Source organism: Prionailurus bengalensis, chromosome A1, assembly GCF_016509475.1.
Source record: "Prionailurus bengalensis isolate Pbe53 chromosome A1, Fcat_Pben_1.1_paternal_pri, whole genome shotgun sequence".
Classification (NCBI taxonomy): Eukaryota; Metazoa; Chordata; class Mammalia; order Carnivora; family Felidae; genus Prionailurus; species Prionailurus bengalensis.
The window spans coordinates 122602869-123179584 of record NC_057343.1 but is presented as its reverse complement, the minus strand read 5'-3'; the positions used below and the strand labels follow the sequence as shown (position 1 = coordinate 123179584).

The window sequence follows — 576716 nt, the reverse complement described above, 5'->3', positions numbered from 1 at the left end:
TCCGATGTCAGCTCCTCAGATTATTTGAGCAAACCATCTGTGAATGACAACTCAAAATATACAAATGATTTCATTTCTTAAACAGTCTCTGTGTATTATAAAAAAAGAAATCAGACACTCACATCTTGTCTTTATTCTCTACATCATAAGTTTTTACCTTATCCTTATGAGAGATCAGATACAAGACATCAAATACAGTGGCAGTGAGGGGAAAGAATGATCTTTATTCACCTAGAAAGAACTTAATTTGACCCCAACGTGCATATATTAGCATATTGAGGAACATGTGAGCTGTGATAGGCAATAGACTTGATATGTGTGCAGAGAACAGCACAAAGTAACAAGTGCTTATCTATTATTACTGCTGTCCTTCCTTTTTTTCAGTGCTTTTCTTTCTTTTTTGAAAAAATTATTTTCAATGTTTATTTATTTATTTTGAGAGAGAGAGAGAGAGACAGAGTGTGAGCAGGGGAGGGGCAGAGAGAGAGGGAGACACAGAATCCGAAGTAGACTCCAGGCTTTGAGCTTCAGCACAGAGCCTGACGCAGGGCTCAAACTCACGAACCACGAGATCATGACCTGAGCCAAAATCGGATGCTTAACCGACTGAGCCAGCAAGGGGCCCCTGTCTTAGTACTTTTCTATTAGGAATGTCTTTATAGTGAGCTGCTCTTACATACGACCTGGAAATAAAGGGAAAGACTTGGGGTTATGCTCTGACAATGGAAAATATGTCTGGTGAAATTATATTTCTTTTTTTTTAATGTCTAGTGACATATTTAAAAACTTGGAGATGGATAAATATACTTTTTCATGTTTAAGATGAATGTTAAATTTCATCGGATCAACATCCGTATTTTTCCCTGGAATCTTGTATCTGAATTTGCAGAGTTTTGGGGATAGTGTTTTTTCCCCTAACAAGATGGACCTTTTTATACAGATTGTTTCTTAGTCTAGCCTATTCTTGCTGTAATTAGAATATTTTCTCTGAGGATTGTGTGATTGTTTTCTATTTTTGGTGGCTATTTCACTGAGAAGTATAGAAAAGGCAAATATGAAACAATCCAGGGTAGCAGTCATAGTAGGAAATTATGAGATATCTTCAAGTGTCCATGAAATTGAGGGTAAAATGCTGTCCTTTACTCCTCTCAAAGCACATGTCCATTCAGTACACTTCCAGATAAAGGTGCTGTGGTCCTCCGAGGCACCTGTTTTGGTTTTCTAAAGTTCTGTTTAATTCATCATTTTGTACATTCCTGTATGTGATTTATATTCTAACAGATTACAATATTAAGCTATAGCAGAGTAACAGAAGAAAGAGAAATTGTGTATTTTGCTTTTTTTTTTATAACCCAGAGTAGGCATTCCTACTGAATATTAGTTACATTGGTAAAGCACTACTTCTGAATCAAAATTTGGCTCTGTAAACCCTATTGTTGTATCACCAGTGTATGTAATCATTTAAAAATAGAATTCATCTTTATTTTAGGGTGCCCATCCTTTGGTGAGTGCCCTTAATGATTTAGCTTCTAGAGAGAATGGCTTATGACCTAGGGGGTGGTGGTAAAGATCCCGCATTTTGAAAGACGCCTTTTAGAAGAACCAAATGGAGTATCTTGAAGTTGAATTACTAAAGCAATTTCAGTCTATTTGTGATAGTCAAAGAGGTATCTTTTCAAAAACTGTCTGTAAATTGTTCAGATCAGCATGACACAGTTCACAGTGACTTTAGAAAACTCCAAGTGTGAAGCAGTATGCTCTGATGCACTTAAAGTCCACATAATTTTAATGAAAATCTTTGGTCATGTCTCTCTTTCTCTAAGTAGTATTCCAGGGTAGTGGGGCTTAAGGAGACCAGAAACTTTGCCCAGAGTCACGGGAGAGAAGCCCAAGTAGTCTGGCATCAAGGTCTGGGCCTTTGGCCACCATGCAATCCTTTCACCTATATGACATTCACAAATCTGGAATTAGAATAGTGCAGTTCATCTGTCGTCTGACACACTCCCAGGGTTTAGCTCTGTACCTGTGAAGATGTCGTTAGCCCATGCCTGGGATTGGACTCATCTGTTAAAGAGTTTCCATGATTCTGTCCAGTGCTGCTGTTCTACGAGCATGGAAACTGTCGCTTGATGTATGGTAAGGGTGACCACCTCTGTTTGTCCAGAGTTGAAAGAGTTACTGAGATGGGACTGTCAGTGCTAACATGAGAACAGTTCGGGGCAAACCTGGATTGTTGGTCACCTACCACGATACTTGATACATTTACCTCATTATTCCAGGCACGACAATTTGTTGGAGAGTTCTTTGAATTCGTTTTACTAGAGCTTTCTGTTTCTTAGATAAACCCTTGAAGATCTAGAACACAGGGTAGATTATTTGACAGGACTTGGCCATGCTTTTCCCTCCCCATGCATCTTACGCTCTATGTGTTATGTTGGGATAGTTTCACCTTCCTTTCCCTTCTTTTCAAAATAATGGGCCAGTTTGTTTTGTCAAATTTGCCTTTGCACCAATACTTGAGGAATGCATGCTGACAAGATTACACCAGTTGGAATCCATTCGAAATTACTTCCACTGATTGAAGGGAATGATTACGTAATGATGATAACTTCTTTTCTGTTGAACACCTACTTGTGAAAAGGCAATTTGAATATACTAACTGAATTCTGATAGTGGGAATTTTGGGTGGCTCTTATTATCCACACTTTAAGGATAAGGAACCTGAACTAGAACTATTGAATCTGGGTAGTTTAGGCAACAAGACAGAACGTTTCAATGAAATTCAGCACTTAACAACATTAAACTACCTATTTTAAATATACAAATACATAGTAAACCATAATTTTAAATAATATAAACTACAAAATACATCTGTTTGTATCCAGTATGTATTATTAGAAAATCTTGAACTCTAAGTACAAATAAGAAGTGCAACTCTTATTTTTTTAATGTAATGACTAATTAATATCGATGCTGTTTTTTACACTGAACAAAACTATAAAATCATGGGAATATTACAAACGTTTATTGTATGCTTACTAGGTGAATGTAGTCTTTACAGAAACCTACGGGCAGGGGCGCATGGGTGGCTCAGCTGGTTAAGCGTCTGACTTCAGCTCAGGTCATGATCTCACGGTTCAGGAGTTCCAGCCCTACCTTGGGGTCTATGCTGACGGCTCAGGGCCTGGAGCCCATTTTAGATTCTGTGTCTCCCTCTCTCTCTCTCCCCCTCCCCTGCTCGCACTCTTTCTCTCTCTCTCTCAAAAATAAATAAACATTAAAAAAAAAGAAACCTCTGGGAAAATATTTCTCCCATTGTACTAATACAGAATCTAAAGTTCAGCCAGATTAAACTTTGCGACTAAGAAACATGGGAGATCATTTTATGATTTTTAAAAATTTTTTAATGTTTATTTATTTATTAAAAAAAATTTTTTAACGTTTATTCATTTTTGAGACAGAGAGAGACAGAGCATGAATGGGGGAAGGTCAGAGAGAGAGAGAGGGAGACACAGAATCTGAAACAGCCTCCAGGCTCTGAGCTGTCAGCACAGAGCCTGACGTGGGGCTCGAACTCACGGACCGCGAGATCATGACCTGAGCCGAAGTCGGACGCCCAACCGACTGAGCCACCCAGGCGCCCCTAATGTTTATTTATTTTTGAGGGAGAGAGAGAGACAGAGAGAGAGAGAGAGAGAGAGAGAGAGAGAGAGAGAGTGGGGGAGGGGCAGAGAGGAGACACAGAATCCAATGCAGGCTCTACGTTCTGAGCTGTCAGCAAAGAGCCCAATGAGGGGCTTGCACCCACGAACAGCAAGATCATGACCTGAGCTGAAGTCCGATGCTTAACCAACAGAGTCACCCAGGTGCCCCAGGAGATCGTTTTAGACACATATTGGACCTTGGTCAATCTGATACTACTTGGATATGATTGGCAACTACTGACAAGTTTGAAAACTTTCTGGATTATCAGTTCAGTTTTCCTACCTTTATTTGAGTACTATGGTATACAGGATCTCTATTCTCAACTTCTGTCTACTAAAAAAACATCCTTCTTCCAACCATGGAGAGTTAAACTGTCTTATAGAGCACATCTTTCTTCTTAATTAATTATGTAATTTTAACATTTTACTCTTACTAGACATCTAGTATGTTTCCTCTGCTGCCCAGTTATTCTTTCCTTCTGTGTTGTTCTTTTGCAGTAATAGGAACTGAATGTCACTCAAATACTAATGAGAGTTGAAGAAGTTGCACATTATACATCAGCTAATGAGATCTGTTTTCTTCCACATATGTGGAGCCCTTGATAGTTCCCAAATCCTTTGGAACAAGAAAAACCTAGTTTGTAAAGATTATAGAAAGCCATTAGATTCCAAACTAGCTCAAATTATTTGTAGTTATATTGCTAGTTAATATTAAACAATTTTTATTTTGCATAAATCAAAATTTAATCAGGAACATAATTATACTTAAGTTTGCATAATTTCTTGAGGACTCAAAGACTTGTAAAAACATGTGTAAGCACACCATTAAACATTAAAAAAATTGTTAATTTATTTATTTGAGAGAGAAAGAGAGAGAGCAAGTAGGGGAGGGTCAGAGAGAGAGAGGGAGACACAGAATCTGAAGCAGGCTCCAGGCTCTGAGCTGTCAGCACAGAGCCCAACGGGGGGCTCAAACTCATGAAATGTGAGATCACGACCTGAGCCCAAGTCAGTGCTTAACTGACTGAGCCACCCAGGTGCCTCCCATTAAACATCTTAAAAGGATTGTCATACTATCATAAATATAAATATTTAACAATAATCACACTTTGATTTAGAACTTACAGTATTCTTCCTAATGATTCCTTCCATCATTCTTGGGCGGGGAAGGAGAAACTTATTTCAACTTCTGAGATAGAAGTTAGAGAAATTAAATTGTTTGCTTTTTATAACTGTAAAAAATTAGTAAATAGTAAAAAATTAAAAAAAAATAGACTAGAACACATCTTACAAGGCAGAGCACTCATTGAGCTTACTTTTTAGCTGAATTATGAAATATTGACAAATTTCATGTTAAATGTACATTTCAGAGTTAGCTTCTATCACAGAGCCCCTACATTTAGGTACAATTCTTCTTTATAGTTCCCCATAGATTCTTGGTTTCTTTTTATTTTTATATTTGACACTACTTTCTTATAATAACTTTTTATAAGAGAATAATGAAAGTGATATACATTTTATAATAGAATTCACCTTTTAAAAATATTTATTTATTTATTTATTTATTTATTTATTTATTTATTTATTTATTTATATTATTTTAATTCCAGTGTAGTTAACATACAGTGTTATTTTAGTTTCAAGTGTACAATATAGTGATTCAACAATTCCATTCATCACTTGGTGCTCATCACAACAAGTGCACTCCCTAATCCCCATATCCTATTTCACCCATTTCCCACCCACTTCCCCTCTGGTAACCATCAGTTTGTCCTCACTTTAAGAGTCTGTTTCTTGCTTGTCATTGGCACTGTCTCCTTTGCTCATTTATTTTGTTTCTTAAATTCTACATATGAGTACAATCCTATGTTGCCTTTCTCTGGCTGACATTTTTACTTAGCATTATACTCTCTAGCTCCTTCCATGGCAAATGACAAGATTTCATTCCTTCCTTTGTCATGGCAAATGACAAGATTTCATTCTTTTTCATGGCTGAGTAACATTCCATTTTATACACACACACACACACACACACACGCACAGTTCTTCATTTATTCACCTATGGATGGACACTTAGGTTGATTTCACAATTTGGCTGTTGTGAACAGTGCTGCTATAAACATCAGGTGCATATATCCTTTTACTTAATAACCTCACCCACAGGGCACAATGATTGAAGACTATGTCAAATGATTAAGGAAAGATGTTTCATTGGCACATCTAGGAGAAACTGAATCAATTTATTGCACTCCCTTGAAGTTCCAGAAGGACTTTCTATAATGGTTTTTTTACTTATTCTTTATTCTTCTTGGGCTTTGATATTTGGAGTAAAGGAATAGTCAGAATGGTCAGAGAGTATTCTTCACCTTTCTGATAACTTAACTGGATGATCAAACCATTAGCTTACCTTTGTCATTAAAATGTCTGTACTAAGTGTTCCCCCTTGTAGCCACCCTAGGAAGACATAGGATTAGACAAACAGGAGTTCAAAACATGATCCCGAACTCCAGCAGTATAAGTTCATGCTCTTGTCCTGGGTCAGTCTCAGTCTATGCCTGGTTATGAGCCCATGACCATACTGATCACAGTTTATGTAGTCCCATGCTACATCTGCCATTTTTTCTTGTCAGCGTTGTTTATGTCGTAGGGAAGTTGGTTACCAAACACATATGGAACATATACGAAGGCAGATACATATTAAGAATATCATTCCCCTCCTTGTTCCCAGTTTTAAATATTTCTGTAAAGCTTTCAAGGAAGTATAGAAGTGAAATATACAAACAAAAAGTAGAGTTATTAATAAAGGATTAAAAATACCTGGTTTTATTCAGGTTTTGCCTTATGTGCTGGTTATATTCAGCATTCTTAATCTGTGGCACAAAGACAGTATTGTATCTATTTCTTTCGGCAAAAGAGAACTGCAAAAATAAGTGATATACTGTGCTTCAGTATAATTCCTTAATTAATTGCAATACTATGTAAAAATTGTGCTAATAAAATTATTGCTCAATCATGGTAATTATTTGTAGTTTATGACAGATAGGCTTATTTCCCCCAATTAGTTCTAATTTGCCAGCAGATACCCTTTTCTTCTTACAGCCTGTAACTATCTGCTAAATATAGTCTTCCAAATTATTGGTTGAGTAAGAACAAAAAACCCATTGCCCTTGCTGTATATCAACTTGATAATATGGCACAAATAATCTTTGTGTTATAAATAGTTTCCTTTCACCCCAGATGCAACTAGAAAGTCAAAGAAAATAATGTTATAGATGAAGAGAAGCATTCTTTCCATTTTCTGGAGTGAATACAGTACTGCCAGTGTTCAATTTTTTTTTCCTTTTCATGACTTCCACCAACACTGCCTAATTGTGTAGCTTTGATAATTTTCCACAGTGGCTTGGTAACATGTGAAGGGTTACAATTCTCTGGTGAGAAAGAGACATTACAGCTGTCCTTTAGAAACCAAAAAATTTAGTAATTTCTAATTTTGTTCTGTACAAAGTGACTGCTATAGGTTGAGGTAAATGTCATTTTAAAATCTTAGTTTTAAGTTAGTTTTTTTTTTTATTTTGGTAAAAACACATGAGATCTACCCTCTTAAATCTTTAAGTGTATAGTATTAATTAGTATAGTATTAGTATTAGTATAGTGTAGTATTAATAGCTATAAGCACATTGCTGCACACGAGCTCTCTAGAAATGTTTTTATCTTGCATGACTCGATTTCTATACCTATCCCCATTTGCCCCTCCCTCAGCACATGGCAACACCATTTTACTTCCTGCACGCATGACTTTAACTACTTTAGATACCTTAAATAAGTGGAATCGTTCAATACAGTCCTTCTTTGTCCTTTTTTTTTTTTAATTTTCTTTCAACGTTTTTTATTTATTTTTGGGACAGAGAGAGACAGAGCATGAACGGGGGAGGGGCAGAGAGAGAGGGAGACACAGAATCGGAAACAGGCTCCAGGCTCCGAGCCATCAGCCCAGAGCCTGACGTGGGGCTCGAACTCACGGACTGCGAGATCGTGACCTGGCTGAAGTCGGACGCTTAACCGACTGTGCCACCCAGGCGCCCCCTTTGTCCTTTTTAAACTAATGTCCTCAGAGTTCACCCATGTTGTAGCCAATGACAGAATTTCCTTTTTATGGCTGAATAATATTCCATTGTGTGTATATACCACTTTTTCTTTATTCAACTCCTGATAGACATTTAGGTTGCATTTAGGGCTTACCTACTGTGAATAATGCTACCATGAACATGAGATTGCAAATATCACTTCAAGATCCTGATCTCAATTCCTTTGGATAAATACCCAAAATTGTAATTGTTGGATCATATGGTAGTTCTATTTTTAATTGTTTTGAGGACACGCCATACAGTTTTCCATAGTGGCTACACTATTTCACATTCCACATAACAGTGCACAAGAATTCCAATTTTTTTTAAGTTGTTGTCAACACTGTAATTATTTTCTTGTTTTGTTCTTTTTATATATATATATATAATGGACATCTTAGTAGTCATGAGGTGATAGCTCATTGCAGTTGTTTTTTAAAAAATATGTATAGGTTTAATTATTGTGAGAGAGAGAGATAAAGAGCACGAGCATGAGCAGGGGAGGGGCAGAGACAGAGGGAGAGAGAGAATCCCACCTGGGCTGTGTGCTGACAGTGCAGCTCTGTGCTGACGTGATGCAGGCCTCAAACTCATGAACCATGAGATCATGACCTGAGCTGAAATCAAGAGTCTGACGCTTAACCAACTGGGCCACTGAGGTGCCCCCTTGTTATAGTTTTGATGTGCATTTTCCTCATGATTAGTGATGCTGAAAATCTTTTCATAAACATGTTGACCATTTGTATGTCCTCTTTAGAGAAATGTCTGTTCAAGTCCTTTGCCCATTGCTTAATCAGGTGATTTTCTTTTTGCTATTAAGTTGTAGGAATTCCTTACATGTTGTGGGTATCAATCTTTTAAAAACTTTATTTATTTAGTGTGTGTGTGTGTGTGTGTGAGAGAGAGAGAGAGAGAGAGAGAGAGAGAGAGAGAGAGAGAGAGAATGAATATGAGTGGGGAAGGGGCAGAGAGAGAGGGAGAAAGAGAGAATCCCCTGATGCAGCGCTCAAACTCATTAACCATGACATCATGACCTGAGCTAAAATCAAGTCAGATGCTTAACCAACTGAGCCACGCAGGTGCCCCTGGATATCAATCTTTTATCAGATGTATGTCTTGTAAATATTTTCTCCCATCCCACAGGGTGCCTTTTCACTTTGTTGATGTTTCTGTTTCTGTGCAGAAGCTTTTAAATTTGATGTTCCACTTGTGTATTTTCATTTCTGGTGTCCTAAGCAAGAAATCATTGCCAAGACCAATGTTATAAAGCTTTTCCCTATGTGTTCTTTCTGAGGGTTTTATAGTTTCAAGTCTTCCATTTTAGTTTTTAATCTATTTTGTGTATGCTGTAAGACAGTGGTCCAGTTGTGTTCTTTTGCATACAGATATCCACTTTTTCCAAGCACCTTTTGTTGAAGAGACATTATATAGTGTTGGCACCATTGTTGAAGATTATTTGTATATGCAAAGATTTATTTCTGAGCTGTCTATCCTGTTCCATTAGTTTATATGTCTGTATTTTTATCGGTACCATATTGTTTGGATTAATGTAGCTTTTTAATATTTTAAAGTCAGAAAGTGTAAGGTCTCCAGCTTCTTTCTCTCTCATTGTTTTGGCTATTCAGGGTTTTTGGGTTTCCATGTAACTTTTAGTATGTTTTTTTTCTATTTCTTTAAAAATATATAAATGTAAAAAAATGATGTTGGAATTTTGATAAGGATTTCCCTGAATCTCTAGGTCACTTTGGGTAATATGGCCATTTTAAATATATTAAGTCTTCCAGTCACAAACACAAGATATCTTTCCATTTGTGTCCTCTTCAATGTCTTCCAACAGTGTTTTCTAATTTTCAGCTTGTAAGTCTTTTGCCACATTGGTTAAGTTTATTCCTAAACATTTCATTCTTTGTGATTCTATTGTAAATGGAATTTTTTTTCCTTAATTTCCTTTTAAGATTGTTTCATGTTAGTGTATACAAATGCAACTGATTTTTGTATAATGATTGTGCATCCTACAATTTTGCTGCATTGACTTATTAGTTCCAATAGTTTGTGTATGTTTGTGTGTGTGTGTGTGTGTGTGTGTGTATGTGTAAAATATTTATGGTTTCAGACATACAAAATCATGTCATCTGTGAAGAACAAAAATTTTACATCTTTATTTCTGATTTGGATGACTTTGATTTCTTTTTCTTGCCTAATTGTTCTGGCTAGTAGTCCCAGTACTAGGTTGAATAGAAGTGGTGAGAGTGGGCATCCTTGTCTTTTCTTGATTTTAAATAGAAGGTTTCAGTTTTTCATTATTGAGTTCTGATGTTAGTTGTGGGTTTTTCATATAGGGACTTTATTGTGTTGAGGTAATTTACTTCTAGTTTCTTAAATATTTTTATAATGAAAGGGTATTGAATTTTATGAAATGCTTTTTCTCTATTGAGATGATCATATGATTTTTATCCTTCCTTCCGTTAATGTGGTGTATTTCGTTGACTGACTTGCATAGGTTGAATCATCCTTGTATCCCAGGGATAAATCCCACTTGGGCATGGTGCATGATCCTTTTGATGTGCTGTTGAATTCTGTTTTCTAATATTTTCTTGAGGATTTTTACATCTATACTCATCAGGGATATGGGCCTGTAACTTTTTTTTTGTATTATCTTTTTCTGAGTGGTATTAGGATAATGTTGGCTTTATAAAATAAGTTTTGGAGTGTTTGAGAAAGATTGTTGTTAATTTTTCTTTAAATGTTACCTTATCAGTAAATCAGGTTACTGATTCAATCTTCTTACTAATTATAGGTCTGTTCACATTTTCTGTGTCGTCATGATTAAGTCTTGGCAGCTTGTATATTTCTTGGAATGTATCCATTTCTTCTAGGCTATTCAATTTGTTGTTATATAATTGTTCACAATTGTCTCTTCTAATCCTTTTAATTTCATTAGCAGCAGTTGTAATGTCTCCTCTTTTATTTCTGATTTTGTTTTTTTGTTAGTCTTCTCACTTTTTTTTTCTTAGTCTAGCTAAGGGTTTGTCAATGTTGTTGATCTCCAAAAGATAACTCAATTCTCCAGTTTTTTTAAAATAGTTTTTCTATTCTCTGTTTTTACTGCTGCTCCAATCTGCGTTATTTCCTTCTGTTAATTCTGGGCTTAATGTGTTCTTTTTCTAGTTCCTTGAGGTATAAAGTTAGATTCTTTACTGAGATTTTTCTTCTTTTTAAATGTAGACATTTATTGGTATAAAGTTCCTTTTTCTCATTTACACAAATTTGAATTTTCCAGTTTTTCTTCTGCTATTGATTTCCACTTTCATTCTACTATGGTCAGATAATACACTTGGTAGATTTCAATCTTTTAAAATTAGTTATTACTTGTTTTGTGTCCTAACATGTGATCTATACAAGAGAATGTTCTGTGTGCCCTTGAGAAGAATATGTATTCTATTGTTGTTGGGTCTAGTGTTCTGTTTATGTCTGTTAGGTCCATTTAATTTGCAGTGTTGTTCAAGTCCTCTATTTCCTTATCGATCTTTTTTTTTCTAGATGGTCTTTCCATTATTGCAAGTGGGAGTATTAAAATCCTCTACTATTGCTGTACTGCTCACATTGCTATCTCCCCCTTCAGTTCTCTCAATGTTTAATTCATATATTTGGATGCTCTGATGTTGGGTGCGTATATATTTATAGTTACTATAAATCAGGATCAATAACCCTGCAACTCCATTTCTTGCTTGCTTGGCCTAAGAAGTCCTAAATAACCAGATGGTGATTATAGCTTCAAATTTGGTGTAAACTTCTCTGAACAGTGTGGTTGAAGTGTCCCCAACTCAGGGATTTGAAGTTCAAATTCAAAAAATCCTAAATATTTGGGATAGAAAACAAATTATTCAAGTAGGCGTCTAGCAGTTTGGGTAAGAATAATCCTATTTCCAGTCTTTGGTTTCCAACTCATGCCTTCTAGTTGTCGGGGGACACAATAACATATGATGGACTTTAGTTCAATGTACACATGGCATTTTAGAAGCAGCACCAGTACCCCAGAGGTTGTCATATATATAATTTCCTTTGTAGCTGTGCTACTCTTATTATTAAGTCCTAGGTCTGCTTTTTAGTATTTTCTGTCCTGTGGCTGAAGGAGATAAGAATCTTAGGAAATTCTGTTATGGACCCCAAATAACTTTCACAGTGTTTCTTGAGTTCATAGTTGGTTAGCCTGAGACTGTCAATTTTTTGTTCAAAGCTTTGAAAGGCTTTAGTAAAAAGCAGCTAACTCCATAATACGTATGATTACCATTGTCCCTGTATCATTCACCTGTACTACTACCACAGGAGTCAAAGCTTCACTTCCAGGTCATTGGTGAAAGTCTTAGTAATAGGCGACAGCTGCTGACAGGAGTTCTCTCCATCCACTCACCACCAGCAAAGGAGTCCTGACTGTTTTCTGACAGGTGGGTGACCTAATTCTAGAATCCCATCTTCATGTCAAGGGTCTGATTTCTAGGCCCATTTCTTATACCAACTGCCTCATCTGGGTTCTCCTCGAAAGCAAAATATAAGACAAGGCAGTTTATTTGGGGGAAGTGGTCTTAGCGAACAGGAGTAGGGGAGAGGGAGATTGGGAAGACTGAAACTTGGAAAAGGGGAAAGGTAACGGAAGAGGGGATTATTGATTTGTCTTAACTGTGATGAGCTGAGGTTACACCTTGTAGGAGACCCCTGAGAAGCTTGTAGAATATTTCTCAGAATGGTCCACCAAAGGACAGATGAAGGAAACATTTACTCCTATATGCTGCTTCAGGACATTACAATACCTAGTAATTTAATTCCCCCTCTAGACCATTCTTTAAGAGTATGCTCCAAGTCTTATATCCCCATTGTTGACTGCAATACTTTGGACATAGAAGGTACCTAATAAGGAATACTTACTGAATGAAACAGTCAGTGAATGTGCTCTGCTCAGTAGTTATTCTGAGCAAACAAGGAGTTACTGAAGTCCACAGTATACATTGAACCTTTCCCTTAGGAAAACAAAACAAAACAAAACAAAACAAAACAAAAAACGATGAATATTAACTGTCCTAGTTTATTTGGAATGCTATAATAAAGTACCACAGACTGAGAAGTTTATGACTAACAGAAATGTATTGTCTCAGTTCTGGAGTCTGGGAAGTCCAAGATCAAGGTGCCACCATGATTGTCTTCTGCTAAGAGTCCTCTTTCTGGCTCATAGCCAGTGCCTTCTTTCTATGTGTTCACATGGTGGAAGGAGCTAGGGATCTCACTACTGAGAGATAAGGCACTAATCCCATTCTTGAGGGGTTACACCCTCATGACTTAAGCACCTTCCAAAGGCCCCACCTACTAATACCATCACACTGGGCATTAGAATTTAGAATTAGAACATGTGAATTTGAGGGGAACACAAACATTCAGACCTTAGCATTAACCTATGTCTCCTAAAAAGTATCCCCTTATTCTCTCTTGAGAATAAGAGAGATTTCTTATTTGGATGGGAACTTCATTGTCTTCTATACTTCCTTTTTTTTAAACAAAATTTTTATTTATTTTGAGAGAGAGAGAGCATGAGTGGGGGAGGGACAGAGAGAGGAGAGAGAACATATTTTCTTTTTTGATTTATGAATAAATATTATTATTTTATGGGTTCTTGTTTACCTTAAACACACACACACACACACACACACACACACACACACACACACACACAGATACATTTTGCTCTGGAGTTAGATTACCTGGGTTTGAGCCCTGATATCTCTACTAATACTCTATGTGACTGAAAAACTTGCTTAATCTCTCTGTTCCTCTGTTCCTACACCTTTAAAGTGGAAGTCATTCTAATACCTGCCTTATGGGACTTTTGTGAGAATATTAGGAGATAAGCCATGTGACGTACTTGACAAATAAGTACAAGTTCCAAATGAGGCATTTTATTGATAGTATAAAATAGTATATTGATAATGAAAGAACTGTTTTGGCAAGGAAAATATCTTCTGTGTATTTCATGGCCCTTGGCATCATTTGAATACATGTTATTATGGACAATGCTGAAAATATGTAGCAGTTGCCTGGCATTGGCATTAACCAAACACAGTCACTGGTCATTAACAATCATTATAGCCATACTGGTAGGTACAGGCTGTCTGTAAGCATGCAGCCCCCTCACAACTTTCCCCAAATAGCAGACTCCTCTGATTCTCTCCTGACCCCATTCCCCATCTGCAGATTTCGTATATCCTGGGGTGGCTTAGGATTATGCATTACTCTATGAAGGCAGATTCACATGGGAGGCAGACTGCTGAGGGGTTGGTAACAGGTCAGGGATAGTTGCTTCTGGGAAATTGCATTTATTGTGGTGAGGAGGGGCTATGACATGCCACTCTTAGCATACTTCTTTCAGTTTCACAGAGTCTAGTATGCTTTGCTGTCGAGTGGACCTTAGTGTCTTTGCTTGGGCACAACACTGGAGTCACTTGGAATGTATTCACCAGCTCTGCTGTCTCAGCTATCTGTTGGGCACTAACAGGCACAGGAACTTACCCCTCCTGATTGTATAAGAGCCAAGTGTGGAGGCAGCTGGCAGGCTACTGCCATGACAGTCTGACTTTGCAAGGCTGTCAGCTGAAGAGGAATAACTTATTTTTATGAACCAAAACAATGACCACAATGAATAGCTTATAGACATCTGGATTCTGAATAATGGCAAACTTTTATCCATAGCTTCAGCTTATAAAACCAATAGCTAAAATATAGTTAATCCCCACTCCATCACTGCAGGATAAATGGATGCTTTTGAAAAGGGAAGAGGTAAACTGTTTTGCATAATTTTTTGCATTATGTAACTTTATAGTTTCTCATTCAGTGTGTAAAAGCTGAAAATTTGTGCTTATAAATGGGAATCCCCAAAGACCATTTGGGATCTGTGCTGCTGAGTTTTCTAATTCTCCTCCCACAGAGCTTATTGCATCAGGAGAGGGAATGAGATGTAGTAGAAAGAATGTGCAGTTATAAGAGAGATTTTTTCCCTGACCTGCTACATTCAAACTGCGGGACAGTCAGCAAGGCATGTCACTGTCCTGAGAACATCTGCTTCTTCATCTGCATCAGGATCTTCCTTACATAGTTTATAGCTTCACATCCCAACCAGTGCTCTGTGACACTTTTGAATATAGCCATATAGTTTTTGGTCACATCAAAGTGTATTCCCTTTGCCACTCCCACTCCTCAAGGCAGCTGAATCAGCTCTCAGGTGGAGGAGACCCTACAATTTGTTGCCTCTCATTCGTGGCTGCCTTCTCTTGGCACAACTTCCCATTGTAGACAAAGAGCAAATAGAGTTGCCAGAGAATTTCCTGTTTTAGTTGTCCAAAGAGCATTGCACAGTGCCCACAATATGGCCAGTGGGGATGGGAGGACTGGAAAGCTGGACTTGGGGACCTTTGTGATTCAATCACAATTGGATGTCAAAATCTGTCTTTGTATACATGAGGGATGTCTCTCCTTGTACAGTAGAATGTGCACCTTCAGTGTTATCCAGACTAGCTTCTGAACTTCTGTAACCAAGCATGTGAATTTAAGAAATGGAAATTCCGTCACTCTTTGAAACATTTGACATGAAAAAAAATAATAAGGTAAAAAATCTGTTTTCATTATCACGATGTATGTCAAAAAAGATAGGGGAACTCGTAGCATATTTACAAAAAATCAATTTTTGCAAATATTTGAATGGTGAAAATTATGTTCACTTTTAAATAATGTACTTGAGGAAATAGGTGTTTTATGAATAATGTCTAACTTGAATTTGAAGAGGTCATCATTCAAAAAGCCTTAATCAAGAATTGTTTCAAGCCATTATCTGGAAGTTTTACAAAGTAAATATTTAGAGAAATCTGTAATACTTTAATTTTATTTTTATAATGATACAAATAGGATGTAATAAAAATTCCCTAAGCCCATATACTCTCAAATATCTCTCAGCTTACTCTAATATCCTATGTAAATATCTTGATTTTCTGTGTTCCATAATGAGAAGAGATTGGGAGCAACTGATTTATAGGGTGGATTTGAGACTCTTTTGAGAAAATTTGTAAAAATGTCTTTTGTGAATCATGTTTTTTGGGTACAGCTGTCATGTATTAGCTCCTTTTATGCTGCTTTCAACCCAACACCTTCCCTTCCCAACAGGCCAGTTCAGGCTCCAATTGTTTACTAATATTTGCCCTACTGATTTAAACCACATATGCATACACATGCACACACACTATTAAAAAAACCAAGGAAACTGGAATCTTCCAGAGTACACAGAAGGCGATTTCTATCAATATAATTGCCCCAAAAGACATGGTCCACAAATTCCACACAGCAAAACCTGAACAAATACAGATTTTTTTGTAATGAAAACTTTAATTTTTTTAATGTTTATTTATTTTTGAGAGAGAGAGAGAGAGAGGAGGGGAGAGACAGAGAGAGAGGGAGACACAGAATCTGAAGCAGGCTCCAGGCTCTGAGCTGTCAGCACAGAGCCTGATACAGGGATTGAACCCATGGACCATGAGATCATGACCTGAGCCAAAGTCAGACGCTCAACCGACTGAGCCATCCAGGTTCCCCTTGTAATGAAAACTTTATGTGGCCAACCTGCTCAGTCCATTTTTCCTTTCTATGAATATGCTCTGTTTTAGCATGCAAGCTCCTAGAGAGCAGGAGCAAAGTTTCAGAACTCTGGACAGAAGTATTTGCTTGTTGGATGATGTACATTTTAGCCCTCTGCCCCAAGAGAGTCAGACAATTTATTACAATTCTTTGGGGTCTCAATAAAGTAGGTGAAAACAACAGGGAATTATAATCCTGATTTCCATTTAAAAAACCCCAAAAAACTAAAGACACCAAAGAGCCAATATATTGTAATAGCTCTCTTCATTCTACTTCTAAAACATGTACTCAACACATTGACTTCCCTCTAACTCTGTTCTCTCCATCTCCTTTTGTGTAACCTCAGTCTAAGCCATTGGCATCTGTCACGTGGACTATAATAATAGTCTGTCACTGGTCTCCCTCTCTGCATTCCTTACACTGTGTTCTCCACATAGCAACCAAATCCCATCACTCCCCTGATTAGAATCCTTCAGTGGTTTCCTACCTCACTTGGAATGAAATCCAAACTCTACCATGGTTTACTAGATTTGTTGTGCTCTGGCTCACTGCTGTCTTCTTCTGCCTGCTCCTCTGTGTGATGTGTCTCAGCCACATCAGCCTGTTGACTGATCCTCAAATCTGCCCAAGCTCCTTTACCATCCACAGTTTTTCTCATTGTGGTTCCTTCTGCCTAGGATCTCTTTCCTCAGGTCCTCACACAGCCAACTGCCCCTCATTCTTCAGCTCTTGACTCCCCTGATTAGAAAGAACTTTCATGGCCATCCTGATTAAAGTAGCCCTCCAGCAGAGGCCCCATTCACCATCTATGGGCTTGCTTTATTATCATCATAGTACCATGCTTAACAGTCATTCAAATTTGAAACATTCTTGCTCAAGTATTTGTTTCTGCACTTCTTTTCTAACTTCCTTGAGAGCAGACAACTTGTCTTCTTTTCCTACCACTAAATCCCCCCTAGCTATGAGACTACATGGCAAATAGTAGTCTCTCAGTAATTATTTGCTGAACGAATAAATGAATGAATGAAATGTACCATGACAATAATTATAGTAATTATAACAGGCTTTTAGGTAAGAAGGCCCTGATGGGAAGATAGAAATAAAAGGAGTAGAAATTGCGAAAACTCATGCTATCAAAATAATATTCTTTCTCAGTTGGAAGTAGAGGCTATTAAAAGAGAAAGAAGTAAAGACAATTTTTCAGGTTCACTCTATGAACAGTCAAGCTAGAATTCAAATCTGATACTGATACTGAAACGTATGTTCTCTTTACTGAACAGCACTGGCTGCAAATGGCCAGGTTTCTTTCACTTAAGGCATTGTCTATTGGCATAGTGATTAATGTTATTACATAATTATTTAAGATGTCATCAAGTCTCCATTGGATATTCAGGATATTTAAGAACTACATGCTTTCTTAAAAATACTACCTTTCTTCCGTTGAAATTATTCCAAGTGATTTGCCAAACCATGGCTCAGCAAGATGCTAGCTCCCTAGTGAAATAAAGCACTCTCTGCAGGAAATTTCCTATATATTGGACCACAGGCATATGAGGAGAAGATAGGTTTTAAAAAAAAGGCATTTGGTTGGAAATAAGAAACAAATTCTGGGAAACCAATCTAATTGCCTGATTGGAAGCTGTCCCAGATATTTGAAAGTTACTCTTTAAGATTAAAGGAAGATGCTCTCAGAAATTAAATAGCTGCATATAAACCACTGAGATTTTGCCTCTCATCTCAGGAACCATAGGCTCTGTTGTATCAGGAGTAAATTCTCTCCCTCCAGCTAGTAAGTTCTCGGCTCAGAATCACAGCCAGGGAAGCTATATATCAAAGTCTGCAGATGAATGCATTTGTTCAATGGGCAAGAATTGTCTCCATGTGTACTGTTGTTCATGTCATTAGCTCTAGGCAGTTCTCTTGTGCCAAGGTTGTTGCCAACTCCTCCTTATATTATCTCATTTTGTTCTCACAGACACCCTATTTTTCTTTAATCAGCTATGAAATTGAATCTTAGGGAGAAGTGACTTGCCCAAAGTCACAACGCTAACAGGTCTTAGATTGAGCCTCAGTCCTATGCAGCATGACTTGGGCCCATACTCTAAACCATTCCATTATACTCCTACCCTTAAGCACACTGTAGTATAATACCGTGTTCTCACAGTTGAGGAATGTGCTGACTCTTTAAATGAAGCACAAAACAAAACAAAAAACTTACAGTCAGCTGGTTTATTTAATTTGTTTTTATCATAAAGTTGCTCATTATAAGTCAAAATATAAATCTAAGTATATGTTATACCTATAGTTTGTATAAAACTATCAAATCAAATATATTTGTAGATTAAACAAAGACTAAAACCAAAAAAATTCAAGTTAACACAATTTAATGGGAAAAATGAATCTTGTTTTACTGAAATTAAACTGCCATTCACAGCAGGGATCTGGCAGTGCTTCTGTGGCGGGAATTCTTTTCGATTGGGCATGCCTACTGTGGGCCATGACGCCTCAGTACTACCACTTTTCTCCATTAAAAGTACCATGACACTTTTGTTTGTGATGATCACTTGGCCTTCACATGCCTTGAGCATGGCAGTGACATATTGCCTTCGTCTATTCTTTTCTCATTGGCCTGTAACAAATGAAATATGCCACCAAGGGCCAATGTGAGCATAAGCACAGATATGAATGCAGGTACTGAACTCATGCAGTCGTACTTGCTTAGAAAGTGGTCATCTGGATATTCCAGAAGCGCTCATAGTGTTTTAAGATACCAAGATAAACGCCAAGTTAAAAAAAAAAATTAGAGACGAACTTGAAGACCTCAAAAGTATATCCCTGGGCACCACCAAGGGCCTGCAGATCCCAGTTTGAGTGACCCTGTCCACAGTCTGTCTTAGTTCAAATGATGATTTACTAACTGTATGAACTGGGTGCCAGTTGTCCTACAGTTGTTGAGAACATTCATTGATACAGTACATATAAACTGCTCATCTCACAAGGTGAAGGATCAGATAAAATATCTAGAAATATCTTCTAATATTGCTAATATTATTAGGTGATCATGGTGTATTGAAGACAGCAGATGTGCATACAACGCATTTGTCACGGGGAAAAATTGCCTTGTAGCTCTATACACGAAGTGCTCTTTTAACATGGATGAGGCAGTGAGAATAGCGAATTCACACAGCTGGTAAGTGCAAAGCTGGGATTCAATCCTGGCAGTCTGGCTTTCTGGGATGTGCTTCTGAGTTCTTGAAAGAGATTTGAAATTAACAAGTAAAGGCAGGGAGCACCGCTCATCAGCAGAGCTGGTCCATCTCACCCTAAAATACCCACACTTCAGAACTGCGACCTATTGCCTCCTCTAGCAAACGCCACAGAAGCTTGAACATTAAAAGCTCCATTCATGAGGCACCTGGGTGGCTCAGTCAGTGAAGCATCTGACTTCAGCTCAGGTCAGGATCTCTCAGTTCGTGAGTTGGCGCCCTGTGTTGGGCTCTGTGCAAACTGCTCAGAGCCTGGGACCTGCTTCAGATTCTGTATCTCCCTCTCTCTCTCTCTACCCCTCCCACCCTCTTTCAAAAATAAACATTAAAAAAAAAAAGCTCCATTCATTCTTGGGCACTTTTCCCCCTCTTCCCAGAAAATACAGCTGTTGCTCTGGGTTCCTCCCACTGTACGCGTGATACATTTTAAAAAGAAGATGGTGCTCCCATATCCATATTGACAGAAATCACTCAGTTCCCGGGTGAGTGAGCCAGAGGACTCGAACTGGTCTTCCAATGCACTACCCCGCCCACCCCCCTACAAAGAGTCTGCTTGTTCCTGCACAAAGTTTAAGGAAGTAAATTAGTTGTCAGCATTTAAATATCAGGAGATTTTATATAAGACTTCAGGTTATTTCCATCTCCTGAAAAACCCAGAATATCTAGAAACATGGAGCCTGCATTTCCAATGACAGCAGTTGAATGGAGTTGAGCAGCAAAATGGGCACGTGAGCTACATTTTGCCATAGTCCCCTCCCCAAAACCTTCCCTCACCTCTGGTATTGACCTGGTTTCCGTAGGCATTGAAGCGTGACACCTGAAAAACAATATACATCAGCTACTATTACTGAGGCTGTTTGCTTGTTGTTGATTGGCACGTTTTTGAGAATCAAGTGTGGTAGATGGCAAAACAAATGGCCACTATGCTTGCGGGTACATCCTTTTGCAGTATGACTGCTGCTCGTCTGAACAAGAGGTGTGCCCATGTGACTGGCTTTGGATAACAGGCATTATCTAGTCTATGTGCCAAGAGCAGGGGCTTGAAAAGTGCTGCTGAGATGCTTAGCTACCAGGTAACAAGCCCCCTACCCCCTGTTAGGAGATGAGTGACATGTGGAAGGAGGGGCTCGGCCAGGCGAGCAAGGCCACTGTAGGCCAGTGGATCAGATGAACTTCCTAGCCAACCCCCAAATCAGCAGGACTAGGAAATTATTATTGTTTTAACGTGGGTTGGCTTTTCTACAGCAGCTAAATAACAAGGAGGCAAAGGCTTAGAATGCCCCCCACAGGGCACATCCTGCAGCATAAACTGTGATTCTCCTGAGGGTCTTCAAATTAGGCATTCTGTCTCCAAAAGTAAGGCATAAAGCAAATGACTCCTCTGCTTTAGTTATTATTCAGCTGTCACTGAATGAGAAAGTACAGGAATGAAAAATCAATAGTGAGAAAAGATTTAGGGTGTTTTTTAAAAGTAAGGTGTGAATAGAGGTGCCTGGGTGGTTCAGTTGTACTCGGTTAAGCGTCTGACTTCGGTTCAGGTCAAGATCTCTCAGTAGGTGAGTTCGAGCCCCACATCAGGCTCTGTACTGACAGCTCAGAGCCTGGAGCCTGCTTTGGAATTTGTGTCTCCCTCTACCTGCCCCTACCCAACCTGTCCTCTTTCTCTCTCTCAAAAATAAATAAACATTAAAATAATTTTTAAGTGAGGCATGATCATTAAGGTAAATATACCTTACCTGGGTAATTCACCCAGTGTACAGAAGTCCTAGAACATGTCAATAAAAGTACATAATCATACCATTCTAAGACAATTCCTTTGATAGTTTCTCTATCAAGACTTTATTCATGTGCCTGCGAGTTTCTTTTTCTGCAAATTTATCAAGTTGGTAATAATAGAAGTGACCAAAAAAAGTAAGAATAGCTGTTATATTGAGCTCTTACATACCCAACATTTTTTAAAGGATTCTTACATAGATTTTCTTCTTTAATTACTCACAATACCCTATAAGGGACGTCCTATTATTATGTCCATTTTGTAGATGAGTAAAATGAGTCTTGGAGAGATTGGGTAGTATCTCCAGAGTTCCAGAGCTGGGACCTAACCTGTGGTTTTGCTGTGTGCTCATGTTATCGATGTCTAACAAGTTACCATTTTCCTTGGGGCAATAGTCATAGTGATCAAAGGGTGTATAGCTATAAAGCTCTCCAGAGATGATGTGAATTTGAATAGAAGGCTTTTTCCTCCCCATTCTTTAAATTTAACACTTTCAAGTTCACCTTGATCTTACGGTCAGTGCTGAGCAGAGACGTTCTTACTGCAATCCACCAGAGGGCAGTATGAGGCAGAGTTTGCTTCTGAAGGCCAGTGAGTCTTCTGAGCGCTCCTGCTGCCTTACCTGGGGATCCTGAACTCAAGTCTCTACCTTCATTTCTCTGGTTCTTTTTTGTGTTGTTTTTTCACTGTAAAATGCTTTGGGATGTCCAAGCTTTTCAGAGCACTGTCAAGAGCATTAAGCTGTGTGAGTCTGTGGAAACAATGCTGGATAAAATACCTGGGCTGTAGTTTACTTATGGTCCTGCATGAAAGAGAAAAGAGAAGATGGGCAAGACTAGTTTTTGAAACAAAGTGATGAGTATTTAAACCAGGAGCGAAGCATGGCTGTGATCCTGGCTCCACAGCTTTCTGGCTGTGGGACTTTGGAAAAATACTAACTTCCTTCCCCAACTTGAAGGTGTGAAAGTTCTGGATCTGGTATACAGGAATTTCCTGATGACTTGAGATTGGCTTCACACCCACCCCCACCCCCTCCACCACCACCCCTGGGAGTGGCTGCAGACACGTTCATGTTGTCCTGCATGAACGGTCCTGCATGAGACAACCTTGGGACTTGTCTGATTCTTTGCTGGGAACTTTCTAGTTCTGTCCCTCGGTCCACTTTCCCAGACATGTCGCCCTATAGCTGGTCCTGGGCCCCCTGTAGAACCTTCTGTGTTGATGCTTTTCTGGGACAGCTCTTTATATTGGACCCCTGCTTTACCTCTGGATATAGCTTTTCTATCCCATGCATTGCCCATGGGATCTTACTCTGGATTCAAAAACCCTAAACCAGATTCATAGTCCCAGGGCCCCCAAAATGGTCCATTAAGGCAAAAAATATCTTTACCAAAGTAGCTATTCCCATCTGTGTTCCCACAAGCAGTGGGGATAACGAGGGTTACCATGTCCCTGTCCTCACCAAAGTTGGTATCTACAGACCTTATATTAGCCATTCTGGGGCATTTGATGCTGCTTTTCATTGTTTTGTCATTATTGTTCATTTTAGTAAACAACACACACAACGTGAAGTCTACACTCTTAACAAAGTTTTAAGTGTATAGTACATATTTATTGTGTTTTTATTATACATATTCGATTACTAAGAAAATTTGGTATTTTTAACAGATTTATTAGATTTCCTCTCATGTGAATAGTCTGTTCAAAAGCTTTCCCCATATTTCTGGTTTATTTTGTCTTTTTTAATTGGGTTCTTTAGATAGCCTAGGTATCAGTGCTTTGTCAAATAAATACATGTGTGGTAAATGTGTATTTCCAGTCTACAGCTGATCTTTTCATTTTGTTTATAGATTCTTCCAACGAAGTTTGATAAATCTATCATGTTTTTTTCTTTTTGGCTTGTGCTCTTTGTGTCTTGTTTAAGAAATCCTTTATACACAGAAAAGTTGGGTGGGATCAAATTTTATAAAGCTTTTGCATACCCACAAAAGACACTTCTAAGCTCTTTTGTAGGTATAATATTCCAGAAATTGACAATGACCACCTTAAGGATATTAGTTGGTTAAATGCCATTGGTTCAACTAGTTAATCATATTAAAAGCAATAAAGTTGGATTCCTACCTCCTATTGTCATAGAAACTATGACAGGGACTCTAAAGCACTATATGTGAAAAGAAAAACTTTTAAAAATATAGGGATAAATAACTGCTTTTATTAAAAAATTTTCCGTTCAAAACGTGGCCCCATTCTATTTTGTCAGAAATCCAATATTATAAGTGCCATGAACTAGAAGAGTGACGTAGGGGTATCCGACAGGGGTGGCCAGGCCTGTGGCTGTCCCTGTGTCAAGGCCAGATCACAAAAGGGTCTTGAGTAACTAGGCCATGATGCCGGAATTTTATTCTGAGGATAATGGACGGCCAGGAGAGGCTTTACATAGGAAAGTGATGTGATCATCAGATTTGCCTTTTAAGAGAAAGTTCTGGAGCAGTAAGGTGTAGAAACTGGAAAAGGGAGAAATAAGACAGAGGGGAAATGGTGCGAAGTCTATTGCAGTAATCTGGGTGGGAGCCTTGCATTGGGACAGTAGCTGCTGGGATGGATACAAGAAGGGGCAGATTTGAGAGCATTTAAGGACAGAAATTTGCTGGGAGCTAGTTAATGCAAATTAGTTTTTTCCTGGCTGCAAGAAATCAGCCACCTGGAAACGCAAAATTGGAGGGGACACAAATGGAGAAATGCAACGTTCATATGTAAGGGCCAGTCGTGGGGTGGAGTGAACCATTCCCCATTATCAACAGTTCTCCTTTCAAAGCTCCTCTATCAAGGAGATGCAAGAAATGTCTTTCTTCTGTGGGTGTCGGTGCACAAGTCTTTGACGACAGTATTTTAAAAAGAAAAAATAAGCGATTTATCTGACTTTGATAATATTTGTTATTTTACATGGAAAAAAATAACAGAGGCTTAAATAGTGGCACTTGGCAGTAAAGGAAAAGATGCTTCAAATTCACAAAGATGAAACTTAGAACAAGTCAATTTCAAGGAATTATGCCTAACAAATTTTAATTTGCAAAATGCACCCTTGAACATGCACAAACGTGCATAACGTGAACAAATGGATTTTGTTCACCTACAGTTGGGATTCCTTTTCAAGGGGAAGGAAACGGAACTAGAAACGCAATACCAGTGCCAGGAAATGCTTCCCTATTTCCCCACTGCCTGCAAGAAGCATAAAAGGTTAGTGCCTTAGAAAATGAGACATTAACAGGGAAAAGAGGACGTTGTCTTTTCATACAATTTAGTCGAATAAAACAATGTTGGCAACTGTGGTAGCAGCGATGAGCTGGAGATGGGACATGCAGGTTTGAAGGAGAATGTCCTAAAAATGATCACCCATGAGAAGAGATGGTGTCCTCAAAGTTGGAGCAGAAATTGCCAAAAATGTTAGTGTAATAACAAATAATACTTACGAAGTTCTGACCCATTTCGATGGTGTCGGTATTGTCCCGTGACCAGCCTCCTGTATGGACAGGACAAGCCTCCTCCTGGACAATGACTACATGGTTTCTGGCTTCTCCTGTGCATACCATATCATCAGAACATACCTCCGTGGCCCAAATTCACCGAAACCTCCCTAGGAGGGGAATGAATACACTGCTTGTCTTAAGTCAAAGTTAACTGAAGGAATTACACTGTCTGGGGGAGCTGAGATTCCTTTGATTTAGGCCTGTCAGGGTCCAATCTTGAACATGGAGTCAGCATTGCTTCAAAGCACAGGGCTTTATAGGCAAAGGTGGGATAATGGAAAAATTATCTGAGCGCTGCTATGGATAGAAAGTGTGTCTTTACTCGTAGTTTTATAAACACAAATGGGAGAGATTTGACATTTTCTACTAATTGGTGCCTGATAAGGGAACTTAGCAGAAATGTGGATGCAAATTTGAATTCCTTATGTTTTTTACCTTTCAGAGTTTTTTTACATTGAATCTCATTTGCTTTTCATAAAAACCGTTGAGGTTTTCAATGGATAAAATATCCCCTTTCTCTGGAAGGTGGAGAAACAGAGTGAGGTGGAGGAACTATCTCTTGGTTGTAGATCTATAGTAGAGAATGTGACCCACTGCTAAATGCACCTGTTTTGAAGTTCGTTTGCTCTGAGTGTTTGGCAAGTGATTTGATTTGTCAGAGATTCAGTTACTTCATCAGCAAACAGATTAAAATATCCACTCCTAGTGATTATGCCAGGAGCATTAAGAGGGATGATACAGGTGAAAACACTAACTCACTTAATGGCTCTGAAGACAGATGTATAGAGATTAAGACTTCAGGCATGAGATAGGTTATCTGGTTTCAAATCCAAGCTCCATCATTTACTAGTTCTATGGCTTTGGCCTGAAATGCCTTTTCGGCAAGCCATTTAACTTCTCTGAGCTTCAGTTTCCTCATCTGTAACATGGGGCTCATAAGATAGAATCTATCTAATAGAGTTACTGGGAGGATTATTTCAAATGATGAATGCAAAGCATTTAACACAATCTTAAGCACAGGTGATCGATCACCAAATAAGCTTAAGGTATTGCAGTTGGCCATAAGTTAACAATGATTCTCAATACAGGTGGTATGCATTATATGATGGTCAGTGCTGCTTAATATTTGTAAAATGACCGATCAGACCAACAGCTGTTTCCTACATTTCCAGAACCTTTTCCTTTATATAATCTGAGATACTCTTTCTTTCCTTCTTTTCTTTCTTCCTCCCTTCCTCCCTCCCTCCTTTCCTTCCTTCCTCCCTCCCTTCCTTCCTTTCTCTCTCTCTCTCTCTCTCTCTCTCTCTCTCTCTCTCTCTCTCTCTCTCTCTCTCTCTCTCTCTCTTTCTTTCAGTAGGAGTCAAATCCTGCAGAGAAATATACATCCTTTCACTGCCGTTTTATCACAAGCTGGACAAGATAGTGAATTATGGAAGTCCTGTACAACCATACTGTGCTGGTTGCTCAGAGAGGAGGCATCTACACTAAGGAGGTGAGTTAAAAACAAAACCCCAACACAAATTATGTTTCAATTATATCCATTTTCTATAGTTGAGGGAGGGCTGCAGTGCTATCTTTTCCCCGTTTGATGAAGAAAGTAGAACATTTGGTGCGAAAAAGACAGTGACAAAAAAGACATGTTTGACAACCATTTCACACTCTCATGAAAGACATTAGCTCCTCTCTGGAACTAGAAAGGCGGAGTGGGGACCATCCGCATGTCTACAGTGTCAAGGAGCACAGAAATTCAAGTGCAATTCTTTTATGCCAAACTTGTAGACCTCTTACGCTTTTTAACCATCTGTTTTTAATTGGTAAGTTCATGGAAGGCTGGGCATTGTCCTGTTTTAAACCTCTTTTCTCAAGTAGGTCAAATAAAATATATGTAGACGTGCAGCTCTGAAGCATTTTTCTGATTATGTTTGCTTCTTAAAGACATTTCAGCACAAGTGCATCGATTGTCACTGTTACAACTGTGACATTGAAAAGTGTTTATTAATCGATTCAACAGATTCATGAAGAGCTCATTATACTCATTAGAGAAAATGAAGCAGACAACACAAATAAAACTAAAAACTATCATAATTCTAACACCAAATGTTAACTACTGTGAACTTTATGGTCTGTATCTTTCCACTCTTTCACTGCGCATGTATGTTTCCATTGAATCTTTGTTTTTAAATGGGCAGTGCCTATATGGGGTGTTTATATATTTTCACTCTGTTTACTTCGAATCTAAACGTCTTACCATGATAGTGTGAGATTTTTCTCTCTTTAAAAATTGTTAATTATTTGAGATAATTTGGACATAGAAAAAGGTATAAAGAATAGTACAATACATACTATGTACCCACCACCACTTAAAAAAATGTCATGATGAATCCACTTAAAATTTTTCTTGCACCTGCAAAAGTAATACAGATCCAATTTTGGTATTTATCATTTCCATCAGCTCTCTGTATTTCTATTACACATTTATATTGCTTTAGTATTTTTAGTATTATTTTACTTGTTTTATAATTTTATGTAAACTGCATTAAATGGTAATTTTTTCTGAAACTTGCCTTTTTTTCCTGAGTGTGAATTTTTCCAGACTCATCCATGTTGAGACCTGTAGCTTTGGTCGTTTTCACTCTTGCATAACAATTTCACTTTATAAATATACCACAGTTGCTTATTCACTCATCAGATGATGGACATAGTTATATAGCTTTCCTTCTTCATATGGGGGAAAGGAGGTCTATGTACCCAGAAGTGGGAGTGAATGGTCATAGGATAGGAATATCCTCAACTTAATTAGATGTCATCAAATTGTTCTGGAAGAGGTTGTATCCATTCATACCCATCAGTATGTGAAATATCCTTTTTCTTCAAATAGTCCCCAATTCTTAAAATTTTTTTAAGTCTATCAGTCACCTGTGAAATGGTTTTCCATTATTGTTTTAATGATCACTTTTATGATTACTGGTCAATGTGAACACATTTTATTTTTTTTATATATTTGAATTTCCTCTATCACATTGGCTTCATATACTTTATCAATATTTCAAATTTATTATTATTTATTTTATAGGTATATATAAAATACACATCTGCTGGGGAGATATATACTTATATACATATATATGCTAATATTTTGTCATATTAACAAAATCTTTGGGTTTTGACATATATTGTATTTTTTTGGTATCTTTTGATGAACAGGAGGTTTTAATTTTAATATAGTTGAATTTATTTGTCTTTATGCATTTTTGTATTTTATTTAGTAAACACTCTAAAGTCATAAAATTGGTGTATTTTTCTCAACATTTTGAGGTTTTTGCTTTTCATATTTAGATCCTTATCATACCAAGAATTGATTTTTGGTTCAGTGTGTAGTAAGAATCCAGTTTTTATTTACCCATATATGTCCCAGTATCATTTGTAGATACCTTGTCATTTTCCCACTGATCTTTAACAAACTTCTCTGTCTTAGATCAAGTTTCTGCATATGTATAGGTCTATTTCTGAGCTTTCTGTTTTGTTCCATTGGTCAATTTATCTAAATCTACTAAGGCCATGGTATCTTAATTACTATAGCTTTGTGATTTTGCTACCTGGAGGTAAAAATTTCCAAAATTGATTTTTTTCCCTCAAGTTTCTCACTGCCTTCAAACTTGATTTTTTCTAAAAATTCTCTGAGATAGTCCAGGACCTTTGCATTACCCTTAATTTTAAAACTGACTTAACCTAAAGAAAACAAAAACCTTAATTCAGAAAGATATATGCACCCTTATGTTTATCGCAGCCTTATTTACAATAGCCAAGATTTGAAAGCAAGATAAGTTTCCATCAGTAGATGAATGGATAAGGAATATGTGATGTACACACACACACACACACACACACACACACACACACACAGAGGAATATCATGGAGACACAAAAAGGGATGAGATTGTGCCATTTGAGACAATATGAATGAACCTAGAGGGTATTTTGCTAAGTGAAATATGTCAGACCGAGAAAGACAAATACCACATGATTTCACTCATAAGTGGAATGTAAAAAATAACCTGACTTGTGAAAAACCATGAAAAACAGTGGTATTTTAAGTGGAATTGAATTTATAAATTAAGTTTGGGAGAATTGATATTTTTATTATGTGGATATTTTATTTTGTGGAAATTATTTCTATATTTATTTAAATCTTAATCTTTTTTTAAATTTTTTTTTCCACGTTTTTTTATTTATTTTTGGGACAGAGAGAAACAGAGAATGAACGGGGGAGGGGCAGAGAGAGAGAGGGAGACACAGCATCAGAAACAGGCTCCAGGCTCCGAGCCATCAGCCCAGAGCCTGACGCGGGGCTCGAACTCACGGACCGCGAGATCGTGACCTGGCTGAAGTCGGACGCTTAACCGACTGCGCCACCCAGGCGCCCCTAAATCTTAATCTTTTAACAAGGCTTTATGATTTTCCTTTAGACATATTACATATCTTTAGTTAAATATTTCTAAAATAGTACATTGTACTATTAAAAAATTGTATTTGCTAACTTTTTATTTCTAGTTAAATAATCTAGTTAAATAACTGGGATACAAAAAATTGTATTTGCTAGCTTTTTATTTCTAGTTAAATTGAGATGAATTATTTTGTTCCCTTTTAATTTCTTAATATTATAAATTATATTAATTTTCTAATAGTAAACTATTGTTTCATTACTGGAAAAAACACAACTTGGCCACAATTAGGCAATATGTATTTTTTAAAGTTTTATTTATTTAAATAATATCTGTGCCCAACCTGGGGCTCAAATTCATGACCCTGCGATCAAGAGTCACCTCCTTTTCTGACTGAGCCAACCATGTGCCCCTAGGCAGTATTCTTTTGTGCCATAGTTACGTAGTGCTAATATTTTCTTAGTTTATATTTATGTTCATAAGTTTCTCTAGTTATTACTTTTCCTTATTCTTACTGTTCTCATCTCAGGGTTATCCTAATTTGATGAAATGAGTTGGGAAGCATTTTTTCTTCTCTGGAAGGAATTCTTTGGAAGTCTGGTATTTCCAATTCTTTGGAAGTCTGTAGGAATAAATTTTTAGTTACTGGTTTACTTTCTTTATTTTTATTTTATTTATTTATTTGTTTATTTACTTATTTATTATTTATTTATTTATTTATAATATGAAATTTGTTGTCAAATTGGTTTCCATACAACACCCAGTGCTCATCCTCAATGCCCATCACCCACTTTCACTCCCTCCCACCCCCCATCAACACTCAGTTTATTCTCAGTTTTTAAGAGTCTCTTATGGTTTGCCTCCTTCCCTCTCTAGCTTTTTTTTTTCCCCTTCCCCTCCACCATGGTCTGCTCTTAAGTTTCTCAGGATCCACATAAGAGTGAAAATATATGGTATCTGTCTTTCTCTGTATGACTTATTTCACTTAGCATAACACTCTCCAGTTCTATCCACATTGCTACAAAAGGCCATATTTCATTCTTTCTCATTGCCAAGTAGTATTCCATAGTATATATAAACCACATCTTCTTTATCCATTCATCAGTTGATGGACATTTAGGCTCTTTCCATAATTTGGCTATTGTTGAAAGTGCTGCTATAAACATTGGAGTACAAGTGCCCCTATGCACTAGCACTCCTGTATCCCTTAGGTAAATTCCTAGCAGTGCTATTGCTGGGTCATAGGGTAGATCTATTTTTAATTTTTTGAGGAACCTCCACACTGTTTTTACAGAGCGGCTGCACCACTTTGCATTCCCACCAACAGTGCAAGAGGGTTCCCATTTCTCCACATCCTCACCAGCATTTATAGTCTCCTGATTTGTTCATTTTAGCCACTCTGACTGGCATAAAGTGATATCTCAGTGTGGTTTTGATTTGTATTTCCCTGATGAGGAGTGACGTTGAGCATCTTTTCATGTGCCTGCTGGCCATCTAGATGTCTTCTTTAGAGAAGTGTCTATCCATGTCTTCTGCCCATTTCTTCACTGGATTATTTGTTTTTTGGGTGTGGAGTTTGGTGAGTTCTTTATAGATTTTGGATACTAGCCTTTTGTCCGATATGTCATTTGCAAATATCTTTTCCCATTCCGATCAGTTGCCTTTTAGTTCTGTTGATTGTTTCCTTTGCACTGCAGAAGCTTTTTATCTTCATGAGGTCCCAATAGTTCATTTTTGCTTTTAATTCCCTTGCCTTTGGAGATGTGTCAAGTGAGAAATTGCTGTGACTGAAGTCAGAGAGGTTTTTTCCTGCTTTCTCCTCTAGAGTTTTGATGGTTTCCTGTCTTACATTCAGGTCCTTCATCCATTTTGAGTTTATTTTTGTGAATGGTGTAAGAAAGTGGTCTAGTTTCATTCTTCTGCATGTTCCTGTCCAGTTTTCCCAGTACCATTTGTTAAAGAGACTGTTTTTTTTTTTCCATTGGATATTCTTTCCTGCTTTGTCAAAGATTAGTTGGCCATACTTTTGTGGGTCCAATTCTGGAGTCTCTATTCTATTCCTTTGGTCTATGTGTCTGTTTTTGAGCCAATACCATGCTGTCTTGATGATTACAGCTTTGTAGTAGTGGGTAAAGTCTGGGATTGTGATGCCTCCTGCTTTGGTCTTCTTCTTCAATATTACTTTGGCTATTGGGGATCTTTTGTGGTTCCAAACAAATTTTACAATTGCTTGTTCTAGCTTCGAGAAGAATGCTGGCGAAACTTTGGGATTGCGTTGAATGTGTAGATTGCTTTGGGTTGTATTGACACTTCAACAATATTTATTCTTCCAATCCATGAGCATGGAATGTTTTTCCATTTCTTTGTATCTTCTTCAATTTCCTTCCTAAGCTTTTTATGGTTTACTTTCTTTAATGGGTAAAGGTCTTCTTACAATTTCTGATTCTTCTAGGTTAGTTGTGGTGAGCTATTTTTATTCTAAGAAGTCACACTTTAAAAATATATTTAAAATTGATTTGTTATAATTTTTAAAGTCTATGCTTTAATTATAGTCATAGCTTATGTGGGCTTATAACAACATTAGACTTTGAGTTCTTGTATTTTGATTGCCATCTGCCTTTATGTTTGAAAGTCAGTTTGGCTAGATATAAAATCTTTGGCTCACATTTACTTTCCTTGAGTATATTAGATATGTTACTCCGTTTTCTTTTGAGATATTGAGATTTGAGATGTTGAGACTTCTGATGGCGATTTGATTTTCCTTCATATTGACTGTCTTGTTTACATGCTCAAATAACTTTTTTTTCCTTTGAAGTCACTAATTCTGTCAAGAATATATCTCATTCATTAAACACAGAAAAAGTGTTTGCCAAAATCTAATAATTTTTCATGATTAAAAAAAAATCTCAACAAACAAGAAATAAAATAGAACTTCCTCATTCTGATAAAAGACCTCTACAAAAAAATCCATAGCTAATATCATACTTAATGAGAAAAGACCTAATTATCTCTGCTTAAGATCAGAAACAAGAAAAAATGACTGCTCTCATAATTTCTATTCAACATTATATTGGAGGTTTTTGCCAGGGCAGTTAGGCAAGAAAAAGAAATAAAGACATCTAGGTTGGAAAGGAAGAAATAAAACTATTTCTATCACAGATGAACTGATCTGTACAGAAAATTCTAAGGTATCTACTAAAAAGTAATTATAAATAATAAACAAGCTCAGCAAGGTTGCAGGTCGTAAAATCAATTTGTAAAGATTGATTGTAGGGGACTCTGGCTGGTTCAGTCAGTAGAGCGTGTGACTTTTGATGCTGGGATTATAAATTCGAGCCCCACATTGGATATAGAGATTACTTAAAAGTAAAACTTTTTTTTTAAAGATTGTATTTCTATACACTAATGAATATTCCAAATTAACATTTCACATTTATTATACATTTATAGTTGCATCAAAAAAAATACTAAGGTATAAATTCAACCCACGGAATTCAAGAGTTGTACACTGAAAACTAGAAGACACTATTGAAAGAAATTAAAACTCTAAATAAGTAGAAAGACATCCTATATTCATGGATAAGAAGATATAAATTTTAAGATGTTAGTACTTGCCAAATTGATCTAAAGATTCAATGTAATGCTTATAAGGAAACAGCTGTATTTTTTGCAGAAATTGATAAGCCATTGCTAAAATTGATATGCATATGTAAGGGACCCAGAGTAGCTAGCTAAAATAATCTTGAAAGAGGAGAATAAAGTTGGAGGACTCAGGTTTTCCAACTTCAAAACTTGTTAAAAAACTGTAGTAAAACCGTGCAGTCCTGGATTAAGAACTGATAGAGATCAATGGAATTGAATTGGGAATCCAGAAATAAACCTTACAACTGTAATCAACCGGTTTTTCAGCAAGAGTGCCAAGCCAATTCAATGGGAGACAGATTAGTCTTTTCAACAAATGATGCTGGGACAAATGGATATCCACATGCAGAAGAATGAAATTGGACCCCTACCACACACCGTATACAAAAATGAACTCTAAATGGATTAGGGAAATAAATCTAACTACTAGAAATATAAACTCTTAGAAAAAACACTGGGAAAAGTCTTCATGGCAGTGGACTTGGTAATGATTTCTTGGCCATGACACTAAAAGGACATTGAATTGTACACTTTACATGGATGAATTGATGATATATGAATATAACTCAATAAAGCTGTTAAAAAAGATATTACATATCTTGGTGATAATTATTTCAGTCAATTTTCTGAATTATATGGTACATATAATTAATTTGTTTCCAGGAAAGTTTCCTTGAATTATAGCTTTGGATATTGTTTTGAAAATGAAAGTCAGAATGTAATAGTAAAAGGAAAGGATATATTTAGATAAAATATAGAATCTACAGATATTATATTACCATAAATTATATGCAGGACTTTATACTTTTGGAGTCTTTATGGTTTGAAGATACAGAAACCAAAGTAAAAGTCACTTAAAAATGGAAATTAATTAATGATGGCAGTGTATTTTTTTTTTTTTAGGATAGTTGTAACCAGGCACTCACATCTAATCATGAATTACCTCACTCTTCTCTGCTCTGGTTTCCTCTGTGGTCTTCTTTTTTGGGCATTTCCTTACTAGTTGCAGCCGTTTAGTGGTGTTTGGTTTGAACAAAGGTAACTTAGCAGCTCACTGGAAAGCTTCTTCTTTCCAAATTTTCTCTAAATTATAAGATTTATTTTTGACTGAACAAGGTGGAACTACTTGATCACCTGTGAACCAAACTGAAATGTATGCTTAGTCCTGCATTGTTCAATATGTACACTGGCAAATAGTTCTGACTGGTTCCACTAAGGTCACCTGCTCACACATGGAGTGAGGTAGGGGCGGTTGGTCCCAAAGAAAGAAGGAAAGAGACATTTTCTATCACCAGTAGAAATGGCAGAAAAGCTGATGGGGCAAAAGTAACCCTTGTGTATAAAAGGAACTTCTCCTTATACCACCATCTGTGGTCTTGCCTCCAGCTCTCTGAGATAGGCAGAAATATCATGCATTCTCTCTCATTTGATGGAAGAAGATACATGAATAAAGTGTTCCCAGAGCCTCTCAGATGGTAAAACAGAGCTTGAACTGGATATATATTTTTATAAATATATAAAAATATTTCTATTTATTATATAAATGTAATAGTATATAAATATAAATATATAGGCAGCCAATTCCACTTGGCTTGGATAAATGGCCGCATAATAATTTTTTTTTTAATTTCCTTGATTTTGGTTGTCCACGATTGTGTTTTGAGTTCTTTTGGTAAGTAACTAGCTTCCTAGTTAGAGATTTCAAGAGACTGTACCACTTGAAAACCAAGACAGTTTACCACTTTGTTAGCTAGAGTCTCCAGAAACCTACAATTTTCTGTCTCATACTTTAAACACCAAGAGCATTAACTGTTTGCTTTCTTCCCATTTCTGCCCTTTCCTATCTCCATACCTGTGGCCCAGAGGTTCTCTCTTATTAAATTTCACCTTTTTTATTCATTGAATTACTTTTCATTTTTATAGATGGTCACTCTCCTTCTGGAGGGCTTTTCCTCCCCACTGCAGACAGGACTAGGTACCCAAACCAGTACTCCTCTCTGCAGGTCTCTGGCTTAACATCTACCACATCTTTGTCCTCCAACCTCTAAATTTCTTGCAAAGATGGATTGTAACTTGTGTTTCCCAGGGTTCATTATAATGTCTGGTACGTAGTAGGCCCCCAGGTGCTCGAAACATTTCTATTGAATAAATGAGAGACTAATGAAAGATAAAAAGTAAACCTGCATGAACATTAGATGATAAAAAAATTACCTACAAGCCTATAAAGGGTGTAAAGGATTGGCCTGATAAAACAGGTTCATGGAAAGGTGACTCACTGAGAAAACCTGGGGAACAGTGATCCAAATAACAGATACAGTATAAAGGACAAACAACTAGGTATCACTAGTGTTTGGGCAAGAGAAAGAATGAAAGGAAAACAAACATTTAAATAATTTTTTGACAGGAAAATGGATTACCCATTTAGAATTGGGCAAGCAGAAAGCTGTCACTAGAAGCTATTACACTTTCCTCAGTAAAAGATTCACTTGTTTTGTAAAATAATGATAGCTTTTGTTAGAATAGCACTTTAACATTTGAAAAGCTGTTTGGCCATATAATCTAATTCTGTCATCTAGCAAACATGTATTGAGGGCAGTGAATGAGGGAAGTATATATGAGACAGTTAATATGTGAAGTAAGGAGAGAAATAAGACTGTTCCTGCCTTCAAGGAGCTTAGAGCAGAGTCATAGAGATGAGGTAAACAGTTACATCAGCAAAAGGCATTCTAAAAGAGGTTACGTGGTGGTCCGGAGGAGACGATGAACACTACCAGGTGGAGAGGAGAATGGAAGCTTTGCAGTGGGGATGTGTCATGTAGGGTCAGTAGAGCTTGGCAAATAGACAAGGAAGAGAAAGAGGATCCTGTACACAGAGAGAAATGCCAAAGTTGTAGAAATGGTGGGAATGTATTCATGGAACAGTAGACAATGATGGTAGCTGCATATCATTTGATCTTCCTCTTATTCAGAGGTGCAGTCTGGGAAGACTGGTAAGCAATAACATGCAGAAAAGTGACACTGCATGACTCCTGATGTTGGGTCAGAAAAGGTGATGCAGTTTCCCCCTTTTTGGCTGGAATGTCAGTACATGGAGTCCTGTGCTACCATGTAGGAAGTCCATCTGTTTTGAGATGGTCATGCTGAGGAAACATGTGTAGGCATTCAGTTGACACCTCAGCTCAGCCCCCATCAGACAGCATGAGTAGTCACTTTGTGAGGGAGCCATCTCAGACACCCAGCCCACTCAAGCCCCAGCTGACATCTCACTGCAACCACGTGAGAGATCCCAACCAAGAAATGCTCAGTTGGACCCTTTGTGAATTTCCATTAAAAAAAAATGTATTTATTGATCAATGAAACTAGAAGCTGGTTCTTTGAAAGAATTAACAAAATTGATAAACCACTAGCCAGTTTGATCAAGAAGAAGAAGGAAAGTACCCAAATAAATAAAATCAAGAATGAAAGAGGAGAGATCACAACCAACACAACAGAAATAAAAACAATAAGGGAATATTATGAGCAATTATATGCCAATAAAATGGGTAATCTGGAAGAAATGGACAAATTCCTAGAACCATATACACTACCAAAACTGAAACAGGAAGAAATAAAAAATTTGAACAGACCCATAACCACTAAGAAAATCAAATTAGTAATAAAAAATCTGCCCCAGAACAAGAATCCAGGGCCAGACGGCTTTCCAGGGGAATTCTTCCAAACATTTAAGGAAGAGTTAACCCTATTCTCTTGAAACTGTTCCAAAAAATAGAAATGGAAGGAAAACTTGCAAACTCTTTCTATGAAGCCAGCATTACTTTGATTCCAAAACCAGACAGAGACCCCACTAAAAAGGAGAACTATAGACCAATTTCCCTAATGAACATGGATGCAAAAATCCTCAACAAGATATTAGCCAACTGGATCCAACAATACATTAAAAAAATTATTCACCACGACTAAGTGGGATTTATACCTGGAATGCAGGGCTGGTTCAATATCTGCAAAACAATTAACGTGATTCATCACATCAATAAAAGAAAGGACAAGAACCATATGATCCTCTCAATTGATGCAGGGAAAGAATTTGACAGAATACAGCATCCTTTCTTGATAAAAACCCTCAAGAAAGTAGGGATAGAAGGATCATACCTCGAGATCATAAAAGCCATATATGAATGACGCAATGCTAATATCATCCTCAATGGGGAAAAAATGAGAGCTTTCCCCCTAAGGTCAGGAACAAGCCAGGGATGTCCACTCTCACCACTGTTAATCAACATAGTATTGGAAGTCTTAGCCTCTGCAATCAGACAACACAAAGAAATAAAAGGCATCCAAATCAGCCAAGAGGTCAAACTTTCACTCTTCACAGATGACATGATACTCTATATGGAAAACCCAAAAGTTCCACCAAAAAACTGCTAGAACTGATTCATGAATTCAGCAAAGTTACAAGATATAAAATCAATGCACAGAAATCAGTTGCATTCCTATACACCAACAATGAAGTGACAGAAAGAGAAGTCAAGGAATCGATCCCATTTACAGTTGCACAAAAAACCATAAAATACCTAGGAATAAATCTAACCAAAGAGGTGAAAAATCTATACACTGAAAACTGTAGAAAATTTATGAAAGAAGTTGAAGAAGACACCAAAAAAGGAAAAAGATTCCATGCTCCTGGATATGAAGAACAAATATTGTTAAAATGTCGATAATACCCAAAGCAATCTACATATTCAATGCAATCCCTATCAAAGTAACACCAGCATTCTTCACAGAGCTAGAACAAATAATGCTAAAATTTGTATGGAACCAGAAAAGACCCTGAATAGCCAAAGCAATCTTGAAAAAGAAAACCAAAGCAGGAGGCATCACAACCCCAGACTTCAAGCTATACTACAAAGCTGTATCAACAAGACAGTATGGTACTGGCACTGGAGCAGATACTCAGATCAATGGAACAGAATAGAGAACCCGGAAATGGACCCACAAACGTATGGCCAACTAATCTTTGACAAAGGAGGAAAGAATATCCAATGGAATAAAGACAGTCTCTTTAGCAAGTGGTGCTGGGAAACCTGGACAGCGACATGGGAAGAATGAACCGGGACCACTTTCTTACACCATACACAAAAAGAAACTCAAAATGGATGAAAGACCTCAATGTAAGACAGGAAGCCATCAAAATCCTCGAGGAGAAAGCAGGCGAAAACCTCTTTGATCTTGGCCGCAGCAAATTCTTACTCAACACGTCTCCAGAGGCAAGGGAAACAAAAGCAAAAATGAACCACTGGGACTTCATCAAAATTAAAAGCTTCTGCACAGTGAAGGAAACAATCAGCAAAACTAAAAGGCACCCGACAGCATGGGAGAAGATATTTGCTAATGACATATCAGATAAAGGGTTAGTATCCAAAATCTATAAAGAACTTATCAAACTCAACACCCAAAAAACAAATAATCCAGTGAAGAAATGGGCGAAAGACATGAATAAACACTTCTCCAAAGAAGACATCCAGTTGGCCAACTGACACATGAAAAAATGCTCCATATCACCATCATCGGGGAAATACAAATCAAACCACAAATGAGATACCACCTCACACCTGTTAGGATGGCTAACATTAACAACTCCGGCAACAACAGATGTTGGCAAGGATGTGGAGAAAGAGGATCTCTTTTGCATTGTTGGTGGGAATGCAAGCTGGTGCAGCCACTCTGGAAAACAGTATGGAGCTTCCTCAAAAAGCTAAAAATAGAACTACCCTACAACCCAGCAATTGCACTACTAGGCATTTATCCAAGGGATACAGGGGTCCTGTTTCGAAGGGACACATGCACCCCCATGTTTATAGCAGCACTATCAACAATAGCCAAAGTATGGAAAGAGCCCAAATGTCCATCGATGGATGAATGGATAAAAAAAATGTGGTAAAAAAAAAATATATATATATATATACACACATATATATACATGTATATGCATATATATGTATATATACGCATATATACATAAATATATATACTTATATATGTATATATATGCGTGTATATATTTATATGTATACACACATATATATATTTATATATATATGCGTGTATATATTATATATATGCGTATATATAAACATATATATAAATATATTATATTTATATATATAAACATACATATATAAACATATATATGTATATATATATATGTGTGTGTGTGTGTGTATATATATATACAATGCAGTATTATTCGGCAATTACAAAGAATGAAATCTTGCTATTTGCAACTACATGGATGGAACTGGAGGGTATTATGCTAAGTGAAATTAGTCAGAGAAAGACAAAAATCATATGACTTCCCTCATATGAGGACTTTAAGAGAAAAAACAGATGAACATAAGGGAAGGGAAACAAAAATAATATAAAAACAGGGAGGGGGACAATACAGAAAAGACTCATAAATGTGGAGAACAAACTGAGGGTTGCTGGAGGGGTGGTGGGAGGGGGATGGGCTAAATGGGTAAAGGGCATTAAGGAATCTACTCCTGAAATCATCGTTTCACTATGTGCTAATTTGGACATAAATTTTTAAAAATAAAAAATTAAATTTTTTAAATTAAAAAAATAAAAATAAAATATATTTATTTGAGAGAGAAAGAGAGAAAGAGCGAGCGAGCAGGGGAGGGGAAGAGAGAGAGGGGGAGAGAGAGAGAATCCCAAGCAGGTTCCATGCTGTCAGCACAGAGCCCAATGCGGGGCTTGATCTCACAACTGTGAGATCATGACCTGAACCAAAATCAAGAGTTGGGCACTTAACCGGCTTATCCACCCAGGCACCCCCTGAATCTGACCTCTAAAAAACCATGGACAAAATAAAGTGGTAGTTTTAAGTCACTAAATTTTGGAGCCTTGAGTAGGAGAGAAGTTCTTGTAGGTAAGCGTCTTAAAATAGGTGTTGTTTTTGCCATCCTAACATTCATTTCTTCTAATTTTGGTGGCAATAGTCTGATTTTTGTGGGTAACCGTATTATTAAGCCATATACCTCAGGTACAGCAGGCCCTGTCCCCCTTTTCCTGGATACGCCTGCCTCATCACCATTTTCCTATTGGGAACAGTGTTTGGTTAAGGGATGGGCAAATGACCCAAGGCGGATCATTGTGATTTTGCCTTGTGTTGAAATTAGAAACATATGCCTTCTTCCCAAGGAGTTGCAAAATAATTCATAAGTAAGCCTGAAACTCCTAGGGGGCAAACTTGTTATTGAATAGGAAGAGCCTAGTCAAGAATCACATCACTATGGAAGAAAACAAAGCAAAGGGTGGAGAAATTTCTGCTTTCCATTGACATGTGAGCCTTCTGGTCCCACTGTACTTGGTCTATCCAGGTTTGTTTTGTTTTGTTTTGTTTTGTTTCAGAAGCCAATCTGCCTTTTGATTAAGCCTACTGGAGAGGTGTTTCAGCAACTAGCATCTGAATAGATTCCTGCTATTTTAAGTGGTAAGATCAAGGTCATGGAGGACTTTGTATCCTAGGCTGGTAAATTTGTACTTTGTTCTGTAAATGATGGAGAGTCATATAATAATTTTAATGAGGATCAAGGTGACAAAATGTGCACCTTAGAAAGATAACAGTCTGCCATCAGGCACGTGGGTGGCTCGGTTGGCTAAGTGTCTGACTCTTGATCTCAGCTCAGGTCTTGATCTTAGGGTCCTGAGTTCAAGCCCACACATTGGGCTCCACTCTGGGTGTGCAGACTACTTAAAAAAAATTATATATATATATAATATATAATATATAATATATAATATATAATATATAATATATAATATATTGCATAATAATAATATAATTTATATAATATATAATATTATAGAATAATGTATAATATATAATATAATATATAATGTATAATATAATATATTATAATAATTTATTAATATATAATAATAACACATAATAATATATAATAACATAATAACATAACATAATAACATGTAGTAACATGTAGTAACATGTAATAACATATAATAAAATATAATAACATAACATATAATATATATGTATAATATATATTATTTATCATATATAATATAATGATTATCATATATAATAATTATCATATATAATATATAATAAATATCATATATAATATATAATAATATATACATTATATATATATAACTTTAGTGAGAAGAAAGGATTGATGGTAGTACTTATATAGGGAACAGAGAGATGGGCCGGGAGGACTTAGCATTAGTCTAGTGAGGACCTCATGATGCCTGACCTAATACAGCCGGTGGGACTAGGGACAAGGAGATCTGAGAGCTATTTATGATGTGGAATCAACAGAACTCAGAGACACATTGTGTGTTGGGGAAGAGAAGAGAAATAAGGAAGAATTTTAGATGTCTGGCTTACATACATGATGGATGGTACACCATTAGGAAGGGTATTACCTCCATTTTGTGTCTGAGGACACTGAGACTCAGGGAAGTTAAATGACCTACCCAAGGTTGTGCACCCAATAAGAGATAAAGCCTCCCAGGTCCTCAGGCTTCAAGATTGCTGCCCTCTTGATGATACCAGGCTACTTCTTGTGTTCAGAGTGCTATGGGCATTGCAGTCCTGGGAAATAAAGTACCTGGAGCTACTTATTTGTCAGAGCATCACGAAGAAGGCAGTTTCATTAATGGTTAATCTGGGGCCCCTTGCAGTATCTGTTTTGCTACCAAACCACATGTCTGCAGCAGGGCATTTGTAACACTCAGGGTTCTGTGGCTGACTTATCCATGTTTGTGAAAGATGCAAGTGACTTGGTTTCAGAGTTTTTGCATTCCAGCTTCAGAGGCTGTTTATAGACGCAGAAGCATGAAGGGAGAGGAAATCTCTTCCCTAAGATGGGCCATTGATTGGTACTAAAGACAAAAAGATGTCTCTGCCCTCCTCTCCCCTCCTCTCCCCTCCTCTCCTCTCCTCTCCTCTCCTCTCCTCTCCTCTCCTCTCCTCTCCTCTCCTCTCCTCTCTTCTCCTCTCCTCTTGTCCCTTCCCCTCCCTCCCCTCCCCTCCCCTCCCCTCCCCTCCCCTCTCCCTCTCCCTCTCCCTCTCCCTCTCCTCCTCTCCCCCTCTCCCCCCCTTTTTTTGAGTATAATCGACACACAATGTTTTATTGTTTCCAGTTTACAACATAGTGATTTGACAAGTGTATACATGATTCTATGCTCACCACAAGTATAGATACCATTTGTCACCATGCATCGCTATTACAGTATCATTGACTATATCCCTTTTGCTTTGGTGTGACTTTTCAACAGCTATAGGGGAGAAGGAGAAAGGCAAATATAAGAGGGTGATTGAATGGGAGTAAAGGCTTCATTAAGAAGAGAAAGTTAGAAGACAGTTAACAGGCCAAGTTGGTTTAGAGGACAGTACAAAGGGAAGGTTTTGAACTTGATGAAAACAGCACCAGAGAAGGGGAGGCGGCAAGCTGAGTGGCGGAAGCTGGTTCTCAGGCTTTTCTTCTTTCCTGCTAGGGGTGGAGCTCAGGCCCACCGGCCTTGAGCTGGGCTTCACTCCTGAAAGCGAGGCTGAGTGCATGGAAGTCAGAGTTCAGACTTTAAACTTGAGCTTGACCAGAATTCTTATTCAAGATCTGCAGTTAGCTGTATGTATCGACTGTGGCAAATGCTTTCATGTCTCTAAGCCTCATTTTTCTTATCTATGATGTGTAGACATTAATAGTGTAAACCTCAAATAATCTGCCCGGTAGTGATGCCCTTGGCCAGACATTATTATCCCCTTAGGACCAAAATAGAGAAAAAATGAAAAAAAAAAAAAAAAAACAACTGCATGCTAAAAAATACTCTGCATGACTCTTGGGCTAATAACAAATGTTAGTGTTAAAATGACTACCTTCATTCTTGTTAATTACTGTAACCAATATTTCATGACTTCCAAGAACATAATTTCATTTTTATTGCATCAATACGGATATTAACCATAATGTCAGTAATGTTAATATCATCCTCTCCAGAGATCAATCACATGAATCTTCTACTTCGGAGATGTTCTCTTGTCTGCAATATAGAATGGGTGCAATTTGTAGGTTACAATATGGTGATTCAACCATTCTACACGTTACTCATTGCTCATCATGATAAGTGTACTCCTAATCCCTTTCACCTATTTCACTATACTGGAATTAAAAAACTTAAAAAAAAAGAATGGGTAATATTTTCATGACCACATTATCTTTATCCTTGCCCAAGAAGATTTCATTTGATTCAATTCAGGCACTGTATCAGGTGCTAAGGAGAGAATGAGAAACAAGTTATGTATTTTGTGCTGGAGGGGCTGACAGTGTAAACCAGGTAATAGAGAGGGGATCACATGCCATAATCTGAGGTTGAAAAGTATTTATGCAACTCAGAAGAAGAATGTGCTATCTTTAGGTACATGCCCAGCATAATGATTGGTTCTTACAGGAATTGATGAATCTGAGGGAGACTGATTTTTTTAATGTTTATTTATTTATTTTTGACAGAGAGAGAGAGAGAGAGAGAGAGAGAGAGAGCGAGCGCACAAGTGAGTGGAGAGAGGGGCAGAGAGAGAGAGAGGGAGAGAGAATCCCAAGTAGGCTCTGTGCTGTGTGCACAGAGCCTGACACAGGGCTCAAACCCATGAACCATGAGATCATGACCTGAGCTGAAACCAAAAGTTGGATGCTTAACTGACTGAGCCACCCAGGTAACCCTGAGGGAGACTGATTTTATATAACTTCTGAAACCCATCCATACATTCAAGTTTAGATTTCTTGGTCTCATTCTTCACAATTAAAAAAACACATCAGCGTATTTTATATAGAGAAATATCTGCTCATTTCTGGTTCTATTTTTTAAGTCCTTTACCCTCTTGGAGCCACAGTGATCTCATCAGTAATGCTCGGCACCTGAAGATTGCTGTGGATGTTAAATCATGACATGGTGTGCTTAGCCTAGTGCTTGTTATGTGGAGTCCACACAGTTGATGCTTGTTGACCATAAAACTTATCTAATTTTTTAAAAGTAGCCTCCACGCCCTGTGCAGAGCCCGATGTGAGCTTGGACTCAAGACCCCGACATCAAGACCTGAGCCAAGATCAAGAGTTGGACGCTGAAAGACTGAGCCACCTAGGTGCCTGGACCATAAAACTTATTTAAAAATGCAATTACAGATGGCAAACTTCTGCCAAAATGATCAGTGTCTATTTCATAGGTGTCAGGTAGACAGGAAAGCCAGCATCATTTGGAGAAAAAAGAACTAAAGTTCACAGGGCTTCGATGACTTACAACAGGTTGCCCAGCTCTGAAAGGACAGGAGGTGGGGGATTTTCTCCTGGGGCTCCAGCACAGGTGTTGGGGAGCTGGAGGGGCAGTGGCACCAGCAGGCAGCTCCCCCTGGGGCCTTCTTTACCTCACATGGGGATTTTTATCAGATGAGGAAGCTGACCCCCTGGATTGGTGAGACCGTGCACGAGAAGGAACAATCTCAAGGGGCCAGTAGAGAGACCATGCATGAGGCTGGGAAGAGAGGACGGCTGAGAGGTCATGGGCCGTGAGGAAAAATCACAACTGGGAAGCCCTCAAGCTCTGGGTCAGCTGGATTCGTGCTCAAATGTTGACCTCTGCACTTACTACCTGTGTGACTATGTGCAAGTTGTTCACTCTCTCAGCCTGTTTTTCAACTCCAAAATGGAGATAACAAGCCCTTACCTGATCATCAGTGTTAGGATGAATATCATAGGGTTTGTAGAGCACCGATCTAGTCCAGTTCCTTACAAGCTGCTCAGCAAACCTAATTATGGTGACTGCTGTAGTTTTGTTTTGAAGTAAGCCTTGGGTAAACATTTCACCTGTGGAGTGAGACAGTTTGAGTGAGAATTACCAACCTGGAGGGCTTCCTAACACTGCCAGGAGGCTGTTTGGAAACTAGGGATAGTTTGACAAGGTGTGAGAGTGGATCCATCAAGCTTTCAGCTATTTTGAGAAAGAAGGTGTTGTGGGTGGTAGGCGGTAGGCAGCCCATGGCTGGTCCTTTCTGAGCCCTAAATGGAGGTGGGGCCCAAAGTGAAAGAAACAGGGCAGTGGGTGACTGAGGTTCAGAGGTGAGGTAGGGGTCAGAAATACATTGTAAATTAATTGCTAAAAAAAAGTATCGATTAGTGAGAATGCATCTTTACCTTTGGAAGCAGCCACATCCTGATTTTTCAGAAAGGTTGTAAATTAAGAATCATACATTAGGGGTGCCTGGGTGGCTCAGTTGGTTAAGCGTCGGAATTCGGCTCAGGTCATGATCTCGTGGTCCATGAGTTCGAGCCCCGCTTCGGGCTCTGTGTTGACAGCTCAGAGCCTGGAGCCTGCTTCAGATTCTGTGTCTCCCTCCCTCTCTCTGATCCTCCCCCACTCATGCTCTGTCTCTGTCTCAAAAATAAGTAAACATTAGAAAAAAATTTTAAAAAAAAAGAATCATACATTGGAGGTGAGGGGACAACTGATTGGAGACTTATCATTCTCTTCTCATTGTATTTTGTGTTCAACTTTCTGTGCCAAAGGCAGCGACATTTGCTACATTTCATTCTTCTTGGATTGTGGATGCACAACAGACTGGTTTTGAGTTTTAGTCTATTTTTATAATGGTTCAATCTGTTATTCGTGTGTGACCTTGCACAAGTCACTTAAATAACCTGTGCTCAATTTGCTCATCTGCAAAATGGGGATATTAGTAGGAACTTGTTTGTAGCCTCTTGCAGAGGATTAGATGAAATTGCTTTGCAAATAATTAAACTGTTTCTGGCATTTAATATATGCTCAGTAAATATGAGGTCAATTTTTAAAGTTGTGGTCTTAGGAAGATAATTGAGCTTTAGTATATCCTGTGTAAAATCCCCTCTTGGTTGCATGGATTACCTGCTTGCTGTTCCCTGCCAAACATTTAAAAAGAGAAGATGCGAGGGGCTCCTGGGTAGTTCAGTTGGTTAAGCCTTCCACTGAGGCTCGGTCATGATCTCAGGGTTTGTAAGTTCAAGCCCCACATCAGGCTCTGTGCTGATGGCTCTGAGCATGGAGCCTGCTTCCGATCCTGTGTCTCCCTCTCTCTCTACCCCTCCCCCGCTCATGCTCTGTCTCTCTCTCTCAAAAATAAATTTGAAAAAAACATTAAGAAAGAAATAAAATAGATACATTAAAAAAATGAGCCTGGGGAGCCTGGGTGGTTCAGTCAGTTAAGTGTTCAACTCTTGATTTCAGCTCAGGTCATGATCTCATAGTTCAGGAGTTCGAGCCCTGTGTCAGGCTTCATGCTGACAGTGCAGAGCCTCCTTGGAGGCTCTAAAATTTTGTCTCTAAATAAGTAAGTAAATTTAAAATGTGGATCTGGGGGCTTTTCAAGTGGGAAGGTGGTCCCACACTAGTTTGGTGTTGGATCTCAGAGGCTGTAAAGTCTACTTTGTGCCCCTTCATGAGTAAAAAGCTACTTGAAACACTGCTTGTACCAAGTGGCATTGTAGCCTCTTCATTTGAATAACCTTTAGGGATGCCTGGGTGGCTCAGTTGGTTGAACATCTGACTTCGGCTCAGGTCATGATTTCATGGTTCATGAGTTCGAGCCCCGTGTTGGGCTCTGTGCTGACAGCTCAGAGCCTGGAGCCTGTTTTGGAATCTGTATCTCCCTCTCTCTCTTTCTGCCCTGCTGCCTCTCTCTAAAATAAATAAATATTTAAAAAAAATTTTTTAATAATCTTTAGAAATTTTTTTGAATATAGTCGACCCTCAATGTTCAGTTTCTCAAGATCCACATATGAGTGAAAATATATGATATCTGTCCTCCTCTGACTGAATTTGCAGCAACATGGATGGAACTGGAAGGTATAATGTTTATTTATCTTTGAGACAGAGACAGACAGACAGAGTGTGAGTGGGGGAGGGGCAGAGAGAGAGGGAGAGACAGAATCCAAAGCAGGCTCCAGGCTCTGAGCTGTCACCACAGAGCCCAATGTGGGGTTTGAACTCATGAACCGTGAAATCATGACCTGAGCCGAAGTCAGATGTTCAACTGACTGAGCCACCCAGGCTTAGTATTTATTTTCTCTGTATTTATGCGTCTGATTCTGTTTTTTCATTAAACAACCTTTGTTTTTAAAAAAATATGTTTACAGAAATATTGCAAACATAGTATAATTTGTACTCAATTTCCCCCACTGTTAGCCTTTTACTTTAGCTTGGCAGCTTAATCATAACCAATGAACCAATACTAATGTTAATGTTAACTAGACAGCATACTTGATTTGGATTTCATTAGTTTTTTCCCTAATGCCTTTTTCCTGTCCCAGCGTCCCATTCAGGACACTACATGACACTTAGTTGTTGTGTTTCCTTAGACTCCTCTGGGTTGTGACTCTTTCTCAGACTTTCCTTGTGTTCAATGACCTGGACAGTTTTGAGGAAAACTGGTCTTATGTTTCATAGAATGTCCCTTTTACCGCAATTTTTCTGATGTTTTACTCACGGTGGGGCTGGAATTAATGGAATTTTTGGAGGAACACCACAGAGGTAAAGAGTCACTCCATCACATTATATCGAGGGTACCTATTACCAGAGTGACTTACCACCATTGACACTGACCTTGACCACAGGGGTGAGACTGTGTTTGTCAAGTTTCTTTACTATAAGGCCATTCTTCCCTTCTTCCCATACTGTACTCTTTGGACAAAGTCTGTAAGTGTAGCGCACACTTCAGGGATGGGAAAAACACCTTCTGCGTTGAGATGTGGTAACAATATCAACCCCAACAATAAGAATATTCATGAATGTGTATGAAAGGCATATTACATGCTAACGGTTATGTTAAATCATAACCTCATCCTCATGGGGAGAAGCCAAGGCTCAGGGAAGTGACCTGCCCAGTGTCCCCCAATGTTACCCAGATAGAAATGACAAAGTCTGAGTCTCAGGTGCCCATGTCTTTGATTGGCTCTCTGCTTCTCTCAGTAGGATTTCTGATCTGTCCGGTCTGGTGTTTTCTACCCAGGGAATAAGAGTCTCATATATTGTCAGTGATTAGGTATTAGTCTTAACCAGGTTTGTGTGAGGTTGGTGTGTGTCCTTATCTACTCCCCAGGGCTAGGGGTACCTCTGACGAGGCTTCTCAGATACCTGAGGATGAGCGTTGGTCCCACCACCCCTGGGCCCATTGTCACGGCTTAGAATTCAGCCAGGCCTTGCCCCCCAGCCAGGCTGTCACACAGGCCCATCCTTCCACAAACATACAACTTGTAACAGTGTCGTCTTTTGTCAGCTTTTATCTTATATCGGTGGTGTTCTTTTGCAGTATGGAATATATGACAGCTTTAGTCTTTTTCTTTCTTTTCTTTTACTGTTTTTTTTTTTTTTTAAGACTAGCTGCCTTTCTATTAAGTTCTGTAATCCCTTGAGAGAAGAGAGATAAGGTTTTCCTGGTGAAAATGCTGCAACAAATATCCTTGGAGACAAATCTTTGTACACTACTAATGACTTTCTGATTATCTTGCGTTTTTATTATCTGTTCCCCTGTATTTACAGGGGTAATTGAGAATCAACAGCGGCTTTAACGGAGGCAAAGACAATCTCTCGCGGAAGATCCTCATTCTACCTGTCCCAGGTTATCTATGGCAGGTTCATAATCTTTTAGAGCCTCGGGTGACACACAGGATTAAAAAGCCTTCCGTGTTCTGTTTATTGTAAGACATGAATTGGTGATGATAACGGAGATTGCCAGGCAAGGAGCAAATAAAGAAAACCGCTTGGATTCTGAGACCAGACACCTATTCCCTGCACAGCCCCTGGTTCACTCTGTGACTTTAATGAAGTCACCTCTGTGTACCTGTACCTGTCAGGTGTAGACACTGGTCCCTTCCTGGGAGAGAGAGTTGGCTGCTATGAATGAAACCAGGCTTCTAAGGCCTATGTGGCCCTTTTGGGTGTTGATGCTACAGAGAAGGAAGTATCATTGTTGCTATTCTCCATACTTGTAGTTACAGCTCAGCTAGCTAAAAAACAAAAAGCGTGCTTCTGGAGAGAGTAAGATGCCCTTTTTGGAGTTAGAAATGGGGGGCTTCATCAATAATGGAGTTTCCTCTTGACAATTATAGTTTGTTTATGACTAGAATCATGTTTATAGGTCTGACCCAGGTTCTTACACTGGGGCAGGATTTATCTTGTGTTTCCCAGAAAAATAACACGGCTTGTAAATGAGCGAAGCTCTCTGTTGAGGAAAGGCCACAGAGCTCACAGAGCCGTGCTGGGAAGTCAGAGCTGCCTAGCCAAAACTGCCCGTAATTGCTACAGCTACACCAAGTGAAAACGGCCAGTTTCTAGGGAAATTAATGTTTAATGATAAGCGAGGTGCTTGAAAGAGTAGTTCAAGATGCAATAAATACTCCACAAAGGTAAGTTCTTTTCCCCTCTGGTTTCTCCTTCTGTTTCGAAGATATCCATTGAAGTCAGATGGCCTGGCTCCCTCCCCGCGCCCCCACAGGCCACTTGCACTTCCAAATTTTGCAGTCACTGGCCGAATGGAAGATTCCGACCTTGATCCTCACGGCTGGCTATTCCACTGTGGTTTCACTTTGGACTAGCTTATCAATTTCATGGGTATGGATATGCTACCTTGGACTGGTCATCGATAATAAGAGTGGTGCAATACACTTATGACTTATTGCTTGGACAGCCCGCACGCTTCACGTGCCTTGATCATTGTCACATAAGCATCCCCGAAGCCTTGAGGGCAAGTGGACGGAGTAAGGAGAGCGGAGTTGTGAAGTCCGGAGAGAAGGGAAGAAAGAGGAAACCCGCTTTGTAGTATCGAGATCGGGGCTTGAATCACAGCCCCCTGAGGGTCTGAAAACACATACTTTGATTTTGTTGTTCTGTAAGCCTACTTTTTATCATTTACTAGTTAATCTCAAATGCAGAGGCAAAGTCCAGTTGTCACAGATGGAAAATTCAGAAGAGAAATGACTTGCACAGGTGTGGCGAATCACTGGGTCCCAGAACAGAAAACCACGGTTTCCAGAGTGAGTACTGCTGAGTGGACCACTTCTCTGAACATTCCTCAGTGACAGGAGCCATCTCCTGGCCCACCCTGTGGCAGAGACGCATCGAGAGAGGAACGCCTGATGCCTGCAGCAGAGGCCGACAAGAGGGCACGAGGTGAGTTTGGACATTAGTCGTGCCACTTAGCGGCAGCCCCAATATGCCTCCAACGTTCTCTGCTTTCTGGTGGATAATAAGGCCAACCCTGCAGGGTCACTGTAAGTGTGGGCTGTGAGCAGTTGTGATTTACAGGCAAAAGCACTGCTGGGCTGTTGTTGTTGTTCAAATGGAGCATGAAATCTAAGGGAAAGACCTTGATTTCTGGGTCAAACAAGATAGACATTTTGTTGTATTTTTTAAGAATGTTTGTTTGTTTGTTTGTTTGTTTATTTATTTAGAGAATGTGAGCCGGGGAGGGACAGAGAGAGAGAGAGAGAGAGAGAGAGAGAGAGAGAGAGACAGGGCGAATGCCAAGCAGTCTGATGAGGGACTCAAACCCATGAACCATGAGATGGTGACCTGAGCCTAAACCAAGAGTTGGACGCCTAACTGACTAAGCCACCCAGGCGCCCCCCAGACGGGCATTTTAGAGGCTACGGGGAGAAGAACATAAGAAGAGAGACCCAGCAACAGGGCAGGCAAGCAGAGCAAAGAGAACTGAAATGCTTCATAATGGCCTTAATTTAAATTTTGCTGTATGGAATAAGGTTCTGTAGGAAACCTTCTGTAAAAACCCCATTAATTACTAATGCTTTTGCAGTTGTGTGTGTGTGTGTGTGTGTGTGTGTGTGTGTGTGTGTGTGTTGTGTGTAACGGGAAGGGAAGCAGTGGGACTGAGGCAGGACAGGGCTCCAGGCGGGCCTGAGGAGAGAGGAGTCAGGACACAGGAAGTCTGTTCCCAGCATGCATAATATGTTCAATGGCCTTGACACAGAGCAGGCGCTCAGGAAATGTTAGCCAATGTTGCTGTCGTACTCAGTGTGTGGTCCTGAGTCAAGAACTGTTCAGTTACTGCAGGCATTCTATGGTTATCTTTTCAATAGATTTAGAGAACAAGAAATCTGGCATTTATCAAGCTTACCATGGGTCTGGGGCTGTGCTAGGCATATAGTGGAGATAAATCAACATCTGCTTCTCTGTCTCCATAGCCACACTCTTATACTAAATTGCCTTTGAAGAATTGACAGCCTGGATGTAGGCAGACTGATGCAACCAAGGGGGATACCATGAGAATCAAATGAGGAATGCTGATATCAGACAGGACTCACTAGTGGCTATTATCCTCAGTCATGCTTGGCAGCCTTGCACAGTCTCCTCACCTTGCCTGAGAAAGCCAAAGTTCTTTCTGTGGAACATGAAGTCTATATGACTGGCCCTTGGTGACCTTTTTGACTCCTTCTTCTCCTAGGTTCCCCTCACACCCTCCATTGCAGCCACCGTGGCCTCCTTCCTGTGCTGCTTTCAGAATAGAAACAGAGGTAATCCCAGATTACCTCTGCCTCAGGACCTTTGCACTTGCTGCTCTTTGCCTGCCTCAACTTTCCCTCCAAATCTAAACAGCTTACTCTCTCACTTCTTTCAGAATCGGCTCAGATTTTACCTCCTCAGAGAGTCCTTCCTTCTCGTTATCTAAAACAGGGACCCTGAGCCCCATCACTCTACACCCAAGCCTATCGTGGTTCTTCACAATTTTTATCCCTTTTGGACATATTCTTTGCTTGCTTGTTGTTTTCTCTCTGCCTTCCCCACCAGGATGAAACGTCTATGTGAACAGGCAGCCTTTCTTTTACCATCGAACCCTTAGCTTCCAGAAGAGTGCCATTTCAGTGTTTGGGCTGTATTCCACAGCAACACTATAAACCTACAACTAAGGGGTTATATAAAACTAAAAAAAATTTTCATAAAACAATATTCTTACTACCTGCTATGCACTGTGATATTTTCTATTCTAGTTCTTTTTTTTAATTTTTAAATTTTATTTAAATCCAAGTTAGTTAACATGTAGTGTAGTAATGATTTCAGGAGTAGAATTTAGTGATTCATCGCTTACATAGAACAACAAGTGCTCCTGGTTGGTCACACCTGATTCATTAAGAGGAACAGAAACGTCCATTTATTGAGCAACTACCATGTGCCAGAAATTTTGTGGGACATACTAAGCCCATATTTCTTTAATCTTCACAAACGATATGTTCACCCTCCACATTTTTCAGAGGAGCAAATGAGGTTAATTACATGCAGGTGCCTATGAGGAATTAATCAGCAAGTCATTTCTTGGCAGCTCTGAACATATCATGGTATCCCAGGTCTCTATCTTTCTTCAGGAAAGTCTCCTTTTAACTGTCTGAGTGCTTTTCTTTGGCATTGTATAATCAGTGCATCAGGATAGCGTTTCTTGGAAAAATTGATGACGTTATTTCCTCAAGAAATAGTCATTGACCCAAACTTTAACACGTCTTTGTTCTTTCATCTATTTCTAAAAATCGTCAGTGTCTGTATCTGTGCAGACATATTGCCATTCCAATTTCCATACCGTCTAATTCAATAAAGGCAACAATAACAGCAGCTCTGTGAGGCAGGGGATACGTAGAAATTTTATTATTTAGTCCTGAAGTGAAGATCTATGAAATCGAGTCAGTTGACATTCAAATACAATAAATTAACACAGCATTTTAATAATTCACAAGAAGTTCTCAGGTGCTGTGTCCATGAGAATAACTAACACCCCCCTGCATCTATGCACTTGGCAAGCTTCTCCCACAGCCTCCTGATTTGAATTGTGGAAATACATTTCCACAACCTGCTTGCCAACATAGGGCTGTAAAATGCAGCACTAGGATTCCAAGCTTGGGCTAATATTAGCATGTGCCTCTGTGGATCCTCCTCATTCCTTCTGCAGACCACAATGGCAGGGTTCTGTGTTGTTTCCATGGGTCTTAGGAAAGAACTCATTGCTTTGCCCCAAGACTGTTCTGTCTCCATTACTTTACTTTTTCTGATAGAGCATGAAGAGACTGAAAAAGAATGTAATTGGATTGTAAACTCACAAATGATTTGGCCTTGACAAACGAAATGACTCACTCTTCCCATGTCCCATTACCTCTTCCAGCCTTGATCTTTACTCAAACTTGTTCTCCACCTCTCATGACTCTCCCTTTTCTCTGGAGGGCTTGTTAAAACGCAGATTCCTGGGCTCCAGCCTGAGAAATTCTGACTGAGTAGGCCAGGCATGGGGCCCAAGAAGTTGCATCTCTAGCAAATGTGCCAGGTGATGCTGATGCTCCTGGTTCAAGATCATAAATTCAAGTAGACTTGTTCTTGCGTAGATTATAAGAATGACTCAAATGCTTGGAGCAGTCGATTCTGGATTATGGTTGTAAGATGAGGACGGTTTGAATGAGATGCAACCGTTCTGGAGGTGTCAATGAAAACATATGCACCCATGAAAACGTGCCACATATCTCTTCCTAAGCTGAAGTAATTGTAAGTGAACTACAGACCATATGACACGAGAAAGCTGTAGAGAGGAAAAATGAAGGTAAACAGAGTAATCCCTGAAGGCATCTCCAGAAAAAAGGTGACATCGTGCTTCCATTTTCAAGATTGCCTATGAGATAGGTGATAAAGCCTACAACCCATCTACGATTGGAAATGTGATATGAGATCTCCACTCCTGGGGTCCCCAAAGGGCTATAGCTTCAAACTAAGAATTAAAGAACTAAGCCCACGGCTCAGGATGGAACAGCACTGAATGAGGGGGGATAAATGGAACACACAAACATTTCTCTTCGATTTCATAACTCTAAGTTTGTTCTTATGTGAGTCTGTAGCAAAATTCACATTGTCCATAGGGTAAAAAAATGCCTCAAAAGGAGAATTGGATTAAAGAAGTCCCAAATGTTTAATATCCCCATGTGATTACAGGAAGAAATGTATTGTCTGTCTGGCAGAAAGCAGCCTCAAGTCATGCTTTCCTCAAATTCCCACAGATGAAGTAGCAAGGAACATGAATTCAAAGTCAGACACACACATGTACACGCATGAAATACACAGGGAAATAGGGCAGTGTGAGAAGAACCAGAAGAGCAAGCAGCAAACTAATACTCACAAAGACCTAAATAATTTTGGAATTATCAATGAAGAAAATAAGAGCTCCTTTTTAATATGTTTAACGAAAAAGTGGTTGAATGAATCTTTGTATTTCCCAATTACTTGCACATAGTAATTACTCAAGCAATGCTAGTTGACCGAATGACAAAAAACATAACTGCTTCTGTAGTACAGATGACCAAAATTAAATTTTTAAGGAAGGTTGGGAGATAAAAATCAATTACTTTCTGCTGGCAACAATCAATTAGCATCAAGGAGTACTTTACCCCTGAAAGTTATTAGGTTAGTAATCCTACACCCTCTCTGAGCCTGGTAGAGCACCTCTTCTCACTTATCCCTTCACAAAATTAAATATTTAAGGGAGGTTCTGAAGGATCAAGACTCTTTGTTAGCCCTGGACACACATCTATTCATCCTACAGACTTCCTTTAGACTCTGTCATAAGCTGCTAAGTCACCTGCCAGTGGAAAAGTGAGAATGTGTGCTGCCTATGTATATAAGAAATCTCAAACTTTATAATTGTTAAAAATAAGACTTTCCCCCATGAAATTGACTATAGAGAAAGTTTAGACCAAAGTCTTTAAACTTGGGATCCATAGGCTTTTGGGGACCCATTACTGGGTCTTGGGGGATCCTTGAACTTACGTATCAAAAAATTTACATATTTCTGGGGAGAGGATTCAGAAAGGCTATTAGCCTCAGACCGGGTCATGGCCCCTGAAAAGATTATACAAAGATTGATTCTTAAATGTTTCCCCTTTTTAAAGAATTGGTTGTGGGGAGGGGAGGGGTGTGGTGGGCACCTGAGTGGCTCAGTTGATTGAGTGTCTAACTTCGGCTCAAGTCATGATCTCAGAGTTTGTGGGTTCAAGCCCTGAATCGGGATTTGCACTGGCAATGTGGAGCCTGCTTGGGATTCTCTGTCTCTCCCTCACTCTCTGCCCCTCCCCCACTTGCTTTCTCTCTCTCTTTCTCTCTCTCTCTCTCTCTCTCTCTCTCTCTCTTCTGTATCTCAAAGTTAAATAAACATTAAAAAAAATAAAAATAAAAAAATGGGTAACTGAGAGCCACAACGCTAAAATGATTTGCCCAATATCACAACTTAACATGCATGTCTGCTTTCTGAGTTCCAGCCACATATATCTCAGGGGATAAGTGTATCCATTCAAAAATTATGTCTTTGGTTAAGGCACCTAAAGAGTGGGTTATGAGTATTTCCAATATTGATATCTCTCTCAACAGATGAAAACATCTTTGAAGTTTTGCAAACTTGCTCAGTAACTTGCCATTCTGAAACCTACTCATGGAATGTTTCATTTCATTCTTTGCAAGGGCATTACTGTACAGATCGAGGTTTCTCCATTTTACTTGGGAGTATTCTGCCTCAGGCTTCCAAACCTACACATCAGACAGGTGCTAAATGTCCATCCTTCAGTAGACACTTAGCTTCCTCTGTCGGTATTTGTATGGGTAACCAAAACAAGGGTTTGGCTTTGGCAATTTTTCAGATTTGGCCAGGCATCTCTGAAATACATATTGAGGCTTCTGAGAATCAGTAATTGTCTTCCCCAAAGAGTCATAATCGGCAGACTTGCAGTTAGCATTAGGGATACCTTAAAAGATAAGCAGCTTTCCCATAGATCTCTTTGCGACTGGGGTTTGCTAGAAAGAGCAAGGACTGTGTCTGCCTTTTGCTACCGCTGAGACCTGAGCCGGTCTCTTTGGCTGGCAGTTTAAAGTGAAATGGAATCCCTTTAAGTGGATTGGGTATGCTTTTATGTAACACCTAGGCATTGGAAAAGGTCCTTGCTTCGTTGAATATCTGATGAAAAACTGCCGTACCATAGAGTTCATGCTCTATTAAAAAGTGTGTTTCACATGTGGTTTGCTCACTGAGCCCTTATAAGTGAAATTAAACATATGTGATCCACTATGGACGTAATAATAGCACTGGCATGCCTGGGCGGCTCAGACGATTGAGTGTCAACTCTTGGTTTTGGCTCAGGTCATGATCTCACTGTTTCATGAATTCAAGCCTCATGTAGGGCTCTGCCCGGGCAGCACAGAGCCTGCTTGGAATTCTCTGTCTTCCTCTTTCTCTGACCCTCCCCCACTTGCACTGTCTCTGTCTCTCTCAAAAATAAATAAACTTAAAAATTTTTAAAAAGAAGAAGAAGAATACTTATCCCACACAGGAGTATTACTAAGGAGTAAATAACTTATGATACCTGAGCCTTCCCTCAGGCTGGGGCCAAGTTTTAGTTATCTTTGTATCCAGGGTCTACCCATTGCCATTTGTGAGTTTCTGGCTGATTTCCTGAAACTCTCTGGGCATCACTTTTATGATCTATAACACAGGAACAGTGAGAGTATCGATCTTGTTAGAGTTGTAAGGATTGAGGTACTAAATGTAATGTCCTTAGAACAATTATTTAAGTTCTCAATCAATCTTATTTTTATCACAGTCATTACAATTCATGCTCACAATGCCTAGGATAAGCCCTGACATTCATTCATTCATTCATTCATTCATTCATTCAGCAAGAGAGAGAGCGAGATATGAAGAGGGACAGAGGGAGAGAAGAGAGAATCCTAAGCAGGCTCTACGTTCAGCACAGAGCCCCATGGGGAGCTCAATCCCACAACCCTGAGATCATGACCTGAGCTGAAATCAAGAATCAGATACTCAACCAACTGAGCCACCCAGAGGTACATTTTAAAAAATTTGATTGGCCTTGATATTTATAGGTGATCAATGGTATTTTTTAAATTAATGAATGTTGAACAACCACGTTGGCACCCAGCACATAATAGGGGCTCAGTAAATGCATTTTGATGGAGTGGATGAGCTACTACAGTGTTTGGTGCATAGTAGGACTTGAAATGTAGACCCTGTATCCTCTAAAGACCCTATCTCCTCCTGCCCATCCTTGGGGGGGGTCTAATCTTCCCACAGAGACATTGGTGAGAGTAGGACTCCTGAAAACAACCTGGGCAGCTAGCTTCTCAGCCTTGCCTTCACCAGTAAGAAACCTTTTGACAAAATGAAAGGGTACAGCTGCTGAAAATAGAGAAGTGGAACACGATATGTGGTCCCAATGGGGTCAGGGAAAATAAGCCTGTGGTGTCGGCAGCCCCTAACCCAAGATGATGGGTGCTGGCATATTTCCATATCCAACCACAGGCAAATGGCTTTGGACTCCTCCACCTCATTCTGGTGAGCCAAAGGCAAAGGAGCCCTTTGTAAACCATGACCTTCCCCCCAATTTTCTACCTCTTGGGCCTGGGCTGAGGGAAGGACTTCATGATACCTTGACCACCTACAGCCTCCCTCAGTAGCTGCGTAAACCTGAGTGAATTACTTTCAAATCTGTGTGCCTCACTCACCTCTAAACTGGCGGTAAAAATAGTACCTGCCTTAGAGCATCGTTGTGATAAATTAAATGTGTTAACATATTATGTGCTGAGAACAGTACCTGGCTTATATAGCTGACCCTTGAACAACACAGGTTTGAACTGTGTGAGTCCACTTATAGGTGAATTTTTTTTTATAACAGATGATTTCTTTTTTAATATTTGGGAAAGCACAAGTTGGCGAGGGGCAGAGAAAGGGGGACAGAGGATGTGAAGCAGGCACTGCACTGACAGGCTAACAGCAGCGAGCCTGATCTGGGGCTCGAACTCATGAACCACGAGATCATGACCTGAGCTGAAGTCAATGCTCAACCAACTGAGCCACCCAGGTGCCCCCAGATGATTTTCTTAATAACATTTTCTTTTCTCTAGCCTACTTTATTCTAAGAATACGGTATGTTATACATAAATGATACAAAATACGAGTCAAGTAGGCTATCAGTAGTCAAGTTTTGAGGGTAGTCAAAAGTTTGACTGTACAGAGGGTCACCATCCCTAACCCCCACATTGTTCAAAGGTTAACTGTAGTAAGATGGTAATGAGTAGCAGTTAATACTGGTTATTACTAATTCTACTCTTTGGAGGACATAGGATCTTCAGGCAGAGTTTGGGAACAGATGGGGATTGCATTGTCTCTTACTATGGAATGGTTTTAATAGCTCAGATTTTGTAGTTAAAAGTCCCAGGTTCAGTTCCCGGCTGTTCATTTACCAGTAAATGAATTTTGATGAACTGGATACCCTCTCTGAGATTTGGTTTCACCATCCTACCTTGGCCAAGCCACCTACTTCCCTTCCTGCAGGTCTCCTGTAAGTACCAAACAGGACAATGGATGAAAAGTGCTTTCCAAACTGAAGGGGTAGGACAGTGGTACTGCCTTCCCCCCGATAGGCTCCCTCTAAACACCCTGCCTGATTCAGGGAGGATGCTATGCTGGTTATTCAGAGAAGGAAGGGCTCAGTTGTCCCTCACAACCCTAGAGTTCTGGGAGGGTTCATTGAGCTCTGGGCTAGGTATCTTTGCCTGTGTGGTGAAAGCATGTATTATCAGCCTGGATGTGGGGAGGGAACATCATTTCTTTTAAAGAATAATGTGGCTGGTCTTGGAATCATCGCTTCTTGGATAGGCTCATAGAATGTAGTCTTTTTAGCAAAGCAAAGGATCTTATCAACTCTTCTAGTTTAACAACAACCATGTCTTTTTAAAAAAAAATTGTATTTAAATTCAAGTTAGTTAACATATAGTGTAATAATTATTTCAGGAATATAATTCAGTGATTCATCACTTACCTATAAGTGCTCATCCCAACAAGTGCCCTCCTTAATGCCCGTCACCCATTTAGCCCATCCCCCCACCCAATACCTTTCCAGCAACCCTGTTTGTTCTCTGTATTTAAGAGTCTCTTTTGGTTTGCCTCCCTCTCTCTTTTTATCTTATTTTTCCTTCCCTTCCCCCATGTTCATCTGTTCTGTTTCCTAAATTGAAAATATGAGTGAAATCATATGATATTTGTCTTTCTCTGACTGACTTATTTCACTTAGCATAATACCCTAGTTCCAACCACATTGTTGCAAATGGTAAGATTTCAACCTTTATGATTACCAAGTAATATTCCCTTGTATATATACACCACATCTTTATCCATTCATCAGTCAGTGGACATTTGGGCTCTTTCTATAATTTGGCTATTATAACAACCATATCTGATTTATTGATATCTACTATATATCAGGCACTCCTCTAGGGATTAAGGGTACAGCAGTCCCCATCTTCATGGCACTCAGCTTCTCTTTAGAACCCCTTCATCTCAAATGCAAAGAAACTGAGGCCGGCAGCTCAGAGGTGGAGGGACTTGGACATGTCATATTTTCATTTTGCAGCTGAGCTGGACCCACAGCTGGGTGGCTGCTGAGTAAATTATTCTCCCTTTCTTCCCTTGGAAGTTACCTGTCAGCTCCCAGCCTCCAAAGAACACAGTATGCAATGACTGTAAAGGACCATGCGCCTTTAGGAGAAGAATGGAATCATTATTTTACATTGTGCTTACTTCCCTTACATTTTGCTGACAGCACTATTTTTGCCACACAGCTTATTAACAAGAGAAGATGCTAGGGGCATGGCAGATAAAGCTACTGAAAACGTGCTCAGCACTAGGGGCGACTTGACAGCCTCTTGGGCCTCCTCCTTTGCTATTTTCAGTTGCTATCCCTTTCCATCGCTTGTTGCTATGCTTTGGGAAATTACTTACCATTCAGGGGCTTTGTGAGCCTGCCGGAGCTGGTTCTTCTTACAAGGTGGGGTTCTGGGCATGGACGTGCTTCCGCCACGAAAGGAAATGCGTTTCCCGATACAGATACCAGCTCCTTCCTGTCCCTTCTCCTTAGGAGTCCTCAAAGGCCTTTAGCAAAGCAGAGAACTAACAGAAAAAATAAACTCATTTTGGGCATTTTACCCCTTCAGTTTTAATATTTCACTTGCAAGTGCTTATTTACCAGGTATTTGTTTGTGTTGAGATATCTCAGTGGACGCCGTTCCTACGTGAAAGACCCTTCTCTCAGTAATGGCTGCCACTGTTGAGTGCTTTTCATGGTCCAGGGGCGGTCCACGGGTTTATCTGCCTTGGCTCTTTTCATCCTGGCAAAACCTTTTGGAGTGAACACCACTAGCCCCATTTTACAGATAAGGAAATGGAGACCCAGAGAAATTAAACTCTTCTCTGAGATTATATGCTTGGTAAGCGTCAGGCCTGCGACTGGAACTCAGATCTGCCCAACTTCAGAGCCTATGTTGTTGATTACTAACTGTGGCAACTACTACACAAATTTCTCTTCAGGGGCAAGCAACAAAAGGAAACGGTGTGACATAGCAATGAAGGCAATGCCCCTTCATGCTGTTCAGGCACTGAATCATCTTACTCCCTGAGTTCCTATTTTGCTCTTTCTGGAGTTCAGTTTTCCTAATTGAATGAGTATCTGCTATGTGAAACTTCATTAATGCTGAACCTATGTCATGGGAAGCCTAAGCTATCTTAGTGAAATAGAATCTAAATATGAGACTATTATAAAAGGCATAATGATAATATCCCAAGCTTCTTTATTCTTTCCAGTTTCTAAAGGGCCACTGCATATGGATATATAATTTTCTCTATCTTCCTAAGAATCTGCAGAGGTTGCCAGGGCACAGCTCAGGGCAACTTTGCTCTGAGACTGTAGGTTAGCAGTGTGTGTTTTGTAGGTAAGTGGAAGTGGCTTCAAATTACAATTTGCCCACATATCATGGTGGACCATAAGCGAATTACTTCACTTCTCTGAGCTTCAGTTTCTTTATCCGTAACATAGGCATAGTAATACTCTTCTGAGGGTTATTTAGTGCATCAATGTAATTTAATGCATCAATGCATTAATGCATCAATGCATCAATGTAAAGACATTTTAGAATTGTTAGGATTATGTTTGCAAAGGGTAGATGCTAAATAAACCTTGGCTGCTAGCGTTACTACTCACCCAATACCATCTATATCACATGCACATTTTCAATCCATCTGATACCAAATATTGAATTCTATGTATCTGGTATCATCCCCAATATTGGGCATAATCATATACATTTAATAACAATAATAATAGTAATAATAATATAGTCACTAGTTCTGTCTTAAAATTTTTTTTTTTAATTTTTTTTTTTTCAACATTTATTTATTTTTGGGACAGAGAGAGACAGAGCATGAACGGGGGAGGGGCAGAGAGAGAGGGAGACACAGAATCGGAAACAGGCTCCAGGCTCTGAGCCATCAGCCCAGAGCCCGACGCGGGGCTCGAACTCACGGGCCGCGAGATCGTGACCTGGCTGAAGTCGGACGCTTAACCGACTGCGCCACCCAGGCGCCCCAAAATTTTTTTTTTTAATGTTTATTTATTTTTGAGACAGAGAGAGACAGAGCATGACCAGGGAAGGGGCAGAGAGAGAGAGGGAGACACAGAAAGTGAAGCAGGCTCCAGGATCTGAGCTGTCAGCACAGAGCCCAATGCGGGGCTCGAACTCACACGCTGTGAGATCATGGACCTGAGCCGAAGTCGGACGCTTAACCGACTGAGCCACCCAGGCGCCCCTAGTTCTGTCTTAGAATAACACCAAAAACAATGACAATAAAAACGATCAATATCACATTGAGCATTTGCTAAAATCCAGTTTCTGAACCAAATTTATAATTCTAGGAGACACATTGCTGACTCCAAAGTATAAGGCAATCATCATCATAACTAACATTTATTAAGATTCTACATATTTATTTATTTATTTTTATTTTATTTTATTTTTTGAGAGAGTACATGAGCATGGTAGAGGGGCAGAGGGAGAAAGAGAGACAGGGAGAGAGAGAGAGAGAGAGAGACAGAGAGAGAGAGAGAATCTTAAGCAGGCTCCACACCCAGCATGGAGCCTGACGTGGGGCTTGGTCCCATGACCCTGGGATCATGACCTGAGCCGAAAACAAGAGCCCAACTTTCAACTGACTGAGCCACCCAGGTGCCCTAAGCCTTTACATATTGAGGAATCTGAAAAAATAGTTCTGTTTTTTATTTGCCTCTCTTTTTGATACTCACACAGACATTTTTAAGAAGCTAAGCACATGCACCTTATGCAACAGGATAAAATCCCATCATACCCTGCCTCCATCACTTCCTAGGCATGTGTTTTTGACAGTTTTTTAACCACTAAAGTTGTTGTGGAAATTCAAAAAGAAAATGTACAGACAGTGCTTGGATAATAGGAATACTCATGCTTTAACCGCTATGGGTGTCATTATTATCGTCATAATTATGAAAAAAATTGATTGGGAACAGCAGATCAAATTATTGGGTCATACCTGTCCTAACTCCCTCTGTGCATATGTAGATATAACCTAAGAAAGGAGGAAAGTAAAATCCATCAAAGCCCAGCAAATGCCATTGTTTAGGTAGCTGTAAACTCCTAAAATATATCACGTTTCTCCCCTTTTTCAGCAGTTAAAATTCCTCTTGGCTGAAGCACTTGTGTATTTGTGTTTAGGCTCACTCAGACTGAATTTGTTTCCACTGTGAATAGAAGTAAATGGCATGTGAGAATCCTCTCATCTATTTTCCTTATTAGTTATATAACATGACATTTTTAAAGAGTGAGGGCTGGGATTGTTTTTTTTTTTTTTACACATCATTTTGTGCATTTCAAAATTAAACAAATAGCTTGAGAATTTATGTCTCAACTATAAAAGTTTTGATAGTTCAGAATATATAAAAAAAATATTAGGAACACATCATTCGCTGAGCAAGAGGGTTTTAAGTTCCATAAGGAAAGTCCTGGTAATATCTCTCTTCCCTTTGTCTAGAGGCTGGTACAGTTTTCTGCGTTCAAAAGAGGCTTGATAAATGTATAAATGCAGGGTTTTAATTTTTTTTAGCTGAATAATGGAATAAATAAAAGAACTCACCTCAGTACTCCTAATGAGGCCTTCGCGCTTAGTTTGGCAGAGCTTTAAACATTCCAGGCTTTCTGTGATTCTTTATAGGGTCTGGACTGTATAGGAGCATGCTGTCTTTATTGTTGTTATTGTGAGCAGCAAATAAAAAACAGTAGCTATCACGTTTGAGTTCTACTGTGTGCCAAGCATGTGCTGGAAGTGTTACAGATGTGATCTCACTTAGCCCTCACCTGGGCTCCATGAGGTCATTCACATATCCGTTTCGCAGGTAAAAAAAACTGAGGCTCAGAGAGAAGCGGTTTCCGTGTTTACACAGCTGGTAAGGGGTAGGGCTGGCATTCCAAACCACGTCTGCCTGACTTTGAAACCCACATTCTTCTAGGCATGTCACAGCTCTTCTGCCTGTGTTGGCTGGATCTTTTCTGTACCAGAGTTACATTCAGAGCCCAAGCATCTCTAGGAAGTCAGAAAGGCTAAAAATATCCAACTCCGCTACTCTCTGACCGCTTGCAAGAGTCTCAGTTAGCAATGAGTGCCAGAAAAATCATTACAATCCCATCAGTCCCCTGGAATAACCACGTCCACAAACATATTTGATCTTTGAAAAGCTCCTTATAGATCTGAATAGAAAGGCATTTAATTTGAAGCCCAGCCCACATTACATGCGATGAAAGAAGGAAGGAGTTCCCTCGTGGGTTTGAAGATGCCCTAAATGCCAACAGAACCCAATCTAGCTCTCTTCCCTTTGTCTTCTTTTTTGGGTCGAGGATCAGTTTTGCATAGACACACCGTGGAAACTCAAATAGAAGGCCTAGTCCATGAATAAGGTTGCTGTGTATGTGTGACCCACAGTGCCTTCTGCATTTTAATTAGGAAGTTTGGAACTTATGACCGTTATTTCTTCCGCTGTGCTCCCTTTGCTTAAAGTTAATTAAATTTGCTGTTCTCCAGATGCTCAGCTCCCAGTGCCCTGAGGAAGGGAAACTGTCTCTGTGTGAAGGCCCCAGAGCTGACAGGAAGAGTCACCAGATTGTTACTCAGCCGCAGGATGGCCTGGCCTCCTAAGACCTTGCCACGTCGCCACAGCTTAACACTGAGGAGCCTCTTCCTGTCAAGGACACAGAGACAGCATTTCTCTCCTCTGGGCTTCCACAAAATGTGGCAGAGCACTGAGTGAGGTGTTCCCTCTGTGTCTCACCACCAGGAGTCACACAACTACGGCGTGAGTAATGAAGCTAACGTGTGCTGAGACTTCGTTCCATGCCAGGTAGAGACTGATCTGTGACATGACTCGGGAAGTTAACTCATTGCCTCCTTTCTTATATTCCTACAGGTGGATTTTATTATCATCCTCACTGTATACTGGAGAAAATGAGACACAGACAGGTTAGTTAGTACCTTGTCTACAACAATACAGCTAGTAAGGTATCTACCCATTGATCCAACCAGCTGCTGCCCATCAATATTCCAAACTACAGTAAAAGTACACACAGAAACTCATACCCTAAAATCTCCATCTTCTCCAGAAGGGGCCTTTCCAAAGTTAATAGAGAAAACTGAATAAATAAGTAAGTAAATAAGTAAATGCTATTAAGATAATTTTGTACATACCTTCAAATCATTTCATTATTAGCAAAGGCTTACTCAGAACTCTCTGTCCGATAGAATGCTAGAACACTACTGCCCGAAAGAAATATACATTTAGGGGCGCCTGGGTGACTCAGTAGGTTAAGCTTCTGACTTCGGCTCAGGTCATGACCTTGCCATTCATGAGTTCAATCCCCACTCAGGCTCTGTGCTGACAGCTCAGAGCCTGGAGCCCACTTCAGATTCTGTGTCTCCCTTTCTCTCTACCCATCACCAGCTTGCACTCTGTCTCTCTCTCACAGATAAATAAACATTAAAAAAAAATTAAAAAAATATATATACATTTAGTAGCCACACTAAAAAAGTAAGACGCAGACACAAATAATTTTAACAGTATATCTTATTTGTACTAACAGACCCAAAATAGTACCATTCTGATATGCATCCCATATAAAAACTATCAGCAGCATATTTCATATTTTTATTATTCATCTAAGTTTTTAAAATCCAATATATATTTTACAGCCCATCTCAATTTTAAGTGGCCACATTTTATTTTTTTATATGTAATTTATTGTCAAATTAGTTTCCGTACAGCACCCAGTACTCATCCCAACAGGTGCCCTCCTCAATGCCCATCACCCACTTTCCCCTCTCCCCCAACCCCCATCAATCCTCAGTTTGTTCTCTGTATTTGAGAGTCTCTTATGGTTTGCCTCCTTCCCTCTCTGTAACTTTTTTTTCCCCCTCCCCCTCTCCCCTGGTCTTCTGTTAAGTTTCTCAGGATCCACATAAGAGTGAAAACATATGGTATCTGTCTTTCTCTGCCTGACTTATTTCACTTAGCATAATACTCTCCAGTTCCATCCACATTGCTAAAAATGGCCAGATTTCATTCTTTCTCATTGCCAAGTAGTATTCCATTGTATATATAAACCACATCTTCTTTATCCATTCATCAGTTTATGGGCATAGGCTCTTTCCATAATTTGGCTGTTGTTGAAAGTGCTACTATAAACATTGGGGTCCAAGTGCCCCTATGCATCAGCACTCCTGTATCCCTTGGGTAAATTCCTAGCAGTGCTATTGCTGGGTCATAGGGTAGAGCTATTTTTAAGTTTTTGAGGAACCTCCACACTGTTTTCCAGAGAGGCTGCACCAGTTTTCATTCCCACCAACAGTGCAAGAGGGTTCCTGTTTCTTAAGTGGCCACATTTCAAATGATCCATAGATACATATGGCTAGTGGCTACCACATTAGACAGCACAGCTCTGGAAAGTTGCTGGAGGAGGGGTAAATAAATCGGGTTTCCACTCTCAAGGAAGCAACAGGGGAAGAAGCATTTAAGACAGTGATAATTTCAGCACAGTATGGAAAATGCAATCACAGGGAATACACAGAGTATGTTGGGAGGACACGAGAGGGGCCATGACCCAGCCTATCAAAGGGGAAACACAGGCAAGTCTTCTGGAGGACCTGGTATTTGAACTGACTCTCAGATGAGGAGTAGAAGTAAGTCAGATAAAGTTAGATAAAGTGTTTTGGGGAAAAGGGGATGGTTTTGTGCTAAAGTCTGAGGAAGCATGGACTGCTAGGGCAATGTACATAGCTGAATATGTTTGGAGGGGAGGTGCTGTGGCATGGTGATAATGGACGTGGATTTGAATCATGATTCTGTCACTTAGTTGGACAAGTGACTTTGCTTCCTTAAATTTTAAGCTCTTCTTCTGCAAAATGAGAATAATACCATCTACCTTAAATATCCTTCCAAAGATTACATCACCTAAAGTATTGAACCCTCTTGGTACATAGTAGATGGCTAAGGAAGGGTAAGTTTAATAGTTAAAGGAGAATTTGAGCCAGGTGAAGCTGTAGAAATAAGCAAGAATGAGATCATGGGAGAGATGAGAGTCTAATACAAGTAGCCAAGTTAATAATAAATAAGATCAACATGTTTTAGTCTTTGTATCTCAAGTGGAGACAATATTGGAATGAGGGCTTAATCTGTAGGATTGCAATTGAATTGAGCAGCTTGATTCAAAAGCTCAAATTTACCCCCAAAGTCTTCCTTATTGTCTGGGATGTGCAGTGACTTGAGGAAAACCAAAGCTTGGTGGTAGTGACTGCGGGAGACCAAGCTGATGACAGCAAGCTGAGAGTTATTAATGATGTTAATCCATGTAAAGAGCTCCAGTTTTCCCTCAGTTGTGCTTCAAAGAAGGACTCTGTCTCTAGGGATCTGACTGACTCAGGTTAGAATCCTAGTTGTACCATATAATACTAACCACGGTAGACAGTCTCAAAAAATGGCTGCCATCACTTCCTTCCATCCATGTCTGTGTCTGTTAATCCATCCATCAAGAGGGAGAACCTGTTTCCCTTACCTTTGAATCTAGGCTTTACTGCTTTGTGACTTACCTTGATCAATAGAATTTGGGAGAAATGGTGTCCTCCCACTTCTAGACATGTGAAGCTTTCGAATATGTGAAGAAAAGCCTTTTGACCAGATTAAAAATCCATTCACAACAAAAACTAAAAAATTAACAATAGTAGGAAAATTCCTCATTCTTGAAAAGGGCATTTATAAAAAATCTACAGCTAACCTTATTCTTTGCTGAAATATTGAATCAGTATTAAATCTTGATCAATGTTTGATCAAGAAGGATGGAAAGATGCCCATTTCTTTTTTTTTTTTTAATTTTTTTTCAACGTTTATTTATTTTTTTAGGACAGAGAGCGACAGAGCATGAACGGGGGAGGGGCAGAGAGAGAGGGAGACACAGAATCGGAAACAGGCTCCAGGCTCCGAGCCATCAGCCCAGAGCCTGACGCAGGGCTCGAACTCACGGATCGCGAGATCGTGACCTGGCTGAAGTCGGACGCTTAAACGACTGCGCCACCCAGGCGCCCCAAGATGCCCATTTCTAAATACTATCACATCTATTTAACATTTTGCCACAGGTCCTGGCTGTTAAAATATTTTAAGGAAAAGATATAAAAGATATAATAATTGGGAAGGAAAAATTAATACTCTCTTTAGAATTGAAGTTACTTTTTATGTTGAAATTTCTAAGGAAAATTAAAAACAACTACAAGAAACAATAAGTATATAAGCAATTGTATGTTTATATACTAGTGAAAAATATTAGAAATAATTTTAAAAAGCAATTCTGTTGGGGCATCTGGCTGGCTCTGTCAGTGGAACATGACTCTTGATCTCAGGGTCATGAATTCGAGCCCTATATTGGGCCTAGAGCTTACTTTTTAAAAAAGGCAATTTTTGTTTATAGTAACATCAGATATATAGATATAGATGTAGACATAGACATAGCTATTGATAGTTATAGACATAGGTATAGATATAACACTTAGGAATAAATTTAACAAGTGACCTCTATACTATAAACAATAGAATGCTGTTGAAGAAATTAAGGAAGGCTTAAATATTCATGGATAGAACGACTCCATATTAAAAAAAATTTTTTTTAATCCTTATTTTTGAGAGAGAGAGACACAGAGAGACAGAATGCAAGCAGGGGAGGAACAGAGAGAGTGGGAGACACAGAATCTGAAACAGAGTCCAGGCTCTGAGCTGTCTGCACAAAGTTTGACTCAGGGCTCGAACTCACAAACTGCGAGATCATGATCTGACCTGAAGCCAGACACTTAACTGAATGAGCCCTCCATGTGCCCCAAGACTCCATATTTTTAAGATGTTAATTCTCACCAAATGGATCTACAGATAAATATACCCAAATCATAATTACAGCAGATGTCTTTTAAAAAATTGACAAACTGATTCTGATATTTATATGGAAAAGCAAAGAACCTAAATAATGCAAATCAATCTTGAAATAGAACAATGTTGGAAAACTTACACTATTGGAGTTCATGATTTATCACAAATACACAGTAATCAAGACATTGTGATGCTAATAGGAGGGCTGGCACATAGATTAATAGAACAGAACAAAGACGCAGAAAAAGATCCATATATGTATTTTTCCCCAGTAAAGACATTAAAGAAAACAAGCAGAGAAAGAAAAGTCTTTTCAACAAAGCAAGTGAGAATAACTGCTTACTCATAAGAAAAATAATGAAGCTCATTCCTTGTATAAGTTGCATAAAACTTTTGAGTAAAACATAGTAGAATATCTTCTTGACTTAAGGGTAGTAAACTATTTCTTAGAAAAATAACAGAAAGGAATAACCATGAAAGAAATAGAAGATAAATTGGAGTTCTTCAATATTAAAAAGTTCTGCCTGTCAAAAGACAGCATTTAAAAAATGAATAGGCAAGCCACAAACTGGAAGAAAATACTCACAAAATGTCTATCTGGCAAAAGACTGGTATCTAGGCTCCATAAATAATTCTTGGAGCTCAATAATGAAAAGATAAACACCCTCCCTAAAATTGGTAAAAGACTTGAACAGACACTTCACAAAGAAAGATATGTGAATGGCCAATAAACCCATGAGAAAGTGCTTAATATCATTTGTCATTAGAAAAATACAAATACAGGGGGCGCCTGGGTGGCGCAGTCGGTTAAGCGTCCGACTTCAGCCAGGTCACGATCTCGCGGTCCGGGAGTTCGAGCCCCGCGTCAGGCTCTGGGCTGATGGCTCGGAGCCTGGAGCCTGTTTCCGATTCTGTGTCTCCCTCTCTCTCTGCCCCTCCCCCGTTCATGCTCTGTCTCTCTCTGTCCCAAAAATAAATAAACGTTGAAAAAAAAATTAAAAAAAAAAAAGAAAAATACAAATATAATCACAATGAAGTGACTGCAGGCCTCCTGCAGTGGCTGAAATTAAAATGACTGACACCAAATGTTGATGCAGTTTTGGAGAAAATGCACCTCTCATTTGTTGTTGGTAAGAATGTAAATGGTACAATGACTTTGGAAACATTTGCACTGCCTCTTCTGTAACTAACCATACGCTCTAGGAAAGGAAAACAGAAGTGTACCAAAGACTAGTACTAGAAGTCTTGGAATTTTGTTTTAGAGGGAGAGAGAGAGTGTGAGTGAGCAAGGGAGAGGGCCAGAGGTGGGGAGGGCGAGAGAGAGAGAGAAAAGAGAATATCATAAGCGGGCTCCGCACTCAGCACAAAGTCTGATGCGGGGCTCGATCCCATGACCCTGGGATCATGACCTGAGTCAGAACCAAGAGTCTGACACTTAACCAACTGAGCCACCCAGGTGCCCCTTGGCAGCTTTGTTCTTAATTGTCCAAAACTGGAAGCAGTCCTGAGGGCAATCAGAGAATGAATAAACAAAGGTTGATATGCTCATGAGAAGAACACTACATCGCAGTTAAAGGAAACCACGGGGACACACAACAGCACGGTTGATTCTCAGAAACAATATCATGAGTAAAATAAGGCTTATATAAAAGAGTGCATACTATATGATGACATTTGAATGAAATTCTGGAGGTGTCTGGGTGGCTCAGTTGGTTAAGCATCTGATTCTTTTTTTTTTTAATTTGTATTTATTTTTTTTAATTTATTTTTTTAAATTTACATCCAAGTTAGTTAGCATGTACAGCAATAATGATTTCAGGAGTAGAATCATTGATTCATCCCCTATATATAACACCCAGTGTTCATCCCAATAAGTGTCCTTCTTAATGCCCCTTGCCCATTTAACACATCCAAGCCCCTCTAGCAACCCTCAGTTTGTTCTCTGTATTTAAGGGTCTCTTATGTTTTGTCTTCCTCCCTGTTTTTATATTATTTTTGCTTCCCTTCCCTTATGTCCATCTGTTTTGTATCTTAAATTCCTCATATGAGTGAAGTCATGATATTTGTCTTTCTCTGACTGACTAAATTCACCTAGCATGATACACTCTAGTTCCATCCATGCTGTTGCAAATGGCAAGATTTCATTCTTTTTGATTGCTGAGTAATATTCCATTGTATAGTTTTACCACATCTTCTTAAGCATCCGAGTCTTAATTTTGGCTCAGGTCATGATCTCCAGTTTGTGGGATCAAGCCTTATAATGGGCTCTGTGCTGACAGAGTACAGCCTGCTTGGGTTTCTCTCTCTCTGTACCACCCCCTTCAAAAATAAATACATAAAATCAAAAAATAATAAATGAAATTCTGGGCCAGACAATAGTACTCTGAGGTGGAAAAAAAATCCAAATAGTGGTTACCTCTGGTAATGAGATGTGAGAATAGCTAATGGCTGAAATAAGGAAATATTCTGGGGTGAAGGCAGTGTTTTGTATCTTGACAGAAGTTTAGGTTATAAGGGTGTATGATTTTTGTCAAAACTTAGCAAGTATATAGTTAAGATTTTTGCACTTTATGATGTACAGATTTTACATCAAAAGAAAAAAATGTAAACAAATACTGAAGTGTAGTTAAAGCTATGCATACTGAGTCTTTAGGAAGAAGTGTTCTCATCTTGGCAATTTACTGTAAAATGCACCAAAAATGAAATGGTTTGATGAATAGATAGAAGGATGGAAAAGTTAAAGCACATATAGCATAAGATTGATGTTTTCTGGGTGGATATCGGGTGCTTACTTCAATTTACTTCAATGACTTCAACTTTCCTGTGTGTTTGAAACTGTTACACTTTTGAGAAGCAAAGCTTGTGATTTCTCAGTACGGTAATGGAAGTACCTGAGTCTGCCACTGTTATGCTGACTTAACCATTCTGTGCCGAAGTTTCCCAAGATAAAATCAGAGGGCATTTCCCTGTAGCCAAGCAAGGAGTGTTAAAAAGTACCTATGTGTGACACTCTCAAGGATCTAGTATGAACTCACAATAAATGAGTCTTATGTTTTATTCCTTAGAGTCATTCAGTAAATTTTTACTTAAATAAAGGAATTATAGTTTGTAATAGAATAATTATAGATCTTTTCAGTCATTTCACTTCCTTTGTTTGCTCTTCTCCCATCCAAGGATAATAACATATAAACTTTTTCTACAGTGCAGATTTTATGCTCTTTATGGAATTAAAATGTGTCTGGGTAAAAAATAATAATAAGTAATAAGAAAGAAAGAAAAAGAAAAAAAAAGAAAATGCATCCCATTATCAGAATCATGTAAATTCAGATAAATGAGGGATGAGAGAGACCAAGTTTTCTTAGTTCTCTGTCCTGGAGACATTGAAGTATAAATACACCACAGCAGCACCATCAAGTATGTCTTATGACAGAGGACACCTAGAAAGAGTTGGATACCTGGAGTCAGAATTATGCATAATTATGCTGGTCAGGAAAGCAAGGTTCTACACAAGTCCTCTTTCCTCTGGATAGCTGGTGTCACACTAGGAAGGTAATGAAAAGGAATATGGTTCCTCTCCCACACTTTCAGGGGAGAAACAGTCACTCTGATTAACAGCCATCTCTTCCAGTCATCAGGTTAAGATTCTGACCTTCTCCTCCTCCCGCAGTAACGTCAGTGCAGCCATACCTGGCCCTGGTACAAAAGGGCTAATGCAGGGTCCTCACTTGAAGATGTGAAAATCTGACATATTGCCAAGAAAGCGTTTATTTAACACAAATTAGTGTCCAGTCCTTTAAGTATATCCATTATTTAACCATCATGCTCTTGGAAATTTTTCCTTTGTAGAGATCTTTTGGGAGGAAACACTCATTTGCAAGCTGTCGATCAGTTCATCAAAATGTATATAAAATACCATGGCAGCAGGAACTTCTGTCCTGTGTATTTGCCAAGGGGAGAGGCCCAAAGCTTTCTAGGGCTCTAAGAGTTTCATTCAAGGATGGGCAACTTAACCAGTGAAGGAGAAGAAATGTATCACTCTACAAAGAGCTAAATATTTCCCCTAAATGCTATTGCTCCTCGAAATGATATTGCCTTAAAGCATCAGTTGTACTGATCAAAAAGCTTTACAGGTGCTTGTTGAATCCATCCATCTGTCTCAATTTCACTTTAGGCTTCTTAAAGGAACAATATTACTTTTAATCATAACAGAAAAGAACACAACAGTGATATCTTCTTCTCTTTGCAAAGGCTGCAAATGCCATTTGTGTACATGTCTTTGGGACAAAGCAGTCATTTTTAGTTTAAAAATGGGGCCGTCATCTTTACCTAATACGTACTCTCTGAACGAAAGTTGACTGGTGACTGGATACAGATTGAGTCACCTGAGACACAAAGTCTTTTCACATCTCAGGGATATATGAGAAGATGGCCCATGAAATTCCTGGCATAAATAATACTCTACTCTTTTTCAAATATTTTGTAAAAATGTATTGATTTGCTTCATGATAATTAATCTCATTTTAATTTCTTCTCTTAACCATGGTGATGCCCACAAACTCTCATAGCTGCCTGGCCATTTAATTATTCATTATGCAAATAGTTACTGAGTATGTAAGTACTACACCAAGAAAATGGGGATTTAAAAATGCTGAAGACATCACCCCTATCCCCAAGGAGCTCATATTCTAATTGGGGATATGACACATAAACAGTAAACTATGATGAAATATGAGATTTATAAACTTCATGTGCCATTTTATACTTTTCCAAATGATACTAGGCAGTCAAGGAAACAATTTTTTAGTCCCGTTTCAAAAATTTATAACACTGAGGCCCAGGGGTATGACTTCTCCAGAGTCACACAGCTAGTTAGCAGCCAACACTGGAAGTAGAACTCAGGCCTTTTCTTTGCTAACCAAGGCCTTTTTTCTGTCAAAGCCCAGTGTCTATATTTAGTGATTATGCTTATTGCCTTAGTTAACTCTGAATATCTATTTTGTGCTTAAAAAAGAACCCAAATCATTTTTGCTTCAAGAAAAAAAGCTGACTTTCCTAATTGCAAGCTCAACCAAGTACTAGAGTATGTATGCCTTGCGCATAGATCATTACCAATTAAAGTGTGTAGAAGCAGCTGATGTAGCTAATCTTGTGGGAAGTAATGTGCGAAATTGAAGTTACACTCCTCCGGACGCTCTAGAAAAGTAGCCATTTTGTTTTGAAAGAGTAGAACCCACAAGGGCCTTGAGGGTAGTTCCTCCTGGACGAAGTTCCTCATTTGCTCAACATGCTTATGAGTATATCCCCAGGGTAAAACCCGTCTGTGTCCGACTGGCAAGGTGAATCCTGCAGACCAAACCCAGCCCACCTCAACTTTTGTGAAGAAAGCTTTATCGCAAACAGTCCTGCCCATTTGTTTACAAATTGTCTGTAGCTGCTTTCATGCTTAAATAGCAACGTTGAGTAGTTGTGACAGAAGTCATATGGCCCACAGAAGCCTAAAATATTTACTGTCTGGCCCAGTACAGAAAAATTTGGTAAAGCCCTGCTCCAGAATAAAATGTTTTTCTCAACTTGCATACTTATAGTGATAAAAATGTAAACCTGTACTTACTTTCTGGAAAGCAATCTAACCATCTTTATAAGAGTAAAAACAGATGTGCTTTTTAATATAATAACTCCTCTCCTGTATGACATAGCCCTGGTTGACCATTGGTAGGGTAGATGAAATTACTTCTGAGGACTTACTATATACCAAGAATGATATTAAGCACTGAGGCATAATCTCATTTAGCTTCCCAACTGAGTAACATATATGTACCAATGAGAGAACTGTTTTGAAGAAGTTGATTTTCTGAGGTAACACCGTTAGTAAATTACAGAGTATTTTGGTACTTTAATATTAAGGCCAAATGATCTTAAATAGCATGCAGCACTATGGACAAAAAAAGGAGAGGTGTAATGATTATCTACCGCTGTGTAACAAACAGCCCTGTATTTCATGGCATAAACAACCATTTTATTGTGCCAACGGTTTTATGGTTTGGGAATTTGGGCAGCACACAGTGGGAATAGTTCATCTCGGTTCCATAATGAGTTCAGCCAGGTTTCTCAAATGGCTTGAGATATGTGGGAAAGCTTCATTGGTACCATATATCTGGAGTCCCAGTTCTGGCTGTTGGCTTGATTACTTGGTTTTACTCCAGTCGCTTCTGTTGCACCTAACATTTTCAAGATGGTGTTACCCACATGTCTAATGTCTGAGCTCAGATTGCTAGAACAGCTGGGGGTGGCTGATGATCTCCCTCTCTTCACAGAGCCTCTCTGCATGGCTGGTTTGCGCTATCAGAGCAATTACAGGCTATTCATATGTGGCTTCTCAGTTCCCCCAAAGGGAACCTTTCAAAAGATAGGAAGTGGAATCTCTCGGTTTCTTTGCTTTTGCCCACAAACTGGTGCGGTGTCATTTATGCTTTATTCCACTGATCAAAGCAGTCACAGAGCCCACCAAGACTCAGGGAGCAGACTGGTAGAGCCAAAGAATTAGAGGTCATCTTTAATCTGTCATGGGGTTTTTCAGAGAAAATATGCTTTAGAAACATTGATTACATTATTACCTCTGGTTGACTCACAGCATACATTTGTCCATAAAAGACTGTGAGAATTCCCGGAATGAAAAAGCTCATTCCCAAATATATTTGCATGTAGGACCTTATTTTTGCATTATAATTCTTAATATCCTATGACATTCACTTTATTAAATATTTTTGTGAAGAAATACTCTGACATGGGATAGTGTCTTATGCACAGAGACCTTTGCACTGTTGTCATATGTTAATGTTGCACACAACTCTGTGTTCAATATCTAGTATTAAGGAAACAGGTAAATGATGATCCTATACTAAGATATTATATCGTCCTTAAAATTACCTCTACAGAGAATTTTCCTATCTAAAATTATGTTTACATGGTAAGATGCTTACGCTGTGTTTTGTTTTGGTTTTTGCTTTGTTTTGTCTTAACTCTTTAAGATAATTGTAAGTTCACAGGCAGTTGTAAGAAATAGTATAAGAAAGATGCTCTGTACCTTTCACTCATTTTTCCCAGTGGCAATATTGTGCTCAACTATGGTATAGTATCATGACCAAGAAGTTGATGTTGATACAATTCACTGATCTCATTTGGATTTTACCAGTTTTAGAGGTGTGTGTGTGTGTGTGTGTGTGTTCAGTTCTACGCAATTTTAGAGCATGTGTACATTTGTGTTAGCACTGTAACAGTCAAGGCTTAGAATAGTTCTAACACAGGCATCTCTCCCTGCTACCCTACTGCAGCCACAGGCACCCCCTTGCCCTTCCTCTCCTGGCAACCACTGATATGTCTTCCCTCTCTGATATTTTATCATTTGAAGAATGTTCTATAAGTATATATGACGTATAACCTTTAAGATAGGATTTTCTCTCGCTGTGTAATTAACTTGAGATTCACTCGCGTGTTTGCACAGAATTAGTTCTTCCTTTTTATTGCTGAGTAGTATTCTGTGACATGGATGCATCCCAGTTTGTTTTACCACTCAGCCTTTGAGGAACATTTAGGTTGTGTTCCGCTTTTGGCTGTTACTGGGAAAGCTACTGTGAACATTTGTGCACAGGTTTCTGTATGAATGCAAGTTGTCATTTTTGTAGGACAACTGCCCCAGGATGAAGTTGCTGGGTTGTATGATTGCAATTAAAAAAAAAATTTGATGTTTATTCATTTTTGAGAGACAGAGAGAACAGAGCGTTTGGGGGGGGGGGTGGGGGAGAGAGGAGGAGACGCAGAATCCGAAGCAGGCTCCAGGCTCCGAGCTGTCAGCACAGAGCCCGACGCGGGGCTCAGACTCACGAACAGTGAGATCATGACTTGGGCCAAAGTCGGATGCTTAACTGACTGAGCCACCCAGCTGCCCCTGTATGATTGTAACTTTTAAATGCAAAACCCGGGGCAGCACTGGATGTGAAAATTATGTAAACATTGATGCTAAAATACTAGAAACAAATATATCTAAAATATTAACGGTGGTGACGGCTTGCTGATAGATGTATGTACAAGTAACTTAAAAACCTTTTTATACTTTTCTAATTTCCAAGTTTTTCCAAATAAGTATGAATTACTTTTAGACTTAGAAAGTTTCTTTTTTAAAAAAGCAAAAAAGAAATGCAGGTGAGAATAGAAGGAAAAATACTGAAATACTTAAAGTAACTATTTCAGAATAATGAGACTATAATTTTAATATTCCCTTAAATGTTTAGAGTTTTCCAAAATTTGTTTAATGAACAATTTATTACTCTTACCTAAATTGAGGATAATGTTATCTGTTTTAAATGTTGAAATTATTCCTATAGATTGTATTCAGATTTTAGTCTCGGTTTTTCTATAGATCCATCAGTTGATAGCAGTTTTCAGAATCTGAATCTTTGAAAAATACTTTATTTTTTAATTGTTTATTTATTTATCATGAGAGAGAGAGAGACCAAACATGCATGTGCTTACAAGTAGGAGAGGGGCAGAGAGAGAGGGAGAGAGAGAATCACAAGCAGGTTCTGTACTGTCAGTGCAGAGCCGGACGCAGGGCTCAATCTCACGAACCATGAGATCATGACTTGAACTGAAATCAAGAGCCAGATGCTTAATCCCCCAGGGGCCTTGCTTATTTTATTTTTATACAAAATCTGTTACTATTTCTTTCATTTCAGTAGGCGTCTCATGGTACCCATTACTCTTCTCCTAAATTCTCTGCATCAAGCCAGAAATAAACTCTAGACCTGTTGGAAATTAATTACAGCGGTTTGGGCCAAGCTTCTGCTTTTAACATCAAGAAGTTAGAATCTTTCCAAAAATGGTAGTGGCAGATAATGTTTTCGCACATCCTGAGGTCCTGAGTGTAATGGAGTCATGAAACCTAAAGAAAAAAACAGTCAACAAGGTCCTTTTGAGTCTTTCTGTGTTATTTCCTTCTCTCACTTCCCACCTGCTTCTCTTTTGTTACCACATAAACAGGTCGACCTCTTTACTTAGGGTGCTGTGCCCAAGCTTTTAATGACTGATAATAATTTGATAGTTACCTTAAAATAAAACTTCATAAAAGTTTGATGTTCCCATAGCTGACCTTCTATAGTTTGTTTTTTATGATACAAATAGAATATCTTAACTACTGGTGACGTTAGACTCCAACACACCCCCGTGTTGAATCTTCAACAATATGCCTTCTCCTACCTTCTAGCCTCGTGAGGCAGATAGATTTCGTTCGAGATCATTTAAATATAAAGTATACTGAACACAGGTTATTTTCTCTTCAGAAAAAAGAAAAGACATTGAGCTCTTGAGAACTCAGACTTCGGAGGAATTTGCAGGTATTGATGTATTAATCCTCATCAGAGGACCCTAAGCCCGCCTCTGCTTTGTAGTCAATGGGGGAGATGAGCAGGGTGCTGAAGAGTGAAGGAGGGTTAAGTGGCTTCGACAGGGGCGTAAGAAAATCAACGATTCTGAATGTGTAATTTCCAATTCCTGTGTTTGTGCTCAGATAGTCTGGTCTTTGAGGGAAAGTGAAAAAAGAAGGAGCCTCTATATTGTACCAGTGACATCTGCATGGAAGAAGCAACACTGATACTGGCTTGGTTTGTCTTCTCATCAGGCCACTAACTCCTGTGCGGAGATAACTATTATTGCCACTGAATTTTCACTGGGCCCCCAATATAGCAAAGCTCAGAAGGGAAGGTAAATTACCTCATCAAGGCAGGTACTACTAAATCAGTTTGCCGGTTCTGTCAGTGGCGATTCAAAATTATTTCCAAAGTGGGCAATAGTTCTTCTATCACATGACTCCAGGGCCCACTTTGTAATTCCAGGGGCCAAAAGTTAAGAGTTCGGCCTCATTAAGACATGAATTATTTTTTTCCCTGGTGCTTTCACCAAGAAGTATTTCAAGTAAGGGGAGCAAACAGCTAATGCTTGTGGAAAACTTTTAGTTGGCACAGGCTAATGCTAATCAAACTGATGAGTAACCGGATTCCCCGATTCCAAATCCCATTTCAAATATGCTTTCCCAAGGAAGATCGTCCTGATTGACGCGTTATGAAATGTCAGGAATATCTAATCAAGGGTTCACTCAGCCTTTTCTTCCTCCTTCCCTCTAATAAACAGTTAGTAAGCACCCTGTCGGCCTGTGTCACTCACAACAACACCAGGCATTGCCGTCAAGAGAATGAATCAATGCATTATCCAAAAGGAGAATTGGACTTCACATTTGTTGTTTCTGCGGCCTTTGCATTACAATTTTCTTCCTGTTACCAGATTGGATATTCATCTGAGAATGATCCTTTCCTCATTTTTAGACTGAAATTTTACTCCACACCTAGCCCTGGGATGGAGCCTGTGACTTAGACCTCAGGTGATAGGGAGCCCCATTGCTTTGGGCAGTGACTAACCCAGTAAGAAGCAGAAGCCCCAAATAATGCTGGCACAAAGCAATGAAATTACCATGAGAATGATGAGAAAGAGCTTCTTCCTCTTACCATTAGAGGTAAACAGGAGACAATGGCTGGAGCTCTGGCAGCTGCCTTTGAGTAATGGGACTGAAGATATAGTAAATATTAAGAATGAGGTCAACAAACAGAGAAAAACCCTATCCTGACATCATATGTTGACATCATATGAACTTTGAATCAAGCCATTTCTGAAGGACAACTATCCCCAAACTGGTAATTTTTTTCTGAAGCCTTTTAGAATTGGGAATTTTATCATTTAAGCAATCTTGCCTAATATACATAACAGCAAAGAACCATATGGCAAGTGCCATAGCAAATATGTGAGCTAAATAAAGTAGAAGTCCAGGGGATAGAGGGATTACTCCCCAGAGTGCAGGGGGAAAATGTACAGTATACTAAGGAGAGAAGGTGACACTAGTCATTTGAGGACTCACCACCCCTGAATTAATCTGAATTTTGTAATGATGTTGATTGTGAGCAAACCATTTCTACCTTTTTAGGATCTGGCCACAAAGCAGAAATATAAGGAAAGACAAATTAGGATTTATATCAGAGGACTGATGCACAAAAATCTATCAATCTCAAAATTGACTTTGAGTATCTGCTATGTTTTTTGTTTGTTTGTTTGTTTGTTTGTTTTTACTGTTTTTAGAGCTAATGTAGTTACACAAGATAAGACAGATCTTTATAAAGGCTTTTTTCCCACCTACAGCCCATCTCCCTTATTCCAAAATTTCTTCGGGGAAACATTTCCTCCTCTTACTTGGTTCAGGTGGTTGGATGCGGCTGAGCACCCACTTGGAGGTCCAGCGTGGGCACATGACTGAAGCTTATTCACTGCAAAGCTACCTACCCTGCGACATACAGGGTAGGTGTGGCTGGAGAAGGGCCGTCTATTTTCCTCTGGATTTGTTGCTGTGAGGATGTGAGCACCAGTGACCTGTCCACCTGGAAACATCAGAGAGGGAAGTAGATCCTAGAGATACAGAGACTGGACCCTAAGGGTATCTTTTGAGCTCCTGGATCCAGCTGTCCCTGTCCTAATCCAGAACTCTGTGTTACATGAGCAATTAAATGTCTTTTTAAAAAAATGTTTATTTTTGACAGAGAGAGAGAGAGAGAGAGAGAGAGAATGTGAGTGGGGAAGAGCAGAGAGAGGGGGAGACACAGAATCTGAAGCAGGCTCCAGGCTCTGAGCCATCAGCACAGAGCCCGAAGTGGGGCTCGAACTCACGAACTGTGAGATCATGACCTGAGCCAAAGTCAGATGCTTACCCGACTGAGCCACCCAGGCGCCCCTGAGCTATTAAATATCTTTATAGGATTTGGAATCTTGGTTTTTTTGAGTACCATTTTCAAAGATTAGTATTTTTGGAATGCCTGCTATATTTATGGTACTAAAGTCAGACTGCAGGAAGTCTATTAATTGGGAAGATAACTCTCACAAGCATGAAAGAATTAGCGAATATGATGATAATTGTTTCAGAGAAGGAAAACATCATTGTGAGCCAAAGGCTTTGGGAAGGAGGTGGGAAATGAACTGAAATATGAATTTATTTACCCATGTTTCATTTTTTTTAAGTAAACTCCATGCCCAATGTGGGGCTTGAACATAAGACCCCAAGATTAAGTGTCCTACGCTCTACCAATGGAGCCCGTCAGGTGCCCCATACTTCATTTTTTTTTTTTTTCTGAAATACCTCAGCAGAACATACTGGGACCTTTTATTTAGAGCAACACTGACACATGTCTGCTCAAATAAATTAAAGTTCCAGTTCTCAAGCTACTCACTTGGCAGGAAAAACAACTTTATTCTTCATTTTAAACATAAGGAGCAAAAGAACACAAGAGAAAGAGAGGGTAGAAAAGATATTTTTTTCATTTATTAAAATATAATAGCTGTTGTAATTGGATAGTGGTCATAGGAGCCATGATAGTTGGAGAAGGAGAAGGAATTGTAACAGTGGTGATAATACTAGTAGCAAGGATGTGGTGTTGGTAGTAGAGATCATATTGGTTGGTGGGTTCCCATTACTTGCTTAGCACTTTGTCTTACGTGGCTTACATAAGCCTCACAATAGCCCTAGGAAGTTGCTGTCATCCACACGTTCATTCTGGATCTGAGGCCCAAGACGGACAGATGAGATGTGGTGGTCAAGATCACAGACCCCAAGTTTAAATCTGTGCCTACCTAATCTCAGACCCTTCTACACTGTCCTGCCCCATTTCTGATTGTAAAGAGTAAATATCCAATATGTGTATAAAAAACTATAAAGGTGCATGGAAGTTTCCAGAACTCAACTGGAAATCACCTGAGATGGCTTCTGAATGAACATCTGGGCCCTGGTGACACCAGGAGCAGGCCCTGAAGAGGAGCGCATGCTGGTGGCAAGCAGGCCAGTCTCCTTGGAAAATGGGTTCACAGACGGGAACCCTCTTGCACTGTTGGTGGGAATGCAAAGTGGTGCAGCCGCTCTGGAAAACAGTGTGGAGGTTCCTCAAAAAATTAAAAACAGAGCTACCCTATGACCCAGCAATAACACTGCTAGGAATTTACCCAAGGGATACAGGAGTACTGATGCATAGGGGCACTTGTACCCCAATGTTTCTAGCAGCACTTTCAACAATAGCCAAATTATGGAAAGAGCCTAAATGTCCATCCACTGACGAATGGATAAAGGAGATGTGGTTTATATATACAATGGAATACTACTTGGCAATGAGAAAGAATGAAATCCTGCCATTTGCAGCAATGTGGATAGAACTGGACGGTATTATGCTAAGTGAAATAAGTCAGTCAGAAAAGGACAGATATCACGTGTTTTCACTCGTATATGGATCTTGAGAAACTTACCAGAGGACCATGGGGGAAGGGAAGGGGAAAAAATTAGTTACAAACAGAGAGGGAGGGAGGCAAACCACAAGAGACTCTTAAATACAGAGAACAACTTGAGGGTGGATGTGGGGGTGGGGGAGAGGGGAAAGTGGCTGATGGGCATTGAGGAGGGCACCTGTTGGGATGAGCGCCGGATGTTGTATGTAAGCCATTTTGACAATAAATTATATTAAAAAAAAAGGAAAATGGGTTCTCAGTCTTAATTCCTTCTTAATATATACATTTAATACTTCATGAGAATTGTTTATGCACAGGAAGTTTGGGCACAAGTGCCAGGCAAATGGTTCATCACCATTTTTAAATTTGAATGCTTTCTGGAGTGTAGTTTATGTGTTTTCCTTGAGAAATACACATTGAACAGGGAAATGATGTTTTGCAGACATCTCTTACCCAGTGAGGATGAGAAAATATAATTGAATTTCATCTTTTTTACTTTATTTGAGATCCCTTGCTTAATGAGCATTTCCAACTTCACTGTGATTTTTAGGTTCTGATTCTAGTTCTAGTACATGACAAGTAAGATCAGAGAGAATGTATTAAATTGGATTTGTAATTGCTCAACCATCTCAGTGGCTGTCTCTTGCAATTAGTTTTAATACTGTCAGTAATGAGGTTTGGGTCTGGGAATCTGTTTTACACTCTTGATTCTCTAGACTGGTGGTGGTGGGGTCTTTCCTGTTGGCTGCCATGCCCTCCCTGCTCCCTGTGTATTCATACCATCTCCATGATGTGGAAAAGTTGGCCAGTGAGACGCCCTATTTCTAAGCCAAGGTGTTTAGGCGAACTCAGTAGGAGAGAACATTTCAGGAGATGAAAACAATGTTGTCGAGACCCGAATGTGCTTGGCTCTGTGGATCCCCAATATATTGGCTGCATGTGACCTTGAGCAACATACCTAGACTCGCTCAGCCTCAATTTCCACTTCTGCGGAATGGGGTAGAATAGTACCTATCTCTTAGGGCTGTGAGGAGGATTAAATGAAATCATGCTGGCTACACAGTCAGCAATTGGTAGAGATAAGTTGCTACCATCATCGGCATTATTTTTACTTCAGGAACGTGGAGATGTGAGTTTTTCAGGTCATCATTTAGGACAAAGATGCTGCCTTTTGCTTCTGCTGAGGTACCTGAAGGCCAGAGCCAACTGATGAGTCAGGCACTGAACCCAGCAACAAAAACCCAGAAGGGCAGAGAAGTTCCATTCCCACAGTAACTGAGGGAGTGAAAACATGACTATAGGGGCAGATGCCCACTGTTGTGTGAATCATTCTACGGGGCGGCGGAAACAACAACCAGGAAGATTATCCTCTTTTCCATAGCCTGCAAATTGGTGTGTCCATGCCAGTGTTTCCTGTGACGGTTTTAAACTTCCAGAAGGCACCTTTTCCTTTTTTCTGAAAGCAGGCCAAGTATACATCATATATATAATGAATGCATAAATAAATAGTCCTTTGGGTACAGTGCCCAGCAAACAAGTGCTCAACCAATAAGACTATTGCCGATGAATTGGAACAGAAAAAAACATCTTAAGTTAATTAGGAAGGTGCTATGGACTGAATGATGTCTCCCCAAAATTAAGTATTAAAGCCCTAACCCCCCAGTGTGATATATTTAGAAATGTGGCCTTTGGGAAGTAATTAGATTGGGATGAGGCCATGAGAGTGAAGCCCTCATGACCGGATTAGTACCCCAGTAAGAAGGAATCCCAGAGGGCGTGCTCTGCCCTCCCCCCCCACCTTGTGAAGAAGCAGGGAAAAGGCAGCCATCTACAAGCCTGGAAGACGGCTCTCACCATCACCCATCGGTGCTGACACTTTGATCTTGGGCTTCTAGCCTCCAGAACTATGAAGAATAATTTTCTGTTGCTTAAGCCACTCAGTCTATCATGTTTTGTCATGGCCCCCTAAGCTAAAACAGGTGGGTTCTCTGCAGTCACTGATAATAGGTATAATCCCTAGTTGGTCTGAAGAGAGGAGACCTTGAGAAGGAGGCAGTGTGTGAGCTGGAGAGGTGGTGGTTCCTGACCTTGCCCTGCAACAGCCCAGGCCTAGGATAGGGGTAGAGGCCCTGGATTTTAAACACGTTGTCTAGTTTCTTTTGACGTGTGGCCATGTGTGAGTTACTGGTCAGGTGGAAAGCACCATCTGATTTTAGGGTGGAACGGACTCAGAGGGCAGACTCTGCCAGTTGTGTGGCCTGAGTTGTGTCATCCACGTTTCCAGGAGACTTTTGTTTCCTCATCTTGTAGGAGAGGGATACTAGTAATGTTAATGTTGGTTGGGGCCCACGCCTTCTAGGTACTGTGGAAGCGTTGACTGCATTATCTCATTTAATTCTCACAGCAACTTTTATTTTTATAGTGAGGAAAATTGGGAGAGAGAGAGAGAAACTATATGCCTTGTTGAAAATCTCACAGCTGGTAAATGCCGAGTTAGGCACAAAAGACAGGCTGATCTGATACTGGAGCTGCGGTTTCTGTGAGGGTTTGTTATGTTAATTTTCGAGGGCTGAGACTGGTTGCTGACATAAAGTAGTTGTTCACTAAATTACAGCGGTTATTTTTATCTCGGTTGAATTAGTATCAATTGTCTCCATTATTGTTATTTTAGACAGACCTGGGATTCAAGTTTGGGTTTCCTTATGGGCTGCCATGGATTGGTTTTACGGCTCCCATCAAGATCAGCGTGTTTTCTAGGAAAACAGGTGCTTCTGCTCTTTCCCAGATTGAAACAAACTCTTGCAATAGGTCATAGAGCGGTCAATTAAGGCTTGTGGTTCTGGAATCAGAAGACTACCAGTTACCGGTGAGTTCCTTGGGCCTGTTTCCTCATCTACAAAAGGTTTCTGTGATGGTTACTCTTCGATGTCAACTTGGCTGGGCTAAGGGGATGCCCGGATCACTGGTAAGCATTATTTCTGCTCACGTCTGTGAAGGTGGCTTTGAAAGAGAGTAGCATTTGCATCCCTAGGCCGAGTAAAGAGCAGCCCCCCCCCCCCCCCCCCCCCCCGCAATGCAGGTAGGCGTCATCCAGTCCACTGAGGGCCTGACTAGAGTGAACAGGTGAAGAAAGGGCGAATTCAGTCTCTGCTTGGGGAGCTGAGACATCCCTCTTCTCCTGCCTCGGACCCTGACACTCTTGCTTTTTGGACCTTCTTACTCAGACTGAGACCGATATCGGCCCTTCAGTTGTCAGTCCTTTGGATTGAGTTACACCACCAGCTTTTGGGGCCTCCATCTTGTAAACAGCAGATGATGGGACCTCTCAGCTTCATCACCATGTGAGCCAATTCCTATAACAAATTTCAGTCTCTCTCTTTCTCTTTCTTCTTCTCCCTCTCTCTCTCTTCTCATATTGGTTCTGTTTCTCTGGAAACATAAAACTTAATAATGATTCTGCTCTAGGAAGATGGTTGAAGGAATTAAATAAGAAAATTAAATAAGACAATTCCTGTAAAACATCCAGAATGGTGCCTGATCTATTCAGCACTCAGTATGTAGTAAAGTTGTTTATCATTTTTCAGGAAAGTTCTTGGACCTCTTTGGCTGACCCTTTTACACAGATGAGAAAAATTTAGGCTTAAAGCTATCCAAGCTTGCCTTTGATTTCTATTCTAGAATAGCAGAAAATCTGAAGCACTATGTATATGACCTTATATTATGTAGCACATTTCCCTGAGTTGAGGCAGGATGGTGTCCAGGGAGGGCCAAAGCAGGCACCCTGCTCTCTTGCCAAGAGGGCTCTTTCTACCTCAAAAGTCTAATTAGGGCCTGTAGCTTCCCCAGCCAATCTACACTCCCTGTTGGGCTATAATTGCACCACTTTCCCATTGTATTTGGGAATAATTGACTCCAAACACTACATGAAAGTCTCCTGTATGTAGGTATGTACAGGTATATACAGGTATACAGGTACCTCTCAAGTGAACAGAAATGTGCACCAAAGGTTAAAGCTGGAGGAGTCTATGAATTGAACCAGACAAGTAAGAGCTCAGAACCCATAGAGTATGAAGCCTGAGCTGCCATCATCTGGAGGGCTAGGCTTTGTGTCTTTAGCTTTTGTAACTCAAAACGTAAGTCTCTGTGTTCATCATTCATTAATCACAGCCACTGTTTATTGGGAATTTGCTGTGTGGAGACACGAGGCTAAGAGTGATGTATACACATCACTCTTTCTTCTAATCACTCTATGAGTAAGTACTGTTCTCTCCCATGGGAAGACCAGGAAACAGAGGCCTCGTGACTAAGTAATCTATACTAGGTGGCACCTCAAAGGTATAGCAGAGCCAGAAATTGAGCCCATGAGCCATTGGGCCCATACTTACAAAACGTGAATTGTGGTTATCTCAGAAAGTTTTCAAATTTAAGATTTTTAAAGTTTACTTTATTCTCACGTGGTATTTCTTATTACACACAAAGACCCTTTTCTCCCCTCTCTGGCAACATGCCTTGTGCTTATTGTGAAAGCTAATGAGTTGACTGGAGTCACCTGACAAAAATTTGCTGTATAGACAAGCCTTGACCACACACAGCTCTTGCTTCCGAAGAGGGCTGCGCACGGTGCCAATATCTAAGAAGATATCATTTCTCTATGTGGACACACTAATGGGAGCGCTGAGCAATCACCTGGAAAATGCAATCGATGCCAGCAGGCAATAAGAATAATTTAAACCAATAAACTCTTTCCCCTCAATTGCATGGTTTGGTGTAGGGTTTTCTTTTTCTTTTTGTTTTGTTTTCCAACGGCTGAGCTTTCCAAATAATTGTTCCATCTGTCCACTTCACTTTGCCTGAGTAATCACAGCCGGAGGGGAGTTAGAAGTCAAACGTCAGACATGCAGGGAAAAGTAATGCGTGGGAGGCTGTGGGAAGAGAGATCATTGTCTGTCCTCCTTCCCTGCAGCTGGGCCAGGGATCTGGCAGTAAAGTACAAGCCCTGCTCACCCCAGGGAGGAAGGTACAGTTTAGGAATGGGGGCTGGGGAGTGATTTGGGAGACCCCATTGTAGGGAGTGTCAGTACTAGGATCACGAGTGCTTAGGGATTAAGGAGGCAGGTCGTAGCCCAGCCAACCCACGAGATAAAGAGCATGGGGACAGGAAATAAAAACCAGAGCACTCCTAACAGCTTTTTGCTGTGCCATTTACTCTGTACTGTCCTTGGCTGGACACTGTTATGGGCTTTATTATTTTTATCTTCCCAATAGCTGGGTTTCATAGATAAAGAAACTGAGGCCTAGTGAGGTCAGGTAACTTACCCAAGACCACACAGCTGTAAATAGCAGAGCCAGGATTTGAACTAAACCTGTCTTCCTCCAGAGCTCTTCCTGTTAGTCGCTGCTCCTGGCCACTGTTAAACCAGAGTGCTCACCAGAGGTGAAAGCAGACTCTTGAAGAGGGCGGAGGTGAGCCCAGGTTATAGAAGCCTCATTACTATTCATTCCGTGTCATTTTACATGTTTTAGAAGTAAAAATGAATTAGATCCTCAGTTTACAGAGGCACAGAGAGGTTAAGCAACTCACTGTACCACAAAGCCAGTAAATAGTTTAGTGGAGGATTTGAACTTGGTTCTCTCGAACCTGGTGAAAGACTGTGCTGTGCAATGTTGGGAAGTCTCCTTTCTTTCATACTGTTAACTTCCAGATAAGGCAAATTCATGAATTCACTCCGTCTCTTATAAGCTATGTTCCAAATAAATAAATATAGGTTTGTAAAAATGCTATATGAAACAAGGTTAAACAGATTTCTAAAATGTAAGACCTCTTTCAGCTTCTAAACCACTAATGAGGGGCGCCTGGGTGGCGCAGTCGGTTAAGCGTCCGACTTCAGCCAGGTCACGATCTCGCGGTCCGTGAGTTCGAGCCCCGCGTCAGGCTCTGGGCTGATGGCTCGGAGCCTGGAGCCTGTTTCCGATTCTGTGTCTCCCTCTCTCTCTGCCCCTCCCCCATTCATGCTCTGTCTCTCTCTGTCCCAAAAATAAATTAAAAAAATGTTGAAAAAAAAATTTATAAACCACTAATGATGCCCATTGTAAATATCCAAGGCAGGGACATGGTAAGAAGGATGCCCCCAAGTTATCTGACTATAGAACAGTTTTTCTCAGATAAAGGTCACCCAATATATCTAGCACGGATAAGATTTTAACTCTATTACCCTTGCCCTTGTGTAATGGGATGGAGGGTTTTAAAAATACTGGCACTGAAACTGTTGACCTCTGAATACCTGGACCTTATGTCCCCCTAACTGCCACCCCAGGGAACTGGTGAGTCTGTCTTCATTGCTCTTCTGCTACCCTAGGACACCCCCTGCCCCCACCAAGTTCAGTCTTAGATGCCCTTAGTGAACTATCTCCTTCTAGGTCCATTAATTCACATAGAGATCATTCTAGTTTGATAACATGTGACTAGGAAATAATGGCTTTGTTTATTTTTTTTAAGTTTATTTATTTTGAGAGAGAGAGAGAGAGAATGCATGCATGAGGATTGGGGAGGGGCAGAGAGAGAGGGAGAGAGAGAATCCCAAGCAGGGTCCATGCTGTCAGAATGGAGCCCAATGTGGGGCTCAATCTCTCAAACCATGAGATCGTGACCTCAGCAGAAATCAAGAGTTGGATGCTTAACAGACTGAGCCACCCAGGCACTCCTAATGGCTTCATTTCTTAACCCATCTTATTTAAAGTGTTTTTGAAAAGGGAAAGTCAGTACAAAGAAATGCCTCTTAATGGTGGCATTCTACACATGAAGATCAACTTTTCTTGGAGAATGTGTTGCAGGACCCTTCTGGAACTAAAATACAGGCCACAGCCTGCCCTGACTGAAGGGAAAGCTAGCATGTGGATGAGTGTTCCAGGGTGTAATGTCAGAGGCACAAAAATGTATGGCTGGAATGTTCTGGTGGGTTGGGTGAGACTATGGAGGAACCCCACAATGAATTTTCAAGTTGATGTGTTAGAAAACTTAGGCAGCCATGGTGCCATTTAAAATCAAGGAAAGAATTCTGTGGTATTTTATTTTGGAAATAGATCTTTTTGTATTCTCCTAAATTCTGTAATAGTAAAAAAAAATCAGCATCTGATAACCTTAAAATGAAGTGAAGGTACGATTTGAACCAATGGGAAAGAGAAAGTACCACTACGATCATATCTGCATGGGTCCTTCCACTGGTGCAGTTATTTGGTTCTCTGACTAGAAGTTTCCAGTGGCCCAGAACCTACCCCGTGGAGGTGTTGGGAGGACTCACTGCCTCACACTTTCATCCATTCACCTATTCGTTAGTTACCAAGTGCAGGCTACTAGTCTGGCACGTGCTTGGTGCTAGGAACACAATGGAGATTAAAAAAACAACAACAAAAAAACCTATCACTGCTCTCAACAGACCACAATATAACAGGAAAGATGGCTGTCAATAAAATTCATGCATCCTATTAAATCATAGAGCTTTATCATGGAGCTAGGAGTCACAGCAGTGGCAGGTGATGGTGTCTAATGCCTATTTTAATACCTGGTAGGCATGAAAGCCTAACCTATACAAAACACCTCCCATTCTCCTCCTCCCATTCTCAGTTAGTGATAACTCCATTTTTCCAGTCACTTGGGCCAAAGATATCTTAGTGTCCCTCTTTGTCACTATCTTTCTTACGTACTCAACATGCAACACTCCTCAAACCTTCACTGTTCCCATTCGGGTCTATTTCTCTGTGGATTATTGCTCTAGCCTCCTAACTGGCTGTGTTTCTGTTTTCACTCTTGTTTTGTATACAGCCAAAGTGACTTTTTAGCTTAAAACTCTCCAGTGAGTTTCATTTATTCAGAGTTACATGGCAAAAGTCCTTTCAATGTCCTGAGTATTTCAGCCCCATGTGATCTGCCCGCCAGCATGGCCTCTCTGTCCTTGCTGCCTGCTGCTCCCTCTGTGGTCATACAGTGTTTCCTTAATGTTTCCCCAACATACCAGGCACTTACCAGTCTTAAGGATTTTGCATAGGCTGTTCCCTCTCCCTGGAATGACCTTTCCTAGCTGTCCATCTCACTTCTCTTGGTCTTTGCTCAAATGTCACTTTGTTTGAGGGGACTCACCTGACCTTATATAACTAGTTTGTATATGAACTATACAAACTAGTAGATTTTGTCCTCCTTAAGCAGTGTCTTTCTGTTTTGCAGAACTTATCCCAACCTAACTATCTATCCATCCATTTATTTATTTATTTATTTGCATAACTTTCCATCTCCTAGAATATCAGTTTCATGAGAAAAGCTACAGCCTTGAACATAGGTGACCCTCAATAAATATTTGTTGAACACTTTATTAGGTGAATAGATGATGCAACAAATAGCATCACGTCAGCCCTAGAGCTTGGAGAAATGGCCCAATTCCAATGACATTCTGCTCACTTCATCTTTCCTGCCATTGTAATCGTCCTTCCTCTGATTTATGACTCACACATCTTCTTTGGCACCAGCATGTAGGAGACAGAAAGTAGAGTGTTCCCTGCACATTGACATCTCCGTTAGCAGCTCCTCTCCCTGTCTATGCTCCAGAATCTAGTTCAGTGGGGTTGTTTCAGCAGGTGAGCTATGTTGTTGTGGGACTATCCCTGTGTCCTGTTGTTTCAGGAGACACTTTCCAGCAGCCTGGGCTCCAGTGAGAGAAAAGGTCTTTCCTTGCACAGGAGCAGTGTGACCTGGAAGAACAAGCATGAGAGGGGAAAAATTTAGGTCATCAAAAAGAGAATTGCAGGTGTTTCCTTTCTTATGCCCCTCTGCCACATTTTGTCCTTGGCATGTGTCTAGTTTGAAGAAAAAATCAGAATTTACTATTTTGCCATTACTAATGAATGCTTTATTTACCAAAGGAACACTGAGATGCCTTTTAACCAGCATGCTCTGTCACACATGTTGGACAGAATTTGGGTTGTAGGAATACCATCTGCTTTTCACACAACATAGGCATCTACTGGAGAAGATGTGAGGTGGGAAGCCTGAGTTCAGGCTTATCAGACCTGATTTCTGATTGTAGCTTTGCCACACTTGGCCATTTGACCTTGGCAAGCCTTTCACCTCTCCTTGCTTTAATTTCTTGACGTGTAATCACTTAACCCATGGGGCTATAGTAGGGACTATGTGAGCTGTGCTTCTGTTGGGCCAGTCACAAAGCAGAGCCCCACAGTAGTCACTGCAGACTAGAGAACATGTGTCATGTGTAAAGGGAATTCAGCGGTCATGTTTTTCCATTTCTGTATGCATGTTCCTGCTACATGTATATGCCTCAATGGGTATATACATCAGGCAGAATTGTCACTTTGGTACAAGAAGCCGATATTGGGCATGCTTACCTGCTGTGCTCTGGGCAGCTGCCAGGGGCTGCTCTAGGATCCTGGAACACATTCAACTGTCCTTCCCTTGCAGTATTTTCCATGCATGCAAATTCCCAGTTTTTGCTTTCTGTTCCTGTTTGCTGTCAGAGCATTATTTTAGCTATTAGCTTAGCAGGTTCTAATTGCATCTGCTTTTTTCCATAGCAAGGAAAGAATGTCCTGAAAGCGGGGCGGGGGGGGGGGGGGGGGGGGAGGGGGGGGAGGGGTGAGGGGTGGTGGTGGACAAGGTTAGTAGGTAAGGCTGCCCAGATGTCCTTTCTTCTCATTTTGATGTGACGCTGTTTGATTTCCCTGTTAGCAAATGTGCTTGTTGCCTCCCATCTTCCCAACTTTTTGATCATTTTGTTCCTTCAGCAAGAAAAAAAAAAAACCACCAAAATTTCATTTGCCATAGAGATTAATTGAATTTATGGCAACTGTCACAAAATAAAATAAAAACGTCACAAATAAGGATATAGAGAATCCTAGGATTTGGTTACCTGTGAAGTTTTGAAAAATTCCTCAAGGCATTTATTTGCAAATTGGACTCCATCTGCATGTTTCATAAGCATAATACAAATGTATTATTTATCAGGTGGTCTAGGCATGCCTTTTGAGATGAATGGTTGCAAATTCAACCTTCATTTAAAAATCTTCATTGTAAATCCATCCACCCCCTCCCCCAACTTGTAGGGAAACTGGGCTTTTCAATTCTGCTTTTCCTAATCTATTCAAAATACTCAAGGCTCTACTCGATGAGTGATCTTTCTTAGCATTGCAGCCATGTGGATTTGAAGAGAATGGTGTCCTGTATATAAAATTACAAAATAATTTTCAATGTCAAAACTGCCTACTCCCTTTGGGCAACACTCTATTTGCTCTTTCCATCACAGCAATACTAGCCCAAAGATGGTCTTGCAAGCCTTGAAGCACAAGTATGATCTCATACCCAGGTGGTTTCATTTGTCAATGAGTCAAGGCTCAGGAGTCTCCTGCCTTGAAAATTTGTCTAACCTTTATGTACAGGGCTGAGAAGAAATCCAGTTTGAGCTGCTCCTGGTTGCTGTTGGTCTCAGACCCTCAGAGAAAACTACTCCTGCCAGATCCAAGGCAATTGATTGGTCAATAACTGGCACAGGAGAAAACAAGATTAAATGAGCAAGGATTGTTTGGCTCTTTGCCACTTGTGCTTTGTAATTCACCATCCAGTTTAAGGGAAGCAGTGCAGTAAGTATGACAGCTCTTTTTTAATATGTTGCCCTCTTTTGGGAAATGTAATTATAGACAGAAAATGCTGGGAATGGAGGAGTATTTGCTAAAGCATCTATCAAGTCTTCTTGTTTGCAAGATATTTTTCCTCAGAATGCTAGAAGACACTTTCATCCTTGTAGGGCCACATGAGGTTCCCTGTGTTCTAGGGGGTGTGACACTGGTTCAATGACAAAGTACTAGCCCTATATTCCGGCTCCCTTCTGCTTGCTTATCATATCATGTGTCTGAGCACTGGTTTAGATCCTGTGGGAACAACTTCCTCTATGGGAGTAAAGGGCTGCTTCTGCCTCTATTCTAATCCAATTAAATAATCACTTCCTAATCTTTTAATAGGCGCCAAGAGGTGTTTTAAGTTCTAAAGGTGAAAGCATAAATAAAGCACAGGTATTGCCCTTGAAGAATTCAGAGTCTATAAACAGAGGTGTAAATAAAGAATTGTAACACAGTGCTATCCGTGCTTTCATGCTTGACATTTTGGCTAATGGTTGAAAGTGGTGAGCTAGAAGATGAGTAAAATGGATTGTTCTGAACTGATTTACCTCTTAAAATCTAAAAATGACTGCTTTTTATTGTGGCAGAAATAGAAATTGTGTAATTATGCAGCAGTAACATCCTCTTTCCCATTTGTATATGGAGGATTGGATTCAGCTGTAACTGAAGAAAGAGTATCCCTCACAAATCAAGTTTTGTTTTGTTTGGTTTGGTTTGGTTGTTTCTGCTGTGAAAAGTCAGAGACTGACAACTGCTATGCCGGTTCAGTGGCTTGAAGACCAGGGTCAAGGTCTCTGTGATCTTGTCTTTTGAATGCCAGAAGTCTGCAATAGCTCCAGTCATCACACATGACTTTAGAAAGGAATAGGTGGAGCAGTGGTAAATGGGAGAAAAGCAGCAGGTGTATTATGGATTCATACATGTTTCCACGTACTCCTAGGAGAAGCAGATAAGAGTCATATGGACAAGTCTAGTTGCAAGGGAGTCTGAGGTTATAGGTGTTTTTGTTTGCTTTTGTTGTTGAAACAGGGAATCTGTCAATACCTAGAAGGGATAGATGGATATGACATAAGCAACCAGGTGTCCCTGGCACACCACTTTGCCATAAGTACAAAGTAAAGATAAAAAAAAAATGGAAGAGAGAATGATAAACTATCTGAGGAGATAGAGTCTACTACTGGAAGTGAGTTTTGGTATAGAAACAATAATCCTATTGGAAGCCAGAGCTATATCATAAATGGTTTTGATTGTGCACATAATTTTAAAGTTAGTTTCATATAAGTAAAGATTCTTCTCACCTGCGTAGTGTGATAGGATGAGAATCAAAATACTCCTGTCTCTAGAAATAGTCTTGTATGGTGACTTAAATTTCTATGGAATTCTGTAAGAATTTTTGAAAGAATCTCTTAGAGTGCTGTTCATTATAAATAATAAAATAGTGACTTTTGGCTTAGAAGAGTTGGTTTCATTGGCAGTTGGATTTTCTGCCTTTTTCGGAAAACATGAGAGAGTGATATGCAATATAGACACAACTGAAGTCACAGGAATGATAGGCTGCCACAGTGGAAGGCAGGAACCTTCTAAGGCCAATGAGTATTTTGATTGGATGGACACTCTAGCTGGCAAAATAATTCTGAAAGCATCTGATGAAAGGGCAAAGAGTTATGAAATATAAACATAGCCTGGTGCAGTTCCTTTTGATTTTCCTCACTAATGAGTGACTGTATGGAACAAAATATCCAATGGTTAAAAGAAAAAAAAGTGGAGAGAACAGATAAACCTGGTCCAAATATCAGTTCGGTGCTCAGTGAAGATCTACTGAAGTAGAACCTTGAACCTAGAGAAGCACTTTAAAGAATGTTACTTTAGTTTATTGGACTTCTGCTTCTGACCAAGATGGAATAATAGGGACTGTGACAAATAAACCCTAGAATAAGATAGGTGAAGCAATGACTTTTGAGACATTTTGGATATCAGACAATGAAGGACAGTGGTCTCTCAGGAAAAACAAAACAAAACACACACACACACACGCATATATATATATATATATATATACATATATATATATATATCCATCCCACAATTGCCCCCAGCTTACTGCCTTGAGGGAATTCCCAGGCTATGGCACGGAGGAGAGGAACTCAGGCAGATCCCAGAATATTCTCTGAATTGAAGAGGCGGAACAGAGAGTCAGACCAAGGAAGCTATAGTTTGCAGGACAAGGAACTGAAAAGAAGAGATATGCACAGAAAGAGAACTCCAGGAATGTTGAGAGGCTCCACATCAAGTACTCAGCAGAGTACTGATCAGTGTATACATATGAAGAAACTATAGGAGCCATCCAAGAGGTTTAAATTGAACAGTACCCAGTGCCTATACAGGGCTAGGAATAGCGCCTGTTCCCATCTGCCAAAATGAAACCTCATAATTCAAAATCAAACCTGTCAAAATGACATGCTATGAAGTACTCATAAAGGTGTGGCCTCAGTAGTGAGAATAATTGGCTTTAGACTAAAGTGAGTTCTGGTGCTGCCTAATAAATCTTAAAATCAAGACCTAAAAAGATCACACTGTTTCCAACTTAATTACTTCCCAGGAGAAAGATAAAAAAAATATTTATAGGAAAACAAAAATATATTACACATGACAAGGTAAAATTCACAGTGTCTGTCATCCAATAAAAAATTACCAGGAAGGCAAAAGAGAAGAATATAATCTATAATGAGGAGAAGGATTAGTTGAAATCCAGAACTGACACAGATGTTAGAATTAGCAGGCAAGGACTTTAACAGTCATTATAACTCTGTTACATGCATTCAAAAATTAAGTTGAAACATGGAAGAAATAAAAGACTGCTCACAACCAGAGATAAAGGAAAAATTTAAAGCAGCCAGAAGAAAAGAGATGTATACAGAAGAAAAAAATAAAATTAACAGCAGATATCTTGAAAACAATGAAGCTTCATCTTTAAAGTACTGAAGGACAAAACTTTGTCAACTTACAATTCTATACCCAGTGAAAATAGGCTGTAAAAAAATTTTCAGACATACAAAAGCTCAGAGAATTATATCCAGAAGACATGCATTGTAAGAAGTATTAAAATAATTTTTCAGTCAAAAGGAAAATGATACAGGTGGAAATACAGATTTACCAAAAGATATTTAGGGCACCAGAAGTGGTAACCTTATGGTAAAAGTGAAAGCTTTTTTATTATTTTTGAAATCACTTTAAAAGATAATTGGCTATTTGAACAAAATAATTTAAAAAGTGTGAGGATTGTAACACATAAAAGTAAATGGTGGAAGATTATATCATGGAAATGGGAGAGGAGAAATGGAAATATACTATTTAAGGTTTTGTACTATGTATGAAGTAGTATAAAATCACTAAAAGGCAAGCTGATAATTTAAGTATACTATGAAGTCTGTAGCAAACATTAAAATAAGAAAACTAAGAACTGTAGCTCAATACTAATTAGATTAAATAACATCATGAAAATATCCAGCAAACCAAAAGAAGGCAATAAAAGTGGAGAAAGAAAACATGAGGTGCCCGTGTGGCTCAGTTGGTTAAGTGTCCAACTTCAGCTCAGGTCACCATCTCACAGTTAGTGAGTTTGAGCCCTGCATCATGCTCTGTGCTGACAGAATGGAGCCTAGAGCCTGCTTTGGATACTGTGTCTCCCTCTTTCTCTGCCCCTCCCCTGCTCACACTCTGTTGCTCTTTATCTTTCTCAAAAATAAAATAGAACATTAAAAAAGAAGAAGAAAACAAAACTCAGAAAAAAAACCAGAAAACAAGATAATAGATTTTAACCTATGTCAGTAAGCACAATAACTGTTAATGTTATAAAGACTCCAATAGAAAGGCAGAGATTCTCAAATTGGATTAAAAAAAAACAACGCAGAAGTAGATGCTGGCCACAGGAAACACACTTTAGCTATAAAGACACAAATAGGTTGACAAGATAGGATGCCCCGGGTGAGAATTAACAACAGTATTCTTATTTTCTCAGTATCTAACATACAAATATTTACATTAGTCTTCTTGATGATGTTTGACACCTGTATTTCCTTTGTTTTGTTAGAGTACAGCTTCCAGTGAGGCATATTGCAGCATTATTACTTCTTTGAGAGTGTAAAACTCCTTTTCTTTATTCAGCAAATGAATTCTGACACTGCAGGATCAAGAAAGCAATAAAGAATGAGTAGCTGCACTGTGTCGCTGACAGCCCAAGATTTCCTCACTCAGGTATCAAATCACCTCCATAGGTCTCTACTGTTGCTACTTTCCTATTAATCAAAGTAGCCACTTTCTTCAGGTTAGTTTATCTTTCTTCTATCAGATGGACTGTTGAAACAGTGAGTTTAGCCAGTTAACAGTTTGCTTCACTGTCTTTTGAATTCAGCCAGTGAATTAAATAGAGCAGAATCAAGTCAATGATGATTTTACTATAATATCTCTAATGGTTGATTCACTTTGGTGCAAAGGAAAGCAAAAGTTTGATTTAAAAGTCTGACCTATTTATTTTTGCTGCTTGCTCCTATTTTTCATGAGCTCACTGTCAAGCTGGGGACATAGAAGTAACCGGTATTTATTAAACACAGTAGGAATTGTTAAATTCGAGCAATATACAAGGTGTTAAGGGAGGGAGAAAGTGAAAGTCTCTCTTTTATTACTTCAAGTATGGAATCCACTTGTTTGTAACTGTCTCTGGTGCAGCTGTGCCTCTTTTTGAAATCTGGCATCTTCAATAGAAAGATTTTCACACCAAGTTTGGGCTGGTATTTTATCAACATACCCATTCATCATGAGTGCCTGCCTTAAGTTCTCCTGCTATCATAACAACACACTCAGAGAGGATGGCATAATTATAGGCTCCTTCTAAGTAGTTGAATATACATCTATAGCCCTATAGCATAGCCAATTTGAAAACACATTCTTCCCAGAGGAAATTTCTCTGGGCAAGGATCACCTCTCTCTCTCCCTCTCCCTGCAGAGAGGAGCACATTGCTGATGCCAAGTCCATGAAAACAACTCTTTCCAGTGGCCTCCCAATCAATAAGGAGCTTTATTTGCTGCGTGTCACACCCTCTGTTCATTGTATTCACACAGCCGAGCTGGCACAGATGAGGTGGCACAAAGGCCAGCCTCGACTCTGAAGGGCCCTGCTGGGGCAGTACAAGGAGAAGAGCCTGTGCTGGGCACAGAAGCTCTGGGATCAGGCTCCCGAGGTGCCGTCATCTCACTGCATGGCCATGCCTGCTCTGTGCCTCAGTGTCCTCTGCTTTCAAATGAGGCAATTGGACCAAATGATCTCCAAGGTCTAATCAGATTCAGAGATCAGCTATTACACATGATGCTAGGAAGAAGACAGGTGTATGCCTTCAGTGGGCTGACCTCCTGGCCTTTCAGTAGATGAGACTCAGGACCTTCCCGAGCCATAGTTGTAGGGAGACAGGAATGAGCATCTTCCAAGATGTATAGCCACTGTATCTGCTTCAGCCTCCTGGTAGAGAATGTTGCTTATTGACACTGTTACCATAGCAACTGGAATGTCATTTGGCACTGGGGTTTAGGGAAGCTGTCAAGGTCTGTAATTTAAGAGAAACAAATTTTCCTTCCTTACTGTCTCAGCTTAATTCTCTCTGCCATCCACTTTAGCAATCAGATACCCTTCCCTAAAGAGCATTCATTAAATCTAGACAGACATATCACCAAACCATTACCAAGAGAGGTAGCTTGGAGGTAAAAGGAAATCTGGTATAAGAATTAGAATTGCCACCTTTGAGTCCTAAGTCTGCAGACACTGTGTTGTGAGTTCTTTCTCACCTTGGAACTTTGCTTCCTGATCGGCCACATGGTAAAGATGGACCGTGTATTCTCCAAGGTGTCTTTCAGCCCAAATAGTCAAGCCAGAGGTTTGCAAACCAGTGGCACAAAGACCATATTTAGCCTGCAGATGTGATGTGTTTGCCCTATGGTGTATGAGCCACACAGTGCTCTTATTTGAATTGATTGGCACCATTTAAAAATTGGGAGTTTTCACATAATAATCCTGATTTCTGGCTTATCGTGGAAAACACACAGCCAATTCGATAGCACTAGGCTAGACTCCTCCTTGGCATCTTTCAGCTGGATCTAGTAGCTACCGCCCCCATAGGCCTGTGTCCTCCAGGGTCCACCATCCCCCGCTTCCACAGCCGATCATGGACGCACATCAAGTGTCTGTTCCTCTGGGTGTCCCACTCCTGGCCGGATTGTCACATGAACATTTGAGTTTGGCGTTTGAGTTTCCACCTGCTGTTTGGCACTTTTAGGACAGAGATGGCATAGCCCAAACTCTCTTTACACCATTGATGGCATCATTTAGCACTGATCTTGGTGGAACAGAAACTGGGTCCAATCCAAGACTGCCCTGCACAAGAAAACTGACAAAAGCTTAGGCTGCCTTGATTTCTCATACTAATTAATTGAGCTCTGATCAACGGAGCTCACAGCCCCAGGCAACCTATCCAGGGGTGATGCTCAGAACTGTCACAGGTAGTGAATTGGTTACATGATTCCTCTGTGACTCACAGAAAGTTGGTAATTTTCTGTAACTTGATTTTTCAAATCTGAAAGAAGTTGATTTCACATGTAGGCAAGGTTCCTTCTAAAGCTCAAATTCTCTGAAGCAATATGAGTACCCTTTCATAGGCTCATCTCAATCTGCCTAGGGGTATGTGTGTATGTATGTGTTTGTGCATGTTGTGTGTTTATGTGTGTATGTGTGTCTGCTTGCTTTCAATGTTTTGTGGTCAGTAAATTTTCTACACCCAGAATCATAACTAATGATATAAAAGACTGTGCCATGGGGTACCTGGGTGGCTCAGTCGGTTAAGTGTCCGACTTTGGCTTAGGTCATGATCTCATGGTTCGTAAGTTCAAGCTCCACATCGGGCTCTGTGTTGACAGCTCAGAGCCTGGAGCCTGCTTTGGATTCTGTGTTTGATCTCTCTTTGTGCCCCTCCCCTGCTTGCACACTCTCTCTCTCTCTCTCTCTCTCTCTCTCTCTCTCTCTCTCAGAAATAAATACTAAACATTAAAAAAAAAAAAAAACAACTGTGCCAGGAGGACAAAAATCAGGAAGAACCTTATCTGTAGCTGATAGCTCCCTATGAACAGACATAGACACAGTTTCAATAGCAGGATTGGCAGTTGAAAAGAGGGCCAGTGAGAGCTCACAGGAAGAGTAAGAAATTATCAGAGAAAGTCTCATGCTGAAATCCAAGGCTAGAGCAACAAGTACAAGAAAGGATCAGCGGTAGGGCAGTGGATGTGGTCTTTCTGTGCACTAACAAATGCTGCCAAATGCCTTCCTTTTTCCTCCCCAGATGCTAATTTTATTGGGCAACTTTAGCCTTGTGTACTCTGAGAGGAGATATCGGTTTTTTAATAACTGATGTGGGAAATTGTATTCCCACTCAGCCCTCTGAATGCAACTACAGTTAAACCCTGCTAAATGGGCAGGCTGACCTCAGCACCCTGGGAGATTGGGATTCAGACAGCCTGGGTGGAAATCCCAGTTCTTCCGCATCCTTGGCACGGCCTCAGATGAGTTAGTCACACTTCCTGGGTCTCTCTTTACCTGTAAGATGGGGTTAAAATTGGGCCCTCCTCACTATTTGTAAGAGAACGGAATAAACTATGTACAGTGCTTAGCACGGTGCCTGCCTTATAGCAACTAACTGAAAATGTCTCAGCTAATGTGCCTCTTCGTTTTCACTATCGAACATTTTAGAATCTTTGCCAATGATAATAACATACTTTACTAAGTTGCTTGACTCTGCTAAGCCCTTTTAGTATCTATAAAATCGGAGAGATGGGTACTATTACTGTTACTGCCATTAAAGAGAAACATCTCCTCAGGCTTAGGAACTTGTCCGAGGTCAGAGCCAAACTATAGACCCTGCCTGACTGCAAAGTGTATATGCTCCTAAGGGATGATGCCACATGGCTTCCTGCAAATGTGAGGTGACCAACAGTGAGAAAAGTGTACAGGGATTGGATCTCTTCTCACGTAGCTGAGTGAGTGAAGGTTTCCACAGAGTTCAGTGAAAAGTCTGTCATTGACAGTGAGGATGGCTCCTGTGTTTTGTGTGTGTGTTTTAAAAGGTCAGTTTAGTTTTGATGCTTGATTTTTTTCCCTATGAATATAACCATTCTCAAACTGGTAGCCTCTCCTAAAATTTGACGATGCAATATCCGTTTTTATTTTAAAACCTCACAGAACTGAAGGAACAGCCAGGCTGTTGAGAAGCAAACTGGCAGGATTCAGAAGTGTTCTGAAAAGGACTTTTTCAACTTGATATGTATATTAATGAATATATTAGTAGGTGTATCAGCATATGTATTAGCATTGGATTCATATATTTGTAGAAACCAGAAGCCAGAAAATTTAACCTCACCAATGGCTGGGTTCAGATTTGAGGCAGAAATCCCCATGGAAGGAAAGAGGCCACATTTGTCAGGACTGCCTCCACAGTGCTGTTAGCCACCCCCGCCCCCATCCCCAACCTGTTTTCGCTTTCCTCTCCTCTCCAGTCAGCTCGGACTTTGGCAAGCCGTCAAGAAGTGAACAAGAGAGATGGACGTTCTGAGTATCTGACCCCTTACTGGCCGTTCAGCCAGGCAAGCTGTGAAACCAGTTAAAAAAAAAAAAAAAGTTGCCTTTCTTTTCCTCTCTCCCCTCTAGCGAACTGCCTCTTTCTCCTCCCCACCGCCACCGAAGGAAAACAATCGAAAGCATTAGTATTCCCATGAAAAGGGGCAGTCACACAGGGTGTGACTGCAGGGCGGCTCCAGGACGCTGCCAGGGGCCAGAAGGGACGAACTCCAATTGCTCCAGCTCCGAGCAGTCCCGGCTTGTCAGATGGAGGAGACAGAGCCCTGATTCACCACCGCAGGACGTGCTCCTTACAGACCGGCCATCCTCCCAGCACTCCTTAGGGTCTCCTCTCCGACGCCATGATACCTGGTGTGCAAGTCTACTTTTAGAAATGCATAGCTTACACGACGCGTTTCCTTTCTGGTTGGCCTCTTGAGGACAACAGGGAGCTCTTACCTAACCTGAAGTGTCTCCTTGTATTGTTTTCAGGAATTGGGGCGCTTGCCCAGGACACACTATGGTGCTTCAGCCAAGTGAAAGGCACAATCGAGATCGGAGCCACGGAAGGTAGGAGAAGCTTCCTCTCCTCTTTGCCTTTGCTTCCTTGGGGGTTTGTTCTGGTTCCAGATTTGAAAACATTCACCTTTGTGTCCACGGATGGAAGGCCCCACACGTCCCAGAATAGCATTCTGAGCTCGAAATAGATTTAATGATTCCTTTCTATCCTTTTATTCTTTTGAAGCTTATTTTATTCCCACCAATGAGGCAGCACTGAAATGAACTTTCAGTGAAATAGGTTTGCACAGAGAGAGGATAGACCTGGGCAAGTGGTGTTTCGGGACGGTCGGTCAGGTCTGGAGAAGTGTGACTGCAAACGTGGCTGGATGGTCAGATGCTAATTTCTTCCTTCCCTTCTCTGTTGAAGAGCCCTTGACTCTTTATGCATGAAGCATGCAGGGAGAGTGAGGAATTCGAGTCTAGTCATATAAACTGTGGTTCAGCTGAGTCCCAGTATTAGTACATAACTTCCTTTTCTGACTCAGTAGATTTTCCTATTCCAGACACTTTATTTGGGATAACGCCTTCATTTCCCTCCTCCTGAGGAACTTGTTTTTCATCCTCTTCACCTTCTTCCCTCGTAAGCCTAAGGTTGGAGGCCCCCATGACTCTCGCAAAAGATGTCTACATTTGAAAATAGCTGAACGATGGGGCGCCTGGGTGGCTCAGTCGGTTAAGCGTCTAACCTTTGGTTTTTGCTCAGGTCATGATCTCATGGTTTCGTCGGTTGGATCCTTGCGTTGGGTTCTCTGCTGGCAGTGTGGAGGTGGCTTGGAATTCTCTCTGTCCCTCTCTCGCTGCCCCTCTCCCAGTCATGCTATCTCTGTCTCTCTCAAAATAAATAAATAAACTTAAAAAATTAAAAAAAAAAGAAAATAGCTGAGTGATAGGCAATTAGAAGGAACCAGGATGGGACTGCTCGGTGTTTTAAGTCAAGTTTTAGCTGTTGTAGAGGAATGCAGTAAGGGTGCCTGAAACAGATTGCATTGCATTGGCAATATGTACAGATAACAGGTGTGGTATAAGACAGGTCTAAAGCTAATATCAACGAATGAGGAAGTGAATAGTTGACAGGGTTGAAGTTTAATATGGAACCTAACAGGCATAGATGCATGTGGAATTTTAGGTCATTCTATAGCATTTTAATTCTGAGTAAAAAATAATTTGAGTAAAAATTATTTTGAGGAATGTTGGGGAAGTATTTTATCTGCAATTTTGCTATAATTTATTTTTAGAAACCCAGTATAATGGTGGATACCTGCAAACCAAATGACTTATGTTTAAAGGGTGAGAGAAGACACAGTAAAATAAGTTAATAGCTAAATCTATAAAATTACACTATTGTATGGCATCTTCCATCTTTTAGAAGCACTATAAACTGGGGCTTTACAAACACTTCTCATAAAGCCTGTGGGAAACAGACAAAGCAGGCTTTATTTAGGCCCATTTTATGCTCATCTAACCCCAAATATTTTTGAGCATCTTCTATGTGGCAGCGTTGTCCTAGGCACTGGAGATGAAAAAGGGAAGGGGGGAGGGGGAGAAATGACTTACTCCCTAACCTCATGAATCTTAAGAAAACTGAAGCTCAAGTTAATCATTTGATTTAAATCTTGGCCATAATTCAAAATCATTTGTGCCTTTTAAACAAAAGAGACTTCCAGGTCCACCTAGAGTTACTGAGGTAGAGGTTTGAGGACCAGGAAGATAACAGTGTGTTTTAATGAGCTCACCCAGATGATTCTAATGCAGTGGGCTGGGCTTTGGGGACCACCAGTCTGGCTGACTTCTTCCAGTTATCCATTATGCTCAGACTCTGGGCTTAAATATTGTGTTTGTGACTGGCTCCCCCCCACCCGCTACCTCCCCCCCCCCCCATTTACAATGATCTGGATGGTACTCAAGCTATAGCTCTTACCAATCCATTACTCACTAGGTGGCTAGTGCTCTGCTAAGTGCTTAAGAGAAGTTAATAAAATAATGTCAGCACAGCATCTACCACAGTGCCTGACACTTCGACAGTACTCAATATTTGTAAACTGTTGTAAGTATCATTTTAGTTAGACCTTCAGTTTAATTCAATCCCCATGAAAACCTAATGAGAGGTAGGTATTTTTATTCCCACTTTACCTATAATGAGGATACTGAAGCTAAACAAACACACCAAAGACTAGGTTCTTTGCTAAAGGCACCAGACCGAATGAATGGGTGAATTAGGTTTGGAGCCAGCCTGGAAGACTGCAAAGCTGGAGCTCTTTAAACATTGCTTTGAAGTCATAGATTCTTACTTAGTAGTTTGGAATGAGGCCCAGGAATCTGTATCTTTCATGCATGCACTGAGATGATCATCGGGGATGCAGGTGAACTGCAGATGCACTACCATGGATGCTGCCCATAATAAATAAGCAGCTCCCTTAAATTAACTGTTCCCTGAGTCACAGACTCAGAATGACACTCACTACCATCTTTTGTCTGGAAACACCACTTCACAGTAGTGAATAAAGCAATGTTGTTTAAGAGGAGAGTCAGATTGGACACTAACATACTGCCACTGGCATCTAGGTTCCCTGGCCAGCATATCTTTGATGTCATTTAACTTACACTAATGGTGCCTCAATCATAGTTGAGTATTTGTTGAGTAAACTAATGAATGGCTCTCATTTGATAAAAATCAAAGTTCTTAAAAACCAGGCCCTTTTTTTCACAACTGGCCTGCTCTACGCAGGTTGGTTTTCTATACTGATCAAAGTCGTTAAAAATGATTCACCTTTCAACTTTCCCTTCTACTTTGCTACTTTGCTTATTTCTGCTAATGGTGTTTCCACTCCATTTCTTCCACTTTGTAGCTGGTGACCTTGACAAAGTCGCTTAATGTCTCTGTGCTTAAGTTTCTTTGTATGTCAAATGGAGATAATAATACAGATATCCGTTAGGATGACAGTGAGTGCTAAGTGAATAGAGTTATGTATCTATGTATATATCATATACATGATATATATATTGTTCATATAATTTTATGTATATAATGTAAATATGTATATATATTATATATATATATATATAATACATACAGTGTCTAGATTGTTCTAAGATGCTCGGATTGCATTATCTGCTAATATGGTATTATAAAAGCAGGGCTGAGGCTAGGTGAATTGGCAAAAATAAAGATAAATATTTTAATGCAATATTTTTTGAAAGCTAAAACTAATACAAAGAATTCATGGTGAACAAAATATCAGAATATTGCATAAAGACAGGATCAGTGTTATGGATTTATTTTTCCTTTACTTTATGTTCCATTATGGCTCAGCATGGCATTGTTATTGCTAATGCAATTAAATGTGTATCTTGAGTATCAGCTAATAGGCTAGGATTTTTCACATTCCAAAATTTTCAATAGGACAGTAGATAAGTAATACTGTGTGTCCAATAATTCCAAAAATTTCAATAGGACAGTAGATAAGTAATACTGTGTGTCCAATAAGAAACATAGAGTAAGTGCTTATTGGATCCAAAGCACTGCCCTATAAAGTGAAAGGGTTATAAAGATAAATAAAATAAGTTCTCAAGGACCATACCATTTAAAGGGAGACAGGAACTGGTACATAAGAATAAGGCATTACATCAGTAAAAAGAATCCAAGGAAAAGGGGGCTAGAGGCAAAGTGCTGTGACTCAAGTCTAAAGTGTTTTGAGTACAAAAGAGGTAGCAATCTCCTGTATCTGGGTTATAAAGACTTAATGGGAAGAAGTCATTTAAGACAGAACCTAAACAATTTTTTAAAAATACAACAGTTATTCTGTTACATTTCTGATTACTAAAATGTATGTTCTCAGTCTAGAGAATTTTAAATAGAACTTAAAAAAATCAGAAAATAAACTTCATTCATAATGTCACAGTCCACAGATCGATACTGCTAAAGTTTGTGGTATGTTTTTCTAACCTCTTGACTGTGTATATTCATGAATTAATTCAGTCAACAAACAAGTACTATGTGCCAGAAACCGTAAAATGGACTGGTGAGTTTATAATGAACAAAATCAACATTTTTTTAACCAAAATGCTCATAATGGAAATACTATTTTATTAATAGATATTTTCACTTAACAATATATAATGATCATCTTTCATATTATGAACAGTAGATATGCCCTAATTTATTTACCTCAATTTTCAAGGTTTACAACAACACAACTATGAACAGGCCTAATAGCTACTCTGCATTTATGCAGGAAAAGCTATGTGGTAGACTGATTAAGAGAGTATGTTTTATAATAAAATACCTGTTTCAAAATTTGGCCTCATTTCTTTTTTTTGTTAATTTTTTTAATGTTTATTTCATTTTTGAGAGAGAGACAGAGCATAGCAGAGGAGCGGCAGAGAGAGAGAGGGAGACACAGAATCTGAAGCAGGTTCCAGGCTCTGAGCCATCAGCACAGAGCCTGATGTGGGGCTCAAAGTCACGAACTGTGAGATCCTGACCTGAGCTGAAGTCGGACACTCAACTGATTGGGCCACCCAGGTGCCCCTGGCCTCATTTCTTGTTGCCAAAGAGCAAGTTGCCTCAAATTTTTTATTATTCCATTTCCTAGTATATAAAATCTACCTGAAGAACTGCTGTTAGAATATAATTAGATATATTAAACAGCACAGCACATAGAAAATGTTTGATAATTATGATTAGTTATTGTGATTATATCATTGGGATACATTCTCAAAATAGAATTCTTTGGTTAAGGTCTATGTAGGTATATTCTAAGATTTTTTTTTTAAATGTAAAGTATCACAGCCATCTGGGTGGCTCAGTGGGTTAAGTGTCTGACTCTTGATTTTGGTTTCAGGTCATGATCTCATAGTTCATGAGATCGAGTCCCGCATTGGGCTCTGCACTGTCAGCATAGAGCCTGCTTGGGATTCTCTGTCTCTTCTCTCTCTCTCTCTCTCTCTCTCTCTCTCTCTCTCTCTCAAAATAAATAGATAAATAAACATCTTTAAAAAATGTAAAGTATCACTGTCCCTTTAATGAAACTAATGACTTACTTATCTACTAACAATATACAACAGTGCCCATTTCCCCAACTTTCCAATTTAAAGCATTTGAAAAGTAGATTTATTTATTTATTTATTTAATATGAAATTTATTGCCAAATTGGTTTCCATACAATACCCAGTGCTCATCCCAACAGATGCCCTCCTCAATGCCCATCACCCACTTTCCCCTCCCTCCCACCCCCCCATCAACCCTCAGTTTATTCTCAGTTTTTAAGAGTCTCCTATGGTTTGCCTCCATCCCTCTCTAACTTTTTTTTCCCCTTTCCCTCCCCCATGATCTTCTGTTAAGTTTCTCAGGATCCACAGAAGAGTGAAAACATATGGTATCTTTCTCTGTATGACTTAATTCACTTAGCATAACACTCTCTAGTTCCATCCATGTTGCTACAAAAGGCCATATTTCATTCTTTCTCATTGCCAAGTAGTATTCCATTGTATATATAAACCACATCTTCTTTATCCATTCATCAGTGGATGGACATTTAGGCTCTTTCCGTAATATAGCTATTGTTGAAAGTGCTGCTATAAACATTGGAGTACAAGTGCCCCTATGCATCAGCACTCCTATATCCCTTGGGTAAATTCCTAGCAGTGCTATTGCTGGGTCATAGGGTAGATCTACTTTTAATCTTTTGAGGAACCTCTACACTGTTTTCCAGAGTGGCTGCACCACTTTGCATTCCCACCAACAGTGCAGGAGGGTTCCCATTTCTCCACATCCTCGCCAGCATCTATAGTCTCCTGATTTGTTCATTTTAGCCACTCTGACTGGTGTGAGGTGGTATCTGAGTGTGGTTTTGATTTGTATTTCCCTGATGAGGAGTGACGTTGGGCATCTTTTCATGTGTCTGTTGGCCATCTGGATGTCTTCTTTAGAGAAGTATCTATTCATGTCTTCTGCCCATTTCTTCACTGGATTATTTGTTTTTCGGGTGTGGAGTTTGGTGAGTTCTTTATAGATTTTGGATACTAGCCTTTTGTCCGATATGTCATTTGCAATTATCTTTTCCCATTCCGTCGGTTGCCTTTTAGTTCTGTTGATTGTTTCTATTGCAGTGCAGAAGCTTTTTATCTTGATGAGTTTCCAATAGTTCATTTTTGCTTTTAATTCCCTTGTCTTTGGAGATGTGTCAAGTAAGAATTTGCTGCAGCTGAGGTCAGAGAGGTTTTTGCCTGCTTTCTCTAGAGTTTTGATGGTTTCCCGTCTCGCATTCAGGTCCTTCATCCATTTTGAGTTTATTTTTGTGAACAGTGTAAGACATTGGTCTAGTTGCATTCTTCTGCATGTTGCTGTCCAGTTCTCCCAGCACCATTTGTTAAAGAGACTGTCTTTATTCCATTGGATATTCTTTTCCTGCTTTGTCAAAGATGAGTTGGCCATACTTTTGTGGGTCCAATTCTGGAGTCTCTATTCTATTCCATTGGTCTATGTGTCTGTTTTTGAGCCAATACCACGTTGTCTTGATGATGACAGCTTTGTAGTAGAGGGTGAAGTCTGGGATTGTGATGCCCCCACTTTGGTCTTCTTCTTCAGTATTACTTTGGCTATTGGGGATCTTTTGTGGTTTCATACAAATTTTACAATTGTTTGTTCTTGCTTTGAGAAGAATACTGGTGCAATTTTGATTGAGATTGCATTGAATGTCTAGATTGCTTTGGGTGGTTTTGACATTTTAACAATATTTATTCTTCCAATCCAAGAGCACAGAATGTTTTTCCATTTCTTTATATCTTCTTCAATTTCCTTCATAAGCTTTCTATAGTTTTCAGCATATGGTTCTTTTACATCTTTGGTTAGGTTTATTCCTAGGTATTTTATGCTTCTTTGTGCAATTGTGAATGGGATCAGTTTCTTTATTTGTCTTTCTGTTGCTTCATTATTAGTGTATAAGAATGCAACTGATTTCTGTACATTGATTTTGTATCCTGTGACTTTGCTGAATTCATGTATCAGTTCTAGCAGACTTCTGGTGGAGTCTATCGGATTTTCCATGTATAATATCATGTCATCTGCAAAAAGTGAAAGCTTGACTTCATCTTTGCCAATTTTGATGTCTTTGATTTCCTTTTCTTGTCTTATTGCTGATGCTAGAACTTCCAACACTTTGTTAAACAACAGCAATGAGAGTGGACATCCTTGTCGTGTTCCTGATCTCAGGGGGAAAGTTCTCAGTTTTTCCCCATTGAACATGATATTAGCTGTGGGCTTTTCATAAATGGCTTTTATGATGTTTAAGTATGTTCCTTATATCCTGACTTTCTTGAGGGTTTTTATTAAGAAAGGATGCTGAATTTTGCCAAATGCTTTTTCTGCATCGATTGACAGGATCGTATGGTTCTTATCTTTTCATTTATTAATGTGATGTATCACACTGATTGATTTGCGAATATTGAACCAGCCCTGCATCCCAGGAATGAATCCCACTTGATCATGGTGAATAATTCTTTTTTTATGCTGTTGAATTTGATTTGCTAATATCTTGTTGAGAATTTTTGCATCCATATTCATCAGGGATATTGGCACTCTTTATGGTTCTCTTTTTTTGCTGGGTCTCTGTCTGGTTTGGGAATTAACATAATGTTGGCTTCATAGAATGAGTCTGGAAGTTTTCCTTCACTTTCTATTTTTTGGAGCAGTTTGAGAAGGATAGGTATTATCTCTGCTTTACATGTCTGGTAGAATTCCCCAGGGAAGCCATCTGGTCCTGGACTCTTATTTGTTGGGAGACTTTTGATAACCAATTCAATTTCTTTGCTGGTTATGGACCTGTTCAAATTTTCTATTTCTTCCTGTTTGAGTTTTGGAATTGTGTGGGTGCTTAGGAATTTGTCCATTTCTTCCAGGTTGTGCAGTTTGTTGGCATATAATTTTTCACAGTATTCCCTGATAATTGCTTGTATTTCTGAGGGGTTGGTTGTAATAATTCCATTTTATTCATGATTTTATCTATTTGGGTCATCTCCCTTTTCATTTTGAGAAGCCTGGCTAGAGGTTTATCAATTTTGTTTATTTTTTCAAAAAACCAACTCTTGGTTTCATTGATCTGCTCTACAGATTTTTAGATTCTATATTGTTTATTTCTGCTCTGATCTTTATTATTTCTCTTCTGCTGCTGGTTTGGGGTGTGTTTGCTATGCTGCTTCTATTTCCTGTAGGTGTGCTGTTAGATTTTGTGTTTGGGATTTTTCTTGTTTCTTGAGATAGGCCTGGATTGCAATGTATTTTCCTCTCAGGCCTGCTTTCACTGCATCCCAAAGCATTTGGATTGTTGTATTTTCATTTTCATTTGTTTCCATATATTTTTAAATTTCTTCTCTAATTGCCTGGTTGACCCATTCATTCTTTAGTAGGGTGTTCTCTAACCTCCATGCTTTTGGAGGTTTTCCAGACTTTTTCCTGTGGTTGATTTCAAGCTTCATAGCATTGTGGTCTGAAAGTGTGCATGGTATGATCTCAACTCTTTTATACTTATTAAGGGCTGTTTTGTGACCCAGCATGTGATCTATCTTGGAGAAGGTTCCATGTGCACTCGAGAAGAAATTATGTTCTGTTGCTTTGGGATGCAGAGTTCTAAATATATCCGTCAAGTCCATCTGATCCAATGTATCATTCAGGGCCCTTGTTTATTTATTGATCTGTGTCTAGATGATCTGTCCATTGTTGTAAGTGGGGTATTAAAGTCCCCTGCAATTACCACATTCTTATCAATAAGATTGCTTATGTTTGTGATTGTTTTATATATTTGGGGGCTCCCGTATTTGGCACATAGACATTTGTAATTGTTAGCTCTTCCTGATGGATAGACCCTGTAATTATTATATAATGCCCTTCTTCATCTCTTGTTACAGCCTTTAATTTAAAGTCTAGTTTTTCTGATACAAGTACGGCTACTCCAGCTTTCTTCTGACTTCTAGTAGCATGATAGATAGTTCTCCATCCCCTCACTTTCAATCTGAAGGTGCCCTCAGGTCTAAAATGAGTCTTTTGTAGACAGCAAATAGATGGGTCTTGTTTTTTTTTATCCATTCTGATACCCTATGTCTTTTGGTTGGAGCATTTAGTCCATTTACATTCAGTGTTATTATTGAAAGATACAGGTTTAGAGTCATGGTGATGTCTGTAGGTTTCATGCTTGTAGTGATGTCTCTGCTACTTTGTGGTCCTTGCAACATTTCACTCACTGAGTCCCCCTTAGGACCTCTTGTAGGGCTGGTTTAGTGATGATGAATTCCTTCAGTTTTTGTTTGTTTGGGAAGACCTTTATCTCTCCTTCTATTCTGAATGACAGACTTTCTGGGTAAAGGATTCTTGGTTGTATATTTTTTCTGTTCATCACATTGAAGATTTCCTGTCATTCCTTTCTGGCCTGCCAAGTTTCAATAGATAGGTCTGCCACTACTCTTATAGGTCTACCTTTGTAAGTTAGAGCCTGTTTATCCCTCGCTGCTTTCAGAATTTTCTCTTTATCCTTGTATTTTGCCAGTTTCACTACGATATGTCGTGCAGAAGATCGATTTAAGTTACTTCTGAAGGGAGTTCTCTGTGCCTCTTGGATTTCAATGCCTATTTCCTTCCCCAGATCAGGGAAGTTCTCAGCTATGATTTGTTCAAGTACACCTTCAGCCCCTTTCTCTCTCTCTTCTTTTTCTGAAATTCCTATGATACAGATATTGTTCCATTTGATTAAATCACTTAGTTCTCTAATTCTCCCCTCATACTCCTGGATTTTTTATCTCTCTTTTTCTCACCTTCTTCTTTTTCCATAATTTTATCTTCTAATTCACCTATTTTCTCCTCTGCCTCTTCAACCCATGCTATGGCCACCTCCATTTTATTTTGCACCTTATTTATAGCATTTTTAAATTCCTCATGACTATTGCTTAGTCCCTCTATCTCTGTAGCAATAGATTCTCTGATGTGCTGTATGCTTTTTTCAAGCCCAGCAATTAATTTTATGACTATTATTCTAAATTCTTGTTCTGTTATTTTACTTAAATCATTTTCGATCAATTCATTAGCTGTCGCTACTTCCTGGAGTTTCTTTTGAGGAGAATTCTTCCATTTTGTCATTTTGGGTAGTCCTTACAGTAGCTCCAAACTGCAGGGCTCTTCCCCTGTGCTTCCCCGTAGTAACTTGTGTTGGTGGGCGGGGCTGCAGTCACACCTGATGTCTGCCCCCAGCCCACCACTGGGGCCACAGTCAGACTGGTGTGTACCTTATCTTGCCCTCTCCCAGGGCAGGAATCACTGTGGAGTGGTGTGGCCCCTGTCTGGGCTACTTGCACACTGCCAGGCTTTTGGTGCTGCTTTGATGGGATATGGCACATTAGGCAGGGTGGATCTGGATCCACAAGGTGCACAGGGGTGGGAGGGGAAGGCTTATCTTGCTTTTCAGTGGGTGGTGCCCTGTGGGAGGGGCCCTGCAGCACTGGGAGGGAGGCAGACCATCAGAGGGATGGATCCACAGAAGCACAGCGTTGGGTGTTTGATGGGAACTGATTCCCTTTGGAATTTTGCCTGGGGTGTGGGAGAGGGAGACAGCGCTTCCCAGCGCCTTTGTTCCCCTGGCCGGCCAGTTGAGCTGTCTTCTGGGGCTCAACAGCTCTCCCTCCCTGTGTCCTCTTGCCTTCCCCACTCTCCAAGAGCAGAGCTGTTGACTTTTAACATTCCAGATGTTAAGTCCGCTGGCTGTCAGAACTCAGGCAGTCTGGCCCCTCTGCTTTTCAAGCCAGACTTTGGGGGCTCTGCCTTGCCCAGCAGGCTACCCCTCCACCGCCCTGGCTCCCTCCCGCCAGTTTGTTTAGTGCGCACCACTTCTCTGCCCTTCCTACCCTCTTCTGTGGGCCTCTTGTCTATGCTTGGCTCCAGAGAGTCCGTTCTGCTAGTCTTCTGGCATTTTTCTGGGTTATTTAGGCAGATGTGGGTGGAATCGAAGTGATCAGCAGGAGGAGGTGAGCCCAGTGTCCTCTTACACGGCCATCTTCCTTATTTGTTTTTATCCTTTTTTCGAAAAGTGGATTTACAGTATAAATTTAATCGATACTTCTTTTTCTTCTTTTTAAAATTGAGATATAATTGACCTGTGGTATTTGTAAGTTTAAGGTGTATAAACTTTTGATTTGATACATTTATATAATTGACACTTCCTTTACTACTCAAGTGCTCAGAAGATTTCAGGAAGCAGAAATTATGAGACATGAAGAGAAAGGAAGTTGAAATGGTGAGAACGGCATGTGCAAGGTCCTGAAGTTTGTATCCTCAGAGGAAGGACTCCATTTTGCTGGCACATAGAGTACCTGCAGAATCAAGGTGAAAGACTAAACTGGAAGGGTAATTGGGGCCCCAGTTGTGAGGTGCTTGAAAGACAGTGAATGATATTCTACGTCCTGTGCCATGTGAGGCCTAATTGATATTGCTGGGGCCTAAAAAGTTATTGCTGTGCCACACAGACCTAAGTCATGTCTTGTCAGCTCATTTTGACAATGGCGATGAAACTGACTTACTGGTAAAATGGGAATCTCACTCAAATTCATTCATTTAAATATTCAGTAGGTATTTACCATACTGTTTTTATGTGCCAGGCAAATAAGACATATGATATACAAGTTAAAAAAAAAGATTTTATAATGAGAGACTTGGCCAATAGTAAAAGGGTAAAACTAGAAGATAATCTGAGGGTTTTTTTTTTATGTTTATTTATTTATTTTTGAGAGAGAGAGAGAGAAAGTGAGCAAGGGAGGGGCAGAGAAGGAGAGGGAGATATAGAATCCCAAGCAGGCTCCATGCTGTCAGCACAGACTCTGATGCAGAGCTCGAACCTATGAACCATGAGATCATGACCCAAGCCGAAAGCAAGAGTTGGATGCTCAACCGACTGAGATACCCAGGTGCTCCAAGATCATCTGAGGTTTTGATGAACACTAAGAAAGATGTAAACAGGGTGACATGAGAGAGTTCTTGGAGGAAGTCATTTCACTGTGGGGTACCAGGAGAGGCATCTCTGAGAAGGGGGAACATGAGCCAAGGCCTGAAGGAAGGGAACATGCCAGTGTTCAAAGAACCATGCCTTGCTCATTGTAGGAAGTAATAAAACAAGGACTTACATGCACCCAGTGCCATCTGAAAGGTCATGTTTTTGAAACACAACAGAGAGCTCAGTGTGGCAGTAGCTGGGTGAGAGAAAGTTGTCCTCCTGTGCTACGTAGAAGAGAGGTAGGACACAGCCAGATTAGGCAGGACCTTTTAAGTCACCTCACAGAGTCTGGATTTTATTTTGAGAAGATTGAGGTTCCTTGCCCTTGCAGGAGTTTAAAGATTATTATATTTATACCATTTTAATAAATTCTTATTGGAATTCTGATAAGAGATAATGTGGCTTCATTACAGAAGAGAAGGTACAGATGATGAGAAGAGATTCCAAGCATATTTTGGAGGTCATGGACTGAATTTTAGGGGAGGGATAGCGTAAGGAATCCTCCCTGGGAGTAAGATGCCTCCCAGGTTTGGGCCTTGAGTGATTGGGTGCTTTGTGGGCACCAGATGCTCAGCCTGGGAACCCTGTAAAGGAAACATGTCTGAGGTGTGGAGAAGGACAGATATTCTCTCCACACCCTCTGAAGTTCAATAACTGAGTCTGTACAATAAATTGACAATGGGCGGATTAGCAGGAGAAAGGGTATACAAATTTATTACTTTTTAATATTACATCCACAGAGGCATCACAGGCAAAAAAAGTGAATACTCAAAAAAGCATTGAGATTTGAGAGTTTATGTATCATCTTCATAGGGGAAAGGAAGGAGGGAGGGAGCCCTCTTAGATACAACATGACTTTTAGGAAGGATGAATGGACTCTTAGAACAACCAATGGGAGGTGTGATAGTCTGTGACCAAGTTCATCTGGGGGTGCTGTCTCCTCATCTTTCTTGTGATGAGTCAATCTTCCCTGGTTCACAAAACTCCTGGGGAGAAAAAGCTGTGACAGTTGAGTTCCTTTTAGAGGCTCTGTCTTTAGGCAAATTAGGGGAATTCTGTGAAAGCTGCTCTCTACATTTGCTATTCTCTAAGTGCCTTTAGCTCAAAATAGTCAATATATGAAAGCAGCGTATCTTGCAGTGGCGTGTCCGAACTCCATCAGGGAGAAAAATTATGAGCTTCATTTTGCACATACTTTTTTAAAGTTTATTTTATTTTGAGAGACAGAGGGAAGGAGCATGAGCAGGGGAAGGGCAGAGAGAGAGAGAGAGACAGAGAGAGAGAGAGAGAGAGAGAGAGAGAGAGAGAGAGAGAGGAGAGAGAAGCCCAAGCAGGCTCTGTGCTGTCAACTCAAAGCCCGCAGTGGGGCTCGATCTCACACACCGAGAGATCATGACCTGAGCCGAAAGCAAGAGGCAGATGCTTAACCGACTGAACCACCCAGGTGCCTCTTGTTTTACACATATTATATGTGAAATGTTTATAAGACGCTCAGGTATAGATGCCAAGAAGGAGGTTGTATATATGAGTGTGGCTCTTCAGAGCGAGAATGCGAGATGGAGGCAGAAATTGGAATTAGGCAGGTGTCAGTGCGTAGGAGGTATTTGAAACCACTGAGCTGGGTGACATCCCATGTCATGAACCCGTTTTGACATGCATTCAACAAACAACTTGTTAGTGGCTTAAACCTTCTACCAGTTTGCTGTGGTTAGGATGACTGCTAATCACTGTTCACCTAGTTTAGTCCTTAGAAGACACTTACACATCGAAAGGTTCCCTGTGTGTAATTCTTGAATTTGACTTGTGCAGCATGCACATTTCATATGATTTCATCCCATGATGTTCTACACTGGCTCATCATAGGAGCGATTTACCTGGAAATTGCCCACCCTGGATATGAGACAATTGCTTCGGATTTGGTGTGTGATTCCATACATGGGAAGAGATGAGAATTATCAGATGGGATTTCTGTTTTCTCCCCCCAGCTGTTGCATGTGGCCATCTTCTTTCTGATGCTCCAATTCTAGGGTATTTTATTTGTTCCTCGTTCCACAGTTTTTCAGTATCTGTCAATGTAGGTCTTTATATCTTATTGAGAGGAAATAACTATGATAGTTATTGTGATATGCGCCACAGCCATGACCTTCTTTCCTTCCCCTTCCTCTGAAAAGATGACTCATGTAGAGGAATGGATGAGGCATTTCATTGATTCAGTTTTCTAACGAGAGAAAAATACCAATTTGGCTGCCGATGTGAGTTGCATTCCATACATCCTAGACTAAAAGCTGATGATTGTGAATGGCTTCCTCATAAAGGGGAGTCCTCTACCTAGCACATTTGCAAGAAAAATGCCTGATCTTTGCACTGATGTGTGAGAAATGCAGGGACTTGGGGAATCGTGTTTCAGGTTCCCTCTGGTGATTATGAATTTTTGCTGTCATCAAACAATCAGTCAATCTGATTGGGTTGTCTCAAAGAGGTGTAAAGACTATGACCCTCTCATCTTATTGAAAGAAGTCACTGACAGACATATACCCTTTCTGAGCTGTCTGTGCAACATAAATGGCACAGGGAGATTGTACTGTTAGCCCACAGATCTTAGCCTAAGAGATATAGAATGGAGCCTTGCTTGCTTTGTCTGCTTCCAAATACTGGGTGTAGTGGTAGCTGTGGCAAGAACTCTAGTTTCAGGAGGAAGAACTCTTGGTTTGGACAGAAGTTTTCTTGATCAACAAGGCCAAGACACCAACATAAGATTATTCATCAGGCACAAATCTGAAGTTGGGTTCAGCTACCTAATTGGGACCTTAGGTCACTGAATGATTTTCAAACCTTATTGTGCATGTAAAGCACCTGGGAGAGTGTTAAAATGCATATTCCTAGGTCCTGCACCTACAGATTCTGATGCAGAGCACGTGGGATGGAGTCAAAGAGCTGGCAAATTTCACAGGCATTCCATATCATTCTAACATGGGTTGATCCAAGAGACACCCTGAGAAATTCTGTTCCTTCTTTTTTTACATCAGAAGGGAGACAGAGACATGAGTGTATTTTGAGTGCTTTTAAAGGAAACCAGAATGCCAATAAATACAAGGTTACTGTGCTGCCCAGTTCTGCCCCAGGCACTGAGGGGAGTGAAAACCTCTCCTCTTAGGTGTCAAAAGGAAGCTCAGATCTCCTCTCTGCGTCTGTCCCTCTGTCTGTAGTCAACAAAGGGATTTCCTAAGCAACTTTACTTTGTGCAGGGCTCCAATCTGCTAGAAGCAAAATTGGTCTGATTATGAACAAGTTACCACAAGATGAAAGCATTTTTCTCAGCTGTGATGGAGGATGTCTTGATGCAGAGGGCTGCAGGCTTGGAACTCTGGAGGCAGCCTGGTGAGGAGCGGACTCCCAGGAAGCTTGCAAGGCTCTGTGGGGGAGGGGAAGCAAGTTCTCTGCTTAGGACCCAAGTAAAACATCCTGTTCTCTTTGTAAGCATTAGGTAATTAAACATGTTACAGGCCAAGAAAGAGAGAAGGCTTTGCGGCTGATCATTTTACCCATGCCCAAATGCCAATCACTTGAAATGTGTTTACAAAGCAAATATTTATGGAGCACCTATATGTGCCATGCCCTGGGCTGAGGAAGGCACTGTTGCTCCCACCCCCACCACCTCCCCCAGCCCCACCTTAAGCAGTTTACACTCTCCTGAGGGATATCAACAAGTGGTTGTCAATTACAATGCAATGTGAGTGTGGAAAGTGCTAGAAAAAGAGTTAAGCCACACAACCCAACCCACAGTGATATAGAGGAAAGAGCAGGATGGCTCCTTAGAGTAACTGGAAGCCAATCTGAGAGACCTAAAGAAGGAATAGGAATTAGGCTTTTTAAGGGATACAGACCCAAGTTTACATAGGGCTCATCTCTTCCTTTGGATACATTACTCATCTTTTCTGGGCTATCTTGAGATGATGTTGAGGCTTTGTTCATTAGATCTGTGAAAATACTATATACCAAGCCTGGTCATGGTCGAGTAATAATAAAGAGAATTCTATTTAATCAGACTTCACTAAGCCCGATTTTATAATAATAACTTTCACTGTATAATCTCATTTCAACTTTGCCACAACCATAAGATACCAGGCAACTTGCCCTCAAGTGGAGGTAATTGAGACTCAGAATGTTTAACCATTTTTCCCGTTTACGCCCCTGTCTGACCTCAGTTTGTGTTCGGGAGCTCCTGGGAAGGAGCTTGGCACTAAGAAGAGGCTCAGAGAAAATTTATTGAATGAATATAACCTTTAGTAAGTAATAAATGTCAACAAATGAAAAAAAAATCAGTATTACCATTAACACAACAATAATGAACACTTTCAGGAGAATAAAAGAGCTCATTCAAAACAATCCACTACAAATATACATAGCACTTCTCTGCTTTGAACATGTATGGGTCATTTATTTCTTATAACCCTCAGAGGGCATAACTAGAGTAGGTCTTATAACCCCACATTACAGAGATAAAAGAGATAGTGTAGATATTACAGATAGGTTATTTCTCATAGAGATGAGGAGATTAAGGAAAACAGAGATAAATTTTAAATTGCTCAAGGTCTCACAGAAACCAGAAAGCGAACTTTTGAATCATATACAGGCAATTTTTCTACTTCTCATCTTCTACTACACAGTATGGATTGATGGCTGTGCGTAGGAAGAACTCTGCTCTGGAAGCACTGACTCTGAATTTAAAACATGGTTGACTGTCTTGAAAATGCAGGGCACTGGTTACAAGGCACTACCATGGAAATCCATCACTCAGGATGCTTCCAGCTGCACCAGAAGATTCGTCTCAAAATATCTGGAATAGGAGAAGAATTATTTTCCCTTCCTCAGTTCCTCCGACACCCACAAATAGATGTTTGCCTACTGTGTGCCAGGCATTCCAGGCACTGGAGATTGAGTAGAAGAGGAGGTAAACAGTAGATAAAGACACAGAATATAAAGTACACAGAATGTAAATGCAATAGAGGAAAATAAAACAATAAGGATGTCAGGGTGTGGGTATTCCCTTTTAAATAGGAGGGTCAAGACTTAGTGCACAAAATAACATTTGACCAGTGATATGAAGAAGGCAAGAGACCAAGTCAAGTGGATATCTGGGGTGGAGAGTTTCAGAGGGAACAGGTGCAAATGTCCTGAGGCAAGAGAACTCTCTGGTGAGTTCAAGGACCAGAGTGAGCAAAGGAGATGGAAGCGGAGATAACGGCAGGTGGACACAAGTGGGGGCCTTACCACTGTAAAGCCCTGCCCTTCTACCTAAATGAGGCAGAGCCACCACACTCTTTCTAGCAGCAGGTCAGTATTAAATGGTTAGGGGCGAAGGTCAGAAGCAAAGAGCCCCGTTTAGCAGTTATTGCAGTAATCCACTTCTTCACATGAGTCCTGAGCCAGGGTACCCCCTGAGCTGATTAGTTTCCTGACTGAAGTACAGCAGAGGGGGGACCCACATTTTCTCCATTTTCCTGCCTTGCTATCCTTGGAATGTCAGTTTTGTCCCCAAACAATTGATGTCATTCTGGGGGTCACGCTCAGACATGACAGTATCTAAGGAGAGGTTATTGGGTTTAAAAAAAAAAGCCAGCAAAGAAACTGCCCCCAAACTGTCCCTAGAAAATTTCTCTAGATGTCACCTTGACCTCAGTATGAGTCACATGCCCGCTTCTAAACCAACACGGACACGCAGAATGGGATCAGCCTAAGAGGCTTCACAAATTAGGCTTGCATCGGAGCGTGGTTCAGGATTGCCATCTGAGCGGGACACTGCTGTGGAATCTGGGCTCCACAGCCGGGAATGTGGTCCAGTTCCAGGCAGTTCAAACACAGTGGCTGCTATGGGAACACTGGGCAGCATCAGCTTGACCAATTCTCTTGCTGCCCCTGGGCAAAGAGTGGAGGTTCACTGGCTTGTTCTTGGTGGAACATTGAGCTCAGGCAAACCCAAATGCCAAGCTTCCCTACATTGCCTGGAAGCCGAGGTCTGGGATGTGTGAGGTTACTAGCCTTTTGTTTTCTTTTTATGCTACTAATTAAGCAGGCTCAGCCTCATTCTGCCTAGTGTCTATGTTATTTGTTAATGGAATTTAAAAGCTTTGAATAAATAATTAAGCACATGGACACTGCGGTCTGGTTCCTGGTCTTGTGCTCAAGGTTTCAAATAAGTGTTATGCCTTTTCTTTAGCATGCTTATTTTTAATTAATTAGGTAGAGCTTTTGTTTGTTTTGTTTTGAAGAGTATAGCTACCTTTGTAATACTATGTTTAGGGGTAAGAAAATTGAATTTCACTCACCTATTTATTCAGTAAATACATATTGGGCACTAGGTGTTGGAAACAAAGCATCACTCAAAATAGCCCATGTCTCCAGTGTTAAGAAGCTCTCACTCTAGCGGGTGAGATGGACAACTAAAAAAAGCAAACTTCTTAGGGGTGCCTGGGTGGCTCATTCGATTACTGACTGACTGACTCTGACTTCGGCTCAGGTCATGATCTCACAGCTGGTGAGTTCAAGCCCTGTGTCGGGCTCTGCGCTGACAGGTTGGATGGAGCCTGGAGCCTGCTTCAAATTCTGTGTCTCCTTCTCTCTCTGCCCCTTCCCCGCTTGTGCTCTGTCTCTCTCTGTCTCTCAAAAATGAATAAACGTAAAAAAAAAATTTAAAAAAAGCAAACTTACGAAGATGTAAGATAATTTCAGAGGGTGACATGGGCTATAAAGGATATAGAATGCGGAGGTGGGGATGCTCCATTAAACAGTTGTTCTGTGAAGGCTTTTCTGAAGAGGCAGAATTTGAGTGAAGACCCAAATGACGTGCTGAAGCCAGGTTCAAAAGACTTATTGGAATATTGTTTAGAGACAGTGCAGTAAGTAAAGAACAGTAAGTGCAAAGGCCCTGAGGCACAAGCAATATTGGCATGACCAAAAGGTAGCCCAGGATGACTGGGGCAGTGAGTGGGTGAAGGATGCGGTTGCAGCGGGGAGCAGAGGCAGGTTCAGGTGAGTTCTTGCACTCCTTGGTAAGCAATTTGAATTTTCCTCTGGGTACTGTGGGAGTCCATTAGAAGATCTTATGCACGGGGGACCCTGATGTTTTAAGTAGCAATAGTAAAATGAAGACCTGGTAATTTGACATTCAACACAAGCCTAGAGCCATTTCACCTCAAGGGAGAACTTCAGTAACACCACCTTCCATAGGGTCATATCATGGAAATTATGCCTCACCTTTAAACTCAGACCTTTTTATTGTTGGTTTTGTTATTTCTTCCTACCTAGGGGTCTTTATACCTCACCTCTCAGAGCAGAAAACTGCCTGTGGTTTGGAGCTCACTGTGTGCTAATGTCTTTGCTCAGAACCATAATAGGAACTTGTAAAATTTCAGTTTTAGTGCCTAGAAATCGATTTGCAAAGCACTGTTGAGATCACTTACATTTGGGAGCTCATAGAACTGAAAGTGCCCTTTCACTCTGTAGCTTGGGCAGTGTGGGGTCTTTTTAAAAAAAAAAAATTCTTACTGTTTACTATGCATGGCATTTCCATCATTCTGTCAGCTGTTTTTAAAGAATCATTACTACCTATTGTTCTAGGAATGATTCTTCTGATTACAGTATAAAACAACCTTTCCCCAAATGATGGCACAAGGCCTGTCTCAGTGTGTTCTTCTTCCTCTACACCATTCGCCAAACATCCCAGGCAATTTCAATGCCAATAGGTCTGTACAAATGATATTCAAGCGGTAGTGACTTCCAAATATTGATATTATTAAGTGCCTATTTTCTGAGGAAAACTCGTAGTCATTTTCCACAATTCACCGTTCACACATGCTTCAGAATTTACATTCTTGCCTCTTTTACTCTGTGATTCATGTAAAGTGTAGCTTCTCATCAGTTGTACCTGAGAGCAAGTGTGTTTTGATACATAATTTATAGCTTATAGATAAGCTGTCTCTTAAAACAGGGTTACTTAATAGCAATGTAAACACATTCCCGAAACTAAAACTAAAAAAAATAATTCGTAAACTTTATCCAACCCCCTCCCCAAAACCAACAAAAAAACACCCCAGGTATTATTTTTTAAGTGCTTGCATTTCTTTTCACAGAAAATGACACTCTTCGTGTCCCTGATAGAAACTGAAGGGCATCAGGAAGAAAAGAACTTACCATAGTTAGAAGTATGAACATAGCATATGATGGATAGGTTTGTTGAATCCCTATGTTGTACACTAATAGAACATTTTGAGTCAACTATACTTAAAAAAAAACAAAAATCCAAACAGTATATACTCTGAACAGACCGGGTTGGAGTCCCAGGGTCACCACTTCCTGTGTTGCTTTGAATAGGTTGCATAACTTTAGTTGTTTAACTTTACTTTCCTCCCCTGTAAAAGGGGGAAGACAATAACTTCTCCTTCATAGGTTGTTGTGAGAATTAAATCAAATAATCCATGTAAAGAACAGATCCGGACAGAGAGTAAATGCTAAGTAAATGTTAGCTGTTACGCATACGAAAGCAGAGATCACGAGAAAAATGTAAAATTCTGTCATCCCACCCACCAGAACATGATTTATTTTTAATGTTTAATGTCTGATAAATTTGATAAACTTGTTTCAAGATGTGTTTCAAACGGCTGGCAGACCCACGTGTTTACTGAAAGGATTACTTTCCTGGCTGCAAACAAAAACAAGCCTCCTCTCTGGAAAGAACAATAAACATCTATAGAAGATTCTAGGCTCAGGTTCTGTCAACATAATGCCAAAGCAGTTGAAAAAGAATCATAGGTAGTTAATTGCCCCTACATCATTCACAAACATGAGCAATTAACTAATGCTCATTACTCCTTTTTAAAAATTTTTTAAAAAATTTATTTACCTTTGAGAGAGAGGGAGAGACAGAGTGTGAGCAGGGGAGGGGCAGAGAGAAACAGAGAAAGAGAGAAAGAGAGAGAGAGAGAATCCAAAGCAGGCTCCAGGCTCTGAGCTGTCAGTACAGAGCCTGATGGGGGCTTGAACTTGCAAACTGCGAGACCATGACCTGAACCGAAGTCAGATGCTTAACTGACTGAGCCACCCAGGTGTCCCATGCTTGTCACTCCTAATAAAAGTATTCGTCTACATGCTCCAAATAAGCGAGTAGGTAACTATGTGATTTAAACGTATATATTCATAATGTAGTGGAGTTTGAAGGAAGCTGGGAGATCATTTCCCATTTGTCCACTTTACAGATATTGGAAATGGGCTGTGGAAAGGAAGAGCGACACAACCAAAGCCACAACTGTCCTCTGCCATGTAACTACTTCGTGTCCCCACGGCTAGGTTCCTGTGTGACATTATAGGGTTAGAGTAGCTCTCAGATGGTTCTTGCAGGTAAAAAAAAATACCATGAACCTGTGCTCCCTGACCTCCAGCCCCCAAATGGCTGTTAGACAGATTTTTCGGACTCCACTTTCTCAGCCATTTGTTTCTTTCCCCTGCTGTGCTCCTTGCTCTTTGCCTACAGAGAGGTGCACAGAGATGGCAGAAAGGGAGGCAGCAGCCCCTCCAGGGGCCTCTGTGGGACCTTCTGGTCAGTCCTCAGCAGCTGTTTCCCCAATGCTCAATATTTGACTCCAGACTTCATCTGGCCCCATCTAAAACCTTTCCCATAAATGACTGACATGTCCTGAGTTCTCATGGGCAGGTGGCTTGACAAGTGGGGGGCGGGGGGGAATCATAAGTGGAAATGGCTTTCCAGAATTCCAAAGAAAGGCATTAGAACAAGGGCCATATCTATCTTGTTTGCCTAACACAGTGCCTGGCACTTACCAAAAATTTGCTAAATGTAATCTTGAATAAAAATTTCAGTGAGCACTGATCATGTGAGATATTCCAGGCATTAGGCTCATGGTGTGCCAGGCACTTCCAAAGACTTCACTTCTTAAGAGAGGCAACATGACCCAGTGGTGAAGAATGCAGGCCCTGGAAATGCTTGCCCAGGTTTGCATCCCAGCTATGTAACTCTGAGTATGGCATTTGATCTCCCTGTGCCTTGGTATCCTCATTTGTAACATTATCATTGAAGATACTTCGAGGGCTTTTGTGAGGATTAGATTAGCTAATATATGTATGTGAATCTGTGTGTGTGTGTGTGTGTGTGTGTGTGTGTGTGTGTGTGTAAAGTATTTTGCAACACAGCATGGATATAGTCGGAATTCAGTAAATGCTTACTCTCATTATTAGTATTAGGACTTAATTTAATCATTATATCAACTTTGTAAAGGAGATGTTCTAATACACAAATTTTGGCTACATAACTTGAAATTCAAAGAGCTTAAATGATTCAGTGATTTCTTCAAAGGCGTTGTTAGTAACTGGAAGATGTATGATTTAAACATAGAAGGTAAACGCTCGAATAAATTAATAATGGTTGTATGTGGTGGTTCAGAGTGGGCCCTGGAGACAGGAAGTTGGCTATGAATCTTGGCTCTGTCATTAACAGATATGTGCCCTTGAACAGGTTATTCTGAGCCTTGACGACCTAGGAATGATAGAATCTATATTATAGGGAGGTTGCAAGACTTAAATGAGATATGCTTGTTATAGTTAGCTCAAGGACCTGTATTCAGTAGGAGCCCATAAACATTCTTTCATTTTTTGTTACTCATGGCAATGGCTGTAGTTAACTCCAGTTACTTTCTCTAAAAGCCCACCTAACTACCTTAGAGTTGTCCTCGACCCTGCCTTCCTAACTTTCCTCAACACACGTGCTCATCTACCCAGAGTCCTATGTCATTTTTCCTCCTAAATATCTCAAATGACCTCTCAAATTCCTTGACCTCTCTCTAACCACATTGCCACTGTCCTCCTCTGGATGCCGTCTTCTCTTCTCTCTTAGGTTTTCTCCCGTTTTCCTTCTTGTCTTGATCATCTCCTTCCTTTTCGTCACACTGTACCCACACTAGTATTCGTAGTGCACACATGTGGCTTGCCTCCCTGAGACGTTCAAAGGGCTTCATTGTTCTCGGGACACTCTCAGCCTGTTTCCCTGATTGCTGGCACGTATTCTGTGCTTTGTATTTCCTTTCGAGCCATCGCTCACCTCCAGCGCTGCACACATGCTCTCTCCTTTGCCAGAAACAATGCTCACCCTCTCTCCCTGTAAACCCCTCTTCATCCTTCAGACCACAGCTCTGGTGCCCCTTTCCCCAGTCGGGCTCCCCTAACCCCTGTCTCTAAGCTTGGAGGCCCTTCTAGGAGGTCCACAATGTTATCCTTCACAGCCAAATGCACTTGCCAAATGCATTATAATTTCCTTACTCCTCATTTGTTTTTCTCTACTAGCTTACAATCTCCATGAAAAAGGGCCATGTCTAACATGACTATTACAACTACAAGTTGTATACTCATCACTGGTGCCCGGCACAGGGCCTGACACATAGTGGGACTTAACACATATTTATGGAACAGATGCATGCATGAATGAATGGCCACTAGCTTTCCCATCAGCAGAGGCCATGAAGACAGGAGACTCTAAGAATGGTCATTTTGGTGGCAAGGCCGACGTATCTTACCACTACGTTCAACTCCGCATCAGTAAACTTGGTTGATGGAATGCCTTTAAATCTAAATTATTTATTTCAAAATGGAGCTGTTATTTTCCCCCATGCCAGTATCGGTGGTTGCCCGAAGACCCAGGTAAACCAAATGGCGACAGCATCATATCAGCAAATTTTCAAAAGCATTTTTACAAATATTGTTTCATAGCACTTACACCCCAGACCTGTGGGAGAGTGAGGTCAGGAAACGAAGACATGAGGAATTAGAGACAGCACCTTGTCACCTTATTTTGTGCCCACACTCTGCGGCCTTATGTACGATTAATGTGGCCACTGGCCTAGCCCTGGTCTCTGAGGCTGTATTGCTGTAAAGCAGTGACTCTCTCTGTGTCACTATGTGGGGGACAGTTTTCCCCCTGCAGGGGATGTTCAGCAACACCTGGAGATGGTTTTGATTGTCAAAACTGAGGTCGGGAGGTGCTAGTGGCATGTCGTGGATAGAGCCCAAGGATGCTGCTAAACACCTTCGGTGCACAGGGCAGCTCCCCAACCCTCCCCCACCCCTGCTCTACCCTCAGCAAATTATCCAGACCGCAATGTCAATAACGCTGACGTGGAGAAACCCAGCTGTAAGGCCAAACTCATAGACTGAAACAGAGAGGAACAGAAGTGTGTAATTCTCTCCAGATGCAGGAGCCTGGTGAGTGCATAGCCTCTTACAGGGCATAAAGTTTGAATTAAAAACTAAAATACTCTGCAGGCTAAAGAGACCAATTGCGTAGGCTTTGTGTGCCTTGTGGCGCTCCCGGAGAGTGTCTCTGCTGAAGGAGCAAGTCTTTATCCATACCCCAAGAGCAAAAGGTAGACCATGTTCTCCCCTGTTGCCTCCTGAAAGGTTTACTATTATGGCTTCTCAGAATCAGGGGAAAACTTGTGTTAAAAGTGTTTTCTGCAGAAGGCATTAAACCTGACCACTCAACCCCTTCTCTTCTATTTCTAAAGGGTGTCCTAAGGGTCAGAAAACTAAGATCTTGCCACCTGGATTCGTTGTGCTGGGTTGTCTTAAAACCCTCTGATGTTCTCATCTGCCCAGAAGGAATCATGCTGCCTGATGCTGGGGATGAAGACCAAAACAGACATCATAGCTGCAGAAATCCTTAAAAAGTACATTGTCAATATCCTGGCGTATCGATTCCCTTTCGTATTGTTCAGTTTAATTAAAGCCCAGAGATGTGCAGGAGGGGAGCAGACAAGGCAGTTCCTTCTGAGGAATTGGAAACACATTCTGGTTTGGCGTTGGAATGGTTTCTTCTCTGAGGCATTCTATAGACTGAATAATTGGCAGTTCTTTATCCAGCTCGGATAAGGGAGGTTGAAGTCTGCCATTTCCAGATGAGAGCTAATTAGGGCATAAAGCCAAACGCTAAAGTCGGAATCTGCTTTATATATTTAAAATGTGTTATAATTCCATTAATTCGGAGTAAATAGAGTGAATTTGAGTTGTGAATAGCTATGTAGTTAAATTGAAGGAGATGTAATATTATTATTTTCATGTTCATAAAGTAGTATTCAAAACCATCTTTAAAGGTATTATGTAGACTGACTAATAAACAAGTACTCACTATTCCCCAAATAATTTTCGCCATTCCCTACCATCAAACCATTGTTCTAATTTTTAATTCCTACCAGAATGTTCTTCTCACTCACATCTCCATAGATTCAGATTCTCCCTGTGCTTCAGAGCATATCTCAGATATTACCACCTCCAGGAAGTCTTCATGGAATCCAACCCAATGTCCCAATTAGGTGTGAGATTTTCCTGTTCTGTACTTTATCTGTTACTCTCTTATGGCCCTTCTGTAGTTTGTAATATAGTCATCCCTTTCACTGATTTCTTTCCTGCCCACTCTACCTTTACACTCTGTGCCTTCCCTGCTCCTCCACTCCCATGGTCCTTGGCACTGTGTCTTAGAAAAAGTAACCTTTCAATGCATATTGAATCTCTGGAGGCATTGGTGGGTAGGTGTGTGGATTTGGTTATAGTTTCCCCTCATGATTATGCTAGTCATTAGCAAACCCTTTCTTTCAAATGGGGCACAAGTAACCTTGACCAGCCCTGATCAAATGCCCACAAATTCCACACAAGTAAACACAGAAGTTGAGTGTCATTCTAGGTGATCTGTCCTACATCAGACACCAGGGAAGACAATGTCAAGGTCACGTAGCCCAGGAAACAGCACAGTGTCCACACAGAGCGGGGGTAGGAGTGGGGAGTCCACACTAGAATCTTAGCTCCTCCACTTGCTCACGCTTGGCAAGTTATTTGACATCCCTGTGCAAATTTCCTCATGTATAAACAAATAAAATAATAACATTTACTCTATTATACGTTTTTCAGGAGAGTTAAGTGAGATCTCCTGGGCATAGTGGTTAGCACAGTGACTGGGCCTACTAAGAACTCACATTTGATGGCCACTGTTATTACGATTGTTATCATTATGAAAATCAAGTCCGGCGCGCCTGGGTGGCTCAGTCAGTTAAGTGTCTGACTCTTGGTTTTGGCTCAGGTCATGATCCTAGGGCCGTGGGAGTGAGTCCCGTGTCAGGCTCTCTGCTGTGTGGAGCTTGCTTAAGATTCCCTCTCTCCCTCGCTCTATGCTCCTCCCCCCCAACTCTAAAATGAAAAAGAGAAAAAAAAGAAAATCAAGTCATATTCATATGAGATAGAATGAAAAAATATTGCCTACTCCTCTGACATCTCTTTATAAATGAGGTGAAACTGTCTACTTTGTGTGAGGTACTATCAGTATATAAAATTTGGTGGTAAATGTGCTTGGCTTTATTATGCTTTTCGCTTTATAGTCTTTTCATTGAGAGCCAAAATCTTCTGTTGTAACCAGCGAGGTTCTATTTTTCCCTTTGCATCTGCTTTAAATCGAGCCTGTCCTCCAACTTCAAAATCCTCTTTACTCTCATCCATAACTGCCCACTTCCCACTTGGCTTTAGTCACTTGCTGGCTGAGCAGTCAGCCCAGACTCCCCATCAACCGTGTGAATCAAGTCTCAGCTGGCCTCTCAGGAGGTCCGGGGGATGTAACAGTGAGCAACACAGCACAAGCTGTGTCCCTGCTGAACTCAGAGGAAAGCTGTGGAAGAAACATTAAGTAAACTGTTATTTTAAAAGAATTAAATCATTAACTAATTAAGGTAGAAGACAAAACTGCTCTGAAAGAAAATGTACAGGTTGCAGTCAGGTTGGGTTAGAGAACCAAAACCGTTTCTTGGCCAGCAAGTTGTCTTTCAGGCCTCAGCTGAAATGTTACCTCCCCAGAGAGGCCCTCCCTGACCATCTAAGCCAAGCAGTCTCTCTCTGCCACAACCCTCATTTTATTTTCTGCATTCTACTTTTTTAAAAATTGAGGTATAATTAACATATAGCATTAGATTAGTTTCAGGTGCACAGTATGATGATTCAGTATTTGTATATGTTGTGAAATGATCACCACAACAAATCTAGTTAATACTCATCACCATACATAGTTACAATATTTTTTCTTTTGATGAGAATGTTTAAGATCTCTCTTAGCAACTTTCAAATATGAAATACAGTATTTTTAACTGTAGTCACTCTACTGAACATTGTATCCCCATGACTTATTTTATAGCTGCATCTTGTACATTTTTTTAAAAAAAATTTTAATGCTTATTTATTTTTGAAGGAGAGGGAAAGATAGAGCGTGAGCCCGGGAGGGGCAGAGAGAGAGGAAGACACAGAATGCAAAGCAGGCTCTAGGCTCTGAGCTGTCAGCACAGATCCCGATACAGGGCTTGAACTCACAGTCATGAGATCATGACCTGAGCCAAAGTCAGATGCGTAACTGACTGAGCCACCCAGGTGCCCCAAGTTTGTACATTTTGACCCCCTCTACCCATGTTGCCCACCCCTCACCCACCTCACTCGGGCAACCGCCAGTCTTTGTCTGTATCTGAGCTGGGGAAGGGGTTGTTTGCTCTGTTTTGTTTTGTTTTGTTTTGTTTTGTTTTAGTTTCCACATATAAGTAAGATCACATGGTATTTTTCTTTGTCTTATCTCCCTTAGCATTATATCCTTAAGATCCATCCATATTGTTGCAAATGTCAAGATTTCCTTCTTTTTTATGGCTGAATAATATTACATGGTATATATACACACCACATTTTGTTTATCCATTCATCCATCAACAGACACTTAAATTGTTTCCATATCTTGGCTTCTATAAATAATGCTGCAATGAATACAGAGGTGCAGATGTCTTTTTGAGTTAGTGTTTTGTTTTCTTTGGATAAATTGCCAGATCATTACTCTCCTCACATTCTGAAATAACTTTGTTGATATAATGTTTACCTGTTTATTGTCTATCTCCTCCTTCTAGAATATAAACTCAGTGAGCTTAACCTCAGTGTATTATTTACGGATGTATTTCCAACACCTAGAAGCATGCTTAGTGTTTAATAACTGCTAAAAATAATTATATTTTATGAATAGACGAAGGAACTAACCAAAAAGAGGTTCCTTTTCCTTCCTGATCAGAATGTACCAAGTTGTGAATTTCACTCACCACCAGCTGCAGAGTGTGTGGGGGGGGGGGGTTGGGGGGGGGGTGAAAAGTATGTCAGAATTCTTCCCGTTTAGTTCAACTCAATTCAATTCAGCACAAACCTATTGAATTCCTGTTATGCACCAGGCAGTGAACCTCATACTCAAGATTCAGAGAAAAGTCAGAATTCTACCCTTCTGCTACTTGGAGTCTGGCAAAGCAATTAGATACTTAACAGCAATTATCAAACTAATTGAACAGTACTTCATGCCTCACAGAATTTTGAACATTGTGACAAATTATGCCATTGAATCTTCACCACAACCCTGTACATGAGGAGTGATAATTATCCCTGAATAAACAGGAGGGTATCTTATCTATCTTGCTCACTCTTGCTTCTTTAGTACCTAGTACACTGCCTGACCTAAGTAGATGCTCAATAAATACGTTCAGTAATGAATGAGTGCTTTGAAAGGAGAGGATGGTATTTGAGAGTCAGTAGCAGGAGGATTTGACCCAGTCTGAGGCATTTAGAAACCTCTCCCTGAAGATGTGACATTTTATTTAAGACTTGAAGAATGGATAGGAATTTGATTTGCTCTGACTTGAAAGTGAAAACCTGGGCAGGCTCATCCGGACTGATCTTAAATAAGCTAATTTTTGTTTTCTTGGGATTTACTTTCCTTCTTAGCAAAAAGGAAAAACTGTAATGATGAAACTTTCCCCAAAGGAGGGTGTAAGGACATGTTAAAAGAAATGATCAGGGTGACTTTCCCTGAAGAGCTGGGCTTCAGTAAGGGTAGGCAACAGGCAGGGTACCACAGGCTGTTGGGAGGTCCCAAGGCAAAGGCTCCACCTGGGACTTTGCAGGACAAAAGCAATTGCTACTGGTCTCCCAGGAGGCCCGTCCAAAGGAAAGCTTGGAGCAGCCTGGTCCATAGTGAAGCACTCCAGAATCTCCCAATTAATTGCCTTTTTTCGCCCCTGCCATTTGATGTTAGAACCTGGTGTTTGGAAATCATCTGGGGGAATTTCTCATCTCTAGGCTCTGTTCTGCTAGACGCCAGCACCCTTCTCACATGGCACCTAAAATGGGTCACCTTTATCTTTCTCTCCTCCTGGGCTCCTGGTTTCCTGTTCAGAGATCTCTCTATGCTCTTGGGCCCTCCCTCCAAACACCTCTGCCAAAGCCTTTGAGCCTCCCCTCTCCTTAGAAAGACCCTTCCTCTCTTGGTAGGCCTGCTCTTATCTGTGATGACATTTGTTATATCAGAGTTTAATTCCACTTATGGGGTTAATGACTACTAACCGTTCATTTGCTGTGCCTCCCAGTAAGATAACTGCCTTTTAACTGGAGCTTTTTGTAAATAATGCCTAATGCCAAATCCTGGATGTCTAACATTGACTTTTGGGGCTCTTTAATCCCAAAGAATCTTTTCCAACCCCTTCTTTCCATCATGACCCCTCTTAGCTGCATTATAATAGTTTATTAGTCCTTTTTCTTTTTTTTTTTTTTTTTCTGGAAAATGCACTCCTTTAGAGCAGGAGTCACTAAATCACCACATCACTCACTAATGCCTAATAAAACATCTGGGTGCCAACAAAATGTTGGACCAAAGCAGTGAGGCAGATGATCTGGGAGAAGAGTATCTGGAAAACTTTCTGTAACCCTGACCTGTCAAGCTAGAACATGAAATGAAATACCTCACACCAGAGGTTCTCACACTTGAAAGTAAGAGTCACTTGGCATGTTGAATATGCACATTCCTAATCTGTCCTCAGAGAGTCTGAATCAATAGGCTTGATGGCTCTGAAATCTGCAAGGTCACCAAGTGATGCTGGTACAAAAACACTAGATCTCCTTGGGGCTGTTTGTCTTTGGACACGTTATTATATCCTCTCAGCTTGTATTCCCTTCTGTAAAATGGGATTCTTCAGAGAACCAAAGAGAAAAAAGATACAAAAGTACACCAAAACACTTCATGCAGTGCAGTGCAGATCACCGTGTAAATAATCATCTGATCGAGCATATTTTGTATTCTTTCTTTCTGCGCCTTGCCCATTCAATGTATAGGTGGGTGGGGTGCCCCAGGCTGGCACGAAATCAGTAATTTTTAATTGGGATTGGAAAAGATGCTTTCAATTGAGGTCAAGGGGTACTGGCTGGTTTGGAGTGCCACTTTGGAACTTAGGTGCCAGCCTCACTGATCTTTTTGTATCTAATGAAGGAGACAGGTGTTTTGTTTGTTTGGTTGGTTTTTTGCTTAGTTCTTTGGAGATAATTATGGGTAGCATAATCAGTGAATATGTTTTCACCCAGGAAGTATTTGCTAAGTGCCTCCTATTGATTCAGAAGGTATATACTAAATGCCTACTGTTTATCTATGGCCAAATTATGCCAAGTCGAAGCATATCTTTTCATGAATTCCATAATATCTTTGCCTGAATGGCATATTCCATCTTATAATGGGCTCAAATTCATTTGTGCTGTGAAGGACCTCCAAAAAAAAGTATCAAACATCTTTCAAAAGTTTTTTCCCATATATGTCCGTTTACTTTTCCAACTAATAGTTATTGAGTACCTATTTTGTGCCAGGCACTCACAGTACAAAGATGAATTAGACATTGATATTTCCCTTAGGAAGTTTACAATTGCATTGTGTAGACAAAATAGGTGAGTAAATGCAATAAGATACTGATTCAGGGATGATATTACTGTTAAAGACATAGCAGTTAAACTAACAAAGCACTAACATTTTGCTAGGCACTGTGTTAACCCCTTCATATCAACCATCCTATTTTGCCCTCATAATATTGTGTGGCATTCTGTTATTATCCTTACTAGCTATGTAAGGAGGCTTACACATAATAATGTGTGGCATTCTGTTATTATCCTTACTAGCTATGTAAGGAGGCTTAGAGATGTGACATCAGTTGTCCCACATCATACAGTAAGTCAGTATCAAAGTCATGCTTAAGCTTTGGCCATCTAATTGTGGCACGACCCTCCTCACCACGCTTGTTCTGTCCCTGCTCTCAGGTTGGTGTCTGGCCAGAGAAACTCAGAGAAGGTGCACAGTGACAGTATGAGCAATATCAGTACTAACAATTTGTCAAGTGGTTATGGTGTGCTAGGTGCTTCATATGTTTACTGTCTCACTTCATCTGAGAATACACGAGTTAAACTTGTTACTGTTTTGTAGATGCAGAAAACTAAGGCCCACAGGTGTTAGAGTTTGTTTAAATCTACCCAACCGGTAAATGCACATGGATTCAAATTTGGGTCTGACTGATCCTAAAGCCCACACTCCTTCCACTCTAATGATCAGAGGTCAGATGTGCAGTATTTGTGTCAGGAAGACATTTCCGGATATGCTTTTGGGTTCTGAGATTCAGATGACCCATACAATCAATGGAGACCATTCGGGCATTGCTTAAATAGCACCTTACTTGGGATGGCCCAAGCTTGCCAGGTATCTGGTCTAAGGAAGTGATGGGTTATAGGGCTATTGTAGGGCTAAATGTCCGGTCTCTGCCACTAGTTGTCATCATGTCACAATGGCTCAAAAGTCAGAAAACGTTTTGGTGGAAGAGTGTATTTACATACCATGGCCTAGACTGAGACTATAATTACTTTACGGCTCAAAGTCTTTGCTTTCCTGGGCAGACCAATACATTTCTCCAATGTTAAGTATATTTGTAAAGAAGAGAAGCAATATAGGGTTAAATTAAAATTATTCTACCAGATTTCAGAGCACACTTTTTTTTTTAATTGAAGTAAATTGGCACGCAACATTGTATTAGTTTCAGGTGTACAACATATTGATTCAACAATTTTACACATTATTTTGAGCTCACGTTAAGTGTAGTCACCATCTGTTATCACGTAATGTTATTACAATATTATTGTTCACTTGTTTTTTTTCAGATTCAACATAGAAGTGAAATCCTATGATATTTGTTTTTGTATGGCTTATTTCACTTAGCATAATGCCCTGTAGGTCCATCCATGTTGTCACAAATGGCAAGATCTCATTCTTCTCTGTGGCCGAGTAATATCCCATTGTATATACACACATGTATATCTCCTACATCTTCTTTATCCATCCATCTTTTGATGGGCACTTGGGTTGCTTCCCTGTGTTGGTAATTGCAAATAGTGCTTCAATAAACATAGGAGTCTACGTGGCAATGAGAAAGTATGAAATATAGCAACCCTTTTGTAGCTATACTTTTGTAGCAACATGAATGGAACTGGAGAATGTTATGCTAAGTGAAATAAGTCATACAGAGAAGGACAGATTCCATATGTTTTCACTCCTATGTGGATCCTGAGAAACTTAACAGAAGACCATGGGGGCGGGGAAGAAAAAAAATGGTTAGAGAGGGAGGGAGTCAAAACATAAGAGACTTTTAAAAACTGAGAACAAACTGAGGGTTTATGGGGGGGTGGGAGGGAGGGGTGGGTGGGTGATGGGTATTGAGGAGGGCACCTGTTGGGACAAGCACTGGGTATTGTATGGAAACCAATTTGACAATAAATTTTATATTAAAAAATAAAAAAATAAAATAAAATAAAATAAAATAAAATAAAATAAAATAAACAGAGGGGTACATATATTATTTTGAATTACTGTTTTTTGTTTTTTTAGGTAAATGCCAAGTTGTGAAATAACTGAATCATGTGGTATTTGTATTTTTAACTTTTGAGGAACCTCCCTACTGTTTCCCACAATGATTGCACCTGTCTACATTCCCATCAACAGTACACGAGGGTTCCTTTTTCTCCACATCTCTCAGATGCTTGTTGTTTCTTGTCCTTTTGATACCAGCTATTGGGACAGGGGTGAGGTGGTATCTCACTGTCATTTTGATTTGCATTTCTCTGATGATTGGTGGTGCTGAGCATCTTTCATGTGTCTCTGGGCCATCTGTATGGGTTTATTTCTGGGTTCTCTATCTATTCCATTGATCTCTAGGTCTGTTTTTGTGCTGCTGCCATACTGTTTTGATGACCATGGCTTTGTCGTATATCTTGAAATCTGGAATTGTGATACCTCCAGTTTTGTTCTTTCTCAAGATTGCTTTGGCTATTTGAGGTCATTTGTGGCTCCCTACAAAATTTAGGATTATTTGTTCTAGTTCTGTGACAAATGCTATTGGTATTTTGATAAGGATTGCGTTGAATATGTAGATTGCTTTTTTGTAAGTATGGACGTTTTAACAGTATTAATTCTTATGATCTGTGAGCACACCAGGTCTTTTCATTTGTTTGTGTTGTCTTCAATTTCTTTTATCAACACCTTCTAATTTCCAGAGTACAGGTCTGTCATCTCCTTGGTTAAATTTATCCCTAGGTGTTTTATTCTTTTTAGTGCATTCTTTTTAGTGGAACAAGGCATTGTATATTTTTGCATTTTATACTAAGTTTTATTTTTAAACTTTATGTTAAATCTTATTTTAAAAAATCCCACTCAGAGGAATATTGGTTTTCTTTTATAGACCGTTAAAATCATTTCCTCATGCCTCTAAATGCAGCACAAAGGACATTCACCTTTTCTGTATCGTATACAATAGTGTCTTTCACAGTACTTGTAAATCCCAAACTGACATCTTGTGCTTGCCTTCCAGTGATAAGGTTTCCAAAGTCATTATTATTTCATGGGTCAAAACCAAACCGCATCCCCAATCCAAATTACTTTATTTGGTGGTTATCCCTGTCTTTCGATACCGCCATACTCTCTCTTTCTCATGTGAAATCTGAGTGAGTGTTTTGGTAAAGTTGTATAATTCTTAGATCAACTTAATTTTTCCAGCCAGCAGGGTATACCAGTTGGGAAAGAGTCTGTTTCTTTGGGCTTAGCCTCTGTTCTTGTGTTGTGGCTTTAAATTTGTACGGCAAATAACTCGAAACCAGGTTCCTACCTCGGTGTGAGGGCTGGCAGGAAAGAAGAGGCTGTAATGGAGCACAGAATCTGTCTGTGTTAGCCCTCTGTCACCGAGTACTCACCCCAGCTTTTGGCTTCACCTAAATGATAAATGGTCCTATTGTTTGGGCTTTCATACTAAGAAAACATAGAACTAAATCTAGATGAAGCAAGGACAGAGACCCATTTCATTGCACTGTACTTTAATATTCCTGAGACCCATGGCATTACGGGTGGCTCTTTTAACAGCCATCTCTCTCCAGGGCAGAACACTGTGCAGTCTTTGTTTCATCTGATCTTCCAGCTAAATAAGAGATGGTCACTTATCCTCAGTGCTCCCCTATCCTGCTGGATTTCTATTGCTAGAGGAGAAACTGACCACACGGGAAAAGGTAGAGGTTTCAGGCAGGGCATTTCAGCGTGTGTTTACAGGCAGGACTGACTTACTCAGCAAATCCTGCTCGGAGAAGCTGCAGCCAATGAAGAGGCTATATCCCGGCTTGCTTGGGGGCTTCTGAGTTTGAGCTGCACGCAGAAATGTAAGGCAGTGCTTCCTGGTGCTGATGGCAAAATGGGACCCATCTCCAGTTATTCCTCGGGCTTCCCAGCTCTGCACATCCAGGAGAGAACCTACATAAACATATTGGGGATGTAGCCAGCTTGAAAGGCCGAGAGAATCCTTATGGATTCAGGAGACTGTTTTTTTATTTAGATTTTTATTTTTTATTTTTTTTGGAAGATGAAATGCTTCTCTCGTTACCTGCCTTACATCTTCAGACCTCCGAATACCATCCTCTCTTCCAGCTGCCACACGGAAGGTACAGACCAGAGAGGGAGACTGTCTGGGTGGGTGGGAAAAAGTGGGCTGGTGTATGACTTCCCACAGGCTCTGCCGGATCCTGCTTTCGGTAGCTACTAGCTGACTGCCGTTCCTGGCAAAAGCTTGTGTCTAACAGACTTAGATCTGCTTCTAAAATCAGTGTGTCTTCTCTAAGGAAAGGGAAGTATTTTCTGAAGAGCAGGATAATGTTGCAAAGGTGATCTCAAAGCTGATACAGCTGAGTCAAAAAAAAAAATCAAATATTTTGCCAGTTTCCCTTATTCTCCTTCACAAGCAAACAAGTAATGAGAACTCCTGTTAAGGAAGAAGATTTTCAGTAAGTGCTGCCACATACATTTATCCAAGCTCTCTGTTTTGTCATTGTCTGTTTAATAACTTGGTGCATGCCCAAGAAAGCAATTAGCAAAATAGAATTAGCTTACACATGACTGTAGAGTGTCTGTTGTTGGATTGGTTTGCCCGGAGTCTGGACTTGGGTTGCAGAGCCGGAAGACACAGCTGACTTTCAGCGCTTCTGGAAATGTGGTTTGTGGGGGGTCCTGAGTTGATGCCTTCTGGTGAGGGTGAGCTGAGCCTTGTACAAACAGTCCCAGTTCCTGGTCCTTTGGGGACCTCCTCTGCTACCTTCTGACCTCGAGTGCTATGCGTCTGTGTTTGTATGTACTTTCTGTGTGCACGTGTGTGTGCCTTGTCAACGTGCTGGCAATTCACCTTCATCAAAGCACTGCAGGTATCAACATTTCTGGAGCCAGTAGCTGGCTGTGCATATTCTATGTGTGATTTGTCTGTTTCTTTTGATCTGCTACATCCTCGAAAAAGAGCAGTTTCAAGCAAAGCAGCTGGCTGGCTGCTTTTCAGGCTGAGGGTTGTCCTACAAGCAGTACTGATTGAAGAGGGCTGGGGGTGGGGAGGGGCTCCCACCACAGCTCCATCCAGCCACACTCTACAGAAAGGAGCTGATGACCAGCCTGTTCGGAAAACCCACCCTTGTTTCTCGTCCTCGGAGTAGGAACCTGGGATTGGGGGTGGTGTATATAAAACAAGAAAAGTATTTATTATACTGCAAAGTGATTTTCAGTCAATACCCCCAGGAAAAGCAAGTAGGAGTTCGAGATCACCCTTGAATTGAGTCCAAGGATGGTATTTTTCACAGACCTTGCTATCTTCTGGATGTTTTTTTTCAATTAGATAATTCCCTTAAAAATGTTATTGGTGGCTAAAGGAGATGACCCATTGAGAAATCTTGCCCCTCACATAGAGGATCTTAGTAAGTCTCTGAGGTGGGTGGCATAGATAGAAATCTTCAGGGACATTTTCCATGTACGAAAGACCCAAACTCACACAGGAAGCTGCCTAGATGACTGTTCTATTTCTGATTGGTCCCCCATCCTCTCCTCCTAGCTTAGATTCAGGAACCCAAACATTTGGTCTCTTCAGTTGCTGTTCTGTGTCTTAATCAAACTAAGATCCTACCTCATACAGACAAACCACCACCACCAAGAACTTTCTTGAACTGTTTTTTAACTAAGTCTAACCGTTTTATTCCATCAAATGGGAATCACATTTTATTCCTATCAAAACAATCTCTAACTTACTAACTACCACCAGATTTAGGGGGTGGGGAGTAAGGAGACTTGTCTTTCAATCTGTTGTAAAGCTAATAGACAATGGGTAGGGAGGATAGCTTGTGGCAGACATTAAGGTGGTGAGTGAGGTCCTGGAGCTGGGTGGGGAAGGCATGAGTTAAACACCAAGCAAGCAGGGCCAATTCGCTTAATTGCTCTGTGCTCAATTTTACCTATTAAGTGGAAATAAAAGGACTTATTCCCAGGATACTGAGAATTAAATGTGATCATTCAAGGCCTTTAGGAGGCTTGGTACATGGTAGGTGCTGTCCGTTTTGAAGTCACATGCACTTTCTCAGACAGTCAAGTTTTCTTTTTTTATTACAGTGTCTCCCTTAGGTAGTGAACAGTTTCCTCAAACACAAAACAGTGTCGCTTGGAACTAGTTACACTTAGAGTTTGTCCAAGGAGAAAAATATGTGAGAACGAGTCTGTGTTTTTATATTGTTAGCAATTATGTCACTCTGTAGTTTCTTCTAGAAAAGTTATGGCTGCAAACTTCCTATTTTATTTAATTGAAGAGACAGAGAATGAATAATTGGTGTATATCCTTGTGAAAATCAAATAAATACAAATACCCAAACAATTCCCTTAAGAGTAATTCGAGAACAACTTTAAAAGCTTCAATAATCGCTGGGTTTCTTGGAGGGTGGAGCCACCCTACTTAAAAGACAGGTGTTCCTTCCAGTTTGTCTTGACATTGTTTTCTCAACACAGAAAGATCATGGGCTTTGAATTTTAGCTCTGCCCCTTGCCAACTGGTGATGTTGGGTAGTCATTTAACCTCTCTGAGCCTGTTTCCTCATTTGTAAAACATGGATAATCATACGTTATAGGATGGCTGCAAAGAAATACATTCAGAATGCCGTGCACAGGGTGATAATCATAGTAGTAGCGATAATAATAGTTATTATTATTCTTGTTATTGGCCTTCATCTGTATTGCACCTACTGTGTCCCAGACACCATCTTAGCACATGATGTAGTAACACATTCACACATATGTGGTCCACAAATAATAGTCCTTTTTCTTTCCTTCTCTCACTTTCAACCCTCGAGCCTGTTCCTTCATCCATCAGGTCAAGATGTTGTTCTTCCTGTTACAGTCAAAATACTTTTTAAAAAATACGATCATAGTCTCTTCCTTAACCCCCCTCAAACAACATGCTTGCCTTAAAAACCTCTCAGTGGTTTCCTATGGCCCAGCGGGCCCTGTGTGTTCTGACCCCTGCCTGACTTCCCTGCCTGACCTGAAGTACATTCCATCTTGCCTCGTCTCCAGCCACACAGGCCTTTCTTGGTTCTTCAGGAATCTTGCTCTGGCTACAGACGTCTCTTTCTCCCCTCAGTCCCTTTCCTTATTAATCCTGGCCTTGGCCTCTCAGCTCAAGTGGAGAAGCCATCCCTGCCCTGAGGTCCTCCTAGTCCTAGCTCCTAGAGAACCGGGGCGTTTCAAAACACCTGTCATAGTTTGTCATCCTGAATGGCCTGCATAACTGCTTTGGGAATATCTGTCTCCCGGATAGACTGAGGGTGTCATGGGAGCAGGACCCACATGTAGTTTTGCTCTCGGCTGTACCCCCAGCACTAGAACAATACCAAGTACTTAGTGGGCACTCAACAAATTTTTATTGAATGAAAATATGCCAAATACCAAGGCTATTATAGAATCACGTTTTTAAAACACAGGTGAAACACATTCTCCAAAGCATTAATGGCTACAGGAATGCAAGCTGTTTTAACCATTGCTGGTTGGGGAGCTTTTTGTGGACATTCTTGCGGGCATTGGTTTTATGATCATGCTCTACTTTAACTTGAAATCAGAGGATAAGAATGGGAAAAGGGTCAACTAAATAATGCTGATGCACGAACAGGGTTTGGAGAGGACAAGTGAATTGTCTTCTCTTCTCTGTGGACCTCATTAAAAGGGCACATAACTCCCTCCCCCCACGGTGAGGAAGGATTCATCCAGCCAAATGATTCTAGGATTAGAGGAACAGAATCTGAATCACAAGCAGAATGAAACCGTTCCGGACAGGACAGAGGGGAAGGGGAGACCCACAGGAATAAGAAAGCCAGTGAAGTATGAGGAATCTTGCCTGATATTTTCCAATGGACCTAATGTGGCACCCAACTTGGGAGGGCCTTTTCTGGGCCGGTGAACACACGAGTAAAGGCACTTCCTTTTCCTGAAGGGACAAGGGTCATGTGCCTTGCCTCGTGCCACTTCCTTTCCCTGAGTTGTCTCTGTCACGTTTTCATGCTGCAAGTCCTTGCTCATCTCTTAAAAGGTAGCTCAAGTCAGGGCTTCCCAGGACGACTTCCTTAACAACTCCAAAGATGGACTTGTTATTATGAGTCACAAGAAGCACAAGAGTTGTGGACAGAAGAGATGAGGAGAAGGAGAGTAGCACCGCAAGAATCAGTGGCTGTGTGCTCAGGGCTATGCCTGTATGATCTCATTTACTGCTCTCACATTCTTGTACCAAATGCTCTTATCTCTATGCTATAGGTGAGGAAATGGACACATGCCTGCTGTGTCCAGAGCCACAGTTAGTAAAGTCAGAGCTAAGACTCAAGTCCAAGCTGTCTGAATCAGAACTCGGTGCTCTTCACTCATGCATTACGCATTTCCTTCTGAACACAGCCTGCAGATTACGTTGAAACAGTCTATTTACGTGCCTGTCTCCTGGTGGCCGGGAGCAGCTTGGGGACAGGGATTCTGTCCTGTTTGGCTTTAGTCTTTGCATCCTGGTTAGCACGGAGCTTGACTCTGAGTAGGTGATCAAGAAGCTCTTCTTAAATAAAAAACTGAATGGGAGAGTGACAAATTTGTCTATGCAGCCATAGTTCTCCTTCATAAGGAGGAAACAGGAAGCAGAATACCTTCCAGTGACACCCAAAAACAGGCTTGCTGGAAGTCTACATGCACATACAGAGGGGGGGAAGTACACATTTTCCTGTTTATCATGTTGTAAATAATCATAAAATAATAACAAAAAACATACAGTGCTTATTACTTACTGGGTAGAATTCTGACACGTACATGCACGTGGATGTAGGAACAGGTGTATGTCTTCCTCACCACAATCCTATGAGGTAAGTACTGTTATTATCCTCATTTTAGAAATAAGGAGACTAAGACACAGAGCATTCAGGTAACCTGTCTAAGGTCACACAGCTGTTAAGTGCAAGGGTGAGGATGAGAACCCGTGCAGTCTGGTTGCAGAGTACATGCTAAGAAAGGATCCATTCCTCTGTTCTGTGCCTTTTTACGCATTTATGGAATTCTTATTTTTCTTATTTTTGGAAATCTCTTCTTAGCCCCTTCCACATATGTAGAACCAACCCACTCTTCAGGCCTACATCAAAGGCACTTCCCACCCACACCTTTCCCTGACTGTTCATCTTCTCACCTACATTTAAAGCCTTTCCCAAATGTGCATCATGATTCTCTGTAACATGGAAATAATATTATGCCACCTGACCAGGATATTGTAAGGCTTAAGTGAGACAAAATCTGATGTTGCTTTAGACTAAAAAAAGGTGTTTTTTTTTGTTTGTTTGTTTTTTACGTTTTTTATATATAATACATGTCCCTGCTTTGATCCAAGGCCAGCCCTCTCCTTGGGAGCTGGATCCCATCCCTGACCCCAACCCAAGCCCTTCACTGCTGCCCTTGGCCCCTCTCTGTGTGTAATCACCAAGTCTTTAAGTCTTTCCTCTAAACGGGATCATTGGTGTGCCATCGCCAGCATGCTGTCAGTCACCTGACTTTAAATACTCCTCTTGTGATCCTGTGTCCGCCTCCAGCTACTGCCATGTCCTACTCCTCTTCGCAGAAAATTGCCTTGAAACAGTCATCCATACACAGTGGCCAAGTTGCTCTTGTGAGAGTCCTGTGGCCCCCTCACTGACCAGGGTCCTCTGCCCCACCTCTCAAGCTGCATTGGCACACATGGTCACTGCTTCTTTGGCCTTACGGTCCACACTTTCTGTCTGTTTCCTTCTCCCGCCATGGCTAGTCCTTCTGATCCTCCTAAACTGTAAACACGTGAGCCAAGGGCGCAGGCCTCTCCTTATGTGTGCTTGTTCCTAGGTGGCCTCAGCTAGCCCAGGGTGTTAGACCTCATCCCTCCAACCTGCATCCCCGCTCCAACCTCTCACCCCAAATGCAGACCTGCACATCCAACTACTTACCCAGCACTTCCTCTGGGATGCTCTACAGGTCTCAAAGCCTAGCTCTTCGTTCCCTTTGAGAAAAACCCACGTGTCCAGCTTCTTCTCCAGCTCAATGAACAAGGACTCCAGTCTCCTGGTTACTTCAGCCACAAACCTTGGAGTCATCCTTCATTTCTATCATTGTTTCATATCCTTCTTCTCATTCTACAGTGAATCCTCTGGGCCCAACCTTCTAAAAATATCCAGAATCCATTCATGTATCATCACATCCATTTCTCAAATGCTTCTTCACCAGAGAGGCCTTTCCTGGCCTTCCTGTCTAAAATCTGTCTCTCTTTCTCTCTCCCTCTTTCCTCTCCCTCTCCCTCCCTCTCCCTCCCTCTCCCTCCCTCTCCCTCCCTCTCCCTCTCCCTCTCTCCCTCCATGTCTCTCTTTCTCTCTTCCTCTCCCCCACCTCTCTGTCTCTTTCTCTCTCTCACACTCACATCTATACCCACACCCCCACTCCCCAGTTACCTTTCCCCTGCTTTATTTTTATCCACAGCACTTAGCTTTACTGGCTGTGTTATACACCCATTTGCTTATTTCTTGCTCTCCTTTGTGCTCTGTAAACTGTAAGCTGCATGAGAGCAGAGGCTCACTTCTGTATCTCCAGCACATAGGACAGCTCCCAGCACCTTGCAGGCATGTAATAGATACATGTTGATTGAATGAATGGGTGCGTGAATGGATGCTTATGTGAACTCTTAGTAATAAAGTAGGAAGAATGGCCTCTGAAACCAGCTAAACCTGAGTTCTAATCTCACACTCATAATTACTTGCTGGGTGACATTCAGTTACTTGACTGGTATATTTCTTTCTCCAACAATAACATATCAGAGTACTGTTATGAAGGAGAAAAAAAATTGTAATTTTGTAAAACATCTAGCATAATGCCTATCAATAGTCTGTGAGTGAGACTTTACACAGTCACATAAAGGCATGAATGGTTCATGCCGATTGAGTTGTTTTTGCCTACCGACACAGCTAGCATTGGCAGTAGCCTTGTTATCTGCCAGACCCTGTGCTAAATACTGGATAGTCACTGCCTCACATAAATCTCAGAAGATCATGACGTAAGTACTGTTAACTGTCCTCATTTTACAGATGAGGTAGCAAGGCACAGAATGTTATAGTAACTTACCTGAAGCCACATGGCCATTATGTGGTAGATCAGAGTTTGCACCCAGACAGTTTGACTCTAGAGCCCAAGGTCTTATCTGCCTCATAATATACTGCATTTTGTAATACGAAGCATAAATACCATATTTTAAGCATTGTTCTCAGCACATGGGAACTTAAAAGATGTAAAGGACTCATCCTTATTTGAAGAAATCGCAGTATGGCAGGGGAGAGAAAGGCATACACGCACAACTCTAACAGTAGATTTTAACCCTGACTGTGCCTGAGGATCAGCTGTGGCAAATGAACAGGGATGTCTCCACCATGTCTACCTATTGAATCAGACTTCCTGGAAGGCAGCCCTGGGAATCCTAGTTTTCAGAGCTCCCCAGGTGAATCTTGAATAGTCAGAGCTGAGTACCTGAGTCTGTGATAAACGATGCTCAGGGTTAAGGAATATAGTCAAAGGGAAGAGCTCTGGGAGAAAGAGATTGATCCATTGTAGATCCCTTTGAAATGATAGAGTAAGATCTGCAGTTGAGAAGAGGTTGCTTTTGGTCAGGATGTCCGATGTCTGGCAGATAGGTGGCTGTCCTAGAAAGATTCAAGGTCAGTGTTATTTGCTTATGCTTTCAATGGATCTCTACTGAGCATTTGTCTGCTTCATGGTAGCTATGAATTTGCTTCAAGATTTTATTTTCAGGTACCAGCTAGAACATCTACCTAATATACAGACAGTCATTCAGTTTCTTGCCCTTTACTTTTGTCATCTACATGAAGGGGAATAAAAATTATGCACATATCATTGAACAGTTGCTTTGGTGAGTAAACATGATAATTCATGCAAAGTATATAGTGTGGTACACAGTGCATATTAAGAACTCAATAAGAGCTGTTGTTATTATAAATATGATCCATATTAGTGGAGGTCTCAGAAAACACCCTTGTCCTGAGTACTTCGATGAAATGTGGCGATGGAAAGAATACTAGGCCAGTGGCCCAGAGACGCCTACATTCTGGTCCTTTTGTGACATTGATGTCCCTTGATGAATTGTCTAATCCTGCTGTGCCTCGGAGTCAAGTGGGAATATAATAAAACCTGGCAGTGTTGGTGTGAGATTAAGTGATAGAGCTTTGTGAAGCATGTCCCCCTCTTGAGGTTCCCACATTAAACCAGAAGCAGGGAGTGGTAACTGAGTTTTAGGAGTTCCTAATAAAATCCATAAAGAATTTAGCAGCTGATAAGAAATGTGGAGGGTAGGGGCACCTGGGTGGCTCAGTTGGTTAAGCATCCGACTTCGGCTCAGGGCATGATCCTCTGGTGAGTTCAAGCCCCGTGTTGGACTCTGTGCTGACAGCTCAGAGCCTGGAGCCTGCTGTGGATTCTGTGTCTCCCTCTTTGCCCCTCCCCCTCTCATGAACTCTCTCTCTCTCTCTCTCTCTCTCTCTCTCTCTCTCTCTCTCTCCCCTTCAAAAACAAAATAATCATACAAAAAAATGTGGAAGATAGAAAATAATGTTTGATAAAAGCCAACTGGGAGCGAGGCACTCTCCATGCATTATTATCACATGGAGATAATTATCACAAGGATGGTGCATGGCAGTAGTCACATTTTACAGGTGAAGACCTGGGAGAGGACTTGTAAGGTGAACTGTCTAGTTGGAAAAGACTTTGGCTTTGGAATCGGTTACACCAGAGTTCCAAATATGATTAAAGATATTTATCCTCTGAGTGTTTTGTCAATAGTAAAATGTAAGTAATCATGTTTCCTTTTTGGGTTTATTGTAAGGATAAAAGACGTTGAGTGAAATATACCTAATAGTCACTTAATAGATGGCCCCTGTACTTACTGTGACAGTATTTTTGTCCAGGTAACACTGTGCTAGTCTGATGGCACATCCTGGGTTTCTCGTAGACCATCATGTTCCCATCAAAAAAAAAAAAAAAAAAAAGTTCGGTCTCGCATTTTTTAATTCTTTCAACCTTTATCACTTTTGCTGCTTGCTTTTAACATACACTGGTTAGTGCCGTTCTGATTTGTGTTTCTGAATTCATTGTTTGCTTTTGGTACTTGCGCCCCAAGGCAATTCCTTCATTTTGACTCAATTTTATAAATCTAATAGAAAAATCACCAGCAGTGAAATCATCACCATCGTTAGACTGGCCCATTAGTTTTCTGAGTCACTGTTTCTTCCCTGGCAGATGGAGCTGGGAGAAAAGATGGGCCGAGATGGCCAAAGCCTTTATCTTCCCAAGTATCTGCAAAAGCACAGTTAGCAGGAAAAGCAAACAGGAGGCAAATAAATGGGCGATTTCAAAGATATGCATGAAAGGCTGCTCTGGATCCTATTGTTGATACATGGGAATGTCACTTACCTGGAAATTTTAGGAGCAAACTGAGGAGTCAGTGAACCTCTTTGCAAGAGAAATTATTTATTCAAAAATTACAAACAAATGCCTAAAGAACATCTCTATTCCATGTCAGATATTGGCTAGACAATGGGTTCACCGGTGGTGAACGTACATTTGGTTCCCGCCTAGATGCAAGACTAATTAATCAAGTTACTATAAACAGTGACAAATGCTCTAGTGGTGAGGGCATATGAAGACAAGGTCTAATAGTATTGCGTAAGGCCCAGGAAGAGGAGGACATCATCCCTGGAGAAGTGTCCCTTGAGCTGAGATCTGAAGGATAAGTACGACTTGCCCAGGCAGAATGAGAGGGAATCTTCCAGGCAAAGGAGAGCATGTTTGCGAGGCCCTGTTACCAGAGGGTTATGGTGAATGTGAGGTTCTGAAGGATGGCTGATGAGACTGGAGAGAGACCCAGCAAGAGAACAGTAGAGAATGAAGCTGTCAAGTGGTAGGTCCTGCACGCCTCTGTGGTGTCAGTTATAGACTTAACCCAAAGAGCAACTGGAAATTACTGAAGGGTACAAATTTTGGGGAAAATTTCAGCCCAAACTTGCAACATGAGGATATTCTCCTGACTGCTGTGAGACTAGAAGGGCTACGAGATGGGTGGATACGTTTTAAGGAGTGGGCTGCTGAAGGCAGTCTCTATCATTGCATTTTGCTAGACGTGTAGATGGCACTCTGTATGCCCCAAAGTCCTCAATCGGAATAAAGTGCAGAGATCTGTTCATTTTCTTGACATCCAGACAAAAAAATTCTTCTCCATGAGCAATGGCAGGAACACACAATGCTCTGTTTTGAAGAGGCAGTAAACCTTCAAGGCATTGAAAAATAGAGTAGTGTGCTTTTCCAGATACAGCACTTGGAAAGCATGATATTTAGAAGGAAAAGAAAGGCTGTGTTAGGACAAAGCCATTAAAGATGTTTTCATATCATGTTTATTCAGCACAAAAGAGCTGCTCCATCAAAGCCTCTAGATAGAATGGTACATATTCTCAGCTGTGTACACTCATATATAAACAGAAAGGTGACCCTCTCAGGGGAGAGTTGACCAAAAGTCAGTCTCATGAGCAAAGGCTAGAAAGCCATGTTCTACCTTAATTATTAATTCATTTTTTTCAACCAAGATGATAGAATATCTAAGCATGTGGTTAGAAGCCCCAAGTGTAAAATCCTTCAGGAGCCCAGAAGTAGCATATTAACCAAAAAAGGCATGATAATTGGCTATCATGAAACTGTGTGTTTGAGCCCTGCCTAAAGCCAACACAGTCTAGTTAAAAAAAAAAGAAAAAAAAAAAAAAAAAGAAAAAAAGGGGAAAAAAAAAAAAAAGAAAAAAGACACTGAATAAGGAAAACAAAGTCAGACCCGGCCCTCGGGCCACCCATATCCATCCCATTAGATAGAATCAGAATTTTGGTTTGGGAGCAGGTCCCTGAAACCAGTAGCCCAGCCCTTTCCAGGGTCTCTGAAGCCCAGTATTCCTGACAAGAGAGCATTGGAGAACTCACTCCCTGCCAAAGCTGGCCCTTCTACTTCAGGACACTTCCGGCTATCTCTAGATCTGTTAGTTGAGCTGGAGTCTGTTTCTTAGAATAATTGAAATCTATTTCTTCTCAAATCATAAATCTGAGGCCTTTTCCTCATGACTTTTCTGCATTAGGACAATGATTTTCACACCCTGTGCAGGCTTCAGATTCCAAGTTCCTTCAAGTAGCCTCCTGTGACTTTATCTAGAGTCGTGGTCAAAAGGAGACTTTAGGTGCCACATCCTGTTCTAAGTGTTTGAAGGTAGTAGCTCATTTAGTTCTAACAACATTCTGATGAAGAGGAAACTTGTATTATCCCCATTTTACAGAGACAGACACTGAGGCCCAGAAACATAAGTCACCTGCCCAAAGTCACATGGTCAGCAAGCAGCAGAGGTAGGACCTGAACCCAGGTAGGCTGGCCCCAGAGCTTTGTTCTTCCACCCACGATGGAGGGGAAAACACAAGCTTTGCTGTTAGTGTCTTGCCTTTGAGTCCAAGTTCCAACACTGCCCATGGCCACCTGCTTCTGACCAAGCCTCCACTTCTTCATCCATGAGATGTCTATCGTGAACCGTACCTCAGGGCTGCTGTGGGAATACCTAAAATAATGCACGTCAAGCAGCTGCAAAGTGCCTTACACATATTGCCTTCTCATTAAAGGCTGATAGAAGAAATAAATGTGTGAGTAAATGAATGAAGACCTTCTGGGCCAGCCTCCCCTGGCAAAGCTTCCTTACTCTTTGCCCCAATTCTCAGTTGAAGCACCTACTTATGATGCCCTCAGGAAGTCAGCCAGAAGTCACAGCATAAGCATAGGACAATAGACTGGAATGAAAATAAAACTATAATATAAATGACAATGAACCATTGCTTCATTCCCCCCAATCCAGACTTGAGATTATTTGGCAGCCTAGAAATAAACTAAACAAGCTACAAGATAGTGACCTTTCAGATCATGTCATGTCCCTCTTCCTGTTTTATGCAGTAAAATCTACAGTCTTTTTGTGGCCTCCAAGGCCTAGGAAGTCTGCATCCTGATGATCTCCTGTAACCGCCCTCTTCATTCAGCCCACACCGGCTACACTGGCCTCCTTGCTGTTTCTCAAACATCCCAAGCACATTCCCTCTCCAGGACCTCATACTTGTTCCCTCTGTCTAGAATGTTCTTCTCCCAACCATGTTGTTCTTACCCTCACTTGTGTAAGTCTTGCACAGTTACCACTCTTCAGAGTCCAGAGTGCTAACCATTACACGATGGAACCCCACCAAATACCACTCTTCAAATAGGACTTCCTGCCTACCTGATCTACACTGCCCTAGCACTCCCCTTTTATTTTACTTCACAGATTGCGTCACTGCCTCACCCGTTATCTATTTGCCTGTGTTCATCATCAGTTTCCCGTCAGTAGACCTTAACCTCCAGGAGACCAGGTGCTTTGAGCTTTTGCTCAGCATCATGCCTGCCATGTAATAGTTGGTGGCACATCGTTGTTGAATAAATGGTGCATAATAGTGGTTAGTAGAGGCAGCAGGTAGGCTCAGTGACCCACAAGAGTTTTACCTCTTTAGAAGGACACTAGTTCCCAAGCGCTAGCATACGCATAAAGATCATCTGCAGTGCTTGGTTTAAGATGCAGATTCGGGGGGCTCACATGCTCCTCCTAAAATTTTGAATCAGTACATCCTGAGTGAACCCCAGGACCTCCACTTTCAAGAAGCCCTCCAGTGCCTGTTGAGTATGGAACCCCAGTGCAGTTCATCGAGAAACACTGTCCTAGGGTAAGAGAAAAGTAAGAAATATACATAAGCAACACCCCTGGATTTTGCATGGTTGCCTTCCTCCCTCCATGTCTGGCCCAAGGTGTGAGAACTCCAGACTTAGCATTTAGGGTGTGATGCTGGTGGAGGCAAGCGGCAGGGCTCAGTGCAACGGTTCCTTATCACCCTGATCTCTCCGTCGGAGGTTGAGTGGCTGCGGACTTGCTTAAGGAGGGGTCTTAGAGTAACCTCAGAAGCAAAAGGACAGCATTAATATCCTCTCTTGCCTCTGCACAGAGCCGTTTACTGAATGACTGCTGCAATCTGTGAGTAGGGGAGGGTACCCCATCGGTCCTGGCAGTTGGCATCAAACCAGAGAGCCAGAGCTGGAAGAGTTGCAAGGTTCTGGTCAGAGCCCCACCCACTATCTTGCAGAGAGATTAAGTGAACCGCCCAAAAGCACACAGCTAATTAGTATTTAAGAGCTGGCACTGAAACCCAGCCTGTGGCTTCACTGTGGTGTTTTGGCCTCTGTACCCTTTTGAAAGTGGTTTCACTGTTCCTAACAGTCCTGTGAATATCTTAGAATAATGTGCTGACCTGACTACAGACTATGTAAAAGGAGGGAAAAACCCCTCAAGGATAAACTGTAAAGAGTCTATGCCCTCTTATACTGTGAGCATGTGTACTGATAAGCCCGCAGGAGAAAACCAGCTTCATTGAGGTACTTTTAAATGGCTGAGCGAGGTATGTGTAATGGTGCTATTATTTTACAGGTTTTAAAGGAAGCTCATTTTTCTTTGAAATTGGCCTTACTTACACACAGAATCGGCGGGAAAGACAATGATCAGGTATTAAGCCTTCAAGAATGTTCTCATAAGTACCATCTTCACCACATTGGGTAGCCAACCAAAGGTAATTTGGGACCAGCGTATATAATATGTGTTTCCCCATGTTGTGCCTTCTAAACAGCACTAAGCAATAGACTGACCTTGACTATCTAGAGCTGAGGGCTGGGGATTCGGGGTGGTCATATGTTGCTGGAATGGATTCTTTTATGATTCCTGCTACATCTAAAACATGCCACTGTGCCAACTTGCATTTCTTTCTTTCCCATCTAAGCGACCCGGGCTGAGCTTGCTGTACATGCTGGGGACAACCTTGTCCAAATTCACTTCATTTGCACTCATTTATGTTCTTCTGTTTGGAAATTGTATTTTTGGCTCTGATTCAGATAAATTCAACCTGAGATGATAAATGGAATGATCCTGTAGCTGAAGCAGTGATGGAGGCTTTAGTTATAATTCTCTATTGATCCTCAGATATGCTCCGGGCATCATACAAAGTTATTTATTGGACACAGCACTGTCAGGTCGTAGCATAGACCTCAGTAAATTGATTGAAGTTGGAGGCTTCCGAGGATACCCAACCTTCATTTAAAGAACCACTTCCCCAGCAAGACCTGATTTTATAATGTGGTAGGAAAAAAGGTATCTTCTGCTCTGTATATTTTATCTTCTTAAAAGTTAGGCTCTCAAAGCTTGCAACTGAACAGGGTAAACAAATAAGAGGTATGTTCCAGGCAGCTGGAACAGTGCCTGGGGCTTAGCAGGGACTCAGTAAACATTTGCTCCATTCTGTTCTCTCCACTACCTTTGTCTGCAGACACAACAGTGTTGGCTCATTTCTTGGTCCATGTATTAAATCTTTCTTGGGTGCCTACTACATGGAATAATTCTGGACAGTATCCACTCGTATAAAGTACAGTTAGATCCTTGCTGCCATGGGCCTTATATTCTGCTGTGGGCAGACAGGTAATAAATCATTATAAGCAGTAGATCAACAGTAGGGTGGCAACCAAAGTAAGACTAGATCTAAACAAGGAGATTCAGATAAAATTTAAATAAAGACCTTGCATATACCTAACTGCAGAAACACCTTCCAAATTGGTCTTCCGGTACTTAGGCTTCATCCCTGGTCTCCTTGGCAGCCCTCCCAGCCAGCGTTCACAGCTCATTCTGGGTGCTTCTTGGCAAGTATTCACCAGGCCTCCTGTGCTGATCTCTTCTTTCCCATCTGGTGCTCTGATTCTGCACAGAATGGTGGGCAGATGCTGCCAGTAGCAGGGTTCTCTGCAGAAGTAAAGGCCTCTGGGAGCTGAGTCTGCAGACCCTCGGGACAGCATGAATTCATTCAAATGGTTTTAAAGCCTCTGTGAGGTTCCAGGCAGAGATCAGGCTCTAGAGAAATTTCAGGACACAAAGCAGCCACTGACCCTGACCTCAGGGTGCTTGCCTTCTAAGAGGGGAATTAGACAACCACAAGTGGACATCAAAAACTAGGACCTTGGGGCACCTGGGTGGCTCAGTCAGTTGAGCGTCCAACTTTGGTTCAGGTCATGATCTCACAGTTGGTGAGTTTAAGCCCCACATCGGGCTCTCTGCTGTCAGCACAGAGCCTGCTCCAGATCCTCTGTCCCCTTCTCTCTGCCCCTATCCCACTTATGCTCTCTCAAAAATAAATAAAACATAAAAAAACAACAACCTAGGACCTTTTAAATAGTCATCAGGGGAGGGAAGAAAATGAAAATAGGATAAATAGCATAGCGAGTGACTGGGGAATGGCAGATTCCCAGGTGTAAGGTGGACAGGGAGCCCTTTCTGAAGCTGAGTCATGACTAATGAGAAAGAGCCAGCCATGTGAAGAGCCCAGGAAAGAGCATTCTAGGCAGAAGGCCCTACAAGCACAAAGTCCTGGAGACTGGAATAAATTTGGTATACTCAACGAATGGGAAGGTCTTGGTGAACTATTGTATGTTTTGGGGGTAGTTTTTATAGCTTAGTTAAAAAAAATTCTTTCAGATATTTAAGCCCTATAATTCATTATACTTTTCAAAGAAGCAGTGTATATTCGAAGCTAAAAAATTAGATCCTAGAGACAGCTTACTTACATCCGTAAGGGGATAATCTGATGATTGAGTCCTGCCTGCAGTCAGATTGCCTTTATGGAATACTGGATTTCCCGTATATTAGCTGAGTGACTTCTGCCACCTTACTTAGTCTTTCTGTGCTTCACTTGCCAGAAGGGGGATAAGAATAGTGCCTACGTCATGGGAATCTTTTGGTGATAATTTTAAGTGCTAACCAGGCCATAGTAAGTGTTCCAAGCATGTTGGCTATTCTAATCCCTCCATTGTTTTGCCCCTGGCAAAGAAAAGAACTTTCCTTTCTTGATCATCCTTTCCATCCTTTTATCCCCTCTGGCACGCATGAATTGATTTCTCAACAACCAAATGCAAAATAATTTCCCAAATCTTCATGTTTTGGGTACCACTGAAATCCTTGAAGTTTTCAGTGTAACTTCAAAGAGGAAGGCCTCACAAAATCTTCACCAGATTGAGTCTAGGCCCAGGACAGTGCTCTCCTCAGGGGAGATGGTAGGGACTAAACTATGTAAATAGTGCTCCTTCATCATTCTTTTTCTTTTTTCCCTCCCTTTTCATAGCACTCATCACCACTAGTCATTGTCTTTATTTGTCATGTTGCTTAACCTACAAGAACAAAAGTTCTATGAGAAGGACTTCTTTGTCTTGGTCAATGCACTGCCCTCAGTTCCCCCAACAGTGTTCAAATACTGTAGCTCAATAAATACTTGTTGACTGAATTATATATCTCCACAGCCCTAAAAAAATACTGGGGAGTATGTTGCTAATGGGTCAAAGAGTTATAAAAATACCCCATGTTTTTAATGCAACCTGGGTTGCCAGCTTCTCAGTGACCCAGGAGAGCAATTCACTGGGAGGAGCTGATCCAGTAAATAAGAAATATTACATTCATTTATTATTCATTTATTCATTTAACAAATATTTTTTAGGTCCTCACTTGATGCCAGGTAGCATATTAGCTGCTGGTCTGCAGTGGTGGATAAAACAGAAAAGGTCCCTGACCTCAGGGGATGGGAATCTAGTAATTAATCATTCCAATTTTTATAAAAAAACATCTCCTCGCCAGCTTCAGCAGTATCATCTTTTCATATAAATCTGAAGATTAGAACCTAGAGAATAAAATAAAACCTTCTGGCAATGAGCCTGTGAGTGGGCAGTCAGGAAATGCTATTCCCGGCCTGACTCATTCCTCCTCACACCGTTCTTGGGGTACTGGTGGTTTGTAGAACTCTTCCACAGATATCACATGTGTGCATTTCCCCATGGCACACAACAGTCCTCTCTCACCCTCCACACACATGTGCATGCATGTGCACACACACCATCTCATTTGGCACCAAAAGCCCATCCTGAGGAACTGGAAATAAAATTCCAAGTGGCACCAGAATCATAGGGTAGATAGGAATAAGAATTTGCCAATCTTGATCCCTCTTTGCAGCATGCAATATCACACCCTCAATTTACCAGCTGCTTGTTTGTAAGACAAACTAGATTGTTGTGAGCAAAACTATTCTTTTAGGGAAAACGACAAAGGCATCTGCTACACAAGGAAATTTCAGAGTTATGTAGCAGAGAATCGGAAGCTAGATATGTAATCTCCAGGTTCAAGGATAGGTTCCCATCCTACTTATTTTTTACCTACAGTTATCTCACATAGAGCTCAGTTTTCCTTGGATCATGAGGTCAGGAGTCCCTCTGTCATGAGTTTGGTCTGCTTTTAACAGTGCGGTGTTATCTAAGTGAACCTGTGGTGTAGCTTCATTCACGCTATTGATCCCACATGCCCTTTTGTTGTGATTTAACGGTTTCATGCACACATGTATATTTTTTTCCAGACAAACTGTAGGTTCCCTGAAAAGTTGCTTGTTGGCATGTTTGGATTCTCGGGTTAGACTGCTTGGGATCACCTGAGTCTTTCTCGTGCTAACTTGAGCAAAGTCACTTAACCCCTCTGATGCATAGTTTACCCCTCTGTAAAACTGGCCTCATCCCCAGTTGGGGATGGAATAGAGTTGGTGTGGAATTAAATGAGCTAATTCATAGAAAGTGTTTCCTTGCATCTTTGTAGTGCCAAATAATTTTGCTAATATTCTTTTTAATGTTTACCCTCCAATGCATCTACCCCTGACTGATCTAGACAAAGAGTAAGTCATTGCTGAATTGTTATGATCCAGAAGACAGCTTTCCCAATGATAGGATTGTATTTAATGAATTTTAAGGTTGAAGTTGATCTTCCAAATATGTAAAAACAACCAACTTTTATACTTCAAGATATTAATATAAGAAAGTAAAATTCTAAGAAAATTTGTTGAACAGAAGCAACAATTATTAAAATGCTTCACAAAGTGCTTCAATGTGATTATAACTTCATAATGCCAAATAACCAGAAAAAAATCAAAATTTTAGCCAATTATCTAGGCATCTAAACTTGCTTTTTCCTTTAGTTTCACCAAGATATTTGAGGTTGCATAGAGACAGTCTCTTGGTCTGTGGAGACTTCTCTCTCTTCCTATGATTTTTCTTGACTAGTTTCTTGACTAGTTTCTCATTTCTTAGTATCTCCTGTTTCAAACTGTACACTTCTTGGTGGTATGTAAATGAGTTTCTGTTTCTCCTGTAATTTTGTTTCTGGGATAACAGAATGAATTGGTCAAGTTAAGCCTCAAGATTAATTGGTCAAGCGAAGTCAGCCTTTCTGTTGTTCCTGAACTCAAAGCCTTGAAAATCCACTAACTAGAGAGCTGTTCTAACACAAGAGGAAGAGATTCACCAACAGTGATCTGACTTTGGTTTGTCCTTCCTTCTGGGGATGATGTTAAATTAGCTGAGTTCAGAGCTTGCTACCAAAGTTTTATCCGGTCATCATGATGTGCATTGCTCGCTTGCACACATGTCTTCCTTCTGTCCCTCTCTCCCTCTCTCCCTCCCTCCCTCTTTTTCTCCCTCTCTCCTCCTCCTCCCCTACCATTACTGATAAGCAGAAAGAGTGTTGGAGGAAAAACCTAACAGTGATGCAAAATTCCTTATCCTACCTGGTTTCTTGGTTCTTGAAGTTCACTTGAGAAAGCAAGATGGAATGTTGGTTAGTTTTGTGACGCTGAGAAAATAATGGAAGCCTCCAAACTTCAGATTTATTAAGTATGGATTATGATAGGATCTAATGCAGAGGGTCAGTGTAATAAATAAATGGGATAATCCAGCACATTTTCTGGCACCAGTAAGAGATTAAAATATGTTATGTCATTTTTATGACAAGAAGTTGCTGATAATATTATAAGAAGAGAGAGAGTATAGGCAAGGGGAAAAATTACAGATTTTAAACTTTACTCCCTCCATTTCCTTTTAAGTAAAAAAAGAATAAATAAAGACTCTTCCCAAAGAAATGACTGAACAACGTAGTATGAGAGATTATCTGTTTTCAATTTACTCATTCTCTTATATATTCCATAAATAAGTAATGGGGACTTACAATGTGTCATGTATTGTATTATATACTGGGAAAATGATAGGGAAAAATACAATCAAAAGAAAAAAATAACTTCAGCTAGTTATAATAACTGTGAGGAAAACAATATAAGGCAATGTGATATAAGAATGCAATAATAAAATATTGATTGGCCATAGATAGTGTGGCTAGGAAAGCCTAAGACTTAGAGGATATGAGGTCATTATCATCAAACATCAAGGAAGACTCCTCCAGACAGGGGAATAACAAGTAAAAGGGACTTTAAGAAGCAATGAGCTTACTATGTTAACACAAAAGAAAGCAGGGCAGTGTGGCCAGAGCTTAGTGAGCAAGGGAGACAGTGGTGGGACCCACAGTCATAAAGGAAGTCAGGGATCAGACCCTTCAAGTCCTCAAAAGTTGTAAGAAGGTTGGTTTTATTTATGTGTAATATAACCACCTTGGATGGTTTAAAGCAGGTCAGGGACATAATATTGCTTTTTCCCCCCAAATCTCACTTTGGCTACTCTTGGAGAATGCAGGGATGCTATCACAGGGGACTGGAAAGAGAGGAATGAGGTTGGAGAAAGAGGCAGCAGAGGTAATGGAGAGTAAGGTTGGATTTAGGATAAATTATTTTGGAGATAAAGTTGATAGGATTCCTAATGGATTTTTTAAGTGTGTGTGGTGCCAATAAGAGGGTTATGAGTGGCATCCCTCTCCTGAATGGTTGTCTTGAGACATAGGCTTACATATAACAAAGAATGAGGATGAAACTTTATATCTCAAACCACGCACAGTCCTCCCAACTCCATGCTGGCCAGACCTCATCTCAACAAAGTGAGACGCAGTCTAGCTATGGATATCTTCTCACATTCACACCACACATACTCACTCAGTTTCTGTTACCATGTTCTGTACCAAGTTCTGAGTAGGAAGTAATATAATATAGGCAAACCACTGTTCTAATGGAACTTGTGTTCTAATGTGAGGAAACTGAATATAAACACTAAGTAAATATCATACACTTATTGATAAAATAAGGACCGAAGGATGTGTCAGTAACTGTTGGGTTGCTATGTTAGAATAGTTGTTCAGGGGGACATCGATATGAGAATATCACAATTCTGACTGAAGCAGATTAACTTTGAGTTATGTGTTATACATCCATGAAGTGACAGCAAATAGACCATTAAATATCTGCACCTGGGATTGGGAAGAGGCCAGCGTTAAAGCAAGAGGTGGGATTTAAAACCATAGGCTTAGGTGATCATTAAGAAAAAAAGTAGAGATTGAAAATAGGAGGAGGCCAAGGACCAAGCTCTGGGAGTTTTCCAGTATTTATAGGCCGTGCAAGTGAACAACCAGGAAAGGGGATTTGGAGCAGCTGGACTTAAAGGCAAAAACAGTGCCCTGTGGCATTACTACATAGATAATCCAAGCCCTCTCCACCATCTTCTTACCTCTAGCCCTTCATCCTCAGGAAATACCAGGTGATGACTCCTTTTGGAATGTGTGTAATGGGAATTTGGGCAGGGTCCAGCATTGTGATGTAGGGTAGTACCCTCTTGACCAGAATTCATCCACCCGAGTCATCTACATGAGTAATTGCTTTGCTGTTGGAGCAAGGACAAAGTCCTGCATTGTGGGCTCTCTGACATCAGTTGTGATCTTCTCACTTTTAAGCCAGCAGGCTTCTGAATCAGTGACGTTCCCCACAAGCCAGGCAGGGAGGTATCTGATGTGCCAATCAGATCTAATTACTCCAACCAGGCAACATAAGGAGCTCTTTTCTAAGGGAACACAAACAAGCCAAAGCATCTAGGGACAGTAGAGCTCTGTAGAATCTAGCTAAGCTCATACTTCTTGGGAGAAAAGGCACAGATGTTACAAGAATCATAAATAAGAAGGATGGTTTGGTGGAGGCAGGTGAGTAAGTAGATGGGGAAGGGGAAAAGGAAGGTAAGTTCTGAGGCCATGTAACAGCAACAGATGGAAATCTTAGGCTAAGACAATAAAAGCATATAATAATGCAAATTAAGAACTCAGTCAATACAGTTAAGAGCTGCTATATTAAAGCAGTAGTGAAAATTCTTGACAGAATGGCATGTCAATAAAAAAAATCCAGACAAAAACAATGAAGTAAAAAAGTATAAAAATAAGAAGATAGCCTAAAAGACACATGAGACATAGTATATAGGTCTAACAATTGTAACTGGAATCCAAAAAGTAGAAGGGAGAGAGGTAATGAGCCAAACCCAACTTTGAGAAGACACTGGCTGAAATTTTATACATTGATGAAAGTCATTGGGGGATACAGTTTCCAGAAGTGCCATTAACTCTAAGCAAGGTGAATAAAGAGAAACTTATAATTAGGTATACCACAGTAGTACTACTAAAAACTGAAGACAAAGAAAATCTGAAAATCCAGCACAAACATTCACTACCATTAAAGAGCCAAAATCGCACAGCCGAGTTTTCAGCAGAAATTAGGGGACCCCAGCAAATCATGGAGTGACAGTTTTAAAATGCTGAAACAAAACAACTGCCACTCTAGAATATCCTAAAACTCTCCTTCAAATATAGAGGCAAAATAAATACATTTTTAAAAGTTTATTTCTTTATCTTTGAGAGAGAGAAAGAGAGAGAGCAAGAGAGATCAGGAGACGGGCAGAGACAAAGGGAGAGCTAGAATCCCAAGTAGGATCTGTGCTGTCAACGCAAAGCCCAATGTGGGAATTGAACTCATACATTGTGAGATCATGACCTGGGACAAAATCAAGAGTTGGACGCTTAACAGACGGAGCCACCCAGGCGCCCCAATACAACAAGTGAACAACAATGAAAAGTGTTGAATATTCATGAATTTTTTTTAATTATGACATCATTTAGTTTAAAATGCAAGAAAAATTAAAAGGCAGGAGAGAGAGGGGGAGAGAGTAAGGGAATTAAAAAATATTGAAGGTCTTAGCTTTTAGAGGAAATAATGAAACTGCTCATGAAAGTTATGCTCCTCTAATTTACAGATGTACATTGTAAGCACTCATGTAACCATTATTTTTAAAGGGTAGAATAACATATATGTAACAAGTGAATAGAGGAGAAATTTTAGAGTTAAAAAATGCATGTTTGATTCAAAAGAAGACAAAAAAAAAAGGAGAATAAGAGACAAAACCAGAGAAACAAGTAGAATGCAAATTATCATATGGTCAATCAGTATCATTAAGTGTAAGTGGATTGGAAACCCCTAAAAACAATGGCCCCTAGACTGGATTTTATAAATCTGTACTACAAATATGTGTGCTGAAACCTCTCAGCAGCTACCTGTAGAAAGGAAGTTTGACCTGATTAAGCACAGCAACAAAAACCTTCTCCCAAATAGTATATTTAATGGTGAAATGGCAGACATTTTCTTGGAGTTTGGAATAATACAAAGCTGCCCCCATCACAACTTCCTTTCAATGTTTTACTAGGGTTTCTAGCCAGTAAAGTAAAACAAGAGAAAGAAATATAAAAAATGCAGATTGGAAATTAGACATGAAATGTCCTTATTAGCAGATGACATGATTGTGTAATTAGAAAATATGTATATACAGACAAACTATTAGAATAATTATTTTGCAAGGTTTTTAGATACCTAGTTAACATGTAAAAATTAAGTTGGATTTCCACATAATAGGAACAAACATTTAGGATGACACTTTTTTTTAGCTTGTACCATTTTTAATAGGAATAAAAACATCCAATATTTAGGAATAAATCTAAGGAAAGAATGTCAAAGCATTAACCCAAAAAGTAACTTTTAAAACTTTACCAATTATAAGAGAAGAAGACTTAAATAGAGAGATATATGTCCACAGACTTAAAAGATGCAGCATGGTAAAATTGTCTCTTCTTTCCCAAGTTAATCTATAGAGAAATGCAACTCTAATCAAAATTCTAGAGAATTGTTTTTGCAGAAATTGGAAAGTTAAACTCATCTGCAAATGCAAAAGGCGACAAATAGTCAATGCATATGGAGGTATATTGGAGGAATTTACCACTTACTGAGATTTCTTATATAGCCATGGTAATTAAGACATTGGGTATTTGGCACAAGGATAAACAAATAGATCAGTGGAATATTTTAGAGTCCAGAAACAAGCCCAAATGTACATGGACTTACAGTTTCTCAAAAAGTGATTGCAGAGCAGTGGAGAAAAAGTGGTCTTTTTAATAAATTATAATGAAGAAATTTGCTATCTTTTTTGCAGAGAAAAAAAAAGAGTTGTATCCCCTAGCCCATATACCTAAAACAATTATAGGTGAAATATTATTCTAAATGTTTAAAATAAAACACTAAATTTCTTGGAAGATAATATTCATGACTTTGGGTAGGTAAAAAGTTTTTAAACAGAACACAAAAAGTTATAACCATGAAAGAAAATATGGAAAAATTGAACTAAATTAACGTTAATATTTCTTTCATCAAAGAAACATTACGACACTGACAAGGCACACCACAGGATAGGGAAAAAACTAGGTTAGCAAAGCAGGTAGTTAACAATGGACTCAAACCAAATTATGAAGAACTCATACAAACAAATAAGAAAACCCTAACAACTCAATAAAAAAAAGGGGGGGGGCAAGGGACTTGAACAAGCACTTCAAAAAAGATAATTTGTCAATGACTAAAAGCACATGAAATATTGTCCAAGAAGCATGAGAATGTACTCAATTCTATAGCCATCAGCGAAATGCACATTAAAACCAAAATAGAATACCACTACATACTGACCAGAATGGCTAAAATTAAAAGGACTAAAAATACCTTGAGTTGTTATGAACATAGTAGAACTGGAAATTTTATATATTGCTGGTCAGAGTGTAAATTATTACAACCACTTAGAAAAACTGTTTAGCAAATCCACTAAAGCTGAAGATACACATAGACTATGATCAAGCTATTCCATATTAAGTATATAAATGCATACATTTATACATGAAATGCATATACATGTTCACCAAAAGACATATAAGAATTTTCATAGCTGTACTGTCCATAATAACCCTAGGCTGGAAATGTCTATCAACAACCAAGTGAATTTGGTATATTTGTATAAAGAAATAATTATAACAAAGACAATACACTGTATTTCTCTATTTATATAAATTTCAAAATCAGAATATCAGATGTCAAGGTAGTTACCTTTGGGAGGAAAGAATAATGACTAGGGTAGTGGTCCATCGTGGCTTCTGGAGTGCTAGTTCTATTTCTTAAACTAAAAAATTTTTTAAATAAATAATTATTTTTTTGATAGAGACAGAGACAGCACAAGTTGGGGAGAGGCAGAGAGGGGGAGAGAGAGAATCCCAAGCAGGCTCTGCACTGACAGCACAGCACCCAATGAGGGGCTTGAACTCATGAAACTGTGAAATCATGACCTGAGCCTAAACTAAGAGTCGGATGCTTAACTGATTGAGCCACCCAGGTGCCCCTCTATTTCTTGATCTAGGAAGTGGTTATGTGAGTGGAAAAAAAAAAACCATCATGGTGTGTACTTTATGTATATGTATTCCTTCTCAGTAAACGCAGAACAGTCCAGTAACCAGAGGCTGAAATGTTATTAGCCTTGGGCCCTTGGAATCAAGGAGATGAGGTTACTGACACCAGAAAAGAAGTTCTATTCAGTCCTCTACTTTAAGAGGAAGCCAAGATTTTCTTCTGTTAAGAGGTAACTGAAGACCTTGTAGAAAAAAACATAGGAGTATAAATCCTCTGACCTCACTAACTTTGCTTCCTCTTCTGTCCCAGGGGGAATCCATACTGGCTAAACCCAACCGGCAATCAGAGAGCCTAGGAAACCGTAGATTAAGTAGACTTCAAATATCTCCTCTTCATGAAGAAGAGGAAATACAAAAGCTACCATTCCAACTGAGCTGTCTCTTGTTAAAAAGATACTCTGGAAGCCTCACCCACTGACTTCTGCTTACCTCTCACTGTCCCAGAGAGACAACGTAATCACCCATAGCTGCCCTGAAAGCTGAGAAAATGCATTTTAAATCAACTTTATTGGGACATAATTTACATGCAATAAAATCCATCCACTTAAGAGTTTAACTCACGAAGATTTAACCAATGTATACTCCCCTTAATCACCACCACAATCAAGATACAGAACATTTCCCTCATTCCAAACGATTACTTTGTGCCCATTTATAGTGACTTTCCACACTTCTTATCCCAGTCATACACACTGATTTTTTTTAAAATCAAGGCAAAATTGACATAACACAAAATCAACCATTTTGAAGTGAATAATTCATTGGGAGTTAGTACGTTCACAATCTTATATGAACACACGGACTTAATTTCTATCACTATGGGTTAGTTTATCCTTGGAGAACTTCATATAAATGGATTTCTATGAATGTTTTTGTGTGTGTCTGATTTCTTTCACTCAGCAAAATCTTCTTGTGATTCATCTATATTTGCATGTGTCAGTGGTTCCTTCATTTTATTGCTGTACAAAACTTCATCATGTGGATGTACCAAAATGTGTTTCTTCATTGACTTGATGATAGATATTTGTGGTTTTTTTCCAGTTTCTGACTATTACTGATAAAGCTACTCCTTTACAAAGCTTTGTGCAAATACAAGCTTTGATTTCCCCTGGGTAAATACTAGGAGCAGAACTACTAGGTCATGTGCTAAGTTATGTTTAATATTATAAGAAATAGCAAAAGTGGTTGCATCATTTTATACTCTAATGAGCAATGTGTAAGAGTTTCTGTTTCTTCAAATAGTTCCAACAGTTGCATTTGCTACTCTTTTTCGTTTTAGACACTCTAGCACATGTACAGTAGTAGCTTATCATGGTTTTATTTTTATTTCCCAAGTTTCTGAGGATGTTAGGCATTTATTTGTGTGCTTATTGGCCATTTAAATATTTTTTTGAGAAATACTTATTCAAATAGTTTACCTATTTTAACAACTTTATTGGGGCATAATTGACATACAGTAAATTGTACCTATGAAGGTGTACAATTAGGTAAGCTTTGACATACTTAGGCACCCATGAAACTGTCACTAATTAAGAGAATGAAAATATTTATCACTCCCAAGAAGGTTCCTTGTGTTCCTCTGTACCCTCTCCCTTTCCCTGACCTGCTTTCTGACACAATTGGTTTGCATATTCTATAATTTTATGTATATAGAATCATAATGTATGTTTCTTTTCTGGGTTTTTCGCTCAAAAATTTAAATTAAAGTATAAATTTTTAAAATCCTCAGTGTTGCTGTGGGTATCAGTAGTTCAATCTTTTCATTGAGAAGTGTGCCTTTGTCTGGATTTACTATACTTTGATACCTGTTGATGGACTTTTGGATTATAACAAGTGTGGGATAATTATAAATAAAGCAGCAGTGAACCTTTATGGACAATTCTTTCTATGGAGATATGCTTTCTTTTCTCTAGGGTAAATACCTAGGAGTGGGATTCCTGGGTAAAATGATAGGGGGATATTTTAAGAAATTGCCAAATTGTTCCGTAAAGTGGTAGGACCATCTTACATCCTACCAGCAATGTATCAGAATTCCAGTTCCCCACATTGTCTTCCACACTTCATAGAGTCAATCTTTGTAATGTTAGCCATTCTAGTAGGTGTATAGTGGTATCTCATTGTGGTTTCAATTTGCATTTCCTAAGGGACTAATGAATTTAGGCATATTTTCATGCTCTACTTTGTCATCTGTGTATCTTCTTGGGTGAAGTATCCAAATATTTTGCCCACATTTTATTGGATTGTTTGCTTATAAGTGAGTTTTGAGAGTTTTTTATATATTTTCTAGTTATATAACTCTCTTGCCAGGTATGTGATATTTTTTAATTTTTTTATTTGAGTATAGCTGACCCACAAAGTTACATTAGTTTCAGGTGTACAACATAGTTAATTCCACTTCTCTCTACTATGCTATGTTTACAAGTGCTATAAGTATTTTAGTTTTTTGTTTTGTTTTGTATCAATTTTTTACTTACAATTTAGTTAATATATAGTGTAATATTGGTTTCAGGAGTACAATTTAGTGATTCATCACTTACATATTTGCAAATATCTTCTCACAGCCTGTAGCTCATCTTTGTATCCCCTTAACAGTATCTTTTAGGGAGCAGAAGTTCTTAATTTTGATCAGGTAAAATTTATCAGTGCCCTTTTTAATGGCTCTAAATCAGGTAGTGTTAGTTCTTCAACTTTGTTCTTTCTTTTCAAAATTGTTTCACTCCTCTAGGTCTTTTGCATTTCTACATGAAAGAATGAAAGAATCAACTTGTTAATTTCCACAATGAAGGCCGCTGGGCTTTTGATTGGGATTGTAGTGAGTTTATACATCAATTTGGAAAGAATTGACATCTAACACTATTGAGTCTTCTGACCCATGAATATCATATTTCTCCATTCATTTAGATTTCTTAAATTTTTCTCACAAATATTTTTACTTCAATTGTAAATGGCATTTTATTTATTTTTTTTTAAATTTTTTTTCAACGTTCATTTATTTTTGGGACAGAGAGAGACAGAGCATGAACGGGCGAGGGGCAGAGAGAGAGGGAGACACAGAATTGGAAACAGGCTCCAGGCTCTGAGCCATCAGCCCAGAGCCTGACGCGGGGCTCGAACTCACGGACCGCGAGATCGTGACCTGGCTGAAGTCGGACGCTTAACCGACTGCGCCACCCAGGCGCCCCATGTAAATGGCATTTTAAACTTTCATATTCTAATATTTTTTCTAGTATCTAGAAGTAAAATGGAATTTTGTATTTTGGTCTTGAACTGCAAGAATTAGCTAAATTCACTTACCAGTTGTAGTACTTTTTGCTGAGTTCCTTAAGGTATTCTACCTCACAGTCTTATTTTTTCCTTTGAAATCTTTATTTCTTATTTATTTTCTTCCTTTACGGATGTCTAATACAATGTTGAATATAAGTGTTGAGAGTAGATATCCTTGTTCCTAATCTTAGAAAAGAATTCATTATTTCACCACTAATATGTTAATTGTAGGTTTTTGTATATGGCCTTTATTTCATTGAGAAATTTTCTTTAATTCTGAATGCTTTTATCATGACTAGATGTTGAATTGATCAAATGGATCTATTGAGATGATCATATAATTTATTTCTTATATTTCTTTAATATGATGGATTCGATGGATTGACTTTTAAACCAACCTTGCCTTTGGTCATGATTGATCGCACTTTTTATGTATTGCTTGCTTCTATTTGCTGATGTTTTGTTATGGATTGTCATACTTATGATCAGCAGGATGTTGGTGTTCAGTTTTATCTTCCTGTAATGTCTGTGTGCGATTTCAGTGTCAGGGGAATGTTGGCCTCATACAACATGTTCAAAAAAATTGTTTCCTCCTCCTCCATTTTCTGAGAGCTTATATAAGAATAGTATTTCTTCCTTAAATATTTGATCAAAGTTGCCATTGCAGCCATTGGCCTGAGACTATGGGAAGGGTTTTATTTGTTGTAAATTTAATTTCTTTAATAGAGAGAGGGATCTTCTGATTTTCTATACCTTCTTGTGTCTGTTTTGTTCATTTGTGTTTTTCAGAGATTATCTGTTGTCTGGGTTGGAAAATTCATTGGCATAAGGTTGTTAATAATATTTACTTATTTCCCTTGTAAAGTCTGTAAGATCTGTAACGAGGTCACTTCCTTCATTCCTCATATTGTGAATTTTGTTTTTGTCTGTCTCCTTTTATCCTTCATTATTCCATCCAAAGATTTATTAATTTTATTTTTCTTTTTAAAGGGCCTATTCTTTGTTCTGTTTTTGATTCCTGCTCCTAACTTTATTATTTCCTTCTTTCTCCTCACTTTGGTTTTACTTTACTTTTCTTTTTTCTAGATTCTTCAAGTATAAGCTTACATCACTAATTTTAAGTCCTTATTATTTTCTTTTTTTTTTCCTTTTTTTTAAATTTATTTTTGAAGGAGAGAGAGAGAGAGACAGAGCATGAGCGGGGGAGGAGCAGAGAGAGAGGGAGACACAGAATCCGAAGCAGGCTCCAGGCTCTATGCTGTCAGCACAGAGCCTGATGTGGGGCTCGAACCCATGAACCGTGAGATCATGACCTGAGCCGAAGTCGGATGCTCAATCGACTGAGCCACCCAGGCGCCCCAAGTCTTTATTATTTTCTAACATAAGCTTATAAAGCTATAAATTTTCAAGTGCTTTTTTATCTGCAAGCCATGAATTTTGTATGTTTTTTCCATTGTTATTCAGTTTAAAACATTATCATTTTTCTCTTGTGTTTTCTTTGAGCCATGGGTTATTTAAGAGTGTTGTTTAATTTCTAAAAATTGAGGATATTCTGGATTTATATTTGTTATTAATTTCTAATATACTATAGTGTGGCCAGAGAGCATTTTCTGTATGATTTTAGTCCTTTTAAATTCATTGAGACTTACTTTGCAGCCTAGTATATAATTGCTTTTGGTGAGTATTCCATGTACACTTAAAAAAAATATGTTTTGTGTGTTGTGTTTTTTCAGTGTCATTTAATTGAAAATTGGGTGATAATATTGTTTACATCTTCCGCATTATTATTTTTTTAAATTTTTAAAAAATATTTATTTTTGAGAGAGCATGAGTGGGGGAGGGGCAGAGACAGAGACAGAGACAGAGACAGACAGAGACAGAGACAGAGACAGAGACAGAATATGAAGCAGGCTCCAGGCTTTGAGCTGCCAGTACAGAGCCTGATGCAGGGCTTAAACCCACAGACTGCAAGATCATGACCTGAGCCGAAATAAGTCACTTAACCAACTGAGCCACCTAGGCGCCCCGTCTTCTGATTATTATTGATTGTCAATCTACCTCTACCAGTTTTTGAGAGTGGAATATTGAAGTTTTCTATTATAAATGTAAATATGTCTATTTTTCCTTTTGGTTCTAGTTAGTTTTGCTTAATTTTAAGTTCTGTTACAGGACCCATACATATTTAATATTATTATATCTTTCTGATGTGTCAGTACAAAATGCCCCCTTTGGCCCTGGAAATATAGTTTGTCCTTCACTCTGTTTTTTTCTGATATTAGGATAAGTCTCTTAGGGTTGTTTACATGACATGACTTTTTCTATCCTTTTACTTTTGACCTATGTTTTTATATTTAAAGTGCATTTTTTTTTTTTTTTTTTTTTTTTTTTTTTTTTTTTTTTTTTTTTAAATTTTTTTTTTTTTTCAACGTTTATTTATTTTTGGGACAGGGAGAGACAGAGCATGAACGGGGGAGGGGCAGAGAGAGAGGGAGACACAGAATCGGAAACAGGCTCCAGGCTCTGAGCCATCATCAGCCCAGAGCCCGACGCGGGGCTCGAACTCCCGGACCGCGAGATCGTGACCTGGCTGAAGTCGGACGCTTAACCGACTGCGCCACCCAGGCGCCCCTAAAGTGCATTTTTTAAATAGAACTACGCTACGACCCAGCAATAGCACTACTAGGAATTCACCCAAAGGATACAGGAATGCTGATGCATAGGGGCACTTGTACCCCAATGTTTATAGCAGCACTTTCAACAATAGCCAAAGTATGGAAAGAGCCCAAATGTCCATCAATTGATGAGTGGATAAAGAAGGTGTGGTTTATATATACAATGGAATACTACTTGGAGATGAGAAAGAATGAAATCCTGCCATTTGCAACAATGTGGATAGAACTGGAGGGTATAAGTGAAAAAGTCAGTCAGAGAAAGACAGATATCATATGTTTTCACTCATATGTGGAATTTGGGAAACTTAACAGAAGACCATGGGGAAGGGAAGGGGAAAAAATAGTTTCAAACAGAGAGGGAGGCAAACCCATAAATGACTTTTAAATACAGAAAATACAGAAAACAAACTAAGGGTTGATGGGGCAAGCAGGGGAGAGGGGAAAATGGATGATGGGCATTGAGGATGGCACTTTTTGGGATGAGCACTGGGTGTTGTATGTAAGCGATGAATCATGGGAATCTACCCCCAAACCCAAGAGCACACTGTATACACTGTATGTTAGCTAACTTGACAGTAAACTATATTAAAAAATAAAAAAAATAAAAATAAAGCTACTTTTGGGCAACTGGGTGGCTCAATCAGTTAAACGTCCGACTTCAGCTCAGGTCATGATCTCGCGGTTTGTGAGTTCGAGTCCCACTTTGGGCTCTGTGCTGACAGTTCAGAGCCTGGAGTCTTCAGATTCTGTGTCTCCCTTTCTCTCTCTGCCCCTCCCCCACTCAAGCTCTGTCTGTCTCTCTGTCTGTCTCTCACTCTCTCTCTCCCTCAAGAATAAACATTAAAAAATTAAAATAAATAAAATAAAACTACTTTTATTTCAGTGCCAAAAAACCAAAATAAAGTGCATTTTTTAAAGGCAGTATTTAGTTGGAGCTTGCATTTTTATCCAATCTGTAAATCTCTACCTTTTAACTGGTGTTCTTACTCCATTTTTAAATTGACAGTCCTATTTGTCCATCTGTTCTTTGTCCTTACTTCCTCTTTTTTTTTTTGCCTTTATTTTTATTGACTACCTTTAGCATATTATCTCCTCTATTGACTTACTAGCTATACCTCTTCGTTTTATTTTTATGTGATTTCTCTAGGATTTAAAATATATACCTAACAGCATAGTCTAAATATTGTATCGTTTATGTGTAATATAAGTAGCAGTATTCTTTTCCCTGTCTAATCTTTGTGTTACTATTTCTATATAGGCTGTTTGTACAGATAGGTGTACATATATGTCATAGGTGCACCCATAATGTGACACAATTCACTGGTAGGCTTTTTGGTTTAATGAGTCAAATGTTTGGTTTAGTAAGTCAAATTTTTTTAAAAAAATTAAACACTAGTAAACAAGTCTTTTATGGTTACTGGTGTGTTTACCATTGCCAGTTTCTTTTATGTAGATCCTAATTCACATCTACAATCATTTTCATGGCAATGAATTCACATACCTTTTTCTTTCTTCTCTCGAAAGATCTTTATGCTGCCTTCATATTTGAAAGATAGAAAGATTTTTTCATTGGTTATAGAATTCTTGGTTGATAGGGTTAAAAAAACTTATTTCAACACTTATAGATGCTCTTCCATTATCTCAATGGTTTATACTATTTATGATGAGAAGTCAGTGGTAATTCTTAAGTGTGTTCCCCTCTATATAATGGACCTTTTTCCTGATTGTTTTAAAGATTTTATCTTTGTAACTGTTATTAACTAATTTTATTATTATGTACCTTACAAAGATTTTTTTTTTAATTTATCCTAAGTGGGCTTTATTGAGTTTCTTAGTTCTATGGGTTTATACTTTGTAATGAAATTTGGAAAATTTTAGCTGTCTTTTCTATCAATACCTTTTGTGCCCACCTCTTACTCTCCTTCGAGCACTTCACTTAATGTTCAATGGCTTGATGTATTCCTACAGATCACTAAAGTTCTGTTTATTTTTTATTTTTTAGCAATTCTACTGTGTTTCAGTTTAGGTAGTTTTATATCCTGTCTTCAATGCCAGTGATTTTTGCTTCTGTTGTGTTTAAAGTTCATCCTACTAAGGTTTTCATTTTAGACACTGTATTTTAGCTCTAGAAGTTCTATTAGGTACTTTTTCATAGATTTTTTTCTCTTCTCATTATGTTCTTGTTTCCTTTAAGTCCTTGAATGTTTTTTAATAGATCTTTTTACCTCCTTGACTAATAATACCATCATGTCTATAATGTTTAGCATTATTTCTTTTGACTGAATATTCTATTTTATTCTGGTAGGCAGTTAATTTATTTGTTAATAATCCCATCCCTTTAAAGCCTGTGTTGAAGCTTTGCTTGGGTGAACCAAGATGAACTATTACTCTGTGGTTGGTTTAGCCCTGAGGCTGGGGCATGGCCTTTCTGGGGTCTGTACTGCATGCTCCAGATAATCATATCCCATTTGGGAGGTAGTTCTCATAGGTAGTCAGTTTACACCTTCCCAATATTTTAGGCTTACTGGTCATTCTTTTCCAGGCTTGTGGAGTTTCACACTGTGCATGTTTCTCTTAGTATATAGTCTGAGACTCAAGAAGACTTCCTTTTTACACTTATTAAACTTCTCTGCTTTCTGCTCCTTACCACTCTGACTCCAAATTACAGCTGGCTTAGACTCCCAGAAATACTCTGTCTCCTCAGCATAGCAAGAAGGTCATGATTTGCTTGGCTGCCCCTTTCTTACCCTGGGGTCCATCAAGTGCCTCCAGACTGAAAGGCTTTGCGTGTTTGTTTTCTTTCTCTAAGGGATTACAATTCTGTGTTAGTCATTGTTTTGTATCTGAAAATAGTTTTTTTCCCCTCACATTCTGTCTAGTTTTTTAGTGTTTATAGTAGAAGAGCTAGTCTTATATCACTTGCCCCATCATGGCCAGAAACAGAAGTCAGAAATTACTTTTTTACCTCCATATCTGTTCACGTACACTACCAACTCTGTATGGCATCAGGAAACTCACAAGTTTTGCAGTGACTGTAAGAGTTAATGACACTGTGCTACATGGAATAACACGATACCCTGGAAACTTTTTGTTTGGTAGCCTTTCTCCTAAAACACTTCCCTGAGCTATCAGTTTTCATGGGAATTTGCTTAGTTTGGTTTGGAAGATTTCTTCCTTTTTCAGTAATGCACATAAATGTATGAACTTCAAGGATATGACTAATGCTGACAAGGTATCAGTCTAGTATGACTATCCCATCAGTACTGTATGCTGTAGGTAGGAATTAAGAGTTAAAACAAGTGTATTAATACCAGGTTCTGAGAATCAGAGCTCTGAGATCTCTGTAGCATTGACTACACCTTCTCTCACAATCCCTTTCAAAACCCCATAAGCAGAAGGTATAATTAAGTAAATGTACAAGTAATGTTGACTTATTTTCAGTTTTCCTTCTATCTTTTTACCCTACCTGGTTTCATTCTTTTGACAAAGTTGATTGTGACTACTTTGTTCCATCCTTTTTAATACAGCCCCCAACTTTTTCAAGATGTGGGGCCATCACTATTTTTTATTCATTTATTCACTCAGTAAATATTTATAAATAACTTGTAATCTTCTAGGTTGTTTCACAGATTCTAGAAATGAAATATAAAGGTTTATTAATCCCAGTAGAAATCAAAAGTCTGATGGGAGGAGAATCACTTATCAAATAAGGTCACAAATAAGTATATAATTGGAAAATCTGTGAGCTTTGAAGAAAAGATACAAGGTACTTAGAGAGTATGTAATTGGGTATGTCCATTTGGGCCCTCAAGAAAGCAAATGCCAAGACTGAATTTAAAATATAGAGATGCCTGGGTAGCTCAGTTGGTTATATGTCCTGACAGTAAGGTCATGATCTCACAGTTCGTAGGTTTGGGCCCCATGTTGTGCTCTGTGCTGACAGCTCAGAGCCTAGAGCCTACTTCGGATTCTGTGTTCCCACTCTCTCTGCCCCTCCCCTGCTTGCACTCTGTCTTTCTCTATCTCAAAAAATAAATAATAAACATTAATTTTTAATAAATAAAATAAAATGTTAAGATATTGGGGTGCCTGGGTGGCTCAGTCAGTTAAGCCTCTGACTTCGGCTCAGGTCGTAATCTCCCAGTTGATGAGTTCGAGCCCTGCATCGGGCTCTGTGCCGACAGCTCAGAGCCTGGAGCCTGCTTCAAATTTTTTGTCTCCCTCTCTCTCTCTGCCCCTCCCCTACTCATGTTCTATCTCTCTCTCTCTCTCTCAAAAATAAATAAAACATTAATTTTTTTTTTAATGTTGAGAGACTTATTAGACATGCTTATGGAGGAAATAAGGGAGAGAAAAAGGAGTGGGGAGAGTTGCAGGTAGTGATGGAAGTCTGACCCCTGTATAAGGAGAGAGGGGAGACTGAGTAGAAAGAACATAAGACAGCTATGCAGCTCTGAAAAAAACCTTGGCCAGATTAAAGAAAAGCTCCCGAGCAAAGATTGCATCTTAGAGGAGTCCTCTGTTAGGGCTGGAATGGACACATCTAGCACCCATGCTATACTCAGTCACTGGCTGGGAGCAGCTCAAGGGGGTGCATGGCCTCAGTATTGGTGCTCCGGTGGGTCCTAAAGGTATGGCAGTTAGAGGATTCTTCCAATTACACTGCTGACAGCATGTTTTCCCTGCAGGAAGATATGAGAAGAGCACTCCCATAGCTGCCATATATGATCACTGGCCCTGACGTAGAAGGGCAAAGAAGGCTTCTCTACGACATTTATAAATTTTTTAATGTTTTTATTTATTTTTGAGACAGAGAGAGACAGAGCATGAGCAGGGGAGGGACAGAGAGAGGGAGACACAGAATCCAAAGCAGGCTCCAGGCTCTGAGCTGTCAGCACAGAGCCCGACGCGGGGCTCGAACTCACGGACTGTGAGATCATGACCTGAGCCAAAGTCAGCCGCTTAACTGACTAAGCCACCCAGGCGCCCCTCTAAGACATTTACAAAACCAAGTTTAAGAGTCTAGCATCTCTTACATGTACAATGGAAAGACTAGGTATTCCAGTCACTTAAGGAAGATATTTCTTAGACTAGTTGTTAAGACACGAGCTGCTTTGCTGTATTTTGGTGGCAGACCCTGGATTTAAAGCCCTCTGTGTTTTTGGCATATCTCCTTTCAAACTGAAGGAGAAACTAAAAAGCAAAGTAAAACTATGTAGCCAGCATTAGATCCGACTTCACCATGATTCTGTGGCTCTGTCATTTTTGTCATTGTGAAAGCTAAAATCTCTCTTCTCTCCCATCCCCACATTAGTGATAGATACCATTATACACACATCTCATTCCAAAAATATTTATTGAATACCTAATATATTAGAAGCATCGCCTTATGAACTTTCCCTTGTTTTGGTTGCTGGAGCAGTACCACATACCAAGATTTACTTTGAATCTTTTGTATTTAACTTGCTTTTCTTGACCTCCGCAGATCACATTTGTATCTTCAAACAGCTACTGTTGTGAGTAGCTTTGATTGTTGAACAGCAGTTATTTAAATATTTATGGTCAATCTGTTCCAAAACAATATTGAAAGCAGCAGTGCACAGTTTAAGAAATACATAAAAATCAATGGGGCAAATTTATGTATCAGAAGATCTCCGTTTCTAACTATGTGCCAGATTTTCCATTTATAATTCTTGCAAATGAAACACTTCGGGTAATCATAAATACTGACCTCTCTGAACCTTTTTCTCTGAATTATGGTCTGTCAGTACTAAACAGAGAGCAGTATTTGATTTGTAGGCTGAACTACACAAAGCAAGAACTCAATGCTAATGCCTTTGATCATTCTAATTCATTTTAACTGGCCAACAGGGAGATGACAAAAAGTCTTTTATAAGATCATCACCTTCTGTTTGAAGTGTGCCCAGTGCCCGTCTTGACACATTTTCTTTGCAATAGCTGTACCTAGCATTGTGTCTGGCACCAGGAGAACATCATTAAATATCTGCGTATAAATCTGGTAGTCTGAAGCCAGCCCAGAACATTGCCTAATTCACCCCACAACCTTGGTTCCCTTGGGAAAAGAAGTCTAATACAAAGCAACACTCATGCTATAGGTCCCAAATACTTTAGTGAACTGAGCCGTTTCTTTTTAACCATCACTTCAACATTCACTGTAGAAACATTCACTGTACTATATACATGGGATTTCCTATTTAGAAGGAAACTAAGAGGTAATATCATACAGGGATGACAAATACAATTTATTTTATTTTCTAGCTCAGTGGGAAAAAGTGGTGTTTCCACTAAATGATGTCTTAAAGGTGGGTAAGGGTGTGAGCCCCAGGTGTTGGCCTTACCACATTGAGTCCAACTCTGCATCCTGACAGATGGCTGTCAACCTCCGCTCAATCACTTCTAAGCCAGGAAAATGCTGCCTTTCAAACTGGCCCGTGTCATGCCTGAACGATGAAAAGTCCTTCTATATAATTAGCTGAAATCTATACTTCTATACCTTCTAGACTTTGAGTCCTGCCTTTGAAGTCACAACATAAATCTACTGTTTCTTACTATATATGATAGTACTTTATATATTTGAACACAATTTTTATGAGCTTCTATTTTTAGTTGACTCTCAGTCTTTTAGCATCCTTGACGTTTTTATCTATGATACTTAAAGTTTTCTGACAGAAGTTCTAAAACCGTCTTGCAGAGCGTGTGTGTGTGTGTGTGTGCGCGCGCACTTGTGCATGTGTGTCCTAGAATATAAGTCATCTAGACCTGGAAGAATTACTTATCTGTAAAACAACACAATCCTGTCTTCCCTATATTCTAATTTAGCTTGGGCTTTAATTCTCTCCATTAAAGCCATTGGCTCTACCTTCCGAGTTCGAAGATCGTTGTCCTTGATGGAATAGATAAGCAACAGAAATGTTACATGCTTCTCCTCTCTGTCATCTGTTAACATTACATCATCTTTTCCACCCATCAAGCTTAACCCTTTCTTGCTCTTATTCTTGCTCCAAGCCTAATGTGAAATGCCTTTGCCAAATCTAAGAAACACTTACTTTACACTGAAGCTGTATTTGACACTACTGATTATTCCCTCCTTCCTGATGTTCTCTACTCCCTTAGTGTCCACAAATTTATTTTCATTTGATTCTATCCTTCTCTTTCTCTCTTCATTCCTACCAAGCTTCCTCTGTGGGCTCCACCTCCTCTGCTTTCCGTGGTATGTTCACCACAATTCTGGTGAACAGAACTACTTGAACTCTATCCTTGAGTAAGTGTATGTGTTCCAGTGGTTTAACCACTCTATGTTCTGATGACACTAAAACATTATCTCCAGCTCATATCTCTTCCTTAAGGTTAAGACTCTGAGTACTCATGTTCCAGAGTAGCTAAGACTGAATCATCATCTTCTTTCCACATGCCCAGACACTATTCTGCTCCTTCTCATCAATGCCCTGTCTTGGTGATTGGCATCACCTTCTGCTCATTCAGCTAAACAGAAACCCAAGTTCCTCCTTCCTCCCCATCCACTTTACATACCAATCACCAAATCCAGCTGATTTCTATTGCACTACTTCCCTGTTTTGTTTTTAGTTTGTTTTATTTCTGCTTTTGTTCTTATGTTCCTCATGTCTGGCCTCTAGCTACAGCCAGAGAAATCTACCATGTCCCTATCCTGTCTAACCTCCTTCCAGTTTCCCCTTCACCTACAAAATAAAGTTCAGGGTGAACTGCTCAGGGTATTCTATGACTTAGCCTACAATTATTGCTCTACCTTTGTGTTTTTCTATGCCTTGCCCTGGAATGGAAGCTGTAATCATGCTAAAATGCCTGTAGGATCCAGCGTAGATCATATTATTTCATGTCTTCTTAACTTTGTTTATGTCTTGTTTTCTGGCTGGCATTTCACTTATCTTCTTTTGACTAATTTTTACTCATCCGTATAGTGTAGCTCAGGCATCATCTCCTCTAGGAAATACTTCAAACAACACAAAGGAACTGGAGATGCTCCCCCTGAGTTGTCATAGCACTCTGGGCCCCCTTCTTTTCTGTCACTTACTGAGTGTTGACTCCACAGGGTATCTGTGTATGTGACTGTCTCATCTGTAGCAGGGACCACACCTTGTTGAACTTTATTTTTTCTCTTGCACTTTCTTTCCTGACCTTACATTTCCTTGGGCTTCTTTCAGAAAGATTTAGGTTGGTATTTTCTTAACTAATGAATTCTTTATGTACACTGAGAAATACAATAAGAAAACCTAATACTAGTGAGCTACAAATTCGATGCAAACAATATCTGAGAACTAAAAGTCAGATAGGAATGGATTTACTTGATATAATATGAGTGTAAAAATTGCTATTTTTTTAGCAAGAATCTTTACTTTAACTCAGAGGACAAAGTCACGGTCTTGATTCTCAAATTTACTCGACAAATATTTACTGAGTACCTGGGTATGTAAAGAGGTGAATTAGACATTTATTACATTTTTCAGGAAGCTTACATTTCGGCAGGAAAAATTGTGTAACTATATTGCAAGGAAGAAATGATGATGTTGCTGGTGATAATGAGAAAATCACATTCGCATCCATTATCTTGTTTCACTCATAATTATAATGTAAGCTATTGTTGTCCTTGTTTTATGATGAGAGAACTAAGATTGAGAGTGCTAAAGAGTATGCTCAAGGTTACACTCTGAGATTCAAAATTCATAACTCTATGCAATGCTCTCTACAATATAGTGATGTGTTTCGAGAGAGTTAGCCAAGAGTACGACTCAGAAAAAAGGGAGACAGATGGCTTCCTGCTGGAGGGACCAGAGAAACTCTGTGGAGGAGATGGCATTTGATCTAGGCATTAAAATACAATTAAAATTTGGATCTTCCAAGAGACGAGGGAAGGACATTCCATGTGGAGTAAATAGTTTAAACATAGTTACAGAAGTGGTAAAATGTGTAGCACATACAATGGTAGTAAGCAAGGGAGATCAGTTTGGATGAAGCATAAAAAAGGGTAGTGAGAATATACATTGAAATGTGGGTAGGAAGTCACTCTTCTTATTGAGCAATGTGAGCTTCCTTCTAGAGACATAGCAAGTCAATGAGAATTTAGAACAGGGCAATGACCTAAGAAATTAATGCCACTGAAGTTTGTAAAATTGATTGGAGGAAGGAGGGTCTGGGAAGGTTTATTCATTCATTCAACAAGTATCAGACACTGTTTTATGTACTGAGGCAATATCAGTGTGTCAACAATTTCTGTTTTCATAGAGTTCGTTTATTGGAGGAAACAAAGTATATATATATACATATATATATATATATGTATATATATATATGTATGTGTATATATATGTATATATATATATGTATGTGTATATATACGTATATATATGTATACACACACAAATAATCATACAAATATATATACAGATAAATAATTCTTATCCATGTGATTAATACATATGAATTGGTTATTTTATTGTTATACATGTATGGAGGGAGAGAGACAGAGATTGGTTGAAAGTTAGAAGGTGATAATTATTATGGAACAAAACTAAGCAAGGGAAAATATAGAAAGCTCCTGTGTAAGGAAGGGAAAACATTCATAATTTAAATAGTAGGTAAATATAAAGGTAAAGCATTCATAATTTAAATCGTAGGTAACCTAACCCTAACCTAACACACCTAATAGTAGGTGACATGAACAACAACATAAAGTAGGTAAGAAAATGAGCCGTATGGAAACGTTGGGTAAGAGCATTCAAGACACCGACAACAACATGAAAGGCCATAAGCATGCCTATCATATTTAAAGTACAATAAAAGAGGACAAGTGGCTTGGATAGGGTGAGGAAGAGGCAGTACTGGAAAAGTGTCCTGTGAGGTTATAGAGGAGGAGCATTGCAGAAACTTCCACTTTTTCTCTGAGTCAGATGGGAAGCCACTGGAGGGTTTTGCACAGAGGAGTACCACAGTCTAATAGATTTCTCAAGGGCATCTTGGGTTCTGTGTGAGGCATATGTGAACAGGGACAAGGCAACAGCGAGACTTTAGTTGGGAACTATCATGATTATTATGGAGGATGGTGGCTCAGTTCAGCTCTGGAGCTGGTCGGTGGCAGTCAGGTTAGTTGACCAGCTGGATGTGGAGTATGTGAGAAAGAGAGGACTCTGGGTTGACTCCACATACAACGTGTACTCAGCAGTGACTGTTACTTGGTTTTGTGTATTGCTGGTTTGTGTCAGAATATACATGCTTTATATATACTGCATTTATAGCCCTTTTATGTTAGACCACAAAATTGGAATTTCCTTCTGACAGATAAATGAATGCCCCTGAAAGGTGTATGCTTTTGAATAAATACATATCATATTGATTTTGATGAAGACTTCTAACGTTACAAAGTGCTTTCTCGTGTCATTTTATACTCAAAACATTTCTGTATTAGAATGGCTATACTGAGTACTAGAAAAGGCATTGAATTATCCCCAGTACCAATATCTTGAGCCAAAAAAGTATATAAAAAAAAGATTCAAAAAAATAAAGTATAATTGTTTTAACACTAACCTTGCACTTGGAGTAGTTGTTAAGTTGGTAAGTGTGTCTACATATGCCAAATATCTGAATATAAACTAAATTATCTGTCCAATATTAAAAATAAGTCAGAAACATATAAAACAATATCTCTACATTTTCAGATATTCTAAAATATTTGGTGTGGTTTCCATTGTCCTAATGTTTCTTGGGTTTTTCTACTATTTGTCTAGATGTATGAATAGGTTGTAGATACTTCCACCAACAACTTTAATTTCTCCTTCATCCCATTGTTTTTCCTTTTAAAAACACATACAGATTTGTCACATTATAGGTTTCGCTTTGGAAATACAAAACAAGTAAGACATATTATCTGCCTTTAAGAAAACATTAGTCATTTAAGAAGCTACCCCCTACCTTTTTAATAAAAAATTTTGAAGTGTCTTAAGGAATGAAGAAACAAAAAAGGAAAATACTAAATAAATGGAAGTAAGACTAAAAAATAAATAAAGTTAGGAAAATAATGTGAAGCCAGGAATAGGATCAATGTAAAAAACGCACATCAAAACATTCTATAGCATGCTTTCAGAAAGTGGAGGTGCATCAGTAACGTGTCCTCCAGACTGGAAAGACACTTAATACTGAAACATCCATCAAGCCCCTCCTTACCATTTATGGAGTTGTATTTGGAGTAACTTAGTGATAGGAGCAAGTGGGCAGGCAGGCAGATGAGATCAGGGACATTCTCCACGAGACTATTTTCCATCCCTATTCTCCACCTGTATCAGGACCTCCATCCCCAGCTTTTAGGGAATGACAAGCATGGTGGTGAAGTCACAGGATAGTTACCTGAGGTGGGGCCTTCTGTGCGCAGTCATCTGAACTAGTTACCCAAAGTGGGCTCTCTGTGCCCTTCCTTTAGAGAAGATGAGGACAAACCTTCTCTCAATCCATTCAGGGCTTACATTACTCTGCAAGGCCTGGAACATGTAGCCCCGAGGGAGGTCATTACACAGGCATGGACAAGATGGAGGGCCAAAGATAGAGTCACTGTCATCAACACTCCTACAATTGTTTACTCAGAACTTTCTACAGCTAGGGCAAAAGAAAAAACAGGACAGGATTTATTGCTATCAACAAGATGAAAGACCAGCAGTTGCTTAGAAGAAGTACATTTTTTTTTTTGGTCCTCAATTATGGAAACAGTTTCCCCAGTGGTTAGTAAAGGCACAGTACAGGATTTCTTGAAGAACTTTCTGACAGTGATATGGCAGTGGGTTTTATAGGGGTCATTATAATACTTCTTAGTTCAAGTAGATTACATATTAAAGTATAAACAATAGAGAGGCCCAAACAGCCTGATCTAAGGATACATCCGTTTGTTGACCTGACTTGTGAATATTACTTACCATGCTCTGATGAGAATGCAACAACAAAAAAATCAAGCTCAATTCTCTGAATATAAGCTGGGGTTCTTTTCTTTTGGTTGTGGATTAAAGTTTGTCAACCAAAGTTACTTTGGCAACCAACCCAACAAAAATTAGACTTGAGTGTCTCCTATGGAGGATATATAACTTATTAAGGATGGTTTGCCAGAGTGGAAAACCCAGACTTCCAAGTGCTCTGACAGAAGCTGACTGGAACAACCACAGTGACGTGGAACATGGGAGATTGCGGAAGAGTCCTTAGAGGTGACACTTAAGTTAGACCTCAACAGATGAACATTATTTTGATATGGAGAAGCAGGGATGGTCCATTCCAGGTGGATAAACAGCCTGAGCAGTGCAGGAAGGGGGTGACTTTACACAGTAAGTTCACAAACAGCCCTAGGTTGTATTTGTGAGGATGGATAGTGAGCATTGGCAGGCCTGACGCTGGAGAGATGGTACAGACTCCAGCCTGAAGATGTCTGAATGAGGGGCCTGAGTTTCCTCCCCTTTAAACCTCCCCATTCATTTCACCTGGTTCTCTAAAGAAACTAGAGCCACGCCAAAAAAATCTGCAAACTGGGAACACTCGTTTACTACAAAACTTGACAAACGGTTACTACATTTGCAGAAACCATGACTTACCTGTCAGGAGCCAGTGACTGTCATTCTCTCCTTTATACAAATATGTGTATTCCACAAAATAAATGAGAGGATTCCTGAACTCTGTTGGAGGGACTGGCTAATTATTTCATACATGTTCAAGAAATAGTGAGTGTCGGTCCACAAGTTTGTCTTGGTTTTTCTAAAGACTTTTGTAAACGATGCTGCATTGCATTATGGTAGCCTTATAGATGGTCTCTTTGGGACCAAGGAGAAGGCAGTTCACAAGGAACAAATTGGAAAATCATGAGAAACAATAAGCTGTATGACTGGATAAGTAATACAAAGCTTTGAAAAAAAAGTTTCCTTTCAAGTCTCAAAGAAGTCAGGGTAATCCTAATGAGAAAGGAGCTTCAAAAGCAAGAGGCATTTGCTAAGGATGGTGACTGCTCACAAGCAGTCAACCCACAAGGTGTACTGGTGTACTTTATATGTGTTATCTCAGCCAGTTACTACAAAGTTGTGTGATCTGTATTACTGTCTTGACATTGTAGATAAGGAAAAACAGAGGCCCAGAGAGGTTTAGCAACTTCCCCAAAGCTATGCAGCTTGTCAATGGAAGAGCCCATTTCCACCCTCCGAACACTGACAGCTTGGCTTTAGAGTCCTTCAACTTACCACCACCTTCCTTCTTGTTTAATGAAATGTTGGAGCTTGAAGTGCCCTTAGAATTCATCCAAATCCTCCTCCTGGGGTCCTTGGATAGCTGGGATCAGAATCAAGTGAATGAGGCCCACTTTTGGGGTGCCAAATGTAAAGAGGCACCAAAAACCTCAATATTCAAATAAATAATAGTTTAATGTGGTTTTTAAAAATCAAAATTAACATTTATGATGAATAAAATATCAACGTTTAAATAAAGACAGGATCTCTTTGTTAAAGACTGGATCTGTCTTAGGTTCCCTCTCTTTGCTGATGGCACCTTCATCCCAGCCTTGGTGCCTGGAGCAGCTCAGCATCACCTGGGAGGTATTCAGTAATTCAGATTTTCAGGCCCCACCCCAGACTTACTCCATCTAATGCTCAGAGGGTGGGACTCCGCAATCTGTGTTTGAACCATGCCCCCATGTGATACTGAAGTGAGTTGGAGTTTGAGAACCTCTGGTCTAGTACAATACTTTCACTGAAAGATGAAAAGGTTGCCTATTAGTGGCAGAGTTTATGACTTTTCTTTGAGTTTGAGTTTGAGTTTCTTTTTTTTATTTTTTATTTTTTTTATTTTTTTTAATATGAAATTTATTGTCAAATTGGTTTCCATACAACACCCAATGCTCATCCCAACAGGTGCCCTCCTCAATGCCCATCACCCACCCAACCCTCCCTCCCACCCCCATAAACCCTCAGTTTGTTCTCAGTTTTAAGGAGTCTCTTATGTTTTGGCTCCCTCCTTCTCTAACCATTTTTTTTCCTTCCCCTCCCCCATGGTCTTCCGCTAAGTTTCTCAGGATCCACATAGGAGTGAAAACATATGGAATCTGTCCTTCTTTGCATGACTTATTTCACTTAGCATAACACTCTCCAGTTCCATCCACGTTGCTACAAAAAGCCGTATTTCATTCTTTCTCATTGCCACATAGTATTCCATTGTGTATATAAACCACAATTTATTTATCCATTCATCAGTTGATGGACATTTAGGCTCTTTCCATAATTTAGCTATTGTTGAGAGTGCTGCTATAAACATTGGGGTACAAGTGCCCCTATGCATCAGTACTCCTGTATCCCTTGGGTAAATTCCTAGCAGTGCTACTGCTGGGTCATAGCATAGGTCTATTTTTAATTTTTTGAGGAACCTCCACACTGTTTTCCAGAGTGGCTGCATCACTTTGCATTCCCACCAATAGTGCAAGAGGGTTCCCATTTCTCCACATCCTCGCCAGCATCTATAGTCTCCTGATTTGTTCATTTTGGACTCTCTGACTGGCATGAGGTGGTGTCTGAGTGTGGTTTTGATTTGTATTTCCCTGATGAGGAGTGACATTGAGCATCTTTTCATGTGCCTGTTGGCCATCTGGATGTCTTCTTTAGAGAAGTATCTATTCATGTCTTCTGCCCATTTCTTCACTGGATTATTTGTTTTTTGGGTGTGGAGTTTGGTGAGCTCTTTATAGATTTTGGATACTAGCCCTTTGTCCGATATGTCATTTGCAAATATCTTTTCCCATTCTGTTGGTTGCCTTTTAGTTTTGTTGATTGTTTCCTTTGCTGTACAGAAGCTTTTTATCTTCATGAGATCCCAATAGTTCATTTTTGTTTTTAATTCCCTTGCCTTTGGGGATGTGTCAAGTAAGAAATTGCTGCGGCTGAGGTCAGAGAGGTTTTTCCCTGCTTTCTTCTCTAGGGTTTTGATGGTTTCCTGTCTCACATTCAGGTCCTTTACCCATTTTGAGTTTATTTTTGTGAATGGTGTAAGAAAGTGGTCTAGTTGCATTCTTCTGCATATTGCTGTCCAGTTCTCCCAGCACCATTTGTTAAAGAGACCGTCTTTTTTCCATTGGATATTCTTATCTACTGAACTGCTCCCCCCTCCCTTGACTGGGTGTGTTTGGCTACTTCCTAATCTGCTCTATGCCCCATTTGTCATGATTTCCTGAAAATCTGTTACTTTCTCAGAGGCAAATCAATTTGCCTCTGAAGATCATGGTATTCTCTCTTTATGGTGAGGTATAATCATATAGAGAAGAAACCACATAAGATCCCCTAGGGGATTGTTTGGAGCAGTGGTTTTCAATGGTGGTGAGTTTTCAACCATGGTGGCATTCTATTTATTTATTTTATTTATTTTATTTTTATTTTTTGAGAGAGAGAGAGAGCAAGCGAACAAGCAGCGGAGTGGCAGAGAGAGAGGGAGACACAGAATCTGAAGCAGGTTCTAGTCTCTGAGCTGTCAGCACAGAACCTGATGTCTGGCTTGAACTCTTGAACCTTGAGATTGTGACCTGAGCTGAAGTTGGCCACTTAACCGACTGAGCCACCCAAGTGCCCCAACCATGGTGGCATTCTGGAATCACCCCCAGGAGATTGGAAAAAGCACCACTACCCAGACCTCACCCTAGCCAAGTAAACTAGGATCTCTGGAAATAGGATTTGAGTGCCAGTATTTAAAAAACAACATAAGAGTGAAACCATATGGTATCTGTCTTTCTCTGTATGGTTTCACTCTTATGTGGATCCTGAGAAACTTAACAGAAACCCATGGGGGAGGGGAAGGAAAAAAAAAAGGTTAGAGTGGAAGAGAGCCAAAGCATAAGAGACTCTTAAAAACTGAGAACAAACTGAGGGTTGGTGGGGGTGGGAGGGAGGGGACGGTGGGTGATGGGTATTGAGGACACCTTTTGGGATGAGCACTGGGTGTTGTATGGAAACCAATTTGACAATAAACTTCATATATTGAAATAAATAAATAAATAAATAAATAAATAAATAAATAATGAAAAACAACAACAACAACTTTTAGGTGAGGGGCGCCTGGGTGGCTCATTCGGTTGAGCATCCAATTTTGGCTCATTTCATGATCTCACGGTTTGTGGGTTCAAGCCCCATGTTGGGCTCTGTGCTGACAGCTCAGACCCCGGAGCCTGCTTTGGATTCTGTGTCTCCCTCTCTGTCTCTGCCCTTCCCGCACTCATGCTCTGCCTCTCTCTCCTTCAAAAATAAATAAACATTAAAAAAATTTTAGGTGATTATAATGTGCATCCAGGATGGAGAACTAGGTTGGCCAATATGGCAGAAGCCAAAGCTGGTCTCATGGCAATAATCACTTGTCACAGTCCACAAAGTATAAACTAAGCGTGATCCTTTCCACTTTTCTTGTCCTCATCTTCAGTATCTCCTTCACTTCTAAATCCTGTCCACATTAATGCACACATAGCTCTTAAATTTATCCATCTCTCCATTCCAACTGCCATATTCAGGATCAACTCATCATTGATCAACTTTGGCCTCCAAACTGTACTTTGTATCTGCCCTTGGACACTTCCTCAATTGATGTGCCATTCTAGATGCATGAAAATCATTATGAAACAAAATGACTAATAATATATAAATTGCCCCCTCCCCTGCTTTAAAAACTCTCCATGACTTTCTATTCCTCTTAAGATAAGACAGACATCTTAACATGCCTCCCATGGTCCTGGGTGGTCTCAGCCAGCCCACCTCTCCCCTGACTCTCTGCTTCAGTCACTCTTGCCTTCTAGTTTGTTACACCCTTGCTACATGGCCTTAGCACATGCTGTTGCCTCTGCCAGGAATGTTCTTCCATCCCTTCATAGCCAATGAACACTTAGATTTCTGTTATAACTTTACATCTTGGGGAAACCTCCCCTGACCTCTCTGAGGAGATAAAATCCTCTTGTTATAAAATTTTAAAATCATGTGTTTCCCAAAAGAACAAATAAATTGAGAAGAGAGTTGAAATTCACCTGGGACAAGCAGTCATAAATTCCTATGGCACCTTCTGCTTCACCTTCATAACATAAATAACAGTTGCAGTTTTACATTTGTGTGGCCATTTAGTGAGTATATTTATCCTGCAATAGAATCTGTCAAGACAGGGGCCACATCTTTTGCTTACCATTGAATCTACAGCAGCTAGCTAGTGCTTGGAACACAGCAGGTGTTTAATAAACAGTTGCTCCAAAAAAAAAAAAAAAAGGGGAATGAATGAGTGCCTAGAAATTATGGCAGCAAAAGGAACGACTATGGGTGTTTACATATGGATTGCTCTCAGGACAAGCTCTCAGAACAAGAGATTCATCTTTAATCCAGGCTCTCTTTCTAGCACTGTTATCTTTGAAAAGGCCTTCTACCAGGACACCTGGGTGGCTCAGTCGGTTAAACATCTGACTTCAACTCAGGTCATGATCTCACAGTTCGTGAGTTTGAGCCCCGTTTAGGGCTTTGTACTGACAGCGCAGAGCCTGGAGCCTGCTTCGGATTCTGTCTACCCCTCTCAATGCCCCTCCCCCGCTCCTGCTCTCGCTCTCTCTCTCTCTCAAAAATAAATAAACATTAAATTTTTTTAAAAAAGAAAAGGCCTTCTACTTCTTGAGCTGTTTTTCAAACTAGGCTTTGCTGCATTCCTTAGGGTCATTGGGTCAGACAGGGAGAAGGAGGGAAGGCTGAAGGGGCAGGTGGAATGAACTGCCTTTTAATCTCTTTCTGGATAACATTTATTTTGAAGAAAGAGATTAGTTCTTAAAAGAAAAATCATTCAAAACCACTGTCCTAGAAGGTGCCTAAAACCCCTTCTGGATCAACATGTCTGTAACACTGTTTTCCAAAGGAAACTTGATTCACACCAAGTCTGAAAGAAATGAACAGCTGGTACAGTCAGGTTTCCGTTATTCTAGAAGGCTGTACGCACGTATACATGCAAATACAGGTGGGCTTTTCTTTTCAGGAAAAGGCCTTGGAGAAACGAAGCAGGCATATTCAGCCGCATCTGCTCCAGCAAAACACAGTGACAGACATAGACATTGAGTCACTCCCACTTCCTGGGCTGGCAATTTAATAGGCTTCTCAGATTGTCGGGCTCAATTAATGGTATTTACTGTGAGCGCATTCCTGGGCAGGTGGCTCCGTCTCTGGGCTGCAAAGATGAATGAAGCACCTGCCTTTTCATTGTGCTCACCTTGCCCTTGAAAGGGCCACTCCCTGGTGAAGTCCCCTCCCTTCTCCCTTTCCTTGGTCTTCAGGGAAAAGCACAGTCACAACAAAAACAAATTTCCTTTTTGTATTAATTAAAATGCCTGTCCCAGGAATATGATAGAATTTCCCTGAAGCCTTTGCATCGAGTATGCAATGGAAAGAGGGAATTAAAGCTATTTTCTGCAGTAATGGGCCTTGCCTGGAGCCCTGTGGGCCACTGGAGGAGGATGGGGGAGGTGAGGAGGGAAGAGGGGGGGAGGTGGAGGGAGGGAGCGTGAGGCAGCGATCTGACTTCTTCCCCATTTCCTTAGAGTACAACCCAATTATCTGTTTTACATTTGGGGTTTCAGTTTAGATTTCATTTATATCAAAGGTTACATAGCTTTAAAAAAGAAAAAGAGTGGGTATAAAACCCCACACATTTAGATGATACAAATAAAAACTCAGCACTTATTTGCCTTAATTACCTGAAGTTTTAAGACCTCAGCCTCTCGGGTAATTTCCTCCTTTGTCCATAGAGAGGTTGCTAGGTTTCACTAAAGTAGCTACTTTATTCATACCCACAAAAAAAAATAATAATAAATTCCATCCATTCTAAAATTTGTACTACATTATGTTACTGGGTCTGCCCAGCTCAAAATAATGAATATATTCATGTATTATTTAGGAGGAGTAATGCAGTGTTTTTCTCCATCTTCTAATTCATTGGCTCGCAAATGTTAGCATGCCCCAGAGTCTCCTACAGGGCTTGTCAAAGTGGGGGTTATTGGGCCCACCCTGGGGTACCTTGGATGGAGCCCTAGAATTTACATTTCTAATGAGTTTCTAGGTAATGGTCATGCTAACAGTCCAGGCTGCACACTGAAAACCCCATTTTAATTCAGAAGGGTGCTAGAAATGGAGTTGTCAGAGTGGGTAAGGCACTGGGGAAAAGCCACACCTGTGGGGGCCAGGGTCTGCTGTTGGCCCAGTCTTATGCCTGAGAGCCCACCCAGAGAACCATTGTGTGTTTTGTTCAGGGCCCCTCAGTCCCACCTTGGGCGGATGGTGGACAAGTTTGATGTCCTCATCTGTGCTGAGTCATCTGTGGTTGCTCATGGAAAGCACTAGTGTCCTTAGTGGGAGCCAGAGTCCAGGCATAGCTACAGGAAAGGATTTCAGGATCAGAAGAGTACCCCTTCCTTTCCAGATCTGCCTCTGTGGCTTCTGGTTGCAATCCACCATTACTGCTACATTCCTTTGAGAGGCACTGTGCCTTGTTTAATATACCAGCACCTGGTGGGAAGATAAGGATGCCCTGAAAACGTAACTGAGTGTACTTGGCCCTGACAGAAGAAGTAAATCAGAAGAAAGTAGAACTTTAGATGTGGAGGCCATCCTGTTTCAGGCTTCTGATTTTCAAAGTGGAAATGCAATTTCAAAGAGGTTATTTTTCCCAAAGTCCTGAAGCCAGGCCTGGACAGGCCTGGAGGGGGAAACGGGTTTGGGGGGGGGGGTGTGGAGAATCCAGGATGATCTAGGGGCTTGAGGGCTTGTGGGGCATACGCTGAGGGAAGGAGCTACTGGGACCAGATGGAACATGAGTAACCCCCTTCCTGAGTGCCCTTTCTGTAATGGCAGTTTCAACGTGGCCCCAAACTGGAAACCTCAGGGTTGCCTTGAACTTGTTTTTCTATGTCCCCATGGAGTCACCATGTCTTTCCATCAGTCTCCTCCTTTCCATTACCTCTCCTGCTGCTGAAGGCCAGGCCCCTCTGTCACTGTAGCCTTCAGATTCTGTCTGCTGTGCCTGAAATCAGTCTTCCATACAGACACCAGGGTTCTCTGACAGAGATTTTCTGTCACTGCCTGGCGCCAACAGGCAACAGTCCCATCTTCTCAGTATGGCACTCAACTTGCTCCCTTCCCTCAACTCAACTTGCCTTTTCTCTTTTATGGCCTTACATTCCCTTCCATACAAACCACGTTCCAGCTATATGCCACATGACTTAGAAGTCCCTGAACCACTTCCACGGACTGTTTTTACTTAAGCTACCCTCTGTTCCCTCCTACACTCAGAATTCTCCCAATCATTTAAGGTCAAGGTCAAGCTCTCCTCTGTGAAGTGTTTCCCTATCTACCAGTAAGATCTGAAATCTCCCTCTCTTTGATGTCCTGATGGCATTTTTATTTATGAATCTGTCATAGGCCTAGCTTAACTCTGTCCATAATGAAGGCCGGCTTATGAGCACACCCATACATGTATCCTACTCTCCTTGGTACCAAAATATAACCAAAAGTAAGCGTGGTTGTTTATCCTTCCAGGATTCTGATGACTCCTGCATGAACACCGACCACATTGTTGTCATTTTCATTTATTGTGATAAGAGAGTTGAGACTTGAACCTTACCTCAGAATAAATTAAAACATGACATATTGCACAATATATACTGCTGATTTTATGAACATTGGACAGTTAGATCCATCCAACAATGATGATTCATTCCCGCCACCAGTAGAAAGTCCAAAAGGGGAAGGCTTGCCCTTCTGTGCCTCTGCCCATTCTGTGTTTTACTCATAATCCCTAAGGTCTCCCTCATTCTGGTCTTTGTTCTATCATCTTGGGTGTGTTTTCTCTGTCCTGTCTTCTGAAGCTCATGGGTCTTGTTCACTAGAATAGACACTGTATTGCATTTTCCTGAGTCCCCAGAAGATAATCTCTGGCATGTAGTAGCTACTCAGAAAATGCGGAGTTGAACTTTTGGGAAGGCAGGTAGATGGATACCAAAGGCAATCCTTATTTCCTTCCCACCTTTTGGCAGAGTATCACTGCGTGCTTCATTGAACTGGGAAGTGCCTACATCGTCTCTGACTTCAACCTACACATTCAGCCTTAGTGAATTAGTTCTCAGAAGGTGGAACTTGTCACTGGTTACACCCCCAGTTAAAGTACCTATTTCCTTGGGCCCCCAGCCTCAGCAGAGAGTGTGACTGTTTCTATGGACAGATCGTCTATTCCTTCATTCAACAGATAATTCTAACACTATTACTGTGTGTTAGAAACTGGGCCAAGGACTGAGGATACAATAGTGAAAAGGGCATGTACTCCTCCTGTTTAATGTTAATATAAATCCTGATTACTGTGAAAGCATATTGATGGGAAATAAAGCCCATTGTGGAGACTCAGAAAAGCCTCTCTGAAGAAGTGACATGTAGTGGAGATATTAAGACTGTGTAGGAGACAGGCAGCTGAAGATGGGGGGCAGAGTATTCTGTACAAAGGGGACAGGAATTGTGGAAACTTCAGAAGCAAGAGAGTGGTGACTTAAACTGGAGATACCACTGCCTACAGAAAAGTCTCCTCTGGCCCTCCCAATCTTGGGCTGAGGGACCCTCCTATATGTTCCCAAGCATAATGTACTTCTGTACTCATGGCCATGATCACTCTGCATTATAATTACCTATTTACCTTGTTGATCTTTCCCGCTAAGTAATAAAATCCACAAGCACCAGCCAAGGACTGTTGGGGTTGATGGGTTGTAGCTCTCTTGTCCCTCAGGTGGAATAACTCTGATATATATATCCTACAGCAGGATTTAGTCCCAGTGGTCCCCAACACTGAATTGCTTAAAAATGCATTATTGGCTACCTTCTCTCTCCTTCTCACTTTCCTACTCCCTTATTAATGTTTTCTGAAATAACCTCCCAAATAAACCACTCACAGTCAGATCCTTGGCTTAGGATTGACTTCTAGAGGAACCCAAACTAAGATAGTACTCACCAAATACCTATTGAATGCCTGAGTCCCCTCCTGACTTAGCTGCTTATTTGCTCAATTAGGCAAGTTATTACCTCTTCGAGCCTTCACCCTTTTCCCCTCCATCCTATAAAATGTCTTCCCTACCTTACCAGATTGTTGCTTGGCTCTAGTGATGGATGGTTCATGAAAAGTTTGCTTGAGTTGTATTGAGTTGTTGAAATGGACCACTTCCCTGTCATATGCCCATGTGACCTAGCTGGAATGCAGCCAAGTAAGAGCCAAGTGGCTGGAAGAGATTTTCTGACTGCCTCTCTTGACCTCAAGAACCCAAAATCTGCTCAGTTATTCCTGAAGTGGGTTCATACCTAGAGGGAAAACACGGTGCTTTAATGAGAGGTAGTTTTCTGTAGGTCACACAATAGGTCTGGGGCCTGTTCCTGCCTTCTGGCTTAAATAGCAGCTCTGGACCCAGAGAGAATGGCTACAAACCATTCCAGTGTTCTCACATAGGGAATCAGAATTTGGTTTATATGTGACTCACATTCATGTAAAACTATGTTGGATATTTCTGGTTAATGTGACAGTGACGATAATGGCATTAATGATGATGATAGCAACTGTCATTTATAGAACCCCTGCTATGAGCTGGGAGTTTCACACTTACCACCAATGTAAAGCCTCCAAGCAGTCCTATGCAGTTGTCATTATTAACCCCATTTTGTCAATGAGAAAGTTGAGGCTTAGAGACCAAACTTCTGCTTAAGATCACACAGTGGCAACTTACAGAGTTGCATTCACATTCTCAGTCTCATACTCTGTGGGATTCTTAGTAGATTCTCCATCATAAGAACAGAGAATTAGAGTTCACTGAAGACATGGCTGCCACACCTTGTCTTGGATTTACCTCAGAGTAACGTCTTGTTGGTCGTAATACACATGCCACCAGAGGCCAAGTGGGGAGCCTAGACTTCTGCCCTCAAGAGTGTGTAATGAAGTATCTCAACATCCCCACTCAGGTGAGATCACAGAAGGCCAAGTAGAAACCCATGACATTCATTCAGCCAGGTGCTACTGAGGCTCCCTGCACTGCGGGCACAGTGGAGACCACATGAGGTGCCTAGGATTCTATCCCCACCTGGCGGTAGTGATGAGGCACCCCTCCTCTTCCCTACTAGGGGTGTCATTGGATACCTAGGGGAGAGTCAGAACTTCACCACCACCACCAGCAGAATCAAAAGCCACCTTCCCCTCCCCCAACATACATCAGGTGTCGTTGAAGGGAAATAGTAGCATGGAACTGTTCCTTTGATTCATGGAGGTATCAGTGGAGGCCTACCAAGGAGTCAGAACCTCCTCTTCACACTGCCACGCCTTCCCAGTAGTAATGAAGAGTCATCCCTCTCGGGTATTAATGGAGGCCAAATGAGAAACATGGACTCTAATCCCCAAAGGCAGTTATAATCCTGCACCTCTCCCCATTTCTTTTCTGGAGCAGTGTCCTAAAGGAAACAAGCTAAAACAGAAGGCTTAATTAAAATGCAGAGGCTCATAGTAAACTACCCAAACGTCTGGATTTCAACTGAAAATCACTCATTGTACAAAGAACAAGATCTCAAATTGAATGAAAGGACAACAAATGCCCATACTGAGATGACAAAAATGTTAGAATTATCTGACAAAGATTTTAAAAGAAGTGATCTTAAAAATGCTTCAACAGTAATTATAAACACACTTGAAACAAATAGAAATATAGAAAGTTTCAGGAAAGAAGAAAAAGATCTTAAAAAAGAACAAAATGGAAATTTTAGAACTGAAGAATATAATACACAAAATTAAAAACAAAAACAAAAAACCCAAAGAGTGGGCTAAAAAGCAAAATGGCAGAAAAAGAGGAAACTGTCAGCTAACTAGAAAATGAACAAAAGAAATCACACAATCTGAACAACAGAAAGAAATTAGCCTGAAAATAAAAAAAATTAACAGAGCCACAGGAACTTGTGGAAATATAACAAAAGATTTAACAATCGTGTCTTGGGAGTCCCAGAAATAGAAGAGAAAGAAGGCAGGGTTGAAAAGGTACTCAAATAAATAATGACTGAAGACTTCATATATTTTTAAAAAAAGACACACACACACCTTCTAATTCAGAAAACTGAGCAGATCCCAAACAGGATACGTGCTCTTTTGACAATTTGTACGCCATGAAAACTTATAGGAACTGATAATGAGAAATTAATCATCACTGAATTTTACATTCTAAATAAATCCATAGTACTTGACTAGATTTATAAAAACTATTGTTTCTAGAAACGTGAAAGAAGAAAACACACTCCCCAAATTGCCTTAGCACAAAGGCTCTAAATTATAGTAAAACAATATGTTCAGCTTTAACACCTTCCCTATTGTTAATGGGAAGTTAATTTATGTACTATTTAAGTGTTTTATCTAGTAAATAAAATATGTATTATGGGTTTCCTTACAGAAAAATACTCCTTGAATACCTACAGACACACTGACCAACACAAAAAAGTGATAACCATTTAATAATATTGAGGAAGCTTTTAACCCTCCCCCCTCCAATTGTATTTTTTCCATATATCTTTTTCTGTAAATATTAATGAAAATTACTTATAACCACCATTATCTGGTTCCTACCAATTCAGATGTGTAATTGAGTTGTTTGAAAGGTATATTTTTCATCATGGAGGTGTGTACCCATGTGAACATAATAGTTCCATTTGAGAACCTCAATTACAAAGAGATGTCTGTCCCAGCAAATAGTTATCTTTTTAAGTAGGCATTTTACATGAAAAAATTGGGGTTGGTAGTACAAGAAGTAGTAAGATAAAAATACAGCTTTTGAAAGTATATTTAAACTTAAATCTATTGAAATATATGGAGTCATCAACTCCCAACTGTAGTTAATGAATTTTTACCATAAATCACTTTTAATAATAAATTATGTTTCCGGTTATGTTTTTCAAGTCCAAATTTTGTAGGAACAAAGAATAAGCGTCTATTATTCTTTAAGAAAAGAAGAAACAACTCAATTCAAATATAACAATATAGGCATATTGAAAGTAAAAGGATGGAAAATATATATCATGCAAACAATCAGAAGGAAGAAGGACTAGCTATAATTAACATCAGATAAAGTGAACTTAGGAGTGAGGAAAATTACAAGAGACAGAGAGGGGCGTTATATAATGGTAAAAGAATCATTTCATCAAAGGACATAGCAATCCTAAATGTGTACTAACCAAATATATTAAGCAAAACTGATATAATTAAAAGGAGAAATAGACAGTTACAGTTAGAGCCTTCAACACCACTTTTTTCTCAATTTGATACAACAACTAGAGAGAAATAACAAGGATATGGAAGAACACAGCAACACCCTCAGCCAGTAGGGTCTAATTGATGTTTGTGGAACATGACAGCCAACAACGGTAGAGCACACATTCTTTTTAAGTGCTCATGGGAAATAGATCATATCCTACACCATAAATCAAACCCCATCAAATTTAAAAGAATTAACATCATATGGAGGGTGTTATCTGACCACAGTGGAATCAAACTAGAAATCATTAGCAGAAAGATAATAGGAAACTTTCCAAACACTTGGAAACTAAACAACAAACTTCTAAATAATCCAGGGTCAAAGAGGAAGTCTCAAGGAAAATGTAAAATATATATTGAACTGAGTGAAAATAAAATACAATATATCAACATTTATGGGATGTGGTTAAAGCTGAGAAGAAAATTTGTAGTACTGAATTCATGCATTAGGAAAAAAGAAAATTCTCAAATCAATAATCCAAGATCCTACCTCAAGAACCTAGAAAAAGAAGAACAAAATAAGCCCAAATCAAGCAGCAGAAGAAAATAATAAAATAAGAGCTAATTAGAAGCAAGGTATGATATGTGGCTGGTTTGGGGAGCATATCTAGTTTTCTCTAGTGGGTCCTAGGTTGGAAGTATGGGCAAAATATAGGGAAAGTGTGAGTCAGGGACACAGTCCTGACCATTTCGGGCCGCTTGATGCAGAGATTATGGTTTGACTTTCCAGGTTGGATGCTGCAGAGCTCGTAGGTCAGAGTTCTGTTGTCATTGTCAGTTTGGATATTTGTTGCCTCAGTTTATATATTTAACCTCTCCATTCTATTTCTATAGTATTCTTGAAATAAAATTACAGAATTAAAGAGCAGATTCGTAGTTGTCATGGGTTAGGATGGGGTTAAACAGGGAGGGGAGTGTTGGGATGGCTATAAAAGCATAACATGAAAAAGTAAAAAAAAATAATAATAACATGAGAGATCCTTAGGGGTGATAAGAATGTTCTGTATCTTTATCATATCAATGTCAGTATCCTCCTGGTTGTGATATTATACAATAATTTTACAATAAACTGGATAAAAGGCACAAGGGCTCTCTGTCATTGCTTACAACTGCTTACGAATTTATAATTGTCTCAAAATAAAGGAGTTTAATTAAATTAAAAAATTCCCAGACAAAAAGAGAATGTCTTCCAAAGAATGACAGACAGCTGAATTCCCAATAACAATACTGAGGGTCAGAAAACAATTACCAGGATAATTGATTCAAACCACTGAAGAAAAATTAAATAATTATCAACATAGAGCACTTTATACAGCTAAACTCTCATTCAAGAATAAGGACAGAATAGAAGCTTCTGGACATGAATAGACATGTTTCCAAAGAATATATCCACATGGCCAGCAGACACATGAAAGGATGCTCAACCATCACTCATCATTAGGGAAACACAATTCAAAACTACAATGAGATATCACCTCATATCTATCAGAATGGCTAAAAGCAACAATATAAGAAACAACAGTTGTTGGTGAGGATGTGGAGAAAGGGTAACCCTCTTACACTGTTGGTAAGAAAGTAAAGTGGTGCAGGCACTGTGGAAAATAGTATGGCGGTTCCTCAAAAATTAAAAATGGAACTATCCTACCATCCAGCAATTGAACTACTCAGTATTTACCCAAAGAATACAAAAATACTAATTGAAAGAGACACATGTACCCAGGTGTTTATAGCAGTGTTATTTACAATAGCAAAACTATGGAAACAGCCCAAGTGTACTTTGGCTGATGAATGGATAAAGAAGATGTGGTATATATATACATATGATGGCATATTATTCAGCCATAAAAAAAAAGAATAAAATCTTGCCATTTGCAACAACCTGGATGGAGCTACAGAGTATTATGCTAAGCGAAATAAATCAGTCAGAGAAAGATAAATATCATATGATTTCACTCATATGTGGAATTTAGGAAACAGACCAAACAAGCAAAGGAATAAAAAGAGAAAGACAAACCAGGAAACAGACTCTTGACTATAGAGAATAAACTGAGGGTTACCAGAAGGGAAGTGGTGGTGGGGGGGATGGGTGAAATAGGTGGTGGGAATTAAGGAGGGCACTTCTCCTGATGAGCACCGGGTGATGTATGGAAGTGTTGAATCACTATATTCTACACCTGAAACTAATATTACACTGTATGTTAGCTAACTGGTATTTAAATAAAAACTTAAAAAAAAAAATAGAAACTTCTGATCTTAAGGGCTCTGAGAATTTACCGTTCAAGACCCACCCGAAAAGAAAAATTGAAATATGAACTGCAGTAAGAAGGAAATTGAACCCATATTGAAGGAAGGGGATGACTGAATTAATTACTTGAACAAGTATTTATAGATGTGTACTCTGTCAGGCACAGTGCTGGAGGCAAAGGCATACCACAGAGAACAAAACAGGCAAAATGCTCCTTATGGAGGTTCAAGTTCTAGAGAAGAAGCCATGCAATAAACAAGAAAAATGAGTAAGAAATAAAGTAATTTAAGTGTTCTGAAATTGCACAGGGTTCTTTCTAGATATGGATGTCTTTTTAATCATTTCAGGAATCACTGTTTCTTAGAGTACCCATATGAAAATAAATGTAGAAATACAACACTCCCAGAAGTTACAGGGTCTAACAAAAATGCTTAGACTAGTAAGGATATAGAATATTTGATTAATACGGTTAGCTAGTGTCGTGTAATAAACACGTATGTGTATAAAATCCTGTGCTTACAAATTAGAGAAGGCGGTTCCTTTCAAGCATGTATAAACCTTCACAAAAACTGACTGTGAATTAGCTTCAACTCACATGTGATAAAACACCCTAATAATCAGTTTCATAGAGAGAAGTGTACTGTACAATGAGAATCAGTAGCAAAACAACAGATAAAATTTTTGTTTCATATACAAGTCAACTCCCAGCCCACTGAAGTCCACAGGGAGTTGAGTTCAGTTCACTCTTAGCTCAGACATAGGAGCCTCCCTTCTCTCCCTTCAATCTTTCTCCCACTGTTGTTTTTGTCCCCCACCCCTGTTCCTAACCTTAATCTTTAAGGTTGTCGATCATCTGGGTTTCCTTGTGGGTGGGACTGTATCAGGGAGGGGAGGAAAGCTGTAAAGGAGGCAAAGGTTAGAGTACCCCTCAGAGCATTAGGCCACTTATCCTGCCAAATTCGACCTTCTCTTTGCATGCCATCTCTGCTGCTTTGTAATTAAAGGATTTCTGGCTCATTCTCTCCATTATCAAGGTATCCTCCTCTCATCCTGTCTTCAAGGTATCTTTAACTCCAGTAAAGGAATTGGTGGGGAGGGGTGAGGAAGCACAGATACATGCGTACTTTTAAATTTTTATCATAATGGAATCATACAACATACTGTTCTGAATTTCTTTTTTTTGCAAAAAATATATTGTAGACATCTCTCCATAACAATAGATACAGGTCTACTTCAGTTTTTTTAATAAAAGGATAAAATTATATTTTGTGGATGCTGAAGGACAAGAAAACCACAAAACTCTACTGTAGAACACGAAACAACATAAACATTACATATACTGTTGAATATGTATGATTATATTATACACATTTCAAAGTGAGAAGATGCAGGGTTAATATACTGATTCATTGAAGATTTATTGATTGAGCGCTTACCACATGGCATGTACCACTCTAGGCAGTAAAGATACAGCCATAAACAAAATCGGTGAAATTTCCTGCTGTCTTGGAGCTTATATTCTGGCGAGAGGAAACAAAAAAATAAACATAATAAATAACATTGCATAGAATTTTATAAGTGGCAAATGCTATGGAGAAAAAGAAAGCAGGACAAGGTGGATGGGGAGTATTGAGAAGGGGTGCAATTGTAGCTAAAGGAATCAGGGAGGACCTTGCTGGCACATATGAGCAAAACCATTCCGAGCAGGTGCAGTTACCTGGAAGAAAAGTGTTTCAGGCAGAAGAAGCAGACAGCTCAAAGGCCATGAGGTAGGAGCATATGTGGCCTATTGGAGGAACAGCAAGCAGCCCAGTGTTACTGGAGTGAGGTGACCAGAAAGGAGAGAAGTAGGACGTGAAACCATTCCTAAGGACATTAGCTTTTCTTCTAAGTTAAATGGAAGCCATTGGATGGTTTTTGAGTTGGAGAGTGATGTTCATGGACTAATGCTTTAATAGGATCCCTCTGTCTCTTGTGATGAGTGTAGACTCTAGAGAGTTAAGGGTCAATGAAGGAAGATTAGGTAGGAGGCTATTGCCAGAACCCAAGGATAAAATCATGGGAGCCAGGCCCCAGGCAACACCAGTAGAGGGCTAAGAAGTGATTACATTCTGACTGGTTTTAAAGGGTGGACCTAATAGACTTTGCTGATGGGTTAGATATGGGATGTGAAAGAATGAGGGGACTCAAGGATGGATCCAAAGCTTTTTTTGGCCTGAGCAAAGAGAAAGAGAAAGAGAAGGTTATTATCTGAAATGCAACATACCACTGGAGGAGCATATATGGAGAGAAATATGAGAACATTTTAAAATGTCAATTCTGTCTAGTCCATTTCTTTCTTAATCCCTATGCATTTTGTTTCACAGGGATGGGAAGGTGGGTTGCTGTTGATGAGGCAGCAGAGGGGTACCCTGGTACCTCCGGCTCTGTGTGTGTCATGAGGTTATAGTCAAACTACCAGCCAGAGTTGTTTTGCTTCGAAGCTCCCCTGGGACTAGAGGATCCATTTCCAAGTTTATTCACGAAGTTGTTGGCAGGCCTCAAAGCTGCTTCCAAGAGAACCCACACAGGCGTCTTTGCAGGGCTGCTATGCTGTGTGGTAGCTGGCCTCCCCCAGAGGAGAGCTAAAGGGCAGGGAGAGACCCCACAGAGAGACAGACAGAGTGCCCAGGATGGAAGCCATAGTCTTTTCTGACAAAGCTCTGGAGTGTCATCTCATCATACTGTACTGTATTTGTTGAAAGCACATTCCTAAGTCCATCTCATATTTAAGGGGAAGAGAATATAGAAGGACATGAATACCAGGATGAGGGGATTTGGGGGTCCTTTTAGAGGCCATCTACAACGGGATCCTTGTAAAACTTGAAAACGAATAAACCAGAATTCCCTATCTTAAACAATCTGAGGATCACTGTGTAACACTTTGATCATACATCCGTTATAATAATATTTCAGGTAGTCAAAATGTATTAAGCATCTACTTCATGCCTGGCCTTATGCCAAACCTGAAAATACAGAGATGACTGTGATGTACTCACAGCTCTTCCAGCCAAGAAATGAATCAATGTGACGACTGCCCGTCCACATGGAGCCCTGCAAGAAAGGCAGCGAGTCCAGTGATTCAGACCACACACCGCAAGTCTGGACTGCCTGAGCCAAATCCACCTCTGCCACTTATAAGCTTTGTGACATTTAACTAGCTACTCATTCTCTCTGGGCCTCCATCTTCTTTTCTTTTCTTTTTTAAAATATTTATTTATTTTTGAGAGAGAGAGACAGAGACAGAGAGACAGAGAGACAGAGAGACAGAGCGTGAGCTGGGGAGGGGCATAGAGAGAGGGACACACAGACTCTGAAGCAGGCTCCAGGCTCCGAGCTGTCAGCACAGATCCTGATGCAGGGCTCAAACTCACGAACCACAAGATCATGACCTGAGCCAAAGTTGGACACCCAACTGACTGAGCCACCCAGGTGCCCCTCCTCCATTTTCTAATGTGTGAAAGTGAGAGAATAATGGACACTGCCCCATAGCTGGTCCTGAGGTTTAGGAAAGTCAGCATATGGTAAAGCACATAGAACAGTATGAAATACGTACTTAAGTACTGTGTTAGTGTGTGTTATTAGTAGCATGAACTAAACCTAATACAGAGGAGAACCCTTTATTTTCTGTCTGCTTTGACCTTTTTGTCCTTTTTAAATGTTCTATTGCTTTTATACACCTTTAAGCTCATGTGATACTCTCCTGACCAAATTCCAAAAAGATTTACAAGGTATTTACTATTTTTAATGTCATTTGCTTGGTACTTCAAGCAAGAAAAAAAAACTCTCTGAAAAAAAAAATCACTGTGACTCAAAAACTTAAAATCATCATTTTGCTCTTCTTCCTCCAGATAATTTATGCAGATTTAACTAAGGATGGGCCCAGAATGGGTTTCTAGGGAACAAGGATCCCTTGTTCTGTCGTCTCTGCAAAGCTGGCCAGACAGCCAGACCCATTGTACTCCTTAAAGCAGTGACTATCCCTGACAGAACGTCCTCTGCAAGGACATGGGCACTTGTATTTCTCATTCAGTTCTTGTGTACAACCTTGTCAAAGTTGTTTTTAAAATATAAGTGGATTATACCACTTATCCCCTTTGTCAGTGTGCCCATATATCGTCTTGAACCATTGCAGTATGAAGCCATAAGCCCATAGAGTCAAGTAGCCTTCCTTTCTACATTGACTCATATGTGGGGAAATCCCAGCAACAGAATCCTTTTCTTTGTTTATTTGTATATTTGGTTTTTCTTTTTTCTCTGTATCTATGGAAAGAACATGGGAATTTGAAATGCACAGAGCTGAGGCATCTATGATTTTTCTTCCTGAAAAATTATCTACTGTATTTCAAATGAAATAGTGGATAATGGACTCTTCAGTAAATTGCTGTTGGGCAACGGGATGACCGTATGGACAAGAAATCAGATCAGATCCTATTCACTTTTACTCCAAAATAAACTCCAGGTTGACCAAAGACTTATTTCCAAAAAAGGAAACCATGGAACATTCCAAAAGCCATGAAACAGGCCATTTATTTCAAAGTGTGGAAGAAAATCCATGTATCATGAAGGGAGAAAAAAACTGATCAGTTTTATGACATTAAATATTTTAATCTACATTGCAAAAACAACAAAAATATAGAAAAATGGTGAAAATGTTTAATTTGCATTAAAGAAAAACAGCTTATTTTTCATAGAAACTGATAATAAAAGGAATGACAATTCATGAGAAAAATGGGCAAAATGATAAAGGAATATTCCAAAAATACAGATGGTTCTTAAACTTAAGAGAAGACATTCGCTGTCATTTATAAGATAAATGCTAATTCACTTTCACTAAGATTTCCCTCTTGGATTTGGACTTGACTTAGTGACTCATATCCAAAGAATGGAGTATGGAAAAGGGAAAAAGAGTCATGTTAGCATGGAGTCACCTCACAGAAGGTACTTAACCAAATAAACAAGGTCAGCATCCCTGGTCTAATCATGAGAGAAAACAAACATGACTAACCCAACGTGAGAGATACACTACAAAATACTAACTAGTTTCTCAAAATTGTCAAGGTCACATGGAACACGGGAAGACATAGAAACTGTCAGAGCCCCTAATAATGAGACACAGCTATGAAATGCAATATGCTCTTCCAGATCGTGTCCTGAAACAGAAAAGGGATGTTAGTAGAAAAATTGTGGAAATCCACATAAAATCTGGGCTCCCATTATACCAACGTTGGTTTCTTCATTTTCACAAAGGTATTGTGTTAATGTCAGATGTTAACCTGAGGAGAAACTGGGTGAGGGGTATCCGGGAACAATCTTTGCTATCTTTGCAACTTTTCTATAAACTCTGAAATTATTACAGAATAAAAGGTTTATTAAAGATTTGTTTTACCAGTCAATTTGGCAAAGACAAAATGTTTCATAACATACTGTTTGGAGATGGTGTAGTTAACAGTATTTCATGTATTCTTAGAAGTGTAAATTGGGACAACATTTATGAAGGAAAATTTGGCAGTATCTGTCAAAATAACTGAAGCTACCCTTTGACTCAGCAGGTTTTTTTCCTAGGGATTTACCTGGTAAGTGTACTGGTGCATGTACAAAATATACAAGATTATTCATCATGGTATTGCTTTAGCAAAAGATTGGAAATAACTTTGTTTACCAGTAGGGGACTTTTCTTTTTTAATTCCAGTATAGTTAATATACAGCGTTATACTCATTTCTGACGTATAATATAGTGATTCAACAATTTTATACATTGCTCAGTGCTCATCATGATACATGTACTCTTACTCCCCTTTATCTCTTCTACCCATCCCCCCCCCCCACCCGCCTCCCCTCTGGTAACCATCAATTTGTTCTCTATAGTGAAGAGCCCTTTTCTTGGTTTGTCTCTTTTTTTTTCCCCTTTGTTCATTTGTTTTATTTTTTAAATTCCACATATGGGTGAAATCATATATTATTTATTGGTCTTTCTCTGACTGGTTTATTTCCCTTAGCATTATACCATCTAACTCCATCCATGTTGCTACAAATGGCAAGATTTCATTCTTTTTTATGAATAAATAATATTCTGTTATGTGTGTGTATATATACATATGTGTGTGTATGTGTATGCACACACACCCACACATATACACACATGCCACATCTTCTTTATTCATTCATCTATTGATAGACACTTGGGCTGATTTCATAGTTGGCATATTGTAAATAATGCTGCAATAAACCTAGGGGTACATAGATCCCTTCCAATTAGTGTTTTCATATTTTTGGGTAGGTACCAAAACTCAGAGGAGTGTGATTCCTGGATCATAGGGTAATTCTATTACATACACACACACACACACACACACACACACACACACACACACACTCTACATAACTTAGGGCTCAACATCAAAATCCTGAGATTGAGACTTATAGGCTCTGCCAACCGAGCCAGCCAGGTGCCCCTATTTTTAATTTTTTGAGGACCCTCCATACTGTTTTCCACAGTGGCTGCACCAGTTTGCATTTCAGTAGGGAACTTCCTAATAAATTGTGATATATCCTTTCAATTGAAAATTTGCAACTGGGGGAAAAAAACCTTTCAACATCTATTATTTAGTTAAAAAAGAAAAGTTCAAGATACCTTACTGTGGAGTGGATAGTATGTTACCATGTACTTAGAGAGGAGGGAATATATAATCTTTTCTTGTATGTGCATTAAAATACATCTGGGAGGGCAGACAGACAACTAGAAATTTTCATCTCTCTCTAGGTAGGAGCACTGGAGTAGGCAGGAGTGAAATAGATCTTTTTCTGTACACTTTTTACTATATTTTGAATTTTGAAAGCTGTGACTATATTACCTACCATATTTCATCAAAGCTAAGATGTCACAGATTATAAAATGTAGCATTCTCTCATGTATAACTAAGAACAAAAAGCTGCCATTTACCTGTAAAGTACCACAGACTATAAGATAAATCCTGAATTTAAGATGTGCATCTTTAAAAGCAATAAATGCATAACTTTTAAATGTGCACTCTAGAAACTATAAAATGTGCTTTCAAAATAAAACTTTAAAAACATGTTTTAAAGAAACAGCCATTTGGGATATTTTTAATGTGTAGTAAAAAAGTCTACAGGAATATGTGCCAAATAGTTTCAGCAATTATTTCTAGATGATCTCATGGTGGTGATTTTTATTTTCTGCCATGTATCTTCTGTATTTTCTAAGTCTCCTAAAAAGATATAGCATTGTTTTTCTGATCAGAAAAGAGTGTTAGTGGGGTACCTGGTTGGCTCAGTCGATTGAGTGTCCAGCTTCAGCTCAGGTCACGATCTCACGGTTCGTGAGTTCAAGCTCCACATCAGGCTCCGTGCTGCGAGCTTGGAGTCTGGAGCCTGCTTCGGATTCTATGTCTCCCTCTCTCTCTGCCCCTCCCTCGCTTGCACTTGGTCTCTCTCTATCTCTCTCAAAAATAAATAAACATTAAAAAAAATTTTTTTATAAAGAAAAGAGTGTTAGCAAATGCAATGTGACTGTAAGCTTTAAAGGGGCAACTCAGTTACCTTGTTTGTGGTGAGGGAGTTTTTTAAAGGGTGACCTTAAGAATAATAAGCCTAGGGGCACCTGGGTGGCTCAGTCAGTTGAGGTTGAGCGTCCCACTCTGGATTTCAGCTCAGGTCATCATCCCAGGGTTATGGGATCGAGCCCTATGTGGGACTCTGTGCTGGTCCTGGAACCTGCTTAAGATTCTCTCCCTCTGCTCCCTCCCCTGCTGCTCTCTCTCAAAAAAGAGCATTTGTGCGTGCTCTCTCTCTCTCTCTCTCTCTCTCTCTCTCTCAAAAAAAAAGATAAGCCTCAAGTTCCCCCACCTGTACCCCATGCTTTATAGTTTGCTTTTTAATTTCCTTCTCCCGCAACTTAAATATTCATTTCCTGAGGTTCTGTTTTTCCAGTCTTCTCTTCTTTGTCTGTATATTTTGATACAGTAGCAGCCTGGTATTACAGTTCAGAGAATGCGTGATGGTGCTGGATGGGCCAGCCTGACATCTGGGATCTGCCTGTTACTGTGCAGTGGCCTCATCCACAAAAGGGGGTAACAATAATAGCTACATAGTAAGGTGGTTGTAATTACAAAGGGAGCTCGTATGTGTACAATGGACAGACACTGCCAGGCCTATGAACTCTAAGTTATTCTGACTCGCTCCTGGGCAGTCTCATCCACACACACAGCTTTGCTTATCATCTTTTTGCTGATGGCTCTCAAATTTATTTCCCAGTCCAGATCTCTGTCCTGAGCTTCAGGACTGTACAGTCCACTGCCCCCTGGATATCCCACTTGTATATCCCATATCCCATATGGGATATCCCACTGCCCACTTGGATATCCCATAAAGTTAACATGCCTAAAATGGAACTCATCATCCTTCAAGCCAGCTACCTATTCTTCATTCACTGGCTCCTTCTTCCAGTCATCTCTGGGGTTGCTTTTGTCAGAGACCTCAGGATCATTCTTGACTTAGTTTTTGTTCAACACACCTGCCAACCTTGCAACACACACACACACACACACACACACACACACACACAGAGGCATGCACACAGTCACTTTGCTCTGCACATACAGTCTCCTAAATGACTCTTGATTCCGTGTGTTCTTCTCCGTTCCTATCGCCATTACCACCATGCAGGCATCCTTTATCTCTGTCCTCGACTGTGGCACCATCCTTGGGTCTTGCCCACACCCCACCTCTGTCCCATACTGCAGGCAGAATGATCTTCCTAACAAGACTTTAATCAGGGTATCTTCGTGTATACAAGTTACCAGTGAGTGCCCACCAACCTTAGAGTAATCCTGAACAGGGTTTCCATATTCTGGGTCTGCCTTCCCCCCATCTTATTTCATGTCACTGTCTTACCATGGACACACAATGAAATATTGCATTTTCTAAAAGGTCTGTTGTCTGGCTTCCCTCAAGACCTTTGCCCAGGCTTCTTCCCGCACCTGGAATCCACTTTCCACCCTTCACATAGCTAACATTTACATTCCTTCCAGTGTCAGATGTCTGTGCCTCCGAAAGCGTTCCCCAGACCCAACTCTTGGCTGGACCTGCCTTCCAGATGCTCCCAGAGCACCTTGTACTTCTCACAAAGCAGCTCAGACTCTTTCTTTGTTTTTCCCCAACTCACCTGTTAGCTTCTTACTTTATGAGACTGTGTTTGAGCAGTGGTAGCTGGAGCAGACAAGTACCAGCTTCCAAAAGCCAATTGTTAATGTGCAAGATTGTTGCAAACCGGTTGGTAAACATGGCCATTATCCAAAGTTAAATTTTGTAAGCTTACAATGGAGTACATTATGTTTAAAATGAGAATAGTGAATACTAAAACTCATTCCTTCCTAATTACTGCATTTTACTCTGTGCTCTGGAGATGACATACCTCTACATTGTGCATTTCTTCCCAACTCCATGCTCAGTGACCACATACGGGTAGCTTGACATTGGCCGTGGTGGGCATATTTACACACAAAAGTGTCAAGTGCCATAAACCAGGGCTTGATTTTTACTGATTGTCTAGGCTCACCACTGTGTCTAAGTGACTTTGATGTCCCAGTACGTGGCTCTGACCTGAAACAAAGATGGTGCTTAAGAGATGCTTATTGAAAATGTGTAAATATATGAAGACATGAAGGAATGAGTATAAGGAGGCCTAGAATTTCCCTGAACCCTATCACTGCCCGTTGCTTAGGAAGAAGGGTTCAAAGAAGGGTGCAAGCTGTCTGAAGGAAAACCAATGTATTCACGTTGGCACTGTCTTTGGGGGGTTACCTGGAACCTCTTTGCTTAGGTCTGGTGAGCCAGGACAAGACCATTCAATAAGCACAGGGTCGAGTTTCCCAAACTGCCTGCGGGTGGCCCCTAAAAAACTCTTCATTAACACATGATGGGCAAGGTTGGCCTAGATTCCTGGGGCCTTGGTTGCATTCCTCAGTGGTGAATGCCACTTATGTAAGCTGAGTGGGCTGTGTTTGAGGAACGTCCAAGACTTGAAGGGGAAATTTTCCTTCTTTCCATCACTAGTTTGCTTACTGCAGTGAAGATATTTTTGGATTTTGGCTGAGTCGGTCTCTCTTTTTGGCCTGTGTACCTCTAGGGAATAGCTGCTCCTACAGATGGAAACTAATTGAAGAGTAACCATGGGCCAGGTCTGCAGGCAGGAAGGGGAGGGGAGCCACAGGGTGCCCTGGTGTTCCTGTCTTGTTCCAACTTCTGCACATTTTCTGGGCTGAGACACTGCAGGAAGTGCAGTACCAAGCGAGATGCCCTGAGGTTTTCTAGGGCAGAGGGACTGCACCAGGATGAGACTCCTAGAGGGTCCGCTGGTGCTGAGGACTGTGTCCTGGAGCAGACTGCCTGGGTTTAAGTCATGGATTTGGCTTACAACCTGGGTAACCATGGAGAAAAATACTTAACCGCTCTGTGCCTCAGTTTCCTCATTTGTAAAACGAGAATAATTATCTATCTCCTCTTTTACAGGGCTGTTGTAAGGATTAAATAAGATCGCTGAACCTTGCCTGGCATATAATAAAATCTCATTAAATCTTAGCTAGTTATTTTCTTTGAAGCAAAGATGCAAGAGACATCTGTGGACCAATAAAGACCTGGCTGCAGAAAAGTCCAGCTTGCGATGCAGCTTGGGGGCAAGGTTTGTTTCAAATGCTTAGCCAAAATTCAGGTCTAGTTTTCCAAGACAGAATTAAGGAAGTCCTTTTTATCCATGTATCACCTAGAAGGCATTGTGTTGAAAAGAGCAGGACTTCTAGAATTAGACAAAAACTGGGTTTTAAGTAGAAGCTGAGTAGCTTTGGGGAAACCATTTCATTTCTCTGAGTCAGCTTTCAATCTGTAAAATGGGTGAAACCCTAATATGGACTACAAAAGATAGAGGCTTAAATAAAACATGGTATTATAATTCTGAACAAAGAGCTTCTGTGAATATTGGCCTGGGAATATCACTTCTAGGTGCCAGAAATGTATTTTTTTAATTTTTTTAAATTTTTATTTATTTTTAGGGAGAGAAAGACAAAGTGTAAGCAGGGGAGGGGCGGAGAGAGAGGGAGACACAGAATCCAAAGCAGGTTCCAGCCTCCAAGCTGTCAGCCCAGAGCCTGATGCGGGGCTTGAACTCACAAATGGTGAGATCGCGACCTTAGCCAAAGTCGGACACTCAACCGACTGAGCCACCCAGGCACCCTAGGCCCTAGAAATTTACGATGTTCTACGGATGGTGACACCCCACCAGCAAGGTGATGGTAAAGGCTAAATGAGATCATCTCTCTATAGAGCTTAGCCCTATGCCTGGATGATCCCTCTACAAATTTTAGCTCTAGCAAATGAAGGATCCATGAGCATTAATGCTGTGATTGTTAGCCTTATTATTGCTATTTTTTTATTCTATAGGCAACACCATTTTTGAGCACCTACTATGTGCCAGGCCTGTGTTTGTTGTGATGAATACGTAAATGAATACAGCTTCTGAGCCCTTGCACTTAGGGAGTTTGCTTCCATTCCAGTCAGGGAGAGAAAAGAGTGAGAAACAGAAAAAGTGCCTGCATATGTTTTTAGATAATTATATGCTCTATGTAGAGAACGAGGTGACTGGGTTAGAGCGATGGAAGTGGGCTCCACTTCAGATCATGTTGTCAGAGGAGGCTTCTCTATGTCTCTCAGACCATGTGGTCGGTCAATGAAACCAACACCGTTTTCAGGTCTTTGTGTCACTTTAACAACCGCAGGAAGGTGAAGGTAAGTCTCCATAAACAGGAATATGCAGATCTCTCCATGGGCCTAGCTCCAAATGAAAATTCTGAAGCCAATGTGGACCAGGGGGACAGAGAGATCATCCTTGTGTGGCGGGGTAGCCTCATGTAACATCCATGATTTCCCTGCCTGCATGTGGCCTGTCCATCCACCAGGTGGCAGTGTTCAATAATGAACAATGCAGCGTTAATTAAAGAGGGCCTCTGGCCAGCTTGAATATCGCAGGCCTCCTAATGAACATTTGCCAGGAACCCTAATTACAGTTATCCTTTCTGATGGCTGAGCAGGATTCCTTACCTTTGCACAGCGACAGTTTTCTTTCTGGATCACCTTTCATTGTGTGTCTGAACCTAACAGATAATGTTTTTAACAGATATGACTGAGCACACACGTGTCCTGGTGATATACAGAGAGCTTTACAAAAATCATTACATTGCATCCTTGGACTAGCTTTCCAGTGACTCATATTGCTCCCACTTTGTAGATGAAGAATCTGAGGATCAGAGGGTAGCAGCTTGCCTAGGAATGCCCAGCTGGTATATAACAGTGCTGAGTTCAATTCTAGATTTGTCTGATGTCAAAGTCCAGCTATTACCATCAATCGCTGTGATCCTCTGTGCTTTAAGAAGGACTTTTACTAAGATATGTGCCCTGAAACAGAGCAAACTGTCTCCCAGATTAAGGTATCATAGTCTCACCCATGTAATACTAATATTAGTACTGACAAAGGGAGTAGTTCTGTTGTGGCACCTACATAGCTCTAGGAATGGTCGGGAACTGAAGGAAAGAAAGTGAGACCAGAAACACTTCTGAGGACTTAGGCAATGTCAGGTATAATAGCCAGAGGACAGAGGGTTTTTGTTTTTTTGGGGGTTTTTTTGTTTTTTTTTTTACTATGACTGACAGTGCTCACAAGATGTCTTGAAAGAATCAAGGGCAAACTGTCATTATTTTCCTTTTATGGATGAAGAATATAAAAGTCAGAGAGGTACAGTTCCTGCCTGAGGTCTCACAGTGGTTCACTAGAAGCACCCTGGAGGTTCCAGGGGCTTTCCCATTGTCCTGGAAACTGGCTGATCAAAGACAGCTTCAAAGTTCTGAAACAGTAAATGATAATGCAATTCCAGAGAATTTTACTAGCAGATGGGGGCAAATTAATATTTATATGTTTAAGATTTCTGCAGCTTGAAAAAGATTATTACTGTTTTGTCTCTGGGTGACTGAGGGAGATGAAGGAGCTATGAATGCAGTTTATCATGATATTTGGGGTGGGACCCCACCCAAATCCATATGTTCAGGTGATGGTAGACTTGAACTGGAAGAGAAGTTAGACAATCTGGTGCAACTCCTTCATTTCACAGACGGGGACACTGTGGCCTGGAGAGGGGTGACTTGCTCCCCATCACCCAGTCAGCTGACAGCAGGATCAGGCCTAGGTTCCTAGAAGAGGACCCCCACCGACTCCTTTCAGAGTACAGGAAGTCAGAATTCAAACCAGAAGCCTGTCCAGAGTGGGCCCTCGTGGGCTGCTGCTATAAATTCAAGGAAGGCCCTGATACCAAATAACTCTGAGTGGCATCAAGTCAAACAAAATTCAACACATCTTAACAGGACTTGTCAGAACCTTAAATGTACTCATATTTACTATGAATCTCCAAGAGGGAACCAGGGTATCTCCAGTTTGCCGAAATTATTTGACCTCAACTATTTTTACTACCATGTCTAGTAACGGTTCACACTAAAATCTTCACTAGACCACAACTGGGAAAACAATGACTCAGTTTGTTACCTCTGTTTCCCAAAGTATTTGGTCATAGAACCCCACATTTAAGAGTATCTCATAGAATAAATGTTTTGGGCAACACATTCAGGAACTGCTTCACTGAGCTCTGGACAAAACAAAACCTCTTTGAGTCACAGCGTCCATCTAGCTTAAAGGCGGTATTTGGAGGGTCGCCTACCTGGGCAACAGCAAGTGTCCTCAGGAAATGTAGCCTTGAAGAAAGGGAGGTTATACAGAGTAGAGAGCCATCTTTGTGAAATCTTCTGAATGAGATGTGAAAAGGTCAAGATTGGGGCGCCTGGGTGGCGCAGTCGGTTAAGCGTCCGACTTCAGCCAGGTCACGATCTCGCGGTCCATGAGTTCGAGCCCCGCGTCGGGCTCTGGGCTGATGGCTCAGAGCCTGGAGCCTGTTTCCGATTCTGTGTCTCCCTCTCTGTCTGCCCCTCCCCCGTTCATTCTCTGTCCCCAAGGTAAATAAACGTTGAAAAAAAAATTAATAAGAAAAGGTCAAGATAATGTAATTGTTCTTTTTAGGGAGTATTATTAAAGTCAGAATCGGGGGACTCTGATAAACATGGGTTTAAATTCAAAGTGTGCAAGGTGTTAGCAGCGACTCTGACCTCCAGACTCCTTAAAATGGGGATAGTTACATTCTGCGAAAATTGGGATAATAATAGTACCTATGAGAAAAGATAGAGAAAAACATGGAGGGTGCCGTATTTGTCCAACATAATTACTCAAACTACTCAGGGAGCAAAGTGGGACTCCAAGAAGATGCTTGAGTAACAAAATATGCTCATTTGAGTGCTCTGCATAGTAAAAGGATAAGAAAATCCAAGTGTGGGTAGAGAACTAAGCTGGCAGAAGAGGTAGGAGCCAGTGAGAGGTGAGTCAGAGAGCACACAGCACAGGAGGGGAGGGGACCACAGCCCCTCAGATGGTCCACTCCCCCTAGTGCTGAGAGAAGGAATTCTGTAAAGAGAATTTCTGGGAGGTGTTTTTACAGGAAACTCCCCAAGTGATCCCAGCCCAAGGTGTCACCCCACAAATCCTCAGTGAGGATGGTAATTCTTAGACAACGATTATTTATGTTGATTTTGATGTGCAGGTAACTGACATCAGGTTACAACTACCACAGAGGGGTGTTATAGAGGCCCCAGGGAAATAGCCCTAAATAGGGAGTAAAGCAAAGAGCATGGGGTTTAGTTCACTTTATAAAATGTGTTCTTGAGGGGCGCCTGGGTGGCGCAGTCGGTTAAGCGTCCGACTTCAGCCAGGTCACGATCTCGCGGTCCATGAGTTCGAGCCCCGCGTCAGGCTCTGGGCTGATGGCTCAGAGCCTGGAGCCTGTTTCCGATTCTGTGTCTCCCTCTCTCTCTGCCCCTCCCCCGTTCATGCTCTACCTCTCTCTGTCCCAAAAATAAATAAACGTTGAAAAAAAAAATTTATAAAATGTGTTCTTGAATAATTGCCCTGATCCAGTTTGGACACACTGAATAATATTTTCTCATTAAATTGCATCATCGTCTCAAAGATGAATCAGCACCGTGAAGGAGACTAGCTGTGGCCTTCCAGTCAGGAGCCTGTGCTCTCCACTCAGCTCTGCCAACAAAGGCTGAGTGCCTTAGGCCAGGTCCTTCGCCCACTGGACTTTGGTTCACTCACCTATAAAACAAGAGGAAGCAGTGTGGTGGTTCACGAGACATTATGGTCCCACAGAAATGGGTTTGGAGTCATGGACACCTGAGTTCCAATGCCACGTCCGCCACTATTTAGTTTTGTGGCTTCCAGCAAGTTCCTTACCATCTGTGGAATGAGGGTGATCAGAATCAAGCAAGGTTATACTTGTCATTCTGAAATGGTATCTCTGATTGGGTCTTTCATTGGTATTGGCTTCTAAGACTTTTGCTTTAAGTATTTTTTTATCCTTAAATCTTCTTCTCCTTGCGTGTGTGTGCGTGTGCGTGCGCGTGCGCATGCACGCACACGCACACGCACACACACACCTAAGCTGTGCTAGATCCTTATTCCTTTTCCTGAAAAAAGAAAAAGGGAAACATTGGAAGCCACGTGAAAACAAGGGAATAGGGAGGGGTTGGCCTGAGCAAAACCCTTGACTGACCCAAAGGAAGACCGTCATAATGCTCCTCACATTTTGAGTTCTTCTAGGGCTCGGAACACATGAGGGTAAGGAAGAGCGTCCACTGTGCCAGTGTGGAGACCAAGGAAACACAAACCTGAAATGGGAAATAGCCGGTGGGGTTATTGACCCTTTCCTTTCTCTTTGAAGCTTACAGCTGGAAGTTGCAACAGACAAATCCCAGACTAGCTGAATAAGCTTTTGCCAAACTTCTCTCTAAATCACCTTAGATGGTGAGTCCATAATTTGTTCGTTCTCTAGGGACACATATGGGCAAGGACCAGAAATTCCCAAAGCAAAAGTGGGTCACAGACCACAGATTATTATACTAACTGGGACACCATAGAAAATCCCTTTGGTTTGTGACTCATTTCTTTGGAAAAGAGCTCTTCCGTGGGGTACTAAGGTCTTTTTGGCTGTGGATTATTAAGGCTTAAACGTCTAGTACTGATATGAGGCAGAGTTTAGGTTGGAAGCTCTCTGTAGGTGACTGGACCAAATTGTAATTTTCAGTCTATAAAATGGGTTTCAACAAACTCTTAATATATAGTTTTATTATATAAAAATACTCTTTATATTTGAACACTCTTAGTACTCTTAATATATAAAAAGCATCACCAGACAGAAATATGAATAAAGGGCGTGAAACTGCAATTTATAAAAAAGAATAAATGCCTAATAATCATATGAAAATGGACTCAAGCTTACAAGTAATGAAAGAATTAAAATAACAATGTGATGTTAATTTTCACCAAATGCCTATTGTTAAAGATGGAGCAAAACACACTTTTTTTTTTTTTTTTGGTGAGACTGTATGTAGATACCACATTTCTAGAATGCAATTCAGCAGTGCATAGCCCATGTTTTAAATGTGCTCACCAATTGGCTCTGCAATTCCATTTCTTGCATTTCATTAAAAAAATTTTAATGTTTATTTTTGAGAGAGAGAGAGAGCGTGGAGACCACAGGAGCTGGGGAGCGACAGAGAGAGAGGGAGAAGCAGGCTGAAGCCGGCTCCAGGCTCTGAGCTGTCAGCACAGAGCCCCATTCAGGGCTTAAACCCACAAACCGTGAGATCATGACCTGGGCCAAAGTGAACACTTCACTGACTGAGCCACCCAGGTTTCCCTCTTGAATTTTATTTTAAGTAAATAAGCATAGAAACATAAGAAGATTGAGCTGTACAGTTGCTTACCATATAGCCTTCTCTCTCCCTAAGCTTTTTTTAGTTATTGTGAATAATCCAAGTATGTCTGAAGAGAAGATTGATACAGTTAGGGTATATCCAGATAATGCAATATTCTGCAGGCTTTAGAAATCATGATATAAATACATATTCACAGGAAGTTAAAAAAAAAAGGCAAATCATACAACTAGTATTCCTTTAAAAGACAACAAGAACAATGGCATTATGTACCTATGAGGACAAAAGCTAGGGCAAGAGTTGCTCCGAAATTTTATGCCTGGTTTACTTTGGTTGGGTGGGTGAGGGCTTGAAGAATGATTTTCACTTAGTTATTTTTCTGTATTGTTGGAATTCTTACACTAAGGACAAATTGCTTTTATAATCAGAAAACAGCAAATAAGGTAGAAAATAGGATAAAGTATGGGAGAAAATATGCGGGGTGTGGTACTACGCATGATGAGAAAGGGCTTGCAGTTTCAACGTGTTGGAGATAAAACCTGTCATTTTACTAGCTTGAGAAAGTTACTACATATCCTCCACAAACATGTGAAAGCCTGTCACCTGGGATTTAGGACTGATGCCATGCTTGAAAGATGCTGACCTGAGCTCTGAGTCTGATTTGTTTAGATTTGTCTGTGCTACTTGGTCCATTTCCATTTAGGTCTGGTGGCTTTCCATTCTAATTGCTATGCCTCTCTCTTCTGTCTGCTCAGATTCTGGGTGATTTTCGTTTAAGACAGCTTGTGCCTTGGGGACACCAGGGTGGCGCAGTCAAGTGGAGCATCAGACTCTTGATTTTGACTCAGGTTGTGATCCCAGGGTTGTGGGTTCGAGCCCTGCATCAGGCTTCGCAATGAGCTTGGAGCCTCCTTGAGATATCTTCTCATTCTCTCTCTCTCTCTCTCTCTCTCTCTCTCTCTCTCTCTCTCTCTCTCTCTCTCCATCTCCCTCTGCCCCTCTCCTCAGCACTCTCTTTCTCTCAAATAAATTTTTAAAAAATTAAAAAAAAATAAAAGAGCATGTGCCTGTCTTTTCTCCCAGTAGCTTTTATAGGTATGGAATGAGTTAGTATCTGATGGGTGGAATGCTCTTTATAGCAGAAAAAGGGCTTGGGACTATCGTGGCTACTTTAAGTAGGACCAAGGGAAACTAAGGATAACCTCAGAGGCAGATTAAGAACTGAGCTGGTGGTTGGATGACTACTACTCATGAAGTCCAGACACAAATGTCTGTATTATTATGTAACAACGCCATCCCTTTGGAGGGTAAGGAAAGAGAGCTTAACATTTTATAATCAACTAAAATTGGTCATGACATTTCCCTACTTAAAACCTATCAATGACTCTGCCATGGTTTTCAGAGTCAGGTTGGAAATCCTTAGCCTGGGGAACATGATCTGGCTCCTCCTTTTGACCTCTTGAGGTCTGTCTCTTATTGTTGCCTCCCTTCTCTGCTCTAGTCTTCCTTGTTCTTCCTCATTATGTCAACTGGTTCACATTTCTGTGTGTCCCTCAGACCAAACTAGAAAGCCTTTTACAGAACTTGCCATCAGCATCACCACTCACTCTCAATGCTCTTGTCCATTTTTTAGTTCCTCCAATCCCTGTGTCTCCAACCCCTTCCCTTGCCTGGCTCACTCCTGCTAATTCTTCACCTTTCAATACCCAGCTCAAACACCACCTTCAAGGATCCAGAAGCCTTTCCTTTGTTGTGTCTGCCCCACCCCTGGCTGACTTAGCTCCTATCCCATACCTGTAGCCTCAGCATCACCTTGCTACATCTATTCTTTCACACATGCATTAATAAGTATTTCATGTTCTTGCTCTCTGCTAGGCAGTGGGCTAGGTAGAGGGTGGAGATAAAGCAAATTAAGGCAGAGATCCTATGTTTGTGAAGTTCCTAATCCATTGTAGTACTTGACACTCTGTACTATAATCACTGCCTTTCTTCTGAATCTCCTCCATGAAACCGTAGGCTTCTTGAAGTCTGGATCAGGTCTCAACCCACTTTAATTCCCCAGTCCCAGAAACATTAGGCACTCAGTAAATATATGTTAATCACTGAACAATTGGATGAAGAAGTTAATGCCAACAAAACATGCTTGGCAGACAGGTTCTGAGCATTTATTACAAAATTCTATTTAGTTTTCAATGACTACCTCTGAAGACAAAGATCTTAGAATTTCTAGGTTTCTACTGCACTCTCCCTTTGAATTGAAACATAAACCTGGATTAGTCAGTGTATTTTCCTAGATGTTGTTAAAACACCTTGAAAATGTTGGATTTAGTTGTATTGAGACTGCTATGTAAGAACATAATACAGAATTGGAGGCAGTTTTAAACAACATCTCAACAACTATTTTGAATGATTTGGATCCCACAACCAACTGCTTACTAACTGGACAATCTTGGGCATATAGTTTAATTTCTCTGTGCCTTAGTTTTCTCATCTCTGAACTGTGGGTGATAGAACCCACTGCGCAAGGTTGCTATGAGGTTTAGATGAGCTAGGACATAGAAAGAACTTAGCTCACAAAAGGTTAAGCACTATGATGATAAAGCTTGTTATCTGAAGCAGAAGGGATAGAGACAGTATAACATACTGATTAAGACTATGGCCTTTGGAAGTAGACAATGCCAAGTTTGTATGCTAGCTCTGTTATTTATTAACATGTGATTCAGGATACATTACTCAACCTCTCTGAATCACGGTGTTCTCTATATGGTGTTCTCTTGGGGTGCCTGGGTGGCTCAGTCGGTTGAACATCTGACTCTTGATTTCGACTCAAATCATGATCTCACAGTCATGGGATGGAGGCCCTTGTCAAGCTCTGCACTGACAGCATGGAGCCTGCTTGGGATTCTCTTCCTCCCTCTCACCTCTGCTGCTCCCCTGCTCTCCCTCTCCCCTCCCCTCTCCAAATAAATCAATAAATAAACTTTAAAAAATAAAATAAATGGTGCTCTCTTGAATAATGGATATATCAGGGAATTCTTGTGAGGATTAAGTGAAAATCATGATATAAAGATTGATGAGCACATGAAAAGTGGTAATTAAATGTTACTTTTAATAGTTATGATAAATAATAAGGTTGGTTATAGAAGATGGCCAACACTGTCCCTGTAGTTTCCTTATCTCTCCTTAGAAGGAAAATATGTCATACCTGAAGAGAGTGTTCATGTAGACAGATCAGTTCCCTTCAAAAATGAATTAAAAACATCTCTCTAGGATTGAAGTATTTGGAATGAATATGAAGACTCAGGTCAACTGAGTGGAGGGCTGGTAAAGACACAGAGAAGGGTTAGAGACAGTGCATCCTGAGGGTTCTCATGGGAAGTGAAGAGTGTGCTCTTTATAGATGGTGTGTCTGGAGTTTGAAATGGTGAAGCCCTTAGTAGATCTGTGACTACAGCTGCTTGGTATCCTATCTGAAGAGTTATGGTTATTGGTTATTTGATTAATGTCTTGGCACCAACATTTGGAAAAAGAAAAACAGTAACTACGATGGGTGATGATTGTTTCCCAGGTCAACTTTTCCTACTTCTCCAGTTGTTTGATTCTTTTTCCCAGCCCAAAGATCCCTTTATATTTTGAGCAAGTGCATAGCCTTTGACATTCAATCAACACAGTGGGATGTAATTGTAGCCTTCCCTCCAGGATTCCCTGTTTCTTTCTCAAGTGGTAAGTGTGTCTATGAGATGAAAACTAGGGAAGAAAGAATTTGGTCTTGAATTTCCTCTTCTCTAATCCCACCACCAACCCACTGGTCTTGGCACAAATTAGAAACAAGTATCCTTCCTTGAAGAAATTTTGTTTCCATATGAGAGAAATTATTGCAATAAATATACAAAATTGTTATGATGGTAAGGTGATTGATGCTCCCAAGGTTTAATAGCATATAACTTACGTATAACTTACATAATGTTGTGTCCCAACTGCCTCTCCATTCTCCCATTGCTCCCTAACTTTATCTTCAATAATCATGCCTCAGAAGATGTGTTTATTTGCTTATATCCCATCAACCAGAATCTGATGAACTTCTCTCTCAATACTCGAGTTAAACACACTCTTTGAGGAAACCATCCCTAACAGCATTCCGTCCTCTGGACTGAGTAAAAGTCTTATTCTGCCCTTCTTCCCTGATAGTACCATACATGGTACACACTCCTGGCTTTGAATTCATCATGCTAGATTGCAATTATTTGTTTGCTTGACTGGCTCCGATTCTAAACCCTGAGCCTCTAGAGCAAGACCGCCTCAGAGGTTTATGGAAATGGAGATTCCTGAGCCTGACTCCTCATTTCCTGAATCGGGATTGCTGGGTACAGAATCTCAAAAGCTGCATTTCTAAATAAGACTTACCTGGAGCAGCTTAATTCCTCTGCATTTTGAAGCTTAGTTCTCTGGAGAGCAAGACACGTATTTAACTGCAGTCAGTGAGATTTTGGGCATTGAGTTCCATTTGAAGAATGCCTTGGCTATTCATGTCTTCCCAGTAAGAAATAGTTGAGTCCCAAAATGTATTAGAAATTATAGGGTGTATACATACATGGCTGTATTTTTTTTTGGAAGAGGTTAACTCTCAAGTCTATGAACTGGTGTGTGTTTGGCATTGGGGGAGTTAATGAGAGGAATGGAGGGCACTCTGAATTTGAAGTGGTTATTAAATTTTTTTAAAAAAAGAATGATGACAATATCCTGGGTTATTTTAAAAGCTGGCTGACTGAGTTGGACATATTTTTCTTTCCAAGATCAAAAGACTAATGTTTGGTCAAATGCAGGTTGATAAAATCATGAGCAAGCTCTTTGGGGAGTGACCAGGGCAATTAGTTTTCTGTGATGACAGCTCCACATAGTTGTGGATCAGATAGGAGAATGAAGAGTGCAAGTCAAGAATTCAGGCAGAGGTTTTCCATTCATGGGATTTGATTGTACAGGACACAAAATTGTGCATGGACCTTGTAATAATAAATAGGAGTAGTTCTGAACAACGAACATATGGAATTTTAATGCCAGAGAATTGGTTTAATTTAAGTTAATTAAAGTCTTTTTGTAAATCCTGAAAAACACATGCCATTTGCCTTTATACTGAGATCTAATGACTTTGTGGATGCCTCTTTAGAGCCCATTTTCCCAGGACTCCTGAGAAGTTTGACTCTTGTCAATTAGAACCTGTCAAGTGACGAGATACAGGGACAGAACCCATAACCTTGTCCATGTAGAATAAATCAGAGTACCTGCACTCTGAGAGCAGACTCCTTTGATCCAATTCATCTCACATTGTTTTAAAAGAGAATATTTCTCTCAAGAATTATTCATCAAGCATTCATTGCATGACTTTATTTCCATAGATCTAACACTACTATGGGTTGGAGATACTCTGCAAGATACTTATAGGTAAGGTGCTTATATGTATCTGGAAACAAAGAACTTAGTATTAGGGGACAATTTAAAGCATTGTATAACTGAATGATTTGCTCTAGTGACTTGCTGCTCAAAATGTGACCTCAGTACCAGTAACATTGGTGTCACCTGGTGCTTGTTAGACATGCAGACAGTTGGGCTCAAATACAGAGCTACTGAATAGGTTTCTGCTATTTAATAAGATCTCTGGGTGATTTATGTTCACATTAAAGACTTAACAGTGGATTTTTGGATCCACGTTGAGGTGGATGCATTAGAATCACCTTGGAGGTTGTAATTATTTCCATTCCTACACTTCAACCCTAGTATATTATATTTTAGCTTAATAAGTAAGAGTATGAGCTCTTGGTGAAGACTGCCTAGGTTTCAGTTGTGGTTTGCCCCTCTCTAGATGCATTAACAGCCAAACAGTCCTACCTGACTGGGTATGTTGCCTCATCAGTGAAGGAGGGAAATAACTATTTGGCAGGGCTATTGGGAGATAAGGTATTTATCATGGTCTTGGTATATAGTAAGCAACTGAAGAAATGCTGCCTATTTTTATTCTAATAGTGAAGTTTGGGAACCACTGCACAACGGAAATGTACTTGGTTTATTTTACTGATCAGAAAATAGGCCTCCTTGGGAAAAGCTGAGTGCGTAAAGGAAATACTCAGTAATTCCATCACCACCATATCCTCAACCTGTGTACATGGGTATGCATTTGGTGCATGTATTTTCCTGCAGCTATGAATTCTCTTTAATTTTCCAGAGGTACAAATGATCTACTATCTTAAAAACTGGCCCAGGCATCATTTCAACAGTGATCATTCCACATTAGCAGGGCAGTATCTTTACTAGAGGGTCCTAATATACTCAGGGGTCCTAGAGAATTAAAAAGGAAAATTGCCTTCTAGAAGGAGAAAGTAGTTCCGAGGATGGAGAGAAATTGACCCCATGCTCCCTAAGTTGAAAAAAAAGTCCCTCTTGGTAAAACTAAATTATGTTATCTTTTCATCTTCAAGACATGCTTATATAGCATGGTATTTATAGGGAAAAGAAAGTTACACATACACACATATTCTGATCAACCTCAGATAGCAATCAGTAGAGCATTCATACTCCAATTTAGAAATAATGGAGTCTATTATGTATGTGTATGTATATATACATATTATATATGTGTGTATAATAATATATTATATATAATATATATAATGACTAGTCCATTATTACTGGTTGATGCTATTTAACAAAGCTTCTTCAATTCTCTTGTAACACATCTACCTGCTTTCTGGCTTTGAAAGTCTTCTTAAAATACCCACATTTGATTTTAGATGTGTGCATTCTTACATAGAAATTTGTTATTGGATGCTATTGTTGCATGTGGTAACTATTGTCTTTTAAGTCTCTTTTTATTTTTATTTTTTATTTTTATTTTTTTTTATTTTTTATTTTTTATTTTTTTTTCTGAAATTTATTGACAAATTGGTTTCCATACAACACCCAGTGCTCATCCCAAAAGGTGCCCTCCTCAATACCCATCACCCACCCTCTCCTCCCTCCCACCCCCCATCAACCCTCAGTTTGTTCTCAGTTTTTAACAGTCTCTTATGCTTTGGCTCTCTCCCATTCTAACCTCTTTTTTTTTTTTTTTTTCCTTCCCCTCCCCCATGGGTTCCCGTCAAGTTTCTCAGGATCCACATAAGAGTGAAACCATATGGTATCTGTCTTTCTCTGCATGGCTTACTTCACTCAGCATCACACTCTCCAGTTCCATCCACGTTGCTACAAAAGGCCATATTTCATTTTTTCTCATTGCCATGTAATATTCCATTGTGTATATAAACCACAATTTCTTTATCCATTCATCAGTTGATGGACATTTAGGCTCTTTCCATAATTTGGCTATTGTTGAGAGTGCTGCTATGAACATTGGGGTACAAGTGGCCCTATGCATCAGTGCTCCTGTATCCCTTGGATAAATTCCTAGCAGTGCTGTTGCTGGGTCATAGGGTAGGTCTATTTTTAATTTTCTGAGGAACCTCCACACTGCTTTCCAGAGCGGCTGCACCAATTTGCATTCCCACCAACAGTGCAAGAGGGTTCCCGTTTCTCCACATCCTCTCCAGCATCTATAGTCTCCTGATTTGTTCATTTTGGCCACTCTGACTGGCGTGAGGTGATACCTGAGTGTGGTTTTGATTTGTATTTCCCTGATAAGGAGCGACGCTGAACATCTTTTCATGTGCCTGTTGGCCATCCGGATGTCTTCTTTAGAGAAGTGTCTATTCATGTTTTCTGCCCATTTCTTCACTGGGTTATTTGTTTTTCGGGTGTGGAGTTTGGTGAGCTCTTTATAGATTTTGGATACTAGCCCTTTGTCCGATATGTCATTTGCGAATATCTTTTCCCATTCCGTTGGTTGCCTTTTAGTTTTGTTGGTTGTTTCCTTGGCTGTGCAGAAGCTTTTTATCTTCATAAGGTCCCAGTAATTCACTTTTGCTTTTAATTCCCTTGCCTTTGGGGATGTGTCGAGTAAGAGATTGCTACGGCTGAGGTCAGAGAGGTCTTTTCCTGCTTTGTCCTCTAAGGTTTTGATGGTTTCCTGTCTCACATTTAGGTCCTTTATCCATTTTGAGTTTATTTTTGTGAATGGTGTGAGAAAGTGGTCTAGTTTCAACCTTCTGCATGTTGCTGTCCAGTTCTCCCAGCACCATTTGTTAAAGAGGCTGTCTTTTTTCCATTGGATGTTCTTTCCTGCTTTGTCAAAGATGAGTTGGCCATACGTTTGTGGGTCTAGTTCTGGGGTTTCTATTCTATTCCATTGGTCTATGTGTCTGTTTTGGTGCCAATACCATGCTGTCTTGATGATGACAGCTTTGTAGTAGAGGCTAAAGTCTGGGATTGTGATGCCTCCTGCTTTGGTCTTCTTCTTCAAAATTCCTTTGGCTATTCGGGGCCTTTTGTGGTTCCATATGAATTTTAGGATTGCTTGTTCTAGTTTCGAGAAGAATGCTGGTGCAATTTTGATTGGGATTGCATTGAATGTGTAGATAGCTTTGGGTAGTATTGACATTTTGACAATATTTATTTTTCCAATCCATGAGCAGGGAATGTCTTTCCATTTCTTTAAATCTTCTTCAATTTCCTTCAGAAGCTTTCTATAGTTTTCAGCATACAGATCCTTTACATCTTTGGTTAGATTTATTCCTAGGTATTTTATGCTTCTTGGTGCAATTGTGAATGGGATCAGTTTCTTTATTTGTCTTTCTGTTGCTTCATTGTTAGTGTATAAGAATGCAACTGATTTCTGTACATTGATTTTGTATCCTGCAACTTTGCTGAATTCCTGTATCAGTTCTAGCAGACTTTTGGCGGAGTCTATCGGATTTTCCATGTATAATATCATGTCATCTGCAAAAAGCGAAAGCTTGACTTCATCTTTGCCAATTTTGATGCCTTTGATTTCCTTTTGTTGTCTGATTGCTGATGCTAGAACTTCCAGCACTATGTTAAACAGCAGCGGTGAGAGTGGGCATCCTTGTCGTGTTCCTGATCTCAGGGAAAAAGCTTTCAGTTTTTCCCCGTTGAGGATGATGTTAGCTGTGGGCTTTTCATAAATGGCTTTTATGATCTTTAAGTATGTTCCTTCTATCCCGACTTTCTCAAGGGTTTTTATTAAGAAAGGGTGCTGGATTTTGTCGAAGGCCTTTTCTGCATCGATTGACAGGATCATATGGTTCTTCTCTCTTTTTTTGTTAATGTGATGTATCACGTTGATTGATTTGCGAATGTTGAACCAGCCCTGCATCCCAGGAATGAATCCCACTTGATCATGGTGAATAATTCTTTTTATATGCCGTTGAATTCGATTTGCTAGTATCTTATTGAGAATTTTTGCATCCATATTCATCAGGGATATTGGCCTGTAGTTCTCTTTTTTTACTGGGTCTCTGTCTGGTTTAGGAATCAAAGTAATACTGGCTTCATAGAATGAGTCTGGAAGTTTTCCTTCCCTTTCTATTTCTTGGAATAGCTTGAGAAGGATAGGTATTATCTCTGCTTTAAACGTCTGGTAGAACTCCCCTGGGAAGCCATCTGGTCCTGGACTCTTATTTGTTGGGAGATTTTTGATAACCGATTCAATTTCTTCGCTGGTTATGGGTCTGTTCAAGCTTTCTATTTCCTCCTGATTGAGTTTTGGAAGCGTGTGGGTGTTCAGGAATTCGTCCATTTCTTCCAGGTTGTCCAATTTGTTGGCATATAAGTTTTCATAGTATTCCCTGATAATTGTTTGTATCTCTGAGGGATTGGTTGTAATCATTCCATTTTCATTCATGATTTTATCTATTTGGGTCATCTCCCTTTTCTTTTTGAGAAGCCTGGCTAGAGGTTTGTCAATTTTGTTTATTTTTTCAAAAAACCAACTCTTGGTTTCGTTGATCTGCTCTACAGTTTTTTTAGTTTCTATATTGTTTATTTCTGCTCTGATCTTTATTATTTCCCTTCTTCTGCTGGGCTTAGGCTGCCTTTGCTGTTCTGCTTCTAGTTCCTTTAGGTGTGCTGTTAGATTTTGTATTTGGGATTTTTCTTGTTTCTTGAGATAGGCCTGGATTGCAATGTATTTTCCTCTCAGGACTGCCTTTGCTGCGTCCCAAAGCGTTTGGATTGTTGTATTTTCATTTTCGTTTGTTTCCATATATTTTTTAATTTCTTCTCTAATTGCCTGGTTGACCCACTCATTCGTTAGTAGGGTGTTCTTTAACCTCCATGCTTTTGGAGGTTTTCCAGACTTTTTCCTGTGGTTGATTTCAAGCTTCATGGCATTGTGGTCTGAAAGTAAGCATGGTATAATTTCAATTCTTGTAAACTTATGAAGGGCTGTTTTGTGACCCAGTATATGATCTATCTTGGAGAATGTTCCATGTGCACTCGAGAAGAAAGTATATTCTGTTGCTTTGGGATGCAGAGTTCTAAATATATCTGTCAAGTCCATCTGATCCAATGTGTCATTCAGGGCCCTTGTTTCTTTATTGACCGTGTGTCTAGATGATCTATCCATTTCTGTAAGTGGTGTATTAAAGTCCCCTGCAATTACCACATTCTTATCAATAAGGTTGCTTATGTTTATGAGTAATTGTTTTATATATTTGGGGGCTCCGGTATTCGGTGCATAGACATTGATAATTGTTAGCTCTTCCTGATGGATAGACCCTGTAACTATTATATAATGTCCTTCTTCATCTCTTGTTACAGCCTTTAATTTAAAGTCTAGTTTGTCTGATATAAGTATGGCTACTCCAGCTTTCTTTTGGCTTCCAGTCGCATGATAAATAGTTCTCCATCCCCTCGCTCTCAGTCTAAAGGTGTCCTCAGGTCTAAAATGAGTCTCTTGTAGACAGCAAATAGATGGGTCTTGTTTTTTTATCCATTCTGATACCCTATGTCTTTTGGTTGGCGCATTTAATCCATTTACATTCAGTGTTATTATAGAAAGATACGGGTTTAGAGTCATTGTGATGTCTGTATGTTTTATGCTTATAGTGATGTCTCTGGGACTTTGTCTCACAGGGTCCCCCTTAGGATCTCTTGTAGGGCTGGTTTAGTGGTGACAAATTCCTTCAGTTTTTGTTTGTTTGGGAAGACCTTTATCTCTCCTTCTATTCTAAATGACAGACTTGCTGGATAAAGGATTCTTGGCTGCATATTTTTTCTGTCTAGCACCCTGAAAATCTCTTGCCAATTCTTTCTGGCCTGCCAAGTTTCAAAAGAGAGATCAGTCACGAGTCTTATAGGTCTCCCTTTATATGTGAGGGCACGTTTACCCCTTGCTGCTTTCAGAATTTTCTCTTTATCCTTGTATTTTGCCAGTTTCACTATGATATGTCGTGCAGAAGATCGATTCAAGTTACGTCTGAAGGGAGTTCTCTGTGCCTCTTGGATTTCAATGCCTTTTTCCTTCCCCAGTTCAGGGAAGTTCTCAGCTATGATTTCTTCAAGTACCCCTTCAGCACCTTTCCCTCTCTCTTCCTCCTCTGGGATACCAATTATGCGTGTATTATTTCTTTTTAGTGTATCCCTTAATTCTCTAATTTTCCCCTCATACTCCTGGATTTTTTTATCTCTCTTTTTCTCAGCTTCCTCTTTTTCCATAACTTTATCTTCTAGTTCACCTATTCTCTCCTCTGCCTCTTCAAGCCGAGCTGTGGTGGTTTCCATTTTGTTATGCATTTCGTTTAAAGCGTTTTTCAGCTCCTCGTGACTGTTCCTTAGTCCCTTGATCTCTGTAGCAAGAGATTCTCTGCTGTCCTGTATACTGTTTTCAAGCCCAGCGATTAATTTTATGACTATTATTCTAAATTCACTTTCTGTTATATTATTTAAATCCTTTTTGATCAGCTCATTAGCTGTTGTTATTTCCTGGAGATTCTTCTGAGGGGAGTTCTTCCGCTTGGTCATTTTGGATAGTCCCTGGCGTGGTGAGGACCTGCAGGGCACTTCCCCTGTGCTGTGGTGTATACCTGGAGTTGGTGGGCGGGGCCGCAGTCAGACCTGATGTCTGCCCCCAGCCCACCGCTGGGGCCACAGTCAGACTGGTGTGTGCCTTCTCTTCCCCTCTCCTAGGGGCGGGATTCACTGTGGGGTGGTGTGGCTCGTCTGGGCTACTTGCACCCTGCCAGGCTTGTGATGCTGGGGATCTGGCGTATTAGCTGGGGTGGGTAGGCAAGGTGTTCGGGGGCAGGAGGGGCAGGCTTAGATCGCTTCTCCTTAGGTGATCCACTTCAGGAGGGGCCCTGTGGCAGCGGGAGGGAGTCAGATCCGCTGCCGGAGGTTTGGCTCCGCAGAAGCGCAGAGTTGGGTGTTTGCGCGGAGCGAGCAAGTTCCCTGGCAGGAACCGGTTCCCTTTGGGATTTCGGCTGGGGGATGGGCGGGGGAAATGGCGCTGGCGAGCGCCTTTGTTCCCCACCAAACTGAGCTCTGTTGTCAGGGGGCTCAGCAGCTCTCCCTCCCTTTGTCCTCCAGCCTTCCCGCTTTCCGAGCAGAGCTGTTAATTTCTGACCTCCCAGACGCTAAGTCGCGCTTGCTGTCGGAACACAGTCCGCCCGGCCCCTCCGCTTTTGCAAGCCCGACTCGGGGGCTCTGCTTGGCCGGCGAGCCGCCCCTCCGCCCCGGCTCCCTCCCGCCAGTCCGTGGAGTGCGCACCGCCTCGCCGCCCTTCCTACCCTCTTCCGTGGGCCTCTCGTCTGCGTTTGGCTCCGGCGACTCTGTTCTGCTAATCCTCTGGCGGTTTTCTGGGTTATTTAGGCAGGTGTAGATGGAATCTAAGTGATCAGCAGGACGTGCGGTGAGCCCAGCGTCCTCCTAAGCCGCCATCTTGCCGCAACTCTAAGTCTTAAGTCTCTTTTTAAGAGTTCAATGGGAATAGTAACTAATTCATAAGATTATTGTAAAATTATTGGAGCTCACTGCAATGGAGCTCACAGGCTAAGTGCTCCATAAATGGTGGCCATTATACCATGTTCACTTCTTCACTAGTGGGACTCATTTCCTTCTGTCACTTCATCAAATTCAGTTTTGTATCACTGAATTTCATTTCATTATTTATATGACAAGTATTTGACCAGTTCAGATAACACTTTTGAATTCATTTTTGCCTCTCTCTAAATAATGGGAAGTTCCCCGCAGTTCAAAGTAAAATTCTTGTTCCATGATCAGATGTGGCAACCCAGTTGAACTCCATGCTGACAGCTGGCTGTTTCCATTGTTCTCTGGATGATAAAACTATATACTCGGAAGCCTTGGTAACATTTTTGCCAATGACTTAGTGTATTGTCTTTTAGACCTATTATAAATTGCAAATATAAGTGTGTAAGTGTATGTGTGTGTATTTTTAATGTAACAGCTATAGGTCAGGTTAATGAAGGAAGTAAACACTTTATCAGAAGCCAATCCTGTGGATTTAGTCGTAATGAGTACTTTTATTCAGATGTGGATTCATGAGCATTTCTCATTATGTTTTCTAGGTTACAACACACTGATGTGTTTTGCTCAGTGGTAAGGCATATGATTTGGCATCCGTCATTTGGCTTTTGGCTTGTGAAGCAAGGGTTTTTAAATGGTGTGGGGTTTTTTTTTTTTTACACTTTACCTGTTAAATTCAGGTATGGCTATTTTTAAATCTTTGTGTCTGTATCCCCCAAACTTACTGTGATTATAGTCCCCCCATCCCTTTTACTTATTATCTGCTGGTTCCTATTCATTTGCTATCATTGTGTCTCAAGTGTATAACAATTCAGGTCGACCATTTTCTAAATAATGTGACTCACACACATAACATCCAAGGTTAGTCATGTAATCTCATTCCCTCACACTCCCTCCTGCCCTGGCCATAATTTACTACCAGTCCAGACAACACAGACTACTTATAACATTGTACCCTACAGAGCTCTTCATTTGCAAGCAAGGGAAACCAACTCTGGCTAACTTTAACAAAACAGGACATTGTTGGCTGAACCTGGGTAGCTCAGCAAATGGGAGGTCTGGCTCAGCAAGGGCAGGAATCAGGGCAGCTCGGGATGTCTAGATATCTCTGTCATCTGGAAGCAGAATGAATCGGCCCCAACCTGATTTTTTTCTTGTCCTTGCATTTCTCAGCTCAAGGTCCAAAGTCTTAAGAGAGAAAACCTGATTATCTTAGCTTGGATCACAGGCAGGGCATCCTGACTGACAGTTTCGCTAAGATTGTAGACAATGGTGGAGGATGATATTACCAGTCAAATGAATGAGTGAATGGATGCAGAAAAAAAGTCACTGCAAGCACTTTAGGGTATTGTTTACCTGATTCATAATGACAAATGATTATTACAGAAAATGTATCCACCCAAAAGAAGGCTAAAAAGTCAAATCAAAAGGCCAGTACATCAAGACAGAGTTAATCCCTTCCTCCTTTGGGAAGATAATGAAGATCATAATATTTTCAGATTGTTCAGGTAGGCAAAATTTTATCTGTAGAACTTCAGAATTAGGAAGTGCTAAAGATGATAAATTTCAGTGACTCTAAAACACTGGGGTGGACCAGCTGTATTAAGTCACCACCTCTATTTTAAGAAAATAGAGGTTCCAGCGTCCTGCACTCAGAAATAATGTGTTATTTAGGGGTGCCCAGGTGGCTGTTGGTTAAGCGTCTGACTCTTGATTTCAGGTCAGGTCATGATCTCATGGTTCATGAGATTGAGCCCTGTGTCAGTCTTTGCGCTGGCAGCTGAGAGTCTGCTTAATAGTCTCATTCTCCTCCCTCTCTTTCTGTCCCTTCTCTCTCTCTCTCTCTCTCTCAAAATAAATAAATAAATAAACTTTTAAAAAGTGTGTTATTTAAATCTGGAGTTTATCTCCAAAAGTAAATTTGAAGGACTGCCAAACTGCTAAGTGGAAACTCCAGAAAGAGGGCTATTTGCCTGGGCCTCACAGTCATGAAGAATATCAAATTTACATGGTCGACCTTATTGCTACATGAAATTGTATGCTATCATAGAACTAGAGTGCCAGGAATGACAAATGACAGTAGTCACACTCGTAATGTTGCATCCAATACCACCTAAACATTTGGGCACTGAGAATAAAATATTTGTTATGTACCTGTTACTTACCAGGTACATGGCACACCCGTGTAGTAAGCTGTGTTGCACTAAAAGCATTAATTGGTTAGTTGTAAACATATGAAATATGTCATAACTTTGGGCACCCTCTTGACATATCTTCAAGCAAGAAGGCTGGTCTCTCTTGGCATCTGTGAGGTACATTCCTGATCCGTACAGGAGTACACACATCTCTGATGCTGTACCCAGTACTTAGAGCCCTCCTAGGGACACTGTGGACTGCCTAAATGGCAATTCTTTGACTGCATATTTACTACCACCCGGGAGCTTTTAAAAAGTACCAATTCTTGGCATCACTGCAGACCAATTAAATCTGAACTGGGGATGGCCCCAAATATCTCTTTTTCAAAGGCTTTCTAGGTGACTTATGTACTCTATAGCCAGGTTCAGATCGCTATATTCAAAGTAAAAAAAAAAAAATTATCACATACTTGAGAATCAGTGGAACAACTGTCAGGCCCTGAGTTCTCTCTTTGACAGCAGCACCAGGTAAGCTGTTCTCCGAGCACAGTTGTCCTGCTCCTGTCAAAGATTAACAAACCCTAATCTGTGAGAATCCAGTACATGCATCACCTCTACCATGCAGCCTTCCAGACCTAGCGAGGCAAAGATGACCGTCCTGTCTTCTATTCCAGGATTCACCCATGGAGATCTATTAAAAATGGAGATCCATAACCCCCAACTTGGTATTTCAGAAGTTTCAGGGATAAGGCCTGAGATACTGTGTCTTTAGTAAACTCCTTAGACAATTCTTATGTGCAGCCATTGTGGGACACATCACTCTCTGTCCCCCATGGTATGTGTACATCTCTTATTACACATTAATTTAATTATAATGACGTATTTACCTTTCAAATTCATCTGCTAAGCCCTGAGCTCCTTAAAGGCAAGAATGATATGTTAATCAATTTGGATTCCCAGAGCCTAGCATAATTCTCTCAATAGATGTTTTTGCACCAAATGAACAATATGAGCAGATCTCAAAACCTTTTCTTTAATTTTTTTAATGTCTCATGATTTCTTACAGGGACATATGGATTTAAGAAAATAAAGTTATAAGGATTCAATGACTTTTTACCTTTTCTTTTCTACATAGTGTAAGCCTTCTTCTCACAGTTGGATTTATGTTTCTGAGTACCTATTTTATGCCAGGTATTATTAGACACTAGAAACAGAATAATAATAGCTAACATTTATTGAAAAGTTGCCATGACAGATTAATTCATTTCATCCTCACAGCAACTGGGATATAGGAATTACTTTTGTCCTTAATTTTACAGATGAGGTGAGGCACAGAGAGGGTAGGTAATACACTTAAGTCACACACCATAGGAGATAATGGAAACAGTGTCTGAACACCATCTGAATCCAAACACAGTTTCTGAGCCTAATGGTGCTTCTTACTCTGAATGATGTATAAAGCATGGTCCCTGATCCTAAGGAACTCACAGCTTCATGGGAGAGACAGACAATGTCAGAACATAGTATCATAATATATTAAAGTTCTATAGAGGAAGGGAAAATGTTTATAAAAATAAAACTCAATAAAAACTCAAGAAGGTTTCATTTTTGCCTTGAGGTGAGTAGGGGAAACATAGTGAGGAAGACTTCATAGAGGTGACTTGGGTTGAACCATGAAAGATCATTAGTGGAATGTGGCCAAAGGGATGAATGCATGAGAATGCATGGTGTATGTGGACAGGCTGAGTATATTTATGGTGGATCCAGAGAAGGCAGTGGTAAATGGTGAGATGTGGAAGGGCACTATTGGCAGATAAAACAGCAAAGGTGTGCATAGCCAATAGAACTCTTATAGAAAGTGTGATTCAAACTGACTTAAGCAACAAGAGACTGTCTTGCCTCATTAAACAGAGTCACAGGATAGGGCTGGCCTTGAGCACAAGGGTATAAGACTTCAAACCATGTGCTTAAGCATCTAGTGATTTTCTTATGGTCTCTCAACCTGGCTTCTGCCTCTTAGTTCCAATCCTGGCTGTGGCTCCAAAACATAGTCATCTCCTGCTCAAAGTACCAAACTCACCAGCTAAGAGAGTCCACTTCTCCAATAGTTCAAGAAAACCTGCAGACATAAATTTCACTGACCCTGATTGATCATATTTGAGTCATATGCTGGTCTCTGCCCTCCTTAACTCAATCACCAGAGGGTGGAATGCACAATTATTTAGCCTTAGTCACATACTTATCCTTTGGAAGTCATGCAGTAGTCATGAAGCATATGGGCACAGAAGACATATACCCCAAAGGAGAATTGGGGTATCATAGTCACAAGAAGAGGAACTCAGTGCTGAGTAGAAACATAACAAATGCCCACTAGAGTAGAAGTTCAGTTTTTGAGAGTCCCTGAATGTTCTCTGTAACCTAATCAAGGCTTTTTTGCATCTCATCTTGGAGTTTTTTTCTCAACCTCAGGCAGTGAGCTTTGTTTGGTCACTGGCCATGCAGAGACCTCTGTTTTCTTCTTTGGGGCCCAAACTGAGTTGAAAAGCAGGCTTCTGTTTCCCCTTCAGTTGTGAGGATGTTCACCATGGAACAAGATACAGGATCACAAACCATGCTTTGGACTTCCAGAGAAAGCCTCTCAGGCTCTCTCTGCTGAGTGTTTGCCAAATCTGCCTAATTAGACCACCCCCTCCCCACCTACCCAATCTCCATCCTTTTGGCAGCCACTTTCGAAGGGAAGTTCCCGAGACAGGAATTGTTTAGATGGAAACAATCCTTCTGTAATAGCCTTGGCCTCCTCTGGCATGAATTGAGCATTTACAGTAGTGAAGCCATGTTTTATTTATGTTATTTCCTCGAGACCTCTGGTTAGCTTCTCTATTTGCAATGCAAATCAGAATAGAAAAGGTTTTATATATTCTACATACACTTCTCCTATACATCCACGTTCAGTGACAAGAGATTGCAATCTCTTGGCCCGGCAGTTCTAGTGTGATTTCAGATAATAAAAATACTCACCACTTACAGTTGTAACTTATGCAAATCGAGTCACAGTCTTCTGAAAAGCTGAGACTAAGCAGCAGACTTGGGGACTCAGAAAAGTAGCACCATTGATTAACACTGTCGTTTGAAGGGACAACTTCAGTGAGATACTCTAACTTACACCCCAGAACTCAGAATGGAACAGATAACCATGAATTCAAGCATCACTTAGCATGCAAGTTCTTGCTGGCGTTCCATTAGACTCAAGTGGAAAAAAAATCAGAGCCACGTTTGAGGAAACAAACAAACAAACAAACAAACAAACAAAAAAGGACCTTGTCTGTCTGCATCTGGTACTGCCTGAAAGTGGAATGCTTATGTTTGCACTGGGGCAGTTGGACTATACTAGCTACTGGGTAATTATATTCCCTTTTGTGTAAGGCATTATTTAAAAGGCATATTTTGTGTAAGGAATATATTCCCTTTTGTGTAAGGCATTCCCTTTTGTGTAAGTAGCTACAGTTTGGGAAATGGAATACTAGGTGAGTCGCTTCATAGAATCCACATGAGTAAAACCTGTTAGCTCAAAAACTAATGCATTAGGATTAACAACCCAAATGTAAGAAATTCCACTCAGCCTTCTGGTCACCTGTGGCCACTGCATAATCCCAATATTTGTCATCGTGTGGTAGGAGTGGCCAGCAGCTATGGCACGCTGGCCATGAGGCAGGGATCCGTAGTAACACTTTGTTATCCAAAAGACCTGACACAGGTGTGTGTTAACTCCCTTTCTAGCCCTCAGCTCATTCTTGGAAACAATGGTTCTTCTTCCATATTGTCAGCAATATTTTTTCTCAAATTAGGTTGCTGTGCGTGAGGATTTTCTGCTTTCAAAAATCAGACTCATGTGTCCATAATATAATACCATATTATCCATGATGACAGGTCTGAAAATGCCTGTCCCTACTCTGTTATAAGTTTTGAGGAAAACGAATAGCTATTTTCGTTTCCCCTTTGCTCTCCTAGTGGGTGCACCCTGGAAACATAGCACTTAAACAGCAGTAACAGCCACTACAGGAACACAGCTCACCTGGTAACTGAAAGCTTCTGGGTTGCAGTGGGGATCAAGGTAATCCATACATTGGACTTGGACAGACCCAAGCAGCTCTTATAATTCAGACCATGAATTGTGGCCTAATTCTGGGGGAATTCACTGCTTTCCATGATAGAAATCTGTTTGGCAGAGGAGAAATGTTTGTTTTAAAATGAAATTCATTTGGTTAATAATTACCCACTCAGTTAGGTTGCTTTCTACAGTTCTGTAAATAAAATTTCCTGCATTGCCTTTCCCAGTGATGGTTGAAACGTGGATTTAGCTTTTGAGGAATGGATCCTGAGAATATAGCCAAGTCCTCATTTCCCTGTTGGTAATAGTTGCATCTAATGTCTTCTGGCTATTTTTCCTCCTGAATAATTACATGATGCAGCACACAGAAAGCACCAAAGAGGCATTCATCAGGAGTTGGAGAGATTCAACATGGGTCACTAAGGTGCCATATGTTGGCCTAATTTAAAAAGAAATTCTACAAACTGTGGCCAACATATATTAGAAGTCAGGATGTCTATCTGGGTAATTGGGTATCTGCAAATCCTAAGTTGTCCGTTAGAACATGTCTGTCAGATAGTCGAAGCAGCAAGTTACACAAGGGACACATTTGGTTAAATAACAGAAGTTGATCTGATCACCAATTTGCAGTACCTTTTAAATGAAAGCAAAACATTGGGCTCCTCTGAGAAACCATATCAGACGTATGTGGTTTTTTTCTCCATATCCCTCCAGATCCCTCTTTTTTTCACAGTATTTCTTTACCTTTTATTATATAAATGTATGTAATACTCTTTAAATATAATAAATAGCCCTTATATATGTACATAGTTTTTATATGGTATATCTTTTTTTATTAGATATAGATACAGATCTATAGTTTTTAAATGTTGACTACCAAGGTTGGAGGGAAAGCAGGGAAGAAAGGTTGAAAATAAAATTTTACTGATAATATCAGCTTTTTTTAGGTGTCATCAGCTTGAAATAAATAGAGCTCTTAGACCGCCTACACAGCCTTCTTGCTTATGTGAATATTCTTCCATTTTTTTACCCTTAAATCACAGGACACAATTCTGCTTTCTCAGGAGATACAGTGAGTTTCAATCAAACTATGTAAGAACCCAACCGAATAAGATCTAGTACAGGTCAATCACTGTAATAATGTGGAAAGGCTAAGAATACTGCTTTATTTAAGCTTATGATTTCTTTAAACCTTTCAAATCATTAGGAGTTTGTCTGGGTTGCATAATTTAATAATGAAAAGAAAATAGGATTGTGAAACCCACTTTTCTCTCCCCATCTCTCTCTCTCTCTTTCTCTTTGATCCACAGCTTGAAAAAATACCTTTTCAGTCCCTTCTCTTCAATTAATGAAATAGTTTCCCACCTTATTCCCATCCTGCCTGGAGACACCATTGCCATGGTTACCTGGATACCTGTTCTCAAAGAATATATGTAGTAGCAATCAACAATTTAAACGTCTCAATGTGTTGCGCTTAGGAACAGTAATGAGACCATTATGAAACTACTTGTAGTGAAAATACCATTGATGTTACAGTCTGATGATTAAAACTTTAATTTGTATTCATTTACTCATTTAAAGAGATAAGGATGAGGAGGCTGATCTCTGCAGCTAAATAGCAAGCCAGTGACATGAAATGCCATCCACCTGAGACAAGATATTGAGGCTGCCTCTTCTTGAATACAAGTTGATAAGACGGAGAGAATAGACAGAATCACCCAATAACCTAATGGAAAGTTAACGGGAAAAGGCCAGTGTGAAGATGATATATTTGGGGAATAAATGTTCTTTAATAGTGAATCCATGTGAGGGTCCAGAAAAAGAGATACTCAGGGATGTTGTCTTTATTTTATCTGAAAATATTGTTTTGGTAAGCTTGATTCGAGACTTCTCATATGGGCCCATACCAGTTTTCTCTGGGGAGAAACATACTTCCCTCTGTGCTTTAGCTTTCTTGCCATCAAAAACTTTGATTGCCTCTCTGAACCAGGGGACTTAACCTCATGTCTCTTATAAAGGCTTGGGGAGATGATTTGTAAGTAATCTGAACTAGTGAAAATTTAAGATTCACGTTTGCCAATATTGCAATTTAAAGAAAACACATTAGAATGGATTAAAGATTAACCCTGTAATTTCATTTATTCTCACAATCTCATAGGCTATTTTGAGTGGGAGAGAAGGGGGGTAGTTGTAGCAAGAATGCTGGAAAATTCAATTAACTATGGTATTGAGGCTGAAAGTACTGCTTATTGACTGTGCGCTCAACATTACATCCCTGGTTCCATTTTACAAATGCATTTTTCTGTGAATTAGTATAGGGACTTTTATTAAATAAATCCGATCCCTTGGAAAGGGAACAGGAAACACACTGAATTTACATTCCAAAACCATATAACTTTTTAGAGTGAATTAAAAATCAAGACAAAGAAATGAAACTCCATTCTATCAAAATCTCTAGATTGCAGATTCACACCTTACATACATGCACACACACACACACACACACACACACACAATTCTGGATGAGTCAAAGTTTTAAAAATTAAAAAAATCAAATTATGAAAGCACTAGATAAAAATTGTTTTATGTTTATTACCTAAGAATAAAAGAACCATGGTTTTGAATTTCATAAAGGGGAATATATTTTTAAATAATCATAAACTTAAAGTTTTACATCTATATATCTCATTAATAATTATTAGGAGAAGAAACTAGAACTCTCATGCATTATTGGTGGAAGTAAATAACCCTTTACTGCATGGATAACTTGGTAATATGAATAAAAATGTATATTTTCTTTCTATTGAGATACCTTATCCATAGGCATTTTTTCCTAAAAAGATAGTTGTTTAAGTAGAATCAAAAAAAGAGAGGAGGGGACACCTGACTGGCTCAGTCGGAGGAGAGTACGACTCTTGTTCTCGCCGTTGTGAGTTTAGGTCGCACATTGGATGTAGAGGTTGATTAAAAATAGAATCTGAAAAAAAGAAACAAAAGAAAAAGGGAGAAAGGAAGGAAGGAAAAAGGAAAGAAGAGGTATCACAGTATCATTGACTGATCAAGTAAGTGATCAGAACTTGACTTACTTCTGATAATAGAGAAACCATTTGGTTGGTATGAGAAATATTTGAAAAGATGTTCATCACATTTTTTTTTATTTTTTTTTCAACGTTTATTTATTTTTGGGACAGAGAGAGACAGAGCATGAACGGGGGAAGGGCAGAGAGAGAGGGAGACACAGAATCGGAAACAGGCTCCAGGCTCTGAGCCATCAGCCCAGAGCCTGACGCGGGGCTCGAACTCACGGACCGCGAGATCGTGACCTGGCTGAAGTCGGACGCTCAACCGACTGCGCCACCCAGGCGCCCCATTCATCACATTTTTAACATGGTTATTTTTGGTGGTAGAAACATCGATTTTTAATTTCTTCTTAATATGTGTCTTAGTAATTTTACTATTTTTGTAGGAAGCATGCATCCGTATATAAATCAGGGGCAACAATAGAGCTTTTATGGGTTGAATTATGTCTCCGTAAAAGATATGTTGAAATCCTAACCAGCAGTACCTCAAAATCTGACCTTATTTGGAAATAGGATGTAATCACTTTAAAATGATTTCATACTGAGTTAGAGTGGGGCCTCATCTGGTGTCACTGGTGTCCTTAGAAGGAAGAGGAGAACCATGTGACAATGGAGGCAGAGATTGGAGTGCTGTGTCTACAAGCTGAGGAATGGCAAGGCTTACTGGCAAACACCAGAAGTTAGAAGAAGCAATGAAAAAATCCTTCCTTATAGGTTTCAGAGGGAGCATGGCCCTTCCAATACCTTGACTGTAAGCATGTAGCCTCCAGAACTATGAGATGATCGATTCCTGTTGTTTCAATTCACCCAGTTCGTGGTACTTTGCTCCAGGAGCCTTAGAAAACCAAAACAAAAGTCATTTTAAGAGGACATAGCATCTACGTTGCCACACGTGGAATAATCAACCCTAGTGTTAACAATTCTGCATCCAATATACTGACCTGGGAGTTAATTCATGGTACTTAGAAAAAGGCAGTAAATATGTCCAACTTCTTTGATGTTATACAGACGGCACAAATGCTGAAGTGGTCTGAATGCACCCCAGGTAACAGAAGCATTATTTTCCCAGGCCCCAGAAGCTCCGTCTTCTGTGAGCCATCATAAATATTGTGAAACATCTTGGGATATATCTCATTGAAGCACCACTTTGAAGTATTACAGTCCTGTTTATCACAATTTGCATTTTTTCCTCAACCATATTAGATATGACTGTACCAATAAGCTGAGAGGAAAACTAGGTCCCAAGTGTTTTTGGCATCTTGTCAGTACTGAAGGTCAACTACATAGCGGTGAGCCAGAATGCATTGTGAACAGACATATGGCATTTGTTTGGGAGAAGAGAAGGTGGGAGGAGGAGGGTCCTGTTTTCCAGCTGCCTTCCAAAGTCAGCCTGGATTTCTGTTAAAATCTTAATGTATCTTCTTTAGCCTCGTAATCATTTTCTTTCTAAGTGGTCTTTTATAATCTTGAGAACCAAGAAGACATGATTCGAGGAAACCTATGCCTTCTGACCGTGCTGCGTCTTTGGCAGAGTGAACTAGAGGATCTAATTGCATCAGGAGTGGGTGAATGTGCCAGTTCAGGACTAGAGTCTGAACACAAGGGGAGAGAAACCAAAGACAAGGCACACTTCTCTAGTAAAGCTACAACTTATGGAAAATATAGCAACAGGGCCTAAGTCACCTGTGTTCTTTTTAGACTAATTGCAGTTCAGTCAAATTATACCTGTTTGGATGCTCTTATGATAGATAATTCATTTGAGCACAGACACTTCTGTATGCATAAACAGCATGTGTATGTGCCTAGGGTGATTTGGGAGATAACCAAAAGACCAAGGATTAGTCAAGAATTTGGGCGCTTTCAAATGACAAAAACCCAACTCCAAAAAGCTTATGCTAAAAACAAGGAAAGGGATTTTTTTTGGAAATTCAGGGGTGGGGTGGGGAAGAGCATCCTGTCTCTAAGGACTCATCATTAAATGGGTCTGTTCATCACTGTACTCCTTTTTAGCTCTGGTTCTCCTTGAGTGGTGGCCTTATTTTCCCTCCTGCTAATGGGTTTCTCCTATGTGGTCAAAGCAAGTAAGGTTTAGCTCCAGACATGTGTTCCTATGGCTCATAATCCAAGATGAAAAAGAAGAGACAAAGTTCCTCTTTTTCAGTGTCCATACATAAGTTATTTCAGAGAAGTTATCTGATTGTTGGTTTTGGACTAGGTGCCCATCCCTGAGTCCCCACTTATGCTGACTAGGAGGATGGGGCACTCTGCTTATCCAGGCATAGATCCGCTGCTAGGAGAGCAAGGCGGTAGCACTGGCAACCCTATTAATGGAGGGTAGAGGGGCACCTGCATGACTCAGTTGGCTAAGTGTCCAACTCTTGACTTCAGCTCAGCTCATGATCTCGAGGTTCATGAGTTCGAGCCCCATATCAGGCTTTGCACTGACGGTGTGGAGCCTGCTTGGTATTCTCTTTCCCTCCCTCTCCACCCCTCTCCATCCTCAAAATAAATAAATAAACTAAATTTAAAAAGATAAGGGGAGAAAGATTACATTAAGGTAGAAAAGAAGTCAAGGTGCTGTTATTCAGAAGAAGAACGTAGTATAAGAAAGCCAAACAGGAGCACCTGGGTGGCTCAGTCAGTTAAGCGTCCAACTTCAGCTCAGGTCATGATCTCGTGGTTGGTGAGTTTGAGCCCCACATCAGGCTCTGTGCTGACTGCTCAGAGCCTGGAGCCTGCTTCAGATTCTGTGTCTCCCACTATCTCTGACCCTCCCCCCCCCGCTCAAAAATAAAGAAAAATTAAAAAAAAGAAAGACAGAGAAGATGAATGCTGGAATACCCAAACATTCCCCAAATACTATATCCCTCCCTGCTTTGACCTAGGCTTCCATGTCACTTGAAATCTTTGTCTTATTCTTTTAGGTTTTACAACTGTCCAGTATTATACAAAAGAAAGATAGGGGCCCCTGGGTGGCTCAGTCAGTTAAGCGTCCCACTTTGGCTCAGGTCACAATCTCACTGCTCATTAGTTTGAGCCCAGCGTCGTGCTCTCTGCTAACAGCTCAGAGCCTGGAGCCTGTTTCAGATTCTGTGTCTCCCTCTCTCTGCTCCTCCCCCACTCACTCTCTCTCTCTCTCTCAAAAATAAACAAACATTAAAAAAATTTAAAAAATAAATAAATAAGTAAATATAAGAAAGATAGATAATAGATAATAGATAACAAATGGATCAAAATGGCAAAGCTGACAAATGAAATGACAAGCCCAAGTCTATAAACAAGTAAATAAAAATTGATTGCACAATTAAAATTATTATATTACCTGAACTATATATTAAGAAAAAGTTAGATATATAATCCTTGAAAAGTATAAAGGACAGCTTATGTTCTAAAGCAAGCTATAAATTAATATAAAGCTATACTAAAAACATATCAAAAGGTAACTCATGAGATTGGGGATAAAAAATACATACAGAATGCATTCAGTCTACAGTCTTATCTGTTCAAGCAGGAGCTGTACGACTGGCTATTCAAAACCAATGTCTCCTGTGAACTTTGGGCAGACCAGTTTACTATGTAGACACAATCAATTACTATACTTTATCCCTAAAGGGGAATCTAAGCCACCAAGGCTTTACCTCTCAGGAAATGACTTCAGCCATGAAGAATTATAAATGACTTGCAAAAAAAAAAAAAAAAAAAAAGAACCCGTGGATTTGTAGCAGGTGTGGTATTTAGAGACCGATCTGGTGGTTTTCCACGTTAGCCAGGATAAAAATTGAAGTCTAACCTTGATTTCTGATCATCACCCTCCCTCCCAGTTGTGGAACCTGGAACTTGTCTTGCCTGAACTCAGGATCTCATACTTTGCTCAGAGTAGGATGACATCAGACCTTTGGAGTTCCCCAGACCCTTGCATACTTGTGGTCTGCAGTATTTATTTTCTCATTTTAGGTATCAGCTTTTGAGGGAAACTCCAGGTGGTAAAGTTGCATTTCCAATTGGGAATCAAACAGCCTCTTCCATATCTTTTAAACAGGGTCTCAGTTGGAACCAGCCCAGCCAGGCTCATATAGGAAACAGGAAAGATTCAGGAGACTACTCCACAGAAAATGAAGTTTCTAAGTCAAGCTGGTTTTCTGTTATCCACATTCATATTATCTATGTAAAAGTCTATGTCTAACTAGTGTCTGGGTTTCCAATTTTTTAAAAATTAAAACACAGAGGAAAGAAAAAGATCAACTAACATCCCTTTATCAGACAACCCCTGTTAACAATTTGATATATGCTGGTCCAGACTTTATTCATATGTAAATACGAGATGGAACTGTTTTTCTTTCACAGCAGTAATTTTCTCTTGTAGCACATATTTTATCACCTGAGTTGTAAAACTTAATTTATTATAACATGTTTTTCCATTTAAATAAATATCTCTCTGTCATCATTTTAATCTATAATATAACTGTAATGTTATATATATCATATTAAAATAATTATATATCACAATATATTATACATTATATACTATATTATACAATGGTATATATAACATTATATATGTTTAGTTATGATTTTAGGGTATTTCTTCTTCATGACTATATGTAGTTCTGTGATGACACCCTTAAAAACTTTTATGTTTATTTCCTTAGGTTCAATTCCTAGAGGTACAATTGCTAAATTAAAGCAGTTCCAGAATCTTTAGGGTTTGGATGGTTAGACAAGTTGGCATCTAAAATGGCATAAGAGTCTTCATTTTCTCTCATGCTCAGAGTACCATTGATTTTTAGAATTTCTGACTATTTGGTGAGGGGATAGTCTCATCTCCATAGATCATCTCTTTAAAATACGCAGTTTTTCATATTTTAACATACCTGAAAACAGATTGCATCTTGCAGTAGATAGTGACTCAACATTGCATTTCGGTTTAATTGGCCGTGTTTTCTTCTTTCCTAGTAGCACATGGAGTAGCAGTGTGCCCTCTGATCACTGGCATCTTCGATTGAGTGAAATACTGTATTCAGTCTAAGCAATTTTAAGTTTTGGCCCTGCTTTCCTCGCCACCCACCAAGCTTCTGGGACCAGTTGCCCTTGCTAACTACTTACAGTGTGCTCAAAGTATGTAAATTCAATTCAACTTTTATTCACGTTGCCGTGCATATGGCTCGGGGAATACAAAGACGAACATGACAGTGAAGAGAAAAACTTAATTAGGAAGGTCACTGCATAAAATATTGTAATGAATTTTACCTCGAAACCTTTGCGGAACGAGGCAGGATATAAATAAATAAAAATATTATGTATACAGAAGCCAAATAGACATTAATCTTAGATCATCTGTCGCACATGTTTCCTTTGTTGACACAGATAACCAAGCGCTCCTCTGAGCTTCCCGCATTTCCTTGAAGCCTTTCTCTTCTGGAAAGTATAAATGCTGCTCACTTAAGTCCAAGGGTGTCTCCTTGCCTCCAGCTTTTTACCCAGCCACATACTGCTCAGCCCTCAAATCCCAGTTCAGAGACTACCTCCTTTGGGAAATGGCTCTGGCTCTGTGTCTCCTTTCCTCTCTCCTGCCTTCTGTCAGTATTGCTTCCACAGTACGTAGTACACTCAAAACCACACATTGTGGTAATGCCAGAAGGTATCTGGAGCATTCCCAACTGGATCCAGGGGGTAAGACGGCCCCAGCTCCTCCACGTGTTACCTATCTGTCCTTGGGTGAGTAACTCTTAAATCTCAGTTTTCTTATCTGCAAATTGAAGTGACCACTGCCTTGTTCAACGGGTTGTTTTAGAGAATCCACTCTAATAAAACATATAAAGCACTTAGCACAGGTGCTGCCATTGGAAAACACTGGGGAAAAAAAATGCTAACTTACTGGTTCTCTGTCTCCCCAGCAGACCAGTGCCCTCCCAGAGAGTATAAAGTGTGTCCTCTATGTCTATGATCCTAGTTACCTGGTATGGAGCAGATTCTCAGTACAGATGTGTTAAAGAGCTCATACATAAAAACTAAGCCCCCAGCCTTAGGGGTTAAAAGAAATTAGGCAACAGACTTCTCTTTTTGGCTCAGGAGAGCTCTTCTGCTTTCTGCATGGTCTGTCTACAGAGAAAGGTTTTGTTAGTTTGTGGCTAGTGATATGAAAAGTAATCAAAAGGACTGCAAGATCTCAATACACCGTTCTCTTTGTTATTTTTAGTTTGTTTATTTACTTTTTTGGGGGGAAGGGGAGAGAGAGAGAACCTCAGGCAGGTTCTGAGCTGTCAGCATAGAGCCCAATATTGGGCTAGAACTCACAAACTGTGAAATCATGACCTGAGCTGAAACCAAGAGTCAGACGCTTAACTGACTGAGCCACCCAGGAGCCCCTAAACCATTGTTTTTTTTTTTAACAAATAAAAAAAAAACACAGTCATAATAATTGTCTAGGGGTTGAGGTGTTTTTTTTTGTTTTTTGTTTTTTTTTTTTTTTGTCCTTGCTTACCAGGATTCTTAAGGCTGCTAACAAAAACATGGTTATCTCCTGTATTGGTAACCCTTGTGTATGGCTATTTATTTCATTTACTTCCTGTGTCCCCTCGGAGGGGGATGTGATAGTAATTTAAAGATCTTATTAAGCAACATGAATGATCAGGACAGTGTACCAGCAGATGGAAAGACTGGCTAAAATGATATCTTATCAAGTGACTCCACTGCTTATATTGGGAAATCTTTGCTGTCTTGGAACTAGAGATATGACCACCCGCCCATATGGAATATGTGACTGAGACACTTCAGGAAGTTATGCCACCCCACAATGTCAACACATCTAGCCTTGCTGATGCCTAAAATGATGGTGATAGAATTTATGTTCTCTGAGATATTGTTCCATGTGGAAATGCCATTTTATTTGACCATTGCAGAAGAAACAGCCATAGCTCCCATTAATTGAATACTCTGATCTGCCACATAGAGTCATGTCCGGTCATCAATTTTTCAATCAGTCTTATGAAGTAGGTATATTTCCATTCCATTTCTAGTTAAGGAAAACAAGGCTTCCAAGTGAAGTGACTTGCCCAGGCAGTTGGGAAAGATCAGAACTGCGAATCAAACTCAGCAACATCTGACTCTAAGCCTGTGCAGACCTCAGAAGTCATGTCTCAAATCAGCATGGTTCTAAGATTTGCTCACTTCCCCAGCCATGTTTTCTACCAAACTTCACACCTAAGACACACCAAACTTCTTTTTAGTTCCTCCAATATACCAACTATCACAGTTTTTTTCTTCCTCTTTGCCATCCCCCTTTGCTCTCTGGCTTATCTTTTGGGCCTCAGCTAGAATGCACTTCCTCAGAAGATTTACTTCCTGACAGCTCAACACCATCCCCAGATGCTGTTGGACAGCCCCACCAAGTGCTCCCAGAGCTACTTGGCCATCCCTCATGTTGGCATGGCTCATTCGGCATAGCCGTGTCTGGTATAATTCCGTCCTTCATTGGACTGTAAGTAGCACAAGGGACTGGCTGTCAGTTGCTCTGGTTTTTCCTGTCGTATCTTCAGTGCCTGGTAACTGGTAGACGTTTAGTACAGAGTGGTGGAATGGATGAATAAATTCACGAATGAACCAACAGTCACTGGTAGAGTAGGAACACACTGCAGCGGGAGAGTGACGAAGTCCCATCTATTTTTCCACACCAAAGGCAAGTCCTTCCCTCCTCATAATTCTGTATCCAGGCTAGCCCTGCCTCATTATGGACATTACCAATTAGCAGTCTGGTTCACAATAACACCACCTTTCACTTAAACATTTGTTGTTTCCTCTGATTTCTTTCTATTTCAACTTTGATGAAAAAGGATCCAAGTTTCAAATATTTGGCTTTAAAATTTGAGCTACAGCTAAAACTAGAAAAGTTGTACATACATTCTTTGAGGCCAGAGCCTCATTCACTTACCTACACACACACATACATGCATGCACGCACACACACACACACACAAACACTTTATTTTCCCTCGCTTGTTAAAGATTACCTCCTCTGGTTTCTCATAGGTTCTGTTTCTTGCAATAAGCCGTATGCTCATAGAGTACATGTGTTTCATTTTGCTTCTGTCTGAATGCTTGGAAATCTGCCTGAAGTGGAAATTTCAGAACAAAACAAAATGGTAATCAATAGCATCACAAGTGTGGTTGATAGAGGGGTTTTTTCCCTTTTGTTTTTCCTCAAAAAGTAGGCACCATAACCAAAATGCTTATGTGGCAGAGAATGAAAAAAAAAAAGCAACCCTCTCGAATAATCATAAAAAGCCTTCTGATTTTTAGAAGAAATAATTAAGGTGAGGTTTGACCTGCTCACTAATCAGAGGATTGGGTTCCCAGAACACAGACTTTGTGCTATTCTACTTAACCAAAGAGCAACTTGGGCATTTATCCAATGTACTCCTCAAGGATCTAATATGTTAATTGAAAAAAAAAAATCTTAGGAAATAACTTTACAAGCAAACAATTCATCCAATTGGAAACACATGGGATTATTTTCCAATCTCTTTTACTTGAAATCTCCGCTGCTGATTGAAAGGATTTTTTTTAAATCAGAATTTTTCAAAGTACACACAGAATTAGTTACAATTCCAAGGTAGAATACAATTTGCTTTAATTAAAACAACATACACTCTAATTCCCACATGGACATTTTAGATTTTCGCGTGCTTAATGCTGTTACAGGTAAAGAAACATTGTTTTCTGAGCTGTCCTTCCAGATTCTCAAGGCCTCCCTCTTACCTCCACAGCTGTAATATCTCTGATGGATATAGCTTTCTCTACCGGCCCTCCTTCTCAAGGTTCTCTTGAGACGCTTCCACATTCAGTATTTCTTGACATGCACTAGGCGATTAGCTTCCATTTTCTCACTGCTCTGTGACCTTGCTTATCCTAATCACAAATGTGATGTGCATAAAGAAGCTCTCAGCAGGGGGAAAGGGCTTAGCCACCTGGACCACTAGACCCTTCAGTCTCTTCACAGCATCTGTTGTCCAAAGATTGGATATCTTAGGTAATTTGATTGATCCCTTAACACCAAGACAGAAAACTGAGGGGCTGACTGATAACCTGATAACCTCTAGAACACAAAAGGATTTGAATTGGAGAATTTTGATTCCCTGGGGTCTAGACAATTGAGTCCAAACTGAACATACTAAGGAAGGACCAAAGAGTTTGGAACTCTCCCGATGCCTAGGGAGGGCCGTTGGGAAATAAACCACATTGTTGCTAATGACCAGACCTGGAGAGTGGCTGGAGGTTGGGGGAGAGAATTTAGATTAATCCTTTCCCCCCCCACACTACAGAGACAAAACTCACACAGAGACAGGCACACTCACGTACAAGCAGAGTCCGCTGTGCCTTCACACAGTTGTCTTCTAGTCTCCATTGAAGATTTGAGGACATAACTTCTTTATTAGTCATTAAGATAATTAACACGAGTTTCGCATTTAGAGTCAACTCTCGATTATTCATGAAAGAGCAAGCCAAGGTGGGACTAATGAAAACCTATAGAGAATTCTTGAGCCTCACAATTTCAGTCCTTTGTACCACCCACCTAGGCATTTCCCATGCCTGCTAGTGAGTGAGGAGGTAAAAATGGCCCGAGTGTCCTCCCCCGTAACTCTTGCTTACCTTCTGCCAGAGTTGCTAAGAACCATGAAATGTCTCAGAAGCCAAGAATTTGATAAAAAAGGAAGATGGCATCTAAGTAAATCCCTATAGGCAAACAATCCCTAAATGTTTGAATTCGTGCCATAGCGTACCCTTGACTGGGCTTAGATTCATCAAGAAAATGCTTCCCATTTAGAAAACAGATTATTGAGAGTGGGTACTGTTTCTGGACATTTCCAAGGATGTCGTGAGGAGCAGGCATTCTTGTTAAGAAACTGTTTGAAGTTGCAGGGAGGTCACCCATCCTCTTACCTCCCTTTCCCATTGTGCAGCAGAAGAATAATAAACAGGTTGGTTCTGCGTTCAGCAACATTAAGATAGTGAACAAAAGCATGCACGCATAAAACAATTTCATCACATTGTCACTTGCCAAGGTATTATTGCAAAAGGATCTGGTTTGAGTTACAGAGATATCACTTTCCCCTTTCAACTATAGTTATTGAGAAGAACACTAAAAAATTTTTTTTGGCAAAAAGGGACACAATTTTCAGGCTAGTTTGCAAGGTCAAATGAACACCAATGAAAATTTATATTCACTCAGCATGTGGGGAGTTTTATGTCTGGAAAAGGACTTAATTATGGTAGGGTAAATAATTGAGTTTTTACAAGTTAAAGTAATAGCATGCAGTATTGGCCGAGCATTTTTCTGGATGTTTAGTTATACCCAAGAGATTTGTCTCTGCCCTCCAAAAGGAGGGAGGTGGAGAAAGAGCACAGAAAAGAGAATTTTTAGACTAACATGTCAACTGAGAGAAATGAAGGTAGGCTTCAGCAAGAATGAGAGCATTTGGGGGCAGGGGGAAGCACAATACCATTAAGAGCCAAGTATGGATCTTTTCTTTGAGTTTTTAACTCATGTCTCTTTATCCTCCGAGTTGGTCAGTCACATCCACCTTAACCTCACTGCCCTTTGTGTGTGTGTTGGGGGTAGGGTACTGGAGAGCAGAGATCACTGCCCCAACCCAGAAAACCTATTCAAAACAGGCTGGTCACTTCCCTCTGAATCCCAGGACTCAAATAATTGCAACTTCCTTCTTCTCCAGACCCCTGGATCATTGCTAGAATCCCTCTAAAACCACGTTCCTCTCTCTCTTCAAAAATGAAATTATAAATTGAGAGCTCATCCTCTAAATAAAGGCCCACAGGGGTTCGTGTTATTTAAAGCAGCAGAGATGCTATTTCTCTCCTATATTCCTCACAACCAGCCACATGGACTTTTCTTCTAATCCTGATCAAGCCAAGCTTGCCTCTACTGTCACACCTGTGCTTTTGATGTTCCCCTGCTGTGATGCTCTTTTTTTTTTTCAGAAAGATCTTTGCTTGGCTGGTTCCTCACTGGTCTGCTCTCATTACAAGTGGCCACTTCTCTGAAAAGTGTTTCTGGACTAATCAATCAGAAGCCCACCTCCTTTCCCCTCTATCACCTAAGACTGATTTGTTTCCTTCATACCACTGTTACTATCAGAAAATGTTCGCTTATTCGTTCACAAGTTTCTAGTTGGTCTCCTGCTTATATAGAACATCAGCTCTGTGAAGGGGGTCCAATTTCTATTTCTGCATCTCTGACATCTAGAATAACATGTGGACGATCATAGGCATTCAAATAATTATTTAATTAAAAAATTGTGGGGGTGCTTCTTATGTACTAGACACTATTTACATATATTATTTTATTGAATCCTCACCTCAAACTATGATATAGCTCCCATCTTGGTTTTACAGATAAAAGAGATAAGGCTTAGAGACACGAAATAACTGTTAAGAGTCAAGATATAAACCCAAGCGGTACATTTTCAGAGCTCATGCTCACAACTCCGACTCATTTTTTCTTATACATTGTATATAAACCAGTTTCCAGTTCCACATATAAGGAGCTTAGACACTGCCATTCCATCCCAACAATAGGTGAAAAGCTGAATGTGCTGAAAAGTACACAACTCTTATTGGATTTGTAGAAGAAGGGAGGGTGCAGGAGAAACGGCTGCCCCCCCCCCCCCAGGATTGGAGACAGAGGTGAATGTAGGGAGTGTTGGCTTACTGGAGCAGAGACTCACAAGGGGAAGCAGTTTGAGGAACCAGTGTCAGGGTAGGAGAACCTGAACTATAATTGACAAGTGCCTGGAGGCTCAGTGTGGACATCTCTGAGAGTTAAAAAGTCCAAGGGTACCCAGTCATGGAGGGGAGGGGGTACAGTTTATGAAAGTTACCTCCAAGAAGTCAACTAGGTTCTCACAGTAAATATCAGACAAAAATACCCTTGTTCTTCCAGCAAGAGAGGGGAATAGAACCATTTTGAAATATGCCAGAGCATTCTTCTCAGCAAGACCTGCCTGGTTAAGAAGTTAACCAAACTGCAATGCACTGGAGTTTTATCAGAACTTAACTGACCTGGGGACAGGGAAATACCCACTTCTAGTCAGCTCTACCCTTCCACATGAAAGGTGGGAAATAGTCAACTCTAGCCCACTCTAGCTATCCTGTCCCACCTAGGAGACAAGAAAAAACTGAGAAGCACTTGTGAAGTTCACGGGCCAGAGGCATAGGCTCACTAATAGATGAATACCTAATCATAGGACTGCTGAACACTTCCCTTCCCCTCACGTATTTTCATCTCATTACTAAAGGCCTGTTTTTAGCAGTTCCTTTTACCCAGTTCATCATGCCCAGCTACCAAGAAAAAATTATAAGACATACTAAATTTAAACAAACAAACAAACAAACCAAAAACCCCACAATTTAAAGAGACTGAATAAGTATCAGAACCAGATATGGAAAGAATGTTGCAATTAACAGATTATCAGACTGGGAATTTAAAACAATGATCATTAATATAGTCGGCGCTCCCATGGATAAGGTAGACTGCATGCATGAACAGATGGATGGCAGAAGCAGAGAGATGGAAATCCTAAGAGAGAACCAAAAACAAATGCTAGAAAAAGAAAAAAGAAATGCTAGACGGAAAAAAAACACCATGACATAAATGAAGAATGCCTTTGATGGGCTCATTAGTAGACTGGACATGGCCGAGGAAAGATCTCTGAACTAAAGGATATAGCAGTAGAATCCTTGGAAACTGGGAAGCAAAGAAAACAAGACTGAAAAGGCAAAAAAAATTGAACAGAATATCCCAGATGACTACAAAAGATGTAACATACACATAATGGGAATACTGGAAAAAAGAAGAAAGAGAATGGAACACAAGAAATACTTGAAACAATAATGATTGAGAAATTTCCCAAATTAATGTTAGACTCCAAACCACAGATCTAAGAAGCCTGGAGAATAACAAGCAGGATAAGTGTCTCCCCACCCCCACCCCAGACCCCTTCACCTAAGCATATACTTTTCAATCTACAGGAAATCAAAGATTAAAAAAAATAGTAATTCTGAAAAAAGCCAGAGAAAAATAAAGTTGAGTCAATTTCTTGCCTTAAGGACTTCTCAGAACCTTTAATATGCTAATGTACCCCAGGACTTGTCAAGATAAGGATATAATATCCCATTCAATTTTTCTTTTAACCACTGACTCTTCTTTTTCATGAAGATTTTCTTGACATTTCTTTGAACTCTGCTACCCCTGAAGTTTCTTTGGAAATTGTTCTCACATTCAGTCTGTGTCTTCAAAAACACCTACTTAGATATCAAAACCATAGATCCGCCACTGATTCAAATATTCATTCAACAACTGTTTTTTGAATGCCTATTATGCACCACTCACTTTTCTAGGAACTATGAGGTGCCAGTGGAAAAGACAAAAATCCATGCCCTTTTTGATTTACAACATTCTAGAGAGGGGGAAGATAAATAATATGGACAATAAATAAGTAAATTCTATCATACCATGGAAGGTGATATTCTCTGGGGGAGAAAGGAGAATATTGAAAATGATGAGATGGGGGTGGGGGTTAAAGAAGAGCCAGAAGGAATTGCACTGAGGGAGAGGCAGATGGAAAGGATAGGTGTACGATTTGAAATAGGGTGGTCAAGGCGGGCTTTATTGAAAAGGTGGCATTTGAGCAACACCTTGAAGAAAGAGAATTAGCCACATGGATATCTGAGGAAAGAGTATCTCAGGAAGAGGAATCTGCCAATGGAAGGTATCTAGAAACCTGGCTTCATGTTTTCAAGAAGCATCAGACCAGCATGCCTGGAAAGGAATAAGAGGCCATGTAGAAAAAGATGAGATTGGTAGATTAAGGGGGTTGCAGGACAGATCACGTAAGGTGAGTCATTGAAAAGCTGAAAGTATTATGCTGAGTGAAATAAGTCAGTCAGAGAAGGACAGATATCCTATGTTTTCACTCATATGTGCAACTTGAGAAACTTAATGGAGGACCATGGGGAAGGGAAGGGAGAAAAGGTAGTTACAAACAGAGAGGGAGGGAGGCAAACACAAGAGACTCTTAAATACAGAGAACAAACTGAGGGTGGATGGAGGGGGTGGGGGGGAGGGGAAAATGGGTGATGGGCATTGAGGAGGGCACTTGTTGGGATGAGCACTGGGTGTTATATGGAAGCCAATTTGACAATATTATATTCACTAAAACAACAACAACAACAACAAAAGAAAAGAGCCTTTGGCTTTTATCCTAAGTGAGATGGGAGGTAACTGCAACGTTTTGAGCAGAGGAGTGGCACAATTAGCCTTACTTTTAAAGAGGATCCTTCTGGCCATTATGTTAAGCATAGAATAGCAGGGATCAAGGAATGCTCTGAGTATAGAATATAAAGAAACAAAGTTAGAAGTAGTGAAATCAGTTGTAATAATACCACGAGAGATGTTGTGGCTTACACCAGAATGGAGGCAGTGACGGTGGTAAGAAGGCATAGGGTTCTGATTTATTTTCAAGGTAGCCAACAGGATTTCCTCACAGTATGAGAGAGAATGAGAAGAATTGAGGATGGCCCTAAGTTTTTTGGTCTGAGCATGTGAGAGAATGAATTTAACATCAGTCAAGATGGAGAAAGCCTATTGGGGTGGAAGAGGTTCCAAGTGGGAAATTAGGGGTTCAGTTTTTGGCATGGTCACTTGGAGATGTCCTTAAGACTTCCCAGTGGAGATGATATAGAGGGAGTTGGAGTCTGGGTGAGAGATCTAGTCTAAATATAGATTTGAGAGAGGCCAATAAATGGACAGGGTTTTAAATCATGAGAATGGAGGGGCGTCTGGGTGGCTCAGGCAGTTCAGCGCCTGACTTTGACCTAGGTCATGATCTCGCAGTTTGTGAGTTTGAGCCCCGCCTCGGGCTCTGTGCTGACAGCTCTGATCCTGGAGCCTGCTTCAGATTCTGTGTCTCCTCTTCTCTCTGCCCCTCCCCTGCTCATGCTCTGTCTCTCTCTGTCTCTCAATAATAAATAAATGTTTAAAAAAATTTTTTAAATCATGAGAATGGAGGAATCAGCATGGCAGTACTACGGAGATCCAGTAGAAAAACTGAAACAGAACTGAGCCTGAAACCCAAATAAAAAAGGACATTTTCTCAGGAAACCAAACCCAAAGCCTTGACTGGTGAGTAGAAGCAGAGCAGACAATAGGAAGAAAAATGAACTTCAGCTTTAGGAACTTGAAGAAGGTATGTCTTAAGAGGTCTTGTCTCCCACATAATGGCTGCCTTGAGCTCTGTCTGAGGAAGATTCTGGGACCGTGTCTGGGTGGGGAAGAAATTAGTAATTAGTGTTATCTGTTACAGTTGTGGAGTACTGAGTGACAGCAGGCAGGGCAGCATCAGATTTTTACCATTCTTTGCTGCGAGGAAAGGCCACGTGACTAAGAATAAGCAGCACCTGACGTTTGGAGAGTTCACTGAACGCTTTCAACTTATTGCAAGTCAACTGGCTTGGTTTATAGCAATATCAGTGTAGAACTTGTTGCTGAAATTATCTTACTTATATAAGAATAATTTTACTGCTCTTGATCCATTAGCATATGTTGGACTTAAGTGTGTGAAAGGTGATCCATGAAAAAAAGAATAGAGTAAAAGAAGTTCTGTCCTAAGCAGGATGGTGTACATAATTTGTGGACTCAGGGCCTGAATTGGGAAAGTCAAAACCCCAGGCACAGTGGAACATGGAAAACAGCAGCCTCTCTGCCAGTGTTGAGGAGACTCACCCAGTTTAGACAGGTGGGCAACGCAAACACTCAACAAAGCTGTCAGTAGAAATGATCGCCCTTTAGGTGGACGGTCGGGAAGAATCACATTTGTGGTCAAAGACAGCATATCCCTGGCTGAGACTGTTTATCTATATAGTGGAGACTGAAGAGAGCCCAAGCCCTTCACATGCTTCTGGTTAATCCTGAGTCTGAGTGTGTGAGCGTAAGAGACTCAAAAGGGCCCAGAAGAAATTAAAACCCAGGAGGCTTAAAGACAGCCTGGATTTTAAATGTGTTCCCCTACCCACAAACATATCCAACAGCAATGAATGGGAGCTTTACTGGTTCAAGGTGTTAGAGCACAGTTGATGTGCAATCATTAGTTGACCACCAAGCTGCCCAGACTCAGGAGTAACACCTAGCAAGCCAGGTTTAAAAATGAAGGATATATATTTAAAATCACAACAATTTATCAGAGACACCAGTGACTCGGGACACAAATATAGCCCAGGCAAGTTATTAAACAAAGCAGTAGCAACAACAACCTCCAAGGGAAAAAAAATACCAGAATCAAAGTAGCTGTAATATATTAACTAGAATGTCCCATTTTTTAAGAAAAAAAAAATTAAGAGACTTGCCAAGAAACAAAGTGTGACCCACACTCAGGTAAAAGAAGCAATGAATAGAAATCATCTCTTCTGAATGGAAGCACTGAATAGAAATCTTCTGTTATCAGCTATTAGCAGACAAAGGAAGGCAACTACTACAAATATATTCAAAGAACTAAAGGACACTTATTTAAAGAATTAAAGGAAACTAACAATAGATCAACAAATAGAGATTCTTAATCAGGATATAAGATTATTAAAAGTACCAAGTAGAAATTCTATACCTGAGAAGAATAATAGCTGTAAAAAAGAAAGAAAATTTCACTAAAGGGGCTCATCAGCAGGTTTGAGCATGCAGAAGAAAGAATCCGTGAACTATAAATTGGTAGAAATTATCTAATCTGAAGGATAAAGACAAAAACGAACAGAGCCTCTGAAAACTAGTGGGATAAGATCAAGCATAGCAACGTCCATGTAATGGGAGTCCCACACGGAGAGAAAAGAAAGGACGGAAACATTTGAAAAAATAATAGCCCCAAACTTCCTAAATTTGATTTTTAAAAGGCATTAATCTATATATCCAGAAAGTTCAAAGAAACCGAAGTGGGATAAATATAAATAGATCCACACCTTGACACATTGTAGTCAAACTGTGAAAAGCATAAACCAAAGAGAAAATCTTGGAAAAAACAGCAAGCAAAACAACTCATCATCTATAGGCAAACATCGATCCAATGACCAGCTGGCTTCTCATCTAAAACCATGGAGGCCAGCAGGCAGGAGAAGGACATATTCAGAATGCAGAAAGAAAAGTAACTGTCAAACAAGAATTCGGTATCTACCAATACTATTCCTCAAAAATGAAGGCAAAATAAAGGCCTCCCCAGATAAACAAATATTGGGCAAATCTGTTGCTACCATATCTGTCTTATGAGATATACTGAAGGAAAGAAGTCCTCTGGAAAAGACACCAAAAAGCCACACAAATCCACAGGAAGAAATGCAGAACACTGCAAATAATAAATATGTAGGTTAGTATAAAATATTACATTAATAAACCTTTTTTCATCTTTCCCCAACTTCCTTAAAAGACATAAGAATGTATGAAATAATATTAACACTGTAGTGTTATATTTATAATCTGTAGACTGATTATACATGACAGTAATAGCACAAAGGCAAGAGACAATGGTATTATATTAGAGCAAATTTCCTAAATTTTCAAATTAATATTCATCTGAGGAAGTCTGTGTTAAGTTAAAATGCATGTTGAAATCCCTAGGGTGGCCACGAAGAAAATAATTCACAAAAAATATATACAGTAAATCCACAGAAGAATTGCAATGTCACACTAAAACATTTGTTCCATGCAAAGAAGGTGGTCAAAGAGGAGCAGATAGTCAAAAAGGACAAGAGACATCTAGGAAATCTAAGGCAGGTCTTTGGTAAAACTTCTCTTTTTGATGTCATGTGATTTTGGTGAAGAGGGATCTAGAACAAACAGGGCGGCCTACTTAATTTGTGGACTCCGAAATGCAGGGTCCTTGTTCAAAAGGTATTAGGAGTTTCACGATGGTGGCAGCAGACTTTGGAAAAAAAGAAACAAGGGGTCCTTCTGAGCCCAGGGCTCTGTGACTGCAGAAGTTACTTACTCATGAAACTGTCCCTCATGACAGGTAAGAAGCTATCGTATCCCAGGTTCCCGCTCTTTCAATAAGTCTCCTCTGGGAACATAATACCTTCTATTGTAGTCTTTCCCTGTTGTCTTTTCCTTTCCCATACTTGAATCCTGAGTCTCCAGCATTTGGGAAGAACTCAACCCTTCGCAATTAAAAGTCCACGAGATGGGATCCAAGCTCTTGTATCCACGTGAGCAGCTCTGACTACACTTTGCTACAGATTTTTTTGTTTTTGCATTAAAACCTGTAATTCCCTGCTTTGTGCTGACTCTGTGGTTTTCAAGGGCAGTTGGCATTTTCAACAAAGGCAGCAAGTCAGTCTCAAAGAAGAACATCATTCTAAGTAGCTGATATTCATTAACTCACCTGACAATGTGTAGTAAATAGGAAAGCCATGAAGGGTCTGTGTGGGATCATGCTGGCGCTAGCTGATGGACTTGTTAGGATAGCCGTTACCTCGTGGTTCAGCTGTGCAATGATCTCATCGTGTCTTCATAATTAGTCTTTATGACTACCGCGCACATAATTGACTGGGATGCAGTTCACTAACGTCGGATACACGGGAGAGCACTCTGTGAGATCATGGCCCTAAATCAGGCCAGCCAGCTCTACTCAGGCTCTGACAGGTAAATTTTGCCTGCTTACACTTTATGATAAGCAATGGTCCCCTTTGGTCCTTCAGACCCTTGTCATACTTGCTGTTCTGCAAAAATAATAATAATAAGTGAATGTGATGATGAACATGGAACCAAGTTGTCACCCATGAATATTATGAATCTTTTGGTTTCAAGTCAGAGACAATCTAGGTCAAAACTGGCTTAATTCAAAAAGGGAACTTAGACTCTCGAGTAGCTGAAAAATAAAGAAATAGTCCAATCTTTGAAACAAGGCTTAAGTGGCTCCATTGTATCATCAAAAACATTTTATCTTCCTTTTTCTCCTTGGTCGTCTTGGTATCTTGTTTAACCCTAAGGTTGGGTTTCTTCAGAGTTCCAGAATGACTTCTCACACCTTGATCTTTCTTATTCTGTGTAAATGTCCAGCAAGGAGAGAGAGAATCGCTTTCCTTAAAGTTCGCTGAGCTAGAAAGCATTCTCCCCAGAAGCCCCCAGCAGACATTTCCTCCTTTATCATTCACCTGAACCACATCTTCTGACTTGAGTTAATTACAGTGAAAAGGCCAATGGGATGTGCTGCTTGGCTTAAAGCAATCAGGGTTCTCCTCTAGAGCTGAGTGGGCTGCAAGTTAGAAGCAGTTACCAGATGGAGAGAGAACACTGTGTGCTCAGAGGGTGAAGGCATCAAAAGGCCACTATTCCCACCAATGGTAAACATTGACTATTGTGAAGTCAGTGACCAGCAGGCCCTGAACTCCCCTCCATGTGACCCTAGAGCCAGGATGTTGAAGAGAGCAGGGAGGAGGTGCCGGGAACACTGGGCCACCTCCTACCATCTAGTTTGTAGTCCAACATGTGAGTGGCACCAATACAAATGAAAAGCCATCGATTGCACCCAGTTGTGAATGATCATCCTGGCAGTCACTGAAGTAGGAGGTAGAGTCCCAGAAAGGTGTTTATTTTCTGATGTAAAAAAGGTAAGGGAAGCTCTTCTTGACATTTTTGGATAGCCAGTAGAAATTATAACCCTGATCTCCATGCACACCTGGGAAAAATGCACAAGAAAGCAGAATCCATAAGGATTGAACCTCAACTACCAAGGGGACGAAGGAGTGAATTGATGTTAAGGTATTCACTGATTCCACTGACATTTATCAACACCTGCTGTGTACTTGACCTAGATGCTGCATGGGCTATATAAAGTGTAGCATGGTGTTTCAGAACACAGGCCTCAGAGTCTCTCTGACCTAGACATGAATCCCATGTCTTTCCCTCAGTTTTTGTGGGCCTCAACTGCCTAACATCTAAAGGGAGGATGTGCCAACCTCAGGGGTCTCTTGCGAATATCACGTGACAAAAAATAAATTTAAGAAAATGAAACACTTGCCCCCAGTGACTGGCACATTTATAGTCCCAAGAAATGGTAGTTATCTCAATCACAACTAGTCATAGTGGTAGTTATTGTTGTCATAGGGTAGTAAGACATGGCTTCTTTTCTTCAGATGCCTGTCAAGGAGAGGAGCCATGAAACATGTCCAGATACTGAATGTTGGAAGAGAAATAGAGATGAAATGACAGAAGTTTGCAGGAAGATGAAACTTTTCTGTGAGGGGAGCCGAAGAGCCTCCCTGATGGGCATTTTACATGCAGAAACTCCTGGGCTTGTGTTTAACTTTAGGAGACATCTTTTGGGTCTTTTCAAGAAACCAACTCTTTTTTTTTTTTAATTTTTTTTTGATGTTTTTATTTATTTTTGAGACAGAGTCAGAGCATGAGCAGGGGAGGGGCAGAGAGAGAGGGACACACAGAATCCGAAGCAGGCTTCAGGCTCTGAGTTTTTGGCACAGAGCCCGATGCAGGGCTCAACCCCCCAAGATCATGACCTGAGCCGAAGTCAGACGCCCAACCGACTGAGCCACCCAGGGGCCCCAGAAACCAACTCTTAAGTGTCAGTACAAAGGCTGTAAGAGCAAGCTACATGAGTAACATTGACACTTGCTTACGAGTACATTCTCTCCAGAGAGGGCGACTTGCCGGATGTCTCCATTGCTCTGTCTTGCCTTGCGTGTGAGATGGTATTGTTGTGGCCTGTCCACGGGGTAAAAGGGAGTAGCTGCCTTATTCATGGCTCAGAATGGGGCTATTAGATTATATTCCCATAGGCTGCTGGTAATCTGTTTAACGGAGCTCAGTCGTTTGTCTTGTTTGCTGACTACTTAGCAGATGGATTTGCGATTTTCGTAATTACTGTATGAACGTTAATAAGACACGATATCTTTTATTAATTGCTATATCATGTGGTTTGTTTTCCAAAATAGCAAAAACTAGGATTTGCAAAATTAGCATTTGGAGATTATTCGTTCTGGTTTACCCCTCTCTTGAATTTTTTACTCAAGAACAAAGACCAGAACCACTGGCTAATGTGGTCTGCTTAGCCAGAAACGGTTTCATTTAGAGAACTGCTCCTTTACACATTTTCCATTTTAATTTTCGCTGAAGAGGTTTTGGTGTTTAAAGGATAAAATACTTTCAGAGAATCTATGTCATGCTGTAAGAATAATTTTCTAATAGAACTGAATGAGATTTGGACCTGATTTTCAGAGGTATGTGGGCACTGCTAATATATTCATTCCAACACACACACACACACACACACACACACACACCAGAGCATAATAGGATACAATGGTATGCCAGAGGCTGCGAGCAGATTGGTAGAAGTTTCATCCTGCTCTGTGTTTCTCTCCCCTCCATACACAAATGTAGTGCAAGCCATCCTGAAAAGCCATTTCCTAGTAGGAACTGGAAGTCCTGTAGTTATGTAGCAAAAAAACAGCATCTCTTCTGGGGTAACTCAGTCGGAAAGTACTTCTGAACAAAGCAATCAGGTGGCATGTTGTTACTGCCCTCCCTGAAGAACTCATTTAATGACTCCTAGGAGGGTACAGTTTCCTTTAAAGATCCACTGCCTACGGTGCTTTGAACTGCCTGAACATCTCATTGTTGACAGCTTCAACAAGCATTTCTTGAGCACACACTGTGTGCCTCACACTGTATTAAGCTTGGCAAAGGCTTTCTAGTGCACAGTGAAGACAGCCTGTCCCACAAGGGGTTTATAGCCCACATCCCTGGTTATTACGGGGGTAGACATGATGCCAACTTGCTTCTGCACTAAACTTAAACTAGCGGATAGACTCAAAGGAATAGTCTGCTTCTCTCTGTCTAACAACCTTTTCAGGGACTCAAATATATTCTAATAATTACTATAACTTTCATTTATTAAGTGCTGATTATGCACCATATGTTAAGTGCTTTACGTGTATTTTCTCACTGGCTCTTCACACAGACACACACACACACACACACACACATGCCATTGGTAATTATATCTATAAACCCATTTTATAGATGAACAAATTCTTGATTAACATATAAAAATCACACAGCTGTTAAGTGGAAGAGCTGTGTCAGGGGTTGCCATTATATACAAAGTGGACTAACTTAATTTTGAATATTAATATTTAATTCAATAGCCATTTTTGTCTTATTACAAGCCACAAAATTGGGACTACTGAACTGTTTTCAGCTTTAGAACTGCTATTCTGGCATAATCTATAAATTAAACACAAGGCTTTTCACCTGAGCATGTAGCAGGTTCTGGAGATACTGGTTAGCTGTCCATGGGGACTCTTTACAAGCTGCGTCCCGTTGGGACAGGTGAATCTCTCAGTGTTGCCTCATTGAAAAGATGTATGACAGTAATTGGTTACTGCCTCATGGAAGTGGGCATCAGTATGGGAGAATGTGCAGATTACTGCATCATGTCTCAACTGGGTGGTCTGTCACTCTGGCTCTTTGTTGCCTGGGCAACCTCTCCCAGAATGTGAGAAACTCACTTTCCCTTTTTTCGTGTAGATCTGTGGGAAGAACTAAAAGTTGTAGCTATGGGTTGCCTGTTATCCTCTACCACCTATAGTGGAGAGACAGAAGCCATATTTGGGGAAAGCACTCCATTGTGCCCAAGGTGCAGAAAGACTCAGAATCACCCAGCATCTCTCAGGTAGCTTTGAAATCAGATGAGCGGAAGACCACCTTCAAGAATCCCAGCAGCTTTCTGTACTCAATTTTTCTGTGAGATAAATACTCCATAGTAATTCTCTTTATTTTTCCTGTTAGGGTTGGAGGATATTTTGAGAAGGCAGTGCTGTGGAGTGGTTGTAAACTTGGGTTTGGGCATCAGTCTTGGGTTCAAAGCTTAGCCTCACCATTGGCTCAGTGTATATCTTTGGGCAAGTTATTTAGCCCCTCTTAATCTGTTTCCTCATCTTTGAAATGGAAATACTCAAATATATATTTTGTATATAATTGATTTCCATTCATTTATTCAGGTCTACTCATATGATAGGCAATTAGTTCAATGCTTAGGGAAACAACTTTAATAAGAAGGCATGTAGCCTGCCAGCCTTCACAAAGGTTAAATCTACTAGAAAGGTACATATCTAACTAGTCACGACAGGTATTGAGTTACAAAAGAGGAAATAGAATGAATCATGGAAGCAACAACAGAGAACCCGACCTAGGTGGAACTGGAGACAAGTCTCCCACGAAAAAAAGTCTTAAAATTTTGAGGGAAAGTTCAAATTAACCAGGTGAAGAGTAGAAGAAATGTGTTCTCAAGGGAATGTATTTAAAATCCTGTAGGCAAGAGAGAGCACAAAACATAAGAAGAACTGAAAGCATTCGAGTACAGATAAAACCAAAACATTCAAGGGAGGTGCAGAGTGTGCAAGGTGAGGTTGAGACATGCAAAGGTTGATGGCGTCTTAGAGGGTCTCATAAACTCTGTCATTTGGACTTTATCCTAAAGGCAATGGGGAGTCCTTGAAGCGTCTCTGTGGGAGTGACATGGGAAAGAGTTGTAAGGATTGAATAAAATAATGTGTACAAAGGCTTAGCATAGTGTTAGTACCTCATAGCCCCTCAGTAAATGGTATGTGCTGTTGTTATCATCTGTGAGTTCTTCATTACTTTTGGCATTACCAACTTGAGTTAAAAGGCCAAAGTCTCTCTGTGCTCTATGGGAAGAGACTTAGGTTAGTTTGTTATGGAGCAAACACGTTAATTCTGAAAGGTTTGTAGAACCATTCTCAACACCATGGAGAAAGAGGTGGGAAGCCCAAAGGCAAATTTCACTTCATGTATATTCTTCCTCCTCTTTCTCCACGCCTCTGCCTACCACCTCCTCAGTGAATTCACATGCAGTGAAGTCATCCTACTTTCTGGCAGCTCTGTCAATTTCATAATGGTTTCTTTGCCGGGACCTAAATACAAAAATGCAGGTGGGCCAGATTATATGTTTTTGAGAAAAGGCAGTGGGGTGGGGAAGCTCACAGTTTGAGAGCCCCTATGAAAAGCACAGGTAGGTTGCAAAGCGACACGGGTCCATACGTGCTTGAGATGATTAACTTTTGTTTGGGCTGAGGGAGATGTCAGATTGCCTGGCTCTTTACTATTAAATAAATACTTTACGTCCTCGGGTTGCAAATATAATGTCAGGGCTCAGTAAAAGCTGAGGAAAGAAGAACTTAACATTCCTCCATTCATTAGACTGTTCACGTTCCTTGTCCTCTGGTGTGGCTACATTTAGGGTATACAGTAAGATTGGGCTGAAGGACTAAATGGTCAAAGTTGGCAGTCACTGTGGTGTTAGAATATGGACCGGCATCCAGGAGACAGATCATTTATTTGTAGCCCTTTTTGTTCATAAGAGAATGTGAAGAGACCAAATCACTTAGGTTCTGAAAATAACTCTGCCATTAACAGCATGTCCTTGGGAATAACTTTGAGCCTGTCTATAAGTAAGGATTCTTATCTATAAATTGTATTTCTTAATTGCACACAGAATAATTGATGGACACCAGTGAGTGGTGATACTTGTTTTCTTGGCTCTGAGAAATGTCATACAAGGAATGACCCCACCTGAGGCACCTACAGGCACTTGGTGAGAAAAACACCAACACAGGTAATGACAGCCAGGAGAGCATACGCCTCAAAGAATAGCACCAGAATAAACAACATGGTTACTCTGAAAAATGAAGAAAGCCAATATAGTTTAGCTCTGGGACATAGGCTTGTCATTAGACAAATCTGGCTTAGAATCCTGGCTCTATCACCTATTAGCTGTGTGCATTGATTCATTTAATCCATATATCTTAGATGCCAGTCATATGCCCCATATTATGTTTGGTTATGGGGTTACAACAGCAACCAGGACATAGAAGGATGCAGAGGAATAACTTTTTTTCTCTGTCACTCTCTACTGAGTATGCATACTTATAATCATTTGATTAACTATGTGTATGATGAGATCATACTATATCCTCAGAGAGATAGAATGTTCTCTGAGTGATGAAAAAAAAAGTAACATCTGGTTAGAATTTCCTTTTTTATTCTTCTGGGTTGGAAAGAATTTAAATAACTAAAATACCATTTTAAAATTTTAACACTTTGCCTCTTTTTGTTGTGGATTACGTGGTGTTTATAACAAATATTTGAATACTAACTATGGGACAGATGCTGTATAAACCACTTCAAAGTGAATAAAATTATTGATTTCCTTTAGAGATGTTATACTAATGCACTGTCTTCAAGGAGCCTTCAGTGGAAGTCGTAGCTGGCCCCAAAGTGAAAGTCATGTGTTTTACAAGACCAGTTTCTATAAACGACTCCTCTATCATCCCTGGAAAGACAAGAAGCTTTTAGGATAATAAGGTCTAAGTTTTCTTAAGATGGTTGGCTTTCAAAAAAGGGATGAAGAAAGAAAGAGGCAGTGGAAGTGTGGAGATGGAGGTTTCCTTTGTTTTTGTTAATGATTTTTAAACATCAGCAAAGAGGAAGCAAGCACAAGAATTGGGGTAGAGGGGACAGAGTTAATAGAAGTTAATTTTTGGTACAGTGGCTCATAATATATAATAATATATGAACCAAACAAAATCATATCCTGTCAGGGAACAAAGGGCAGTTAATCCATTGTTAGAGCAGATTCCTTCTCTAAGTCAGCACCTGGATGCAACAGCTAAACTCAGGTAAAGGTACAGCAGCTTGATGATACAGCCTTAATGTCTAGGGTGCTGACATTTCACAGAGAGGAAACTTATGAAGAAGTCCTAACAGTGGAGGCAGTATGTGCTGTTGGGGGGGGGGGGGGGAGAGGGAGGTGCGTAGGGAGGATAAATTCTTTTGATTGATGGGATGGGAGAGGGAAAAGGTACATGAATGAGAGAGAGCTAGATTTGCAAAGGGCTGTGGGAAGAATGTTTTCAGTTGAATGCCAGGATAAGCAATTTGGAATTTATTCTGAGCCCAAGGGAAGATATTGGAGGATTTTAAGCAGAAGAATGGCATGATCTAATTCATAACTGTTAAAAATGTTATTCTCTAGCTACTTGTGCAGTATAGATTTCAAGGGACAAAAGTGGAAGCAGGAGGCCCAATGAGAAGGGGATGGTGATGGTGCCTTAGACATAAAGGGGCAGCGGTGAAGATAGACAAGGGCATATTTGAGGGCTATTTGAGAAAGTACATTTGCTGGATTTGCTGATAAAATAGATTTGGAGGAAAAGTAAAATGGAAAGAGAAAAATAATACCTTGGCTTTTAGCTCCAGAATGCATGCATTCTGAGACATCTGAATGAGAATGGCTTTTGTGGAAGCAAATGTCAATTCTGATGCAGAGAGTGGTGGGCTAGCCAGGGAGATACTTTTGAGCTAAAGGGTGACTTGAAGACCCTTTACCCCAAATTGTACCACACAAGATGGGCCAAGTCCTCATAGGGCTTTTTGGATCTCCCATTTCACTACCAAATCTGCTTCCTGCATCATCATGTAGCCAAAGAAGATGACTTTGTTGTAAAACCCCTTCCTATGATATTTATTCACCAGCGTATGACTTTTATTCTTTCCCAGTGTCCTCATCCACTGATGTTTCATACTTCACCCAGGGCCGACCTGGTCAACAATATATTTTTGCAACACCAACAGCTTCATTACTTCCTGTGGATATCTAATTAGTTGCCACATTTGGAGGACTTTGTTAAGCGGTTTGTGCCATGAGATCAAATTTGGAGATAGTTGTGAACACACCCTGAAAATGGAAGTCACCAGAGATAAGAAATGTGCCCATGAAAACATACAGACCATTAGCTTTTGAGTGTGACCTTTGTATAAGTTGTAACAAGGCACCAGGATGCAGTCCAGTGGTATAGTTGTGTAAACAGCCACCAACCTAACCATTGCTTCCCAATGGCCCCCATGGATGGTCTATGAACTCAAGTTACACAACCTTGACATATGAAAACCGTGTGACTTTTTTTTGCATTTCATCTAGCTTTCTTGCTCATGATAGAAGGCCCTCTTTAGGGGAAAGAGAAACTATACTTCAACAAATCTTTAAAAGTATTGTAACATCCAAAATGTCAATATTGATTTGAAATGATTGCATCATTTTCTGGAATAATGATTTGTGTGAGGAATGTCATGAATTATAATTAATTTACATATGCATTAAAGTCCACTTTCAAAGAAACCCTCTTTTCTCTTTCAAACATTAGAAATTAAATATTTATACTTGTTGTGATTTCATATATACATAGCTAATATTGTCTCTCAAAGCCACCTGCTCTCCACCATATGTCATTTTCTCTGCTGATTCTTTGTAACCCATAGATTTGGAATTGGGTTAGCCCCAGCTGAAAATCCTACTAAAGACCACATAAGTGGCAAGTGCAGGGCATTAACTAACTCCATTTCAGTAGAACACAGGAGGTAAATTGGGATTAAATAGTCCCATTGCTTTTAAGGATATCTGCTTATAGTTTAAATTCATTAAGGAATTGAGAATTTAGCTTTTAGTCCTTAAATTACTGAGTGGTAACCAAAATATATTTATTGTATTTATTTGAAATTATGGTCAAGTTCCTCAAATTCTCCATGTCTCAATTCAGTTTCATCTTTTAAAAATAGAGATAATCATATAAGTCAAGAACCATGTCTTATATGGTCCTTATGGATAATGGTAATCGGGAGATTGGGGGGCTGAGGGAGTTGTTTCAATGTGACAGATTTAGAAAAATCATTGAAAATCAGGAAATAAAAAAGGAGGCCTAGTATGCAAAGAGAATTTTTGTCTTCTTGGAAATCTATATTGGCCTCCATTTCTCTCTATTCTTACTAAGTAGAGAATGTCCTTGAGTATTTCTGCCTTGGGTAGGACTAGTTTGAAAGTTTGGTCTAAAATGACCAGTCACAGTAGTAATGGGAGATAATAGTAAGCCTCAGGGATCCTCCCTGCCTTTCTCGAACACAGGGCCTATTCCTCCAGGCCAGTTACATGTGAAGAACACCTTTTCCAAAACTCTACTTCTTTCTCTCTGCATTCTCCCATCAGCCTAAGTGATGATAACAAGAACAAGTATTTGTTTAGCCTGGTTTTTGTGTTAAGTACTTGTCTGTATTTGTGCTTCTCAGCTCATAGCAAATGACTCTTCAGCGAAATATAAACTCAAGCTTACCTCCAAAACAGGCTACCCTCATGAATAGACAGTCTCTACACAACAACTACACTTCAAGAATGGCTGAAATGAAACATTAGGTAGGGATTTGCCTACTGGACTGAACACATGATATTTTCAACAACATTTCCTGCATGTTAAGTGAAAGTTCCTTAGGCACAGATAGGATTTTAACATAACAGTATGCAGTCTCCCAAAGAGCATGGGACTCATCTTTGTTCCTATGATATTTCCATGCCAAGGTAATACCTAGCACATATCAGTGACTTACTAAGTGTTTGTTATGAGTGAGAATGAATAAGTGAATAAATGAATGAACAAGTGAATATTGAAAGAACAGAAAAGATTATGGAGTAGGTCCCCTTTTTGCAAATATGCAGAATGCCTCAGCATCCTTCCTCTCTTCTTGCTCTCAGTCAGTGAGAATATTGGTTTTCTCCCCTCTACTCTTCATTTTATAGCTCCTACTCATTCTTTAGGTGTTAGAGCTCAGAGTCACCTCATGTAGGAAGTGACCACTGGTTCCTCAAATGAGAAGACCATTCTCCTTAGGGTATCTTATCCCTCTCCTAGGGAACTGAAGTTATGTATACTTAAATCGGAGCTTTGTGCAATGATTTGCCTCCCACCACACTATGCTGATAACAGCCTAACTGCAGAGAGTGTGCCTGTATTCACTGTGTATACCCAGCCGAATTTAGTGTGCTACCTGTTCTAGATGCTCAACAAACAGTGGTGAGCTAATAAACATGCAAAGAAGATGACTGTTTATGGAAGAAAATAGGAACTAAGTGTGGCCATATAGAAAGAGGAATCATTTGGGCTCACTACTTGGAAAATAAGCAATAAGAACTTGTGATTTTGTAACTTACCGTAAGAAATAGGTATATTTGGTCTTTATCCCTACTTTTGTCACTGAGTTCCCAAAACCCTGGGGATTTCCTAAACAGTGAGAGCCATAAGTGTCTTTTGTTATATAATGAGGTGACTTTTAGAAATCACTAGAGGATGGGGGCTGGTTGCCATCGAAGCCAAGCTTGTGACCAGTGGTTGGAACTTTTAGTCCCAGCTCAACCTCCAGGGAGGGGGAGAGGGACTGAAGGTTTATTTCAATTGCCAGCAGTCAATTATTTAATCAATGATGCCTATGTAATTAAGCTTCCATAAAAAATCCAAAAGACAGGGTTTGGGGAGCTTCCTGGTTAGTGAATACATGGAGATTTGTGGAAAGCATTACCCTCAGAGAGTTCATGGGGGCTCTGCACCCTTTTCCCATACCTTCTTTCATCTGGCTATTCCTAAATTATATCCCTTCATAATAAACTGGTAATCTACTAAGGAAAATGTTTCTTGGAGTTCTTTGAGCTGCTGTAGCAAATTAATCAAATGTAAGGAGGGAACCTCAAATGTATATGGTAGATAGTGTCAGAATTGAGTTGAATTTAACATAACCAGCTGGTGTCCAAGCATTGGTTTGTATGGAGAAACCAGTCCCCTACATCAGAATTGGTCCCAGAACCTTTTAGAACTATTAATACAAAAGGCTGAGGATAGCCTTATCAAAGATGGAGCAGGGACAATATTATTTTTATACCAATCACTAAACAATTATTTATGGTACACCCATTGATTCCAAGTTACTGTGCTGAGGGGAAATTGCCAATCAAAGCAGAAAGAATTCCTGTCCTCTTGGAATTTAACATCTAGTGGGAGAGAGAGATGGTAATCAGATAAACAGATAAATAGATACATAAGGACCAACTGTGATTTATTTTTAAAACCAAGAAAATGTCTGACAGATCTGCATGAAGTCCTAAGGAAATGATGGAGTGTAATATTAAGTATGAAGGGGTTAACTGTGTGGAAAAGGATGCTAAAGCATTTTAGACTAGGAACAGCCTAAACAAAGGACCTGTAGCAGACAGAGGGAGATATGACATGGTGCATTCACGAACCCAAAAGACCAGTGTGATTGGTGTGCAGGGATTTGCAGAAAGAGTATTAGAAGATGTGCCTGGATGGATATGCAGGGACCTGACCATTCTGGGTTTTAGGGACATGTTAATTATTTTCTACTTTATTCTAAAAAGAGCCTAAGAAACCACTGAAAGGCTAGGTGTAGCACAATCAAATCACATAATACAACATAACTGTTTTAGACTGTTTAAGCTGCCATAATAAAATACCATAGACTGGGTGGCTTAAACAATAGAAATTTATTTCTCACAGTTCTGGAGACTAAAAGTCCTCAAGGTAAGGGTGCTGTAATGATCACGTTTTGGTGAGAGCCCTCTTCCTGGCTTGCATACAGCTACCTTCTTGCTATGTCCTCAAATGGTAGAAAATAGAGCAAGCTCTCCTCGTCTTTTTTTTCCCATGACTTATTTTTATCTCATGAATATGAAATATAATGAACATACTTATTATATTTCATGAATATGAACCTTGTGGACATGTCTTGTCTCTTGTATCAAAGAGTATGAGACATTGTACGGTCTTGTATCTTGACTCTTGTATCAAAGAGCACAAGACATTTACAGACAGAAGCTAAAAATCAATAGAGATATGTTTGTTGAAACATTCATTTGGCTAATAATTTTTAAATTCTATCAGAATCTGGATTATGGGGCTATTATAGAATTGTCTACTTCTGTATAATAAACTCATTGTAGACTATGAAATTGTCATACTTTAGATTTTCAAGTTTCCATAGATCTCCATCCTCATTGTTCTTTTTTATTTATTTATTTAAGTCCAAGTTAGTTAATATATAGTGTAATAATGATTTCAGGAATAGAATTTAGTGATTCATCACTTACATATGACACCCAGCACTCATCCCAACAAGTGCCCTCCTTAATGCCCATCACCCATTTAGCCCGTGCCTCTACCCACCACCCCACCAGAACCTTCAGTTTGTTCTCTGTATTTAAGAGTCTCTCGTGGTTTGTCTCCCTGTCCGTTTTTATCTTATTTTTGCTTCCCTTCCCTTATGTTCATCTGTTTTGTTTCTTAAATTCCACATATGAGTGAACACATATGATATTTGCCTTTCTCTGACTAATTTCGCTTAGCATAATACCCCCTAGTTCCGTCCACATAGTTGCAAATGGCAAGATTTCATTCTTTTTGATTGCTGAATAATATTCCATTGTGTATATATATACCACATCTTCTTTATCCATTTATCAGCCAATGGACATTTGGACTCTTTCTATTCTTTGGCTGTTGTGCTGCTATAAACACTGGGGTACATATGCCCCTTTGAATCAACAATTATAATTGTTGGGTCATAGGGTAGTTCTGTTTTTAATTTTTTGAGGAATCTCCATCCTGTTTCCTGAGTGGCTACACCAGTTTGCATTCCCACCAGCAGTGCAAAAGGGTCCCTCTTTCTCCGCATAAGTTCTCATCTTATGATACTAAAAGCATCATGAGGACCCCATTCTCATGACCTCATTTAATCCTGATCAGCTCTCCAAAGTCTCACCTCCAAATACCATTGCATTGGGAATTTGGGCTTCAACATATGAATGGGGGCAGGGGACAATTCAGTCCATCACAATAACATACTATTCATAGTAACATCATTGAACATTTCTAGACACTTACTATGTGCCAGACAACTTGTTAAGGGCTTGGTGTGAATTATTTCATTTCATCCCCACTACACCACCATGAGGAAGGTTGCTAGTATCAGCACATTTTGTCAGATATAAAGCAAGGGATGCTCTGAGATCAGAGCCAGGAGTGGAAGGAAGAAAGCTGTGAGCCTAAGACACAGAAGTTAAGGAAGGAGGTACTCACTCACAGGTGGTGCCACAGCCCTGAGAGTGAACACCATACGTTTTGCGTGCTAGGCACCTCACTTGTCTCAAATCTGGGTTAAGTAAACCATCCCACGTTACTTAGAAGTTCATGAATAATCAAAGCAGGTTTCGAACTAAGGGATGAAGAGCTCTTTAAAATGTTTTCTTTTTCTAAAATTTTCTGGATTTCCAAATGAACACACTGCTGCCTGCCTCATTGTTGGCCTCCCATAAAAATGAAATTCTTTGCAATGAAAGATTAAATTTCACATTAGGCTTCAAAGTGTAACCAGCTAGACTCAGCTGAAATGAATTCAGAGAATGAAAACTGATAAAATATAGTATTCACCGCATGGAATGGACTATCTCAATATTATTCAGGAGATGAAAAAGAATGAGTCAAATATTTAAAAAGTAAACAGGTTTTCTCGTTAATTCTAAGCCAACAAAATGAAAATTAAATCTTCCAGCTGCAATTAGATAAATGGATGTCAATCAGATATGAAACTGCTAAAGAAATTAGCCATAGGGAAGTCCTTAATCTGTTTGGGCTTTTTTGTGGGGTGGTATAAATGCAATCTGTTATCAGCACAGGTATGATTGAATTATTAATAATATTGTGCAAGGCCACCTAGAAACCAGAGCTTGGGGACTCTTAAATCTATTCTAATTGAAACAGAGAATCAGCAGACTGGAAAAGACCCTGACTCTTCTCGAGATATGTCACAGTATGTGACACAGAGGACACGTGGGGTTTGCCACACAGTGGCAGCTGCAAGCTGACCTTTTGGCAAATTTAATCTGCAAATGGGTTCCTGTTTAAGATAGTTAATGCCTTCTGTTATTAAGGAGGAGTCCTTCCATATTTTGGAAAGGCTAGTTAAAAACATATCATATGAGGGTATTATGCAGATTGTCTAACTAACAGGAAGATTATGGATGCAAATAAATCAGGTTTTTAAATAAAAGGTTTTACTGACCTCTTAAGAGGATAGTAATACATGTGTAATTGTGAGGAAAATGCTCCCAGACCATCAGGATAAGAAAAGGGTCACATTGTCATTCCTGGAAGTATATTGAGGTTAGAATAAAAATCCAGGAACATCCAAGGAGCTAATGAACTGAATTCAAGAGCTGCTTGACTTAATACTAAGTTACTCCCTCTTCCTCAGGTTTTAATGGGAGTGGGATATCATACTCTAGGAGGATGGATGAGATCCTCTTGGGACCCCAAGTAAGTCACTTAATCTCTCAGTGTAAATTTCAATTGCGGGAATAGTTGGTGGTTAGAAACAGCTGGGGTCACTGACCCTGATTCTTTCTGTGACCTCCCTCTGCCCTCTGTCACCCCCAAGGGAACTCCTGTCCCACTATTACTTCTCCATGGACCATCTGCCTTTCCTTGGGTGACTGTCTCCAGGAGCTGTACTGAAGGATCATAAAGCAGACCTAGGAGGTCACAAGCATGACTTTTATGTTGAGGGGAGAAGGGAATTAAATCCTAAATCTGGTATCTACTAGTATTTGCCCTTGGGCAAATTCTTCCATACTCAGGTTATCAGCTTCTTCAACTACAATGTGGAGACAGTAATGTGAACCTTGAAGAGCAGAGATCTCTAAACTTGCTCACTTCCCAGAGCCCTTATTGTTTCAGGCATTGCTTCCTAGGCAAAAGAGGTATCTAATAGTTTCTTTATTAAGTAGTTCCAAATAACTTAATACAAATTGTCATCCAAATAATTTAGTAGAATTTTGGAAAAATATATATTGAGAAAAAAATTTAATTTTTCAGTAATAACAGGTACCCGTTGAGCACTTAATAATTTCTTGAAACTTGGAACCAGATTTGCTCCTCCATATTAATTTTTGAACCATAATTAGTTCAAAATAGCAATCACTGAAAACTAAGCTTTGCCAAAATATGACTTGTAACACAATCTAATGTTGAAACTGTGATCTACTTCACGCTAACAGTTTGCATGGCATCTGGCAGGTGTGTTTCCTTCAAATATTTAAAATCTGTCACAGCACCCCTGTGAGTTTTCTGTGGTGCCCAAGGTACCTTATGTCACTTTGGGTACCATGGCTTTAGGAATCATATCATTTGATTTTAAAAGACAAAATGTGGGAATGTATAAAAAGTATTTGACTTCAGGGCATATTCATGGCTTAAAATATATAGTCACAATAGCCCACCAACTCACTGGTGCAAAAATGCAGCTTTATTGGTTTTAACTTCTACTTTTGCTGATATTAGAAGATGTACTCACCACTTCATGGTAATCCAATGACTTTCATATTTAAATGTATAATTAAAGATCTAAACATTCAATTTCACACACACGCAACCATCCTGTACCTTCCCCTTTTCCTATCAGAATGGCATCCCTGTTCTGTCCTCATGGGCATCAGCTAAGGCACATTTTACTTTTTCTGGTATTCCATATGGACCTCTATACCTGTGGTGCTGCCTTCCAGCTGTAACTCATCTTGTCCTCACCCCAGATGGTACTTATCTTATCCCCATAAGGCATAAAGACGTCAAGTCCTTCCCCGGGGTTACTCATTGTATCCTCTACTCCAGGGGTAAACTCATTTTGTACCCCCCACCCCACAAGAATAATTCATTTCTACCCTCTCCAGAGGTAATTCATCTTGACCAGTCTTCCTGATGGTGTTGTTGATGTATATTGTCTTTTTATTTTAATCTGTTGAATGGGGTATAATTGACATATTATAACATTTGCTAGTTAAATGTACAGTTCAATAAGTTTCACAAGGGCATACAGTCTTATAACCATTACCACCATTGTTATATAAAATACTGCTATCCAATGGAAATATAATATAACCCACATAATTTAATTTAAAATTTTCCAGTGGCCACATTAAAAAAAATAGAAGAATTGGGTGAATTAATTTTTTAATAATATGTTTTATTTAATGTAATATATCCAAATATAATTATTTTGACATGTAATCAATATAAAAACATATCAACAAGGTGTTTTACATCTTTTTTCACATTAATTCTTTGAAATTTATTGTGTATTTTACCCTTACAGGATATCACAATTCAGACACAAAATTTTCATCAAAAACATGTGATTTGTATTTAGATTTTATATAATTCACAGTTGAAGAAATAGATGAAATGGCCTAATTTGCTCCAAACATACTTAAAAGTTTTCCATTGTAATTTTTTTAATGTTTATTTATTTTTGAGAGAGAGAGACAGAGTGTGAGCAGGAGAGGGTCAGAGAGAGAAGGAGACACAGAATCTGAAGCAGGCTCCAGGCTCTGAGCTGTCAGCACAGAGCCCGACATGGGGCTCAAACTCACGAACCGTGAAATCATGACCTGAGCTAAAGTTGGATGCTTAACCGACTGAGCTACCCAGGTGCCCCTCCATTGTAATTTTTAATTGTATTTATATCTAAGTTTTATATAATGAAAAATCCAGTCCTTCGGTCCTAAGAACCATATGTCAGGTGCTCAATAGTCCTCTGTGGCTAGGGACTACCATATTGGATGGCACAGAAGATATTTCCATTACCTCAAAAAGTTCTGCTTTTTTGAATCAACTCCCTCTTCCCACAGTCTGGCACTAGGAACTGATGATCTGTCATTTGTCACTATGGTTTTGTCTTTGTAGAATATCATATTAATGGAATCATGCAGCATGTAACCTTTTGTTTCTGGATTCTTTCACTTACCACAAGATTTTGAGATGTATCTGGATTACATTGATCAGTGGTTAGTTCCTTTTAGTTCTTGAATAGTAAGGTATTACATTGTGTGGAAGCACTACGATGTTCACCAGTTGGTAGACATTTGGATTGTTCCAATTTTTGGCTATTATGAATGAAAGCTGTTATGCACATTCAAATACAAATATTTGTGTGGACATATGTTTTTATTTCCCCTGAATAAATGTCTATGAATGGACTGAATGGTGTGTGTTTATAGGAAACTACCAAATATTTTCCAGAGTGCAATTTTGCACTCCCACCATGACCATGTGAGATTGCCGGTTTCTACATATCCTCACCAACACTTGATACAGTTAGTCTTAGCAATTTTAGTAGTTATGCAGCACTTTTCATTATGGCTTTAATTTGCATTTCCCTAATGACTAATAATATTGAACATATTTTCATGTCCTTGTTTGCCATTTGTACATTTGCTTCGGTTAAGTATCTTCACCTGTTTTGCTCCCATTTTTACCAGGCTGTCTTTTTATCATGGGGTTGTAGGAGCTGTTTAAAATAGGCTGGATATAAGTTCTTTATCAAATATGTTTAGTTTATACTTTCTCTCAGTCCTGGCTTGGGTGTGACTTTTTTCTGTTTCCTGCTGTTGATGTTATTACCTGCTATTGTTGAATGTGGTCCTGCAGTGACCTCCAGTCCAATATCCACACGTTCATTTGGCTCCTGGCAACTGTGGGTCTACCAGCATGTTCTTGACTGTTGCTGCTTTTCTCTCGAACTGTAGGGGTCATAGGAACTTCTAGCATTCTCTTTCTACTGATGCTGGGATTATGGAATTCCAAGCAGATGTACTCAGCAGTCTACATGAACAATTGTCACAACTGTCACTCAGGCCCCGCATTGGTTAGACAGGAGGATTCTCCATCTCTAAGAAGTTTATAACCTCTGGACTATACTTTAGATCTTGAGGTAATGGTCCCCCCCCCACCACCAACCCGTGCTGTCTGTGAGATTTCCCATAATCTATCTGTAATTTCTATCACTCATCTCCCCATCTCAGGACTGAGTTTAATGAGCCTTATCAGAAATTCAGGGGACATCCAATCTGTAGACTTGCCCATCTGATCTTCATGCTTCCTGCCACTTGGTCAGACTTTGGTTTCCTTTCATAATAATGCTCTTATGCAATCCGCTTGCATTCTTCCCTTTTTTTTCTTCCTCATAGAATAAATGCCAAGCTTTCAATCTGCCAGGCATTGGTGCTTAGTATTAAAAGCCAAGCTTTTGATCTTCAAAAGTCCTTTTTATTCCCCTCCCAGGCTCCAGACTCTAAGATTAATATCCCTGCGCTAAGTTATAAAAGCGTAGTTGGAAATGAATAAACAAAGAATATAACACTTTGGTTTTTGGGGTTCTGCCTTCTTTGGTTCTGAGTTGGGTGTACAGAGGGAGCTATCTCTACAGCCTGAATGATAGGTCCAAAGAGGAGTGAGAGAGAGTCACCTCCTAACTCTACAAAATGTTATCCTACCTCTGTTGGCTCTCAGTAGGTAAAAAAAATTCACTAAGAGGACAGTCCCTACAGAGATAAGATGCACTAATAACTCAGAAGCTGGAAGGCTAGAGCACATTCGGAAAATGACAATAAAAACGATTGTTATGTTGATCATGATAATGTCAGAATCTCCCGTTTGCTGTAGATTTACATGTGCCAATTCTGGCTCAGGTATTTTGGTTCTATTAGCCTATAATGTTGATGATTATGATTCTCATTTTGCTATTGAAGAAACTCAGGATTCTGATGTAACCTTAACTTTCCTGAGGTCAATAAGTTTTTAGTACCTCCAGGCCAATCTGATTTTAAAGCATGTATTCCTAACCATTCAAACTATGGTGCTCAAGCTATTCAAGGACCCCTTTACAACCTTAAAAATGATTGAGGACCCCAAAGACTTTTAATTATGTGAGTCACTATCTTCTTATATTTAGTTTATCAGAAATTAAAACAGATTTTAGAAATATTTATTAATTCATTTTAAAATAACAATAATAAATCCATTGCATGTTAATACCCACAATGTACTTTTACCAAGTTACTATATTTTTCAAAACAAAATATTAGTAAGAAGGCTAACATTACTTTATATTTTTTGTAAATCTCTCTGATGTCTGGCTTACTAGAAGACAGCTGTGTTCTTCTATATGCTTCTGTATTTGGTCTATTGTGATATCACACATTGTGTAGCCTCTGGAAAACTCCACTGTACACTCATGAGGAAATGAGAGTAAAATGGAAAACAACTTCTAAGTATTATAAACTAGTGTTGATTTGTAGACCCTCTAAAAGGGTTTCAGGGAGCCCTAGAGGTGCTCAGACTATAATCTGAGAATTGCTGCATTAGGATAATTACAAATATATTGATTCCAGTGTAGCAAAAATCTATTATGTGTAGACAGGAAGTGGGTTTTGAATTGGGAAGTATAGATTAGAACCAAACCATGAGGGGGTGCTAGCCAAGTTAGGGAATTGAGATGTCATTCTGAAGGAATTGAGGGACCATAGATGCCCTTCAGCTTGGTCAGAGCTTTGCGGGGGGGGGGGGGGGGGAAGGGGGAGGGGCAGAATTAGTCTGTCAATAAATGAGTAGGATGGCTTGAAGGGAGTAATGCCAACCAGTAAGAACACTGTAAAGAGGCAGTGGATCTAGACCTCTTAGGATTTAGTGAAAAATAAATGTGTTAATTTATATAAAATGCATAGAACAAAGCCTGCTCCATAGTAAGAACTGTTAGAAGCACTTATAGCAGGGGTGGCTGGCTGGCTCACTCGACAGAGCCTGCAACTCTCAATCTCAGGGTCTTGAGTTTAAGACCCACGTTGGGTGTGGAGCTACTTTTAAAAAAAAAGTACTGGTAGTAAGTAGTTGTAGCAATAGTGCTATGGCTACCATTACTAATATTAAATAATCAGCGAAAAATTCCAGAACTAGGAAGAATTAGAGAGACATTTTGCAATAGGATGTAGTTTGTTAATAGGACGTAGTTGCTGATTGGATGTCGGGGTGAGGAAACTGAAAATGTTAAGTTAGTGGTTTTTTGCCATTTGGCTACTTTAGGGACCCAGGTAGTATTTTGACAAAGAGTTTATTCTCAGTAAATATTTGAAAGGACTGGAGTGTGAAGGGAGGCATGGAAAGAGGTGAAGAAGCCCTTGGGGCAAGGAAGATGACGTCTGTTGGTTTTGGTGTTGAGATGCCTGTGGAAAATACACATGATGAAATTCTTAAATAGATAAAACACAAGACCATACACGATGAGTTCATGTCCCTCCTGTGCATTTTAAAAATATATTTGTTTATTTTTGAGAGAGAGAGAACGCACACAGTAGCATATATAAGCAAGAAAGGGGCAGAGAGAGAGAGACAGAGAGATTCCCAAGCAGGCTCCACGCTCAGCACAGAGCCATACAAGAGGCTCTTGAAATCATTACCTGGGCCCAAATCAAGAGTCAGATGCTTAACCTACTGAGCTACCCAGGCACCCCCTGCTGTGCTTTAAGCTCCTCAGAGGGTTTTCATCACACCTTGGATTTTACTCTAATTTTCTACAATAGCCTACAGGCCCAATGTGTTAATGGTTCTCATTACCCTTCCAGTTTCATCTTGGGCCATCCTTCCTTTCCATTACTTTGATCCAATATATCAGATCCTTGAGCGCCCCCCTCCCCACCCCAAGCTGTTTCCCACCTTAGGGTATTCACACTACTGTTCCCTGTTTTGCACTGCACCACCCATCACACCACCCCTTCATATAGCTGGACTGTTGAATCTGCTGAAATGTTACCTGCTTGAGAGCCCTTCCCTGATCATTCCATCCAAGTGAGTCTCCCTCCCCTTTGCATTCTTTTCTCTCATCAAATCCTCTTCATTATCTTCACAGACAGCATTTCATGACGAGACTTTCTCTTTCATTCATCATCACTGGCATAGTGCCTAGGGAAGGTCCTCAGATAGAATGTGTATTTGTTTCATGAGTGAATAAATGGGATTCAGGAGATAGAGTGAAATAGAGAGTGAGCCTTAAAATGTAGGGGAGGTCTGTGCTTTGGTTTGAATTTGCTTGATATTTTAACACCATTAAGCCACCAATCTTTATTGGGAGATTCTTCATCATATTTGACTTCAAAATTGTGTGTACCTCAATCTGTGTGACCTCTTCAGTTGTATTTACCCATGTTGTCTGCTGGAATAACCTTTGAAAGTTGCGAAGGTGGCAACAAGGACATAACGCTCCCTTAGAAGAGACCGTAGCCTACCCCTGCCCTAAAGTCCCAGTAAAGGATGGCTCTTCCTGCTTCCACACTGCAGCTTCTTCACCCTGTAAACAACTTTGCCTTTACTCAAAGGCCTGGTGCTATCTATATTCTAGAAAAAGAGTAGCCAATTGACTCCGGTATGTTTTCTGACTTGGCCTCTTTTTCATTGGGTTGACCTATTAGCAGATACCTTCTGGGAATTGTGAAAATAATACTTAAAAGAATCTTGATGGGCACCTGAGTTCAAGCCTCACATTGGGTGTAGAGATTACTCTAAATAAGTAAGTAAGTAAGTAGATGTTATGGCAATATATTTGGCCTCTGTTTTCTTGTAGGAAACTTTTAGAATCCTCTGTTTATCATTGGTGTTCTGAAAATTCAAGAAAATCATGCATTTGTAGGTCTTAAAAAAATAATCAATATAGATACCCAGTGGGTCCTTAATCTCGAAGACTCCTATTATTCAACTGGGGGACATTCTCTTTAAGTATTTTTTTAAATAATTTCTTCCCTTTTGATTTCCTATTCAGAAAAGGAGCTTTCTGATACTTCTGATACTTCTGACTGGCTTTCTAGAATAATTTCCTAATTTTATTATCTAATGCTTCCTTTATCTTTTTGTTCTACTTCCCACCCCACCCCCAGCTTTATTTATTGACAAATAAAACTTGTATGTATTTAAGGTGCACAAAGCAATGTCTTTATATAAGTATACATTGTGAAATGATTACCCCAATTAAATTAATTATCAAACTAATTAACATATCCATTATCTCATATACTTTGCATGTGTGTGGTAAGAGCACTTAGGATCTCCACTGTTGGCAAATTTCATGTATACGGTGCACAGTTGTTAACTACAATCACCTAGTAGTATAGCCACCTACTGCTTGCTCCAGAACATATTCATCTTTTTAAAAATTTTCTAATATGTTTTTTTTTTAGAGAGAGTGCACTCAAGTGGGGGGAGGGGCAGAGGGGGACAGAAAGAATCTCAAGCAGTCTCCATGCTCAGTGCAGGACCCAACACCGGTCTTGATCCCAAGACCCTGGGATCATGACCTGAGCCAAAATCAAGAGTCACATGCTCAACCAACAGAGCCACCCAGACCGGCCTGAACATATTCATCTTATAACTGAAAGGTTTTACCTTTTGATCAGTATCTCTCCTGTTCTCCCACCTGCTCCCCCCCACCCACCCAGTGTTGGGTAACCTCTCTTCTTTATTATATATATATACATATATATTATATATAAATACATTATTTTCTTTATTCATTTATTCATCAACAGACACTAGGTTGTTTCCGTATCTTGGCTACTGAGAATAATGCTGCAATGAACATGGGAACACACATTATACCTTAGAGATACTGATTATTTATTTTTTTGTATTATACCCAGAAGTGGAATTGCTAGATAATATGGCAGTTCTATTTTTAATTTTTTTGAGGAAGCTTCATACTGTTTTCTATCAGTTTCACATTTCCCCCCACAGTGCACAGGCGTTCCCTTTTCTCCACATCCTCATTAACACTTGCTGTTGGTTGACTTTTTAAATAATAGCTATCCTTGGGGCGCCTGGGTGGCGCAGTCGGTTAAGCGTCCGACTTCAGCCAGGTCATGATCTCGCGGTCCGTGAGTTCGAGCCCTGCGTCAGGCTCTGGGCTGATGGCTCAGAGCCTGGAGCCTGTTTCCGATTCTGTGTCTCCCTCTCTCTCTGCCCCTCCCCCGTTCATGCTCTGTCTCTCTCTGTCCCAAAAATAAATAAACGTTGAAAAAAAAAATTTAAATAATAGCTATCCTAACAGGTGTGAGATGTTAAGTCATTTTGGTTTTGATTTGCATCTCCTTGTTGATTAGTGATGTTGAGCACCTTTTTATGTACCTGTTGGCCATTTGTATGTCTTCTTTTGAAAACTGTTTATTCAGGTTCTTTACTCAGTTTTAATTGAGCTATTTGTTATGTTGCTATTGAGTTATAGGAGTTCCTTACGTACTTTAGATATAAACCCCTTATCAGATATATTGTTTGCAAATATTCTTTCATTCCATAGGTTGCTTTTTCATTTTTATTGTTTATTTTGCTATGTAGAGGGGCACCTGGGTGGCTCAGTCAGTCAAGCTTCTGACTTCCACTCAGGTCATGATCTATGCTGACAGCTCAGAGCTTGTAGCCTGCTTTAGATTCTGTGTCTATCTCTACCCCTCCCTTGCTCGCACTTTGTCTCACTCTCAAAAATAAATGAACATTAAAAAAAATTAAAAATTATGGGGCACCTGGGTGGCTCAGTCGGTTGAGCGTCCGACTTCGGCTCAGATCATGATCTTATAGCTCGTGAGTTTGAGCCCCGTGTCGGGCTCTGTGCTGACAGCTCAGAGCCTGGAGCCTGCTTCGGATTCTGTGTCTCCCTCTCTCTCTGTCCCTAACCCACTCGCATTCTGTCTCTGTCTCTCTCAAAAATAAATAAACATTAAATTTTTTTTTAATTAAAAAATTATTTTGCTATGTAGAAACTTCTTAGATTGACATAATCCCACTTGGTTATTTTTGTGCTTTTGTGTTGTATCCAAAAAATCATTGTCAACATCAGTGTTAAAGACCTTTCCCTTATGTTTACTCCTGAGAGTTTTATAATTTCAGGTCTTATGTGTAAGTCTTTAATCCATTATGAGTTGATTTTTGGGTGTGGTGTAAGAAAAGGATTCAGTTTCATTCTTTTACATGTTGCTATTCAGTTTTCCCAACACCATTTATTGAAAAAGACTATTTTCCCCTTGTGTATTCTTGGCACCTTAGTCATAATTTAGTTGACCATATATGCATGGGTTTATTTCTGGGCTTTCTAATCTATTTGACTTCTAACCTTCCAATGATTTAAAAACAAATTAGCCATATTTTTTTTTCATTCCATGGGTTTTTTCTTATTCTCTATGTGTTCCTTTTTTATAGCATCTTCTTCTTGATTTGTTCATTTGTTCATGATCTTCAGGTCTCTTTTTTAGTGTTTCTGCAAGTGCTAATTAGTGTTTATGTTCCTCATAGTATATCTGTGTCCACCAGTATCTATTGTCATGTGTTTCTTGATTTTTTTTTTACATTGTACATTTTACTCAATTATCTAGATGGTCTTATATTGCCTAGCCATATGTGAGAATGAATCAAAAGTACAGCTGAATGAACACGAATAGGATTTATCACTGGCTGCTTTCATAGTAGAGTGAGCAGGCAGGGGAATGAACTTGCATTTGGGAATCTCTAAATGCCAGAATAAAGACCCTTTCACTTTGGACAACCAACTCCCAAACTCACCATCTTAGACTACCCCAAATTATTTAAATTCTTTTCAAAGGGAAGAATCTTCTGTTTTATCCTCCCAGGGTGAAGTAGGGAGAAGAGTTAAGTGGTGGGGATGGAAGGCAGATGGATTTTTCTATGGATTCTACTTTAACATTCCCTCCCTTTTTTGGCCCTGATCTTCATGTCATTTTTGGTGTTCCTAAGTCCTGAATCTCTCCAGGTTTCTGCAAGGTAGAGGAGTGCTCTGTTTGGTCTGGTCACATCTCCCCTTCATTGTCATTATCCTTCTATCTACTTTTCTTCTCCCAGGAACATGAAATCCATAGTCCTCCTAATAGTCTCTATACTATATAGTCTCTTCATTGTTGTGAGGTCACATACGCTTTGTTCCTTTACTGTCATTTAAAAGACATCTTTGGAAAAAGAGATGATAAATACATTGTCAGTTCACTGTTATCCTTTCTTTCTTTCCCCACTTTTCCTAAATCAATGAAAACCATTATCTTCTTAAAAGACAAAGCCAGGGCACCTGGGTGGCTCAGTCTGTTAAGCATCTGACTCTTGGTTTCACCTCAGGCCATGATCTCACGGTTTGTGAGTTCGAGCCCCATGCCAGGCTTTGTTCTGAGAGTGGAGAGCCTGCTTGGGATTTTCTTTCTCCCTCTCTTTCTGCCTCTCCTCTGCTTGCACTCTCAGTCTCTCTCTCTCTCTCTCTCAAAATAAATAAATAAACTTAAAAAAAGACAAAGCCAGCCTCCCTCATTTGGTCTACTTCTACATTTAGCAACTTTGTTTTAAAGTAGAAAAGCTTTCTTTGGGAGTTTGAACCTCCACTTTTTCCCAATCACACAGAATTTCTGTTTTTTTTTTTTCATTACTAAATCCCCCTTTTGCCTTTAAATCTTGGAATATTTCAGTACTCAATGGATAGGTATATACCATTTTGAGTAATAGAAAAGTAAATCATCAAAAAACACAGGAAAGGACTTTAAAATGTTTTTCAACAATTAGAAGTCCAATGATTTCTTTATAGTTTCCTAAGCTACCACCATCACAGGACACTTCGAACTGAACAACGTTTTTGAGAGAAAACTCATTCTGATAATGGTTTAGATGTTTTCTTCAAGAAAACAAGAAATATGGATTACATATAGATTTTTGATTTTTTGAAAAATGTTAAGTGTGTACTTACTGGATAAAAGAGCTTAAACAGAGATTTCCTTGGGAAAATGTAAATGGACCCCTTATGGAGCCATTGGTTAAGAGTCAAGTAAAACTGGGTTCAAATCCCGGATCTGATCCATTCTACTTGCTCTAACTTAACATCTCCAAGTCTCAGTTGCCTCAGTAGTAAATGGTACTACTGAAACTTCCCTTGTGGGGTGGACACGAGAGAGAGAAGTAATGTGTACACAAAGACATAAGCACAATGCCTGACAGTTAGTAAGCACTCATCAAATGGCAGCTGAGGTGATCATGAGGTAAACAACCTTTAGAAAGTAATTGCTTACCATCTTCTTTAAAATATGAGGAGAAGGCCCTTCGTAAACATATCCAAGGTTGGGAAACTCCACAAGCCATAGATGTAGCTTTCTTTGATTGTGTCTCTCAGGCCCCTGCCTTTGTTTAGGTTCATTTCATTTTTCTTAGTCCTGAATGTATTAGAAAACTGAGCCAGGTCACCACCTAGTCAGTACTATTTATACTCAATGAATTGGCAAACGGTAATGACTCCTCAGGATTATTTGTTTTGCCATTTTAATAATTACTTACTGGAGAAGCATTGGGTAATCTATGACATGACAGGTTTTGACGTCTCCCAATTATGTGCACGTTGCGGAATCTGTGAGTTAGATTTGTTGTCCTTTCCTGTGGTGGAGATCAGCTTGCAGTTCTTATTTGCCTAACAAGGTACAGTCCAGGATCCAGCAGAGATCAGATTCTTTTGACAACATTCACACTTGTTTCAAGGGAAGCTATAAACATACAAACATATTACAAGGTGGTGTGGACATATGCAAATGTGCTAAATTTGTAAGAATGAATTTATTCACTTCAAGCATACTAGTTAACAACTACTTTTAAGCTAGGGAAAGAAAATCAGTTCTAGTCTTTCATTTAATAAACAATGATTTCCTTTCAAGCCCTATTCTATATGCAGTACTGAAATGAACCAAAAAACTGCTGATGAGACACTGTGTTTTTTTTTAATTCATGAACCCATGTAACAAACTTTTATTTTGTGTGTCAGGCACTGTATTAAGTATTGGAAATTTAATAGTGAATAAAAAGAAGACATGATTCTCTCACAGAGTTTACTGTCTCCTGAAGGAAGCAGTTACTGAATGAGCAGTCATAGACATAGATATAGAAATGCAATGCAGTGAGGAGGGTAAAGGAAAGATATACAATGCCATGAGGACAACACAGTAGAGTGCCTGACTTGGTCTACATTGGCAAGAACTCTTCCCTGCTGAAAGGAGGGCTAATCTTAAATGTGAATGATAAGGAAGCATTAACTGTGTGTGGAAAAGAAAAGAACATTCTAGGCACATACAAAGGCCCTGCAGCTGGAGTGAAAAGGTGCTTGTGGGGAATGGACAGGACAATGAATTTTGACATAGAAGACAAAGGCAAGCAGATAGTGCAATAAACCTCTAAATGCCTTCTCTTTTAATACTCCAAGCTGCCCTTTTAGTTTTACTCTCATTCATCCGTTTATTTATTCATTGATTCATTCAGGAATTCAACAAATGATTACTCAGTGTCATTATTCTGTTGCAGGCCCTACATTAGGTATAGGTACAACAGTAAATCCATAGTCCCAGAACGAAGATCTCACAGGAAAAAAAGGCAATGATGCCCAGGTGCTATACAGTCACAGAGGAAGAGCATGAACCTCTGTCTGTATTTAGGAAGCTTGTGGAGTACAGGATGTGGATGAAAAACAAGGTAATTTCAAGAAGAAAAACTGTGTACAAAGGTCCAGAGGCAAAGGAATGATTGGCAAGGGCAGGGAAACCTTGAGAGGCTCATTGGAGCTCCCATTGTAGACTATGAGATCCTGATTGGATGAAATGAAGGTAAAGAAGTAGGCAGTAACCAGTCCTGAAAGGGTCTTTTTTTATTTGAGAGAGAGAAAGAGAGCAGGGGAGGGGTCAGAGGAAGAATCATAAGCAGACTCCATACTCAGCACAGAGCCAGTGCAAGTCTTGATCCCATGACCTTGAGATCATGACCAGAGCTGAAAACAAAGAGTCAGGTACTCAACTGACTGAGCCACCCAGGTGCTCCCTTACAGGGTCTTTTAAGCTGTGTTAAGAGTCTTGGGTTTTCCCCCATAAGAGTGATGGGAAGCCACTGAAAGACTGTAAGCAGGGCAGTTGGCATAATCAGATCTGTACTTTAGGGTGATTGTAATTATATCAATATGGAGCATAGAAAATTTACTAGGAAGCTACTGCAGGAATTGCTGAGAGATAATAATGGCCCAAGATAAACTAGTGGTAATATGAATGGAGAGATGGGGACAGATTTTATGGCTGCCAGGGAGCTGGAATTTATAGGAATTGTCATCTGATTAGATGTAGGGGGAAAGGAAAGTTGTTAAAAATGTCTTTTGGGATTCTGGTTTGGGCAACTAGGTAGACATGTACCCATGTGGTACCATGTGGTACCACTCAAAAGATAGAAAACACAAAAAAATGAGTGACTTTCTTAATCATTGTATTTCTTTATCTGTAAAGCACCATTTTGATTATCTTACAGAGTTGCCTGCACTATACTAAGAACTAAATCCCTAGCCTAGATGTTCAATAAACATCAGCAGTTATTTTTATGTTCAAAGTTCCAGAGAAGCAGCTAACCACTGAAATTAGGAGACAATGTGGTTACCAAGAATGTCAGAGAAGACGTTACAGGGCAATTGAGCTAGGCCCCATTGGGTAACAGATCACCAGAGCATAAATGGAGGGATGAGTGGTGGACAACATTTTTGGCAGAAAGCACAGCAGGCACAGGGCTCAAAGTCCTTCAAGAAACTGGAAGTGGTCCCCTGTTGCTGGATCGTAGGACTTGTAAAGGGGATGGCAATAAATGAGCTACAAATTTAGGGATTATGGAAGCCTGATAAACCAAGCTGAAGAGTTGGCGTGTCACCTTACAGGCCAGCACTGGCCAGAGTTTTTCTACAGAATGTAAGTCTCTTATAGAAGGTCAATATGGTTCAATTAATGTAGAAAATTCTGGCTTAAACAAAGTTAAATTAACTTTTTGAATACAGGACTTCTCAGAGATTTTCAATGTACATTGTAAACCTACAATAGAGGGATACATCATGATTTTATTTTTTCTCAAATTCCATACCTCTTTTCCCAGAACACCGATTAACACCTCAAAAGACACGGACAGTTGGCACCATCAGGTTTTGGAAACTCTGTTCTAGGCAAAGGGGAGCCATACAAGGATTTAAAACAATGAGAATACCTGATCTGTGAGTTACAAAGATCATGCTCACTTAGTGAGGAGGTTGGATTGGAAGGGGTAAAGTGTGAAGGCCTAATGACCTTAAGAAGTTAAATGAGAGAATAAGATTGAAAATTTATACATGTCAAATAGGAGGCAGCAGCAGACGGGACATGCATGAGTTCTCACAAGTGTGTGTGTGTGTGTGTGTGTGTGTGTGTGTGTGCATGTGTGTGTGTGTGCATGTGTTCACTTAGAACAAGCCCCACCTGGTTGTTTGTAGAAGCTAGGGAAGCCTAAAAAAAAAAAAAAAAAAAAAAAAAGAAGCTAGGGAAGCCTTTATCAAAAAAAATTATGAAGCTCTTTCTCAACATGAGAAATTCTTATTCCAAAACTCTTTTGTATTTGGGATGTCTTTTGATCTTCCCATCATCCTCTGAGAGACTTTTAAAATCAGTTTCCCCAAGTGAGTGTCATAGAAGAGACTTGGCCACAGTTCACGAGCTGGTGAAAGGCAGATCCGGCCTCAGTCCTTCTCATTCCAACCCCAGGGCCATTTGCATCCCGTCATGTTCCTTTTCAGCAAAGACTTGAGCTACAGGTTGAAGGATATGTAAGATTTGCATCTGTTGAAAAATAAGCAAAAACTTTTTGGTTAGGAGGAGAAATAGAAGAAAAAACACAGAAGCAGAAACACACATGGCACACAGGAAGTGCCAATCTGTTGCAGGCGAGAATCTTTCTGGGAGTCACCACCATCCTTCAGGGCAGGGCCAGCTCCAAGGGCATGTGACACATATAATTGCACAAGGTCCCATGCTTGAATTAGTGCTCTGCTGTACTCTTGAAATTCCTAATACTTTTTGAACAAAGTACTCCATGTTTTTATTCTGGATTGGGTCCCACATATTATGTAGCTAGTCCTGCTTCAGATCTCCTTCAAGCATTTGAACTGTCTATTTTACCTTTGGGGGCTGTTCTCACTCAGCTGGATGTCTCTAAATTCTTACACTGTAAACACTTACAAGTGTTGTAACAAGTTACAAGTCTTACAGGTCAACATTTGACTAGTCTTTTATTTGCACATCAATTTCAGCATTTATCTCTGCAATCAAGTTGTGAATTCCTTACCAACACTTAAGAAGGCTGGTGCTAGGGGCCCCTGGGTGGCTCAGTTGATTAGGCATCCAGCAACCAACTCTTGATTTCAGCTCAGGTCATGATCCCAGGGTTGTGGCATTGAGGCCCAAATGGAGCCCTGCATCAGGCTCAGCTCTGAGCGGGGAGCCTGCTTGGGATTCTCTCTCTCTTCCTCTCTCTCTGCTTCTCCCCTGATCATGTTCTCTCTCCCTCTCTCTCTTGCTCTCTGTCTCTCTCTCTCTCTCTCTCTCTCTCTCTCTCTCTCTCTCTCAAAAACAGATAGAGAGATAGATAAAGAAGGCTGGTGCTAAGCACACAGTGGGCAGGTTGTAAATGTTTGATTTTGAATGACCATATGCCTCCATGATGCACCCACTGACATGGAGAGTTTGATACTCCCTGGTAATGAAACCATGGCTTTGAGTTTGCCTAAGAAAGGTATGGGGTGGGAGGAAATGAAGCAGAACTGCCAAAACAATTCAAGGATGAGAACCGGAGAAGTGAATAAATCTGGCTACACGGACAACAACAGAGCATATACTCAGGACAGTATGCAGTGCCTCATACCAGCAGCTAACACTGATTGGGTGTGTATTAGGTGCTCTGGATTATTTTAAATATTGTATATATATTAACCCATTTAATGTTTACAACAACCTTATGAAGTAGATACTATTATTATCAGTATTTTGCAAATGAGATTTGAAGCACAGAGTGATTAAGTAAGTTGCCCAAGATTATACTGCTGGGAAATATCATAGCCAAGATTTGAACTGAAGCAGTGTGTTTCTCAAAAGTCATGTCTTTGACTATTTGCCTCTTACACTGAGCTGACCCATTTTAGAAAGGAGTCTCACATCTGGCATTACTATTAAGGGCTATATATGTGAGAGCTATTATTACTCTCCATATAAATATATGCATGGGAGGTGATGGCACTATAATTCTAAACTTGCATTTAATTTTGGACATTTTTTTGGTCCTAGGTTTTTTTTTTCCCCTTCCTTTTCCTGTGCATGAAAGAGATAAAATGAGTCAGCATTTGGAAGCAGAAAGTCCTCTAAACTATGTTTTGTTTTTGTTTTTTTTCTGGGGAGAGAGTACAAATCTTCATCAAATTCTCAAAAAGGATGTGTGACCCTACAATGTTCAAGTCATTACTCAGGGCCTATTCTACTGTTCAGATACAAATTCATAAGCTTTGATTATCATACTTTGTTCACCCTTACAGCCCTGTCACATGCCAGATGGAAATTGCAGAGGTCTCTATTTGAGGCATGTTGAATATAATCATTTTCACTCTATATTTATTCCATAAATATTTATCGAGCTTTAAAACATATACAGACTTGGGGCACCTGGGTGGCACAGTCGGTTAGGCGTCCGACTTCAGCCAGGTCACGATCTCGCGGTCCGGGAGTTCGAGCCCCGCGTCAGGCTCTGGGCTGATGGCTCAGAGCCTGGAGCCTGTTTCCGATTCTGTGTCTCCCTCTCTCTCTGCCCCTCCCCCGTTCATGCTCTGTCTCTCTCTGTCCCAAAAATAAATAAACGTTGAAAAAAAAACATATACAGACTTGCTTATAAATTCAAGGTCCATCTGGCTCTTGAATTTGGCTTCTATGTCTTATCTTACTAGTGTGGTAACACCTAGAGTATTAACCTTGTCCACATAACACTTTGAACTTTTCAAAAGGTTTTCCCACAGGATGAGCTAAGTTTATCATGTGATATGTCCTGTAGTTTCCAAAAATGCCCTATACATAGAAGTTTTCTTCTCAAGAAGGAGAAAATGACAGAATATGGTAGTGTAGGGAAAGGGTGATTTGTGCTGATTCTACGTGAACGTAAAGGCTTCCTTCCCAGACTTCTGCAGCTGAGGGTCAGGAGGATTGATGCAACCCCACCTGGATCCTTGCCTGGCCCACCTCGGGCAGAAAACTGGAGATGATGAGGTTGAAGAAGAGTATAGAGCTCTGGTATTCTCTTTTGTTCAGGGCTGGCCCCCATAACTTTTGAAGGAGAGTAATAGTAATTTCTCCCCTTGCTATTGACCTCAAAGTTCTGGGGAGTGACAGCAACTTAATTTCCCATAACTTTAGCCTCTCAGAAAAAAGTGGCATGTCCCCCAAAACAAAAGTTGAGGAAAGTCATTGTGGAATGGTGAGCATGGGAGCCAGGACACCAAGGTCCATGCTCTCAGTCTGTCACTGGGTGATTCAGGCAAGTCAGTTCTTTTCATGAAGCATTAGTTTTCTCTTCAGCGAAATGGTAGGCTAGACCTGCCATCTGTAAGATCTGTAGATCTGTAAGCCACCTTTTAATGTGAGACTTGCTGAGTATGTGTTTAGCATTACCTAGAGCTAGTCAAACCAAAAGTTTAAGGGCAGAGTTCCCAAGACTGTCCTCACTTCCAGCATCTACTGCAAACTGGGGGTGGGGGTGGGGGGGTTTCCAAAACTACCTTTAGTTTTAATAATTTGCTAGGACTCACAGAACTCACAGAAAGCTATTATATTTCTGGTTGCAGTTTGTTACAGGGAAAGGATACAGATTAAAAGTAACCAAAGGAAGAGATGCCCAGGGTAGAGTCAGGGAGGGTTCTAAACTTGGAGTTTGTCCTCAGGACACATTAACCCCCCTCCAGTGATGTATGACAACATGTGTAGAGTATTGCTAACCAGGGAAGCTTAACTAAGCTTGGTGTTCAGAATTTTTATTGGAGTTCTATTATATATGATTAATTGATTGATTGATTGCTCATATGGTTGAACTCCATCACCAGGTCAATTGGTAGCTCATGACCCAAATCCTCAACTCTAAATCACAAGGTCTTTCTGGTGTGGACAGTGTTCCCCCCACCCCATTAAACTGTTGAATGTGGCAGCCCCCTCCCTAAAAACAAAGATATAGCTATCAGGTCTGACATACGTTACTTCCCAGAAGCCTAGGGCAAAAACCAGGCCTCTCTTTGGGCAAGGCCAATTTTTTTTTTACTACATAAGCATGCTAGATTTGTTGTTCATTAAGATTCCCTCCCGATAGATCTTCATTACTAAGCAAACACACGTTGACTCTTTCATTCTTTCAAAAAGTACATTCAAGTAGCCAATCTGTGCCAGGCACTGTCCTAGGCGCCAGATACAGAAAAGGAGCAAAAACATTCCTGTCGCCCTGGAAATTGGGCTCTATTGACGTGATAACCAAAGCCAAATACATATGTACAGTCAGGCAGCACTATGGGGATACAGAGTGCTGGGAAGAAGGAGTGCTATTTTATTTTATATGGTCCAAGAAGGTAGCTCAGAAAAATTGATACTGGAGCAGACACTGGAATGAGGTGAAGCTCTTTGCTCTGCTGCTGTCTGAGGGAAGGCACTCAGGACAGAGGCAACAGCAGGTATGGAGGTCCTGGGACAGGAGTGCTCTTCCTGGTGTGTTGGGCAGACAATAAGGATGCCACTGAGTCTACCTGGGAGGCTGGAAGGCGTAGGGAAGGGACTTGAAGCGAGAGTTGGTAGTGCTTCAGGTAAGAAGCAGGGGCAGGAGGAGGGGGAGGGTGTGTGGGAAGAACAAGGACAGAGCTATAGCTGGGGCCAAATCTTAACAGCATTTTAAGAAAGTTTTACTCTGAATGTGTAGGAAGCCAATAAAGGGCTTTGAGTAGAAAAGTGACATGAAGTGATTTGCATTTAAAAGGACCATTCTGCCTGCTGCATAGAAACCATTCTGTAGGGGGTGAAGGAGGAATCACAGGCTCACTCAGCTGGCTCCTTCCAGTCTTGAAACAATCATGGTGATAAGAGATGGTGGTTGGCCCTCAGAAGCAGCAGTGGATGTGGTGAGAAGTGGCTGGGTTCTGGATGTGTTTTGAAGCTTTGCTGAGGGAAGGATGTGGGGAATGAGAGGAACCAAGTAATAGGAAGGGAGAGCCCATGGACTGGGAGTATGGTCAGTGAAATACCAGATCAGCTGTGAGTGATACGAGTCTAGAGGTCAGAGGAGACTGGTTTTCAAAATCCAAGTGTGGGGTCTTGGATGACCCCATGAGACTGGATGAGGTCCCCTGGGACCGGATTGTGGATAGAGGAATCCAAGAACTTGGGAGTCTAGGGTATGTGTACGTGTAGACATCAGACAGTGGGTAGCAGGAGGGTGGAGAGCGGTGCCGGGAATTAGTGAGGAGAGCATGTTAGGAAGGAAGAAGCTCTCAGCTGCACACACAAAACTGTTTACATGTGTGTTAGAGGTAATGGCATATCTAATTGAGTAAAATCTTCAGAAATTAATCCACTGATCACGGGACCCCAGAATTCCATTCTCTAATCCAACGTAAAAGAATGAATTGCCCTCAGCCAGATTCCTATCACTATATCTTTAAATTTCTCCACCTTTAGTGGTCATGACAGAGTGCAGGTACCCAACTATGGGAATCCTTTTTTTTTTTTTTTTTGGCAGTGAAATCTGCAATTTGGCTGGAATTGAAGCCACAGGCCTGTAAGAGCCCCTATTACAGTGGCTGAATTACACATTTCTTGCTATCTATTTTATATGGTTATGTGGTGTCATTTCAGCACTTTTAGAATCTGGTTCTCTTTTTCCTCTATTAATTCAGCTTACTAGTTTTAAGGGAAAATGCAGATTGAGTTCAACTGTACTACTGTATTTAATATATGTATATGTATATGTGCATGTGTCTATGTATTTTTATCATATTCAGTTTTATTACTTTAAATATAGTTGTGAGAGTCCTTGTATTAATGTTGCTTGGTTTGATTTTAGCATGACAATCTTATTCAAGTCTTTCGTAGATGAAAATTTCTCTTTGAAGGAATACAATAAAACTCATTTTGTGAACAGAACATTTTGGAAAACTTTATACTTTTGCTGTAGCCACTAGGTATGTGGTGTCATTGAGCCCTAGAAATGTGGCTCCTTCTGAGAGGCACTGTGTATGTAAAATACACACTAGATTTCAAAGACTTGGAATGAAAAACAGAACAAAATTAGATCATTAATAAATTCATATTGATTATATGTGGAAGTCATAACATTTTCGATATATTAAAGAAAATATCTTTTTTCCAACACTTTTAAAACATTAAAAAATTTTATTAAAATTATTTCACCTGCTTATTTTCACTTGCTAATGTAGTAACTACTTACAAATGTAGCCTGCATTACATTTCTATTGGAGAGAGTAGTTTTGTGCATTTGGTAGCATATACATTTATATCCATGTCCCAATTTTCTCATGTAGAGAAAATGATTTTTGACCTTTTCAATACAAGGTTTCACCTTAAAAAGTGTTTCTTAACATTAAAAAAAAAACTTTACAAATTTTCTTATTGCAAAAATAATACAGGTCCTAAATTTTCTTTGACAAAAATATGAACAACAAAGATAACCACACATAACCACCACACAGTACATTTATATATTGATTTTGACAAACACATATTTTTCCACACTTTTTTTTCACCAGGAAAGGGGAAATTGGTCAGTATACATTGTTTTTTGACTTTCTCAACAATGTAACATAGACGTCTATCCTTGTCATTACATACCTTTAAATTTTTCCTGCGCCAATATTAGCCCAAAGGATATATCATACTCCAAGAAGCAACAGTGGCTTATGATAGCAGAGATTTTTAAATCTTTAATAACAGCTTTATTGAGATATTATACCATACAAATTCACTTTTTTAAAGTATGCCAGTCAGTGGTTTTAGTATATTCAGAGTTATGCAACCGTTGCCCTTATCTAATTTAGAATTTTTTCATCACCCAGGAGAGAAACCCCTAATCCATAAGCATTTACTCCCATTCCCCCACCCAGTCCCTGGCACCTAATCTACTTTCTATCTCTATGGACTTGCCCATCCTGAATATTTCACATAAATGGAATCACATAAGGTCTTTTGTCACTTAGTATGTTTTCACCACTTATCCATGTTGTAGCATGTATTGGTACTTCATTACTTTTTATAGCTGAATGATAAATTCATCCCCTGGATATGTTACACTTTATCCATTTATTAGCTGATGAACATTTGGACTATTTCCACTTTGGGGCTATCCTGAATAATGTTATATCGTGAATATTCATCTATAGGTTTTGGTGTGAACAAGTGTTTTCTATTCTGTTGGGTATATACCTAGAAGTGACATTGTTGGGTCATATGTTGTGTTTAACAATTTAAAGACCTGTCAAACCATTCATTGCTGCACCATTATACAATCCCACAAGCAGTGTGCAAAGGTTCCAATTTTGCCACAACTTCACCAACACAATAGTAAGTGATTTTCAACTTAGAGGATATTCATTCATAAGAGAGACAAATCAAAATCGCTTTCAAAAAAGAGTGACTTTGGGGTGCCTGGGTGGCTCAGTTGGTTACGCGTTTGACTTCAGCTCAGGTCATGATCTCATAGTTCGTGGGTTCAAGCCCCACGTCGGGCTCTGTGCTGACAGCTCGGAGCCTGGAGCCTGCTTCGGATTCTGTGTGTGTCTCTCTCTCTGCCCCTTTCCTGCTCATGCTCTCTGTCTCAAAAATAAATAAAACATTAAAATTTTTTTTCAAAAAAGAGTGACCTTAACCCACCCCAACACACACACACACACACACACACACACACACACACACACAGTGCCAGGTTTGATTTTGGGTATCTTATTTATCGATATCAGTCTCAGTGAAGTGGAGATAATAACAGTACTTACAAGGGCTGCTGTTAGAATTAAATGAGATGATGCTAGTAAAACCCCTTGCACAGCACCTAGTACATAATATATGCTCAATAAGTGAAGTGCTAGCTATTAATATTTTATCAATGTCCCAATATTTTTCCATTGTGTGTAACCACCATAATTTGCCTAGTCAATTCTATTGTTGGACATTTAGGTGGTTTCCAGTTTTCATGACCAGAAACAATGCTCTGAGAAATGACCTGATGGCTAAATTTTTGCCCACATCTATGATTATTTTCTTAGGATAAATTCTGTAAAGTGTTATTGCTGGGGCTTGTTAAAGAAATTTGAAAGATATTTCCCAATATATATTCTTGTCTGAGTTATGTGAAGTTTTCTTTTGAGAAAGGTAATCAGGAACTACCCCTTGAGTATTGCCAAACTGGTTTTGTAAATCCTCACCTGTACCTAACAAATATTATGCAAATTAAAACTATCTTGAGTAAGACAACCTAAATTTAACTCCAAAACCACTGAATGAGAAAAGGTACAAGAGGATATTAGGTCTCATCCTCTCAGATCTGGGCTCTTGGATTTTTGTTCCTCTTCTCCCATTGTGTTAATATCCTAATGAGACATGTTGAAGAGTTATCAATGAAACCAGGCAGAATGGATGTTTCTGTTTTGCATTTAGGCAAATCCAGGTCCAAAGTAAGGAGGCAGTGGAGCTTGAACAGTAGAAAAGGATGATTCATTGAGAATGGGCGTGCACCTGACGTTGCTTATGTGGTCAGGTCCCTTGTAAGGGGAGCCTCTTCCAATTGCATATCCAGCCTGGGGAGGATCACTCAAAGGCTTCAGTTTCCTCTGATGGATATGGGAAATCTTCACAGTAAAGGTAGGATTTTAAGACATTTAGCATTATGGCTCAAGTTTGGCTGCGTGGTGGGATGCTCTGGAATTTGACACAGATTGGGAGATTTAGTATTGAGAATTGGAAGGAACTTTGTGTAGATGGCAGGGATGGGCAGGAAGATATATCAGCGAGTACTGCGTTGCTATTAGTGTGCTGGTAAATGGTTAACAATCAGCTCTCAAAGCAAACAACAAAAAACCCAAAGCCCTGATTTATATATGTTTTTTTTTAATTTCCACAATACAAATATCCCACCAAGGCAGATTTCAGATTTTAAGCTACCAACATGATGTCCCTCACAGCAGAGCTGGAAATAGATGTGTGTAATCGGCCCATTCGGCTCTCAATAGCCAGTATGTAGCGGTTCCAGCATGCCACTGTTTATTTGCATAAATTACTCCACTTGGATAACTGAAGGAACATTTTACTCTGTGAAATCCATTAAGTATCCAGAATCTAGATTTAATACATTTTTAGAGCAAAATGTTTTGCTTTCTTTTCCTAGGTTAAGTGCCATATCAAAGGTTCCCTTATGTGGTGTTCTTACCTATGGTAGCATGCACAGAAAGGAATTACAAACCTCACTAGAAGCTCAGGAGGTTACCCACTGGACAATCAACATATAAGCCACCTGAGACAGAGAGTTGAACACTCGGTGCTTATTGATCCTAGAGAGGGATTTTGTACAATTCCACAACAGAGAAACGTGATTAGGTCTGCACGTATATAGGGTAATCCTAATTCCAAAGGACTTTGTGGCTTATAGAGGGCTTTTTGCAAGATGGTAAAATTTCCTATACCCAGTTTCTAGTTGTTCATTAAGACGGATTGATAGGTAGTGAAACTCAGGTCTCTAAGTCACTTTTGTTCAGTTAAATGATGCCCTTTAGTGCATCTCTCCAATTCTGTGCTGATGGAGACCCCCAGGAGCCACTAGGAGGGAGAAGTGGCATCTCAGCCCTAAGCAGTTAGGCTGTCTGTACAGCAACTCAACAACCCTGTGAAGGAGTTTCTATTATTTTCTTCTATTTTGCAAATACAGAGGCACAGAGATGTTAAATTACTTGCCAAAGGTCATGAAATTTATAAATGCCTGAGCTGGGATAAACCAGGACTGCCTGACACCTAAAGCCTCTATTAAGAATCTCCAGACTGGCTTAGGTCAGAGGTTTTAATAAAATTGTAGATATTTATTGTGTTAATTGGACAGGACGACCTGAAAGGTTTCAGTGTAAGGCAGCACTAACCTAACCGGGGTGAGGGTATATGACAGTGTTGGGGGAGGGGGCCCATGACACGGGTGAGAAAAAAAAAAGAACGTGTCTACATGCCCTGATGCCGAATTGTGTAATCTAAGAAGCCTGTGTATTTGTAACGGGCCTTTTTTGTGAATTCAGTCAGCCTTTCAAAGTGTCTTCTGCCCCTTTTGTAGTTTATGGCTCCGTTTACATAAACTGTAAATTAGACACTAAGTTCCATGACAGCCGACTGACTATATATTTAATGCGTGGATATTGCTGATACAGTCCCATTCTAGTGGCTGAGACAGTGGGTGCTTTTCTATTTGTTCCTTACTGATGGTGGGATGATTGTAAATATCCAACAAGTAACAACAGTATGTTCTTTCCAAGATCATTCAGTCCATGATCTCATTAAATCCTCACAGTAACTCCATGAGGTAGATACTCTTTTTCTCCCTAATTTAGAGGTTTAAAAAATACCTTAGGGGAAACTTGTAACTTACTCAAGGACACAATAATAAGTGCCAGAGAATCATCAGCTTTGCTTGATATCAGAGCCTCAGCACTTAACATTATGCTATAGTCTGTTGATTGATAACGCATTTGTTGCATCTCTAAGAAAGCTCATGTTTTAAGATCAGATGAAAGAATTTCAGTTCTGTGAAGAAAGGGACTGTTTTGTTTTAACTTTATCCCCATATATTGCTCAGTAAATATTTTTGGTCTGTATACATATAAGAATGGGTAGGACAATTACTTCCATTGGAATAGGACTTACTAGAGTAGATTACTGCCTCACAACAGGTTTTGTCGTTGGGTGTTGTTTGTGTTGGTTTGGTTTTGCAAGAATTTTAATAAGGATTGAGCTATAAAACCTAAATATTACAATATTTGCTGAACTGGAGAAATTCCATAATTAATTCACTGAAGAAATATTTATTTACATCCATTCAGCAAATATAATTGAGCACCTACTAAGCACCAGACATTTAATATAGGAGATATATTAGGAACGGTTGGTAATAATGAGGAAACAACTATTACAGAATGTGGTGATCCATGAGGAAGACTCACCACTCCCCCCTGCCCCCAACTCCACCAAAAAATATGAAAAGATGTAGAGACCGAAAATACCTGAGGAAGAGACTGTGGTCTGGTCATGTAACGCCTCAGTGAAGTAAGAACAGTTCAGCTGACATGCTGGAGAATGCCAAGAACATGAGGAAGGAGCTTAGGGAATGGCATGTGCAACTTTCAAAAGCTTGTGGAAAGAATTTGACATATTGGAGGACTAGAAAGTTCAGCAGGTCTTCTGAGAAATGGTCTATAGTGTCCTCTTACCACCACAGGATTGTACGGGGCTTCTTTACCTTACCTTTACCCTTACCTCCTTTACCACACATCATTGTGTTCAAGCACAAAGCCAACAGTCCTTTTGGTTTTGAGCCAGGGTCTAGTCTCCATTGATCATGGGAGAAAAGAGTGGTCCACAAAGTTGAAATGTTGGAGTCAACTTAATCCATGGAGATTTCTCTGTTTTTCCGGGATTGTTGAATAAATAGAGGAGGTATTTTGCTGGAAACATGAAAAGGAAGCTTAATCTATGCAGGGGATATTTCTCCCATTGGTTAGAGTGGAAAATTACTCAAGCACAAACCTGGCCAGTGGGCCTACCCAGTTCATCATGCAGCTCTGTTCCAAGGTAGCCCACATTCCAGGAAGATAAGGGGAGAACTTGCAAATACTGTCCCAAGGTCTCCTGTCACACCTTTAAGTCATTTCAACAGAAGGCACACTGTCTTCTTACCACTTTGAGAGGAACTTAGCGTTTTCCCACCTCTGCCTGCCCCTTCCCCATAACGCTGATCGGCAAGAGAAGCTGAACTGTGTAACTGCAGATGAGCCGACCACCGGAGACCTGGTGATGGGTCCAGTTCATCATGTGGAGGAACCAACCATGAGCTGAGGCTGAAGTGGTGGGTTAAATTTGTTACTGGAATTTCATTTGTGAAATTTGAACAAGTAGTCAAACAATTCTGTGAGGCTTAGCCACCAGACGAGCATAAAATGAAATCCATCGTAAGCTGAACTTCCCTTAAAAATTACATCAAAGAATATTTCTACTCTCTTCTTCATCTGGCTTTCTGGAGATGGGGACGGTGCCATTTTCCATCTGCCGGAAGCATCCACTCTCCGTGGAAATCTAATGGCGATTCCCAACCTCGGTTAAAAACTTGTTTTCCCATTTTTTTGAACTGCAAATACTTCCTAAATTGTGTGAGCCGAAGCATTGTATGTATATAATTAACTCACAGGTCCCTCTGGGCTCATCTAGCTCAACTTGTGGAGTTGAACTGAGCAAGACATTTGCTGATTGTCTCTTCCTGCAGCGACACCCACTGAAACAAATACCTTCTACAAGTGGAAAAATGGGCAAATTTCTTTTCCAGTTTGTCTTTACGAAGCTGTGATGTTCGTAAGTGATGTTTACTGGTTTCATAACAGTAGTGATCAAATTTTCTTTCAAGTACAGGTTTTGTAATTTTCGAAAACGTGGGGGAGAGGGTGGTGGGGGGAAGGTGGGGAATTTTGCATTTTCCTCCTAGGTGAAGCAGGGAGGCAGGCCTCTTTTTTTTGTATTAATTGGATCCTCGAAGTCCCCTCAGGGTAGCAGTGGCTCTCTGTGGGCACAGGCCCCAAGGCACCTTCCCTGTTGGGAGCAAATGTGAGCGGTTCCTGCAGGGTTGTGCCTTGTTCACAAGCAAGACCTCCAGCCGGGCCTGCAGCGTTTGTCCAAAACAAAGTGCAAAGGGCTAGGGAAGGTGGACTTTTCCAGAGTGACTGTGTTGGCTGGCTTCGTAAGTCAGCCCTCTGCTTCCCTCTGCCTGTGTGGACACAGACGCCCACAGTTACAAGCGGGTGTTGACTCTGTTTGGAATGGGGAAGTCGGACGTGGTGGCAGAAAAGTTCTGGCCCCTGCCCCGCTTTCTATTCCTAGCACAGGAGGCTTCAATTAAGCCATGGCAGCCCTTCTTCCCATTCTCTCCTCGCCGAGGCTTCCAACCCCAGGCCTCGCCCTTTAACTTGATTGAGGCACCGCAGACCTCGCACAGGGGTGAGCAGAAAGGGACCTGGATGCAATCTCCCTGCCTACCCAAGAGGGACCTACTTCTCTCTGCGGTGCTGAAGCGCAGGTGTCCGGAGCACGGCAGCGAGCTGGGGACTCCGGGGGCTAGAGAAAAACGCCGCCCTTGGCTGCGTGGCGCCGGAGGAGGGCGGTTGCCGGAGCGCGTCTCTGGTTTTCACGTGAACCCGCCAGCTCGCTGCTTTGCTGCCCAGGTGCCGGTTCGCGGCTGCGTGCGCCCCACTGCAGCAGAGAGCAGCCGCAGCCTCTGCCTCGGCCACCAGCGCGGCTGGGGAAGAGCCCTGGGGCTGCTGACGCGGTTGGGAGGAGCCTCGCCTTTAATGCACCAGCCGCCTCCAGCCTCCTCCTGCAGCAGCGGCAGCGGCTGCGAGTGCGCGCGTGTGGGTGTGAGGGCGAGTGCGCTGGCGCCGGCCGCAGCGCCCTGCCCAGCTCCCCGCCGCCTTCCTCACCCCCGCCGGCCGGAGCCGCCCTCCCGTGGGACCGGCACCCTGCTCCGGGCCGGGCCAGCCCGAATCCGGCCCCTGCCGTCTCGCCACTGCAGCTCGGGTCCAGAAAGGCACCATTTTGTCGCGGCCGCCTGCTCTCCCAGGGGGAGGAGGGACCTTTTTTGCATTTTGGAGCGGCTGCCAACGTGGGGAACCTGTTGGGCATCTCCCCAGCCCCGCTTGTGAGCGCCTCCCGGGCGGCGGGCGGGCCCGGACCCCTCGGGGCACGGCGCATCTTGGCACCCGGCGGCAGCGGAGCCGGGCGCAGCATCCTCGCTGGGAATTGGAGCTGGAGTGAGCGCACCGCGGGAGGAGCCGCCGCAGCCTCGGAGATCCCGAGTGGAGGAGGTGACAGCTCCATTGCCGGGTTTTTATTTTTTTCTCTCCGCCTCCCCGTCTCCTCCTCAGGCTCGGACCATGGTGCAGTCCCACCGGCTCCCCTGCCCCCCTCTCCTGTGAGACTGGCTGCGGGGAGGGATCATGGATACTTGTCTGCCGGCTTCTGGTTCCCACGCAAGTAAGCCTGCTGTCAATGGAGGAGGACATTGATACCCGCAAAATCAACAACAGTTTCCTGCGCGACCACAGCTATGCGACCGAAGGTAACGCCAGCCCCGCCGCATTCCGCCGCTGGGGCCGGGGCGCAAGTTGCGGATCGCTGGGCTCGGCGGGCAGCTGGGCGCCGAGCGGCGGAGACTCCTCCGGGCCCGGGGCTGGGGCGGGGGCTCGGCCCGCGGGGGCAGCGGCCGGTGCGCCCCACATCCATCCGGGCTCCGCGAGACGAGCCCGGCGTTCAGCAGCAGGTGGACCCGGCGCCCACGGGAGTTAAAATGGCCCTCGGGGATTAGGCTTTTCAGGGTGGGGCTCCCGACTGGAAAAATGACCCCCTGGAGGCAGATAACCCCTCCCCCGAGATGTTTGCCGGAGTCTTGCGGGGGAGACGAGGAAGGGGCCCGGAAGGATCGTAGGTCCTCCCTTCCCTGAGCGGAATGATGTTGTGTCTCTCGGTGGCTGCAGGGAGGGCATGGTTTCATTTCCTGCCCGTCTCTCTCTCCGGCCGGGTTACCTGCTCAGACAATCAGAAGCCCAAAGGGCCTTTTGCAAAGGGGCGAGCCCCTCTCCCCTTGGAGGTGCATTAGCAAGAACTAAAAAGGTAGCTGGGGAGACCGCTTTCCAGCAGCGAGCGAACGAGTCCGACACGTGGGGCGAGCAATGCGATCAGTGGGGCCTTTAAAATCACCATTATGAATTCTGCAGCAGTAGTTTCTGCTGAATCAACAGCCAGCAGAAAGCAAGAGGGTTCAGTAAGCTGAGCTTTGCCAAGAGGTGAAATTGTCGTCTCTCTCTCTCTCTCTCTCTTTCTCAGCGTGTTCTGACATTAGCAGGCAGGCACGGAAAGTCAGCAGGTGGAATCTCATTCTGCCTTTTGTGTGTGAATAGAGAGTAGAGGCATTTTTTCCCCCCAAATGCCCAAACTTTTACATCTTCGCTTTCATTTTCTACCTGTAGGCCCTTTCCTTAACCGCGCATAGAAAGTGTTGCATTATCACGTTGTAATATCCACGTGAGAAAACGTGTGTGAAAGGGCTTTAGGAAAATGTAGCAAGGTATGTTAATTTAAGATGATTCTTGTTATCCTTGGATACTAAATTTTCTTTAATACTTAATCAGATCAATACTTCCAGGAAAAATGTGATGGGGATGGGGTAGGAAAGGAGTTCAAACTCTGAAAGAAATAAAGAAGCACACAATGTGGGGGCAAAGGTGGCATCTTCCATAAACATCTCTGTAAATTTTAGATTAAAAAGAATGCCCAGTGCTGTTGAAATATATTCTCCATTCATCATCATTATTGGAAAGCATCCAGCCTAATATGTCCATGGTGCTAGACAGATTAAGCAGACTTGTATGTGCTCTGGCATTCAGGAGCTTAGAGATGGCTTTTAAGATGTTCAGCCTGTCCCTCCCCCATACAACCACCATACTCGCTGATTCTTGTTATTTGCAGGCTGACAAGGTGGCTCTAAGATGTTCTTTCTCAGTCTTAAGTGCTTTGTCACTGACTCATTTACCAGGTAGATTAGGACTTGCTGTGTGTCTGAGCATGTTATCCAAGACAGAAGTTGGCCTTGGGTCTATTGGTTTTTGGGGGGATGTTTCTTTCTGTTTGTGACAACAAAGAAAGAGGGCTGTCTTCGTATTTTCTTCTGTGTTGTATTATGCCTCTAAGTGCCGGCACAGGAAACTTACTGAGCTGGGAAGATGGGCAAATTGGGGCCGTGTGTATAGGGCCATGATAGGAGTATCATCTTAGTGCTTTCAGGGCCCTAGATATTACCTAATCTCTGTTCTTATTTTATGGTGTTTTTGGGAACTCTGATTCTGGTTAAAATATCTGGGTTCATATAGTCAAAACTGAGGCATGAGTTTATAGCAAAGAGCTCTCTCAAATGTTTCTAAATCAATCTCTCAGGAAATTCTATCACACACACGTAACAATGAAAACTAAACAAAACCTTTATTTCACAGTAAACCTTCAGGTTTCTTGATCTTAGTGAAAGTCTGGTAAGAAAAAAAAAATGGAACTTGGAAAACGTAAATGGCAGAAGTTGGGTAGAGAGGGAAGTTCTCTTTTCCCAATAGATGTGGTCTTCATCTATTCATTTTAGGGGCCATTCATGCACTGGTGCTGGCCAGAGGGGGGATAGTCCATCCTTGTCTTCTGATGAATACCTTGGAAGTGCCAAGTACACCAGGAAAGATCACCAGATCAAAATAGTCTTTGTTCAAATCCTGTTAGTTGAGGGCTTGCCCCCAAAGTTCCTTCCTCCTTTATTAACTTAAATCCACTGCCTCCATAATCTGACCTTAGTTTCTGGGTCCTTCTATGGACTTCGCTTTTCTTTTGTCTTCTTTAATATTTTGGCATTTTCCTACCTAGCCAGATATGTCAGGGTTTGGTGGGTTTTTGTTTTTTTTTTTTTTCTTTTCCTCCAAAATCTCCTTCACATTTATCTCTGAATTTTTCTTTGCTTTGCTCAGATCATTCCACACTGCAGTATTCTATTTAAAGCTGAAAGGTTTTTGCTGTGTAGTTAGTGTGAAGGACTCTAAGCTCAATTTGCATTGTAAGTGGTAGCTGCGGGCAAGTTCCGCCAGCTAAGAGCAATGCAAATGCTAAAGGACACTTTTACCCAAGCTCTCCCCTCTTATTTTCTCTCTCTCTCTCCCTCCTCCCTCTCTGTCTCTCTCCCTCCCTCCCTCTCTTCCCTCCCTCCCCTCCCTCCCCTCCCTCCTATGGGGAAGAAAAAAGGTTGCATGATGTGTATTTATTAAAGATATTTCCTATGACTCTTTTATTCTGGGCATCAAAGTTACCACCCTCACCAATCTTCCCCTGTCTTTTTTCCCTTTTTAAAGTTAACATCTTTGAGCATCTTCTATTTTCAGTGCACTTGCTGAGCTTTTTAAATAGAGCATTTCAATATCTCCAAGTCTTGCTAAGTAGATGCTATTAACATTTTCAAATAAGGAAACTGGGCAACTGAGGCCCACAGATGGTACTCATTTGTGAGGGTCACACAGATGAGCAGAAAGCTTGTCTTCAAACTCAAGACCCTTTTTAGGCATATGCGCCTCCATGAGGAAATTCTGCACTGCCTCATTTTCTTTCCTTCACCCATTAGCTCCTGTTATGAGAAGACCACAATGGTTTTATCGTTGTATGTAAATTGTGTTCCCATCTGGTGTAAAATTCTTGGCAAGGATCATTTGAATGTGTGTATATGGGGTTATATGTGAGGAAAAGTGGGGTTGGAATGACTACAAAAATAAAGTCAACACAGTGTTTTTACTGTTTTGTTTTGTTTTGTTTTGTTTTCAGATATGGAACTCTGGGTTTCCTAACCAAGGCTTCATCTCTCAAATCTCTCTGATCTATATGTGGATTTCTTTCTTTCTTTTCAGACTTGTTAGAACTGACTAAAACCCTTTCTTCATTAGGGCATTTTGAGAGTTATCTACATTAATTTTCGTACCCTGACACGGGGCCACAGATAGAATAAATATTTTTTTATAGGTGAGTTTACAGAAATGGCAATCTGGTTAGAAGAGGAAGTCAGAGAACACGTTTTAAAATTATTCTGTTCTCAGTTTCCTTAGCTGTAAAACAGGAATAACAATAGAACCTATGCCATAGGAAAAAAAATTAATACAGGGAAAGCACTAAATACCATTACCTCAAGCAAAGCTAGACCTCCGTAAATGTTCTCAATACATTATAGCTATATTTGCATAGCAAACACACTTTTTCCTTGGATTGTGTGTTGATTTGGGATGATCCTGAGGGTAATGGCTAGTGGAAATGGCAGAGAAGTCACTAAAACCCACCAGTCTCTTCTCAATTCAAGTGCCCCCCATGGATCTTGCCGTTGAGTAATTTGTTTTAATGTACTTGCTGGTTGTATTCTGGCAGCTAGTAAGTTCCATCTTGTCTAAGAGGCCTTTCAAAACCTATATTGTTGACACATTGTAAAAGAAGAACAAATTTACTTATTTCATGTATTTTTTATTATTATGTATTATTATATAATTATTCATTAATTCTGCCTGTAATTTCTTCCACAAACATAGTTGACTGTCTGCACAGGTGATCCAGCATGGTCCAATACAGACATGATATTAGTCTGGTGCAGGAGGCAGACATTAAATATTTTTGCAAATAAATACATAGTTACCAATTGTGATAAGTGATAGAAAAAGCATAACATGCTTTGAGATCATATATAACGCAGGAAGGTGGATCTAATTTAGTTTGGGGGACTAGGGGAGGCTCCTCAGAGGAAGTTTTAGGTTGAGAACTAAAGAATAAGTCAGGTATTAACAAGAGCTAAAGACTGGAGTTAGAAGAGATAATAGGTACCAGGTCCAGAGATATGAAATAGTCTGACAGATTGAAAGACTAGAAGGCTGCCTGTGGCTAGAATATAGGGAACAAGAGGAAGCAGCAATGAAAAGGAGACCAAAGCCTGCAGTTTACTTTGAATGCACCAAAACCAGGAAAGATCCATGCTAGGATAGAGGGATGGATGAATGGATAGATATATGATATAGCAAGTATGAAATGTTAATGGTAAAACTGAGGTGGTCTGTCAATGGATAGCCACTGTAAATTTTTTTTCCAAGTTTGATGTCGGTTTGAAAATTTTCATAATAAAATGTTACAAAAGAGAGACTGGAGAGGTATTCAGAGACCAGATCACATTGAGCCTTGACCATAAGGAGTTTGGACTTTATCCAAAGATGGATCGAAAGCCATTAAAGGATTTTGATCAAGGGGGAAATATGATCAGGTTTGTTTTTTTCAAAGCTCCCTCTAGCTGCTATGCAGGGTGGGGTCAGAGGGCTGGGTAGGAAATGAATAGGAGTGAAAGAAATAATTGGGACGCCACAGCTGTACTCTAGGATAGTGGCAGCAGTAGAGATGGAGAGAATTAGATGACTTTGATACACTGTAGAAGAAGAATGGATAGGACTTTCTTGGTGTGATTCGGTGAAGATAGAGAAGTAAATGGGGATGAGTGTCAAGGACAACTTTAGGACTTTGCCATGACAGTGGACGCATAATGGGCCTTTTTACTGACACTGGAAAAAAGACTTTGGTAATTGGTGTGAGACATTTAGCCTCAGAGTGATACTCTCAAGCCATTGGATATCTGGGTCTAAAGCTCAGAAGAAAGATGGGGACGATGTATAATTGGGATGTCTACAGCATATTGAAAGTATTTAAAACCACGTGAATAGATGTGATGCGTAGGAGAAGAGCACACCAGGGCAGAATTTGAGCCAACAAGGATGATTATCTTGTCTTGGTATAAATTGTAACAAAAAGGGCCTCACAAGGGAATGCCTTGGTGTAAACACCATTAACCGCACACTGAAATTATTCAAATAACACTCTATGGTCATTTCTCAACAATGTGGTGGCAAAGGAAGAGTCCAGTCTAGGGTGAGTTGAGTTTAGAGGGTCTCCAAACTTGAATGAGATCTGTGTGATCTCTGGTATGTCATAGCTTTGGAGGAACCTCAGGCTAAAAGTGAGAAACTAATAGTCCCTGCTTCCTCCACCCCACCGCCATTTCACACATGATCAAGAGGGAAGCGAAGATGAATAAAACGAGGAAGGTACATGAAAATGGCTTTTGATATGAAGGCACTAAAAATTAAAAGGAGGTGGTGTCCCATGATGGAAAGCTGCCTTGTAGTTCCTTAAGTTGCTTTGATATTTGTATGCAAATGCCACATCAGAACAGTATTTCCAATGCATATGGATGAATGTTTGAGTTCTCTGCCATTCTCGGAAAAATCTGAAATGGAACGTGGAAAGAAGCTGCCTTATACTATTGTAAATGACCTTTCTGGGGATGGGAAATGTTCTGCTACCAAATATAATAACCAGAGTGCATTGAAAATCACTAGCAAGTATTCATTATTAGCATCCAGGTCCCCAGGGGCAATCTCAAGCCCTTTATGAGGGCTGGTCAGAAACATGCCAATGAACCTGGGGTGAATAATATTAGGCCAGTCCTGTCAAAATATTGGTAAGGCTCAATGAAAAGAGCACAGCTGTAGACTGACATTCCTAGACTCTGGCATTTGCATTTACGAAGAAACTAAGAGTCTAATTTCAGCACTTAGCTGAGGGGAGAGAACTGAGGTTTCTCACGTGCTGTCCATTCCAGGCATTTTCCTAGGTGTTTTCTTATGTGTTGACTCATTTAATCTCTTTGAACAGCCATAAGAGAAGGGTTGCATTAGCCTCATTTTTCAGAATAAGGGATTTTGAGCTTTGGAGAACCCCAGAAACTTGTGTAAGGTCACATACTTGTAAGTGGTAGAACCAGATTGGCCACCATGATTTCCTGGACTTGAGGCATGTACTCTTGGCCCACCCCTGCTGCCTGTGGTCAGGATTTTAGGAAGGGAAATGAAAGTTATACTCTCTCTTTGGCATATATCCGCATGGTACATGTTCAGTGCTGCTAGATTCACTTGTCTCATCTTTTTCTAGAAGGGCAGTGCACATGCCTGGGTCTTCTTCATTATCCCACAGGGAGGAAGTTGAACTCCTCTACCTTGTGTCAGAGTCCTTAGCCGATCATCTCTTCTAGTTGTATTCTACTCTGTAAGGAAAGAAGGAAAATATTTATGGAACTGCGCAAATTGTGAGAATTAGCTGGGTTTTAATACCCTTCTCCATGTCCTTCACCCCTAGTGTAGGATGTTAATAATGCAGTTCCCAGGTTGTGCTGGGATAGCTCCACTGGGCCTTCTGGACACCCATTCTCCAGAACTGGTGGCAATTCCTATAGTTGGCTAAGGCAGCAAAAGGAATGGATAGAGGCAGCTGTTGATGGCAGTTGTCCTTTGTGTATAAATGTGGAGGTGTCTGAGGCCTTGTTTTTGGCCAGAGAGGCTCACCTATGCTATTTGCCTCATCCTCCATTAGTCAGATTGCTTTCACCAAACTTGTTATCTTTACCACCAATTTGCCTTCTTTTGCGTTTCCAGTAGAACTCTAGAATTGGGCTGGAAATCAGAACAGACCAGATCTGGAGTGCTTGGATGGCTCAGTTGGTTGAGCATCCTACTCAGCTCAACGTGGTTCATGGGTTCAAGCCCTGCATCAGACTCTATACTGACAGCTCAGAGCCTGGAGCTTGCTTTGGATTCTATGTCTCCTTCTCCCACTTGCACTCTGTTTCTCTCTGTCTCTGTCTCTTTCTCTTTCTCTTTCTCTCTCAAAAATAAAAGTAAAACATTCAAAAAACTAAAAAAAAAAAAATAGAAAAGACCAAATCTGACATAACTATTGCATCGGAAGCAAATTGTTTTTACGAGACCTCTAGGCATTTTGTCTGGAATAATCCAGGAGCCCTTGAATTCTTCTGTTGCAAGTTCATTGTGGAAAGAGTGGGGAATGATGATGGTAGGATCTCCATGTGTGAAATCCACAGAAAACTAATCCGTATTCATGTTGGAGAAGGGGTCATGGTAACAGAAAGGGATAGGTGTGCAGAGGGGGAGTCAGACTCTCAGTTCTTTGCTTCAGAAGAAAAAGACCTGAATGCTTACAGCAAATGTAGAGAAATGGAGGGGTCTCTGTGGGCAAGGGGCAGAACAATGCTTGGTATCTAAAGGTCTGGAGGAACCTCAGAGGGCAGGATTTTAAGCCCAGAAAGGAGAGTCTTCTAGAAGGCATGTGCCAAAGAATACCTTACCTGTGCTAAGCTTGATGCTGGGGGACTGGCAACCGCCTCCTGCATATGCATTTCTGATTGTACTGCTGTGAATCCATTCAGTAATGGGCCTGAAGTCATCACAGAATGGCAGGCCACCTCCTCCACTTAATGTAGGGGCTCATCTCTGGGACCCTCAGCAGACACATAAAGATGTGGAGGGTGGACAAGCTCTAAACAGTTCTCGTGGAGACTATATCGGCAGCAAGATGCTGAGCACTCGTAGGTGGTCTGAAAGACAAAACTTGGATCCTTAAGTACAAAATATTAACAGGAGGTGTTGTACCGAAGAGGAAAGCTATATAAGAAATTTGAGGAGAGTAACATTGCTCCTTTAAGTTTGCGGAAGTCAAGCTGGGGCCAGAGACACCCACGTGAGGAGGTCGGTTGGTTCACAACACTGGTGTTCTTGTCATTGACATTCTTTTCTGTGTCTTTATATTAATCAGGCAAATAATACATACGTGCCTTCTTGTTTGAAAGGATTCCAGCATTACAGAAGTAAACAAAGCAAGGGCACCTGGCTGGCTTAGTGAGTAGAACATGTGACTCTTGATCTTGGAGAGCTGTAGGTTTGAGCCCCATGTTGAGTGTAGAGATTACCTAAAAAAATTTTTTTTAATCTTTAAGGGGTGCCGGGGTGTCTGAGTTGGTTAAGTGTCTGACTCTTGGTTTCGGCTCAGGTCACAACTGGCAGTCTGTGAGTTCAAGCCCAGTGTCAGGCTCTGTGCCGACAGCTCAGAGCCTGGAGCCTGCTTCGGATTCTGTGTCTCCCTCTCTCTCTCCACCCCTCCCCTGCTCATGTGCTCTCTCTCTTGCTCTCGCTCTCACTCTCAAAAATAAATAAACATTAAAAAAGTTTAAACTTAAAACAAATATATTTTTTTAAAAAGGCAGTAGACAAAGCACAGCATGAATCACCCTCTATCCCCACACTCATTCCACTTCCCTGCCCAGAGTTAGCACTGTGAATAGGCAAGAATGGCCCCCTTTGTATGTATTTTCATATATTTAAATATACATATGCACATGTACACTGGGAGAGGGGTTGTTTGTTTGCATAACTGAATGCATACTGCTTGTTCTGTTTACACTTTGTTTATTCTCCCACTCAGAGATCTCTCTGAAAGATCTTTCCGTGTCAGGACAGCTACACTGGCCTTGTTCTTTTTAATGGCTACATAGTGCCCTGTGGTATGACTGTATCATAGTTGATTTAGTAGTTCCCTTGTGGAAGGATGGAAAGTTATTTTTAGTCTTTATATTACATACTATGCTGTGGTGACTCTCGATCTGTCTATATACTGTTTGTGTTCAAAGGTTCTCTTTGAATCTTCCTGACTTTACCATCTTTTTTTAAAATTTTATTTTTTTTAATTTACATCCAAATTAGTTAGCATATAATGACTTTACCGTCTTGAAAGCCAAAATGTTGGTTCCTATTCCTCAGCAAAGAATAAGCAAAGAAGGAATCTCTGGCCCTTCACTTCTTCTCTAGTAAACCTTGGGTAAGCCATGTAACCTTGTGAGCTTGAATTTCCTAATGTAGAAAATGGGAATAGCTGTCCTATCTACTAACATGTGCACAGCACTGTATATTCTATAACGATTTTGAATTTGAGTGTTAATAAAGAATAAGGTTGATTGGTGGCAGTTGTGGATGGCTTGCTATGTGCCAGGAACAAACTTGAAGTTTTATAGTATTTTTCTTGTTTAGTACTCAGAAGTCTATAGGTTGATACTGTCCTTAGACCCCTTTAAGTAAAAAGTTGAAGCAGAATGAGATTATTACTTGTCCAAAGTCACCCTCTAGTAAGTGGCAGAACAGAAGTCACTTCTGGGTCCATCATTGTGGTGTATGGATACACCTGTTTATATTTTTTTAATGGTTATTGATTTCTTTTGAGAGAGTGTGAGCCAAGGAGAGAGAGGGAGAGAGAGAATCCCAAGCAGCTCCATGCTCAGTGTAGAGCCCAAGGCAGGGCTTGATATCATGACTACAAGATCTTGACCTGAGCCAAAATCAAGAGTCGGACACTCAACCAATTGAGCCACCCAGGCACCTAGGCCCTGGACACACCTATTTAAAACAGAAGTCATGATGTTGACACAGGGAAAAGATCATTCTTCTAAAAAAATACTATTTTGAATCAGTACCAATACACAGGGTCCAATTATTATCAAGATTTTGAAAATAAACAGAGGGAACATTAGGAGCATCGTATGCAGTGATGTAGAATGCACATCAGAAGACCTGGGTGTTATTCCCAGTCCTGCTGTCATAATTAGTTACTTATACTCTGTGGGCTTCCGTTTCCTAATCTCCTGAAGTGAGGCTGAAAATGGGGAAGGAGTGGCATGCTCCCCATAGATTTTTGTGGCTCTAAGTTTCTGTGATGCACTTTGTATTGACCCACGGTGTCATTTAGATCTCTTGAGTCTGTTGAGACATTGTGCTCAACAGTGTGGGGGACACAGGTTTAGGCTTTAAATGGCCCCAGAACTCCAGGCTTGGCTGTAGGAACTGATGGGTCAGATCATCCTTCTGGCAAGAAGTCTCTGGTGCAGCCAAGAGGTGGAGCCAGAAAGGGAAGCATGTCTTTGCCAAAAGCTGCTGCAGATGGAAGAGCCAGTCTGTCTGGGCAGCCCATGACTTTGAGAGGAGCCATTTGGCAACGTTGTTGGCAGGAGCTGCCTTGCAGCGTGAATGCTGGAGACTGTCCTGGGCTGGAGTGAATCAGGGATGCAGCAAAGGTGGCTGGTGGAACAAATAACCATCTGGTGAGCAGGGCACTGCTCATCTTGCTGCACTGACAGAGAAGAGCGAGTGCCAATTGGTGAGGCTGGGCTCTCGGTGACGTGATCTGACAGGCACAATAAAATGGCTCCCCTGCTGTTGTACACCCCACGGAGGGGGTTAGGAATCCCATGTGAACCTGCTCTTTAAGAAATCAGGAAGGCTCCAATCTCTTTGACTGTCATAGGAAAGGAAAGTCATCATGTCAAACAAAGTTGACTTTCTGTATTTATCACCAGCTGCTATGGCTGGTTGTGCTGGTGAATATGGTGAAATAAAAGTTCTTGTTGTCAAGCTTCGTTCCATCTATTTGGCAGCGGATACTCTGTCCTTCTCAAAGCTTCGGCGTCTGTGCTGCGTTTGCCTCTCAGTTACACCAGGTGGCTGAGGGGGTAGAATCAGACCCCATGTGGCTCTGGAATCACCTCCAGCAGTACTGATTCTGTGGCCTTGGATGGGTCACTCTGTCTCTGATTATTTCTTTTACTTACAAAATATGGCAGTAGTTGAAGCAACATGCCCCTTGCTAGCATGCTATTATTTATACGCGAGAATTAAATACAAAAGAGTCCCTCTCTTACTCCATGTACTTGGGACCAATGGTTGATGATCAATTGGAAGAACTAAGGCAGAAAAAAAAATTTTTAATGCTATTTTAAATTGCATTGCCTAATAGACTTCATCTTTGAATATGAGTCTGCTGACTGGGGCTTATATTTTTCTTAAACCACACCCAAAATTGCAAAGGCCCTGTCTGAGTTTGGTTTCCTTGAGGCTGAATGACGGTATACACCTGAGAAGCAATCTTAGCACGATCCTTCTAGATTTTTATGATTGTCCCCCATCTCTTCTCTCTACCATATTTAATTTGACAATTCTGTCACTTTTTGAAAGCATCCGACTTAGTTTTCATACAAAATAATCCTTTTCTTCCTTTCCACACCGTTCCTTCCATCACCTTCCATGATATTTGATTAAATAACTGTAACTGACATCAAGAAATATGGGAACAAACAGAACTGACTTGGAGTAAACATGTGTCTCAGCCAGAGGAAGCAGGAGTGTGCCTGTGTCCCAGAGATTAGCCTGCTAAGTTAGCTGTGTGTGTAGTGCATGTGAGTATAGAGTATAGAGGCCTGTTTTACAGAGTCAGCTGAAGGCCTTTTTCATCCAGTCTGTTAAAAGGGCCTCTGTTTTAATTATGGTGAGGAGGAAGAGCCACCATGGACTGAGTGCTTCCGGTATACCAAGAATTGAGTTAAGTATGCTATGTGTGTTCTACATGATGTGCTACATATTATGTATGTATGTATGTATATATTGTGCACTATATTGATGTGTATATATATATGATACAGATACGTGCATATGTGTGTGTGTCTGGATCATTTAATCCTCAGAGAAAACCTCAGAAGTATGTACAATTAAAGCTTAATTGAGTGAGACTTTAGGTCCTTTTCACCATTTCCCAATCCCCATTTCCCAGTGCAGAGCCTGGCAAATATCACTCCTTAGATGATTACTAAGGAAATACAGGGATAGGCTCCTATTCCACTGACAGTGAAACTGGGGCTTAGAATATTTGTGTGATCTCCCCAGGGTCAGTCGGCAAACTCAGGATTTGAAATGATGGTGTGTCTGACACAAAAATGTACGTTCTTAAGAACAAATATAGAGATATTACAATAACCTTTTTTTTACAAAACTCTCAGACATATGCTTTAGGTTAGAATAAACATCTAATAGGAAAGTAATTTGGTATCATCTCCACTTTGCACAAGTATATATATATTCTAGAACAGGAGTTGATAAACTTTCCTATAAAGAGCCAGTTAATAAACATTTTAGGTTTTGCCAACCATACAGTCTATGTCCCAGCTACTCACCTCTGCCATTGCTGCTCATGGACATGGCTTTATTGTAGCAAAACTTGATTTACAAATTCAGGTGGTAGCCCATGCCTGGTAGTTTGCTGACCGCCCATTCTAAAGACAAAATTTGGAACCCATGAGAAATTAAAAAAACGTTGGTCTTCCAAGTCATTGGTGGCAGTAAGTGCTAGACAGAAGCTTTCCTGAATAGGAATGGCTTATGGTCAAAGCGGGGACTTGGTGGGATTCTGACAGGTGATGAGGAATGGCAAAGGCTGTCCTCATGGAGAAAGAGGTCTTGCATGACATTAGGCAAAAGTACGTGAGGAAAATGGCATGTTGTTTGAGGACATGAGCTAGAGGCTAGACACATAACAGACTGTTTAATAGCCCATTAGGATCCCTGCACATAACCACACCTCTTTTAGTGGTGTCCCACAGAGTTCATGCCGTAGTCATTTAAAAAAAATATTTATTATTGGTGCACCTGGGTGGCTGGTCAGTTAAGCATCTGACTTAAGCTCAGGTCATGACGTCACGGTTCTTGAGTTCAATTCCCACTTCTGGCTCTGTGCTGACAGCTCAGAGCCTGGAGCCTGCTTCAGATTCTGTGTCTCCCTCTATCTGCCCTTCCCCCACTCATGCTCTGTCCCTCTTTCAAAAATAAACATTAAAAAATAAAAATATTATATACTAGGTACCATGCTAAAAATAGGAAAACAATAAAAAAACAAAGACCCTACCCTCATAGATCTTACATTATGTTGGGGAGATATCCATGAAATAAACACAAATATAAGAATATGAATATAAATCTTATTAAATACTATGTAGAAAAAGTAAAAAGGCTGTGGGAACAAAATATATGCTCACTGATGAAAACATGAACTATAAAGAAAAGTGTAATAAAGAAAACCGAATTTATCTCTAGCTCCAAACATAATCATTACAAATATTTTCAGTGTATTCTCTTCCAGGCTCTGTGTGTGTGTGTGTGTGTGTGTGTGTGTGTGTGTGTGTGTGTGTGTGTGTCAGAGAAAAGAGAAAGGGATAGATTAATACTGGAATTATATGTAAAATGGTATCCTATCTCTTGTTTTGTTTTGGTTCCAAATAATACTGTGAGCATTCTTCCATAACATCGTATAGTTGAAACAGAATTCTGCCATTCACCTAATACTTGAAGTGTAGATTATTTCCAATATTTTGCTGTAATAATTGTGTGATAAATAATTGCATGAATTGAAATCATCCCTAGTTATTTTCTTCAGACAAGTTTCTAGAGTCCAGATTGCTGGGTTAAATGGTACACATAAATAAGTTTCTTGATAGGAACAGTTAGGTTTCTAGATAGTAATAATAAAATGTTTTCTACAAAACTTGACCAAGGAAGACCTTTGCAGTTGCTGGGGCCCCTCGCACCATGTTTTGGTCTATATTTTGCCTCTGCCTCACATTGTCACAGTTTTCCAGAGGGAATTTGTGCAGGTGAAGATTAGAAAAAAATTGATAAAGATAGAACCATTGAACTTTAATTTTCTCCTTTGCCCTTGTCCTTCCCCAAAGCCCAAGTACTTTTACCCATTCTGAGAAGGGAGGCGATCTCAATTCTCAGCCACTGCCATTAAATACATGGGTGAGTAGCTCGTTCCCTGGGATTTAGTTGCCCACCTATATTAACTAAAATGACATTCATGGTTCCAGGGCATCAGTTGTAGATAAGTATATGGAACCTGGTGACCCAGAAATGTTAATTTTCCTCAAACTGATAAGTAGGTGATTTCAAAGAAAGAGTGACCTACTATGACAACTAGCATGGTTGTTTAATGAGCTGGCCTCTCCTGGGGTTCAAATTTGTCATTTCTGAAAGCTGTGCTACCTTTTTTCCCTGTTAACACCGTGTGTAGTTGAGTGCAACTTGAACTCAGATAAATATGAAGAAACTAAACTTTATCATTGGCTTAAGACTTGCAGACATCTCTAGTTTTCCTCCAAAAGTTCGGTGCATGATTTGATGGAATTGAAAAGTATAAATCTTAGAAACTACCAGTGGGATTTGATTTTTAGTGAGTGATTTTAGTCCCTTATCAAAATATATGGGCTGTCTGCATTTCAGCAGTCACTGGAGATTATAGGTAGGAGTTGATTTGAGGTCTCAATCCATTTTGTTTGGAATTTGGGCATTTTTCTCCCTGTGAAGTATCTTGAGGTAGCGAACTGGAAATACTAAGTTCTTTGGAACGTTTTTTTTAATTTAAAATTTTTACAAAGTTTAAAGGATATATGGCTGGGTGGGTGGATGGATGGTCAGTTAAATGGATAAAGATTTGTGATAGTCAGTAGGGTATCCAGTTGCTTTCTCAGAGGACTAAGTATTCAAGCATCTTCTAGAAACATGAAGTTTCAATAATAATTTGGGATTGTAATATTAAAGTCTACCTCTCCTCTCCTTTCTCTTCTGCCTGGGAAGCTAGGGCAGGTGGGATGGGGTGAGAGAGTGAGTATTGATTAGGGCAACACAGATCCATGTGAGGATGCTTCCAGGAATTCATCACTGGCACTAATTAAAAAAAAAAGAAAAAGAAAAAGAAATAGGACGGGGGTGGGAGGGAAATGGAGAAGAGCTGCCCTGAAACCCTGAGCCAACAGAAAAGACTGGGACAGTTCAGTGCTTCCGGCTGACATCTCTTACAGAGACCAATATCTAATCCCATCCCAGTTCTGTAGGATTAGCTGGATGAAACTAACATACTATGCTTTGAAAATCAGAGCTCTCTGGTCACTTGATAGGATGTAGGGGGAAGATTTTTGGTGCAGTGCCATGTGTGAATGAGGTGTATTTCCCTATAGGTTCTGTGACCCCTTTCAGGGTCAGAGATCAAAGACTTGCTGAGGTCTCCCCAGGACCTAAAGAATTCTGTGCACTCTGGTGAAAAAAAACCCCAAAGCAGTCTGATTATCATACTGTGCTTCTGCTGCCAACATGCTTACTCAGTCCCTAAGCTTCCTCAGCACAATTTGAGATGGAAATTTTCTGATCAGAATTTTTCCTATAAGTCTTAGAAACTTGGATTTAAGCCCGTTATGTGGGCTAGGTTTTTTCTTTTTCCAGTTATTTGACAAGCAGATTGCTTTTGAATCACTCATTTGGATGGCCTTGATCTAGACATTGGTACGTGCTGAAAAGGCAAAACACTATTTTCCTACTTGTGCTTGGCCCTTTAAGAAGATTGGGCCATTGACCATTTTCTCCTGTGCTGTAAACCTTACTGTTTCCTGCCTGTCCCCTCATCTCCCAGCTCGCCTCCTAACTGATGTTCAAACCAACCATACGGGCTTGTGCTGCATCCTCAGTGCCCCCAGGCCATCCCTGCTCCCTGCTTCTGTATGCACCATTTCCCTTTTACCGGGACCTACATGGCCTCCTTTGAATCTTCATTTTCCTATGAATTTCTTTCTCAATTCCTTGAGTTTTTTAATCATAACAACAGTTCTGTGGTATGTAGGTATTATCCCCATTTCATGAATGTGGACACCAAAATCCAAGTTCAGGTAGCCCGCCAGAAAGAAGGGGGCCTGCACATTTTCTCTCCAGCTAGAAAGAAACTCCTGGAAGACATTCCTCACACCTTTACTTCCTTAGTTTATTCTATAGAGGACAGTGCAGTGCTTTGCACACAGGCACTTAGTAAATGGTTTTGAACTTGATTTGAGTAGGAGAATAGATTGGTAATGTCTCTGTAGTTAGGGCAGCAGCCAGGTACATATTCTTTACTCAGGAGCTTAAACTTACAGCTCTATCCAGACATGTTCAAGCCAGATTCTCCTACCCCCAACTGGAATTTAAAGATGTGCTATATTGCAGCCACTTGGAAATTATACCAGCTAATTAAGAGCATAGCCTATTCTTTCATTCATTTGTTTGTTTATGTGTTTGTTTTTTTATTTTACTCTTTAGCCCTTCAGGTATTGATTGAGCAAATGAAACCTCATTCATGCTATCCAAGTTGGTATATGATGATATAACTGTGAAAAAATATATAAAAGTTTATTAACATCGGGTTATAAGGGGATGAGAGAAAAAATAAATACATAAATACATAAATAGGACTATTACAAAATTGAAGGTAGCCACATCCATGATAAGAGGAGCATGTATAATATGATTCCTTTTCCATAAACTTCTGTGTGTGTACATAAAGAATTCCATGGAAAGAATGGCTAGTAGATTATTAATAATGGTTATCTCAAGCTGATGAAATATTAATTCTTAATATTTATATTTTCTAATGTATGACAGTTTCAATATGTATAAACATTGTTTACACAATAGAAACAATAAAGCTGTCATTATGGTGAAAAACAATTCATAGAGTATCTATTGGGTGCAAAGAACAAGATTGTGGGTATCAGTGTAATAAATACCCACCTGAGTTCTTCCTTTTACTTTGAAGTAAAATTAATAATTCTTCAGTTGAAAATCACTGTGAACCCTGGAAGAGTAGTGATAAGTGAAGACTAGTAACAGTCAAATTCTGTAATAAGAATTCCATTCAAGTTCTCTTACCTATAGGTCTGTGTGAAAGGCCTTTGGCAATGGAATTGGTCCTTAGGTTCAGAGCTACTGTGGTCTTGTGGTCCTGTGTCTAGGTTGAAATAGTAAAGGTAAGATGATCTCTCTGACCTCAGCCAATCGTTTAATAAGGGGGCTAGGAAAGGCTCTGGATGAGTCTGTGAAAATCTCCTGCAATTATGGAAAAGCCATCTTAGAAAAAATGTCCTAGAGCCTGCAGGTCAGAGCCAGCCCTTCTGCACATGAAAGATCTTGCAATCTGTGTTTATTGACACAGAAATTGGTTTTAATTATCCTGAAGGAATTCCTGGCATGTTTTTCCAAAGGCAGTCTTTAAATGCTTAATCAGTGGATTTCTGACGACCAGACCCAACTGGAGAGGTCTGCATGTGGCAGCAGTTGGTCAAGTGTAGTATATTGCAGTGTGGCTGCTAGTGATGGATTATAGGTATGTTTTGTCAGAGAAATGTAGGCCTGAAAATATTAACATCCACCCATGAAATGATGCTGGCTTTGGAAAGTATGGTATGTTTTATGTCTGAGAAGCCTCGGTTTCCTTCCCAGCCATTGATATGGTCTAAGCAACCTCCATAACCTCTGTTTTTGGTGTCCTGAAAGTAAATTGCTCTAGAGCCGGAGTTTAGGCAATCAATCAGTCAGCTTCACAGCCCCACAATTAGTGACTTGAAAGGAGGAACATGCCTTCCCAAGTATGGATCCAAGGAAAATATACATTCCTAATCTTTGCTTTGGCTTTACCCATTTGTGTTGACCTACAAAATATTTTAAGAAAAGAACTGTAAAAGGAAACGGAGCATGATGGTGTCACATCACAAAGCCATTTTAATCTTTCTGATACCTTGAGGGGAAACTAGGGTCCAAGATAAACATAAAAGCACCAAAGGAATTGTTTCCTTTTCACCTCTTTGCTTTTGCATCTCTAGGTTGAATCCTCCCACTAAGAGTATAAAAATAGTCAGTAGTGTTGCATACTATCTTTGATTCATGTCTCCACGTGTAACTCCAGATGGAATCTCCTTTTTTTTCTCCTTGCTTAAAAATGTCCTTCACACTATCCCCTTTCACTGCTGTTTCAACTAATAGACATAGAGGCCAAATTCTACTCTCTTATGTAGACATGCAAAAGAGATTAAGTCAGCACCTTGAAATTGGAATAGGAACCCAAAGGCATCTTTGGCAAAATACATTGAGCCACACTTTGAGTTGCTGAGAGTGTCTCTGTCCTGTGTGTAGTGACATAATGGTTTGGTGGTGATCTTTTTGCTTGCATGGGAAGGTTTCTCAGGCTATTTCATGCTGACCTTCACTGATCTGGAGATTTGCCAAGCTTATAGGGAAGTAAGGCCAATGGAAACGAATCCCTCTTAACCATCACAACAACTGAGCAAACAGTTCCACAGATGTCCTTGGTACAGCTGATGACTATCATGTTTAAACAGTCCCTCTTCCTCTTGTCTTTTAATTTAGTCTGTAAGCTAACTTGGGTTAGCCAGGTTGATAGGTTAGTGGCCAAATTTTAGCCAAGGAAAGAGTTGCATAAAATAGTAATGCCATCTTACACCTGTGAAGGGGCTTTGTATTTCTACAAAATGATTTTCACGGCTCTTGTTCACTCTGCACAGAAAAATTGGAGAGTGAGTTTATTTCTCATTTCCTCAGTACAAAAACTGAAATTTAGTGGAATTAACTTGCCCATGATCACATACCTGGTGTGTGGTGGAGACAAAATGGAAGTGCAGAGATTCTGATCCCTGAAACAGAGCTTTTCCCATGATGTTACAACACTAAATCAACTTCCACTGAACTCCCAACTGGATGAAATTTTGCATTCTTGGGAAAAAGTGTTCATTGTTGCTGATTCTCTCTGCACGATGTTGGCCACCTACATCCTTAGCACAAGGTTCTTTGGGGGAGCAACTTGGTATGTCATTGGGTGTGGGGTTTGTCTCATTTCCTTTTTTTTTAAAGTTTTTTTTTTGAGAGAATGAGTGGGGGAAAGGCAGAGAGAGAAGGAGACAGAAAATCCCATGCCGGCTCCACACTATCAGTGCAGAGCCCAATGCAGGGGGAGAACCCATGAACTGTGACATCATGATCTGAGCTGAAATCAAGAGTTGGACCCTTAACAAACTGAGTCACTCAGGCACCCTGGGTATGTCTCATTTCTAAGGTCATTCATTGTTACTATTCCAAATGGAAGGGTGTTGAGGCCACTCAACTTCCTTGGAAGCCCCAGAGAGCTGGAGTTTGTGTGTCTAAAGATGTGGAGAAGGCAGTAGACTTGATTTTGTTTCAATACTGCATACTACACCCAAATATATAACTCTTGAATATCTGCCATTTAGAGCAAGTGAGAAAATAGATAAGAAAGAATGGATGAATTATCACTAACACCATTCTTATCCCTGGAAACATAAGGGTAGCGAAGCTCCATTTACAGAGTGATTTTTTCCATGCTTATGTGTACTTCTTTTGCTTCATTTCCATTTAAATATGTGAACAATGAATTCTTTATTAAGATGGGCTTATTACTTAAGTCCTTGAACCATAATTGCCCATATGGAAAATTGGGACAGTACTAGTAACTACCTTCTATGGTTGTTATAAGGATTAGTGAAATGGTACAGCAGTTAGTTCAGTACCTGGCATAGATTAAACATTGAGTAAGTGGTTGTTTGGCTCTCTTGAGTATTTCTAGAAGCCCTAACTGGTCATAAGTATTATTTGCACTGTACCATACATTCTTTCTCTTTCCAAATCCCTAGAGTTTAGGCTTATACTAAAAATTATACTTAACCAGTGGAGAACACTGACTCTGGAAACCACTAGGTTTGTATTCTGGCTCCATCACTTGCCAGCTCTGTGACCTTGGGCACGTGGTTTATCCTTCCTAAGCACAGTTGCCTCCTCTATAAAATACAGATAACAATGCTTAATTTCCCAAGGTTGGTGTGAGTATTAAATATGACAGTGTATGTGATGTACTCAGGATAATTCCAGGTGCATAGTGTGCAGTAACTGCTAAATAACGTTAGGTTGTATTTACATTAATATTGGTTCATTCCTCTATATCCTAAAACAGAATCATTACTGTCACAAGGTGGTTGTTTTCATTACAAAACAGTGGAGGAAATAACACTCTAACCTTAATCTTTGATCCAGTACCAGATCTGGATGGTGGTGATTTATCTCTTTTAAATAATAAATATAATCTCATATAATAATATATGGAACCCTGTGAGAGTCTAAGCCAAACTGCTGCTCTTTTCTGAACATGAAATAAAACACTGGGAAATGAAAACCCATTATCTACTCTATGTACCAACAATAGGATGGTTTTTAAAGGTAATAGCATTGAGATATTAAAAAAGTAATGATAATAAGTTAATTATAAATTTCTCTTTCTATATTAGTGGTATTCTGAAGCTTCTTTTTAAGGCTTAATTTTGTTGTTTTATTTAAAAATCTTGTAGCTTTATTTTAGAACTTCTTCTTGTACTGTCTTATTCATAGATTCTCTTGGAGAGAAGGGAGGCTCTTCTAACCAGTGACACCAACCTGTTCCTGTTGGTGAATACGTCCAGTTGCTTAAAAGTTATGTGTACCAGAGCAGTCTTTTTTTTACACCGCCCCAGTCTCCTCAAAACTCCTTATATGCCTTCTGCCTTCTGTTTTCAACTTGAATGTTTATTAGAATCACCTGAAGTGTCTGTTAATTGCATATTTCTAGGCTCCTCCCAGAGTTTCTAAATAAATAATACTGGGAAAGAGCCAAAAAATTTGCTTTCTAGTGGTGGCCCAGCTAGAGCCACTGCTGCTTGTTGAAAGAAAGCAACTCTTTGAGAACCCCGGGTCTGCAAAACCCAAAGACAGCCCACTTCCAGGTGAGAAGGCTGAAGCATAGAGAGTTTTTATAGTGTGGCTATGTTACCATATTAGCCTTGATTTTGACATACGAGGAGTAACCTCAAAGAGGCTATAGTGGGGGCTTGGGGAGTGTGTAATGCACCTGTATATAACCAAAAATTGAAGCATCACTACCTCCTGGAGTCTGGATCTGAACCCCCTGTTTGTCACAGGAACCAAGGGAGAACCCAAGACAGAGAATAGTGGCACAATAATGAAGCATGAACTATCCAGATGAAAGCACCTATGGAAATAAAGGTATTAGTATTACTATTTATACCTACTGTTCTTAATAAAATAGCAACATGGAAGTGTCGAACAGTTCCATTTGCTTAAAAGTGGTTCTGGGGGCTCAAATCAGTTCCTTCACATATTAAAAAGAAAGTATAGATAGTAAGCACTGTTGGACTTACTGTTTTAAGAACTAAGAACATGTTTTGATGAAATGTGTTGTTCGTACACAGCAATAACAAGTGATGACTGGTTATAAAATTACCAGGGAAGAGGTGTGGCTCTGTATGAATGGACCCTGCTGTATAAGATGCTAGTAGTGTATGTAGAGCAAGCTAGAGAACCAGACAGATACATTAACTGCTCTAACAGAGAAAAATGGTTGGGTCAGTAGGTGAAGAAAGATACAAGAGCTTCTTAGTTTGTGTAGAATGAAGAATGAATGGCCTTACTAAATGATAATTTTTTTTAAAAAAATTTAATGTTTATTTATTTTTGAGAGAGAGGCAGAGAATTAGCAGGGGAGGGACAAAGAAAGAAAGGGAGACCCAGAATCCGAAGCAGGCTCCAGGCTCTGGGCTGTCAGCACAGAGCCTGACACAGGGCTTGAACCCACCAGGAGATCATGACCTGAGCTGAAGTCAGATGCTTAACTGCCTGAGCCACCCACACTCCCCCTAAATGATAATTTTGAATTAGAAGGGAAATCTAGACATGACAATTTGGGAAAAACAGTAACTTCTTACCTGTATTAAATGCTTGAAGGTCCTATTAGTATAAGTAGGAGTCATCCCACATGATTGGGATGAAGTAGCAGGAAGGCTTTTCTGCTAGCTTTGTTTTATTCATTTCTTGAAACTATGTGGTGAGAATGTTGAGCTTTACAGCCTCCTCATTTGACTGTGTTTCAGGGCCCTGGGCAATAACATCTTACATAAGAACTCTAACTGTTACTGAAAAAAAAGAATCATCAGAATTCTCTCTTGAGGTGGAGTTTGTAACAGAGATAGATAACAACTGTGAGTCAGATTGAAGAGTAATACCTTTAAGAAATGGTATGGGGAAAGAAGAGTTTCCAGATAAACATTTACTCTAGGAAAATGAAATGAAAAATGTGGTCAAAGACTTAAAGGGAGGGGCGCCTGTGTGGCTCACTTGGTTGAGTGTCTGACTTTGGCTCAGACCATGACCTTGTGATTTGTGGGTTTGAGCTCCACATAGGGCTCTGTGCTGACAGCTCAGAGCCTGGAGCCTGCTTTGGATTCTGTGTCTCCCTCTCCCTCTGTCCCTCCGCTGCTTGCACTCTCTGTCTCTCAACAGTAAATAAATGTCAAAAAAAAAAAAAAGACTTAAAGGGAGAAAAAAAAATAAGGAGCAGATGTGTGTGTGTATTTATATATGTATATACGTTTATGTATATTCTCCGTCGGCTTATAGATAAGGGTCAGGCTTTGGTGTCCCAAGGGAATCATGCGGCCTTCATGTTACCTTATATAGACTCTGGACAGGTTCTTAATGTGCTTTGGCTTTGTTTTCATAGAATACCTTGGGGTGTTTGTGATCGGAGGTGGGGTTGAACTCTTTCCTTGCTAGAGAAAGATTCTCCACTTTTCTGTCTGACCTATTTTAATAAGCAGTTTATATCTCTTGTAATTTCAATGTGCCTTTCTTACATTCCTGGTTACATACATAGCAACCAGGTAACCTTTTCAGTATGTTCTGATATGGTTTTGACCTGCGGTCTGAGTTTCATTGGATTTGGCCTCAGTTGCTGCTTTAATGAAATAAGACTAGACGGACTTCAAATGGGTTTCCCTGGAGCTGTCAACCTTGATGCCCTCCTTGCCTCCTCCAAGAGGGAAGGGAGGGGAGGGATTGAAATATTTGTGGTTTGGTCATGTTTTTCTGACCTGTGTCATATCAGCTTAAAATTTCCAAAAGCACAAGAGCAGCAAGTGGGAAAGAGACAGTTCATAGTCAGAATTTAAAGAGCTTGTTGGGGGGGTGCCTGGGTGGCTCAGTTGGTTTGGTGTCCGGCTTCGGCCCAGGTCATGATCTTGTGGTTTGTGGGTTCGAGCCCTGCGTCGGTCTCTGTGCTGACAGCTCAGAGCCTGGAGCCTGCTTCGGATTCTGTGTCTCCCTGTCTCTCTGCCCCCACCCCCAACACCTCACACTTTGTCTCTCTTTCCTTCAAAAATAAATAAACACTAAAAAAAAAATTTAAAGAGCTTGTTGGGAGAGAGACTGCTTTTCACTGCACCTCATCAAGTCCAACTGTTTCTGAAAAATCCTTTCGAAGTACAAAGGCAATGCCCTTTTCCAAATGCTGAGGGATTGTGGCTAAGCCTTGTTCATAGCTCTGTGATTGAGTGTGAGGTATAAAATGAATGAATGTGCTGGTGTTAACATAATGTAAGCATCACTTCAAGGGTTTTTTTTTTTTTCACAAGTTCAGCTACTTTCTTCAGAAATGGAATCCATTAAAATTCAGTTAAGGTTGCCTTGAGTTTTCATCATGAGGCTAAGGTTATTTAACAGCAGTGTAAGGGCATAAAGCCATCTACGACTATCTGACTTCCCAAACGGTGCTCCACTGGGAAACAATACTGTTGTATGTAGCAGCAGAGTGGTTTGAAAGGAGGCTGCCATATAACCTTTCATTTATTAAGTATTTATTTAGCACTTAGGTGCCCGGGGCTGAACTCTGCATTGGGATACAGAGGGGTAGTACACACACCTGGACTCTTCCCTTCAGGAACTCACAGACCAGTAGAGACACAGGACAACAAGTAAATACAATGCAGTATGAGACGTCCTGTGATGGGGACGTACAAGGGACTGTGAGATGATGTAAGGACTCAGTGGAGAGCTCATGAAGAAAGACATGGTCTGCTGAGGCCTGGAGGCTGAGGAGAGGGAGTCAGATGATATGAGGAAGAATGAAAAGTGTTCCATGTAGGGCCAGTGGTGTGACCAGAAGATAACGGGTTCATCCTACCTGAGTTACTTAGCAGTTGGGTGACTTCAGGGAAAAGTCCATCTTGACATATGATATTTGTCTTTCTCTGACTAATTTCGCTTAGCGTAATACACTCTAGCTTCATCCATGTTGTTGCAAATGTCATGATTTCATTCTTTTTGATCACCGATTAATACTGCATTGTATATATATACCACATCTTCTTTATCATTTATCTGCTGATGGACATTTGGACTGTTTCCATACTTTGGCTATTGTTGATATTGCTGCTATAAACAGTGGGGTGCATGTGCTCCTCTGAAACAGCATACCTGTATCTCTTGGATAAATACCTAGTAGTGCAATTGCTGGGTCGTAGGGTAGTTCTATTTTTAATTTTTTGAGGAACCTGCATACTGTTTTCCAGAGTGGCTGCACCAGTTTGCATTTCCACCAGCAGTGCAAAAGGATTCCTCTTTCTCCGCATCCTTGGCAACATCTGTGGTTGCCTGAGTTGTTAATTTCAGCCATTCTGAATGAGGTGGTATCTCATTGTGGTTTGGATAACTCACTTGAAAGAGCTTTTTAAACTGCATAGGATGCTAGAGTGTCCTTGTACATGTTGAGCTGAAGCATGAGTCATATGCTCGGTAGTGAGCCTAGAATAAAAAATAAAAATGGCTTCGGCAGGGTATGGCTGCCATCGCTTGCCTTGTTAGCAACTCCTCTCATTCTATGGCCTTTGCACATTCATAGCCAAACATGGCCTTCCCTGGGGGACATTTTTTGAAGCAACAAAACAGTAGATAACATGGACCATGGATTTGCTCCCAAATAGCAATTGGTATGTTAGAAAGTCCTCAGATGTTTCTGAGATCGTTCATCTCTGTTAATCACTTCATGCCCCTCCGTGACTGGTTAACACAAGATGAAGTGGAGGCTTGGCAATGATCCAGTTCAAGTGTCTTGGCTTTTCATATGGATAATCCAAAGCCTCAAGTGGACTTTTTAAAATTCTGGACCACCTAGTTGATGTGTGAGTGGTTGTACTATATGCATATATATATATATATATATATATATATATATATCCACTTCCATACAATGCATGTAATGTATTAATAAACCTTCATTTCATTGCATTAATAACTCATGATAAAACGAATATATATATGTATATATATACGTGTGTGTGTGTGTGTGTATTCTCTACCCTGCCTCCCCTTTTTTTGCCATATAGATTCTGTTCCTGTCCCTTGATATTTCTGACAATCCCCAATGTGCTACTTGCTCTTACCTGCACTCTAATCAGCCACTGTGCTATGAATTTAGGACTGCCTGTACTGGTACCACACAAACAGGGTTGTGTTGCTGGCCAGTACAACATTAGCTGTCATTGAGAATAATTGAAAATGTTCAGAGAGGTGGTTGCTTACTCTTTGGGCCCAAAGAGCCTGTCTGCACTACAAAGGGAATGGCTAGTTCAACAGTGAACCAAAATAATGAATTCTTCTGCATCACAGTTCAATTGCAGAGGCTAATTGTTAGTTTGTTTTTAGTCCCACTTGAGGCCTGATAACGGGGTTTCCCTTTGGAAGCTTGATTGAGCTGGTGTGCGAGGCAAGACTGTAATTCAGATATACCAGTGAAATGCAAACAGTTCTATGTATTAATGGTCACTAATGACCTGTAATGAAGCTATGATTTGTTAGGTTAAAAACAAAGATGCAATTAGTTTATTTGTTCAGGAGTGTAAATAGAAGAATTTGTCAATCTGCTGATTGTTCTTCTCCATTGAAGACAATAGGCTACAGCATTAGTCTTGAGCGGTGGCTCCTCAGAGCTGCCATTTGTCTGTTCTGAGATTCTCCCAGCTTCCTGACCAACCACTTAGGAGTCCAGGGCCTTGGTCAAAAGGAAATGAAAGGGATACTGTTCTTGGGGTCCTTTCTCTGTGGCTTTTCCTCTTGATAAGCCAACCACTTCAATATTAGCTTTTATCTTTCCTCTCCACTATGGCCCCATGCTTCAACTAACTAATTTTCTCAAAGTGTCATCCTTCATCCAGCAATATTTAACCCATAGTTATTAGGACCAGTTATGCTGCCAACACTGTCCTAGGTCTCAAGGCTTATAATCCTTATGAAGAGAGTCTTGATTCAGTCTGTGTCAACTTTACTATCTCTCCATCCATGTCTTTAAGATTTCTGTGCCACTAACTACTTCTTGAATTACTTATCACTAAAACCAAATGAAAAATCTCTTGCCATGAAATAGATGCTCTGTTGAGATATACATCTTAGAGGATAAGACACTCTGATCTTTTGGGGTACATCAAAACTGGAAGTAGAGATTTTGGGGAAGTATAGCGACTCCTCAGAAAAGATAAACCTTGTGTTTTCCCTAGTCATTTATTTAAATAGAGGGAGTGAATACATTTAAATCCTATGGGAGACCGTGACGTTAAAACGTAGAATCCTCTAATCACTCGTCAGGTGAAAACTCTGTGATCTACTTGATATCACAGAGCAGTAATGATGTAGGTTACCCCAATGAGCCTTTGGATTGCTTAAGATCATGCTGAAACAGTGGAAATTATGTCACTCACATATAACATGACTTCTTCCTTATCAGCATCACACTAATCTGAAATGACTATCAATCTGTGTTGGCTGTCTCCTTCCACTTGGGGCAAGCACCTTGGGTCTCTTGCTCAGTTGGGTCTAACACAGTGACTGGCATGTAATAAATATGCTCAGTAAATATTTGTTGAGTGAAAAACAGACACAATGATTAGAGTTTGAAAACCAATGGTAGCATTGGGAATATTGTGAGATAAATCAAAATTACTTGATAAAAATAATCTTAAGTATTAGTATTAGTAGATAATAAGTGCCATAGCTGACCTTTTCTGGGCAGGGTTGTTTTTTCACATCCCGTTAATGTCCACTTCCATACAATGCATGTAATGTATTAATAAACATTCATTTCATTGCGTTAATAACTCTTATGATAAAAAGGACCTCCTGTTTTTGTAGAAGCTACTAAAGCCTAGCAGAGTGTATTTCCTATACTCATCACAAGGGTGACCCACCAAATTTCTGCTGTGAAATGACATATTCTTCAGAGTCTAAAGAGGAGCCTTAATGTTCAGGAAAGCCTTAGCAGTAGCATGGGTGAATGCACTGGTCACTTTTCATTTGTTGATTCAGTGCATACTTTATTGGGCCCTTAGTATGTGCCAGGCATGGGGGTAGGTGCCAGGGATATGGAGTAAGAGCCCCTCTGGGGAAATACATTAATCAAGAATAATAAAGATGATTAGACAGTTGTACCTGTGACAGGCACTGTAAAGGAAGAGTTTGTGGTGCTGGGAGAGTGTGTAAAAGGCTTTTGGACCCAGACAGGGAAAGCTTCCCTGGTGAAGGGGTGATAGAACTAAATCCTAATGCCACAGTAGCAGTTGGCTGTGGAGGGATGATGCTGGTAGAGAGAACTACGTGGACAAGGGCCCTATAGCAGTAGCACAGAGAGAGTGTGTGTCCAGGCAAGTGAATGATGCCCCATGTGGCTTGAGTTCCCACAGGACTGGCATTAGAAGACGTATCTTGCAGAAAGTCTTGAAGGAGTAAGAGGACCTATGAATTTTTTACCCTATGAATAAAGAGAAGCAGTAAAATGTTTAAATGTAGGACTATGAGGAGCAACAACCACATTTGTGTTTCAAAAAGATCATTGTGGCTGCAGTGTAAAGAACAGATTGGAAATGCTCCAGAATAGATTTAAGGAGACTAGTGATTTGTTCATATGAAACTGACACAGAATCTACATAATATATGCCCATGTGAGGCAGTTCCCGGGTAAAGCACGTACCCTTCCAAGAGATTTGAGATGAGCTTCTCCGTGGTATAATAGAGACCTCTTCACTTTTCCTCTGTCATGCACACACACTTACCCAGACATAAATTAGCATCATTAATGCAGAGTGTCACATTAGAGCCCATTCCCCTTCTAGCTGATGCACTACTGTAGCACCTTCGCCTTTGTACTTTACCCTTCACCTTCAAAGGCTGTTCTCAGGTCTTATTTTCCTTCCCAGAAGTGTGAGATTGGTTTTTCTGCTGTGCTATTAGAGTGATCCTCCACTTAGAGTCTAATCTGCCGTGGCTTTGTGCCTGTTTGTCAGGAACTTCGAGAATATATTAAGACATTACACAGGGTGGAAGCTCTATTTTGACAATGATTATGCCTATTAGCTATTTTAATAAATGTAAATTGCTGTGGGGAAACAAACCATTTTATGCCACTTGAATCCCTTTCAAGGAAGCCTGAATCCTTTTTGCGTAGCTTAGATGCATTGCTGTCATTTTCCCTTCACAGAGTTGAATAAACACACTTAAATCAGACCTTTGTTATGCACCCTCTTACACTGTTGCCCTAATAAATCGTTGTGATTTTAGTCTTGAAATCTCTATTGGGTAGCGTTTGCAAATTTATCTGTATTCCCTTCCAGAATTGAAATTATTGGGACCGCAAGTCCACGTGTGCACTCTATGTGCCAAGCATTACACTTGGGATATCACAATGAATTAAGGCACTACTACTGTCTTTAAAAAGCTTACAATCATTTCTGATTGCTGGATCAAGAATAGGAGGTTAGATGGTCCATGTGGTGACGAATTGGAGTTGGAGACATCAGAACTCATCTTGAACTTTATAGAGAAATACCTGATTATATAAAGAAACATTTATAAATGTGTGTATGCATGAGCTTATGTACATATACTTATTTCTTTGTCATTTGAGAAAGCCTAAAAAAATGACACCCCAGTAGCAACAGTTACAACTAGCACCCACATCTTGATTTCTAAAACCACTGTCCAATGAAAGGAACCAGGAATCCTTCCAGATATGTGTGATTCTGGGACTAAGGAAAGAAATCTACAAGATGAGGCTAGAGCCTTTTTTAGTGCCAAAATGTAAGGAAGTGCTCAAAAAAAAAAAATACACTGATGGGAATATGTCAAAGGGACACAGGAGCCCAAGTGAAAAAGTTTCCAATGTCTCTAGTGGAATAATTTTAGCAAAAAAAAAAAAAAAAGAAGGAAAGAAAAAAGAAAAGAAGTATTGGATTATAAACCAAAGTACAGGGGCGCCTGGGTGGCCGACTTCAGCCAGGTCACGATCTCGCGGTCCGTGAGTTCGAGCCCCGCGTCGGGCTCTGGGCTGATGGCTCAGAGCCTGGAGCCTGTTTCCGATTCTGTGTCTCCCTCTCTCTCTGCCCCTCCCCCGTTCATGCTCTGTCTTTCTCTGTCCCAAAAATAAATAAACGTTGAAAAAAAAATTTAAAAAAAAATAAACCAAAGTACAAAATAAATATCCATGAATACGTACTGATGTTAGTAAATAATTGAATAAATTAATCAAGCAGAGAGGAAAATCTCCCATGCAGAGCTCCAAATAAATTATATACATGACCCATCCTCAAGGAACATAGCAAATGGGTGTATCTGTCTACTCTTCCCCAAGAGTGGGCATGTAGAGACTGCTATCAAAAGAGTACAGATTGGAAGAGAGGTCTGGAAGAGTAAACTTACAGAAAAGAAACCTGACTAACACTATTTCAGCTAGATGGTGAAGGTCCATATGAGTACTCATTAAGTCATGTTGATAGTACATCGCTGTGATGTAATGAAAATGGCGCTTTACCTCTGGGATCTTTATTTATGAGAGAAACATAAAACAAATTACAGTAGAGAGACCTGCTACAATATACCTGACCATGTTCTTCAGCACTGTCAAAGACACCAAAGGCAAGGGAAGTCTGAGAAACTGCCACAAACAAGCAGGGCCAAAGGAAACCTGACAGCTAAGTGTAATGTAGTGTTCTAGATGGGATTTTAAAACAGAAAAAGGACATTAGGTAAAAACTGAGGGAATATGAATTAAACTGTGAGGTTTAGTTAATAACACTTGTGGTTCATTAATTATAACATGTTTATAATAGCAGAAAGTCTGCAGGACGTATATGGGAATTCTCTGTGCTATCTGTTGACTTTTTCTGTTAGTCTCAAACTGTTTTTAAAAATTAAAGACTGTGAAGCTTATAGTCTAGTAAGCGAGTAGGCGATTGTAAGACACAGTGGGGGGGGGGTGGTATATAGGGTCATTGGAAGAAACATAAAGGGGCTTCTAACCGGTCTTTCAAATCCTGGCTTGACCATTTGGGACAAGTTACTCAACTCTTCGGATCTTCTGTTTCATCTTCTCTAAAATAGTGATAGAACCTGCCATGAGCCCATATAGGCTGTGCGATCAACTGCAGGAGCTCAAGCCTCCAGCTACAAGATGGGTGATTTACTAAACCTATCTGGGCATTAGTTCCTCATCAGTAAACAGGATACTGTAACTCAGAGTGTTGTCCTGGGGTCTGTGATCATGTATGTGAAGAGCTTGGAACAAGTCCTGGCACACTGTGCTACATTAACGTAAGCTTCCGTCTTCTCACAGGTTTATGGTGGAGACTCAATGGGATGATCAGAGATAGTGCTTAGCACATGATGTTGTAAGCCCTCTGTTGGTGGTGGTGGTGGTGAGGGGGGCAGTGGCAGCAAGGGAGAGTTTCCTGGAGGCCAGGAGATGCCCTTTCCATGAATCCTACACAGTGGCTTTCCCTGACTCTAAACTGAGAACAGAATAAGAGCTGACCAGATAAAAGGAAGGTGATGGGTGTGGGATATAGCAGAAGGAACAAAGTTTCCCAAGCCAAAGGAAGCATGGCACCTTTCCATAATTTCAAAGAGTTCAGAATAGCTGGAATGTGGAACCTAAGGAGGAGGAAGAGGAGAAGTAAGCAAGACCAGCATTATATCTAGAATTGAAGGCTGAAATAAGGATTTGGACTTTGTCCTGGGGTCAATATAAGACTTGTACAATCACTCTGGTTGTTATTTACAGAAAATGCATTGGAGATGGAAGACCAGTTAGGAAGTGAATTCAGTTGTACAGGTGAGAGATCATGGTGGCCAAGTTTATGGTAGTGACTCTGGAAGTAGGATTAAAGGATGTGAAGGCTAACAATAGGACAAATACTGATTATACAATTTTGTGGAGATATCTTTCTGCCTATGAGTCAGATGTATTATAGTGTGTAATACCTGTACAGTTTCTTAATATCTGCCTAAGATTAAAAAGACTGTAGGATGATAATATGAATGTAAGGCAGTGACTTTGAAACTTACACATATTTTCCACCCCAAGTATATACCACCATAGAGAGTTAAAAAAAATTAAACCATAAGCACGTAACAATCAGATTAATTCTGGAGTGCTCTAGACTAGCATCATCCTATAGAAATATAGTACAAACCATATGTGTAACTTAATTTTCTAGTAGTTACAGTAAAAAAATGTGAAATTAATTTTAATAATACATTTAATCCAATTTATTGAAAAGTTATTTCAACATGTGATGGAGATAAAAATATACATTAGATATTTATATTTTTCTTACATTGTCTGCAAAACTTGGTGGGTATTTTACACTTAGAATACACACAATTCATACTAGCCTCATTTCAAGTGTGCAATAGTCATATATGGCTAGTGGCTACTGTACTGGACAGCTCAGGTCTAAGGCTTCCAAACTCTTAGAAAATGTTTTTGGCTTTACACTTGCTGGAGAAATATTTTTAAACAAGTTAGTCAACATTTCTACTTTCATGCATGCACACGCCAACAAACTTTAGTGTACATACTCAAAAGCCTGTTTCTTTCACTCATGTTTTCACTAACTGCCCAGTATATGTTAGTTGGATACCTATTCTATCAGCCCTGGCTACGATTTACCCACTGGTGTTTTAATTGTGAGCTGTCCCCTCCACTCCCATCCTCATGGTGCCTATCCTTCATGGAGCTTACAGGTTTGTGGAAGAGACCTACAAAATGAAATAAAATGCAGTAAATGAAGTGATGGTAAATTATCTGTGATGAAAACAAATGACAGACAGATAGTGGGAAAGATGTTGGGATGGCTTTCTATAATCTCAGTTGAGTTGACATAAACTGGGAGATAAAGGATTAAGCCACATACAATACTGGGGCAAGAGTAGATCCAGTGGAGGAAATGGCATGTGCAAAAGGCCTGAGGCTCATGGCATGTTGAAAGAATCAAAAGAAAATGAGTATGGTTGAAGATTGGTGAAGGAAGGAAAGATAAACATTCAGTCAAGTGAAAGTAGGAATAAAGTTTGTTCTATATACCTCACAATGTTCTTAATGACAAAAAGATGGAATAAGGTATGTGAAAATTCTGTGGAACCTATATAATCTATAGAGGCAAAATGATGAGAAGATTAATAGGTGCTAAACCCAGGTGGCTTTGTTGAGCTCTTCTTTGTAATGGAATCACATTTCCCAGCATCTAGGGTATTTTAAGACTGCCATCGCAAATGTTTTCCCCAAAGATTAAGTTGCACAGAGTGAGGCCAGGGATATAGGTCTTCTGTCCTCCCTGTAGTTGATGGATTTCCAGATAAGTGGTTGGCTTTTCCTGAAACAAATGCCTGCAGATCCGTAATGACATCTTGGTGGGTCCTTCCAACAGTTTGCATGTGTGGAGAAGGAACAAATATCCAAGAAGGCCAGGAAAGAAGATGACCTCTTATTTGTCTGGAAATATGGAAAATTTCAGTATAATTTTGAAATCATTACCTCATGGTCATGGCCATAATAGCTGTAAAATAGATGAAGCAAGCAGAGCTACCTCCCAATTATAGAAGAATGAGCTGAGGCTACTTCTCAAAAGAAGTAGGGGGTCACATGGTTAGTTGTCCCAAAATGGATGGTGAGATTATATCTTCTTATTTTTTCTTTTTCTTTAAAGTTTATTTTTTTTTATTTTGAGAAAGAGAGAGAGAGCATGAGTGAGGAAGGGGCAGAGAGAGAGAGAGAGTCCCTAGCAGGCTTTCACTGTCAGTGGCAGAGCCTGATGTGGGCCTTGAACTTATGAACCATGAGATCATGACCTGAGCCAAAGCTGGATGCTTAACCCCTTGAGGTTATATTTTCTAACTTGTATTTTCTCTGTCATGAGAGAACACCAGTGATGACTGTGATCTTACAGGCTGTTATAAGGCCTTTTAGGAATGTATAAAATAGGATTTGAGCTCATTGGGAATATATTTCCCTTGGGACTATTTAAAACCTAATTTCCTACAGCATATCACTGCTGGGGGAAGAAAGGGTAGGATAGTTTTATAACCTTTCTTACTGATAAAGCAATTTGATTGCAAGCTCCAAAGTAATGAGTTAATGTACTTCCCCTAATGTAGTGCACAGTAGACTACTAAGTACCATTAGACAGCTAATAAAAAATGTTTGTATTAAGACCCAAGTTGGTCATTATTTACAGAGTATGATACCTGGATAATTTTTGAGCATTAGGATGGGGGGAAAATGTGCCTTTAAAAATTATTTTAATCTAATTTACCGATTGAAAGTCTATGAGCCAAACCTAACAATTAGCACTTGGTTGTTATTAGTACAGAAGAAACACTGAAGTATTCTTTTCTAAGTGTGTCATTTTTTTTCTTTCTCTGAGTTTATGGTTGGAGTATAGCCATTTGGAAATGATACAAATAGAAATTTGACCATGGTAGATATAAAATAGAGGTTGTTAAACTTCTTGGTGGGAGTGTCGGTAGAGAGGATTCATGAAACCCTTAGAGAATGTTATGAAAGCTAAGGACATTCTCCATAGGGAAAAATTGCCAAGAAAGTCATAAGCATACATTGAGCCATGTAATTTCACAGCAATCACAGGTTCACCTGAAGTTCATCCCTCAATGGCTGATCAAGCTTTTCACAAGATTGAAGAAAGTTGAGGTGAACAAATGTGGGGAATATAATTGAGGTGTTAACATGAAGTACGTTAAGAAGAGACTGTTGTACTCTGTGCCAAGAGTGGAGTATGGTTGTTCTAGCTTCAGAGTGACATGGCTAGGGAATATGGCTGAAGTCCTGTCTCACAGTGTTCACCTGTGCAGCTTGTCCAGTTCAAATAGGATTTAGAATTTTAAAAGCTTTCTAACATCAGACCTCTTCATTACTAGACTGATCTGATTCCCTTTCTGGCTAGCAGGAGAGGCAGGACAGCTGTCTGGGTTGTGATCATCTCCTGCTTATGGGGAAGTTTGGGAGATAGAAATGGGGGAGTCTCAGAATTAGAAATTACAATCTGGAAAAAACCTGACCAATTATCTTTTGCTTAGGAATAGTTAATGTTGCCTTGTGTATGAGACAGAACCTGGATAGAGTTTGTAGAAGTGACTAATTGTGGAGTTGAGAGAGGGCAACATGGAATCAGGAAAAGAAGGCCTTATTGTAGGTAGATTCTGCTTTAAGTTTTGGTGCATTCTGTCTTCAAAGAGAGAGTATAAGTCCTTGAATAATTATCCTTAATCTTCAAAAGTCTCAGCTCAAATCCCACTTTCCCGCCACCCCCCCCAAAGCCTTACTCTGTCCATGTCTTCTGAATCCCTATATTAGAGATTTATAATTTAATGCTTATAAAATAGCATATTGGTCACTTGAATTTAAAGCATGTTTGTCTTGTTTCTTCTCCTAGTCAAGGCTTCTAGCTTCCCTGAGGGCAGACATTATATCTCTCCCACTAGAGAGTGAGTTCCATCAGGATAGGGATCTATTTGTACTTTTATTACTATAATCTCATCACAATGTCTCACATGTTACATGCAATCAGTAGATAATTTGGAAAGAGCTGTTCTAACATTTCAGCATTGTGTATTGCTGTGATTTTTGAGCTATATAGACCATGCTTGCTGGTAACTGAAAAGAAAAGCATTTTACTATTCTTTTGCATTAAGCCAAGTTAAAGTCAAAATAGGACTATTGGAAGTAGTTAGTATCTGTGACTGATATTTGAAATCTGGTTATCCTAGTTGATGAACCTCCCAAAAAGACTTGAGGTATTTGGGGAGTGTCTACATTTATGGACCAGTCTATTGGGTTTATTTTTGGTTATGTATTAGAGCTGTGCTTTTAAATCACAAGTTAACTCAAAAGACAAATTTACTTGATTATTTTGAAGACAAAAGAAAGTAAGACTTGTTAAGCAATGACTCCTATATGCTTAGGGACTGGGCTTTGTAATTTTATGTGTGCTATCTCATATTATTTATTAGAGCCCTAAAATAGTAATATATGTTCTTCTTTTTGATTTAAAACAAATCAGAGAGGTAACTAACTTAATTTAAGGTCTGTGAGGACAAAGTACTTGGCACAGAGGAGTCATTCAAGTAAATAATGAATTAAGTTCATCTAAGGGTACTCAATGAGGCAGCACCTGATCAAGTCTGAGTTGGAACTGAAAGCTTTTGGTACTTGAAGCCCATCCTCTTTCCACTCCTCTAAATAGAAATTGTTGTAGAGAAAAACAGAACCAACATTACTAGTTTTTCATTTTAGCTCTTTGCTCTTTCAGCTAAGGCTACACAAGACTCATGTTTTCAACATTTGGCCCCAAACATTATTTTCCTTTGTCTGTGTTATTTGCCCAGAGATGATGCTAAAGATAAACTTGACTTTCTGGCAACTCTTCATGATACCCCAAGGAAGCAAAAACAAACATTTGGAAAGAAGGGTGAATAAAATTGCAGAAACAGTGACACTGTATTTGCATTGTATTCTGCTCCTCCCCACCCTGGGGTGGAGGCTAGCGGCTGTCCAAACACAGCCAAGAAACGAGCAAATTACAACTCTCTCTTATTTTATAATTCCAGTTTGTAGACTTGTTTTAAATGGAATCCTGGCTCTCCAAGATGGTGACTATTTAGCATGGTCAGCAGATTTAGTAAGTCTTTTTCTAAGCTATAGTAACAATGAGAAAAATACTAAGTTTTACAAGGACAAGCTCTCGTCCTTACATTTATCCTCCTGGCTGACACAAATACAAGATTTTTAATTTTTTAGAAATCGCATCTACATTGTAGGACTCAGTTTGAATATATGCTTTGTTTCAAGTCCTGCCTAAGTCATATTTGCTTTTCTCATCACAGAGACAAGGGATGTGATGCCTGCCTGAGTAAGAGGCTCATGTAGGGCACGGTTAGAACCAGCTCTTAACTAATGAGAAGTTATAGGTAGGGAAGCTTGGGGTCAGTATGTGGAACAGTTTTTTTTTTTTAAGCATTTATCCTGTCAAGAGTGGAAGGGATGGTTATGAGAGATGATGTTTTCACAGGGAGGATGGATACCAATTTTTCAGAAACAATGAAGAGGGTAGCATGGGGAAGACTGGGCAAAACCTTTAAAGCCTCTTCTGAAAAGAGTTTGTCTGGTTCCCATTTCCCAAAATGCCCTTTGCCTTTGGAAACCAGTAGTTTGGTTTTGTTTCTTATTTTAAGGAAACTTTTACCTGGAGAGGCAGAATAAAGGGCCAAGAGAAGATATATTGTTTAGCATTTGTTGAACAAGCTACTTAGCCATGAATATGTTAGTATCTAACTAACTGTATGTGTGTGTGTGTGCGTATGCATGTGTCTCACGATGGAGCAGAGGGCAGACACTTGACATATCCTGAGCCCTGTTCCCATGCCCACCTAAACTCTATACTATGGCTTACCCTAGAGTCTAGTCTAGCCACCTCCCTGTCTCTAAATGTTCTCCCTCTTGTTAGGTCTGGCTACACGTACCCCTCTACTTCCCTTCTTTCTAGACTGTGATCTTGGGAAATCATTTAACTCTGTGCTTTAGCTCCCTCTCATAAAATGGAGAAATTAGTGGCTTCTTGCAACTTCATTATAAATGTTAGAGATTGTACACAAAATAGCAACATGGAGTCTGGCAAGTGGTAGGTGGCTATTTTTATTTTTCTTGCATCTATTTATTCAACTGGTAAAGACATGGACACCAGCATGGGTGTATGCTAAGCTCACTGTTAGAGATACAGAATCTTTTTACTAGGGGCTCATAAAATACTGAGAAAGGCATTCTTTCACTGCAGGGTGGGATATGGGACTAGGGCGCAAACATACTTGGGAAATCAACTCAGATACCCAAATCTGTCACAAGTCAAATTCTCTGATTCCATTTTCCTCTATTATAAAAGCAGTTGTTACCTCTTTTAAATTTCTTAGTAGTATGCTATCCAGTAAGGTCACCATATGTGTGGCTACTGTGTTTTTGACTATTTCATTTGGGATGTCCTATAAGTGTAAAATACATACCAGACTTCAAGGATTAGTACCAGAAAGGTAAAAAGATCTCATTGGTAATGTTTTCATATTATTGTTAATGTTTTAATATTGATTACATGTAAAATGATATTTTGGATATATTGTGTTAAATAAAATAGGAGATAACTTTGGAGCACCTGGGTGGTCAGTCAGGTAAGCGTCCAACTCTTAATTTCAGCTCAGATCAAAATCTCAAGGTTTGTAAGAGTCCATGTCCTGCTCCATGCTGAAAGTACAGAACCTGCTTAGCATTACCTCTGTCCCTCTGTCTCTGACCCTCCCTGCTCCCCACCCCAACTGCTCTCAAAAAAAATTATTTAAAAAATATAAGATACTTAAATAAAATACAAATTTAATAAAAGGTAATATTAATTTCATCTAGATATTTACCCTCCCTTTTAATATGGCTACTAGAAAATTTAAAATTACATATGTGGCTCACATTTTATTTCTACTGGACAGTGTTGTCCTAGTATTTCACTGTGCCTGTTATGGCCATATTAATTTATTCTGTTAGGCCCCATATGATTCTTACATACTCCATTTGTCATATGGATTCTTTTTGCTCCTAAATTATAAGCTCCAGGATACTATTTACCATTATTAATGATGCTGCTCTTGTTATAACACCTAACACCAAGTCTTCAATACATATCTATTGGATGGATAGATAGATAGACAGGAGCTATTTTCTGGAGCCTGTGAACTTCAGAGGAATGTAGTGTTCCATTGTCTTTGATGCATAAGGCAAGTTCACTGGCTCCAAACTGTCAAAACGTCACCATACCTCACCAAGATAGTATTGTGCCAATTACATAATAAAGCTCTAACCAGAAGGCTAATCAATATGTCCTAATACTACATCTGTGTCTGCAGCTATCTCTGTGACCTTTGGCAATGACTTGTCTCTACAAGGAACAGTTCTCAGAGTTCCACAAATGCTTATGTTTTGCAAATGACAGAAATCTGGCTGTCACTCATTAGGCAAAGCCACAGAACCTCCAAGGCATTGTCTCCTTGAAAGGTCCAGAGGTAGGGAGAACAGCAGCCTCTAAAGGATTGATATCAGGAAAACATGCAAACAGCATTACCCAAGGAGCTAAACAGGGTCAGCTCAACTTTACAAAATAGGAGTGGAGTACACTTTGCTCGAATTTGGAACAGCATCGTCTCTCTTTCTGACTCAGTACCCTTAAACAAAGGAAACCAGACAAGAAATAAAACTTTTTCCATAGATACCAATACTGTTATCTTTTTTTAAATGTTTATTTTTGAGAGAGAGAGAGAGAGAGAGAGAGAGAGAGAGAGAGAGAGAGAGAATGAACAATGGTGGGGGGGGAGACACAGAATCTGAAGCAAGCTCTGAGTTGTGAGCACAGAGCCTGACACAGGGCTCCAACTCAAAAACTGTGAGATCATGACCTGAGCCAAAGTTGGACGCTCAACCGACTGAGCCACCCAGGCGCCCCATCCAAAATATCCTTATATAGGATACTTGGCAGTACATCAGTACCACATCATTATGAATGGACCCTTCTTAGCTCGTTAGTTGGAGACATTTTTCAGTGAAGAGCCTTGAGAAGTTTGTGAGGGGGCACAGCCAAACTATTGATTGTTAGTGGTGCCACAGAAGCTCATACACTAAGTGGGTGGGGAGTGAGTTAGAATTTTTTTTACCCATTTGAGATTTAGCAAGTGTTGTCTTGACTGCCCTGGGTTTGTTGACAACTGAATGAAGAGAGAGTAGTAGCAGAATTACTTGTAGACCTAACAGTGGATTTCCTGTCACGACTTGGCAAAAAAACAATGATAATAAAAATAATATAGTGTTTATTACATGTGAGACATATAGTTGAGTATTAAATATGAATTAATGCATATACACATCACAAGCAACTCAGTGAGGTTGATGATGTGGTCATTACCTTCTTGTCTGTGCTCAGGAAGGTTTTGTAACTTACCTAAGGTCACACAGCTTACGACTGGTGGAGCTGGGACTCCAACCTAGATCATTAGGCTATAACTAGCATAACATACAGGCTATCTTTGATGCAGAATTAGCAGCATCTCTTTTCCTTAAATAAGGCAGTGTTTGGTGAACAACATTAAGCAGAGAGGACATTTGGTCAGCCTTATTCACAAATGATGCATCCTTTACTGCTTATCTGTATCACATGGCCTACATTTAAGAGGGAGCATGGGGTAATAGAAGATGCACAGCACTGGGACCTGAGTCTGGCCCATCTCTGCCAGCTAACCACCTTTCTGGGCCTCTCTTTGTTCAACTGTAGACTACAAGGGCTGGAATACACTGAGTTCTAAGGTTTTGTACAATGTATTTCTCTAAGCATGAGAAACTTGAGGGGAAGGAGGGATGTGAAGCATTGGTCATTCCTCTCCAGGTTCATTGTGGACAGGTGACAGACCAAAGATGAACATCTTCCTTAGAACTAACTTTGCCTGAGTGAGGGTGGGGCCCAGGCTCACTCACCTGCAGAAATGGGCTCCATACTCCCTCAGGAAGTAGTGGACTAGAAACTCAGAACGGTCTCTGAAATTATTGATTTGGCCACATTTCACAATTTTTACTTTCTTGATATGTTCTTAAAAGAATATTTTAATGTTATTTTGTCTCCCAATAAATTAAAAATATATATATTAGATGACAGAATGATTATTAGGCATCAAATTCTTTTCTACTAGAGTATAACTACAGATGGGCAAGTAAATCTTTAAGAAATTGTTCAGATTATCTTTTATTTTGATTTCTGAAGCCCAGTTTTGGACCACAAACCAAAGCACTTGACCTTTCTGAAAATCATAAAGATTTATGACTTCTCATATGGAAAGTGTTAACAGTATTGCAGCTCCAGTTGGAGGTCTGTGCCTTGCTGATGAAGCCTGAATAACAAGAATGTTAGGTGAGTTGACACAAGTAAAATATTTATAGGTAAGCCAAAACAAAAATGGTTATAGCTATACCAGAACAAAAATTCAGTCTACCAACAAAGACATGTAAAGCAGTGGTTAAGACCTCTGGCTCTTGATTCAGATAGAATAATTCTAAATTGGGGCGCCTGGGTGGCGCAGTCGGTTAAGCGTCCGACTTCAGCCAGGTCACGATCTCGAGGTCCGCGAGTTCGAGCCCCGCGTCAGGCTCTGGGCTGATGGCTCAGAGCCTGGAGCCTGTTTCCGATTCTGTGTCTCCCTCTCTCTCTGCCCCTCCCCCGTTCATGCTCTGTCTCTCTCTGTCCCAAAAATAAATAAATGTTGAAAAAAAAAATTTTTTTTAAAAATTAAAAAAAAAAAAAAGAATAATTCTAAATTCTATTTCTGCCACTTATTTGTTACAACCTTAGTCAAGTCACACCCTATCAAAATGCCAATGTCTTCATTTGTATAAAACATAAATGAAAACAATGGAACTTGCCTCCATAGAGCTGTATGAAAATGGAGTGGATTTTGTATGTAAAACACCTAAGATCTTACCTAGTGCATTCATTGCGAGCCCTCAATAAATGTTAGCTACTTTATTATTAGAAGACAAGCAATTTACCATCTATAGCAGGTATCTTTTTAAAAAGTCTAGCTATCATAAAACCATATTTTACCAAGGAAATCATTAGACAGTAGGTTAATGTAACCAGAGAAGTAGTAAGAGCATTTCCCCAGGGTTATTTTAGAGCCACATTAGCTAAAACTCTGGGATGTGTGTAGAAGTAGTAGTCATTTCTTAATCTTAAAGAGATAAACAGATTCATATAATGAGTCATCTTTAATTTCCCTGCAGTATTATGTGAAAATAAACACAGTTCTGCGCATTGAATATTATTTGATTCTTTGGACGCTCACTATTGATTGTTAGGAGACAAGGGGATCGATATTAATAAATGTTTGAAGTTGTCAGCTGTGCTACTGGGGGGGTGGGTAGGAAGAAAGAGAGAGAGAGAGAGAGAGAGAGAGAGAGAGAGAGAGAGAGAGAGACAGGCATTACCTGCCTGACAGAGCACTTCGTGGTCCATCTCATTACTTTCCATTCACCAGAGCTTAATATGAAAATGCTTGGGAGAATGGAGACTGTTTAAACATGTCATTCCCACAGTAGGTGAAGTGTCAAGATTTCATAACCATTGAATGCCCTCAAGTTAGACACTGCCTTGTCACATTGAAGGCAAAGTCAAGGTGGAAAACGCCATATTTCTCCTGCCAGTGTTCAAACAGGCTGGTGAATTTGGTGTAACAGTACAGACAGATTTTGTTTCAAGGCAGCCTCAGAACTTGGCTTGCTTAGATCCTTGCATGTACTCTTGCTGTGACTAGTGAAGGCTTAAAGTTCACAGCGAAATTATTAGCTAGTTAGTAAACATTCCAGGAGAGGGAAAGTAGCGCCGCTAAGTCTCCCTGCTGTTTAGGAACGTAGGTGAAAAATCTCTTTGTAGAGTGCACTCACTCAAAGCCCTGCACACTGCACACATACATAAGGTGTTCTGTTTGATGATGGGCTTGATGCGTTAGTGCTCCAAGTATTTGAAAGTGATGAGCTAATGTGGAAATTTTAGAAACGGTGATGCTAAAAGTGAAGAAATGATAAGGCTGGAACTGAAGGGAGAAGCAAAACCAGCCTGTGACCTGTGTGCTAGAAGGATCTGGGATGTTTTAAGTAGCTGGCTCTCTGATATTAACGCAGATATGACAGTGAAGATGGACAGTATCTCCTCTGTCTCGTTTGCTGGGGGCATGAGAGGCATATACCTCAGTAGCTCTGTGAAATGACAGTGTAGTAGCAATTGTCTTGGAAACAATAAATATTGAAGCTGATATACAGCAGATACTGCAATTATAATATGTGATACGTACAGCCTCGCTAACCAAGCTGGAAGAAGAATGAACTGATGTTTAAGGTTCAGGCACTGTAGTTCTGCTTTATATTCACTCTTGTGTTTAAGTGTCCCATCAACCTACTGAAAGGATTATGATGGTGAAATCAGGAGAGCTAATTTCCATACAGGAGCTAGCCTATGTCCAAGAGCATGTTAAGCATATGACATGAATTGTCTCGTTTACTTCTCACATTCCTCCAAGGTAGGTAGGATTAGCTTCATTTAACAGATGAGTAAATTTAAAGGTATTGATCACAGCCTCTCCCAGTAAGGATTCAAACCCAGATCTTTCCAACTTTCAGAAGCACTATGCATGTAGTAGGAATACAAATGAGGTATAAAAAAATCATAAAGAAAAAGGAGAAGAAGAAAAAAGGGCATCTTTTGAGTTTTAACTATGTACCAGCCACTGACCAATATGTTTTGCATGGAATATCCATGTTTTGCGTGGATATTGTGATCCTGTGAGCAGGATCCTCACTATCCTGCTGTACCTTTCTGATCAATGAGAAAATAGTGGCTTATTAAGGTTAAGAAACTTGGTCAGTTTTAACCAATTAGTAAGATGCAGACAAAGATTATAAACAGTGTGGCTTTAGAACTTAAACTGTTAACCAATTTGTGTAAAAAATAGATTATTTTATGACTATTTATTTTAAAAAGAAAAGAGCTTCCCTGTAGATTAAGAATAGTGCATGAATAAATGAGGTTTCATGGGATAAACCCTGGATTCTTGGTACAGTTAGAGACTCCCAGATCCCTTAACCATCTGTTTGAACCGGCCACCTTTGTCTCTTCTGTATAGTTTGGCTTTGCTTGTCTAATTTTCAGGACTTTTTCATGGTATCCCTATGAAATATGGTATCTGTATGATATCTCTATGAAATCAGGTATCTCTTTCTTATGAAATAGGGTGCTTAATTAACTATCCCTGTTTGCCTGGAATTTCCTCAAAGTGTGAGAACAGAGCCAAGTTCTTAGCTGAGGCTGTGCCTCTTGATTTTAGCTGTGCTTGTCTTCATGAGAACAATGTGATTCTACCCATGTTGTAGACTGAACAGGATGATGTGGTGATCCCTTGCCCAATTTTTTAATGATACCGTTTTCCATTGTGTGTGAGCATTCCTATTAATCTATCCTTACTTAGAAAACATAAAACCCACATATTGTGCAACCCCACCAAAATATAATTTAGCCAAAATATAATTTAGGGGAAATAGTTTTTCCCCTTATTCACCCTACAGATTACTACAAATTAAGAAAAAAAAGAAGAAGAAGGATTGGTATCTATAAAACTTCAGCCCCCAAGAATCATGACATAATGTTAAGTATGGTAGCTGTGTCACTCTTGTGTTCCAGTATATTTTCTTATTGTCTTTAAAATAAAGATGAATTAAGACCATAATAATATTAGATAGATCACAGTAAGCAGTTTTGGGTGGGGGGAATCTATTCTTTGTATCAAGAAATATCTGATGTGTTATGCCATTTTTTGGCCTTTTTTCTGTGTAAGGGAAAATATTTCTGATTCAGAAGACTGTCCAGTATCAAAGTTAATTTTTTTTCCTTGAGTAGCTGCCAAATTGTTTTGTTCCTGATTTTCTGTATCAGGAAACAGGATTTCTGTATCAGGATTTCATTTTAGTAAATCTGGGCTGTTAACCCATCTGGATGTTTTTGTCTTTGTAACCTATGTAAGGAGTTATTTGAACAACAGAAACAGTGATAAATCACATGTGATTTAGAACCAGTCCTGAGAATTAGAAAGGAGAAAAAAAATTCCTCAGAGGGTTTGGCTTGCAATAAAACAGGATTGTCGTGTTTTTAGTGTTGTCTGTTTTGTGTTGGAAAAAAAAAATGGATCATCTTTTTGTCCATACAGTCACCCTGTGGTATTATCTCCATCTGGCTTGTCTCTACAGCCCTGGGCCTCTTAGCTGTGAGTAAGTGTGTACCAGCAGCTATTAATAGCCGAACTCTACCACGGTCTGCTGTCACAGATGGAATCTGAGCTTCCAAAGACTAAGACCATAAAAACTCATTACAAAGAAAGCAGTACATTCTTTGGCACTTAATGCAATTAAGCTCTCTATAAATAAGGAACACTTTTAAAGCAATGCATCAGCCCCTGATTTTAGTTTGTGGATGTCACTTATTGATTGGGTTTTTGATACTTCAGTTTCTCCCATAGGATGTTGTATGAATCTGTAGTATTAATCCAAACACTACATGTGAAATTGCAAGAGAATGTCTTAGTTTAGAAAAAAGTAATGCTTAACTTGAGGGTCTATTTGAAAATCCCTTCACAACAAAGAAAAGAGGGGGAAAAAAACCTTGAACCAGAGACTCTGCATCATGGATTATTGAATCCATGGAGATCTGCATGTTGATGCTAGGAAAGGGTTGCTCCTTAACCCCTTGAACTCTGAACGTTGAAGGAGCCAGGATACCCACCATGAAAGGAAGCATCCTTGACTATTAGGCATACACACTCCAAATATATCCAATGGAAACTTCTGATTCTTTTTCCGCTAAGCAAGGAAGAGATTGCTCTCTCTTAAGGAACTGTCTCAGTATTTCTACTTAAGAGTATAGGAAGATGATGGAAAAAGGGATTAAAGTCTATTTCTGGACCCTCTTTCTCCATGATCCCCTTGCTTTTCTAGTATTTACCAAGAGAATTAAAGGATTTATTAAATCAGATTAACTGATTGTGTCATCTGTTCTACACTCAGTAACATCAGAGATGCAGCAAGGCCAAGAAAGTAAAAACCCAATGCTGTGTATAGCATTGATTCTTTATCTATACTTATTGTATAAATGAAACAGAAAGAGATTTATTTTCTCATTATGTGTTAGAATGTAGGTTCTATGAGGTCAAAAACATAATGTTTTTGTTCATTTGTCTAACCCTAGCATCTACTGCAGTAAATATTATTGAATAAATGTGTAAATATATGGAGTTAAGACATCTTGCATGCCTTTGAAAAGGGTTCATACAAATTCCTTTTCAGCTCTGTGCGAAAGTGCAGTGCCCCAATATTTTCTTGATAAAAAATATTTAGAAAATAATTGAAGTATTCTAGGTGCCCTTTCTCCTTTATTCCCTTGTAAGTTTTTATGATTCATAATACCCTTTCCTTTATATACCAGGGAACAGAATTTCCAAGCATTTACTTCCTATGGTTCTTTGAAAGTGACTCTCCTGTCAAATAAGATAAATTCATTCAGGAACATAATTTATCCACTTGAACTAGATTTGAAATTTGCTACAAATAACTTTTGGAGTAGGGTTGTGGGTGTGGGCATTCAATGTGAGATGATAATCTCTGTCAATTTAGCTAACTCATTTATTCCTTACTTCATTTACCCCAATTATATACATAAGCTCCTGTGATATGTTTGGCACAAAGGATGCATTACCGAGTATGACAGAAAAAAATAGGCCCAACTTTCTGGACCTAATGGGAACCACAAGAGTTTAGGTAAAATCAGAAATTCAGCAAGCAATTTCATTGAAGTATATAGTAAGTACCAAATTCCGTTCAAATAGTAAGCACCTACTATGAATCAGTCTCCACTGAGATTGGAGAAATAAAGTATAAATGTATTAATTTTATCTTGCTTATTAATATATATTAAATAGATGTGTGAGAAAGTGGAGAGCCACCCCAGGACAGCAGGTGATTTACTGAGGAATGTTTGATATAGGCAGAAGTGATATAAATACAGAGAAAGGTGAAATTACTGTGAGTTGGAACCATATGTGAATATTCATGGAGGAAGGAGAATACCAACTAGATGTTTAAGAAAGGAAAGGATTTAAATAGAAGGAGAAGGAATTGCACAATGAATGCAATTTTAAAATAATACAATCATTAAAGTTGATAAGTTTTGAGTTCTAGTAGAAAAAAAAAACAACAACAATGTACATCTTATTTGAATTCCTTTATAATGCAGGGCAATAACTTCTAATTGGTTTGATGATGCTGAATTGGTCATTTGTAAGTCAATGCTCTTGTGATTCTAGTTTATTCCCCTTCTGATTTGTTGCATCATATAATCTAGGGTATTTACATCAAGTTAGAATTCACAAGGCGAAGGTTACAGTAAATTTCCATTTATCCCTTGCTCCAAAAAAATTGTTTTAATTGTGGTTTCTTTTTTAATTTTTAATCTTTACTTTAGAGAGAGAGGGTGCATGAGCAGGGGAGAGAGGCATGGAGAGAGAGGAAGAATCTTAAGCAGGCTCCATGCTTAGCACAGATCCCCATGCAGGGCTTGATCCCACCACCCTGAGATCATGACCTGAATCCACATCAAGAGTCAGACCCTCAACCGACTGAGCCATCCAGGCACTCCTTCATTATGGCTTCTAATATGTTAGATAACATACTCTTAAAAGTTCTGATCCAGGATGAGACTCTAGAAATTCTGGACAACTTCTAAGTTAATCTACATCTAAAGGACCCATCAGATTTAGGGGTCTGTGGACATGATGACTAAGAGAATAAGCTTTGGATGCAGAATAACCTGGTTTTAAATGTTGACTCTGTCACTTTTTCTTGACTTGATCAGGTTATTTAATTCCAAATAAGTGATTTTATCCACAAAATGTGAATATTCAGATTAAATTAGATAATCTATGCTTACACAGCATGCTAACTGGGGGCATTGTTTCAGTGAATACTAAGTACTAGAAAAGAGATGATGTTGAGCCAGGAGATGCCTGCAAATTTGGATGTCAAATTTTCAGTGATTAAGTGGGGTCTGAATTTCACAGTTTCCAACTTTCTCTGCTTCTAACAAGTCATTCTCTTTGTACATTTCTTATCTCCTAAGAATCCCAAGCATGAAATGGAATTTTAATTTTCATAGACCTGTTCTGAATTGAAGGAGACAACAAAACTTTAATTGTGAGCACTGTGTCAAGAATATCTGTGATACAGAAAAAAAGTTTAAAACTTTTTGATATGATAAATGCTTACAATTTTTCTAGTATGTTATAATTTGAAGAGTACTTTGAAATACCCTGTTGCCTTTGACCCTCCCCAAAAGTTAGTGAGTGGGTGATACTCACCTGTTTTCACACAGAAGGGAACTGACCAGAGAGTAACTTAACTTAGCCAAACTACCCAGCTAATAAGTAGTGGAGCCAAATTTGAAACCATGTATTCCAACAAGTCCATAAATATTTCCACAACTTTTGTGCTTACACTTTATTTGGAGCTAGAATACTTACATTACAAAGAAAAGTGCAGGCAAGTACAAATTAATATACCTCAATATGATTATTTGAAAGAAATAAGAGTAAAATGAGAGACTTGACCAAGATAGCCTAATGAAACTAAAGCTTTCTAGGAAATCAGAGTATTGGGAGAATCTGGTTGTTTTCTTCCAAATAAACATGGACATGTGGGTAAGTGCACTATGAGATACCATGTCATTTCTGCGTATATGTCTCCTGCTGAACCAAAGGGGAAAGAGCAGCTTTTTTCAGCACCGGGGACAGCTCAGCAACTCTCTAAAGGGTTGTTCCATATACAGCTTGAGCAAAGTGCTGTCTGATAGCATCAGCTCTGCGAAGCCCAGGGGAGCTGACCTGACCTTGTAATGTTCACTCAGTGAGGAACGTAAATTTAAAATAGCAGTGGAGTTGCATTAAATGCTTATTCAGGAAGTTTCATTAGTGTCAATAAGTATGACACATTTGGAATTATTGATTTTTTTATTTTTCTCAATTTAGAATGAGGAGAGGCTCAATTAATTACTGTGAAGTGCCTTCATACAGCTTCCCTGCCATCTCTGTGAAAGCCCATTTCAATAATTACCACAGTTGAGTTTCATGAGTCTTCTTTTTTTTAATGTACATTCCTCCTTTCCCCTTTTACTCAGTGCTTTTTCTTCAGTGTATGATTAACTCCCCTCTGTGATGATAGGGACCAAATGGAAACCCATACATGTTAATCCTGTAGCTTTTTAAAAAAAAATTTTTAATATTTATTTACAAGAAAGAGAATGAGAGCGACACAGATTGCAAGCGGGGGAGGGGCAGAGAGAGGGAGACACAGAATCCAAAGCAGGCTTCAGGCTCTGAGCTGTCAGCACAGAGCCCGACGTGGGGCTTGAACTCACAAACCATGAGATCATGACCTGAGCTGAAGTCGGACGCTCAAATGAGTGAGCCACCCAGGCGCCCCATAGTCCTATAGTTTTTGAAGAAGGGACCTATGAAGTCCAAGAGCTGATTCATAAATGAGAGAAAGTAGAACACAGTGCTAAACAAGCAGTATATGCCCTGACTGGCCTTAAGGAACATCCATGAGGAGCATAATCTGAGGCATTGTGATTTCTGGGCACAAATTTGGGCACATTCCCTTTTATGTTTTTTTTTTTATGTCATTAAACTCTATTTGATTTTTAAAACTGGGATGAGAGGATGAGACTATGTTCTAAGCTTTTGTAACAAATAACCTCACGTTCAATAAGCTTTTTGATCTTCATAGCAAATTATACTCATATACTATGGTTGACATAATTAAAATATCGAATCCAAATATTGCTTTCTGTAGATTCTGTGGTATCTGATAAAGAAAAATATGTGGCTCAGCTGTTTAAAAATGAGGAAGAGGAAAATGGAATTTGTTGGAAATTTGTGCCTGGATTCACTTCACATGTGCACCAATATAGCCAGAGATCCAGCCCTAACCTTTCTGATAGTCCTTGCCTACTTGTAACCAAGGATCATTTCAGCATAAATTTGATTGAGTCTTTTCCAACTTTGCTTTCTAAAATTAACCTGAAATGAGGCAATAGAGACTTCTGTTCTGCTGGTTTTATGGTCACAGTGGTAGGTTACAGGGGAGCTGAGGATACTGTTTTTTTTTTTTTTTTCGTGTTATTAGGAGGAAAATTCAGGACAATAGGGAGAAGAATCATCTCATCCTTCTCCTTGAGAAGAATGTGTATTTATCATGGCTAATTAAATCACTTTTCAGGATTTTTAACTTTCAAGTGGATTAGGCGGTATAACATTAGAAATGAAGTTTCCACATCATTCTCAATTTAATCCTGGATATTAAAATACTTGAAAGATCCTCCTTTCCCTCTTGATCCACATTTTGCTCTTCATGTGGCATGTCCTATAAGTTAACTCTCTAACAACAGAGCAAGTCCACTATAAGCAGTAACCTGCTAGCTGTCAGATAAAATCTCCAGATTGAAACCAGACCAGGGAATTGGGCTCCAAGTTGAAGAAGAAGCATGTGTGACCTCTTGGTTCAAATGGAGGGAGTGTCTCCAGTTTCCTTTGCCAAAAGACTTAGTTCTCCTTGGACATAAATAAAAACAAGAGTCCTTTGTTCTGAAAGACATAAGGATGATGATTAGTGTTGGCTCACATATTCCTATGGTTCTCATTTTGGGGACTGTGTTGCTTTTAGTTTCAAGAATTTTTAATCAGTCTAGATTGCAAATGCATAGAAAGATCTTTCCTGGTATTTTACTGGTGATGAAAGAAGCTTACCCATTTATCCATTTTACAAATGTTTACTGAATACCTACTATGTACCAGGCACTATTCTAGGTGTTAAAGATAAAAGTAGTGAGCAAGATAAATATGGTCTCTTCCTGTTCCATTGGGCATTGTATTCTCAGGGAGGTAGGATCCAAAAAGTAAATAAGAATTTTATATGGTGATAAATGGTAGAAAGATATTAGAGTGAGTTAATGATTGTATTAGAGACTGAGGACAGTGGAGACCAACATTAGATAAAGTAGACAAAGAAGGTCTTGACACTAAGACTTAAATAACAAAATGGAACCAAGATGGGAAAAATCTAGAGAATGAGGACTCTCTGAAAGGAAACAGCAAATACAAAGTTCCTGAGGCAGTAATGAGCTTAGAGAGTATGAGGAACAGAAGGCCAATGCAACCTGAACATAACGAATAAAGAAAGAGTAACAGGAGAGGTAGACACGATCCAGACCATGTAGATGCCTAGAGGCCATGACAGGGAGAATGATTTTATTCTGAGGGCAGTGTGAAGTTATTGGAGGCTTAGAAGCAAGGGAATGACATAATTTGATCTATGCTTTCCAAAAGATCCATTTTTCAAATTTGCATTTTCATTTGCAAAGCTCTGCTCTAATTTGGGAAGGCAGTTCTTGTTCTGGATCTTACAGATTTGTTATTTTAGAAATTAATTTTCTTATAAAATAAGGATTAAAAAAATTACCCAGCATAGTGCAAATGTCTGGATAGACATGCCATTTTTAGATGAACTCACTGTCTAAAATGTGAGATGATGTTATACCTGTAATATAACATTGGAAGGTAGAGTTCTAGTCTCACCAGGCCCACTGCCCTGCTCTGTGTCCTGGGCAAAGTTACTTATGTTCTCATTCTGTATTTACCCATGAGTGAAATAGGGATATTAATACCTCTTTGGTTTGCATTGCCTAAATGTTGGGAAGCTCTGGTGTGACAGTGCACTTGAATATACTTTTTATGAAGTTGAAGGAGCCGAAAGCTAAATCTATTCATGCACCTAAACATTTGCTGAGTATAGGACAGAAAACATGTAAAAAATTTTAATAATAATGGTTGCCATTTTATTAAGTTTTAAGTAGGTGCTGGATACTGTGCGCTTTTTCATTGACTTCTGATTCCAACCTCTTCACATTAGTGCTGGGATTATCTCTATTTTTGTTATTGAAGCATAGTTGGCATACCATGTTTTATTAGTTTTCAGTGAACAATACAGTGATTTGACAATTCTGCACACTACTCAGTGCTCATGATAAGTATAGTCATGGATTATTTCTATTTTTGAAATGAGAGGATGAGGGCTCAGAATTTACTTTCCCAAGCTGGTAAGAGATGGCTGGGATTTCAGCCCAGATCTGTTTGCCTCTGAAGCTCATGCTGAAATGTTATATTCTTCTGCCTTTTAGGATTTCAATGACCCCCTAGGGAGGGCAGACTAACAAACTTTGTACATTGGGATATGTATGTACAGAGCGATCTGACAGCATGGAGAAGGAGTTGGGGGGACAGGGGCGACAAGTTTAGCTGGTTTCATAGAGGAGGGGTGCTTTGAATTTGATCTGGAAGGATAAGAGTTTCAAGGGACATTAATAGGTGGTGTGATGGTCAAGGAAGGACATCTTAGGAGGAAAGAGTATCCCAAGCAGAGATCTGGAAATGCAAGAGAGGGGTAGGCAACCTAGTATGATGGGAGAATGTGTACCCTTTTATTACTGTGTACATAGGTATTGTTTGTGGATTCGGGGGGGGGGGTGTTGGAGAGAAGGGGGGAGAGAGAGAGGAAGGGAGAGGGAGGGAGGGAGGGTATGTGTGTATTTGTGTATGTTTTCTTGTCTCTGGATTTTTATGGTGTGTGGAGAGATTGTGTGGTATGTGACATGGTGAGAAGGCAGGATGTGACTGGGAATATGACCCTGTCTAGTAGCTGGAATGACAGAGAACAGAGACCTGGTAAGGGGCTAGTTCACTAATCCAGGTAAGAGATGGTGGGTGGCCAGAATGAAGGAAGCATAGAGGGTATGGAGTGAGTGAGAGGAGACTTATGGAATGTTATTTGAGAAATAGGATCAGTAGTACTTCTATCTACATCAAGGTGCAGCTGGGAGAGGTATGCAAAGTGAATCCCGAGTCTCTAGCTCAGCAATGGTGTGCAGAGTCCTAGGAACTTAAATAAAGGAAAAGTGGGAGCAGAGGCGGATTTGGAGAATGGAGGAGGTGGAGGTAAATTTGGACTCAGTGAGTCTGAGCAGACTGACATCCACAGGGAGATGCTAGAGTTAGCGATGGCTATGTAATGATCCAGAACTCAGAGAAGGTAGAACCTAGAGGCAAAGTAATGGGGAGGAAAGGTTACCACACAGTATGGCCTTTCCCATCTGATAGTGCAGTGGTATATTTTTGTGATCACAATTCTCTCTTACACAGTATCTAAAAAAGTGAACATAGGAGGTTTTTTGCAGGAGTATTATGTGCCCCTAAGAAAACATGCCGCTTCTCAATTATCCACAAATGAGCATCCATGGCAGTCATTTTTATTCTTAAACTGGCTGTTCCATTCTACTTAGCATATTTTTAAGGACATTTCCATATTCCCTCAAAGCAAATTCATTTTAGTACATATTTATCCAAGAAAAGCATAGTGAGAAAGGTAAACTTATAGGGAAGAGTTAGATGCCAGTTAGAGCTGGTTTTTAAATAGTGCATTTTCTGGAATATTCTTTATCTCCTTATTCTTGTGTTAATTGAGACAATCATGAATTGACACTTGGAACCAGCACATTCAGGGGCAAGTGCCGTGGTGTGATCCATTCTGGTTCTGCTATGATTATGTTTCTATCCACCTACCCCCATCCCACCCCAATATTTTATTTACTTCAGATTTCTTTCTTTAAACTCTGTCTGTCCTCATGTTTTTAATCTTTTGCAAAGAATTATATCATGATAAGAGGAGACCTGTCCATGTAGCCCACTGAGAAATTGTTTGTGAAGATAAAATGCCTTCATCTGACAAAACAGAAGAAGCAAGAGAGCAAGAGCCTGATGGTGAAAGTGATGAATCAGCTCCAACTTACAGATTTCTTGGCCCAAAATAGTTCATTTTCGAAATATGTTATTCAGAGCAAGGACTGAGCAAGAGGAAGAATTAGAGCTGATTTCCAGCTGGAGATTTTGTGCAGGAAAAGAAAGCCTACAATGATTTGTAGGCACAACTGACCTTGGTAGGAGTGTTTGATTTTCCAATGAGGAGAAGGCCATCTGTTGGTTCTTGAGGGTAGGGGGAATGCGGTGGGATAATTGCTCTTTATAGCATGCTGTACTTGCTTCCTATTCAGAAACTTGTGAGGCCTGGTCTCACTTATCTTCAGATATTATTCCTATATACAGCAAAGTCAAAACTCAGAGATAACATGCTTGGCTCAAGGTCACCCAAGGAATTAGTGGCAGAAGATGGAGTAAAATTCCCATCTCGTGATTTCCAGGTCAGCATCCTTTCCATTGACTACCTGTTGAACATTGTTAGATTCCTGCCCCTACTTGTTCTATGATCTTGGCCAAGTAACTTAGTTTATCTGGCTCTCACATTTCTCATCTGTAAAGTAAAAATAATGAAAAAACTTGATTGGGTTACTGAAAAAAATCACATTACCCCAAGATGCATGGGGGATAGTACCTCCACATAGTAGGCACTCAAAATACGTGTGTTCCTTTGAAACAATGAGGCTGATACTGGTGATTATTCTGTAACATATTTTCAGTAAAAGCATGGTGGTTTATAAATCTGTGAACTGAGGATTAGTAGAAAATATCCATCAACCAAGTAAAGGGAGCCGAGACTGAGTTGGAGGCTTTGTAGAAGTCTCCAAGACTTTTCTATACCTATTTTTTTTTTAGCACAGTTGGATGGCCTTGGATTTCAGCTCATTTATTCACTATATATTATTTAGACATCACATGTGCCATTACATGACCTTGCCAGGTGCTAGGAATATATAGTAGCTAAATAAGAAAGCTTCTTTTCCTGCCCTCATGGAGTTTGAAATCTAGTGAGAAAGAAAACTCTTGATCAAGTAGTCATAGAAAGAATATCTACTCCAAGTCTGAAGGCTCCTTTCTAACAGAGTCATTACCACCTGTGCTGGGATAATCTGACTTAGTTTTGTGAGATCCGGGAAGACTTTCCTGAGGAAGCAACCTTTAGGCTAAGGCTTGTGAGTGGAACAGTCATGCCAGGTAGAGGGAGTAGCATAAAGTAAGGCCATGAGGTGGAAAAACACTCATGAGTTGTGAGAAAAGTTTGTGGGTCTGAGGAGCATGAATAGGTGAGAGGATGGCATCCCATGAGGCCATGAAAGAAGTGGGGGGCCGGTCAGGCAGGACCTACCCAAGACCAAGGAATAGCTTCTGTGTGGTGTTTAGCAGTGTATACACTGGTCAGATTGGATAATAGCAGAGCCACCCAAAGGGTCATGTACAAAATGCCTGTCTCTTACTCCAGGAGCCCCATGGTCTTGCAGCATCTCACCTTTCCTCCAGGTAGTAGTCTGCTGGCTCTGGGGCCATGGGGAAAGTTTTTAAGTCGTAATAAGTCTGAGTTACTAGCAAAGGAGATAAACTAAGTTCCTTCATAGTCAAATATGCTGACAGGAATCCACCAACCAAGCTGTGCCTGTGCCTACACCTGCTGGTGGATTATATGTTTTTAATATTTTCTTGGAGGAAGAGGGTACAAGTGGCATCCTAATGATTTTTATTCCACATTCTTTCCCCCTCTTTGCTTTTGTATGTTTATTTGTGGATTCATGTAGTCATTCGTTCAAATATATTCATCAACTGATGTATAATCTAGTAGGAGATGTAAGATATATTCAATAAATCACAATTCAAGATTGAAATAAATGAGTGCCATAAATATAAGAAATGAAGTAGAGGTTATGGGTGACTAGAGGATCACTTCCATTTTCTTAAGAGGAGGCAAGAAGTGGGCAGTGACCACTAAGGGTTTTGTGGACAAGGCGGCTTTTGATGTGAACCTCAGAGGATGCAGGGATAAATAGGCAGATATAAGGAGTACAGGTAAGAAAGGAGGCATCCGCAGGGAAAGAGAACAATAGGAGTATAGGCACAGAGAAAGTATAGGATGAATGGAATAAAAAACTCTGGTTGAATTTTAACCCGTGTGAAGGGAGGTTCTTAGCATATTGATGAGGGTCAGGTATGAAAAACAACAGAGCCTCCTACTGAGCACTGCTAGATTTCATCTGGGAGTTTTTCAGCTAGGAAGTAATGTGACTGACAGCTGAAGAATTGGCGAAGCAGTAGAGAGGAGGCAGGACAGGGGGCACCAGAGCACCAAGCTCAAGGCCTTGGGCACATTGGCCTTATGTCAGAATGCACTGGGGCCCAGAGCTTGCTGGCCATTTGTACAGCCTAGAGTATTCATGGAGTCCTGAGGCCCGCTCCAGCCGTCCTGTGTGAGAATCACTGGGGAACATGTCTTGGGCAGCTGTTATTTGGTTAAAGCCTGCTAGCTGATCTTCACGAAGCCTAGCATTTGGGAATGACTCTTCCCTTCCGTTCATCATGCAGGCCTCGCAGGAACCATCTGGTCCAAACAAGTTGCTGAAGAACCAGCAAAATTGTAACTTGCTCTTCCTTTCATGGGTACGAACAGGGCCACTTTAGATAGATGGTGTTTTGGGAAGTAGAAATGATGAATTGATGCTTTTACAACTGATAACCAAATACAATTATTATTATGAAGTGCCAGGCAGAAACATCTATTGGTGGAAGAGAGAAAACCAAGGTTAGCAGAGCATTGCACAAAGAGCCTTCTGTATATGCCAGGTTGTTGACAATGAGCACCTCAGGGAAGCAAGTTTGGGGAGGAGGGCAGGTTTTTATTTTATGTCTTTTAATCTATTTAAAACATGCTTTACATGTTTAGTGCTTAAAAACCCTAGTTTTTAACTCTAGAGACTTTTAAGCAGCAACAAATGACCTTTCCAAATTCTATTTTGTTGCCCAGTTTAAAAGGGGAAAGATAGGGGCGCCTGGGTGGCTCAGTCGGTTAAGTGTCCGACTTCGGCTCAGATCATGATCTCATGGTTTGTGAGTTTGAGCCCCAAGTCCAGCTCTCTGCTGACCGCTCAGAGCCTGGAGCCTGCTTCGGATTCCATGTCTCCCTTTCTCTCTGCCCCTCCCCCACTCATGCTCTGTCTCTCTCTGTCTCTCTCAAAAATAAATAAACATTAAAAAAAATAAAAATAAATAAACAAAATAAAAATAAAAGGGGAAAGATAGCCCTCTGTCCTTGTCATTGACAAGGCTACCCTGAGAGCATCTGTGTCAAGAAGATGTCCAGGTCAGATGGTGAAATAAAAAAAATGTCTTTGGCTGTCTGGTTGATGACATTGGGAATGTTTACCTTGAGAAAAAGGACATTTGTACAGTAACTACCTTAAATGTCATTCTGATTGAGTTTTAGGATTACTCACAGCTGGGAGGAGGAGCCAGAACAGAAAGATCTTGACAGTTTAGATTGATGGGCCAAACCTAATAATAACATGAATTGTATGGGAATCAATGCCAATATCTTCCCCGAAGTCTCACAGAGCCACCTGCACACACACAGGGAGGGGAGTAGCCCTTAAGAGCAGCTCATCAAAACAAGCCCCCAGGGTCTTAGTTAACATTAAGAGTGAGTCAAAAGAATGATGTGGCTGCCAAGAAAAGGGAAATAATGTTTGGCTGCATGAACAGAAATCTAGTGTCTGGTTTGATTTTTAACCAGTGGTATGCCTCAAAATCACCTGAGAATCTTTTTTTCCAAATGTGCTCACCACTTCCCCACTCCCACCCCTACCCCCCATCTGACTATATTCCGAACTGGAGGAGGTGGGGTAAGGACTAAACACACCGATTTTAGAAACTCTGGCCCCACTGAAGCCTCTGGTTTTTAAAACTTGACCTAGATCAAGGGAGGGGCCCTCTCAGAGGGCCTGAATAGCTCAATAAGTTAATCCAGCTCTTGATTTTCGCTTGATTTTGACCGTGAGGTCAGTATCTGATGGGTTCATGAGATTGAGCCCCCACCTTGGGCTTCACACTGAGCATCTGCTTAAAATTCTCTCTCTCTTCCTCTGCCCCTCTCCCCCACTCTTGCATGCACATGCTCTCCCTAAAATTAAAAAATAAAAAATAAAAAGGGAGGCACTGTCTCGGACTCTTCAGTGTTAAATTATCTGCAATCTGAAGTTTTTAATTTCTGAAAACCACATTTAAAAAAATAACTTGTGTTTTTATTCCTGATTATGGAAGTAATTTTTGTACAATATTAGCTTTCTTTCCAATTTGCCATTTACACAGATTGGTTTTAATTAAAATAGTTTAAATAAAAATAGGATCATGATGCATGCAACGTTTTGTAATATGACTTGTTCTAATAGGAACATAGTTGTATGCTCTTCAGCATGATTTTTAATAGGTGCATAAATCATCCATGTTAAGAAATATTTCAAAAATTACCAATTTCCTATTGGTGTATATTTGGATCTTTACCAAAATTTCCCACAATTGTTAATCACATGCACATACTTGTGTGGAAGAGGAATACAGACAGTGCAATGGCCAGAATGGTGGGAGTTATGTAATTTTGACAGAAGGAGCAGCTGAAAGAACTTTAATCTGGAGAAGCTTTAGTGGGCTTGGAGGGGGTGGTAAATATCTTCAAATATTTGCAGAAAAATCAAACAGAAAAGGAATTCAGTTTGTGTTGCCAGCCTCAAAGAGACAATTGGGTAAAATATACAAGGAAGTAGCTTTCAGGGGAAGGTAATGAATTTTCAAATAATTAAGTTTTGAAGGTCTTTCCTGCCCATCCTTGGGGATGCTGGAAGTTAGCATTTGTAAAGGAAGTAATTGACCACATTCACGTTTCTAATCACTGTGATGGAGTGGGGGGGATGTAAAATGGAGTGAGTCACAAACTCCAGTGGCCCAAGCAACAACTAACTGTAAAGGAGGTTGTTCTGCTAATAGACTCTTGTGAAAACAATTTGAATTCAAATACCTTTAGGTAACATATTCACTCCTCAGCCACAATCCACACCCCTCCACATTTATTTTACCAGCCTGGGCTCCTGAAGGCACTGGAGTTTATCACCCCTAGCAGTTGATCTTTAAAACCTTTTGACGGTGTGAAGACCTGTCTTTCATTCAGATGTTTATTGAGCGTCTTTGTGTGTTCAGTGTTGTGAGAGATGCTAGAGACCACAGTGAGCCTGACAGCATCTCTGCCCACCAAGAAGCCTGCAGTGAAAGCGTGCAGGAGGGGGGAGGTGTTGGATGACTGGATTAGCAGATGAATACAGGGTCTCAACTCCAGAAGGTCCACTTAGGACTAGTGATTGCTACTTATAGTGAGATATGCTTTGACTTGCTAAGAAGAGCTTTCATAACCAAGTTCTCAAGGGAAAGGGACCTTCCTGGAGGCACTGCCCTTCCCCCTGTACCCCCAGCAGACTAGTGCAGGCAGAGCCAGTTGGCATGTCTGTTGGGGGTACTCTGGAGGAGATTCTGGCTCTGCAGGAGAAGTAGTATAAATGGATCATCCTTGGATTCCATGTAGAGAAGAAATTACAAAGGAAGCAAGCGACATTTGAAAAAGTTGGTAAATTAGAAAGCTGACATCATCCAAAAAGGGGGGAAAGGGCCAGAAGAATGTCAGGTTCTTTTTAGCTATCTCCCTTTGCTTCGGTATTGATTTCAGGAGCAGGGTGTTTTACCTCCATTCTGTTACCCATAATCTATGTTAAAGCATCTCTTGAGTGCATAGTTAATACTAGACACTGTGCTAAGTGCTTTTTGTTCATTCATCTTCCTAATATTCTCCATTTTGGCGATGAAGAGACTGAGGTTCAGAAAGTCCATGCTTAGTAAGTGCTGGAGCCCAGGGCTTTAACCACCACAATCTGCTGCCTTCTGATTGTGATGATGTGTCCACTTCTAAGCCATCTAAACTCTCTAGTCTTGTTAGGACTCTTCCCTAATATTCTCTCCACTTCTCTCCTCGCTTACGCCTGGATTCTGTTCTTCTTGCCATCTGTCACGGTGCCCTTTGTCCCACCATTTGCCCTTCCTGCTCCTGAAACAAGTCCCCTTGCCTTTTGATTAGTCACTTTTGGGAAGCCAAATACATTTAGGCCATAGATGTTCTCATAACCGGGTGGCAGCAGAGCAGACCATGGAGAATGGGAGGTTTTGATTTTGAATTAGGAGGTGGAGTTTTAACAGGAAGTACTTTGCTGATGCTAAGAAGTTTAAAAAAAATTGTCTTCCCATATGATTTGTTTCAATTCACTAAGGATCTGGGCAGCTGCTAACACTCATTTGGACTTGTCCCCCCTGAACAGAGCTGTACGCTGATGGAGCTTCTTAGCATGGCTGCCACTTGCCGTCTCTCAAAAAGCATCTCATTTTTGGAATGACATACTGCTTGGTACAAAGTTAGAGGGAACTGGGCTTGAAGAAGCTACTCCTGAGGTTGAGTAGGACATAACAGTCATCCTTAGTGACATTTTCAAAATTCATAAATAATTTAACCCCCAAATTCTTGATGTAGAATCTGAGTTGGTGTGTGGGCTCTATCTGTATAGGTGTGTGTTTAAAGGGAGGGTTTTTTAACAAAGGAAAAAGAAAAAGGCTAAGATTTCATTAGGTGCTTCCTGTACACCAGGCATTGCTTCATCTATATACTGTTTTTTGCACACATATACACACACATATAACCATACACACAGTCATATATTAGAGTTCATTGACTTCTCATAAGAGTCCCATGAAATTAGTGCTGTTAGCCTTATTCAGTTCAGAGGTGATGACTAATGCAAACATAAATACTGAAGATTAGAACCAAGTCTCCTTAGGTCTGCTGGACTCCAGAATCATGACCTCTGGGACATACTAAAGGGGAATTACATTATGTTGATGCCCTAACAAATGAGGCATCATCTATATATGCATATAGTTTTTATACCTTTCATGCCCTTTCACATGTGTTTGGATTCTATGTTTACCCCATCAGGTCAGAGAGCCGGGTTTTGATTTTGTTTGCTTTGAGCTACAAGGAAACTGAGGTCCAGAGAGGTAATGAGACATTCAATACATCAAAGAACTAACTAGTCATCAAAGCCTAAACTTACCTCAGATCTCCTAAGTCCCACTTCCCCTCAGCATGCTGATGGGAATATTCATCCAGGTTCCTGATCCCTTGGGTTAAACTGGATGAATCCTCTTCTGAAATTCACCAATGACTAGGAGTTCATTTAGTAAATGTTACTAAATTATCACTGAGTAGTTTCTGGAATTGTGCCAGGCCTTAGCAGGGCTGTGATGGACTTGTAGTGTCCTGCATTCATAGAGCTTACAGGCTAGTGGGGAAAGCAAACAATTAGGCAAGTGATTGCTATAGAGTTCATGTCCATTGAAGGAGCAAAGGCTTCCACTGAAGAATGGAAGCTATGTCTAAGTTTCAGAAGAATAAGAGTTAGCTAGGTGGAGGTGAAGGTAGGAGACAGTTTTCCATAAAGAAGGAATGTTCTGAGCAGAGAAATGAGCCAAGGACAATCCTTAATATGGACCAACACAAGAGGTACGCAACACAGAGACCAGCAACTGAGAAATGGTGGGGAGAGGCAGTGAAGTTGAAAGGGTGCATGCAAGGTTTGCAGACCAGCCAAAGCTTCAAATACTGGTTTCATCATTCATAGGCTGTGTGACTTTGGGCAAGTTCCTTGATTTTTTTGAGTGTCTGCATTTGTGAAGGCAGATTTATCACAAACCTTGGCAAGGTTAATCATCAGGCTTGCAAATAATAAATACAAATCATTCAACCAGTGCTGGCAAAAGGCACCACTCTGCACGAGCTCCTCCCACCTAAACTTGGGAGTCATCTTTGATTCTAGCCTTCTCCTCACCCCACACCACACAACAGGTTGACTGGCAAGTCCTTTCTGTACTCCCCCAAAATATGTTGCAAACTCCTCCATTTCTTCTGTCCCCACACTATAGTATGGTTTAAGTCTAAACCGCCTTCTTCTCCTTACTGGACTAGAACACAACCCCTAACCAGTCTCTGTCCTTCCTGTTTCTGTCCCACCCCTGACCCCCAATTCATTCGTCATACTTCAGCTACGATGATCTTTGAAAAACCAAAAGGATACGTCATCCTGCTGCTTGAAACCTTCTAGTCACTTGCCCTTGTTCTTAGCAGAAAATCTAAACTCCTTGTTTATTAGGCTGGCTCTGGCCATCTCCTGGCCTCATCTCCCTGTCCTTGGTCACAAGCTCTGCCCACATTGGCTACCTGCCCTGCATCATCTTTCAGGTATTAGTTGGATGGCCACCTTCTCAGAGAGGGTCTTCTCTGACACTATGTCTAAGTAAAGTCTCCCTTGCTAACTTCTACTATAGCATTTTATTTCTTTCATTCCCAGCCAGTATTAAAATTCATCATTACAAATTTGTTTGGGTGCTTACTAGATGAATTGTCTAGCTCCCTCACTAGGTTGGGAGTTCTGCAAGACTCTGAACTATTCTATTAGGGACCCTAATGGATCAAACCCATGTCTGGCACAAAATAGGACATGGTAAACATTTGCTAAATTAGTAGAGAAATGAAAGCAGGGTGCTAAGTAGCTAATTGATCCCTATCAGAGGAACTGTTATGGTGTGTCTGAGTATGAGCATTTGGTAAGAGTTTCTGTCACCCATCATTTGCCTCAATTGCCACAATAAAAAGAGTGATAGCCCTCTAGAAGGTTAACAGAGAGAGGGAAGGTCATTCTGTGTCAGTGGAATCACCAGAGAGAACTCACCCCCAAACCCCTTGACACTGAATCCATATAAGACACAGTTTCTGGGAAAATCCTTGGTATATTTTTCTCTGAGACTCAGGGACCGAGGGACATTCATCACCGGAGAAGTGGGTGCTCATACACACTCTTGTGTTAGCAGCTGGCATTTCTGCCTCAAGGATTTTACATTTACAAGGTAATAATAAAAGTGGTCTTAGAAACCTGCAGATGGTCTGTCCGATAGAGATAAATGTTGATTGCAAGCCCCAACATGGAAGTGGGATTGACTAGAAGTGTTCCTGGGTAATTTAAGACCCCATAGTGGGTGTCCCTGGAGATACCATGGCCAGTCAGTTCTATTTTATTTCAGGGAGGAAATAAAACTCTGCCTGATTGGACTTTTTTTCCCCTGACAGAAATGAGTAGTTGTCACGATGAATCATAAAGGCCAAGGCTGCAAGGCTGGCAATGCACACCAAAGCCTCACTTCTTCTCTGTGAACGTGGTCTTTGAACTTGAAATCAGGGTCAAGTTTTAGGGCTCTCATCTTGTTGGATATACAAGATCTCTCACTTCTTCCCCAGAGATCCTCTTACTTCTTAGTGGAGGGGTACTGTGATGACTTTTCAGAATGTGCATTTGAGAATGTTCAGCACTGAGAAGTAGTAAAATAAGGGACAAGGCCAATGATGGGGTAATAATTTTCAGCCATTTGATTTTCTAAAACTACGCTGTCCAATAAAACTGGCTATGATGATTGAGATATTCCGTATCTCAGCTATCCAACATGGTAGCCACTAACCACATGGCACTACTAAGTGCTTAAAATGTTGCTAGTGCAATGAAAAACTGAATTTTTAGTTTACATTTGAATAGCCATATGTGGCTCTTGGTTTCCACATTAGATAGCTCATCTCTAAAATACCATGGGATTGGAGGAAGAGTAGCAAGCACAAAGGTGTGCAAAACACAGCAGTTAAATGGGAATACCTAGGAGAAGGTGCCTTGGGAATTTTAACCGAGCGGCTGGGGAGGGTGTGTCCCATGGTGGTTATACATGCACACTCTGGTGTGAGCTCTGGGTTTAAATATCATTACTGCCAAGTTCCACCTATCTGATCTTGGGTAAGTTACTTAACATCTCCAAGATTCACGTTTTTCATCTGTAGAATGAAGATAAGAATAGAACCTACTTCCCAGGGCTGCCCTGTGTCTTAAATAGAATGCTGTATGAACACACTTAATATGGTATATCTGACATCATTTATGTCTCAGCAAATTTGGTATAGTATCTTTTAATGTGAACTGTGATCCTCTTGCATACCTAGACACACATCTGGATAGCAGTGTTGTTGAGCTTTGTTTCTTTTTTTTTTTTTTTTTTTTTTTAAGGGGGCCTCATCATGTGGGCTTCTAAAATGGCTCGAGAGTTGTACTCAAAGTGAGCGATGCTCACCTTCATGGTTAGCTTAAGAGCACTAGCTTTCAACGTTTATTTATTTTTGGGACAGAGAGAGACAGAGCATGAACGGGGGAGGGGCAGAGAGAGAGGGAGACACAGAATCGGAAACAGGCTCCAGGCTCTGAGCCATCAGCCCAGAGCCCGACGCGGGGCTCGAACTCACGGACCGCGAGATCGTGACCTGGCTGAAGTCGGACGCTTAACCGACTGCGCCACCCAGGCGCCCCAGTGTTGTTGAGCTTTGTGATCAGAGGGGTAGAGGATCAACACAGAGAGCTGATCAGACTCATTTGATGAAGCAAAAGTAAATTTATAAACAACAAACACAACCAGGCCTCCCCAGACCTGAATATAGCAAGTTTTGCAGAATCTCATGAAATGGGTGTTCTGGGAAACTGCAAGGCTCGGGACCATTTGTAATAAGAATTAGAGAATGATAAAGCTGGAAGGGATTTTGAAGACCAGTGATTCTCAAGCTTTAGTGTGCAAACAGATCACCGGGGTGTCTTGTGAAATGCAGGTTCTGATCCGATGGATCTGGGTGGGAGTCAAGGTTCTGCATTTTTCCAGGCCACCAGATGTTGCAGAGGCTGCTGGCCAGAGTCCACACCTAGAATATCAAGGATGTTGAGCATCTAGAGTCTGGGGCACAAGACCAGTACCCTCTATTTCTGAGGAGGTCTTGGAGACACAGAGGAGGAGGCTTCCTGTCGTGGGGCCATTAGAAGTAGAACCAAGGCTGGCACTAACCCCTCCTGTTGTCTACTCCACTGTCATGCACTTTTGCACTTCCTTGGGCAGCTGTAGTCTCTTGTATTACGTGACACCCAACAGTTTGTAAAACGTCCTCTGTCTTGTACTTCCTTCTCCATTTGCCACCCAAGATCACTCCTCCTGCCCACACTATTCCCATTAGCAACTGCTAGTGATTCTGATCAGACGTGCTGATTCTAATCTCACAGTTCCTCCCATTGCACCCGTGCACCTCTGTCTCTCTTCTCCATCTTGAGGAAGCTCCAGGCTGGGACTTAGGGGCCAGTCTGCATTTAAGGTCCCACTCAGCAAAGAAAAAAAAAGTGAGAAGAATCACGTGTCTCTTCTTTGTCTTTTCTCTATCACAGACACAGGATTCTAGAGCATTTATTACAAGCTGAGGAATAGCAGTGTGCTTAAGGTGTTTGCATAAGCCATTTCTGGGAGTTAGAGGTTTTATTCCCCGAGAGCCTAAAATGAGCAACAACTCCAAGTGGGAAGGATGGAAGTGAAGCACCAAACTGTCAGAGAAGAGGAAAAGTTTCCTTGCTAGTCATGAATCACGCAGTTGCTTAGAACAACTTGGTGAGAAGGCATTGAAACTTAGGGCAGTTACAGTCCCTGTTGCTGACTCTAGGTGACTCCAGGTAAAGGGATATGTGTGTGCACATGTGTAACACAGGCATACACCTATGTTTACCTCCTTACTTTCCCAAAAGTTCAGTGGTTCACTCAGTTCGTATTATCATTCATCTCCTTTCACTAACGTTTTGTCTGGATGAGTGAAATGACACCTGCGAGCCTGCGAGAGAATTCTGAAAGATTTGGCTTTTTGTTGACATGCTTCTCCCTGACACCCCACCCCCTGCATGTTATCTCGTTATCTGCTTCAGTGCCAACGGTTAGGGTCAGGCAGTTTTCTAGGTCTTTGCCATCATATGATTGGGATTCTGAGAGATAAATGTCAAGAACTAGGAATTCAGACTCATCGAGTTGCTGATAATTAAGTGAATTTGTGGCCTCTGACTGTCAGGTCTGGGTCACAGATGGAGCCATGGGTTTTGGGGTCCCAGCTTGGAGGAGCTGGCAAACACAGCTTTTCCCTGGAGACACATCCGTACGTATTATCTCCGTTTGTTGGTATGCTTTGTGAGCCAGTAAGGTATCCTTTAAATAAAATACCACTTGTGAACCAATCCATTTTTCTACTAAGGTATATTTTGTACTGCAGGCATATTTGACTTAACATGTTCCATTACTATCAGTGAGTTCGTTCCAAAGGTTAATACCAATGCAGAACTGACTGAGTAGGAGGGCGTTGGCTAGTGCAAAAACTCCACCTTTTGCCCAAATATCTTCTTAGGTAAATGGGGAAGATCTTTCTGCTTTGTATTTTCAAAACCAATGATTTTTGCTGTAATTAGAGGAAGGAAAGCTAGACCAGGCAAGATTTTTCCCCCACTTTTAAAAACACCATTTAAGGATCCCAGCTGTTTTATTGGGTTTCTCCAGTTCCAGGGGTGGGGGCAAATGTTCCTTGAGTCAGCATGCCATCACTGCTGGGTAAAGAGAAGAGTACATCTGTGGCCTCTGGGAAGGTCTGCAGAGGACTTTGTTCAGATAACTCGGGGTCCCCAAATGGTTTCCCATCTTCAACCTTCCATGTAATAAGAACCATGGATATTTCCGAGCACGGTTTGACCTGCATTCTATCGACCTAATCATTTGGCTAATCACTGCCTGCAATTAAATCCTTCTCGATGCAATAAAGTTAATCTCTTCCCAGCACATAAAATCTGACCCCCCACAGCTTGCATGAGGAGAATTGCTCTTGTTTATGCTACCATCTTGGGATCCAACACACTTTATTCTGAGGGCTGAAGCAACTCTTGAAGCTTCAGAATTCACACCCGCATTGAATTAAAGTGTTAGAATGCTTTGCTCTCCTGCCAGACACAAAGCCCCTACTAGTTTGCCTTATCTTTACTCAGGTTCATTTCTTCTCTCATGCCCACTGCAGATCTTAAACCACTGAACGTTAGGCTTTTTTTTCAGGCATGTTGCTTTGGTTTGTTATCAAGGCCATTAGCACACTTTTGACAATTATTCATTTGGCCCCTTTTTGCTCCTGCTTGAAGAGATTAGTGTCTAGTTCATAAATAACTTCACAAGGTCCACAATCTCAGCCATACTTACAGCTCAGACCGAGGGACTTGTCATTGCTTCCTAACAGAAACAACATTCGAAGACTCATTTATTCACTTGGCAAATATTTACTGGCAAGTCAAAGTGTTTACAATGGAACTGAGAAGATAGTTGAAAAGGCAATGGGTCAAGAGTAGAGGTGTAGGGGAGAAGGCAGGCAGCACAATGATGAACGTCGTATACAGATGGGCCTGGGTTCTAGTTGCCATATACCAGGTGCTTGTCATGATACCTGGAGCAAGTTCATAATCATCACTAAGCCTCAGTTTCCTCATATTTATTTTTTTAACTTTTTAAAGCTTATTTATTTATTTACTGTTAGAGTGGGGGAGGGGCAGAGAGAGAGAGGGAGGGAGGGAGGGAGGGAGGGAGGGAATGAGAGAGTGAGACACAGGATCTGAAGCAGGCTCCAGGCTCTGAGCTGTCAGCACAGAGCCCGATGTGGGGCTCAAACCCATGAACCATGAGATCATTACCTGAGCTGAAGTCGGATGCTTACCGACTGAGCCACCCAGGCACTCACCTCATCTTTAAAAAGAGTTTAAAAAATGGCTATTTCACTGGGAGGATTCAGTTAAAAAAATGTATCTTCAGATGCCTAGAATAATGCCTAGCACATGGTACTCCACAAGGGTTAGCTGTGATTATCCCTTTATTTCATCCTTGTAACAACTGTGTGAGGTAGGTCCTACTTTTTCCTCCACTTTGCAGATGGGAAAACTGAGTCAAGATAACTTGCCTAAGATCACACACACAGTTTATGAATGGTAGGCTTAAACATGGGGTGCATGATACTGTTATTCACATTCCTTATCATTATTTCCTTACATTTTTAGGAGCTACATACATCACTGGCTTTTGAGAAACATAATTTGCTAGATTTGTTAATGGCTCAAATTAAGCCACATGATTTAGCTAGAATATAACATTTTTCAAACATTCGTTCTATTGTGTTTCTTTTTCTCCCAATAACCAGTATTTCTTTTTTTTTTTTTTTTCAGTATTTCTCTTCATGTAGAGAAGTTTTATTAAATGCCTAATTACAACTGGTTGGATTGTTGGATTCTCGCTTATAACAGTTCTCACTTCTGAATTTAAATGTAATGATGTGTTGAAATATTAATGACCTTTATCTTTAAAAGTGTCTCAATTGTACTAAAGTTAACAAATGTGGCTGATAACACCCAGCGATATTCTCCCACACAAGGCATTTGCTCGGGCTGGTGTCATTCTAATGGGTGGGTTTTATACAGCACAGACAAATACACAATGCAGGAAAATTTTGCACCACAAATTACCTGAGAATTTAGTTTCCCCATAAATGTTTTAAAGTACTCTAACTCAGGCTAAGTAATAATAGCTGTAAAGCATTTAGAAGGATCGACAGTGCTAGGCATGTATTCTATGGAGTAAACGTGTTTCTGAGGGAGAAATATAGAAGGATCATATAGTGTTTAGATCATATAGAAGGAAAAACCCATAAGCTAAGCTCAGTCCTGCTGTCTCTGTGTGTCCTACCTTCTGTGGCATGAACATCCCTCTTGACTTTGGCTTTAACTCCTTGGGCATCTTAATGTTGATAGTGAAAACAAGAGTAAAATTTATCTGAGGCTTGATTCTAATAGCCAGCTTGGACTCCTTCCAATTCCCCAGAAGTCTTTGGGGTTCAAAACACTTGTATAACTGGTGCTGGCTTCTGAGCCTTGGGGCATAACATGAAGGTTTAGTCTCTCTCTCTCTCTCTTTTTTTTTTGGTGAGTGTGTCATTTGCCAAAAGACCTTGATACATTCTTGTCCCACCCCCACCATGACTTGGAGTGTCCGAACTGAGGGACGTCTGTTTACCGACATGCTGACAGAATCCTACTTACAGGAAATCCCATGTCTCATCTGGCTAAATAACTTGGACCATATGCTCAGATCCCAAAGCTTAGGATTTTTCAGAGCAAGTTCAAATGTGCCTATTTGCATCACCTGGGGATATTGAAATTCCAGGCATAAGTTCATTTTCACATAATTCATTATCCTCCCTTGGATTCAGTACTTACTGTGAACTTTGGCAACAGATGGAAGGAGATGATATTCCAGGAGCATTTACTAATTCTTTTGTGCTCACAAATACCCACAAATAGTGATAATTTTCAGTCAAATGAAACTTGCAGGGCCAGGCAGTGCCCTCAGGTATTCATTTGCCACCCCCTGTTGAGTTTTTGGGTAGAATTTAATTATCCAACAAATTTGGGGGTAGCTCTGCCAGATGTTGGGTGCTGACCCAGACATTTAAAATGGAAGTATCTGGCACCTTCCAGTGGCTCAGAAGGTTAAGCATCCAACTTCAATTCAGGTCATGATCTCACGGCTAGTGAGTTAAAAGCCCCGCCTTGGGCTCTGTGCTGACAGCTCAGAGCCTGGAGCCTGCTTCGAATTCTGCGTCTCCTTCTCTCTCTGCCTCTCCCCCATGGTCTCCCTCTGTCTCAAGATAAATAAATAAACCCAAAACAAAAACAAAGTTAGCTGAAACTATCAGATTCCTTCTTTGGGGAATTTAGACTAAAAAATACCACCAAGGTATTTGGCTTTGAGAGCTTAAGATGAAATGAAAGCAAAAGGTCAAGTCAGGCTGTGAAGTAATCAGGCAGCAGTGAATAGGAGTCAGCAAAGAAGGGCACTTGGTAGAGAAAGCATCAGAGAACACACAGAGCAAAGTAGAGGGGTCGTGAGAAAGGGAAAAAGTAGGCAGTGGCTAAGGATGTTTTTCTGGTTCCAGTCCACAGGGATCCTCTTAATATATAATGTGAGAGTGAAGGGGGATAATTTATGTAAATCACCCAGCAGATGCCTGATGCTTAGTTAAGTGATCAATACAAGTCAGCAGTATTATGATGTTTATTATTATTGGAATTTTAATGTGATTGGTCTTTTTGGACAAAAAGGTACATTTTGGAAGATACAAAACATCCTCTTTTTCCCAATTTACAAAGGTGCAAACAGCTAGCGTTATGAAATGCCATATTCTTTCTTTTATCATTGATTTGGATTTCTTAATTGTTATAATTTATAATTCGCATTTCAGCTTATGATTATCTTAGTTTTCTTTCGAATCGATTCCACACCCACTAATGAACTATCATGTAGAGCAATGGGGAGCTATTCCCATAATCTGTTTTCCTCCAATCCCCCTTCAGATGCTAATGAGAAGTACCATGGAGACATCAGCCATTAGTATACACAGGCTGGTATAAATCATGGACTATGGATCATTGAGCATCTTTGTTGTAAAACAAATGGCCTGTGGTCAGTTAATCATACAAAGAAACATCTCTAGGGCCTCCTGGCTTTATTCATAACCCCTAAATCCAGTTGAGTTCTATAAACAGAACATCTGTTAAAATATGCAGAAATTACAGTCACAGTCATTATCAGGAAGCTATATGGCTTTGGCAGATTTTTTTTAAGCTTTTGATGGTAATCTCCTCTGTCTGTGATTCATGCATTATTCCCATTCTTGCTGAATCTCTTTTGTTCCCCTCTGTTCTTTTGGGTTTACAGCACTTTTAACCCAAGATTGAAAAGTCTTGGTTGCCCCAGACTCGGTTGGCACTGTGCCATTCTACAGCATAGGAGACTGTCACCCAGCCTTGCAAAACCATATATTTCAGGTATGCAGTATGCATAGCCTCAAGCAGCTGCAGAATGAGAAATCCCAATCAGTTTCACACTTGTTTTACTGACTTTGGATTCTTGTAACACTGGCATTTAACAAAGTGAACAGAACTCCTTACCAGCACTACCCCAAATTTCTCATTTTCTCATTTGCCCCCTGGCCTCTTAGTTAAGATGTTTACTGTGTTATATTTAAATTGGCCTGGTACAGTTAACCTCTTAAGACAAAGACCAGGAGAAATATGGATAGCCAAGTAACAAGGTTTGTCCCAATAACCTAGATTGGCTCTCTCTTGTTTAGTGAGGAAACATTATTCCACCTAAAAACTAGAGAACAGGTAAGCATTCTTTAACTATGGCTTTGTTCTGTCTGCCATGGAATGGGAATCAACAAGCAATCCTTACAGAAATTGAAAAGTCACCTCTGAGTATTCAGTGTGTCCATCACCTATCCTTACATAGAAGGTTTTATAAAGTCTCAAAGTCAGCCTGGTTGAGCCTGAATAGATGTTTCTAAATGAAACCCACAAGGAAAAAGAAGGTGGTGTGGTAAAGTTGCTAAGAGAACAAACTCTGGGACCCGACAGACATGGACCCAAATCCCAGATCTGCCAGCCATTAGCTGTGTACCTTAGAGAAACTGAACTCTCAAAGCTGCTGTCTTCATCTATAATATTAACACCTGCTTCATAAAATGGAGAGGTTCACGGAAAACCCAAGCAAAGTGCCTAGCCATGTGCCTGGCCCATTTTTCATTACTAAGTAAATATTCATTATTAACTGTTGTTATTTTTTGTTTTTGTACTTAGTGCCCACACATGGTTAGATTATGTTAGGTGTTGATTTAACATCACTAGAACTTGCTTTTTTAAGTACTTAAATACTTTAAAATAGTCATTTGTTCAGGACTATGTGATAAGCACCTGCTCTAGGCTCAGTGCTCTGTTAAGTGTGTATTCTTTGTGAAGATTTATCCTTGTGGACATCTATCTGTAAGGAGCTCATCATACCTATCAGCATAGGTATCAGCACAGAATGCATTAGAAGGAAGACCCAAACCAAGGACCATAGAATTTGTGGGTAAGAGAAACAAATGACCAATGGGAAGGCCTTGTGAAGGAAGGTAGAGGAAGCCCGGTTATAAGAGACTTGACAAATCTCTCCATTGGTGTGCTGGGGAAAGGGAGGTAAAGTCACAGTGGAAGATGAAAAGCTGAAACAAAATGAGGCAGCAGTGAACATGGGTAGGATAAAAGAGGCAAGGAATGGGCCAGTTTGCCTTCTGGGAGAATCAAAAAGATTGGAGGGTAAAAGCCCATCAGAGGATCGAAACCAGACTCCCCAACCCCCTGCAGAAACCAAGGGATCAAAATGGAAAGCTCCCAAAGAGGCTAGAAATCAGCCAAGTCCATGTGGAGGGTGGAGCACTCAGAAAGGGAGACGCTGACAGTCTGATGGCTTGTTTGTCCGTTTCCTGGCCTGCACCCAAGAGGAAAGCTGGTTCTCTTCTGGGTTCAGGGCCTGCCCCGGTGCTTGTGGCTGTGCAGTTCCCTGCCACCCTCCCAGCCCCAGGCGCTAACTCCAGGCGTCCTTAGGCAGCAGCGTTCTGAGCTCTCAAAAGGAAAATTGCAGTCATGCGTTGGAGTCCTCAGTGCCAATTAAAGTATCAGGCTCTGAAACAAACAAATACAGATAACAAAGAGGGGGATAATGTTTTAAAATTAGGTCCTCAGGAGTCACCCATTAATTTGGAGCTCACAAGACAGTGACTGCATGTTCAATAAATACCATTTGATGACAGTAACAGCCGGTAGTAGGAGATGCCCAGCAGATAGGTCTCTTTAAGCATGCAGCTACAAATACATCCTGTGATATCATGCTCAGCAAGAAGGCAGCGTCTTTCAGCTTTATAACTCTCAAAACACGAATCCCTCCAGAGGCCAGAAAGACGGGTGTCATTCATTGTCCTCCTGCTAAAAGTAGAAGAAACAAAGCAAGAGAACTAGTTTTAAAACTTAGGAGAGTGGGTTCAGTATACACAGACCCACTGTAGAAGGCTCAGTATACTCAGTATACTCAAAACCACTGCATAATTACATAGGCTGTGTAAATACCCAGGGGTTGTTAGCGGGCTAGCTTGTAGAAATGAAAAAATTAGCAGTAGTGGCATGGATTTTTTTAAAAGCAATTAGTTGCTTTATGCAATGACCAGAATCTACAGATGGTGCTTGGTCAAGTTCTTGAGTGTCTTGGAAACCTTTGAAGCATGATTGTATTCACACTACAAATAATAGCCAGTAGGATGTACATGAAAGCCCTTTATTCTGTTGATTGCAGTGGAACAGTATTCGTTAATGTATGGGTCATGGTGCATCATGTCCGTGCTATGAGAACACAGCAGGGGTGTTGAGAGCTAACAAAGAATTCTGAGTTTTCACAAGAGCTGATTTCCAACTTCCACCTGAAAGGTAGGGTTCCTCTGGGATGAGGACACAGCTGGTGAAGGCAAACTGACCCCATTGCCAACAGTTCTGCATCAAGTCACTGTCTCTACTACAGAAGACCAGAGTAGACCTTGTCTGATGCAATAAGTGCAAGTGAGTAGAATCAATGGCCTAAGTGAAAGCTTGGGCTTCCTGGCCAGGCTTAGAAGCTGAAAGACAGGGGCGCCTGGGTGGCGCAGTCGGTTAAGCGTCCGACTTCAGCCAGGTCACGATCTCGCGGTCCGTGAGTTCGAGCCCCGCGTCGGGCTCTGGGCTGATGGCTCAGAGCCTGGAGCCTGTTTCTGATTCTGTGTCTCCCTCTCTCTCTGCCCCTCCCCCATTCATGCTCTGTCTCTCTCTGTCCCAAAAATAAATAAACGTTGAAAAAAAAAAAAAAGAAGCTGAAAGACAAAGAATGGCTTTTCACAGCACCTTTTACCAACAGAGGCTTCCTAAAAATGACTTGATTAGTTTCATTTTCTACCCTTGTAGGACTTGTAGATGGGACCACCCAGATGATACATTTGTTCATTGGTCCAGCAAATCTTTATGAAGCATCATTTATGGCCAGGGCCTTTGCTAGGCATTTGTTGGAGGAAAAGTGCGTTCCACAGGTTATCATTACCTTGATTTCAGGGATCTTGTGTTCATTGCTTCAGTTTTACCCAGGGCATTTGGCACAGTGTATTACACATAAGGAGCACTCCATGAAGGTAAATGGAAAGAAAAAAAAAGTAGTCTGTCATTTGCAGCTACCAATGCAGTTAGATGTCAGGAAAGTAGCATTTGATCTCCTAATAACCTACACTTATCCGTTAATATAAATTGCACTGTACACAGTGAGACCAGGTGGGTAACTTCAAGTTCTGCTTACTCCATTCTTTATGACTCTTATTTTCAATGGCTTGGCTACAGGACAGTTATATGGAGACTTGGAACCATGGGAGCAGATCATTGGCTTGTACCCACTTCACCAGCACAGGTGGACGCATCATGAACATGTCCTTTGTATTTTTTTTTCATTCCTTACTTCAGTAAGATGATGATGCTACTGGCTTTCTGAAATTCTCTCCAGATGTTAGATCACTGCATTACCGTTTTCATGTGGGTGTTATTATCCATCCGTGTACCATCATTTGAGTCAGTGGTTGTGCCACTGGATGAATGGCTGCCGTGGAAGGGGTGAAGCAGAGATGCCTGTCAGGCAGCTGAGTGTCATAGTGAATGCAAAGTGGAAAATGTAGGGATAGCCCGATTGCATGTTTATATAACCCCAATGAGCATGTGCATAGATAAAAACGATAGTCACTAATGATAGCAGAGTATGCATTGTGTCCTAGACGCTATGCTAGTAATTTTATGTGTGTTATCCCATCCAGTTCTCTTAACAGTCCTCATAGATTGGATGCTTGCACTAGCCCCAGTTATACATGAAGAAACTGATAATATATTCATGGCCATGCAGCTAAGAGTTCATGATCTTAGCCACTACCCTGTATTGTGGTGTAAATGTTTAATATAACATGGTTAAAAGAATGAATTAATGATGGACAGTTGGTTGAATGAGAAGGAGGACTTATTTCTGCTTGCCCCCATATTTTCACTTGCACAAAATGTGAAGGGGGTTGGGAAACAGAAATCACTGTTTGTTGTCTAGGTTCTGCTGCTTTACAAATTAGTCTAGTTCTATTTGGTAGCCTCCCAATCAAACCAATAAATTGGATGAGTCGGTGGTTCTTAAAAAAAATTCTGAAATTAAAATAAAACTACAGTGTATTAATATGGTGATTAGTCACATCACCAAAATAGAGACACTTTGTAAGGACTCTTTTCAAAACCTTGAGTAGAAACAGAAAACTATAGGATATGCAGGCATTTAGCAATGGTGTTTGGTATTGGAAGAAATCATTTGTGCAATTACCTGTAGATTCTAACCAAATTGGGAGCAAATATTAGCTATGTTTCTCATGGGGTTTTGGACTTATCCAACTGTTTGGTAAATTATTGGAGTTATGTGCATTTTTGAGAAGCTCTGTACTTGTCTGACAAGAGGTAAAAAGGAAATGGGCATTCACACCAATCCACTTAATTTATAGCTCTGCTTTGCCAGTGTTTTATAAAGAATAGATCCTCATTGCCTTAAGGTAAATGCTATTCCACTTTTTTTTAAATTTTTTTTTCAACGTTTATTTATTTTTGGGACAGAGAGAGACAGAGCATGAACGGGGGAGGGGCAGAGAGAGAGGGAGACACAGAATCGGAAACAGGCTCCAGGCTCTGAGCCATCAGCCCAGAGCCCGACGCGGGGCTCGAACTCACGGACCGCGAGATCGTGACCTGGCTGAAGTCGGACGCTTAACCGACTGTGCCACCCAGGCGCCCCTATTCCACTTTAATTGCAACTGTCGTTGGGTGAAGATGTTGAACTAAGCCTGGGTCTTGGGTCTCCACTGACAAATGAGAGGCATAAATTTCTGACACATCTTATCTTTTTAATGAGTATTTAGTAACAACCCACCATTTGCTGTGCAAAGTTCAGGCACTATTTCATTTAATAAGAGTAAGTAAAGAATAATCAATTTTAGTTCAAGTATAAAATTGATTATTGGTTAATAAAGGAAGACTAAAGATTTTTGTGAAGAACATCAAACTGTTTTTCCAAGCTAAGCTATTTTTCTTCTGTCCCAGTCCCATCTGTGAGACTAAGATGAATTAAAGTCCAATTTTATTGATCTTTTGTGGACAGCTACTGGCCAGAGATGAGCCAAAGTAGATTTCCTATCATAGTGTTTCTCAAAAAGGTGTTCTGGGGCACCTGGGTGACTCAGTCTGTTAAGTATTTGACTTCAGCTCAGATCATGATCTCGCGGTTTGTGAGTTCGAGCCCCACATCAGGCTCTGTGCTGACAGCTCAGAGCCTGGAGCTTGCTTTGGATTCTGTGTCTCTGTTTCTCTCTGCCCCTCCCCAACTCACACTCTGTCTCACTCTGTCTCTCAAAAGTGAATAAACATTAAAAAAAAAATAAAATAAAAATGTGTTCAGAATTCTTGAGACACTTGTCAGTACAAAATTCCCAAGCTCCATTCAGTATCTACTGAATCATGTGCACAGTGGTTACCAGTAACCTGCATCTTTTAACAGGATCCCCCCAGTGAATCTGACTATGTATGAAGACCACTGAGCAAACTGGTCTTCCAGTGCCTGAGTTCGACTCTTGCCATTATCTCCGCATTGTATTTGTAGCCCATTCTAGCTCTGGAGGCAGAAAACTCCATTCTTGGAGCTTAGTTGGCCACTCTTAGGTCCTACACGCTCTATTTATTGCTAATTCTAACTATCTACCACCTAATTAAACACTTCCACTTGGGGACAGGTAGCAATATTGAGTAATATTTAAGAGCACAGACACTGGAGCTGGACTTCTCTGGTTTCAGTCCCTGCATGACTAAAGTGTTAATATACACAGGAGCATGTTTGTTCTTGGTCAGATTGCTGTGTGATCTTAACATCTTGAGACTTTGATTTCCTCAAAGGTAAAGTTACAATGGCCATAATAACTGACTTCATATGGTTATCTTGGGGATTAAATAAGTTGATTAAATTAATTGGTCCTTGGATCCTCTGTTCTTGTCATCTACAATTACTCCTTTTGTTATTTTGTCCAGTTTTCTGTCTTAAAATACTACGTAAATGCTGACAGCTCTCAAATTCATATCTTTAGTCCAGTCCTCTCCTGAACTCCAGATTTATATACCCACCTTCTTCAGAATCTCTACTTGGATGTTTAATAAAACATCTCAGACTTCATGTTTTCAGATTGAACTGATCATTTCCTGAACAAACCTTTTCGACCTGCAGTGGTCCCTTGCTCAGGTGTTGGCAGTTTTCACCTTCTTCCTCAGGCCAAAAACCTTGGAGTCATTCTTGACTCACATTCCACACACAATACATCAGGAAATCCTATTGGCTCTATTTTTAAATTGTGTTCAAAATCCCATGCCTCTTCATCACTTCCACAGCTACCATACTGATCCAAGCCACTATCATGCTTTGTTGCAACTGTCTCCTGCTTCTGCCCTTGACTTTGACACCCATATCTGTTCTCCATACAGTAGCCAGACTAATTCCTGTAGGAATTTAGGTAAAAATCTGTCACTCCTCTGTTCATCATTTTCCACAGACTCTCCATCTCACTCAGCATAAAAGGGTCCTTACGATGGCCTGGCAGGCTGTACATCATTGGCTAGTCTCTTTCCTCTCTGACCTCATTCCTGCTGCCTTCTCTGTCCTCAGAAGCCCACTTGCTGCTGCTTGTACTCACCAGACCTCAGGGCCTTAGTACTGGCTGTGTCTTTTGCATGGACTGCCCTTCTCCTAGATACCTGCATAACCAGTTTCCTTTAAACCTTTGACCAAGTGTTACCTTTCAATGGAGCCTTTACTAAATACCTATTTAAAACTGGAATCCTTTTCTGCCTTCGGCCCTTCTGACATGCTTTAACCCATTGTATTCTTATAGTAATCTAGTGTACTATATACTTATTTAGCATTGTTTTTGTTTATTCAGTCAGTATCTCCTTTCAGTAGAATCTATGCTTCAAAAGGATATTTGTTCATTCCATTCATTGCTATACCCATAATGCTCTAACACAGTATGTGTTAGAGCATATAGTAAGTGTTCAATGTGACATAGAGTAAGTGTTCAAATACTTGTTGAAGGGATGAATGCATGAACAATTTGGACTTAGCTTAGAACGTGGTTTATTATTTCCCAAAGATTTCTGCCTTGGCTCTTAAACTAGTAAACATTTTTGTCATGCTGTTGGTCAGGAATATTTTGGTTACAAGGCTGTAAAATCCCATTAAAATTCTACTTAATCACAGACTTGGCACACGCAAATTAAAAGTTCAAAAGAACGCTAACTTCAGGTAAGGCTTGACGCAGAGTTCAGCTGTGTTACCCTGGATAGATGGTCTCTCAGCTCCACTTTCATTGTAGACCCAGCTGCTGTTTGCAGGCTCTTTGTGGTGGAAAGTTGACTGCTGTAATGCAGGGGTTTACATCTCCTTAAACCCTTAGGAAATATCTCCTACCTCTCATTTGGTTTGGATTCCATGCCAAGCCCTAAATCTATTCCCTTTACTAAGATGGACTGCCTGGCGGCTGTAAGCCAGGTAGACCCTAACTCTGATGTTGAGGGAAGGATGGACAGTACCCACATGACTTGAGGATGAGAAGGGGGAAATCCAGGGGACTTGTTTACAGAAGAATGGAAGAATGGTTGATGGGGAGACAGCTAATGGTCTTGTATAACAGTAATGAGTACATGCTTATTAAATTAAATATGATAGCATAAGGTTTGGGAATTCAAGCCAAAATAACATATGGAAGTACGGATGGATTTTTTTCATTCATTCAAGAAGTGGAATAGCATATGCAAAAGCACAGAGGTATGAAAATGTTTGGCATGTTTGGAGAGCTGTGAGGAGTTGGTGTGAAGTGAGTGAAAGTAATATATTGAAATCTTCTCAGTGTAGCAGCAGAAGCCTGAACCTAACTCTCCTTGGTCCAAGTTGGAGAATTTTTTGGGCTTGGCCCAGGCACTGCGGAGTGGGGAATGGAGTATGCCAGTTAGCTCTGGTCTTAAAGACACACACATGCACAGACCACACTGGACTAAGAAAAAGAAAAATTAAGATTGTCTTCATAGAAAAAAGGGAAATTGATGCTTAGAAGGTGTCAGAAGCAGGAAAAGATCTGTAAATCATCTCAGAATAGACCCATGGACCAAGGTAGATCAATATGATAGGGTCACAATTTTAAAGTTCTATGGCATTGAATGTGGTGACATTGTGAGATACAGTATGAGAATTGTAAAATTCCCTGCCTTTTTTTTGTTTTTACAAACACCATTCCAATTCCACTCATCAACTGTTGAGTTATATATGTGTCCTTCCAAGGGTCACAAGCAGAGAAGCAAGTCCAGCAGGGCAGGTGACCAGGCATAGTTGAGTCCTCTCATTAAAGGTTGACTTTTCTTTATTTTCATCTTGGGATTTAAGGGATACTTTGAGTAGAGAAAAAAAAGCCTAAATGTTAATTAAATTACGATATTGATGGCAAATTTTGTCCTTGCTTCTCTGCTTGCAGATCTTATCAGGGAACTCAGGAGTAAAATTTTAAGATCTGATCCTTCTCCTAGAGTCCATTTTATTCAGCCCCTAAGACACCACTCCACATTCTTCTTTTTTTCACTGCCACATGGAATATGATATGGACAATCATAATAAAATACTCTACTCTTCTTGGCATCCCCGATTTTGGGGGAAGAAAATATGGCTATCTGACAAGAGGGGATTGATGACCAGAGAAGTGGGGAGCATGAAGATAGAACCCCGATGACTTTGTCCTTGAGAAGAACATTCAGGACTGCCTACAGCTCTCAGTGCAGGTGTGCTCGTGGGCGAAAATAGACATCAGGGTGTCTCTCCGTGCTTGTTCCAAGACTCCATCGTGTGCTCACTCCATTTTGTGCCCATCTCTGTTGCCTTGCTGGCATAATTAAGCACTCCCAATGCCGCTGCCCCAGTTTCTAGTCCGTGGGTATGGAGAGCTGCCCTCACCCGTGCCAGCCCCCAGCATGTTCCCTTGTTAAATTATGCATATGCTAATGAAGTGTGAAAATCAGCCAAATAACAACTCTTTCTAATCATTTAAGGTCCCAAGAGCAAAGGAGCTTTTTTCCCCCTTTTCTCTTAATTTTGGGGTGGTTGTTATGATTTGCAAGCCAATCGGAAGCACAATTCTCTGGGCGTTTCTCCTCTCCCAGTTCCCTTCCACAGAAATGAGGCTAATTGGCATTCTCACTTCTACCTCAAGTGAGAAGAGTCTTCTGGAAAACCAGTGACCTACTGTGCCCTTTTCATTTGCATCTGGGGCTGGATAATCCATAGTTTTACATGCATACACAGAGCAGTCCCGAAGGGCAATTAACTAGACTAAATTATTTCCTGCCCCCTGGAGAGCCAGTGTTTGAGAACATCCCCCCAGAGATGGTGCATGCCAAGGCCCTTGTGTTGTGATTACATTTTACCTTTGCATTCCAGTCATCAGCTCTGAGTCTTTGCCATTCCACCGGTTATCCTCACAGACCTAGTAATCTTCTCTGACTTCCTGATCTGGCCTGTGCCTGCCTCTCTGACCATCTTGTACACCCTCCACCCCATCACTTGCCTTGTGCTTACCATGGGTCTCTTGTATGCACCTCTTCCCTCTTTTTGGAAAGCTTTATCCACACATCTTCATGTCACTGGCTTCTTCCTGTCCTTCAGTCTCAGCTCAGTTGTGACTGTTGAGAGAGGGCAACCCTGACCACCTAGTTCATGTTGAATCCTATCCATCATCATTGTATGTCACCCCCTCTTTATTCCCTTCAGAGCCCCAATTACTGATACTATCCCATTCATTTTTACTGCCTCCTCATCCTTGAGGGCAGAGGTCTTTGCCCCCTTTGCTAACATACGACTAGGGCCCAACACATGCCTGGTACACAGGAAATATGCAATAGATGCCATTGTTTAAATCACTGGTGTTTTTAAAGTATCTGAACAGTTTCTCATGTCTTGGAATGTTTTGTCTCTCTGGCCATTTTATCCAAGACTATTTATTCCTCCAAGGAAGGAAATTCGTTTTATTCATATTTGTTTTCCATGTTGAACTTGTATATCACCTATGCTGTTACTACAGACTGTGTTCCTTGAGTCCCAAATCATTGATGATAGTGGGCATTTCACTGACGGTTTTACAGAGAGACTCAGGGGGAGAGGTACGTCACACACCCCATCTCTTTTCTCTCTCCCATGGCTTGCCATTTGCCCCTCAAGTTTCAGGTATATTCTCCCTCCTGTTCACCCACACATCCGCTCAGAAATCCTCTTTTCCCCCTCCTTTGTCCTGAGAAAATCAGCTGTTGCCCCAGATTCCACCCTACACAGGAAAACAAAAGTCTCCTAGTGATCTCAACAGCAGCTACCTTTTGTTCCTCAAGCACGCTCCGTAGGGAACTGAGTTCATTCCAACATATTTGAATGAATAAATCACAGCATAGATGTTATCTTGGTCCCAACTGATCTGAGCCCTTCTTTCATTTTATTCATTTATTCAACAAATACTTATTAATGTTTGTGCCAGGTGCTGGGGATACAACAGTGAGCAAGATTGATTTCCTGATGCTAAGGTCTCTGGTAGAAACTCAGGAGGATGAATGAATACAGAGGTTTGGGTGAGTCTAAACCTCAAAGTAGAGAGGTTCATCTCTGCTGCTGCAAGAGATCTAATTGTAAACCAAAGGATCATATTTAAAGAATACACTTCAGCACAGATTTTAAAGTGCTTTTCCAAATTACCTAATGCTAAGATTGTAGATATCTCTGCCCAATCTCAACCTCCCTAGTTTGGAGAAAAATTACTCTTACTTTTTTTTTTTTTAGGTAGGGTGTGCTAAAGAAGAAATTAGGTTTGCTGGGGGTGGAAATTACCACCACCACTAAAATGTGAACAGAGGAAGTTGAAGCTGAACTGTATTTTTCAGAGCTTCACAGGAATTTTTTTCTTGACACTACACACACACACACACACACACACACACACACACGCAGTGGAAGCCAGCATGTAGCTGAACTACACAAGGAAGCCGGAGGCAACTCTCAAGATGGTGCCACAGAGCCTGGAGGGGAGAGAGGGACAGATTCCCATCACCAGCTGGAAGAGCAGGCTTCTTCCAAATGTGCTCAGTTATAGCATTGCCTCCTGGAGCAGAGACTGGAAAAAGAGTTTGCTCCTCTACTTCCTGCTACAGTGACTAGAGAGAGAAAGAGATTGAGCCATTGGGTCAGAGATGTTTTTTGTTACTACAGCAGCATGATCACACCTGTCAGGATTTGAACTTAAAAAAAAGGCAAGGGTTGAAAACTGCTGTCATAGGAGCTGACCTCTGCCTCTAGGTGGCTTATGTTTGTCCAACAGAGAGTTGGCTTAGTGTTTAAATATTTTTTAATGAGTTGCTAACACTTAAGCACCACAAAGTTTAAAGTTTTTATAATTTATTTTGAGAGAGAGAGAGCGAGAGCAGAGGAAGGACAGAGAGAGAGAGAGAGAGAGAGAGAGAGAATTCCAAGAAGGCTCTGCACTGTCAGAGCAGATCCCATGAATCATGAGACCTGAGCCAAAGTTAAGAGTTGGACGCTTAACTGAGTGAGCCACCCAGGTGCCCCTAAAAATATCTTTTCAAAAGGGACACCTGGCTGGGTCAGTCGGTAGAGCATGCTACTCTTGATCTCGGGACTTTGGGTTCAAGCACCACATTGAGTATAGAGATTACTTTTTTAAAAACCAAAATCTTCAAAAAAGAAAATTTTAGTAGTCCTATAGTTTTATTGCCTTCCAGAGTCTTTTCTTTTTCTCCAAAGACTGATCTGTGGTAAAAAGGAACTTGCTAGGTCATATCATACTCAAATGCGTCTTTCTTTCCTTTTTCCTCCACCATTCTGGGGTGTTGTGGGAAGAGACAGGGGAAAATGAAACCAAATCATACCTCTCCAGATGATACTAAGAATAATTAAGATGGGTAAAGGAGTAAAACAGGTGATTAGAAAAAAAGCACACATGCATAGTAAAGGGTTATAAACTGAGAGCTCCGAGAAAGCAGAGGGCAATATAAATATCTTCAATTGCCTGTAAGTAACCCGGCCCCCCAAGAACAGCACTTTGGTGGTGATTATCAGTAGCTCCCCAGGTGGATGGAGTGCTGTGGCAGCCAGGAGTTTCCGGAAATGGCTAGGAGTTTCTTATCAGGATGTGGGATAAACAGGAAGGTGCCAACTTCATAATTGGTACCCGGCTGACTATCTCAGGGAGCACTTAACTTGACAACCTGTGTGAACCACAATCATGCATTTAATGTTTACTGAAGTGTGTGCCACAGAAAAGTGGAGAGTCGGTGAATGGGGCTGGGGCTGTTCTAGAGTTATTGTAAAGCTCAAACACGATCCTGGTGAGGGGGCTCTTCTCAAAAGTACTCTACGCAGTGGTGGGCGAGCTTTGTTTTCTGTTTGCCTCTCTTTGGCTTCGTAACCAGTCATGACCTTTATAAGTTGATTCTCCATCCCCTTTTATTCATTTCTGAATTTGCTTCTAACTTAGGTATATCCAATCCTAAAATTTCATGATTCTTACTTGTCAGTATGTCTAAGACCAAACTCATGGGGAAATTGGCATTGTGTAGTTAAGGAGGTAGAACCTTCTTTTGTGGGATGTAGATACCTAATTTTATAGAAAAATGAACAGTGTTTTAATATCTATTTGGCAGTCATTCTTATTAAGAGCAAAGATCTAGGAGAAAATAAATTGTGTTAATATATTTATCAATCAGATCTAGCACTTAATAGTAAATTAAAGGCCAACATATAGTTAAATTATATATATTTGGAATTCCAATTCTGAATTGATGTTATTTCTGATTTGCCATTACCAGGAGTTAGGATATTTACTAAAGATGCAAATAGGATAAATGAGACTGTAGTGGAGAAAGTGTTCCAAGGAGTGTTGTCTTGAATCAATTTTCTGCCAGAGCTCCTAGTGCTAATATGCTTCTTAATTAAGATAGGTCTAAAGCAGGGTGCCTGGGTGGCTCAGTCAGTTAGGCATTCGACTTCGGCTCAGGTCATGATCTCACAGTCCGTGAGTTTGAGCTCCTCATCGGGCTCTGTGGTGACAGCTCGGAGCCTGAAGCCTGCTTCAAACTCTGTGTGTCCCTCTCTCTCTGCCCCTCCCCTATTCATGCTCTGTCTCTCTCTGTCTCAAAAATAAACATTAAAAAAAATAATATATAGGTCTGAAGAATTTTCATTCATGGCAGTTTTTCAGGATGATAGGGAAACATCCTTGACATAAAAGTAATGACTACATATCTTATATGGATCCATCAAAATTCATTTTATTAGGAGACCGAGACTGTGCTTACATTTTAGTTTTAGTTACGGAGATGGCATATGGAATGACTGATAGATGATAGGTAGATTGATCGATCAATCGATCTTGACTGAGAAAACCTTTGCACATATTTTCATAATACAAATGAAAGTGGAAGTTGGATGCAATTTGGGGAGGTTAGACTGAAACATTGCATTCTCTTATTTTTGTTTAAAGAAAGAAGGGACAAAGCCTGTTGTTCTCAACGTACAAGGTTTTGAGGTATTCCCATCAGTCTTTGAACATTGCAGAACATCTTCTTCCACTATGGGCCACATTCTATAGGTCCAGGAATTATTTGCCAATGGCACACAAGCAGACCCATACAGAAAGATGCACTCACAAACCCCTGTGTTATTTCTCCCTGATATTCTCTTGATGTGATGAGTTACTAAAGTGGCTCACTAAGGCAGAAACACAGTGTCTTGGTCCCTCTATCCCCCAACGAGATCATGCCAAATTTTCCCCAAGCCCTGAGAGGGAATTGATGTTTAGTGGTTAAAGTCCTTGGACATGAGAGACTTCGTTTCCTGTTCACAGAAAATCATCATTCCTGCTTTCACAGAGCCTGTGATGTTTCAGTCCAGCTGATAACACACTGCAGCCGGAGTCATAAATTAAACCTGGGGATGAGACTGTGGCCATGTGTGCATCTGTAATAGAAAGAGATCACAAATAGCCATTAAATATTCTTCTAGCACATGGCTCTCTGTAGCTGTATAATATGCTACTCTATAAACATCCTTTAATTTACTCAACCTGGCTTCTATCCTTAGGTACTTGGTTGTTTCCAGTTTTTCCATATCTTAACCTTCACTGTACCAACATAGTTTTGCCTATCAGGGAGAAATTTCCTAAAAGCTGAATTAGGATCAGAACATGTGACAGGAGTTTATTTTTATTTTTTTTAATATTTATTTTTCAGAGAGAGAGGGAGAGACCGAGCGTGAGGGGGAGAGGGGCAGAGAGAGAGGGAGCCACACAATCCTAAGCAGGCCCCAGGCTCTGAGTGGGCAGCACAGAGCCCGGTGTGGGGTTCAAACTCACGAGCCGTGAGATCATGACCTGAGCTGAAGTCGAACACCTAACTGAGCAACCAAAGCATGCCCATGTGACAGCAGTTTTAAGGAATTTTTTCTATTTGGATATATTTTCCTATGACACTGTTATATTCACATTTCTATCCACCCTCCCCCTTTTCTGTTGTCTCTTTTATCTCTTTCTTCGTCTTTTTCTTTCCCATCTTCCCTCCTCCCACCATGCATCTGCACGGGGCGTGCATGCACATACACACACCCTGACTGTCCTCAGTTAGGTCAGGCATTTGATGTGGGGAAATAACCAAGGGTTGTTCAAGCATAGGTTGGAAAACGATGAATCAACTCTATAAAAAACAATAGACTAGAAGGAAAACACCTATTGAAGTGTTTGGTTTGGAGGCTCTCAAGCCTTTTGGTACAGTGTGATTTGTGTAATGCATGAAAGAATTGGAGGAGTAATTGGCAGGTCAGGCTAAAATATTAATTGCTACAAGCCACCCCTGTGGACTTGGTAATATGACTATAAGTTGATGAGAGATCATGACTATGCCACAGGGCTAAGAGCTACTGTAATGGAAACTTCTGGATCCTGAGCTTCCTGGATTAATGTTGAAACTGAGATATTCAGGGTTTATAGAATAGTATCTTTATTTTGATTTGAAGTAATAGCATTAAGACCATCAGTAGCTGTAAGAGAGTTCTGCTTCTATTATGACATTGGATGGTGAAGAATCGACAATGATCCAAAATTCATTTCATTCACAGCATTTTACTTCATCCTTTAGTTGAACCTCACTTAGAGTTGATCTGGCTCAAATGAATTGTTTTCATGAAGCCTCATATTAAGGCAGCATTGATTCTGTGAAACATTATGGTAGTTTGAAAGGTAAACTCATTTTTCCCTTGTTAATAATTAAACAATAGACTTTTCGTCTGAAACTTTTGTCTTGTGTTTTAATTCACATCTCTATGTCCTTCTTTCAGGAAAAATGTCTTGCCTGGGTATTATATAGAGCCAGATATTCAGATAAATTTTAAATGCTTGCCTGAACATCACTTTTCCAAATATCCAGATGTTGGCGTTCACGCAGACTAAATATCCAGGTGGTCAAGTGACTGCACACATTTGGAAAGCTGGCATCACATAGGCAACTGTAATTCCCAGGCTCTCTTCTTATGCATGTAACTCAGTAGACACACTTTCACATCTGTTCCTTATGGGAAGCAGAGAGATATAAAGGCCAAATAATGTGATGAATAAGAGCAGAGTTTCAGGCTTAGGCCTGGATCAACATACTGCCACTGCCTTTACTAGCTGTGTGATTTGAGGACAGGTTTAGTTTGTGTGTCTCTTTTGGTTTCCTCATTTGTAACATGGGGAGAGTACTATATACATCATGGTGGCGTCGGGTGTGGGGGTGAAGTAATGCTGTATGAGGAGGTTTGCCCAGTCCAGAGTAAATCATAAGTTCTGTGAGTAGTGTGAACTGCACTGACTGTCACCATCAGCTGGGACATGGATGAGAAGTGGAAGGAAGGTGTCCTGCTTGGGCACTGAGGACTCTGTCCTCACAAAGCCCTTGTTACTCCTATCCTTCCATGCCACTCACCCAACATAAGTGATGCCTTAACCATGGACAGTGAGATGAGATGTACATGATGGAGTAAATAAATGAATGAGTAGGGCGAACACCAGTGTTACACCACTGCGTTCTCTAGATGTATTTGAGGGAGCTTCTGAGAGAGAAAGAGAAAGAAAGTTTTAATGGCCCAGCAATCGGGAAAGAATGCCTAACTGTAGAGAATGCTAACACTAAAGGCATAGTGACTAATTCTCTTTCTTTCAAGCATTCATCAGGCCTTTTAGACTCTTTTCTGGCCAGGCACTAGAGCAAAGCTTTGGGTGTTTGAAGGAAATGAGGAGTCATCTAGTAGCAGCATAGGACCGGGAGAGGAAGATGCCAAAGATAAGGGTAGAATACATCGTACTTAGAGTTGGGGTTTTATCTTGGCAAGGTGAAGCACTTACTTTTGCTAGTGGACAGGCAGCCTGTAGAGTCTGCACCACTGCTTTTGCTGCAGCCTCCTTTCCACCCCTGGTTCCTTAGGGTTTGGGCATCGGCAGTCAGCAAACTTTGGTTCTTCATTTTAGGAAGGTAGAGATGATCATTTTTGGTTGATCTTGTCGTTATTTTTCTGATTATATAAATATTGTCCATATCTTCAGTAATTCAAAATATGAAATATCCCCCAATCAATTCAGTGACCCATTCATTGACCAGGTATTTATTAAACATGTACTATTTTCCAGGTTTTGTGCTCTAGGTGCTGATCCCAAAGATAATGAAAACTTTGTTTCCTCCACAGCTCTATGAAATGTTGACGTAATAGGACCAAAATAAATTGTGGTTCTGTAGTAAAGGAATAAGTGTTTTACTGCAGGAGAGAAAAATCTCCCATAACCCCACTTTTTGCAATTACGTGTTTCTAAAGAGCAATTACATTGAGCCACTCTATGGAATACATAAAAACTACCTGTTTTTTAAAAAGCAAAAACAAAAGTTGCCTAATTGAGTGTCCAGGCTCTCCAATTCTAACAAAAACCAAAACATACTAGTAGCAGACTTCACCTTCATCCCCAGCTTTGTCCATAATGCGTGTTATTAATCCAGGAAATTACCCTATCTCTTCCAGGCACTGGACTGCACGGAGGGAGGGAGGCCCACACCTGCCTTATGCAGAGCCTGTGACGTTTCCAGCAGTAGCATCTGAAAATCTTTGTATCGGTCTAGCTGATTATGCAATGCCACTTGAGCCATAAACTGAACGTGGGGATGAGACTATGACCAAGGGTGTATCTGTAATGTTTATGAGCTCTAAGGTCATTGCAGGAAACAGCAAGGAACATAGTTGTAATAGACTGTTGGCCTCTAAGGAAATTATTAATTAAATTTTATCTTCTCCCCGGCATGCTTCAGTGCCACCCCTGTGAGTCTTTAGACCTGGGGAAGGTACGGCTCGGTAATAACCGGGCTTATCTTCGGACTGGCAATCATTTCGTATGCTCCTTTGTCTGACACCAATCATGAACTGCAGCGTGGGATGTCAAGGTTTCTGCAAATGCCAATAGCATGCCTCACACGCCTCACTGTATATCAGGACCAGGGTTCAGAGCTCATGATAGGAAACCCAAGAGTCAACAGTGAGCACAATAATCCATTTTCTGGAAACGACGGGTGGGCACGGTCCCCTTGCCAGCACCCCGCCCTGTCAGTTTCCAGTGGTAACTCCAAAAGAGCTACAATCACCTTCAAAAGACCAAAGGAAGAGAGGCTCAAGTGTCACTGTGTTGACACCATGTAGGTGGAATGCTATTTTTGAGTCTCTGACTTGAGGTGCGGACTTGGAAAATCAGAGCTGAAATGTCATTCCCAGCTACTTTCTTTGAGAGATTTCCCAGATGGATCGGCTCAGCCCACGAATCAAATGGCATTTTTGTTGTTGTTCATAACTGCTTGCTGTGTCAGCCAGCTGTGTTCATCCTGCCTCACACTGGATCCCTCACATTAAATGTTTTCTGATCAGCTGGCAGCCATGCTGAGGACCCACAAAGCAGATTGGAGTCTACCTCTGTTTTTCCATAGATGGGAGGCCTTGCCCCGCTAATGGGGATTTAAGCATCTTCATTTGAGGCAAGACAGCAGGTACAGAATATAAGGCACAGATGTATTTGATTAGATGCTGAGTTTTCCAAATCGGTGCTTAAACATGCCTCCCCTGGCCCCACTTTGTATTTGGATGCCTCAGTCATTTGCCCCTGCTTTTACAAGTTTGAGCCACTCACCCATCTCTGGGAAGTCTTCTTTGTTACAGAAAACTCCTGGTAAAGTCTTAGAGGAGTGAACAAGTAACTCGGGAGATCTTGGTTGAATGCCTGAAAGGGATAATGCTGTATGCCTTTAGAAAGACCAGGAATGAATAAGACACAGTATGTAGGAGGAAGGAATGAAGAAGTGACAATACTGACAATAGCCTTGCCTCCTGGTACACTGCATGTTTGAGGTCAGCAACCTGTCTGGAAATCACATTCCCATTCTTCACCACAGCCTTCCTGATCATGCCACACCCCTGGATATTCTCCTTGGAAACCCTTTAGTGTAGATGTTTAGGGTTAGGAGAGCTTTCTTTGCTTTATTACAATTTCTTAGAGGAATCTGGTTCATTCTGTAATTAAGAACTATTTTAAGGTAATCTGGTTTATAAAACCTGATCAACTCTAGGGTCATTTCAGGCAGGGGATTGATAGCAAAATATTTTCGGTGGAGACGTCACCAGACCAGGGTAGTAAATTGTCATCAGGAATGCTGGAGCCTGTAGGTTTGCCACTGCCTGAGGAAGAAAGACATAATTTAACCTTGGCAATGTTTTTGGTTGTGTACAACTCTCATAGAAGCTTAGACTCTTGCAAATGGAAGGTATTTTGAACCCTTACTTGGTCCAACACCCTGCCATTTTTATAAATTCCTTCCAGTGTTTTCTTGCTGAGTGATCATCCAATTTTTCATGAATGTCCTCACTGCTGGCAAGTTTCATCCCTCATAGCATTGGAGGAGTGTATTCAATTTTTTAAACATTTATGTACCTTTATTATTATATTAGGAAGAACTGAAGAAGTCAATTTAATCAATTAAACTTTACCTATTAGTCAAAAATATACATAAATTCGAACATGTAAAAATCACTTTTTGTTTTCTAGATTATGCGTAGAAAAACTGTGACTGTAACAGCATAGTACTATTACTAATTTCAGCAATGATGCTTGTAGATTCTTTTTTTTAATGTTTGTTTATTTTTGAGAGAGAAAGAGCACGAGTGGGAGAGGAGCAAAGAGAGAGGAAGACACAGAATTCAAAGCAGGCTCTAAGCTCTGAGTTGTCAGTACAGAGCCCAATGCAGGACTCAAACTCATGAACTGTGAGATCATGACCTGAGCCGCAATCAACAGTCAGATGCTCAGCTGACTAAGCCATCCAGGAGCCCCTGTAGATTCTTTATTTCCTTTTTGTGGTAAAATATATATAATGTAGAATACACAAAATTAGCCATTTTAGCCATTTTTAAGTGTACAATTCCGTGACATTAATTAGCTTCACATTGTTGTGCAGCTATTTCAACCATTTCCAGAAATTTTCAGCATCCCAAACCCACTGTCCCTATACACACTAAGTGATAATTTGCCATTTCTCCCTTCACCTAATTTCTCATAACTTCTGATATATTTTCTGTCTCTATGAATTGACCTAGTTATTTCATGAAAGTGGAATCATCTAACAGTTGTACTTTTGTGTGTGAGTATCTTTTCTTTATGTTATGGAGTCTTGGAACCTTTATCAAAGACCTGTTGATCATATATGAATGAAGTTAGCTTTGGGCTCTCTCTTCTGTTGCATTGATCTCTATGTCTGTTTTTATGCCAGTATCACACTATTTAATTATGATAGCTTTGTAATATCTTTTGAATCAGTAAGTGTTATGCCTCCAGCTTTGTTCTTTTTTTCTTAAGATTTCCTTGGCTGTTCTGGACCTTTTGTGGTTTTGTATGAATTTTAGGATTGTTTTTTTCTATTTTTGTAAATGCCACTGGGATTTTGATGAAGACAGCATTGACTCTGTGTGTTGATTTTGGTATCTTGTCAGTTTGCTGAATTCATTTATTCTGTAACAGCTTCTTGTGTGAATTCTTTAGGTTTTTTTTTGTTTTTGTTTTTGTTTTAGATAAAAGATTATGTGGTCTCTGGATAGAGGTAGCTTTGCTTCTTCCTTTCTGATTTGGATGACTTGCCTTTCCTTTTCTTGCCTGATCACTGTGGCTTGGACTTCTAGTACTGTTTTGAATAGAAGTGGTGAGCAGGCACCTTTGTCTTGTTCCTGATCTTAAAAGAAAAGACTTGAGTTTTTCACCATTGAGTGTGGTGTTAGCTGGTAGTTTTGCATAACATATGAACAGTCCATATGAATTTTAGAATAAGTTTTCTAAATTTATACCCAAAAAGTGCCATTGGGATTTTGATAGATATTGCATTGACTTCGTATATCACTTCAGACACAAATACCACCATGTAGTGCTATCATCATAATAATATTGTCTTCCTAACCATGAACACTGAATATTTCCCTTTTTTTTTTTTTTTGGCTTTTAATCTCTTTCAGCCATTTTTGTTGTTTTCAGTGTACAAATCTTGAACCTCTTGGTTAATTTTATTTCTCAGTATTTTTACTCTTAGCTTTTTAATGCTATTGTAAATGGAATTATTTTCTTAATTTTCTTTTTGGATTGCTCATTGCTAGCGTATAGGAATACATCTATTTTTGTGAGTTGGTTTTGTATTCTGTAACTTCGCTGAATACATTTATTAGCTATACCATGTATTTTTCTGGAATTCTTTAGGGTTTTTAAAAAATTTTTTTTTAACATTTATTCATTTTTGAAAGGCAGAGAGAGACAGAGCACGGACAGGGGAGTGGCAGAGAGAGAGGGAGACACAGAATAGGAAGCAGGCTCCAAGCTCCGAGCTGTCAGCACAGAGCCTGACGTGGGGCTTGAATCCACAAACTGTGAGATCTTGACCTGAGCCGAAGTCGGACACCCAACCGACTGAGCCACCCAGGTGCCCTTAGGGTTTTTTTTTAGATATAAGATCATGTCATATAAGGGTAGAGGTAGTTTTACTTCTTTCTTTCCAATTTGGATGGCTTTTATTTCTTGTTCTTGTCTAATTGCTCTGACTAGAACTTTGACTGCTGTGTCAAATAGTAGTGGAACAGACTTATTTGTCTTGTTCCTGATCTTAGGGAAAAAGCTTTCAGTCTTTTACCATTGAGTATAATATAGTTAGAAATTTTTCATATATGATCTTTATCCTGTTGGGGAGGTGTTTTATTTTCTATTTATTGAAAAATTTATTGAAAATTTTTCTCAATTAAAGGTGTTAGATTGTGTTAAATGCTTTTTCTGTATTCATTGAGATGATTGATCATCTGGTTTTTTCATCCCTGTATTAGTGTGGTGTATTCTATTGATAAGTTTTTAGTTGATAGGTTTTTAGTTATTGAATCACTATTGAAATCCTACAATCAATCTACTTCATTGGGATTAATAATCTTTGAACATGTTCCTGAATTTGATTTTCTAATATATTTTTGGGCATTTTCATGTAAATATTTATAAGGAATATTGGTTTGTAATTTTTTTAGTGCTTACTTATTTTGAGAGAGAACAGGGGAGGGCCATAGACAGAAGGAAAGAGAATCTCAAGTAGACTCCTCAATGTCGGCACAGAGCCTGACCTAACACAGGACTCAATCTCACAAACTGTAATATAATCTGATCCAAAATCAAGAGTCACATACTTAGCTGACTGAGCCACCCAGGTGCCCCATGTGGTGTCTTTGGCTTTGTTATCACAGTAATGCTGCCCTTATATAAAGAGTAAAGAAGTGTTCCCTCCTCTTCAACTTTTTTGAAAAAGTTTGAGAAGGGCTAATATATTGACTCCTGTTTAAATGTTGGGAGGAGTGCCTGGGTGGTGCAGTCCATTAGGCATCCAACTCTTGATCTTGGCTCAGGTCATGATATCACAGTTTGTGAGTCTGAGCCCCGCATCAAGCTCTGCGCTGATGGCCCGAAGCCTGCTTGGAGTTGTGTCTCTCTTTCTCTCTGCCCCTCCCCAGTTTCCACATGCTCTCTCTTTCTCTTTCTCTCTCTCAAAATTAATTAATTAATTAATTAATTTTTTAAAATGTTCGGTAGAACTCACCAGTGATTTTGTCTGGCTCTTCTTTCAGAGGTTTTATAGTTCCTAATTCAATCTCCTTATTTGTTACAGATCTGTTCAGATTTTCTGTTTCTTCTTGAGTCAATTTTGGTAATTCATGTGTTCCTCGGAATTTGTCCAGCTTTCCAGGCAATCCAGTTTGTTGTGTACATTTGTTCATAGTATTCTCTTAAGTCCTTCTTATTCCTCTGGAGTTGATACTAATGTGAGTTCATTCACTTTTTGTATCTGCCTTCATTAGGAAGTTTTTCCTTGATTTTTACGATAATCTGAATCTGAGAAGCTTTTTGCTATCTGGTCCTGGATCTCAGACTGTACTGTTTTAAATTCCTTTTAGGATAAAAAGGTACTGCTGGTAGCAGTAATGGCTACTATTTAGCAAATGCTTTCTACCTGCCAGGTGCTGTGGATGAAATAGTTTACCAATGTCCTGTCTCTTAACTCTTCTATCAGGTTTCAGAAAAACTGAAACACAAAGTAGTTGTCACTCACCAAGTTGGAGCAGAGACCCCAGAGGATTAAAAAATGAGATTTCATCTTGCTTAGGATTAATCCAGTGCTTGAGTCCACAGAAAGTACCAAACCTACGAGATGTCCATTTTCTCTCCTGTATGCCACTTAGTACTAAGATATTTTCTTTCCTCTTGTGGCTGACATGAGTCATTACCACATACTGCTCCAGGGGTGCCTTGGGGCCAGAAAAGGGGGAACGTGGAAGGATGATGTATTTAAAGGAAGAGAAGGTCAATGGAGCTAGGCTGTCCCTGTGTCCTAGAAAGAGTATCTGGGTATTTCACATTAAAAAAATCTCACAGCAATGAAGATTGGCTCCTGTGAATAAGATATTTTGGACAAAGTTGGATCAGTGGAAGACAGTCTTCCCTAAAATAGTTTAGTTGCTTTGTTTTATATATACAGAACAGAACTTACAAGGGACCACCCAACACAGAAGCAAGCAGTAAGGAAGGTAAAAGACAGAAGGGAGGAACTTCGCTTATCTGTGGGTTCTGTCATTCAGTCCACTCACTGAGTATTCTTTCAGACGTTTTTATAGGGAAGCCAGAGTGCATGTGCTGATACAAGGAAGAATGTGCCCTGCTTGCCCCAGTCAACCAAACTAAAGAGGAGTTAGAGAAGTGAGACCATTCCCACGGCTGTAATACAGTCTGAATCCTGTAAACTGCAGTCTGAAAGAAGAGCATGGAGCTTAGCCCTGCTTTGTGCAGACCTTTTGAAAAGATGAAATGACAAGTTAAAAGAGAAAAGACGCCACCTTCCTAGAATTATATCAGACTTATTAATCATGGTAGGTCCAAAAGGAGTTCCTGGAATTCTAACGGTGGTGCACAGAATGGTCATTCCCCATAATCCATCGTGTTTTCCAAGTTGCTCTCCATCAGCTGGATAATACTGTTTAATCCTTATGCTGATTTAAAATTCCATCAGAGGGAAGTAATGTGTTTCTGTTCTGGAGGTTCGCTATGGTAAATGCATTACTGGATTAACTTTATCTTCACTATTTCAGGGGTCTTTTAGGTGCTGACACAATTTTGAAATAAAACAAAACAAAAACTCTTCTATTTGAAAATGCATTTTCCACCTCAGAACTCATTTGTGGTGTTCATTGAGTGGTATCTGACATCTGAAAAGCTGAAATCTTGTCCTTTAGAGGCAGAGGGCCTTAGCAGTCAAAGGACTGAACAATCCAAACCTTCAAATGGTCTGGGATCAGTCTAGTTTCAGGCCCAAATGAGGCTTTCACCCTTACCCCTTATTCTTTTGTGTATTAAAATAATTTTCTGATGGAGTGAGATGGGTTGTTCTTAAATTTTTGTTGCCGCAGAAGCTATTGACCAAAAGAAATCTCACTGTGTGTCTAAATAAATAAAATAGATGACAGTACTGGTGCAGGAGGGAGGAGAACTGCCTTCCCCTTCTTCCCTAACAGTGGCCCCTGAGGGGTTCTGCAGAGCAGGTCTTTGGTTCCTTTATTGGAATGCATTCCTCTCAAATGAATTCAAATGCATAAACATGTTCCCATTAAAAAGAGTTCAAGTAACACAGAAGAATATAAATTTTTTTAATATTTATTTATTTTTGAGAGGGAGAGAGAGAGAGACAGAGTGCAGGCAGGGGAGGGGCAGAGAGAGAGGGAGAGAAAGAATCCAAAGCAGGCTTCTAGGCTCTGAACTGTCAACCCAGAGCCTGATGCAGGGCTCAAACCCACGAACCATGAGATCATGACCTGAGCCGAAGTTGGACACTTAACCAACTGAGCCACCCAGGTGCCCCAACACAGAAGAATATAGACCAAGAAGTTAATATCCCCCCTTTTACTTCCACTCTGCTCTTGAGAGGTCATCATTATGGACCTTCTCTCTATATTTAGAAATAAATATCTTTATATTACTAATTGATAGATAGTTTTAAAATTTGTAAGTATATATTCAATATGCATTTAGCTTCATAGGGCAAGGGTTTTTGTGAATGTTGTCAATTAATTTATCCCCAGTGTCTGGAAGAGAGCCTGACAAATAAACTGTTAGTAAACGTTGGTTGGATTAGGGGCTGAGTTACCCTGCAACTTGCTTTTTGTATTCGGCAGTAGGTCTTGGTCATCCTTCCAGGTCAATACACAGAGAGCCATCTTATCTTTTTTAATGATTGTATTGTATTTTGTAGTATGGATGCTAACATAACTCCTTTCCTATGGACTAATTTCCTATGGAGTAATTGTTTCCAGTTGGCTACTATCATAAGCAATTCTACAGTGAATGTCCATATAAATGACTCTTAGTGTATTATTTGTGTATAAATGACTCAAGGGCTTTCGTAGGGTAGCTTCCTTGAAGTAGGATTTCTGGCTTAGAGGTTATACACATTCTGAGTTCATGTAGGTAAGTCTTTGGATTTCTCCTTTTTCTGGCAAGTGGGAACAGAGGGAACAGAATTTAGCTTAGGAGTTCTTATGGGTCTGAATATGGATTATACCTCCTCCACCTCCATTCCAGTGGCCAGAACGTGGTCACATGGCCTCTCTTAATTGCATAGAAGATTGGGATATATTGACAAGCTGTGTATCCAAGAAAAATGGCAAAATGGTTTGGTGGGTTTCTACCATGTCTGCCACAGCAAGGGAAGCTGAAGTATGTTTCTGCCTAATCATGTGCACGCTAAAACTTGATTCCTGTTGGGACATCTGGGTGGCTCAGTTAACTGTCTGACTCCTGATTTAGACTTAGGTAATGATCTGACAGTCATGAGATGGAGCTCCATGCTGGGGCATGGACCCTGCTTAAGATTCTGTCTCTCCTTCTCTCTCGGCCCCTCTCCCGCTTGCTCATGCTGTCTCTCTCCAAGCAAACAAACAAACAAACAAAGAATGGAAAAACTGATTTTGGTAGACAACTCATCATCTGCCATTCTTCTTTTCTTGACATTTGAGTTTGTAACCTCAGATATAAATCATTTCCAGGGAAATCCTTTGTTTTTAAACCACATGGATCTTTCCCAAAATTTATATTTAACTGAATTTTAACCAAATCTGAGCATGCTTCAGGTCAGCAGGTTCTCATGTAATTGATATGAAAATGATTGACAGCACAAGACAGGTCTTAGAAAAAATTAGTAGCACTGGGTTTGCAAGGGATTTATTGTGTTTAGTGATCAGAAGCTGAGACCTTATCACCTGTCTCCAGGTTGTCAAGCCACTTATCATGGCCTTTGAAATTTATGTACTGGTGCTGAGCGATGAATGAGCATCACAGAGGTATTTCACTGCTCATTCAGTAATCCTGACCATTGATGATGGCCAGACCATGAGATTAGACTGGCCTCTAGAATTCTGGCAGTGGGAGCTTTAAGTCTAAGATGCAAGGTTATCTTTGAATGTCCTCCTTCTTCCTCTTCCATCTGATGTTATCACATAATAATCCAGCCAGAGTGAAACCTTGGTATGGTTTCTACTTATTTGTATTATCCTTTACACAAGAAGAACGCAGTCTGTGGCTTTTCAAAATGCTGAGAAGGGAGCCCTGTGGAGCATGGATGGCCTATCATGCATAAGTAAACTCTGATTTTGATTAATAAAGAATGCCACTGTCCATATGGGGCTTGGTTTCTTCTGTGAAAGTAAACAAACAGATTGCTCTCTCGAGGCTAAATTTGGTGGAGAGCTGCAAATCTCCTCTACGACTGCTTTATCCTCACAGGGCTACTTCTTGTCCCCCAGATACACTGCACTTTCCTGACTCCTGCTGGTGCTGACACCTCTTCCTGATACCAACTCCCATACATTCTCACGTCCCAGCTCAAATGACACGTCCACTGTGTTGGTACCCTCCATACCACATAGCAAGTGTATGTGCTCCTTCTTCTCTGACCCAACGCCCTTGACATTCTTCTCTAACTGTAGTGCAACCTTGTAGGGAATTGGGAAATACAGAGAAACATAAAAGGAGAAAAATTAAATTACCACCTGTTATCCCACCACCTAGTAAGTTCTGAAACTATCTTGGTATGCACCTTTCCAATAGATTTAAGTATATTTCTGTGTTCACTTATGTATGTTTCTATACAAAATAAGCACACACACACACACACACACACACACACACACACACACATAGCATTATATACTATAAAAACTATTTTATATGGCTTTTAATTTAATATTATATTGTTAAAAATTTCACGTATCATTAAGAATTCAGGGGCACCTGGGTGCGTCCATTGGTTGAGTGTCCAACTTCAGCTCAGATCATGATCTCGTGGTTCATGGGTTTGAGCCATGCATCAGGCTCTGTGCTGACAGCTCAGAGCCTGGAGCTTGCTTCAGATTCTGTGTCTCCCTCTCTCTCTGCAACCCTCCCACTCCAACTCACACTGTGTCTCTCTTTAAAAAATAAACATTAAAAAAAATTCTTCTAGGGGTGCCTGAGTGGCTCAGTCAGTTAAGTGTCCGACTCTTGGTTTCAGCTAAGGTCATGACTTTGCAGTTCATGGATTGGAGTCGCAAATCAGGCTCCACGCTGGTAGCACAGAATTTACTTCGGATTTGCTGTCTCCCTTTCTCTCTGCCCCTCGCCTATTCATGCTCACTCCCTCTCTCTCTCTCTCTCAAAAATAAAAATAAGTAGACATTTTAAAAATCTCCTTTAAAAAAAGAACTATTCTAAAACAGAATAATCTGTCTTGTGTCTAGGATAGTTTTTGAATTACTCTCTATGCTTTTGTATATAGGTTGTTTCTGATCTTTATTTTGGCTACTGTAAATAATGCTGTGATAACTATTCATTTGGCAAGTCTATGTGAATATTCATGATTATTTTCTTAGAATTAATTTTTAGAATCAGAATAAGTAGGTCAAAGGCATACATGCATATATCTCATGCTTTTGATGGGTTTTGCTAGACTTAATTATAACACTTAACTGATTGAAATAATTGTGTGTTTACCTGGTTTTTAAAAATCCCCCTTGCCTCTTTTTTTTTCAGAATAAGGACTTACCCTTGTTTGTATTTCTATTGTCTGAAACAGTACCTGGCCTATAACAGATGTCAATAAATACTGAATGAATGTATGAATGAATGAATGAAGAGTAAGATGCGTGGCATATGGCTCATGACACTTGAAGCTTAGTCGTAAGCTAATACAGATCCTTTTTAAAGCAGCATTTCCCAAGGTGGATGCCATGCATTCATTCATTCAGGAAGTATTAATTAACATCAGCTATGGTCGTGGGCTAACAAGAATTGCTGGCCAAAGTCCTAGCCTTACTGTGCTTGAGTCTAGCAAGAGGCTTGGACAAAACAAGGCAAATAAAGAATAATTACAGTTTGTGATAAACATGCAGGAAACAAACAGGATGCTGTCACAGAATGGTGCAAACTTTAGTGTCCTTTGGAATCCCCTCAAAGGCTTGTTAACACACAAATGGCTGCTCTCCCTGTCTTCTCCTAGCCCCCAGAGCTTCTGATTCTGCTGCTCTGGGGCAGGGTCCTAGAACTGGCACTTCTGACAAGTTCCCAGCTGCTGTTGATGCCACTGTCGGTCTGGGGACTACACTTTGCAATCCACTGAGAATGGCAATAACACATTGAGAGGGGTGAGGGAGAGGGTTGCTTCTTTGATGGTTACAAAAGCTTTGTCCGAAGAGAGGATGGCTGAACTACCCCCAAAGGACAAGAAGCCATATAGTTGCATATTTCAGACTGAAACAAGAGCATATGTCCAGAAACAGGAAAGGTATGCCTCGGTTAGTAGCTGGGAGGACGCCAGTGAGGCAGTAAGTTACAGAGGGCGGGAATGGTAAAAGTCAAAGTTGCAGGGCTGGGCTGAGTATCAGTGCTGTGGGACGTTATAGGCCATGGCCAGGGGGTTGCATTTGACCTGAACTCAGTGGAAAGTCAGCAAGGATAGCAGGACCAAGAAGGAATAAGATGCAGTTAGCATTGTAAGGAGATCACTCTGCAGAAAGGAGAAAGGATGGAAGGGTAGCAGGAGTGATGTTGAAGAGACCAGGTTTGGAGGCCATGACCATGAACTTGGGTGACAGATGAGGTTGGCACAACCCTAGGGAGTGACAACAAAGATGGAGACAAAGTGATAGACTAAAGGTCTGTTTCACCCCCCAAAATGCTAGGGAATCATTGGCTACCACGAAATTAGAACCAGTTCTTAATTGCAGAGCTTTTCAGAGCTTTTTAAAAACATTTTTAAAATGGAAATGTTCACTGTGAATCCCTAATAAGGTATTTTCCCTAGAGCGCCTAGTAATAAAGTTCTTCACTAGGAGGACTAGTTGAAGCATTCACCATCTCAAAGGTTCTGGCCCTCTGCTCCCCAGTTCAAGCTCACTCTGTCCCACATAAGAATGAGCTGCAGGGGCCCCTGGGTGGCTCAGTCCATTATGCGTCTGACTTTTGGTTTCAGCTCAGGTCATGATCTCATGGTTGTTGAGTTCGAGTCCCACTTCAGATTGGGATTCTCTTTCCCTCTCTTCTCTGGCCCTCCCCAGCTCGCGCTCTCTCTCTCTCAAAATAAATAAGCTTTAAAAAAAATGAGCTGCAGAGCACTGCAGTCCCATTTCCCAGGTAAAGCTAGAAATGGTGCCCACAGAGCATGATGTTTGGAGCTTCTCTGGCTTGGACTGCTTGCCCCGGGCGAAATAGGAATTAAGTGAAATGTGCTTTTACGTTAGATGCTTGAAGATTCCTAGAACAGGTGAGATGAGCAGTGTGCATGAGGCCTCCAATTTTGAGGATATGAGACAATTCCCTCCTCTCTCAAATATGCCTGTTTGGTGGTTGGCTCCTCAACCTAAACATGGAGTCCCAGCATCTGCAAAGAGAAACTCAGGAAGGCCACCTAAGGCGTTCTGTGCAGTTATGCTTCTGCTAAGCTCCTTGTGGGTGCCCTGGGGCCTAGGGGGCGGCCGAGGAGGGGTGTGGAGGCTCTCCCCTGGGTGGCAGGTGCCCCACAACTTCCTGTGTCTGTGACTTTGAGGATTTACCTCTCTGAGCCTCAGTTTTCTCATTCAAGACTGGAAATCATAAAATTCACCTTAAGAAGTACTTAAGAGGATTAATGAAATCATTCAGGTAAAGAACTTAACGCATGAGCCATATCAATAGTTCCTCTTGTTATTGGAAGGAATTACATGTTTTCCACTCGTGGTCAGGTGTTAACTTGGCTCTTCTCAGCTGCAGAAAGCCCCAGACAGCCTTCTTCCTCCCTGTCTGCTGCTTGTTGAAGGATTTACTCACAGCTCTTCCTACTTGGGGTGAAATTTTGCCAGGAGTGATAGTTCTGAAAAACTGTTGTCCCTCTAAGCACACATTAACTTAGAGAAATTTTCTCCTATTTTTTTTTCCCAGGCATGTTATTTAAACCTAAAAAGATTATAATGAATTTTCTATTTTGGGATGAGATTTGATGGTTTCTTTATCATGAGCAAAATACATCAGAGGCTACTGTGTGATAGAGCAACTTTTCATGAGCTGATAGCTATCAAAGAGGTCCTGATGCATTTAAGTGGGGCACATGTTACAGAAGTGTGATGATGGCCTTTCAGGAAACCTCACTGGTTCCCTTATGTTTCCTCATTTCATTACTAGTGACTTAATAATACTCATTTTCTTTAAAGAGAACCTGTTTGGGTACCACAATCTCAAATTAATGATTTTAATCACTAAATTATGGCAAATGGGAAATCTAAAAAGATCCGTCCAGAAGAGCTGGTCTAAACACTTTCCCAAGGTGACTATTGGATTTGTAAGTGAGGACATGAGAAATGGTGTTCCAACTGAAACCATTCTGTATGTCACTGTGACTTAATAAAAGTCTTGCTGATGGCTTTTAGGGAGGAATAATGAGTTTCTTTTATCAAGTATATTCCAAGCACTTCCTGTGGTACAAAATCTGAATTAACTATCTTCTCTATAAATCTGATGAGGAAACCAAGTTCTAAAAATAATGTATGCAGTGCAGGAAGAATCTGGATGAAAGCATATCAGCCAGCATACTAGATGTGAAGAGAGAATTTAAAGCCTTGATTCTGTCAAGCTGGGCACAATGTAACAACATAACTACCTTCTGACATGAGTGGTGCCCATGTTATCAATAAGAAGTCAGAGGCCAACATTAAGGGATTCTGGTCACTTCTCCTACTGTGAAACTTCCGTTGTTCTCTCCATGCTCTCAGTACTGCTGTTTGATGCAGACCTCACCTTAAGGCCCAGAGGAATAAAGAAAAGAGAATAAATTTCCCTTATTTCTCTTATGCTTATGAAGCCTCTTTATGAAGCTTTTCCTACCAAAATGGTAGTAATTCCAAAAGCTATCCTAGTACTAGGGAGGAACACACACAATGCCCAGTAATGGGTTTCTTGTGCTCCTTCTAGCTAAGGAATATGAAAGCTTTCAGATTATCACATGAAAGCTATGTCTTTTAATTTACAAATGTGGACGTTGAGGGTAAGTGATGATTATTATTTACAACTGTGCCTGACTTTTTAAAATTAGTAATAAATCTTCTACAACATATAAAAAGCCATCATCATCTGTTTAGAACTTAATAAAGGATGTAGATTTCTTATAAAATAGTGTATGATATATGACACACTTTGGATGAAGTCTACTTACTCCTTCTGAAGACTGTTTACATGTGTGTGTTTTCTAGCAAGATTTTAATCATTTCCCCCAATACCTCTTATCTGAAAAGAATGAATTTCTTAAGTGTGTTGCAGTAAAATACATGATTAAATGAAGTAGCTTAATATTTTATTAGTAACTATGAACATCTACTAGGCTGGGTTAGATAGCAGAGTACGCACATTTATATGCGTTTGTTCAGTTGGGTGGTTTGTTTGTCCATTTCCTTAGAAGAATGGAGAAGATGCACACAGACAGACATCTCCTGGCTGGCATGGTCGGTCACCTCCTGAGATTAGAAGGACTTTAGTTATCTTCACCTTAGCAGACACCAGCAAGGCTGGAACCTGTGACCTCCACTTTGAGCTTACTTACGACTGAGCAGAGATGCATAATGGAGGCTAATGAACTCAGTCCTGCAGACACAGCAGAAGGGGACAAATGTGTGATGAAGGAATCAAGGCTCTAGGGGAACAGAGAGAGTGAACACCAAGAGAGACCTGCTTGAAACAGTTTATCTGTTAGGGACTGAGGAGGTGCCCAGAAATCATCCTTGCTTGTGTAATTACCAATTTGGTGGACCACCCAGAAGAAGCTACAGACTTAGATGTTTGCCTGGGTTGGAAACGAATGAAGAAATCACACCCTAAATACTCATGTTATGGTAGCTTTTCCCATTCTGCCCTAAAGCCAAAGTGATGTGTCTAACGCAAATCCGTCCCTACTTAAAAACTTGTGACTGTTGACATCTTTCCCAGGTACATTCCCTCAAAAATGGGCCCACAAGGCTTTTGTCACCTGGCAGCAGCCTCAGGTCCCTGTACCCCACACACCCCATATTATTTCCCTCTGTCTTTCTCTTCTGTTAACCTGGAATATTCTCTCTTCCTTTCCTTGCAAGGCTGACTTTGTGCTTATCCCTTCTGCTCACATCAACTTCCTCCTTCTCCATATTTAGCTGGTTGCCTCTCTCTGTGCATTCTCTTTCCTGTGACGTCTCCCTTTGCAATTATATTAAGATGATTTATGTTCTTGTAGGGAAGGTCCCTTGTCTTAGTTACCTTTGGGTCCCCAGCCCTTAACAGAATGTGTAGCGCATGATCAGGGTTTAGTAGGTATTCTTTACATAGAACTGTGAAAGCCTGCCTTGGTATAACAGTGATCTGTGTAGTTAGTGAATGATTTTCACTGCATTTGGCCTTAATTACTTCCTTATGAGCAGCAGAAAAGCTGTTCTCATAAGCTACCATTTATTGACATCAGCCAGGAGCCAGGCTGTATGTTGGGTGCCTTACATGCATTAATGCTCTCTGAATTGACAAAACAGTCATCACTCTTTCCAAATAAGAAACCCGAGGCTCAGAGAGGTTGAGAAACATTCCTGTAGGTCCCCAGCTCACACTTAAACAGGCTGTGTTCAGGGCACCTGGGTGGCTCAGTCTGTGAAGTTTCCGACTTCGGCTCAGGTCATGATCTCACAATTTGTAAGTTCGAGCCCCGCATCAGGCTCTGTGCTGACAGCTCAGAGGCTGGAGCCTGCTTCAGATTCCATGCCTCCCTTTCTCTCTGCCCCTCCCCCACTTGCACTTTGTCTGTCTCAAAAATAAATAAACATTAAAAAAATTTTTTTTAAATCAACAGGGTGTGTTCTTCCTACTCCACTACATTGGGAATCTATCCCTGTGTGTGTTGCCTTTTGTAGTATAGTGTATTTCCCTGACTCTGCCCTGGAGCCATTTCTTTTTCCTCCTCTGTGTTTGCTTAGTAGTCTCAGAGCAGATCATGGAGCAGAAACACTTTGGATGTTAGTGACAAGGGCGTGAATCCAGACTTGAAGCCTGATGTTTTAAGTGAGTGTTCAGTTCAGGTTGTATTGATTTCTCCCCTCTCCACTTTGTTACGGCCAAGTGCTCTGGGCAGAAATCTAACAAAACAGGCTCACAGAGCTGCACCTGGGGCCAGGAGGGTCACAGGTCACTGCACTGATGTGTGGGGGAACATTAGCCAAATGACAGAGGCTCAACTAGAGAACTCTAAGTGACCACAGTCAGATGTTGGTGTTTTCCACACATGTTACTTATTGCCTGACAACCTGGGACACACCAGATCTGTCACAACTGTTAAGTACATACTGTGCTTCAAACTCTCTGCTTAACTGTTCAATAGGTAGATATGAATACAATCTACTGTATTAATTGACTCTGTCCCAGAAGGATTTGCAGGCGAAGAGAAAACTCCTAAAAACTGTTAGGAGATTTTATTCATCTTCGTACCCCAAAATTGTAGCCTAGCACCTGGAATGGTGAGTTCTGTGCTAAATACTTTGTATTCATTACTTTATTTAATCCTTACAACTCTTTATATAGAGCTGCTAGTTCTAGTATTACCCACATGTAGTAGCTGGAGAAAGTGAAACATCTGGGAAATGTTTGAGTGAACTCAGGAATAGTCAAACCATTCATCCCACATTGTTGAGTCTCACTATGTCTTCTTAATATCTCATATGAAAGATTATTCAATAGCCTGAAGTATAGTTTCCTTCTGTTTTAGCCAACATCATCAACTTTTTTTCTTTAATATTTTATCCATTCAAGGAATGCTAATTCCTAGAGCATGTTGTATGAAATCATACCATTCCATTAGGTTTAAGTGGCCTTGGATTCAGAGCTGTTTAAGAAGAATCATCAAAGATGTCTTCAGGTTGGAAAGTTTAGGTCCCAAGATACATTGAAATTACAGTGCTTGTCAGCTCCTCTGCCCCCTCCCTGTCCAGCACTAGTTCTTTGCAGAGAGCTGAGTAGTTTGCAGTCTGACCTATATCTGAGATCAGTGATTGCCACGCTCTTTCTCCCTCACCAAGCCAAGGAGCTACTACTAACATTAAGTATCATGCTTTGAACATTCACTACACGCCAAGCTTTATGCTAGGAGCTTGATGTACATTTTCTCATTACTGTAATGCTATTTCCCTTTTGACAGACGAGAAAACAGGTTCAAAGAGAGATTGGGCATGGCCAGACTTTGAACCCAGATGATCTGACTGCACAGTCCACCCTCCCAGTTAGTACCCTCTGAATATTTCCATTAGTGTCCATGGCAGATTACATTCTTTCTTTACGTCCATTAAGAGCAAGGGGGAGAAATTTAGAAAACAGAGTATCACAGCAGAGTATGCAGACCAGACAGTTTCAAGTCCAGCTCAAGTTCTGAGGTCTTTCCCGACCTGTCCAGCCCGTTAGTCTCTCCCTTCCTTAAGCCCAGAGCACATTTAGATTAAATACTTAATTGACAGTTCACCATGTGCTGTCTTACCACTTCTCAGCTTCCACTTGGATATCTTGTCTGCCCTTTCCAACTAGACTGTAATTTGCTAGAGGGCCAAGAATTCATTCCTTTCCTTTGGCACCTGCTGAACTCACTATGGGGCAAGGACACTTCATCAATGCCTCTTGTTTCCTTAAAGAGTGGCAGCATAGTTTATTCAGCTCCAAAGGCAGTTAGACCCTGTTTCTCACCTGCTAGGCTGCAATGGGTTGCAGCCCAGTGAAAATTACAAAATTTCATTTATTATGAGTATAATACAGGGATTAAAACAATACCTTATAGGGTTGTCAGGAATTAAAAAGGAATATAGGAAGCACTTGGCATAGTTCCTAGCACATAATAAGCTCTCAATAAATAGTAATTATTAATGTTGTTATTACAGGATAACTGAATTCATTGGGTGTTTGCTCTCTGTTACATGCTGTGCCAAATAGTTTGTATGCAATTATCTCATTTCATTTTTTCATAGTGTAGAAATGGTTTGTCAACTGCAAAAAAAATACACTTCCTTTTACCCAAAACTTATTTAAGAACACCAGTTGCTCTCACTGTCTTTGGAATCTGGTAGCAGGCCAGTCAGGCATAATGTGGTGACGTAACACACTCTTGCTACTTCACGGTAATTGTGACACTTAACACAATAATTACTAACAGCAGCTAAACCATTGGAATTGACAGATGCTTTGCTTTCTTTTTTTTAATGTTCATTTGTTTTTCGGGGTGCCTGGGTGGCTCATTTGGTTGAGTGTCTGACTTCGGCTCAGATTGTGATCTCACAGTTTGTGAGTTTGAGCCCCACATCGAGCCGTGTGCTGACAGCTCAGAGCCTGGAGCCTGCTTCAGATTCTGTGTCTCCCTCTCTCTCTCTGCCCTTCTCCCACTTGAGCTCTGTCTCTCTCTCTTTCTCAAAAATAAATAAACATTGGGGCGCCTGGGTGGCGCAGTCAGTTAAGCGTCTGACTTCAGCCAGGTCACGATCTTGCGGTCCGTGAGTTCGAGCCCCGCGTTGGGCTCTGGGCTGATGGCTCAGAGCCTGGAGCCTGTTTCCGATTCTGTGTCTCCCTCCCTCTCTCTCTGCCCTTCCCCCGTTCATGCTCTGTCTCTCTCTGTCCCCAAAATAAATAAACGTTGAAAAAAAAAATTTTTTTAAATAAATAAATAAATAAACATTAAAAAAAATAAAATAAATGTTTATTTCTGAGAGACAGTGCACGAGCAGATGAGAGGCACAGAGAGGGAGACAGAGGATCTGAAGCAGGTTCCCAGCTGACAGCAGAGAGCCCAATATGGAGCTTGAACTCATGAACCGTGAGATCATGACCTGAGCCAAAGTTGGGCGCTTAACCAACTGAGCCACCCAGGCACCCCAGTGCTTTGCTTTCTTATATAAGTTAAAGTAGATCTAAATTGTAATGCCATCATTCCTTCTCAGTTCTGTCCCTATGCCCTCTCTCTCAAGTGAAGAGAAATGAAAGTCACAATTGGTTGCCAGTCAGAGTATCCCATTTGGATCCTTCAGTAATATGTGTTGCTGTACAAAATAGGGTGAGAACCTCCGGTCCAGGCACTATGTGGAGCATTAAATCTTGTAGGACCCTAAAACAGTTGTAAGGCAGACAGTAGAAGCTCTTTGGCTCAGTGTGATGCAGACCGCTATTAACCACAAGTTCTTCAGTGTGCCAGTCTGTTTAGTTTATAGGGAAATTAGAAAAGGTCAGGTTGAGAAAGTCTTGTTCTACAAGGTTTTTTGTTTTTGTCTTTTTAAATCAATTTGGTACTAAATTGTAAGCTAAGAGTTTTCTAGCCATGCTGTATAAAGTGTGCTTTGATGGCTGATTATGGAATCCTGTAAAGGAGAGGGTTTTTAGGGCTGTGAAACTCATCTGTATGATACAATGGTGGATATGTGTCATTTTACATTTGTCCAGGCTCATAGAATATATGATACCAAGAGTGAGACCTAATGTAAACTATGGAGTTTGGGTGATAATGATGTGTCAGTGAAGGTTCATCAATTGTAACAAAGGCACCACTCTGCTGGAGATTGTTGATAATGGGGAAAGATACGCATGTGTGGGAGCAGGGGGTTAATGGGACATCTCTGTACTTTCTCAATTTTTCTCTGAACCTAAAAAGCTCTAAAAACTAAAATCTAGTGGTACCTGGCTGGTAGAACATGTAACTCTTGATCTTGGTGTTGTAAGTTCAAGGCCCACTTTGGGTGTAGAGATTACTTAAAAAATAAAATATTTTTTTAAGTTGATTTATTTTGAGAAAGAAAACGTGCACACAAGCAGGCACACGAGCAGGGGAGGAGCAGAGAGAGGGGAGAGAGGGAGAGATTGAGAATCTCGAGCAGACTCCACACTGTCAGTACAAAGCCCGACGCAGAGCCCGACGCAGGGCTCAAACCCACAAACAGTGAGATCGTGACCTGTGCTGAAGTCAAGAGTCAGACCCTTAACGAACTGAACCACCAGATACCCCTTAAAAATAAAATCTTTAAAAATAAACAAACACGTAAATAAATCTATGATCAAAACAGAGCAGGAATCCTCTTCAATTAAAACCACATGTATTGAACATCTATTACATGCCAGACTATGGGATAGATTTGGAGGACACAAAAATAATGAATTTGTATGTGTCCTTGTTGAGAAAAAATGGGTGCATAGCCTTAGTAATACTGGAGTGTAGGAAGAGAGATAAGCAAGAATACAAAGTGCAGAAATTTTAATAATGGTTGTAGGAAGATGCATACTAAAAATATTGAGCTACAATGGAGGGAGGAGGAACACCTAACAGGACATGGAAGGTAGAAGTAAGAGAGGCTTCCTAGAGAAGGTGATACCTGAGTGGGTCTTGTAGGATGAGTAGGTGCTTCCTAAGCCTACAGCAGAGGAGGGGTGAAGGTGGGGACAGTTCCGTGATACAACAGATGTAGTTTTGTTGCTGATGGGCTGACTCTAAATATGCTGCTTAGGTAACTTTAAATTCAGTTTTGGTTTTCTGCACTGGAGAATTCTTTTTTCCTGGAGTATTATGAGGTTGGCTTAATGAATGTTTGTAACGCCTTCGATAACCTTTGGGTTAAAAAATGAGGTAGAAGGGAAGTGTGTTCTTTATTGTCCTAGCTTTACCAGCATCTTGTCACATAAGGAAAATTCCCTGAAAGGTCATTTCTTTAAAAAAAATTTTTTTAATGTGTATTTATTTTTGACAGAGACAGAGACAGAATGTGAGTGGGTGGGTTAGGGACAGAGAGAGAGGGAGAGACATAATCTGAAGCAGGCTCCAGGCTCTGAGCTGTCAGCACAGAGCCCGATGCGGGGCTCGAACTCACGAGCTGTGAGATCATGACCTGAGCTGAAGTCGGACTCTCAACCAACTGAGCCACTCAGATGCCCCTGAAAGGTCATTTCTAAGAAGCAGTAATAGTATGGTGGCTCTTCAACCTCATGTAACTTCCTGGAACAATGCAAGAGCCAGGGAAAAAGAAGGTGACATCAGCATGGAGAGAAAAATGAATTTAAATCATAAGCCTTATTGCCTTACTGCAGCTGCTGTGGATGAGACCAGTGGAAAACTTCTAAACTTAACTCTGCCACTGCCTGGAAGATTCTAATTAAAAGTTTTCAAATAAAATCAATAAGTTTTGACAGATAAAAGAGCAGATGGCTGAAGGAAGGAACTAAAACACCACACTGGAAAAGTGCTGGGCTTGAATTCCATTTGAAAATGCACTCTGTGTAGGAGAAAGCAGAGATCTGATGTGGACAGGCTTAAGAGACAGTAGAGGCAGTATTAGGCTCAGTGCCGTCTCACATTTCACTGTGAAATTTTAGTTGGTGGCACGACTGAACCTTCTTGTCGCTCAGAATCCAAACATGTGAAGTGGGAGTGATATTCTCTTCCCTGGAGTGGTTTTTCTTCATTCTTGGATCTTTCGTTCACCACATGTGTATTGAGCACCTACTATTAGCTAGTGTTACTTGTCTGGATGCTGGGGATTTGGGGTGAGCCAAAATCAGACAAGAGGGTTTTTTGTTTGTTTGTTTGTTTGTTTACCTCTGATGGAGCCAACTTAGTGCAGACTTTGTGCAACTCATTAATTAGTCAATTGGCGGGGCGCCTGGGTGGCTCAGTCCATTGAGTGTCTGACTTCGGCTCAGGTCATGATCTCACAGTTTGTGGGTTCAAGCCCTGCATGGGGCTCTGTGCTGACAGCCTAGAGCCTGCTTAGGATTCTGTGTCTCCCCCTCTCTTTGCCCCTCCCCTGCTCATGCTCTGTTCCTCTTTCTCTCTCTCTCTCTCTCTCTCAAAAGTAAATAAACATTAAAAAAATTTAGTCAATTGGCTAATGAAATACAGCAAGTGAAAATATATAGATATTTAAAAATGCCGTGCAAGCATTTGACATTATTTGATGATGATGACAGCACCATACTTACATTTTATTAATTTGAGAAGATACTTGGACATACGTCATAGGTAATCCCCATGACAAATCTTTGAGGTGGGTGTTGATAGATTTTGACCAAGGGGAAACTGAAATTCAAGGGATGAGGGTTCCCGCCCTGAATCATACAGCTGGCCCATGACAGACCCGTCACTTGAACCCATGTTCTGGGAAGCTAGTTTGGATGTTCTTTTGCTGCTGCAGGTTGAACCTTTTGGGCAGTCGTTTGGAATTTCAGTCATCTGACCATTGTAAACCTCTAGTCCAAAGAGAGTGCTTGTATGAGCAATTCTAGAGAATGCTGACATCACTGGTGTTAATATTGAGAGGTGGGAGTGGCCTACCAGGCAGAAATATTGCATAAACAGAACTATGATGTGGGCAAAACAAGCTGAGCAGTGGTGTCACGATGTAAGCTCTTTGTTTGGACTGGTCTATTCAGCTCTCACTGGGAGTTTGACGTCTTTCCTCTGTCCTTTTCATTTGGGCCTCAGACTGCCTGTGCTTACGCAGCTTCAGCGCATGGAAGGCTTTCCTTTTACCTTGATGCCTTGTAGAAAATGGAAGGTTCTATAGGTATCCTTGGCCTTCAGAAGCCAAGATGAGGTCAGGGCAAAGGGTTCCACTCGGATACAGATCAAGTAATGGTTGTTCTAGAAAACTCCTTGTTGTTTGATTCCACCGGCAAGTCCGAGGACCAGTGTAGTTTGGGATGCAAGAGATACTCTGACATTGCCTTTTTCATATCACATCTACCTGCAGTTTTCAGAGATCCATACATGAAATTTGGGACACTCCAGCGTAGATCCGTATGGCCTCTTTGCAAGATATACAACAATTAGTGAATCCATCTGTGTTTTCCAGACACCCTTGCATGTCTAAAAGGAGTGCCCACTTCAAAGTCATCTCAAATGGTGCTCCCTTCGCCGGTTGTCCACACTTTTCCTGAGGACCCCACTGGCACTTTGTGCTTCTTGGCTGGCACGTGTCACTTCTGTTACTTTGTTCCTCCTCTAGTCCTTCCATCCCACAGTCCTCACCACACACGACAGCCAGTGCTATTTTTCAATCTATGTGTATATGTGTGTAATGGGTAATTATGTACAATAAATTTGTGCAGAATGTCAACGGACACAACAGTTATACAATGGATATGGAGCCATGTTCCTTATCTGCCTCCCACTCTTGTGTGGCTTCTGTATACATGCAGGACAAGACCGTGGCCCTTCACCATCGCCTGGGCGCCTTGCTCACCTCTCTCCCTCTCTGTCCAGTAGTCCACTCACTGTGCTCTTTGCTCCTGCGTGACCCTCACTCATCAGTTCCTGCCACCAGGACAGTTCTTCCCCGTGTGTTTTGAAAGACTGGCTTTTCACATCCTCAAATCAGAAGAATACTCTGCTGGCACTCAGCGCCCAGCCCCCACTCTCTAGCTCAACTCCGCAATTTTTTTTCCTCTGACCACTTCATTCATTAACCTTTATTAAATTTTGGTCTTATCTACCTCCTCCACTGGAATGTAAGCCTCGTGAGGAGAAGGACACATTTGGTATAGCCTCCGAGCTTGACACTGTGCCCATCTGCTGCTCAGTAGTACCCTGAACGAATATTGATGGACGTGTCTTGTCCCCCATCCAACCTATGACGCAGCTCATTCTGTACAACAAGAAACAGCACAGATGGTTACCAATCGTTGACTCTGTAGCACCCACTTTCCTAAGCGCTCTGCATGAACTCAGCCCTTGAATTTTCATGAAAACCCTATGAGGACTACACAGTTACTATCTGCCCCATTTTTCAGATGAGAAAACTGAGAAGTTAAATAATGTTAAATATTAAAGAGATTTAAAAAATCTGCTCAAGACGAGGTAGCTAGAAAATGACAGAGCCAAGATTGAAATGCAGGCATCTGGCTCCTGAGCTCCTGTCTTCCTAGAACAGAATCACATATATACATTTGAGATGATGGAAAGAAACTTGGAGCAAGCTGCAGCGTAGTGAAATTAATGAATCTCACACCTGCTACAGCGTACTCTTTCCCAGCCTGGGGAAGCGAGAGCTAGCATCATTATTTCTTTAGTGGGTCCATACGAAGGGAAAACCAGAGCAATCTCTGCAGATGCTAGAATTGAAAGAATCATTGTCCCCTCATCAGAAAGCATAATTAAGAGCCTCTGCCTATTAAATGAGGCAGTGAATGCTAACGCACTTTGTAGAGTGTAAAACGCTCTGTAAATGTTAGTTATTCTTATTCTCGAGCTCCATGGGACAATGGCTTATGTTACGAACTGCTGTTTCAGAATGTTTCAGTAGTACTAAATCTACCCAGTAGTCAAGGGAAGGAAATGCCTCCAGTGTATTCCCTCCTATCATCCTGAAAACCAAACAGGAATCCATTCTTCTCCCGCATTTCCAAAATCCAGAGATATGCAAATTCAAATATGCAGGCTGCTTTTAAATGATACATGAAAGGGATTTTTGAAATGAATGTGCTGTGATTGAATTTCTGGTCAGTCACCCAGAAGGCATTTTGCACTAAGCTCCGGACCCAATTCCACTGAAAATGCATGAGGCTGTGGTGCCTGCAGCCAGTCTAGCCACAGATGGGGATCAGGGTCCTTGTTACAAAACTTATATTAAATCGTGCAGATCCCCAGGCTCAAAGTTGGAAAACAAATTAGCCCAAGCCTAAAACAATTCCAAGACAGAGTTATTTAAAAATACGTCTTGGGTAACCTTGGTCCTACAATAAAACCCCTTTTATTTTATTTTTTATTTTTGTTTTATTTTACTTTTGAGAGAGAGAGAGACAGACCGAGTGCAAGTGGGGGAGGGCCAGAGAGAGGGAGACACAGAATCCAAAACAGGCTCCAGGCTCTGAGCTGTCAGCACAGAGCCTGATGCAGCCTTGAACTCACTGGCTGTGAGATCATGACCTGAGCTGAAGTCGCAAGCTCAACCGACTGAGCCACCCAGGTGCCCCCAAACCCCTTTGATTTTAAACTGCTTGGTAAGACCAGCCTGTGTTAATATATAACATGTCATTTTTAGTGGAGGTAACTTTTTCACTTTCAAGACATTTTGACTACTCTTTGAGGGTAAGAATATTATGAATTGATGTTGTCCAAATAAAGGTCTCTTTGAACTACTTTACCTATAGATAAGAAATACAGATAAAAATAATTTAATATATATGACTTAAGCAGAAATGATCTTTAATAATAACTGATAGGAGTTGGCTCTCTTAGGGAGGTTGAAAAGCCCCACTAACCACCTTGCTTATTATTAAACAAGTTTCCTAAGCAACCTTATTTCTTGGAGATGATCAAAGGTAAGCTCAGACCTACCGGACTTGCCATGACATTCCAAAGTAGTGGAATTTTATATATTTATTATTTATTTTTTTTAAGGCAACGTGGTTGTTTTTTTTAATGTTTATTTATTTATTTGGTGGGGATAGGTGCAAAGACAGAGGGAGGGAAACAATCCTAAGCAGACTTCATGCTCAGCACAGAGCCGGGCACAGTGCTCAATCCCACGAGCGTGAGATCATTACCTGAGAGGAAATCAAGAGTTGGATGTTCCACTGACTAAACCACCCAGGCACTTTCAAAGTTCTGGGATTTTAAATTATATGTCCTCCCTTTTATTATTTTAAAAACTTTGGCCACTAGTATTTATAGAGCGTGTACAACAAAAACAGAGACAGAACAGGTGAAGCTAATTTCACCTCCACTCTCCTGACCCCAGTCCTCAGAGGTGACCACTAAATCCCTGCAGCATATCTCTTTCCAGACCTTTCTCTACACATTTGTCTCTCTATGTGTATGCATTACATTTTAAAATTTTATGGTTCTGTAAATGGTATACTAGTTGTCGACTGCAGCCATAAAATTTAATGCTTTGAAATAAGCAGGAAATCCAGGAGTGACTGAGCTGATAGGCTCTGGCTTACGGATGTAAGTTGGGACAGCAGTCATCCCAAGGCTGGACTGGGACTGCAGGATTGCTTTGCTTGCTGGTGGCTCCCCCATCTGCTGGATGGAGGACACAGCCCCTCACTGGCTGTTTAGCAGGACGCTGCCACATGAACCTCTCCATGGGGCTCCTTGAGTGTTCTTACAGCATGACAGCTAGCTTCGTCTAGAGCAAGTGAGAGAGCGGAAGAGATCACAAAACCACAATGCCTTTTTATGACCTAGTCTTGGAAGTGACACATTGTCATTCCTGCCATATTCTATTTACAAGTGAGTCACTCAGTCTGACCCACAGTCAAGGAGAGGCTGGTCAAACTGCAGTTGCTATATGAGTATCAAAGAAATTCTGGACACATTTTAAAACCACCTCATGTGGCATACTGAACATATAATTCTGAAATTTCCTTCTTTTTTCACATAACGATGTCTTACTATAGATAGATTATATGTGCTGACTTAATATATGTCCTGGATTATTCTTTTAACAGCTGCATACTTTTCCACTATCTATTTAATCATTCTCCTTGTTATAGATACCTTGAGATCTCGTATTTTCCTTCCTGTAGATAACACAACAATGAGGGTGCTTTCTTAATGCCTCTTTGGTACACATACCAGCATTTCTCTAGTAAAAATGCACTGAAGTGCAGTCACTCAGTTGCAGGGTCTATTTATTGTAACAGTTGCTATCACATGGCCCTCCAGAATAACTGTTCTTATTTCCAACCATTCATTCCTCTCCCACTTGCTGGTTGGAGGGACTTGTGGTAGAACCTTATTAGGTCAAATATCTTAGGGGACTTGGAGGTTATATTGGCTTTTTTCAAGTCTGGGTTTGGGAGAAGCCTGAGAATTATCCTACTTTGCTCCTGATGGCAGCCTCCCTCCTTGAACTCTGCTTGATTTAAACAAAAAATTGAGGAGCTCATCCCTCTGGAGACAGGGAAGCTTAACGGTTGTTTACAAAGGACTCAGAGGTTCTCAGGTACAAGTTGCCCCTGGAGAACCAGGTTGATTATTGTTCATTCAAAATGACTTCCTCCGTTACGGTAGCAGCTGAGAAATCACATGCGCAAACCAGCATGTGGATTTCAATGCAAAGTTAAATGCCATTTTAGTAGTAACTATTTCTGGACTTTGGCTGTGTCTTTTTATTGCAAGTTAGTGGTGCATAAAATCACAGAATCCTCTGAGCCCTCCCACCGTATAAATGATCCTCACTTTAAACCCAATAACCAGACTGATTTCCTTCCATTCAAGCTTCCAAGTGTCCTCGGCTGGCAAGAATCATTAATAGCAGCTACCAACCCTGATCAATAATTAATAATATCAGTAATTAACAGCAGCTACCAACCTGGAGACAGGTGAACCACATAAAAGGATTTGGTCTGATTAATTTCTCTTTGTTTACCTGCCCATCATGAGTGAGAAGGGTCAGACAGATCCAAAATAGTGTATCATTGAAACAGCCATCCTTCATTCATTCAATCTATAGTAACTGAGCTGCTACTATGTGTAAGGAACTGTGCCGTTTGGTATGTGTGTGTAGGAAGAGTGTTAACATGATTACCCGTAAGAATTTGAAATCCATTTGTAATCATTACCAGATACTGAGTGTGTTTTAGGTACCAGAGACCGTGCTCAACTCTTCATAGACATCAGCGCCTTTCTTTCTCTCTACAGTCTTATTTAAATAGATAGCATTGCCATTTTACAAATATCACGATAAATGCAAAACCCTAGTTCTTTCATACGCCAGCTGCTCTTCTCCATCTGAGTGCCTAACCCTGCTGAACCCTAGTGTATGAGAAGGCTGGGCTAGTTCACCTTTTGCCAAAATGTGTTTTTTTTTTCCCTCACAAGAACCTCTGTGAAAATGGTATAGTCACAGCATATACCCTGCTTAGAGATCCCCAAGGCCTGCAATGGCATTTCCAGTAGATCTCATTTCACAAAAGCTGAGCTCCCTGACAATGTCGGATCCCAGATCACACACTGTATATTTTCCCTCCTGAATTCTTGGCACAGTGGACATCCATGTTGGTAAGATTATTTATTATGCCTCCACCGGTGTGCTGTAAGCTCCACAGGGCTGTGGTCTGTGCATTTCCTGCAAACTTCTGTTGCCCCAGAGCCTGGCACAGAGCCTGGGCTGGATAATCAATGTTATTTAGTCCATTAACTAATTGCTTTATTAAAGGCTCAAAAAAGAACCACACTGAAGAAACCTGGAGGCTTGTTTAACCTGTGCCACACCTTCCAAGCCTCATTCAACAAATATTTATTGACCATATTCTACGATTGAGGTACTGATTTAAGGACTGAGGATGAAGCAAAAAACAAAATAGACATGATCCTTATTCCTTGCTTTCCATTGGGGGATCCCGATGAAAAATCAGTCAAATAAAATGAATAAGATAGTTTCAGATATTTGTAAGTCCTCAGAATTAAAATTAAACTGAGAGCAACTAAAAGGATGGGGGTGGGTAGTCAGGGAAGAATTCCAAAGAGGCCCTCTCACTCTGAGACCTGAATCATGGTAAGGAGCCAGCCTTGAGAAGTTGTAGGCACAGAATGGTCTTGATGCAAGTAAATGTATCAGTTGCTCAGGGCTGAACCCTTGCAGTCATCGCTGACTCTTACAGTCCTGTCACCCCTATCTCCAGAGTGTCCCAAGTTGGCCGGCATCTCCCTGCCCTCCCTGCTGCCAGCACATCAGCGTTTCTCACCTGGACCACTGGAATAACCTCCTAACGCATTTCTCTGCTTTCACATCTCCACCACTGTCCACTCTCTTTAAGTCACATCATATCACTGCCCTGTTCACATCCTCTGCTGGATTCTCCTTACATTGGGTGTAAAATCTCAGTACTGACTGAAGCCTACACAGTCTCATGTCATCTAGCTTCCTCCCCAACCCTGTTTTACTACCACTGTCCCGCTTCAGGGATGCTGCCCTTCTAGCTACTCCACAAATAGGCCAAACATGTTCCCACCTCAGGCACTTTGCACTTGTGGTTCCCTCTTGCTGGAAAACTCTCCCCCACCCACCCCATGCTTTTGTGGTTTGCTCCATCACTTAATTCAAGCTCTGTTTAAATATTAACCAGAAGCCTCCCCAACCCCTATCGAAAATGGCCATCACCATTCTTGCTGTGCCTCAGCACTTTCTAACTTCGCTTTGTAGAACTCCTCATATAGCAGAGTGGGCACATTATGTATGTGTTTCTGTCTCTGCTATTATAATGTAAGCCCCATGAGAGTAAGAAATGAATCAGCTTTGTTTACTTTGTATTTCAAATAACCTGGAATAGTGGCCCTCAACCAGTTTTTCTTGGATGGGTGGCTGGCTGGATTAATGGATGGGTAGATGGATGGCTGAGTGACAAAATGCAAAGATCTTGAGTCTTGATATCTTGGAAAAACAGAAGGAAGTCAGGAGTGAGGGAAGATAAGAGGAGGCTAAAGAGGCAGGCAGAGTCAGACCACACAAGACCCTGTAAGTGATTTTAAGAAGCTCAGAATTATTCTAAGACCATCAGGAGGCTGTTCACCTCTAGAAAGCTTTTGCTTTGTAATCCCTTCTAACAAGTGACATGGCATTTGGAGAAACACTGAACTCTATGACCTCTTTATTGCTTTCTGTGATGCCCAGAAATAGAGCTTTGCGCTGCTCTCTGATCCTACCAATGTTTGCTTGAGGTGCTATGGATTAAATAGCACATATGGAATCAGCTACTTTGAGTTGTTGTGTAAATTCACTTCCCCAGGGAGCCGTCCCTGACCTCCCAGAGCAGAGTTAAAGGTCTTCTCATGTGCTCCTACAGCTCCCGCTGATACCAGTGCATGACGTACTCCTTTGTGGTGTCTGTCTCTTGCTCTTGATGGAGTGTAAGCTCCTTGAGGCTGAGGACCTTCTCTTGTTATCCCCTCGAACTCAGAAACCACAGAGAGGCTGCTGGTCTTCTGGATTCACCCCAGCAAGGTGTGTGTTTCACCTTTTTTGTTCTATGTTAATTCACAGTGGCTGCTGACATTTTAGATTAAAAAAAATGGATTTCTCACTTCTCTTGAAAATTTAGAAGATAGAGTAATGTTGTTCCCATGGTCTCAACAACTAGAGGAATTGAGTAACAGTACCCTGTTCATAGGGGTCATGCTTTCTCCAGCAAGCCACAGTCCCCACTACCCCCTAGTCATTTTTAATGCTGAGATTGAGCGTTTCTTGTCATTTTAACATCTGATTGACTTATTGTTTTTGTATAGGAGAGAAATATAAGTCTGTATGTATCCAATTTGCAACCAAAAAAATGATACATGTTGTTAAACCTGGTACATAGGGCCTCTTTTGGGCAATGGAACTTGTGACTCTAGTCCCAAAATAAAGAAGTGTTGTTACTTGGTGTTTACAAGCATAGATGTTGATTTCTTAATGCAGTAAAGACGTTAATTCTCCCCACATTGTCATGTAGGTTTAATAGAAATCCTATCAAAATCCTACCAAGATTTTTTGTAGATACAGGCAGGATTCTTCTTAAACTTCTATAGGAAGTCAAAGGAACTAGAACAAGTAAAATAATTTTTTCAAAGAATAATAAAGGGGAGAAATAAATCTATTTAATTTCAAGACTTACTATATAGTGACCGTAGTCAAGACTAGCACTACATGGTATTAACAGGGATAGACCCCTAGATCTCTGGAAAAGAATGAAGAATCCAGAAACAGATGTACACAAATAGGACCCACCGACTTGGGACAAAGGTGCAAAAGCAGTTTAATGGAGGAGAGATGATGGCCTTTCCATCCAGTGCTGCTGGAACAACTAGAAATCTATAGAGAAAACTCGAGCTGACATCTGAGTCTCATGTTTACACAAAAACTTAGTGGATCAAAGACCTAACTGTAAATTTTAAAGCTATAAATTTTTTAGGGAGAAACAATACAAAATCGTCAGGATTAGACTAGGCAAAAAAATCTTACACTTGACTCCAAAACATGATCATAAAAGGAAAGTTCAATATTGAACCTCACCACAATTAAAGCTGTTTGCTTTGCAAAAGACCCTATTAAGAGGATGAACGGTTAAGCTACAGACTAGGAGAAAATACTTACAAACCACCTATCAGGGAAAGCCGGTCTCTGAAATATATAAAGAACCTTTAAAACTCATTATAAAAATGATCCAGTTAGAAAATGGGCAAAAAGCAAATGTCAATCAGCTGATGAATAGATAAAGAAGATGTGGTTTATACATACAATGGAATATTACTTGGTGATCAAAAAGAATGAAATTTTGCCATTTGCAACAGTGTGGATGGAACCAGGGTGTATTATGCTAAGCGAAATAAGTTGGTCAGAAAAAGACAAATATCATATGACTTCACTCATATGTGGAATTTAAGAAACAAAACAGATGAATATAGGGGAAGGGTAGCAAAAATAAGATAAAAACAAAGAGGGAGACAAACCATGACAGACTCTTAAATACAGAGAGCAAACTGAGGGTTGCTGGCAGGGTACTGGGGGGGGAGATGGGCTAAATGTCCAGCAAGCATTAAGGAGGGCACTTGTTGGGATGAGCACTGGATGTTACACGTAAGTGATGAATCACTAAATTCCAATCCTGAAATCATTAATACACTACATGTTAATTAACTTGAATTTAAATTAAAAATAAATAAATAAAGCTTTAACTTTATATGTGCTGCCCAAGTGAGCACAATAAAGCTTTAACTTTGATACAATCATACCCCCCCAAAAAAAACGGACCAAAAGAAATGTGAAGAGACATTCACAAAAGAGAACATACACATGGCAAATAACATCAGAAGGAGTTCAATCATTAGCCTTTAGGAAAAGGCAAATTAAAACCACATTAAGATGTCACTACATACCTGTCATAGTGGCTAAAATAAAAAATAGTGACAATACCAAATGCTGGTGAAGATGTGGAGAAACTTGATCACATGTAATGTTGGTGAGAATGTAAAATGGTACACCCATTCTGGAAAACAATTTGACAATTTCTTTAAAAACCTAAACAGGGGCGCCTGGGTGGCGTAGTCGGTTAAGCGTCCGACTTCAGCCAGGTCACGATCTTGCGGTCCGGGAGTTCGAGCCCCACGTCAGGCTCTGGGCTGATGGCTCGGAGCCTGGAGCCAGTTTCCGATTCTGTGTCTCCCTCTCTCTCTGCCCCTCCCCCGTTCATGCTCTGTCTCTCTGTCCCAAAAATAAATAAACGTTGAAAAAAAAAATTAAAAAAAATAAAAAATAAAAAAAAAAAATAAAAACCTAAACATGCAACTGAGATGGGACCCAGGAACTGCAGTCCTTGACATGTATCTTTCAAAAATGAACACTTAATGCTCATACAAAACCCTGCACACATGCCTTGACACAGTGTCTATTGTTGTGTTGTAGTTGGCCAAACTTGGAAACAACTCACATGTCCTTCAGTGGGTGAAGGGTTTAAACAAGATGCCCCACCTCCATACCCATGACTCAGCAATAAAAGTTTAGGTAGTGTAATGGACCTCTCCTTCACCCCTGGCAGCCATTAATCTGTTCTCCATTTCTCTAATTCTGTCCTTTCAAAATTGTTATGTAGGTGAAGACAAGATTAGGGATTGCCTGGGGTGAAGGAGAGGGTAGTACCTGGAGGAAGATGAGTATGTGGCTCTAAAGAGGCAACATGAGTAATCCTTGAAGGAATGGCAATGTGGTCTGTATCTTGACCATATCAATGTCAGTATCTGGTTGTGATACTGTAGCTTTCCAAGATGTTACCATTGGGAGGAATTGAGCAAAAAGTACATAGAAACTCTTTATATTATTAATTATAAAACTTGATGTGAATCTACAGTATTCTCAAAATTAAAAGCTTAATTAAAGTAAAATACAGGCGTTGGAGATCAAACAGCTTTAGACATAAGTGTCTGCTCTGCCACTTACTCGCTAAGTGACCCTGGGCAGTTTGTTAGTCTCCCTGAGCTTCTTTTCCTCACCTGAAAAATGGAGACCATAAAAGTTTCATGCTAGTCAAATTATGGAAAGAGCCCAAATGTCCATCACCTGATGAATGGATAAAGAAGATGTGGTTTATATATACAATGGAAGACTACTTGGCAATGAGAAAGAATAGAATCCTGCCATTTGTAGCAACATGGATGGTACTGGAGGGTATCATACTGAGTGAAATAAGTCAGTCAGAGAAAGATATCCTATGTTTTCACTCATATGTGCAACTTGAGAAACTTAACGGAGGATCATGGGGAAGGGAAAGGGGAAAAAGTAGTTACAAACAGAGAGGGAGGGAGGCAAACCATAAGAGACTCTTAAATACAGAGAACAAACTGAGAGTTGATGGGGGGGAGTGTGGGTGGGGCAAAATGGGTGATGGGCATTGAGGAGGCCCCTTGTTGGTAAAAGAGAGGGTGGTAAAAAATCTGACTCCAATTTCAAACCCTACTTTTTTTTTTTTAAATATAATTTATTTTCAAATTGGTTAACATACAGTGTGTAAAGTGTGCTCTTGGTTTTGGGGGTAGATTCCCATGGTTCATCACTTACGTACAACACCCAGTGCTCATCCAAAGGCAAGGGAATTAAAAGCAAAAATGAACTATTGGGACCTCATCAAGATAAAAAGTTTCTGCACTACAAAGGAAACAGTCAACAAAACTAAAAGCCATACTTCTTAAAACTGCTTATACGATATTACCTTTCTATCATGATGTTAAAAAAAAGAGAGCGAGAACAAAGTTAAAAAATAATAATAATTTCACACTCACACCATTTTGGAGATGAATTAAATGAGGTCATACATTTACAGTGCTTAAGAACTAACCTGTTATCTAGCCTGCAGCTAAGAGCCCAGTGCCTGGGAAATGTTTTGTTGGCTGCCATCTTACAAGTGGGGAATCAGAGGCAGGGTCATCCCTGGTACACCTCCCAGTAAACCAGGATTGGGGGAGAGCAGAGATTGCCACACTATCTCAGTTCATGTATGCTTAGGGTTGCAGTAATTGTTTTCATGGTGTTCCTAGGGCAGAAGAAAAACCTAACATTTCTGTTAACTAGTTAGGTCCAATCTACTTATAACTATGTGTACCTTCACAATTTAGTAACTGTTTGAAAAAAAGAATACAGATAAATTGAAAGAAACCATGTTCTATTTCATTCTTAACTATAATTACTTATAACAAAATATATGGCTCTGTCGGACTCTACACAGCTTCTCACCCCTTGGAATCAGATTGGACACTGCCACCCTCTGTGTCTGTTCCACCTTGATTTTGATGCAGTGCTTGGTTTTAATCACATTAACTATAAAAAAAAAACTTAGCAAAAATATGATGTAATTAAAGGGGGAAAAACAAACACAAATGTTGAAATAGTTTAGTTAGTTTAGTTCTTACAGTATCTGACAGATGTTAAATATTGGTGTTTTGCCCTCAAAATTTAAAGCCTCTTCCAGTACCCCTGTGAGTTTGCTTTGACACCACAGGGCACTTTGGTGCATAGATTGCAAACTGCAGGTATGATGATTCATTTCAGCCTCTTCCAATGCAGAATAGAGAAGACCCAGACCAAAAGCTAGCCTCCTGGATCTTCTCAATTGGAATGAGCCAGCTGCTACTGGACATACTTGTGTCCCCAGGACAAGAGTCTTTAGGGAACAAGAGTCATGTCCTCTCACTCAGCCAAGGCAGAGGAGATGATTAGAAATGGATCCTGGACCTTTTAGGTGCTCTCTTTTTAGAATGTGCTGTCCATTGTGCAAGGCTCATTCTAGAAATAATAAGCAATTTAGGAAGCTCTTCTTCTCTCAAAGTTAAATTCTATAAGCACTTAGAAGGTGACAAGTGCAGCCCTAGCTACCGGGGTCGTAGAAATTAGACCTGTTTCCCAGTCCTTGCATAATGGATGTTAGAATCCATTCCACAGGTGACAAGCAGCATGGTGTTATGGAAAAGTCTTGAAGTCAGAAGACCTGAATTTGAGTCCGGACTCTGTGATGTGAACTTGTTAGTTCAGCCTTCCCAAGCCTCAGCTTCCATATTTACAAAATGAGAGTTAACTATCTGCATAGCACTTTACCCCCCAGGAGCTAATGAGGTAAACCCATGTAAATTCAGAACCTTATGACCATCACATAGCAAACACTTACATTTGCCACTTTTTAAATCACTGATTATCAGCTCAGTCTCTGGGCTGAAATGAAATCCAGTCAACAAGATGTATTTTTCAGACTTCTCAGAAGAGATGGACTTACCAAGAGTTGGGGGAATGAAGAAAATTCCAGAAGGTTTTGTAGTTGATGTTAATGAGAAACTTGGGAGCATATAGACTAGTACTGCCCCAGGAGCCTCCTCCTTCTCCTCCTTTTGCAGACTAGAGAATAAATTTTTTGAGAGCTAAATTGATCTGCTCATCCTCTGTTCCTTTTTTTTTCTCAAATTCAGCACTAAAAAGAGATCAACTTTTTTCCCTCTGATTCTGGCTGTCATCCAGGGGCTGTTTTACCCAGCGAGTGCCACACGTGATTTTTTTTTTTTTTTTTTTTTTTTGCTCCCAGCCCAAAAGCCTTTCCAAAGTCTAATATTTCTTCACAGATGTTGTATCATTCCAAGCATTAGTGATAGATGTTGCTTCGTCAAGGTGGATCAGATTGGGATCTCTCTCCAAGAAAGTGAGATAATATGAGCGACCATAAAGCAGCTGTTAATTTCCCTCTCAAAGTGAGGAGGATTATGCACAGTGGTGGAAAGCCATTCTCTGGGTCCCCAGCCTAATTGTCTTGATTAACACGCTGCACGGCTATCACAGGTGTAGCACATAATAGCTCTATAAGATTTTCATAGCCAGGCCAATTAAAATCTGTCATTGAGCCAAGAACTAACAGTGTGTGCATCATAATGCCAAAAGTCAAAACGAGTTCTCTACATAATAACCGCTTACGTTTCCAGGACAGTTTATGATTTAAAAACACATTTACACTTCCTTTACTTCATTTTCTCCTCCTGTGGAAGGCTAGCCATCGAGGTGGGGAAACCAGCGATCGGAGAAATTTAGTGACTTATTGATTACAGACCACCAATAATTGTACCAAATTGCTCATATTACAGATAAGTCTTTGAGGAATTTCCTCCTCTCCACATGGCAAAAGTTAACATTTAGATGTCACTTAACAACTTAAAAAAATGCTTCTGTAGTTACTTTATTAGGTCTCCCGTCCACTGTGAATCCGATCTTTATTATCCCATTTTTATGCACACAAACTTACTCAAAACCATGGAATAGTAGCTGAAGTCCTGTGTCTCATTTATTTTATTTTTTTTTAATTTTTTTTCAACGTTTATTTATTTTGGGGACAGAGAGAGACAGAGCATGAATGGGCGAGGGGCAGAGAGAGAGAGAGACACAGAATCGGAAACAGGCTCCAGGCTCTGAGCCATCAGCCCAGAGCCCGACGCGGGGCTCGAACTCACGGACCGTGAGATCGTGACCTGGTTGAAGTCGGACGCTTAACCGATTGCGCCACCCAGGCGCCCCCTGTGTCTCATTTTAGAGTTGAGGCAGCTGTGGTTTTGGTGAGGTCCTGTTACTTCTTCCAGGGCATACAGTTACCAAGTGGAAGAGCAAAGGTGAGAACTCAGTCCTGCAGACTCTGACCCAGCCTCCCCTGCCCGCCTACCCACACATGCTCTCATATGCAAGGTGCCATTCTGAGGGACAGGACGATGAAGCAGTGCAGCAGACACTGTTCCCCAAAGACACAGGTGCCTCCTCTTGCCCCAGTGCCCAGCTCTGAGGAACTGAAAGGTTTTGGTCAATGACTGATTTTTCCACTGAATTGGGAATGGGTAGTTTATAGCCTACGCTGAATATAAACTTGACCCCTAGTCTCTTAACTGCCTCATCTCGTGTGTTTGCTGATGCTACCCTTGTTGGTTTACAGGCGACCCATGAGAGGCCCAGCAATGCATTTAAAGGGCCTGAGGGCCGGGAATGGTCGTGAAGGCAGAGGATGAGTGTCTTAGGCAAGGCAGGCTCAGAAGTCGATAGACAGCATGCCTAAAGGAAGAATGAGCTCGAAACCATTCTCAGTCAGAACCACAAACAGTTTCTGGTGGTAAAATGTTGTGTTCCTTATTTCTTAGTGATGAGGGATGGGGAGGAACCCCTCTTTGGCTCTTCTGATGATTTTTTAGGTTAAGGCTGAGCCCCTGAGTACAAATGATTGCCTGGCTGGTGTCCCGGTACTGATGGAGCACACAGGATGGCTCCCTGGTGACATGTGTGAGGGTAGGAGTGGAATTTCACATTTCTCACTGCTGGAAGGGCAGTGTTTTCCACCCATTGTTCATTCTGAAAGCTCTCTTCAGCCCCAGCCTGTGTGTTCTCACTGGAGGAGGGAAGAGAATGAATTCTGTGTTCCCTATGGTGCATTGAAGCCTAGGGCCAGGTTTCTTTAATTTAAAGAGCCAAAAATGATGATTTCCTCAAGAGCAAATGGCTCCCTTTGCCTCTTTGGCTGCAGTGGATGCGTGTCTGCTCTCCCATTCCGCCCTGAAATCTGGGGTACTGTTAAACTAGCCAAGTCGACGACATCTCAACACACATAGCTTCTTTCATTTAAAAAAAAAAAAAAAACACAATTGGAGGTGGGAGAGCCTTGTGTTCTGTACCATTGTGCTTCAGATTTTTAAATATTACAAAAAAGGAAGAAGGCGCAGGTATCTATGTAAATACTTAAGTATTTATTTATAAACGAGTGTATGTATCTGTACACAGATTTAAAAAAATATTCCCCATTTTCGTAAAGACGTTCCCAAGCATGGTATGAATAAACCTCCACTTGGCTTAGCTTAATGCAGTGGAATTGATTTCTGCCTGCTAACCTGTGATTCCCTCTCAGTGGGGAAGAATCGATACGATCAGTCGGGCCCACTTTTGCACGTCATCAGGACTGGTTTTAATCTTCGTAATCCGGCTGCAGATCACTCAATATGGACGCAGGTGATTGGCAGCCATGTTGGCTGGTTGACTTGGCGACCGTATTTAGGGCACATGTTAGCTTATGACGTGGCGTTCAGCCCCTTGTCCTTTGGGTTTCATAATGTGGCGTCTGTTTTCTTCCTTGTACTGCAAAGGGCTTGTTGGAATAAAGCATGAGAAAATCAACTTGACTGGGACAGGGAGGAGAACTGAAATAGATTTTAAGCAGTGTCAGAAAGGGAAATTTAAAAACACTAAAGCACTGGAGAGCCTTAGTGTTCAGAGAGGTTTGAATCAGAATAGGCTCTGGGGAGCCCGCATTTAGTCCAGAAGTAAAGAATGCCCTCGGAGTCCCTGGGCTAAAATTCATACCACCCTTCCTCTTCTCTAGGCACACAAGAGCTGCTTCCCCTTTTCCTTCTCTTGAAAACAGCATCTGTGCTAAGGAGAGTCCTAAACATGGCATCTTCTAGTAGCCTCATGTGAGAATTCTATAAGCAAAGTCACATGTGCAGGATACGAATCCTACCTCACCCTATCCCCCAAGGCCCTTGCAGCCCTGTGTACTTTGAAAACCCCACTAGAATATTCTGTTGGTGGTAAAAAGGAAAGGAAAAGAATTCTTCCTCCATCGCCCAGCCACTCATTTTCTACCAATTAATAAGTCACGCCAATCTTCAGACCATAGGACTGATGTTAAAGAGGATTCAAAGAGGGGCACCTGGGTGGCTCAGTTGGTTAAGCATCTGACTTTGGCTCAGGTGGTAATGTCATGCATGGTTCATGGATTCAAGCCCCACATTGGACTCTGTGCTCACAGCTCAGAGCCTGGACCTGCTTTGGATTTTTTGTTTCCCTCTCCCTACCACCCCCCCCCCCCATGTTCTGTCTCTCTGTCTCTCTGTCTCTCTGTCTCTCTGTCTCTCTCTCTCTCTCAAAAATAAACATTTAAAAAAAATCTTAGGGGCACCTGGTAGCTCAGTCAGTTAAGTATCTGCTTTCAGCCCATGTCATGATCTCATGGTTCGTGGGTTCAAGCCCCACATTGTGCTCTGTGCTGACAGCTCAGAGCCTGAAGCCTGCTTCAAGTTCTGTGTCTCCCTCTCTGCCCCTCCCCTGCTCGTGCATTGTCCCTCTTTGTCTCTCAAAAAAAATGTTAAAAAAATTTTTTTTTAATTTTTTTAGGAAGAGGATTCAAAGATAATATAAACAGAATGCTCAGAATGGAACCTGGTTCGTTTGTGACTGTGCTATAACAAAGTGCCATGAACTGCATGGCTTAGACAACAGAAAATTAGTATCTTATGGTTCTGGAGTCTGGAAGTCTGAGAGCAAGATGTTGGTAGGGTTGGTCACTTCTGAGGGCAGTGATCTTATGGAACTGAGGAACAGAGAAAATGCCCCATGCCTATTTGCCAGCTCCTGTCATTCTTTGGAGTTCCTTGGCTTGTAGATGCAAGATACATCATCCCAACTGCTGCCTATGTGTTCATGTGGCCTTCTTCCTGTGCAAGTGTCTCTGTGTCCCAATTTTGCCTTTTTAGAAGGATACCAGTAACATTGGATTAGGGCCCACCCTAATGATCTCATTTTAACTAATTATATCTGCAGTGACCCTATTTTCAAATCAAATCACAATATAGAAGTCAAGACTTGAACATATGAATTTTGGGGAGGCCAATTCAACCCATCACAATTACTAATACTGTTATATTTTCATCATTTGGTTCTTGGCTTTTCATGATTTCCTCTTCACTATGGATCTACTCTCTCTGTACTCCACATTAAAATTTGCAAAACAGAGAATGAGGAAGTTGGTTTATCATCACATAGTGTGAATATCTTGTAGTAGCACTGGCTGAAAAGTTGGGATACGTGTCCACTGTGTCGGGACATTGGTGGTCCTGATGAAAGGAACCAAGACAACTGGCCAGTCCAATCCAGCAAGGCTGTAGAGCTAATCATTAGTTACACCCAGAGCCATCCAGAATTTTGGCAGTCTCTCCAACCCTTAAGATTCTGGTATCCTCCCACAGTGAGCAGGCAGCAGCCTGCCCAACCTCACCAGATGGTGTGGAGTCCCCTGTGCCACTGGCGTCATGCACATTTTAGATTTATTAAAACGCCCATGAAAAAAGAAATACCCTTTGGAGCAATAAAGTCCCAAATCCAGCAATTTCCTGCAGTATCACAGCAAAGTCCCCCCCGGCTGTTGTTGAGATGGTTAGCCAGTAATTCTTCAAAACGGTTTTCTTCTGACATGTACACAACATTTTCCTTTGTAAGAACCTGAAGGTTTGATTCCTCCAGAGCCCATTACATAGACAGATTGGCCCCTGAGATAATTACAAGAAGATAGTCTAATGGGCTCGATTAAGGAAATCCCATTACCTCCATGAAGAATCACCAGTGTAATGCAAACCCAGACAAGTCTCCCTCCACAAAAAATACAGTGTCTTACCTACAAGCATAGAAAGAGCACTCAGTCCACCTGTTTATATTTGGAAACTAGGCTGATATTGATCTGTCAAAACAGGATTGTTGAACTAGAATATTTTTACTCCATTCTCTTCCAAAAGAATGTGGGATGACATGCAATGGTGTATCAAATATAACATGATAAAATAAATTAAAATTTGGGTGACCTAAATTGTAGTCTTAGTACTGGAATTTTCTAGCATAGGCAGGACTTGCAGCTATAAAAAAATCCACCCTTCCTGATCTTACCTGATCCTCAGAGCCCTGGGGATTATCCATCACCACCTGAGAGAGGCAGCCCCTTGGAGTGTTAATACCCCCAGCTGTTGATTCCACCCTGGCATCTAAATGGATAAAAGGGTGAAAGATTCTCAGGTATCTATAAGGAAGTATGCTGTCTACAAGGACACCATTAGTGGTTTCATCCTCTCTTCTCAGAAAGGTGGGATTTGCATGGATATACAACATTGTCAGCTCATAATTTACACTGGCTTCCTTCCCCTGCCACTATTACATCCAATTTCAGATTATAAGCACATTTTTAAAAAATATATATGAGAATGTTTTGGAAGGTAGAAAAAAATCACTTTAGCTAAATCACTAAATAAAAAGTTAAGAGGATGTAATAAACTCACCCCTGCCCCATGCTTTCTTAGTGCCTGTGGCATGTGCATATATGGAGAAGAAAGGTTGCTTGCTGGTTCTGAAACTTCTTTACTGAGCATGACTCACCTTTATTGACCTGGTATTTTCAAAGTCCCTGTGGTCAGCACAGGAGTTACCTGGGGAGTTTTTAAGTTGCAGATTCACAGTTCCTGTTTCCTAAAGGGTCTGATTCAGTAGAACTGGGGCTGGGCCCAGGAATCTGCATTTTTAATGTGTTTCTTTGGTGATTATGATCTTCATGGCCTATGAAACATGAATGTGTACAATGCTTTCCTGTGACCATCATCACAATAGTTGTTTTTTTTTTTTTTGCATTCTTTATCCTATAATTCTTCAAAATGGAATTATTTTCCCCAGGTGATGCCTATAAAAGCAAAGCATGCTTATTTTTTTTTAAGTTATGTGATGTAAAAAAAATAATAATTTTCTGACATCGAGACAGAATTATCATAAAATTTTAATGGATATCTAGCAAGAAATTTTTCCCGTGTGTGTGTGTGTGTAATTTCTGTCTTTTAAAAATACTATTTCAAGGGGCATCTGGGTGGCTCACTCAGTTGAGTGTTCAACTCTTGGATTTCAGCTCAGGTCATGAACCCAGGGTGGTGGGATTGAGCCCAGCATATCTGGCTCTGCGCTGAGCCTGGAGCCTGCTTGAGATTCTTTCTCCCTCCCTCCCTCCCTCTCTCCCTCCTTCCCTGTCCCCCACTCACTTGTTCTCTCTCTCTCTCTCTCTCTCTAAAATATAATTAATTAACTAATTAACAAACAAATAAAACTATTTTAAGTTTGCAGACCCAAATTCACAAAAGACAAAGGGAGGGAGTTGGCTTCCACAAAATCTTTTTCTTCCAGTGATGACAACCGGTACCTTGTCTTCCTTAGGTTCTGGGCCTCTCAGGGTCCTTTGTCTACAATGGCCTGTTGCAGTAGTGACTTCACAGTTCCATATTGCTCTACCTAGAACTGTTTTCTTTAAGTACTGTGGTAGCTATTGATTGCTAACCCAGAAGACATGAGGGAAACTGCTGTTCCATCTCCAAGTTTCTTTTCCCTTTTGTTGCACATATCATCTTCCCACCATAGAACTAGTCCTTGACCCTTTCTCCATCCCCTCCACTTGGAAATCCATAACTGCTCTTCATTTTGCTGCTTTTGCTGTGAACTGTCCTTGAGCATTTGGCCTTTGAGAGGTCTTCCCTAGCTAGAGCCAGGCTCATAAACCACATTTCCCAACATTCTGTATTTATTCAGTGCTTCATAATCATTGTGAGGTCTTAGACACCTTTGAGAATCTCAAGAAAGTGATGATCCCTCACTCCTGAAAACGTGTACATATTTACATCCACATTTTTGCATGTAATTTCAAGAGATCCAAGGAATCTAAGTTGAGGATCCCTGTGATAATACATCCTCAGCAGACTGAGTCCCCTCAAATCTACCAAGGATTCCTACAGATATCTTTCATTAAAACAAGTATTGAGCATCAATTATCTAGTAGATACTGCATTGGTCACTCGAGATACAAAGAGAAATAAGACAGGAGCCTTGTCTTAAGGCTCGTAGTGTAATGGTAGAGGTATATAGACAAACAATGACTACAGAAAGTAAGAAGTACCATAATGAAACACAGCAAGGGCTATAATATTCTCAAAGCATAATTCTCACTTCTCTCCTTAAACCCTTGATGTCTCCTCTTGCTGTTGCCCATGAAGATCTTTGTCACGAATCTCAAGCTTTCTTCTGTAGTATCATTTGAATACACCTCTTTCTTTTACCCTGCCCAGCACTTCATGCTTCTATCACACTAAAGTCTCTGTTGGTCCTCAAATGTGTTGTTAGGGGTCTTAGGAGCTGTCCCCTATGCCTGGTATACTTTTGCCTTTGTTCAGGCTGACTTTGATTTATCCTTTCCCACTAGATTTAGGATACTTTCTCCAGAGGGCTTCCCCTGATAACCCCAAGTTCAAATTAGATGCTTCTCCTACATGTTGCCATAATACTCTGTACTTTTCCTTATTTTAGTTTCTATCATACTATACTACAGTTACCTCCTTACAAGTCCATATTCCTCACCAGACAGTGCAAGTCTCAAGGGCAGGAACTAGCATGCTCTTAGTTCTAGTCATACTGGCTAATGCATAATAGTTAATAAATTTTTGAATGAATTACTTTACTAATTAATCAATTTAATAAAAAAAAAACTCTCAACAGAATTACTTACAAGGCTCTCTCAGGTCAGAGTGGAGAGCCTTCCTACCTCTTTATTCTCTGAGAAGTGCTGTCTATAATTAGAACTTTAACCATGTCTGACCAAGCCACTCTTTGTCCATGAGGAATCTGACTCTTGGTTACTTGGTACACACAGAAGCAGAAACAGAGCTGGGCCAGTTAATTAAGAGATGGCCACCTGTCATTTACTTAGCACTCTGTAAAATACTTTGGGGAGTAAAAATGTATGAGTTTCTTCCTTCAAGAACCTCATGTTGGTAACAGCAGAGCTCCTTTTGTGGAATCTGGATAGTATATAATTTGCTCCAAATTATGTAGTGCAGATTATAAAATGGTATTTATAGTCACTTCCAGCTCAGTCAGAATCTCAGGTTCTTAGTAGCTTTTCACTGTATTAAACACTCGTATAACATGACTTCCAAACCAGACTAGGAGGATGAGGGTGGGATCATGTGTTGGTGATCTTTGTGCATCTGGGGTTGAGCATAATCTGCTGATATGAGTAGGTATCTAATGACTATTTGTTAAACTAGATACCATCAAAGGGGAAGGAGACACCAGTAAATATAATACCTGGATGAAGAGTTTCACATCTATAAATTAGTTGACTGAGATGAAAGACTTGTATATTTAACCAGCATTAGGGAATCACTTCACACTGCATTAAGGGTCTGTGACAGACCCATAGGAATTAAGGTGACATCAATGAAAGCCTACAAATCTTTGACATCAGTCAGAGTCGTTTCAAATCCCAGTCTTCTGCAGACTTGCTAAGCAACCCTCCATTCATTCCATGGATATTGTTGAACCATGTTCTAGACAAGGCAATGCTAAGTTGAAGAGATAACATTAAATAGTTCCTATAATCTTGGAGTCTCCACTTATTTTGCTCAGTTTCTTCACGGGTAGTGTAGGGCCAACAATATTTTCTAGGAGAGCTACTGGAAGGGTTACATGTGATGTGTATGAAAATGCTCAGTACATTCTTGGCATGTGCTAGATACTCAAACACCACTAGAAAGCACAGCTCTTATAATCTAATAGGACAGTATAACACAATATAGTTAGGATAAGATCATGAAAATTCAGAATGCAGCTAGAGCTCACTCCCTCCCATTGAGCACTTGAAATGTGGCTAGTCCAAACTGAGATGTTTTGTATGACAAAAAGACAGAAGAAAGACCCACTAATAATTTTTTTGCTCATTACAGTTTAAAATCATAATATTTTCATTAAATTTGGTTAAATAAAATAGATCATTCTGGTTTTTTTTTAATGTTGCTACTAGAAAATTTAAAATTATGTATGTGGCTCACATGACTTCTGTTGGGTGGCCAGTACTGGGCTTAAGAATAAAAGTTACTGATTTTAAAAAAGAGCCAATTAGAGATGCCCAAAGTGACCCAGAGATGTGTCCTATGGGGTTGGGGTGGAGCAGGGATGAGAGCACAAAGCTAAAATCCTGATTTCATAGCCTCATGATGATGTCATTAGTAGTTCCCAGATCACACCAGAGCCAGGACATTCTAATTCATGATAGTTCATATAGCACTTGTGAAATGTAGCTACCTGTACACCTAGGAAAGGGGGTGATGCTGGCGTGGGGGGAAAGCCAGCAGAGATGTCGTCACTCCTCACAGTGATTGCTAGGACTGACTCCATCCTTTGGAAGCAGTGTAAAAGCAGCCGACCTCTGAACAGATGAGGTATGGGTGTCAGGATTATTCTTCCTGCATGATCTTGGGCAGGTTACTTCATCTCTCTGAGCCTCAGTGTCCTCATTTATAAAATGGTGATGATAATAGTGACTGTATAAGTCGGCTCCGGCTGCCATAACAAAATACCATAGTCTGGGTGGCTAAAACAACAGGAATTTATTTCTCACAGTCTAGAGACTGAGAAGTCCAAGATCAATGTGCTGGCTGATTCACTTTCCCAGCAAGGACTCTCTTCTTGGCTTGCAGGTGACTACTTCTCACTGTGTCCTCACACAGAAGAAAGAAAGCAAGCTGTTTGATGTCCCTCGTTTTTTAAGTCATTTTACTTTATTTTTACCTTTTTTTTTTTTTTACTGAAGCATGGTTGATATACAATGTTACATTAGTTTCAGGTATATAACACAGTAATTTGACAACTCTCAATATTATCCTATGCTCACTGCAAGTTTAGCTACCATCTGTCACCATTCAACACCACTATAGTACCATTGACTATATTCCCTATGCTGTATCTTTCATGTGACATATTCATTCCATAACTGGAAGCCTGCACCTGCAACTCCCCTTCACCCTTTCTGCCCATTCTTCCATCTCCCTACTCTTTGCTAGCAACTACCAGTTTGTTCTCTATATTTACAGGTCTATTTCTGCTTTTTTGGTTTTTGTTCATTGGTTTTTTTATAAGTGAAATTATACAGTATTTGTATTTCTCATGTAAGTGAAATGATACAGTATTTGTCTTTCTCTGTGTGACTTATTTCACTTAGTAAAATACCTTCTGAGTCTGTTCTTGTTGCAAATGGCAAGATTTCATTCCTTTTTTATGACTGAATAATATTTCATTGTGTGTGTGGGTGTGTATGCACACCACATCTTCTTTATCCATCTATCAACAGATGCTTAGATTGCTTCATAATATTGCTGCTATAAACATAGGTGTGTATATATATCTTTTCAAAGTAGTGTTTTTTGGTTTCTTTGGGTAAATACTCAGTAGTAGAATCACTGGCTCATACAATATTTCTATTTTTAATTTTTTGAGGAACATCCAAACTGATTCTCATAGTGGCTGAACCAATTTACATTCCCACCAAAAGTGCAGGAGGCTTCCTTTCTCTCCACATTCTCACCAAGACTTGTTATTTCTTGTGTTTTTGATACCAGCCATTCTGACAGGTATAACGTGATATCTCATTGTGCTTTTGATTTCTTTCTCTGTGCCAATAGTTTATTTTTGGTTTTCTTTCCCTTGCTACAGGAAACATATCTAGAAAAAAGTTGCTAAGGCCATTGTCAAAGAGAATAGTGCCTATGTTTTCTTCTGAGAGCTTTATGGTTTCAGGTCTCACGTTTAGGTCTTTAATTTATTTTGCATTTAGTTTGTATATTGTGTTAAAAATGCGATCCAGTTTCAGTCTTTTGCATGTGGTTGTCCAGTTCTCCCAATACCATTTATTGAAGAGACTATCTTTTCTTCTTTGTATATTCTTGCCTGTAGATTAATTGACCATATTAAGTATGGGTTTATTTCTGGGCTCTCTATTATGTGCCAGTATCTGGTGTCTCTTCTTACAAGTCTACTGATCCCATCATTAGGGCCCTACCCTCATGACCATATCTAAACTTCATCACCTCTCAAAGTCCCCACCTCCAAATGCCATCACATTGCGGGGTAGGGCTTCTACATATGAATTCATGTCATAACAGTAAATGAATCCTTGGATTGTCGGGATGACTAAAGGATCTAATTGAATGTGAAGAACATGGTGTGGTGTAAATGCTCAATTGCTAGCATTGTTACCATCACATGTTTTGCATAGTGATAGACCTTCAGCTCTGGAACAGTCAATGCCTGGCACATATTTGGTGTTCAATAAGTATTTGTTGAACTAATAAAATAATTCATCAACATCAAATCAAGTAATGACTTTTACAATTGCTGAGATTCCAGTGTCACTAAATACGATCCTACTTCTGTTGCCCTCAAGGCCGTGTCTCCAAATGTGGGTCTAAGGACGGCCAGGACTGCTGAGAATGGGCCATTCAGATGACTAAATTGTCTCGTGCTTTGACGTAGTACCCTCCAAGTTGACTCCACCCTAAGGCCATGCCTTAGCCACCCAGCAATGCTCATGGCTCTATGTTTCCCTAATCCTTTCCATCTCTCCACTATATCCAACCACAAGACTCTTTTTCCCCATCCAATTTAATAGTATAAAACCTGCGCTGATTTAGAATCTCTTTTGCAGCTAATCGAACCTTGCAGCTTTCTATTAGCTGTTCGTATTTGCTCTAAGCCCAAGCTGAGGCATCTGGGATTATTATGTAATAACTTGGGCTCATTTCTGGTCAGTATATACCATCCCTTTTCATTCTGAAAATCCCCTTGGGGTGCTCATTCTGTTTGCAAGGGTGAGAGAAGTAGTTGGAAGGGCTGCGGCTGGGGGGTTTGGGATGGGAGGAGTGTTTGCTTTGAGTTATTATCCCACACTTACCAGTATTAAACTGGATTTGACAACCCATAGCCTAGGATTTAAATGATCTAAATCCTTCTTCATTTGGCAGCCTGGTTTCCCTTACTATTTATTGTGCTACCCAATTTATTATCATCGGCATACTCAGAGGCTTTGGTCTGTGGTGCCTTCACAGTCAAGTGATTTATACAAATAATAAAAAAATATGAGGGTTCCCAGCAATGAGATCCAAAGCTGTTCCCCCTCTCCCTTGCCTCTCATCTGGTACAGTCCACCTCCCACATGTTAACCCTTGGTCCTCTTACTTCCTCTCTTTGGAAATACATCCTCAACTCCCTTCTGGACCTGTGAAGGAAATGTCCCTAGCAGGGAGAGGGGAGGATGGTGAGAGCTGTGATGTGAGTCCAGTAATCAGAATCAGGTCTTTATTTGGGAAGTACCAGGCAAACCCTTTCCATACATTGTAGGATTTCAGTTGTCACACCAGCCCTTTGAATGAGGCATTGATTTTATCGCATGTGGCAGCAGGAAGTAGACATATTGCATCTCAGTCTCACTAGAACAGGCAGAGTGAGAGAAAGGATTGGAGGCTGGAGGGGGGTGGGGGTAGGATATGGCCACAAGATCAGAGAGGAAATACTGATACCATCAGGATATCAGGGAAAAATATGAGCTTTGAAATCAGACAAACCTGGGGGTGAGTTCCAGCTCTTTCGCTTACTGGTCGTAGGCCTCTGAGCATGTAACCATTCTTGCCTCCCTTTCTTCATCTGTAAATGGGAATCGTGAATTACCGACGTAGGTAATTTGGAGGCATGAATGAAATATCACACTCAGAGCACTTAATACATTTCTCCATCTGTTAAAAGGGGATAATAATAGTACCTCACTCATTTACCTTCACAACAACCCTGTGAGGTAATATGTATAAAGCACTGAAAACAGTGTTTGGAAATGCTTACGTACGTTAGCCATTGTTACTACTGCTCCTACTACTATTATTACTAGTGATGTTGTTGTCATGATTCAAACTAAATTCAACACAGAAGATCTGTACTGTCCAACCAATATGTTGCAAAGACTTTGAGGTAGGGCCCTGGCAAGCAGAATTCAGCCCCGGTATCAATGGTACGTGTGTGTGCGTGCGCATGCGTGCACTTCGCTTTCACCGCCGCAGATCTTCTCATGTGCTTTTCAAACTGGATGCCAGCCCCAGGCTTGCTGAGGAAGGTTTGGTCTAAAGCTCTAGCCCAGGCTTAGAAAGAACAGCCTTCATTTGAGAACTCAGTACATCCTACCATCTTACATCTCTGGTCTTAAGCCTTAGTATATATGCTTCTATTAGACCATATGTTTCTTGCTGAAAACCAAATGTTGATAGATGGGCTCTAGAGAAGTTAGTCCTTTATTTAAAACATGGGGCAAGGGTAGCTCTCTTGGGAGCATCTGTTTCATTTGAACTAGACAGATGTCCACCCGTCCAATTTCATATCTTGCAAAAATATTTCTGTTGACATTGACCTCAAGCAAACATCAGCAATCCTGTAATGCCATTATAATTTTTTTGTACCAACCAGCCGTAGGCTTTGAAAAGGCAATACATTTTATCCTTTGTTGCCATATAACTTACACTGAATGTGCCACTTGCTACCTGTCTGTAGTTTATACATTATGAAACAGCAGCCCCACTGATACACCTTTATAAAGGAAGCTATACCAAGGGCTCACAGTGGCCTGGAAGTCCAAACGAGGCTGAAATTTTCTCCCATGTCCTATACCTAGAGCCAAGACTAATGTGGAATACTCCAAAATGGCTTTTACAGTATGTATAGATCAGTAATTTATAGGTACTGGATGGTATTTTCAACACAACTCTCCTTTGCTGAAGCAGTGGTAGCAGAAAACGGACTTTAGAAACCAGCTTCATAGGTCACTGTGTGGTCTCAAGCAAGTTATTTACCTTTCTAAGCCTCCATCACGTTCCCCAGCTATAAATGTGTGTCGACGTAGAACCAGTCTCCTAGTACTGATTGAGGATTAAAGGAAAGAATGCATTTAGACTTTGTCACCCCGTCCCTGACACAAAAAGTACTCACAGAAGTGTTATATTTCTGAACTTCTTATATTTAGTAAATTTTATAGATGTTTTCTTTCTGGGTGATTATAGTGTGATAGTGATGGTGTTATGAATGCTGTTATTATTCAGGGTAATAATCATAAGTTGTACTATTCTTGTTTTAGGAAACCTTTTATATTTCCCTTTCTATCTCTGCACGGTTGCTCTTTATTCCTCATTTCAAGGCCAGAGTCGCTGTGGCACTTCCACATCCTGCCTCCTTTCTATTTCTGTCCCTCCTCCCTCTCTGTCACCTGTCACTTGGTTTTCACTTACTGTGCAGAGGAGCAGGAGTTTCTGTGAGTTTGGAGCTGGAAGCCAGAGGCACCGCTCAGAATATTGTCACTTACAGTTCTGTGGCATTTGTGTTAAGGAAGACTTTGCAAACCTTTTCATGAGTATATGTTTGTTAGAAATTCTTTTTTGCTGGGGTGTCTGGGTGGCTCAGTCATGTGAGTCATGATCTCACAGCGTGTGAGTTCGAGACCCACGTCGGGCTCTCTGCTGACAGCTCAGAGCCTAGAGCCTGCTTCGGATTGTGTCTCCCTCTCTCGGTGCCCCTCTCCCCCTTGTGCTCTGTCTCTCTGTCTCTCTCTCCCCCTCTCTCTCTCAAAAATAAACATTTAAAAAAAGAAATTCTTTTATCTCTTGAGGTCAAGAAGACGTTATTGAAAATCTGATTCTCCTACTGAGCCCTGCACTGAGTGGCTTACCTCTGACCTTTCACCATAACTGAGAAGCAGAATAAATGAATGATGATTTCAGCTGCCTCCTTCCCTCCCCGGGTAACGAATGAGTCAGCATCAAGGGACTTTGCCAGGAGGCCTGAGTCATAAATATCCCTACAATCCATCAAAAATCTCCACAAAAGATTGTTTTTAAACACTAAATGAGGAAAGAGTCCTTGGACCTTATCTTAATCATCGCATCAGTGGGAGATATTTATGGTTCTAACTTTGGGGTAGGGAAGGAAAGCTATAGCCAACAATATAGATAAAAGAAATTAGTTTGAACCCAATGTGAGATGATAAACTTCTCATGGAGGAAAGAAAGACAAAAAATCTCAATGAACATACCCACTCTGCCCCCACATTTTTGTCCCTCATGTCCTATTTTTCCCCTGTCTTTCTGACCTTTATTAAGGACTCATCAGATGCCAGCTCCTTTATTCACATTATCTCACTGAATCCTCGCAACTAAGCTATAAAACAGGAAAGATTTTCTTCACTGTTTACCGAGGAGGAAATTGGGAATGAGAGTGACTGACACTCCCAAGATCTTACAGTTAATATGTGGCAGAGCTGTGCTTTGACCCCAGATCCTTCTGACTTCAGAGCCCAAGCTCTTAATTACTTGGTTATCCTCTCTGGGAGGCCAGGGAAAATGAAGAGGGAGAGGAGAATATATAGAAATGCAAGTTGACCTTCTCTCTGCTATATAAGATGCTAATTATTGAACAACAGATGTAGTATGGTATAAAATCTCTGGCAAAATAATTTTATTTTTCTGCCAAGGACTATAAAAAGAGAGCCCCTAAACAGATACCGTAAGACCCTAAAAAGTCACAGCAGCAGCCTGTATTCCTGGGGATGCACAGAACATCAAGCACCCAGCCGCACTGCCGATTTTGCAGACATTTATGATGCCAGTAATTGTAATAATTATATATACCTGAAGCTACCCTGTTTTCACTTCATCCATTCTAGCTAACTTGGAGCGCAGTCTGCCATCAGGGATGCCTTTGTGATATGTATGATATTTTATTTATGAGAAGATTAGCAAAATATGATTGTTGGAGTCGCTAATAAAGAGGCAATTGGAAAAGGAGCCAGCTGGCATGCCACATGTAGCTCCGGCAGGAAGACACATCTAATCTGTGTTTTTCTCTCCAAACTCACACCTTATAGGCGCCCTAGAGCTTTCCCCCTCCTGCTTTCCACTAAGTGCCTCAAAGACCTCATCAGTTTCTTCTGAAAATGCAGAACATATCTCTGTCTACATTTCCTGATCAGATTCCCTGCGACTCTTCAGGCTGTTTTTTCTAATGATAAAAGTTAACCTTACACACGTGTGGGAGCATGACTTTGTCCGGTTGGGAAGGGCAGGAGGGAAGTGTGAACTGACAGGCTCTGGAATCCAACAGACCCACAGACACTGGCTAACTCTGAGGTAAGGAGTGCGCAAAGAACATGATCTCTGAGCCCCATTCTCTCCCTTGGTGAAAACAAACACACTTCCGTTTTCACTGCCCGATAGGTAATAATCCTTGTAACTAAATATGGAAGAAGGGTCTCATTTCAAAGTATTCCATGCATGGGAGTCATGCAGGGCAGGACAGATAATGCTGGAGGTTAAACTTTGTTTTTCCTTCCTAATTCTGAGATCTAAAAGATAACAGTCACTAAATCAATGTCTCTCTCTTCCATCTTTGCTTTCCTTTTGTTGAAAGTCTTTGCATTTCTTAAGTGAGTTATTTTGTCACAGTTAAAATTATATATGCCCATTATAGAAAACTGAGAAAATTATCTCAATGAAGCAAAAAGCAAAATTTAAAGCCTCACAATCTTGCCCTTTGAGCCTTAATACACTTCCTTCCTGTTCTTTTTTAATTTAATGCATATGTTTCACATAGTGGAGGGGATCCACATTCTTTGAAATGAAGGGAAGTGTCTCGGAGTTAATACCCTGAGACCTTGTTCTTGCCACTGTGTTCTATGGAGTGAAATGCAGTATACTATTAGTAAATTTTGAATTTAGATATTCTAGAAAATGAGTTCCAGAAGGACCCCTTTATAGAGCCGCCTCACAAATGGAGTAAGCTGTGGGTAATTTACACAGCAAAGGAAACTGTGGGAAACGTCTCCTAGCTTTCTTAAGTGAGATCCCATGAGCCTTAGATTCAGAGGCTTGTAGTTGTTAAGATACTGACTCAAGGATCTAGCTGTCTGGGTTTGAATCATGGCTCTACTACTGAGTGGCTTTAGGATGTTAGGCAAGTTAGGCAGCCTTCCTAAGCCTCAGTTTTTTCTTTGCTAATTGAAATAATAGTACCAACTTAGAGATGTGTTATGAGAATGTGCTCTGAGTGAGTTCATGCATATATGGTGCTTAAAAAACACCTAGCATACTTAGGAGTAAATATTAATTGTTGGCATCGTTATCAATAACCAAGGGTGTTTGTTGGTACTCAACTCCATCCGCTTCCACATGATCTCCCGAAATGTCTCTCTCTTGCACTCTAAATTTTCTGGGGGCAAAAATTCTTGTGCTCACTCCTGTCGCCAGGTGCAGCTAGGACGGTATCTGGTTTGATATAGGTGTTTATTACCTGCCTCAAATTGGCTAACCACCCGGTTTTCCTCCAGCTATTTGGTGTCTAGTGATGATTTGACTCCAGGCCACATAGGGTAGGTGTATAATGGCAGAGAAGGAAGCGTTGTTGGATGGTAACACTCTTTGCCCACAGCACCCCCCCCCAACACCAATTTTTCCCTTTAACTCCTTAATGCCCCAAGAGAGGGAAGGAGAGCCCATGAAAACCAGGAGTTATTGCTCAGATTTATTTTTTATTTACACACGATTCCTTCTTCCTCTGACATAGCAGCCCTTTGAGATTTTACAAAGGAGACCTCACTGCCAAAGTTACCCATTCACAGTGTCATTTTCCTCATTTTCCTTTCCTTCATGTGCTGTGCTGGTCATAATGGAGTGAATGGGGAAGGCACAGGCCCTGACCTTTTAGGGTCTTGTGGGGAAGCTGTATGAGTGGATGGTAAGTATTAGTGGGATAGCTTCTATGTCAGGAAATTCAGAGTGCCATGGGCAGTGTTGGGAAAGTCATCTAGCAATTTTGAAAAGTAAGGAAGGCCAGTTATTTAGCTTTGGTAGAAAGCAAGACTCTCCTTAATAAGTGTGGAGTAGGGAAGGTATTATGAGTTTGAAGATGTCCTTGTTCCTACACACTCTTGTATTTTCTGTGCTGCGAAGAGGGTAGTACATTAAAAATCAAGTTATTCCTTTTAATTTTTTTTTTCAACGTTTATTTATTTTTGGGACAGAGAGAGACAGAGCATGAACGGGGGAGGGGCAGAGAGAGAGGGAGACACAGAATCGGAAACAGGCTCCAGGCTCTGAGCCATCAGCCCAGAGCCTGACGCGGGGCTCGAACTCACGGACCGCGAGATCGTGACCTGGCCGAAGTCGGACGCTTAACCGACTGCGCCACCCAGGCACCCCAAGTTATTCCTTTTAACTCAGTGTTTCGTGGTCAGCTTGTACCACCTTCAACATATGGAGGAATTAAGACAATTTCCTCTCAAGACAGGCTTTCTAACATTGAGATGCACACATGCATATCCAAGCTTCCAGACACCTGCATCCATTTCCCTGTGGCTGGTTATTTTTTCCTCTGAAATGTTTTTTTTTTTTTTCCTTTCTGATAGTGTAGTGACAGAAAGATATAGTTTCTTCATGCTGTGTTTTTACTTTCTATTTTCCTGATAAAACTGTATCACTGCAGAGGAACTCAAATCTAATCTTCAATATATTTAGCATGAAAGCAATAAAAAGCATTAATTCACTCCAGAAAGAGCAAAATACAGTCGGGTACTCAAAGGAAGAATCACCATGGAAACTGTTTTCTTGAGATTCTGTACTCTCCAGGCTCCAGGCACGACTAAGTGAAGAAAGGAAGGCAAAGGGAAGAGAAGAAATATCCTGCCCTTTCTGTTGTCACTAAAGTGCTGCAGAGGAATTGCCATGAATTATTGATTACATGAGTAGAAGTATATATGAATTAAAATTGTTAAACTGGTGTCTTTTCAGTGAGTGTGTAAGGGTGCACAGAGAACGTGTTCCTCAGTGTTCCCCCTTCCTTGCTGTCAAATCCTATTGAGCAATCAAAGAGCTATCCTAAGGTCAAAAGTTGGCAGAGAAGCATGAGGAATTAGGATGATTAAAGAATTCTGGGAGCTGGAAGTAAAGGACCATGATTTTGCATACAACTCCCACACATACTTGCCTTTGTGTACCGTGTCAAGATGGTTATGGTTTCAGAATTTTTTCAAAGATATTAAATATGTAAAGATCAGAGGCCAGCTCTTGCCTTTGGGACCGTGGTAATGGGATGTGATGGAATTTCCCAAAGGAATTTGTTTTGGATTAAATTCATTCTGTGTTTATGTACACGTGTACACATCTCACAATGTACCCACTTTTTTTTTGCCTTCTCTATTTTTACCAATTCATAGGTTTTCTTCCCTGAAACTATATTCCTCCATTGAATATCTCTGATAATAATATCTGCTGTGTGTTAAATATTCCTGTGAATTAGCCACTGGGCTGAATCCTATGCCTGATACTATTAAGAGCATGGACTTTTATTTGGATAAGATTGTTCTTTTTAGCAAAATGACTAATTCAGTGTTCACTAACAAAATAATCATGTTCTTATGTAATTCTCACAACAACCCTAATGAGAAAGTCCCCATGATACAGATGAGGAAGCAGAGTTTGATGATGGCAGTTGAGTACGGTCAATCACAGAGCCACTGAGTTGTGAAACCTGGATTTGAAACCATGTATGAATCCTATGTCCATGGTTTTAACAGCCACACTAAGGTTTCATCCTAGATGATACAGACAACTTGTCTTTTTAATCTCTATGCAAGCTCATAACTGCCATGGGTCTGAGCACATAGATAGGCCCTCATGATATTCATAACAAGTACATATTTAGAATCCACCATTGTACCAGGTATTATACTAAATATAAAAATTGGAAATGAGATAAAGTCTCTGCCTTCAAAGAGCCTACATTCTTTAGGTTTCCATGTATGAATAACCAGACACAGTAGTCAGGGGTTCGGAGAAAAGAGAGGCTAATGAGGTTCATGAAGGAAGATTCATCCTGGTCCTTCCAGAATGGGGAAAGCTGTCAAAAGGTCAAAGAAGAAGGAAGAGAAATCAATTAGGATAAGACAGCATGATTTTAAGCATAGAGATGGGAGTGAAATGACAAGAGTTTGGAGACTTGTGAGCAGATCAGAGCATGTGTTTTAGTGAAGTAAATTTGAGCAAGGAACTTAACAAGAAGGCCATGAGTGAAGAACCTCAAACTCTGGAGCGAGAAGGTCCGGATATTATCCTGTCAACACAGTGAGCCTTCAAGGGATATGTTTATTTGTATTCAAGTATTACTTAAAGTAGAGCATTGTTTACTCATGTTTAGCTCATTGATTTTTACATACCTATACATTCTTGTCACCATTACCAACATCAAGGTATAGGACACTTCTAGGACTCTATGCCCCCTCTGACTGAACTGCTTCCCACCCCCGAGATACCACTATCTGACTTCCATGTGAGTATTCAAGGGAAGTAATAAAAAAGAAAACAACATGAATGAGGTTTACAGAAAAGTTTAATGACTTCTGGGATGTAGCATTGAGTGTGGAGGTGAGAGATTTCAAACAGGGAGACCAGCCAAGAGGGTGTTACAAAGTTGACAATCCGTCCCTCCATCCATCACTTTCAATATGTATTGGATCCCTATTGTGTACCATACCTTTGCATTGGGGCTACAATAGTAGTCAATGCATGCTGTCTCACTGAAGAGACCCACAAACAAAGAAGCAGTTACTTTCCACTGTAATGTGTGCTGAACTAGAAGGAAGCACAGGTCGCATTTAAAATGGCCCCGAACCCAGAATAATAAAGTCAAAGAAGGCTTCTTGGAGGAAGAGGCTCCCAACCTGAGGCTTGAGGACAAATAGCAATTAGCCAAGCAAGGAGGAGACTGAGATGGAAGGGGTTCCAGGTAGAGAAGGAGCATATAGGAAGGAATAAAGAAGGTAGGTGACTGTGTCAAGGAAGAGGCTTGGGCAAGAAAAGAATGGTCACAGACAATGGGGTTTTCAAATCAGAGAAGTAACCAGACTTAGTAAATGATATCGTATCATGAAAAACCAGGGTTTATCAGCACCAGCATGGAATCCTGACAACCTGATTGAGCAACAGTCTGCATCTATTGTTCAGAAAATTTCAGATGCTTAGTGTGGCTTGTGCACTGTTGTTTTTATCATAAGCAGCCCACCTAGTTGTCCATCATTTCTCTTGAAAGTTGAGCCAGAAAAACCAGTCAGGCAATCAGACTTCCATCTCTCACCTACCTCTTTAAGATGGAGCAAGTTTCTTACATTTTGTACATTCTTTATCTCCTTTCTTCTGGAGTCTCAGCTCTGCTGATTTGCCAGGCCACCCTTCTCCTCCGACTTGTCCAGCAGGTTTCCTGTGTACTTTTGAGCAAGCTACAGAGGTCACACCACCTCTTTACCATATGTCTGTTAGCAGGTGACTCAGTAGGCAAAATGTGGCCTTCGTAGGCCTACAGACCTGAGTTAAAGCCTAGTCTATGACCAACTCTCCTTGTGACCTTGAAAAGTTAATGTTTCTGGGCTTCAGCTTCCCTGCTGGGAAATAGTGATACCCACTGTATTAGGTGTGAGTGATTAAAATATAAATGCACCAGATCCCCTAGGATAATGTCTAACACATAGTAAGTCTTCCATAAATGTTATCCAGACACACTAATGCAAATCAGTTAACAGCACAGGCATACTGCCTATATTGGAAGATTCTGCCAAGGGTTTCTGGGTTATCTGGACAAGTCACATAGGCTCTCCTTGCCTTAGTACTCTTATCTGTAAAATGGGAGTGATAATAACATCTTCCTCCTGGTTTTATTGCGAGGGTTAAATGAGTGAATGCATGTAAAGTGCTTCCTATGTGTGTGTGTGTGTGTGTGTGTGTGTGTGTGTGTGTGCGTGTGTCTGTCTGTCTATCCCCTATTGGTGTTGATATTAATGTTAGTAATTATTATTTGTATAGTACTTGTTTCATAACTATGAAAATGGGAGAAGAGTGTGTGCCTACTTTCTAGGGTAGTTGCCAAGAGCAGCTAACCAAGAGTTTCAGTGGCTCCGTGCCAGACACAGTGGGCCCCCGATAATGTTTGTTGAATGAATGAGAGCAAAGTGCTTCTCTCTAAATGCTTTCTATAAATGTTTCATCTTAATGATCAGCAGGAGCCTCCACATGGAAGGAAGTGCCAAAAGAGTTCACTGGGTGTCAGCCTGGGCTCAGGCCTGGTAGATTCTGATTATGTCAAACAAAATAGATTCAGATCTGTCTATTTGGTGCCACTGAAACTGTGCCAATGAGCAGCAAAATGTGATTTCATATTGGGGGAGTGCCAGAATCCAGATTTACAGATCAAAGCAAACCCTACCTATTTCTCATACCCCCTCTCTCCCCTCAATGGGCGTTTCTTACCTCTGAAAGAGCTTCTGGATGTTTCACAAAATCAGGCCCCAGATGTTTGAAAGACTTTTGCAGACAAGGTAATCAATCCATTTGGTGGCCAGATGCTGTCTGAAAATTTTCCTGCTACAGCACTGTGAGTTTCTAAATTCATTAGAAACATAAATTAATTAAATCTAATCAACAGTGGGTGATGCAGAAGATTAAACACTGAAAAACAAATACATTTCCAACTGGCTCATATTAGATGCAGAGAAAAACACTCTACTTTTGAGGTGAAAGTCAAGTTAACCCTTTGTGTGATATTCTCAAAAAAACCTTTGCCAAATCTGAGACCCCAGGTGAGCCTGTAGTTCTTCCCAAGTAAGTCTGCCCTAATGGGTCCATTGACCTTTCAAGAAATAAATTGTGTGTTTCTCTCAGTAAGAAGGGTTCTAGAGTGGTCTTACTTTGTTAAGCATTAATAGGAGAAAAATATCCACCATTCTTTCATCATGAAGGGCCTCTGGAAGTAAGTTTTGCAAGACATAAAACGGAGTGAAGCATCATTCTTTATTCTACACTAGAATAAGTTACCTGAATTCAGAGTTACTGTCTTTCAGCGCCAAATCCCCAATACCTAGAAGAATGCCCAGTACATAGTAGGTGCTTAGTAAATAGCTGTTGAATGAATTGAGGATGAATTTCTTTCTCACAGGATTTCTGAGTTACTGACTTTCCCAGATGAGTCCCCATGACACAAGATAAGTGTAAGCAGTTTCCCAAAAGTATTTTGACTTTTTTTCACTCAAAGATCAGAATCTTGAGGGACTGATAATCCATAGGACATATTTTAGAAAACTTGGTTCTACAGCATTATTGTATAGCACCCCTAACTTTTGTCCCATATCTTTTACCCTCAGTCTAAATGGAACTGAAGAAGACTCAGGGTGAGTAAATTATGAATTTATGGGGCCGATTCTTGGATCGGAGGCTATTCTTCAAGGAGGTGCTCAGCTCAGTGGAGAAGCCAGCCTTTAGCCCTGGAATTGACACATTCTACACTCTTGTTTGCCAGTGGAGACAAATGGCCTCGAGCTATGTGGAGAAAGGGGTTGCTTCCTTTTACGCAGGCTTATAGAGGTAACAGTGTCCAGAGGATGCCTGCAAGCCCTTAAGACCAGCCCCTGCTAACTCAGATACCTACAGAGGCCAAGTAACATCAAAAATGAAAGCAGAGCAGTAGAGAGAAGCCTTTGGAGGATAAATGGGAGCTGACGTTTGGCCTCAAGGTTGGGGACCAGTAGGAAGTGGTGGGAGAAGAGGTAAATTTAAGGCCTTGTTCCTTTCTAAAGGGCGCAGCCACAAGTCCCAGCTCAAGCCAGCAGTGGCCATGTGGGAATGCCAATCCAGTGGCACCCATCTATTGACTTCCAAAGAAACTGAAAATCTGGATTGTTTATATGCAATTTCATAATTTCTAAAGGTAAACATATCATTCAAAAAATTGGAAATCTTTTTGTGGACTAACATTGCAGCGTTAAATAAAACCACCCTGCTGGTCAGATGTGACCAACCACTGCGGTTGGTGTTCTCTTCCTTATCTCATCTAATCCTCCTAATGCTCTTCCATATTGGTACCAGTATCATTTTGTTTTACAAATAATGAAACTAAGATTCAGAGAACCCAGGTAATTTGTCCTAAGGCACATCTGTTATACATGGCAAAGCTGTGAATGGAGAAGTGATACTGTTAATCATTCATTATATTACTTTTGGGTAAGGTATTATTCTAATTCTTATTTAGTGTTTATGTGTGTCAAACACCATTCTTAGTGCCCTGCATAAATTTACTCATTTCATCCTCCGTATAATACCACTCCCATGTTACAGATTAGGTAAGCAGTGTGGAGAAAGACATTAAGAATTATACCCAACATTAGCTATCTCTGCTGACTAGTGGAGCTGGAATTGAAACAGGGGCTGGAAGACTGCTGTTGACTACCTCCTAGAATTACTTCTCAGAACAACGCCCCAGATTAGACACATAGAAGGTGCTCAGCAAATAGTTTTCCACTGACACCAAGCCTCATTTTTAGCTGTGTACACTTTTGGGATCCTGAGCCTAAGGGTGTGGTTGGTGCCTCTGGGTAGCTGCTGTTTCACCCGTTATTCCCTGTGACTCACTGGCACCTGTCACTCAAGCAGCCTTCACTCTGTCACTTTGCTAACTCCAGGCACACAGAGCAGAGACCGACAGGTCCTAGAAACTGGCTGAGCCACTAATGAACTGTCTAATGCAGAAAGCCCTTCTCAGCAATCGGGCAATCCAATTCAAACTGTGTGTTTGACTGAAATAGTTCACTGGGTCAGACTTCTTGGCATTTAAAGATCTTCCCACCCAGTCTCTAGTGTTCTGTTCTTTTTCTTCCTGAAAATTGAACAGGGTGGAGACTGGCTTAGACAAGGGTAAGAATTGAAGAATCAGAAGGGTGTGTATACATTTTACAATGCATGAGCTTTCATACATATGATTAGCTTTGGAGAATAAGGCAAATGTAGATCTTAGGAGAATGAGGGAGATTTCATCGATTTTTAAATGTTCATGGTTGTACAGATCTGCTACACCCAGTTTGACTGAAAACCAAATGTGTGTATGGTGTGTGCATGTGTGTGCAAGAACAGTATTAGAGAATATATAATGAGCGATCAGGTAATAACTATTAACAAATATTCTAGAAAACCATACTTTTAAAGAACATGTATTGTGTTTCATATATGGGGGTGCAGACCAGGAACCGCAAGGTGAAAAAATCAGTTTTGATCCCTGATTTGGTTAGCTTTATAGTCTTATAGCAGAGGCAGACATTATCAACAAACACTCAAACAAATATATAATGAGGAATTCTGATAAATGCTTTAAAGGGAAAGAATAGGGTAGTACAGAGCAGTGTAGGGCAACTAGAACATAAGCTGTCAGAAAAGGTCTGTCTTGGGATGTGCTGGTTAAGCTGAAATTTAAAAAATTAATAGGTGTTAGGGGCGCCTGGGTGGCTTAGTCTAGTTGAGCATCTGACTCTTGATTTAGCCTCAGGTCATGATCCCCGAGTTGTGGGATCGAGCTCCTCATCAGGCTCTGTACTTAGTGTGGAGCCTGCTTAAGATATTCTCTCTCTCTCTCTCTCTCTCTCTCCCTCCCTCCCTCCCTCCCTCCCTCTCCCTCTGCTCCTCTCCCCCCACTCATGCTTTCTCTCTCTCTAAAACATCTTTTAATTAAAAAATTAAAAACAATTCATAGATGTTAGCCAAGGAGAAGGGAGAAGTGTGAATAGTTCAAGTAGATAGAGCTGCATGTTTGCACACCCCAGAGTGGGAAGAAGCATGGCATTTACGAGGTCATGAAAGCAAAGTGGTGGGACTAGAGCATAGTGAGATAGGGTGTCAGGGAGATGATTTAACGTGAGGTTTGAGTGATACAAAAAGGCCAGTTCCCAGTATTTCCTTAGTAATAAATTACCAAAAGGTGATACTCTCCAAAGGTTTCCTTAAAATGGCTTCTGGTGCATTTTACTGTTGATTTAATTTCAGTTGAAGAAGCAAGCAGTGTATCTGAGATTGTGACCAGTGTTAAGTCTATATCTTGAGTGTTTTATCATTGTATTTCTTCTATGACCTGATAAAATATTGACATTTAATTTCTTCCCCTGGACTTTGCAGTAAATGATCAATGCACCACAATCAAGGCTAAGAACCTGCTATGATGTGTGTTGGATAGAAAGAAATTTTTCTACTGCAGTTAATAGTTACTGGCTGTTTCAAGCCCTAAGCTTTTCCATACTCTCCAAAGGCAGTAATGTAGGTTGTTAGAATCAGTATTTGAAATGCCCCCAAAAGTAGAGTATTTAAAAGACATGGTAATAGGTTCCTATTTCCACTCCTCTTCCTTTCTGCTGTGCTTGGAGGAATTGCTTCTGAAAAAGGACTTGGCACTTGATTTCTCAAGCACTGGTTTTATTTCAGAGATGTCCCAGGTCAGGAACCTATGGTACTCACCCATTTGAAAAATAATAATAAACTGGAGGCAGAAATGGAGCACGTGTGACTCTGATTTTAGAGGAGAACAATGATATGCATTACACAGGCCAACAATCAGTTGTCCCCATAAGAATATGAAATCTCCAAGTGTGGACTATTTATATCACCTATGCTCTGAGATCTTAGATATTGATAAAGATGCTGTCTATTAAAGAAAGAAATATGAGTCTGTTTTCAGGGAACTCATCATCTAGTTAAAGATATATCTCTCCCCACACACACACACGCACATGCACACGCACGCGCGCACACACACACACACACACAGAGTATATCAAGCAACCTATTAACATTTGTACAATAATCCAACACGAGTCATTCCAAATACGAAAATACTAAAGGGTCTTGAAGTTTTATGTGCAGTTTATTGGTAGACCCAAAGATAAGTAAAATAGGAACTCTGCCCTTAATGAAATAGTTTCAGTAAGGAAAACAGAGCAAGTACATTTTCAGTTATATAGCTACATAAGTGGGAAGAGCTACATAAGTAGCATATGAACAGTCCAGAGAATTGTGGCATTGTGAGGAAGAAAGGATTGTGTTCCAATTAGGGGAGCTCATGAAAGACTTCATGGAGAAAGTGGCCCTTGAGTTGGCCTTAAAGGACTCCTGTGTTCATTGATTCACTCAGCCAGGGAATAAGTATTTTGTGCAAACCTCCTAAGTATGTGTCCCTAGGCTGGGTCCCTAGACTAAAATAGTGAGTAAGATCTTGGCCTCCAGGGGCATACATGTCAGTATGCACACGTAATGGAAAGAATGTCTTGGGAAAAATGAAATTGCTTCACAGTTGGTCAGCACAGACTGTATTTGCTGACAGTCTAAGAGTTAAACTTTGCTAACGTGCCAGGTGGGTGACAAGGAGTACAGAAAATGATGGAAAAGTTAAGGCTGGGCCCAGAAGATCCACTCTGCCATGTTAAAAAGTAACTATGAGGGAAAGATGAAGAAAGGATTAGGAAAAAATAAACCACAGACAAAAGGGAGTGGGGACAAGAATTAAAAGGTCGAAGGAAAAGAAGTGGAACACAAGAGGCAGGTCATGAACATAGGCTCTGGAACTAGAACTGGGTTCCAATCCCAGATCCCCTTGTTAGCCTTCCAAACATGGACAGTTCTCTGAGCCACCATCTCCCCATCTGAAAAATGGAGGAAGAGACTGATATCATGGAGTTTGAGTGACCATTAAACATAATATAAAACACAAGGTACAGATCCTGGCAAAGTAGGTGTTAAATAAAGGAGCCTGATAATGCAGATTGAGGAGGAGAGTTTAGGTCAAGAGTATAGTACTATGCCTGGCATGCAGTAGGCCCAGTTCAATAGTTCCACAGAAAAATTGCGATACTGGTGTTTTCCTGAGGCTAAAATATCTTGAGGCCATGCTCATAGCTAGTTAATTTCAGCCAGTCTTTTGCATGACAGTTGCGATCCTATCCCTGTAGTCATGCTGTAATAAAGGAATGTTCAGCTAGAAGAGTTTTCCATTAAAGACCGACTTCCTGGCAGGGAGATCTACAAATCACTTGGAAAGTTCCTGGCACCATCACCTGGGTCTGGCTATTTGCAAAGTGTCTATAAATCTTCCACAGGGCAAGATGAGAATGTGGGTTTTTTCTTTCTCCTCTGACAGACTTGTTTCTTTCTATGCACTAATAAGAATCATGCTGAAAGTTACCCAAGAAAGGCCATGAGGAGGTCAGGTTACCCATGTGGGACTGATCTTGCAGTAGACTTAACATTTTAAAGTGTATACAAGTGAGAAGCCTTCCATCAGGTAGGCAGACAGGAGGTAATGGACCCAGAGATGCATAGTAGTAGATGGAATGAGTCCTTTCTACAGCTGGCTTCAGAAGAAAAAGGAAGGAGAGAGGGATGGAAAGAAGAAAAAGAGAGAAAGGGAAGGAAAGAAGAAAAAAGGGGAAAAAGACAGGAGGAAGAGCAGGAAGGGAAGAAGAAACAAAAAGAAAACCAAGAAGTTTGTTTTTCATTTATTTATGGTGATTGCATGGACATCTGACGTGTTGATTTATGGGAGAAATGCTTGGCCATACTAAATGTTTTGAGACTCCTGTTAAACCTTATATGAAGACAGATTTTGTGTAGCATTTTTCTTCCTAACCATCTTTTGGCTGTGGGTGGGAATTGAACCTGATCAGATTTTATTTCGCCTATCAGTGGTGGACCAGTTACTGGCTTGTTTATTCATGCATTCACTTATCTGTTCATTCTGTTCCATGTTTTTCCTTATTCATTGCTCATCTTTCCATAAGCATTGCTTGATCTTTCCATCAGCAAATACAAATGCTGTTGTTTCTCTGATACAAAAATGCTCTGTTCACCTGACTTCCCGTACATCTTCTGCCTCATGTCTTTGCTACACTTCTCAGCAAAACTCCTTGAAGAGAAATGTCCACAGTGACTTTCTCCCATTAGCTCTGAAGCCCAATCCATGGTTCCACCAAACCCACCCCCACTGATCCACAGAAACCACAGTTGCCAAGGTGAAAAGTGACCTCCATTGTTCAAATCCAAAGGCCACCTGAAGGCTTTGACCTTGCCTATCAGCAGTGTTTGGCATGACTGATGGCTCTCTCTTCTGCTCTTCTCTGGCATTCGGGACCCTCAGCTTTCTTGATTTTCCTGCTATCTTACCAGCCTCTCCTTCTTCTGCTCCTTCTTCTTTTCCTGATTCCTCTTCTTCTCCCAACCTTTTAGATGTTGGAGTGTCCCAAAGTTCAGCCCATGGTCTTCCTCTCCTTTAATACACTCTTTCCCTGAGGTCTCATCTAATCCTATAGCTTTAAATATCATCTGAAGTGGTAATAACTCCCAAGTTTACATCCCCAACTCACACTCCCTCCTAAACTCTAAACCCTTCTTTCCAATTATCTACTCAGTACCTTTACTTGTAAATCCCTCCTACTTCCCATGCCTGAAACTAAATGAGTGTCTGGCCTGCCCCAAAAATGCCTGAATTGCCCACAAACTTCCCATCTCAGTGATGGCAGCTTCATCCTGCCAGGTGCAGAGGGTGCTGAGGGCAGAAACCTTGGAATCATACTCGAATTCTCTCTTTGATACCCCGTAACCAGTCCATCTGCAAATCCTGTCATGTTGACTCCGTATGTATCCAGAATCTGACTACTGCTCTCCACCTTGACTGCCAAGGCCCTGGTCTGAGCCACCCTCCTCTCTCACCTGGATTATCTCGATAGTCTTCCTGATGATCCTGCTTTAGCCCTCCACAGTCTGTTCCCAGCTCTACAGCCAGATTGGTACTTGGAACACATCAGACTATCTCATTCCTCCGTCCAGTACCCTCCAGCAGCTTTCCCTTTCATTTTTTCCTCACTTTTTAAAAAATATTTATTTTTGAGAGAAAGAGCATAAGTGGGGAAGGGGCAGAGAGAGAGGAAGACAGAGGATCCGAAGCCGTGCTGACAGGAGAGAGCTCAATGCAGGGCTCCAACTCACAAACCTTAGATTATGACCTGATCCATAGTTGGACCCTTAACCAACTGAGCCACCCAGACACCCCTCCTCACTTTTTAAAAAACTGTGGTAAAATGAACCTAACACAAAATTTACCAGTTAACCATCTTTAGGTATACAGTTTAGTGGTATTAAATATTTACATAGTTGTGCCTATTTCACTTTTAGTAAAAGCCAAAGTGCCTGCTATGGTCTGCAAATACTGAACACCTCATTTTTTCCTGGTTTGCACTGCTCCAGCTACCCCGATCTGCTGACACAGGCCTGCTTCTCTCTTAGGGTCTTCTCACTGTCTATTCCCTGTCTGGAGCACTCTTCCTTCAGATACCCATAGAGTGACCTCCCTCACCGCTTTCAAATCTGCTCAGTATGGCCTATCACAATCACCTTATTTAAAATCTAAGCCTCCCACCTACCTTCAGAATTCATTTTTTGGTGTTTTTTTTTTTTTGTTTTGGGTTTTTTTTTTATTGGGGGGGGGGGTTGTTTTGAGAGAGAGAAAGAGACAAAGAGCACACAGGAACAGAGGGAGAGAGAGAGAATCTTAAGCAGGCTCCACACCTCAGTGTGGAGCCCAACGCGGGGCTTGATCCGTGATGGTGAGATCATGCCCTGAGTCAAAATCAAGAATCAGATGTTTAACCAACTAAGCCACCCAGGTGCTCCATGAATTCTTAATCTCCCTTAATCAGCTATGTTTGTTTCCCAGAGTACATTACATATGATGTGATTTATTATGCTCATTGACTATTATTTTTTCTCCACAAGTAGAAAAGAAGTTCCCTAAAGACAGATATTTAGTATGTTTTATTAATTGATGTACACTTAATACATAATGTAGTGTTTGACACATAATATATGTGGCCCTTGAATATTTTTTGAGTGAATAAATGAACCATGAATAAGTCTATCAACATTTAGTATTTCCTGCTTTTTCTACATTTTATAGTTGATATCTAACTGCCAAGTGAACATGAAATCAGATATAATGGATTTTTTTAAATATCCAATTTTCAATGGTTATAAAAAAGCAGTAAGTATGTACCATAGTGCCTTTTCCTGATGAATATTTATTAAAATTTGGGTCATGCTGGTGAGGGAAATCAGCACGCACTTCTTTATGCTATCTTTTACTGTTTACCTACTGTATGTGATATATTATATTCAGTGTTTTAAAATAGGGACATTATCCAAAAGAGAGTAATATTGTTTTAAAGATTTTGTTTTTAAGTAATCTCTACACCCATTGTGGGGCTCCAGATTACAACCCTGAGATCAAGAGTGACATGCTTCACTGACTGAGCCAGCCAGGCGCCCAAGAGTAATATATTTTTATAATCTTAAAAACACCACAACTCCTAGCCAGAGAGAAAGGAAGGAATGGAGGGAGGGAGGAGAAGAGGAGAGAGAGAGGAAAACAGACAAAGAGAAATACTGATTCATAGAGTTGTAAATGGCACATTTGCTTCTAATATTTTCCATTTTCTTTGCTAAAACCATTGAAAAACCATCATTTTGTAATACCTTGTAAATTGTTAGCAGTATCTTTATTGTGTTTGACATAGAAATTTCATGGTTTAGGGGGGAAATCCAAATCTTGTCCGACTCCATTCTTCTTTAATTCTTTAGGACCATGTAGAATTAAGCACACAGATATATTGTATTTATTGTTCAATTTGTCCTTTAGAGAAATGATAGGAGATTTCTCGAATGCAGGCATAGGGATGACATGTGAGTTACCTTAAGTTTCTGTAGTGATTTCCTTTTGACTTCTAGGCCAAAACTAGGGTTCTGACTCTCTGACCCAAACATTTCCACTATAGGGTGTTTCAACACCCTCTTCTCCAACTTTGTTTTACTATGTTCAACCATTTACCACTGCTTCCCAGTCCTCTAGATTGAACACTTCTTGAAGGTAAAGACAGGTGTGTTGTGTTTGTAGTGTATACCTGGAACCCAGTCCAGTGATGTGCACTTAGTAAGTGGTCAGTAAATAGATTCCTGGCATTTCAGATCTATTTGCTCCAAATCCACTTTGGGTTGTGTGATTGCTACCTCCATGCCCTCTCCCGGTACCTTCTCTTCACCAACCCCATTTGCTCTTCTCTCTTCCTGTGATTCATAGGACATTCCAATCCCTGCCAATATGACAGAGGCTTTTAGGATAAAATCTTTTCTTTACTGATCAATCTATGTGGTTCTAAAGTCGTAAAATACTCATTCCAAAATAAGAGCGTGCCCTTGTCTCACACCCCTTAAAATATGTTTCTAACATTCATCCAGCATATATGTTTTGTTTGTTTACACTTTGTTCTGGGTTATTCTCTATGTGATGGTCCACTTTGGTGTTGCTTCTCTTGAGCTCTCCTTTGGTGATCGATTCAAGAAAATAATTCAGATGCATCTATTGCATATTAAGACACTAAGCTTGGCACTGAAGGTTCAGTGATGAACAAGTTCCTTATTGGGTTTTCAATTCAGAGACTAAGAAAGGCATTTAAAATGTTTCCATTACCATTGTAATTGCTAATGGTAAGTGGTGAGGACTGTTATGAAGGGGAAGAATGGGGGGCAGTGAAGCTGCATAGTAAATGGAGGCTGCTTGGGTTTGGGGAGAAGTCATACCAGGCTCCCCTAAATAAATGATGTTAAAACCAACACACAAACCTGGCAAGTTCAGCTCCCACAAGGCAGGTGCCCTATCTTTCTGACATCACAGCCTCTGGCACAGAAAAATTTTTGACCGAAGACATGCCAGACAAACTCCACATTATGTGTGTTTGGGTAACACAATGCCTACCCAAAAGCTGCTATATAGACCCCCAGATAGGATGAACTTTCCCATTTTGGACCCAGAGTCCCTCTGACTCTCGGGTCCATGCTAGATGACCTATGTTGTGTAGATAATAGCCCTGAATGATTGACAGAGTTTGCATTGCCTGAGCAGCTAATTACTCCTCTGCTTTCTGAAAGAGTGGGTGACAGAGGGTAGATACCTTGACAGCAGATCCCACTATAAACCATGCAGGCTTGTAGGCAAGTCTGGACTGCTACCAATTTCCCACTGGATGTTTCTATATTTGGAGGACTTAGAATTTTTAAAACCACTTTGTCCTTTGGGCAAGTTTTGTCCCAACTATGGGAACATTCTTTCTTCTCCCCTTCTGTGTGGTAGAAACTTGTTTTGAGTGAAAGGAAGTCTCCATCAACCCACCTGTCCTGGGTTATCTCAGACCTGGCTAGTGCTGGGGATTTGGTCAGTGTGGGGAAGCTGTGTGCATTTTAATGGAAACAGCATGGCATTCATTACTCACCTGCTTCCCACCATCTGGATTTTCACAGCTCAGTAAGCATGGTGGGCTCCCTAGACTTCAGAGGAGAACTTGACTTCTAAGGAGAGCCTGGCTCGGTCCCTCTGAAGTCATAATTTTATGATGGATACCATGATAAATTGAGGGTGGGAGGATGCTTCTATCCCAATAACCTGCTTTCACTTTTGAATGGTTAGAGAGTAATGTTCCATTTCCACACAGGGGAAGGGTGGGGGGAAGCAAACCACCTCACTACTGAGAACTAAGAAATTATGAAGGAAAATTGGTCATGTGATAAAGTGAAATAAAAATGTGTATGTGAGAGTTTGTGCATAGAGGTTGCAAGACAAAGAACCACTTTCACTTATTTCCAATTCAATTTGTGTTAATAATCTGGCCCTGTGCATAGTGCTGTGAGGAAAACAAAGATGGAAGACATGTCTATTAGTAAGTGTTGAGTTATAAATAATAGAAAATCTTCTAACAGTGGCTTAAACCACTTGGGTATCTATTGTTTAACAAGTTCAGACACAGGCTCTTCCTGAGGCAGGTTTTTGTAGTTAAGTGATATCACCAAAGACATTGTCCCTTTCTTCCATGTCTCATATTCAGCCTCTTGGCTTGTCACCTCATGGTCACATGATGGCGGCCACACCTTCACATATCATAACCACATAAAATCATATACAAAGGAAATAGTATACAAGGAGTATGTCAGCATAGCCAGAAGGCCACTCCTCACTTGGTTCCCTTCTTTTATTCAGGGAGGAAAACTTTTCCCCAGAATCTCTGCCTCCTTGCCCTCCAGCAGACTTTCCTGCTTGCCTCACAGGCCATATTCGGTCACATGGCCACCCCTAAACCCACGGGGCTGGGAAGGAAGATTCTGGATTTCACATCCTCTACACCGGGAGGCAGGCAAGGAAGAAAGGCACTGGGTAGGAGTAGCTAACCAAGAGTAACTAAGAGTAATAACCACAACGTATTACCTGCCTTTAATGAGCTTGGTCTTCATGGGCAGGCTGACGTCTAAACAACACCCACTTTCCAGCACTCTGTCTCTGTTTACATGGGAAGCAGCAGTCGTGATAAGATCTTGGGAATTGGGACTCTTGGATCCTTCTACCTGCTTTCTTTCATATAGGAGAAATACCAGCACTAGATCGAAGTTAAAACCAATGTGCACAGAATTAATTATATCCAAATGAAAGGAGAAGGATTCAGTATGTATATACCAGACACTGGTCGGCGACAAAGGAATCAATTCGGGGTCAGTCAGGAACTGTCTATCATGCACAGAAGATCAGGATAGCAAGCTTGTGGCATGTGTAATGGCTCTTCCCATACCCATGCCAGGCATAGCCAGTTAATCTCAACACTCTCCCACCAAGCTCAGCTATGACCTTAGAATCCTTCTCATTAGGCAGCTCTTGCCAATAAACAAAACTGGTGAGCAAAATTAGAGTCACTTGTTATCACTACTCAGAACTTTATATTTACTACTTCTGTCTCTAGAACTGAGCTACAAGAATATAAGTGGTACCAAGTTAAGAAGCGAAGGCTACTACCAAACTAAAAACCCAAACATAGTCCTATTTCATTGCAAAGAAAACTTTGAGTCCAAGGGCAGAAAACCTCATGCCTAAACCTAGTTTGTGATACAGGCTAACAAAGGCATATTGATGAATTTAGTTTCTCTCCACTCCAGAAACAGTAAATAGTGATGTTATCTAAACAGTAAGATTAAAAAAATAAAATCTTTGACTCTGACTAGTGAGAACTGATCGTTGCCCCCCAGTTGAGCCATACCTATTGAGACCAGTAGTTATTAAGCCTCTATATTTGCATAGCATCTTTAACATTTTAAAGGTCTTAAGTACCTGTCAGCTTATTTTATTCCCATAATTTTATTCTTTTTTACAAAAATTGTTCACAGGGGCAGTATGAAGGAACTTGTGGGGCGGGCTGACACTATTCTATATCATGCTGTTGGTAGTGGATACACATCTATATGCATTGATCCAAACCCATAAAACTGTAAGGCACAAAAAGTGAATTTTAATATATGTGAATTTAAAAAGAAATGTTTTTAAAAGTCTACGGAATCTCTGAGATAAACGCTAAAATCTTGTATTTAGTTTGAAAGCCATTTAAAATTGTGTACCTGTCAAAAATTGTTCGAGTATTTATGGTCATAAAAAAAGGATCCTGAAAAATTAAAAAAAAACTGTAAGAAAATAAATTAAATCACTCATATCCTACACTAAAACATCATTTTGGATTCTCCCTGACAGACTTTGGCCTGTGACTGTTAGTGTGTGTGTATTTATAAGAGTTAACAATTGTTTTCCAGGGAGTCAGATTGTAAGGGAAATTTCATTTTATATTTTAAGTATCATCTTGGTATTAATGGAAGTTTTAACAAGTGTATATTGCTTTACCAGTTAAAAAAGATATATTTTAAAATGAAAATACTTTTTAAAGATTACAGTCATCGTACATGTACTGTGTTATTGCCTGGTTGGGTTTGTTTTGTTTTTTTTTTTAATTTTACAATATACTAAACTTTTTCAAGAAGCAGGCCATTTTGACACAATCCCAGTAGCAGTATTTGGGCATATTTTGTTTGGCCATAACCAGACTTCATTTTCTCCCCCCATTTTGATAGAAAGTATACTCCAACACACTATTTCATTTATCAAATTTTAATAGAGAAAACCTTATCTGAGATAATGGAGGCTGGCTTTGGGCTATGAACCAAAACCCACGAAGGAGGCCACAGTTTTACATAGACAGAAGGAGTAATTTTAATTCCCACTGGGAGCCTGAGACTCCCCTATTTATTTAATGAGCCACACAGTCATTGCCAATCTAGCTACAAGCCCCTATGTAGTGATGACAAAGGGTACGTGTGCTGTCCCCTGTTCCCCCACCATGCAATGCAGGACCCACTGGCAATTAATCACAGCACTTCAGCCTGGAAGTGACCTCCCAGATTGTCTCAGCACACACTTTCCCACAACCAACTATATTTCACCGCTGTCCTCCACTGCAACATCTGTTTTCCACCTAGCTGAAGGTGTCCTCATCCTCACTGAAGAAGCAGACAGCTCTGCCTAGAGCCGAGCTTATCATCAGGAAGAAAGCCAACTCTTGAGTGGGCAGAACTAACCAGCTGATATAAGTAGAGTAAATGACTTCATAGTATTATCTCCCAAATGTTGCTTAGATGAAAGATAAAACATTTAATGGGCTCTGAAGGCTAAATTAAATTACTCTCTCATTTGAATCCCTATGATTGATGCAGAGAGGCCAGTGCTAGTGACCTGGTCGGTAGACCTTGTCCCACTAGAGGATTTGGGTTTAGGTCCTCTCCAGGTCTAAACTGAGCCATCATTTTATCTACAGTCCCTGCTCTTTGAATTGGGCATCGCCTAATCACTGTGCCCAGCGCAGGCGTTGTGTAGACGCCAGCCCAGCATGGTACTGTGAGAGACTAGGGTAGTCACTAGGGGTTCCCTCTATTTCTTCAGCCTAATCACAGGCATAAAATGGCCAAGTCAATTTCTATTATTCAGGTAAATGGAGACTGTATGTATGAATTTACTTGTCTGGAACCTTTGTAAGAAGCAGAGATTGATTTTAAAAAAGAAAAACTCCGTCTTAGCAGTGCCTCTTGCACTAGAAATGGGGTTACGAGGCCACCATCTTGTGGAAATTAAATCAGCACAAATAAATGTGGAACAGGGCAAACGTCATACCTCCCAGGGTTTCCTTTAAAAAAATCATGTTAACTACATTTGACCTCCATAACTGTTTTTGGCCTCTGTTTTTTTGTTTTTAGTAAAAAAAACATGCACTTTATCCACATCTCTATAGGATAGAGGGGAAATGGTCAAGTTTATAGCTTTATTAGAATGGTGTGATTCAGCTCGGTATTTGATAAAATGAGTTGTTGTATACACATACTGTTTAAAAGATGAAAGCCATGTTGAATTGATGAATTGATTTCTTTTGACCATGATTTCAGATGAAGTTTTTGTCCCAAGTTTGCTAGTTTACTGTCATGCTCAGGAAGAGTTATTTTGTCTTCATCAGCGTGGGTTTTCTAATTTATCAAGAAATTTCTCCTCTACCACAAGCCTGTTGCAAACAAGAGTATTTGAATCAGAAGTTTCAGTATCTTGAAATTGGAATGTGGGGTGATTCATGAGGTTTGCATCAATTATTAAACAGTCATAGATGAAGATATGCAAAGATGGATGGGGCAGTAAAGTATTCTGGTTACACCTACTGGCTTAGGGATGAGAAATGAGCCAGGAAACATGAAAGTTCAAAACAGGTATTAACCTGAGCTGCAGTAGCCTATGCTCTGAAGGGAGGTAGACAATAGCTAGATATAAACAAGCTAATATACAGACCAACTACCTGGCAGGATTAAAATATAAAGCTAAGGATTTGGCAAGAGGATTGAAGAATTTCAGAATCCTGCCATGTCAATCACCCTTTCTCTCGTGAGGTTCTCAAGGGAGGCACAGCACAAATAATTATAACATTTGGAAAACAAATGGGACATGTTTATCAGTTGGGGCTGTGCCTGGATCCCACATAATACAGAGTTCTAGTAACACTGGCTTGGATCATGTGGCTCAGATGTGAGCTTGAGTCTACCTTGTTTTGACCTGTGTACCTCCTAAAGGGAGAATGAATTTTTCACTCCCTTTTTCTCAGGGAGTCTGGGTAAGAAGACAAATGTGTACGTCATCCCTGGGAGGGTGAATTTTGTTTCCTGGGGAGTAAAGTTTTCTTGGAATGTGAGCCAGAGGCTGACGTTAGAAAAGGCACTTAACTCTTCCTTCTGATACCCAACTTCACTAAAAGGGAAGGGCCAACTTACAAGATGAGAATTTACAAGTTCTCAGGGTACCGTCTAGAACTATGGAGTCTCTGTCAACATTGTTGCTGAGAGGAAGAGTGTAGACTGCAGTTAAGCCACTTTTTGGCCCCAAAAGGCACAAGTGTGACTCTGGTAACCTATAGGCTTGGCCTCCCCACCACTCTTTCCTTCTGGGAGGTGTTTACGTCTAAAACACTTTAAGAGCTTTGCCTCATACTAAGGTACCTGATGTAAGTCTCAAGTGAGAAGAAACAGCCACGTCTACTTTAGATTCTGCCCAAGTCAGGAAACTTTGTGAATGACCACATTGCTGACTCACTGAAAAGCCAGAAGCAGTAACTAGTGTTAGAAGTGAATCCTAGTGCTCGATTGATTCTCCCAAGGCATTCTGTGCCAACTGCAAACACCAAGCAGCCTTCTTCTCTCCTCTTTATGTGATAGTGCTTTGCTAAGATTCATAAACTCTGACAAAGGAAAGTGGTCTGATAATTCACTTAAGGTGCTGGCTTCCCAGCCTCACTGGGCTTTCTTCTCAATGGGCACTGGCTACAGACCTGGACTGCTAAAGTTACATCAGGATCTGAGTAACCACACAGATTATTTTGTGTTTCCTTAAAGGTAGTATTCACTTGGAGGAGTCTTCCTGAGTGAATGGACTAGATTTCTAGTTGACATCATCAATAAGGAATGGGGTGGCCTTTTCTGAAGATTGTTTAGATCAAAGGTCATAAACTGGTGACTCAAAAAACATAGCCCACAGACAAGATGATTTTTTTAATGTCATGGCTTCGAAAAAAATAGCTGACAATATATGTAATTTAAGAGATTTGTGCATAAAATCTGGATTTATAGCTTCTTATAAAAACATCAAAATATCTAGCAACACATGTTGCTGTTCATGTCTACTATTGGCTTAAGCTGCATAGCCACTTACCCTTAAGAGGGAACCCAAGCTTTCTACTTCACCTACTGTAGTTCGCTTCATGATGCCTCTTGGCTCTGTAGGGCTTTGAATTTGCTACCCTGGAGCTAGTCATCCAGGAAGTCATGATTTGTTCTTTTAAAGGTCCCCTGCTTTAAAGTGACGGTGACTTGGGCTTATCCTTTTTACTTCCGCACCAAGAATAGCCATTAGATGCATGTTCATATATGGAAAGGGACAGTTACATGCAAAGTGGAGAATTTTACACTACTTACCTGAATAAATCAGGCATACAAAGAAAATCCTGAAATGATGATATTAAATTGAGATTTGAGACTTGAATTATTCAGGGGTAATTGCCTTAGTTTTCCACCTCACTGTTTCTCCTTTGCTTTCTTCACATGGACATAATCTTCAGAATGTTCCTCTGTCAAAGGCCATCGTCATAATTCCCCTACCTCTTTTTTTTTTTTTTTTAACTCATTTGCACTCTCGGTAGCAATTGTTGGAGCCCTGCAGGGGAATAATTGCAGGGGAATTAACCTCTGACATTTTTCTAAAAATAGCCCTAATAAATCCAATCATAGGTAATTTACCTGTCCATGTTTCTCGGGGGTAACCAGGATTGAAGAAAGACCTGGCAGGCTGGCATTCCTTCAGCAATTATCTGTTATCTGAGTTCCCGGCGCTTGTGTATTTTCTTCGTTTTGAAATACGGAGTACAAATTGCCCTCTGTCCTCTGACCTCCTGACCCTCTTTCTCAGCACCTTGGTGTTGGGGTTGGAATAAGGCCGTGCTCTTCCAGAAGAGTGTGTTGGGTTCACCAGGAAGGAGGGAGCATGGGTCAAGAGAGGATACGTGGGGTCCTTTCTGAATTCCTGACTGCTGGTGGCCCAGTGATGTCTTCAGGCTCCCTCCCTTCATTTTCCATGTCTGAGCTTCAGTGAAATGCCCCAAGGCCGGCTTCATCACAGTCTTCAGCCACAACTGAAACCTGTTTGGGGAGGTTCTTCCTTGGAGAAGAGAGGGGAATGCAAAAGGGCCCTGGGTGGGTTAACAGTCTATGGTTGGTAGAAATTGTCCAAAAAAAAAAAATGTCATTTCCAGGAGCCATTATTAAGGAAATGCATTTTCTCTTGCCCCAAACAAAAAGGTCTGTTTGTGCTTTTCCCTTTTGTTCTCTCCAGACGTTCCAAGAGACCACACTGCAGTGGTCTCCTAGAAAATCTACTTTCTCAAATGCCACTTCTAGTGGCACTTAAAATACAGAACATAAAATCCTTGTAAATTCCACTGCAGAGACAAAGCCCTGAGCCCTTAAATGCACAGAAAAGTATATCTATTATCTATCGTTTCAAAGTAAGTGTGCAGTTACTTTAATTGCCTTTGTCTTCTCCTTTTCAGCTGACATTATCTCTACGGTAGAATTCAACCACACGGGAGAATTACTAGCGACAGGGGACAAGGGGGGTCGGGTTGTAATATTTCAACGAGAGCAGGAGGTAAGTGGCAGTGAATGCAAAATGCCCATTTTCTTCTCTTTTTAAAGGAGGCCTCCTACTGTTCCTTAATCCTCATGTGTCGCCCTTAACCTTGCTGCTTTGCTAGCAAACTAAAAACTGCCAAAAAGTCATTAACATCAACAGTTCCACATTCAGGCTCATAAAAGCACCTGATAATAGAGCCTTTCCTGGGCATGGCCTAATGTTTCCAAACCTGGGTGTTGCACATTCAAAACGACCTCACTTCCCATCTGACCTGCAAAATTCCATGGGTGCTTGTTGAACAGAGAACTCCTTTTTGAGTGGAATTTATCCCCCAGCCATTGCAATTAATTCTCCTAATTTCAGGTGCTCCTGCCCAATATGTAGGAGGGGAAAAAAAAATCCAGCTCTTTGCCAGTAGATGTAAAAAGGACACCGTGGGTCAGTAGAGAAGACAGTGATAGCTCACCCTACCAAACGGAGTGAAATCCCACAAAATGACATCTGAGCAATGCACGTGGCATATGTTTTTCTTTAGGTGATGCAGAGGTCCCTGGAGCTCAGTGTTGCATGCATTCTGAGCAGGAGCTCGAACTTGGAGTGCATTGAATCTCAAAAATCCCATTTCCTCCTGAGACTTGAACTCCAGTAGGAATTGTTTCTCTTTTTCATATAATTGAGTTTTTTGGTGTCCGCTTCTGTTTTGCCAGAATGAAATTATGTCCCAATCTGATTTCCTGGGTCTCCCTGGCATGGTCCTGGAGCTTCCAGCAGGCCGGTGCCTGTTCTAGGACCTCTCCCATCTGTTCCCGCCTCAGAGAATCACCAGCACAGAGTAGGGGGGAGGCCCAGTGCGGGAGGAAGGTTCCACAAGAGACTTCCCTAGCAATTTAAACCTCCTCTGTGCCTCAAAGCCATTTATGTTACACCTCCCCCCCACCCAAAAAAAAGGAAAGCCTCATTTAGAGGTGATATATTTGGTAATTGCACATTATTTGCAATTAATTTCTATAAGGGCATCATAATCCCTCGGGGTTCTGTATAAATTCAAGTGTTCAGCATTAAATCAGGCACCCAGCCTATTCCATTGGCCCTGGAAACAACGAAAATGTGGTTGGCAAGTGGAAACTAATAGCTCTTCGTGACCTGGAATTTTTCCTGCTTTTCCAGAACTGCCTAGTGCTAATTGGTCTGGCACATGATACACACACTTGACAGTCTGATTTGGATGGTAGCAAATCAACACTCTTATAAATTTATTGTTAAGGTGGACTGGCTGTCTCTGTAGTAAGCAGGATATCAGCATTTAAAGTCCTTTTAAAACTGATTTTTAAGATCTTCAGTTTAAAAAAAAAAAAATCCAATTAGGTTCATAGTGATGATAAAGAAGAACCGGAGCAGCCATTTAGCATAAATTACCCAAGGCAGAGTGTTGCCAAGAATATTCCGCACCACGATTTCCGTTAGCTATTTATAGGTTTCACCTATTTTAATGGACTGAAACATTTAGGAAGCATGATTCACTGGTAGAATGAAGGGGGACACATTTTCCAAAGGAGAGTGGTTTTGTTCAATAAAAAAATAAATGTCGAGGAGTGAAACATACCGTTCAGTGGCTTTGTGGCGAGGCTTTGGGTTGGGATGAACGCTAAGCCTGAGAAACAAAGCCAGGTGACAACAGGCCCGCTGCACCCCCCCCCCCCCGCCCCGGCCCCGACCTCTGTGCATGACTTCTCACAAGTCACGCTCCTGGCAAATTTGCTCATAGGAACCTCAGTGCCCCACAAATACATCGAACACGGCATCAGCACCATCACCCATCAGATGGAGTAAGTGGAGATTTTGGTTTGAATGGTCAATATCCATCCAGAAATATAATTTTTTTAATGGAGTCTTAATCCTCAGAGTCAGACTCTTTCAACACATGTTCAATAAGGCCTGAATTTGAATTTGCGAGCATGGTTTTCCAAAGCCTGAATCTGGAAGCTCCTGGTAATAAGGTCCTAAAACCCCTGAAATAAAACCTGTCTTTTCTTTTTCCCCTTCTTCTCTTTCTTTAACACCCTCTTTTTCCTCCTCTCCACACTTGTCTGCCCCAACCCCTTCTGCAGATTCTCTCCTCTAATTTTCGTTACCGCATTCTTTACCTAGTTCCTCCTGTTTGCACTGTGCATAATCGGGAGGGGTGAAAGCTGCAAATAGAGCCTGATAAATTTCCTAGGGGTTCATGTGGCATCTCTGCACTCAAGTCTGTTTTGTCAGTTACACGAGGGAGGGAAAAAAGGGGTGGGGGAGATCTGATGCCCAGATCTGCTGTGTATAAGCTGTGTGACCCGGAGAGGTCATGTTACTACCTCTCAACTTTTTCTGTCAATTTCCCCACCCTCCCTACTTCTCAGAGACTCTGAGGTTCTGGTGAGATTTTAAAAGGCCAGCAACACGTGCAGATGCCATGGTTTTATAGTCTTTGTGAGGGACTGATGTATGTCACTGTGGACATCAGTGTGGGATAGATCAGTCCTGAGCGTGTCCAAGACATCCATTAAGATGTAGAAAAAAAATATTAGAATATCCATTTATATGTATTTTTGAATTGTGTCCTATTTTAACATCAATTTTTATGTATATGTTATGTATACCATATATTAGTACCGAAGTTCATGTATATAATTTATAAATGTATGTATATAGGAGGTGCCAATATTCACCAATAGGGGTACATGATCAGATGCTGTGGAGGTCACTCAGCTAAGGTAAACTTGTTGCCATGGGTCTGCCCTCATTCTACAGTGACATGACCGGCCCATCCCTCCCCATGTCTCTGCCCAGAAAAAGAAGCAATTGGCAAATTTGCAGTTGGCTTATGTGATTTCATCTTTTGTGTGTGTTGTGTGTGTGTGTGTCTGTTCTTTTTCCCTTCCTACAGAGTAAAAATCAGGTTCATCGTAGGGGTGAATACAATGTTTACAGCACATTCCAGAGCCATGAACCCGAGTTCGATTACCTGAAGAGTTTAGAAATAGAAGAAAAAATCAATAAAATAAGATGGCTCCCTCAGCAGAACGCAGCCTACTTCCTTCTGTCTACTAATGGTACGTGGAGGTGACTTTGCTTGTTTGGTATTTGCAGAGATGCAGTGAGCAAACCACATATTTTAATCTTTCCTGGGCTCAGTTTTTCTTTTTACCTTGTAAGCTATTTGAACAACTTAGAAACAATATTTGCAAGGTGCCTACCAGAGTGCCTGGCATAGAGTAAGCCCTCAGTACATAGCAGGTATTCTTTTTAAAAACAACAAATTTATAACCGAATTAGGTGAGACCCATGATCTCCAGTTTTTGATTAGTACAGATTAGTTAAAACTAAAGTATCTGACTTCCTTTCTTAAGATTCACTAAGTGTTTTTCTGGGAACACATTTCAGAAAACTCAACATGCCATCCCTATGCGTTTGGCATACTGATTAGAAATTATTAATCCCTGAATATATGTGGGGTTTATAAAGGAGATGTTTGTGTCTTCTTACACCATCAAATTCTTGGTCAAGAAGAAGAGGGGTGGACCCTTCCAAAGTATAGACCAAGAAGTGGCTTCTTTCTCTTTCTTCCCCCATTCTCTTCTTATGTCATTTATTATTTTAGGGGGAGTTGATATCAGTAGGTCAGAGAGAAAGGACGTTGGGGTTGAATAGAGAGACAAATTTCATGTGAATTTGGTAAACCTTTATACAGTGAAATTACCTGCCCTAAAGGCTCATAATACCCTTCTGAAAGAAGCCATCCACTCTCAGAACAATTCAGAATAAAATCATATGGTAAAGGGAACTAATTGAATAGCATAAAAATTAAGAGGATTAGTGTATAAAAATTGAAAACCCCCTACCAAGCAAATAAGCTGGGAAGTGATTCATTTCATCTGTGTGAGTCTGTCTACAAGGGCTATACGTGTAAATGTAAATCAGGAAGCAAGGGGTTTGCTTTTTGTCTATCCCCAGCACTTACAGGGTAATGCTCATAGGTATATAATATGATCAAACATATATTAATATTTTTAAAGACTGAAAGGAAACACACAGAAAGCTTTATCATGATTAATTTTGGGTTGTGCATTTTGAGTGTCTTGTAAATTTGTTCCTTGTATCCTTTTAACACATGTGAACCAAAAATCCTTTGGTTATAAACCCCGTGTAGAAATTTAAAACATGGCACTTCTGAAACAGCCAGTGTAGGCTTATTCAAGGATAGCTTATCTCAGATTCTAAGTCATTTAATTTTTTCTCAGAACTGTATGTATTGTTGGGTTTACTTTTTTCAACCCTGATTTCTTGAAAGTCAGACCACATGAATACTTTTTCCTCTTCCTCTTCTTCTTTCTACTCCTCCTTCTCCTTCTTCTCCTCCTTGTTTTGTTTTGCTGTTGAAATTTTACTCAAAGTCTCTGCATACCCAACACTTGAGAATAAAGGAGACTTCTGATGATTTTGACTTAATTATTTCAGGCAGAGGAAAAGTGTCTGATTATCTTCTATGGCTAGCTTACTTGATATTATGAAACTGACCCTATTGATTATTACTATAAAATTCAAAGACTTATTAACTGCTTTGTGGGGGGGGGATGGGAAGGAAATCGTTGATATGCAATGAAGATTAATTATATAGCATAATGTTCTGTTAATTGAGTTTTTAAATAGTTTTTTGATTAACAAGGATATTATCTTCCCATTTGGGATGCTATTTCATATGCCAACAGCATCTCAAAATGATTCTTAGAAGAAAAATTCCCATGTTCTTTCACAATTTTCTTTTTTATACTAATATTGAGGTTGAGAATTCCCCTCAAGCCAAATAGGTTAACATGCAAAAATTAATGAAAGACAATTGAAATTACTGTACAAAAGAGAAAATGAAGATAGATGATAAGATTGTGTTTAAAAGCTGCCACAAGTAATGATAAACTACTCAGAGAGCCAGCCAGAAAAAAGAAAAGTCATTACTCACAGTAACAGCCACATGTTCCTTCGACTTTTTTATCCACAAAGCTTCGAGATACTGAGTCAAGAAAAATTGTGTGATAATAAAGTCGAGAATGACTCCAGGCAACCCAGCCATAGGGAATTGGATTGAATTCAGCATCAATTATCTTTTTAAAAAAATTGTACTTATCTCATTATAGTTGGGTACAGTTTTACATTCTACAAGCATATTTTGTCAACTTTACCATTTTTAATGAAAAGTAAAACCAACGCTCAATTTTCAATCTAGACTTTGAAAATATTTGCCTGGTGAAAACACCTTGCTTTATCTAGCTTTCCACTTCTGTTTTAATACTTATGATGAGAGGGAAAGGTATAATTGATTTGTTTTTGCATGCTATGAAAGAAGTATGTGCTCATTGTAAAAAAGAAAAATTTTTTAGAAAATACTGAGAAGCAAAATGAAGATACTAAAGTGTTTACACGAAGAGAGAACTGCTATTAATGTCTTTTAACGATAAAAAGCAGAGATGTGGATAAATGGATAAATCTTTTTGCTTCTTAATGAAAATGTGATTATTCTATATGCTGTTCTGAAACAGGATTTTTTTCCTTAATAATATAACACTTAACCACAGAAATATCTTCCTAGTTGTTAAATGTTCTTCTAAAATACCACTGCATTTTCTTTTTTTTTTTTTTTAATTTTTTTTTCAACGTTTATTTATTTTTGGGACAGAGAGAGACAGAGCATGAACGGGGGAGGGGCAGAGAGAGAAGGAGACACAGAATCAGAAACAGGCTCCAGGCTCTGAGCCATCAGCCCAGAGCCTGACGCGGGGCTCCAACTCACAGACCGCGAGATCGTGACCTGGCTGAAGTCGGACGCTTAACCGACTGCGCCACCCAGGCGCCCCAACCACTGCATTTTCAACGACTGCATGGCATTTCCTTGTATCATTTTTCTAATTTACTGATAAATCTCCCAATAGTAGAACTTTAATTGTTAACAAATTCTTACTATTATAAATTATATTTTTATAAGAATATATGTTAACATGGGTAGATATGGTTAGGAAAAGGCATATTATAAACTATGCATAGCATGTTACATATATGAAAAGTTTGTATAATTACACATCAAATGTAACAAAAGGATGTGCACAAAATTTCCCTAATAGTTATCTTTGTCTAGTGGAATTGAGGGAGATTTTATTTTATTTTTTTACTTTCCAGCTTATTTTCATTTTTTGCAATTATATTTACCACATGTATAATGAAAGAAGGATAAAATGAGAGAATACAAAACCAGTACATGCAGTCTTACAATAGGTTCGTACCCATCCCCCAAAAATGCATAGAAAAAAATACTGCAAATATCTGTGCAAAACAGATATTGTCCCTGACTGGAGGAGGTATAGTTGATTCTTGCTTTTTGTGTTTTACCTATGATTTCTCCGTGTAGCAATGTGTCATTCGTAATAAGAAAAATAGAAGAGGGGCGCCTGGGTGGCGCAGTCGGTTAAGCGTCCGACTTCAGCCAGGTCACGATCTCGCGGCCCGTGAGTTCCAGCCCCGCGTCGGGCTCTGGACTGATGGCTCAGAGCCTGAAGCCTGTTTCCGATTCTGTGTCTCCCTCTCTCTGCCCCTCTCCCGTTCATGCTCTGTCTCTCTCTGTCCCAAAAATAAATAAATGTTGAAAAAAAAAAAATTAAAAAAAAAAAAAAAGAAAAATAGAAGAATTGCCTTGCAAACGGGACGGGATATATTCCAAAGCCAAGCAGTAGAAAGTATTTGGTGTTAAAAGTCACTGGTCTGTGTTTTTCAGAGTCACAGCTGACCAGTCAGTAATCAAGTGACTGTATAAATACGGCCTCTGTTTCAGTTTCTGACCCTAACATGCAGTGCAGTATTATAACAGGATATCCAGAGAAGGGAGGCCCAGAGGAACGTTGGCATACAGATAGGACGATCTGAATTCAACTCAGTACCTAGGAAAGGCTTCCTTGCCTTCCATCCCAGTACAAGCCAGAGGGGGCACACAGTTCAGAGCACACCAATCTTACACTTGGCCGCCATGCCACGTGTGCCAGTAGACGTGACCAGCCTGAGTCCTCCCCAGAGAACAGGAGACAGGGGCACTTACCTGTTAAAGCAGCCAAATTGTTGCTGAAAGCCTACCTCAGGATGGGATGCATGTCAAACCTCTGAGGACGAGGCATTTGGTGGGGAGACATGGGGAGGTGAGATGAGGGGGCAAAGGAAAAAGGGAACCCTGGGACAGGCTGGGTGAGGTGTGGCTCTTCTTCCAACAGTATTATGGAAGAAACAGGGTGTGCTGACATGATCACGGGATGAAGCTAATGCTGTCAGAACAACAGGTTGTCGTCAAAGAACAGTTGGCCACTTTGCAAATTAGAGTAACAGCTGCTATTTGTCAACCATTATTAGACACCCCAACCCTACGTTAAACACTGGGTTTCATTCAGTCCTTCTAAGAGCCCCATGAGGATGACACTGTTTCTCCAAATCACAATTTAAGAAACTAAGGCATAGAGAAGTTAAGTGTCTTTATTTGTAAGGTTGAAATATTTGAGACATACTTATACTAAAAAGTCGTTTGCTCTTCATCTGAAGTTCAGATTTAATTAGGCATTCTGTACTCCTTTTCCTGAAAAAACTATTGCGCCCATTTGTTTCTCACTGAAGAGATACTGGGCACCTACTACGCAGGAATCCTGGTCCTTGGCCACGCGGCTGGCTGGAGTTGGGGTGAGGCCCAAGCTTGTCTGGTTCCAAAGCCAACCCTGTGCAGGCAGAGGAAGATACAGAGAAGGCTTTTGAGTCCCTGCCCTGCACAAGAAAAGCTAGAGCAAGCACAAATAATGAATGCAGGACCTGTTCAGGAAAGCCTGCAAAGGGCACGTGACCCACACATACGTTCGGTTTGGCCCAAACACATCTTCTTAGGAAACAGATCGAAAGGCTGCAGATGGAGCTCACCATCTCCTGCCTTCCAAACCCTCAGCCCCTCTCACTCATTCCCCTGGCCCGCCTCACCCCTGTAGACATTGGAGATCTTGCCCTGTTTTATTGCAGTAGAGAATTACAGGTATCAGCAAGTACTGTAAAGTGCTGGAACAGAACACAGTTGCAAAAGGTCGTTTCCAGCTGGCGACTCCAAGCCTGGAGACTGCAATGGGAGAGGAGCATTTTGATGAATGATCCTACCATTTTCTATCTCTGAGTATTGCTAGCAAGATGCACTCTGTAGATATGGGGTTAATTCTTTCACCCAACTAATATTTGTTGAACATCTTCTGTGTCCCAGGCACTGTTACAGGTGCTGGATGTGTAGTGATGAACAAGACAGAATCCCTGCCTCCAGGGATTTTATGTTCTAGTGAGGGAGGCGTAACAAATATGTTGTCAGATAGCGAAATGTTCTAGGAGGAAACATAAAGCAGGGGGAGCAGCATGAGAATGGTGGGGACATTTTGATGCAGGTTGATTCAGAAAGGCCCCTCTGAGCATGGGACACAAATAGAGCCAAGTGAAGGAACAAGTCACGTGACGAGGAGGTAGAAGGCTTCCTGGCTAAAGGCACAGCTCATGGGAAGCCTAAGGCTGGAGTGGGGATAATGTGAACAGGGAGCTATAAAGAAACCATATGGCTGGAGCGCAGGGTGACTGGGGCTCACAGGGTAAGACCAGAAAGGATGAGGAACTCCAGGCGTGGCTCATGGAGGGCCTTTCAGATCATGGTAAGGAAGTGCTTGGTGGGATGGGACTGAAATGGGAATATCTACCTCTCAGCGTTATTATGAACATTAAATACATTTTCCATAGCGAATGCTGATAACATAGTTACATAGCTAATTCTGTATATGTAGCTGCTCTGATTCAGTGTTCAATAAATATTTTTACTGAATGAACCAAAATAATGTGTAAGCTCTAAATTTCATAGGCCATCGTCAGGAAAACCATTGGTCTCAGCACAGTGTATACTTTTGATTTGAAACATGAGCTCTGCCTTCCAATGACGTGAGATTTATGCTCGGAACCCTTGATATGAACCAGCTTCTGTAGCATTTCCTTCCATCCTTACCTCCACCTCTCTCTGCTCCCCAACCCCCGCCCCCCACCATTCACATAGAAGACTCCTTTTCAAGCTCATTTTCACTGTAATTTTGATTTGCTCTGGTTTCCCTCCACAGATAAAACTGTGAAGCTGTGGAAAGTCAGCGAGCGTGATAAGAGGCCAGAAGGTTACAACCTGAAAGATGAGGAGGGCCGGCTCCGGGATCCTGCCACCATCACAACCTTGCGGGTGAGCCCAGCGGCAGCTTTGGCCACTGCCTTTCACTTCTCTTGGCCACCAGGCTCAGGGGAAGGGTTCCTGGGTTCAGCCGCATGTGGGTTGCTGCTAGAGGTTGGTTGCAACTATAACATGTGAGTAAAGGAGGTGAAGTGGGAGCTCGACCTGTCTGAGTGTCTGGTGGCAGATTGGGGGGGGGGGGGAAGATAGGGGCCAGGCTCTGATGACTACAGATTCATGCATTTCTTTTAACCCCCTAGGACTCGCCCACGTGGCCACTGCCATGAGTTACTATATGCTTAGCCTCTGTGTGTTCATGATCTCTAAAATGTTTCTGTACTCAAGGCATAGGGGATGGGATGACCCACGTGGCAAGCTGGGGTTTCATGGTTCAGAACATGAACTTCTGAATCTCATAGGCCTGGGTTTGAATTCTGCCACTCCATAGAATCTCATGTAGTCACCTAACCCTTTTGAACTTGAGTCATGCAATTTGTGTTTAGTTTCTCTGTCTGTGAAGCCGTGAACCTCATACTTACTAAACTTTAAACGGTGAACCTCATACTTCACTAAAAATGTGCCCTCCTTCCATGGCTGGTAGTCAGTATATGATCTCTGCTGTCAGTCTGAGTAGCTCCCTTTCTGCCCTCCAGAAAGTCACAGTCTGGTAAGGAAAGGATTTGGAGGTCTCCTATAAAAATGCTTATGACAGTAAATAGAGTAAGTTAAATGCAGTAAGTGTCTGAGAGTTACAGTTTGATCAAAGGGTGAAGAAATTATATTTGGTTCTAGAGATCAGAAAAGGTCTCATAGGAAAGTGGTATTAAAAATGGATTTCTGGGGACACCTGGGTGGCCCAGGCAGTTAAGCATCTGACTCTTCATTTTGGCCCAGGTTATGATTGCACAGTTTGTGGTATTGAGCCCCATGTCAGGCTCTGCGCTGACAGTGTGGAACCTGCTTGGGATTCTCTCTCTCTTCTCCGTCTCCCTTCCTCTGCTCATGCTTGCTCTCTCTTTCTCTCTTTCAAAATAAATAAATAAACCTAAAAACAAATTTTTTTTTTAAATGGATGTCTCAAGGCACCTGGGTGGCTCAGTCGATTAAGCGTCCAAATCTTGATTTCAGCTCAGGTCATGATTTCTCAATTTGTGGGATCCAGCCTCCTGTCAGGCTCTGTGCTATTAGCTTGGGATTCTCTCTCTTCCTCTCTCTCTGCCCATCCCCTGCTTTTGCGCTCGCTCTCTCTCTCTCTCTCTCTCTCTCTCTCTCTCTCTTCTTTCAAAAATAAATAGGGGTGCCTTGGTGGCTTAGTTGGTTGAGCGTCTGATTTTGGCTTAGGTCATGATCTCACTGTTCATGAGTTCAAGCCCTGCATCAGGCTCTGGGCTGACAGCTCAGAGCCTGGAGCCTGCTTCAGATTCTGTGTCTCCCTCTCTCTCTGACCCTCTCCCGCTCATGCTGTCTCTCTCTCTCTGTCTCAAAAATAAATAAACATTAAAAAAAATTTTTTTTAATAAAAATTTTTAAGAAATGTATTTCTCAGAGCAAAATTTTAAGGGAAGGCTCTCTAAACACAAGGTAAAGTGGTTTAGGGGTTGGTGGTGAGTTTGGTTTTAGATGTGCATACTGTGAATGGTACAGCATTCCCAGATCCACATCTTGAGACCAGCCCTAGCTCCAAGGGACTTTCAAACCTTTCAAATATGTGTTTTCAGATACCAGCTGCCCTACTAAAGACCAAAAACTGAGATCAGAGAGACAGTGTAGTACATGTAGGCAAAAGAGGTTGTCACCATAGGTTGAGAAGCAGATATGGGACCTGAAGGATCAGCATGTGCCTGGTTACCTTGCTTGTTTATTTGTTCATTAATTCATTAATTCATTTGTTCCTCTCTTTATTCAGTGGGTACTTTTTGAGCACAGGCTCAGTGCTGGCCACAGTGCTAGGCTATCATGTGTTTACCCAGTATTTGTGGTTACCTAGTTTTTCTTTGAGCTTCTTCTGAGCAAACAAGCATTGGCTTCTCAGCTTCGTCTCATCAACCTGCTTCCTCAGCCTGAAGAATGGCCATGCAAGTCCTCTGTATCAGAGTGGGCTGATGGTCTAAATGCTCAGAGGTTTTGCAGACCTGAGGGTTGAGTAGTGAAGAGTATGGACCTTGAGTCAGTCTGCCCTGGATTAGAAGTTTGGCTCTATTGCTTTCCAGCCAGGGACGTTGGTCATATGAACCAAACTCTTTATGCCTCCAAAGTCCCATGTGCATTACAAGGATTCACTGCCTCCCAGGAGTTTTGCAAGGATCCCATGCTCTATTGTGCATGATGAAATGTTAGCCAGTGCAATGTCACTCACACATAACACTCCATAATGTTAGTTCCCTGCTGGCCGTTTAATATTATCTTCATCATTATCATTATCATGGCTGTTACTACTCCCTACTGACAGGAAAAAATGTATATTCTTGTCCTTTTCATATACTTTTTATACGGTGGTATTCATTCCACAAACTCTTCACTGATGTCTAATAAGTGGCAGACAGTCTGCTGCCTATCCAAAGGGAGTAAGACCATCTGTAGCCCCTTGGAACTTTGCAATCCTATAAGGAACACAGATGGCTTAGGTGCCACTGGGGGGTTCACGACATGAACTTCTGCCCACATGTCACCTTGTCCTTGTTTTCTCTGTGAATGGACTTTCTCAGATGCCATCTGTAGTTCCCACAATGAATTCCTGTTGGCTGTGGCATCCTATGGGACTTCATACATCTGTGGTTAGCTACTCAGAGATGTTGTCCCCATGATGAAGAGAAGGCCTATGTGCATGTTTACTTTAGAGCAGAGATTCTCCCTATGGTGAGACAGTGATGTTATGAAGTATATTTTGTACATACCAGACATGGAAGGAAGCCTTGAGGTGTGGCTGGAAGTTTGAAAACCCCAGTTCTGATTCTTGCTTTCTTCTTAACCAGCTGTGTGACCCTGGGCCAGTGAATCACATTTCTTCTCTCCATGCTAGTTTCTAAGCTGCCACACAGAGGACTGCATAGTCCATGCTTTTTATCCATGGTCCTAGTTACAAATTCAGATCCCTGGGCCCCAGCCCCAGTGATTCCCTTTAGCAAATTGAGTGATCTTGAAGAATGGACATCTTTAACACAAGCCCCTGTAGTTAAGACAGTAGGTCTGTGGTCACTGGATTCTATCATCTTTTAAGGTTCCCCTGAGCTATCATTTTTTATGAGCCTCTGCTACTTTTCAGTCATTTCAATAGTTATTGTACCAACCTGAGAGACACATTTGCTATAATATTGTAATTACCCATATTCGATTTCACCCCATCTACTTTCCTAGGCTTTCAAATATACTCTGTTTCAGTGTAATCATCCACCCTGCAGCATTCTTGGATGAAAACACTGAAAAAACTAGCCTCCTTTCCTTTTTGATCCCAGTAGTAGGAGAAAAAAAAACCCAAGCAACTCTGAAGACCTGGGATTCAGAACAATGACTCCAAACAGAAAATGAGCTGACGTGATATTAATCAGCCTGTATTTTACTAACATGCTCCTCTCTCAAAATTTGCATTACCAGCATTTGTAGCTTTTCCCCCTTCCCTGTCTAATGATTACCTCTCGCTCACTTTCATAGTTTCCAGTTCTATGTGGATCTTGAGAGTGAGAACGTTTAATAATACCCGACAGCTAATTAATCCTCATTGAGTAATGAACCTGATCTGTTTCAGTGCTAGGAGGCTCAGCTTTTCAAAGCAAGAATGTGGCTTTTTTTTTCCCTTTTTTCATGGAAGATAGCTTTTTCAATCCAGTCACTCATTACCCAAAGAGACTATGAGAAGCACTTCTGTGAAAACCATATCTCCTGCTCAGTATCATAACATTGAAAGCAATAATCATAATGATAATTTAATAACACCTTATAGCTATAAAATGCCATTTATATCACAAAGTGTTTTTTTTTTTCCTAATCCCTTGATTCATCTTCAGAACAGCCAGTGAGAAAGGATAAGTATTTGGCCGGTGAAAATGCTGGCATCTAGTATTTACTGAGCATTTATTATATCCCATGCATCATACTGCACACTCTTTCTGCACTAGCTACCACATGACGTATGGTTCGCCATTAAATACTCTGTACAGATGAAGCTCAGAGAGGTTAAGTAATATGTCCAAGATCATGCAGGGCTAAGAATCAAATCTTGACCTACTTTGCTCTTGGACCTGAGCCCTTAAACCTGGTGCAGACTCAGAGAAGTGACTTGTCCATTGTCTGCCAACTGGTTATTCCAGAGCTGGGACTAAAAATCTTACACTTAGACACAGACATTTGAGGATTTGAAATGTTTTTTTCTTAATTAGTGCCATTATTATTCCAGGATAGTGTCTGTCTGTCTCTCTCTCCCTTTCCACCCACTCCTCTTTCTTTCTTACCCACACGTTCATACACAGTGAGTTTCCAGATCTCTGACCTCAGCATGCAGAAGCAATGACCCTGAGGTCTTCTGCAGTTCTACTTAGCATGATTCTTCCTGCCCTTCTTTCCCAGCCTCCCAATACCAGAGGTAAGAAACCCTCAGAGCCCCTTTCTAGGCAACAGAAACTCATAGTTCAAGTAACTTCATCAGCCTGAGATGGGAGCTGAGTGGTGAGAAATCACACTTAGCATATTTCTCCCTGCAGGATGAGCCTGGAGTTATTATTCACCTCATTATGGTTGGCTTCCAGTGTCCTGGAAACCTAGGCCAGATTGGAATTTGCTTTTTAACTAGTTATAAATAGAGATTTCAGAAGGTGTGATCTACCAAGCTGTGACTTGCCGTAACCTCTCCCAAAAATAAAGGGGATGTAATGAATTCCTGTTTTTTAATGGATTTTATCTAAATAATCCTTACAGCTAATGTTAATAATAATAATAATAATAGCCATGTTTATTACATGCTTACTATATGCCAGGTGCTGCGTTTCACATCTCTGTACCAAGTAGTTCTAACAGTAACTCTGCCAGGGACATTCTGTTATTCTCTCTGGACCATCCAGAGCCTTCCTCCCTCAGAGAAGTTCCCCTAGAATACCAGAGGGAACATTGCACACTCACATCTTCCCATTCACTCTCGGTGGCTTTACCCTCCCCCTCTTTTGTTAGCTTGTATCCTTACCTGAGAAACCATTTGTCCATTTTCTGCTGCCCCTCCACCTCCACTCAAATGTAGGCTCCAAGAGAAAGGAACCACGTTGTGTTTTCTCCTGCAGCTCCAACACCTAGAAGAGTGTGTGGCACATGGTCGGCCATGTATTTGTTAATTGAATGCATTACACAGAAGTAGAAATGGAGTCTTAGAGTAGGCAAGGATTTCTCCCAAGATCTCATGGCTAGAAATTGCCAGGACTGGGATTCAAACCTAGTCTATCTGACTCCCAAGTTTCATGATGATTTCTTATAGCCTCTGTCTTCTAAGAAAATACTAATTCATGATTGTAGGGCAGGGCACTTGCATTATTTGTGTTTCTCAGAATTCTTGCACAAAGCTTTCTTTTTTTCTTTAACGTTTATTTATTTTTGAGACAGAGAGAGACAGAGCATGAACGGGGGAGGGGCAGAGAGAGAGGGAGACATAGAATCAGAAGCAGGCTCCAGGCTCTGAGCCATCAACCCAGAGCCCAACGGAGGGCTCAAACTCACGGACCGCGAGATCGTGACCTGAGCTGAAGTCGGACGCTTAACCGACTGAGCCACCCAGGCACCCCAAAGGGGCAAAGCTTTCTTAATGTATGAGCTTGACTTTGGTAGGGAGGAAGGAACATGGGTGAGGGTCACAAAGGCTTTTCTGCCACAGAGTGGGCATACAATGGTGCACTGTTTTTTAGAAAGATTAAAGACAGAAAGATTAAATGACATCCTGTTTTATGCACGTACCTTTTGCTGGTGACTACTTCTGTCTTCCTCTCAGCCTCAGGACACACACCTGTGACTTCCTAGGCTAATTTTTTTCCACATAGAATGATCCTGATGTTTGCAAATTTCATCAGTGGCTATTTGCATATCCCCCTACCCACAGTCTAAAACCATGGCCAGTCAGCAAGAGCGTTTGCTAGCTCTGAATTCTGAAAGGGTCTTCTCAGGGATTGTGGCTAACAGGTCATGGGGTTAGTAAGGCTGACTACACAGAATAGCTGTTTTCCCAGAAATGATTCTTTCTGTGAAACAACTAGTTTCACTACCTGATCTGTTTTCTAAAGAACTGATTAAATAGACCAGTGGTTTAAGTGTACTGATAGCCACTACATTTGTTCAGCCTCCCCTAGTGACAGGCTCCAGGCTGAGCTGTGTAATATATGTTTTACAATTCTTTCTTCATCACAATCCTATGCCTTAGGCATCATGCCCATTTTACAGATGTGTAAACAGAGGCTCAAGGAGGTAAGTACTGGCTTAAGGCTCCACAGATAATTAGTGGCAAAGCCAAGAATGGAGTGCAGGTCTATCTGACCCCAGAGGTCTTACCAGTTACCATTACACAGGACTATTTATTATGTGGTCCATTATCCTGACAACAATAAGGGTGATAACATCTGACACGTAGAACTTTTAATGTATTTGTATCCTATTTACTGAGTGCCCACTGTGTGTCAAGCACCGTGCTAAGTACGTACTACCAAGTAGATCTCACAAAGATGAGCGAAACACACTCCCTTCCCTCGAGAGAAAGGAGGGGACCAATGCAAGTGGGTGCAACATGAAATTAATTGAAGCAGTAGTTATTAAACTGCAGAGTGCTTCAAGGGCACCTGGTATGCTCTGTAGCACACAGTCCTTAGCTTTATCACTAGGGATTCTGGTTTAGGAAGTCTGAATGGTACCAACTGATGTCTTTGATGAGACCCCTCCTGGAAAACCCCCAGGTGGTTCTGATGCATGAGATGCCTGGGCCACCCTTTGAGAAACACTGGGTAGGATAAATGTCCTAAGAAGAGCACAGAAATATGCCATGTTGGGGAAAGAACAGAAGGGAAGAGGTGCAGGATTGGGATGGAGTTTCCAGGATGCATCTTGAAGGATAGATGTTCTTTCAAGCTGGGGATCTCATTTGATGCTCCCCAGGATCCTGGATGGCAAGAAGGACATGAATAGATACATTCCTCTTTCTAGTGGTATGGATGTAATTCTCCCCATTATCAAAGGGGGAAACTGAGGCTCGAGAAGCAGACACTTTGTGCTTTGTGCAGACACAACCCCAGGTTTTCTTGCTGCTTCTGTGATGCCCCACATGGTGATGCTCACTCCAGGAGGACGGGTGAGCCCAGGCCACTTTTAAGGCAAGTTACAGGATGAGTCGCGATGGGCCAACACTGCCCAGGTTTTAATTTTGGTTTTATGCTTTGATAGCCAAGGCCTCTTAGGACACAGACACAGCCTCCCCCTGCCCATTTTTAATTTTTCGAGACTTCATTTTGTGATTTATTGCTGCTCTGGGGACGTAATATCCAATCCTTTTACAGTTTCATCTCCCCTTTCCTTATATTTGTTGCAAATAACAATGAAGAGTTTAGCTACTGCAGTGAAAATCAATCAAGCCTGTTCCATATTCACAGGCCTGCAATGGCCCCCGGATGGCCCCCTGGATCAGATTAACTGCGTGAATGTGTCACTCTGGTGGGGGTCATTTCTCAGCCTTGCCTCCATCCCTCCCCCTCCTGCCTCCGTGGGTGGATATTGAGATTTCCCATTGATTGACTGCCCTGAAAGCGAATGCTGGCATGTGATGTGTGTAACTCAGCGGGACGCACATAGTCTGTGTTTATGAAAATAAATAATAATTTCTGTTATCATTATTGATTGCCATCATTATCTGATTGTATCTGTGTGTGTCATGGGGTTTCAGTTATGGGATCAGAAAGCACTCCACAGGAGCCTCAGGCACTACCCTCCTGACAAGCCTCTGTGTTTTGACACGTTTCGCCTCTTGGGGGTGAGGGTTGTGGATGTCCCTCTCCTGTTCTTTGGCTAATGTTTGGTGAGACAGTGTTAGTTGTGTACAGTGTTAGGCGAAGGAACCAATTCCATTGGAATGGGAATAAGGGCAGCAAACATTGATTGAGCATTTGCTGTGTTCCAGGGACACTTTACCTGTATTGGCTGACTTAATCTTCGAGCTACACCTATCATGTAGCTACTGAAACAAACCTCATCTTAGAGATGTGGGACCTGAAGTCAGAGAGGTTAAGCAATGTGCCTGAGGCCACACAGTTGGTAGGTGGTAGTGTTTGGACTTGAATTCATGTTTTTACTATCCTTCCGCTTGCATTAAAGTAGAATATCTGGTATACTCATCTGACTCTTCATTGTAAAGCAAACTCTGAGTAAGCAGTAACTCTAGAGAACAACCTGTCAAGGAATCTGTAGAAGCTGCTGGTGCCTTGGGCACAGGTGAGTTTTCCATTTTGCTTTGGGAGAAGGTGGAGCAGGAAAGATACATGGAACTAGGTCACGGTTTACCAAACAGGGATGATCATCAGACTCTGGGAACGTCTTCAGTTGTCCCCAGATCACTGACTCTGAACATGCAGGAGCAAAGCCAGGGGATCTTCTCCCCTCTCAGCTGTATCCCGGGCAGTCCCAAAGACCACCTGGGTTCGAGGGCCATTGGCATGATGACCTCAAAGGTCCGCTCCAAGGTCAAGGTTCTCTGGTTTCATTTTCTTTGTCTTCTTTGTCTTCTTCTCTCTTCCTCACCTGAAGGTTCTATACAGGATAATCTGAGGGTAATCTTTACTATCAAAACAAGGTTGGCACTACACTAAGTTTCCATAAAGTGATTTGTGATTTGATTTGGAGTAAGCTTCTGCACGTCAGTGAGGTTGTGTGTGAGTGGTTCTGCCCTTTAAAACTCAAGTTCTTGGGGCACCTGGGTGACTCAGTTGAGCGTCCAACTCTTGATTTCACCTCAGGTCATGATCTTGCTATTTGTGAATTCAAGCCCTGTGGTGGGCACCACATTGACAGTGCAGAGCCTGCTTGGGATTCTCTCTCTCCCTGTCTCTCTGCCCCTCCCCTACTCGCTCTCTCTGTCTCTCTCTCAAAATAAACTAAAAAAAAATAATTGTAAAACTCAAGTTATTTTCCCATCCTACTCCTTGTGGAATCAGGGGGCAGCCTATCTGATGGCCAGGGTACTCTAAAACTTAACACTATTGAGACATTAATTAAACACATACTGTGTGCCAGACTTTCCACTGGGCACATTATAAACACCATCTCATTACAGCCTGACAGCAGCCCTGTGGGGTGGGTGGTGCTGTTATTCCCATTTTACAGATAAGGAGATTTAATTCAGAGAGCTGAAGTGACTGGCCCACAAGCTATAGCTGCTAAGAGGCAGAGTCGCATTTTTAACCAGATTCACACTGACTCCACAGTCTGATTTTACCACTATACTGCAGTGTCTGCAGGAAAGGGCTAGGGCTCTGACCACCTGTCAGCCATCATCTGTAAAATGGAAGTCACTATACATTCTTCCTATAAAGGTCATGCTAATAAAATAGAGTAACAGGCTGACAGTGTGTAGCTTGATGCCTTGTGAACAGTACATGGTCAGCATTATTACCTTTCTCCTCTCCCCTCCCTTCTTGTCTGTCACCTGGACACCAAGAGTTTCAGGAAAGTCTCATGAATATAATTGTAAATGTTCAAAGCAATGTTACGGCTGAGACCAGTAATCCATTGTGCTTTATTCTGAACGTGTGTTTATACTGACTCTCCAAAGCTGCCTCAGATTCAGAGTGTATTCACTGACAATAAATATCTTCTTTCATCTGAAAGCTACCTTTGTTCTGCTGCATTTACAGTGTCATAATCAGATCCAACATAAATGCAAATATAAGCAGACTCCTGTACCTGATTTAAGATCCAGTTCTCTTTGTCTCTCGCTCCCACCCCCTTTGGAAGGCTACCATGGCTTCTGGAATGTGGTAGGAACTAGTAAATGCCACTCCCCATATGTATACTTAATGGTAATAGGAAGCTGAGAAGTCCACTAGCATGAGAAAAAGAAAAGAATCACATTAGTGAAGAAAATCGCAGTGTTCGATGGCCTCTGATAGAGTTTATCTTGAGATTGCCTGGTCATGAGGCAGGACAGTATTCCAAACTCTGAGCCATTCTCTTCCTGACTCTGGTCATTAGCTCATTTGAATTTCAGAGATGTGGTAAGGCTAGCCAGGCGAGGCAGGCTGCTGGACTTTTTTAAGCTCTGCAAGCAAGGATCTCTCCACTGTGTCAAACCTAATTCACACTGATCCAGGTGGGTTTTTCTCAAAAGAGAAGTTATCAGTATTATTTTCCTGGTCTTTTCCTTTAAAGGGCTCTCTGTATGTTTTTACAGTAAATGGAAAATCCCAGCACAACTGGATGATTCCAAGAGAAAAGTACCTCCATTTTCTGAATTATTCAGGTGGAGTTCTCTGAATTTTCAGTGTGATGGGAAAGACATTGTCCCTGGACCAGGTCCTGGCTCACTGTTGCTAGAGGGAGAGGTGTGAGTGCCAATCCCTAAAGCGACATGTGGGCGTGTGTGGGCGTGCAGTGCTTGTGGCACAGTGCCAAGCAGGGCATTGCTCAAGAAACCTTAGAATGTCAGCAAAGCCTAGAACTGATTTGTAGTTGTTTTTTGGTTAGACTTACTTAACCAGAGATCAGAAATATATGCCTAGATCCCTTTTGCTACCAGCTTATGCAAAGAACTAATTTGAATTCACAAAAATTCTAGGGCATCTGCTCATGATGCGTAAGATTTTTGTAGAAAATAATTAACACAAATGGGTTTGGAATCAAGTTCAATAGAAGATATAGTCCCTTTGATCCTAGTATGTTGTAAGCCAGGCTTTACCTGGTACATAAAGGTAAGCATTTTGCATTGCTGTCCTTACCTGAGAAAAAGATTTTAAATATTTCCCTAGAGGTTAATGTACAGAAAGATACTTTGGGGGTTGGGTACATAAGAAACTGGTTGGAGGAAAACCTAAGGGTACTTGCATGTTAAAAGAGATGGTTATAAACAGAAAAAAAATATGTATTTAATTCTTTGGTTTCCATAAAATAATTGAGCCACAAGAAAGGAATTTTCTACCTGAAAGGTGTTAATTTGTATTTACTTACTTAATTTGTTGTGATCAGATGATGAGTTGGGCTCATGTTCTTTACCAAAAAAATGTTAAAGGTAGTGATAAAAACCTATACACATTCATTCTCACAAATGTTTCTTGCTCAAGAATATATGGGGAAACTCTCACTTAAACACATTTAAACAGACGTATTTCAGGATTTCTCAAGACCTTTAATATACGGATACATGCTGTCAAACTCTAAGAAAGATACATGAGGTATTTTCCACCCAGCTTCATTGACCATGAAAAGCCCTTTGCTCAGTTTATGGGATCCCTTTCTTTATGACATTCTCCTCATAATGTGGTCTTTGGCCCAGTGGCAGTCTATAGATAAGGCACCAGAATATGAATCATCACATCACCAAGCCGCTTCCTAGTTCAGCGGACACTTTAGTTTTCTATAGCCACACCTTGTCAGTGAATGAAGCCATGCATTGATTCGATTCTGTCTTTAGCTTCTTATGTTATCACAGACGTAACAACAAACAGCTTGTGGATCTGTTATTTCAAATAGCCATTTCTGGACCCCACTTTGGGAAATGCCCTCTGAAAGAATTGGGTCGAGCCAAGGAGAGGTTCACCTGGCAGCATTTTCATTAAGTTCTTACTGCCTTCCAGCCATAGAATGTGATGAGGAACGATTCTTAATAGAGGCTCCCTCTTGACTTTCAAGTTCATTAACATTAACTGAGCACTTACTAGTGCCTGAGACAGCACCAGGCACTTTGCATGCTTCCCCTCGAATTTTCACCTTAACCCCATGAGCTTAAAACTGTTGTTGCCATTTCAGATGAGGAAACTGCTCCATGTAGAGAAAGCAATTTGTGCACATTTGCTCACTAGCAAGTGGCAGAACCAGAGTGCACCCTGGTCCTCTGATACTAGCCTCCCCCACTCTTAACCGCCATAGTATCTGGCTTCCCAAAAGCAATGATTTTCAACTGTCTGACAATGGAGGTTTTATCCCATTGTCATAAAGACCTCTTGAGGCAGAAATGCTGCATTAGCCAATCTAGAAACCATCGCTGTTCACACGTTTCCTTCTGTGTAGCTTAACATCTGTCAAATCTGCATTTATGAAAAGAAGGTTCCACATCTGTAGTCATAGATAGATGTGTGTGCCCTCACGGGGATGATGATCAGTGAGAAACTAGGTGGTTATGCACTTTTATGTCAAAGCATAATGGCACCCACTTCCTGTGTCTATGCTTGGTATTACAGTCAGTCCTGTGGTATATTTCAACTCTGCCTGAGCTCCTTCTCAGCATTTTTTATCTGCTCTGTGATTCCACTTCCTCTCATTATTTCAGGGGTTTAGGGTTCTGCAACTTTGAATTAAATAAGGGCATTGTCTGTTTAATGTCGAAACATCTGGACACAAGGGGTGCAAATTTAAATTATCCCATTTTGGTACCAAAAAGCAGATGTTTAGAAACATCTGAAAGCTTCACTTAAAAAAAAAAATAGAATCAATTGCTCTCCAAATTCAAAGAACATCTGAGAAAAGCATTCTGGGTGAGGTGGGCAGGGAGGGGGCGGGGAGTGGCAGAGGAACATAAGATTATCAACGAGTGTAGGACTAATAAGGTTAGATATTGAGTCAGAAGTGACAAAGCCATATTTGGTCACCACTGTTCTTTCCCACAGTAAAGTCATCTCTGCACATGAACTCACAGTTGACTGTCACATCAGTCCTGATTAAATATGCCTTTGCCCTAGGTAATGGTCAAATCAACTAAGAACAGATGCCCCACCCAGGTCTCTTATTCATTTTCTCCATAATTCTTCAAGTACTTCTTGAGTCCCTGCTGGAAGCCAGGCACTACGTTGGGCCTTGGACTTGAAGCAGTGAACATGAATGCCCAGTTCCTGCCCTCAAGGATCTTACTGTCTCTTTTGGTTGGAAAGGGTGTGAATCAAATGCCCCCTAATGTGAAACTGACACCAGGTGGGGGCTGCAGAAGAGAGGTGGATGGTACACAGGAGAACAGACCAGAGAATTTGATCCATTTGGAGAGAGCAGAGAATAAGGGCATGAGGTGGGAAGTTGCACAGGTGACCAGGAGATAGAATGAAGGCCAGAGTGCCTGAAAGTCTGAGCACAGGGAGATAGGTGGTACCAGTGAGGTGCAGGTGACAAGGCAGGCAGGTCATGGCCAGACCATTGGGCATCATAGACCTTACTAAGGAAGTTGCTCTTTCCTCCCAAGAGTGGTGCAAGCCCTTTCTTCTCTGCAGTGGTCATTTTTGGAAACAGCCCTTCTTTGCTCACATAGCTAAAGGTTCTGCACCCAAAACAGGGTGTACATCATGGTAGAAAAGCTGTCGGCACAAACCAGGAAGTTCCTGGAAGATAGGAAGAGTTTAAGTTGAAGAAGCAAATGGCATCTTGTCAGTGTGGCCATGTTGCCCTCCAGCCCTTTGACTGCCACTGTTTTGATACATGTCAGGGCATGGCCTCCACGGACCTTCTCCAATATGAAGGCGTCCTCCCTCCAAGGTGAATCCTCTTGTGAGTGATTGAATTGTTTGGAGGGTCATAGAACCTGACAGCTCCCTATTACACAAAGGAAAAGATAAGCTTCCGATTAGTCCTGAGGCTGGAGGAAGCCAAGACAGAGTGCACCTGTCAGAACTGCTTACGACATATAAATCATTACCTCAATTTTCCATGCAAGAGTTGGGCCAGAGAGAAAAAAGTGACCGAGGTTGGTTAGCAGTGCAGAACCATTTAAAAAGCTCTCGTCTGCCTCCAAAGCAGGATTTGCTCTGCTATCCATGCAGAGAGAATGGAGCCCCGTGCCCAGAGGAATGACAGAGACAAATGCCCACCGGCTCCAGGAAGGGGCAATTTGCTTCTCTGGCATTTACCGAGGGTTCTTATAACTCATCTAACAAGATCAGCCTCCACAGCTTTCCCAGACTCCAAAGGAGAGCATGTTTGGTATTGTGCTTGTTCTTTGTGTGGTCCTCAGTTTCCCTCGATTTCCCATGTGTGGCCCTCGATTTCCCTCGATTTCTCTAATCGCCACAGTAATCATGGTTATTGTCATCATTTTCCTTCTCGCATTCACTGGCCAAAAATCTCCAAGATAGTCAAGGATCAACTATGGCTACCCTGCTGCCCCCATAGTCCAGGATATCAAAGTATATCTAGGGACAGAAAACAACATAAAACTGAAAAAAATGATTGAATGAAAGACAGCAAGTCTGAAGACCCTCAATAAAAATGTAAAAGCTTAAATTGATTGGACATTACCCAAATATTCATTTCCTTTTATGTTCCCTGAATTACCAAGTAGCTAGCAAAATGTGAGGGCCTGGAACACTCCATTTGGAGAAGCCCTGAGTAACCCAAAGCCCTGAGTAAACCCAAACTACTAACTTGTACAGCACATCTACAGAAATGCTGCCTTCTGCTTCTTCTGGGTATACAAAACTGGGGTGGAAACTCATTCATTCCAGGATAGACCCAGTCCCCAGGGCTTTTGCAAGGGACTTTGGTCAGTGGCACCTGCATTAGAAGGGCCACTGTGTGTTTGTCCAGCTCACATATTCCTCTTGCCAGTGGGACTGTTCTTTTTTTCCATCTTCATGTATTTTAAAAAGAAGCATATCTTCAGAATCACAACACAGCCCAAAATGTGTTGGCTGCCAGTTTAAATTCCCCAGGACTTCGAAATGCAGTTTATTTTCTGTGGACAAACCCAAAATATGAGTCAAGACAGTACACAGAGGGATGTGGGAGCTGAAGGAACAAGTCACATGGATACTTTAAAATAAAACAGAATAATTGCTTGTTTGTTCAGAATGTGTGAGCAAAATGTTCTTATTGCCAGAAGAAATGTGAGGCTGACTTATTTCTACTTACCCTCTGGTAAGGGAGGGAGGCCCACGGTTGGAACTGTTCTGGGAGAGAGTCTCATATAGCGGTATAAAAGTCTAGTATAGCAGTCTTTAGAGTGATAGCTCTGGATTCAAATCCCAGCTCTGTCATTGTAAGGCTTTGGGCCTTTTATTAAGCTCTGAAAGTATTGATTTTATCATCGATAACATACCTACATCATAGTACTTCTTATCAGAAAACAATACTGGCATAGGATCTGGCTTTTAGCACTAACCATTTGATAATAGGTAGCTGGCTCCAGTTTGAAAATGAGGAATCCTCACAACAGAGAGATAATGGGTAGACCCCAGTTGTTGCTTTTGGATGGAAGCATACAGTTTTTTTTTTTAATATTTATTTATTTTTGAGAGAGAGAGACAGAGCATGAGTGGGGGAGAGGCAGAGAGAGAGGGAGACACAGAATCCTAAGCTGGCTGCAGGCTCTGAGCTGTCAGCACAGAGCCCAACACAGGGCTCAAACCCACGAACCGCAAGATCTTGACCTGAGCCAAAGTCAGACGCTCAACCAACTGAGCCACCCAGATGCCCCTGTAAGCATACAGTTCTGAGGACAGGTAGGAAGGGAGAGACTTCTAACTTGATCAAATGACCAGAGTTCATCTGCCTAACCACATCAACCTCAATACTTAAGGCTCATCAGTGAATGTTCCTATCACTGGCCTAAAGGATATACCCAGTAAAGATTCATGAATATATACATACATGACAGACTCTGAGAAGGAAAAAAAATAAAAACCTGTAAGTGAAGATAAGGAGATAATGGAGAATAACTCATCAATTTGAGTCTCTGTGGATAAAGTCGAGGTGTGTTCCCGTGCTGTAACACCCTTTTCTGAAAGACCAGTGAACTTTTTTTTTTTTAATTTTTTTTTCAACGTTTATTTTTATTTTTGGGACAGAGAGAGACAGAGCATGAACGGGGGAGGGGCAGAGAGAGAGGGAGACACAGAATCGGAAACAGGCTCCAGGCTCCGAGCCATCAGCCCAGAGCCCGACGCGGGGCTCGAACTCACGGACCGCGAGATCGCGACCTGGCTGAAGTCGGACGCTTAACCGACTGCGCCACCCAGGCGCCCCAAGACCAGTGAACTTTTAAGTTGTCACGGGGCTGAGAAAAGTGATGTGCTTAGCAGTAAGCACTTCTTTGTAGACAAGAAGCTGCAGCCATCTGCTGTGAGTGGCCTCTGGGATAATAGCACAATAACAGTTCCCCGCAAGGTTGCTAAAAGTTGGCTCAGGACTCTGGTGGCAAATCTTCTTTTAGATTCTCTGCCTCACCCTCCAACCATCAGTCACCAAAAGTGCAGAATTGTCTCCCTAGGTCAAAGGATCCACTGTCAGATGTTAGACCTTCTCTCTTTATTTTCTATTAGCAATGAAGAAAAACCTTCCATGAGTGTCACGTTTCCTTAAAAAACAGCCAAAAAAAGTTCTTTTGCTGTTTTCTCCTTTGTCTTCACCACCGAGAAGAGAATTCTATTTTTTTCTTCCAGCACAAGCTCATTATTAATCTATTTCACATTCACAAATTCAAATTCAACATTAGACATTAAAATTGACCTAGCAGAAATTTTCCCCTTAATTGGACTGCTTTTCTATAGAAACCACACTGCCAGCATCTGTGGTAAGATATGTTCTGGAAAAACAATGTGCCAGGCCAAATGATCAGGTGGAATTAGATTGCTCTCTCTTTCTGTTTGCTAACAACGCTATGCCTTTGCATAATTCTTACTGATTATCAGAAAGGAAAAAGCTATAACTCAGGAAGAGATGAGCTTTATTGGCATTGGTCCCTTCTAGGGAGGGGAAAAAATATATATGAGCAGAAGCATTTGCAAGTGCCTTATATGTTGAGAGATTGAAATTCCAAACAGTCTGTAAACTTAGCTTGCCTAAATCTGCAACCTTGAAAAATGAAAATGCTTCCCTATATTTGGTATCATAACTCAAGAGCTGGGTTATCTCCTTTTCTATAATTAAAGACAAAAAAACATACATACCTATAAATATATCTAGAAAAGAATGTCAATTTAATCCAGACAGTTCTCATGAAGGAAAAATAAATAGTTGGGGAGAGTCTTGAGTCAGACCCCTTCAAAGACGTGGAAATTAACAAGAGAGCCTTAAGTGAACACTCCAACCTGGACAGACAGCAGCAGGTTCTCCTTGTAAAGGAAGAGAGGTCTGTCTGCCACCTTTATTTGTTTACATGCTGAACTTCACTGTGGTTCCACTTTCCTAATAGTCCTTATGCACCTCCGTTTCTGCAAGTAGTTTCCCCTGTCAAGATAGATCACATAACTTTCATCTGTAACATTTGGACAAATTCTGCTTAGCCTTCCTGTGTCTTTTTTTTTGTAAGGTGTTTTGTTTTTGGTTGTTTTTTGTTTTTTGTTTTTTGTTTTTGAGAGAGAGAGAGAGAGAGAGCACAATTGGGTAAGAGCAGAGAGAGAGGGGAACATAGGATCTGAAGCAGGCTCCACACCAACAACAGAGAGCCTGATGCCGATGCTGGGGCTTGAACTCAGGAAGCTTAACCAACTGAGCCACCAAGGCGCCCTGCCTTTCTGTGTCTTTTGAGGCATCCCCCACTCCAGCGCTCTCCTTGTTGAGAAGCTATTCCTTTGCCTCCAATTTTATTTTTTTTTAATTTTTTTTTAAATTTTTTTTTCAACGTTTATTTATTTTTGGGACAGAGAGAGACAGAGCATGAACGGGGGAGGGGCAGAGAGAGAGGGAGACACAGAATCGGAAACAGGCTCCAGGCTCTGAGCCATCAGCCCAGAGCCTGACGCGGGGCTCGAACCCACGGACCGCGAGATCGTGACCTGGCTGAAGTCGGACGCTCAACCGACTGCGCCACCCAGGCGCCCCTTTAATTTTTTTTTAACGTTTATTTATTTTTGAGACAGAGAGAGACAGAGCATGAAGGGGGAGAGTCAGAGAGAGGGAGACACAGAATCTGGAACAGGCTCCAGGCTCTGAGCTGTGAGCACAGAGCCCGACGCAGGGCTCGAACCCACGGACCGCGAGATCATGACCTGAGCCGAAGTCAGCCGCTCAACCGACTGAGCCACCCGGGCGCCCCCTTTGCCTCCAATTTTAGATCCCCCTCCTTTCTCTGGGAGAGTCCACAGAAAGTCTGCTCCCTGAACAAATCTAGGTCTCCTTTGACCCTGTCATTATGAGACTTTGTCCCAGTTTCCTATACTCCAAACAGCTTCAGGTGTCTGTCAGTATCAAGGCCAACTATGTCGTTTGATGGTTTGATGCTTGTTCGCCAACAAAACCGATGCTTTAAATAAAGGGGGGGGGGGGGAGGCAGGGCTTTCCTTTGGGGGACTTGAAGAATCTTACTTCATAATCTTCTTCCCCTGTGAAATTTACATTTTTTGCCTCCTTGGACATCTCCCATTGTGAAAACTGCAGCAAATGATTTTCCTCATCTGTGTCTTTCTTCTTGGCACATTCTTACTTGTCGATCAATAAATGACCCCCTGCCAAGTGCCAGCAGCCTGGCTTCCTTCTTTACCTCTTCCATTCTCTTTTTCTGTTTAAAAAAGAGCTCATTAGTTTTCTCTTAACCTCCTGTGACATCTTCTCTTTATTCTCTGCCTTTGTTTTGCTTATCATTTAACTTAATTCTCAGTCCAACTGTCCTCATCTGCACCTGCCTTGATTCTCTGCATTTTTCCCTTTAATAGCCAGAAGTTAATGAGACAACCATTGGCGTCACAAGCTCCTTTTCTGATCATGCCACGATAAGGAAACGGGATTTAAATGGCAGTGGCAGGTGACACAATAGCCATAAAACCATAGTAGGGTCATAGTCAGGTGGGTAGTTTTGTGCTCGCTAGGATGGATAGGGCCTGGTGTCAGAGCTGTGCCTCCATTTCCTCATCTGCGAAGTAAGGTTACCCCTCCCATATTGCCCCTGTTGCATTTGGCGGTTGTGTGGATTAAAGGAGATAAGTCATGTCATGTGCTTGATGGAGTGGTGTATAGTCAGCCCCCTAGAAGCATTAGGTACTATCATGATTATAGAAAACAAGTATAACAGACAGTCTCTCACACCTTCCTGGGTTTGGAATCTGTAGCTACAGATGTGTGAAGGAAGGATACAGTAATGGCCAGCCAAGGTACCAGCTCTCTCTTTGCGTATACAAAGAGCTTGTCAAACAAGTATTTATCACTTCCCAAGTGTGAAAACGCACATAAAATAGCATATTGAGCAACCTAAAGACAGAGACTGTCTTATTTGTTGTCCTGTTACAAAGACCCAGTGTTGTGCCTGACACAAAGTACATTGCCTATAAATATTTGACATCAATATATATTAGTCACATCACATATCCCCAGTACCGTGCTGGTCACTGAAATATCACTGTGTTCCCCAAAGTCTAGGCTATGTTTTTCTGTTGGTACAAGACGTAGCTTTACGTAATATTGAATCACATAACAGGAGTTTTTCCTTTCTTATTTCTTTCTCTCTCTCTTTCTTTTTCTTTTTAGAGAGAGAAAGCATGAATGAGGGAGAGAAGCAGAGGGAAAGAGAGATAGAGAGAGAGAATCTTAAGCAGGCAACATGCTCAGCAGGGAACTTGATGTAGGGCTCGATTCCATGACCCTGGAATCATGAACTGAGAGGAAATGAAGAGTGAGTCCCTCAATTGACTGAGCCACCAAGGTGCCCCTCCTGATTTTTTTTTTTAAATCATCCCTGATTACATCAAGCCCAAAGTCTTGCTTTGATGTACATATTTTTCAGCCCCTCTAAATCTTGATTATTGAAGATTTAGAGCTAGCTAAGTCTTTCCAGGTGACCCTATCTGGCTAGAATGTAAGAGCTTTTTTTTGTTCATTTTGGTAAGTGTGCTCTTTAATCCCAATCACCTTTCTCAACCATCCCCCTCACCCACCTCCCCTCTGGTAATCATCAGTTTGTTCTCTGTAGTTAAGGGTCTGTTTCTTGGTTTGTCTCTCTTTTTTCTCTTCCTTTGCTTATTTGTTTCTTAAATTCCACATAGGATTGAAATCATATGGTATTTGTCTTTCTCTGACTTACTTTGCTTTGCATTACACTCTCTAGCTCCATCCCTGTGGTTGCAAATGGCAAGATTTCATTCTTTTTTATGGCTCAATAATATTCCACATCTTCTTTATCCATTCATGTATCAGTGGACACTGGGTCTGCTCCCATAGTTTGGCTATTGTAAATAAACATAGGCGTTCATGTACCCTTTGAGTTAGTGGGGTTTTTAAAAATTTTTTTGGGTAAAAACTCAGAAGTGTGATTACTAGATCATAGGATAGTTTTATTTTTAAGTTTTTGAGGGACCCCCATACTGTTTTCCAGAGCGGCTGCACCAGTTTATATTCCCACCAATAGTGTAAGAAGGTTCCTTTTTCTCTACATCCTCGCCAATACTTGCTGTTTCTTTTGTTCTTTATTTTGACACTTCTAGCGGGTGTGAGATGATAACTCAATGTAGTTTTGATTTGCATTTTCCTGATGATGAGTGATGCTGGGCATCTTTTTTGTGTCTGTTAGCCATCTGTATGTTTTCTGTGGATAAATGTCTATTCATGTCTTCCACCCATTTTTAATTGGATTGTCTTTTGGGTATTGAATTTTGTATCAGTTTTTTATATATTTTGGGTACTAATCCTTCATGGGATACGTCATTTGCCAATATCTTCTCCCATTCAAAAGGATTTTAGTTTTATTGGCTGTTTCCTTCACTGTGCAGAAAACTTTTTATTGATGTAATCGCAGTAGTTGATTTTCACTACTGGGTCTTTTTCGAGATTGCTTTGGCTATTTGAGGTCTATACAAATTTTAGGGTTGTTTGTTCTAGCTCTGTGAATAATGCTGTTGTTATTTTGATAGGGATTACATTAAATGTGTAGATTGCTTTGGATAATATAGATGTTTTAACAGTATTTGTTCTTGCAACCTATGATCATGGAATGTCTTTCCATTTCTTTGTATCATCTTGAATTTCTTTCATCAGTGTTTTATAGTGTTTGGAGTACAGGCCTTTCACCTCTTTGGTTAGGTTTATTCCTAGATATTTTATTGTTTTCGATGAAATGGTAAATGGGATTATTTTCTTAATTTCATTTTCTGTTTCTTCATTATTAGTGTATAGGAATGCAACAGATTTCTGTACATTGATTTTGTATCCTGCACATTTACTGAATTTATGTATCAGTTCTAGTAGTTTTTTGGTGGACTGTTTAGGTTTTTCTGTATATAGTATCATGTCATCTGCTAATAGCAAGAGTTTGACTTCTTCCTTAACCAATTTGGATGCCTTTTATTTCTTTTTCTTATCTGATTGGTGTGGCTGGGACTTCCAGTACTATGTTAAATAAAAACAGTTAAGAGTGGATATCCTTGTCTTATTCCTGATCTTAGGGTTAAGGCTCTCAGTTTTTCAGTATGATGTGGGGTGTGAGTTTTTCATATAAGGGCTTTATTTTGTTAAGATATGTTCCCTCTTGACCTACCTTGCAGAGGCATTTATCATGAACAGATGTTATGCCTTGTCAAATGCTTTTTCTGCATCTATTGAAATGATCATATGGCTTTTATCCTTTCTCTTTGTGATGTGATGTATCATGTTGATTGCTTTGCAAATATTGAACCACAATTGCATACCTGGAATAAATCTCACTTGATGGTGATGTATTTTTTTTTTAATGTATTGTTGGATTTGGTTTGCTAATATTTTGTTGAGGATTTTTATATCTGTATTCATCGGATATATTGGTCTATAGTTTCCTTTTTTGTGGTGTCTTTATCTGGTTTTGGTATCAGGGTAATGCTGGCCTCATAGAATGAATTTGGAAGTTTTCCTTCCTGTTCTATATTAGAATAGTTTGAAGAGAACAGGTACTAACTCTTCTTTAAATGTTTGGTGGAATTTGTCTGTGAAGGCATCTGGTCCTAGACTTTTATTTTGGGGAAGTTTTTTGATTACTGCCTCCATTTCATTTGGGTAATTTGTCTGTTCAGATTGTCTATTTCTTCCTGCTTTAGTTATGGTAGGTTAAAAACAGTTTTTTTCATTGTGTTTATTTTTATAACATTCTTTTGGGGTTCTTTAGCAATTCACAGAAAACTTTTCTCATGCGTTGGTGTGATGTGAAGTTCCCTAACAAAATACAATTAACTAAAAAGTGGATCCATTTAAAGAAAATGTTAAGTAAGAATTTGGGCAAAGCAGGTAAGAGAAAGAAAGAAAGAAAGAAAGAAAGAAAGAAAGAAAGAAAGAAAGAAAGAAAGAAAGAAAGAAAGAAAGAAAGAAAGAAAGAAAGAAAGAAAGAAAGAGAAAGAAAGGGAGGGAGAGAAAGAAAGAAAGGGAGGGAGAGAAAGAAAGAAAGGGAGGGAGAGAAAGAAAGAAAGAGAGAGAGAATAGAAAGAAAAGAAAGAAGAGAAAAGGGAAGAAAAGGGAAGAAAAGAAAAGAAAAAAGAAAAAATTGAAGGGGAAGCTTTTTCAAAATCAAGATACTTAAGCTTTACCCCAGACTAGCTGAGTTTAAGTCTCAAAGTGTAGATGTGAGCAATCTCTATTTTCTAATTCTCTTTTTTTTTCAACGTTTTTTATTTATTTTGGGGACAGAGAGAGACAGAGCATGAACGGGGGAGGGGCAGAGAGAGAGAGAGGGAGACACAGAATCGGAAACAGGCTCCAGGCTCCGAGCCATCAGCCCAGAGCCTGATGCGGGGCTCGAACTCACGGACCGCGAGATCATGACCTGGCTGAAGTCGGACGCTTAACCGACTGCGCCACCCAGGCGCCCCTATTTTCTAATTCTCTTTAAGATATGTTAGGTGGTTCTGATAAAAAAAAAAACAGTTTAGGAATCTCTGAATGAGAAGATCTCCAATTTTCTTTATGTAAAAAATTTTTTTTCATTCTATCAACATTTGCTGAGTACCTACAAATGTGTAACGCTGTATTTCCTGGTTGCTGAGAATAAAATGAAAAACAGTATAGAAGTAGACCCTGCCTTGGTGGAGCTTACATTCTAGCACAAGCTCATAAATATTGTGTTCCCTGATTTTTGCCTGCTTAAGAAAGTTGCATCTATTCTAAATGACAGCCTGAAAGAATATAAAATTGTCATAACTTGGGGACACTAGTTTCTGGCATTGAGTTTACTGGGGAGGGAAGTCTGAATTCAGTCTTTATTTTACTTCTCATATTTGAGTCAATTTAAAGATCTGCATAACTTATAAATATTCTTTATGCTTAAAGTAACGTAACTTCTTTACGGTATGCTTTCATACTAAACTCTCTGTCAGTTTTAATTGAATTACTATCTTTTCAGTCTTTTCAATATTTTCCATCTTTTTAACCTTGGATTGAAGTCTTTATTTCATGCAACTTTTATAAATTTTTTTTCAAAATTGCTTCTTTTGTTTGTTTCATAAGCAACAATTATACATACATTGGATCCTCTGTTTTGTGTGTATATAATCTGTTCTTCATTGATTTTTATATCTTAGTACTTTTTCATTTTGTTTTCTGTGATTTCCTCAAGCCTCTAAACCATGTTGATAACTCTGATTTCTACATTTTCTCTGTTTTACATTGTTGCTACAAAGCAACTTATATATGTAATTGCTTTATTTTCTCCTCTGTTTTGCCTTTATGTGTTCTGCTAGTTTGTTTCTAAACTTATATCCTTCACTACCATGTTAAAAAGCCTCCCAGTTGTTCTTTGTACATTCGCTCACCTCCCACCTTCCCACCCCCCAAAGTCCTAACCACAAAGCACTTAGAAGGAGCTTTTAAAAATGCAAATAAGATCTTTCACTCCCCTTCTAACAGCCTCTGGTGGCTTCCTGTATCATATCACTTAGAATGAATTCTCAAGTCCTTACCATGACTTATGAGGCCTGTTATTGGCTCCTGCCTACAAATTATTTGAAAATTTTCTTATTTGACTCTTTGCTTTATCTTCTCAATTTGTGAGCTGCTTTAGGAAAATGACTGTACCCTACCTACAGTATACCAGTAGCACCTTGCATTTAGTAGGTGCTCAACAAATACTGCTTAGAAATAGTTACACTAACTTTTTAAAGTATTAGAATATCATACTCTGTGTCATCCTTGACAGAAGAATATAGAATAAGCCAATGAAGAACTCGAAAAGTATCAACACTTTAGATTCCTTGACATAGTGAAAAAGTATGGTCCATGAATTCAGACTGTGTTTGGACCCTATCTTTGCTGATGTTGACTGAATGACCTCATGACTTACTACATCATTTAACTTCACTGAACCTCAGTTCTTTAAATATCTGTAAAATAGTCATGAAACAGTATCAACCCTGTGGGATTTTTGTGAGATTTAAAGGAGGTAATGGTACATGGAAAATAGTAGGTTATTTGTAAAAGGGTCAATAAAATGGCACTTTTGTAGAGGCAAGTTTCCAAAGTCATCCCCCTAACACAAGAGTCAAGTTTGTTCAAAAACATCCCTGAAAAACCCCTTAAATCACCCATGAGAGATAGTATACATAGTTTTTGTAAACTCTGTAGAAAATAATGTGTATATGTAAATATGCACCATATAAAGAATAATGTGAAATACAAAGCTATACAAAAAATCTGAATGGCCATTTCTGAAAATAGACTTCGTTAAACCTTAGTAGCTCATTCAACATACCAAGATGCTAGGAGATGAGATCCATACAATCTGTCTGAGGAAATTGCAGATTGACTCCCCCATCTCATATTTATGTGGGGGCTTCTAACCATTGAGTGGAATGCACTTGCCACAGTCAACATTATTTAAATTTGTTTCCTTCTTTCATTTTTCTGTTTTATGCTAAGCACATATAGTTGAACCCACATATTAATGCATATGTGATGCAATTCAGTCTATAATTATTATTCCTAGGTTAGATGCAAAATGAGTTCTCAATAGAATGTGAAATAAGTAGAAGTCAGGTAGAGTGACTTGGTGTTCAACTACAGTGATTTTAAATGAACTGCATACTTGCCTTTTTTCCCTCTGTATGATTAGTTTTCCCTTCCTTTTAACTGTTAGCCTGAGAGATTTATGGTTTTTAAGCAGGTCCCCTGCTTTGGTTATTTGAGAAAATAATTCATATTCCTCCCTTCAGGAAGAAAAGAAAATTAATAGAGTTTATAGTCCTATGAGTCAGCCTCCAAGTCTATACACTTCATCTTTTTACCCTTCTTCCTGCTCCCTACCATTGTGTAGGCTCACATTTTGCAAAACTAGGGGTCAAAGAAGAGATCAGGAATGAGTAAGGAAATAGATGGGATACAGAGGGAAACTTGAGGGAAACAGACGGGATTCAGAGTTCTAAAAGGACAAAGCATAATGCTAAGTGAAATAAGTCAGTCAGAGAAAGACAGATATCCTATGATTTCACTCATATGTGGAATTCAAGAAACTAAACAGATGAACATAGAGTAGGGAAGGAAAAATAAAATAGAGAGAGAGAGGCAAACCATAAGAGATTATTAACAATAGAGAACAAACTGAGGGTTGATGGAAGGAAGGAGGTGGGGGATGGGCTAAGTGGGTGATGGGCACTAAGGAGGCACTTGCTATAATGAGCACTGGGTGTTATATGTAAGTGATGAATCGCTAAATTCTACTCCTGAAACCAGTGCTACAGTATACGTTAACTAACTTGAATTTAAATAAAAATAAAAAAATAATAAATCAATAAATGACAAAACATAGTGCTGGTGCCTGTGGAGAGAAAATTCAACCATTTATACGGAGAATATGAAAAGAGGAAGTGAATATGTGGAAAAACATGTCAGGGTCTTAGTGAATAATAATGTAAATGTGTTAGAACCAGACCAGGCATAAGTCATCCAGAATAGCATATTGTTCCAGAAGAAGTAATTATCAAGTTTTATTCAGGATAAACTTTTATTCTAATACACTTTAACAATACAGTCTTAGAAAGTGTGTGATTGCCATGGAAATGTCACAACTTGTAAGATTATTAGGGAATGGGGGAAAATTAGAGGATTAGAGAAAAGTGTTCATTGCCTGAAAAAGATTGAAAGGCAGTAATAGTGACCAGTTGTGTTTCAGTCTTCTTGAAACAGAGACTGTTAGAAGTCTAAATTATAATACTAGGAGCTTTAGTCAGGAATTGATTCCAAGAAGGCTAGGAAATAGTGCTAGGTTAAAGGAGGAAGCTAGAAAATTCATTCCTTTCTATGGGACTCTTAAAATACCAGATTTTCCAGTGGATTGAGTACATACATGGCATGAGAAAGGTGGGGGTAGGGGAGTTCTATTAACTGGCATGGTCAGGATCTGGGAAGACTTAAGGAAAGAAGGGAGTAATTAGAAGTGGGGCATGGAGGTGATTATGAACGTGATACGTTCATGGGAAGAGAAGAACCTTCATTGCAGGGGTTTGACTCTTACATTTTTCCTCCTTTGTCCTCCCCACTGTTTGTTCCCTTTTCTCCTTTCTAATAGTGTTGAGCACTTGGTTTGAAAGCGTAATTGAAATAGAACTAGAAGAACTCACTGGAATCCACGGTCACACTCCTCAAAAGATGGAATTAACTTTTGGTGGTAAGGAGAGGAGAAAGGCCCAGACATCCAGGGAGAAGCAAGTTAAGAGACCAGGTGGCCCTGGAAAGACACAGAGACCAAAAGACAACGATAGTTCCCAGGTCCCTCACAGCTTGCCATGTCCCTGTTTTATTTCACACACTCCATTTTCAGTCCTGATAATCCCCCAGATTTTTCTGTCCTACAATAATCCTTTCATTTTTTGTCTTTTAGGAGTTTTTTTAAAAGTAAGTTTGAGGAGGTTTCTGTTTCTTGACATCTAAACTGTCCAGACTAGATGATTACCTGCCCCTCACTGCTGCTCCCACTTTCTTCTCTTTCCCCCTTCCTGTTTTGGAGGCTTGCCATGCTTTTTCTCTTTGAAGTCCTGTGTGCTGCTGCTTTTCTCAGATACCCTCTTCTCTCTCTCGTTCCCTTCCTTCACCTCTGTTCTTTGCCTATTCATGCTCTCTCTCCTTGGAACTAGCAAAACTTCTCCTCTAGAGATAACCTCTTCCCTCACCCACTTCATGTAATAGTTTTACTTGCCAGAAATATTATATTTCAAATTCAGTCCTGACATTGGGGAATGGAAGATTTAAGGTATCTTCCACCGTGCAGCCAGACTACAGGACACTATCTTGTCTTCTCCACTTTCCTAACTCATTCACCCATCTTCATTATATGGAAAAATCCAAATAGCCAGAATCCATAATTCATTAATTTCACACACACACACACACACACACACACACACACACACACACACACACACAATTTCCCATTCCTGTATTTCACTTTTAAAAGGAAAGGATAAATCTGGAGGAGAACTTAGGAAATCATATTCAGGTTAAAAACAGTCAATAGTATAGAAGATATTTTGACATTCGTTTATTTGGGGAAAAAAAAGACCTGGGAATTTTTTTTTCCTTTTTTTTTTTTTATGAAATTTATTGACAAATTGGTTTCCATACAACACCCAGTGCTCATCCCAAAAGGTGCCCTCCTCAATACCCATCACCCACCCTTTCCTCCCTCCCACCCCCCACCAACCCTCAGTTTGTTCTCAGTTTTTAACAGTCTCTTATGCTTTGGCTCTCTCCCATTCTAACCTCTTTTTTTTTTTTTTCCTTCCCCTCCCCCATGGGTTCCTGTTAAGTTTCTCAGGATCCACATAAGAGTGAAACCATATGGTATCTGTCTTTCTCTGTATGACTTATTTCACTTAGCATCACACTCTCCAGTTCCATCCACGTTGCTACAAAAGGCCATATTTCCTTTTTTCTCATTGCCACGTAATATTCCATTGTGTATATAAACCACAATTTCTTTATCCATTCATCAGTTGATGGACATTTAGGCTCTTTCCATAATTTGGCTATTGTTGAGAGTGCTGCTATGAACATTGGGGTACAAGTGGCCCTATGCATCAGTACTCCTGTATCCCTTGGATAAATTCCTAGCAGTGCTATTGCTGGGTCATAGGGTAGGTCTATTTTTAATTTTCTGAGGAACCTCCACACTGCTTTCCAGAGCGGCTGCACCAATTTGCATTCCCACCAACAGTGCAAGAGGGTTCCCGTTTCTCCACATCCTCTCCAGCATCTATAGTCTCCTGATTTGTTCATTTTGGCCACTCTGACTGGTGTGAGGTGATACCTGAGTGTGGTTTTGATTTGTATTTCCCTGATGAGGAGCGACGCTGAACATCTTTTCATGTGCCTGTTGGCCATCCGGATGTCTTCTTTAGAGAAGTAAGACCTGGGAATTTTAATTGAACTCACAATATAGACTATGACAGAGGTAAATCAGTTTTAAGCTACATAAGTAAAAACACATGTCTTGCATAGGAGAATGCAGGTCCCTCTATGTTTCAAACTGGTAGATGTGTTCAGTAAAGAAAAGCATCAGTAGATGTGAAGCAGCACTGACCGTTGGTGGGATATGAAGATTGGAGGCCGCGTCTTGGTATAATTTGCCTAATGAGGAATGGGCTGGGTTGAGAGCTGTCCTCAAATATCTTAAGTGCTTTTGCATAGTGAAGGGAGTGGACTGGCTCCCTGGTCACCTGGGGAACTAACAGGTAGACAGTTCAAGAAAGCAGATCTGGGCTTATAGGAATGAGGAAATCATGCTCATTAGAGCCGCTTTAGTTTTCCCAGGAAGAATCTGGTGCAGACAGAAGAATCCTAAGAATCCTGCCAGGACGTTAGACCTAAGGATTTTGCTACTTTTTCTTTTACAGCCCAAAATTAATGCATGGTTACAGCAACAAGTCAAATAATACAAAATTGTGGACCCACATCTCAATGTAATTCGTGTTACTAGTTTGGTGTGTGTCTTTCCATACCTTTCTCTTTGCCCACACAAACACATACTAGCATTAATAGATGGATATGATTTTGTTTTTACAAAATTGAGACCATATTATGTACATTACTCTGCTCAGTAGTATTAGCACCCTTTCAGGTCAATTCATCTTCTTTGAAATAGCTACAGATATTTTAAAGTACGGGTGTACTATAACTTATTAAATCATCCCCTCATTGGTAGACATTTGGGTTATTTCCACATTTTGCTAGAGTGCAATTATAACTAACAATGCTGCAATAAATGTTCTCCAACAGGTACTATCACAGACTAATGTTTTGTATTTGTGGAATACTTTCCATTAAAGTGGGATTTGCTAAATCAAAAGGTGTGTATGTTATTTTGTTTTAATAGCCTCTTCCAAATCACCTTCTGAAAATCTTTTTGCTATTCATAATCCCACCAGCAAGTCCATGTCTTCATATCATTTCCAGGATAGGGTGTTAGTAGTCATTATCACTTTTGCCTATTCACATAGAGGTACTGCTGACAAGGGAGCATAGTGTAGTCGTTAAGGTTGAGGATGCTCTTAGCGTCTCAACTATAGCACACACAACCTGTGCAACTTTAAGCTACGACACATAACTGTTTCATGCCTCTGTTATCCTCATTTGTAACGAGATATGACATGAATACCTACCTCATAAAATTGTTATGAGTATTAAATGAATTAATAGTTATAAAGACTTAGAACACTGACAGGCATATAGTAAAATTTTTATAAGTAAAAATTAAAGATTAATAAGATTAATCTTCTATAAGATTGAAGATTCACAAATTTAACTTGCATCTCCTTGACTACTAATAAGGTTGGGCGTATTTCTACATATTTCTTGATCATTTGGTTTTCCTTTTCTCTGTTTTCTGTTTCTATCCTTTGCCAGAAGGTTTACTGAGTTGTCTTTTTATGAGTTTTTAGGAACTCTTTGTAGATTTTGAATAGTATCCTTTTTCCTGTCATTTGTATCTTCCATAAATGATTTCCTTTTTATTTGTGTATTTTAAAAATCAGAGTGGTTTTGGGGCGCCTGGGTGGCGCAGTCGGTTAAGCGTCCGACTTCAGCCAGGTCACGATCTCGCGGTCTGGGAGTTTGAGCCCCGCGTCAGGCTCTGGGCTGATGGCTCAGAGCCTGGAGCCTGTTTCCAATTCTGTGTCTCCCTCTCTCTCTGCCCCTCCCCCGTTCATGCTCTGTCTCTCTCTGTCCCAAAAATAAATAAAAAACGTTGAAAAAAAATTTAAAAAAAAAAAATCAGAGTGGTTTTAAGTTAACACAAAAACCTCAGTCTACCCAAAACTATAAAACTGATTTTAAACTCATATAATCTCATACCCTGAAATACATCCACTATTACAAGTTTGTTGTATGGAAACTCTTCCATCTACCCCCCTCAGATTCACTGGCTGTCAGCCTTGGCTCTACCTATTGGTCATCTAGGGGACTTTTAAAACCCAGTACTTGAGTTCCACCTCACAGGCGTTCTGACTTAACAGCTCAGTGGTCAGACCCAGACATCAATTTTTAATAAGAGACCTCATTTGATTCTGATGTGCAGCCAGGAATGAGAACTACAGGATGCAATTCCGAAAGGTGATTCAGAAGCCAATTTGTTACTAAATTATAGTGTCATTAGTAATCACTACCGCCATCTGTTGGCGGGAGGCAGAACTGACACCAGTTAGCTAATTTGTATAGCTTTGTCCATATCTATGAAAGGCCATGTTTCAAAGTTCTTTGTACACTTCTACATCTTTTTAGTGTCATGACTTCTCAGATGTAATTTTGAACTCTAAGATTCTTGAAGCAAATATCGAATTTATATTTATCTACTGGGTTCTGTATATTCTGCAGTAATAAATGACAGGTATTGTTGATCCTTGGTCATTGAAGATTCCATATTTATGCTAATCATGGATAGGAGAAACTGTGTGGACACATTTTAGAAATACTTTTATCAATAGCAGTTGAAAAACAAAACAAAAACAATTTTGCGATTAATCCTTCCCAAACTAACCAAGAAATTAAACCACTGCCTCTCCCCATCCCATTCTCTTCCCCACCTATAGGTGTTAATTGAAATTTTCCCCTACTGGGATATTTTAAGATGTCTCCTTTCTTCCTGTGGAATTACACAATGTGAAACATCAAGGGAAATAACAGGAAAGGCAGTGAACAGGGAAACATGCTTTGAGAAATAGCAATGTTGGCAGAAAATGGAAGTGTCTGGGCGGAAAAAAAAATAAGATAAAACTGGCAGAATTACAGGCTGCTGCATGGACTGGTAATTAGATAGTGAGTTTATCTTCTGAGGGAAAGATATTTTTCGTGTCTTTTCCATAGAGAGGCCAAAAGAAGTCAAAGACACCAAGAGCATGAAATTGTTCATCTGCCATAAAAACCATCTTTGATGCATTGGATTTAAAAAATATATAATAATTCCTCAGGCAGTTTTTATGGATTGTGTGTTGTTCTTATAGCTGGCGGTAGAAGATAAGTCTTGCATGTGTATAAAAGTATTTATATATAAAATATATATGTGTGTATGCATATATATGAGTGTATATCTACGAGTGTGTGTGTGTATACATACATACATATACTCTTTAATTCTAAACCTCTCTATGAACAGGAATTCTTTGCTGCCTATTGTGCACATTAACACTGGGTTAATTTTCTCTATCCTAAATTTAGACATTGTGTCTGAAGGATTTCCTTAGGAGCTTGGTTTCTCATCCTCAGAACTGTTGATATTTTGGGCCAGATCATTATTTCTCACTGGGGACTAGTCTGTACCTTGTAGGGCAGTTAGCATCATTCTTGGCCTCTGCCCACTAGATGCTGGTAGCATACACCCAGTCGCGACAACCAAAAATATCTCCAGACTTGTTAAAAGGCAAAATTCTCCCCAGTTAAGAACCACTGATTTAGAGGATGCTATGCCCCTGCTTTTGGGAGATGAGTTTTCACGTCCTTAAAAACAGTTCACCTAATTCCCCAATCTACATTAGAGGCCCTATTTTTTTTTTTACTGAAGCAGTATTTTTTTCCTCTCTTGAAACAATATACATCTCTTTATAGCATTAGTGACAGTTGGAACAATATATCTACCTTGAGACCTTAATGCCTTTTTTCTCTATTAGACTTTAAGTGCCACAAATAATCTGTTTTGTTCACTCTGTACACGTACAACCTAGAGCAGTGATTGGCACTTAATAAATGTTTGTCAAATGAAAGAATATAATTCTCAAATATTTAAGAACCTGAAGCACAAAGCCTGACTTGGTCCAAAGGGGTTTTTCCTCTAAGGCTTATTTCAATCTACATGACAAAGCCAGTAAAAGAAATCAGGGACATATTGAGGCTGTTGAAGGGTGTGATCGGGAAATCTAAAAATTATATTATTTGGATAGGATTCCCTGGGGTTTTTGGCGGATTGCTATTGAGTGGCAGTTTCATTCTGGAAACAACAACTCTGATATGTCACTGTTAGCCAGAGCCAACCCATCGCTCTCGCTTTTTGAACTCCATCCACCATTGGTCCATGGAGGAAACAAGTTTTTTGACCAGGGTGAGGCTTAATGCTTCATTAATTCTCTGAAAGAACAAGCCTCAGGACCAGGAAAGATGTGCCTGTGGAAAATAAACCTCAGTGCAGACAGCACAAGAGACCTTTAAATGCTTCTTTTCATGTTTTTTTTTAAAAAATGGAATTAAGATGCATATTTTTTAAAATGAAAAATGACTGGCATTCTTCCCACTGAAAATGGGAAGTAATTTAATTTGTTAGTGGTTTATTTTATTTGACAGTCTTTGTACATACTCGATTTGGTTTGTTACACTGAATTACCCTTTAATAATGGGCACACATAATGCCAGACTCTGCCCCCCAGGTTGGTTTGATAATTGGATGAACGACCATATTGTTCCAAGGTTTTCATGACAATGTGGACAGAAGCTATTTGGAAAACTCCTAACCAGAAAAGCCTTAAGCTGTTTTTTTGTTTTTTTGGTTTTTTCCAATGAAGTTAATTGCTACCCAGTGAACAGTCATTCCACTACCCAATTTTCCTGAGCAATGCTGAGTTCTGTAATCATGGCTGAATTCCCTGAGTGGATAGAAGGGATGCCTAAACCCCATAGCCAATAGAAAAAGTCTGAAAATCTTCCCCAGGCAATCTCTCAGAATGAACCATTTTCCACAAATGGAAGTTAATGGTAAAAATTCTAAGAATAGCAACCATAAAGGCAGAAGCGAGACTGCCAAGTTCAAGGGCAGCTTCACAGCTTAATAACTGTACATCCTTGAGCAAGAATTATGATCTCCTTTGCTTCAGCATCCACATCTGGGAAATGGGAACAGTATCAGTACCAACCTCTTAAGATCATTGTGAAGACTCAACAAATGCTATGCCTAAAGTGTTTAGCACAATTCTGGCCAAAGTAGGTTCTCTGTAATTTTTTTTTCTTATTAGATCGCATATATCAGGCACTGTGCTAAGTTTTCTCAACAACAACAAAAAAAGCTACTGAGAGAGTTGCTCTCTCTAACATCATGGAAGGGAGCACTGACAGGGCAAAAGGTAAAGTAACAAGCCGGAGGCCAGATGGCTAGAAAATGGCCCGCCCAATATTCAAATCCAGTTTGGTTTTAAAAATTTTCTTACACCATGCAACTTCAGATTTTGTGTTTGTGTACCCCCCAGAAGTTTGAAAACTCATGTTCTTTTCTGAGCATTTCTAAATAGATGAGAAAGCATTTTCCATCCTAAGAGTAAATAATTCCAAAAGATGATTTCAGGAGTATTTTGAACATAGGCAGTTTAAAATAAAACTTTTACATCACCTTTTTAATGCATCCCCTGGAATTTAAATACCATCTTAACTGAATACCCACCAATATCCATTAAAAGAGTATGTGAATTGAGGCACCTGGGTGGCTCAGTCAGTTGAGCTTCCGACTTCCCCTCAAGTCATGATCTCACTGTCTGTGAGTTCGAGCCCGTGTAGGGCTCTGTGCTGACAGCTCAGAGCCTGGAGCCGGCTTTGGATTCTGTGTCTCCCTCTCTCTCTAACCCTCCCCTGCTCATGCTCTGTCTCTCTCTGTCTCAAAAATAAAATAAAACATTAAAAAAAATTTTTTAATAAAAAAAAAAGAGTATGTGAACTTCTTAAAAAGTCAGAACTTTATATCCTTTTTCTTCTTGAAACATATATATTCATTTAACTCCCCCCAAATAAATGTTAAAAACTTTCTTTGATCATTTCTGAACAAAAATAGATTCCTAGCCCCACCCCATCTGTGTATGACTGTAAGGGTTTAAAATTCTCGTGGATATAATCATTGCTAACATTATTACTAGAACACAGTTGACCTGAACAACATAAATATATAATTCTGACAAATAATAATTAAACATAAATAGTAAAACTTTATTAGAAATTCATATTGTATCGAGCTGGGGGTGGTGGCATTTGTGGGGCATTGATTAAAGGCATCATCCAATTACCCCTCCCAGAAGTGTTTATACCTTGGATAGTGCACCATCATAAGATTGAAGATGGGTTAATGAATGTCTTTTGTGTTTTTCTTTCACAAAGAGGAGAAGGAGAACTTAGGCTGTGGGAATCTCCTGGGATGATTTTGTTTCAGAAAGGAAAATATGTGGAGGCTAGTGATAGGGGAATGGTTGCCTTTTAAACTGTTCCATATAGTTCTTGGGAAGCCATTACATACTCCTGTTTTTTGAAGATGGCTGCTCTGCCACAAAGCTGTGTTGCTTTGGAATAAGAATACTTACAGGAGGACCCAATGGCTCTCCCTTTTTGAAGATGACCTACTCTCTTCCTTGACAATGAAGTCTTGGTTCTCTTTAGCTATTGGCTTTATCCTTGACTTAAAATAGTTGTCATTGGAGAGTCACGAAGGATTTTTCATTAAGAAAATCCAGAGAAGGGCATGGTGGCAATCTTGAAGTGATGCTGGAATTTGTAACTTCCTAGCTTCTGCATTTTCTTAACTGTGTATTGCTTCTAGATGGGATAGTATAACCACCCTAGATCCTCCATTCAGCCTTATACCTAGAGCACCAAGGTCACGGTTTCCTTGCACCAAGGAGGAGGTAGACAGCTCTCATCTGTTTCTTTTCTATGTTAAACAGACATGGTTTCAGCTTCCCAAAAGAGCTTGTTAGGAACAAAAAGAAAAGGTAGGAAGTTGTGTGTTAATCTGTCTCCACTAAGCTTCCTAAGGAGCTTCCTCTGTGTGGTAAGTGCTTAGCATGTAATAAATGCTCAATACATGTCCTTTTTTTAATGTTTTATTTTTTATTTGAGATAGAAAGAGAGAGAGCAGGGGAGGGGCAGAGAGATACAGAATCTGAAGCAGGCTCCAGGCTCAAGCTGTCAGCACAGAGCCCAATGCAAGGCTCAAACTCCCAAACCGTGAGATCATGACCTGAGCCAAAGTCAGATGCTTAACCAACTGAGCCCCCCAGGTGCCCCTCAATATGTGTTTATTGAAGGTTTTATCTGGGGCCAATATATGGTCATAACATTCCTACATGTACTTCTTAACTGATGATATGGAGACCTCCTAACCCATGATGTTAATATAGCCTATCAGTCCCAATATAAAGTAATCTCAACTATTGGGACAGAGGTGGAAGCATCTGTCACACATTGACAAGGAGATATGGATAAATCCAAGCATGGATTTAAATGGACAGAAATTTTTTCAAAAGGCTCCATAATGTCAATCATGTTAATTGTACTTAACAACCAAGGGTATTCAAATGTTGGTCTACCAAACTCAAACATATTTGACCCAAGGTTACTGAACAGCTGAAATCCATTCACATCCTTCTACATATGACCTTCTCTCCCTCTTTCTTCTCCATGACTCCATCTTCTTTCTGTTCTTTAGCTCCTATCAGGCTGTCTCTTCTCTCTCAGCCTTGCCTTGAATCTGTCAACTTGCTGGGGCACTGGAGGTTGCCATGGTAAACACAGCTGTTGTTTTTTCTCTGTGAAGAGTCGGTGCATGAAGACACTTGAGTCCTCACCTCTAGCCTCTTCCCGCTGTGCATTTTCACAGATGTCGTTTCAAGTGGGGGCTTCAGGGGCTTCAGGATTCTGCACAGCTTTCCTTGTGTATCTCTGAGGGGGTGCTTTGTGACCAATGGCACCTGCTTAGGTGCTCTGGAAGATTGTGAAGAATCGCCTGCATGGTCACCAAATAAGCCAAATGACAGCAACATTCATTTTGTTAGTAAATGGCTTCTGGGAACTGAAAGATGATCTTGTATTCTCCAAGAGGAAAGGCAGGAAAGATAATTAGAAAATAGCCGGGGCAGGAATACTGAAGGAAGGGTGGGGAGAGACAGAAGGAGTGGTGACAGACAGAGCAAGCAAGGGGTTGCTGAACCAGAAGGGGAGTCTGTATTGGACAGCTATCCCTGCTCCCTGAATCCTCCCTGTCCTCACAGTCACATCTGTCATCCAGGGCTCACTACTGAGCCAACATCTGCTGCTGTTCGCTTACAAACCACTGCAGCACAAAGATTCCTTGCTGTTCCTCCTATACTGTAAGCACAAGCCACTCTCAGGTGCTCCAACCTTTGTACTTGTTCTTCCCTCCTCCAGGAATGCTCTTCTCCGGACAGCCATAAGGCTCCCTCCCTCACTGCATTCAGATCTCCCCTCAAAAGTCATTCCCTGAGAGACATCTTCCAGAATCACACCACCTCAAGTAGAAGCCCATCCACCGTCTACCCCCTTACCCAGTTCAGGTTTTCTTCATGTCTGGTACAGAGTAGGGACTTCAGTATTTGTTGAGTGAATAAATCACGGACACCCTCCCCCAGAAACGCATGGAATCATACAGTTGCACACATGTTCTTTGCTCTCTTCCTCCTGAGCTTTTGCGTGTGCTGGTCCCTCCGACTAGAGCACCCCCGACCCTGCCTGATCGAGTCCTACAAACCCTTTGTACCCTGCCTGCTTTCAAAGCCCTCTCCTTTCGAGGTCTCCGTTGACCTCCCCAGGTGGACACATAACCCATTTGGCCAACACGGCCTGGGCAGTGCCCACCGACCTCCGTCACAGCACAGATGCCCTGCACTGAAATGTCTCTTCACTTGTCTCTTTCCCACACACCCCAGTGGGCTCTTCCAGGGCCTACAATAGAGAGCCACCAAGGGCTTAGACTCCAGAGTCAAAAGTGCCACATGTGTGTACCAACTGTGTGACTTTACACAAATTACTTAACCTTTCTGCCCTCAGTCCCCTCATCTGTGCAAAAGGGATAATATCTACCAACATAAATCACAGGATATTGATGAGAATTCTCTGATGAATTACTGGAGTGTTTATATTTTTCTTTTTTTTTTTAATTCACTTATTGTCAAGCTAGCTAACAGTGTAGTCTTGTAATTGCTGAAGTGTTTAAAACATCCTAAGCTGTTAGCTGGGGAAGAGGATAGTGAGTGGAGGGTGTCCTGTTTGAGGTGGGCTGGGCATGGAGGGCCTCCCTCAGGGGAGATAACTGAACAGAGACCTCACTGCTGAGAGAGAGGCAGTGGTGTGGTTCTCTAGGCTCCTTACATCCCACTAACATTACAAATGAGATCTATTTCTATAAGCTTTATGGCAGGTTAGACTCTGAGACCCCACTCTTGGGACCTGAGATGTTATCATCTGATTTTCTAACATGATGCTGGTGGTCTTGCCCACTGGGCTAGTGTGTTCATCCTTTGGAATCGGGCTCAGCACAATGAGCTGTAACTGAATCAAGGTCCAGAAGGAATATGAGGCACCTGAGGGAGGGACATGACCAAAACCCAGCAGTGCACTGCAGAACCACTTTTGAGGGCCGAGGACTCTCTTCTCATTGCAGGCACAATGCAGCACTGGCCTTGTCTCACAGTTGATTCTAGCCTTGTCAACCACAGCCAACATTGCTCAGAAAAGAGGCTTTGAACTACAAACTAAAGGTTCTGGCTTGGTCCTGGGTTTTGTCCAATTCTGGTCCTGTCATTTGGCAAGAAGGGGCCTCTGGTCCTGTGGAGAACAGTTCAGGCACATGGTATGGGGAAGGGGCAGAGGAAGCTCTGGGATGAAAGGTAGAAAGCTGGGTGACCATGGACAATGTACATCTGCTGATTTTAGGTACTGCCTGGGCCAGTCATTTTCAAACTTTCCTTATCCACAGAAATATTTATTTAAGCATGATATAAATGAGAATCCAAATGTACTACCAAGAGCAATGACGAGGGTAAAGCCTTGACAACCACAGCTTGCCATTAAATTCCCCATCCCAATCACACACACACACACACGCACGCACACACACACGCACAGACACATACACACGATGACCCTTCCAAGATTCATTGTTCCATGATTCAGTGTCACATCTCTATAGCACAGAGTCCTTCCAAAATATTAGGCTGAACCGGAGGCAATAACTGAGATTTGATGATTTTGGACCTGCAAAAATGGCAAGATCACATTTCACACTAATAGTTTCGTCTGCACCATTGTGCTCACTCAGGAACCAAATAGCCTCGGTTCAGCCCTTCAGTGTACTGTATGTGTGCCATTGGACAGGATACTTCACCTCCTTGATTCTCCCCTGTAAAATGGACAAGCAGAATAGTCTTCCCCAGTGCTCTGCCCAAAGAAGTCAGAAGGCTGAATGAAGCAGAGCCCTGGCGTTGGGGCTGGTGAGCTCTGACACAGTGCTTGGCCAATAGCACAGAAGCCCTCCATCAGTGTCTTACAGAGAAAGCCCTAATGAGGTCCTGTGGGCCCAACTCAGAGAACAGTGTCCTATTCTTCTCCCTGCCTGGCCTTGAAGGGAGTATGTAGCCAGTGCAGTTGGAAAACACAGTCCCAACAAGGCTTCCCAATCCCGTCCAGTTTGAACCAGACCCCCACTCTTCCTTCCTGTGAGGGGCATCACTAGGCAGTGGGCAGGTCTTGACCTGGACATGAGAATGGTGCTGGCATACCATGAATGACATTCCTCCCTCTGCCTTATCTAGGTAAGGCATTAGAGGCTCCCTCCCCAGATACCTACGCGGAGCCTTCCCTATTAAGTGGTACATCATGGAATATGTCAGCCTGAATTAGCAGGCAGGCCCATCACGTTAAGCTGACGCTCTGGGCTGGCAGTTCCCACTTTGTAATGCCTCTTGATCCTGGCCGTCACGCTCCCTCCTTGTCACCACAGCCACGGGAAGCCTCCGCCGACAATGCACAGTAATGAAGGAGGCTCAGGGAAGAGTTTAGGAGGAGCCACAGGAAGTCCTTGCAGATTCCATTTCTTCTGGGGCCCTGGGGAGCCCGCTTTGAGCTCTGCTACCTCTGGGAGGGGGCCGGTGGGGAGGCAGAGGATGCGCAGGTAGCACTCAAAACCTCCAGGTGGGGCGTTCCTTTATGACAGACTACAAAAGCATGGCATGTGTTTTTTGGAAGTAAACGGAATAGTCACTCCTATTCAAATACCAGGTACACCTACATCACCTAACTGAGGTTTGTAGAGGCAGCTCAACTACAAAACTCTGACTACTGCTACCGTTATTATTATCAGTAATAGTGTTGATTCCATAAATTCTCCTGGCAGCTTATTTGTGTCACTTACAGAGCATTTATTACTTCCTGCCACATATGATATTTGCATGTGGTGTGATACATTGGAAGGAGCACTAGGTTTGCAGTCAGGTAGGCTCTGGTATTAAATTCTGACAATGCCTCATAGCTCATAGCTGGGCAACCCTGGGCCACTGACTTAGCCTCTCTGAGCCTGAGCTTTCTCTTCGTATTAATACTCACACCACAACCTATTTCACAGAGCTGTTGAAAGAATTACCATAAATAACATACGCAGAATGATTGACAAAGAGGAGTAAATGCCCAATAAATACTTTTGGGTAGAGTTCCCAAGGACAGAGTCACTTTTTTTTTTATCCATTACAAAGTCTTAATTCAGATGCACCCTTAACTGGTGTTGGATGGTATATCACCTTGCTTTCCAAAACTTACCTCATTTGCCCTCTAACTTGTTCTCCCCTGTACATCAAGAATCATCTAATCAAACTTTAAAATTTTTTTTTTCAACGTTTATTTATTTTTGCGACAGAGAGAGACAGAGCATGAACGGGGGAGGGGCAGAGAGAGAGGGAGACACAGCATCGGAAACAGGCTCCAGGCTCCGAGCCATCAGCCCAGAGCCTGACGCGGGGCTCGAACTCCCGGACCGCGAGATCGTGACCTGGCTGAAGTCGGACGCTTAACCGACTGCACCACCCAGGCGCCCCTAATCAAACTTTATCATACCACAATCATTGGAAATCTTTTTAGTTCTGCCCATTTCTCTAAGGATAATGGCAAAAATTTTGGGGGTGGGGGCTTGCCTGTGACCTACCCTATAACTTCATCTCTTACCAAGGTTCCCATCACTCTCTTTCTGTCTTAACCACATTGACCTATTGACCCTTCATTTTGCTTTACCCCCACCCTAGGGCCTTTGCACATGCTCTTGTCCCTGACTGGAACATTCTTTCCTCCCCTCCTGGCCTAGTAAACCTGTTCTCATCCTTCACAGTCATCCATCCAATACTTCTTCAGCAACAGCTCTCCAGGCCTCCCTGACCATGTTAAATCCTCTTTTGCATGATATCATCTATTTGGGGGCACTTACGACATTTTGTTGTGACATGACTTCCTATCTCCCTCCTCCATCTAGCCCTGCTCTACGAAGGCAGGAAGTGTCTGGTTTGGTTCACTGGTTGGATTCTCTAGGGCATTGTATGGAGCCCAGTAGATGTTGCTCAAAGAACAAGAAGGCAGGTGAACCAGAGGGCATGTTATCTCCACAGATCCCAGTGACCTTTCCTGATAACTAGGGCACAGTGGGTCTTACTGGTTTTTCAAATAGTATGGCCCAGAGCTCAGGAGGACCAAGTTAATCACCCATGGTCACACAGCCTTTCACTATGTGGTCAGTCTGTGATGAGAACCAGGGTCTTCAAGTTCTCTCCCTTCCTGAGCTTATGCTCTAAAACCATCATCCATAATTGGCATAGAGGGCACATGAAGGTTTGCCTTCCCCTCCCTGGTCTGGTGTTCAGAGGCTCCCCACCACATCCTACATCCACATCTCAAGCCAACTCTGTCTTCCAGGGTGTCTAGCACCAGAGCTGTATAAGGCTCTGAGTTCTCTGAATTGTTTATTTATTTAAATTATTTAATTTAAAATCTCCTTCAGAGGTGATCTGACTCCCTTCAAGACTGAACTGGGAGAATTATGTTTTGTCAAAGGTTATACCATTGAAGTGAGTACACTTCACAAAATGTAACCTTTGTTCCTGCCCTCTTCCCCTCACCCCTTGGGTTGAAACAAATTCAGAAGTTGAAGCCTTAATCAACTACCTGGTAGCAAATTAGTCAGCAAGTTAGCTCAGCTGCAAGAGGTGACTTCCTCATAAAGGAAATTTTGGTCCTTTTTTTTTTTCTTCTTTCTCTTAAAGGACAACATCTGTGTTTTGTGTTTGTTTTGTTTTGTTTTTAGTCTGTCCCCGGCCAGGCATTGCTGTTCTCCCTCACCTTCTCAGGAACCAGTTCACCCAGGAGTTGTCAGAAGTGCCCTTGAATTCACAGAGAGAGTCAGGGGATGCGCCTGGGTGGCTCAGTCGGTTAGGCATCCAACTTGAACTCACGTCATGATCTCATCGTTTGTGGGTTTGGGCTCCGCGACATGCTCTGTGCTGACAGCTCGGAGCCTGGAGCCTGTTTCAGATTCTGTGTCTCCCTCTTTCTCTGCCCTTCCCCTGCTCATGCTTGCTTGTTCGCTCTCTCTCTCAAAAATAAATAAACATTAAAAAAAGAAAAAAGAATCAGAAGAGTCTGGGTCTTCTTGTTCATATTTGTCTGGAAGACCTTCATGTGTGGGAAATGATTTAACTGCCTGATTCTTTGACCTGTGGAGAAGAAAACATTTTCTTACATATTCTTATTCACTCTTTCAGCAAATAATCACTGAGGACCCTTTAGATATCAGTAAGCTGACCATATAGTTTATTGTCCAAATGAGGATAGTTTTGGTGTGAAAGTGGACACTACCTGGTTCGTACACCGGGTAGTAAATGTAAACCAAGATTTTCCCAGGTAAAACAAGTTGTCAATGAGTGCCATGTATGATCATGGCTGAATTTTAGAATTAAATATTAGAATCTTGGGTGATTATATATTTTCACAAAATGTCCTTAAAGATTGGGGGAAAAAGCCAGGATGGGGTCTAGACCTCCAAAGTCATGAAGTATATATATGTAGGTCAAAGTTGAACTACATATTTCTAAAATTTTCCCACAACTTCCTTTTCCAAGTACATTTCATGTTTAAAACAAACAGGCAGCTTGGAACAACAGCTCTGGAAGCTAATGCCTGATCAGTAGCTTCTAAGCGGACTTTCTCTAAGATGAGGCCACCTAGAAGGTCCAGGGAAAATGCTTAGAATCTATAAAGTATGAAATTGCCCATGAAGGCTAAGTGATGATGACATCTTTTGAGAAAGAAGTAAAACTAAAAGTAGCAGAGGGAAAAATATAATTAAAAAAAAAACTAAAAGGAACTGAGGAAACAGGAGTATGTGATTTATTAGTCTGCTTCTCTAACTTCAAGCTTTTTAAATGTGATTATGATTTTGTGTTGTGATGATGAAGGACATAAACATGCGGACATTTTCCCTAGTGAAGAACTTTGGTTCTGAAGTGATTTGTTTCTCTTGCATCCCAGGTGCCTGTTCTGAGACCCATGGACCTGATGGTGGAGGCCACCCCGCGAAGAGTATTCGCCAATGCACACACGTATCACATCAACTCCATATCAGTCAACAGCGACTATGAAACCTACATGTCAGCTGATGACCTGAGGATTAACCTTTGGAACTTTGAAATAACCAATCAAAGTTTTAGTATCCTTTCCTTGGGGTCAATAACCAGTTGGCTTGAATCATATGTATTCAGGTATGAGCAGGCCTGGGGGGAAATAGAAGAGAGAGGAGCAGTCACAACCACAGACTCCTAGCACTTGTGGAGAAAGAACTATGCTCTTTTAAATTACATTGGCGTCCATCTTTCATTGTAACAAAGTTAGAGAAGTATTGAATTACTAAAATAGTGGTCCAGGACTAGCTCTGGATAGGAAGTCTGAATCACTTCCTTTATGCAGAGGCATTTGTGTGTCGTGAATTAAAATCAGTTGTGACTTTATCAACTATAAGATAAGACCCTAGAATTCAGTTAAGATTCCTTTCTCTTGTTAAAGGATCTATAATGGCCTGTATGGACAGCATGGACCACAGGTACACATGAGATGGTTTTCATCGTATCATAATAGTAGAAATAATACTGGCTGCCACTTATTGCATTCCAAGCACTGCAATAGGAACTTTATGCATAGAATCTCATTGTTTAAAGTATTATTTATTTGTTTTGAGAGAGAAAACATGGGCAAGCAGGGAAGGAGCAGGGGGAGGGAGAGAGAGTGTCCCAAGCAGGATCAACACTGTCAGTGAAGAGCTCAACGCAGGGCTAGAATCCATGAACTGTGAGGTCATGACCTGAGCCGAAATCAAGAGTTAGACGCTCAACTAACTGAGCCACCCAAATGTCCCACATAGAATCTCATTTTGAGAAGTACACATATCATAATATTACAGCTTGATGAATTTTCACCCAACACACACCTGTGTAACCAGCATCTGGATCAAGAGACACCAAACTTTACTAGCAGTCCTCAAGTCCCCAACACACTTCCTTCTAGTATTCATACACCGAAACCCTAATGTAAGGTTTCTTTCTTATATCAAAGAAACCCTAATGTAAGTATTACTATCTCCTCTGTTAGCTAAAATCCACAGATATTGAGAAGATGTTGAATGAATGTCTGAGCCAACATTCTTACTCCATTATGATGACCCGCTCTTTAATAATATGGATCGGTCATTTATTCACTACCTGCCCTGTGGTCTGTGCCACCACAAACCTGACTGTTCACTTGAATTTCCATTCCGTTCATGGTTTCTCAACCCAGGAAGCTGAGCAGCTGACCTAGGAGTCAGTATGGATTCTTTTCTCTCCCTCACCAGCCTCCATGCCCCCAGCCCAATCTGTCTATGAGGGCTGCCTATGCTTCCTCTGAAATATATCTCTAATCAACTCATTTCTTTCCATTCTGCTCCTCCTACCCTATGGTGCTGTAGGCCATTATTCCTTCCTCTGTGTGGCTGCAGAAATCTCCTGTTCAGTCTCCATTTTTTCTTGATCTCCTACATAGTTCATGTTCTCATAACAGAGTGGACCTTTCAGTATTTAATTTAGATATCATTCTCCCCCTGCTTAAAACAGTCTAGTAGCTTCCCAATGAATTTGGAATAAAATCCAAGTTCTTTACCTTGAACTGTAAGATTCTAAATGAAATGGGCCCTGGCTCCCTCTTTAATATCCTATCCTGTCACTCTCCCCGAAATCACTCTGATTCAGCCAACTAACCTCTTTTCTGTTCCTGGGTAACCTTGTTCTTATATCTCTTCTTTGTATTTGCTGTTCCCTCTTTCTGGAATACTCTGTCCCTGGAGTTTACTTGGCTAACTACAAGCCATCATTCAGACTTCGATCTAATGTCATCTCCTCAGAGGTCCTTTTCCAGTAACTTACCAGTAGTCCCCAGTAGCCCTCTCTCCTTGTTGTCTTCACAGCACTTATCACTATTTGAAATTGCTTTTTTACTTGTGTATTGGGGTTTCCCCATATTTGAGTATAAATTCTATGAGAGAAGGAACTTTGTATGATCCATTCCTGTAGCCCAGTACCTAGAACATTCTCAGACACAGAAAATACCATTTTGGTTGCATAGGTCAAGTTTGAAGTGTGATAGGTCACTGAAGTGCAACTATCCAGTAGATAGTCGATGGTGAAATGTAACCAGGAAATCTCACTTTAAGAGTATGTTGATTAAAGTAAAGCTCTGAATGTTGTGATATAAATAGACCTCATAGTGGCTCAAACACATAAAAGATGACTTCTGTTATAATGGAGTCATTATGATGATCACCACCAGCAAGCATCCTCCTCCAATCAGTGAATCAGAGAATTAGGTCCTTCCACCCTGCAGCTCCCCAGTGTCACCAGGCTTACTTGCAATCAGGACAGCAAAGGAGAAGATCGTAGAGAACCACACATGGGAGCCTCTTTTGAGCCAGGCCCTCAAATAGCATGAATTCCATTGGTTATAAGTCAGTCACATGGCTACCTCTAACTGCAAAGCAGGCTGGGAAATGTAATATAGCTATGCATGTAAAAAAAAAAAAAAAAGATTAACCTGGTTTGGTACACAGTTAGCTAGTCTAGTCTCCACCACAGAGGAGTGCTAGATACTTGCCCAAGGCTTTTTTTTTTTAAGTTTTTATTTAAATGCCAGTTAGTTAACATACAGTGTAACATGAGTTTCACGTGTATAATAGAGTGATTCATCACTTCCATACATCACCTGGTGCTCCTCACAACAAGTGCACTCCTTAATCCCCATCACCCATTTTACCCCTCACCCACCGCCCTCCCCTCTGGTAACCTTCAGTTTGTTCTCTGTAGTTAAGAGTCTGTTTCTTGGCTTGCCAAGGTTTTTTAAGGAAGGCAGCTTTAAGCAAGTAGTGGCAGTGATGGAGGCACTAAGACCTGACCCTCGGGACCATGACTGGCATCTCTTGTCGTTCACAGAGTAGATTCTACATACTGTCTGAGCCTCCGACAACTTGCCTACAGATTGTGCATAGAAGTGTGGCTGCTAATAGAATGAATGTGGGTGGTGGTTCCCTTTCTCCTTTTACATCTTTTCCGAGAGCCAGAAATCTGCTCAGACTTAGCTGCTGTCACTCTGAGTGCCTGCTGTCCCCAGTCTAGATGACATGTTTTCTGGATTTGCCTCTAGGCCTTCAAGAGGGAGGGGGTTTCTTTAGGCAATTTGGGAGACAGATGCCTGGGGGAGAATGCAAAGGGGAAATATTAATAGCACAACTTAGGTTATATTCTGCAGATGTGTGACAGCCTGCCAGATGCTGGCATACAAATGAGACTGTGCCATTCACCCTTAAAACAGCCATATGTAAAATAATTATTGTCATCATGAGGATGATGATCACTGATATCTATATAGTTCTTTTCAACCAAACCGCCTTAAGCACTAAGCTGACTGTACAAACTGGGCCCCTTTTGCCTCTCGTCACTGAAGTGAAGCCACCTCTGGGGTAGGAAGCGGCCATCTTTCAAAACACCCTCAGAAAAAACACCAACCACCAGGCAGGTCTTTTTGAATCATACATTGTTTACTACCATTTCTATAATGCCATTTATCCACTAAGAAGGCTGTCAAACTTGGCTCAGGATAGAATAATGTGGGGTTCCCAAAGCATGGTATGAGTACCACTGGAGTGGTAGGAACACTATGTGGACTTTTTTCATTTTTATGGTTAGGTATTTACAGTCATGAGTACTAGAAAATACAGCTATCATATCAGTCTGATGACTTCATAGATACTGAAAACACTTAAATTACAAAGTAAGTTATATGTGAAGAAAAGTAGATAGTAAGACAAGTGGTCTTACAGTCTTGTTTAAAAAATAAAGTCACAACTTCCAGTGCCTGGCATTTTCTGTGACATTGGCCATTGGCATTATGGTTGAGAACACAGGCTTTGGAGTCTCAAAAGTCCTTGAACTTCTGAAAGTCCTAAAGCCTAAAGTTCACGCTCAGCTCTACTGCTTACTGGCTGTGTAAGCTTTAATGTGGTTCTTAACTTATCCAACCCTGTTTCATGATCTTGAGAGATAAGCTTTATAAAAGAGGATTGTGAGAATTTTTTAAGGTGTTTTATATATATATATATATATATATATATATATATATATATGGATATTTTATCCATATATACATATACACATATATATAGATAAAATTATCCACATATATAAAACATTTATATTTTAATACGTATATGTGGATAAATTTTGTATATACAGTTGACTCTTGAATCATGGGTTTGGACTGCACAGGTCCACTTACATGCAGATTTTTTTTTTATAAGTGCAATACAGTACTATAAATGTATTTTCTCTTATGATTTTCTCAATAATGTTTTCTTTTCTCTAGTTTACTTTATTGTAAGAATACAGTGTATAATATATATGGCATACAAAATATGCATTAATCAACTTATGTTATTGGTAAGGTCAACAATAAGGTATTAATCATTAGGTTTTAAGGGAGTCAAAAGTTACATGTGGTTTTTTTTTTTTTTCAACATTTATTTATTTTTGGGACAGAGAGAGACAGAGCATGAACGGGGGAGGGGCAGAGAGAGAGGGAGACACAGAATCGGAAACAGGCTCCAGGCTCCGAGCCATCAGCCCAGAGCCCGACGCGGGGCTCGAACCCACGGACCACGAGATCGTGACCTGGCTGAAGTCGGACGCTTAACCGACTGCGCCACCCAGGCGCCCCACATGTGGTTTTTTTATTGCATGGGAGTCAATGGCCCTAGTCCCCACATTGTTCAAGGGTCAGCTGTATATAAAATATATTCGTGTGTGTGTGTGTGTGTGTGTGTGTGTGTGTGTGTGTATAGAAAGAGAGAGAGATACACATATGCTTGTGTGTGTATCCATATACACACATAAACACATATGCTTAGGCCAGTACCCTGCTAAATAAATTATAAACAGGCTTAAACAAGCATGATTATCATTAAAAGGATTCGGAAACTAGAAAAATTGAATGTTAGTGTGGTGGATGCTACTCTGCTAAATTTATTGTCTGGGTCCTCTTCTTAGTTCTTGATGTCTGCTTTGGTTCTGCAGTTGGATGTTCTTCTCAAGATGTTGCTCTTTATACCCTAGTTACCACATATTTGAAGGATCTCTGAGGTCCAGGGTTTTGCGTTTAATACCATATCAGATTAAGGCATTCCTAGCCCTTTGACACCTGGTCTTGAGTCCTCTCCCTTCCTTCCATAGCTAGTCTGTCTTTGTCTTATATAATAGGTTCTGGCCTAAAGTAGTCAAACTTTGGCCTTAATGGGTTAACTATTTCAGGACAATAATAACTCATTTCTAGATTAGTGATATTCTAGGGCAAGAAGCAGCCATAACTTTTCAAACTGTTTTCTGTGGTATACTTAGGATCCTTTGAGCTCTCTTCCCAGGACTAAGAATGGGTTGACCTTGGCTCTTACCCTGTCCAATATAAGAGCTATTAAATAGGCTCCTATCAAGTAAAAGTAAAGGTACAGCTCTCGACAACTGTATACTGAGTACCTATTCTGTTCCAGGCACTGCACTAAGCCATGGGGATACAAAAGTGAAAAGAAATTTTCTGCTTTCAGAATGACATTCATCAAATAATCACACTAATGAGCATATAATTACAAACAGAAGTAAGTCCTTTGAGGAAAGGAAATACAGTCCTGTGTATGCTTCTTTTTGAACTCTGATACAGATTTCAGGGAATAAAAGGAGACTTTGCAGAGGAACTGATTACTGAGTTAAGATCTGAAAGAGGAAAAAAGGTGCGGAGAGATTGGTCTAGCATGTACAGAGGGCCTGTGACAGGAGGGAGTGTGGCAATGTTGGAGAAACTCTAAAAAGTCCATTGTGACTGAAGGCCAGAGAATGTGGTGGAGCATAGTGCAAACAAGGCTAGAAAGGTTAGCCATATCTTACTCAAGTCTGGTCTCTGGTCATGAAACAGAGGATTTCTCTGAGAGAGGACATCTGAACTCTAGAGGTACTTCATCATTGGCCTTGGTCTTAGCTCCCCTGTACAACAGCTTCATTTGTCAACTGAGCTGAGGCCCTTTGGAACTTATTCCCTGATGAGGGGACCATATAACCTCACTTCTTTGCTTCTGGCTCTTCATAGTACCATGGACAGCGGCCTTCCTTTTAATCTGGTGGGATTCTGCCAGGCAGGCTGTGAAGAAAGCTGTGGGGCCTAATACAAGTTTGTCTCCCTTGTTGCTGCTGTGGCTTTCATCCACAAATGTACATATCAATCTGAGGCTGGCATTTAGTGTAAAAGGAGAATATTCCATTGACATATCCAGAACATTGGTCTGTGTGTCCCAGGGCAGCCTCCTCCTCCCCATTAATAAATGTAGCCTTGGTACGTTTTCCAAGTTTTCCAAGGTCTAGTGTTTTGCTTGACCCTCTGTGCCTGCCAGACCTAAGACTTCTTGAGACAAGGTATTTATCTATACACATAGATATCTATGCACATGGATCTCATGTTGTCAGGGAAGAGGGCAAGAATGAAACTGCACACTTCTTGGGCTTTTTGAGCTTCCTCAGAGCAGTAGGTATAGCTTCATAATCAGGAGTGCTTAGTAGTTAGTAGTAGTTAGCTTAGTAGTTAGACTCCAGAGTCAGATTCACTGGATTGGAATCCAATTTTGTCTCATACAATCTTTGTGACCTTAATAAGCTGCTTAACACCTCTCTGCCCCTTCATTGTCTCATCAGTTAATGGAGATAATAAATACCATCTATCTTATAAGGTTGTTGTGGGTATTAAAGGAAATAATCATGTAAATTTCTTAGCCAAGTGCCTGGCACAGAAAGAAGGCCTAATAAATAGTAGCTATTATATTTGAAACATTTCCCCAGCCCCTTGTTCTTCTAACCTTGTTGCTTGAATCCCATTCTCTCCTAAGAAAGCCACAAGCTGAGGTGATTTACAGTATATAGGCCTGGCATCTTGACCTATTACTGACCTACTGTGGATTTTCTGCATTTTAAAAAACTAGGCCTTGAGAAGGCTGCTAAGTCACAACAAATGAAAGTAATTTATTTAAATTTAATAACTTAAATTTATTGAGCATCTACCATGTGCATGAGAAATGCCAAGATGAATAAAACTCCATCCCTGATGTTATGATTTTTGTAATCTGAAAGGGTAGATGTATCATGCAGAGTTCAATCAGAGAAGCAAAACTGTTGGGAGAGGTGTGTGTGTGTGTCTGTCTGTCTGTCTACAGAGAGGGGGGGGATAGAAGGGAGAGGGAGAGAGACTGACTTATTACAGTGAGTTAGCCTTGCAATTGTGTGACTGGCCAAGCAAGTCCAGGGTCTGTAAGGCAGTTAGGCAAGAATGAAAAATCACAAGGAAGCTGGAAGAACGTGAGCATGAGTTGAAGCTTGTCCACACATGGACAGTGAGGAGGGAGAACAACTGTGGACCCAGCAGCCTTTTGGAGTCTCTTCCTTTAGGAAAGCCAAAGCTTTCCTTTAAATGTCTTCCAAACTGATTAATTCAGGCTCACCCAGGATCATCTTCCTTCGATTAACTGAAAGTCGACTCATTGGGGCCTTTAATCACATCTGCAGAACTTCTTACAGCACCTAGATTACAGTAGCACATAGATTAGTGTTTGATGGAATAAGTGGGAGAAGGTGTGTGTGTACTGCAGAGCAACTGCTTCTTCCCTTTTGTCCTCCAACCCTCCTGAGCCCGTGTTAGCCCACGGTAACCAGCAACATCCTAGAAAGGGAACTCTAAGGATTGTAGTTCAGCCTAACCAAGTTAACATTCCTCAAAACCAGCGAAGTGATTAGGTGGACAGAGGGAGACAGTCATGTGACCATACTAGGGAAGATCAGACCAACAATTTTCAGAGCCTGTTTTAAATACCAGGTATGTGATACATATCATCTACTGTAATTTTCTTCCTCTTTTTGTAAATGAGTTAACAAATTTAAAGGCTTTCAAGATTAGGTAACGGGTCACAGAATTTGGGATTAACATTTCAGTCTCATTTCATACTCCAATATAATGTACTCTATCACACCATCTCAAATTACTCAAATCTAGTAATATGGGTTACCTGTTAGGTGTATTCAAGGTTCTATGGAGGCATGGAACAGGAAGAATGATGAAGGAAAGGCTAGACTGCTTCATAAAGAAAGTAACATTTGAATTGACCTTTGAAGGGATATTGGGTGTTTCCTAATGGTGGAATTCAAGCTCTGTGTCACATGAACAGGGAAGGGTCTATGGTTATGGGATTTTCAAGTGCCCCCTTCCCCAAATCATGGAGGCCATCTCAGCCCAGTATCTTTTGTAGCTCAGTACATACTTATAAGCAGTAAGTAAGATGGCACCGTGACATATTTTTTGTCAGCCTCTCCTGTTAAGCCTAGCAATTGGCAAACCCTCCATAAATATTTTCACGTTGGCTTTTTTTTAAGCTCTTAAAAGAGGAATATCCCTTAGAGTCCTCTTCAGAGGTTGCCAGTATCTTATCATCAAGTAACATGTCCCTTCAGCTAACAAGATCTGGATGCTTTGTAATCAATACTTAATATCCAGAGATTACATTCAGACTTTAAAAAGAAAAAAAAAAAAAAACTCAAAGCAATTCATGTCCCCTAAAAGGAAATCCTACTTTATTATGATTAGTTCTCAGGGCCAAAATAAGGCTGTTCTCCGCCTTCAGTATTGGCAGACTCTAAGTGCAGAAACATGAAAAGCCTCAACTGCTCTTGAAGATAGGTATCTTTCCCAGGCAAACATAGATTTCACTCACCAACCTGGCCTGCAGAAAGGCCTCTTTTTTGGCTTTCCAGTGCTTGATTGGCTTAGGCAGGGCTTAGAAAGGAAACAAAACAAACAAACAAAAATGTTGTTGGTATCAGCAAAATCAGCATGGATAAAGACAGAAGCATATGAGGACATCCCCTTCAAAAGCCCACAAAACTAATGCATATAAAGCTATCTGTGGAAAAATAGGTGCTTTCTGTGAGGGATGGGATTATTCAGTCGACTATAAAGCCATTTAATATCTTCCTCCATGAAATTATTTCATAATCAAAATTCTCAGAGGCTTTCAGAGTAAATAGAATGATGCCCATTCAAAGGCAAAAAAAAAAAAAAAAAAACTGAAGCGTAGAGAGAGAAAATGACTTGCCCACATTCTCTGAGCAAAACAGACTTGGAATCACTATTGACTCCCAACCTCCTGACCCAGTTTTGTTATAATCACAATATTTATCACAGTATTATCTTAAACTTGACCCATGGTGATGAGGCTTCTGCTCTCTTAATTTTCTCACAGACGGTTCTAACACAAGCAAACTACTTTTTTAATGTTTATTATTTAAAAATATGTATTGTGGAGATTATAAAATCACCTATAATCTCACCACCTAATTTTGGTGTAAATACAGGGGCTTTACATCACACTTGTAACATAATGCTAGCTAACTTAAGTATAAGGGCTCAGAAAAGCAAGTAAATAATAAAAGGGGAAAAATTAACTTATCCAGGAAGCTTTCTCCTTTTTGATGTAAGACATACACATACCTTGTCCCCCCCTACACATGTATCATTTCTCTCTCTCTCCCCTCCTTTTTCTGCTTTGCATTTGTTACTATCTGGTTTATATTATATTTATCTGCCTTGCTTAGTGACCATGTGACCTGCTGGAATATAGGCTCCACGAATCAGGGGGATTTGGGTCTGCTTCAGCCATGGTTGTACCCCCTGTGGTGAGAAAAGTATTAGCAGGTTCTTTGTGAACATTTGTGGATTACATCAATGGATGGATGGATGGATGGATGGATGGATAGATGGATGGTAAAGGTAAGTTACCCTTTGTAAACTAGAGTTTCTAAAGGGTAACTTACCTGCTGACTTTCCATTTAATCCCCTGTAAGATCTTAATCACATCTCCTTCCATACTATATTTTCTCTCTCTGTCTCTCTCTGATTTTTTTACATGACTCTGGTCAGAGTGTATATATATTTATATACATGTATAATAAGACATATCTTTATAGATATCTCTCTATATGTGAGATATATCTTTTTCTATCCTAACATACTACTTGATTAGAAGAAAATGTGGAAATGATAACTGATAATTGAAAATTCATAGACCTGCTCAGATTGAACTATTACTAACATTTAATATCTTGCCTTTAGCTCATTATTTTCACATTGTAAGTTTCAAACGATATTATGATCATAGTATAGATACAATGTTTCGTGGGTTTTTTTTAATTTTTTTTTTCAACGTTTATTTATTTTTGGGACAGAGAGAGACAGAGCATGAACAGGGGAGGGGCAGAGAGAAAGGGAGACACAGAATCGGAAACAGGCTCCAGGCTCTGAGCCATCAGCCCAGAGCCCGACGCGGGGCTCGAACTCACAGACTGCGAGATCGTGACCTGGCTGAAGTCGGACGCTTAACCGACTGCGCCACCCAGGCGCCCCTGTTTCGTGTTTTTTAACAGACTTGGAATTTCATTGCAAAAACAATTTAATGAGATTGATCAAAATTTACATAATCATTTCCCTTTCTCTGTATATGTATGTTATAGTCAATATATTTCTTTCATCATGTTGCTGTAGACATTTTTTTTTTTTGGTAGAAAGCTTTTTCCAAATTGGGGATTAAGGAAAGACTTTTGAATGGCCTCCATGCTACCCCTTAGCATCCTGCCATTACCCTCTCCATTCCCTCACCCCACTGCTGATGTAATTTATGACTCTGGCTTCATATTTGTTTGAAGCCAATCCCTTAAGGGGTGACCTCCCAGTGTCTTCAATTATTATTTTAAATGACGCCTTAGGCCCTGCCTGGCACAGTGATGCCCTCACCTTCCCTCCTGCCTTCCAAGCTCGGAGCTCAGCTGCCAAACTAGCTATGCCCCCTCCTGTCCTCAGAGCTGCCTCCAGAGTCCCAGCAGAGAAGCAGATTAACCCCTTTTGTTAGCAGAGGTAATTTGTCTGGGCTCAGCATTAATAAGGAATGCCATAAGCAGTTGGGGTCAGGAAGAACAGATCTGTCAAGCCCCAGGGTTAATTTAATAGCAATCTGTTGGCTGTCTGCCTTGTATATTAGCTGCGAATCCAGTGCTATGTTTTGCTTTCACCACTTAGTTCTTTGGGACAACAGGGAAATAATTTGGATAGAGAGCTCTGAAGGATAGAGAAGGGAAAATTGACTGTCAAAATGCATCATTCTTTTCCAAGATAATACAGTGCTTATCTTTTTTCACTTTCCCTTCCAACATGAAGGGCAAAACCACATATGCTGAAGGTGTGCATCTCCCTTTAGAAAAGAGTGAGAAGAAAGGCCTGAGATGATACAGATCTGAACTATCCTGTTCCCATCATTCCCATAAAGCCATTGAATTTGGTAACTAGTCTCCTCCCAAATGTTTTTAGAAATCAGCAAATCCTCCATCAGTTAACAACTCAAGAAATCCCATATGTTTCTGTCCCAGTTTATGGTTCAGAAAAGAGGAAAATAATTATCAAATCATAGGACACAGAAGTCCTGAGTCAGATGCTGTGTCCAAATTCTGATTCTGAAAAGTGTGGCCACCAAAGTGATCAGTGAATTAAAAGAACACAGTCTGCCCTCTCAGATTAGCCAGGGGAAGTTTCAAGAGAGCCAGAATTACTGCACTCAGAAAGGCTGGCTCTGTAAGGGCCTTTTCTCGGGGGAGGAAAATAGCATGTGGTCAAGAACCCAGGCTCTGAAGTCAGACAGGGTGGGTTCAAATCCCAGCTCTTCTCTCTGCTAGTCCTATGACCTTGATTAATTTACCTCAGTTACTGAATAGTACTGACCTCGTTAGGCTGAGATGGAGGTCAAATGAGACAATACATGGCACTTGGTGAACATTAACTGCTGGTTATTATTATCTTCCTTGTCCCTGTCATCGCGGTTGTTAAAAAGAGGATTAGAGTCATCCTTAAACACCCACAGAGTCAGACATTCTAGTCAAAAGAGAGATGCTTGGGGATGAGGGATGATGGGGAGGCTTGGGCAGAAGGGAGGGAGCAAGTGAATGAGGGAAGGAGAGAAGATGGACCCAGAGGAAGCAGCCCTAAGCAGACTCAGTGCGCGCATCCGTGTTGGTGTTCTTGGTGGTGGGGGATGTTCCTTCCTGCTTTCAAAGATATCTTTAAGCACGTCGTCTTCACACATTCTGACTTTGGGGCTTTATTTTTAGGTGAGAAAAAAATAACAGTAGATGTGGCACCTCCCCCTCCCACACAGCAAAGATCCCTTCCAGTGAAGCTTGTTTTTAGAGCTATCCTGGTAGAGGTTGAGAAAGCTGACACCAGATTTTCTTTCCCTATTTTAGGAAAAGAGAAACATGCTCACTGGTATGGTAGGCTTTGGAGGCTGTTTGTGGAGGGTGATGAAATCTGACAGCAGCTGAACACTAACCTCTGCTCACCCCATCCCGTGTCGTGGCCACAAAGCCCAGGGCAAGGGTCAGGGGGGCTGGAGAAAACATCAGAAATGTAGCTTGGGGCCTTCCAGGGGGCTCAGCCTCCTGTTCCCCCGCATGTGGTGCTACCTGCAATAATATTTATAACTCTGGTAGCAGTTGAGTTGAAAGGTAATGTTTTGTGAATCCAGGGGACCCACGTGCTTTGGAGACCCAAGTAATATTTACATCTGGGTTTGGCAGGGGAAATTGTAGTACAGTGTAGTGTCAGTTCAGTCACAGACTCATTTGAGAAAGAAACAACAGGACTTCTCAGAGATCATTGAAGGGGAAAGAGGCACGACCAGATACAGAGCCATTATTGCACCAGAGTGCCTGCTGGAGCACAGGTGATGTTTGATAATAGATGGCTGTGTTGGTGCTGGTATGACTACAAATACAGGTGCATTCACTTGTACCTCATGTAAACTCTAAGGAGGGGACTATGAAAAGCATAAGAAACTTTCATCCATCCCAGACTAATAGCATAGTCTGTGTCAAGTTAGTTCTTGTTGAGTCGATGCATTGTTTCCCAAAATGGGATATATGAGCTCCCGGCACAGGTATAAACGTGTTTATTTTAATTATGTATTTATTACATGTACATTATTCAAAATGTAACTAGCTCGTTAAATCCATGATTTTATGAATATTGGATTACAGCTTAGACGAGGCTAAGGAAACAAAGTGAGTCGATAGAAGCTGATCTGAAGAAAGCGTGTTAAGCAAATACCACCTGGTGATATACACATGGGGCCAAATCACAAAGGCGGCTCAGAAGTGGTGAAGTCTAGGAAAAGTGGGCAACGTTTTGGTCAGCTTTCCTATGTAACAGCATCTGCATCACGAGGCCTCTGGGGTCCTCAGACAGCACGTCAGCCCCAGCCAGGTGCCTCCCATCTGTACGTGGGTCCCCCAAGCTCTGGGTAAGGGTATCAAGGAATCGACACAAACCTAGCCCCTCACACATGCCAGACCTCCTCCTGAAGGTCCTGTGTCCACTGAGTCACCTCCTTAATTAAAAGGCCAGATGTTTCATTTCAATATACAAGGATGTGGCCTTTAAAAATGGAGCTATAGGGGCGCCTGGGTGGCTCAGTCGGTTAAGCGTCCGACTTCAGCTCAGGTCACGATCTCATGGTCCGTGAGTTCGAGCCCCGCGTCGGGCTCTGTGCTGATGGCTCAGAGCCTGGAGCCTGCTTCTGATTCTGTGTCTCCCTCTCTCTCTGCCCCTACCCGTTCATGCTCTGTCTCTCTCTGTCTCAAAAATAAAAACGTTAAAAATTAAAAAAAAAAATGGAGCTATAATAATTCTTGATCAGAATGGAAAACATTGAGGAAGAAGAAAACAGATGATAAAGGTATATTCCCTAGGAGGCTAAAACTGTCCCACCATACAACTGGATAGCTTTTTTTTTCTGGTGCTTAAACTCCCACAGAAGCTCTACAGCAAATCACAGCTTATAGAAACATGAGGTCCTGTATATCTCTAATAAGACAAATTTTGCACAGTTAGCAAAATTTTGCATCTGAGATAAAATCCTGGTGCTTCCACTCTAGCCATGTGACTTGGAGCCAGCTTCCATCTCCACCTCTGATAAATGGGGATAAGAAAAGGACTGGTTATAGAGCTGTTATAAGGATTAAATGAGATAAAGTACATGGTATGCTTTGCACAGCAGTTGACCTATAGTCAGTGTTCACTAAATGGTAGCAGCTCTTAGTATTGTCACCCATGTGTTGTTAAAGCAGATCTCAGGGTCACCTGGATGGCTCAGTAAGCATCTGACTTTGGCTCAGGTCATGATCCCACCGTTCCTGAGTTCAAGTCCAACATTGGATGAGCTCGAGCCCTGCTTCAGGTAAAAGACAAGCCCCACTTCCTCTCTCTCTCTCTCTCTCTCTCTCTCTCTCTCTCTCTCTCTCTCTGCCCCTTCCTCACTTGCATTGTCTCTCTCAAAAAAAAAAAGAAAAAAAAAGGAAGATCTCAGGGATTTCGTAGAAGAGCATTCACAGTCTATCATAGATACCTTTTATCAGCCCAGGAGTCTGGGGAAAGATTCAAGTAAACTGAACTATTTAGTTGGAATGGGACTAGTTTCTTCACCACTGTTGTCAAATGAGAAATGAAAGTCTTTCATAAAATGCAGCTCGGCACATTTTAGCATGGTTGCATGTGCAGATAACTTTGATGGGTCAATGGAACATGTTCTATATGCTATGGAGGATGAAATGCATGTAAGGGGCCAGGGAGACCTGAGTTCTAATGGTGCCTCTGATTCCTGGGCATCTCTGGGCCTCATCTGCCAAGCCCAGTAATACCCTCACATTTGCTCGCACAGTTCCTGTGAGGATCTACTGTGTGTGGTAAACGCTCGCCTGTTACACGAAATGCAGGTAGTGCTGCTACGAATCACCCCCGCGGGTCTGCCCCCTTCTGGTCTCTTCCTTGACTCGTCCGTGCCAGATATCGTCGACATTAAGCCGGCCAACATGGAGGAGCTCACAGAGGTGATCACAGCAGCTGAGTTCCACCCCCATCACTGCAACACCTTCGTGTACAGCAGCAGCAAAGGGACAATCCGGCTGTGTGATATGAGGGCGTCGGCCTTGTGTGACAGGCACACCAAATGTGAGTAGCAAGCAGCACGGAATAGCTGGGGGTGGGTCACTGGGCCCTGACATGCAGGAGGAGGAGGGGAGAGCCCAGGGGATTTGGATCCCCTTCCCCTCCTTCCACACCCTGGCAGCCAAGTGCAGGTGTTGGCCTGACTCAGGACTCAGCTCCATGTCAGGTATTTCGGTACAGATGGAACCTCATGTCCAATTCCACAAACATTCGCTAAAGACGAATGTGGAATCCAGAGGTGAGTGAGACATGAGCTGTGTCACATCACGTTGTGACATGATCTGAAGTATGTTTTAAGATCATTCTTGCTGCTGTGGGGAAAATGAATCTGAGGAGCTCCCTGAAGGGAGACCAGGTAGGGGATCATTGCAGTACGCTGGCAGGGGATGGGCGTGGCCGGGACAGGGGCCCCAGTTGGAGGTGGAGAGATGCTGGTGCGTTCTGGACAGATCTCGGGGTAGAGTTAACATGGCCTGCTGGACTGCACGAGAAGCTGTCCTGAATGGCATCTGTGGGTGGTGACTAAGTTAATAATACTGTAGTGCATATTTAAAAGTGGCTAACAGAGTAGATCTTAAAAGTTATCATCACCAGAAAAAGAATTTGTAACTGTGCGTGGTGATGAATGTTAACCCGGCTTATTGGTGATTATTTTGCAACATATACGTATATCAAATCATTATGTCATGTACTTGAAACTAATACAATGTGTTTTGGTTATATATCAATTAAAAAAAAAAAAGAATTGGCGCACCTGGGTGGCTCAGTCGGTTGAGCATCCGACTTTGGCTCAGGTCATGATCTCGTGGTTCGTGAGTTACAGCCCCACGTTGGGCTCTGTGCTCCCATCTCAGAGCCTGGAGCCTGCTTCCAATTCTATGTCTCCCTCTCTCTCTGCCCATCCCCAACTCGTGCTCTGTCTCTCTCTCTCTCAAAAATAAATAAACACTTAAAAAATAATAATTAAAAAAAATAAAAAAGAATACCACCTGCTGCAGGAAGGGGTTAGTGCTTTTAGAGAGGTTGTAGCTCTGGGAACAAGAACTCTCAAAGTCCCAATGGACATAGTGGGCACCAGAGGATAGCTTCAGAGAAAGGGAATGGGTTACATAAAGGGCAGCCAGACTCACAGGCCCTTGGGTCACGCTGGTTTTCAGGCCACTGTTGGAGAGAAAAACAGCTCCAAACTAGTAGGGACTGAGTGCTTTGAGGCCAAAGGCTCTAAGACCCATGTGAGCAGGTGAAGCCTGCTGGCCCTGACAGCAAGTGCTGTGGTAGAAGAGATGGGCCTGGAGCTTTCTGGAAAAAGAACTGCTTCCCAGAGTGGAAGTGCCTAAAGGCAGTGATAATCCATGTCTAGTGTTGGACTAAATAATGTGCAGCTGCCAAGATGTTCATGGGGGACTAGAGCTCTGTTTGTTTCCCCACTACCTTCTGCTTGGTGTTATTTAGCCTCTGCAGTTTGCTCTGGAGACCCAGAAATTAAGACCTTTCTCTCCCATAGTCCCACCTTCCACTTTCAATCCCTGTGTGACATGAGTGATGTGATGGCTCTGCCAGGAGAGGGGTGAATGTGTGGGTCGTTTTGATAATCTTTGCTCACTCATTTGGTGTGAGAAGTATCACATGGGGAAGCTGGTTTGTAGAGTGCAGTGCTGTATACACTGTGTGGGTTCTGGAGCCACACGGACCCAGGTCAAAGCCAGACGCAAATGGGTAAAACAATAACTTCTACCTCATGAGTTTGTCATGGGACTGAGGTGAGGTAACTATTCAGAATTGTTAGTGTGAGGGGCAGCTGGCTGGCTCAGTGGATAGACATGCAACTCAATCTCAAGGTCATGAGTTCGAGCCCCCTGTAGGGCATAGAGCCTACTTAAAAAAACTGTTAATGCGACGTTTTACTTTTTTGCGTGTGTATTTTACCCTTAGAGCAGATTTCATTTCAGAGTATCTACCTTTCAAGTGCTCAGTAGCCACATGTGACTCATAGCTATCCTATTATTAGTACCTGTTTAAGACATTTCCATCATGGCAGGATGTCCTTTTGGAGAGGACCTGTCTAGGCTATTAGCTCTATGGACCTATTTTGTTTTGCTCATAGCTGTTTCCCCACACTAAACCAGGGCCTGGCGCATGATAGATGATGAATAAATATTTGGTCGTGTGTGTGTGCTGGCACTGATCTTTGAGCAGTACTTACATCTGTAAGCCAACAAGAGGAGGAGTGTTCATTGCAGAAGGGCCAGCATGTGCAAAGGTGCCGAGCCACGAAAGATCGTAATGTTGGTGGAACTGCAGGATGAATGATATGGATGGTACATAGGGAATGACTGGGAGACAGAAGTGATTTGAAGCTGAGGAGGAATACAGGAGCCTGGGCATATGGCCATGATGAAGAACTTGAATGTTTTCTCAAAGTCAGTGAACAGCCATTTACGTAACCAGGAGAGTAATATGATCGGAATTACTTGTTGCAGAAGTTGCTTAGACAGAAGGCAGAAGGATGGAGGCTGGGTTATGACTGGGAGAAAAAACAGGCAAGGAAATAGGTTAGGAAGATACTATAATGTAGACAAGGATTTCTTAACAGCAACACTATTGAATTTGGGGCACACAGTTCTTAGAGGAAGGGAGGCTGTCCTTTGTATTATAGGATGTTTAGCTGCATCCCTGGCCTTTCGCCCACTAGATGTGAGTGGCCAAGGTAAGTTGTGACAACCAAAACTATCTCCAGATGATGTGAAATATCCAGGAGGAAGAAAATTGCCCTTGGTTGAGAACATATCTAGACTAGTCTCCACCCATATCAGCCTGAATGTCCCTGATCTCGTCTGATCTTGGAAGCTAAGCAGGGTCGGGCCTGGTTACTACTTGGGTGGGAGAACTACATATCTAGACTACAATTCCTCATCAGTCCTTCAGCATGATTTTCATGTATCTGTGATGAGTCTTTTACTATTGAGAACTCTGAGGGGTCCACTGGAAAGGGAAGACCTCTCCTGCATTCACTACATTGAAAATTTGGCTCATGACTTAAGATGTATCCAGGAAACATTTCAGGAATAGTGTGCAAGGCAGTGTGTTAACACCCAGATGAGCACTGGAGATAGTCAGGGATTAGGATGTTCAGAGGAGGGTGGGACATTTGGGATAGACATCACAGGGGAAGGCCGAGACTGAGGAGTCATGTTGAACAAAAGTAGGATTTGGTGTGGTGGGAAAGAGAAGGAGAAGGGTGTTTTGGGCAGTGCGTACAGATTGGGCAAAAGCCTGAAGTTAGGAAGTTACGTGCAACCTTTTTAGAGTCTTAGTAAGAGGTGTCAGTTGGGTGAACAAATATCAAGGAAAGAGGCGAAATAGGGGTGATGGTTCCCATCAGGTTGGTCCTTGAAGATTAAAGTCAAAAGTTTATGGTTCCGTGTATTCATTCATTCGTCCATTCAGTCATTGAGCACCTACTCCATACTCAGAGTCTGGCTCCCAGTGTTTCATAAACTTTTCCACTGAGGACACACAGCACTCTGGGGGCAGGTCATGAGCCTGGCTGCCGTGGACGAAGGGGCACCCAGAGGGAATGAAACCTCTCCCTTGGGCCCTGGGTGACCCTGCCCACCAGCATAGAAAAAATAGCACACACCTGACCGAGGCCAGAGATCCTGGGGAGACCACAGCAGATTTTCTTTGAAGTCTTTTCTGTCCTAAAATTTCACATGAATTTTGCATTTTACTCCCATAAAATGCCTATTTTCAGTTTAATTTAATAATTACATTTCTACCCCACTCCCAAATTTCCAGCAAAATTGATGTTCCCAAAAGATGCAGTGTTCATGCGTGGCTTTTTGTACTGCCTAGTTCATCCCCCATTCTCCCCCTCCCAGACACATACGCATGCCCCAGTTTGAGAAACAGCCCTAGTTATGGAGAGTGATTGGAGATCATCTGGCGGGAGAATAGAGTTATAGAATTTATGTTTTACAGAAGATTAACACAGTGGTGGTGGGAAGAAAGGTAAGAGAATTAGAAGATTTGGGGGGCACCTGGGTGGCTCAGCAGGCTGAGCATCTGACTTTGGCTCAGTCATGATCTCACAGTTTGTGAGTTCAAGCCCCACATCAGGCTCTCTGCTGACAGCTCAGAGTCTGGAGTCTGCTTCTGATTTTGTATGTCCGTCTCTCTCTGTCTGCCCCCCCCCCGCACACACACACACTCACACCCTGTCTCCCTCCCTCCCTCCCTCTTTCTCTCTCTCTCTCTCTCAAAAATTTAAAAATTTTTTTTAAAAAATCAGAAGATTTTGCTTTAGCCTCAACACAAAGGAAATTCATAACCTACAGAAGGATGGTGGCTATCAGAATCAAAAGGAAGAGAAGAGGAAAAGGAACAGTTTTTAAAAAATGACTACAGGTGCTATGAGCATTATCAGAGGTTGACATTCATCATACATGGATATTAGTTGTTGATTGTCCTTCCCCTTTGGACCACAAATCCTCTGAGGGTAAGAACTGAATCGGCTTTGCTCATATGTTGCCAGGTGTAGCACATAAGTAGGTGCTCAGTAAATACTTATTTAGTAAGTGAATTAATGCGCTAGGGTTGACATAAATGGCATATGGGACATGGACTGGTAAAAGCTATACCAGAGCAGAGTGAAAGGTTGGGATTCTGCTGGAAGCATGTTCTGTGTGGGGTGATGTGAGCTGTCTAAGGGGGCAGACACCAGCTGGTAGGGCCACAGATGCAAAGTGAGTGCCAGAGATGGCTCGAGGACCCCCAGGATGCTCACCGCCCACAGTGGCAGACACGAGCTTGGGCTTTGGAGTCAGACCCAGACATTGAGGAATAATCTCACGGTGAGGCTTGAGGACCCCTGAACTCAGGGTGGAAAAAGGATAAGGCCTTAGAAGCTCCCAGAACTAGAAAAGTTTAGAGCAGAAGCTTTGGAATCAGAACTCCACTCTGACATTCAGTCACTGTGTGACCTCTGGCAAGCTGTCTAATTCCTCTGAATCCCCAGTTCCTCATTTGAAAAGTAGAAATAATCAGGACAGCCTCGTCAAGCTGGTTGCTTACAAGAAGTAAACATCATCTTGTGTGTCAGAACCTGGCATCTGCTGGGCACACAGGAGGCAGTAAATGGCAGCAGCACTTACCACACTTATTCCTCCCGAACCCCCTGGTTCCAGGCCTGGAGGTGTGCAGTGCTAAGACTCCAACCCCTTTCCCAGATATAGGAAGCCCCATTATTCATTTATTTAATTAGGTTTTGTTGAGCACATACTATATGTCAGGTACTTTACCAGACTGGGGACACAATGGTAAGTGAAACCATACCTGGTTTCCTCCCCCTTAGAGCTAACTGTCTTTGTTAGTGATAGACAGAACCAATAGGAGATAGGTAGAAAGGTAGTAGGTAGGGAGGTAGATAGATAGACAGATAGTCTCATCTATGCATATACATGGGTGTGTATGAGAGATTTATTTTAATATTTGGCCCATGTGATTTTGGAGGATGATAAGTCACAAGATCCACACTGGTACTGCAGGGGACCCACAAAAGCCAGTGATATGTTTCCAGTCTTAAGTCCAAAGACCTAAGACCCAGGAGCGCTGATGGTGTAGTTTTAGTCCAAAGGCCAGCAGGTTCATGACCCAGGAAGAGCCAGTATTTTCAGTTGGAGTACAAAGCCAGCTCAGCGGAGTCAGGTGGAAGAATTCCCTCTTACTTGGGGAGGGCCGGCCCTTCATTCTATTCAGACCTTCAACTGATTGGATGGGACTCACCCACATTAGGGAGGGCAATCTGCTTCACTCAGTCTGTCAATTTAAATGTTCATGTCACCCAAAAACACTTTCACAGAAACACCTAGAATAACAGTGGACCAAATACCTGGGCACCCCATGGCCCAGTCAAGTTGATACATAAAATTAACCTTGGCATGAAGGGAGAAAGACCCACTCATCAGAGAATCGCAAACAGATATGACATTGAGCCTGTAATAAGCAGTATGAAAAACAGCACGTGGTGCTATGACGGAATGGAACAAGGAGCCTACACCCCAGGCAGGGCCCTCCGAGCTGTGACCTGACAGCTGAAAAGTTCCCTGTGAGACAACAGGGAAGGGTCACGGGGCCCACAGAAGCAGGAGGCCTGGAAAGCTGCACAGCCAGGGGCTGCTGCCCACAGCCTGGGTCACATAGCCCTCGAGATGCAGAGCCCGGGGACAGTCTCTGGGGAGGCCCAGGAGCTAGCAAGTGGCCCGAAGGCCTCTGCCGCAGCCCTGCCTCCCCATGCCCCCGCCTGACGCTTGCGGTGCCCTGAATTGCCAGCCGCCAGCCTCCTAATCTAATTAAGAAGCGAACAAAATTCATTTTCCTGACTCGTCCAAAGTGCCGACCTTCTTCAGAGCACATCTCCCTTTGTTCGGCTGCTGTAAGCAGCCGCCTGGGCTCCTGCCGGCTGGGAGAACGACTTCAATCTGACCTCTCGCCTGACATTTCATATTGATTTTCTCCATCCTCCTCAAACGCCAGCCTTCAGTGGATGATGGCGCAGCCAAGGTGTGTGAACAGAATTGAGACAGTTCATCAGAGTTCAAAATGAAAAGCAACATTGGCTTTCGGAGATGAGCTCTGAGAAGGAGAGTATTTAATAACCGTCCGCGTTTAATCAAAATGCCGAGGAGATTCGTGTTATCAGAGCTGCATATATTAATTTCCATATGTCCCTCACTCTGCATAGTCAGCAGGGGTTGGGAGGGAGGATTCTCTCCCTCGTCTCTGTTTTTTTTCCTATCCCTTCTGGCGGTAGTGACAAGGGTTGTGTTTGCAGTTTGAGATTTTAATGCCTAAAACAATAGGGTGCTGATGGCAGCAGCTGATAGGCTGGGCTGAACCACGCTTTTCCTTTTCAAGGCGTGACTGTTGGCAGTTGGGTGAAGAAACTGGCCAGGTATGATGAATGACACCTCAGAGATGAAAGAGAAATTACATCCGAACTCCTTTCTAGTGCACTGCGTGAAATCTGGTCCCTGCTCACCTCTCCAACCTCAGCTGCCCAGAGTCTGGCTACGTGGACCTGCCTTTAGGTCACATAGACCCAGACATTTCCCGCCTCAGGGCTTTTGGACAGGCTATTCCTCTGCCTGGAATGCTCTCCCACCATGTTCCCCCTTGTCTTCACTGTTCTCATTTTTTAGGTCTCTGGGAAACCATCACCGCCCCAGAGAGAACTTCCCAGTTTACCCCCGTTTGCACCCTATTTTATTTCTTTATTTTTTCATAGCATTCATCTATAGATGTTTGCTTTTCTTTCTCTGCATCCCCCCCCCCCCACCGCACCCCGCCTCCACCTAGAATGTAATCTCTCTGAGGGCAGGGACTTTTATCTTACCAACCACGGAATTACCAATACTTAGCATAGTGCCTGGCTTACAAGTAGAGCTTCACTGGACATGTGTAGTGGAAAGGCAGGCAGATGGGAAAAGAGGGTGAGAGGGTATTTTCACTCACTCACTAGAGTCCCTGTAGCAAACCACCCACTGGGTGGCTTCAACAACAAAACCTAATTGTCTTGCAGTTCGGGCACCAGGTTTCCTAGATCACAGCATTCACAGAGTTCGCTTCTTCTGAGTGCTGGGCAGAAAGGATCTATTCTAGGCCTTTCTCCCTGGCTTACTGATGATCAGGGCATTCACAGAGTTCGCTTCTTCTGAGTGCTGGGCAGAAAGGATCTATTCTAGGCCTTTCTCCCTGGCTTACTGATGATCAGGGCATTCACAGAGTTTGCTTCTTCTGAGTGCTGGGCAGAAAGGATCTATTCTAGGCCTTTCTCCCTGGCTTACTGATGATCAGGGCATTCACAGAGTTTGCTTCTTCTGAGTGCTGGGCAGAAAGGATCTATTCTAGGCCTTTCTCCCTGGCTTACTGATGATCAGGGCATTCACAGAGTTTGCTTCTTCTGAGTGCTGGGCAGAAAGGATCTATTCTAGGCCTTTCTCCCTGGCTTACTGATGACTGTCTTCTCCCTGTTTCCTCACATCTTCTTCCCTCCACACGTGTCTGTGTCCCAAACTCCCCCTCTGTTAAAAACACCAAGCATATTGGATGAGGGTCCACCCTAGTGACCTCATTTTAATTTAATTACCCCATAAAGACCCTACCTCCGAATACAGTTACATTCTGAGATGCTGGGGATTAGGGCAGCGAGGGGCACAATTCGGTGCATAACTGAAGATGTGAAAAAAATCAAGTGCACAAGCCCTGGAACCTACATTTCAGGTGTGGATCCCGGGCGCACTGGCTGCCGGCGAGAAAAGCAGCAGGTAAGATCCTCAGACAGAAGTGGAAAAAGGGGTCCCCTGAAGGGCCACAGAGGCTAACTTTCCCACAACCTGTGGATGCAGTTAAAGGTGGAGCAAGTAGGAAGGGATCCCATTAAACGTTAAGGCAGACCACAGCTACAGACTCACCATGAGTGCAGCACTGTGAGCAGAGTAGGTGTAGACAGGGACTGGCAGGCCTGTGGACAAGGGATGGGGTCAGATGTAAAATACAGGCGACTTTCCTATTTTTCAGATTTCCTCCCCTCTCCCCCAGGTTGTATTTCTACTTCTGTAATTTGACCTCCGTGGATAACAGGAGAGCCCCGCTGCGTGCCTTGGCTCCAGGGTGGAGACATAGATTCGCTCCACACTCCCTTTGATGGCACCTGTCTTCGGTACTGGGATGGGCGAGGCAGGTGCCGAGTCCTTGTTGTTCTTTTTCTTCATCCACTGAAGCTGCTATGACAGAATCCATAGACTGGGTGGCATAAACAACCAACATTTATTTCTCTCAGTTCTGGAGGCTGAGAAGTCCAAGATCAAGGCCCAGGCAGATTTAGTGTCTGGTGGGGACCCACCTCCTGGTTCATAGGTGTCATCTTGCTGTGTCTTCACATGGTGGGAGGCGTGAGGGAGCTCTCTGTGGACTCTCTTTTACAAAGGTACTAATCCCATTCATGATGGCTCCACTCTCAAGGCCTAATCACCTCCCAGAGGCCCCACTTAAAAATACCATCACACTGGGGATGAGAATTCAACATGTGAATTTGGTAGGGGGGACCCAAACATTCAGTCTGTAGCATTCCCCATGAGCACAGCCCAGAACATTTCTACTTTGTTTCTTCCCTTCACCCAGACTAAACTGACAGTAGCAAATGAGTTCAGAGACAGGGCCAATGTAGGGGAGAGAAGTCAATATGGCATCCACCCTTAGTCTGTGTCCATGGTAACTGGGGGACCTGGAACAGGTTACTTAACCTCTCTGTGCCTCAATTTCCTCATCTATAAAATAGAACCAGTGGTAGTGCATACTTTACAGGGTACTTGTGCAGATGAGATGAGAAAACACCATGATGCCTTAGAACAGCACCCGGCCCATACAAGCTCCATGTCAGATATGGTTGGGATGATGGTGCCAGCCTGCTTCCCTCCCACGCGTGTCTTTTATGAGTGGGAACGGGAGCAGCCGCAGCAGCAGCAACAGTTGTAGATGTGGTAATGTCAGCAGCCATTATCACAGCTAATTTCTGTGACATTTTATGACATCCAGAAAGTAAGCCAGGCTATGCGCTCATTCAATCCTCCTGACAGCCTTGTGAGGCACATACCATCATTAGTCACATGTTGCAGATGAGGAAGAGGGAAAATGATACTCTTATGGCCACCAAATGTTCTTTGTGGGACAGAGAACACCAAACGTTCAGACAGAGCTGAGGTTTGATCCATATTTGTGCTCTTTAACCAGGATACTAGAAATCACTTACTCCACTAAGAGTTATTCAACACCTACTCATTCCTGCCTTCACAGAGCTTACATTAGCAAAGAGTGGGGAGAGCAAATTCATGCCATTGTACAAATGAACGAGTTAATTTCACAAAGTGATAAAAGCCATCAGATTAAACAGGGTTAAAGAATACCTGGATGGAGGGGCACCTGGGTGGCTCAGTCGGTTGAGCATCAGACTTTAGCTCAGGTCATGATCTCACACTCTGTGAGTTTGAGCCCCTCATCGGGCTCTGTGGTGACAGATCAGAGTCTGCAGCCTGCTTCGGATTCTGTGTCTCCCCCTCTCTCTGCCCCTCTCCTGCTCATGCTCTGCCTCTCTCTGTCTCAACAATAAATAAAAACATTAAAAAAATTGAAAAAAAAAAAAAAAGAATACCTGGGTGGAGGTGTTTACATCAGGTGGTAAGGCAAAGCCTTTGACTGAGACTTGAATTGTCAAAAGCAGACAGAGATAACGTATGAAGGTCCTCACACAGGAACAACATTGTGTGTTCAAAGAATAGAAAAGGGGCCAGTGGATGGAGGCTGGTAGGCTGAGCAGTGGAATAGAGGAGGAGGCAGAAAAGGTAATTGGGGGACAGATAAGGTAGTCTTGTAGACCAGGTAGAGCAGCTGGATTCCATTTAAAGTGAGGTGGAAGCTAGTAGATGGTTCTAAGCAGAAAAGTGACTAGTACTCTGTTTATGGCCTTAAAAGACTTCTCAGGGTGCCTGGGTGGCTCAGTCACTTGAGGGTCCAAGTCTGGATTTCAGCTCAAGTCATGATCCCTAGGTAGTGGGATTGAGCCCTGTGTTGGGCTCCATTCTGAATGTGGTGCCTCTTTGGGATTCTCTCTCTCTCCCCCTCTACCCGTCTCCCCAGTGTGCTCGCTCTCTCTCTCTCTCTCTCTCTCTCTCTCTCTCTCTCTGAAATAAAAGAGAAAGAAAAGAGTTCTCAAAAGAAAAGGGGGTGGCAAGCCTGGAAGCAGGAAGACCAATTAGCAGGCTCTTGCCTCAATCTAGAGAAGAAATGATAGTGACTCTGACCAGGATGGGGGCAGTGACGAGGTGGTAAGTGGCCAGATTCAGAATCTCCTGAGTAGACTGGGCTCATCAGACCTGCTGAGAGGCCGGCAGTGCAAAGGTATAGAAAGAGGTAAGATAACTCGTAGGTTTTGGTCTTGAGCACCTGAGGGCATAGTGGTGATGTACACTGAGACGAGGAGATTGAGGAAGGAACAGGTTGATATGGAAAAACCCAAGTGTTCTCTTCTGGATGTGCCAGACTGAGAGGTCTCTGATCTGCCCACTTGGAGAAGTCTGCAACGAATGGACACCTGAGTCTGGAAGTCAGAAGAGAGGTCTGGGCTGAATGTAGAATTTAGGAGTCATGAGCTGTTAGGATATTTGAAGCCATAAGATGGGGTGAAGTCACTTAGGGGAGAGGGTGCAAATGAGGAGGAGTGGACAGTAGAGGACGGAGGCACACCAACACTTCCTGGTGGGGTTGGGGGAAGAGGAGGTGGTCTTTTACAAGAGGCTGAGTATGGGCTGCCAGGGAGGTAAGAAGGAAACGGGGGAGGGGAGAACAAGGGCTGTCAGGGAGGTAAGAGGGAAACGGGGAAGGGGAGAACAAGGGGTGGGGAGCAGTGGTGTATAAGCCAAGAGGAGAGAGAGAAGGCCAGGGTAAGGAGCTGGGGCCCCTGTCTGCAGCAGTGATGGGCAGCTCTGCAGCCCCAGTGCCCTTGCACTGGCTCCACCAATGAGTCCACTGCCCATGGTCGTTCTATTCCATGAACAAGGCCCTTCTGCACAGACAAATCTGCAGCTTGAGATTTGGCCACCAACATTCCCTCCTTCACGTGAAACCAAGGCAGGCTGTCTATCTAGGGACTGTCACCATCAACCCTGCAGTGCACTTACATCAGTTATCATGGGGCTGGTATGAAGATATCTGATTCTTTCACATTGTAGGGGAAAGCTACAAGTACTTTAGGCCATAAAGTCTGAGGTGTTTTAGTGAATAGTGTGGTCATTGAGAAAATAGCCTGATTTCCATTGCAAATGGGGTACAGTTTGATGGCCAACCTGAAAATCCAAATCAGAAATTCCATTTTCCTCCAAAAGTGTGTGTAGTGGAGGGGGTGGCTATTCTTTTTGAACCCTTCGTTATCTTGTTTAAGCCTCACAACAACTCTTGAGGGTTGGTACTAGTAATTCTAATTTACAGATGAAGCACAGAGAGGTGCAGACACTTGCCCCAAATCATAATGAAGGAGCCAACATTTGAACCCAGGTCTGTCTGCTTCCAAGAGAAGAATTGATTCTTCTCCTTCTCCTGGCTGTTTGGCAGCTGGAGAAGAAGCATGATCTTTTGCTAATATCCAGAAGAATTATTGCATGGGGGTTTTATATAATCCCCATCAGCTGGATCCCCCAACCTAACGGTTTCCAATTGCAGAACTAACCCTGCCCTTGTAGAGAACATGAAATCCACTGTCTCATTATTCACCCTCATCGACAAACTTAATTGCCAAGTCCTGCTTCTCTAGACCACTAGATCCCTTAATAAAGCTAAGGTTCATTCTCCCAGTCTCTGATGGAATGTGCCTAAAGACATCAGCTAAGATTGCATCTGCAGTGAATCTTAAAATCTCTGAGGTTTGACACAGCTTCCAAAAGGGATCAGTGTTGATTGGGGACATAATTAACAGTATTTATTCTAGGGAGGGTTAAGTTGAAAAATACCAGGCCCTTTATTAAAATGCTTTTGCCTGATGACAGGATTACAAACACACAGACACCACCCCCTTCTGGCGAAAAGCCAGAGACTTGCTGCAAGGAGTAGAATTCACTAAAACCAGCCCTCCCCCTACCCAATCCAGCATCTACCCCATTCAAGCTTAGCAGCTATTAGCAACAGAGCAAGCAAGACCCAAGCAAGCCACAGAGTAAAAATAGAATCCCTTCCCCCTTCCCCCATCCTCATTTCCATTTTTGATTAATTTAACCAGTTCTGTCAATTAGTCATCCTGGAGACTCCAGTTGAGTGGATTTTCCTAAGAACTGGGAGGCTTATTAATTTTGGAGGAGAGTGTTATTCATTAGTAGTTGACACCTTCCCAGACCCTGCCCTCTCCCCACCTAGGGGTCTTGGATAAGAAGGCAGTGAAGCCAAAACTGGCTCAGGCACAGGGCTGCAGCCCCAGAGACACAGAACAGGAAAGGCTGGTCATGATGTCCTAGGTGCTCTGGCTGCTTTGGGCTTGGGACGTCTCAAAGCCAGCTTGCCTGTCCTCCTCATCCATGACAAGCCATCACTGGCAAAGCAGTCTCAGGAACTGGGTAAGCATCCTGCATTTGAGGTTCAAGAAAACCTTAGTCAAGAGAATACCTGGAAGAAATTTGCCCTTGGGAGAGGCATTGGCCCAGGTAGGATAGGTCTTATGGTAGCCTGTCCCTTCCCACCACAGGTGATATCAGAAAGTTCAGTTCTTCCTCTGTGTGTTAGTTTCCTGTAGCTGCTATAGCAAATCACCACAAATTTCATGAAAAAATACAACATAAATGAATCATCTAATTGTTCTGTAGGTCAGAAGTCTAGTATGGGGTCTAATGGGCCAAAATCAAGGTGTTGGCAGGGCTGTGTTGCTTTGGAGGCTCTGGGTGGGGGGATCCACATCTTGTTGTTTGAACTTCTAAGAGGCTATCCCTCCTTCCTTGGCTTATGGCCCCTTTATCTGATAGCCAGCAACAGTGGGACAAGTCCTTACCTCATCACATCACTCTGACTTTGCTCTCCCACCTTCTTCTTCCACTTGTGAGGACTTTTAGGATTCATGGCATCCATCCAGGTAATCTAAACTAATCTTATTTTATTTTATTTTTTTTTTAATTTTTTTTTTAACGTTTTTATTTATTTTGGGGACAGAGAGAGACAGAGCATGAACGGGGGAGGGGCAGAGAGAGAGGGAGACACAGAATCGGAAACAGGCTCCAGGCTCCTAGCCATCAGCCCAGAGCCTGACGCGGGGCTCGAACTCACAGACCGCGAGATCGTGACCTGGCTGAAGTCGGACGCTTAACCGACTGCGCCACCCAGGCGCCCCAAAACTAATCTTATTTTAAAGTCACCTGATTCGCTGCCTGAATTCCATTTACAATCTTAATTCCCTGCCATGAAAGGTAAAATATTCTTGAGTTCTGGGGATTAGGATGTGGACCTCCTTGAGGAGACATTATTCTGCCTACCATATTCTTCAAATTTCACCAAGTAGGACTAAGTGCCCTCCACCTGACCACCTGATACTATTGGTTGAAATTATCTGTTTCCATTCCTGTCTCTCCCACTAAAAGCTTCCTCCATTATGGCTGAAGCTCTTTATTTGTCCCTTTTGCACTTCGCATAGTGAAGGTGCTAAACACATGCTTGTAGAACAGCTATAGTCATGGAGCTTGATAAATTTGCACCCGGGGCTTCTCTTTATTCAACTGAAAAGGCTCACACTACAGAGTGGTTGACTCCATCTGTGTTCACTCATTTCTAGTGTTGGGAATGCACGGCATTTGTAGGTAGGCAAAATAAAGGGAAGAGGAGGAGTCTGTGAAATGATGGTAATCAACCCACTATTCATTTATTTAACAAATATTGAGTGTTGCTACTCTATGTCAGGCTCTGTTCCAGGAGGTAGGAAGATGATGCTTCCTGCCCTCATGGCACGCTATCCAAGTAGATGGATTGACAACAAGCACAGCCACAAAGGCAAACAAGATAATGCAGGATTTGGTGAAAAGTGTTTCTGGAGAAGTAGCAGCAGCAAATGCAGAGGCTCTGAATCTGAACTGTGCTTGGTAGGTTGTGCTTGGCAGGGGCAGAAAGGAGACCAACTTGTCTGTCTTTGGTGTAAGGGAGCAGCATGCGGGGAACTAGAAGGAGCTGGCTGGTAGCCCAGGTCACTGAGGACTATAGTGAGAAGTCACTAGAGGTCCTTGGGGGATCACTTGGACTCAGGAGTCACCCCCACACAACCCCCAGGCTTCACTCCCATTGTATTCCATGCACAGGGCTCAGGAGTCAGGCAACTTGGTAGCCCTGTAGGGCAAAGGTAAGGCATTTGGCTTTTATGTATGTAGGAGGGAGAAATCTAGGAGGGCTTGTGCAAAGGAGTGTCATGCGTGGACTTGTAAATATATCACTCTATGCAAATGAAACATGAGGAGGAAGAGTAGATGATGGGAGAAGAATTAGAAAGGCAGCAAACGGTCCAGGCAAGAGATAGTAGTGGCTTACATGAAGACTGGCCCGATGCAGGCTGTGCTTTGAGTGTAGAGTTAACAGGACTTGTTTGAAATCTAGGTCTGGAAGGTGAGGTAAAGGGAAGAATGCTGATGATGCCCAGCTTTTTGGTCTAAGCACATTCCCCAATGGAGAGCAGTGAATGAGCTGACATACACTAGTGGAAAAACAGTTTCAGGAGGAAACTCACAAATTCCGTGGACTCACAGATTCCTGTAAGAAAAAAAAAAGCATAAATGATTATATTGCTACCTTCTGCTGTTTAGCACTTCACCATTTACAGAGCCCTTTCTGTTTGTTACCTTATGGATCCTCACACAACCCTATGAGTTCAGACTCTTTCTTCCTTTTTGCAGCTTGAGGAAATGAGAACCCAGAAAAGTTAAGGCTAATACACCAACAAAGATCATGGCTTTATCATGGGTTTATTTCTTCCTATAATGAATACAGCTACCTTCAGTAGTACTTGCCCAGCACTGAAGGATAGAGAAGGGAATGGGGAATCTCTCGTGTGTGTAATTGACCCACGTTTAAGTATATCGGCTAATTCGAGCCCCCTGTGCAGTTCACATAATTCTATTTTGACAGCTCAGTAGGTGGCATCAATAACTGAGTTGTGAGATCTGCTGTCCACTCACACAGCATCCAGCCCCATCAGCGCGAGTCCCTTTATCTGCAGAATTACTCAAAGCACCTGCTGGCCTCCCATGGTCCTCAAGCACAGCCCAGAGGCAGCCAGAGGGCAGGGGAAGCCTCACCCCCACAAAGCTTGTAATGATACTTGCTTATATCTTTTCTTACATCTTTAACCTGAACATAAGAATTTAAATAGGATTTTTCTTATGGATGGGCATCCTTAATCCTGGGGTCAACTAATTCATCCTGAAATTTTGGTATCATTTCAAAATCCCCATAATGTAATGAAATTGTCATTGAAGAGTTTACATATCAGAAAATGGGATCACCCAGCTTAAGAAAAAAAGATGGTGAGACTCACACAAAGCAAGGAACCAGTCAATAAATGTAAGTAAGGTATTGTGCCAAGCACAGTGAGAAAGACAGACGTGTAAGTTGCGGTTTCTGGCTCCGTGTACTTATCTCAGACAAGAGGATGTGAAACTATGGAATGTTTCTAACATAGAGTTCATTTAAAATGGAATGTGAAATTTAGATTTCCAGTGTCCAAGAGAGAAAACACTGACTACGTAGTATTTATGCTGAATATCATGTTACATTGTCAAAATGAACTGCAATGCCAGATGCCATCCTCATTGTATCCTGGGTGTTCCCCCAAAGTTCTAAATCATAGCAGTTTTCAGTCCCTACTTACTGAGATTCTTCTTATTCATGTCGTTGTAGAGCCACTGAAATACAAATGTGTGTTAATACAGCACATGATTGCTTGCACCTAAGGAAGTCATTAAGTAGCAGAAGCATTCCTTGAACAGCACCTGACATATCCTGCATAGTAAATCATGTTCAGTGAATGAATGAATGAGTGAATGAATGAACGAATGAATAATAGGAGACCTGTTTGTAAAAGACAGCTAGAATGTAGTGTGTGTCTCACAGGACACTAGTACTGTGCTTCTGAAGCCAAGTACATAAATGAAGGCATCAGAGTGTTAGAAAATCATAAGAGCTAAAACTCAGAATTCTCAGTTTTATGCTTTCCTCCTAGAAGTTTTTCTGCAACATTTGTGGTCTGAATAACAGACTGTAGTACAAAATCATGTATTATTTAATACCAAGGTATATATAATAAGCAGCTTTAAGGGTGATAGTGTAATGTCTTGTGATGTTCTGACTTTTGTGTCCTGATCAGGCCTTAAGAGCTCTGTTCTCAAAGTTCAGGGAAAGAAGTGATTGCTTGTTCATCAGCCGTCCAGAAGGAGATGGGGGGCAGGGTGTCAGTGGGAGGGAGAAGAGGGGACAGGGAGTAGAAGAGGAAGCAGTAGACCAGAGTGGCCACCTAAAAGCTTTCTGACATTGGGTTCCCAGCTCTGTTGAAGTTCCTGAAGGTAAACCATAAAGGCTAGTTATAGGTATTGGTGAGACTCTTGTGGTTTGGAAATCAGGCTTTAATGAGGATAGAGAGAGGATGTCAACTACAGTGATCAACAGCGTTGGCTCTAGGGTCAGTCAAACCTCGTGTGGATAATGTGCACCTAACTTCTGGCACTTTACCTCTGTAAGCCTCAGTGTCTCCCTCCACAAATGGGGACAATACTGGAGCCTGCATTATATGACTGTGATGAGGGTGTAGTGAGATAAAGCCTGGCCCACAGAAAGCACTCAGTACTTATTAGTATTTTGTTCTTATCCCAACGATCCATGAGCTGAGACTTATAGTTGAGAAAATAGAGACTCAAAAACAGCAAATAATTTATGCAAAGGCAAAGGTCTAGTCATAGGTAGAACCTAGATTCAAACCAGGTCTGCAGCCTGTGGCTGAAGTTGTTGAGAAAGGATGCCTAGAAATACTTCCCACTGTTGCCTCACCAGGCCAGAGGGGGTGGTGGCTGCGTAAGCCGGGTCCTGGAACAGCAGGGAAGGGCTCGGGCATTCCACTGGCAAGGTCTGGCTTTTAGGAAATCAACCTTACCAGGCTACCATGCTTCCTGCGCACCTACTGAGCGGGCACCTAGAGTGTCCTGCAGGGAAGAGCGTGAGTAACCGTGAAGACATTGCTTAGGTTTTGGCCAAATTCAAAATGAGAACAGGATACAGAGTGTCCGTCATTCCCCATGTCCAAGTCATTAAGCAAAAGTGCTTGCTGAGGGTCACAGCCTTTATTTTCTACAGTGATAGCAAAACGTGTTCTCTCTTTGCATCAGAGCACAGAGGCTTCGAGGTCCTGGAGGCTCCTTGGAGGGGAGGAGGAGCCCATGTGGTGATAGTATGTGTGAGGAATAGGAGAGCAGGGTGGCTGGCAGGTAAAGATGTGCTCAGCAAATCTGGTGACTCTTCTCCACATTACCCCTAGCGTTCTGCGTTAGGTCTATAAAGAGACAGCTCCACTCTGGTTAATGCTCTGTGATTGGTGAGAGCACACAGTGATTGGTTAGACCATTCTGAGTCATTTTAATGGACCCTGTGCTCTGCTGTCCATCGTCTGCAGATTGAAGGGTTGCCCTTTCTCATCATGGGACCAGAGAACAGTAGTAGTCTGGACCAATAGTGGCCCAGAGAGGTGAGGCTGGGTTTATAGTCTAGCTGTGCCTCTGTGTGGCGGCAGACAATGGTCAGAGCCTCATTTCTTCATCTGAAAAACAGAAATGTCATGAGAATGGAATGGACTGTCTACTTATGTAGAGTTTAGCACAGGCCCTGGCAGATGTACTCCAACACAGCAGCTGTTAGTACACCATATATGCATGCTCCAGGAACATTCAAGACACGGGTCCAACTGTCAGCGGGTTGGGAACATTGTTTTTGTGTAGAAAGCAGTGCTGGGAACACAGGCGTGGCACTGGAGCTGTGAGAACACCAGTATGAAGCAATAACCAGCCTGCTTCCAAGTTTCTCTCCATGCGTTGCTTGGCCCATGTCTGGCTGGACCGCCCTGCTCAGCCGTGAACCCCTCTCCTTGCTCTGCAAGGAGATTACTGTCAGCAGGGAGCCGCCCCTCTCTCCCTCTCCGTGTTGATGCCTCTTATTGCAGTGATTATGTATCCAGCCTGGAAAATGGTGACATCTTGGGAATGCAGCCCTGGCGTCTGTGGTGCCATGACAACCAGCTGCCCAGCAGTCACCCCTAATAACGACCACACACCACACATTCACAGTCCCTTCCACTTGGGCGGAGGCTCCCCGGGGAGCACAAGCTTCTCCAGAGCAGCTGCACCAAGACTCCTGCTGGGAACAAATTTTGAAAGAAAAAGAGAGAGGGAGAGAGAATCAGGGAGATAAGAAGTCTCTAACCTGTCATGTATGGAGTGGGCCCAGGGGCCTGCGGACACAGCCATTTTGTTCCGGGAGCCCAGTGGCTAGAGGACCGTGTACTTCCGCAGTGGGAGGCATAAGGACCCGCCGGTGCCTTTGCCATTCACCCAGTATAACCCAGAGACGTTATACTGGAGGGGAAAAAACAAATATAAGCACTTGAAAAGCCAGGCCTCGCTGTTAGCAGATTTCTTCATTAGGCTCCTGTCGAGACACCCACTGCCAAGTTGTCATCTTGTCTGGATGGGAGCCGCCTCCTTTTACTGCTGCGGGCTGGAGAGAATGTGCTCAGAAATCTCCGATCGACATCTTTCCAGAATGACAGTTCTCAGAAAGGCACCAGCCCCACTTGGCTAATAAGTGATTAATCCTCACAAAGGAAGGACAAACAGGCCCAATTAATAAACTTGTCTGTGGATGTTATCCCAAATTCAGCCTTTAGATTGGCAGGTACGCCCTCAGCCAAACACAGATTCTCACCTCCCCTCTCTTTAGATCACAGATTCCAGCTGAGGCCCCTTATGATAAATGCCTAACCCCAGAGCTAATGAGGCTCTAAGATGCTGTCCTTACTCAGGGAGCACGTGGTCCCAGTCTCTCTGGCCCCCGATTCCTCAGCTGGGAGATGCAGACCATTCTTACCCTGGACAGTGCCTGGCGGGTACCACATCTGCCATCAGTACTGCTCCCCTTCTGTGGGACCTGCCCCCCCCTCCCCCGCTCCCACACTAGGACTGCTTAGCTCCTTGTGAATCCTGAACAAATATGTATGTTTTTTAAATAACAGGAAAATAGAGAGGGTGGCCAAAATACCCAGCAAGAGGAAGGAAAGTACATAGTGGGCTGAAGTGGTTAAAGAAGGTTTCTTGGAAGAGACAGTGAGCCCTGAAGGTGGAAAAGGAAGCACGGGAGGGGCAGAGAGAGGTGCTATTCTGGACTGGATGTATTCCTTCAGAATTCATATGTTGAAATCCTAACCCCCAATGTGAAAGTGGCGCCCTTAGCAGGTAATTACATCACAAGGATAGAGCCCACACATAGGGATTCATGCCCTGATAAATGAGCCCACCCCCAGAGAGCTCTGTCACCCTCTCTGTCATATGGATACAAGACCGTGGTTGGCTGCAACCCAAAAGGGGGCCCTCACCAGAGCCTGATCTTGGTGGCACCTTATTCTCAAATTTGCAGCCTCTAGAACTGTGAGCACGTGGGGACATCTGGGTGTTAGTGGGTTGAGCATATGACTCTTGATTTTGACTCAGGTCATGATCCCCAGGTCATGGGATCAAGCCCCGCATCCAACTCCCAGTTGAGTGTGAAGCCTGCTTAAGATTCTAAGATTCTCTTTCTCTTTCCCTCCGCCGCTCTCCCCCGCTCGCACAGTCTCACTCTCTCCTTAAAAAAAAGGGAACTATGAGCACTTTGTGTTATTAATAAGCCTCCCATCTATTCTATTCTGCAGAAGCAGTCCACGCTAAGTCAGGGAGGGGTGAGCGTGCATCAAATGCTAGCACCTGCTGAGTGTTCCATAAACATTGGTCATTGTTATTATAGCATGCAAACCACGGACCACAAGCCACAACCCATGTGGCTGAAATGTGAATTTTGTTTGACCACACACTACAATTTTTTAATTCGTTGCTAACATTGAAACATCTGGATTCTTCAGAAAAATCTGGGCTTTACAAATGAGATGGTCTGACTCTGCTGGACCCACATTCCCACATGGCAGCCATTGACTAGAGCTGAATGGAAGCGGCCCTCTTTATAGGTTGTGGACACTATAGTTTGCCACAGTCCCTGCCACTTCTTGTTGTAAGCCCGTACGTGCTTCATCTCTATCACTGTGTGCCTGGCCACTGGAGGGAGGCGCTCTCTGACTTCAGTGCAAATGATGAGTAGGCCAGTGAGGCCACTGTCGAGTCTTTGAACAGAAGAAAAAGGGTCAGTAACATTGCAGTGCCGATCTCAGGCTTGATACGAAGGGCCCTGAATGCCAGGCAGAAGAGGTGGGACTACTGGCTAGTGGCAGTGGGGAGTCATTGTAGGTGTCTTGCAGTGAGGGGGCATTGCTTTGGGAAGAACTATCCAGCACTCAGTGGGACCACATGTACTCTCATGTTCTGCTAAATCCTCATGGAGTCTGGGCCACCTGGCTTGCTATCTTGGCAGCTGCTGTGTTCTGGTTTCCCTGGACTGTGTCAGCCTGTGGGTACAGCAGCAGCAGGGCAGTGGCAGAAACGCAGGGAGGAGACGGTGGCTGAGCCGTGGTGGCTCACCAGCTCCCTTGAAAGCAGCAAACCCGTGAAAGCAGCAAACCCGTGAAACCCTTGAAAGCAGTCACCACCCGTGCTGGCTTGCTTGCCTGCCAGGCCAGCTCTGGAGGAGCAGCTGCTGAAAAGGAGTGGGCATCTCAGGGACCCACAGGGGGAGAGAGAGCTGCCACCAGGCCCAGGGACATCACACCAGCTTCCCAGAGACCGGTTGGGCAAGAGAGCATGCACACTCTGTCCCCTTCCACTGTTGATAATTTGAGGAAAGTGGAGTGTCAATTTCCTATTGCCCCCGTAACAAATTACCACAAACGTAGTAAATGTAGTGACCTTCAGCAATACAGACTTATAGTTCTGAAGGTCACAAGTCCAAAATGTGTCTGAGCTAACATCAAGGTGTCTGCAGGGCTGTGTTGTCTTCTGGAGGCTGTGGAGGGGAATCTGTTCTCTTGCCTCTTCCAGATTCTAGAGGCAGCCCCCATCCCGTGGCTCCCGGCCCCTTTCCTCCAGTTTCTGAGCCAGAGTTGGTGGCGGAGACTTTGTTCTATTGCATCCCTCTGACACGGACTTTCCTGCCTCTTCTTTCCCTTATAAGGACCCCTGGTCGTTACACAGGGTGCAACCAGATAATCTAGCATATTCTCCCCTAGCTTAACGTCAGGTAATGATCCACCTGAATTCCCTTTGGCCCTGTAAGATAGTCACAGCTTCCAGGAATTAGGGTGTGGACATCTTTGGCTCAGGGAGCCTTTTCTTCCTACCACAGAGCAACAAGCACCTTTTCTTTCTTTAATAAAAAGCTCTCAGGCATGATAAGGGAGGGGCCCCCCTCCTTGTTGAAGAAAGAACCAAAGAGCACAGGGTCCTCATCTCTCTTGCCCCCTAACCCGTGCACCTGTCAAAGTGCCTTATACCTATTGGCACTCAGTGCACATTGGTTGAATAGTGTGTGATGCTAGTATTTGTTGACTTCTGGCCGTGTGCCAGGCACTACTGTAGATGTCCTGCCAGCTTCTCTCCTTTTTGATTCTTAAAATAATATCTGCATTTTATTTTTTAATGCTTATTTTTAAGAGAGAGAGAGTGAGGGGGAAGGGATGGGGAGGTGGACGAAGGATCTGAAGTGGGCCCCCAGCTGACAGCACAGAGCTTGATGCAAGGCTCAAACCCATGAACCGTGAGATCACGACCTGAGGTAAAATCAAGAACCCGACGTTTAACCGACTGAGTCACCCAGGCGCCCCAGTAGCTGCATCTTAAGGAATCTGAGTCTCAGAAAGTTACAGAAAATTAGAAAAGACAATGTGGCCTATATGGGTTCTAGCCCAAATATGTCTGACTCCAAAGCTTATCTGCTTCTCCAGTACCAGCCTGGCAGACCTGAAGAAAGCAATTTGCAGTTACTAAGCCATGATCTGATCCTGCAGGCTTTCCACATGATGTCTCTCTGCCAGCAGGAGTCCTCATAGCCCACTATCCCCCTGAAATGCACTTGTTCCTGCTGATCCCCCTGTCTAGCCTAGGAGCACCCCCCATCCCCTCAGTGTCTTACAAGGGTCAGCAGGCTATGGTCTCCAGGCCAAATCTGGCCCACCCCATTTTGTTCAACTCTAGTGAAGAGTGAGGATTTTGCATCTTTAAGTGGTCAAGTGAAAAAGAACCATACTGTTTTATGACATGTGAAAATTCGATGAGGGGCGCCTGAGTGGCTTTGTTGGTTAAAGTGTCCGACTCTTGATACTGGCTCAGGTCATGATCCCACAGTCATGGGATCGAGCCTCATGTCGGGCTCTGTGCTAACAGCCCAGAGCCTGCTTGGGATTCTCTCTCCCTCTCTCTCTGCCCCTCCCCCATTTGTGTGTGTGTGCACGTGTGCTCTCTCTCTCTCAAAATAAATTTTTTTTTAATTAGATGAAATTTCAGTATCCATGAAGAGAGCTTTATGGGAATACACGGTCATCTGTTTACATATGGTGTGTGCTTTCACACCATAGTGGCTGTCACAGTGACCAAATGGCCCTGAAAGCCTGAAATAGCTGCTACCTGGCCCTTTACAGGGGAGGTTTGTTGACCTCTGAGATACCTAGTACTTACTGATCCCTCAAGCTTCAGGCTGTTATTGAGCCTTCCCTGATCACACCAGCCAGATTAGATCCCACCAGACTGTCTTATTTCTCCTCCCTCCGAAAAAAACTTTTTTGACAAAACAATTTTGTTGTTGACAAAACAATTTTGACAAGTTATTTCTTAACTCTGTATGATTATTTATTAGAAGATCTATTTGTGAAATATCATACATGCTTAAGTATTTTGAAAAGTTATACAAAACTCAGGAACCAATGTAATTCCTTCTAGATTTATCGCTCAGTCTCCCTGATGCTGTGCCTTGTGTTGCTACAGTGTTCACTGTTGAACAATTATTTGTAGAATTAATGAAGGGCTATATAAAAAGCAAATTGCTAGGGGTGTCCGGGTGACTCAGGAAGTTAAGCTTCTGAATGTGGCCCAGGTCATGATCTCACAGTCCGTAAGTTTGAGCCCCGCATTGGGCTCTGTGCTGACAGCTCAGAGCCTGAAACCTGCTTTGGATTCTGTCTCCCTCTCTCTGTCCCCCTCCCCTGCTCACTTGTCTCTCTCCCTCTCTCTCTCTCTCAAAAACAAGTAAACATTAAAAAGATTTAATAAAAAAACATTTAAAGAAAATATACACACAGAAATATTTTTTTAAGAACAGCAAATTGCTAAGGGCAACTAACTGGGCATCACTCTTTGCCAATTCAGACTCCTCTGAGTCTTAATATGATCCCATTTCCCATTCTGCAGCCCATTTATGGGGACTGTGTCATTAGGCCTGAGATAGTACAGTAGCCACTAGTTAAATCTTACACTTCTTCTCTCACTGGCCTCAGCTGGATGAAGGCCAGCATTATCAGGCCATGGGAGTTCCAACCCTCCGTGGGAAAATTATTGGCCGTTTCTCTCTTTGGGAAAAATTATTGGATGTGTCTTCTGTATAGTAAAAATTACTGCCTTGCATCTCAATTTCCAAGCCTTTTCTCTCCGGGGGCAAAACTGTTGCCTGCATATCTCTGAAGGAAAATTGCCATCTGCCTCACTCTGTAGTTGTGTCCCCATTATGGGGAAATTGTCAGCCATGTCTCCAAACACAGAAGCATGCCAGCTGCACTTCTCCACAGAAGAAATGTCAGCAGAAGTGAGCAATTTAAAACCCCGTGCGTGATTTTGAGTCTGTGCCCTTCTCGTCATGAACAGACCTTCATGTCTGCCTGCCTTGTTTCCTTTATTCTCTCTCTCCTCTGCCTGAATCATCCACACCCAGGTCGCAGTGAAGTCTAGCACCAAATCCCAGCCACCTGTACCGAGGAAGGTGTGTTCCAAGTGATAACCCAGAGACAAGCTATTGTGTGCCTGGGTTCCAGTCCAGTTAGAAGACCTAGAAATCGATTTCATAACTGGTAGCACTTACAATCTGACCCTAGTGGGAAAACACTCCTTTAATACCACGTCCGCCCTAAGCACCACCTGCTTGCTCCCTGCCGTCTTCCGTGTGATTCTGGGTCCAGGCATGGCGCTAAGTGCTCCAGGAAAGATCCATCTCATCTGTCCCACAGCCACCCTATAAGGTAGCTAGCCACTCCTCTCATCTCCATGTGACAGCTAAGGAGTATGAAGCTTGGAAGAAGGCAGGTCACTTGTCCAAGGCTTCATGACTCATAAGTCACAGAGCTGGACTTTATCCTAGGCCTGCCAAGCCTGGAACCACCTGTGGCCTCAGCCCCCACACCCTGGCCGTAAGCTCCTGTGCAGTGTCTACTGTGAGGGCCAGTGCATGGAGCCACATGCAGGAACCACCTTTTCAAACTGGTTTCCCTCCAGCCTCTCTTCTCTTGTCCCCAGAGCCCACCACAGGCATGTGACATGCTTCCCACTTGGTTTTGTCCCCGTTGTAACATAGGTGGTCTTAGCTTTAGCTTCCTCCAAACTCAGCAGTTTTCTTAATTCTTTCTCTGTTTTGTTATGTCACCTCTTCCCCAGGATTCTGATACTGGCTTAGGTTACCCTGTCATCTGAGTTCTGTCAGGTGAACGGCACTGAGCTATGCACCATGAAGAATAATACTCTTCGTCCCATGCAGACATATTCATATCTGCTCATGTTATAATACAAAATTCTTTCTGCACCGGACACCTCATGCAGCCTATAGAACTTAAAAGAAGTGTCAGTTGCTTTTGCCTATAGCATTGCAGTTCCCCAGAGGAACTCTGTACTAGAGAAACTCTGGACTGCAAGGGATTTGTCAAAAACAAACAAACAAACAAAAAAACAGTGGGGAGGGAGACGGTGTGATCCAGTAAGATCTAAAGGCAGGACAAAGCAGTGATTCTCAACCAGGAGCAGTCATGCCAGCCCAGGCCACAGTTGACAGTATCTGAAGACTTTTTGGTTGTCCCACCCAGGGCTTGGAGACTTAGTGGGCAGAGGCCAGGGATGCTGCTAAACATCCCTCAGTGCCCCAACAACAGGGAATTATCTGTCCAAAATTCAATAGTGAAAAAGTTGAGAAACCTGGATTCCTAAAGAATCATTCATTTTTCTCTGCCTGCAGGACTTCTCAGCACCTTTAATAGGCTAATTGTAATGTCAACCCCCAAAACTGAATAGGAGTTTCCCAGGCTCTTTTGACCTTAGAATCTAGAATCCCTGACATATTCCTGAGTGCTCTGCTGAAGTCACCTTGGGAAGGCTAGTTTAGAATACTGGGAATTGGGAGAGGAAAATTAAAAGACGAGATCACTGGAATTCATAGATCTTACCATCTGAGAGGTGGGAGGCACATGGTAGACAATCCTGACTCACATTACAGGCAAGAAAATAGTTCCACAGAGCTGAGAGTGGTCCAGCCATTGAAATCAGAGGCAGATCAGAGGTTAAAAGCATAGGCTGGGAACAGACCAAGTGAAAATCCTTGTCGCGCCTCCTACCAACAGTAGGACCCATGCCTGAGTTGACTGACCAGACTGATTGTCCAAAAGGGAAATAATACCTGTGAATACTGAGTAGGTTAATATATGCAAAGCACCCAGTGTAACAGAGTAGGTATTAGGAGTGGCTAATTTGTGTCCAGCCTGGATTCCAACAGCATCCTCCCCTCCCAGGCTGATGTCCTTTCCAGTATCCCACGATGGTTTGATGGGTACATGAGGAGATAAGGAGGAGCCGAGGCATAGAAGTGGGAGCTCACAGGGGCATATGGAACATTAGAGAGCCCATCAGAGAGAACATTAGAGAGAAATGATATTGACAGAATGAGGGAAGGCCTGATTGTGGAGACAGTGTAATAGTAAAGCCTGTATCTACTGCTCACTAGCTGTGTGATCCTGAGCAAGGCTACTCAGCCTATCCTGGTCTATCTCATCAATAAGGACAGGGAGAATATCTCCCTGAAAAGTTTGAGCAGTAAATGGGATAAGGTGTGCAAAGCATGAGGACCAAGAAATGATAGATGTCATTACTGTTGGCAGTTGTCATTGGGGTCTCTGACACACTAGCTCCCTGTTGGCAAATCTGACACTTGCCCAGTGCCTCAGTCTGGACTGTTAGGATTGTCATCAAGAGTGTTTTCTCACCAAGGGAGCAAAGTTCTTCTCTCCATCACAGGTCTCTTCTTTCCTGCTCCTGATGTCTTTGTATTTTAGAAGCTAGTTGGAAACCATGTAGGTCAGCAGAATTTTTTTTTTTTAAGACAGAGAAAGCACTAGCAGGAGTGGGGGGAGGGGGGATAGAATCGCAAGCAGGTTCCACTCTCAGCTTGGAGCCTGATGCAGGGCTGGATCCCATGATCCTGAAATGATGACCTGAGCTGAAATCAAGAATTGGATGCTCATTGAGGAGGGCACTTGTTGGGATGAGCGCTGGGGTTGTATGTAAGCCAATTTGACAATAAATTATATTAAAAAAATAAAAATAAATAAAAAAGAATTGGATGCTCAACTGACTGAGCACCTAGACGCCCCCAGGTCAGCAGGACGTTTAATGCCAAGCCAGAGGTTACCAAGAGAAATACTCAAGCACTGGATCCTTTTGCATCATGTGTTTAGTAAATTACATGGACCACACAGTGATGTTCCGTTTGTATTCCACTAGCTCCTTTCCCTCTGATAATGCAGTAAAATCTCACTTATTCATGTCTATAACTAAATTTGTGTGATTGTTTAATATGTGTTTCTTCCTCTGGCCTGTGAGTTCCATGAGAGTAGGACTGGATCTATCTTGTTCCTTGTCTCCTTGGTATGTAGTACAGGGCCTGGCCTGTGTCCATTCTACAACACATGGTTTTTATTTGTATGTTCTAGGTAATGTACTAAGTACTCTGCACATGTGTCATTGCATATCAAAGACACTTAAATAGCTGACAAGTAATTGTTTAGGGTGAATTAGTGAAAACCTTGAATTACAGATGACTTCCTATGGAATATATTTTTTCATACTTTTCAAGGAATTGAAACAAATTTGAGGTGAATAAAGCATTGCTTTGATAGGTTCCTTTCAGGACCTTTTGAATTAATAGATATTATTTTCCTGTAAGACTTAAAATGAGTTGTCAATATCCATTCATCTAACGTATTTACTGAGTATGTCCTAGGTTTCAAGGAATATAGCAGGACAAAACAGACAAAACTCCCTCCCCTCATAGACCTTACGTATTAGGAGACACAAAATATATTAAAGACCAATGCATATAAACTGGAGGAATGGGGCAGTGGGAGGAGGGGTTGCCTCACTGCTGACAGGCTACAGACATTAGAATTCAGGGGTGAGTAGTGCCTGGGTGGCTCAGTCGATTAAGCATCTGACTTCACCTCAGGTCATGATTTTGCAGTTCGTGAGTTCAAGCCCTGCTTCAGGCTCACTGCTGTCAACACAGAGATCCTCTCTATCCCTCTCTCTGCTCCTCCCCCACCTGCACTCTCTGTCTCTCTCAAAATAAACTTAAAAAAAAATAATGCAAGGGCTAGAGGTGGCCTGAGGGTCTGGGCTTCTTGTGGTGTAGACATCTTCACAGGGTCATACAAAGTCCTGAGGTCCCCAACCTATGCTTGCTGATGATGGTGTAAGGCTTGAACCCATGAGCCCGTTGTGTAGAAACTGTGTTCCATAAATATTGGGAATGAGTTTTTTCTTTTGAGGACTTTGGCTTTATAAAAAGGATAGAATAGGACCAAGCATCATTAAGAGCCCCTCCACTCACTGTCCTCTAGTTAATACACCATTTAAAATATTTAGTGTCATCATTAGGGGGAAAAGAGCCTTTCTGCTTGGTGATTCGGTGATTCTATGTAGATTCTACCCTGCTTACCTTCTTACAGCTACTAAAATAAGCCCTTGTACATGACACTAGGCAGAATTGATTCATGGTTAAGAACAAGGACTTGAAAGTCAGCGAGATCTGAGTGCAAAATGCAGCTGTACCTCAGTCTAGCTGTGTTGTCCCCTGGTGACACAACCTCTCTCTGCCTTAGTTGTTCACATCTGTAAAATAAAGAATTATTGTTTCTATGTCAGAGAACTAGTGTAAGGATTAAATGAGATAAAGCATGTAAAGCACAGGGCCTGGAACATAGTAAGCTCCCTGGCAGCAGTAATTATCAGTACTATTCAGTGTTGCTCCTGAATGAATGAACCTAAGTCATCAACTTGGTATTAAGACTTGGATATGCGGGGCACCCGGGTGGCTCAGTCAGTTAAGCGTCTGACTTCAGCTCAGGTCATGATCTCACAGTCTGTGAGTTTAAGCCCTGCGTCGGGTTCTGTGCTGACAGCTCAGAGCGTGGAGCCTGCTTCGGATTCTGTGTCTTCCTCTCTCTCTGCCCCTCCCCTGCTCATGCTCTGTCTCTCTCCGTCTCAAAAATGAATAAAAACATTTTAAAAAAAAATTGAGACTTGAATATGCATACACATGGTATAAGGTGCCAAGTGCTATGCTGGCCAGCACATTACCTATAGCCTGCCCTCTGTGTCGTACATAAGAATAGGTAGTGGGCTGATGAAAGAATTGCCGTCTTTCATCTCACCTCCATCTTCTGGGGCTGTCATTTTCGGGCCTTACAAGGTTGCTACAGTGGCATCCCAGTAGGCCACATGTGTGGAGAACAGATTGCTAGGTATAACCTTGTAAACATTCTTTATGTCATTTAAATAGCCCACAAGTTCTGTAGTCCTCAGTCCCAGAGTCTCAGTCTCAAATAAAATATGATTGGCTGATGGAGAAGCAGGGCATGCTAATGAGGATAAAAATAGCTCCTGACATTTATTGAGAACCTACAATGTGTCAATCATATGTTCCGAGCAATATGCATCCCCCTTCTGCAGCTGGGAAAACTGAATCTCGGCGTAGTAAATAAAATGTGAACAGCTGGTAAGTGACAGAGGCAGAAATTGATGGACTCCAGAGTAGGTCTGCTTATCCCTTCCCATTGACTGCAGGTGCATCAGGTGGAGATGACCAAGCCTCGGGGCTCCTGCTTGTCTATTGAGATGTTGGCATAGAGCTTGCCTGGCGTTTCTAAGTCCTAATGAGATTCCCTTGAAGGGAAACTAATGTGAAAATCTAGTTTTCAAGGCCAGGGGCCTTCATTAATGCTTGATCAAAATCCAAGAGGTTTTTCTGTTTCACTGGGCTTAATTCTCAAGTTCAGTTCTGATTGATGAGGGTTTTTTGTTGTTCTCTTACATGGTTAGGTGAAAATTACAATTTTGGTTTGGCTGTTCCAACAAGGTTTGAAAGAGAACTCATTGTATTCGTGGGTTTTCTACATAGAATTGGACACTGACTCTGTGTAGAGCAGGAAAGAGAAATCTCTGGAGGATATATTAGCGAAGTAACCTGCAGGCTGGTGTTTGGTTCAGCCTAAGATTGTGATACAAACACTTAAGTGAAACCATACTCAGTTGCCATTATTTTAGGTTAAAAATAAGTATGGGCAAATGTCTGTAACTGTGCATCATACATGCTGAGCACGCAGATGGCAAAGAATTCATTCATTTATCTAACTTTGGTTCTAATCAAGCAACACATGTTTATTGAACATTTGTGCCCAAGTCTTTAAGTACAAAGAAAAAACAAAAAGAAGCTCACACTGCAATTGCAGTAAGACAAACAGGCAAAGTGTTAAATAGCAATGTGAGAGTACCAGAGGTCTTGTTAAATAAGTGGGCCAGACCAAATGTGGGGGGCTTCAGTGAAAAAAAATCATTTAAGGCAAAGATGGTATGCGAAGGATGAGGCGTAAGAGCCCAGAGGGATTTCAGTCTGTGAAGACAGAACAATCAGGCCTAGAAATGGGAACACTCAAAATATACCTAAGCTATGTTCTATATATTCCATTTGAACCAGAGAAGTTCAAAATCAAGATCGACATGTTACAACAACTTTTGATGGGCTCTGTTGTCCAACTGAGGGGCTGTGCCTTTATTCATCTAAGTGGAAATCAGCTGAAGCTACTGAGGTAAGAAGTGCCTGGATAGAAGAGCAAAGGGACAATATACACAAAAGACAAGACTGAGGCTGAGCAAAGCAACACTATTAAAAACCATGACCGAAGAGACAGGAAAATAAATGTCCACACAAAAGCTTATGCATGAATATTTATAGCAGCATTATGTGTAATAGCCAAAAAGTAGACACCCAAGTGTTTATCAACTGATAAATGGATAAACCAAATCTGGTATACCCATACAGTGAGTTATTATTCACCCATCAAAAGGAATGAAGTGCTGATTTCCACTAGAGCATGGATGAACCTTGGAAACAGTTTACTAAGGGATAAAGTAGTCACAGGAAAACCCTACATTGTATAATTCCATTTATGGGAAATTTCCAGATTAGGTAATGTCATACAACCATAAAACAGAATAGTCATTTCCTAGGGCTGCAGGAGTAGGGAAGCAGAAGTAACTGCAAATGGGTATGGAATTTTTGAGGGTTAGTTGATGAAAAGTTTGAAATTTAGATTGATTGTTGCAATGCTTATACAAGTATGTGATTATACTGACAAAAACAATGAACTATAAACTTCAAATGAGGAAATTGTACAGTATGTAATTTTATATCTAAAAAAATCCATAAACACATTTTTAGGCATCTCAGATGACTCCAAGTTCTGATATGTGAGGTGACCCACAAAGACCAGGGGAGTTGTGTAACAGAGGTAGATCCATAGACCTGGAGCTTGGAAATGGTCGGGGCTAGATCCATCAATGTACAGGCCCATTTGAGTCCTTCCATGAGAAGAAAAATACAGAAACCAGTAACCACTTTCTGCTTCCAGGGAGATGACGGTTCTCTATTAGTACCTTACTCACATTCTGAAGATTCTACTCCAAGTTAGACTGTTGTCTTTCTAGCTGGCCCATACATGGTAGAGTTAGTTGAAAAGGATGTGCTCATTTTGTCTTGTTTTGCTTCTGCCGTGCAGTTTTTGAAGAGCCTGAAGATCCAAGCAACAGGTCGTTTTTCTCTGAAATTATCTCTTCGATTTCGGATGTGAAGTTCAGCCACAGTGGGAGATATATCATGACCAGAGACTATCTGACCGTTAAAGTCTGGGATCTCAACATGGAAAACCGCCCCATTGAAACTTACCAGGTACGGACCACCACCCACCCATAGTTCCATAAGGCACTTCCTTTGTGGACCTCCAAGTCAGCTTCTGCCTACAAAGGCTTACAGTACACAAGAGTAAAAGACAGTACATCATCATAAATTCCATCAAATGGTCCAGCCTGCAATTGCTATAGGATTTAGACAAGGGTACAGAAGGAGGAGCTTGGATTCAATTTAACCCGTATCTACTGACCATTTAAATGTGGGATGGATACTGCAGATACAGAGGTGAACAAGACAGACACGGTCCTGCTCTCTTTGAGCTGACTGTGTGATGGGGAAGCCAGGTGATGAACAGGGAACTGAGTAGGCTGTGATGCAAGAGATGGTACTGTGTGCATGGGAGCACACACAAGGAGGGTCAGTCTGGCAAAAAGAAACCCTAAGGCTGAGTCTTCAATGACAGGAGCTAGCCAGAAAAATCATATTGTTAGAAGGATAGTATGTTCATAGCTGGTGTGTTCAGAAAGTTCTTCTGCCCATGTTCTGTATTCAAGATATCAAGAAGTCTAGAAATCTAGGCCCTGGTAAAGAACATTAGGTTATTTTGCCTTCAGGCTGAGTACAATGGAAAACCATTAAAAGGTTTTGGAGGAAATGATGGAAGTTGGGGCTCTGGAATTGGCAGCATGCGGATAGAGGGAGAGGCAGGAGGAGAGTCTGTGAGTTTCGCTTGCTGATTCAATATGAAGAGAAGAGCAACCAAGAAGTGTACAGGTTTTTGGCTTAAGCATTGGCTAAATGGTTGTAGGTTTATGGACCAAGGGAACAAAGGAGAAGGCAGTGTGCAGTGTTTAGAATGGCTTTTTCTTAGAAGAGGAAGACCAGGTTTTGAGGTAGAAAGCATTTGAGGAAGTTCATTTCAGGTAAGAGCACAATGGAAGCAAAGACCAAGAGGCAGGAATAAACTGGTCTTTTTAAAGATATTTTGGGTTAGATTAAAAGAAGTACAAAAATTCTAGACAGGGATTTAACTTACCTATTTTTCTTGAAACATAATTCACATACCCTAATAGCCATCCTTTCGAAGTCTATGTGAGTGTATTCACAAAGTTGTGGAACCCTCACCACTATCCCATTCCAGAACATTTTCATCATTGACCAGCACATTCTGGCTATGCTAGGGAGGAGAGCCTATAGGGGGACATAGTAGCAAACACAACAGTAAAGAAGTTATTGCAACATTCTGGCAAAGGCTGAGAGTAGCTCAGATGAGCTTGTGATGAATGGAAGTGGCCAAATTCTTGTAAAATCAATAGGAGTTGACAACAAATTGGATATGTGTATCTTAGCTTAAAGAAAAGAGGAGGTCAGGACCATGCCCTGGGAACCTGGTATTTACAGGTTAAGAAAAGGCAAACTAGGAGGAATGTTCTGGGAGTCAAAGAGACTATTTCAAGGAGAAGGAAACACCAACTACTAAATGCTGTTGCTAAATCAAATAGGAATGGGTAGAAAATAGGCCAATGGATATAAGTGGAGGTGAGTGGTAGTAATGAAGGTCTGATTTGCGTGGGTTTCAAGAGAGACTATAAATGGAAGATGTGAGTGCAATGAGTACAGATAACTCTTCCAAGAAATTTTAGTTTGAAGGGCAACAGAGAAATGGAGTGGCATCTGGAATGAGATATAGGCATAAGGAAAGTGTATCACAGTATACTTTATGCTGATGGGAATAAGCCAGTAGAGAAAGAATTATTCAAGCAGCTAAGTGCTGGAGGGAAGCAAGATGGAACAGGTCCACTGTAGAATTGGTCTTAGATGAGAAGATGGACAATCCATCCATCAAAGTCAGGAGGTTTGTAAATTTTGTGATGGGAACAATAGATCATTTCTTCTTATTGCTTCTATTTTCTCAAAAGAAGCAAGGTTCATTAGTTGAGTGAGAAGTATAAAACACTCATCTAAGACTGAGTTGAATACAGAAGTGTTGTAGAGTTGCTCAAGGATCCACTTGAGTACAATGGAAGGAGAGAGAAAGTCAAATTTGTTGAAGGTACATACTAAGGGTGTGATTATAATGATGGATGGACCACTAAACCTCAGGTACTAAGGAGGGAAATACTGGTGAAGAAAAGTAGGCAGGAAAATGGATTTAAAGACTTAATGGAATCAAGATAGTAAAGGGAGTGAACTAAAAAGGTAGGAGGTAGCAATAAAGTAGTACTTGTTAAACAGGTACACTTAACAGTCATGGCAAGTCTCATAATGACCAAGGAGGCAAAGGAAAAAAACCACTGAAAATGATGAGGCCAAATAACTGAGAGACCAGAAGAATGATGGCAGGGGATCTGGGTGTTACAATTGCCTCAAGGAATGTGGCAGAGGGACTCAGAACTGTTGCTGACTCTAACAAGGTAGACAGCAGGGAGTCTTCAGGGAAAGCAGGGAGCTCTTCAGAAGAGGTAAGGAATCATGGTCTGGAGCAGCAAGGAGCCCACCTACTCCACCTTGATACATATGAGCGAAAGTCCTGCTACTACTGTGGCCACAGGAGAAGCCAACCTTTCAGAAGAAATTCAGAGAGAAGATTGAGGACCCCCCAGGACTTTGACCAACTGTGAGTAACACAAGGTCCTATGAGAAGGTTTGGCGGCCAGAACTGAAGACAACATATGTAATTGAGATAGTTTGTGGTTGAAATAACCTGCCCTATATATTTGGAGTCTTACTGTCCCCTAGATCCTTCCAGACTTCAGGGCCCCACTTCACAGCAGTTACCTTCAGGTTCTCACCTTCAGCCCAGGGCTAGAGCCAACTGGAACGTCATCTTCCAACTACACAGACAAACATCTAGTGTTACGAACTCCATACCAAACAGAGGGCAATGTTGAGTAGAACCTGAGTGTGGGTGGTGTTGACAGGGGTGTAGCCTGCTGGCAAGCCTGGATTAGAGAAAACTGGATTTCGGCTCTTCAGTGGCAGGAGCAATTAGCACTTTCATTTTAGAGAAAGGCTTTAAGAACAAAGCTAGTTTTAGAACACAGTGAGCTGTGACATGGAATAATAAGCATTTTAAGAGCCTGCTTCTCAAACCAAGTTCAGCTAGTGGTAGATGTGGAAGTGTTCTTTGTCAAAGGCTATGAAATAGGTATCCTAGCACATGTATTGAAATGCAGTGTTACAAAAGTGTATTTCAACTTTACATAGCATATTTCAAAGCAATTTAAATTCATATGCTATATAAAAATGTTAATTTATCAAAGATGGTAAATAAACTCTGAATTCCTAGAACACTGTTGACAAAGACTGTGAGGGCTGGCCCATAGGGAAATAATTCCATCATCAGTTACCAATACCTTCCCTGGGGAGTGAAGTAAGTAATGTTCCTGCTGTGTATTTTCATACATGCATCAACTGATCTCAAGCATCTTTCCAGGAATAACAAATTGTAGACTTATCTGTAATTAGCTATTTTCAAGTTTTCCTACAGAACAGGGGTTGGCAAACTGTGGCTGGTGGGCCAAATCTAGCCTCCATTTGTTTCAGTACAAGAAGTTTTACTGAAACACAGCCACATCTGATCATGCATATATTGTCCTTGGTTGCTTTCACAGTACATTGGCAGAGTTGAGTGGTTGTGACAGAGACATTATAGCCCACAAACCCTAAAATACCTGCTGACTCTTCACAAGGAAGTTTGTCAACCCCTGAAATCTAAGAACCAACCAATAGAGTTGACTCTTGCTGGGCCTCACGAGCAGTCCATTAACTGTACAACACCAGACTTCCATGAGTTCATGATTTAAGAACCTCTATGTTGAGAGGTTCAGTTTAGTGTCAAGAAAGCCATACACAATAGGAACATGGACAACAAATATTTAGAACATGAAGAAAACATCAAATTGGGTGAATCTTAAGTTGTCTCTTGCTCTGTATATTAGATGTTTCTAAGGAATGTTCTTAACCTTATCTTCTCTGATGGAGGTTGGTCCATCTTGTTTGCCTCAGGTTTTTTTTCTGTTTTAGCAACACAACATAAAGATAACATACCTTCATATTCAATGTTCTTTTTCTGTAGAGGACTTGAAGCCAAAGCAGTAGGAACAGCCCAAAATTTAGCTGTTGAAGAGGAGAAAGTATTAGTTCAGACCAGATTTTCCTTCGTATCCCTCCTGACTTCTGTCTTTCAAGAACTATTTATAGTTTGGGGCAATGTGGTTCCTCCTAATGGATCCACACTTCCAAACCACCCATGGTTTGATATGTTCATAAAGAAGAGTATAGGCTGAACCAAAAAAATTTTTCAGTAATTACAGTGAAATACTTTTCTAACACTAATTACAGTGAAAATAATCATCTATCCCCTTCTTAGAGGCTTTACAGTTACCAACCATTGTAGGATTCTGAGAAGTTCTGTATCATAGAAACTGCTTAACCATGTGTTTTCAAAACCAGTTTCTCTGTTCTCAGAACACTCCGCATCCATGTCTTCTCTGCAAAGTGCTCCATACCACATCAGAAGAATGAGTAGCATGGAGACAAGGCTGAAAATAAGGAGCTATTTGGCTCAAATTTTTCTCCAAAAAGTAGGAAAACTAGAGTATAGGCATGTCTCATTTTATCGCACTTCCCAGATACTGCCTTTAAAAAATTTTTAAGGCTTGTTTTAGCCCCACATTGACCAAGTCTACCAGTGCCATTTTTCCAACACATTTGCTCATTTCACATCTCTGTGTCATGTTTACCATCTCCAAGCTTTATCATATGTTATGATGATTTGTGCTGCATGATCTTTGGCATTACTATCATAATTGTTTTGGGGTGCCACAAACTGTGCCCATGTAAGATGGTGAGCTTAATGAATATATGATGTGTGTGTGTGTGTGTGTTTACCTGTCAGCCTTTCCCCATATATCTGCTTCTCTTCTGGCCTCTATATTCCTTGGACACAACAATGTTGAAATTAGGCCAGGCAATAACCCTCCAATGGCTTCAAAGTGTTCATACAAAAGGAAAAGTCCCACATCTCTCACTTTCAGTCATAAACTAGAAACGATTAAGCACAGCAAGGAAGCTGTGCAAAAAGCAAGGTAGGCTGAAAGGTAGGCCTGTTACACAAAACAGTTTGCCAGGGTGTGACTGTTGAAGGAAAAGTACTTGAAGGGAATTAAAAGTGCTACTCCAGCAAACACATGAGTGGTCCGGAGAGAAAAATGAAACCAGGCCCAACATCCCCTTAAGCCAAAGTATAATCCAGAGCAAGGCTCTAACTCTCTTCAATGTTGTCAAGGGTGAGAGAGATTAGGAAGGTGCAGAAGAAAAGATTGAGAGGTTGGTTCAGGAGGTTTAAGGAAGGAAGCCAGCTACAGAACACCAAAGTACATCTGAAGCAGCCAGTGCTGATATAGAAGCGACAGCAAGTTATCCAGAAGATCCAGGCATGATAATTCATGAAGATGGCTGCACCAAGCATCATATTTTCAATGTAGAAGAAACAACCTTCTTTGGAAAAAGATGCTATCAAGGAGTTTTATAGCTAGAGAGGAGAAGTCAGTACCTGGCAACAAAGCGTCAAAGGACAGGCTGACTTTCTTGTTAGGAGCAAATGCAGTGGGTGACTAAGTTGAATCCAGAGCTCATTTACCATTCTGAAAATCCTAAGGCCCTTAAGAAATATGCTATATATACTCACCTGTGCTCTACAAATGGGACAACAAAGCCTGGGTGACAGCACGCTCTCTGTTTACAACGTGGTTTACTGAGTGTTTTTAGCCCACTGTTGAGACCTACTGTTCAGAAAAAAAGATTCCTTTAAAAGTATTATTGCTCATTGACAGTGTACCCTATCTCCCAAAAGCTCTGATGTAGATGGACAGTGAGATTAATGTTGTTCTCATATATAGTAACACAAATTTAGACTCTCACACACAGCTGATAAAGCAGCAGGAGGGTTTGAAAGGGTTGACTCCAATTTTGACTTTCAAGTCTTATTATTGAAGAAATACATTTTATAGGGCTATAGCTGTCCTAGGTAAGTGATTCCTCTGATGGATGCAGGCAAAGTAAATGCAAAGCCTTCTGGAAAGAATCTAACATAGTATATGCCATTCAGAGCATATGTCACTCATGGGAAGAAGCCAACACATCAGCATTCACAGGAGTTTAGAAAAAGTTATTGCAGACCTTAGGGAGGACTTTGAGGGGTTCCAGACCTCAGTGGAGAAAAATCACTGCAGATGTGATGGAAATATCAAGTGGAGCCTGAAGATGGAACTGAGTCACCATAATCTCATGATAAAACTTCAAAGGATGTGGAGTTCAAAGAACATGATTTCTTGAGATGGGATCTACTCCCAGTGAAGATGCTGGGAAGACTGTGGAAATGTCAACAAAGGATTCAGATTATCCCATAAACTTCATTGATAAAACAACAGCAGAATTTGAAAGAATTGACTCCCATTCTGACAGAAGCTCTGCTGTGAGTAAAATGCTATCAAACAGCATCACATGCTACAGAGAAATCATTTGTGAAAGAAATAGTCCATCAATATGGCAAACTTTATTGTCTTATTTTAAGAAATTGCCGCAGCCATGAACACTGAGGCAAGACCTACTACTACTAAAAGAGGACAACTCTCTGGAAATCTCATGTTTAGCATTTTTTTAGCCATTAAGTATTTATTAAGGTATATACATTGTTTTTTAGATAAGGAGATTTATTGCACACTTAATAGACTACAGTATAGTGTAATCATAACCTTCACATGCCCGAGGAAAGCAAAAAGTTTATTTAACTCACTTTGTTATGATATTCACCTTAATGCAGTGGTCTGGAACCCACAATATCTCCGAGGTGTGCCTACACTGGAACAACAAGTTTAGCTTCCATTGCCCCAGGCTTCTATTTCCTCTGTGACAAAGAACCTAGAAACAAGTCAATTACAAGTCCAGAAAAGGCATCAAAGACCTCAGTAGACAAAACTATGACGCAGAAGCTAATCCTGTCCCCCACCTGTTTTTGTAAATAAAGTTCTGTTAGAATACAACCCCACCACTCATTTGTTTATGTATTACCTATGGCTACTTTCACATTACAAGGGCTGAGCTGAGAGTTTGCAGCAAGGTCATATGGCCCACAAAGCGTAAATATTTACTCTCTGGCCCTTTATAGAAGAGGTTTGCCAAACCCTGGTCAGGATCAAGAATCAGTCCTATTTTTGCCCTCAGACTCTCTTCTGCTTCTTTGCTCAAAAGACTCCTAACAATCACTAGAGATCTTCAGCCGTACAAACAGAAATGGCCTTCTACATCAGACTTGTACCACGTCCAGGATGCCCAAAACATGGCAGGAGAAGGAATGACAATGAGTTCAGCTACAGCAGAGTTATCAAATGCCACACATGGATTCTCTTGTAACCAAAGCAGTGAAGTAGGTACCCTGACAAGGCCCAAGACTGCAAGCGGCCATTTGCAGAGTTATACTTTCACTGTCCAAATGACTCAGAGAGCTTTTCAATACCCAAAACATCTCATCAAACATGGGATGAATGACCCAACCGTGCTGAACAGTCTCATATAAAATTCACATCCAACAATTTCATGGGGCCCCAGTGCCTTCCAGCAATGCAGCATTGATTCCTAAGCCTCTCCTGCCCTTCCTCACTCTCAGCTAATAACCTTGCTTCTTAAAATGTCAACGGGAGAAATGCTACATACTTCAGGGATGCAGGCTTTACGTCAGACTTTCCTCGGCAGCTCCACCTGCATGGACATCTCCAAATGATCATACCCAAAAACACAAATGGCAACTCCATCCTTCCACTATGCTCAAGAGAAAGGTCGAGGAGCCATCTTGATTCCCCTTCTCTCGTACTTCACAGGTGCATCATCCACGAGTCCTATCAGGTCTCCCTGCAAACATGCCGGGAAAGCTCACCATTTCCCACCACTGCTCTCGCCAAATCCAAACCATCATCTGTCAGCAGGTTATAACGAACCTCCCTGCATTTGCTGGCTTACATTATCGCAACACAGCTCAGTGATCCTTTCTGTGAGGTCTCCTCACCTTTCTCAGAATAAAAGGCCCATGTGAATGTTCATCTGCCTCCACACTGGAAGAAAACGCACAAAGGGTATTGTGTTCACTGCCTAGCCCAAGCTCATAGTAGGAAGGCAATAGACATGTGTTGAGTTAAAGACACAATGAATGGTGTCCTCTAATGCCTACTACCCAATCAGTTTAGAAAAGGGGACTGTACCACCTTCTGGGCCCTTCTATAGGCCACCAGCTAATTCAGCAAAGTTTTTTAATCCACACTCACCACATAAGCAGCTCATCAATCCATCCTAATATCCCCTGGCTAAAGAGAGCCCAGCCTAGATTCAGACCTGGGCCACTGGAAGAATTAACAGCTCACATCAGAAGAAGAGGTCTTCACAGAAATAATCATTTTTAAAAATAATAACTGACCCTCTTGATTTATTTCCCCAACAGGTGCATGACTACCTCCGCAGCAAGTTGTGCTCCCTCTATGAAAATGACTGCATTTTTGATAAATTTGAGTGTGTGTGGAATGGGTCAGACAGGTAAGAAAGGCTGTGTGGCTAGGAAACCTTCCAAAAGGTGGGTCCTGTACTTGCTGAGGCCCTGGGCAACTGATCATAAGAAGGTCACAGCCAAAGGGGGATAAAAATCAGGCCCCCAGCCCTGGTAGGAGTTCACTGTATGGGTCACCAGATTTCCCTTGAGCTCAGACCTGAAATGAAGGGCACCATGTGTTGAGACCCTCGATTCTTCTTACAGGACTGGCACAGGTGAGTGTGTAACATCCACAAGAAAATCCTGTTTTACATACCAGACACCCAGAGCTACATAAACATGGCTGAAATGAGTAACACTAACAATCCACCTCCCAAGTTCCAACCTAAGTAGCTCAGATTATTGCCAAGTGTACTTTCTAGGTCGAAAATTATCCCTGACCACTTCTGGTGTACCCAGCCAAAGGCCTTGGTCATTGGTTAGCTGAATTCTAGTTGGCCTCATTTATCACATCCCCTCAAAATGATTTATTATTGTTTTAAGGCCTTTTATTTCAACCATACTTCATATTACCTTCTAATGGTTCATTTTTAGTTTGACAAATACAGATGATTCCCCGACTTCCAACATGAAGTACAGGCTACTAGGAGCTGATTTAGTTTGTTGAGGAATGCGGCGCCCACACTAGTGTTTGGAAGCACTCCATTCGGTCATGGCAAGGCACTCAGATTCGAGCTTTTTGTAAAAACAAGCTTTTCTGACCATTATTCGGCCTGCTTTGTCAGTGAGCCAAAATGTGCCTTCCACGTAGCAGGCCTGGCAAGAGTCACCACATGTCAGAGGACCCAAGTCGCAGCACCCATTTGGTATTAGGCAGAGGGAAGAGACAGCAGAGCAGCTGTGATGTAGGAACAAAAGCTCCCCAGGGGAAAGCGTTTTACATTATTTGTATATTTGTATCAATACATTGATTCATATAGAATTCACTTTTTCATTGTTGATTAATAGATGTGTCCTATTTATTACTGTTCCAATAACCTGTCTTAACCTAGACTCAGTAAGTACTTATGCATCACCCCCTCACACATCATGTTCTAGAATCCTGACCACAATCTGACAAGGTTGTTTTCATCATCCCCATTTTATAGCTGCAGAAACTGAGGCTCAGCCAGGTCAAGTAACCTTCTCCAGCTCAGGAGCTAGTATGTAGTAGAGACAAAAGTAAGAAGTTTTCAGTTTGAATCTTAAGTCAGCATTGTTTTTTCATAACATCACAGTTTCTTTCCATAACCAAGAAAATTCTTGGTTCAGATAAGGTTTAGAGTTTTAAAAACACAAAAATAAATAGGAAGGACTCTGTTTGAAAGCAGGTCAAGTGATGGTGGGGCCAGCAAATGGCAGTTCATGGAAAGCCATGAGGCCAAGTGGCTGAGTGCCAGGCCCTGGGGTTAGTTAGGCACATGTGGGCTGGAGGCCTGAGTGTGTCACTTCCTCGCAGCGTGACACTGTGCTCGTCACCTGTGCTCATGTGTAAGTCCCCCCTCGGGGATGAATGTAAGGCAAAATGAGACTGCGGTGGTCAAGCATTCTGCACCCTTCCTGATAAGGTAACAACAGCTTATTCTACTACAGAGACCAACACATTTCACAACATCCATTCCCTGGGCCAGAGTAACCAAATCTAGCCATTGATCAATTTGCCTGACACAGCTGATCCAGTTCGTAAAAACCTTTTTCCCCTGGCTGTGGCCCCATGCTCTCAGCTTCCCCCTCCCCTATGCCCTCATGCCATGTGAACACTGATGAGGTATATCCTCTCCCAGTCTAACCAGACCATCAGGGCTTCACCCAGAAATGAGGCCAAGCCAGCCTGTCCAGGGGCAGCTCCTGTGGGATGTTACTGAGGCAACATTATCGCCCTCTCACCTGTCACCAGTAAAGACTCAGTCCCTTGCATCTGGAAGGCTTTGGCAGTCACTGCTCTCAGTAAATCGTCAATACGCCTGAGGATGGAGAGGTCCTATAAAAACATGGAAGCCATCTGTGAATCCACTGGCAAGGCTCCTTTCCCCTCCCAAGTTCTTTTAAAATTTGAATTTGTTTACTCTCTTCCTGAGGGAAACCATGATGACATCCACTTTTTAGGTAACTTTTCTGGCAAGGCTAAATCGAGAGCTGGCTCTCAGCAGAGGGAGGACGCACACGGGTCAGTGCGCTATACGCTCGGGGTTTCTCCCACCATGCCGACTGACTGGGGACAGCCTTGGAGCTTGGGCAACATGGAGGCCCCACTACTACAAAGTTTCCAAAGTGTTCCTCCTGTCACCACCTTGCTCCAGCCTCACAATGCTGAGGGAGGTAGGGCTGGTATGATTAAAACCACTGGACTCATTTACAGACCCAGATAAGGGATCTATCCAACAGAATTACCAAGGAGGATTATCACAGCCCTCCACTTGCCAATCCATCAAAGAGCTTGTTGCTTTTAGTGATTCAGGACTTAGACCACAGTCACATTGTTGAGCCTGTTTGGGTTTTTGGTTTTTCATAAAACTTAGGGTGTAGCTGCCCATGATGTAACACCATTAACTCCAGAAAGACACAATGGGGATAGGTTACTGCCTTTCTCCACAGCTCTCAGTCACTCCCTATTTCCTCTCTACATTGCAGCGTCATCATGACAGGCTCCTACAACAACTTCTTCAGGATGTTCGACAGAAACACCAAGCGTGATGTCACCCTTGAGGCCTCGAGGGAAAACAGCAAACCCCGGGCTATTCTAAAACCGCGAAAAGTGTGCGTGGGGGGCAAGCGAAGAAAAGACGAGATCAGCGTTGACAGTCTGGACTTTAGCAAAAAGATCTTGCATACAGCTTGGCATCCTTCAGAAAATATTATAGCAGTGGCGGCTACAAATAACCTATATATATTCCAGGACAAGGTTAACTAGGAGGACAAGTTATTACTTAATAATCTCACATACTGAATACTAGTCAAACATGTTTTTAAATGTTTCTTTTGGTCTTCATTTGATGCATTGACATTAATTTCCCTCTGCAGAAAACAATTGGAATAGAATTAAAAAGAGTCCAACTTTCCCAGATCCCCAGTTCTAAGAGACTTTTGTCAAACCCAATAGGTTCTGAGACACTTGTGTTTAGAATTGAGAGCTGCCAGCTAATACTAATTCTCCATAGTTGACTTGAATTTCTGATGCTTTTATTGCCCGGTTTTCTCTGGTGGGTCCAGTGTTTTGTTCCTAGGTGTCTGCTGAGATAAAATGAGGTTGTCTGTAGTATTTAAAGAGAAAAGAGATAAGTTTTTTTTTAATTAAGCAATTCCATTTGATTGAAAAAAAAATCAACAAAAAAATAAACACCGTTTACTCTTAGAGACATTCTCCTTTTTTGTGTGTGAAAAATCACAAGCAGTCAGCATCCCCTGCCCCCACAGCACTTTTTATTAACAGTCTCATTTGAACCAGAGATTTATTTCATGAGGCCGCGAAGAGGACCCAGAATGAGAAGGGAGGGGACACATCACCACTGCTATACTCTTTTTCTTTGTAAGCGCCATAGAAACAGCCTGAGAATTTGGCTAGGAAACCCCATGAATGCTTCAGGGGACATAAAGAGAACACTTTCCACACAGTGCTTCTCAGAGTTAGCTTGGCAAGGCCATGTGGGGCCAGATTCCATCTGCTGCCTTGTTATGCCTGCTTTTTGTAATTTTAAATGGCTCCATATAATCCTCTACTTACATGTTGGTTGGCTTTTTCTCTTCAACCTTTTCCAGTTTATTTATTCCATTGACTTCTAAAGGCCAAGGTCTGGTTGTTTATTATCTGGCATTCTAAATGATGCAGCAGCACCACCCCTGGCTCCTGGAGAAAGGCTGGTCTGTTCCTTTTGGGTGTGTCTGCTACCCAACCCCCTCCCCCTCTTCCTGGGTTTGGTGACCAAGAGTCACAATCCATCCATCTCCACCACAGCTAGAACAAAAATGGCCCATAAAAAATGCTGATTTGTGAAGTCTAATCAAGTATTTCTAATCCACCTCAAGCTCACCATTTAGAAAAATGCACCAAAGGGCTCTCTTCCTACAAAAATGGAATATGGGAGAGTCAAGAATCTTCCACAGTACAGTGAAGTCTGCTTGAACCTATGCAGTCTGGTTCATCCTTCCCCCTCCATGTTTACCATTCAGACTTAAGTTCCAGAAGGTTCTGCAGGGCACACCTCTGGGAAAACTAAATGAATGCATAGGATTTATAAATTTGAAGGAGGAGGTGGGAGGTTCCCAGAAAGCTGGGTCTAAGCTTAGTATCTCCATACCTGTCTTGCTGACTCATTCCCCTTCTTATTCACGAATCTTCCATTTTGTGAGTTAACAAATGGCTTGAAATGAGCATTTTTATTCTAAAGAGAAAGTCTCTTTTGATTCACGTATTTATTACAAGTCCCAACTCCAAGTTTACGTTGCTTGGGGAGGCAGGAAAAAAATAGGAATCCTATTTCCATTCTAAGCTACTATCCATTTAATAACAGCTTTTTGGCAAGGTAATAGCTATCTAGAACTTAAGAGAACACCACTTTGTAAGATGCATCCCAATTTCAGAAACATTAAAATATGAGAAGTACTTCTCAAAATTGAAGGATCATGTGGATAAAAGATGTGACTTTTTTCCTCAGTGTTTCTCCTCTTCCCTCAATGAAAGCCTCTCTTCAGGCATTGTCCACAAAGTGGCCCAGGTGGAAACTGTCTGGGCAGGATTCCTGGCCTGGCTGGGACAGTGTTCTTGGAGGAGACTTTAGAGAGGATCAGAAACTTCTCCAGCTGATAGAGAATTGTCTTATCAGGATAGATAGAAGGAACAATGAGTTATTCTCCAGAGTTTACTATCAGCTTCCTTATGGCCTTCTCTCTGCTCCTCTGAGACTCATCTCCTCTTTGTACCAGGTGGGGCTTGTGAGAGATCACTGTTGCTCAAACTTAGGCATCAACCAACCTCTCTGCTATTGCTCATTTAAGTCACCTTTTTTAAAAGTAACACTTAGCCTCCTCCCAAGAAATAATGATGAAATATCCATTTTAGTGTTTTTTAGACATTAAAATAATCACATAACAAGTAATATAACAAATGTACCCAAGAAACACCTACAATCATCTTGTGAACCATGAGGAACATGTTCCAACTTTAGGACACAGAGTAACTGCTATCAGAGAATATTCGGAGGCATCAGAGAGTCCCGATGGACAATGCTTCTTCACTAACTACAGTCACCAGTGCTTCCCACAACCCATGACAGCTTTGGTCATGGTTTTGAGGGATTCACAGGCCTTCTGCAGGCTATCTGTGGATCTTCATAAAATCCCCCATGCTTAGTCCTACACCCTTGGCACATAGATCCAGAGAGTGGGAGGGATTTGCCAGAGATCTCAGAGTTAAGAGCACAGAGCAGCCACTCGAATAAAAAAGCATCAGGAAAAAAACATACAAGATTCCTGGACTGGAACAGGAGAGGAAGGCACTACAGACTAGACCTCAGGCAGCAATCACCACCACCATGTATCAGCAATGATCTGCTCTGTGCCAGGTACTGAACTAGGTATTTTACAATCCCAATTTCCTTCTGCCCCCATGCTGGGGATCTTCAACATCCACCCAATCAATCCCTGTTCCAGCTGACACTAAAAGCTACCTGAAAGCTGACTTGCCACACTGTCAACAGTGTGTTGGGTTCTAAGAGCCCTGCCCTGCCTAATAGTGCAACGGCTGCTGCTTGGTATGAGCCATCACTTTGCACTGAAGGATGGCAGCTGACTGAGGAGGAGAGGGAGTCAGAGCTTCCCAAGGCTTTATTGAAATGATCCAAATAAAACAGAGTTCCTGACATTTAAAAAGCTGCACTTGGGCAGAGATCCATGCTGTCTTATCTGGAGGTAGAAGAGGATTTTGAAGTAACAAAGAAGAAACATGTAAATGAGCATCAAGTAGTGGGGTGCACACAGGTGAGTGGGCAGTAAGGACCCATTTGCTTCTTAAATCCTTAAAGTCTGGCTCCTGTCTTCACTCTATTGGACAGCTGTGTTGGGGGGCCGGCAGGGCCTGTCGGTAAAGCATCTTTAAACTTCTCAGTGATCTCATAATTAACCATAGCAACACCTATTAACACAACCAGCATATGAAAGGCAGTCAGTTGGAACCAGGATGAAGCTAAAATTCTTTTAGCTCCATACCCAATGAAGTAAGTCATCCATCTCCAATGTATTTCTTTTCAACACTTCAGGACCCATTATCCTGAAAGTTGACCCTAAAATGGTCAATCACTGACAAGGGGGAGACCACAATTTCCCTTCCTTCAAACCAACTGGCTAATGCTCCCCTCCTACCTATTCTCCCACCCCTACGGATTCATGCTTGTCTATTCACTCTGCTGACTGCCTGCAGGGCTCAAGGGAGCCCTAGTAAGCCTAATAGCAAAGCTTTGGGGGTGACACTATAGTCCACATCCTGAGTGAGCCCTCTTCCTAATCTGACTCCATTACGGACATGTGTAGATGAGGCAGGTGTGGGGTTTTTTTTAATGTTTTTTATTTATTTTGAGAGAGAGCAAGCACACAAGTTGGGGAGGGGCAGAGAGAGAGAGAGAATCCCAAGCAGGCTCCACACTCTCAGCACAGAGCCCGACACAGGGCTCAAACTCACAAATTGTGAGATTGTGATCTGAGTTGGAATCAAGAGTCGTACACTTAAACTGACTGAGCCACTCAGGCACCCCAAGGCAGTGTGTTTTAAACAGTACCCCCAAAGATACTGCAATCACCATTTCACCGCTAGGAAACATTCACACTGCCCCCTGAGTCACTAGGTATCTGTCAGAGCTTAACCCATCCCTTCCTCCCCTATTTCTAAGTCAAGCCTCAGGAACTGCTTTCCCTTGGAATGACTTGCCTGTCATAGAAAGAATGTGGAACTGGGAAATAGGAAATGTGGATCGCGCCCCTGGCTCCACTGCAAAGTAATTAAGAAACTTCTAGAAGTCACTTAACGTGTGCATCAGTCACGTCGTCACCTGTGAAATAGTCACAAAACAATCTCTCCTCACTCACAGAATTACTGTGAGAAGCACAAGAAATTTATTTACCTATAATGGCTTGGTAAGTTTAAAGCACCATAAAAATCGTAACAGCAACAATTCTCACTATGAAGACATACTTGTAATTTCTCATTATCTTCCTTCTTTAAGCCCCTGAGATTAATGCCAGTATTATGTTCATTTTGGAAATGAGGAAATAGACTCAAGTTGTCAACGTAGCCACGGGCATATAGCCAGTAAGAGACAGAACCAGGACTCCAACTCAAGATATCTCACTCTAAAGACAGAATTCTTGAAATATTGTTTAATACATGATAGTACCTAACATTTAATGAGCCCTTCTTATTACGGGCCAGGTTGTGTTCAAAAATTTCACATCTATTAATTCATTTATGCCTGAAACTCTAGATGCTGGTACTATTATGGTTTCCATTTTACAGATAAGGAAATGGAGGCAGATTGTGTAACTTCACTAAGTTTACATAGTTCACAAGTGACAGAACCAGACATTTTGGTCAGCATTCTTATCCTGTATCTCATCTCACATTATATATACAGTTGGAAGTTACTGATTAGCAAACAAGTCCCATATTGACCCATAAGTTCATCAGTATTAATCATAAAGTGAGTGCCTGGCATGTATCATGCAGCCAGGCCCCAACAAGGGGCTGGAGTCACAGAGATAAAGCCACTCATCCCCACCCTCCAGGAGATGACAGCCGTATAGGAGCAGCATGTAATTAATTAATAATTAATAAGGAAATAGTTTATGAGGATGGATACGAAAACAACCTTTCAGACTACATGACCTCTAAGTAGAGTATTAAAGTGGTTCAGTCAACACTCAAAACACGATATGGCATTTCCAGTAGGGAGAACAACGTATGTGAGAATGGATATGGCATGGGAGCATTAAGTTGAGGTTTCTTTCATTCTGTCAGAAACACATTTTCCATTTGCCAGAACTAGCCTAGCCCTTCTTTCTTTCATTCAGTAACAAGAATGTTTTCTTATTGAGAGGGGGAGAGGGGGAGAGGGGGAGAGAGAATGAGAATCCCAAGTGGTCTCCACACTCAGCATAGAGCCCAATGCGGGGCTCGATCCCACAACCCTGGGATCATGACAAGAGCCAAAATCAAGAGTCAGGTGCTAGACCAACTGAGCCACCCAGGCGCTCCAGTAACAAGTATTTATTAAGCCCCCATATCCAAAGACTGTGTTTAAATGCAAAATGGATGGCAAGAATAAAAGGAAGCTACTATTAATGGGCACTTATTATATCACAAGCACAGTATAGGCACTTTTTACAATCATTACAATCACCTGATGGATCAACATGTTACTCCCTTTTTACAGTTGAGAAGCATACTAAAAAAGGTTCAGTGACACAGTTAGTGTTACACAGACAGAAGTTTCATCGAGATCTGTCCTGTCCCGGATCCTGTACTTCCATCACTGTAGTGAGTAATGCATAGCTACTTTGTCTTTTTCTTTTTCCACTAGTGAAGATTCAAACAGACCATCTCTCTGCAAACAAATATTGCCTGACAGCTGACAAGGAATACAAATTTGGTCTGTCAGTAAAACAGAGCGTAAAGTCAAGTGGCTCACAGAGATCTCTAACCCCTAACCCTGACCTTATTATTACTGTTTAACTATCCTCCAATTTAGACCTTCCACGCACCATTGGTTAAACTGCTGGTGGCCAAACAAGGTGATCTGCCATCTCTGCTGATTCCTGCCTTATACGTTGTCACAACAATGATCACTGCCAGGAAAGAAACAGGAATAACTGCCACATTCCCAATCCACTCCCTATCCCTAATTCCCTGAAAAGTCAACCTTGGTCTTTTTGATGGACAGCTCCTTTCCTCCCAACTCATAACTCTTTGTTGCGACCCCTGTCATTTAGGTTGTTGCATTTGGTTTGAATCAGAGAGGAGACAGCACTTCTCCCAAACTCAGCCTTGCACAGAAACCTAGAGACCACAGGGAAGTGGGACCAACCACAAGTACTGGAGTTCTTGCTCTGATTGGCTAGTGATATACTGCCCCCCACCCCAGCCAGAGTAGTAAATTCTTATGTGGGTCAAAGAGAACCCAGGAAGGCTGGCACAGAAGTGATGGGAGGAGGCTGCTTCATTGGTAAAAGGAAAGGCACTGTTTTAGCATTCTAAACAGGTGCTCAGTTTGAGTCACGTTCATGCATTCTTTTATTCATTCAATGAACACTGAATGACTGATCACATACTATCTGCTCAGACCATCTGCAAGGTGGTCTGGGGAAGCAATATTAATACTCCTTGTCCTCAAAGGGCTTACAGTGTTATGTGGGATACAGGCAAATTCACAGGCAGTATTAACAGTACAATGTCATGGTTAAGAGCCCAGGGCGCCTGCCTGGATTCAAAGAGTTCCCACCACTTAATAAGCTGAACGACCCTTGGTCAATTACTTAACCCCTCTAGGTCTCCATTTCCTTATTGATAAAATAAGGACAAAATGGCACCTATCTCATAAAATTGCTATGAAGACTGAATGATTTGAAACATTTTAGAATGGTTCCTGACCAAC

At 40.9% G+C, this 576716-nt stretch overlaps 1 protein-coding gene and 1 long non-coding RNA gene across 12 annotated transcripts; one reads left to right on the top strand and one right to left on the bottom strand.

The window, feature by feature from the left end:
- The first annotated feature begins 101413 nt into the window (after positions 1-101413).
- Positions 101414-570433, top strand: PPP2R2B (protein phosphatase 2 regulatory subunit Bbeta). 10 transcript variants are annotated; one of them, XM_043590316.1, is made up of 11 exons: positions 101414-101603; positions 101724-101801; positions 295919-296112; positions 459195-459292; positions 462201-462366; positions 468463-468575; positions 511383-511560; positions 526392-526556; positions 558373-558542; positions 566998-567089; positions 569713-570433. In XM_043590316.1, the coding sequence occupies exons 2-11, from the start codon at positions 101752-101754 to the stop codon at positions 569990-569992; spliced, it is 1506 nt and encodes a 501-aa protein (XP_043446251.1). In that variant the 5' UTR covers positions 101414-101603; positions 101724-101751; the 3' UTR covers positions 569993-570433. The 10 variants fall into 10 exon arrangements, with proteins under 10 accessions (XP_043446251.1, XP_043446271.1, XP_043446282.1 ...); XM_043590365.1 differs by lacking the exons at positions 101414-101603; positions 101724-101801; positions 295919-296112 and adding exons at positions 252637-252733; positions 258627-258746; positions 317149-317233; XM_043590381.1 differs by lacking the exons at positions 101414-101603; positions 101724-101801; positions 295919-296112 and adding exons at positions 253529-253701; positions 258627-258746; positions 317149-317233.
- Positions 225164-252596, bottom strand: LOC122488717. 2 transcript variants are annotated; one of them, XR_006298671.1, is made up of 5 exons: positions 252474-252549; positions 242052-242151; positions 230930-231072; positions 227328-227418; positions 225164-225192 (listed from the first exon to the last, which is right to left on the bottom strand). It is a non-coding gene; the product is annotated as an uncharacterized LOC122488717 (long non-coding RNA). The 2 variants fall into 2 exon arrangements; XR_006298670.1 differs by lacking the exon at positions 242052-242151 and having other exon boundaries at positions 252474-252596.
- Positions 570434-576716: the final 6283 nt, after the last annotated feature.

What these genes read in the sequence shown, in the direction of transcription:
- PPP2R2B (XM_043590325.1), top strand. Translation starts at nt 136,629, where the DNA reads ATGCTTCTCTCGTTACCTGCCTTACATCTTCAGACCTCCGAATACCAT. An exon ending in TTCCAGCTGCCACACGGAAG is followed by an intron (nt 136,703 to 295,918) that starts GTACAGACCAGA and finishes TCTCCTCCTCAG; the next exon opens with GCTCGGACCATGGTGCAGTC. An exon ending in TATTTCAACGAGAGCAGGAG is followed by an intron (nt 459,293 to 462,200) that starts GTAAGTGGCAGT and finishes CCCTTCCTACAG; the next exon opens with AGTAAAAATCAGGTTCATCG.